This window comes from Hetaerina americana, unplaced genomic scaffold (assembly GCF_022747635.1).
Source record: "Hetaerina americana unplaced genomic scaffold, ioHetAmer1.1.p SCAF_53, whole genome shotgun sequence".
NCBI classification, from domain to species: Eukaryota; Metazoa; Arthropoda; class Insecta; order Odonata; family Calopterygidae; genus Hetaerina; species Hetaerina americana.
Window position 1 is genome coordinate 2272414 of NW_027287128.1, and position 576716 is coordinate 2849129.

Here is a 576716-nt window from a genome sequence, read left to right on the forward strand (position 1 = left end):
CCATACATTTTAAGGTTTTATTCCTTGAACTTGTAATCTATTGATCGTGTAACCTATAATTCTGCAGAGTGTCCTTTTTATCTTTTACATGGTGGACTACTACTCATGTTTTACAACATGTAAAATGAAGAAATGTGGATGGGTAATGTAGACGGAAGGTGAAAAATTTTATCGACCGGTTACAAGGGCTGCCGAAGAAATAACATGAACCGTAAACAAAAAAGGCATAAGAAATCAGAGATTAGAGGATATATCATTTGTAAGATGGTAGATAAATAAATACTAAATTTATTGATCAGTCACAATTTTCTGTGGAACATAATGAGTATTTGTAGAAAGAATCGATGGTATAAGAAAATATTGCAGTATTCCAAAACTGAAAAACATAATTTAGTCTAAATTCATTATATGGAAGATAAAGGGAAAAATATAGAAATTAAATTTTAGTAGTAATAGAAAGCCGAAATAATTCAACATTAGATAAAAATGTGCTTAAAATGAAATTATATTACTCAAGAGGGCTTTAAAACCAATTTTGATGGAACGAAAGAAGGCTATATTAACCGGAACAGGAAGAATATTAAAAATTAAAGCAGACGTAGTACTTAAAGCAATATAAGGACGTGACACTTGTAGAATCTTTAGTGTACAGCAAAGGAAAAAGCACTGTCCCAACGGAATACGTCTGGAGTGTAAAAGGATACCTTAGTAACTGGCTAAAGCACTCGACGAGGCGTCCTGGCATACGGGTTCGAATCTCAGTAAAAGCGAATGGTTTTTACACTTAAAAATTGTTGCGTTGGAAAGTTATTTTAGAAGACGAGAGAAATAAGAAAAAGTAGAAGTATTACGTATAAGTCCTTTGAGCTCTAGCAACCATATTATTTTGTTTATACATGTAAAATAAAATTGAGTCGGGCGACGATAGATTTCTCCCAGGAAATTTAGTTTGGATGTAAAAGGGACGGACACGCAATTGCAGGCCTTAAAGCATATGTTATATTCATTATTGAAATGTTATAAACAATATTTAGCCTTTCAGAGATAAAGCTTTTCATAGAAAGTCATGGGCAAATCTTATGAAATTATTGAGGAATTTAAAGGTAGACTGGAAGGATAGGAGCTTAATTTAAAACCCTAAATATGAATTGAACAGCCTGAGCGAAGGATGAAAGAGTGAGAAGTAGCATGGCCGCGGTAAGCAGAGAGGTGAGATAGGCTTATCTATTATTGCCACTGTTTTTTAGTCTCTACCAAGGAAACATTAACGGCGGCATGTTAAGGTCACGGAAGGGGAATCAAGACTGGCGAAAACCTACTAAAGTCATTTGTACTTGCAAAAATTTTTTTTCTGCTCGTTTGTTTAAACGATAACAGCACAAAAATTGGTCACAAAAAGCCATTTCCCCCCCTTGCTTTCATCATATTCAATTTCGTCCTCCTCTGGTAGTGCTATGGTTATGACGCTGTTTTACTAGTCATCAATCACGAGTAGTGTAGTAGTTAACACGAGTAATTTTTTTATTTCGTGCCCCTGGAAAACAATTCTTCCGGCAGGCCTACTTGTAGAACTTCTGGCCAGCCACCCAGGATACGCAGAAATAGTGTAAACGTTTAAATAAACAAATGTTTGCATCCAATCACTCGCAGGAACACAATTGAAATTCACCGCAGAAAGTAATGGCATGCAATGCTTCACATACCTGCGATGAACGAACCATAGATAATTTTATCGTCAAATAATTGAAACACTGGAAAAATACGAGCATCGAAAACATGGAATTTAGGAATAAACTTCATGCGTTTAAAAAAATTAAGTTAATATCATTGTATGTATACGCGGATGAATTTGGTAAAATTAAATTTGGAAACTCTTGACGGCAATTCCTTGGCCCCATAGACAATTAATACCGTGTTACAACGTTGTCTTTGTTTTATATATTCATTGGGTGAATATTTTAAGAAGGGTTACTCTTTTTAAATTCCATGAAATGGCACAGAAATATTTCTGAATTCAGTCATCTTGAACTCTTTAATGGTTCATTATTACAATACAGGTACATTTTTTACTAAGTTAGGCTCATGAGATAATATGCATAAAATTTTAGAAACGATTGAATATTGAATTATCAAACAATTGTTAGTGTGTTGACCCAGTGGAATCATGCAAAATTCTTCAATGATTTGTTAGTGTTATGATTCTGTGAAGCGTTAATTACAGATTCACGCACAGAATCATATTTAAGATGGTGGGGAGGGAAAGGAGACTTGGTTAAAACAAATAAAGAGCCATGCTCTCCCAGAAACCCAGGCATCGGATCAACCCGCATATGCAAATCGAAATCTGAATTCAATTCAAGGCACCGACTGCAACAATGCCGCGGTGAAACAATGGAGATGAATGCGAGTGATTTGTGGTGAGCACGGCGGTCGGAGGTTCACGGATTTTGATAGCGCGGTGTGTGGCGGCGGCGGAGGAGCCGGAAGGGGGGGGGAGAGGGATGAAAGGAGAAACTCGTTGGGAGGAGGGGAGGGGGGGTTTAAACGAGCAGGCTCCGCGAATCCAGTTATCATTCCCGCAGAGAGTATGAATATTCACCGAGTTCTCTGGCCCTGGTCAGTTAGAATACACGTAGGAAAGGTAGGTGGGCAATCTCTTTTCTCTCTTAGTATGTTGGTCTCCGCATCGACGATCTCTGCAGGACTCGAGTGGGGGCAGCTGGTATGAGTGCGCTCATCCTCCGTCTCAGTGTACATCTGCCGCCCTTCACATCCCTCCCTTCCGACGAAGCCTACTTCTACATAATCTCCTGTAATTTTCCTCGAGGGCGTAGATATCACTGGAGATATCTGGTTACTTCAACGGGTCTAGCTGCAGTGCGGTAACCGAAAGTGCAACCCGAGTCAAACCGATACAATAACGCATTACTATGAAAAAAATATTATTTAATGTGAAAAAATAAAAATTCAGACGTTAATTAGTTAATGAAAATGAATCATATGACTATTTTTGACTTGGAAATGACATAGGACTCCCTTAACCAAGGTCATATCAATAAATTAAGTGTGGGCATAAAGTTCCATTGTTCTTATTGAATTAATTAGTAAAAGTTCACGTGCACTGAATAATATTTTTTTTATTCAACGACAACCATAGACCGAAAGTTGATATATATAGGTGTAGGAGAAGATCACGCCGAACTAAGGGGTATTACATTCACATCGCCATAGTACCTTTTCCTGTGACACCATAGGGTTTCCAACTAAGTTAAAATAACTGGAATATCGTATCAATTAGACTTTTAGATTTAGAATTCATAAGGCATCCTCCGAGATTAGAACCAGGGGCCCGCCCTTCAGTAGCCAATCACACCACTTCACCTTATTTTATCGATTTTAGCAACGATATGATTTTTTTAATGTTTTCATGAAAATGTATAGTTATTATTTTCCTAACCTTGAACTGTGCTTTGGAAAAGGAATTACTTGTAGTAAATTAAGGTATTTTTATAAGTTGCTTCTGGTTTCATCTACCGGTGTAACGAGAAAACAAGAGAGGTTAGGACAAAGCTTTCAACATTAAGATTTTTCTTCCTATTTTACTTGTTTTTTAAATCCTTAAATCATTAAATTAAAAACACAGTTATCAACCCAAAGGTCGGTTTGATAATTTTGTTCACTTCACCCAATACTAAGCCCGACGCCGAGTGGAATTCACACATCAGGGTAGGGGTGCCAGTTCTCTTCCCTGCGACGCCTTTGTTTCCCGGGAAGTTCTGGTACCCGAAAAATCACTCGATTCGGGTGAAGTTGGGGATATTCAGAGAGGCGTCTCCGCGAAACGAATCCGAGCCTTTCGGTCAGTAGTCCAATGTTCTAACCCTGCACTACCACGTCCTCATTTTTAAATGCTTATTGCAAGAAATTTTATTATTGCAGGTGCCTCCTGCCATTGGATTAGGTGCCTCCAGTCATAACATTTTATATTTCTTTGCAATTTCATTCTCTACGTTGAGAAACACGTTGGCTTTTCCAGATAGGTCAGTTCACAAATTACAGTCTTTCTACGGTCGATAACGGATTTTCAATAAGTATTGAAGGTGCGATCCCCCTAAAATGGCATCAAACTTCAGTTTTGGCCGCTTTCGATTCTGTCATCAACTACGACTAGATCAGTTAGCTTTCACTTCATAATTCTGATCGTTTCCTTATCATTTGATGGAATTTGCTCAAATAAAACTCTGCTTTCATGTCTTCTTCATGTGACGCAGTAGATCGGTGAATGTTATCAATTGTTTTTCAAACCTAATTGCTAATATACTGCAATGAAATGTCAGCATTAGGTTATACTATCGGTAAGATTTTCTTAGGTAAATTTATGGGGTCGCACATTGTAGGTTTTTACTTGCGTCTTGGTGTCTCGATTATCCAATAGTATTGAATAGCTCCAGTCATTAAGTTTTTTTCTCATTATTAAAAAGATTTAAAACGTTTTTCTGCAAATTTATTATTTTGATCGAAATAATTATTTTATTCAAACAAGAAAAACAATGATGGCCACTTATAGTGATGGTTTAAACATTTAAGAAGCAATAGAGAAAAGAAAGAGAACGATTTTATGTCACTCCCGATTTCCAAATGTCTCTCCCCGGGATAGGCGAAAATAACTCTGAAACGTCCCCTCCTCTCAGCTCCCTTCTGTCCCTTAGTCAATGACTACAGCGATGGGAAGCGTTCCTCACGTTGGATTTCATTAGGCTGCATACAAGTTGAGAAGCTATAAAATATCAATATGTAATTATTTAGAAATATTGAGCAAATATTGTCTCCAGGTGGCTTCCCGTTTTCAATAGTTCTTTCTCACATGTTATGGTTACCGTAAAATCGCTTTTAAATAGAAAACTAGCTCTTAGGCAGAAGAATAAGCCTTCCTCTGTGAGTAATTACCTCAAAAATAACGAGACGTCAAAGGACGATGAGCTGCGAAAGCGAGGAAGCTAAGCTAACAGTGCAAAAACAAAAAGCAGGAAAACAAAATACTCCTCCTCCGTCAGAGCCATCAATACTTAATGAAAATTAGGTATCTCATTATAGTTTATAATTCACTTTTCAATCATCAGTTTTTAAGGCATGCATTTAAAATTCATTCTTTTGTTTTGATATAAGTCACTTGGGTCCTGCTGGATTCAAGGACTCAAAAATGTCCTCAATTTAAATTTCCATCTAAATATCCTGCAATAGGCTACCCTGTTCCCTCTGATATAGAGAAAAATTGCTAAATTTACTCTCTTAACGTACTGGTAATCAATACCCCTAATGGAAACATATATATATTATAGGACATATATATATGGTGTATTACTTTACAACAGCAAGATAGAAAGAGGTTTTTTGTTACACTTTCAGAGGTTACGGAGGCACATAAATTCTACCTTTCTGCCTCGGCAGAGACCTACTTGGTCAGGTTCCGGAAGCCAGGAGAACCTCTAAATTTGGTATTTTTATAGGAGTATCCATGGGGTATAAAATTTGGTCAAATCTCCATGGTACCTGGGAAAGGATGCGTGGGTCAGCCTTGGACCTAATTGAAAAGAACATATACTGAGATCTGGACGGCTGGACTAAATAAGACAGTGATAACGTATTATTTTGAGAAGATGCCGAGCGGCGACATCACAATACATTTAAAAAATAAAAAAAAGGACACATTAACGTGTATTTTTACATTTTGGAGGCCATACCGCCTTGGTAGAACGAAGAGGAATGATGTTCCCATGGCGAATGTGGGAAGGAGTCGTTTTAATTTGGCGGATTTTCTCGGTGGTGGTGGGAAGAGGGGGCTAGTGGTGGTACGCTTGGTTTAGCCCTGGTGGTTCAAAAGCCCTTTTCACCCAAATATGTGTCATCTCTTGGATTCTCACCTCTTTGTTATCTGCTTATTTGGGAAGGATTTACAATATTGTTATGGTAAAGCGGTTATTAAAATATTGATTGTGAGAAACGGAGTTTTCGTGAATGGAGTGATCGAGGAATGCGGAAAAATTTTTGGGAGAGCAATGGTGACTATTGATGCGGAGAGAGGCAAGTGATGAATCCAACTATGCAAAAAGAGAGGCAAAAATTACAAGAGAGACGGTATATACGATGTTTTCCAAAGCGCAAAAGCCGATGCGATTTATTTGGAAGAGGAACATATGGAGCGTAAATAGAGTCGGCATGTACACCTTGGGCGGTTGCTCGGTGAGGAATGTGGAAGAGGGGAGTGGAAGGGTGAAGCGGGAGTATTTTGAATCTCAATTTGTTGCGCAAATTTGCGGAAAGTTTGAAAAAACGGAGGGGTATATTGGTTGGAGGAGGGATGTGGATTCGTTATTACTTATTACGGATTATTTTTGATTACCGGGGTAAAATTAATTTATCAGATTTTGTGAGTGCCGGGGAAATACGTGGTGTTGAGGTTGGAACTATCATGGCGGTGATCCGAGTTAGTTTTGATCCGAGAAATGCATTTGGCAGTGGGGGAAGGATAGTTCTTTACTATAAAATAACTGGCTGGGGCCCCCACATACGTTGAGGAAGTGGTAGAGGATATGTATTTCTATAAGCAGGGGGTCGGTTATTATATATACAATGTTCATGGACTGAAGGGGAAAATGGTATTGAACGTTTCTACTTCTACACAAGTGGTCGCAAGTACATGTTGGGTTGGGTGTCAGATCCCGAAGTTTAGTGAGGGGTGAGTGAAAAATAGAATTATAGTTGTGGTTTGTTGGTTTCTGTGAACGGAAGTGTTATATTTGCTATTTAGAGGAATGTTTATGCCTAAAAATGTTACACGAGAGTCTGAGATGAAATAAGTGAAAGATATTGAGAAATTAAATTGCAATAGATGGTCATGCCATCTGCTGATTGTTTCCAAAGCCACTTAAGTTATGTTTTTGATTCAGTAATCAATTGCCTGTTCATAAAATGGAGATAAAAATGACCGCAAAAATCATTGCTCTCGCCAGTTGCGAGGTATGGGCGGGCTGTGATTCGATTTTTGTTCGCAAAATTATAATTAGCTCCCCAACTTCATGGAGAGTTGTGACTAGTACGTAAACTTATAGTAAAAAGTGAAGGAAAAGTTAGAAAATAGTGAGGATACTTCAAAAATGCCTGCAAAAAAGTCAATGATGAAGAGCAAAGTGGCACGCCCAGTATCCAAACCTATGAAATCATTGAATAAGTGGATCAAGAACTACGACCAATCACGTTAAGTGCTACATATTTTGCAAATTAGTTCTTCGTGTTAGACGCACCACGATTCAAGGGTCTGGCTACGGAAAAGCTCCAATATCATAAATTTGTTAAAGTTGGACACCGAAAATACTTACTGAACAACTCAAAGAACAAAGAATGTTGTGTGAACGAGCGTTATTTGACCGCTATCGAAAACACAAAGATGACTTACCCTCTCACCTAGTGACCATTTCCTCTTCTTGCACTTAAAACATTGACTTGGTTGGCAGAAGATTGGAGCCTACGAGAAACTCCACCGTCATCAACTGATTCAATTCCCCGGCGAGGAACTACTATGTTACGGGATTAAAGAAGCTGGTAGAGCGTTGCAAAAAGTGAAGTACTTGAAAGTGAACGGCGATCACGCAGAAAACACACATACTTGTGTATTTCCATACACACTCACACTTGGAGGAAAACGATCAGCAGCTACAAGACAATATGTGCATGTATATATTTATGGCACTTGATGGCATTTAAGTGAAAAGAATCTTCACTTATCGTTCATAAAACCATATCGACGGAACGGGACGGGACTTTCAGGTTTTTCCAGAAAAAAAGAAATGGAACAGGTGCACTGTGGCTAAGTTTATGCATACCAACTGGGGAAAAGTCAGAGCATCGCTCTCAATTTCAAAATTAAACTTCTGAATACATATTATGGTACCCGCACAAACGGTGAAAGTAAATAAATCGGATATGGATACTCCGTACAAACTGTCCATCATTGAGAAAAACTTCCCGCGGTCTTCTTGCTTCATGTAGCGTTCTCTTTTAACTTAGTTTCAAGTGCCAACGTAAGGGGAGGGAGTCGATTTTTAGCGCTACCTTGGTTAAAGCGTGAAGAGACCCAAAGAGTGGGGCAAAATAGAGTAGAGAGAAAAGCGGTGGTACCGAGGGGGTGAGAGGAGGGGGGACAAGGAGGGATCTGAGGGTTGGTGGGGTGAGACGAGTGAAGTGAGAGGAAGGGAAGGAGGGAGGAGGAGAGTTGGCGAAGGTTGCATGGGGGCAGTAGTAGGTTGCAGAGGAAGTTGAGGCAAAGCGCTCGATTGGGAGAGATGTTATTTCGCCATGCGCCTGATTTTTTTGCTCTCTCCGGCAGGGCTGCCACCGTCCGTCCTCTGCGGATACCACCGTCCGAAAACTTGGGCGCTTAAGTAGTTTCTGAATCATCGTTAAGACACGGTCCGTCCCGCCGTACAATACGTCACACCTGGGAAAATTTTATACTTTCCCTAAAAATCTTCGTAAAATTGAATCAATCACAAGATTAACCTATTGTGTATGCTTGAAAATAGATTTGAATAAGATCAATAAGATAATTTAATATAAAATTAAAAAAATAGTTACATATAATGAAAAGAAGAGTTACATCCATTCACGTCTTCTCAAGTATACCACAGTTATCAACCTGTAGGTTGGTTTGAGTGGTGAAATTATAGTCCATCTCGTATTAAAATTTACGGAGAGTTAAGTTAACAAATCAGAATGAATGTAGCTTCCTTTACTGCGCCAATTTTTCTGGAAGATCTTATAGCCGCTGAGTAATGTTGGGAGTTTTCAAAGTCACTGTCTGAGCCCGAAGCCCGAGTATTACCGAAATTTCTATCTACTAGCTACCACGCCCCTTATAGGTATATGCAGGAAGAAAAAATTAAATGTAACTCAAGGATTGTGAGCTTACAAACGTAAAAAATTTCCTTTTCACTAGTTCACAAAAATTTTTCTTAACCCACATGGCCTCTACCAACGTTCTTCGCTAAAATTGGGAAGTTAAAATTATTTTTATTTTAAATTTACAGAAAACTATACCATTATGAAAAAAACAGGGAAAGCAATGAAATATTTACGTAACAGTGAACAAAATCATTGAGAAATGCGCCCGCCACTAGTTTGGCTTCGATATTCGTGACGGAATAGTAGTAAAATTTCTGAGAATAAAGGATGCACAAAGTCCTGTGAATATGCACATTGAAGAATTAAGAACTCGGTTAACACAGTACCATGTGCAATTCTATTAGATGCTGAAATGCTGTGGGGGCAGATTTTTAATAGTTGAATTATGGAGAAAGAGAATCTTTTGTTGTCGGAACACTTTTATGAACTTATCGATTGGCTTTCCAGAAGCATAATGGTGAGTTATGTTGTCTTTTTCTTTCAGGATACGCCTGACCTTTTCCTGTCTGCCTTCCTCATTCCGTCTCACTTGTCTTTCAATTCTCTAACTCCGTGACATTGCACTTTTATGACCACATTGCCACGGGGAGACACTTGGGTAACCCAACGGCATTCACCGGCGGTTACGACCGCTTCAACCCGGAGGAATATTTCCCTCAGTCAGAGGAGAGACCTCCATTAAGGTCCCAAGGCCTTTGGCAACCCCGGACTCCCACAACGAACTAGCTCCGCGGTGCGCTTCGGGGCTCAAGTATAAATAAAATAATAACGTTGAGCTCATCGAGCAAGAAGGCGAATTGTAATGAGCTAGACGCTTTAGTCTACCACCCATCCCCCGGCCACTCCCTCGCTCCTTCGCCGTTCGAGCTCCAAGCCCGGTGAGGCGTCCGTGTAATCGGCGGTATTTGAACTCGCGACATCAAGGGAGTAGGGATTTTCTAGTCACACTAGAACGGACTCTAAGCTACTTAATGACCACGTAGGGGGGGGAAGAAAGGGGGTGGTAGGTGGGTGAAGACGGAGACGTGCCGTGAAGTATTCGAACCAGAACAGACGGATGGGAGACGGTTTCAAAAAAAGGGGTAAAAAGAGGGAGAGAGAAAGGGATGAAGGAATCTCCTGAGTGGAGCCGTAGGGTGTCAAAAGAGGAGAGGAAAAGTGAATAGGGGGTGTGGCGGGGATCGAGGCCGAGGTCGGCCATCGCCGTGATCGTGTCGAGATGTAGATTGCAGGTAGGCGACGGTGAAAGATGAGGTAAGGTGGAGTCGGAACGTAGGGAATGGAGGCGGGTTCTCTTGCGTTTATTTTCTGAACCGATCGCATATCATTCCCGGTCGTCGGCCGCGAGAACGATTCTCGCCCGCGAGCCGTTAAGCTCAACTCCGGTCGCCAATCGGCGACGCCGGCCAGAGCGGAGTGAATCGTTTATACATGGCTGCTGGTTGCTAAGGGGACGGGATCCGTGCTCAACAGGTCGGAAAGAACCTCCGGAGTGACTTGGGCCGGTTTTTAAGTGCTTGCACTCTCGAATTACGGTCCCATCGACGCATCCCACTTAGTCAATGCGGAAGAGGGTGAGTATCTCTTTTCTTCTCTTTAGTAATAATCTCGAATCAATTAAGATCAGGAACCTTGAGCATGCAGGTGACTATTCGTCAGTCCGTTCGCCTTTGGCACGTACGCGTGTTTGAGGTCCCTCGCGGTTTCGATAGCTTTCATTGACGTTCAACTTGCGCAGTAGTGGGCTGGGAACCAGAGAGGTCGGTGCCCTGGGTAATATGGAGTGAAGTCATTCAGTGTGGGCAGGAGCAACGTTGGAAGGAAGCTGTCATGTGAGATACGGTTCTCCAGGAGTAATCTCTCCCATGTCATCCTTGTGAGATTGGAAACATCCACAGAAGTGTGTACTAAAATCCAGACGATAATCGTGACGTCCCCGATAACGGTGCAACATCGTTGTGACTGGGTCTGTCGCAAAGCGCGATCGCGAGAATGTGACTTCATTTCTGCATCGACGCCGTGCCTTCCAATTCAACCAGGAGGCGTGTGGCAGGGGGCAGAAGTCACGGAGCGTCCATCCACTGAGACTTGATACCCCACTTCACGTTCGGCATAGTTTCCTCGTGAAGACGTCCAAGAGTGGGAGATGGGGTGGTTAATATGAGGAGGAAGTGACTGAGGACGGTACAAGTGAGACAGTAGAGGCTTTGGGTGGTGGGAAGTTCGAAATCCATTTACCCTAGGGTGTGCGATCCTGTGTCCGTCGGTAGAACCATACCTATCGAGGTTTTCATTCCCGTTCGTGAATGGATATTGTGATTCTAGCGATCGGCTCCCGCGACTGCCTTGCCGGTTTCATCTCTCTCCACCTGCTCTCTGCTCTCCGCGTCGCCGTGGGTTGGGGTGAATGGTGGGAGGGAAGGGATGAGAGTGTTCGCGCAGAGGAAAGGGGGAAGGAAGAAGACGAATAGTCACAGGAGAGACTTGCGCAGGGCGGTGCAGTTCACCGACTCAACGGAACCCGGCATATTGGTAAGAGGGATGGAAAAGGAAGGTATTTTCTGGTCGGCACCGTCTCTCACTCACTCATTCTCGTTCTCTCTCTCTTCTTGTTTTCCTAGATCTTCCCTCCCGACCGCGGTCGTCGAGTTGGCTGACGTCCGGTCAGCTCCCCGGACGGTGGGAATCACTCTTCGGCAATGGCACCGAGTGCAGGGGGTCGGTTCTAAAACATTGCGTTCGATCGTTAGCAGCTGTTTTGGCGGCCATGTTGGAAACGTTCAGGTAACAAATGTTAAGCGAGATTCTATAGCTTTAGTTGGAAAAATATTTGCATGACGTTCGAACAACGGATATGACAGATCACCCATCGGTTCTATCGCTTATGGCCCAAGCCTCTTGTTTTGGCTTGTGATTAAATGAAATATTGGTTCTGTGTATTAGCATCAACCTAAAATTACGTGAGGCGTAGTTATATGTGATAGTTACCTAAATTAGCCACATAAAGCATTGTAAAATCAGGACTTTGCAGAAGATATGTGAGTTTAATAGTGAATGTGCTCATGTGACACTACAGTGATAGCGATACTTTCATGTAACGTGCCGGTTACATATGATTTTGTGAGGTCATTTCTCCATCTAAATATATTTTGCATGTATTATGGAGCATTAGTACACTGATGGTAGTATTAAATCAAATAAACTTTGAAAAGGTTCAATTAAATATTCATCACTTAATTACTTCAGTCCTCACGCCATTAAATTCAGTTTAAATATACCTGTAGAATAAAATTACTCAGAATTTTTGTTTTTGTCATAAGCATCTATGGTAAATGGTATTCCGGTGTTTTTTTATGTCTAAACTAATTTAGAACTGTGTTTTGTTTGAATGAAGACCTCAAGAGGTGTTCATAAAAACTTATTTTTCAACGCGTAAATCTAAAATTGAAATACTTGAGTAATTATAAATAGCTCTCCACTCATGTACAGTAGGTAACCTTATTCTATGAAATCAGATTGGGTAGGTGGGGGAAAATGAGCTGCAGGCATGAGGGATCCAAGGGTATAGCTTCCCCCTCACCCACGCATTGTTTAGACCCAAACGCTTTTCCAACGTTATCAATATTTCCGATCCGTGCACGGGAAAACTGTTTTGGGAAGAGTTCCATTGTTGCGGGTGAGAGGAAGGCTTGCATATCCATGCCTCATCAGATTCTCTAAGCGGCGTGTTTACTCACGTGACTTCCAATCACAGTCTGATTGACCAAAGAGAATCACTCGTATGAGAGCATTATTTTTATCAAATCGCTTAACAGAACAAACCAAAGATAATAAATATATTCCGTTTTGACAATCAGTATTACTACCTTACTGCTTTTCGTAATATCTATGGAATAACTGCAGCTCTCTGCGTATGCTTCCGGTAAAAAGACTAGCATTCAGACTCTCTTCTTAGTCTTCGTATTCGGAAATATAGTGTATGAAGGTCTCCGCCTGGCTAACGGTAATCACATTACAGTTACCAGCATGATAAGGCAGTTTTAACAACACGTGGGATTTCCTTAGAAAAATTGGGGAACAGTGTTTTGCAGACAAATGAGGCTTACGCATAAATAAGCTTATAACTTTAATTTAAAAAATTAATATATTTAGCTTTTAAAATGTTTCCGGAAAACTCGGTGGTTCATTTTTCTTTATTTCGAATAAAATTACTTTATTTAACTTTACATTTATTATTTTCATCTGCAGTATGGAAAACAAATAGTTGCTCAAGATTACGATATTTCTAATAACAGATATTTTATCCACAGAATTTTGAATTTGATTTTTTTCACAGAAAAGGAATCTTAAGGATGCTATATTAAAATATTCAATTGTGCTATGCTTTATTTATGATCCATCCATCGTTGTCAGGTGAAAAATATTTAGTAATCCGCCTCGTCATTTTTCCTGGATAACTATTTTCCATAGACTTTTCAACAGGTAATTTGAGAAGATTTGCTCTATCCTGCTACGTTTGTGGACCGACGCTCCATATCAATAATCGTTGGTATCATTTTCAAGTGGGATCTTGAAGACCGTTCACTCTCATTGCTGTTTCAGCTGGCACCATTTAAGAGAAATTGTGGCCAATGCCCAGCACCTAATGTTTTGAAATAATGCCACCCAACTGTAATGACTAAGAGTACAGTTAACAGTTTCATTAATTTATTGGGTAAAAAAATTTAGCGCGAAATGAATGTGATGAAAGCTTTCATTGGTTTCGTAGGCGTACAAACATCCAAGGTCTACTCCACCGTCGTCAAGTCTCGTGATTTTTCCGGAAAACCACGAGTGAAAAAATTTCATTTCGATTTTATTCTCCATTTCTCAAGCTCTTCGAGATTTTGGTCGAGATATTGACGTCATAGAGTTTCCGAGATAGGTTTGCGAGGCGTTTTGAGGCGGTTCAATGCATGGATGGCGTCATAGATGGAGCAAGAACAGCATAAGCATACGTTTTCTCCATATGCGCTGGTAAAAATCGTCAAAATCAATCGTCATTTGAGTAAACTAAGGATTTCATTTAAAGCGGCGATGTTTTTATGGAAGTGTAAAATGTGCATTTGTGGGGGGAATATTCAAAGTTAGCCAAATTTCGCGTGAAAAAGAAGTCAAGAAACCTCGGCCATGGACCAACAGAGGTTTTCCAGAAGGGCAGAAGTGAACCCTACAGACGTTATCAACTACGCGTTATCGACGGTCATGGAATCTTTGTGACGACGTGAAAAATGTGCAAGTCCACAGGGAAAGATATTTTGAAAAGTAACACAAGATCCAACTTTCTGGTAAGTAGTTTGTCAGAAAATTAAAAGACTATATAATTTGAACGCACCTAGTATGCATGGGTAATAAATTCTTCTCCAAATCTCTTAAGGGTCTACCCATACATGAGTTATAAAATAAAAAAGAAAACATTTTATATACACCTTTATTGCACATTAAAATAAATGTATTTGTATAAAAATACATACAGTAGCAATAAGACAGGCTCAGATAGCATGGTAGACTGAAGATATCATTCAGCTAATAACCGAAGGTTACTGGTTCGAAACCAGGGGAAGGCTTTTGGTTATCCCCTATCCCAATTTGAATATGATGTACGATTTTGAGTTCAATGGAGCTTCTTCTAGAGCTGGCACAAAAAAGGAAATAGCTCCGCCTCTGAATGTGTGGATATCGCACTTGCTCGTAGGCTGAATTTTTGGAGCTCCACTCGCAACTTCAAGATAATAACCAAAGGGGTAGGGATGAAGAAAATTTTTTAAAAATTATAAGTGTCGAGAATAATAAATTTCTTCTACTAAAAATTTATCACGAATGATATCTACAAAAATATTTAGTTCTAGTTTGTTGTTGTTTACATGTTCTTATAAACTTAGGTAACGGATGTTACATACAAACGAGGATAAAATGTGGCAGCAGTATAAAACAAAGAGAATAAAAGTATTAACAAAAACAGACTAGGTTTTTCATGGCAGTCTACTTTGCGCACACACACATATTGTGTGTGTCTATTTATATATACTATCTATATATATATATATATATGTATATACTCATATATACAGAAACATATATAAGGAAAAGGGATAGGAACACGTATAAAGGACGAACACAATAGAGGTGGGGAAGGCGGAATCGAACGGATCACAAGAGTAAAAATATTTCCTCAACCGGGACTCGAACACCGGATCTTTCCACTTGCCGGGCGGATGCTCTTAACCACTTGAGCTATCGAGGATATGTAATTTACCCTGAGATCCGTGGGTCTTATATGTCGCCAAGCGCCCCGATTCTTTAGCCAAGAGATGGCGTCAGGGGGCTGTTTCACCCACCAAAGGAGAAATAGACAATACACAAGAGGAAAGGACAGTGGTTAGAACTCATACAACATCATACAGGAAAAGAACAGTGCGTTTCGTGGCACGCATAGCCAGAAGAAAGAGATGAGCCACATTGGCCAAATAAACATTCAAACACGAAATCCCGCCAAACGGCGAATAAATACTCATATATACAGAAACATATATAAGGAAAAGGGATAGGAACACGTATAAAGGACGAACACAATAGAGGTGGGGAAGGCGGAATCGAACGGATCACAAGAGTAAAAATATTTCCTCAACCGGGACTCGAACACCGGATCTCAGGGTAAATTACATATCCTCGATAGCTCAAGTGGTGAAGAGCATCCGCCCGGCAAGTGGAAAGATCCGGTGTTCGAGTCCCGGTTGAGGAAATATTTTTACTCTTGTGATCCGTTCGATTCCGCCTCTATTGTGTTCGTCCTTTATACGTGTTCCTATCCCTTTTCCTTATATATGTTTCTGTATATATGAGTATTTATTCGCCGTTTGGCGGGATTTCGTGTTTGAATGTGTATATATATATATATATATATATATATATATATATGCGTGTGTGTGTATTACATAAATATACATTTAGGTCACATATATTTACTGCAAATATCATGTCCATTCATCGCGTTAAGAATCCTCATCTTGACCAAATTCACACTGCCCTAAACTCTTCACCTTTTCCCGAAGACAAACTATTACTGTAATTCAAGGAAAAAATGACTAAAAGTTTGAATGTCACTAATTAGACTGACATAATCAGCGTGATACATTGCCACGCAGTCAATGACATTGGTCGGAATAATGAGCGAGCGGAATGCATATAATAATTACATGTCCTATGGGATTATTCCAACTACTTCTAGATCCCACGTGCAAGTTTTTTCATCCCATGTTTTTGGATAATATGAATACGAGGACTGGAGACACAGTAGGCATCATAGATTTAGAATACGTGAATGACGATTACCAGCGTACAAAAATAGGGTAATCTGCATAAGGCGAGTGCCCCCTCTCTTAACGATGAAAACTTTAGACGGTTCGAAATCCATCCACCCCGCAACATTTATTTCCAGTCAATAACCTGGAAAAAAAATATCCGGAGGATTTATCCACAATACTTTTACCATGGAAAGGATTCTTCGTTTCATTTCATTTTAGTCGACACCCCCGGCTCTCGTATTTTACTAGAGGAAACTATTAGAGCCACGTGGTGGAAAGTTGAACTGAGGCTATTTGCGTTTCAACGAGAGTGACGAGGCGCATTGTGCAGCAGACGGCGATGGTTCTCCAGACGCAGGATGAAGGGGAGTTTGGAAGGGGCGGGGAGGGAGGAAGAGAGAAGGTTAGGGGAGGGGAAGAAGTGCTGAGAGATTGTAAGAAATGAGTAGAGGCGGAGGTGGGACGGGACGCGGGGGTTGTTGTTTCCGAGGGGGTGGAGAGAGATGAAATAATCTTGGCCTCACCACTTCCCCTCCCTCAAGCCCACACGCCGCACTGCCGTGGTGGATAGGGGGATGGAGTGGGCGTCGAGGGGTTCTAATGAAGAGGAAGAGGAGCAGGTATTGCCTGTTTCGAAGGAAATTAATCAAAGCTTGGCGTATAGAGTCGTGCGGTAACAATTTTTTTATTAACTCACCCGAGCGATTAAATCACGATTTAACTTTAACTGTTCCATGATGGGTCAATGTGGTGAACTCCAATGTGTTGAACGATGTCTATCCGCTGACTTAGAAATCAAGGCGCTAAGCGCTGTTTAAAGGGTTTTCACTCGCCGTCCCCCGACGTCTTGGAGAGTCGTGCGATCCCATCGAGATAAAAGAAATTCAAGAGGGAGAGTATGGGAGACTAGGCACGCGATCCCTTCAGCGTACGATGCAGCGACGTGTGCCCGGGAGAGCGAGTGGAATGAAGAAGTAGATTTCATACATGTGTTGTGTCATGAGTACTTTTTTTCGTCTTAGTGCGCCCCCCCACGCATCAAATACCTGGCTTCCCTAATACTGAGCCAAAACTATCCATACCGCCTGCATGATTTTGTATTTTCTCCGCACGCATTTTATTTAAGTATGCTCTTGAAAAAAAGACTGACTTAGGGATTTAAAAAAAATAATCGTCTCGTATTTCTATGCTCATGTTTTGACTTTTTCCCATTTTGTTTTTTTTCCCATTTTGGTTTTTTTTCCCATTTTGGTTTTTTTTCCCATTTTGGTTTTTTCCCAATTATTTTGAGGGTAAATGATTTGTGTAAGGATGAATATGATTGGCATTCAGTGATCCATGTTTACTCGATTTATATTGAAATGAAAAAAATGTAGTTCTATTTTTTACACTTTTACTTGGAGTTGTAGGACACAATTGGTTTTGTCCGAAACGACAGATGTGTCAACATGCTGAGGGAAATTCCACCCCTTTACCGTGGCCCCAGAATAAAGTTTACAAAATCAAAAAGATAATGTTTATTTCAAGTGAAGTTATGATTACAATGTCTTATGCTCAATATTTTACTTCTTCTCGTAAAAACTTTGATCATTTCAGAAATAGTTGGGTTTCGCTATTCAACAGATTTCATTACTAATTTAGTTATTTTTGTGGATTTTACTAAATCATAGGAATTTCTCTAATTTATCAGTAAAAGAACCAGTGGTTGCAATATATCACCCACATCATATGGTAAAGTGATTGTTATTTAGCCAGCGCGTTTGTCCACAGCAGATATCTCTTCCAAGATTTTAAGTGAAAGGATCCATATTTTAAAGGAAATGCAAGCACGGGCGCTCCTTAGCGAACATCGTCATGCAAGAGAAAACCTTTCGGAGGGGATTACGATCGCAATTACCTACTCAGCGGGATACGATCACATCACACTACTTTTTCTAATTATATCAATGTACGGAGAATTCGGAAAAAACACAATTGTTTTATCCTTTTTATCGCCTAAGTAATATATTTCGTGTAAATATTAAATGTATGATTGAATCTTTCACCATGTTAGCTGTTAAAGTAAGTAGAAGGGCAAATATGAAGAAAGTCATGCATTGGTCGCATGTGACTTAAAATATCACATATAGTATGTTACTCGGACGACCTGAATATACATATACGACCATTATCAGTGTACTTCATTGTAATTTATCCATTGAGATTCTAAATCAGGTGCCATTATGTATTACTAGCAAATATTTTTAGACTTGATCAAAGCCTTTCACTATCGGGAGTTAAAATACTTAAATTTATTTATATGTAATTTTAATCGAAACAGAATCCTACGCATCAAACTTGTGTCTGTTTGGCACCTGCTATCGTCAATAGCTCAAAAATGCCCCATAATGGAAAAGTTATGTTACATAATGTAGGAACAGAAACAATATTTTAGGAATTCATGTCTGAAGGCATTTTTTATATTTACTATTTTATAAGCGACCCGCGAAATAAAAATTTCGCGAGTGCTAGTTGAAATTCAGCATCAGCTCCTCCACGTTGAATGCCAACAGGTGATTTCGATAGCAGATGAGATCTTCCGAGTATTATCAATTGCAACTCCAGGAGGCTATCGGTCTTCATACGAGCTGAAGACCGAAGTAAACTTTTAAATGTACGCGTCGTGTTTATTGCTGTTTTAAAAAAAAATACCGCATGTCGTCGCTTATCCTGTTTCCCCCTCTTCCTCTCCTGCCGGCTTTTACTTGATTACCCCCACTTCCTTTCCACCTCTCGGCGCGTGACGCAATAAATCGACAGGCACGCATGTCGTGGTTTGGGGAGGGAGAGGGATTGCGCAGTGGCGGAGGAGAACGTTGGATAAGGAGTCCGCGTGGTCGCTCTCTCAAACAGGATTTCAATCACAGATCTTTATATCGGGCGTGTATTGTTGCTATTTACTCAATGGTCTACGAGAATTGCGTCACTGCTGTTCACATTTGGCGATGCAAAACACAATCTAACACATTAATGGCCGAATATAGTATAGCACCTCTCCGCTTGTTAAAATCCTAACACGGACCAGTTTTCGATGTGCTACATCATCATCATGAAAATCTCATAAATCTGGTCGGTAATAAACTTTTAGACAGTGAAAAGTGCTATTATATGATCATTTATATGTTCTTATATCACCATATCCCTCCTAAAACTTTGCAAATCGTGAAACGTAACTTAATTTTCGGCCCTAACATCAACCATTGGAACTGTGTTGCAAATTGTATGAGAACAACTTCAGTCTTCATATGAGGAAAACAATCCTGTCACGGGTAGCGATGATGCAACGATAAGGTCAATGGTCAATTTCCAGACAGAACGCGTGCATAAGTTAATGCAAAAAACGCGAATTTAAAGTTGGCCTCTGGCATTAACATTGCATTCAACTGGGATAGGCTAAGTACACTGGATGTAGCCTTATGACCAGCGACCTATTGCCATATGCCTCAAGTACCGGTACACACCGGTGCCCTCCTCGAGTAAGAATTCTAAGCGGGTACCTATGACAAGAATCCTGGTGGATCTCGGTACCTTATTCTTGGTAACAGCTCTTGGTTATAACCTTCGCCTGATTTCGAATTTATTAGAGGAATTAAAATATAAGGTCCCCTTGATTTTATTGATACAGTTCTGAGTAGGTGGATACATATTTAAAGTTTAAACAGTTTATTCGTAAATCACTTTCTATGTCTAACTATTCCGATTTGACCTCTCATCTGCATTAACATATAACGATTCCCGAAGTACGAAGGTCGGAAAACTTTCTTTTTTTCCACTCGATTCCACTTGTGTATGCTTATAGTTTTAGGTGGCGAAAAACCATTCAATGGTTCTCTAATGTGTGTAATATGTGTGTGTGCGTCGATGTGTTCGTCGCAGAAACCACACAGTGACGATTCACCTGCATAACAATTGAGCCCGAATCTCGCGGTTCCCAATGCGAAAAAGGATCGAAGGGAAGGGGTAGAAGTAGACCGAGAAAATAAAGATCGCATCATAACCTAAGGAGGAGAGGGAGGATGTGAGCGAGGAGGAGTGTGATGTGGCCCAGATGGGAGGGAGTTCCCTAGCAGGAGTAGGTATACACGTAAGAGAAGTGGTTTCGCATGAGATTTTTCCCTAAGCGGGAGGTGGGAAGAGTGGCATTTTGGGACGAGGAAGCGACGACTCATTATTTTTTTACGACGGAGGCGCGAAAAAATAAAAGATGCGAGACAATTTTTTTGGGAGAAGATGGCCGTAGGGGGTAGGTGGGTGGGGGGGCCTGAGTGGGAAGACTGGTGGGTCGGCGGAAGTTTGAGACGGATCGGGAGGTCTCGACTTCGGACTAATCCGACTGAATTACGATCCACAATTTCAGTGTGCGACCGCGGGAAGGCAGTTGGATGTGTATAAGGTTTATATAAAATGTATTAGTAACACTTTTTTCCTGACGTGTGTGTGAAGTGCTGAATTCAGACCGTCGTTTAAGTGGGCGTACGATTGCAGATCGTATTGGCAATGATAAGATGAGAGCGGACACCATTATCGCTGAAAATTGGGCGATGCGAAAGTTCTGCACTAACCTCGTCCCGAAGGTCTTGACGGACGACCAAGAGTAGAGCCAAGTGTTTTCATACGAAGATCTTCCGCAATGGCATCGCGACGATTCCCCAAACTCCCTTACAGTCCCTAATTACAACACCATCGGATCGTAATTGTTGTCAAAGAAACTTTCACGCGTACCCTCAAGGGCCTGCCGGAATTCGCCTACCAGGTAGACTTAGAATCGTGGAAAATCTGCTAGCATAAGTGTATCGACGCTCATGAGATGTACTTTGAAGAATTTTGAGACATTGTAGCAATATTTGAAATAAACCTATTTTACTGAAACTTCTCCGATACGTTTTATACAAACCATGTATGTCCCTCTCCGGGTGGAGTCGGAAGGGCGTTGACGATGCTTCCGAGGCGACTGCTTCTTCGTGTGCGGGGAAGTCCACCCGCGGCAAGGCGGAAGAACCGGAGTCGAAAGTCGGGAGGGCAGAACAAACATTCATTTGCAACACGTGGACGAAAATCAACGAACCTGGTTGAAGCTACTTACATTCTTTCCCCTGGAATTTGGAGGGAATGGAGAGCAAGGGAAGGAGGTATTGGGGAGAAATGGACGATAAAACATTGTGATCATTTCTACGAGGACGCCACGAGGCCGACAACCATGCCACACTTTCACCTAACCTTAAGCGAAATGTTTCCCGGAAGCTTTCCATTTCCGGGCGCCTTAATTTTCAGCCAATATCGACCATCACAACTTTAGTTGTATAGACTTGGTTTAGGAAGTCTTAAAAGCGGCGGAGAAGCCGTGAGATTATTGTCGTAATTATGGAAGACTCATACAACGGAGTTAACAGGCGGCTGAATCCTCCGACTTATTTTACGGAGCATCACCGCAAGAAATCATCTATCGATTTTCCATCAATGGAAACTTACGAAGGAAGTCAGGTGACGTCCACGCACGTCACCACCAACTTCCGACGAGTGATGGAGGTGGGCCACAGGTCGAGGAAGGGGGTGAGGTGGGCAAGGGCTTGGGAGGGGAGGTGCAGTGCCGGTGTAGGGGGCGGCGGATGAGAGCGAGCGGACAAAAGTAGACGAGGATGGAGGTGGAAATAAGGAAAAGGGGGGAAGGAAGAAAGCAAGCGAGAGGGATAGCCTAGGAACTTGCGAGGGAAGCGTATTCAAAGATAGGCGAAAGGAGATGGTGTTGAGAGGAGGAGGAGAGAAAGGAGGAAGAAGGAGAAAGAAAGGTTGTATCGAGGAGGAGGCGGAGGGGAGTGTTTAACGTGGAGAAAATGAAGAGAGAGGGGAGAGAAAGCGAGGGGGGAAGGGGTTTTGGAGGGGGAGAGAGAGAGAGTGGAGGAAAGGGCGGAGGAGGAGGAAAGTTTACGGGGATGGGAGATCGGGGGAGGGAAGTGGGGAAGGAGGAGTTGGAGGCGAGTCGGAGGAGTGCATACAAGGACGGACACTCCGTGCTGCTCCTTCTCCTCCCTCAAACCCTTCCCGCCCCTCTACCTTTCTCTCTCTCTCTCTGGTGAGAGCGCGGGAGGGAGTGAGGAAAGAGGAGGGAAGAACGAGAGTGTACGTGGTGGTGTGTGAGTGAGTGTGTCTGGCCGTGCATGTGTGTGTGTTGGTGTGTGTTTGGGATTTTTCACGTCGGCCTTGCGAGGTCGGCTCTCGGCGAGGGAGGGAGAGTGTGAGAGGGAGGAGAGCGGGGGAGGGAGGGAGGGAAGGAACGTGGAGGGGGAACAGACGATTGAGGGAGGGAGTTGGGAGTGAGGGTTGTGTGTGTGTGTGGAAGAGAGGTGAGTTTGAATTTGAGGGGAGGGAGAGCGAGAGGGCGAGTGAGAGAGAGAGAGGTTGGAGAGATAGTGGGGAGAAAGAGAGAGAGGGAGACACCGCCGTCCGTCTCCCTCGCTCTTGAATGAGTGTCGGCAGAGAGCGTGTTCAGCGCGCGCCGACGAGGAGAGCGTGTTTTCAAAGGGAGACTCCTGTCGTCTTTGCCGCCGCGCGCACAACTCCTCCACACGAGACCGTGTTTTGTCGGGACTACCGGTGACACACACTCACTCGAGGCGAGGCAGCGAAAAGGGCGGCGGGGACCGCGGGCGTGTGTCTCCGCACGCGGGGAAACTGTCGCGGGAAACGGGAGGCAGGGTGGGAGAGAGATAAGAGGGTGATCAGGAAACGAGGCGCATTCCCCTCGCGACCCCGAATCGTGCGTGTGCCGTGATCGACGACGACGGGGAGAGGGCCCTGGTGAAAGACTTTTTCTTTCGTCTCTCCCCCATTCACAATCCTTCCCTTTATTATTGTTTTGGTAGCGTTTTCTCAGCTCTTTTCAACACCGTCCTCCCCGAGTCACTTCCCCTCTTCTCGGGGAGTAATCACGCGAATCCCGGGAGGCGCGTCTTAATATATTTAGTTCCAAAAAAACTTATTTTCCACGGGTTTCCACCTTGTTTTTCCGTCTTCGAATCTCATAACCTACTCGGCGCGGGTTTCTTCACGGGGAGGGCCGGGTGGCGATGACGGAGGAGGTCCGGGGCCGCGGGGGTTGTCCCATGGGGGGCGGCGCCGGAAGTACCGGCGAGAGCTGGAGACCGGAGAACGGCGGCGGTAGCTCGGCTTCGGAGATCCTCGCCGGCGGACGTCGTCGGAGGTTCGGGGGCGGAGCAGGCGGCGGCGCCGGGGGCCCGGGTGCCAGGGTGACGGACGGACTCCTGGGCAACGGACCGCGGGGACGTCACCCGCCGCTGCCGCCGCTCCACCTGCCCCTAGTCGCCTTCATCCTCATGCTGTGGGCCACGCCTTCACTCGGTGAGTCGTGTTCCGGGCGAGTGTTCGACCGACGGTCTTCTTGGCGCTACCCGGCCAGGCCGCGGGGGCCCGTGTGTGACCGGGCGGAGGGGGAGGGACTGGGCCGCCGGTGGATGAGCGCGAAAATCCTTTGAAGGGCCACGCGGCGCGTGTCTCGGGCGCCGCGCTTCCTCACGCGTCCCTTAACGAGTCGACGGTGAACCGTGAGCGCACAGGTGTTACCACTGTTCGATCGATGTTCGTAATCTAATTAGGGTGGATGTTTTGTCACCTCTGACGGGTATACGAAAGTCCCGCGGTGGCCGCGCGAGTGAAAATTGGGCTGACTGCACCACAAATATAAACTGGATAGGGTTTGAAAGTTCCTATCCCTCATTCCAGTCGAGGAAAAGATTCCGGGAATGCGATCGAAATGTCTAGGCGGTGCATGATACCTGGATATATTGACTATCGTGGGGAAGAGTAAAAAACACCATACTTTTAAATTAAAATGTATTGAATGTTTCATAAGAGTTTCGGTGAGTAGCATTCCGCAATTTAGCTATAACGTTGCCCCGTGAAATAGACGAAATTTGAATTTACACTACATTAGAGTTAGTTGAATTATTATTTTTATTGTCATTTTGGTGTTTTTAAGTGCTCTTTAATATTTCCATAGGATGTAAGTAACAAATAGTACACTCTTTTGGAGGACTCTTGTATGATTTTTAATTTATTTGCTTTTCTTGTTCCTTGATATGAAATTTTAATTATGTGCAGGGTACTAAAATAAATATTAAAAATGCCGTTCTTACAACTCTGCGTTCATGCAATCCTGTCTTAAATATTGAGATGAACAATTGGAAAAGGGAGAACAGAGTCTACTTAAATGTTTTTCGAAAAGCATAAATTGCTATTTTAAAACGCAGGCCACGAATCAACTCTAGAGGGAATATTATCCGGATCTCTTTCGCAAATTTAATTTGCCGTAAAAATCAGGGGAGACTTTCCATGGTTGAGTCACTGTGTATTAGAATTGCCTGAGTTTTTATTTATGCGTCACTTATCAGTTTTCCTTTAGTCGATATGAATCGTTTACGATACCCCATCCGATCGAACGCTTACGACAAACCACAATTTTTCTGGTTGACCTCGGCTACTGTCTTGAGTATTGTTAGAGTGGAATTAGTAACTTTAACGGTTGATTGAGGGCCAATTTCTTTTCGAAAATACCTCTTCGTGGCACTGTTAAGCGGTCGAAAGCAATCGCACACTCCACTTCCCGAGGTAAATTGTTAGGAAATGCAAGGAAAGGAGAATAAAAAAAATAAAGAGGAGAAGAGTTGCGGAGAGTGACGCGGGCGGAGACAGCCTCGTCGGCAGGCATCCTCATTTACGACACCTCCGGGTATTCGAGAGGGAATCGCATTCGGAATTTTTATGAACGCCTGAATACTTAGAATTTCGGAGGAAGGAACATTTATAAGGTGGGCGTGCGCGGTGGTGTCCTTTCTGGGAAAAGTTGGAAGAGCTTTTAGGATCCACTCACTTCTCGGAAACTCGTGAAATGATATTGACAACGTGGAAGGTTTTCGTCGCGTCTTTATTCTTTCTCTCCGTTTCATTTTTTCCACCGGAATCTTTATTCGTTGCGGACGAAGAGAGTGGGGTCGACCGTTCGGTCTGCCTGGTGGAGACCGGGAGAATGGGTTCCAAGGAAGTTTACGAGGGACAGCGCGACCTTGCCACTAGCCCTTTTCAGTCCTTTGACCCTCCCTCTCTCTTCCATTTCCGCAATCCGCCGGCTGCCGCCATCCCCACGAGCACAATCCTTCGCCCCCTCCGTTCCACGTCTCTATAGCTAGTGTAATGTGCGTCATCTTGATGAACTATCCTAACACATTTTCCAATGTCGGTTTTGCTCAGATAATAAAGAAACGAATATACTAATTTTATTTATTCAGCACAAAAGAGTAATCCAGATATCGTAGTTTTAATGAAGGTGACACCATAAAGTAGACAACGTCGGTTCTAAGATGCGTTTTGAAGTGGAAATAAGGGAACTGAGCGCAGTGGATTGCCTTTCGACTTGTTCCTAGGAGACCTGAGTTTAACTCTATTACATTATACTGAGATGCTGTCAGTAAAATTACTAAAAATATCTACATCTACATGTGTTTAACTGAGCAACGAAGAAGTTCGTGTTCAAAACTTTTGTTAAGAGTTTATGGATTGATAAGATCTTGGTCAAATACGACTAGCTGGAATTAACGCTTTACTGCAGGTCATGTAATTATTTTAATAATTATAATAATATGTAGTATTAATTCACACAACCTTTTTTAACAATTTCATATTTAGTATTATAACTGTGTATACATTTTATTAGACATTACTAATGTTTTCTTCCAACCAATGTAAATGGCAATTCTCTAATTCATTTTTATTTTCATAAAATCAATATGTAAAAAGTTTTTTTCGATCAATTTGAATTATTTTTACAAGTACGCCACCTAGTGACTAATTAAGTAAATAAAAAGATGGAAGATTTAAGAATTACAAACTATTTATTTTCCCTAGCAACTAAAAGAATAGTTAATTGGAAGAAGCGAAGAGAAAAATACGAAACGAGTATAGGCGAATTTATTTAAGTACCCTGCACGCCATCACTAGGGTATATGGTAAGGTGAAATATGCATTCAACAAGCCGAAGCCGCTCATCCGAAACTAGGTAACAAGGCACATTTTTAACGACAGTAGTTGAACCGCAAGCGGAAACATTAATATATTCTTCCTCTTTTCTGAAAAAAGAAATTTGTGGGCGGAATTTCTTAGACAACCAGCGGTATGAGATGACTTTATTTCATATCGTGATCGTTACTGTGACTGCTCAGAAGATATTTTGTTGATCCATGATAATTGTACCTATTGAGTAAAAGAAATATGTTTCCATCAATTTAATAGGGCATTGAGATATTGATCAATATATTTGAACTTATTGACTGGGCAGGTTTTTTTAGCACATAAGATTTCAGCGTTGCTCTTATGAATTTCCAAATATTTAACCATACAATTTCAAAAGCAACAATTTCCCGCGAAAATCATTAAATATTCTGGTTTTTAAAAACTGTTTAGAGGGTAAAGAGTGTTTATTTCCATTATTACATTTCCACATTTATATTATTTGATTTTTGAATCAAAGACAAAATAATATAGTATGGATTAATTAATAAAATTTTAGTAATAAGTAAAATTTGTTGTCTCAAGCGTAACTTTATGGAATTTGCATTACATATTGAAATTAAATAATTTACTTTGTAATTCCACACACTTTATTTAAAAAAAGTAATTAAAAGTTTTCCTAAAGAAAAATTAAATGTGCCTTTTATGGTTCATGCCTTAAGAACCTGACCTCCTACACTAAAGAATAAGTCCCCAAAAAGGAGTGGGGTGGAGTGTATGAGTTAAAATGCTCAGAATGTAACACAGAGTATATTGGGCAGGCAGGTCGGAAATTTAAAGAAAGAATTAAGGAACGCCAAACGTGTAAAAAATAAGAACATTACATCCATCTTTGCAAAGCACCTCATCGAGAGTGACCAAAAAGTGACTTTGTGACAAAAATTATTCATTTTGAAAATAAAGGTCAAAGGCTCGATGCTTTGGAGCAGTTAGAAATTTTGAAATGTTTGCGTTGGAAAGATAAACTTGCCAACGAAATTTTGTATCCCTCCCACTCCCCACTCCTAGACCTACCACTCTTCCAAGTTAAAAATGTAATTCTCTTTTCTTCCCAGCTACATTGTAAACTTTTTACCCCTCCAACCGCCCTCTCTGACCAACCTTTTCCCCCCTTTAAAATTTCCCCCCTCCACCCTTTCTCTTTCCACGTCACCTTCATTCGTTGTTAATTGCCTTTACATTCCTTCTTCATCTTTGTGAACACAAGAGGTATTCGATTGCGCGTCCTCCCTCTTATTTTTCCTTCCCACGTTGTCAAGAGGTTCACGTAGCTCTGTTCCAATTTGCATACTGGAAGTCTGTTGATTTCCGTTTTTAATAACTAACTCTAATTATATTGTATTTTTATCTTTTTCGTTTGCACTATTCCATTGTGTTAGGATTTGCAATATGTATTCGACGTGGAAGAGAACTGGTTTTGTTTTCAATCGAGAACAACATCCAGTTGCGATGCCCGGCAGAAGCTCTTCTCTTGCCTCCATGTTCACGCTCATCGGTCTCTTGAGAATTTTAAATGAAAACCTTTTGAGTACATTGTAACGATTATCTTGAACAATAGAAGTTTGTATTCCTTGTGTAGGCCTAATTGAGCTCTCTATCATGTCTCCGTGTATCTTTTATCGTACTTCGATCTCATGGGCACAGAATTGAATTTATATATCCTCAGCACTGACCCTTTTTTCCCTTCCTTCTTCTCACCATCATATATATATATATATATATATATATATATATATATATATATATATATATATATATATATATATCCCGCAAACCACCGCCAGGATGTGTGGCAGGGGGTGAAAACACATCAGAATAATTTTACCCGAACATGACCGTACCGCGGTCGAACCTATCCTCTATCGTTCGGGGAAAAAAATGACATATTAAATCTATCTGCTGTACACTTTATCTCTATAATTTTACTACCATGATTTCTCCTACCGAAGTACAATGGGGGTAATAATGCATTTTTAACATCACTGCTAACCTCCTTACAATTTATGCAAGAGCTTCTGTCTATAACTTTCGCTCCATAAGTTATTCCCAGCCTAGACGCTCTAATATTTTGGATTCAATACTAAGTTTATCATAACAACGATTTATAAATCAAGCTCCCCTACGCTGTACGCGATCCAATTCGGCAATTATTCCACCTTCGTGAGGATCCGATATACTCGCAGCATATTCGTAATGAGGGTTAATCATCGACAGATAGCATGTCTCTTCGAACTGTTACATCACATTTACCCAAAAATTCATGAATTCTCACTTTTTTTAAGTTTAATTCTAATTGCCAAGTGTCGCACCAGCATTCATTAAGGTCATCTTACAAAGCTGTTGCGTCCTCGGGATCACGGATATCACGGTAAACTACTGCATCGCCAGCAAATAAAATTATCTTACTAATGACTACGGAGTCAATGTCGTTAACGTAAAGTAGGAATTAAAGAGGTCCAATGACACTTCCCTGGGGAACACCTGAAGTAACTTCTACTACATTTGAGCCAACTCCATCTATCACAACTCTTTGAACCCGACCATTAAAAAAGTCTTTAATCCAACCCCGGATATTTTTATCCATGCCATGCTTCTAGCTTAGCGCGTTGTTTATAATGAGCTACTTTGTCGAAGGCTTTCTTGAAATCTAGAAAAATCAGTACACATGAACATTACTCTCTCCTGAAGTAAGAATATCATGAACAAAAAGCGCAAGTTGTATCTCGCAGAATCTACTTTTTCGGAAACCGTGCTGATTTTTCATTACTAACTTCTAATTATCGAGGTATCTCACGATCGAACTAGCAATTATATGTTCAACAACCTTGCACAAATTGAATGTGAGGGAAATAGGACCTATTGGTCTCTAATTACTTGATTCCTCCTTGTCTCCGTTTTTAAATATTGGTGTAACGTTAGCCGTTTTCCAAACTCTGGGAACCTTGTGACCTACCAGCGACTTCTTAAATATGATGTCTAGATACGGCGCTCTCCGAAGCTAGATCCTTAAACATAAGAGCGGGTATTTCATCGGGAATGCAGGATATATTAGGCTTAATATTTTTCAGCAAACGCTCTATTCCATTACATGATATTTCATTTTGTGCTTCGGTTGACCGGACCGATTTGGCAAGCTATCAGAGGTTTTCTGTGAGATATTAGTGAAGACGCTTTAAAAGAAGGAATTTAATGAGTTAGCCATTTCAAAACTTCTGGTTGTTCTTTCGTTTTTATCATTGTTCATTGAATTAACAATTGGCTTATTTTCCCTGAACGACTCTGACGTATGATGAAAATGCTTTTGGATTCTCTTTTAAATTTTCCGCTAACCTTTTCCTTTTAAATTCCCTTAACGCTTTCCGAAAATCATTCTTGGCATCCGCCCTGGGTATCTTATAATAACAAGTGATCTCATTCTTTTTGTTGCTAGAGAATTCGTTCCTAATTTTTTCATCTTGGCGCAACATTGATTTTGACGTCGTAATGGATTTCTAACATCCGCGTTGTACCATCAAGGTTCCGAGTTTTCTTTTATCAATTTACTGGGAATGAAAATGTTGACTGCTTAGCGCGTGATCTCAAGGAAATGATTCCATGTATCCTCAGTATTTTTAAAATTACTATCTTTCTAAAAACTATCAAATTGATTCTGTAGTACGTACTTTAGGCCATTGTAGTCCCCTTCTTTAAACAAGTGAATTCCCGTTTTAGGCTTATTATTTCGGACCCCATGAAGTAAAAACTTAGCATATACTGCCCTGTGGTCACTATTTCCCTTTACAGCTTCTATAATTAAAATTTTTTCGGAAATTTTCGTAGCTAACAAATCAAGAATATTATCGCCCCTAGCTGGTGAAGTGACAAGTAAACTCAATGAGTTCAACGTAAAAGAATTAAATAACGATTCACAGATATATTTGTCTTTACCACACGTTTTAAAACTATAGGTACTCCAGTCAATAGATGGGACATTGAAATATCCACCGATTAAAAAGTCGCGATCATTTTGTCGGGGTATAATACCTTTGGCTTGTTGATCTAATTCTAGTATTGAATTGTATCTCTGCCTACTGGTGGTCTTTAAAATGCGCATGCATACATTCTTTTGGATTGAGGGCTTTCAATTGAGTACCAAACGCTATTACATGGAATTACCTCAGCCCTGCTGATGCAAGAATTTTTAAATACAATCAAAACACCATCACCGATTCTGTCTGATTAAAATTATACCACTCCGTTCACCTCGCGTCTAATCCCAAGAATTTGACTGTGTAATAACTTCATGATTACATTTTTTAAACTTAGCATTCTTCTCTTCCGGAGAGTTTTAAAAAGAGGTGATCAACATATTTCGGAAAATAGCAACACCTTTAAAGTCGTCTAATAAATAATAATATAAATTGTTTAAGCCAGGCTGATTTTTCTGTTGAATGCTCACAATTATTGAAGAAAGTAATTGTGCCTTGAGTCAGGATGCCTGAAGTACAACTTTTATTAAGTATCTTGGATTCGCATAATGGGCTGGATCGATCCCATTATTGCACTGAGTGATTTATTTTATTAATTATGGTTAATTTTAGGGGACAAAAATTTCGAATAATTTTGTTTTTGTCGGTAACTTTTTATCTACACTGCCTCAGAATGAGGATAAAAGTATGTTTTTAGGCTCTCTAATAATATCGAGACATAAATTTCTTTCGTAACAAATTTGCCCAAGCTTTTTACAACCTGTCCATCTTTTTAGCTTCATCTAAATCCATACTGAAATATACGAGGTATGTACAAAAAAGAATCGGAAACAATTTTTTCCAGGCGTGTGCCTTACGTGCTGCATTCAGACCGTCAGTTAGGTGTGCGAAACGGGTGGCCGATTTGATGTGGAACAAGTAAAGTCGATTTAATATAATTCCATATGAAGAATTAATGCCTTTCTTTTATTCTTATTTGGAATATTATTGATGCTGGGACAACGTGAATATTTTTACGATTAAATTAGCTTTCTGTGGTGATTTTTCATACTCTGAAAGCATACTTCTGATGGACAAGCTATGGTTGCCACTAAACTGGAAGGAGTACGTGCAAATGTCAGGGAAGTTAATAATTCTGGAATTTTAGCAACCAATGTTCAGATTCCACTTCACTCTGACCTCATCCTCCTCAACGCCCCCTTCCTAGTCCCTCGAGATTCCCGTCTCGGAGCTCGCTTCGGCCTCCTCCTCACTTCCTCCTCGCCCTCCACCTGCGTCTCTCCTTCCACGCGCCCTACATCCCCCCTTCCCGCCTGAACTCTCTGAAGATCCTTCGGCCTGCCGGCCAGCTCCCACGGCGCGGTCCCCCTCGCCCATCTTCCGAGGCCTTCGCTCCCATCTCAACTTCCTCCTGTTATTCCGCACACCCCCCTCTCCGGAGCCGCGCGAACCCACACCATCATCCCGATCCAACGTCTCACCCGTTCCAGCGCCCTCCCCTGTTGACCCCCCCCCACCTTCAAGCTGTGACTCTTTCCATCACCTCCCTTTGCAGTGGTGTTATCGAGGAGAGGGGAAAAATTTCACCCCCAGGGTTTTGTGCATGCATGTTGTTGTAACGCGATGGAAATTTCCATCCTGCTTGTTGGATATGAGTGCGGGGTCGCGGGTTCCGGGGAGGGGGATGTTGGTGGAAAGGATAGGGGAGTGTGGGGGAAAAGATGGGAGGGAAAGGCTATTTTGGTGAGCGCAAATGATTTTACCCCCTTGGGCCGCGTTTTCAATCATGATCCCGTCCTCTCGCGCTTCCTTCTCCCCATACCATTTCCAAACTTCTCACGTCTCCTTATACGTATTCCGTGGTTTTTTCCCGAACCTCATTATTGCCTTTGGTTATCCCACTCACCCTCCCGACTCGCGGCTCCCGAACTCCCCTGCATATCCTCTTCCACCCCGCGGCTTCTTTCCCTCCCCTTCTGTCCTCCCTCTCGCCCCTCACACACACAACTTCCATTTCTCCATTGCGCCTTCTCTCGCACTCATTTCCTCCATAACCATCCCCCCCCTCCCCAGTTTCTTCCCTCTGTGTAACCCCGTGCAATATCTCCTCCATCTTTTTGTATAAACGGTGACCGGAAGGGAATGCACTGAGTGACGTCCGCCCGCGAGATAGATTGTGTGTGTCTAGACTCAGTTAGGGAAGTTCTTTTTCGCGCTTCAAACGGTTGCTTTTTCTTTTTTTCCATCTGCCTCGTTTTCATTTTTATGCTCTTCCTCATCGTTCTCCGTCCCCCCTCCACCCCGGCGCAACAAACCGCAGACACTGAAAAAGGAGGAAGGAGGAGCAAAAGGAATCGCATGATATCCGATAGAAAAACTTTCTCCCTGATCTCTTGCCTGAGCGCCCATTCTATAATAACTATCCCTCCTCCCTCTATGGCACTCTCCGCCCCCCCCCACACCTTCCATCCGTCCGCCCTTGTCTTTTTTTCTATGTACGTCTCTCCATGGCGTCCCGGTTCATTTTGCGATCGATTGGACCGTAGTTTTGTAATCTTCCCCGCCAAAGACCAAGTTTATTCTTCGACCACGTTAATTCTTTGCAGTTACTAATATTTCTTGTATTGACATTCGAGCGAAATGGCTAAGATTTGATTCAATATTAACTTTTGTGAAATAATATGCATTTATTGCGCTCATCGAAGAATGAAGCTCATTTTTCAAATTTGATGGAATATACGTCAATAGAAAAGTCTGATTATGGTCTCTTTTAAAAGTAATTTTGCGAGGAGGCGGCCAGTATGCTCTGCAAAACCGCTAGCATGTACACAAAAATACATTGCCATAATACAGACGCTTCTTAGGATAGGGTGTATCGATACATTCATTTATAATAAATATTTTGGGTGTATATTGTTTATGAGAAACGGATGAGATTTTAGGGCGTCAACAGGCTAACAATGGCGCGCAAATGGTTCAAATATGGCTATAGGAGTGTACCATGTGATATTTAATCGTCAAATTAACTTTTATTTTCATAATATTAATCTTCATATAACAAGTTTCCAGGAACCAGTTACCGTATATGTCTGCAATAAAAAATCCGTTATTGTAGAAACTACGCACATGTGTAATGAATTAGCATCATTGATGCAGACATCCATGATTTGACAATTACAAAAACAAAATCATTGACTTGCTGGAAAGTTTTCAGAAAATGAAGATTCTTGAATGAATCTCGTAACGGCTCGTAAAATACTACGGCATACTTTAAGCCCTATGAAAACATTTCTTCAGGCCTTCTTTCAAGGTCCCCAAGTTATGAAAAATCAGGTATAAATGAATAATGAAACTGTCCTTAAAACGATAGGGATAGAGAATTTCAAATGGTTGTGGTCTCAGGCGTAGACCGCCGAGTAATCGATGTAATAATAGTAAGCCTAATTATTTTGGTTGTTCATACCCGGAAGTTGTTACGTATTGAAACTCTATGCTAAATAATGTTCACCTAAAAATTAACTTAATAATAATTCTGATTTCATAATTAGGGAAACCTCGAATATTTTGCTGATGCCTTTGTGTATGTATTTGCTGCATTTCTTTATTTTCCGAAGGATTTTACTTTTAAAGTCAATATTTTACTATGGAACGGTGTTGTTTACTTGCAATTTGCCATTTCATAAATTTATGCGTCAAAAGATATTTGACTCTATATATATGAAGACTCATGATTTCAACAACGAATTTTAATAAATCATAAGTTGTGGCATACGAAGTGTATTGTGAATGTTCTTTAAAGTTAAAGGATTTTCGGAGCAACTTTAGCATTAAAGCATTACCGGGCAGGATAGAGACATCACTAAAAAAAAGGGCAGTGTCTGGGAATGAAAGGAAGAGCAGCTTAAAATTGGAGCCCTTGAAGGCAACCCAAGTGTGAAAGCAGATAACGGTGAGCTGGAGCGGGGGCGTGGGCGTTGGGTGGCGGAGTGGGGGGAGAGGAGAAGGAGGCGACAAGTATGAAATCCAAAATTCTTCCTCACAATTCTTCGCCCGTTAGCGGCACATCCCAAGGAGGAAAGAAATCACGTCTGCATCGCTCCCTTCTCGGCTTCCCATCACCACTGACTCCCGTACCGTCTCCGCGCCCACTCCCTTCATATCACACTTTACCCCCCGCGTCGGGTGCAGTGTCCCCGGCACACCCAACCATTAAGCCCACGCACCCAAGTTCACATAATCCGCGGACCCCGTGAAAGCGCACTCGTGATTTACCACTTTGGCGGCGTTCTCATTCGAATGCGCGGAGGGGGGAGGGAAGACGGAGGCGGGGGCAGGGTGCCGAGGTGGATCGCGGACGTAGAGGGAGTCAAGATACGTCCGCGGCTGAATGTGCTGGCAGTGGGAGGTAGAGGGATGAGAGATGGTGTATTGAATATCTCGGATGCTGCGCGGCTCCACTGAGCCCTCACAAGCTAAACTGCTCTGCGATATTTATTTTTTTTAGGGGACGTTGTCTAGCGTGTTTATCATAATCCTTTGGGACTCCCCGTCTCCTCTTCTCAGGGAGACGTTTTTACAATGAAGTGGAAAGTACCATGCCTATGAGGGACCTTTTGGTTTGATCTTCAAATTTAAAAGCTCATGGATGTAAATAATCAAACGAAGAAAAAATCGGAAGGAGATTGAGTTAACCCAATTAAAATTGGGATAATATCATCCTATAGCGCGGGTTACTCCAGTGAGGGAAGTTATTGTGTGGCATTTGAAATTTAAAACTTGTGAAAATGCATATAAACGAACGAGGTATAAATCAAAATAAGCCTTAATCATAAAAGAGCGAATCAAACTGAATTGATTTAATATCACAGAAAACTTCCAAGGGTGCTTTAAACAGTGATAAAGAAGATGGAATAAGTGCATAGCAACGAACGGAGAGTACTTTCAAGGGGATAAAATCGATGTGGACTAAATTTTTGCAAAATAAAATTTGTATGGCCTCAGTTCGTGTAATTATTGGACATAGGGGATAAAATTATTAGCGTGTGGTTGTTTCCCAATAATATTCTTGCCTTACTTGACGTATACCACAAACAATACTTTTTGCTGCACATTTTTCCACATAAAGGTATTATGAATACCGGTGTATCTTTTAAAGGAATCATTAAGAGGTTTTATTTCACCGACGAGAAATTTGTAAAATCAATGATTTTCCTCATTTTACAAATGTACTGAAGACATTCAAACCTTGGAACTCATAACTATGTCCATTACTCTTTGATAACGCCGTGTCTCTCTCCCTTAGGGTCTAATATTTTCTCTACGAGCATTATATTTGCTCACTGCTCCTCCACCTTCAATCGGAAAACGCCCACCAAACAAAAACATCATCCACTATCACCTCTTACCGTTGGTTACCATTCTTCATCCTCCTCCGCCCCGTTCCCCTTCCCTCCGCTTTGGCCTCCACTTACCCCTCTCTCTCCCGCCCCCAGGACTCCGAGGGTGCGGGGAGCGCCTCCACCCGTCCATCCCCATGGAGTGTTAGGCCGGCAGAGTGTGTTCGGCTCGTGCCTTACTCCGGCCCCTTCTCTCCCCGTGCACCCATACACACACAGATAGACACCCCACACGTCCTCCATCAACCCCTCCTTCCAACCCTCCTCGCCCTCCCCTCACAGACGCAGACTCCTCCACTTCCTTGCATGGTGGCGGCCCATGGGAAACCCGTTCCAAGAGCAAAAGCACTCTCCTCCTCCTTCGCCTTTTCCTGAGGGTCGGCGCGCGGCGGAGGCTGCCAGGCTTCCACCGCGAGATCGGGAGAGCGCACCGCGGGAGGGTGGGTGGGTGAAGGGGAGAGGACTGCCAGGCCAGGCCGCAGACGCCTGCCGCTTGCGTTCGAAGTGCATCCTTTTATTGCGTTCTTCTCTCAATTCCCTCTTATTTTATTCCAATCCGACACTGCATCATGAACCTCGTTCTGGACTCCTAGACCCCACCTCCGACCTCGTGGGCATATCTCCGCTGCTTAGTCTGCTCTCCATTTCCCATATATCTCTTCCCTCTAGGGGCGGTGGCCCCGAGGGATGTCTTCACCCGAGGGGGGGGGAGAGGCAAATAACCTCGGATGTCACTTCGGTCTGGAGTTTTGATTTGAGCGTGACCAGATCTTTTGACTTCATGGTTATAGCTATGCCGAGATTCCATAATGTATGTATGAATGAATGAATAAAAGTCTCAGTATATCAATATTAATTGCCTTCCTTTGGACTCTGCCTAGAGTTGGTATGTCAATAGGGGTTATAGTTATTTTCTTCCTGGAAATTTGGTGGTAAATTTTACTAATTTTGAGGAAATTTTTTACACGTAGACGTTTGCGAGTAAAATGATGATTACTGTAATGATTCTAAATTGATATTTGATTAATTATCTATTCTGTCAACATTGAAATAAATTGTTGTCGAAGCTGCTCAGATCCAATATCTATTCGAATTATTTGAGAACACTTTAACCTTGTTATTTACGTACTTTTACATGGAATATGGTTAATACATAGCAGCATATCTACACAATATAAAAATAATGGTAATAGTGACAAAATGTTTTTAATTGATTTTATCCAAAATGAAGAATGAAATTTTTACGCGACTTGCCCAAAAATTAAACGCTTTAAACCCATAATTCTTGAATTCTGATGTGTATAGCTACTTTTAAAAATTTTAGGCCATTTTAATTTTTTGAATCCTCTGTCTATCTCACGTAATTACCAGTATTATCATTAATGCGTCAAACGAATTTTTTTCTAAGAAGAGAATTTAGGTATTAGGAAAGGGTTTGTCCACCGCGACTATTAACTTAGGCTTTCAATTACGTGTTTTTACTTAAGTAACTTCAAGTGCCATGAATGACTTTTAGTCGTTGTATCCGCATGCATGCAAGGAAAATATTAAAAAAAAATTTAAAACGCTCTTAACAGATTGGAAAGTGCTTAGATAAAAAAATATATGAAGTGATAGCTTCATTATTAAGAGTTTGCACCGTAGTATTTCGTTGATCAAGGATAGCTAAAATTCTTTCTTCGTTAGCATTTGCTCGAAAATTGTAATAATGGACCTTACACAAGTTAAATTTCCCCCGAAACCCTTCTCCCTCTACCCTCCCTTAGGAAATGTAATTAAAAGGCTCTGATCAAATGACTCAGCCTTCCCCACACAAGCTTTGCAAAATTTTAGGACAGCTCCTTAGAGCTGTAATGTAGCGAAAATATAGCCGCCTTCCCCGCACCCGCATCCACTCTGCTTCTCTCTTCGGCGCCGGAAGATTTGGATGGACACACACTGCTCGATCCGCTGTAGGGGCAGCACGCGTGCGTAAACAAGGAACCAGGTACTCTCGAGAGCTTTCTCGCACCGCGGGGAGTGCGACACCGGGGAGCGAAGTCACCAGGAGTAGTTGGGTTCGATGATTCATCCCGTTTCCCGTTGCTTCAATCCCGAAGCCGAGCAAAGGACGACGACAGGCGAACCCTCGCGTTTCGCCCCGCTGCCCGACTCCCGAGGCATTCAATGGAGTAACATAGTGAGAAGTTGTCGCGATCATTTAACGTACGACCTCTGACTTTTTTTCCCCCCCGAGACATCGAGTGAGAAAGATTGCTCGCCTGTTGCGTGTACCCCCCGTTGTCATCACACTGCAGTAACTCTTTCCAGTCCCTTCCCAAGAGACATTTTAATCTTTGTCGCCAGGTGTACACGCTGTAAGCCCGTCATCGTAAACGAACAGAACTCACAGCGTGAAATCTACCGGCAATAGTTATTAGCCAACCATTGAAGCGTATCCCTGAAATATATAAGGCATTAATTTATTCAAATTATTCCCTAAAACTCGTTGCGGAGTATGCGACAAAATAAAATTTATTGAAAAAGCATCATAGGACCATCAAGCGAATTAACAATGCACCAGCAATGCTGTTTTTAATTTCAACATAAAAATTATTTGCGATTGTCTCTTAGATTAAATATTCCTTATAAAAACTTGAAAATAAGATTATAATTATGTTTTAAACTATTTTATATTTTTGGCTATTCATCTCATCGTCTATTTTCTATTGTCTGTGTAATTTACTATTCAATAAAGATAGTTTTTTTGGTTTATTAATCTCCCTCATTAGTTGCTTCGCATAAATAAACGATTTTGTGTATTACCAATCTAACCTGGATATAAATATAGATTTTATAGGCATTGAACTATATGTATCACGAATCTGAATGATAACGATTGAATTATAGAAATATATTTGTTAAGATTCTTTTATATCTTTTAATGATTAAGTCTTGTAGCATCAAGAGGTTCTCCATTTCTGGATTTCTTAAATTTGGAGAGACATTGTCAGTTTTTATATACTTTTAACAACTACTTTAAACACTCTTTTTGCGATTAAAAATTTCATAGTAAGATGAATATAGTTGTTATTTTTTTAATATTTACAAATACCGATTAGTTAAATAACTCAAGTGTTATGAAAAAAATGGAGAAGAGTGCCCGATGAATCCACTCATCAAATGAATCTCAAATTTTTTGGCTTATCAGTATTACTATTATTCAGATTTCAGTCGTACAGATGCTATCGCACGGTATTTAATTCGGAAGATTTTAATGCTTTTCATGTATTTTCCTAACTGAAATTATTAATATATATACTTACATTTTCAATACGAAAATTGACTGGATAATTTGCGTTAATTGCTTGGCACCAAACAAAACCTCTTCATTTTCTTCACCGATGGCATTTAAAATTGGAACTTATTGCATCGGTTTTCAAATAAAACAAAGGTTGCGCAATATATTGACTCTCACTTCTTATGTGTCGGCAGCTTTGTTTTGCAATTTATGGCGAAATGGTGACTTTACACATCATTTCCAGGTTCAAGCTGCAGTCTATTTGCTTTATCGACTCAAATTGACAAGAAAATAGAAATCAATAGTCATTTTAATTAAAATTTTCACAAATGAAACCGTTAGAGGCAATCTACATGTGCAAAATGAAAAAGGTCAAACTTCGTCACCAATGATTTGGAATGGGAAAGGGATAAAAAACTCTGTCTCTATCATCCCAGCAATCCTCTCCCCTCTTTTTAGTCATCTCATATTAGTTGACAAAATCATTTTTATTCAATAATATATACCCTGATTTTTGCACCATTCTAGATATCTCTGGCCCATTGCCAGGAAAATGAACTTCTTTTATGGCATTTAGTAAGGGTAATGGCCGACAGCTGAGGTCATTTGCCTCATCATCTGATGTATGAGTAATTTGAGATTGAAACGTATTTTGGAAGTTGGAGGTGGGAGGGGGGAAACGGGTAACGGAATTAGCCTACATTTTCCAAACATTGAGTAAGCCTTTTCCTATGGTTAATTCTCTCCTTATTTCCTCCTATAGCTGCCGATTTCCTGGAACTCAGAGTTTTTCCGTCTTAAGACTTTCGCTGCACGCTCAGTTATGATTATCAATTGCCAATTGGTAATTATTTCACGCTTATATAGAATAATCGTCAGTTTTAACAAAGTAAATACTCATTCTTTTAATTCGTTTTTAGTCTATTTCGTCCGTATGTGGAATGGTCATTTTATCAAAGTATCACTCGTCGCCTTCAAATGACCATTTAACAATCTTTCCACGAAGTTAGCTAAATCTCTAATATCATTAGCAACATCTTATTGCTATATTAGTTGAATGATAAACAACAAAGAGCCTTGTTTAGAATAATGGCTCTGGTTTTGACAGTTTTCACTCAAATTGTTATGTGAAACTCAGTATTAATTCTCAATATCTTTGCAAATTTGTATCTAATCTCTCATAAATATTTCAATGCGTGTTTGTTTGTTATATTTTAGGGCCTTAATTATGTTAACGAATAAATATGGCTACTTTTGTTCAGTGGTCTTTTAATTAAGTGGAAATAATTTCCAGAAGGCGATCAAAACTTCTCTGAAGTTTCACAATAATATTTATTTAAAGCATAGCTTGAAAAAGATTCAATGTATTTACTCTCCGAATCTGATTACATTTGTTTGAATACTCTTATTATACCTTTATAGGAATCATTTGGCCAAGTAACTCATGATCAACGTGTTGACCTGGTGAATTATACGAACGAATGGGCCAATTCTTGGTAATTTTCCATCGGTTAGCTTTAAATCTAATCATTCCGAAAGAGATTCATCATTTTACTAACCCTAGAGTGAATTTACTCTTCCTCCTTTCAGCAATCAGAGGAAAGTAAGGCCGTGCACAATGTTTATATACGCATGAATATCTTTATTTCTAACTCCCCGTGTGAAAAGGTTCCGTGTTCCACGGTACACCAAACTCTGAGAAACATCGGGCTGCTCCATAGTTTTCATACCGAAGGAAAGATAGACGAGTGGGGGATGGAGGTTGTTCTGATAGGGGTGGTTCTGGAGTAGTTTCTGGGATGGGGAGAGGAAACTGCGATGGGGAAGAGGGGGAGGGTGGGTGGTGGGAAGGGGAGGGAGGGAGGGGGTTGGCGGCGGACTGGGAGGGAAGGTGAAGGGGCGTCCCATGGCCTGCGATCCAACAGGTTCGTCCACGCGGATTCCTTCCCGCCCCCTCCCCATCCCCCCATACCCACCCCTTTTTCTCTCTCCCCCCCTCCCACTCTATCAACAATTTTCTTCCTGTCCTTATATTTTCATTTTTATCCACCGCCTCCTTCCTTTCTGTGGTCTTCTTCGCACCCGCCGTCCATTCTTCCCCAACCAAACTAATCCATTTAAACCCACAACTTTGAATAATGTTGTGCCCCCAATTTCCCAAAATAGTTATGCATTAGTGCTCTTAAACTAATATTCACTTATTTTTCAGTAATTAATTAATTCAGTAAAAAAATGATTTATTTACAGTATTTTAGTCGTTTTTTATACGTGTAGTTATATACGTTAAATGTATACGTATTTAAAATTATTATGGGTTTTATGGCCGGTCAAAAAAACCCTTTAGGATAACGGAGAAAAAATTTATTCTTCATGTAATTTTCTCTTATGGCTTTTTCGCATATACCAACATGAGGATATATATATATATATATATATATATATATATATATATATATATATATATATATCCTAAACAATAATTAGCTCCGAATGGATGAAGGTCTTAGCAATAGCTCATGACTCGCTAGAAGATTTTGTTATTTTACGATACGCACCATTATTATCTTTTGATCTGTAAGTAATAAATATCTAATCTTAACTTTCATTTTATCTATAGGTCAAGAAGGTTTGAACTTTTCTTCGTAAGTTTTATAGAGTGAATCAACAGCCAATAACGCAAATTTAAGGTTTTCCAAGTTACATTCAATGATTGAAGAGCCAGGCATTTATGCATGGTATTGAAATGCTACTTCAAATGAAATCGATAATTACTAATTATTTCTCACCGCACACGTTTTTTTGTACGTTTCGGAATAGACAAGGGAAAAAAATCTCATTTTCCGCTTTCTTCTAAGAATTTCGGGTTGTTACTACTTTCCTATAACTCTGCACCAAATCAATTGGTCTCAATTACACAATTCCTGTTTATTCATCATCATGATCTTTCTCTCTTTTTTTTAACTAAAAGAATTTTTGTTTATTTTTGTGCCTGATTTATTTCTCTTTTTAATTCTGATATAATCTAAGTATTAGTAAAAAAGTCAAAATAAGGAATATTAATTGCAGGGTAAGATGCCAATAGCAAATTTACATAAATGTAAATTACCAGTCTTCTCAAGTTAATGATATTCTCACAACAAGAATATATTTATTAGTGTGTTTTGTATTACAAAAAATAACTCTATTTTGCAGTTAAGAACGCCCAAAAGATAATACTCTGCTTACGTATCTTTGAAGTCTATATTATAGTTTACGCATGCATGAAAAAGAAAAATGTCATCGAGGTGATTTCATATCATCGTGAATTTTCAGCATAAGCTCCATTTTCTCAAGGAATTCCTCGGCCGAGTCATTGATTGAAGTCTGTGAAAAGGGGACTTAGAGTAAAAGCATATAACAATCTCTACGGCTTGTGTGAAAAATGGTACTAAATGTGAGGGACAGTGTATAAGAATTTAGACATATTTTTTACTATTTCTAGAATGAGAAATAATTTCACGAATTAAATCGGTTGAAAATAGTCAGATTCCGTTATTTTTATCCATTGTACATTACTGGTCCAAGTGCAATTTTGACCAAATTTTAATAATATCTTTTTATTTATGTCAAAACTAACATTACATCTGTGCTTTGCCTCGGGGTTGAACTATTTTCAGTATATTTCTCGACACTGTGCACTTATTTTTGAGTTCAATATTTAAAATTATACCACAGCCATCTTGAATCAGAATAATATCATTTGCCCTGATAGTTTCTCAGAGACAATACACCCCTGGGAGACTTGAATGATCCCGTCATACGTTAAGTGGCACATAACAATCAATGCAATAACCAAAATTTCCTGTCGGTTCTATCAAGTGGTTATGGTATACGAGAGGTGTCCAGAAAGTAACCATCGTATGCAAGTAGCGAGCGAAGTGATGGGGGGAGCCGAATGTATGCTGTGTTGACACACACACACCATGGTGTCGCTTGGCGTTTGTTTACAGTAGGGAGCCAAAATGAACGATACAATTGGAAATCCCGCCAAATCTGGAGTTTAGTGATTAAGTTTGCACTGGCAGTAAACTCCTGAGCTGCTTATGTCTATCGGGAAATTTATGCTCTGTACGGACCAAATGTGATAAATGACAAGAGTTTTGTGTCAGTGTTCTCGTTCGTTTGAGAGTTACCACAAATGTCCATGTTGATGACGGTATTGGCCGCTCGTCTTTGGTTAACAATGAACTTCACCAGAAATTTGACGAAAAGTTCGTGAAAACCGGTGTTTTAGGATATCTTAAATCTTTGAAAAGTTGTTCGCAGATTTCTACGATTCTGTCGCATGGAAACACGACTGAAAAGTTAGGCTGCTACATGTTTTTTGCTGGCCTCGAGGGGAAACTTCAAGACTACCGTCATCGGTTGGCTGCGATCTCAAGTGGAAGAATTTTATGATGAAGGAAATTGAAAGCTAGTTCAGAGATATGACGAATGTCTAAATCTGTCTGGCAACTATCTATAAAAACAGTAGGGATATGTAGTTTTTAGATGAAAATGATAAATTTTCTGGACCTATATCAGTGTATTTTTATAGCATAACCGAGGTTACTTTCTGGACAGCCCTCGTATTATCATCAACTATGATGAACGATATTTGGCTACTCCTTCAAGACTTTTGACTTTGGATGCTTCAATCGAAACTTTTCGTTAAAGGTAGTACACATTTAGAAAACGGAATCAAAGCACCATTCGAACATCCAAATTTGTCTAATATTTCCGCGGAAATATGATTATTTTCCTAAGCAGAATATAAAACATGTACACTAGCGAAACAAATCACGTCAACGAAAAATGAAACAAAATTCAGATTGATGTTTAAATTAAAATCATTTATTTGTAAACTCACCATGGTAAATGCTGTGCATGGCGGCATATGATTTATCCAAAATTGCCAAAGTCACAATCTAATAAGTTAATAATGATGAATCTAAATATACTATTTTTTTTATTTTTTAAAATTATGTAGAGACCTAGATTCATCACCAGAAAAACAAACATCGCTCTATAAAAACTGTGTTGATATGGAATTGAATTCGCAGAAATATTGATCTTACCATTATACAGGAATATTATAAATTTTCTTTGAAATATTAAGCTCTTTTTTCTATTGATATTTAAAACTTTCGAAGAGCGAAACCTGAAGAAGTAAAATTTAAAGAGATGGCACTTATCAAGTCGTTCATCTTGGTTCATACTTCAAGAGAAAAAAAGCTTCTTGATAATTCCTCAAAGTAAACCAGACCAATAACTTTGAATCAGTTGAAGCTCAATATTGTTCATTGCTATTTAAAGGATCGTACTTAGGATCCTATAGTAGTACTTAGTATGCACATGGGTATGTTCTCTCCCGATTGAAGTAAAGAACTGTACCAAATTCTTTTTCTATCGCTTGGCATGACACGTGATCCGCGTCGTATTCAGCGAAATTATTTCCCTACGATTTTTCTTCGTCAAATTTCGACCTGGGGCTCGCCGCTTCTCAGAGGCTCATCCTCGTAGTTTACCCACTCAGATTCTTCTCTTGAATATAAATATACATTTTCACGTCTACTTACTTTCACGTCTACGCTCACACTCTAAGAGTGCGTGGTTACATTTAAATTTTTTCTTCAGAGGCCTTGTACATTGACCTGCAGACCTGAGCAACGGGTCTCTGGTCACAAGTTCGAAAACACTACCGCACACATTTTGAATAAGGGAGAGAGTTTAATATGCGATGGAAGTACAGTCTAGTGGGTCACTTTCGGGGCACGTGTGTGAGCAGAAGTCGGTAGAGTGAAGAAGGATATGTTTCGGATACAGGTCGCCTGCATATATAAACTGAAAGCCATGCCATAGAAGTGTAAACGCTTACTTGCATTAGTTTATGTGTGCATGCCTGGCGAGAGCACTGAAGAAGGTGATCAGGATGCAGTGCAGCTTGCTGTTGGTATGGGGATGGGATTGATGAGAAGGGGAATAAACTCTTGTCGATGGTGTGAGTCGAAGCGTGATGGGAGGGAAGAAGGAAGGGAGGAACGGAGGAAAGGTTTGGGTGGGTGGGTGGTTGAGTTAGTGGTGCCCTAGGGGTTTGTGGGTGGGGGGGAGCGGTTGGATGTTTGAGGACGGAATGGAGGGGGGGAGCTCTTTCGGGCGGGTGGTTGTTTTCGACGACGAGACGGGGGTTAGCGCGCTCCGGGCGTCGAGGATAAGGGAGGGGGAAAGGGAGGGAGGGTGGGCCGAAGGGTCGAATGGGGTCGGTCTGGTTGGTGTTTCAAGAGACGGCGGCCTTTTTTTTTATAATTCCGGGCGACGGGGGAGTGAGGTAGGAGGATTGAGGAGGGGGGTGGGCGGTGGGAGGCCGAGAGGGGAGGGGAGGGAGAGATGGAAGGCCGAGAGAGTTACGAGGTGCGAGGCATTATAACCGTGGAGCGTTTTCGGAGGTCCGGCAAACACGCCCCAAGAATTGAATCTCGCATGGCGCGGGGAATGGGACGGGAGGGAGGAGTTATGGAAAATATCATAAACATTTCTTTTATTGGCATTACTCTATTGGGTTTTGGTCGGGTATCATTTTCACTTATGAGCAACTTTTGAGACTAAGGAGAGAATCCCTCCTTATGACCAATCTCGATCTATTTCATGTAAGTGGAACGGATATCATCGGGTAACCTTTCAGTTCTGGTTGCTCAATCTATTCGAGCACCATACATAAAATTTAGGGATGTGGAATCACCTTCGAGCAGGCATAAGGGCATTTTGTTGAAGTCGGGTCGCCTAACTCTCCGCATTTCCAGTCTACGACTTTCGATCAAAAATTCAATGAGCATAGGTATTCCTGGTACAAGGAAGAGCATCTGCTTTACCTAATACTAGATTGAAGCTAAGATTAGGGAGTTATAAATAACATTTCAATAACGAAAACCATTGGGTGATGACAGGTGTAATTGATTAAATGTGTTAGCGTGCCGAATCTTAGTAGGTAGTAAGGGTATCTCTTCCGCATAAGGTAAACATTCTCTGTTTTTTCACAGCTTGGAAATTGAGAAATGAATAGCCGCGAGTTAAGTTGAAATAACAGATTTTTTCCTAAAAATTCTGAAATAATTTGGAATGCATGCCTTGTTGGGGCATTGTATTAATTGCACTTTTTCCTTCTGAATTTTTAAGCTTTTTATCAAAATTATGAGATTACTCTTTGGTGATCGGGACACTTTTCTATTTAGTGGACGAAAATGCTTCGCACTATGTTCTTGCAGGCATAGTGATGATATTTTAGTTAATCAACTTCGATCATTACTGAAATCTGTTTCACGTATATTCTTATACAAATCTCTATATTCATTACATTTGTAATATTAATGTCCGATGGAATACTTATTGAATTTCAGTATTGAACATTCATACTTCAATATTTCGTTGTTCACTTGCTGGAGTGAATTAATTTTAATGGACATGAAATCCAGTTTTTATTCAATTTCAAGCTTTAATAACGTGATTCTATGGAGATTTGTATTTTAAATATGTTTGTCTCCGTGGCACTCATATTACAGATAGTAGGCTACATATAATGAAGGATAATTGACAGTGATCGTTTTTCCTCTGGGAAAGGGAGTGTGTCCCTCGCGCTCTTGGCTGTAAAAGTCAAGAGTCGCTCAAGCATATAATTTACTCCGTTTAGATTATCTTCACCTGTATTCTCTCCCCAAAGACATGTATGCTGGTTTTTTTATGTTGTGATTTTTAGCGGCTGATGATGAATTGCTACAATTAATCAAGTAACCACCACCGTTCAAGTGAGCTCGAGGGATGACAGGCAAAGAATGCATTTTTTTAGCAGAATAAATAATTTTCTAGAGAAGGAAACGGCCACGCATTCGAAGTTTATCAGGACGCGAAATTTTGTAAGCGGAGAATTTTTTTCCCCAAGCTGTTTCCCGCACGGACTGTTTTTGCATGTTAAATAACTGACGAATGATTATTCGTCATACTGAGCTTATAAAGGCGAAGAATCGTGTAAGTTATTCATAGATATACATATGTTATACCATTTGGATTCCTGCTTCATCATTCTGTAATCCATTTTTCATCAAAATTAGGCTATAAAGAATTTAAAAAAGGATCATAGGAAATATTTTGAATGGTGTACACCGTTGGCACATTGTTTTCGAATTTTATTTTAGGCTGATAAATTTACTCTATAAACCATGTTTCTAAATTCATTAGATATTAATTAATAAGTTATTTTCAAGCTGCCTCGAGACATCGTATTCTTTATAAAAACCATATATAACTTTATCATTTTTGGAACAAAATATAATACTCATCACCTATTTATTCCTTACTTATTTCTCTTTTACACTTTTTTCTTATTTAATACTTATTTCCACCTAATTTGAGCCTAAATTTCAGATACACATGTAAACCATTGGTTTAATACGTATATGGATTGTATGCCAATAAAACAGAAATAGGTTTTTATTTTGGGAAATTTATCTTTGAAAAGATTTTTTGATGAAATTTTTCAGAAACATGAAGGTAAAGAGAAGTCAGATTGCATAATTTTTTTAAGAATAAAATATTTTATTTGCAGTAATTAGTGACCATTGAACTCGGATGTATCTGATTTCTCGCCTCTGACTACTTTGGGTTGGCGTAAAATCACGAACAGTTCATTGGATTATCTATTATTTCCATTCTTTTGTTGCATAATTTCTTGAGAGTCACTAATGGGACTGTTGTTTTCGTCACTGAATGCCTCAGCATGGTTAGAAAATCAGAAATTCGCTCCGTTATATGGCTCCCATAATATGTGTTGTCAAATTACATTAAGCTATCTCCGTGAAAAAATTTGCACAAATCTCTGAACAATTCCACAATTATTGTAGCTGCATTTGTCTTAAGATAATAATTTCATACGGTAATAAATGTCAAATCTGATAATTTTGTCACCATTTGATGAGAATGAACTAAATTTTACATGGAAGGAACTATGATTGGGATTCATTATTGATTGCATTCCCAATTATCATGAGATCACATTTGATCAAAGCTAAGACGGTCACAAGGATGTCAAATACTCAGGAGAAATATATAAATTGTATGTATTGATTGGAATTCAGGTATCAACACTCAAACAATCAAAATTTATATTTGTACCATCGAAAATAGTTCATAATGTAGTACACCCTGGGAGATTCCAATGCCATTTAATGGTGTCTTATAGCGCACTAATGCCAAACCCGAAAACCTACATCTCTCTACTCCAGGATTCATCGTAATTGTGTATGGCATGGGTTGTTAGATCATGAGCCATGAACAAAAAATCAAAGAAGTCTGCAGATCATCTGGTTTTATCTTCAGTTTATGATAACCATCGCAGAAGCCAACCAGAAGGTTGGTTTTCGTTTTGAAAGTCAAAAGTAGGTTTAGCTCACTTCTTTCTTATGGCTCGCAAAGTTTAAGTATCATAAATCAAACTACTTTCATTTTAGAGCACACTAACCCAAAGGCATACCAGAAGGTTCAAAATGAATCCCTCCGCTATCACCGCCGTCTTCATAGCAATATTCTATCCGTTGAGCACCGAAGAGGATAATTTTTAAAACGGGAGGTCTGAGTTATGTTTTTACATATTTTATGAACCATTGTTTTTCCAGTACAGTAAAACTGAGGAATGGAATGAATTTACTTTGAAACCAAATTGACAGCAACCGTACGAACGCGAAACCTCCTGTACGTAACACAATGTACCCGTTCTTCGTGTTGCAGTTGTGAATTGAAACAGGGAAAATGAATTCTCGAATCGTATTTTTCGACATTTTTATTTCTCTCATTTCGCCAACTACCCTCTCTTGTAGTGGGCGGACTTGATTTTTGTATTTGATGGGGTGGATGAAGTTGTATGGTTTACGAGTAATAATAATTTTTCATTTCCAGCGTTCGGTATTCCAGTCTTCAGGATCTTCCAAGCCAAATGATTCAGCAATTTTTACTCATATTGGGTTCCAAAATCGTTTCATGAATAAAATAATCGCTCAATACCTTTAAGATATCTCACAGAGTGAGGACAGGGTGGATAATCGCGTTCCCACGAGCGTCCATTAGACGCCTGTGTGACGACGCTTTTGTGTTCTCTCGTGGCAGTTCGCGAACCTCCAGAAAATCGTCCACGTCGAATGAGCCATAAAAAAAAACTTTTCTCCGCCTCGTCCACTCCCAATCCCCACCAACCCCTTGGATATTTTTCGCCGAATGCACCACTTTTCCCTATGCCGTTGTTTGTGTCCCATTTTTTGAGGTCTTCCTCCTCCTCCTCTGCCGCAATCCCCTTCCTTCACGTCTCAAAGAAGACACGGGCGCGTGAGAGCGGGAGTTCGCCAAGCATTTTTCGCAGAAGGCGCGGAGAGGACGGCGAGGGGTGGGGAGAGACATTCGGGGGGCCCGTGGCTCGCTCTCCTCGACCGCGGGAGGGGGATGGGAGGGAGGGTGGTTTTGTGATGGGGGGGAGGGAGAGAAAGGGGAGGGTACGTGACGGCGGCGTCTCGTTTTTGAGGCGGTGGGTGGATGGGTTTCCCGCTCGCCTCGTTGCACTCCCGCAGACGATGTGGACGGTGAGGTGGAAAATAGTAGCGGGGAGGGGGAAGGGAGGGATGGGGTGAAGCACGGGTTGGTGGGCTTGCGGGGGGAAGGGCAGGCCTCTCTTCTCCTCGCGCCGCGGCCGCTGCAACCGCCGTCGTCGTGGGGGAGTAGGTTTGGGGATGTTGGGTGAGCGGCGGCAAGGAGAGGGGGAAGGAGTGGGTGGAGGAGAGAGGATGGTTGGTTGGTCGGTGGTCGGGCGGGGGGTGAGAGATGGGGGGGTCGTAGGGGGGGGAGGAGGAGGTTTGGTTGGGAGAGGAGGAGTGCATTTCAAGTCGATGCACCGTCGACGCAGCGGCGGTGGCATTCAACCCATCAGACCGTTTCGAAAGGATGGTGACCCGTGCCGAGGTCGAAGAAGGGCTTTTTCGAGGAGCAGGTCCTTCCCTCTTACAATCTCTCCTCTTCTCCCTCTCTCTCTCTCTATTTCCCTCTCCTCATCATCACCTCTATTCCTCGCCTTGTTCTCACCCACCTTTTCTAACACTTCCCTACCCCCCTACGCTGGATCCGTAATTCCTCCCTACCGCCACCACAAAATTCGTAGCTGCCATTCAATCGGGAAGAAAGTTTAATATTTTTGATCCTCCTCCATTGTTTACTGGTTCTGGGTCTCATCACGTGGAGATACGCAATTCCCTGCGGTAAAAGCAGTCCTATTTATCCGTCGCGCAGCGACTTTTTGCTCTACCGATTATCCCTTTCCCAGACGACACAGATGTTTGATATATGTCTATGAAGTCGTCCCGGGATGAACGTGATGGCTGAATTTACGAGGAGATCGCATGTCACCCGGCAACAGCATTTGAAGTGCTGGGATGTCAGCTAATGGTAGAGTGGAAATAAGCACCATAATTTTTCAATTAGGAATGCCTGAAAATGATGAGGGAGAGTGGAAAGGAATGTTTCCTGAAAATCTTACAATCTTATTTCCCACCGTTCTGGTGTCAAATTGTCCAAGAATCAATGGGAAATCTAACGAGTTCTAGAAATGACAATTAATTAAAATAGGAAAAGTAAAAATTTAAACAGTTTCCGGCTCGTTTTCGACAATTTCATTTTTAATGATCCGTAGGGTGTAATCGGAGTCGTTTTTTATCTTTCGTTCAAATTAAGACGTTAGTTCGTGATCTTTTCAGTGAATTTCCTTCACACCAAAAAACAGACAGGAAGAATTCAAGCTCTGAATAGTGTTTGCAATTACATATTTCGCATTTCACGGAGATCGCATTTAGCTACAGATAAAATTGGTCAATTATGTTCAGCTTTTCCCTGTCGTTGAGACACGAAGGAACGAAATTTATGAGACATTTTTTGACTCTCCTTCTGTCACTATGAATGACATTTGTTTCTCCACTTAGTTGAAATATCTGAATCCCAATTTGGTAGATACCTCAAATGTTAGAATTAGGCTCGATGATAAGCTCGCGATTTGACCATTGAGATGCTTAATTTCACTATTGCTCTGGATTGCATTGTGCAGCCAAAAGGAAGTCCACCCACTGCTCCTCTGACCGCTTTAACCTCGCGCATATGAGAAGACGTTATTTTGACTCTTTGCCCTTGAGATCGAGTCGAGGCGGCTGAGCTGCCGAAAACTGCAGGATTCGTCATAGGCACAAGGTCGCTCGCTTGCACCAGCTGTTTCGAGCGAGGTGGGTGTGGCCCATCTGTCCCGCAAAATGCAAATCTCGCCACGTATTTCATTTCTTGATTATCAAACCGAAGTTCCATGCTCATTTCAACCTCCTTTTGGATAATGGCACCGAGTAATCAAAGGATGTGTTAGACCTGCGAAGCGTAAATATGTAATCTGGCCTCTTGAATAAAAATATCTTCATACTTCGCAGGAACCTGAATTACATGCTGCATACATATGCGTAGATCTTGGGACATCGTTTTTTCTCCCGGGAAAAAAATTAAAATGTGTTTTAAATTTGAACGCTTCGGAAATATGTGCGTACCCAATTAAATTTGTGTGGCCACATGGGACATTGCATGATTAGCCTAATTAAGTGACCTTAAGCTGAGAGAGTCTAGCCAACCACCTGTTTGCCGTTCCATCCGAAGGGTGTGTTTATGTCTTGCTCGATGTGATTACACTATCAAATGAACGGGTAAAACGGAAGATGCCGAAGCTTCCATTTGTAAATGGCGTAATTAGCTAATTTGCTCCGGAATAAAAAAATTGAAATTATACTGATTTCGTTTTCCTTTCGAATTGCATGGTGAAATAATATGCTTCGGAACCGAAACTGGGAGGGTCGAACACTAAGTCCCATGTTATCGACAAGATTTCGTGGAAAGACCAGCATAATTTCTCGCAGTGTTGTATTCCCTGCTATTAGATGTACTCCTCTGCTTGCGTTGTCGTAAACATGCACATAATATAGAATTAGCCACCGACGTCTGGTAGTTATTCAAGAAAAATGAATCAGTTGATAATTACATAAAGACTCCTTTAGATTGGCTGAAATTTATTTCCCTGTTAATTTGTGCCGTAACAATCAGTGCAAAAAATTGTAGGCTCTCACATAAAATGAAAAACACAGCTTATGCTGTTCACGTTATTTGCTATCGAATGGTGCGCGTTTCTACGTCTTAGTGTGACCATTAGGCAAACTTATTCTTTGGCTTCAAATATTCTAATATCACCTTTAAGGTAAGAACAATAATGCGAACTTTGGACTAGTTGACCTGTTTCTGCCTAGGTCTTGAAATGGTAAAAACTTAATCCTTTATTCATTTTATGCAGGTACACTGTTCCATCAAGCCACGTTGAAGCGATTGAATGAATGAATTATTTCTATAGGCTCCATGATGGTATTTACCTAATATTGAAATTTCTGAGAATCCGGCATTAATGATGTGAAAATGCATCAATGAAAACAACTCCTTAAAAGGTCTGCATATGATTTTATTGCCACATATATATGTATATATAAATAAATAAATAAATAAATAATTATATATATATATATGGGTCGCGGTGGTCCAGGGGGTAGAGCGTTGGACTACTGACCGGAGTGTCCCGGCTTCGATTCCCGGGCAAGGCACTCTGGGCACCTGCAGCTCCACCCAAGCTATGTGATTTTTCGGGTACCAGGTCTTCCTGGGAAACCATAACCGGCGCAGGGAAATGAACTGGCCCCCCTACCCTAATGTTTGAATATTCACACGCCGTATAGGGCTTAGTACTGGGTGAACTCTACCATCACCTACCAAACCGACCTTCGGGTTGATTACTGTGTGGTTTTATATATAAATATATATCTGTTTTTTTAGTATAGATTGAATTATGTGCAATTTTTGAGCTGTTCCACCAGTCGTGAGTTTTAGTTTTCTTATAGATAGAATAAAACCTGTTCACTGCGCTAAGAAAATGGTGTTAGTAATTATTAATTATATGTTATTTATCGAGAGGTAGTCTTTGGATGGTCACAGGCTACACAGCAATATTAAAGATAATAAAACCAGGATAAAGAAAATAAATAAATAATATATATATATATATATATATATATATATATATATATATATATATATATATATATTTAGATCGGAAGATCGGAAGAAACCCCTTTTCTGAAATTTCTAGATCAATATAAATAACATGGATGAAATCGCTGTGGTTACACAAACGTTTTTTATTGGTCCGCAGTCCATGAATTGAAATATGAATGAATGAATTTATTTATAAATTGTATATTTTATGAACGGTTAAATTGATTAGATAGGATTTTCGGTGTTTAGTTTCAGGAAGACATTTTAAAATGATTTTTGAACGGTAAAATAAAACTCGCCACAACACTCACTCCACCCTTGTTGTCTAAGCTATTACGATCAAAAGTGTATGCGTCATTTCCCCTCGGACACACAGTTACATGAATACGTTAACAAGGGGTTTAAAGCTATGGATGATTTATTTAGATAATTTTCATTACATCCCCGCGAAAAGATAATTGGAAAGTGGAAGCCAAACCTGGATGGAGTTGTAAACATCGGAGCGACTTCCTCGGTAGGATCTACTGAAGGATGTTCGAAAAAGGTCTAAAACCTGTGGAGATATTTCCAATCCCTGTTCTGTCTGCGTCATGTCTCAGCTCTAATCACATGGTTTACAAGAAATTGTAGGCGAACAAAGCTGGCTAAATGGAAGAGTTGATCCTTCGATCACCAAGGCGCGGGAGTATGGTCCCTCAAAAACTTCCCCCGAGCCAATTTTGACCACATGAACCCCCCTTCGCTTTGTTCCGAGGAAATTCAGATTCTCCCACCGTTCAAAAGATGGAACACCCTCCGCGGCCCACCTATGTTCTGATAATATTAAACGAAATAAAATACAACTCGATTACAGAGCTTTCAATGGCCTGGGCAGCCATGACTCATTCAGGTCCATAAATTACAAATCGCGTGCTCGTAAAGGAAGTATTAAATTGTTAAGAATTTCTCCTGTTACTCCAGGCTCCTCCTGGCTAATATTTAAGTTACTAAAGCAAGTCACTTTTAGTTGACACGATTTTATTTTCGTTATAGCTCATGACTTTGTCTTGAATGAAGGTGTTTTCATTAATTAGTAAGATTTTCATTGATGTAAAAATATTCAGTACGTATCAAGGATGACTAAAAAGCACATTAAAATAATTTTTCCTACATTTTAAGAATAAAAATGACTTATAGAATAAAATTAACTGGTAACGCACACTCATATCGTCTTTCAAACGAAACCAAATGAGGATCGGTGAGCATATTAATCCCCATGACGAAGTCAGACATTTGGGGTGCGAAGACACAGTACCAATGAAGCGGTCTTTGAGCAAATCGTGCCTAGGTTCCTGCAGATTCAGATTAGCCAGGTAGCACACCTGGCGACCTCGGCGCCTCGAGATTTTCGGACGTGTATTAGAGCTTGTGGGACCGGGGCATCAGAGAGTGGGAGGGGTCGGGGAGGGTATGTTGGGTGTTGGAAGACCACGAAAAAACGCCATTCGTCCATTGGAGGTAACTGCTTAGCCTGCCTCCCCACCTACCCACCCAACAGCCCCGGCCGCACTCTCCGGTCGTCTCAGGCGCCGCGAGCCGCGGGGTGCAACGGATGCGAGGTGGAGAGGGGGGGCGAACGGAAAGCGGTGGATAAGGGGGGTACGGGGTGAGCCAGGGGGTGGCTGGAGGTTTCTGGACTCCTCCCCCCGCACCACTCTCACCGGTGGAGACTTGGATGGGGAGGTGGCATAAAACGGGGAGGGATCGTAGGGGTACTTTTTTGTGTCTGTGGTATGAGAGAGAAAGAGAGAGGGAGGCAGGAGTGGGGGACGAGCGGTGGGAGGCGGGGGGGGGAGAGTTGGTCTGTGCGGAAGGGGGAGGCACCGAGGGAGGGAGGTGGGCTGCAGTCTCGGTGCAAGCAAACAAGGCCGGGGAGGCTGCAGAGTGCAAACAAGTGCAATGCCCTGCGTTTCTTCTCTCTCTCTCTTTCTCTCCCTCCCTCTCCACCTCCTCACTCCCCCTTTTCGCGACCACCCCCTTCGACCCCCCCCCATTCCTCTGCCGCCCCTCTTTCCCTCCCCAGCCTCCCTCCGGCCGCCTTTCCTTATCCGCTGCCTCTTGCTGCTGTTGCACCTCTAGCAGCCCTCCGACCCAAAGCACCTCCGCACCACTCCTCACCCTTCCACACACACACCAGGCACCTCCGTCCGTCGGATGGGACGTTAAGCCGCGGACCCCTTGGCGCCTTTCGTAAAGAGTAGGCTAATGCCGACGCCGGGTTTCTCTCCACCCTTCATCCTTTCCTGTCCTTCCCCTATGGCGCAAATGACCTTAGCTGTCGGTCGCCTCCCCTCAAAACTACACCTACACCAGGCACCTTTCCCTCCATCCTGCACCTCCGTGGGACTCCACCCAAACCTTCCCGGGAGAAGGAGGCGGTGACGGAGGGGGCCGTATGGACCGATCCCTACTCCCTCCTTCCTTTCTTCTAGATGCCCATTTTCCCTCCCCCTTATTCCCAGACGACCTCCTCCTCCTCCCCGCCCACCCCTCCTCCCCCGGGTCGCCACCGCCACCCCTTCGTCCATCGCCGCGTTACCTCATCCAGCCGCCCCTTCTCCTTCAACCCTCGATATTTTCCAATCTTTCCTTTTTCCCTCCCATCCCCTCGCCCGTCCTCCCCAAACGTTCCGACCCCACGCGCATGCTGCACCTTGCATTTCATCCTCCTCGTCCGGCCTCCTCGCCAGCGTCCGTCCACCCGGCTTCCACCCTCCCTCTCTTTCTTCCCCCCCACAACTCGCTCTTTTCCACCCCCTTCAGTGATTTCGTTGCCTCGATCACTTCTGGTGCACGCCCATATTCCCTTCCAACCCATTTTCCCTCCCTCTCTCTGCATCCGCCCACCCCGGGCACAATGGTTTATTTTATTCTCTCCCTCGCAAACCTCTTCCCCACCCGCAACCAATCGCGATTGGTATCTTTAGCTACTTCTCCTCCTCCTTCCTCTCTTTCGAAAGAATTCAATCTCTCTCTCTCTCTCTCTCTCCTAGACAGCAATGCTTCCGTCTAATCTTCCCTTCAATGGACACGTTCCGTTCCCGAATCAGATTGGCCGTCCCAGAGTTCCGAAATAATGTTCCTGAGTCTTACTGATGGGGATATTCTCCGTTAATGCCTTCGGATGTTAAAATATTTCAACGCCGACGAACATGCATAAAAAGAAAAAGGGGAGGTTTTCAGCAAAATTTGGTAGCTTTAAATGACATACTACGGAATAATTAGGGTACGAGTTGTGTGAAATAATATAAGCTGAAACAGAACATGGAGGCACAAGTGTGGAGCACAAAACGCCGTGATCGGCAGTGTGGACCGCACGTTAAAGTTTCCTCGAGCTCAGCTGCCTAAATCCAAATCGGAGAGACAAATTTAACAGCATCTTCTGAGTTTATTGCTGAATTTATTTCCATATAGTGCGAAAATTATAGCGAAAGATCAGTCCATTAATCGGTACGATCGTATCGGTGACCCATTGGGCATTTTTCTACTCCAATTTGAAATTTATATATAATTGTATTCTTAAAAACTACGTTTAAATGCTCATTTGAAATTAACTACATGGAACTATTAAATCAACTCCTTATTACCTCTGGCAGTGTTCTTTTTCTGTCGCATAACTATTTCATTGCTGTGTTTGGTAGTAAAATTATCGGCGAATGGTTAGGTATTTTTCCTTCCAGTTTATTTTATTAGTTGAGGAAATATTTGCTTGATTATCTCTTATTTATATTGCAATCAAATTGTGCGAGCTAAACTTTTCCTTTCATTGCATACTAAACTAAACTCCAGAAGCACAGTTAACAGTATGCACTCGTTAATTAAACATTCAAGACAAATGCAATTTTTTTCTCACCTTTCATCTAAACAATTTTGATTTGAACTAATGAATTTGTAGAATCACTGTTTACATTATTTGCCTTTAAGCTGTATTTACTCCCACAACAGTGAGCCGTTTCTTAAAATTGCGTTGTCATTATTTACTCCTTGAAAGGTCGGTGATGAGAAATTGCACCTACTCCTTGGATATTTGTTTTATTATGAGAGAGTGTGCATCATAAGGAAGCTGATTTTTACAAGTAAACAGAATTTATTCATAATTTTAGCACGAACAAATATTATTTATGGTTTTCAAAAGTGGTATTTTTCATTAGTCCATTTGCAAGAAATCGTTGAACTTCCATTCAATGGCAGGCATTTATTCATGGAAATATTATACTTATGCATTCCTCCTATTTTAGCCAACAATGAAGATCGCGAATGACATTTTGTCAATCATTATCGGAGCTAACTTGGAATATCCACATATATATTAAACGAGAAAAAGGGGTGTAAAATCGGTGTCTTTTCTTATTTAAAACCCCTGTTTAAAATACCGAGGTTGTAAAAAAGGACACATTGATGTTTTTAATGGAATAAAGAGACATGAGGAAACATGAGAAAAATATAGTTAACACCGGTGTCAATTTAGTGAAAATCCATTATAATTCTTGGTTCAAATGATTTTGCTCCTTTTGATAATTAAAATGATGGAGAAACTTTCGATATTTTGGTATAGTTCGGAGTGTGTGAATCTTACCTACTTAAGGGTTTCGGTTTGTATCCCATAGGATCCATCGAAATTGAGTGAAATATCGATACCAAACCGAGGAAAAATATAGTTTACCCGAACAATGACTAGCTAATAGAACCTCGTCATGCAGGACTAGTAGACGAGACCTCTTATGTCTAAGAGAAGAGATTTTATTAGGCACTACAATTCAATGTATGCTTAGAAAAGATGGTCTTTCGGGTTCTAATGCCTGGTAATCATTTAAGTGTGACTGACTTGATTGATCTATTTTCAAAATCTTAGTCAGAGTAGACATTTAGTTCAAACGTGAAAAAAACAAACCTTTACCAAATGCAAAGACAAAATAAGTTTTCTATTCCAGGTTTTGCAAGAGACACATTAATTCTCAAAATACCGTCAAGTAGTGGTAGTGTCTTCGTTGGTATTCCCACAGATTTGCATTGACTGGTAAAATACCAAACTTGGTCATACCTTGAACGCCTGTATTTTTTCCGTTCTTGAATATTTTTACGTCCTCTCGAGTTGACGATGCACACAAATTGCGTCAGAAATTCAAAAATAAGAATTTTGCCATGTGAAGATAATAAAACAAAATTAATAACGACCCATCCGTCTTCATTTGCAAGTTTACTTAATCGTAAGATCTGCCTTTCATTTTCATGCTAGCGATTAAAATGATAGTGGATACGAGGACGAAGAATTGGTATCTTTCAAGTTTTTACTGATCACCGTTATCAACCATGTATGGTTGACTTTCTTACGTTTATTATTCGTGGGGCAAGAAGTAATCTATACCTCTTAAAATATATGCTCACCGTATTCAATTCTTCGGAGATACCTAACTTAATAGGTTACGGTGGCAAATTGAAATCTAGTTAGTATTTAATGCAGATGTTTTGGTTACAAAAAACTCTATTACATAGAGCTTAGATGATGCAAAAGGTGGACTGTTTTTGTGCGAGGTTAGTGCTGCGAGTGCTCTCGGATGAACGAAAGTATACTCGCACGCGGATCAGTCAAGAGCTTCTCGAGCATGTGAGTGAGGCACCAAATGTTTTAGGCAGTCCCCCACCAGACTTTTTCCTCTCCCCCCACCTCAAGTAACTGCTGAAAGGACGTCAACACGGCTCGGTGGAAGCGTTAAAACAGTGCGTGACGAGGGAGCTCAGCAGCATTCCGGCACAGCCTTCCAGAAGGCATACGGGGCGTCGAAAACTCGCTGGCAGCGGTGTGTGGACGCGTACAAGGGTGCTACTTCGAAGGCTTTTGAGTGGTTGTATAAATTCTGGCTATCTACATCTACATCATAACCCTGCAAGTCACCAAAAAGGTGTGTGGCAGGGGGTGCAGCACCAGGAGGAAAGGGTAAAGGATGAGCCGGTTAGGGTTTTATTACTATTTTATTTTAGGGTTAGGCTATGTATTACTTTAATCGACTTAGTCATACAACTTTTAGGATAGATATTGTAATAATTCAACTTGGAGGCCAAATACGTAATAAAATTTGCTAAGAGGACAGTTTATGAACGCCTTCGTTATTCACAAGTAAAATACGTTCAGTGTTATAATATAATTTAGCATACACTGCTGATACCAATGTAAATAACCATTATTTTGGTAATGTTATTTTCTTGGCGGTTAAAATTTCTTAGCCCCATTCGCACTGTTTAATTGTAAATACTAACTGTTAATTTGTAAATCTGTAATGTGACAGCGATATCTACTGGAAACTTAATTGACAGTTTATTTTTCTTCATTATATGGGGATTTTTAATTTTATGCGATTCAAAAATGTGAACTCGTGATCAAATGATTCTCGTATATAGGACAGATCACTCTCCCCTTGAAATATTTGTTGACTTTTTGTCATGCAACTGATGCAACTTGTTTTACAGATTCTAATGCGGGATTTTTGGAGGATCGTTTTCTGCAGGATTTGCAATCCCACTAGATTTTGAGAATTCAAAATTTCACTTTCAATTCTCTTTAAATATCAACCGACTCATGCGGTATCAAACTGCCTTAGTTAACATTTTTTCGATTTGTTCAACCAAAACACTTCCTGGTATATTCAATCATTATTCCAAATTGGTTAATTGAAAATTAAGAGAATAATTATAAATATAACATATCAATATGAAAATATATTTTTACAACATACTATATGTACATAGAACTGAACCAAAATTCATTTGTGATCTAAATGTCATACTTCGTTACTTAATTTCATGTTTGAAATTTTCTACTCTTTTGCAAAGATATTAATGTTCCGTTTCTTCTTAGAAACTGTCAATTTATCCAGTAGGAAAAAAATGATCAACTATACCATTAATATATATACTTTCCGAGGTTATTCAATTAATGCTCACTTTTATGGTGTTAACTAGAATGTCTCTCAAAACGGAAGTCCTTGGTTCAGGTCTGTACTTATTGAATTGAAAGGCATAGGTTCTGCCATGATAATGTAAATTACTTCAACAATTACCTTGGAGAAAATCTAGACAGTATAATTTCAACTCATTATGATTCAGGAATCCAATAGATTAGTCTTATTTCATAAAGTAACTTTTCTTGGAAAGCCTTTCAGGTAACGATCTATTTTTTTCATTCGATTAATTTTTTTATTGTTTAATTTTGAAATTTGTTTTGGTAGCAGACTTATTTTACGTAATTTTTACATGTCATCCAATGATAAATTTAAATAAAGACCCGTGGAATAAACCAAGGCACTCTTATATATGTACGCTTCGAATTCTATTGATTTGAAAATCTAAAATCCTCATCTGTAGATGGAACATGATCCTGTCGGATTTCCATCAATATTGTCCCTTTAGTTAGATCGAATGTAAGGCTTAAAATGGTAGGAGCAAAGAATATGTTACAATCAATCAAATATCATGAAAAATGTTTTAATATCTGAGAAAAAAGTTGATTTTGTTTCATGCCGGCTGTTTGCATAATCTATTTTATATTAGTTACTTTTCATGGCAAAGACAGAGTACGGGCGTGTTGAATGTGGTCTGAAGATTACTGAGGAAACATTTTCAAAATCTTTAAAAGTTTAATATGTAGAGTTTACATATAAGTGAAATTAACATCCATCTATTATTTTTAATCTAAATAAACCGTATTAGAAAAAAATGACAAGTTTCCACAAGTGCGGAAAGAATTCCATTGAGGATAAATGTGCAAGAGGAGCTTCAAAATAACCGCCAGCTGTTGGAACATTGAGATCGAAATCGTGCTCAGATGAAGTGGACCTAATTATTCAAACGTTTCATACACGCGATAAGTACATGATTTCAGTCCAGGACAATGTACGAGAAAGTGGTGAGATTAACGCAAGTACGTTTTCCTCGAGGGAAAATGACCAACAAACCGACAAGGAAGTCGCGTGCATGCGAAACGAAGGGAAAACTTGCGATCAGCTCCGATCATTCGCAACGAAAAAATAAATCAAAATAAATAAAATTTAAATTATTTCCTTCAACGTTGAGAGAGAGAGAAAGAGAGAGAGAGCGAGAGAGAGAGAAAAAACAGAGAAATTTTCATGGCGAACCGAGCTCTGTGTTGAAAATTCTGTTTCGGGATGGGGAGAGATAAATGGAATGAGATTTAACCACCGCCTCAAAAGGAGAGACGTGCTCGAATCCTTTCGAGGCGAACCACACCCTTTCCCCGTAATGTCAGTGTTTAGGGAGATGGTTCCTCACACGCCCTCCCTATCCCCCTCACCCTCCGCCCCTGAATCCCGAGCGGCGGGTTTTCGCTGGGGTATCACGTGCGAACTTGGCCGCGTGTTATGGACTCCATTCATTGGGGGCCGTTTAAAAAGCGATAAAGATGCGGTGGGACGTATTGAATTTATATATTACGCACCAAGATTTCTTTTCCCCGTTTCCTCGGCGTCACTCCTCCGTGCCCTTACCGTTATGCCCCTTCGGGGCATTCTCGTTTTTGGGAGTCGAATTACGCTCGAGCCCCTGGGTTTTCTGCGGTTTGATACAAACCCACCGTCGTGGCGGTGAACTCCCGATACAGCCGATGGCCTCGATCCCACAACCATTTCTTTCTGGTTTCGGCCCGACAACCGCGAACGGAACATTTTTTGTTCATCTTACCCTCCCTCTTCCCCCTCCCCGATTCCCCACCTACTTCTTCCTCCACGTGTATCCCGAGGTGAGCCCGAGGCCTCGGAAGGGAGAAAGGTCCACCGTTCGCTCGAGCGATATAATGAAGTTTTCGGCGGATCGAAGTGGAAAGCGGAGGGAAGACGGGGAGGATGTGAATTGGGCAAAAGGTGAATGAAGGCGGGAAATAACGGGGTGGGAAACGCTTCGGGTTCGCGCGACGGGGCGGGGCGGGAAGGGGGATCCGGAGGAGCAGAGGATCGCTTCTCCGCGTGTTTCTCGAGGGAGACGTGCCCTCTGTGACGGTTGTACTGAGCAGGATCATATTTATGGTTTGGTTGCAATTCCGATCACCCCTCTGCTCCTCCTCCATCTGACCTTTCCCACCCCCGACCCGTCATTTTCAGCGAAAATGACGGTCGGGGAGATGGCTGAAATGCATCTTTTCCCATTTTCGTTGTGGGTAGCGTAAACCATAATTTACGACGTTTTCAGGGTTCCCTCCCTCCCGCCCCAAATCATCGCCCCGCCCTTTCCTCTCCCCGCCGCTCCTCTTCCCTTGCCTCCTCCCGCCTCACTCACCAAATCACGGGTGAGTGACGATTGTATTTTCGTATGCGGAAACAGTCTCCCATCTCTCAATCATCTCCCACTTTCTGCCTTATATTTCCCTACCCCCCTCTCTATTTTCTCCATCCCTCACTCCTACTCTCCCCCCCGTTATCCCCCACTCCCTACCCTTGTCGCCACTTTCCTGTCTTCCGCAAACCGATTTCGCCCTTCTATTTTTTTCCGTTCCCATCCCCCGTCTCCAGGCCCCCTCTACTCCATGCGATTTCTGTGTCCCAGAATTTTTTCCGCGCAAATCCCTTTCGACGCCGCGCCATGCTGGTCTATTCTGAAACCAAAACGGGCGGTTCTGTTGAAATACTTGTTTATCAAAATCAAGACTTCTCGGGGGCTAAACATCATGTACATTTTGGGGCTTTCTCCGTTGGTTCTAAAGCAATAAAAAAAGAAAAGACAAACTAAATATAAAATGAAAAATGTTTTAGTTGTGCTTGAATTGAATAGTTCGCTAAAATATTAGAAAGCATTCAGTTTCCTTAAGTAACAGTGCTGTAATTAGGTAACGATGGAAAATGAATAGAATTACTGCTGAATCGAGGCACGTCCTTCGTAAAAGATCTCTACTTTAACTTAATCTATTTCGATTTTTCTTGATAACTTTTTTGCCTATTATTGCATCGAAGCTGGGAATGCCGAAGGGGAATTCTGATTCCTTAAATATTCATTTAGTGTCGAATTCAATTAATCAATAAAGAGTACAGGAAATATGCAGTCAAATTATTTCAAATATTTTTTATAATTTTATTCTACTCCATATCTTTAGACTTTTGTTTAAATATCTTTAAAATCTTCATATTGATCGTCGTTGAAATCGTTTGCATTTGTGTTGTTTTTATATTGGATTCACTGAAAATATTGAACCAAAGGTCTTTATTATAATCAACCTGAACGGGAAAGAAAAACTGCTTTCCTATTATTGAAATTCACAAATTAACTGGCGAGGCAAAATTTGCAAAACTTTGTTAGCTCTTTCCGGAATGCAGCAATGGTTAGTCTTTATGGAAAAATATGTATGAATAACCGAGGTCATACTGATGATAAGAATGATGCGGAAATTATCAATGAGACATTGATATCGTTATGCGCCAATTTATCGATATTTTATCTTATTGCTTTTCCGAGGACATTAGTTTACTATTAAATAATCTTCTATTTAGGACCTTTAACTCAATTATATGTTATATGCGTACAAAATCTTTGTCTGGCAAAATGAACCTGAGACACAGGACTCATCCGTGAACTGCGAGTTCGGTGAATGTATTTCACATTGGAATGAACCGGAGTAGCCGGAATTATTAACGTACGTACCAGTTGGTAAAGAATTCTTCAGGCTGTCATGAAGAGACAACGTAATAAATTTTCCAAAATATCTAACGAGTAGTTGCGTTGAAGCTATGCGCACTCATTGTCATTTAATAGTTTATTTTTCATAATTTAAGTATCTCTGTCGACCCTAAGCAATTGATTAAAATACAGTTTTATTGATGTTTAATGAGACCTATCAGATTCTAATATTAAAAATTTTTCCCACTGATGAATAAATCAGAGAAGGATAGGCTGGATTTTTTGCTGTTGTGTAGAAAAAAATTCATTGCGTCAAATTCCAAATCTTTTCAACGGTAAAATCATTCCAGCGATAAAATTCTCGCAGAATCATGTCTAGGAAAGACTTGATCGTCCCATTATCCCATAATCTTCTTCCATTTTGAATCGTTATTTATGATTAATAGGAGATGCTCTCAGGTCAGTCATATCAGCGAATCATTCAAATGGTTTGATGCTCATGATGGTAACATTTTTCGCATTCCAACGATGCGATCAACAGTGGAAGCGGAAATGCAGCTCCCTTGCGACTTCATAAGTCCGGCTTCAAGCCTTCACCTTAAGAGCGTTAGATCATGTTGGCCGACAGAAGTCGTTGGACTCCTTGACGTAGCTCACCTCTCCTGGAGCATATCAAAGAAGCTCCAGGCTGCGTCAGTGTTCTTACCATTGTTGGCCTCTCACACGTAATTGATGCGTATTCCACAGAAAGAGTCTGATTATATGTCCGAGAATCTTCGTTTCCTCAAAGAAATAAATCAATGATAAATTATAGTTTTCATGCTAAAATCCTTTATTTTAATTTATTCAAAAATAATTTATCAAAGTTATGAATACAATAAAATAGAAATTGATCTCCTGTTTCCGACATAATAGTTTATGGAAAATTTCCACACCGAATTAAAGCGTTCAATGTAAACTTTTGTAACAATTATTATGAAAAATTTTACTTAATATAATATCATAAACGTTTTTTTAACACAAATTAGAGGACAACACAAATAGTTAAAATGCCTTTAAATGTCTGAAATTTATTATCTGAACAGAATCTTTATAATTTTAGTTAATCCCTTCGTATCTTTTTCTTTTCTTTTATCTCTCGCCCAAAAAATGTAAGCGAACAATTAAAATACAACAATCAAATATGGTTCATATTTAGTATGATAATATTTATGGTAGCCACAAATACTTTGTTGAAGTACGCTTTTGCCTCGCATGTCGTTCAATGCAATATTAACGCGTAATGTCAATGATTGGAAGCATTACACCGATTTATTATTATTATTCCAATTTATGTATTTTTATTTTATGAATATTGGAGGCCATTAATTCTGTTTATTCCATCTGCACTATTACACGTAAAGGTATATTATTTGCTTTACTTGTATGTATATTTTATGGCTGGTTTACGTTTGATGTAATTCTTTCATGTCAAAGATATCGTATTGAATCATGCCAGTGAAAATGGAGTGTATTATTATAATATTTCCAATACTTTGGCGGAAGAGATGACTCTATCAAATAGTCAGCAATTCAACCACTTGCGTGCTTATACACTTCCATTGGTCTGCAGAACCATGTTTCTGTTTGATTCCTCCACCCTGTGACGCATTTTTTTCCGGCCGTGAGAAAATGTAACGGGAGACGAGCTTTCCGGCTTAGTTCCGCCACAGATGAAGTCGTCTGTTTGCCTTCATTTACCTCAAACCATCTCACGTTTCCATGCACTTCCCTCCAAATCCTCATCTCTTCACTGTCCCTCGGCCTGGGAAGACAACTCCCCAGTGCCCCTTCCACCCTGGAGTCCGCCGGTCACTGGATTGCCCCTCTTCTGCCCTCCCGAAAAGATGGCAGCCGCTCCGGTTCGAATCCCGTTACGGCCGTGGATATCGTGTCAAATGTGAGATAGAACTTGGCTAATTGATTCGTTCTCTCAAAGGGGAAATTTCGAACTCTACCAACCCAACTGCAGCTACAACCATTAAGTCTAATTAGGTATTCTTGCACTTCGTTTAACATGCCAAATTTTACCTTTCGTAATCTACGCATGCCAGTTTTCGGGAAAACTCTGGTTTAAATTTCACAGATTATTTTAATCGCCTGGTTGGTCACGTAACTGTTATTTTAGGGTTGCTAAGGCCTCAGAACTTTGAGTGAGAGCTTGAGTGGAACAAGTAAACTTGGAAAAATCGGCTTTGCGATTTTGCATCAAAAGACAATGCCGCTTGATTGATATCTCGACAGCTTTCAAGAGTATAGAACAACCTTTAAAATCTTAACATTTGATGGTGGATATAAATATAAAATGATTGAAGCATTTATAAATAAATCCAAAAATAGGTAAATACTTTACGAAATGGAAGAACAAGCAACCAAAATGCTGATCGATGTATGAAATGCCTTGAAGAGATGGAAGTAGTATTTCTTACGGAAATAGAATCATAAGAGATGGTCTGAGGGAAGCTGAGGTAAAAAAGCAGAATTTAACATGGGCAAATTAAAAAAGCTTTTGGTATGCCGAAGTAGCAGTTTTTGCATCTATACATATTTTTGTTGCGTAGCTATAAAAACTCAATTAATTTTCATTTTATCAAAAGCTTACAATTCCCAAATAATCCAAGAAATTTTAAATGACTATTTTCTGTACATAAATACAATGTTTCTTTTTAGCAGGCTTAGTTACGGAATTCCCTTGATCTTTACAGGGTTTTAGGGGTACCTACACTTGATCGCAAAGCTTTTCTTTTTCTGACGCCTTGATGGCTTTGCTTTATATTAATGAGCAATCACACTTAAATATCCATCCCATTTCCTTTGCTTGCAATTTTTATAACCAGAAATGGCTTACGGAATTACGTACGCGTGAATTAACTGAATCCGAGTACATATTGCTCTCTGTATTGTGACATTAATCACACTCACGTCACATTCTTGCTTGAACCGCACGTGTGCAGTAAGTAAGCCCGCCGTTGAAGTATTCCATCTCTTCGTCTCCCATGCAACCATGCCCATCTCCCCAGTCTTCCGCACGCAGCTTCCGCATCTAAGTCGTCGCACCTCTCGGTCTCCGTTCCCGGGGTCGCGCATCTCATTGGCTCTCGCTTCCAGTCGGCCCCCTCCCGGCTCCGTCCACGCCCCCACCCCGACCATTCCCCCTCCTTCTCCAGACCCCCCCCCCCCGGTGTCATTCCAGGGCTGTTCTTCTGCGACCAATTATTTGCTCGACGGCACACCCCCGCTAGGTGGTCATTATTTTCCAGCTTAATCGAAAAAGTGTTATTGTATTTCTTGGAAGGAAAAAATAATATGAGTCTTTCGACGCTTTTATGTGTTTCTCGTGTCGGAATTATTTTTTCTGTGAATCTTCAATTTGGAATTGCTTCGGAAGTTTTGTCCTGTAAAGAAAGTTTTCACTGTGCTGGTGATGACGGCAGGGCGAAGGACAGCTTCGGAATCCGATTCCTTCTGAAATTTGAGCGTCGCTCACTTTTTAGTCTCCTAAGCTTTTGAAATGTGGCAATAGCTATAAAATGCAGAATTAAAATCTTATACTCTCGCATAATGTATGTGTATCTAATATATTTTTCCATGTGAGTGCACTGATTTTGATGGTTTTCTGTCGGAGCATTCAAACTCGGTAATAACTTATACATGACAATATGTTACATTTCTACTGTGGATGAATTCTAGAATGATGTATGGTCACCTTAAGATTACTCATAAACTGGGAATTAACTGATTTTGCATCTCCAAGCCCAGAGACAGATGTTGAAGAAATATTATTTTAATATCAATTTATGTTCTGGATCGATAATTGGGCAAAATTTAATTTTCAATAGGTTCTAAAAATAATAACAATGCATACATATGTTATTCCAAAATAGATATTCCTTCCATGAAGAAAAGCAAGAAATAAATTTTGATATTTTGTGAGGCATGTGCTGAATTTTGCAGGCATTATTTGAAAAAGAGGCGTGTGCTAAAATTGTGTTTATTTAAAGGCTACCTTCATCATAATTCCTTCACTACGAAGTAGATTGGCATAAAATATAGAAAAATGGAAGCGCTGTCACTAACTCTTCCGTCAGTAATCTGTTCGAGTCTTCGTGTCTTATTGCATTCAAGAGATATCTTTAACTCTATACTTCGGTATCACCTACGATAATTCATATAAATGTGAAAAATGAAACCATGATCAAGGGATAAGTTCGCAGGTTCAAGAGAACTTCTTATATGCACTCAAAGAAGTACGCAATTATTATGTTTGATTATCTTTCTTGGCGTAAGCAAAAGTGTCATTTTGGAGTTTGTGACGTATCGCAGAAGGCTTGGAAATAAAAAGGGAGAGATTATCGGTGTATTAATGTATTGCCGTCTGAGTTTATCTCCTATTATTCATTGTTGATGCTAAAGTTGTTAAAATAATCGATAAAAACAGCCAGAATATATCTTTTGATTGCATTGTACCAAACCTGCTCTATAAAAACCATGCGTAAAAAATAAATTCTTAATTAAATACCTGAAATATTTCCATAATTAAATACTCATTATTTATTTTTTCTTTCTCTTTCATTTTATTGCTTCCACATAAAAATAATTGTATCATCTCGATACATTATTTCAAATTTCCTTTTATATGTTTTTACCTCCTGCCTTTACCATGTATACCAGAATCATGTTAGCTGGGTGTCACAATTCACGTAATGGCATCATCAAAATCGAAGCGTTTCATTTTTGAAACTAAACTCGCACGTGTTTTCCTTATACAAATATAATTCCCCTTAAATATTCAGGGAGCAGATTTGGTACATTCAGCAGTGTATACAAGTTTGTTGAACGTATTAAGGGTGTGATCAGAGTCGTGAAAAAATAGCGTTCCAAGTCACATTTTCTCGTTTTCATTGCACCTGTTGAAAAAAATGATTTCCAAATTTTTTATGGTTTAATAATTTCATTAGCAAGATGTAATGCTCGGTAAGGAGAGTAACATGTCGACTCGGTTCTTATTTAAACCGTAAATTTCCCTCGATAATGGTTCAAGCTGTCCTTTCACATTCAGTGTTAATCCTTAGGGTTGGTTACTTTTATAAGGGAGAAGAGTTCAGTATTTATTCGGTATTTGGACCATGGATTAGGTTTACGAAGGAAATTGACAACGGCAGCTTTGCCTAATACTCACGGAATATTTCTCCTCCTTCGTGCTTCTCTCCTCTCTTCGTGTGGTCCCATGCACCATCTTACTTGCGCCTTCAACTCCTAACCTATTAAAATGCTCCTCCTCCCACAAACTCGCCCGCGACACCATCCACCATCCTTCCATGATCACCATTCCTCAACTTCGCGTGAATGTCGCACGACCTCATATCCCCCTCTTTCCCCTCCCACCCTCCCCTCGGCCCCTCTCCCCCTCACTCAGCCTCCAGGGAGATGAATCCAGCTGCCATTAAAAGGAAAAGAGTTCTTCTTCTCGGAGCCTCGGCTCTTCCTCCTCCCCTCGCAAATAAATCGGGGGGGGCGGGGGTAAAAATTTTTCGATTTGTTGCTGGCCGTCCGTTCACCGCCTCGCCTTGGTGTGAGGTTTTTCAATACATAACAACAGGTGGTGGGGAGGGTCAAAGACCCAGTCGCGCTGGGCCAACTCCGAATAGAGAAAGATGTTCCCTCTTTAATTCGCGCGATGCAGGAAACGAAGGGGGTGGTTGGGGGGACGTCCACCAGTGGTCGTCAATTGTTATGCCTGGCATCGTGGGAAACCGATTCAGTCTCGTGTTTTGTGGAAGGAAAACGACAACTTTTGACGGAAAATTAGAATCATATTTTGACGTGAAAATGTACCCCCTCCCCCCGGCATCATTTTGTGTCCCATTACTTTCATTAAATTTATCTCTACGATACAGGTTTACATCTTCCTAACTTTACCTCATCTAAGTTCTAGACTCAAGCAAATATTCAAGCTACTATATTCAAAGAATGCCAAATAATATGATAGAGGACGAACACAGGAGAGGTGGGGAAGGTGGAATCAAGCAGATCACAAGTGCAACAATATTTCCTTGATCGGGCTTGAACACAGGATCTTTCGACTTGCCGGGCTGATGCTCTAAACACTTGAGCTATCGAGGAAACGCAATCATCACTGAAATCTGCAGATTGCTTGCGCTTTCGCGGCAAACCTTAGCTCCTCCTCCACCTATTCCAAGCGATTCCTGCATCATATGAGTAATATAGAGCAATAAGTTTGATTTCCCATGCAGCTGAAGTTGTTCTCAGGATCATAAACAAAAAAATAGAGAGCCGGGCAAATGATTACTTAGGGGATGATCAGTTTGGGTTTAGGAAGGGGAGAGGTACGCGTGATGCCATTGCAGTATTGATATCACTGATCGAGAGGAATATAGAATGCAATCAGGACGTATTTGCCTCTTTCGTAGATTTCAAAAAGGCGTGTAAGAGAGTGAATTGGGAAAACTAATGAGTATATTGCAGAAAAAAGGAATACATTGGAGGGACAGGAGGCTAATCCGCAACCTGTACATGTTTCAGACTGCTCCGGTGCGAGTAAGGAACGAAGAGTCTAAATGAGCCGTATTAGGAAGAGGTTTTAGGTAGGGTTATTCATTATCACCTTTGCTGTCCAACGTATATGTGGAGGAAATGATTAAAGAGGCATGGAAAGAACTGGAGGCAGGAAGGAAAGTCGGAGGGAAATTCGTGAAGTCAGTTAGGCTTGCTGATGACCAAGCTCTCTAGTATGTCAGTCAGCCAAAGGTTTACTAGCATTGTTGAGTGGATTGTAAATTCAGTGCGATAGATATGGGGTGCGAATCAATATTAATAAAACAAAGGTTATGCGCTATTTCAGGAAGAAATAGGCTAAGCGAAATGTTAAAATTGGAAGGCAAAAAATAGAGCAGGTAGAAAAGTTAACGTATCTCAGAAGTGTTTTAGACCAACACAGTCAAATTAGTAGGGAGGTAAAGAGGAGGATTACACTAGACAAAGAGACTTTCACAAGGAGGAGGAAGTTGATGACTGTGACATAAAAGCACATATATTGATGTTAACTCAAGGCTCGTCGATACTTTGGTATGGAGCGTAGCTATTAACGTCACCGTATCATGGTCACTGAAGCAGGAGGATAGACATAGATTGGAGGCTTTTGAAATATGGGTGTGAATATGGTGAGATAAAGGTTAAATTGGCCGAAAGGAAAACAAATGAGGAAGTGTTGGGCAAGAAGAGGGGATTGTTGGGAGAAATCATAAGGAATAAGGAAAAATGGATGAAAATCATATTGATCGGCAATGGGATTTTGATGAGTATAATAGAAGGTAGAATGTTAGACAAACGAGAAAAGAGCAGGAATAGGATAGGAATGAAAGGAGGAAGGAAATAAAAAGAGATGAAGAGGGACTTATTATAGAGTAGACGTTGGGATTTGTTTTGTTAGGACATATTTATTTGGTAGTTGACTCCATCAAAAACCTACCTCAACCGGTAGATTACTTATACAGGTATTTTTGTGTATATCTATATATATGTGTGTATATGTATATATATATATATATATATATATATATATATATATATATATATATATATATATATCATATATGTGTACATATATATACGCGTGTGCGTGGAAAATTTATATTTATTGTCTCTATAAGATATAATTTGAAAATGTGTGGACAGTAACAATACATTTCTTTCCATTAACTTATTGCAGTAACTATACATTAACTAACTTAAATATATATGTATATATATTCTTCATGATATTGTATAAAATGTATGATATTTTGTAGATGAGCTTGCTGTGTGCAGTTTTCCCAGCGTTTTATTTGTAAACGTGAAAATGTTGCCCCTGGCTATGAATGGTAAAATTTTAATTGTTACAATTACCTATTTTCAACTGAAAAGTATTGGTTTTGTCTAAAAATTCGTTTTATTTACCTTAATTCTAAAGGAAGTAAGAAGGAAGAGAAATTTAACTGAACCAAAGGTTTTTTTCGTGTTTCACTACTGTCTGATACGGGTTGATGTAGCATCTATTTCATTATTAGAACCTCTGGTTAGCCATTATCAAAGGAACACTCAAAGGATGTTTAGTCCTTTATCTTGGAAGATTAAATGCAATACTTGCTCCAAGAAAAAGTATTTACAGATTTAGCTATTAACATATACCATTCTGAATAAATTGTCATGCATAGGGCTATTTAGGTTGTATACTATTGTTTTCACATAAAACAAATATTTGTTGTAAATTTTATGAAGATATTATATATTTAATAGTTGAAGGAAGCCCTTGCTTATGTCCCGCAGTTTAGTTATATGGTGCTATACTAGCATGAAAGCATTGCAATGACTTGCAACTGTATTATAATGAGGTATGTAGTCATTTATGACCACTCATTTGTCGAAAAAACCTTTATTGTTGGATGACTATTGCTTTTTAAGAAAAGTTGCAAATTGAGAGTGCTGTGTTAAAAATGTACCCAAGGAAAACATTTCGCAATATCGACCTAAATTCTTTCATTGAATAGAATAATATTCATAGAATATTTTTATAGAATAATATTCATTCACGGTTTTCATCATCAAGAAAAATGAGGTTTCTTGAGTCGGCGAAGCGATTGTTTCCAATATACCAAACGGCAATTCCATCCCTAGGAAATCCTAAATCCCCACAGTTAAATGAAAATTTATATGCAACTTTTAAAAATATAATACTTTCAAATAAATAATCGGTGGATTTTATTATACAACACTACCGAGAATATTGATCAAAATAGTCCGTTTCTTATCTCATCGGGAAAAAAATGCAGGTTACATGCATTACAAGTGGGAGTATGAATATATTTCATAAAAAAATATTAACAGCGAACGCATAAGTTTCAGGGCAATGAATATTAAATGACTCGAGGTAGAATTAATTTTTGTTCATATTTAAATGGATTTTTGATGCTGAAACTTTCAGCACGCGTTTGACTATAAGTACTAACTTAAGTGAGGTGGAATTTTCCATCATAATGTTTCACCAATATTGTCAGCTGCCAGGGCACCGGTAAAATATTTCAATCCTTCTTATTTATTGTTCGTAACCGCGGGATTTGATGGAACTTGAAAGTGGAATAATGTCTGTACTAGGCGCTTAAAACAGGGTTCTCCGGCTGCAGCGTATCCGCGAAAAAAAATGTAAATTTTATTGACGACATCGGTAATTTCTTTCTGCCTATCAAAGACCTCCTGCGGTTGCACCTCCGTAAATTTATTTTAGCGCTTTAGTACGGGATAATTGTGGACAAGGAGGCTGCCAAGTAGTCGGCCATGAAGTTTATCGCATTTTTCCAATTTTATTTTGCGATATGACCTATTGGTACACGCTAACGATCTTTAAAACTGGGCATAACTTAATGTTTTTTAAATTGGTCAGGTTTTATAGAATATGGTTTGCGCAATATAAGCGCAGCTTTCCCGCCATGAAGTTCGATATAGTGGAACTAATGCCATTTCCCGTCGTTCGAGGAAGGATCCCGATAAAACTAAGAGTAAAAGGCAATTAAGAAACAGGAGCCAGTGAAATGGAAGATTCTAATCTCGTAAAATGGGTGCCCTCGTTATCCGTTGTTGAAAGGCATGGAATTCATCTTAATTGCCACTTAATGATTTCAGCATTGTGTTTGGTAAACATTTCGTAACTATTTTGATCGAGTCGGAGATATAAATAAAAAGTCATATATTTTGTAAACATAAAACATCGAATTATGTCGGGAAACAGATGATCCTTTCTATAGATGCTAAGTTTTAAATTCTGAGTTATATTGAGTTGCTTATTTTTTTTCGTTATAAATTGTTAAATTAGGCCGAAGGATGTTTTGATTGTTTTTGATGTTCAGGGCGGTAGTAAGAGTTTTGAAAATTTAAATTTCAGCTACATGAAAACATTAGCAAGAACGAGAAATTCCGAAGAGCTGCCGGACGCTGTTGTTAAAATAAATATTAGTTACTATATATATATATATATATATATATATATATATATATATATATATATATATTATATATATATAATGATAAATGGCCCGACTCCAGAAAAAGCACAAATCCAGCCAATATCACCATTGGAAGCAAAAAACCGGCCAATGGTCAGTGTTGTGTTTCCAATTTTATTTCACAATTAACCTTAACCAAGGAAAATGATTTCTGAAATAATACGACTATGCAAAACTTGCATATTTCATTACATTTAACCGGCCGAAGGAGAATAGATATTACGACGGCTTCTTATTTGACGATGATAAAATTTATATCTTGTCGCCCGATTATAACATTTCCTCCAAATGGGGATTAATTGCATGCATCCAGTTTTTCATTTGACAAAGTTGAAAACATGAACGAGATATGACATGAAAGTGAAAACTTTAAATTTTAACCCAGAAGAAGAGAGAAGTCAGATGAAGAACTGAATCTTCTATTAAGATAAAGTGGAAACTTGTTCTCATTGCTTATCGTCATTGTGAAGGTCGCTCATAAAATTTGATAAGTTTATATAGATTTAAAAGACGTAAAGAAATACGACGCGAACCGCATCGGTATTTTTTGTTGTTCAGACTGTGACAAGGATGGAAACCTACACCTTGGGTCTATTTCAGTGTAAGAGTAAATGTGATAGGCAAATCTTGGTATAACGAGTGGCCCGCTGTAACATCGGAGAGAGTATAGAACAGTAGACAGCTAGAGGAAGTGCACGTATGAGGAAAATAACGGCGTAATTTACTTAAGTACGAGTTTACCTTCAGTAAATACCTGTATGTAATATATTTTTACACTTTTGGTGGATCTCGTGCACACAGAAAATGAGTTGTTTGACGTTGTTTTTGTAATTTTATCTTATCTTATCCGCAATTTTTAGTTATCACCAAGACGCTTATATCCAATTAATTTGAGGTGGTTCATTTTTGGTGCAAAGAGAAAACATTTTTAAGGATACAGACATCAAATATTTGAAACGTAAACATTCAGCAAACTGACATTCAAAATAAATTCCCCTACAGAATGCAACGAGTGTTAGTATTTCCCATGTACAGCGCTGAGAGATGTTCAGTTGCTAATCCTTTCACACTATCAAACCCTAGTAACATTGCTTCGATAATTTAATACATAAAATAATGGAAAATTACCCTATACTTATATATATATATATATATATATATATATATATATATATATATATATATATATATATATATATATATAGTAAACACCCGGCAGATTTTTTCATAAGTTCTCTGAGTGCAAATTCTGGTTCTGCGAACGCTTTCCTTCTTTACTGTCTCAATTTTCTTCCGCGGACTACTCATATTTTTCGACCTCACCTCATCCCTTTTATTCGTTTCGTTATTCTGGGACATTCCAATTAACTAATGTGTGATACGAGGAAACTCATTGCTTTGATTACCGGATGCTCCTAACGTAGGGTGAAGACGGGATATTTTCCTGAGCCCTCGGGGAAAGGGGGTGGTAGAGGAAAGGAAGCTTAAAGTCAAAGAGGCATTGTGGGCGTGCCGAATGGGCCATCGCCATCACTACCACTTCGATTTGCTTTTCAAATCAAGGAAATGGGCGCTTTCCAATCGCCTTGGCTCGCCCATTTTTTCAACTCGCACATCAGCGCATTTTATGGAATCGTAAAATTCCTCTAGAAGCGGCTTGCGATTCTTCGGAGCACGATGCCTAACGGGGGACGAGATAAATGCACCTTATGTCGCCCCCAGGTGCCAGACAGAGGAGGGCAATGATCTCCGTGCCCCCACTAATTGTTGGTGCTTGGTGCTGGAACGCGTAATTACCCCCTGAATCAGGGCCGGATTGAAGGGTGGGCTGACAGGGCTTGGGCTGAGACCAAAAAGGCTACCCCAAAACTTCATCATGAAAAAAATCTAAATTCGCGAGTGCCCCCCTTAGTTGTGTCGTATCCAAATTTCCCTGATTTCATGCCGCACCGCCGATCTTTTATCATACATTTTATCCATTAGCTTAATTTTTAAGTATCATTTGGATTTTTAATTCACATTGAAGGTAAGATTGAAGGTATAAATGAAATGTATGGTAACATTATTTTCGCAGAGCAAATACTACTTGACATCGTTGGTATCCAGAACACCCCGAAAATTTGGTCATGTGATAACTACTTTCTTCTTACGAATAACTCGTGTTAAAATTGAAATTAAATTTATAAAACACTTCACTTTTCCACATTGAAAAAACTTAAATAAAAGTTATTTATGTGGAAAAGTGAAGTGTTTTAAATTTAATTTCAATATGAAGAATTTCCACCAGGTGACGCCAGAAACTGTTTTATTTAACTCTGTGTTCTTTTGAAATCCAATTGGAACAGCTTAATTGAAAAAAATATGAAAGTAATATTAATTATACTTGAAATCAAGTTAACGTGACAGGTAGATGAGTTAATTTCTTTGCATGCAGAACTACTATGAATTTTCTTCCTATTATTTAGCCTAATTAAAACTTGACCTATTGATTATAATAATTATGAACTATTATGATTAATTAGTAATTCTATGGAATTTTAATTCCCATTTCTGATTTTTATTTGTTTTTGAATTTGCATACGTGAAATATTTAGCAACATGTTATGAGGTTTAATGACGTGCGATTAGATTTACATTTGCGTATACTGAGTATGAGAGAGCATAATACGCTATTGCTGGCTGCTTCTATGCACCATTTAAAACTTAAACGGTGAGTCATGGGTTTATAAGGATCCCCGCTCATAAAGCGAGAACCATCACCTATTCTAAGCCAAGCAGTCCTGAATCCAGTATTGCCAGGGAAGTAAATAATAGGTTGCTAGAGAGTAATTGAAGAAAACTTTTGTTTAAAAAAATCTCACAAATTACAAAAGAGTCGTTACCTATGTAATGCGTCTAATGGTGTTTAGTATTTTAAAAGTTGTAAAATGCAAAGTAATCAACCAAATTTTTGGCTCAATATTAAAAAAAAATACTTAGCCAAACACTCTACACTCTGAGGTACCACTTACTTAAATAGGAATGTTATTAGAACTATAATTTGAAGAGATGAGAAGCCGTTATGCTTCCTTAGTGGTAAAATACGTACGTTTAAAAAAACGATCCCTCAATTACTGGTGATGATAATTGGCCCCGATGACAAATATAATGGTCTTAAATTTCCCCAACTCCAAGCCTACTCCCTTGGGCCATCAGCATCTGGCGTTATTATAAAGAGATGTGCTCTTTTGGTATTTAATGGCACGAGCAATGCGGCAACGTGGCAATTTTGTGTATAGGCTTCCGCACTCTCTCACTAATAACTACGCAGCACTTAAGTCGGCTGGAATCTCAACGCCATACCCATCTAAGTATCGTGAAAAATACATAGGTACGATTATATTACGCGTCGCACACCTCCGTACGCGGTTTAGCCCAATTGATCGAGATGAATACATGCATCTTCCCCTTATAGCTATAAAATAGCTTCCAACATAAGGAGATAATGCGGAATAATGCGCGAAAGAAATCTTTGGCTATTAAATAAGTGGAGTAAAGCGACGCTCAATTCCTCCATACTTTCCTAACCACTTATAATAAAAAAAATGTATGCCGTGAATACTGAAAATTAAGCCAGGGAACATAAAATGAAATCCCAAAATAATTTGTTCTGATCGGAGTGTCCACTGACGCCTTTTACTATACTTGGTTCTAGAAAAATATTAACTTTTGGGTTGATTTTTAAAATGAAGGCATTTCTTTATTGTATGCATAAATCCGAGCAATGAAACAAATATATCGAGACTGCAATATATTGCGCGCGGTTCCACTTTCATTTAATCATATCATGATTTTAAAATTAAAGCCTCAACCATAAAAATATATTTCCTGACCGGTCATGCGTATAATAGATATTAAACGTTATCTACGCCATTATTTCTTGGAGTATAGTAAGAAAAATCAAATAATTTCACGAGCTGACGTAATATTCACTATGAAAACCTACTACCAAAGTTTGGTCACGAGATGAGTCACATACTAAGATTGACTGGATTTCAAATACGGCAACGATGAACTGCAATCCAATCGAAAGAATCGATGCCGAAGAGTAGATATAAGGACGAAAGAAAATTTTTTCTTTGCAATAATTATATTCTCGAAATGACTATGTGGGAAGAAGCATATGCCTGTGTAACGTGACAATATTTATTATTATTAAGTAATCTACTGGTTTAGGTAGGTATTGGATGGCCACAACTATCAAAAAAATATTTTGACTCCTAACAAAACAAAATCCAGCAGCCTACTCTACATCAAGTTCTCCTTCATATCTGCGTACTTCCTTCTTCCTGTCATCCTGTTGCACATCGTTATCCTGTTCCTACTTTATGCTCGTTTGACTAACATTCTTCCCTCTATTACACTCTTCAAATTCACACTGCCGATCATTACCCCCTTCATTCATTTTTCCTGCCTCCCTAGGATTTCTCCCAACAAACCCCTCTCCTCGCCCACCACACCAAGTACTTCCTCATTTGTTTTCTTCTCGTTCCATTTCACCTTTTCCATTCTTCTCCACACCCACAGAATAGCTAACTGATTTTACGAGTTCCCCTCCAACTTTCCATCCTGCTTCCAGTTCTTTTCATACCTCTTAAATGATTTCCTCCACATATACAGGTAAGTTGAACAACACCGGTGATAATAGAAAACCCTATCTTACACCTCTTCCTAACACTGTTCATCCGAACTCTCCGTTTCCCACTCGCACCTGAGCAGTCTGAGACATGTAAAGGTGCGGTTTTGCCTCCTGTTTCTCCAATATATTCCTATTTTCTGCAACGTACTCATTCATTTTTCCCAATTCACTCTCTCAAACGCCTTTTCGAAATCAGCGAAACAGGCAAATAAGTCCTGATCGTATTTCATATTCCACTCGATTAGTGATCTCATAACTGCAATGGCATCACGCTTCCACCTTCCTAAACCCAAACTCATCATCCCTTACGTAATCATTTGCCCTACTCTCCATAATATTATTGATGATCCTAAGAGCAATTTTAGCTGCGGAAATCAAACTTCTTGTTCTGTAGTCCTTACGTGATATAGCCTTTATCTTTTTCGTAATAGGAACTAACACTGATCTCACAAAATCTTCCGGCCAGATTCCTTCCTCATAGATACTACGAATAAGTCCACATAGAGACTCTTCCTCCCATATTTTCCTAAACATTTCAGCAGTTCCGTAAGAATATTATCCACCCCAACGGCCTTATTTAATTTCATCTCCGTTAATGCTCTTTCTATCTCATCGCCGAATACTAGTATGCCTGGATCCAAGCCATCTTCCTCTACGTCATGTTCTCTTTCTTTGTTTAACCTTGTTGGCCTAAGTTCTTTACCATTCAGTTCTTCTATGTATTCCTTCCATCTCTCTTGGATCTTTCCAGTGTCAAATATTATCTTACCATCCTTATCTCTAACTGTTAGCATAAATCTTCCCTTCTTACTTCCCGATAGTTTTCCGTTATGGTTCCGTTGCTTTATTGGTTACTCGCCACAATTTATTATTAAATTCTTTTGCCTAACTCTGTGTTTACATTCTTCCATTTTCTTCTCTAATCTATCTTGGGTTAAATGGAATGAAGGACCGTTAGGTCTCAACTTCGCCCAAATTAAGACTTCTATCTATCTATCTTAGTTATCATCTCATCCGTGATACATGGTTTCCTTGTCTTTTTCCATTCTTTACAGCAAGCAGTTATGCACTCGTCACAATTATCGTTTTAGACGGAAGAGAACGGTTATTACGATTGAGGAAGAAGTGCTGTGTTAAAATCTCTGCAGGATGTTAATGATAATTTCTGTCGATTTGCTTCAAGCTTTCATTTTTAGAAACGTATTTTATAAAAATAATTTAAGAATATATATATATATATATATATATATATATATATATATATATATATATAATCCTAAATGCATTAGAACACGTGCAATGTAGCATATGATCACATTGTGTACTCTTGCATCTTTTTCTGTGCACCGAGATAATGACACCATCTATAACTCTTCTATTACAATGCTCCAAACGCTTTTTAAAATTTGACATTGGTTTTGATTTCGGAATTCTGCCAGTTAAAATTTCCAATTGAACTTCTTGCCACTAGTACGTTTTTGTATGCAGGTATCACAGTTTTTTTTATTTTTTTGACCTATAACGTGAAGCCGATGATGCACATTTGTCTCATTCTGAAAGTATGCATAATGAATCCCCAAAATTATCCAGCCTAATGTCAAAGTCTCCATGTACCTAGAGATACACGATCTATCTAGAAATACACTCGCTTTCACCGGGAGTACGACGTTCCTCAGCCATTTTACTAAGTGTGTCGAGAAACACAAGAGATTCAGAATCACTCGTTAATCGTCCCCAGCGACGGACGACCGTGTAACCCGTGTGGATTTCATCAGCCGGAGAGCCGAAGGTGGCGAGGGATGTTCGGCGACAAAGCAGTGTCGTCGGTGGGATGGTGTTTCCGGCTAATTTGTTCCAGGCGAAAACATTTTTAATGGGCGTTTCATGATTCCCGATTGCGGCTGTTTCCTCCCTCGTGATCCAACATGAGCTCACCGCTGGCGTGGCGGAAAAGAGACGAAAGAAATGGTGTCGTGGACGTGGAGAAGGAGGCAGGAGGAGGAGAAGGAGGAGGAGGCGGGTGGGGGGGGGGGGCGAGTAAGAGGGGCGGTACGCACATAAAAGCGAGACGGCACGCCGATCGCCGTCTGGGATCTCCTTCCCCGCGCATACATTTTACCTTGAAATCTCCCGCTGGGATGTTTGGTAATAAGATATTGGAGTGGGAAGGAGGAGGAAAGGGAGAGGGCGGGAAAAAAGGAGGGAGGGGGAGTTGTAAAACGCCAGTACGGCTAAAGCACACAACCCTAAATTTATCCGCGGGCTCCTCTTTTAACGAACGCTTTCGTATTCAAGTGCTCCCCGCCAAGGCGATGCTTCCTGAAACTCCCGCGGGTGCGCCTCTCCGATTTCAAGGTAAGTGATCGCCACAGGTGAAGGAAGATCTCTCGAGTTAAACAATTATTCAATTATTCGCCACCCTCACACGGGACCCATGTAAGGGGCCACCTTCCATGCATAAAGCATTTGGCCTGCCTCGCCTCCCAACCCTCTAGTCGTCGCCCTCCCGAGTGTTCGACACTGCCTCATGGGACGTGGACTGCTGTCGACGCATTGGAGCGACGGTGGTAAAACATCGAATCGCCCATGTATGCACTTTGATTCCAAGGTAGCCGTTCAACGCATGAAGACGCAGCTAGCTGTCTCAATAGCCAAAAAATGCAACCTTGCTTTTGCCTTAAAAAAGTGGCTCCCAACTCACTTTTTACTTAAATAACGAATTTTTTAATGATCGTACTTTTATAATTTTCCAATTGAAAGTCAAGCAGTTAAATTCATGTAATTAGATGGAAAATACAGATTAATATACTAGGTTTTAATTCATTCCGACGTAAATTGCAAAAAATACACGTTTAAAAACACAGATAAGAAGCTGACATAAACTTTCTCGTGATATTCAGTCATGTTAAGAGGAAAGGAGAAGATAATAATAATATTTTTCTGTGTTTCTTTCAATATTGATCAAACAAAACGTAGATTATCTGTTATATTACTCTCCAAAAAATGCCCATGGATATAGTATTAGTTTTTCTGAGAAGATTTATTGAATCAATACCGCACGATAGTTTAATCAATTATAACCCAGTTTCAGTAAGTTATGCATATTCTTTATTATAATTAAGCAAGATTTTGATCATTCTGAAGCAATTTTTTTCGAAGATTGAACTTCAAAAATGTTAATCATTTCGATAAAAATGTATTTTCCGACCTTCTCGCCACTAGTTCATGAGACTTCTTGTGCTCAGTGGTTTGCGGATTAAAAGAACTAATCTGTATGAATGAAGCATTAAATATTAAAAACAAACCATTTGTTACAATCCTAAAAATTTCAAATAATAGTATTTACTGTGAAAATATTATTTTATTTAACTTTCCGTAAACATTTAACAACTAGATATGTAAATTACAGAAAAAATAATATTTTAATTATCGTACATGTTACAGCGTCGCTCTCTTGATAAAAACTCAGTTAATAATTTACTAGCCATCATTCTGTTTATTCCTTCAAAGTAACGTATTCTGAAACATTTATTGGATGTTATTTAATTTCCAAAATAATAAATCTTAGTATTAATACTAAAAATAAGTTTTTTATTTTATAAAATAACGTTAATACCCGTGACTCAAGCTCTCCATGCCCCTCGATAACAGTCACCCTCACTGGTAGTAATGGGTCAAAAGTTATTAAAGCCAATAAGTTCCTATAATAAACCCTTACGAAACAATCTCCAAGAACAAGAATTTATTGTCACGTTTTATGCTTGTGCTAATTGAGCAATCATTTTTATAAATTTGCACGACGATAATCAAACAGATGAAGCCTGAAGTGGAGAGTTAATTGCATTGTAAGCCGTTGAAACCGAATTGAAAGCATACTCTGATTCTTACTTCCCGTTTCAATTCTTCTGCTCCTCGTAGATTTTAATAATTGAAAGGCATTGGTCACTAGGAATTTTCACAAGAAAAAACGCAGTTGCTGAAATCTTGGACTCCAGGTGCAGCCCATTTGATTGATATTAAGAAAATAGAATCTAAGTACACGAAAAAACTTAAAGTATTTGAATTTAAAAATTTAATGAGTTGTTTAACCATAAAAATTAATGCATGATGCACGAATAGGTGTATATATGTTTGTGCTCCAGAGTTTTTGTACATGAACTAACTTGTATGAATAAGAAAGAATATGAAACAAGTGTATGAATAAACTAATAATTCTCTCTGTATTACTGGTGCTTTCACATCCTCCGTCATATTGCTTGCGGGATATTGTGCATGTATATGTAGATGAAATTCGAGCGCTCTGTCGGTCATTGGCCTCGTAGAAGTTGCAAGGGCGAAGTTACTTCAAAAAAGAAATACACGAGATACGGCTAGCTGTGAGGTACGCAGATTTATTTACAATGTAAGGAAAAATCTACTTGACTTCGCTAGGGTATTTTTTACTGAGGCAATTTTCACTGAGTTTTGTATTTATCAATATCTCTCACGCCTTTATTGAATGAAATTTAAAAAAAACCGGACGCTTTTAAAGGAATTCGGGATCGAGTTCAACTTGTTATCCTCTTATAAGTGATTCTGACTCTTGTTCTCCGATTCAACTGGTTGAGATTAAATTGGGTGGCATAAGAAGTAATCACAATGTTCTGAATACATTTATTTATTCATGATCGGAATATGAAAATACTTGCAATCTTGTGTAATCACCGTAACGAAATTCCTTAGTTAATATACACCTTCTACTAATTTATGAAGCTGCCAATAATGTTGATAACTTAAACCAAGGAACACGTTTACACCTTCATTTTCGCATTTGTTAATTCTACATAAAATACGTCTTGTTTTAATATTGTGTATGTCTGCCCATCTGTGGGATATAATTTCCTGCGGTCAGAATGGAATGACACTTTGGATAAAACTTGCATGAACGGTTAAAATTTTCGGAGAGATTGCTATCCATCAATATTTTTTCAATTTTGAGACTATATGGTCCTAATGAGACTGTTATCGTAATTTAATTAGCACTATAAGTCTAAAAATCATCTATCCAGGGCTATGTTTCAGTACATTTCCTGCATGTCTGTCATAAATTGAAATAAAATAACTCCCCTGAAAGTCCTCCAAAATGACGAACAAACTAATGAATCTAACATTCAAATCAATAATATACAAAGTCCATTCAAGGTTATCAAATTATCTTTTCTTGGGTGTACTTCCATAAAAGTGTGAACCAACCTCTCTAAGTTCGCCGGCCCCGGTGGAGGCGGGGTAACGTCCTCGCATGCCAACCCAGAGGATGCGGGTTTGATTCCCGCCTGGGTGGATAATCCTCCTCCTAGGCCATAGATCCTATCTATGTACAATCTATGTCGTATCTATACGACCTATGTACGATATATCTATGTCGTATAGCGATTAGGTGTAAGAAGGGGTTATTAAGGCACCATCTCGTCCCGACAAAGTCGTTAAATAAATAAATCATCAATAAGAACGGCAGACTTGGTATCAATGACGCATGGCGGGAAACATGACTCTTTTCGATTTCTACTTAAATATCTTTCTTTCACATCATGGATTCAGCACAAAACCTAAATATGTCCCTATTACGCTTTTAACGGGGATAAGAAATAACAAAATTTTTATTGTGAACGGTTCCAAGGTTGATTTTACTTAATAAATCACCATAAAATGATGGCAAAGATCCAATAATCAATACTTATCCGAAACCATTCCCAAATATTTTTCCACTTGCTGATCCACCTCACAATTGGATAGCCAATGCGTTGCCGATAAAATTGTTTTATAATCAAATAAAAATATCGGCAGACAAAACATAAAAGACACCACCATCCGCCGACGGCGATTCGACCGATAACAGTGCGTAGTGAACCGCCTCCAGGGGGACAACTTGGCTTCTAATTCCTCAATCTCTGGAGGGACAGTCAAACTTTCCCCCCGGCACCACACGACTCGTGCTCTCCACGAAGACGTCACTCCCCGCCAGTGAATTCACCTCTCGAAGGTTATCGGCGGGATCCGTGTCGTCTCGTTCGATTCACTCGAGGATTGTGGAGCACACCGGGGTTCACGGAGGGGACCTCAACACAGCTTTCCCCCTCCAACGCTACCCCTCACCCCTCGTAAAACGGTCGGTCTGTCCCCCTGTTGCGTCGCACGTGAGCACCTCCCCCCTTTCGTCTGTCCTTTTCACTCTCCACCACCACTGCCCCACTCCACCCCCTCCGCCCATCCCTCTCTCTCCGAACCTCTCCCACCTCCGCAGAATGGAACGCGTGGCTCGTCGCGCGAGCTTATCACGGGGCGGATCGTGGAAATCGTGGGAGGCTTATAAACGACTTTGGCGCGCTTGATAATGTCGATGTAAAACGCACGGGTGGTGCTGTTGGATGGTTGGGGGAGGGGGGGGGGTTGGGCTGGTGGTGTCGGAGGGGAACTGTCTGGTATTCCTACCTAACAACCCGTCTTGCCCGCACCCCTCTCTGTCCTCCCCGTCTTCCTCCCCGTCGAGGAGTCTGCCTCCCATCCGAGAGCCGCTTATTGGTCGACCACCATCGCCCGGAATTCTAAACTCGATGCGGTAGTTCCGAGGGAGACATGTCGAGGTGTCAGATGGTCTGTAAGGATTCACATGGAAATGGATTAGTAACTCAATTAAAAAGCGGTACCGAATACGAATCTTTACTTTATCAACTATGGGAACAGGGGTTTCAGATTTGTGCCAACGAAGTAATCTTTAGAATGTTTTACATCTTAAATGTACTTTTCTATTTATTTATCTTCTCTATTTTTCATTTCTCTGGGCCTCACATTAAAGCTATTCTCCGTCACAACTGTCTTTAAGCTTCTTTATATTGAGTTGTTTTTGAAAAGGTTTAATTCTTCTATACACTAATTATTAGAGGAAAAAGAAGATTTTTCAATTTTCAATTTCAATTTTTTTGATAGAATTGGGCTCTTACGGCTAGTAGCATTAAATATATGAAAAACTCCAATAGCCGTGAACTGTTTACGGCTGTTGGAGTCTTTCATTTATTCAAGATTTTTAAAGTTTAAAAGAAAAATATTGAGATGAAAATCTGAACGAAATATTTTCACGAGCGTGGCGTATATTTCGCCTGACACTGAATTTAGATTTATAAAATTATGGATCAATTGTCAAAGTTCTTTGTTTTGTCTTTCTTTTCTAAATGTTGATAATTATTCCTTTAATTGATCATGACATCGCATTTTTGTCAAGCTGTACAAACTATGATTGCGTCTGCTTGTGTGTGATTACTGCCCACCCACGGATGACCCTTACTCCTAACAGTTTCTCTGAACCTTATCTTAATATCTAATACATATCATCAAATATCGCCTTTTATGATATTATTTGTAATAAGTAGTGAATCATATTCACACAAAAAATTTCCTTTTTCGTAGTAAAAACTTTTTTACTCTGTTTTTTTTCCCAATGATCAGCTAAAAGGGCCGCAGCAGCCGGCCTCTATAGTCACAATCCCTAAGAAATTGTGGAGGAATGTAGACATTTTTATTTTTCAACTATTTATTTGAAATTAGATAGGGTACCGTAGCTGGTTTCAATGGTTGGAAATCCACATCTTCGAGCAGAATGAGTTGTCTCGAGTTTGACATCAGCAACTTTGAGGCTGAAGCCAAAGATGGCTGCCTGCCTTTCGTGCGGAATTGTGACAGGAGGAAATGCTCGGAGGGGCTTTCCTCCTAGTCTCCCTTTACACGACTTGGTTTTTACCTAAGACTGCTTACCTGATCAATGAAAAATACGCGCCGCGTCGAACTTATTCATATCCGATGCATTTTTTCCGTCAGTCCCTCTGCTTTTAGCTCAGGCAATTTTGCATATTTTTCCATCGATGTCTCGGGAGAGAAATATGATATTGGTATTATGATTTCACACGTTCCGTTGTGATTTGTCGTGCCAGCGTCAATTATTTCCAGAAGTGCTTGCTGTAACGTGGAGGAACTATCCCGTAACGACGGGGAACATTGATTGAGAAACGTGGTTGAATATTTATTCCTGCGACATGGTGGTCCAGTGGGTAGAACGCTAGACATTTGACTGGATGGTCAGAGTTAAATTCGGTATGGTGCATGTCGGCACCCTAATTTTCACCAAAACTAACTTTTCAGGATCCTTATGTTACTTAAAAACCCCAGGTGGCACGTTGAAACTGGCTGCCCTTATCAACCTGCTAGTGTGTGAATTTCACCCGCCGTTGGGTTAAGCACTTTACACGTCATATTCAAACCAACCGCCAATTATTCACGGTCGTAGTTTTCACCACGACTAGTATCAGAGTACGAGTAATACACCACTTACAAGTCTAGAAATTGATTTTATTTGCCATATATCATGTAGAAATCTTAATACGGATAAATTTTCATTTATTTCAAGTGTATTCGGCGGATAACCTGTTTCCATGAACCCCTATTTGCGACGGGCACGAGAGGGTAGGCATAGCTGGATTCGCGCGGGTTAAAATCGTATCAAATGCGGCGCCACGGCCTCTCTCTCCCGCCGTTGCGTGGGGAAGACGGGGGCGTGGCGGGATGGGTTGGAAGGGGACGTGAAGCGGTCTGGCAGCGGTCACTACAACGCCTGTTGTCGGGGGAGCGGAAGAGGGAGGAAAGTGGGAGGAGGGTCGAGGAGCGAGACTTTCCGCCAAACGAGAAGGGGTCGGGAGGAGTCATGGCGGGTGCATGAAGACCAGGACCCAAAAGGGGGAGACCCTCTCTTTGTCTACCCCACCAAAACCTCTTCTTAATATGTCAGAGCAACTTTGGCCAGAGTTTTCCTCAACAGCGGCGCTGCCGAGCGCACCCTAAGTATTTTCACGGGAAATTACATGTTGTTCATAAGATCAATTGGTAGAGCATTCGACCGATAAGGGAGAGGACCATGTGTCATATTTTACCATAGAATTATAATTTTACTTTTCCTTTGATTTCGCCCATGTATGATTTACCTGTGCTTACTTTACCATACTCATTACACTTATTACCTGCATGTATATGCATATATATATACATATATATGTAGATGATTTCGTCGAAGCAAAACGGTATTGTTGAATAACAAACTTGGGCAGCAACAAGCAATATAAGAACACATAAAAAGATCACTCACACGTTGTTTCTTGATCATTTCGAAGGAATTCATCTCCGTCTTCATCGGAAGAGATAGAAGTAATGACTGCTGCAGTCACACTTAGCACTAGTGGTCACAGACAAAAACACAGAAACACACAAAAAAGAGACTTACTAACTTTCGAAATTTCGGTGGCATAGACAAAAACACAGAAACACACAAAAAAGAGACTTACTAACTTTCGAAATTTCGGTGGTCTCTTTTTTGTGTGTTTCTGTGTTTTTGTCTGTGTCCATAGTGCTAAGTGTTATACATTATTACTCACGTCTGTGAGACTTTCAAAATATATATGTGTTATATATGTATATATATATATATATATATATATATACATATATATACATATGTACATGTTTTATATGTTTCAAATGTGAATACGTGTTTGGATTATTTTCATTAATATAATTACAAACATGAATATATACAAAAATACGCACGCAAAATTATTTGTGGGATTAATATAAAATTATATTTACACGTTTATTCTTTCATAATCGATCCTACTAAACCACATAATAGGTTGTTATCAGGTACCTATTTCTTTTTTAATATCTACTTTATCATCATCACTGGGGCTACCGTAAGGCCCATCCGCTCCGAACTTTTGCAATGGTCCTGCCCTTGGGGTGCCCGCAATAGGGAAGCCGCGTCGGGCCATCTCCCTCTCCACCTCACCTTCCACCCCTTCCACCCTTCCTTATCACGCCCCCATCTTTCCCACTCACCGCATGTCCATTTCCGATCGTCAGAGGCTAGTCGGGGCAACGAAAACCACCACACGTTACCGGGAGTGGGGGGATGAGTGCGACCGGAGCACCTTCGAAGGATAAAATAGAATTAATAAAAACTCGAAAGAGAGTATTGATGACACCGACTCTTGGAAAATAATTCTTCGCTGGGAATCTCTCGATGCATTCAGACCACAAATCCGATTATGGCTGGTTGAGAAGTGCTATTCATTCCCTTCTCCCTTGTGTTAATGGAGTCGTTTGAATACATTGTGTGCTTCAGAAGCTTACCTCATGAGAGGGTAAAAAGAAGACTTTCGTAATAATTCAGAGTATATTGTTACTCAATCGTGGAAATGGATTTAAAAAAATCAAAAATTTCTAGTTTGTTCTTCTGAACCACTATTCGTCATTTGATGACTAGGGGTCACGTCATTGGTCAAAAACAGTGCATAGTTTCAAGTCTTGCGAGGAATTAGAAAATAAATTGGAAGCTTCTGAACCAACACTGACGTGAATCAATAATTCTTGGCTCCATTAAAGTAATCAGCTTATATTCTGCCAAGCACCAAAACAAAGAGGTTTGCTCCAATTAATTCATTTCTGTAAATTAATTGTTCAACATGCATAATTTAATGCACTTCGATTAATATTGCTAGACTCAAAGAAGATTTCAACAAACATTTTTCCGCTGCGTTATAACAATCATAATCCGCCGTTTTAATGAAATACCAAGCTTTGCATTGATGATAATTAATATCCAATTACCATAACAGAAGTCATTTTTTGCATTCATTGCTATTAAAGAATCATTATCAATAACAGTAAATCCCTGAGAGATAACCTTTCCAGCAAAGAAAATTAATTTTTCAGCTGTTATGACTGAAAAAATAACAGTCATAAAATATTTAGCCAATTCACGACAAATTCTGTGAGAATATACATACATATGTATATATATATATATATATACATACATATATATATATATATATATATATATATATATATATATATATGTATATTTATATATAAGCGTATATATATATGTATATTTATAAATAAGCATATATATATATATTTATTTATATTCATATACACACACAAGGTCTGTTCAAAAAGTATAGAGAATTTTGAATTTTCGCGGGTTACTTATATTTGATTTTCGATTATTTTTTGGCGTTATGCTGGTACTTATTTTTCCAACTGATACCCAGAAGTAAAAGTATTTTGATTGCTCAGTTAATTGTTGACAGCTATTTTTCATGAACGTGCTTTGGCTTGTCTTTGATGTTCTAAAAAATGGATCAAAGAATCTGTATCAAATTTTGTGTGTAAAACTAAAGGAAGTGCGCGGACGTATTCCAAATGTTGACTGTGGCATATGAAGAAGTTATCTTGGACCGAAGCAACGTTTATTGGTGGTACAAAATGTTCTCAGAGGGCCGAGAAGATGTGAAGGACGAAGAGCATGCCGGACGCCCGAGCATGTCAACAACAGACGAAAACATTGATGAAGTGAAGAAAATAGTATTAGCCAATCGTCGAGTCACCGTTAAAGAAGTTGCTGAGGACATAAACATATCGATTGGCTCGTGCCATTCGATTTTTACCTTTGATTTAGGCATGACACGGGTCGCCGCGCAATTCGTGCCAAAATTGCTCGATTCGACCAAAAACAGCAACGCATTAACATTGCTAATGAGGTGTTGGACTCTATCTGCATGGAGCCAAATATGCTCCAGAGGGTCATAACTGGTGACAAATCATAGGTTTATGGTTATGGCGTGGATACTAAAGCTCAATCATCTCAATGAAAGCTGCAGCAGGAGCCAAAACCGAAAAAAGCGCGCCAAGTTCGGTCCAATATGAAAGTTTTGCTTACAGTTTTCTTCAATTGCAGGGGTGCATCATGAGTTCATGCCGCAGGTTAGAACGGTAAATAAGGATTAATACCTGCACGTTATGCGCAAATGACGCGAAGCAATCCGCCACAAACGCCCGGGTTTATGGAAGAACAAAAATTGGCTTTTGCACCATGGCAACGCCCCTGCTCACATATCATTACTTGTGAGCGAATTTCTGGCGAAAACCAACACACTAATGATGCCGCAGAATCCGCATTCTCTAGATCTAGCCCCCAGTGACCTTTTCTTGTTTTCGAAACGGAAGATGCCCATGAAAGGACGTCGCTATGCTACAATGGACGAGATAAAGGATATTTTGAAGTTCTTAGAGGATTGGAAAATACGTTGGCACAAATGTATAATATCTAATGGGGATTACTTTGAAGGGGACAAAATAGATATTTATGAAGAAATAATTTTTGAAAAAACACAAGAGTTTCGATACATTTTGAACAGACCTCGTGTGTGTATTATATATATATATATATATATATATATATATATATATATATATATATATGTGTATATGTATGTATGTATATATATACATACATACATATATATATATATATATATATATATATATATATATATATGTATATGTATGTATGTATATATATACATACATACATATATATATATATATATATATATATATATATATATATATATATATATATATATATATATATATATATATATGCTTTCGTAGACGTAACACGGAAGTGCCGAATAGTACAATGCACAGTAACACACAATATAGAAACACAAAAAAAGAAGAACACTCACACGTTATTTCTTGATATTTCGACGGAAACAATCCGTCATCATCTGAAGATATAGAAGTAATGACTCATTGTCACTACTTCTATATCTTCAGATGAATATGGATTGTTTCCGTCGAAATATCAAGAAATAACGTGTGAGTGCTCTTCTTTTTTTGTGTTTCTATATTGTGTGTTACTGTGTATTATATATATATATATATATATATATATATATATATATATATATATATACTTTGTGAGATCAGCTTCAGTTCCTATTCTGAAAAAGGTAAAGGCTACAACATGTGAGGACTACAGGACTACAAGTTTGATATCCCACGCAGCTAAAGTTGTTCTCAGGATCATAAACAAAAGGATAGAGAGTAGGGCAAATGATTACTTAGGGGATGATCAGTTTGGGTTTAGGAAGGGGAGAGTAACGCGTGATGCCATTGCAGTAATGAGATTATTAATAGAGAGGAATATAGAAAACAACCAGGAGGTATTTGCCTGTTTCGTAGATTTCGAAAAAGCGTTTGATGGAGTGAATTGGGAAAAACTAATGAGTATATTGCAGAAAATAGGAATAGATTGGAGGGATAGGAGGCTAATCCGCAACCTGTACATGTCTCAGACTGCTCAGGTGCGGGTGGGGAACGGGGAGTCCGGATAGGCAGTGTTAGGAAGAGTTGTAAGGCAAGGTTGCCCATTATCACCGTAGCGGTTCAACCTATATGCAGAGGAAATGATTAAAGAGGCATGGGAAGAACTGGAAGTAGGAGTGAAAGTGGGCGGGAAATTGTAAAATCAGTTAGGGTTGCTGATGATCAAGCTTTAGTTTGTCAGTCAGCCAAGGGTTTGCAAGCATTGCTGAGTGAATTGGAAATTCAGTGCGAGAGGTATGGGATGAGAATCAATATTAATAAAACAAAGGTAATGCGATTTTCTAGAAAGGAAAAGGCTAAGCTAAACATTAAAATAGGAGGGCAAAAACTAGATCCGGTACAACAGTTAACGTATCTCGGAAGTGTTTTGGAGCAACACGGTTTAAGTAGTAGGGACGTTAGAAGAAGAATTACGCTAAGCAAAGAGGCTTTTACCGGGATAAGGGAGTTGATGACAGAGACATTGCGTAAGGATGTTAATAAAAGACTTCAAAACTTAGACATGAAGCGTAGTTACCATGCCATGTATGACGCGGAATCATGGCCACTGAAACAGGGTAATAGAAGTAGATTGAGGCTTTTAAAATATGGGTGTAGAGAAGAATTGAGAAGGTGAAATAGACCGAAAGGTAAACAAATGAGGAAGTACTAGGTGCGTATCGCAGGTGAGGAGAGGGGTTTGTCGGGAGAAGTCCTAATTAGGCAGGAATAACTCATGAAGGGTGTATTAATTGGCAGTGGGCAGTGGGAAGATTGTAATAGATAGGAGAATGTTAGGCAAATGAGAAAACGGCAGGGCAAGAATAGGGATGTTGGACGGGATGAAGGAATGAAGAAAGTACACAAATGATGAAGAGGGGCTAGATGTCGAGTATGTTGCTGGATTGTGTTTTTTAAAGAGTCACAAAATATTTATTTGGTAGTCGTGTCCATCCAAAGTCTACCTTAACCGGTAGATTACTATATATATATATATATATATATATATATATATATATATATATATATATATATATATATATATATATATATATATATATATATACATTCAAACACGAAATCCCGCCAAACGGTATATATATATATATATATATATATATATATATATATATATATATATATATTAGGAAAAGACTCGTAAAAACTTTGATATGGAGCGTAGAAGAATGGAGAAGGTGAAATGGACAGAGAAGAAAACAAATGAGGAAGTACTTGGTATGGAGTGCGAAGAGAGGGGTTTGTTGGGAGAAATCCTATCGAGGCAGGAGACGTGGATGAAGGGGGTATTGATCGGCAGAGGGATGTTGAAGACTGTGATAGAGAGGAGAATGTTAGACAAACGAGGAAAGGGAAGGAACAGGATAGGGGTGTTGGACGGGATGAAGGGAGGAAAAAAGTACTCAGAGATGAAAAGGGACCTGATGTAGAGTAGGATGTTGTGTTTTGCCAGGGGTCACAAATTATTTAATTAGTAATTATGTCAATCCAAAAACCTACCTTAACCGGTAGAATACCTAATAATAATACATGTGGGTCGCGGCAGTCCAGTGTGCAGAGCGTTGGACTGCTGACCGGAGGGTCCCTGGTTCGATTCCCAGGTAAGGCACTCTGGGCACCTGCAGCTCTACCCAAGCCATGTGATTTTTCGGCTACCAGGTCTTCCGGGGAAACCATAACCGGCACAGGGAAAGGATCTGGCCCACCTACCCTGATGTGTGAATTTCGGGTAAACACGCCGGTTTTGGAAAAATACGCCGTCGGATTTAGTACTGAATGAACTCTACCATCACCTACCAAACCGACCTTCCGGTTGATTACTGTTTATGGTTTATGTATTAAAAAAAATAAATATATATATGTATAAATGTTTATATATATATATATAGATATATATATATATGTATGTATGTATGTATATACTACCTTGATCAAAAAGTTCCCGGAATAACCACCGTGTGGCGCTCCCATCGTTCCGATTTGAGTTCTGTTTTTTTTTGTTAAATTGGTACATCTGTTGTTGATATTCCCTTTAAATCTTAGTGTCATAACTTGACATTTGCAAAAGTTACGTAGCCAAGAGTACATCTATCTCTGTGTGTGTTGGCGATTTTTTACAATTGCCGAAATGGATTTAAATTTGCAACAACGAACTTGTATTAAATTTTGCGTAAAAAACGGATTTAGTGGCGCACGGACGTTGGAAATGTTGGAAAAGTGTTTCGGCAACGATACTCTAAAAAAAACGGTCGTTTACCAGTGGCACGAGCGGTTCAGAAGTGGTCGTGAGTCAATCGAAGATGATGAACGCAGTGGCAGACCATCGACATCGAAAGTCGGTGAAAAAATTGATAAAGTAAAAGAAATGTTGGTCAATAACCGCAAATTAACCATCAGAGAAATAGCGGAGGACTTGAACATTGCCTATGGATCCGCCCAAGACATTGTGGTTAATGATTTGGGTTTCCGTCGTGTAGCATGCCAAAAGACCTCAATTTCATGCAAAAAAGAGACCGTGTTGACGTCGCAAAAGACATGATTTGCGAGGCTGAATCCGATCCCACATTCATCAAAAGGATCATTACTGGAGACGAGACGTGGGTTTATGAGTACGACACGCAATCCAGACATCAGGCAAGTGAATGGCGTTCACCAAATGAGCCGAGACCAAAAAAACCACGTCGTTTTCAGTCAAAAAAGAAGGCAATGCTGACGGTTTTCATGGATTACAACGGTGTAGTGCATCATGAATTTTTGCCAGAAGGCCAGACAGTAAACAAAGAGTATTATTTGGGCGTTATGAGACGTTTGCGTGAAGCAATTCGCCGAAAGAGACCAGAAATGTGGGCAGAAAACTCGTGGATTTTGCACCATGATAACGCACCGTCGCACAGTGCTATCATTATTCGTAATTTTTTGACGAAAAATGCAACAAATACCATCCAACAGCCACCGAATTCACCTGATTTGGCTCCCTGTGACTTCTTTCTGTTCAATCGAGTTAAAAAACCATTACGGGGAACGCGTTTTAGCAGCCGAGAGGAAGTAATGGAAAAATCGCAGGAAGCACTGATGGACATACCGAAAACCGAATATAAAAAATGTTTCGAGGATTGGATCAAGCGCTGGCATAAGTGTGTTGCAGTCGATGGGGATTACTTTGAAGGGGACAATATAGATTTAGATGAATAAACTTGTATTTTTAATTTTCTGAATAAATTCCGGGAACATTTTGATCAAGGTAGTATATATATATATATATATATATATATATATATATATATATATATATATATATATATATATATATATATGTGTGTGTGTTTGTGTGTGTGTGTGTGTACACCCATAATTAAAAAAACCATAAACCATTGACGTTGTAATCAACCCGGAAGTCGTTTTGGTAAGTCACGGTTATATATATATATACATACATATATATATATATATATATATATATATATATATATATATGTGTATGTATGGATATATACTCATTACTTATCTAGTCATTACTTCCGATTACTGCCGATGAAGACGGAGTGGATCTCCGTCGAAATTATCAAGAAATAATGTGTGAGTTATCCTTTTTTTGTGTATCTATATTGTTTGTTACTGTGCAATGTACTATTCGGCAATTCCGTGTTACGTCGACGAAGTCATCTGTATATATAGAATATATATATATATATATATATATATATATATATATATATATATATATATATATATATATATATGTATACATATATTTATTTAGGGAACAGTTCTTTCTTTCTCGTCCTTGAGAAAGATTGCTTGGCCACCGACAAATCGATTACCAGTGGGTATTTTTGTTTTTGTTCGTATGTTCTAACTTGATATATTATATGATTCACATTCTTGAGACTTTCACATGAGTTACATTTATATATATATATATATATATATATATATATATATATATATATATATATATATATATATATATATATATATATATATATATACATTTTCTTAAGGTATTGTATAAGGTTAAGGTGAGTTCCGGATGGATACAACTACCATATAAATATTTTTTGTTATACCTATATATTTATGATAATATCTATATAGATATATATATATACACACACAAACAATTAACATGTAATGTATATAGACATACACATACTCATTATTTAGTCCAAATTTTCCACGTGAGCTGAAAGTTTAAAACGAAATGCGTCGATTAGCAAGTAGAACAAGACATATTGAAGTTAAGGCGACGAGGTTGGTCTGGTGATTTCAACGAAGGAATTGTTTTATTGTTCTTCGGCGTCCCGATAGCTCGAGAGGCAACACGAAGATGCAGTTGTACAGATTTCCAATCGAGGAGGGGGAAGGGGGTTGGCGTGTGAGGGCATGGATTGCGGCGGGGTATGTGGGAGGGGGAGGGCGTGCCTCCCCCTGTCGTGACGAGATGTGGTGTGCGCCGCAAACCCTCATCCCTCTAGACGCCCCCATACAGTTGCATATATTCCATCTTCCATGCACTGAAGTGCAAGGGTGTGCTTAGGGTATTGATACTTAACCTTAACCGAAGCCGCCAACTCAGGCAGTGGGTAATTTTTCTTATCAAAAATATATGTTTTCAAATCTCTTAGAAATTATAACATGATCTTATCCGATAAATAGATGATAGTGGTATAGCTCCTTCCTGGTATTTTACTTGAGGGACGTAACTTAACTGCTATTGAGATGAGGTATGAAGAATAAAAAAATATTGATCATACAGGAAATATGAATGTACGAGAAAATTATATTTTAATAATACATTATATCAATGAGAGGAGTACTTGAAGGGAGATAAATTATTTGGTTAAATATATTTATATATAATGAATAATTATAAGTCTTATTTATTTATCCAATACATTATTTGTTTCTCTTAATTTTGAGAGAAAAAAATTATAATTTGGAATGTGTTTTGTCATTCACTCTTTTTCCAAAACTTATGAGTACCTGCTGCGTAAATCAGATTCTTCCAAAATTTATAAAGCAACTTTTTTGCGACAAAGAACGTTCATTACAAGAAAAATAATTTATAATATTTATGGACACCTATGTGCAAACATGGCACCAATGAAAGAGTCTTTGTTTTCACTAATTGAAAGTAGCCGAAAATGTATGTGAAATAAAAAAGCCTTAGTAGTATTTTTAGACAGCATCGTATAAAGAAAAATAATTCATTCATGGTTTCTCGCGTATTATCCAAGTCACAGAAAAGATTTAGCCTACACATGTGAGAAAAAGTATGAGTATCACAATAATTTTCTGATGAAGAACGAAACGTTGGAAAATAATGCGGTAGGAATAAATTTTGAAAATCTTACCGCATTTAATTCTATTAAACCACATCTATCTGACCGTCCACTTCGTATGTTAGTGTCCCCTAGTAAAGAGCGAAATAGTATGTATAATTCTCTCATCTCAAAGGTGAGGGAACATATTTATTTCTTCGCCTTTGATGCCAGTAGTTTTCCAGGAAGATTTGGTACCCGAATAATCACGCGGCTTGGGAGTAGCTGTGGGTGCCCGGTATCTGGGATAGAACTCTGGCCTTTCAGTCACATTACCAGCACTCAGCTCGCTGTACTACCACACCTGGCTTATATGGCGTAATATGATATGCCCAATAGTATTTTTATTTAATTATATATATATATATATATATATATATATATATATATATTCCCTGCAAATCACCGCTAGGGTTTGTGGCATGAGGTGAATACACACAACAATAATTTTACCCGAACATGATCCTACCGCGGTTTAATAATGCTATTATGATCCCCTATCATTCGTGGAAAAAATGACATCTCAAATCTGTTCTACGCTTGATCTCTCTCATTTTATTGGCATTATCTCTCCTACCGAAGTACAATGGGGGCAATAACACATTTTTAAAATCTCTGCTAAAGAGACCTCCTTCAAAGATTTGTCAAAAATTGTTATGACCAACGCAGTAGCGTAACTACTTTACTAGAAAATTTCGGCTGGGATTCCCTTAAACAGCGGCGTTTACGATATACGTAGATTAAGCATTTAAAGATGGCTCCTTTTCCGATTTCATCAAGAAAATAATACGGACCCCCCAACGTATTTCGGGTGGAGGGATCACGCATATAAGATTAGAGAGATAGACTGCAAGACTGACAGGTTTAAATGGTCATTTTTTCCAAGAACAATAAGACATCAGAATGCTTGTAATCTAACTCCCCACGGGTCGGCTCGATATAACAAGTATTAACCTACAAGGTAGCGACTGCGCATGGTTATACTAGTATAATTATATATTTTTTTGCAGGTTCCCCCTAACTTTCCCCATCCATTTGGAAAACCCTAACCTCCTCATCCCTTACCCTTTCCTCCTGGTGCTGCACCCCCTGCCATACAACTTTTTTGTAGCTCTCAGGGTATTGATGTAGATGTAGATGTATGCAAGAGCTTCAATCTGTATCTGAACCTTCGCTGCTTGAGTGATTCTCAGCCTAGATCCTCTAATATACTTTGGGCACAATACTAAGTTTACCATAGCGACCTTTTACAAATCTAGCTCCTCTACGCTGCACGCGATCCAATTCGGCAATTCATCCAACTTCGTGAGGATCCCATATACTTGAAGCATATTTTGAGTAAATTGTAATGAAGTTACAGTTATGCATCATTTATATTAACTTATGAACAACATTGCAATGCATTAGAGAGATGTGGTAGGCCACTGGGTAGAACGTCGGGCTACTGAGGCGAGGGCTCGGGCTCAATTCCTCTTAACGCCTCTGGGCACCCTCTGCTTTGCTCATGCTGAGTGGTTTTTCGGGTACCGGATCTTCCTGGGCAACCGAAGCCGACACAGGGAAAGGAACTGCGTCTTCTTCCCCCAACCCTGATATGTGATTTTCACACGTCATAGTATTTATTAATTTCATTTAACGCCTTTATTTGGGCGAGATATTAGGACTTTTAACGAGATGAACTCTATCTTTACATATCAAACCAAACCCTGAATTGATTTTAAAGTTTATTTTCTACATTAAGGCTGTAATAATGTGGTAATATATTATTTGAGGAGCGAAGGAAGTTGAATGGAAATTAGAATGTCTTATTGGTAGGAAAATATTCGAAATGATTACGAGTGATTGCTGCACTACAACAATTAATTTGGGAAATAGGACAAAGCAGGAGAGAACGCAAATTCGCTTGCGGGCTGATCGAGTGCATCCAAAGCGTTGAGCGGGGACACGCCCGCACCCAAAGTGCGCGCCTCGGCGTACCTTGGGGGGAGGAAAGGGGCAGAGGGGAGGGTGCACGGCATAGGAGGAGGGATGGAGGGTGGGGGCCCGGTAAAAATAAACATTCAAGTGATCTCTCCGGGGTGTCACAGGATTGGGCGTTCGGACATTTGGAGTCTCCGCGACGAGATTCTCCGGAGGCGGTGAGGGAGGGGGGATGAGGTGGGATACCGGAGAGGGGGAGGGAGGAATGGGGAGACAGACGAGAGGGGTGGGGGAGTGGAGAGGGAAGACTGGCTGCAAGGGGAGGCATTTGCAGACGGAAAGGGGGGGCGGGAGGAGAACGGCGGGGGTGGGCGTTTCGCTCCAGGTGTTGGAAGAGAAACTTTCTTCAAAAGGCTAGGAGAATGGTAGGAGTGGGAGGAAGAGGAAGAAGGGGAAAGGGGTGAGGAGGTTAGTTGTTGAGGGTGGGAGGGAGGTGGCGAATGTGGGTGGCAGAGCCGAGACGAGACGAGGGGGAGGTTGAGACGGAGGAGGGGGCGAGGTAGGGGAGGTTAGGGGAGGTCATTTGGTGAGGTGATGTGCTGGGGTGGGTATAACGAGGAGAGAAGGGAAGTGAGGGGTTGAAGCCGCCTTCGTGGTCGTCTGGGGGTTGAAAGGTGGATGATGATGTGGTGGAGGGGTGGCCGGAGACATGTAGGAACGCTCAAGTTGAAGGACGTTAAGAGGTCGGATAGAACGGTGCAGCCGATGGGATGTTTCCATGGGGGGGCGAGGGCTGGATGGCGGTTTTCGGACGTGCAGACAGGAGAATGCACTTGGTGGGACCACTTCAGGCGGCACATACGAGAAAACTATGTATTTTCCATAGGTTGTGACGAAATATTCAAAGAGTTGTACTAATTTCCGAGGGCAGTAGTCAATATGGCATGTATCTATATGCTGGGTAAATGTGGATATATGGATGGACTTGATGGATACTGGCATTAGGCACTCCAGGACAACGGTCCTCAGCAACACTCCAGATAAATCCGTTGGCTAAAAAAACATGGAAACTGTGCCTAGCCGCTTCAACCATGAACCCTCCAGTTTTCTTCCAAATGTTCCAATTATTTAATAGACAGTTGATTCATATCATAAACAGAAGCGTATTTAATAAATAATTAACTAAAAAATACTTAATTGGGGTATAGGTTGTACTGAGCAGGAGGTTAGATTAATGGCAGGAGGATTAAGATAGACGGAAATGAAGGATGTAAATTTGGAGGGTATTAAGAAAAGGGCGTACTGATAGGTGTTCATTCTTGGTTTTTCTTCTTTTTGGACTCTTTGTTGCACCTAGGTAAAAACACAATAGAGAGTTGTGGAAGTAGAAATAATGAAATATAATCTTTGAATAAAATGAACACTTGCATTATAAATTAAACTCATTACATCATTTCTACGGGAAATTCTACCAGTAATCTCACGCGGAAATGAAATGAATGCATAACTCAACTCTCGAGCGTGAATGGTTTGGTTAGGAATTAATCGTGACTACATTGTAAACGCTAGCAGAAAATAACGATTACGGATATTTTAATTTTATATAGAGAGGGGAATAATTTTTATTAAAGAGAAGCAAACCTATTCGGAGTGGAATGTTGAGTAATATGGAGTGCGGCAACATAGCTTCCTTTTTTAAAGGGGTTTGGTTTTACAAAAATGGAAGTTATGTTGCCTTGCCCTGTAGAAAATGAATGAAATCACTTGAACGAGATTGACACAGATATTAAAATCAACAATAAAGCAGAAAAAATAAAAAAAATTAAGTAAAAAGAAAGAGACTTGATGCGAAAATAGTAAAGGAAATGGATGGTTAATTTGTATTAGGATACTATTTCATTCCTCTTTTATTGACAGTAGGTGTATCACTGATTTGAAACACTACCTAATACATAGCAGTTGACTGTAAAAAGCCAGCTTAAAACCTACTCTGAACGATAATATCATTGGCATTTTTTCACCGTTTTCTTTTAATTGCATTTACCAAAATATTCTCTTATCTTAAGGTTGGAGAGAAGATAGTAAAGTGGTGGCTGGTTACTCGGCTAAATGGAGTCTTTCCGGCTTGTTCAGGTTCCTATTCTTGATATATCTTTCCCGTTACGGCAGCTGCTGTTGTATGGGTGTGTGAGCTCATTATAATACCCGAGTTAGTCACATTAAGCAAAGTCATGTGCTTCCTTTTTTCCGAAAGCATCAATGGAATCGCATTACCTAACATATTATGTGTCATGAAGGTCCATGAGCTATTTTTCTGAGGAGCTTGAATGTGCCGAAGTCACCACAGTGTACAAATGAGACGGAATGAATGGAGGAGCAAGTAGGCGCGGGACCACAGGTGTGTTGTGTATGGGCAGGAGAGTGAAGGATGCTCGGACGGAGACCGATTCAGGTGGGTGGGAAACGAAGGTCTTGGGTGGAAAGCGTGTCGGTGTGAAATAGAGAACCCAAGGTGAGAGGAGAAAGTGCTCCGGATGACGAGGACCCAGCTGACGATACAAAAGATGTTCTGCAAGGAGAAAGGATCGCTCTCCTTCCTCCTAGGGTTCCCACTGCCCCTTTATCTCCGATACCTTTGAGGCTACTCGGGGAGAAAATTCCACGTTCCAGTACCGCCCAATCTTTCCATTCTCCACCGATATCCCTCTGACGATATGATACCACCAGTTCAAATGACATATTTCCAATTTTCTTGTTGTCCTTTCGACTACTATCCAGGTGCGTAGATTTTATAGTCTTCGTCTGAACAAAGGTACCACAGGACTGACTTAATTGATAGAGATTTAATTCTCCGGAAAAAAATCCACAAAGCACGAAAAGAAAATATTGATCGAATACAATATTCTATATGATGCGAGAGAGCGTTGAAAAAGACGTCAATTGACGAACAATTGATTGCGGTAAAGGTGAAAGGATCACAGGAGATGAAGCAGTGTGTTGAGTTATATCAACGCTAATTTAGATTTACTCCCCACATCTCGCCTCCTAAGGCTTGCAAAATTGTTCAAGTGCCGAATGTCTCTGCACGGTTCATATTTACATTCCACTGCGCAGGTTATGTTTCGTGTACGACGCATGGGCAATGGGGAAATTTACATTCGTGAAAAGTGAAGCGCATCGAGACGTGGTGGTCGAAAGCAGCCAGACTCCCTCTAAACAAATACGTTATGCATGCATGCGTATTTTAGCACCTTTATGACTGCTGTCTCACAGTCCACGCCCCTCGCGGCCCGCCGAACGTCACGTCTCGCACCGAGAAAGTTGAGCCGAGTACCAGAGAGGGGATAGTGGGGGACGGCGACTGGATGCCCTTGCTCGACCGCCCGAGAATGCACGACCGTTTGAGGTTGACAAATGCGCAAGGTTTTTTTTTTGGTGGAAAGATTGAGGCAGGGTTTTCTGGGCAACCCGTCACTGACTGATGGATTGAGTGTATGTTTGTAGAGAGCCCCGCGCATTCAATGCAGGACTGAATCCTTCGTGGTTCACCGTATTTTGTTTTGCCATCAGGGATATAGTCCCCACGTGAACACTCATAAAGTGAGATATATTTTTATGCACATTCATGAGGTTGGTGGACATCAGGCCACCGTTTTGACGCACAAAACCAAAGACTGACACATATGAAGAAAGGAATATTCATATTCTCGAATGGAATATTTTCATGTGGTTCCTCCAATTATTGTTTTCAGTTTACCCTTCATCAGAATTATTCCATTTAGCTCCTCGTGCTCGATGAAATTTACAGGTTCTGCATGGAAAACTCCAATTTTGATACACAGCATTGAGAATTTTCTGCATGCTAAATGTCACAAAAGTCTTAAGTCCTTGACGATGAAACGTGATTTGAACCGCCAATTTGAGCTATGTTGAGTTACAAAACCCCTCCAGGTTGGAGGGGAGGAGGGTTGGCACAATTCGTATCTCGCGAGTTAGTCCATTCCTGCCTTTGTGTTTCCTCAAGTTGCATTTCATATCTACTCTCATATCTACTCTCATATCTACTCTCATATCTACTCTCATATCTACTCTCATATCAACCCTCATATCTACTCTCATATCTACTCTCATATCTACTCTCATATCTACTCTCATATCTACTCTCATATCTACTCTCATATCTACTCTCATATCTAGTCTCATATCTACTCTCATATCTACTCTCATATCTACTCTCATATCTACCTTCATATCTACTCTCATATCTACTCTCATATCTACTCTCCTATCTAGTCTCATATCTACTCTCATATCTACTCTCATATCTACTCTCATATCTACTCTCATATCTACTCTCATATCTACTCTTATATTATCCATTGCTGCTGTCAACGTTTCATGAGCTGATTCACAGGAAAGGATAAATTATTTTATTTTAAAATTTTGACGAAATACTGCTCATGCACATTGAATTTTTCCATCTACAGTCTCGACTGCGTCCAGAGTTTGTCCACCCAAGCTTGGAAGAGCACCCTCGGCGGTGATTTCATCGAAGAAATTCTTATTTGGATGAGGTGTGGATAACATGTTTTTAGCCCTCCGTTTGATGGTTTTTCAACTGCAGTGTAGAAAATTTAGTGTCCGTCATCACCTAAAATTTATCCATGTCAACAGGTGATAGGTGATCTCAAACTCTTATCATTTAGAATTATCGCCACTAACTCAGCGATTATTGTTTGTATCTCTTTTTCTTCCCAACGGATTTGTCAATTCCGTTGAAGAAAAAGTGTGTTCCTTTCTTTCTATGTATGACACACTAATTCCCAGTCGCTGAAACTCGTGATATTTGAACGATGAAGAAAAGAATATTTATCGCTCACGTGATCTACCTGATCAAACCCAATATATTACCGCTCGGTGTCTTCCATTAATCAGAATATATTTATTTATGCACCTCTCGATTCCATTTACGACGACATTAAAAGGAAAGCCGGTCGAGAAAATCGTTCGAATTGAAAGTCAATTCAAAGTTCGTAGTTGTGGAGAGAGAGGGGAAGAGAAATTCGTGCAGATGTGCCGGCACTTAATGCTAAGTAGGGTGTCTCCTAATGAAAGCGGGGCGAGAGAGGGGAGAAGGGGTTGGCAATTTGAAGGGAAGCGGGAAAGAATTGAAACGGGGCGGAGGGGAGCGGGAGGGGGGGAAGGGAAGAGGTGGGATGGAAAGCGGTGAAGGCGGGTGGGGGGATGGGTTAAGGTGAGAGCGGAGGGAGCAAAGAGGCGAGCGGGTGGATTGGTGGGTGATAGTCGCGGGGGGGCGGGGAGGGGAGGGTGGCAGGGCGGGGGGTTCTGGAGGGGGCAAATGGACGGTGCACTCGGAAAATTTTGGACTCCTCAACCTGCATGAGTTTGTTCTTGTGTGTCTGCGTGTTTTGGAGTGTGTGCTGGGAGAGAGAAAGAGAGAGAGGAAGGTTAGCCCGGATCAGACGTCCCCGTTTACGTCACCTCGCTGTAACCTTGACGACTGCAATCCTAGTGCAAGGGAAGGCAGAAGGGAAAGGATGGGGCGACGGGGAAGGAAGGAGAGGAGGTAGACGGTTGTTGTGTGGTGGGAGGGGTGGAGAGGGAGAAGGGGGAGAATGGGCATTCGGGGGAGTTCGGGAGGCGCGAGGCGGCGGAGGGGATGGAGCGGATGGCCGTCTCGCGTCGAGTGCCGCTGCCTCCCTCTCCGGGGGCCATTGGCGAGGAGGAGGGCGAGAGGAGTCAGTTTGAGGAACACAGTGGGGGAGGGGACGGGGAGAGGGGAAAGTGGGAGGGTGGTTTGTGCGAGGGGGGTAAAGGAATGGAGTAGGGGTGGAGGGGAAGGTGCGTAGGAGTCGGGAGACGAGTTAGGCCTTCCATTCGCGAGGAGGAGCGTGTCTGAAAGGGGAGGATGTGGGTGGGGGAGGGGTGAGAGAAAGAGTGAAGAGAGAGAAAGAGAGGGAGGAGGTTGGGAGGTGCGCGTTGGTGGGGTTGAGGGAGGGGGTTGTGGGAGGAGGAGGAGGAGGAAGGGGAGACTTTTTGACGGATAGGAAGGTGCAACGACACGCCGAGGTCAATGACGTCTCCAGACTGCTCGCGCGGAGGAGCGTATAGCAAATCGTTCGCATCCGAAAGAATTTCGCCACTTTCCCGGAGAGATTACTTATGTAATTTCAATTCGGGCGTCGGAGGCGGACGTAGTGAGGGGAGAGGGGTTGGAAAGACGGGAGTCGGAGGCGAGGGAGGAGGAGGGGGGCGTGTGTCACTTCACCTCCTCCCACCTCTCTCTCTCTCTCTTTCGAGCTTAATCGCGCTCACCTTTCCCTCCTTGTCGAGGCGGAAGCATCTATCTCTATGCTCGCTCGGGATCTCAATGCACGCGATCCCACCGCCGGTCGAGGAGAGGAGTAAAAGGAGAAGCCGAGACTGACTTTATTGACCTGGGACAATGCGTTTCGTGGAAGAGGCGGAAAACTCGATATTGTGATGGCTTCGTTGGAAGTGTCACATTTTTCGTAAAATTTTAGGCACAAAAAATGAAAATTAATCGTTCAAATTAGACAGATGAAACCCGCCATACAGGAAAGTTATTGAGTGAAGGAAGATGTGCATTTAGAAGAAAAATACTGGAGCTATTGGGAGCAACAAAAAATCATTACTTTTCATATACTTGCGATAGTCATAAAATGGAATACATGACTTTAAAATAATATGGAATAAAAATGACAAAGTGATGATTAATTATGCTTGGTAAAATTTTGCACTAAGTTATTGCTATATTTAACCGATTTAGGCTTGTTCGTATTTTTATCAAAAGTACGAACGAATGCAAAGTACGAATAATTATGCAAAAGCGTCGAAACTGGTGGCACACTTTTTTATATAAATGCATCTACGCGTTTATATCAGTAAGCATTTTACTCATCATGACTAAATTTCATCGTGGCAAATAGCCCACGACTTAAAATGACAAGATCAAATGATAGATATTAAGACGTCTAGAGCTTTTGTTCGCGATTTCTGTCGAATTTATTTGGTCCAACTAACTAATGCGGGGTGGGAAGCAGCCACATGCATGCTATACCACCCTCGTATTATACGAGAGAAAATACTCTCTTTAATGGTTTCTTTCATGTTGCTTAACCGTTGCATTCCCCTTCTCATTCTGTTTATTCGTTCGTTTTTTTTATGCATTTCATTTTCTAAGCTATTTAACTGCCTAATATTCTTCATTTTCAGATAAATTTTGACTGCAGTCGCTCATGGTTCTCCTGATCTACTTTTTACTTTCAATCATTTACTGTGTTAGCATCTGCTTGGGGTTTCGACTTTCGTCATATTTTTCGCAAGATCAAACCAGCGTAACATCATCAGTTGCTTTTCCGGCTACGCTCAAGTTTTGCCTCAATATTATAAGGCGGAAAAGAATGAATTTTTATTCACAGCCATTTTTGCTGCGATAGGCAAGAATTCATACAAAGATATAAAAGAAAATATTTCCGTGAAATTCGCACACATTTTGATCGTTTACCTGTAGATCTAACCTAAAATCTTTCGTAAGCATTCTTTAAATAGTTTAATGTGTTATTAATTCAAATTTTCCATACCGTTCACCAATGGTTGTTTAAAAAAAACCACCGCACAGCACTATTTAAAGTTACTATCTTGATTTCCGTATTGATTTCAGGAAGGAGTTATCTCAATCCCATCTAGTGAGAGGAGGCCTTTAAGATGTTCGGGGTGGTGGTGGTTGAGGGAGGGGGCAAAGAGGGAGGGGAAGGAAAGATCCACTACCGCTACCTCCGAGGGGTTCGATGTTTTTCTTCCGAGGGCGGTCAGCTCGGCCCCATCTCCGCTTGCATCTGCCCCGTTCCCGCCGCTTATGGTAATGAGAGAAACATGCTCGACAATAGTGACGCCTTCCTTCCCGCGGGAGCCCCGAAATGGCGCTGGGCGGTGGTGCGCTTCTCGGATGAGTGACCGATAAGTTCTCATCTTGAGGCGTTTTTGAGGCGGGTTAAGTTGGAGTCGCCCGTTAAACGGCGACTTTCCCGGGTGATTAATGCGCCCCAATCCTGTTTGTAGAGCGATTTGGAAAATCTTATCTGCGCCATTTAATCGTTAAAAAACAAACGGGTGGGATCTACATACTACTCACCTTTCCGATTCCCTTAAATTAATCGACCGTCCGCCGTTCGACTCATTGTAACTGTGGGCGTTCATACGTGGGGAGGAGGAGTGGGAGTGTCTCGTGTTGGTCGACGCTTCACTGCGAGTGCACGACTGCGGAGGAATGAGTGCATAAGCTGCGGAAAAAAAACTTATAAAAGCATTAGAATTAAAATTTCGCATTTGGAATCGTATGGAGAGTGTGCAAAAATTGCCAATCAGATAGTATTCTGAATGGTCATGGATTTCGTAAATGTGTACATATAGTCGCGAATAGAATGCTACGTTGGTTAAGATTAGAGATGAAATTTAGGATATATTTAGCAAATCATTTTAACTTACAGCGAATGTCTTTAAAATTTTGTGCTTTTAATTTTTAAATGGATTAATGACTGTCCACAAATGTTCCTGTTCCTTGTAAGTTTCGGTGATTGCATATGAAATTAATTTTTTTTCTCTTTGAAATGGATCAAGTTTAACTTTTTGATGTTTGATTGTCTATCAAGACAGTAGTATCTAGATTTCAGTAGGTATGAAGTCGGAGATAAATTTGATTACATTCGATAATAGAAAACAAGCGTGGAAGAACGTTATATATGTCCATAAATGTGATGTGAACTCATTTACTCTTTTCTATTATACGCATAAAGGTGTATCGTGACTTTTAAATTTTAATTCTTAAAAAGTGTAACTCTCAGTTCCATATCATTTTGTGCACTCTTTCCTGATACTTTACCTTAATGACCATTTTATGCCCTTAACATGTTCCTAGAAGTAGTTTCAGCATTAAGGATGAATATGTATCTGTTTGAATATTGATGAATTAATTGAGTATTTTTGCGTATATACCAGAGTAAATAATTTGTCGTCGCAGGCAGCGGTTTTCTTGACTGGCTTGATTAACTTTTAGTTCATCAATTTCTCTTAAAATTTTGACAAAGTACGGCGTATCTTACTAATTATAATAGAACCAGAAGATTGATTGAAACATAAGAAAATTATTCAAATTCTTTAGAATTCCAATTAAAATCCTTCTATCCATACTTTCTCCGTCACCAACAAATTAGTCCAATTATTTCGATTGCTGCCTTATATTTATTTATGATGACTTTATAGGTCTTTACTTCAGTTCCGTCCTTTTTTTTATAGTTAGGTCGGATTTGATCCTCTTCCTGAATAATATTGGCCTTAACGTTTGATAGTTCAAGTGGCCGAAGAACGGCCAACAGAGAAAGTCATGTCCATTGCATCTAATGTCAGAGATGTGTTCACTGTACCGATAAATATATGCCATATTTATAAGTTCATCCCCCTTTTTATACCCGTTGTATATCTTCACCACGTGACCCAGTTTCTAAAAGACGCATGGGGAATTTCTAGGATTTATGATGAATCAAAAATCTTCGTGTCTCTATTAGTTTTTCAAATGGTAGAATCTTGTCTCATGATCCATCTCCACAAATGCAATTGCCGAAATTTAGTTTGGTGAAATATCAATTCAAAATAAATTTGTTACTTTTACTACAGCCATCACGCTGGTTTGTGCACCCACAATGAACATTTTCCCCTCTTCTTAGAACGTTTGGTCTGCATTTAACGATTTACCTGCCTACAATTAATGACAAAGATTATTTTTTCAGAGCTCAAATCTGATTAGTTTCGTGGGGATCATGTCCCCCTGTATTTTATTTCCCAATTATAAATTGGCTTGGAATCGTATACTCATTGGCTAAATAGAGAATTTTCGATAGCTTAAAAAATATGCATAATTTTTTTTCATATAGTATGTAGCATTGAAACAGTACAAAGGATACTGAAAATTTCAAATTCCATTCCCATTTCTGAATGCCTAACTCATATTGAGAGAGCTACTCATGGGACAAATTTGAAATAAGCATTGTACAACTACTCGTACAACCTATTTGGGGTTTTAAATTGAAATTGAGATTTCAAAATCCCGAGAGTACTTAGCCAAAGTCAGTTTTTATCAAAATATGTGGATTGAAAACTCCGATTCTCCAGCCAATTTAACTTGTTCTGGAAGTTTTATATTACCATCATTACAGTAGTACTACCATTCCTGCCGTAAAAACTGCGGAATTGGTTTGGTTAAAAAATAAACTCAGGGGAATTTTATGAGAGGAATTCAAACAGGAATGGCGTGAAATGGAGTACCCAGAACTGTGCCAGTCATTTTCGTACGCATGTAGCTCATGTTTTTGTATCAAGAAAATTAAATCGATATTAAATTTAGAAAGCAGCATGTATTTTGACTGATAACATAAATCCCGCATTAAATATATTTTCTGAAATCAAAACAAAATCATTTTCTCGAATTGCAATTCTTTACTGAGACCCATCTATGGGGGCACTGCAACACATTCTTAATATATCGCTGTTTTTTTGGAAAATCATTTCTCAATGTGGTAGGATATTAATAGTGTCTGATTTAACGCTTCAAAGAGACGGACTTTATCATCACTCTAAACTTATTGGAATTTAATGAGTGTAAAAAAGACCGTTAATAAATGAAACTTAAAATTAAGAGTGAGATACGGTTTTAATCATCCGAATTGTCACTCTGATTTACTGGAGTCAACTTCCTGGAGTCCTTTAATCTACGTAAAAAGGTATTAACTCGTCTTTTATGTCTCGGAGTGGTTTCATCCTGGGATTATTTATTCTATGCGATTAACTGTTGTTGGATCCATAGCTCTCTTACGACCAGTTGTTGTTGAACTGGGTTCTCTTTTCCTCGGCACATGCTGGATTTAAATAGGATTAAAATGCATTTTAAATTACTGATTTTAACCAGTGAAGCTGCTAAAAAACTTGAAAGGATAATGCCTTTTTATTTGATGCTCAGTAAACACTCTGAAAACGCACTTGTTTTTGATTTAAATGCATCAAACATTTTCAAAATATTTGCCAAAACCGATATAATGTATTTTATTGTTCTCTCGAAAGAAATGAAAAATATGAAAATTGAAATCCTCATAACTGAATTTCCATTTTTAGGTTGTGCAAGCATGACGATTGTCGAGAAAAGGCCAATATGGTCTAAGAATGAGAACCATTTAATTAAGATATATTAAATGTATTATTCAGTGCCTTTGTGAGAAGCAAATCCAAATAAGGCCGTATGGTAAGCTATAATGAGACCCATGCACTACCTGATTGCTCGAAACGGAGTCCATATTTTGAGGGCCAAAAGCCTGCAGGTTTGTTATATAGTATGTAGTACCACGATGGTTGGCAAACCTGAAGCCAGTTAAACCTGAACTCGCAGTCATTGTGGAGGAAAGACGTATAATGATGATAGCCGAGAAATTCACTCTTCCTCGAACGTCCGCCAGACCGTCCGATTCGATCCAATCCGGTTCGGCTCCATCCGGTGGCGGGCCTCCAATCGCCCACCACGAACCGGCCAAAACCGGAAACGGAACGAACGGAAAAGTTGAAACAATACCGTGCAACGATTGACATAATCCATCCTGTCTGGGTTGCCTGCCTGCATGCCTGTCCTTCTTCCTTTCGCGATCCCACAGTAATCCTTTCCACCCAACCATCGCTCCCCCCCTTCTCCTCGAATGTCTAAAAATAAACTCGAGGGGCTTGCAATGCAAGGCATATGGTCTTCCTCCCTTCCCTCTCTTATTTGGCGAGTAAATAACCTGTGACCAAAAATCAAACAACCTTCGCCTGCATTTGCGCGTCTCCCAGCGAGTGTATGGTGGGGAGAGGAGGCGTGGTGGGGGAAGTGTCAACTGGGATCGGGAGGGGTGCGGCTGAAGGAGAGGGATAGGGGCGGGGAAGCGCCCCTCCGTCCTCCCTGAGGCGGGGGAGGGAGGGAAGGACCAGGTGTCGAGATGATTTCGGTGGTGCGCCGGGCGGCGGGGAAGAGTGGAAGGATGCATTGGGAGTGTAGGGAGGGAGGCGGGCGTAAACGGAGAGAGAGTACGTACACCGGCAACTCTGCTTGCATGCACACGCGAGATATCGTTGGTGGAGTCACCGGGAGAGAGAGCTCGCAGTCTCGCCATTGTCAAGAGGTGAAGAGTTGGCGTTGCCCAATTCCCCCGGCGCATCGTCTCAAGGCAACGAGTCTTGAGTTGCGATCCTCCGTTACGGTTATAAACTGCTGATCGTAAATTTCAGATTCATCAACCATCAATCCCGAAAAAAAATATTATGAACTGAATCTTAATCAGTTCCACTCGAATTTTCAAATGAATTATGACCCCAATCGATATCTCCAAGGATTTATAAATGCATTAAAAGTTCTGATCGCATTATATATCATGTTCTCGATTGCCTAAAGTGCAGCATTGGTACAGAGTTTTTGGCCATAGAAATATAACCTGTATATTCAGATGTATGCCTCCTAAGTAGTATCATTCACTTTTTTCAATTGATTGATGATTTTCCGCAGATGTTATTTTTTGCTTTATCCTAAATAAATCTGGTAGTTAAGCCATTTTTAATATTTTTATGGATTTGTGGAGCACACCAGATAAGAAAAATTGGAGAATATACTACATAATAAATTAAACTGCAGAATAAGTGTCACAAAAAGGCTAGACTGAAACCCTTCAAAGAACATAAAGGTGAATATTTCCATTCATTAGTTTACGGCTATGACCGATAATTTAACCTTTAGCAAATACCTAGAATGCCTTTCTTTTCAAACGGGTTAGATGTAAAGTTACACTAATTATAAAAAATATTAAAAATTATTTTATTTCCAAGGTTCGTAAATTTGAGTGAAAAACCTGTAGTTTAGTAATTTAAATGAAACGGTGTAAAATTTACGACCAATATTGAAACAAATACAAATTTTCTGCAGAATTTTTTGCTTAGATTAAAACAAGACTCTTTAAAACAAAATTATATTTTAAGAAATTTATCATTGAAATCATTATTACCCAATATATGCTAATTTTATCACTTCAATTATTATTTATAATTTTTGCTATACTTATTAAGAGCAGAACTCAACGATGCTATTCCTACATTTATTTAATTAACGACAACACAGGGTAAGGATTGTGTTGGCGATTTCCAAACACCCCTCTTTAATGTTTTCCACTCGTTAAGACCTAATTTAATTGTAGTATTGAATCAGGAAATGGCAAAATGGAATTTTATCAAGGTCTAAAAGCACTAAATAGTATGAGTATACCTTTTAATTATTTTTATTTTGAATTTAAATACTGAATTTCAGCACCGGGGACCAAAAATTACTCTACCAATGTTTATATTTATTAAAAAACTGAGCGTAGTGACTCTCTTAGTGAAAACTTTTATCTCTTTTAAATTGGTTATACTATATTACGTCACTTCTTGCTACTGAAACAGATAGATTCACCTATTTCATCAAAATGTTAAGGTCCGTTAGAGGATGATATGTACAATAATTACTCTTTTGAGAATAATGAACATTTTTGAGGGGATTAAATGTTCAATTTTTCTTTATCGTATTTTTGACGTTTTTTATATCGTTCAACCTATCCGAAGCTCATTTTGAAACAAATTTTAGCCAAACTTTCATAATGCCTCGGAACAATTTTCTTACCTTTATCCAAGCGAAATGTTAAGAGAACGCGAAAAGGAAATTTTTTTTAGTAATCATTATATGGCTTACGGGGTAATGCTTTTAGCATGGTGTGAATAGTGGGTCTGAGGTCTTTTATATATAAAACGTATTTTTCTGGATTTAAAAGCAGTTGCGACTGGTGATCAGATGAATTTTCACGAAAATGAGACCTAGCTTGATTTTTTCATGCCCTAAAACGTTATAGAACAAAATTTGATGAAAATCCATGCTGCTCTAATTTTAAAATATCATTATAAATAAGAATTATTGTTTTTTTGTCTCCCTCTATTTCTCTTCAGAAATAAATTTGGCAAAAGATAATGCCTGATCAAAGAATTTTGCCTACCCATAAACTTAATGATACGAACTTTCACAAAAATCCTTAGATTGGTTTTCGAGAGATTGCATAAAAATATTTTTAGTTTGTGTGGTGCATAAAAAAATAAGGACATACCCGCACACATATATTTGCATTTGTTTTTTGCGTATATGTGATTACGTATGTTAATAAGCATGTATATGTTTGTGTATTTTACTAATCTCACTCCGCTGCCACTCGTGTTAAGGAGGAATGAGTGAAGGCATTATAAGGTATAAATTAGGTCAATAAATGAAGAAAGAAGTGGCCAAATAAACTAACCCTGTTTAATTGCCCCATTAATTCCTTCTGGATGTTTTCCCCGGACAATAATGGAATCCATTATAGAGCATTTTGATAACCGTTTCTGACTTCTCCATCCCCATTACTGTGCTCGCTCGTAAGGGGGAAGAGTTGGCATTGCTTCTCAGCAGATGGGTTGACGATGTTCCCGCCGTGTTCTTCTGCTATCCCCTCTCACCACACCCACCCAAGTGCACGCTATTGATATACTCTCCCTCTTCATGATCAGCTCTACTGCCTCCGAGCAAATTAGTACGTGGTCGGGGGGCTGCTGTTGGCTCCGCCTTTTGCAGTTCGTGAGCGGGGCGTCGTATCACTTTCAAAAGAGTCCCAATTTGTTCTCGCAATTGTTTGCGTTAAACTCCTCGGGGATCGCGTGCGTTCAAAACCATAGAAGGTTTCTTGGACCTTATTAGATTAGTCCGACAAATACACTCTCCTGAGATATTAAACACCGTCCTACTGAGGCAATCCGTCGAAATTGGTGGTATTTTTCATTCCGGCTGGATGGCGATCATTTCATGAGATTTCAGCTGGGGTCACATCATCTTGTACTAGTAGTATTTAGGGGAGGCGACCGACAGCTGAGGTCATTTGCGACGTAGGGAATGGACAGGAAAGGATGAAGGGTGGAGAGAAACCCGGCGTCGGCATTAGCCTACTCTTTACGAAAGGCGCCAAGGGGTCCGCGGCTTAACGTCCCATCCGACGGACGGCGTACTCACTCAAAGTGCTCTCCTCAGAGCACCTCAAGTAGGGATCGAGATACCTCTGAAAAATATTCAACACCGCCGGGTTTTGAACCCGAGCCCTCTGGGCGGGAAGCCAGTGCGATAGCCACCGCACGAATCCCTATCCCCCACAACATGTTCCTTCTCTTTATTTTAAATAGATATTATTAAGAGTATTATCAGAACACATCACTGCCATGTTTTTTTAATATTTTCTCACCCATTGTTTGCTTTGTGGGTATTTTAAATATCGATCAGTGTGGACTACGACGTAAACAAGATAATGCAATCTGAGTCTTGCCCCCGTTTTCATTTTACTATTAACCTGTTAAATTGTACTTAATTGTATAAATTTTTAACCATTATCATTTTAAGACCCACTTCACAAGTTAAAAAGAAAAATCAAGATATTATAGCAAAAAGAACACGCATCACTGATGGAAGGGTTAGTTTTTTAATATTACGTTTCCATGAAAAGCATAATGAACAGTTTTGGTGAGCACAGTGCACTAGGGAAATGCAAAATGTAATAGGTTTATGCCTCCTGATGGCTCTGAAAGTTGAAACACTAGTGGTGTAATGAATCTTTAAATAGTGGGAAAACGCTATAATATCTATTTACACTATGAGTAAATGCCGATAATCGTGCTTCACTAAGGTATACCTAACCAAGGTGAACAGATTATGCTGTTTTTTAGCAGAAACAGCAGTAGCTAAATAATTAGGTATTTTTATAAAATGGGCGTAAACCACTTCCGATGCAATATGAACCAAATCAAGAAAGTATTAAGAGTAATAAATTATTCCGAAAATATTGCTTAATAATTTTTAGGAGAACGAAGAAACCTTATCTCTAAAAGATTTTGTTTATTTCCGTCTGCAGACATGTTTTAATAATAAATACTGACCCTAGGGTATATTTGACAATTTTTAACACTTTTACTGTAATCGTCCTAAAAATGTGATTTAATCTCCGAAACTAATTTATCTATCAGGTTAATATCAAGTTACATCTCTGCCTATTCTTACATGATAACCGATATATTTATGTAACAACAGGTCGACGCAGTGTGGCGTACCATCTCCGAATTAATTCATTTATTTTCTCTGTCACTGACCAGGTGACCAGTTTTCATGAAGAAATAAACAAATTAAGAAGTTTTATATTTTTTGTCTGAAATTACTTCGTGTGAAAGTAATAAAAGAATTCATTAATTGTATTGGTAATATTTTTCGATTCAGCATGAAAATATATTTACTCTCTACCTAGGTCTTAGTCGTGGTAATTGGTTCATTATTATACGTTAACATTAATCTTTACGTAAATAAAGTTCTGACCAATCCAAACCAAAATATTGATACCTAAATGAGAGTTAGAAATAATCTGCTAGGAGTCGAAGAAACGTAAAATCGATCCACTCCATTCCATGTTTCAAACGTTGACCATTAGCAAGCTTGATAGAATATATTGGCTGACCCAAATAGTTGCACACGTTCGTAGTCGTGATTTTACGGCGATTAGTTTATTTACGCTGCTGTGAATCAAGGTGCTAAGTATCAGCGGCGTAGTTTTTTTTACGATGATCTCTCGAGCTCGTCGGGGCCTGCTACTTTTCGGCTGCGTTGGTCGGCCACACCCCGTCGAAGAATTCGTCAGACTCTTCGGGGTGAAAGTAGTGCATTTCGCGCACTCGAAAATGTTTCAAAGGATCATTCTTCCCCCCCCCCCTCCAGCCCACACCTTCCACCATCCACTCTTCCCATTCCCTGACTACCCTCCGGCCCTTCTCCTGCATCCCCCCCACCACGATCTCTCCTTCTCCCGTAGTCTTTTGTTAGCAAAGCCTCGGTTAACTTAACTGAAAGCTCTCTCCCTCCGTTCCGCGGTGTTTCACCGCTCGCAGGGCAGAACGAAAACTCTTTTTCTTCGCGTGACACATTCCGTATAATTACGGGAAAATTTCTCGGCCGGACCAAATACCCGTGATTATGTCGGATTGCACTCTTGAAAGGGGAGGAAAATCATTCCTTTTCTTTTATCCCCCACTCCCGGGTTGCTCTCCCCCCCCTCCCATCTCCCACCTCCTTAACTCCTCCCTCTCGCTCGATCGCACAATAAAGCAAACGAAATTCTTGATAAATGGGTTCAGGCGGTTCGATCGTGCATTGGGAGTGGTGTGCGGGTATGGTTCTTTTATTTTTGCAATGCAGTTGAAACAGGGAGTTGAAAGGTGGGGAGGAAAAGGAATGCCTCGCGTAATTATCTGCATGGCGACCCGTGCCGACTTAGTCTGATCATGCGGTCACGGTAGTTTCAAGACCAGCCGGACTTACGTATAGATAGTTTCCGATAATCAGTGAATATTTCTCGGAAGGTTGGTTTTTCAGCCCTCAACACATGACGGTATTCTTCCATTATTATGTTTTATACTTTGTTCACCTGGTCTCATTGAGAGCAGGAGACAAAAGTAGTCATTTCCTAATGGCCGAGAAAGTCATCGAAACTTAAATTTCATTCATTCATGGTTGGGGATTTCATTCGACGCTGTCCAATGGATTTTACGTAGCTCCCTCCAAGCGTTTCAACAAAATCAACTAATTAAGAATTTTCCATGGCGACTCGATCAAATAGTTTGCAGTAATTTTGGCTAGTGACTGTAATCCATTGAACATTTTTGTTTAAAAATATTTATCAGCTAATATTGCAGGAATAAATTGAGTAAAAACTAAATATGTCCCCTCTAATTTCGGAGTATCGTATTAAATTTTAAGCCGAATGAGGAAGGACGCCCCAAAAGCGTTCGTCTACGCACCTCATTCCCACTCAAAATATTTTCGCTGCCACGTGGTCGGGGAATGCTTCTTCCTAACTCTGCTACGCTCGATGTCAATCATTTTTTGTCCTCGTGACCTTTTAAATTCACCTCTCTTATTACACTGTCTAACACTTACCCTCACACAGATCTCTTAATCACCCATCAAGAATAGGTGGCACAAGGGGCCGAATTCTGCGAAGGTCTATCTCTCTACTGTTATGAACAGCAGCAATTTTCGTAAATAATAGCCCCGACATAACTTACCTGAATACCAAATTATTTCATTAAACATTCAATACCTCTTTCATGAATTTTATCTACCGGGTCCAATCATGTTCCTTCTGATAAAACCTTCATCATTCTCTCATACTGCGAAATATGTTCGTTGAGTCCATCATTCTTCTTAATAGTTTTATTAGGCGGAATTTTTGCATTACTTGTTGACAAAAGCAACATTGAAAGACGATTAACTTGTATTAAATGCCCAAAATTCGTCAACCTTCCTTTAAAGTAGTGTCCAAAATTCAATGCAAAAATAACGGAGAGTTACCATTTTAAAGAATATTTATGGGAACTGTATAGTTGTTAGAAATATGATAGGCGATCTCTTGTCCTATGAAGAGGCTCAGTAACCCACAAGAACGGTATCACACATTGACAACTTATTTCGATTGATTTTGGGGAAGTTCTAGCTCGTGAGTTTACGTGCCCACTTCTTTTCGTGGTAAGAGTCACAACCCCAGCATCCAGCTTTCATGTATAACGAGAAATAAATATTAGCTATTGCACGAAAGACTCAGCAATGAAGGGAATTAGGAGATCTTTGTAAAGCTCCTTAGGCCAGAAGAATCATCTCTAGCTCTTTCATGGCATTAGCTTTTAAAGGATATATTTCTATCAAAGGTGAAATTTACAAAAATCATATATTTTACTCGATGAAGATTATCTAGATTGAAAACAAACGACACGCACTTTTCTACTTTTCTAGATGTATGCCCTGACTCGTTGGTTCTAATTCCAAGCTATTCCTAAGGCTGGGGGTAAGAGCGACCCCCACCCTAAGCGGACCTATGTCGGAACCCCGATCCTTAATTCTAGAACTACGCGTTTCCTCTTTATGCTTCATTCGGCCAAGTAGAAATAATTTTTGCTTACGATCACTTAAGCCGGATACCTAGATTCCTATGGAGTCCAAGCTGGTCGAGGGCGTGAAAAACGATGCTAAATAAACCAACAAGATTTCGGTCTTAACGCAAGATTACGTTTCTCCAAGCCGTCTCCTTTTTCCAGTAGACCGCGACGGAAAAACCGGATGTGTTATGAGAACCAAAAGCAGTAATTGATAAAAAGTTTCTCCTTTTGCAACGCCTTGATAATATTGCATGCGGTTAACATTGATCGAGAATGTCTAGTTTGCAGAACGTGATTTTCTCACAATATTAATACCGGTGATTCATCGAATCATCGGATTACTCATAAGAGGCCCTTAATTTGTCAGATTATGAGCGCTCCGCGGCCGCCAAGCCGAGAGCAGTAATTCTCAGAACGGAGGCGCAGGCTGAGAATCCAGAAGTGAAGAATGCACTCGGCTTTCCCGAGAGGATTTTCGAACCGTTTTTCCTCTTTCTTGGCTCCATTATAAAATGCTGGCCAGCTGACCGTTCAGTTTCAAAAGGTAATCCTCAAAACAGAAGAATACTCACCTTTTAAAGTATGCAACTTTTCTTCATTTTCTCTGAGTGGAAATTTAAGCGCTTAAATGCGTCTGAATAGATAGTATGTGATTATAGGTCATATATTAATACTTATTGAATCCATGAGGGGAAATATTGCAAATGAAAATAATGGGATACTGGTACCAAAACACCGTAATAGACCCTCCTTCCTTTCAGCAGAGATCACCTGCGCGGATTCCACAAAATTTTACGCATTCGATCCTTCGTAGTTTCCCAATTTTGTGTGTTGTAAAAGTCCTCCCTCAAAGAACTCTTTCATCCGATCTCTTTTTGATCTCTCCTCATGAACAAGCAATCTTGTATTTCACGGTATCTTACTGGTGGGAAATGACTTGGGAGTAGCAAACATAGTAACATATTCCTACATTGAAGTTACCAGACCATCAACTTCCACTTTATCTGTTAAATTCCTCACCCCCACTAACAAGCGAGCAGATAATGGAATACACTAGGGGAATAAGCTTTCCCTTCTTTGGATATCCCCGAGATATCTCACCCATTTACTCATGTCCCTTACCGAGAGAGCATGAGAGGCGGCGCTCCAAGCCCGCCCGGTCACCCGTCCGGTTGCATTCAGCGAGGCAACTCTCCTCACCTTGGAGAACGGAACCCAGGGCTTGAGACCGGACCTTTGAAATAACTGCCGTCAACTTAAGTTCGAAATTCAAGGATGTCACTCAAATTTTCTTTGAAAATATCGTAACGTTGTCGGTTATATTGCATAAACGATCTCATTTGTTCATTTGTAGTGCTATACCCGAAAATCTTATCCTTTAAAACTCGTACATACGAGGGTCATCCGGAAAGTAGTACCCGTTCGTGCCGCATGAAGTGCTGACGACGCGAGTAGCCGCTGGACGAGGTCAGATAGCTTCAGTGGCTTGTCTGCCTTCTCTGAGCCAAGTTGCGTGACGCTAGCATTGCCTGTGTTGTTTCTGTGATTGTTTACAATGTTTAAAAAAATTGAGAACGCCGCCAGTTGTGAAGTGAGGGCAGTGATTAAATTCCTCAATGCAAGAAACGTTCGCCCATGTGATATTCATCGCCAATTAAAGGAGGTGTATGGAGACAATGTAATGGACGAGTCGTCTGTTCGGCGGTGGTGTCGCAACTTCAACATGGGGAGGGGGAACACACACGACGATGAGCGTTCGGAGAGACCGTCTGTCATTACAGACCAACTGGTGAGCTCAGTTGACGAATTCGTGAGGAACGATCGGCGCGTCACAATTGATGACATCTGTGAGCATTTTCCCAATGTTTCTCGAACAATTGTTCATGAAATTGTTAAACACCATCTGCATTATGCAAAAATTTGTGCAAGATGGGTCCCTCGCGTATCTCAATGAGCTGGCGGCGAAGGACTATGCAGCAGGAATACAGAAACTTGTCACACGTTATGACAAATGCCTTAATTTGCTTGGAGATTATGTTGAGAAGTAGTTTAAAGTATCCTCTTTCAAATAAAATTTTTTATGTTTGTTAATATTTACTTTTGTGTCTTTATTTCACGAACGGGTACTACTTTCCGGATGACCCTCGTAGATACACATAAGACATACATACATATAAGATATAAGAATAAATTTTGGAAATGAAGGTCAAGTACCTATTTCAACCCTCTTTCCAAAGTGTTGCCATATTTTTATTGCCAATCAATAATAATCAATAAAGTTTCTTTTTTGTATTTATTCTCAAAATTAATTATTAATTAATTAATTGTGGTATTTTTGGAAACTACTAGATCAGTTCATAAAAACATAAGTTCTTACCTTAAATGAGGTTAAGCATTGTGTTGTTCATTATTTCTTTGTCAGCAGAAAATGGCTCAAACGATAAAACATAATGGAGATGAAAAATAATCAAATCCAATAAATCTGAGAGACTTTTATTACTTGTATGCATCATGTCCATTCCAATCAAGGTTCAATTCCCTCGCTATCATTATTAACATTACTCATAAAGTAACCGCTTTAAAATATTCACTAAACGAGTAATCGATTTAAAAATAATTGTGAATAAGAAATGCTTGTTTTCTCAGAAACTTAGTGTATATTTTTGGCTTATTTAGTATTTATCTTGAAAACAATTGCAATTTTGGGTTTTTACCGTCAAATAAAGCGAAGGATCGTTGCACAGTCAAAAGGCGATGCACTTTAAGCAGCCATTTCAAATGTTAAGTCTCGGGAATTTTCTTAATACGCGTCTTTACCACTACTGTGTTTTACTCTGAGGGTAAGAGGGGAAATTTTGAAAGACAAATATGGGCAATTTCCATTTTTATTGTGTGTGTCCGTAGGCTTACCAGGAAGCATGAATATGACGTCTACTTTGAAGACATTCGATTGAAATACTCGCCTCACGTGAAAGGAACGTTTATTCTTCAACTCTTGCTTTCAGAGTAGCATGATGTTATAGCCTGAGTGTCATCGGTTATTTGACAGGCTTCCTTCCTGGAAAATGCCTCGGGGAACGATTCGTGGGAAAACGGAGGTGATGGAAAGCGTGGGATTGCTATCATCGTCCTGTGCCATCGACCTCTTTTTGGAAAAATGTCTCAGAAACTTACGTTCGATGTCCGCAAACTTTAAACCGTCACGAAAAACTTCCCTTTGCTAAAATAAAGAAAACAACAATAATATGCTTTGCAAAAGGTAATATTTTCGTGCAGTTCAATTTTGCGTCATTAGGATAGAAATACAGCTGTGAGCTCGTATCGTGCTGCATACAGTGGGAATTTTTCATATTCGTGTGTTGAAAATGTCAAAATAAAATTTTCCACCAAATAATTGGCACACTATATTTCTCACTTTGGTATTTATTTAAAAAATAAATTAAACGAGTATCCCTTAGAAGCTTAATATGGAAGTACGTTATCATTTCAGTCCAAAATGTCTCACATTAATGTACATCATACATCGAAATGGTCGAGGTTAAGTTGCAATTTAGAAAATCGTAAATGAATATTTTGTTTTTTGGAAAATATGACTGTTTCCAAAAACACGTGAAGAGAGAAGGCAAATTTAGCAGACTTTTAGGTTAAATTCTGCTAATGCTGTCAAAGTTAACGGAAGACGTTTTATCAGGGCTTAGAAAAGTAAATTTAGATGAATACGAGGTGAAGGTTTTGAATCGGTTCTTTTAATGTAAGGGTTGCAAGAAAAGTCGAATTCAAATGTGAATGGGACAATATTGCCTTGCAATATCTGCGCCTTATAATATATGTATATTTAAGTACATTTTTTTCTAGATACCACGTTTATATATATTTTTCCGTTTGAAAATTAGGAATTTTAAATAAAATCCCTTTTAATTTGCTTTTTGTTCAATTCTTTGTGTTCTGAGGAAATTAAAATTTTGAAAATTAAATTTACTCATTCTTTAATAATTTAATCGCTAACACCATTTTTATTTAAAAACAGTGAGCATTTCATATTTTCAGTGACAATCTTCATATTTTTGTCAATGCAGTCGTAACTTCTACTACTCCTCTGATGATTCATAAAGCATTCATGAAACAATCTGCAGTAGCTACTAACCCAACTTACTACTTCCAATAGTAAACCAATAGTGGATAATAGAAGAAATAAGTAAAAATTGTTTATAGTAGGTGGTAGTAAATTTTTGGTGTTGTTAGCATTCGAATTCCGGTTTAGAAAACACTTAAATGGGTGCGGGCTGTTTTAACCTGGTTGTTATTAAAACCTAGCCCATTACTCCCCTCAATCCACCCGAACACACTCTAGTATCTCTTCGCGCGAATGCGTTGGGAACCAGTCACATTAAGGGCAAATATGCTAACCTCTTAAAAGAAAATTCAGTACGCGCTCCCATAAACCCGAGGGGGAATGTTACTTGAATCATGTACTTAAGTGTTACCTTAAAAGCACATAACTTCGCAGTGCATAGCAGATCCCTTCGACTCCATAATATTCCGTCTCCTCACGTTTAATATTATTTTTTTCAACCAAGCCAGCCTCTCCTCCGTTGCCGTTGTGTTGTGACAAGCTGATTTAAATCCGAGGTTAATTACGGCGTTTAAACGATATGTGCTGTCGGGGCACGTGGAAATCAACAGCATTTAATGGGGCAAGGAGCCTCTCACTCCCCCACCCAGCCCCGTCCCGTCCCCTTCGGAGGGTGGGGCAGCCGCACCACCCTCTCCACGTGTCTCGGAGCCAAGGTCAGAGAAGGCCGCGCGTGGTGGCGGAGGGGCGTCGAGCGTATTCGCATCGCTCCCAACCGCCTCCTCGCCCCGGCTCAGCCGCCGCGGTCGGATATATGCTAATTGCCGGGAAGGCGGGCGAGGGAAAGAAGGGAAAGGGAGATCGCCAAAAACGGAACGGCTTGAACTCGCCGCGCCATCCATCAAGAGTGCACGCCAAGGTAGAGATTATCGCGAGCGAACCGGCTCGGAGAGCGAGAGATTAGACTCTTCCGAGTCGGGGAAAGGCGAGCTGTAATTACGTGGGCATATGCATGCGCGTACCTACGTATCTACCTTCGGGGATGACGTTGCTGCGGGATCTGATTGCTGAGGTCGCAATGCGAATGCGAAAGTTCACGGGTCAGGTTCTTATTCATCGTTCACGTGGGTTTGTTTTTTTTTTCATGTTGCTCTCGGGACGGCCCGAGAAATCAGCACCTTTTCTCATGTCGTATCTTCGCGCATCACTCTTCGCGTTGTGCTCTCGGAACCTCCCCACTTCCTTTTCCGCAGGCTCGAAGACGTCTATCTCTCTCTCTCCCTCCCTCGCCTCGCCGCGAATCCCGCTCATGAGTTGGTGCGCTCTATTCAACTTGTTCAAAAAGGAGTGGGAGGCCACATGTCTTAAGCGTGGGCGGTCAATAATGTCGTATTGGGTTGTTCCGATTTTATAAGTCCGTTCGCGGCGATGATTTATTTATTCAATCGATTCCTGCGTATGCATTTCGTCAGGCACTTCTTTTCTCGACCGCCCCACTGTTCCACGAAACAGGGGGCAGAAAGAACACTAAAGAAAAGAGAGAGAACAGGATATCAGGGGACACAAGAGTGGACAGCACTTCGGGGCTACATCAATCTCCTCCCCCGAAAAGATTCGAATTGAGTCTGACAAATCGAAACATAAACGCAGCGTGACGGTCCTGCGGGGAAATGAATACAACATCTTAACTTATCCATACCAAATGGTCTCTTTGCATTCCTCCTCCCCTTCTCCATTAATAAGTTAATCGGCCAACCCACAACGCTACGAATTTGTTCAGCAATGAAAGCCATAAGAACGCATACTGTTCAATAGTCCACGCTTTCATTTCATGGAGAGTAAGTAAGGGTCGATTCAAGAGTAGCGAGCGATATAATTTCCTGATTCCTACGATATATATATGTAAACCTGGGAGTGATGGAAGAGCGATTAGATTCTATAATCATGATTCGGATTCCTCAATCATTCATGCATCGATGCATTGATGGTTCGAGGCTGAAGGCACGCCCCTACATTTTCAATGGAATTCCATCGTTCAGGGGAGTTTAACCATTCATTCAGTTGGTGACTCAAATGTCCATCCACTCGTCGGGCGCTGGTGGTCAAGGTGATTGCTTGCAGGTGCAAATCGAGAAGAATTCGGCCAACTCGGAATATCCCCGGCGTTCGAGGGCGAGCCCCGCCGGGTGTGGAATCCTGGGGGAGGGATTGTTGGAATACTTGGCGGGAGCGAGGGCGTTTGAAGGCTCTCTCTCAACCTACCCATTCCCCGCCTGGGGGAGGGGGGGACGGCGGTGCGGCCACGGTTACGAGGGTGGAGGGGGAGAGGCGAGGTTTAATTGGAAGCGCAAGAGCGTGGTGGGTGTAGGGGCGAGGGTGGTGTTCTCTTCGGAGGGAGGGTGACAGGAAGAGAGGGCGGGAGGGGGCATTTACCCTTCTGGGCGGAGGGGGTGCCGGAGAGGGAGACGGGAGGGCGGTGCGCAAAGTATTCTTGGAGTGCCGCGCACGGTGTAGCAGATGGGTCGGAAGGGAATAACGAAAATATCGGAGCGTTGACGTCAATTTATTTTCTCCCCCCCCCCACTCCTCTTCAGTCGCACGACGCACGTATTTACCCCCTTACTTTTCGTTGTTTCATTGTCTCATTAATTTTTTCTGCGTGCGTATTTTTACTTCTTTGGGACGAAGTATTTAAGAAGAGTGTATTGTGCTCACGGAAAAAAAGTCTAGTTAGAGATTTTAGTGAAAATTGGTAGGCGTTATATGTGGTCTCCTGATCACGTTTTGACCTATTTCAAGTTACGTTTGAGAATGTACCTCTATATCCTCCCTCTTACCATTAGAAATGCCTTTGTTGTAAAGATGATTTCATCTACACTCTAAGAACAATATCACAGATTCATCATCATCAGTATTTCAATCCTAGGATTGGTTTACTGTAGCCCTCCATTCTACTCTAATTAATGTCTATTCCCTCAGTCCCTGATACATTCTCTGTTTTACGTCCTTCTTAATTTGCCCTATGCACATGTCTCTTGGTCTTCCTCGTCGAAATTTCCCTTCTATTTTTCCTTATATTATATTCCTAACCAAATCATTGTGCCTCAATGTGTGTCCAATCCATCCATATCATCTTTGCCGTAGAGTAAGCCATATGGTCCTATGTTCCGCTCATCTACACACTCCCTCATCCGTTACTTTTTCTGTCCATTTAATCTTCAGCATTCTTCTCCAGCACCACGTTTCAAAGGCTTCTTTTCTTCTCTGGTCCACTTTTCCAACACTCGTCTCCAAGTCTCGGAACCATAGAGCGCCATGCTCCACACGAATGTCTTGACGTATTGCTTCCTTGTTTCGAGCTTTAGGTTCTTAAAACATAGTAATTGCCTCTTCTTCATGAATGCGTTCTTAGCTTGGGCTATTCTTCGCTTGATGTCGGTCGAACTTCTTCCACCCCATGATATGCTGCAGCCCAGGTAGATGAAGGATTCCACTTGCTCTAGTTTTACCCCTCGAATTGTGATATCTGCATTCATTTTCTCTCTTCCACACATAAGGATTTGAATTTTATTCTTGTTGATGTTCATATTATATTCCCCCAGTGCTAGGTCCATAGCACTTAGAGTTGCTTACAGATCCCCTCACGTTTCCGCCAATACTGCGATATCATCTGCAAACCGGAGCATATTGATTTCTTTTCCATTTACCTTGACTCCTTTGATACCCAATGCTTATGTTTCTTTTATTGCCTCTTCCAGGTATACGTTGAATATTGCTTACAAGAGTTTACATCCTTATCTTAATTCTTTGTTTATTTTGGCTTCTATTTTTGTTCCATTTTTCGTTTGCATTGCTGTAACCTGATTCTTGCAGAAGTTACGGATAATTCTTCTGTCGTTGTAATCCAATCCAAGCGCTTCTAGTATCCTAAACATTTTGTTCCATTCGACGACGTCGAAGGCTTTTTCCAAGTCCACGAATGCCACAGATAATGGTGTATTTACGTGTCTCATTTTTTCGGCCAGAACTCTTAAGCTGAGAATTGCCTCTCTTGCTCCTCGGTTTTTCCATGCTGTGAAATATATTTTAGTGGAATGTAATAAAACAGTTGGACCCATCAATGCCAACAAAAACTGCAGCTACAGAATACTCCGCAATCTACTTTGAGGAAGTGTGGTATTATGGCACCAGTTATGCATGTACAATCATTAATCCATTAAATGGTTCGAACTGGTCGGATCAGATTTCTCTGATCACTTTCTTTACATGCCATTTTACTGGTTTTTCAAGTTGAAAAGCGTTCTATACCATTGAATTGCTAAAACGAATCAGTTTAAATGATATTACCACTATTTAATGACGCACGTTATCATGTTAACAACGAGTGAGTGGTTGCAAATATCTTGCATGTGGAGTAGTGTTCTATTTGAGTTGTTAGCAATAGAAAAGTATTCCTACAAACATACTTATATATATATTCAAATATCATCATGTTCATTTATATATATATATATGTATATATATATATATATATATATATATATATATATATATATATATATATATATATATATATGTGTGTGTGTATACACGCACACTCTTAAAAACAATCTCATGTATATTTTTATGTGTTTAATATATACCTAGAGTTATCCCTACTCAACGGGACGTATGGACGGAAGAGTGTGTATCTTATAGTTATCAACCCGTAGGTTGGTTTGATAGGTGATGATAAAGCTCACCTAGAACTTAGCACAAAGGAATTCACACGTCACGGTATGGGAACTATGTAGTTTCTTTCCCTTTACCGCATATGGTTTCCCAAGATGATCGTCACCCAAAAAATCACAGTTTGGGTGAAACTACCGGTGCCCAGAGTTTTCACCCAGACTCAAAAGTGGGTACTCCGGTCAGCAGTTCTGCACGCAACCAACTACACGACCTAGTTTCCATAAACATAGATATGTATAGGGATAAGGCCAAGTGCTCTGTTATTAGTTAGGTTGTTAGTGGAGAGCTAATTTCCATTAACTGTACCATACTAAACCACAGGACGTATGGGAGCGTGTGATTGCTGGTCAGCGAGGGTGAGATAAAACATGTCATTTATATAAATAGAATAATGATATATCACTACTCGCGTTTAGCCAATTTTCAACATACAAGTTAATTAGACTCATAGGCTAAAAAGGAGTCCAAATATTGTTTCTAAGTCTCATCCAGTCCTCCAATCCATTTGTTACAAACTCCGTGGAGAGAGTACGCCCTTGATAGGGTGATTAAAAGTTAGCAACAACATCGGTTCGGAAATGAATTAACGCCAAGTGAGTTAGTTGACGCGATCTCAACTGTCCATACAGATTTAATGGACGTCTCGAAAAATGAAAGGGGAATAAAAATAAATGAGATTGCTCGCATTCATGCTAAGGTATTATTATCATCAATTTGTGGGAAATTGACTTTTCTAGATTTTTGTAACTCAGTTTTTCTCCAGACTTGTTTTCATTTATTCTGCCAAAGTCAAAAAAAGTTGGACATTAAATTTCCTATTTCTCTTACACGAAATGGTATTTTAAAAGATCAATTCTAATTTTTTCTTATATAACTGCCAGGAAAGACGGATTACAGCTATTTTATGATCTTACCAATTACTATAAAAAGAAAAACACAAAATACAAAAAAAAATCATCAAAGTAGTATGTTCGTTGATGATGAATCTGAAATGGAAAGCAATTCTAAAAATTTTTATGGTACATCTTTACATTAATTTCTTTTTCTAAATTTTAGTGGTTTACAATTGAAATCAGAAACAACAGTAGTTGAAAGACCTTAGTTGGCCTTCTACAGATAAGTTTTAACCACCACGTAGATGGTGGTTGAAATCTTGGGCAGGTTAATATTTGTAGCACCTCCAATGAAAGCGTTCAATGACCATTATGCTCTTGTACTCGAATGTGATTAAAATTGGGTGAAGTCGTTAATTTATGAACTTTGAATCCGAGAAGCACATTTTTTAATAATAAACATTCTCATTAAGAGCCATAGACCCGAGTATCTGTAGATTAAACTGGATATACTGAAAATAAGGTTTTGCCATTAGGTGACAGCAGTTTTTCTGTTTTAAAGCTTCAAAATTCGCATTAGATAATGCGTTTATATTTTTGATAATAAAATTATATAAAATTTCTCTTCACCCCATCGATCCATCCAAAACTGTGCAGCAATGGTTTAAATTCACTGTAAACTGTCTATCATTCCCCAACCTCAAAATGTGACTCTGTAAAAAGAAGTTTAGTAGAAAATATAATTCTTTGTGAATTTCGTATTGGACGCATTTGAGTAAATTCGGCAAACCCGAAGTCAGTTATCCATGACCCTCTTTATAGAAAATAATAAGTATTCATCGATATACATTAGGATTAAATATTAAATAAACGAAAGTTTTACATTTAGTTAGTCCAGAAACAATTTCTCTGTATTTACAAGTGAAATAAATATATTCCCATTAAAATCCGATATACTTCTAGTGGAATTATACCTTGAATTTCAGAAGTGATGGTGGATCGACTTGGACTGGAATTGAAGAAATGTATTACATAATTATAAAGGAAAATGTAAGCATAATATTTCTGAATGTTCCCACGTATCTGTATGAAGTCCCCGTAGTGGGAAGTTCGAAGCCAACTACCCATGGAGAAGAAATAATACTATATCATCTTCATAGTAATACTTTTCCCCACAGTTTGGGATGTAACTTTGACATTTTATAACCCTTCGTTCTTAAGGCTAGCAGAAATATTAGTTTATTCACAAATAAGGAAGGTTTTCTAAGAAAATACCTCGGTAGATTGCGGGTTACCCACAAACGATTTAAAGCACTTTATGGAGTGGTGTCAGGAGTTAGGTTTATAATTAAATATCAGAAAATATTTACAGTACTGGAATTTTGAAATGGAAGAAAAGAGGACCAAGACAAAAATTAAACAATAAATGGGATTGAATTAAACAACTCGGAACAGGTCAAATTCTAAGAGGTGACGTTTAGTATCAAGCCTTTCAAAGGTTGCAAAATTCATCAGAGTACCCGAGTCAGCCTTAAAGTGATGTGGATTTATTAGAAAAATTGTGGGAAAACCAAATGAAAGGGTGAGAGTGAGTTTTCACACCATTTCAGTTAGAAAGCATTTTAAAATCCCTAAAAACATTTCCAGTCCATGGTAGAAAATTTTAATTTATGGAATTTTTAATGGTTTAGTGCAAACCTGCTCAATTTCTTAAAAAGTTGTCAAGAGAAGAGCGTAAGAGCAACGGGCTTTTAGTGTGATTGGGTCGGGACCTCCTTCATTCACCAAAATCATAGATTTGACTTAAGACTCTCAGAAAGATGCAGGAAATATATGGCTTCTTATTACACCAAAGGAATTACTAGGGCCCAAAATCATTTGAGTAGATTCAACCAAAGGGGATATACGAGGGTCATCCGGAAAGTAGTACCCGTTCGTGAAATAAAGACACAAAAGTAAATATTAACAAACATAAAAAATTTTATTTGAAAGAGGATACTTTAAACTACTTCTCAACATAATCTCCAAGCAAATTAAGGCATTTGTCATAACGTGTGACAAGTTTCTGTATTCCTGCTGCATAGTCCTTCGCCGCCAGCTCATTGAGATACGCGAGGGACCCATCTTGCACAAATTTTTGCATAATGCAGATGGTGTTTAACAATTTCATGAACAATTGTTCGAGAAACATTGGGAAAATGCTCACAGATGTCATCAATTGTGACGCGCCGATCGTTCCTCACGAATTCGTCAACTGAGCTCACCAGTTGGTCTGTAATGACAGACGGTCTCTCCGAACGCTCATCGTCGTGTGTGTTCCCCCTCCCCATGTTGAAGTTGCGACACCACCGCCGAACAGACGACTCGTCCATTACATTGTCTCCATACACCTCCTTTAATTGGCGATGAATACCACATGGGCGAACGTTTCTTGCATTGAGGAATTTAATCACTGCCCTCACTTCACAACTGGCGGCGTTCTCAATTTTTTTAAACATTGTAAACAATCACAGAAACAACACAGGCAATGCTAGCGTCACGCAACTTGGCTCAGAGAAGGCAGACAAGCCACTGAAGCTATCTGACCTCGTCCAGCGGCTACTCGCGTCGTCAGCACTTCATGCGGCACGAACGGGTACTACTTTCCGGATGACCCTCGTACATTGTCACCGACAAATCCATGTACTCGTCCTTCCCTCACATGATAGGACATCATAGCTAAATAAACCCAATCAGCCAAATATATTAGCTTAAGGAGCAAAGTTAAATTATTTAGTCATGCATAACAATTATTTTATAATATATAGAATAAATTACTTTCGTATGCTTGTGAGTGATTATATTTACGAGCAGCTTTATGATATAATACTCATTTGAACTAATAGTTTTTCATGTGTGGCTAGTTCCATGACACCCTCTGCCACACTACCTTGCGGCGGTGATTTGTAGGTGTAAATGAAGGTAGTATAGTTCGTCTGCTGATTTTTATTAAACATTTTTATTTCTTTTTAGGTTTTAATGGATAGGTACGGTAATTGTGGAGAAATAAATATAATGGCCACAATCACATTTACGCTGCGTTGAAATTTTACCAAACCTTCCCACTTTTGAAAATTCTACAGCCATTAATGATAGAGAGTGTAATTGGACTTTAGATATGTCTTATTCCCTTGTATGCGTTCGTAAAATTTCAAGAGAATCGGCCACTTTTCCCGTAATCAGCCCAAAAGAATGTTTCCAATGTAACCAGTCTGTAGCTTCTACTTATAAATATCCTTGGAAAATACTATGTTTAATATTTTAACAGCTTTGAGATGCATATAGACTCGTAAATATTATAATTTTCACCACTCTCCAATGCTGAATATATGCACTACAATTTTTGATTCTTGTGCACCCTCCAGATTTTTACTTGCAAACACTTGGTGTATGGATGGATTTATGGAATAATTGTCCAAAGAAAAATATGTATCTGACTTCAACAATTAACTCACTGAATCCTCTTAAAATAATTTCGATGGGAAGTATTCATTGGTAGAAGAGATCGAATGAGCAGAAACGTCAGAAAACATCTTGAATAATACACGTGTTGCCTTTAAATAAAAGTTTACACTTATTACTTTATTTAGCTATCAAGAACTATTTCAATCCACGAGATCGGATTTATGATTATGATGGTTAAGTTATGGAATTATTCTTTCATCAGCCTTTCTTAGCTTCCTCATTAATTGTACTTCACGTTTTAAGACGAGTATTTTGAATATCTAATGCATCGAAATAAGTGAGAGTTAAGGAGGCTTTATATGAGAAAATCAAATGCTGCATTCAATTTTGAAATGGCGTCCACGTGTTAAAAGTTTTACTCAACAAGATTTAACATGTTAAGGCGGATATTATTCATGAATTAAGCCACGAATGACTTATTTTTTCCCTTTAATATCGTATGTGAAAACTTATTTACATTCCTCATCATGGAAAACTTCCATTACTCAACGTCAAATGCTGTAGAACTTATCTTGACAGCATCGGATTTGTTCATTAATTGCTTTTACGTGCTTCCTTTTATAGCTAGAACCAAGAAATTAATTCCTCCGATAAACCTTCACTGCCCGGCATGTCGTGCGGGGCCATACATTTCAATATGTATAATTATCCAGTCATTCAAAATTCTGCTCAAGTCAATGGAATTGTTTTTTGTTTTATATCTACATCTACATTCTATTTCAAGTAATAATATAAGAACCACATCAGCATTACAACTGTTCGTTTTGTTATTTTAGGTGATTTATTTTTTTAATTGGAATCGTAGATTACAACAATATATGTTGGATGACAATTGGTGTGGTACCCACTCATAAATACATACATCTTTGTTTTTATTGAAAATTGTTTGTTTTATTGTATTGAGAGTAGAGAGGATTCTTCAATTTGTCAGTGGAGACTAGATCTCTTATTTTAGCCGTGGTTTGTTCCTATCAATATAATAGTTAGGGATCTTTGTGGTGCCAAATATATCTTTAGAGGTCTTTGTTCTTCAGCTTCGCATACACTCCCATCTTATTCGCATACATCATTCCAAAATTATCCTAATGCCTTATTCATAACGTATTCCATGTTTCTTCAAAATGGGGATACATGATCTTATACCAGCTTGAGATGTGCTCTCGACAGTGGTGCTGCCCTCCAAGTGTTTTGAGGTTTCCGATAACACCATCTAATGGTAACCAAGAATTATTAAAATGAAGTTAATCTGCGGTGTTACTTGGTATAGTCTATAAACTGTAGCGAAATCAACAAAATTTGTTAAGTGAGGGGAAATTTTCCCAAAGTTCCTATCTCCTAGGCATAGAAGATGTATATTTAAGGCCAAATTAGTAATTTTGAAATGAAATCTACTAGATGTTTCTGTAAGGAGCGAAACCGGTTGTGGAAATTATTGGGGTGTATAGAGATTTTACAAAGGGTGCTTTCTTTGTTATAATTACCAACATATTCAGCATGCCGCTCCTCTGCAGGAAGTTAACCAAAGAAATCTTTTGCGAACTCGTTGTGGTCAAGCTAAGATTGCTTACTAAGTATTGCGTTTCTCGATGCAGGGTTGTAGTTTCTTCAAGTTTTTTTTTTGGCTTCAAAGTCCATTAACAAATATATTTGAAGACTATAACTTAAATTTAGGGTTGTGGGAAACGAAAGGGAAGAGTTCAATTAGGATCGTACCACTGCCATTTCCTTAGAGAACCTTTGGGAAGAAACCGGCCCTGGATTAGGCAGACGGAGAATATCTCCGGGATTCTTATGACTGGTGTTATGCTCATGGACATCATTTTATCATTTGATTTCATAACTAGCATATTTATACGAAATTATTAAAAATATTAGAGTAGTACAAATCCGATTCACTTCCTAAAAAGAAGAAAATTAAACCGTAGGATTATGACCACACCCTACCCCTTCCTATCAGCTCATTTTGTATCCATTAGATCTATGCTATTTCTTCGGTATCTCATGGGCGGGCCCAGATCCGTGATACATCAATCTATGGAGCCCTTAAACCTTACCGCAAACCAAGGAATGCTTGGTGCAGTGAATTTGGAAAGATACTCAGTGAACAAGATTTATTTTCCGCATTCAATAATGTGACCATGGGCCGTGAAGTAGAATCCTTACCCTAATAGCGCCATTAGAAAAACCAAGATATCGCGGGCACCGATTAAACTAAGGAAAGGGGTTTTTCTGGGATGGCAAAACTGCAAATGGTCAGTGCATCTATTGGGAACCTGACTGACCTAAAGAATTATATTAGGCGTCATCATGCTCCTCAGATGTTAAGTACTATCACCTCAGTAAAAATTAGTAGAATGTCATCCACTTCAGCCTTTTAAGAAACACTTCTCTACTTAACGCGACTCTTTTAATGTCCTTTTTTTCGCCCACCCATATAAAAACACTTATTTAATAAGTGGACAGTTTTGCTTGTTTTCGTTTATGCCATGTTTATCTGAACCTTCCAATTTCTTGAAAATCTCATCAAGTTCGTTTTCTTATGATGAATTATGATTCCATTCCGATCAACTGATTCTGCAATTTGCTAAGTAATGGTGGTAACCCTTAAACTGACTGGCCAACTAACGCTTGGTCATCCAAAAATCACACTGCTTAGATGAGTTTCCCACCCATTTTCAACCCTGCCTCCAGCCTTTCCTATTGTGGTATCAATTAGATTTCTGGAGCTAGGGGCGTTAGAAAAGATTCTGGGAAAAAAGATACAAAGAATGTACACCTCATGACAGCAAATCGAGCTGTCGTAGTTGAAGGGTTCTTCCGGTCCGAGAGGTGACAACTCCACTGCCCACATTCTGTCCTTTATCAGGGCCGAGCGCCGGCGTCACCACGGGAATATTACCCAGCTCGCCAAAGTACTTCCCACTTGTCAACCGATTCCACCAAACACGCTTAAAACCATAATTCCTCTCACTCTCACATCTCGAGAATACCACGTGCATCGGGTGAAGGGTGGGACGGAGGGCGGGGCGAGCGTGGGACGGCCGCAGCGAACGAGCAGCGAGCAACCCTGGCTCGCTACGAGGACTGGGAACGAAAAAACAAGAAGTATCTTCTTCGAGCTCAAACTTTGGCTGGAAACCGTCATTTACTGAATGCGTCATTTGCCGACGGACTATCGTTTGCGTCTCGCGAGGCGCGCATCAGCGGGAATCGCCCAGAATCTAATTCCATAAGCGTAGATTTCGATGCTTGTTCGCGCAGTGGATCGCATTGCTCACGCCATCAGGGCAACAGTACCCTCGGAATGTGAGTAGTCACAGTTATGATTGACCTCGGGGAAATTTTCATACTTTCTAGGAAATTTCGAAAGCCCATGTTTTTCTGGTGCGTTACCCAGTCGTGCGGATTTTTGACGGGAACACCGTGGGACGGCTGCGTGGCATTATGCAATGTTTGAGCGGAGGGACGGCGGGGAGCGGTATGGGTGGGGAGGAGATCGCTCGGACGTGCGTGATCCCTCGTCTTGTGAGCGAGCGGAACTCGTCGGAGGAGGAGGAGGCTGGTCCTTCCGAGAAGAGGTCGTCAAGCCAAGGGGGAGGAGGAGGGGCTTGTGGGTGAGGGGAGAGGTGTGTATGTGTGTGAGTGTGTGGGGGAACGGAAAGGAAGAAGTTACGTACCACTGGGCGCACGGAGGAGGCGGCGGACGTGGGATAGTGAGTGCAGGAGGGCGGCGGAGGGGAGAGGAGAATTTGGCAGCGCCATGTGCGAGTCTTAAACCTCGTAGCTTGGGAGTGGCGGGAGGGAGAGGGGGGGAGAAGAGTGAAAGTGAGTGAGTATGTTGGGCGTGCGGGTGGGAGGCTTGGAGCGGGAGGGGGGGGGCTGCGATGGTAGTTTTTCCAGGGAGAGAAAAGTTAGGGGGTGGGACGGGACGAGTGGGGAAGGAAGGACGAGGGGGGGGGGTGGCAGTCGATTTTTACGTCTCCCCCAACAGCTGTCCTCCGAACCAGAACGTTCTCCCACCCTCCTCTCCCCACCCCCACCCGTACCCTTCCCCATTCCCCTCTCGAGAATCCCACCTCTCCCGCTCCTTCTTCCCGTCCACATTCATCTCCTTCGCCATTTCTCTTCCGTGGCTTTTATTTCTTCCTTCAATCCTCTCTCTCCTCATCTGCTCGCCTCTCTCTCTCTCTCCCTTCCTCCCCCTCCCTCCGCGTCTCCTCCACCTCTCCTCTCCTTCCCGCTCCCTCCCCTTTTTATGCACGCGCCTATTAACTCAAAACCTTTCTAATTTTGCTCGTTTTGAGTATTTTTTTGTTTTCCCCTTGCATACAGTTACTGGCCCGTGGGCTCATGCGGGATGAGCGTGAATCGAAACAAGTCTTCCAGTCTCCCCCGAGGGAGACCATACACGGTTTGCGTCACGTCCGTACGCAATGTGGGACCCGAGCCCAGAGGCTTAACGGATTCATATAGGACCACGCTAATCCTCAGGTGATATGTGGCATCAGCATTACAGAGAGGAATCTTGCATATTATTTATGGTACTTATTTCTTTTTCGAGATACATCAGATCACATTCCATAGCATTGGAAATCTTCAATTTACCGTTATCTTTGACTATTTTCAGAGTGGCTAACATCAATGTTTGAATGACGACTTTAATTAAATCATGAAAAGTAGATAAACCATAAAAGTAGGTTTATATTTTATTCAAGATGACCATCACCCCTCATGTAGGATTTGAAAATGCTTCTTATGAATTAAATTCATTGCAAGTTTTTTCAAGGGAGATTTTACGACGCTCACCTGTTAATCTTTCATTTATATATGGTGTCCAATAATTAATCAACTATCTAAATAGAATTAATTTTCACACTTCAATATTTCCTTCGCTTCCATGATCACCCCTACAGATCATACACGTAAATGTCCCTCTCCCCACACCCCTTCCGTTAACACCAACTTATTAGCGATACGTAATGGATTAAGTTTAGTTATGATAAGTATAATACTTTTTTGGACAATGATTTTAATTTTTCATGCTATATTGCTAAAAAAATATTCAACATACGAAAGTTGAAAATTGAAATATGTTAAACGATGTCAACTTATTCAGGACAAGATACATCTCGTTCACATTAATTTGTCACATAGATGTTTCATAAATATGTGTGACTTTTATGAAGATTAATAAATTTTCCATGTGTTACTGTTTTCCGTAAAAATACCTTTAGACTATACACATTACAAATTGCCCGAGAAAGGGAAATCTGTTGTTGTCAAGTTAACCACCAATATATTTAAGACAAGTGCCACAGTTGATTATTACCATTTAATCTTCGTTCATTTCATGCCATTTTCAGTTTACCCAATATTAGTAAGAAATATTGACTGTAAAAATAGATAAAGGAGGCACGTACTTTTTCTACTTTTACAAGGTAGAATCATTCCGAGGAGAGCCTGCTCTGCATTTTGTCATTTCCACTTTCCACAGCTGGCTGCTGTGAAAACCGATGATTTTAAACATAATTAGGTAACTATCAAGCCTACAAGCAGTCACCCGAAAGTGAAACGTTGAACATTTCGTTTACGTGTTCTAATGCTTACCCTGCCAATCTGGTTGAGTAACTGGACATTTTCTCCCCTCGCGTCCTTGGGTCGACTGCTTTAATAGAACCTCCGGATTGAACCCGTGGATTGTCGCTGTCGAAAACAAGTTTACCGGAGACTCCCCATATTCTATTATTAAATCAGTGCTTGCACTTGCCAAAGAAGATCTTGCTCTGGATTATCATCCTTACAAATTCGATGCTGAAAAGTGAGGGCGTGGGGATTGATGATGCAGACCTTTGGATATAAATAAACCACAACTTAGGATTGTAAATCGTTTATTTTTTTAATGATTTAATTTCAAAATTTGAGGGTTCTGCGCTTTTAAACACTGTATGGCTAATGTTTTGTACTGGCATATTACTTTATCTGCTGTTTAATGTCAAATTAAATGTGGATAGCACAACTGCATATGAGTATGTTCATTTCTGTTATAATTTCGATTGTGGGAATACTATGATAATCTTTGGGCCGGCCTCAGTGGCGACGAGGTTTGGCCTTGCCTTGTGACTCAGAGGTCGTGGGTTCGATTCCCTTAATGGTGGATTTTTACCCATCTTGATCTAAGATGTTTGGGATCGTTGTACCCTGGCCGTTTTCCGATTGGCAATAAATGAGAAAATAAAAACAGACCTGAGAAAATTCTGTGTTTATTTAGAATATACAGTAAGCATTTGAGTTCCAATGAAGGAAGTGTTAATAAAGGAGTAAAAACGATCCCCTAGTATATCACAAAGGAGTTCTACTAACAATGTGAATAATTTAAATGTTGTGAAAATAAGCGTGACAGGGTGTTGAGATATGGGAGCTACTATTTTCACGAATATAGAAAGCAAGACCACAGCCCGCAGAGGAAACATGAATTTATTTTTCGATTCTTTTCCATTTGTCATAATCGCTGTCACATTGTCCTGGAAACAGGAAAATAAAAATATGTGGAGGGGGTGAAGAGTATAAGAATATAACTCCGTAATATAATGCAATTAGTAGTCGCAAAGTGCCCCCTAGTAATTACTTGTCTTTCGAATGATATTATCCGTTATTGTTTCGAATATGATGAGGTTTTTCTCTGTTTACCCAGTCAAATGTCGGCTTCAAAATATTGAAGTTAGATCAATAAATGAATGAAACAGTTTCCGTCTCCTTAAACATTAAAAACAATGGCAAAAAATTTCCATGAAGGCATATATGTGGTAGTGATGCGGTTATCGTTTTATTACGTATAGCCTTATTTTGAGGTTTAAGACATTCACCAGTTCATGACAATTTTACTCTTGGTGCACCAAAAACAGTGCAAAGTTTTAACTTTCTATGTATTTTTCCACCTTTACGGGAAAAAATGCCATCTTTACAGATCACCAAACTTTGAACTTTGCTGGTAACAACCATCCAAGCTAATTTTCCTGTCCGCGGACACTCTCTTCACTATTTTATGGTTTCATACGCTGTCTTGTACCATTTGTTTCATCAATTCATACTTGAACTTCCTTTGCAACTCTTCCCTCCCATGAGACATCACCACGTCACCCAGCAATACGAACGTATTATACCCCAGAGTTTAATGAATAGGTACTCCTCTTACCGTCCGTATTTTCTCTACTGTTATCTCTTCACTCATTTTCAAGGATCTCGTCATAAGTCATTTGTTGTATCCATTTTATTTTTTTTATCATTCATCTTCATTGAATTGCAATTGGTTTTAAAGTTTCCTCTCCTATTACTGATAACGTCTCGTGTACATTGAATAGAAAACAAATTGAATTCGTTTTATGCGTTGATTATTGATATTCGAGGCAGTGGCATCTGTTAATTTCTATAACCACTTCGTTAATTCCTCGGAGTATATTCATCTGCTTATTATCCATGACGATCCATGTTCCCATCATTCTGTAAAATTCCGTGCCGATCAACTATAATTCAGTTTATGCTCTCACAAAGGTTTATCGCAGCAATAAGTAAACTCTGGTTACAAGTCAAAGTGGATATGGTATATTGATTTCTATCGTATTCATATAGTTGATGAAGAGATGTGTTTTCATCATGGAATCGTTTGTTGCTAAATTTTAGCCTGTAACTCTCAAAGTGTATAAAACTAATTCTTAATACTTCAACGTTCATTCATAAGATATATATTTGATATTCCTAGACCTTAGTGTTGCGAGTTATTTTCAAATCAGCTAATAAGTAGCAAAAGATTGCTAGTTTTTTATACTTCTTAATCGTCTGTAATCTTTCATATTGGGTGGCGCTGATTAAAACATTGATTAATTTTTTCGCTTTGAACTGCTCCGCTGAATGGAAATAAAGATTTTTTTGAAAGCCACCAGCTCTAGAAAGATTGTGTTGAAATTGCATTCATTTCAAATTCTCCATAGACAATTACGTTATTCATGGTGAAATTTATAGGTCTACCATTATTAGGAAGTCAATTTTGCCCTCGTGCGATCGTCAAAAGAACTCCCGTTACAGCAGTCATAAAAAATAGTCTCAATAATATGCCAAATTCACGAATTTAACCAGCTTTAAATTACCTCCAACTAAGGGATAACCAAAGATGAAAATATTCGTGTTTCGTTTGGCAATCAAAGACCCATATTACGTTTTACAGTTTTATCTTGATAAACAGATGCATACATTGATGGCACTGAGTTCACATTGACAAGGGTCAAAATTTCTCTTTAGCCTCGATTATAAGACATTAAGAGGTAATATTAAGTTACATTCCTAATGCACGATTGATTACTCAGTATCTCGCTCAAATTACTGGACTTGGCTTATATGTTTAATGAACTCAGCAGCATGAGTATCATTGGCTGAGGCGAATAAGTAAAAAGCTTAACTAAATTTAAATTATCTTCGGCGTATGAATATGTGACGGTGAAACGGTTACGTCTCGTATAATATATAAAAGGACAGATACATGTGTTTTTACCGTGACAAACAGATATACACATTTAAAATTGGTGGTGGGGAATTTTCTTTAACAAGTGTAACAATTTAATTCGAATCTATTGCCTCGACTGTAAAGTATAAAGAGTTTGTGTTAAAATTAATTTTTCATGAGCAATTACTCAGTATCTCGTTCATATTTCTGGCCCTTGTTTCTATAAACTTAATCAAAACATTTCTTCTCGCGTTTATAACTAGATAAAAATCTCCAACCCTTACTGTTAGCTTTCAACTAGAGAAGAATACGCAATATCAAATATTTCCTTTACACTTAGCCTTTTTCTAGTTTTTACTAACGAATCTAATATAGCACTAAATGACAATGTATTCCCTATTTTCGACACGCGCGTCTTTAAAAAAAAGTTACACTTATGGTGTTAGGTATCCTCTTACTTGCCACGTCTACCATGGGGATATACCCATTTGTATTGTTTTTCTATATTCCTCATCTTTAATGCACGTACTTTATACCATCCCGTCAGGCTGAATGCGTATTCAAAATTTTTCTCCTTGAGAGAATGTTCCCTCGTATTAGTGAAATTAAAAGATGTAATCTGAATTAAATTAAACTCCGAATTATTAATTAATGTAATTATTAAAAGTTATAGTCTAGTTTAAACGGTAGAATATTGCTTTTTAATTAACGGTTATATATATTTCAATTCAAACCCGGGGAATGTCTAACTTAGGAAGTAGTCCAAAGAGTTTGGATATTTTAATGAAGGAGTAGGTCTAAAATCAGTATAAATATAATTGATTTCATTCAAATATGATAAAGTCTGTTAAAGTATTTTAAATACTATATGTAAATCTTTTGGTTCTATGGTTTTCAAGTAGCTGAACTTAGCCTTGAATGATCTAATTGTTTTTAATTAAAAATGAAGAAATATATATTTCTATAATAATATTTTCATTTTTAGATGAAAGGGAAATTTATAATTTTCTATAACAATATTATGTTAAATGATGGAATCAGTACAACCATTTACCTTTGTTGCAATGCCTACATAAGCTATTTTTGCATATATTGAATTTATGATTCGAACCAAAATATTTAAATTCTGCTTCTGCTTCTCAGATGAATTGATATTTTTTTTTAATTCAATGTGTAAGTATAAAAAAGATTTTATCGAATAAAAAACTTATTTGATTTACACGTCTTATGCATGGTTTTCGAAACAATTCGTCACATTCATCTATGGGTCAAACAAAAGGTTTACCTCCCCCGAGCAATGTGCCGTGTTAGTCGGATTTTTCTTTCTTCTACACGAGCTATGAGCCAAGTTTATGTGTGGCAGGGACGAAAGGGTAGAGAGGCATTAAGTGCTGTTGAAGCCTTACTGGCAGCACACGTGTTTAATTCAATATTTTTACGAAGGAACCTGATCTCCTTCGCGTGTGACGGTGGGTAAGCACGTTGGGCAGGCGTCCTTTAGTAGCTAATTTGCTTGTGAACTTGTTTCCAGGAGTAAGTTGGCACAACTCGAACCCCGCGACTCCTCACACTTGACTGAATGCAGCGAGAGTAACTCGAGGAACCTCGTGTGGATCTGGAAGAGAGGCGGGGATGTCTACAGCACGAATTTTACTTTTATTTTTTCTTCCTTCCATGACTTCCTGCACTCGCCAACCGCCCGTAATTTAGTCCCAGCGGTGAGAATGTAAGGATAGTTTCTCCGACAGCGACTTCATTTTCATCGCAAAGGGTGACAAATCCCGTCCTTCTTTCGAGTTTAACAACATTCGCTTTAAATAAGGGAAGTATTTGAAATGTCTATGCAGACAGTTCTCGGCGATTCACGACACGACAACAAGACAAAGCGCTCATGTGGCCCCACTAAAGGAAACGATTATTATTTTATTCATGGCTAAAAATCATTGCGTGAATATTTAGTGGTTATGATACCTTCCGTTTTAAGACGGAGGCCATTACGAGGATATATAATCAATAATTCGCAGCTGTTCAAACGGGGTTATCGAAGTGCGCGGAATCTAATAAAACATAATGTAACTATTTTAAGTTAATATATTCTTTCAATGGTATCTGCTAGATTGTTTTCGGTCGCATGGTCATTAAAAACTTGTTTTTTTTTGTTTTGAAGAGGATAAATTATTTCTTTCTTTCGTCCAAAACACAGATGGTTCCAATCAATCCTGTTTATATTCATGAAAAAACATTTTAAACTCCATGTCGACTTTTGTGCCATCATTTTACCTTCTTCTAAGGAGGTTTTGAGGCACTTTTTTCGTAGTGATTTTCTTGATTTTTGGTTTTTATACTGCTTAGTTTTATTTTTTTGACTTGCGATCTCTTCTTCAACTGTTGCTTCCGCTTTGACTTTCTCGCGCCCTGTGAAATTTTCAGTTAAGTTAGAATTATTGTGGCTTTCTTTGAAGAAACAAGTATAAGCTATTTCTGGATAGAGGATTTGGGTCATGAACGGTGATCATTTACATCCTGTTTTCCCTCGGCATAGAAAGATTTAGTTTCAGCACCCCAAAAAGCGTCCTACTCCTGACCTAGTACGATAAAAAATGAATGATGCTGTAATGCAAAGCTTTCAGAGACATTTCTTAGACGTTAAGTTGTATGGATTCGAGTGGTAATTGGATATATATATATATATATACTACCTTGATCAAAAAGTTCCCGGAATAACCACCGTGTGGCGCTCCCATCGTTCCGATTTGAGTTCTGTTTTTTTGTTAAATTGGTACATCTGTTGTTGATATTCCCTTTAAATCTTAGTGTCATAACTTGACATTTGCAAAAGTTACGTAGCCAAGAGTACATCTATCTCTGTGTGTGTTGGCGATTTTTTACAATTTCAGAAATGGATTTAAATTTGCAACAACGAACTTGTATTAAATTTTGCGTAAAAAACGGATTTAGTGGCGCACGGACGTTGGAAATGTTGGAAAAGTGTTTCGGCAACGATACTCTAAAAAAAACGGTCGTTTACCAGTGGCACGAGCGGTTCAGAAGTGGTCGTGAGTCAATCGAAGATGATGAACGCAGTGGCAGACCATCGACATCGAAAGTCGGTGAAAAAATTGATAAAGTAAAAGAAATGTTGGTCAATAACCGCAAATTAACCATCAGAGAAATAGCGGAGGACTTGAACATTGCCTATGGATCCGCCCAAGACATTGTGGTTAATGATTTGGGTTTCCGTCGTGTAGCAGCAAAGTTGGTGCCAAAAGACCTCAATTTCATGCAAAAAAGAGACCGTGTTGACGTCGCAAAAGACATGATTTGCGAGGCTGAATCCGATCCCACATTCATCAAAAGGATCATTACTGGAGACGAGACGTGGGTTTATGAGTACGACACGCAATCCAGACATCAGGCAAGTGAATGGCGTTCACCAAATGAGCCGAGACCAAAAAAACCACGTCGTTTTCAGTCAAAAAAGAAGGTAATGCTGACGGTTTTCATGGATTACAACGGTGTAGTGCATCATGAATTTTTGCCAGAAGGCCAGACAGTAAACAAAGAGTATTATTTGGGCGTTATGAGACGTTTGCGTGAAGCAATTCGCCGAAAGAGACCAGAAATGTGGGCAGAAAACTCGTGGATTTTGCACCATGATAACGCACCGTCGCACAGTGCTATCATTATTCGTAATTTTTTGACGAAAAATGCAACAAATACCATCCAACAGCCACCGAATTCACCTGATTTGGCTCCCTGTGACTTCTTTCTGTTCAATCGAGTTAAAAAACCATTACGGGGAACGCGTTTTAGCAGCCGAGAGGAAGTAATGGAAAAATCGCAGGAAGCACTGATGGACATACCGAAAACCGAATATAAAAAATGTTTCGAGGATTGGATCAAGCGCTGGCATAAGTGTGTTGCAGTCGATGGGGATTACTTTGAACGGGACAATATAGATTTAGATGAATAAACTTGTATTTTTAATCAAGGTAGTATATATATATATATATATATATATATATATATATATATATATATATATATATTTATTTATTTATTTATTTATGTACACACATGGATATCTAAATTAATGGAAATAATGAAGCTAATATAGTCCATTCAGGTTACTCTTCAAGTTTAATTTTTGTCTTCATTATTTTATTTTATTTCACTGCTACCATGTGATTTAATGCAACACAATGAGATACGTATTTATCAGCTACTAATGTCCTGATCAAATTTTCATACTGGCAACCGAAACAACGCCAATACCTAAAAGCCTTTAAATATTTAACATGATAAACAACTAATTATGGTGATTACTAATATCAAAATAAAACACTTTATGGTAAGGAACGATTGCAGAAAATAAGTATCGGTTCTATGAAGTATGGTGTAGAAAGCATTAATTAATGCATATAACATATATTTTTGTTATTTATATATAGATACTTATGGACTTATATATAGATACCAAAGAAGCATTTTAAACGTGAGCATTAATCTTAATGGCTTATAAGTATATTGTGCCTTCCTTGTTCACTCCTGCTTTAGCTGATTCATAAGATCGACAGAGAAAGGAGTTCTTCAGGTCAAAATCTGAGTCTGATCCATAGAAGGCCTAAGAGAAGCCCGAGAGTTCAAAAATTAAATGTGTCCTTTTGCGTGTTTTCTAATTCAATTTTTGTGTCCTCTTGTGCCGTCCAAGTGTAATGTATTTCTCCCGTGAGTGCTTCTACATCATTGATACAAACACACACATACATATATATATATATAGGTGTATTGATATTTATATATTGATATTTTCAGTCTCTCTTAAAGAAGGCCTCTGAGAGGGCCGAAAGCTCGAACAATTTACCGTGTGAGTGTCCTTTTAAATGTTGCTATTCTATTCTATTTGTGTAATATTGTGTCAGCCCATTATATATATATATATATATATATATATATATATATATATATATATATATATATATATATAGTACAATACACACTAACACACAATATAGAAACACAAAAAAAGGAAGAACATTCACACGTATTTTCTTGATATTTCGACGGGAACAATCCGTCTTCATCTGAAGATATAGAAGTAATGAAGAAGAAGTAATGTTTGTATATATATATATATATATATTAATATATAAATATATATATATGTATACAAACACACACACACACAAAAGGCATATTCATCACTGTTTTACTCCTGCAGCGCCATCTACTAATTCATTGAGATGCTACAGGGTTCGTCCGGAAAATAAGTGTACTGACTCCTGGGCTGGGCGCGCCGCTCCAGGCGCGCCCAGCACCGCTCTGACGGGCTGCGATTGGAGGGGGGTATGTTGGCAAGCGACGCTGAAAAAGGCAGTCGGCTCTTAGCTTTGGTGTAGTAAGGAGCTCTGTTAACGCGAACCTCCACGCTCGACCCACGTCACGGAACGCGATGCCGAAGTTTTTGGAGCAGCGTTATTCCATCGAATTTGCGGTAAAGCTTGGGAAATCGTCTACCGAAACTTTCGGTATGATTAACCAGGCTTACGGGGAGTCAGCCATGTCCAGAAACATGATCTTTCGGTGGCACAAGATGTTCGTGGAGGGCAGAGAAGAGGTCGACGACGAGTCTTCGAGAGGTTCCCGATGATGCCTTCGCGGGAGCGTTCTAGGAATGGGACCGCCGCTGGAACAAGTGTATCGACTCACAAGGGTCCTATTTTGAGGAATATTAGCTTAAGATATGTAAAAGTGTAATACATTTTTTTTCCTGAGCTCAGTACACTTATTTTCCGGACGAACCCTGTATAGCAGCATTTATTTTGTTTCCGAAGTCGTTAGCTTGCCGCTGCATGCAAACAACAATGTCCGCGACAATCGTCCATCCTGCACGCTGCGAAGTACGTTCAGTCATACGGTTCTTGTATGCAAAAGGATTTTCGGCAACTGAAATTCATCGGGAGTTACGCCTACTTAATGGACCACCAGTTATGGGGGAAGGAAATGCTAGAAAATGGTGCCATGATTTTAAAAATGGACGAAGAAATGTCCATGACGAAGAGCGAAGTGGCAGGCCCAGCATTCTGACCGATGAAATTGTTTCGTAAGTGGAACAAAAACTGCGATGTGATCGTCAATTGACGATTAATGGCCTGGCTGAACAATGTCCTCAACTTGGACGCACTACTGTCTACAATATTGTCGTGGAAAACCTCGGATACCACAAATTGTGTGCAAGGTGGGTACCGAAACACTGCTGCCAGAACCAATAAGAAAATTCAAGATTTTGGTTGGGAACTCTTTGACCACCCACCGTACAGTCCTGAACTTGCACCTAGCGACTACTTCTTCTTCTTGCACTTGAAACAGTGGGTTGGTGGACAACGTTTCGACACCAAAGAGGAACTCAAGAACGGCATTGTCAGTTGGTTTAACTCTCAAGCGGCGAGCTTCTATGTAGAGGGGTTAAAGAAGCTGGTGCAGTGGTACGAAAAATGCTTAAAGTGAACGGCGATTATGTAGAAAAGTGAAATAGGTTTGTAGCTAACTAAAAGTGCCAATAAAATGTGTTTCATGTGAGTTTATTTTTTCCTGTGACCAAACGGCCCTTACTCTATGAGCATGCCTCGTATATATGTTTGTGTGTGTTAACGATTTGGCTTCAGATAAGGAATGATTGACGATGGAAGGATTGATTAACTACACGGAATCGATGAAACCAGGACTTGGTACAGCCCTAAGTTACCAAACAAAATTTATAATCTGTTACTTTGATAATCCAACGTTAAAAAAAGCAGAGGAACAACCTAATCCTGAAAATCAGTTAAATGTTTGATTTTGAAGACTAAACGACATAAATCTTCAAAAATAACCGACATTTTATTCGCGCACATTTTTTGGTGGATGATACGATATGTATATTGAGACGTACTTCGCTTTATTAATTCCAGAATCTGCGATATCATCTTATTGCACAATATATGCTCTGAGAAAATAATCCTACGATCAGCACAGTATTTTTACCAGTGGCACAGAAAAAAATTGGATTTTACTTCATTTAAGGGTTTTGACGAATTTTCAACGAATATACCGATGTATTAAATTAAGTACCTTAAAACACCATGCTAATTTATCTTTAGTTTATAACTGATTATGAATTCTAGCAATGATTATTAGTTATGACGTGCTTTATAATTGTAAAATATTTTTTACATTTCTCTCTCTCAGTTTGGCCCCCTCCTCTTTCACCCATAAGTCCTTTCAATTAGGGTGGAGATGGGTCTTTTGAATCCATGAAAAGCGAAAAGAATTGACATAATCCACCTCCTTCCTTCCCTCACGCCGTCCACGTTTATCGCTGGGGGTTATTGATATAAGGTGAGGAATAGGCTCCCAACTCCGTCGGCGATATGAGGTATGAATAACCATCATTAGATAATTTTGGTAATTCAAAAACCCGTGGAGTGGACCAATGGCCTCCATTATTTCCCTCGTTAGATGGAAAAACAGCCCATCATTCTCGCCAAGTTGCGAGCTCAGGGCTCGGAGAGGGGTGGGCAAGGTGGGGGTTAAAAGAGTTTTAATTTACTGGGGATGTTCTTAGCAATTCATTCATAGCAACAAAGTCTCACACACCCTGTAAATACAAATCCGCATTCATTCAGAGTGGGCTTTGGAGTCCCTCCTCGACACTGGCTCAGATCCAAGGCAATTGCACGGCGGAACACCGGCTCGCCGTCGACCCAACCTATGGAGCATTTTGGCACCGGCGTCGTCCCCGCCCCACTTTTAAACCGATGATTAATGGAAAATCTTCTTTCCTTGAAAGCGTTTCGTAACGTTTCCTAGAATCAGCGGTGCTCTATTTCCATACCTACTCCCCCACCAACCCACCCCCCTCCGCCTCCCGAACACCGTCTGAATGAAAATCATTTAATCTTGCTCTTTGAGGGGTCTATTTTCTTCTTTCGCATTTTGGTTGGCTTGCTTTGATGTTTAACTTCAGATTTATGTTCGATGGCTGGGAAATGTTTTTAAGGATCCCGTAAAATCGATTTATCTGTATCTTTTATTTTTTCTCCATCAAAATTCTTTCCTGACTCAATGTAAACACAACTGTACAACACCTGATTCATAGTATGAGCATACGAATGGCTTTTAAGCACGTACATTTTATGTTTAACTTAATATTTTTTATTCACTTGATTAATTTCTAGTTATCTAAGAAGTTTTATGACCACCTGCTGTTCAAAGGCGACTTTTCATGTCCAGTCGGGCTTACTTCATTGTCTAAGTTGGCCTTAGAGTGTCGGTGTTCATGCAACCCAACATTTATTGAGCTGTTATGCGGCTCAACGTTTCTCTCGCGTTATGACGTGCAGCTTTCTCTTTTCGACCTTTGGCTCAAGCGACCTTTGTTTAACGATCGAAAAGAGAAATTGTATTAAAGATGGCAAAACAAACAAGAGAAATTATTTCTCATTTGAGTATATTAGGGGCACTCGAGGGAGACGAGCCATATTAATGGTCCAAGCACGTCAGCAATCGACAGCCACCTTCGTATCATCAAATCGCCACAAAAGCCTGCGATCTAAGTGTTCAATATTTCCCAGCAGTAACTTAATAATGGGAAGTCTTCGTTGGACTTTCTTTAGCAAACACGCCTATAAAGAAGTATCATGATTCATAGGGAGTATTTATGTAACTGTGAAATCTTCTATCGATCGTCTGGTGCGGTCAGCACGAACAGTTCACCGCATCCATTACGTCGATGCACCCATTTCTAGTAAGTTTACGTATTCTAAAAACAATTAAATTGTCAAGGTGTAAATAAAGGAAAATCTCAAATTGATAGTTCATTTAAAACATCAAATAGATCAATATTTTCAAAATTAGGACACTCTTTAAATACCACAGGGTTTTATTTTTCATTGGTTCCATTAAAATAATTTCAAATTTTTCGATGGAAACCCTCATTCTGATTAAATTTCGTTCATTCCTTTGAGAGTCAACGGATCTAAGTTACCATTCCATTTAAAATAAATAAACATGGCTCAATAAAAACCAAAGCGTATACGAATTTATTTCTGCATATATTATCTCAGATTTTACCGCGTTTGCTTTCGATGACTTGAGTATGAATGCAAGTAACAGGCGAATTACCATTAATTCTGCGATGGTGAATACAATAAATGAAGTAGGACTGGAATAATTAGATGGGTAAAGTTTATTATGAATGAAAAAACGTTTTTCATTTAAAAATATTTTCATTTAATTCCAACATGAATTTCCTTTATATGTAAGTTTACCTAACGAAAACTAATATTGGCATGTGAACGCCAGATGAATATGCCATTTTGTAAAATTTATTTTTTAAAATGTCCCAGATTTTTAAGAAGCGCAAAATTTTGTTTATAAAAGTTAAGAGTATGCTTCCCTTATGACTATGTGAATTAAATGGCCATTATTAGCATTTCAGCAAAGATAATGGCAGAAAATAGTGACAAATATTAAATTCTAGTTGCTAAAATTTTGTCAATGTCTTAATTTTCATTGTGCCATTTTTGAGTTTTTGTGACGCATGATAGTAAATCTTTTAAATAATAAATCATTGAGAATACAAATATATGTCATACACAATAAGTACAAGAAGTAATCAAATGTTGTATTTCATAGAAACCGGAAGCTTATTTGTTCTCTAATAAAATAAATACAACATCCATGTGAATGTAGCAAGATAAATTATAGTCATTCTTATTTTTGAACGCTGTAGCAACACTTTTCTTGAAATGGTTCAATTTTATATGATAAATCGGTTATAAATATGTATTGAAATATTTATATCTATAGAAAAAAGACAATAAATAATAAATAAAGAAATTTTCTTTCGTTTTTAAGAATGCTAGCTTACAATTTTAGACAACTGTAGTTTCCCCACTCTGCAAAACAATTTGTGAGATGAAAAGTAAAATTGCAGTGAAATATCAATTTCCTTGGCCTCAAGGTACCATAGAAAAGTTTTTGGACCTGCTTCATTCAAACTTGTTTGCCAGTAACTCCATCGATTCTACTTATTTCTGACCTACTACTTAATCGAGAAAGTTGGAAGTTCTCATTATAATATCCCTGTGGGAGAAAAAACTTTGAAGCTATGATTCTATGACCACCGAGGACTATTAGTCTCTTAGGGTTCCTTGTGCCCACATGAAAAACGCTAATGGTCTGCGGCAGAAGGTTCCTGTGAGCCGTTGTTATACGATGTTCAGCTTTTAGGCGATCGCAACCACGAACACCTATTTCTCAAAGCTTTAACACCACCTCATTACTACAAGTTTCCCTTAATTAGCATGAATTCATATGGGCGTATAATTACGAACGAGGAAACGGATGGTTACGTACATAATGTACCTGAACAGCACGACGCTTCTCGCACCAGCGAAACAAAAAACAATCCCTTTGCGCTATATGGTGCCATCAACATCTTGTATTTATAAAGAGTGCTTGACTATTTTAAGCTCAAATAAGTTTTTCCATTTACTTCCAGTTTCGACGAAAATATTGAAATATCGTCTCCTAATTTGATCACACTTCGTAAATACCAATTGTAAGGTACAACATTATATATTCAACGTGATGCTCACAGTGGAAAATATTCTAAGTTCTTAAGAAAAAGCACACGATTTTCACGATATTATTATTATATTAAATAGATTTTATTCCTTTCAACTTCAATTGCACTTCTAATCCGTAAATAACCTTTTAAAAACCCGTGCGGGATAAACAGCAGACCTCAAAACGATGGCGTTGCATAACTCTGGAGTATGTTATGTGATCCAGTATCCCGTGCGATTGTGAAAAAGAGTGAAGGGTGATTGTAAAAAGACCCAATTCTGATGAAAGCTTGCATTAATTAATTTTTTATAAAAATGTCATGTAGAAAATTCCTCTCCGTTATAAATTTTCTTGGGTTCTTCTCTGAGCACATTGAAATTATTTTTTTAATTAGCGTGGCTAATGCTCACATACTTATTAATGAGATGGTCTGATTATCAATATTTTAATACTATACATAACTGCAAGACAAATAGGAGCTGCGAAATAAGTATATTATCATTTTCATTTTTATAAAAATTGGAGTCAACGGATCCTTTAAACAGCTCCCTTATTCCCCGTAAATCTAATTGAGAAAAGTCGTAAAGCAAACTCTGACGGCATAGGCTGGTTCTATTAAAGTCCGAGACCATTGGCAACTGTGTATGTCCCGAGAAAAAAAAGAGAAAGAATGAAGGGGAAGTGATAATGCACTCTAATTTTAAGTGAGCTTCTGGTCTCCAGCCGTTAAAGTAGAGAGACCCGCTCCAATATTAAATTTTTTAAAAATCTTTCTGGATTTTGAGATTCCGTATCCAAAAGAACGCTTACGAAAGAAATTGCTGACAAAAAAGATTTCAATTGTGAAAGAGTATTTTTTTAATGATATAGAACTGGATCAGGAGCCAGGAACGTTATTTTACATGGTCTGCAAAAGAAATGGTTTACTGAATCTCCAAGGCCATCACTTAATTGTAAATTCCATATTTACGAGTATTAGAGAGACCAGTAGATTCGATTATCCACAACTCCCGTGTGAGATGTATCCTAAGTAGAAGCAGCAATGTGTACACTTAGCTCGAGTCGATATCTATAAAAATTCTGTCTTTCTAAGTCATGCAAATGTATATTAAAGTAATGAAAAACTCCATTTTGGAATATAAAATTTTTTTCATATTTATATCCTCACCTGAAATATTTTAATCTATGCTAAAACTATATTTGTTTCATCTATTCTAGAACGTTTGAGTTCATGCGCTTCGAAAAGTACGTAAACGACCGTTCTAACCTTCAGGCATTTTCCACATAAATCATTTTATGAAGAGTATCCTTTCGAAGTTATTTTACTATATTCAGAAATAACGCTTTTATGAGAAACATCAGACTGAAACGTACTTAAAGGCTCTATCGTGCTGGCTTCATGTAATCAGTCTGCGTCGTCTCATACTTATTAAATCTTGATACTCGGCGCCTGCATTAAAATAGAATGAAGTAGTCCTTTCATCTGTTGGCGTTTGTAATCATAGCCATTTAATAGCCCCAATGGTTTAATGCGTTGAGTCTTTTTCCATGCCTTGAGGTCATTCACACCATGCGCAAGACCTTGCCTACAAAACGGGTAAAATTAAGATAAGATGCATGAGATGATATAGGAGTAAAAGTTGGCGCAAAAGTGGGGCGTGGATTAATTTAACAGTTGATGGAGCAATTTCATAAATCATGAGTGCTCTTGTACGACTTTTAATTTCTATTTGGTAGTTGCAGATTTGAATAAGTCTGGAAAAATTGCGTTTTTTGCTTGAGTTAAGAATCCTCTCCCAGAAATTGCTCTCTGACTACATTGCTACGTTATATTAGCGTCTTTCTTGACTAATTAAACACTTGTGTGACATTATAGCTTGGCGTAAACACCAAAATTGCTTAATCACCATGCTCTTCACTGATCTTGGTGGCTTTGTGTGGACGTTTTTTCGGAATTCGCGTAGTTATCTGAGCAGTAAAGACATGATTATATGTCTAGAAAATATATACAGGGTCGCACCCAAAATTGGTATATCTTTACCTTAATATTCATCCGCTCTAAAAAGGACAAATTGAGTGGATTATCATAATATCAACTCTCTCCAGAGTCAATGAAACAATTTCAGAGTGTAAAAATCATTCGCCTTTATTAGCGGATGACTCCGTAACAGTTACTGTTGCGGCATCTCCCGTAATTTCTTTGGAATCTCTCCAGAGTATTATTTATGAAAAGAATAAATTCTGGGTTATATCCCGAAAGTCATTTCGACCATTTTAAATGATAATCGATTTCAGTACTTAGTATGGTTCCCCTTAACTGGTAACTCATCAAAATAAAAAGTATATTTTTTAAAGTATATATTTAAATATAGTTCTAGGATATATATATATGTTCGTGTATCTCCAATTTCATGATGCATAAAGTTTTATCTACACGTATTCAAGATTGCTGCAGTGATATATATTTAAAGTTTCCAGCCGTATGTTCTATAAGGGTGAGTTATTAAAATAACGCCGACTCTTTTTAGATGATTTTTTTTTAACTATTCGATAATAAAAGATAGCGAGACTCGACGCCATTCTGAGAACTATGGCCAGAGGAAAGAGTGAATTCTGACGGCTAAGAATGTAACCTCACGGGAAATATAATAAAAAAAGTGAAAAGCGTTAATGAAGACCGTCAAAAAAGTATGTCCGCCATCCTGTGGTAAGGGAGATGGCGGGGCTAGAGCTTATTTATTCTTCAGCCTCAAGCCACTACGTAACCGTATCTCGTCATGCATGACGCCCCGCTCACCTAATTTATTTTTACGCTTTATGTGCGTGCGCGTGTTACTCCCGCGGAGATGGTAATCGATTCCTCATAGACTTTGAGCACTTTCTCCCTACTCTTCCACCTTCCCACTTCCTCGGCCGTCCTTTTGGCCCATCCCTCTGTCTCTTGTCTCCCCGAATTCTCCTCTCCTTCCCCTTTGCTCGTCTCCACGCACAAGTAGACGACACTTCCTCCTCATTTCCATAACCCACCCCTTCTCGACTTAACTTTCCACGAACCAGAGACTTTCTCTGTCATAAAACTTTAACGTCGCATGCTTATACGCACACACACTCATATATATATATATATATATATATATATATATATATATATATATATATATATATATATATATATATGTGTATATGTATATGTATAGGGTCGCACCCAAAAGTGGTAGGATTGATTTTCTCTGGCGCGAACGGAGCGGTGGAGGGGGGTCTGCCTGGCAGGGTAAGGTGGAGGGGGCTCTTAGCAACAGATCAACACCAACCTCGGTCGCCTGCGGGCTGTTTTTGAGTGAGGACACCGTTTTTAGTGAAGCAAGGTTTATGTCCACGTCGAAAAACGAAATGAATCTGAATTTAGAGCACGTTACTCCGTGAAGTTTTGTGCGAAACTCGGGAAGACGGCCACTGAGACCCTCGATATGATCAAGCAGGCTCTTGGGGACACTGCCTTAAGCCGTTTCACAGTATTGGAGTGGCAAAAGTTGTTTAAAGAGAGTAGGGAGCTCGTTGAAGACGAACATCGCTCCGGACGGCCGTCGACGGCAAGAACCGACACGAATGTGGACAGAGTGAGGACACTGCTGGACACAGACCGACGGTTAACCAGTGAAGAAATTGCAGACCAGTTGGGTCTGTCTGCATCCAACGTCCAACGCATTATTTCACAGGATTTGGCCATGCGCAAGGTGTGCGCCAAGATGGTGCCGAAAATTCTGCCATGGCGCACTCGTCATCAGACAGCTCCTGGCCAAATACGGCGTTGCCACGTTGCCGCACCCGCCCTATTCTCCCGATCTGGCACCACCGGACTTCTTCTTCTTCCCCCTAATGAAAAGACAGCTCATGGGACGACGTTTTGACTCGATAAAGGCCGTTCAAGAGGCTTCGACGAGTGTCATCAACGGCATCTCCAAATAAAATTTCCAGCGGGCGTACGGGGAATGGGAGCAACGTTATACTAAGTGTGTAGCAGCTCAAGGAGCATACTTTGAAGATTATTAAGTCGATGTAAGTACATCGTCAATAAAATTCTTGTAAAAAAATCAGTCCTACCACTTTTGGGTCCCACCCTGTGTATATATATATATATATATATATATATATATATATATATATATATATATATATATATATATATATATACTTGTATGCATAAATTCATATATATATATATATATATAATATATATAATATATAATATATGTGTTTATATATTTTTAATCATAAACGCAATAATCAACCTGAAGGTCGGGTAGGTGTGTGTATATATGTATATATATATATATATATATAAGTGCGTGTGTGTATATGCATATGCCTATATATACATATATGCGCACGCGCGCATGCATATACACGTCGTTACTTGAAATCTCTTATGCGTAGAAAATGAGTCTCGAAAAAAAACCACGGGTATATAAAATCTCCAACATTGGTCCTAGTGATCCTCCCTCTAATTCCTAGGATATATGTTTCGAGAATTTTACTGATTAAGGGTGTAAAATTCAACAGCGTTTATGAAAAAAATCGCTGAAATGTGTAAAAAATAAATGCTGGCGCATGCTTTGCATGCAATAGCATCTGCGTATTTATGAAATAAATGATAATACATTTTAATATATTAATATATTTATGAAATTATAAACTAATTAAATGAGATAAACTTTAATAGGATGCTATTATTTCGACGTTATATTTTTCAAAAATTATTATCCCAGAGGTTCAGACTGGCATTTAAATGCGGACAATACCTTAGCTTGGTGTCGGAATTGGAGCGTTTGTTTTTTTTCCTCATATCGACGAGGGAAAGTTTAATTATCACTCAATCCTTGGATATCCCGGGACGTTTCTTGTTTCTTTTTAATTTTTCTTTTTGTTCAACGACACTGAATTTATGATAGCGCCCGCAAAATATCCATAAAGCCGATCTCCTTTGCGTTTACCTCCCCGCGGCCATGCCCCTCCTCGCTCCCCCCCCACCTTTCACCCCCCCTACACTCCTCCTCCCTCTCCTGCCCGAGTGCCCACTTCTGTCGAGCGAGTTGATTGTTTCCAGCCGTCCCCGCTCCCCACCCACCAACCCGGCAACACCCCATCCTCCACCACATTCAATCTTGGCTCGCCACGGCGTCCAGGCGCAGTCAGTTTCGGCCCGCCTTGCAGCTGCAGCGCGGAGCAGCTCCCGAGAGTCGTCTTTCATCGTCACCCCCACTCAAGTTCGCGGACACGCCCGAAGGGGTGGAGAGGGGCGTTGGGGCTCCCTGAAAGCACCACAATTTCACCGGATGTTGCCCATCCTCCTGACTCCCTCCTTCCCCATCGCCCACCCCCGCACCATCCCTTCCCCCAACCTTTACCCCGCGCCCCGTCCCGACTCCCCCCAGCCCTCGCGGCGTGATTCATTCGTGGTCTTCAGGTGCCGCTTAGGTATCAAAAACCGCCATCAGATGACGGACGATTAGAGCCGAAGACGGGATTCTGGGTTGATCGGTGAGCGTGGTGTCATTTACCATGTTCGTCTTAGGGCATTTCAATGGTCTTGTACCGAAAAATTTCGGGTACATTTTCACCAGTAAGAAGTTAATACAATTCTGTAGAATGCGGAAAACTTAGATAGAACATGAAAGTTAAATTTTGGCTCTGAAAAAAAACATGAATATTTGTTCAAATACCTAGAAATTGAGAATACCTAGGATTAAAATGCTATAATTTCTAAAGAATTGCGATGAAAAAAGCTTGAAGAAACTTTTTGCCTCGATTTTTACGTATTCACTAACTTGTTAGCATATATTCATACAGTTTAGTAAACGCATCCATAAGTTCCACCACGCAGCAGTGAGAGTTGATTTAGCTTATTGACCAAATTGTCAAATGTTTGCCAAATTTAAGTTGCCATCGTGGTATGCTAATCTTGCTGAAATTTTAGTTTTTGAAAAACCGGTTTATCCCTCTAAATGGAAAAGTCAGGAACATTTGTATATCCAGAACTTTGTCAAACTTGAAATTGTATTAAATAAATACACTGTAATCGGGAATGTTAGAGTGAAATATAATAAATCTAAAGCTATATTTTGACTTGATTTTTGTTTTACTCCATTTCTACTATTTTCCCCGATATAAGAATATCGAGCAATGCAATGGATATTATGGAACTATATCTGGTACCGAATAAGATGTATCTCAATACTCATTTATTCATCGTTACAACTGGAATTTCGATATTTTAGTTGGAAAAAATGTTGTCTATATGCACATAATTCATCGTTTCTTCCTACCTTTCCTTCCTATCTATCAAGATATCGCTTCGTATTAATATGGGATTCATTCTCGTTCTCTGAGTCATTTTCTCGTCATAATAGTATTTAATTTATCAAATCTATATTGGTAATGGAATATGTCTTCATCATAACTTCATCGGGGCATCAAACTTGGCGCTGCTTGTACATTGCCGGCATGCCGCACTTCAAATTCGTTGCATTGAAATATTCCTTAGCGGTAGTAGTATGACTAAGGAAAGACAGACTGATACAAACGGAAGAATTAAGCTATTTTTGCATCTAAATTTCTACGGATAAAGGACGATAGGGGAAACAGAAAAGAAGATCAAAAGCGACGGAAGTGTGAAACTACATAAGAATGCTGAAAATAAAATGAAAAGACAAGAATTACAAATGAAGAAATACTAAAAAGAATGGCAAAAGACCTATGGAGGATACTCACTAGAAGAAGGGGGTTGAACTAATTGGACATATCCCGGGACAAGATAACTTACTGAAGACCCTAATGGAAGGAATCATACAGGAAAAGAATCTCAAAGGAAGGGCAAGGATCAACCACGAAAGGAAAATGTTTTAGGTTCAAAGACCCACTATGAAGGAATAAAGACATAGGTCAAGGAACAGGAGAACTGTTAGAAACCATTCCTCGGGTTGATGACCTCCAATGATGACTTTTATTTATAAATTAATTAGAATTTTATGCTTTTCAAGCTTTCATTTACCAAAAATTGAATATATTTCGCCCACGCGGGGCTCGGCATTCGAGTCCACGACCTTCGGGGTCAACCGGCGGGTGCATTATCCCCATCTGGCTAACTCGCTCCGCCGTAGGAATTTGCTCTTACTTAAGTCCCCCTTCTCCTCCGTGTCCCACCAACCTCCTTCACCTTGTCTGCTCCTCGCTCCCCAACGCACGCCCCCACTCCCGGCGGCATTTTGTATAGTAATCCCTCCCCTCCCCTCGCCGCCCGCCCCATTCTCTTCCCCACTCTCAACACTTTTACTCTTTTAACCCACTCCCTCCGCCTCCTCCCACACTCGTCTCTCCTCCATGCGTACATGTCCTTCCTCAATCCCCGGGGAGGGCTATTCCAGGACGCGGGACCGATTTAGGAGACTCGCCGTGCATTGGCTGCGTTGCAGGGGCGGAGTGAGGTGTGGGGAGGGAAGGGGAGGTGGGCGTGGGGCCGGGCGTTCTGGACTGGGTGAGGGGAGGAAGGAATGCGCCGAGGAGAGGAGAGAGGGAGTGGGTGGAAGGGAAGGAATGAGGAGAGGAGTGATCGAAATGAGAAGATCGGGACCGGAATTAGAATTTGAAAAGTTTTTGCCGATCTGGGTCAATTAGCCTCTCCCGCCAAGTCATGGCGATTGATGGATATGTGAGCAAAAAGCATTTGTAGCTTATTAATGCTTTAATTCCGCCCTTTTGTCTGCGGCGGAGTAGTTTTGGCGTAAAATTTTTGATTCTTCCCCTTTCTGTCCTCTCTCTTTTTTTTAGTGAAGCTTTGAACAACGTACAATGCAGACCTACTCAGTTAAATTTCATGAAGCCTCATGTGATCTTATTTTTTCCAAGTAAAATATGCGATCTACCGCAATTTCTTGGACTACAGTTATATATTACTAACTCATAACTCATTGAATGAAGAACGCATGTATTTTTCCAATGTTCACTGTTGAGAACAGTGGAACCATACGTGTGTTATTTTTTTGATAAGCATGAATTTCCACAAAATTGATTCAGAAACCATCGAAATCGTTACTCACTTAAATTTTTAAAACGCCTTAGTTTTTGATTACGTCTCGTAAGTATTATATCACGCTCAATTTATTTTCATCGTGATAGTGTTTACTGGCTCACATCTGTTATTTAATTGCCAAATTATTTTATATTCCATTTTCCCTATGTATTGTTACCAAAGGTTGCCATTTTATTTCTAACCTTTTTCCGTATTGAATTCGGAAAATTAAATGTTCAGGTAAGATTTATCGAACTCCGAATTCATTTTCTAAAGATTTAAAATCGGGCCAAATGGAGTTAATTGTCGTAACGCCATCATTACAGCAGTCATTTCTAATGGTATTCTTTTCCATATATGCTCTGAAAACTTAAAAAAAAATATTTTTTGAAAAATCAAAGCAGTTGTAACTTTCATGATGCTACTTTAATTCTAAAATATGATGGTAGTAATAAAATGGACCCAATTCAGAGCTTTTCGAATACTCAAGTACTTGAGGAAGCCACCAGATCTATTTTAAGGGCAAAAGCCATGTTTTTTATCCATTTGGCTTTTCTTCGTACCAATGGTACTTTAGTTAAATTGGTTTAATTTCGTCATATTGGAAGAAATAATTTTAAAAAATTATCAAAATTTTAGACTTTCATTAAACATGCATCACACAACAAATACAAATAATAGCCATGGGATAACAGTCATATAAACTGCTATTTTCCATCTTAATTGAGTTAAATGAAGTGTTTAATATGTCATACAAAGGCATTTCTGTTCTTCTATTATCAGCTTACGTGAAGTAAAAGTCTGCTTTGGTTTTATCATATTGTTAACATTTATAAGACCAATGGTATGGTATGTCCTTTATTCCCATGTATATGGTGTAACATATTGTTAGGTTATTAAGGTAAAATAAATAATAGTAATCATTTAATTAAATTAGGATTTATTTGGAAAATTAGTGGGCGTATTTAACATTTTCAATCTATTTAGTCATATTAATACAGCTTCAATAAACTTTTTAACCAGAATATTACTGAAAAAATATGAATGAAGATCTCAGTAATACCCATTCATTTCAGACTGAAATAGTATTGATGTAGTATAATTGGCTGCTATGCCTGATAATCCTTCCAAGGTAAGGCGCCAAAATAACTTTAAAGTTTTCAGACATTAAAGGGACTACACCGCAACTAGTTCATGTAAAGTTATAAGTAATACTATTTTAACAATCATGGTAAATGTAACACTAAAAATAATCCTCGAAAATGCATTTTTGTGAAATACCACGATTACTTAAATCAATTTTTTTCTCCCACTGTAAATATAATTTTTTGTATTAAACCATGTCCTGCTTTCGTAGAAGGTTCATGTATAGAAAGTCTCTTGAAATATTCCAATAGTAAAAATAAATGTCTGGGGTATTTAGCAAAACTTAAATGAATTCCAGCGTCCCAAATTACTTGGGTTCAAACAATGGCAATTGAATACATGACAAAACCTCCGTCCCACATTGTCATCACCTAGGAGATTTTTGCGTACGAGTCATGGAAAAGAACTGAATATGCTGCTGAGTTTTCGAATCGGAAAACTCTTTCTTTCTGCATAAAAGACTCAAACTTTTTGACACACGGACATTACCAAACGTGAAATTCGGCCAGGTGGGTGTGTGGTGGTGTGACTGCATGGCTGAATGAACGTAAGGAGCATGCGTGGTAGTTTAACCATCTATGTGGGAGGATGGCTCTTGGGATGCGGTGGGTGAGACTCCTGAGGAATGAATGTGGGGGGGTGGAGGAATGAAGTGACCGAAGGGTGGGATGGGATGTTTCGGGGGAGGTGGAAAGCCGTGGGAGGAGGAATGAAGGAAAGGGGAGCGGACGGGGAGGGAGCCAAGAGGTTACGATGTATCCAACAGAGGAGGCAAGTACGGGAACTAATCTACTCCCTCTCTCCTTTCTGCCCTCCCTCACACTCTCCTCCCGCTTTCCCTCCCTTTGGCTTCTTTCAAATTCCTCGCCAGGAAGACTGGAGGATGGGCCGCAAGACCCATAGGTTCCAGCCGAATGTGAGGTTGGCGGAGGATGGAGGGGATGGTTCGCCGTCAACGGGGGCGGGCGTGAGGGCAACGATGGGATGTGGTGAGAAAAGTCTTTTGCAAGGTCCTCTTGGTCGAAAAAGTATGAAATATGTGGGACTTCAAAGTGGGCGGCGCGGGGTAAATAAAGTTGAGGTAAAATCTTGTTTCACATTGCCCGAAAACCGAAAGCGAAAACGCAGCGGAATGGATGATACGCTCCTTAATTCTTCCGGACGGGGACTGCCTCATCACCGGTCGGGCGGAGAGGGGGAACTCAGCCGGTGCATTTTAAATCGAGACACGCGAGGTATGCGAGCTTTTCGTCCTTTTCCCCCTGTCCTCTTCTTTCACGTGTGCATTTTTTTGGCTAAATTAATTTAATCATTTATTGCAATTTTTCTCCGGGAGAGGCGGTTTCTCAACGATGTTTGTACGACTACGGACGTTACCATGACAGGTTAATTAAGACATGGAAGGAGGTGGAATATTAATCACCATGAGGCAAACGACCCGCGTGGTATTTTGAAGGCGTTTCTAACTTCGTGAATGGAAGAGATCCTTAGGTCTCAGTCGGCTGCTCTAGGTTACGTGGGAAGTGGAACGATGTAAATTTATGATTTTAAAAACTGATGTTCTCTCTCAAGAAGGATTAGTAATATAGTTTTTTGATGTAAGCATCATGCACATCGGATGGTTTTTGGTGAACAGATGTGAAGTCCTGGTGCCCAAAGGAAAGTGATCCCAGAAATGGAGGTCAGTATCTTTCTAGTTGAACGTACCCAATAGGTTCAGATCTGTAACGGATCCCCACTGAGAGCACTTACAGTGAAGTGCGAATTGCAAAATCCCTTGGTTATATGCTTATACTTTCCCTAAAGCACCACGTCACACCGTCGAATATATAACATAGGGTAGACAATGTATAGTGCCGCGATGGTTGTCTGATTAATTACTGCAAAGTTAACCTGAGGATGAAAACATTTTCATATCACTTAAACAAATTCTTGAATGGTTAATTCACTACATAACTAGAGAATTCAACGTTGGATATTAGTTTAAAATAACTCGGCTTCCAATGATTTAGGGTGGAGTTTCCTATTCTCAATCGTTCAATAAAAATTTAGATTTTGATTTATAAAATTATATTTTTACAAATTCATTATTTATTTGAGTATAAATTATTTTATTTGATGCAAAAATATGATTTTTAAATATTTTCACAACCACTAAAAGATATAAGCGCCCCATTGTTCTAAAATACGTAATTTCGGATGCCGTGTTCACAACTGGAAAAGGGTTTTGAATAACTGGAGGGAAACTACCACAAATACACACATTTACAATATTAATATTGATTCTATCCTCCTGCTTTTAGCTATTATATTGAATTCCCCATTTTTTACTCACAACTTATTGCGTATCCAAAACATCTTCGCTCACTTTTCCCTGTTTCGCGATAGTTATGGAAACTCGTTCTTCCGGAGGGAAATCATTAAAATCAACTTCGACCTGGTTGCGACACACAATATACGGGTGTAAAAGTGAAGTTGCGAATTCAAGTAAGTGTCTGATCGGAGTGAGGGTGAGGAGAACACCAGACTGGTCCGAAGAGGTTCAAGCACGCGACGACAGATTGTTTAAAGATTAATGGCTATGCCTCAACATGTCCTACAGGCCCCGCGTATTTAGACAATTAGCACTACGACCTGTTCGACGTGTTGCATCAAATCAGGCGGGAAAGAGGTACATGTGATATCGGCCAAAGGAAATGAACTCGTGCTTTTTAGATCACGGGCAGCTGAGAGTGATTGTGCGGTGTGAGCTTTATTTTAGAGTTCAATCAATACAGCCCAGGAAAAATTAGACTCTGAGAGTAACCAGCCATAATTAGCATATGAAATAAGTTTTCAAATGAGGCTTCCTTTACGGTAGTATCCTTCTCCTGCTTTTGATTTTACACCCTTTGCCCTTTTCACCTGCTGTTGCTGTTTCACCAATGTAGTACCCTATTTGGCAGAATGTTCAGTTGCTGAACTTGAGGTCCCGAGTTCAGACCTTAGTTATGCCTTTCAGCAACCTATATCAAATCCAAAAGAAGGAGAATCCATAGGAAAGAAATGTGTGAATTTCACGCACCTTAAGATTCGTACGAGGTGTATTATATCTCCGTACATCAAAACTATTCTTTGAGTTGATTACAATAATGTTTTCTCGGTGACTGCATCGTTTCATGAAGAGGGTGGAATAGATAAATTTGAAAAAGACTCTTCTTTTGTATTAGATAAGCATAAGCACTATTCTAAGGGTCCCAAAGAGTCAACAAAGCACTATGGTTAGCAATTTTTAAAATTGTTTAAGAGAAAAGTTGAGGCTGGATTGAAAAATGTAAATCAATAATCAATTTTTTGTAAAACTTGGGAAATGGAAATGTTGTATTTACGTTTTACTAAAGTGCTGGAAAACTTGATCACATTATTGAAATCCAAGCAGTTTCGTCACGTCCTAGATTTGTTTAAATATGTACAATGTTTTTTTTAAAAGTATTGTTAACAATTGCTGTCCTGACGTGAGCGTGAAGTGCTGAACTTACACCATTGTTTAAATGTACCCATAATCACCAATCGTATTGGCATCGATAAGATGACAGTGGACACCATTATCTCTGAAACTTTGGCGAAAAGAAAGGTTTGCGATAAACTCGTCTCAAAGGTATTGACGGACGACCAGGAGCAGAGCCGAGTGTCTGCATACAAAGACCTTCTGCAACGTCATTGCGACGATTCTCCAACCTCCTCACAGTCCCGACTTGACACTAGCGCTATTACTACTACTATTTCTTATTCCCAAAATTTAAATCCCCCCTCAAAGGACACCACCATCGGATCCTAAGCACTGCTAAAGAAGCTTTTACGTACCCTTAAGGGCCATCTGAAATCCACCTACCAGGGAGCTTTGAGTTGGGGAAAAGCCGCTGGCAAAAGTGTGTCGACGCTCATGGAACGTACTTAGAAGAATTTTGAGGCATAGTGGCAGTATCTAAGATGATTTTTTTCCAATACTTATTATACAAACATGTATACGATACATTCAGTTAGTATAAGGTTTTCTTGATAACCTAAATTAGCAGTTTACCAGTACATTTCACAAATGCTTTAACTATCCGTCGTGCCATCTTTTTAATAGTTCTACCGCATAATTTGAATATGTTTGTCCTGTAATTTAATATTGTTGCATGCAATTACTTTCTTTCGTGTGATTAAAGTTTTTCGAGTGCATGAACAAACTAATATTTGTATGGAGGTGACATAATTTGATTTTGTATGTGGTTTTATTCTAGTTAACGGTTGGTGACCTAACACCCCCCGCCACACGCCCTTGCGGCGGCTTTCGGGATATTGTGTAGATGTAGATGAACTATTCATATTAGGATAAAGAATTCCTCCTTTGAAGAAAATATAAGCCATGCCTTAAACAACTATGCTCTGTCATGCGTATTCTCGTCTGTTCCTTAGAGTTACATTTTTCTGTATTTTCCCAATAAAATGCATGTGATATTTTTTTAAATATGTTTGTAGTGCTACAGAGTATATGATGATAAAAATTCGCGATATAGTACATTTAGTCGGCAGTTGTAACAAAAACAAATGGTTTTTCAGGATTTAAAGAAATTTATAATGTGAAATGTATTCAACTTGGGAAAATTAATGGCTCTATTAATTTTTGACACTACAGAATTATGAAACTTAGCATGGAGTCCGTGATGATTTATATTTCTGTTTTTATAGAGAACTTCCTATTACTCACTGAAGCATGAACTTTCTTCTTTGAACTATTTTTAGGCAAAAGCATTTCGAAACTCGCGCGAAACTTAGTTATAACTAAATCAAATATACCTAATCTTAAATTATAATAAAAGATTTTGATAATTCCTCTATAAAGGACCTGGCTAAGCATCTGAGCTTCATCTACAGTGGATTCACGTACTTGGACATAGGTGAAAACAACGTCAGCACTCATTTCCTACCACGCATAAAGAAACTGATCCAATTGTTTAGGATGCTTCAACAGCAAGGTCAAAAACCATTAATTAAATTGGGGCCATGTGATACGTGAGCAAATTTGTTCCAATACTCCCATTCTTCATTCAATCACCGTTTTTCCATGACCGACCGAATATAGGAAGACTTGAACAGAAGGAGAAAGGATCGGACTCGGAAGAAACCCGACTTTCTCCTGATTTCCCCAACTCCTTTCTTATCAGATACGGCAGAAGTACCACACGACCAAACACTCCAAGTCCACTTAAGTATCCATTTGAACTGGTCCGTATTGGAAACTAAAATATTCGTTATAATACTCTTGGGTTAAAATGGGATATTTCTTCCTGTTTATTTTGTATTTAATTGGAATTCTTTTGCTTTCATCGGTTTAATTTTGCAAAGCCCTTCTAAGATAAATGATTAAATTGATATATTGAAATTAAAAAAATGTAATAAATTAATTTAGAATGCTCATAATAACCCGTATTATTGCTAATGATATATAGGGTTTAAGTGTTACCCTTTCCATTTTGCTTTTTACATTAAAATTAGCCGTTTACTGTAATTATAAAGTAATATTTTAATGAATCAATATTCCAGAACAAATAAAATTATTAACCTATTCTACACATTTACAAAAAGTAATTTTTTTCTTTTTTCATGTCACAGAACTATTGTTAAGACTTAGAGGGATTGATTACGCAAATTTCAACGAAATTTTGTTTTCTTTTGGCATACTTTGCTTTGTCTTCACCGTAATTTTTCATCGCTCCTTTACTTTAGGGTGGACATGCTGTCCGTCTCATGAGTGTTCAATTTTAATTTCTCGCTCGTGAAATTGGGTGAGCGTAGCTTGACGCTATTCTCGATTCATCTACATTCATCTCTTTCTTGCAAGCCTGAGGAAATTTTTAAATCCTCATCCGCTTTTAGCCGAAGTGTTGCTAAGTTAACGCCACAACCATTGGCAATGGTGTGCATGCATTCGATATATACTAGCAGGCACTCTCTTTTAATTATGCAATTTTATGGAAGATGCAATAAACTGAAATGGAATTTGATACTCAGTTCCTGAAGACTTTAAAAATTGAATTTCATGTAAACTCTGGTATTTTTTAATTATCCTGCCGCGGAAGCCGTTAGCAATGGTAATGCGTTACTGTTTTTGGTCAAAGTTGAGCAATTATGGTACGAATTTCGTGGCGACCCGTGTCATACTCTAATCATTGGTAAAAATCGAATGGCAGTCGATATGTTTAGGTCCTCAGCAACTCCTTTAACAGTGATTTGGCGATTGGCCAATACCATTTTCTTCACTTCATCAATGTTTTCGTTTGTCGCTGACGTGCTCGGGCGTCCGGCATGCTCTTCGTCGTTCACATCTTCTCGGCCCTCTGAGAACATTTTGTTTCACCGATAAACGTTGCTTCGGTTCAAGGTAGCTTCTCCATATGCCACAGTCAACATTCGGAATGCGTTTGAGCACTTAATTTTGTTTTTCTCAGAAATTTTGATACAGATTCTTTGACACGGCAACATTTTGAACAGGCAAAAATCGAAGACAAGCCAAAACACGTCCAAGCAAAACAGCTGTCAACAATTAACAGAGCATTCTAAATGCCCGAACTTTTCGGCATAAGTGAGAGACATAAGTACCAACATCACGCATCAAAAAATCAAAAACCAAATATATTTAAGCCGCGAAAATTCAAAATTCGCGATACTTTTTCAGCAGGCCTCCTACGTACGAGTAGTTGTGGAGAAAGATGGCAAAGGTGAAATTGACGCAAAAAATATTCAAACAAAGAACAGGACATGGTGAGGGAAGAGAGGAAGAAGTACAGAGGAGGCAGGAAAGATGGTTACGGAGTATTTTCGTTATCAGTGGAATGTCGAATACTGTGATTGATGGAAGAACGTTAAAAAGGCAAGGAAGGGGTAGAATGTGATCGGTACGTTGCAAGAAGTATGCAAATCTGAAGCGGGTTTAGTGCAATATGTAAGGTTGTGTTTTGTTAGGCGAAGCTGGGAAATGTATCATTGTACCATTTTAATTTATTGGTGGTGTCCTTCCAAAACCTACATTCATTGGTAGAATATCTTTAATAAAATTGTATATATATATATATATATATATATATATATATATATATATATATATATATATATATATATATATATATGATTCTGAAGACGACAGCCGTGCTGTCGAAACGTCAAATAACAAATTGTGAGTGTCCTTTCTTTGTGTCTCTCTATTCTAAAAATCTACATCTGTGTTTTATATATTTGTGCGTCGCCAAAGAGCGTTCCATTTCGAAGATTTTATATATATATATATATTTATTTATTTATTTATTTATATAATTATATTTAAAATACTCATGGTCTCTTTAAAAAAGCATAATCCCCTGAAGTTGATTATTTTAGTATACTCAAACAACATCGGTAATGTAATAGTTAACCTCATTACGTAGAGTATAAACATTTATTCGAGTATTTTAGATCGGTGCATCATCCTTTGAAGATCTTTAGTTTTATTTTGCGTCTTGGTGGCTTTCAAAAATGTCTTGTAAATTGAGTTAAGGAAGTTTAAGTTTAATTATTTTAAACATATTACTTAATTTGGTTTTACGTAGGTTCTTGCATTTTAATAATTGATTAATAGATTTCTATGAGTTTCACTAGTAATAATGAAAAGCGTCATCAGATATAAATTTTAGTGTTTTTGCGATCAGCGAATTATTTATGGAGTAATACAGTAAATGATTTTTTTTAAAGATTTTGTGCAAAACTGAAAAATGAGGTTATGCATGATCGTACATGATCCATTTATATTATATTCCCTTAAATCGACCGGAAATTCTGGTATACATTATGTTTCCATGATTTGATGCTCAAATCTCATTATCTTTTTATTGGCATGGTGATGGGTTTGGTTGGTTTAATTAATGACGAAAATAAAAAATTTATCACTGGCGTTTGTTTGGACGACGGCCAAGGATCAATGATTCGCACTTGTGTGGGGAATATTTTGCCTCTCCGAGCATCTTGGGTTGGGAACTTTTTCTTAAAGGAGAGGAGACATGAGCATCCTATTTATATTTGATTTTACTCATGCACTTGTGACAGCTCAATGAAGCTCGACATTCTCGTCGTGCATTCGATCCCGGATAAGGCCAATGAAACTAGCCGCTGCCCATAAATAGAAGGCTGGTTTTGCAAAGACGAAGAAATAGTTTTACAAATAAGTCGTTGGATTGTAATCGAGCCTTTTTAGACATGCAAGGCATGATAAAATTCCGTAGATGGTGTAAATAAACTCTTGGCATGTTCATTAACGTGCAGCTTTTTTTTCAGTAGCATCTCTCACTGCATCATTTTTCTCATTACCGTGTAGTGCGCGTGGAAGCAACAATTCCATGCTTCGGCTGAATCGATTTGCCTCAAGTCATTTGGATCACGTGCAATGCGGTACAATGTGGTACAATGTGGTTGGAATTATTTAATTGGTTTCAGAGCTTATAACTCGTATTGTTTGTATTTTTCCGGTTGCGTAAATATTGAGCGCATTCTTTGCACGATTAGCTCATGATATGTTTCCTAGCGATCGTGTAACGATGCAAGTCGTAACAATTGCTATTTGTGCTCAGCAGGATAAAAAACAATGACTTTTACTCGTATTTTTTACACTAAAATGTTATTTCTGCTGCAGGAAAAGTGTTCATATTTATAAAATAGGAATGTGTAAATACTCATCAAGCACCACTTCATTTAATCCTGGATTCACATCTGAAATTTAGGATTCTGCCTGACTAATTTGAATCAGTATATCATAACAATGAAAACTATATATTTCCCCAATATTGATATTGCGAAATCAGATTTGCATAGATTTGTTTTTTTATATTTGTCAAATGATTTTCCATATTGTATTGCATATTTAAAAACGGCATTGCTTAACTGTTCTATTAAATATGCCTGATTAATTACTCACCTTCCTATTCCCCCGATTCTCGAGATTGTAGGAGGCTAATTAAATTTGTTTTTCTATGATTGTATTATTTGAAATTGCCTGCAAACTCAACTTTTGCGTTATTTGTGTATTACAGCAACTAATCATATTCTCAACAAATAACTAGTGGGTTCTAGGTTTTTAATGACTATCATTAACATTTCATGAACTTGAGGTTACCCTTCTATTCCGTTGAATCTCTATACCTTTCGTTGCAATGAGCAATCCTTCTTAACGACATCATTGTGCTCGATAATTTTTATTAAGCATCAAGATTAATTAGATTGTAAAATAATCGACAAATTTTGGCGTACTTGTACTATTAATTAATTTTTTCATCATTTATGAGGTGTTTATTTTATCTAATATTGACAATTGTTGCATTCCATTGTAGTTGTTTCCTTTCCCGGCAATCATATTCATAGTCTTTCAAATTTTAATCACCATACCTCGCTGTAAGTATATTCCCTGATGGCATCTTTTATTAATTGGAGGAAATTACCTCTTGTCCCAATAAATCACCATGCTGTGTTCCAAATGCCGGTAGGTCCTGGACAAACTGTGAAATCTATTAGACCTTGACGTGAACGTCCAAACCGATTGCGAAACACATTAACTTCGTTTGCCCCATAAATTTCATTTTCCTTCCTGCCATACAAAATGATTGCCTTTTCCTCTCTTTTCTTTTGCAAGCCATTGTTCTCTGCTCTATCAAAGCGATTGGCATGCAACCTCTCAGTTTCTCATCAACCCATTTTTTCTGACTTCTGCGAATTCCACGTAGCAACTTCCTCTCATTTACTCCCTACTTTAAAACTTTGCCATGAGTGTCCTTTCCATTTATCTCTCTTTCTTTGTTACAGCAAAGACTTCTGCGGTGTTTTGCAGATGTCTTCAATGTTTTTCAGTTGCTTCCGCCACATACAGGTATATCCCGTGAAATAGTGAGTGAACCGGTCGATCAACAAAGAGGCCATTCTATGAATATAGTCAACGTGGAAGGAATACCTTGCAGTCATCAGTTTATTTATTCTTGTCCAAATTTACTTCTTAAAAGCCTATATTTTTACGCTTATTCTTTTGTCTCGTAGACCATGTTTCAAATCCATTTAGTGCTACACCCCGTGGCAAATTCTACTTTCTCTTTTACAGCTTTGAGCTGGGGATGAAGCCATCAATTCCCTCCCATTTTGAAATCCTTATTTCATTGACGCAATCTTTCTCCTGATATTATTATTCTGGGCGTGTTTTTTTCCAAAATGCAACTAAGCAAAAGAAATTTTGGTTCTAGGCGCAATAACTTTTTTAGTCCTTCAGCTTGACAAACCAAACGCAAAGTACACATATGAAAGCTTCCTGTTCTGTAAACACTTTTATTGGATTAAGGAATCCATTAAAAACTATTTATTTATGCTTAAAAGAATACTTAATCTCATTAATCATTTCCTTATTTCATTCATAAAACGGAGATGCCTTTTGAATTTATTAGCACATGGAAGATTTCATGATTCCGCGTTCCCCTCACATACCAGCGAGTGTTTAAAGGAATCATAATGCAACGTGTCTTAAAATTCCCATAAGCCGTCATTTTGACTGATGGATGAATAGAACAGGAGTATAGATTTATGAAATCCTCAATACTAGTTGAACTTTGAATGTTACCTTGGCAACTACTTATTAGTGTCCACAGTCAAATTTTATTGAACCAGCGCGCTTTTCCTGCATATCGGGTGATGAAATTGGAGTCTGCATTAAATGAAGTAGTTTATTTTTCAAATAAGACTCATGCGCTACCATGTTTCCTCCGAGAAAGTTTAGCGCGTTATGAGTTTTTCTCCTCCCAGGAGTTTTCTAAAACCTAATCCGATTACGATAATTGGAAAACTAGGCTCAGCACTCAGGTTTATACTGAACTAAGATTTGTGCAAAGTGACCTAGGACTTAAACTTGGTATCACACGAACTTTTCAATCTAGATGAAATTTTTTTCTCAACACCAAACGTGCTACCGTGGGGCTTCCTCACATAATACTCTCCTTTCTTCCCCAGGTGGGATGTGCTGGACGTCAAAGACGAAGAGTGGGCATTGCAAGGAGCTCATTTCTCACCGGATGGGCCGGGAAGACTGCTGCTCGGCCGGAGGGGCGACCACTGCCTGGAGTGCTCAAGAACTGGATCCGGGGCCACTGTTCTTCTGGAGGGCCCTCGGTGGTGGGGTACCCTGTCAGGCCTGCAAAGGTAAGGCCTTTGGAGAGTAATAGGCGCCAAACTTCCTACGTGATAGCACGAAATGGGCAATAGATAAGAAAATGCCGGAGTTGGACATGAATAACCGCTCGTGACTGGCTGTGCCGATATTTATTCTATTCTGAATAAAATATCAATCACACATAAGTATAATTACACTGAGCCCTCCCATTGGCTACAACCGTGACGTAGTGGGAGGGCTTGTGCGTTCCGATGACCCCTAGAGCTATGCTGGCGGAAGAAATAATAATTGCTCCTGGTAGGGTCACCCCTGCCAGATAGGTCGAAGGTTAGGAGCCAGACGAAAGGTAGTGCATACAGCGTCTGTTCCTCAGTGAGGTGGCTGCAAAGGCGTCGGACGCCAGAGGGGCAGCCAAGGCGTGATGGTTTCACAATAAAAATACTATTGAAAAAGACAAGGACAAGAAGATTAGGAAATATTAAGCGAGAGATGAAAAAGGGAAGTATAGATATTTTAGATCTATGCGAGGTGGAATGGAAGGATAGCGGGGATTACTTGAGTGATAATTATAGAATAATATACAGCGGCGGGGACGAGAGCCAACGAGAGGTTGCCATAGTATTAAATAAAGAGGTAGGAAGAAGCGTAGTCAACATAGAGCAGGTAACGGATAGATTATTACTTTTAGAGATATGAGCAGAACCGACGAACTTGGTTATTATTCAGGTATACATGCCACCGAGCAACCATAAGGAAGAAGAGGTCGATAGGATATACGATCAGTTAGAGGACATAATCGCGTGTGTTCCCGCAGGGAAACAATTGATAGTGATGGGGGATTGGAATGCGACGGTAGGCGAAGGAAGAGATGGTGACGAGGTCGGGGAGTACGGATTAGGCACGAGGAATGACCGTGGGGAGAAAGCAGTTGAGTTCTGCAGGAGACAGGGCTTAGTTATCACCAATACTTGGTTTAGACACCACAAAAGACGCAGGTATACATGGAAAATGCCAGAAGACTCAGAAAGGTATCAGCTAGATTATATCCTGGTTAGACACAGGTTTAGGAACAGTATGATAAATTCGCACAGCTTCCAGGGGGCGGATGCGGACTCTGACCACAATTTAGCTGTTATGAAGTGTAGCGTAAAATGATAAGGCAGGAACGGCGGTTTAGGAAATGGAATGCAGAAGTATAAAATGGATTGACGAGGAAGGAGTTTATGCAGGCTGAAGAGAAAATTTTGGATGATGTTAAAGAGCTAAGTACTTTCGAGGAAAATAGAATTACATCAAGAAAGGGTTATCGAAAGCCACAAAAGAAAAAAATAGGAACCGATAAGGGGAAAGGACAAAGAAACCATGGATCACGGATGAAATGATTACAAAGATAGATGAGAGAAGAAAATGGAAGAATGTAAACACAGATATAGGCAAAAGGAGGTACAAATATTACATAATAAATTGAGATGGGCAACAAATAAAGGAAAAGAAGCATCGTGGAAGACGCAGTGCGAGGAAATGGAAAGTTCGCCGAAAAAGGGTGAAATTGGTGTGCTAAACAGATAGGTTGAATCACTATCGGGCTCTAAGAAGGGTAGATCTGTGCCAACAGTTAGAAGAACTGAATGGTAAAGAACTTAGGCCAACAAGGTTAGATATGGAAAAGGAACATGACATAGAGGAAGATAGCTTAGGTCCAGGCATACTCGACGATGAGATAGAAAGGGCATTAAGGGAGATGAAATTGAATAAGGCCGTGGGGGTGGATAACATTCCTGCGGAACTACTAAAAGGTTCAGGAAAATGTGGGAGGAAGAGGCTATATGTGAACTGATTCGTAGCATCTATGAGGAAGGAATCTGGCCGGAAGACTTTGTGAGATTAGTGTTACTTCCTATTCCGAAAAAGATAAAGGCTATATCATGTAAGGACTACAGAACAATAAGTTTGATTTCCCACGCAGCTAAAATTGTTCTCAGGATTATCAACAAAAGGATGGAGAGTAGGGCAAATGATTACGTAGCAGATGATGAGTTTGGGTTTAGGAAGATGAAAGCGTGATGCCATTGCACTAATGAGATCACTAATCGAGAGAAATATATAATACAATCAGGACGTATTTGCCTGTTTCGTAGATTTTGAAAAGGCGTTAGATAGAGGGAATTGGGAAAAACTAATCAGTATATTGCAGAAAATAGGATTAGATTGGACGGAAAGGAGGCTAATCCGCAACCTGTACATGTCTCAGACTCCTCAGGTGCGAGTGGAGAACGGGGAGTCCGAATGGGCAGTTATAAGAAGAGATGTGAGGCAAGGTTGCTAATTACCTCCGGTGCTGTTTAACGTTTATGTATGTGGAGGAAATGATTAAAGAAGGATAGGAAGAACTGGTGGGAGGAATAATAGTCGGAGGGGAATTTTTAAAACCAGTTAGGTTTGCTGATGACCAAGCACTAAATTGTTAGCCAGCCAAGGGTTTGCAAACATTGCTGATTGAATTGGAAATTCAGTGCAATGGATATGAGATGAGAATTAATGTTAATAAAGCAAAGGTAATGCAATTTTCCATAAAGAAAAAGGCTAAGCTAAACATTAAAATAGGCGGACAAAACCTAGAGCAGATAGAACAGTTCACGTATCTCGGTATTGTTTTGGCCCAACGTGGTCAAATAGTACAGACGTAAGGAGAAGAATTGCGCTAGGCAAAGAGGCTTTCACAAGGAGGAAGGAGTTGATGACAGGGACGTTGAGTAAGGATATTAAGAAGAGAATCGTTAAAACTTTGATATGGAGCGTAGTTATCTATAGCGCGGAAACGTGGTCACAGAAGTAGGATGATAGAAGTATATTGGATGCTTTTGAAATGTGGGTGTGGAGAAGAATGGAGAAGGTGAAATGGACCGAAAGGAAAACAAATGAGGAAGTACTAGGTATGGTTATCGAGGAGAAGGATTTTTTGGGAGAAATCCTATGGAGACAGGAAAAATGGATGAAGGGTGTTTTGATTGGCAGTGGGATGTTGAAGACCATAATAGAGGGGAGAATGTTAAGCAAACGAGGAAAGGGCAGGAACAGGATAGGTATGCTGGACGGGATGAAGGAAGGAAGGAAGCACACAGTGATGAAGAGAAACTTGATGTAGAGTAGGTTCCTGGATTGTGTTTTTTTGGGAGTCTCGAAATATTTGTGTGATGGTTGTGCCGATTCAAGACTTACCTTAACCGGTAGATTACTCATTAATAATCGTTACACTGAGTTCTATGAATGTAATTGAATTACAATATGTTTACTTAAATCCATTACTTTATAGTAGAAATTCGGACTTATGTTTCTTAAAAATACCATACTTTTGTTGCGACGCCACTTCGGCAGTGTCATTTTCCCACTTTTGGTAGTTTCCCAGCAGTTTTGTGACAGCACAGCGGTATTTCAATTTTTTAGTTGAAAATTGCATTCTTTCCCTTCTTTGTGCAGAAAATTTTTTCTTGGGATTGTATGTCGAGTCCTCAAATATTTATTGTTCACTTTAGCTTCCATACAAAATGATGTGAGGGGGAGAGAAGTCACTAGCACCTGATTCCACGACACTAAATCCTTTATTGCGACATTACTCGAAAGTAAGGAAGAAAACAATGTCTTGTAATGAAATTCATCGGCATCTAAGTCTCCATTATTTGGATTTCATGAGGAAATCATCATAAAATTTGATTGAATTTGATTTATCTGGGCTAAGTTTACTGAACGAGATTTTGCCAGAAATATTTTTAATTTTTTTCCAATTTATCCCAGGAAGCATCTATGAGGAAGATGTCAATACAATCATTATGAGTTTTTGGTAAAGTGACAGCTGGCCATATAGAGCGCAATCTGTGGGCTACCTATAGTGAAGTCTATCAATCCTACATACTTCTTACATAATTTCTTGCGCCAATAAACACTTTTATTCTCCGAAATCATGTGTTATATAGTTTATAAATTTTCAGTTTTCATCTTGGTCTTTCCGAAAGGTTTACTTAACAGCGTTTCAAAACTCTAACATTTCCTCGCATCACCTAAAGATAGCGTCTCCTTCAGGATGTTGCATTTCACGTCAAACCTTACTAATGATCAATGGGTAATTTATAATCTTTGCTGTAAATAAATATTCATCTTAAAATACAACACAACTCCTTCATTTCATCCGACTCCTTACTCCTTGTTGTTCCTATCAAGCGAAAGTTTACTTTGAAATTATCGAGGGAAAATTACGATTTCCTTTTGTGCAGCAGTAGGTGGGTAAATGAACTAAGCTGTCGCTCTTCTCCCCTGAAATTACTACTAGCAGAAGATGGGTAAGTGCCACAAATTTGCTGCCATTACTCTCCCTCCTTCCTTCCCCGCAGAGACATGCACGGGCGTGAAGTGCGGCGAGGGCAAGCGATGCATCATCAGGAAGGGGCGGCCCAAGTGCGCCTGCGCCCTGGACTGCCGCCACCGCAAGGGATCCAACAAGGGCCAAAGGGGGCCCGTGTGCGGGTCCGACGGCCGCTCCTACAGCTCCGTCTGCCGCCTCCGCAAGAGATCGTGCCGGAAGAAGAGCTCTGACCTGACCATCGCCTACTACGGTCACTGCCAGAGTGAGTTCGCCTCCTTCCCCTAAGTCGGCAGCCCCTCCCCTTCTAACGTTGCGTTTATAGACACGGACAAATTTTCCGTTTATCATTTCTTCGCTCTTCCCTCGAGCAAACATAAAATGCACATAATCTGACTTAACTTCAGTGCACGTGGAAGATTATCAATTTTTAATATTTTTGCATTGCTTTCCTTCACGGATAGGAAGACACAAACCTTAAAGGATACTAGAACTTTAATTTAATTTACCTCTACCGAGGGTTTCCATATTTAGTGTCACGGTAGGAAAAAAAAATTAAAACGTTTGCGTTTCCACATATTTGAACGACCGGTTTCACTACGCTCTAACATCATCATTTGATCATGCTCCAGCGTCGCGAAACCGGTTTTTCGATTAAATCTGATCTGGAATCGAACTTTTTTTTTCAACTTTCTCGCATCCCCGTGGGATTCTTTAAAGTATCTGTCATTAATTATCGTATCGCCATCATGTCACTTCATTCTCACCTGCATATTGTATAATGAGCGGAATCACGGGTGGTAGATATAAATATTATTTTTTTTGTTTTAAATCAAATAGTTTTCATATTATTTAATCCTGTGCAATATTTTGGGCGTATTCAAAGCGATCCGAAGACAATAGTGTGGCAATTTAGCGATTCCTGCTCGCCTGTAGATCAGCCTTTCGTCGGCAAAAATCAACCACACGACCGGAATGCGACATTTAAAAAGTTCTTTCCAGCCAACGCACTCAGAGAGTAGGGATTTATGTAAATCCATACTTCTGTAGGAGATATAAACTTTAGAGGAGAGGACACTGGAGTACCTAATGGTATAATCCATTAGGTGCTCCTCACTTTTACTGCCAGTAGAGTATTTGCGTAGTAGGCATTTACGTGGAGAACGAATAAAGTCTTGTACACACGACCAATTTGGTATATATCTCATCCGTGGTCATACAACATGATCGTAATTTGCATTTGCGTTAGAGATACACTCATATATAACAGGTCTCCGCGGGATGAAGAGCGTAATCGACCTATACCACTTACTCCTCTGCTCCCTCAATTGTACTGGTGGCAATAGTTCCATCAGGCTTAAGTGAAAAATGAGATAGTCATTTCTTGCAATATGCGTGGAGTTGAAACAAATCAGGGTTGAAGTAAGTATGCAGCCTCTTGAGAGACGTGGGTTGTTTATCGCGGATTTAAAAGTGAACCTGAACGGCCGTTTTAATCTAAATTGGGAGCGGAAACCGAGATTTTAGTAATGATTTCACAGCATTTATTCGAGAAATTATCATTTTATTCAATTTTATATTTATGAATCTCACTGGCAGATTCGCATTTCAGTACTTCCAAAATCTCTGAGCTACGCCCTTAAGTCAAAATGTTTCAAGATACTGGAGGGACACTTTAACTTAACGATATGCGGGAGTGAAAGTGGTGTTGAGTGATATTTTTACAAATGTTTTTAGGAAGAGGGAAGGAGTATAACAATGCTGGATTGATGTCTAATCGCTTAGAAATTATGAGTACCTTATTAAATTTTGTTCATTTAACTGATCTTTTCTGTTCTTTTGGGTGATTCTGGCGCGTTTTTCGTACTAGCGGACGGAACGTGTTTCCAAAACTTAATGTATAATACGGTCTTCTATTACGTAGTGTCAGCACTATTTTTTTTAAGCTTTTTGCATTTAATAAACTCGTTTCATTTAATAAAATGCAAATTTATATTTTAACATAAATGCATAATTGTCGAAATATTAAATATCTTACCAATTAAAGCCTATCAAACAAGATTGGATGGGACGATACGATATGGGAATGACGATTTTAGAAATATCGTAGGATGCAACCAATATAAGAGAATAAACATAGCAACGTCACATCAAAATCCTTCTGTTTAGTGCTAGAATGAATAAACTTCACTTTTAACACCAATTCACTTCGGTAGACGTTGAGAGGTAGATTATTTTTTCCCGTAATTCCCAAACATCGTTCCGCTTCCTAAATAATTTACTTAATGAAGCTCTGCTGCACTAAAACAACATTTAGTATCTTCCTGTATTCTTCGGAAGTTCCCAAAACCTGTATAATTTCATTTTTTTTCTTCTTGCTCGCATTATTTTCTTACGATGGATCCTAACTAATAGAGGTCTTTCGCGTTCAATAAACTAATTTCCGTGTAAACCCACCGAAAGATATGGGAAAATTCGCCTAATATCAATGTTTTACTGTAATGATAATACAAACAGTTGATGCCAGTTTTAATAATATATTATGGTTGAAAATAAGATAATTTTTACGTCTATCTCGTAGAAACGAGGATAATTAACGGCCAGGTCATGTTTGCACATTAAGGCTACAAAGGATATGGTCTTAACATTAAGATCCTTTACTTTTTTATTAAAATTTCAAAACTGTCATTTTCTTTATAGAAGAAAATTACATCACTATAACTGCAAATGAACTAGCTATCGTTTGTTTTCTGTTTATTATTTAAAGAAGTTTTTAATCATTTCTATCGTACTATGGTCAACGTTATGGACCATTATGATGATTTTTGAAAAAAAACTTGTTAGTTCCACTGAATCTCATTTAAAATAATCGGTAATGCAAAAGACCACCTTTTCAAAAAATATATTCAATTAAATCCACCCCAAGAACTTTCATTAATTTGTAAATATTCGAATTAGGGCTAGCGTATGAAACGCACTCTCCGCGTGCTCTCGATCATTCCCTTGGGACACTCTTCAATTCCCTGAAACTGCCACACGCCAAGTCTCCAAGTGTCTCGAATAATACTATATTTACGCTCCTTTCTTTGTTGCTTTCTCCTCTCTTGTTCTTACTTTGTATCGTGGAGCTCGATTGAATTCACAAAAAGTCCGGTTAAGCAAAGAGATGTTTTTCCATCTCCCCACCCCCCCTCTCTCTCTCTCTCTCGCTCTGATCCCCTCTTCCCCGCTCGTTCTTTGAGATGCGGTCAATCAGAAAGAAAACTCACGATCGCTTTCTGAGGGAAGAGAATGGAACAAAAAGAGAGAGGAGACATGGGCAGGGATAAAAATTCATCCCGACCGCTTCCGTTAGCCTCGCTCTTAATTATCTTCTCCTCCTCTCTCTTTCTCTCTCTCTCTCTCTCTCTCCATCCCCCTACCACTCTTTCCCCTCCATCTCCTCATTCTCCTGCTCCCCCCTTCTGTTACTTCGCCCCCTCCTCCCTTCTCGTTTCCCCATTCCTCTCTGTCCCTCTGTACCACTTCCTTCCACCTGCGATATTCCTCCCTCCTTCTCCCCTCCCCCTCTCTCCGTCCTTTTCCCCGCGGCCTTCATCCTCTCATCACCATTCGCCACACCCACCCACTCGACACCCACTCCGACCATACTCCACCCTCCTACCCTCCATCTGTTCCCTTTCTTCCTTCGTCATCCTCCTCTCTCCCTTACTGCCCTAAAAACCACCCACCTCTCTCGCCAACCCTTTCTCAACCCCTTACTCCCGTTCGCCCATCCGCAACCACGGCACCACTCGTGCATTTTCTCAACCACTGCATCCTTTCCCCCCCCCTCCGCCCCCCCTCTCACCTGCCACCACATCATAACCTTCTTTGCTTATTTAATTCGTTCTTTGTCACGGACCATTCAAACATCCCTCCACCTAATGCCGCTTAAAAAACCACCATCTTGCCTTATCCTTCGACCGTTTTCCCCGGCGACGCCGCCGCATCATCCCCCCGATCGCTCTCATACACCATCTCCCTCACTCCCACACCCCCCACCCTTGCATCACTTTAAACACCCTATCCGCTTACCTAACCCTCTCCGTCCTGACTGCTCTCCCTGACCACCCCCGCCTCTTTCTCACCCTCCAACCCGTCTCTTCCTCCGACCCGCATATAAAAACTTCCCCTCTACCCCTCCGCACCGCCCCCTATCTAACCAACTCCACTCCTGCCCAAACACGTCCGTTTCCCCGCTCCCAGGGTCGTGCGACAGGATCCGGTGTCCGGATGGGAAGCAGTGTCTGCTCGACCAGCGACTCACGCCCCACTGCGTCAAGTGCAGGCGCAACTGTCCATTACTGATCCCCGCCCCGTTCGCCTCCTCCTCCCACACCTCCTCCACGTCCCTCCTCGTGTCTTCCGACTCTTCTCCATCCGCCGCCTCCTCCGCCGCTTTGGCAGTATCGGCCACCGCGAGGCACAGGATGGTCTGCGGCGTGGACGGGGTCACCTACCTGAGCGCCTGCCACCTGCGGGAAGCCGCCTGCCGCCGCGGCAAAGCCATCCCCATCGCATACAAAGGACGCTGCAAAAGTAAGCCGCTAAAATGAACACAATGGGGGGGAAGTGTGGGGAAGGGGAGGGGGGGTGATGTCTTGGATGGAGCGGGGCGGACGTTGTGTGTGTGTGTGTGTGTGTGTTAGCGTGTGGTTTTGTCTGTCTGACTGTCTGCAACCCCTCACCTCCTAAGCTCCCTCCCTTAGCCCTCAATCTTCCATCCTTCTCAACCACCCACTGCTACTCCCACCACCCATTCCAAAAGAAAACTCATCCCGCCTCATCCTCCCACTACTATCCCTCCCTCTCTCTTTCCATCTCTCTTTTTTTCTGGTTTTACCACCCTCTCCTCAAACTGGAGCTGTGTCCGTTCTCTTCCTTCCCGAATAGTACGTCTTTCCCTCTTCCCTCATCCTCGTCACCTCTGCTGTCTGTGTGATACCCGAAAAGACTACTCTGAGCGACCCTCCCGTTGACACGGTGTCGAGATCGGTACTGGATTACTCGATGCTAGAAATAACGTAGAATTACTAAAGCGGGGCTTGGTATTGCGATCGGTTCCAATCGCACCCGAATCCCACAACGCGGGAAGGAAATAATCATCAAAAAATTTGTCAGTGCGGTACTTAACTGCCACTCTTCATTTTTCCCGCCCCCTCTTATTAAAGATCCTACAAATCTTCACTGATATAATTTGGCTAATTTAATGCCTAATAAATCCCTATATTTTAGGTTTTTACTGTTTTTTTAAAAGCATTATTCATTATCAAGTTTTCTTACGTGCTTTGATCTTTGAGAAAGAAGAGAAAAAGGGGGCAGACTGAAAAGCGTGCCTACTAACCAGAGGCACTGGATTTTCATTCAGGGTTGTAGAATTTCATGATCGACTCCATCTCCTCCTCCTGCATATTTTGCATCCCTACATTTATCCCCCTCCCCCTTCCCATCTACCTCTCTCTACCTGCCACCTCCTCCCTCGGTCTCCCGATATCCTTATTTAACCTTCTTCCTCTCCGCCTCGGCCTTATCAATCTCTCCCTCCTATGGCGTTCACGTCCTTCCTTGTACCTCTCCATCTCTCTCATCCTCCATTGTAAGTTACCTCTCCATCTCTTTTTCCTTGATCGTGGAAAATATGTATGATAGAAATGTGCAAAGGAAGCTTTTATGTTGACAGTTTTCTCGAGGTTGTTCTGATGGAAGAAAAGCATGGTGTCGGTAATACAACGACTGGCATCACAAATCTTAGATTTCACGATCTGTAGTAGTGATTCGTACATAGTTTAAAAGAAAAATGGCGAACGCGTCTAAATTAATTTGCCTTATCTCGGTGCGCAACACAATTTTGAGTTTGATTATGTAGTTAGATGTTTGTAGCGCGTAAGATAAAATAAATCAGGTACTTGTTTGTCTTTCCATTTATAAGTTCAATTATCAATGTGAAACTAAGGAAATTTTCAGCGAATTAATAACGACGTTCATTGATGCACGTATCAGCTACGGGTTCATTGATTCAAAGCATTTTATTATGAAAAGAAACTCTGACGTCAATTTAATGTATTTTAAAACATTTTTCGATCATAAAGAATAAGAAAGGCCTTCTCGCAAACAGAAAATGAAATTATTTAAACATAATTGTAAGGCTCAACTCAAATTCTCTCAATTCTTTGATTCGAGTTCTTGATTTTGGGAGCTAATTTTAACATTGAATAGTAGTAATGGAGTAGTAGGCGTGGAACGCCTCTAGTGCGCGCTCAATGTAAATTTTTTTATGTATAAAAATAAATCTACCAATCGTACCCTACAAGGCGCCGCGAGGGTGTGTGATGAAGGGTTTTACTGTACCATTCTTACAAGAGCAAATAAGATTTCATGCATGCATAGAAATGTATATTTACTCTAATATACGTATATAAACAAATACATACACGCATACATACCATAGAATACTTGGTGTGTTTGATTAAATCATTAAATTTTAGTTATTACATCAAAATATTTGGTACAGGGATTTGGTTATATAAGTTTGGTTATAATTACGTATCATACCAAGGAAGTACGATCAATTGAATCTTCCGGTGAGCATGCCTCTCTTATTTTATCCCAATGGTCAAATGTACCGATATAATTTAGGGTATTCTAATTCCTCGGTGTCGCAAGCAAACTCAGGGTTTTGTTCCTTTCTAAGGGTTTAAGCCCTGGCTGTTCTTGTCCTAAAATAAGAGTATCCCAGCCTTATTCTTCAAATAAGCTTGTCACGCTTACTCACTACTTATAGCTTTTTATTTACAAACCCAACGATTTAATTCTGAAACACTTCCAGTTTCTTGATAAGCGTTTTCTTCCATGAATTTCAAATGCTTTCTGCGTACACCAATCGTTCTCTATCTCAAGCGGCTTAAAACCTCTCTCTCTTACCTTTTCAAAACATGTTCCTGCGAACCTTCCAATAAAATATTAATTTCTTTATGAAGGATCTCAGGTTTTCCCGGCGTATGGTATTCAAGAAGTTCTCTCGGGTTTCCCACCGGGTCAGGTTGCAGTACACCGACGATTCGATGGCTGACTCTGCCACCGTCTTCAGGGTGAAGTGATTGGTGGAGGTATACCGGGAAGGGTAGAGTTGGTGTTGAAGATGAAAGATCCATTGAGCCATGAGGTGGTCGACTTGTAGTGTCAATTTTTTTATTCCTTGAATGTGTCAAGGTTAGAATGCGTAAGTTTTGAATATCTCATACGGATAAATATAGGTCAAACTGAATGCTGTCCATCGTCATTTGATGGAACTAGTCCTAATTGCAGTCAAGTGAACGACTTTTTATTTCCTGTTAATTTATTAAATCTGACTTCCTGAAATGCTGACTAATTTCATCCCACAAAGTTTCAATTTGTGCAATTAAAAATGTTGTCAGTTTGATACCAAATTATAGGTGGTTCATCAAGAGTGAGCACCGGTAGTTTCCCTAGGGAAACGTTTATACATCTGCCATTTTGAACAAGCAGACGTCCATCGCTTAAAAATGTTTTTACTCTTGACAAATTGGTCCAAGGAGAAGATCAGGATTTACCAATAAATATGGCAATAATGGTTAAATTTTTGATAAAAAAGTTCTAGAATTAAATGTTCTTTCATCGACGACTGGAATTTGACTAAAATTTAGGGTAGGGTAATGTTTTAAATCAAAATTAAATATTGAACATCCCGTTTATTTCATATTCTGGAGAGAAAAATGATTTGAGGTTTTGTTTTCCCGCGCTTAAAACAATTATAAATTAATGGAAAAAAGCGGGTTGAGTCACGCGTGGATGAATGCTTGAAGGAAAGAGAATATTTTTCCAGGGCAGGGCCACATTGGGGAAGACTTGCGAGTGCTTTATAGCCTAGTTCCCGCCTTTTATTCCATGAGACGTTTTTACTCGCGCGTCAAATGATAGAAAATTACATTAACGGAGGATGATTGCAACCGGTATAAAATGCAATTATTATGTCATTCTTATTTTTCGAATCAAACGCGTGGGACCTGATTTTAAGGGTACTTTTTTTCGAAGCTCAGAAATTCCTGGGTGGATTCCAGGATTCCAGAGTGGATTCCAGGAGATCCAAAACTCTTCTTACCCCCTCTTAGATCCACTCATGATGCCCACCTGACTCCTCCCCAAGGCTGACGGTAACAGACGGTTGGAGACGCTCGTTATAACAACAGAGCAAGTTTTTACTGGTTTTTCCGATACTCTCACGCGTGGTTTTGGAAACCCGCTCACAACTTCGGATGATATCCAAACCACCAGCTAAGTGGAGCAAATGTATATGTAGACCATAACCTGAAGAGCTGTTCTACACAACGCTTCTAATTGCATTTCTGTATACCAGTTTTAATTTCAACTTTTCATATAGGTTTGTTGATTGTGAAAATTTCACATGAACACAATAGTAACACATCAGAAAAATTAAATCAATATTGGCTTAATAAATAATCTTCCTAATCAGATAGCAGTTTTCATGGACACGCAAAATGATCATAGTCAATAATACAGGTCATGTAGCACCACAGTCAATTAAACGGGGTGCAAATTACCACCTCATGTGTTGCCGTTTATAATTACCTTAATGTACTTTTCATTCCTAAAAGAATCTTTTAGGAAACGAAATCATGAAATTGAAAATTAGGAAATCTTTTGAAAAAACCTTTTTTTGGAGTGCATTATTATATGGATGCGAAAATGTGTGACATTATTATATGGATGTGAAAATGTGACATTGGGAAAAAAGGAAAAGGTTCGGTTGAAAACGATGGAAATTTGAATTTGGAGAAGAGTAACAAGAACAAGATGGAACAACAAGAAAAGCAACTATTGCGAGAAACTAATAAGGAAAGGAATTCAATAAAGGAGATGGAGAAAAGGGAAATTAAATTTGTTGGGCAAGTTCTCAGATATAACTACTTCCTGAAAAATATAATGGAGGGGAAAATAATAGGAAAAAAAGGAGTTGGGCGAAAATAGAAATTTATAGATGATTTAAAAAGTACTATGAGATTAACAATCTAGAATGAAATGAAAAGAACGGCAATGGAGAGAGAGCAATGGCTGCAACGAAAAGGCTCTGCCTTTAGAAGATGATGAAGACTTTTCATTTAGTTAACTGTCAGAAAGCAGACAACAGCCGGTTCGGTAGTCTTGGCTAGACTCAAAAACTCAGTCGAAGAAACAAAATCCAGCTTGAACCAACCAAAAATCTATCATTTAATAATTATGTATTATTAAATAGTTCCGCGAAAAATAAAATAAATTCTCAAGTTTTTACACAATTACCTCGTGCTCTCGTTTACTAAAATCCTTTAAAAACATTACCTTTAATAACTCTTACATAACAGTAGTATAATGAACCTGAATGGTATCTGTTGATTCAGCGATTAAGTCTGAACAGTTACTAACTTATTACACAATTTTATTCGGAAAATGTTATGTTGATCTAGTCATTAACATTTTTAGTTCAGGTTTGATCCCCAAAAGTTTAGCATCAGATAAAATCTTCATGCTAAACTAATAGGAATTGAGGAAAATTAAATTATTACTCTAGAACTCACTTTCACGAAATATTAATCAACCGATTTTGATTGCATGTGTTATATAATAACATTATATTTCAATAGCTAACATTTTTTTCTCGAGAAATTCCCTTACGGTAATTATTTTGCATATTTTAGAGTGATAAGAAAATGTGCGATGTAATCAAGTAATGAAATCATTTTTGAAGACGGTAGTAAATATTTATTGTCATTGTGTAGATCCAATTGTTTAAAAGTAATAGCTGAAAACTTTCCTTCTTATCATTGTGCTAAAGAGTGAGAACTATTTCACTGAAGTAAAAATACAAATGTATCTTTCCAATAATTTTTTATTTCGGTACAACTAGTTTCGACGCATTAGCGTCGGCTCGGCGTCATCTCTGTGACGCCGATGCGTCGAAACTAGTTTCTAGTACAGTCTAAACTAGTCGAAACTAGTAGAACCGATATAAAAAATTATTGGAAAGATACATTGGGATTTTTACTTCAGTGATAATGGATTTCCACAAAATTAAGACTGAAAACATCGAATAAATGATGATTATTTCTTGAAACTCAATATTTCACGCATTATACTAAAAAATTCCAGGATTTTTCCAACTATTCCGATTTTACCACATTATTTTAGACTGGCTTCGTCATGCCAATCTGAAAAAATTGTTTGCCCTCATTGTTTTTGTCAGAACATCGTTACTGTTTGGGTCAAGTTTACTGATAATACTCAGGGTGAGAATTAGAGATAGAAAGTAATGAGATGGAGGAGATAAAAAAAGGCGTACATTCTTAAATACGGCTTATAAGGTTCCACATCAAAGGTCCCTCGTAGCGGAGAGTCCATTGAGCTTTAGCGGTCCCCAAATAAAATATGAAAGAAGAGAACGAAATACAGTACCTTTGAAAAGACAAGTTTCACCTCAGAATCAAACGGGCATACTCGTTTCAAAGGGGACATTAGCTTTAGCCAACACCACTATTCAATTTCAACCTAGCTTGCGAATCAACTTCCAATTTTCAAGCGTTTTCCAACCGTCTGTCCAGTTCTTGGTCATTTACCAAGCGGATGCTTTGATAAGACTCCCTTTCCCTACCCCTGAACCTCGCCCGGCCCTCTCCCTGGCCTCCCCACACCCAACCTCCCATTTCGTTCGCGAGGCTCTTGCTTTGAATTCCTTTCCGCCTCGCTTCCCACGCCTCCGCCTTGCGCACTCTTCAGCCTGCCCAAGGATCTTAAGCGCAAGATTAGAAAGTGCTTCCTATACTAGGTGTGACCCCGACAGTGAAGAACCGTGATTGGCTCCCGCAGTTTTCAAAATGCTGTAGGCTCTAAAACGGGTCAGAATAGGGCAGAATAACATTGTGTACGGTCTCGTGCTTGGTAAAATTCAAGGGAATAAGCGTATTCTAACGTCATGAAGGCCTAATGTTGTGCATTTGATATAGAAACTAAAGCTATTGAGTGTGTTTTTGCGTACGCTTCCCGGCAGGCAGTCGAATGTAGGAAGACGTAAATATAACTTCATTGAATATGAGTACCTATCAGGAAGCCCGGGATTAATTCTTGCCCTGGTAAGTCATGTTTGTTTACGTCAATGTTTATCAGTTAAAGATAAATGAAACTTTGAAGATGCATCTCATTAAGTCGGACAGTGATAATCTCTGCTTCAAAGTCAGACATTCTCCTTCATGAAAATTGATAGATATACATTTGATAATTTCATAGTATGAGGATTAATGGCTATATTGTAGAGGGAAACTAAGTAAACAATGCAGAGGGTAAATTTAAACTCACAATCCGTATAGGTTAACTTTCCATTTCTTCCTAAAAATAGTCATAACACACATAGACTGCCATCATATATATTTATTTGTAAACAATATTCTAATTATATTTCATTTCACTATATTTGTACATCGCCATATATATATATTTCTACTACTACATACCCGTTCCTCGCTTACCTACATTCTCCCCTCTATCGCAGTCTTCGACATCTCTTTGAAAATCGAAATGTTATGCATCCTTCTGTCCTTTTTCTTTTGGGTTTCTTCCAACTATTCTCTCTCCTCCCCCGCCAAACGTAGCATTTCCTCGTTTGCTTTCTATTGTGTCCACTTTACTTTTGCCATTCTCCTCCACACCCACATTTCAAAATCCTCCAATCTACACCTATAACCCTACTTCAATTACCATTTTCCCGCACCGAACGACGCAATGTTCCAAGTTAAAGTTCTGGCGAGCCTTTTCTAAGCATCTCCCCTCCTCCTCCTTGTGGAAACTTCTTTGCTCAACGCAATTCTTCTCCCAATTTTCCTCCCTAACTTTGACCATTCGGATCCAAAACACTTCTGAAATAGGTAAGTTTTCTTTCTACTCTAGTTTTTTTCATCCTATGTGAACGTTTAACCTAGCCTTTTTCTTTCTTTAAAACCACATAACCTTGGTTTTATTTACATTTATTCTAATTCCATATCTATCGCACTGACTTTTCAATGCACTCAACAGAGTTTGTAAGCCCTTGGCTGACTGACAAACTAAAGCTTGATCATCCGGAAACCTAACCAATTCTATGAGTTTCCAGCTTATTAGGTGGGGAATCCCTACGTATTATGAGAGGCAAAAATTAGTAGCTGACGGAAATATTTGTAGAAGAAACTTATATAGGAAAACCTTCCTGTCACTCACAACTTATACACAATAAATATACTCACTTTGCTGGGGCCGCTCGCTCAATAATATTTTGTATTCCTCAATTTTCTTTCCCCAGCATCTTAGTTTACTTTTTCAATTTTGTGAAATCCTGGAGTAATTTAGAATTTGTTCTTAAAGTATTAAATTTGAAATTGTAATTTTTTAAACTTCGGGAATCACATATTTTCAGGCCCTACAATTTTTTACATTTAAATCGTAACCCAGTAAAATATCACAAAATTGTTTTTATACATAATTCAATCCAAAGATATAGGAAAAAATTTCTTTAAGTAGTATGTGTACATTGTACATATATTAATCTGTTATTAATATTGTAGTACGCTTTTTCATACATTTCTTATGCCATTTCATATATGCAAGGGTAATTTAAGTTGCATAGAAATTAAGTCATAAATAATTTCTCCCTTCACGTGAATCAATACATTGAGGATTTAGCTTCTCATTTTGAAAGGAAGTATATTTCTGACAGGCGTACGGTGATTATGCATGATTTCTTTCGTCTATTATTGATATTCAATGTAGAATAACCATAGTAATTGACATGCATTTAAGTATTCTTCAGAAAGCTAATAGTTAACTAGCTAATAGAAAATAGCTAGTCAATAGCTAATGGAAAACGTAAACGAACATGCTCCAATACATATACATATACATTCTCCAATTTTTGTTATTTCGAAACGTCAAATAACAGTGGTGAATTAAAAAAATTTAGATTTACATTTTTTGACATTCTCCTGAAGATTCGTACACGTCTAATGGAGCCTTACTCATTCTACCTGGATATCTCCTGTCAACTATGGCAACATTTTGTGCGTCGGGAACTAATCCGTCTCAATAATTAACGCTGCATTTAGATTTAACTTTTTTGAATAATTTTTAAAGATTTTTGATTGATTGGATTGATTATTTTTTAATGTATTGTTTCACACTCGTGATCACTAGGAACCTACAAGTTTTAATAAATCAGGGGTGAGGTACGGTACATCGCTGTAGGTAAGGATATGTTTGCGCGCGGAAATGTTGACCGTACTTCATAATCTAGCTCCCAACCCAAAGGCTCACTTTCCCTCTCCCCGCAGCTTCCACCCCGCCGTCCGTATCCCCATCACCCGGTCTGCCTTAACCCACCCAACCACCCGCCCCGCCCACCGCGCGCGATCCCTAACCTACCATCCGGCGCGGTTTTGCCGTCTCCCCTCTATTCCTCCCTCCCTCCCTTTTCCCGCCCGTTTGAGATGATGTATCCCATTTCCTTCGACCGCATCGGAGCCGACCCCATTCACCTCCCCCGTCCGTCAGAATTCCTCGCTCCTTTGGTGGAGCGGGGAAAGGGGGGGAAAAAAGGGGAAAGGGGTGGAAGAAGAAAGACAAAAATAACAAAAAGAGAATCAACAAACAATGCTCACTTGACGAGGCCAGTCGCGTGAACCTTCGTGTGTGCTTTTTCTTTGTCTCCTCCACTTTTCCCCCCAACCTCTCTCTTTCCCCCGCACCCCGTTCAGCCCCTCCTCCCAGCCGCTCGTAGAGCACGACGTCGAGGTCTGCTCTGCAGGGGAATACCGCCTCCGTCGCGGGCAATGTCAGGAGGACGCTATGTTTACGTGTGTGGTGCGCGTGGTGCTTGAGCGTGCGTGGCCGTGCGTTCTATCCTTCGATCGCGTTCCGCGTGATTGCATGGTGGGGTCCTAGGGAACCCCGACTCCCAACTGTGCATTCTGGTATATAAAGGAAACGTGTGTGGGGGAGGGGTCGTCGACGAGGGTATGGGAAGCCTTTAAAGGTTTCGTCGCGGTGACAATAGCTCAGCGAAAGTGAATTTAGGCATTCCTCGATTTGAGTCATTAAATAATCGGAGACCCGCGCTGAGTGAAACCGCATAAAAGATTTAATGATGTTAATTGGCAAATATAGGGACAGAGCGTGCTCCACCTTACTGGAGTTAAGTGCTAAGCGTGGCCATTGTGCACGAATATCATCCGCAATCGATCGTCTTGCAAAATGTCCGGCCATAGATTTGTTCCACTGTTGACAGCCACTCATTTAGTTATAGTCACTCTTTGGTGGTCAAATTGTTTTTGCTCCTTCGGGTCATGGCATAAAATCATATTGTGAGGTGTATGACAACATCGCGCACAGTAAGAGATGATGTCAGTGTATGCTTGCACACACATACATAACTAAACAGAAACCATTACCATGGAGAGGTATCAGCCTGTAAAAGGGGTGGAAGTATGCATATATTTTGTTGGAGTTTCGTCTTTGAGTAATGGACGCGAATCGTGAGAGAAAGAGAAATAAATGAATTCTCGAATCTTTGTTCAATAGAATAAATTTTTCATTATTTTCCGGTGTATGTCGCCCCTGATATTGATCATTGTACTCTTTTGTACGTGTAGATGTCTTTTAAACAGTCCATCTTCTAGTTTCGTGGGATTCCCATGTCAGGTTGTTGAGTTATAGTGATTAGACGTCCGTAATTTAATGACATTTTTCACGATCTGGGCATTTGACCTCAGTACGAACTAAAGAGATTTATTTTATTTTATCCTCATTTTTCATCATTGTATTTTTCCAACTAGAGTTTTTTCAGATGTGACTCTGTGAAAGCGGTTCGGACTTTTCCTATCATTTTGTCAATTTAGGTGCGATTTCGAGTCATGGTTTTTACCCATCCAACAACGATAATTTGCAAAACCACTGGAGTATGTCTACTAATCAGCTGAGGCCGTATCTGTGCACGTATTGACCAGATGTATCCAGAAATTGCGGCCATTTGGAAATTTTACCCTTAGAAATAGAATAGTTTACGAAAATTCATCGCAGCTTTTCAAATAACGTTAAACGGAAAAATCGTTGTTCCTTGCCGGTAATTAGCGTATCAAAAAGCTCTAATCGCACCTTTCAGTGCATTTCTATCGCCGATAAATTATGTTTAGCTCTCCAGTGCCCTCGAATCCCTACGGAATCGATTCCTTGAATAGAGATTTGTCCGGATTAAGGAGCTCGAGTTACCCATTATCCCAGTTTGTGCCGCGCAGACGTGATGCCGACTCGTGGGAAAAGAATCAAAGGTATTCCGTTCACGCGTGCGCTTGTGGTGGCGAGTGTTTACCTTCGTGCCGAGCGCCTGCGTGCGTGTTTAAACTTCGATCATGTTCCGCGTGATTGAACCTTCGGAATCTCCGGCGCAACTTTCTAATTGTTAAGGAAATGTTGCGTGGTTGGGCCGCTCTCTCCCTCCCTTTGCTTAAATTCGGGGTGGCTCTCTCATAGCTCCTGGCTCGCCTGCGAGCTAGCACTCATAATCGACAGCCGAGCTCACCGGTCCACGTTTGGTGGACCGCTAAGTAACAGTTTATTTTGACAAGTACACGAATATTAACATACTTGGTGGATTCCTCCTCCTTTTGCTGGGGTATATATGCTGGTATCATTGGCATTACTGCGGTGTAACACGTTGATAAGTTAAATTCTAGCCGAATAATGGAAATCAAGGCAATATTTTTAAAAATATGTTATTTTTATCTTCATTTAATTCTCAAACATACACAACTCGTTAGTTTTACTGTGAAATTTTACGTCAATCTCAGCCAAATAGACTAGCAATTGGTCTCATTTCAAGACTCCCCCGATTTGTTTCAATTATCCCATGCTGTCTGTTCAATAGAAATTTCAAGGCAAACAGTTCCTCATCACCGGATAAGAAACGGACGACGGCATTAAGAAATTTATTCTCCAGTAGTTACTCATTATATGAACATGATTTCCTTATTTTTAATACATTGAAGTTTTACATATTTCATTTATGATGCTTAAAGAAAAATGTATTATTTCTTTCGTGATGGCCTCAGTTATTGTTTCGGAAGGAATAAATCTGTTTACCTATTCTTGACTGTTATCACGCCATGAAATGGTTTATTTAAAAATCTTGACACTAATTGAATTGTTATCATCTTGCTTGTTAAGCAACAAAATTCATACGGCTAGTCTTTAACATGAACTTTTGTGATATGAATGCCTCACCAAATTTTTCCAGTATCTGATGGTGACTGACTGTTGCAACCGATCATATCAGACTGAGATCAAAACTGAGAATGGAGAAATGCCTATATAGCGTGTAATTAATAAAAACAATGTTACATCACGTGCTATTTAGTATTATACTTTTTTAAATGAATTTTTGATTTGATTTTCAAGATAATTTGGTTAACTCTTAACTCATAAAACTAATAATCTTACTCACAGAATTATATGAAGTCTACTTTTAACTTAGCTCATTATCAAAGGAAAGAGTTTATCATACATTGAATAAATGTTTTAAATTGGTTTCTTTTTTCTGAGACCAAACGTTATTTTTTATATGTACTCAATAACTTAAGAACAATAGAGAAAATATTTATATTCTAAAAATTCATAATATGTATCGGTATTTGCGTTTTTATGGAGAATTAATACTAATGGAGTATTATTTGAGAAACACTGCTTACGGATTACGGTTGCGTCATCCTGAAATATTTTCCCTCAGTTCTCGTAATACCAGTGGTTACAAGCACTTCACAATAAACCTACATAATTAATGAGAAATAAATTTATTTTCAAATTTTAGTTCCCACTAAATTTATTTTTGGAAACATTAAGTATAAATTAATTGCGTCTGCTCCTAACGGAATGCGATACAGAGCGTTCCTTCGACTTTTAATTGCGTCCGCAGCACCCTGAAGTGAACATTTTATGACCTGCTTGCGAAACGTTGCCAGAAGGAAGCAATGGTGTCTTTCTTGTTAAAGTAAAATTCCCTACCAGGGGCTGGTCCAGAAAAAGAGCAAATAAAACCCTTCGAACCCCATTTAGCCTCTCACGAGAGATTTTTACTCACCGAAACTAATGCTTACTCATTGCGGAACAAAATTTTTCGATGTTCTTTTCTAGTCTGACAGGAAGAACTGAGGAAGTTCATTCTGAATGACTGAGCGGTTCTGCTTCTAAATGATTTTGAGCCTTCGAAAGTCCTCGCCTGCAACTGCTATTTCCCTCATTAGTCTGTATCTACGCTTGCGTAGGAAATGAGTGAATTACTGACCTAATTAATTTTCCCCTTGCTAATACCTCTCCCCCTCTACCCGCACGAATACCGGCATGAAAATATGCATTCTCAGTGTAAATCTTAAATTAATGGATCAGAGTTGTGGACTGTCAAAAAAGCAGACCACAGTGTCCTGTAATTCTGAAATACTTATGTTTCTACAGATTGCTTTTGGATACCACGTGGTCAGGTATTATTCACTAGACTTCCCATACATTTTGCCACAAGATTCTTTCCGCTTTTTGAGCTCCCACAAGAGACAGCGGTATTAGATGTATGAGACTCAATGAATTCGTAAGGAGTGTAAACAATTGGAAATATGATTAGAAATAATACCACAAGAAGGTCAAAAATAATATACTCTAATGATTGCAGTACAGCGTAAAGAAATTGGCACAATAAGGAATAAAAATAATTATCATGAAAAAAATTAAAATTGATAACTCAATTTTGCTTTCTGGCATCCAATATAATAAATCCCACTTATTAATTCCCGGAGGGAAGTCATATCTCATGGCAATCCTAAGGGCCAACAAAATTTTTTAATTAAATAGCTGGATTCCATTGTCCGTAATAGGGCTTGACTCGAATCATAAAGTTAAAAATAAAAATGTATTCAATAAACTAAGCATTTACTGATCTCTCAAGTTTTCTTCTAGAAAAGGTAACAGTTCAAAATGAATACCCGGGACAGCAGGGAAAAGAATTGAACTATCTGGAAGGTTAGCCAGCCAGCATGCTAACCAGTGGGCTAACCAGACATACGGAAAAACCTACATCCACATATGCACTATCTCTCACTATAAAGTTGTAATGTATATACAAATGATGAATAATTAATTCTAAAAATGCATTCTAAGTGTTTATTCATCTGTAATATACGTCAAATCGCAATATTTCGATAGAAGCGGTAATGGTGACGGTCACAATTTTGCTTGGAAGAAATATTCGAGGCCTTTTCAAAAACGCCAGAAAACTATTGGGTTTGAGCTAATGTTCGATTGAGGGTAATATTCTCTTTAAATATAGTGTGTATCCCCTTGTAGAATGATTTTCCTGTAAAAATTTTATTCTTAGAAATGAAGAAGTTGCTTAGATGAGTGGCTTCAGCTTGTATAAAAATGTGGCAAAACTACATGAATTGTCTCAGCGTTTTTAATGGATGAATGATAAAAATAATGTATGGAAAGAAAAAATATGCTGGATTATAAATATTTCTTTAATTTTCATCCCGGAATTTGTTGCTGCACTCGGAGTACCTATCTAAGTACAAGCTCGTAAATAAATAATCTCGTAAATTAGGCTTTCGTAGATTAGATTGTAGAAACGTTAGACTTAATTCCGAATTTATGGTATTTTCTCTAGTATACGAGTCTTTTAGGAATGCCGTGTATCACAAATTCTAATATGATGCTTTAAAGATTCCTTACTGACTCCCTGAGTCAGGAGATGATTATATATAAATGTGACGAATAGTATTTAGAAAGACGCCCTTTCCTCGGGATAGCTACAAATTGGTGACAAAGCGAAAATAACCTTTTAAAAACTGGCAAAATTTAGGTATCTGTGGACACTATCACCACTACGTTTTCCCCTTAAATGCCTTCCTTTGTTCTCTCATTCTTCCTTTTCCCATCCCTTCTCCACTGGTTAAGATTGTTTGACCCCTTTTCTCATGCTTTTGCGGAAGGCATTAGGTGTATTTCTTTCTGCAAGTGGATGTGAATGGCAATGAAGGAGCGACGGAAAATGTGAACTGCGGAAGAAAGACGAGGGAATGATTACTTGGAGCAGGAAGAGCATTGATGCGGAAATATACAAATGCTTCAGGAAATATCGAAGAGCAGAGCGGAATGCAAAGCTGTATAACACCTCGGACTGTTATAATTAATGAAGACAATACTGCACACTCAAAACATATTTTTCTGGGACCTTATTCGTAGCCTAGCAGCCATTTCACCGCTCATTTCAATCGCTGTAGCTCATGGTTGAACACGAAGGAATCTTTAGGATTTATTTTCATAATCATCCTTGTGGTACATTCCACACAATTTTTCTTCCACTGCGTTTTTTTCTTAAAAGAAAGGAGCCGGTGCCCAACGACATCCCGGCCCGCGATTCGTGAATTGCAGGCCAAGACATTCGATGCATCGAAGAGAAGGGATGCGTTTCTCTAATGAATACTGCGCGCGAGGACAAAAAAAAGAACGAGTTTTCCCGTGATTCTACTCTCCTCGCTCCACCGCCGCGATGCGCGCCTCGCTCGCATCCCAAAGACCGCCAAGAATTTCCCGCACAATGGACGCAGGCGGGAATATAGAAATAGTTATGCCCGTCCGTTCGTGTTCCTAGGCCGGCAAAGCTATTCGCTAACAATTTTCCACGTTGAGGGGCCGGATGCCATCACGGAGCGGGTGGCGGTAAGGAAGTGGGGGGAGGGAGAGAGGGAGAAGGGGGGTTTGGGCTGCCGGTGGAGGAAGGGAGAGGGAGTGGATGGATATCTCTCTGCCCAGCCTCTCTCTTTTTCTGGTCTCTCCCAACTCCCCGCGCAACCTCTCCGCGGATCTCTCGCCGATCGCACACTCCGCTCACGTCCGTCCCATTCACGCAGCCAATGCTCGTTTCATAGTCTCTCTCCCCCGTGATCTCCCTCTTTCTCTCTCTCTCTCTCTCTCCTCTCCCCCCTCTCCCCATGTCTCCACCTTCCCACCCCTGTCCCTCCACCAACAGAGCAACGCTCACAACTCCCACAAGTCCCTTTCCTTTCCGAGGACATTTTAAAGGGCTATCTCCATCCTCTCCCCATCCCTCTATCCCTTGCTTTTTCCCTGCGCATATGCAACTTCAAATTACTCTTGGTAACCCAAGGATAGAATGAAAGAGGATGGAGGGAAATGGACACGGTGGCTGGGAATAAAAAAAGGGTTTAATAGGAAACAGAGGAATAGCCGCACACGTGTGTTTGCGTGTGTGTTTGTGGCTTCCAGAAAACTCTCCATTTGTGAGTGAGTGAGGGAGGCAAGGCGGTGGGTGGGTGGCGTCGTGAACGGGGAGGAAACGGAAGGAAAAGGGGTTGAGCTCCGCCGCCGACGTAGTCTCAAAGCTAATGAGATGCAAATTCTCCCGATAAGTGATTCCCGTTCAGTGCGGCCGGGAATTTATAAGAATGCTCCCGAGTCAAAACGTGGCGTCCGTAGGAACGCTTTTTTTCCGTCCGGGAGCCGTTTTTCCTTTAAGTGCGTGCGCGCGGCGGAAAATTTACGTTTATGATTTTAAGTGTCTCATTTGATAGTGAGAGCAGTTGGAGGAATGAATTCTTAAGCTCGCTGTTTAGGGGCAACGTGCAATTTCAAAGCCATGATTATTGCTGAGATTTATGACCTTCTCCAGGGTTGGGTGATGCGAGTTGGTGGTAAAGTTCTTTCGCGTTTCTCCGGTCTCTCGTTTTTTCACCCGTCGCGGATTTGATAATACTACCTTGCATCGACGTTCTCTTGGCGTACTGTATTTATAAGCACGTCAGACTTCCAACTTGTGGGGTAGAATGATTATAAAACGAGTTCAGAATTTTAGAAATCCTATATTTTCATACATCCGTGCCCATAGGCATCTTGTTCGAGTAAAAAAAAATACGAGATTTCTGTATAATTTGATTTTATATATTGCCTATTAGGTTTTTACGTATAATATTTAAAATTTTTATTTTTTTATGGAATGGTGGTTAGTCAAAAATCTCTGACGTTTTCTACAACTATTTTGTACATAGCCTATTTCTGAACTCTTTTGATATCCCAGTGCAGATGTCTGATTGAAGAGTTCAATAAAAAAACAACGTACCAATTAGGGGCTTTTGCAAAAAATTTTGCATTATAATGTGTTACATTCCTTAACTTTTCAAATCAGTACGAAGTAAGAAATCGACGTAAGTAGCAATATTATACCATTGAGTATTTGTAATTCATTGAATATAAAAACTGATAAGCTATGAATGAAAGCTTTCAAAAGCAAGGATACTTAGCCATCGGCTTCAAGTGTTATGCGGAACATAGAGGGAGATCGAATCCGGTGGCATATTACATAACGTGGAACGAATTTTCAGTGCCACCATTGGGGCATGTGTTCAAAGAATTACTTAACGTTCCTTTCCCACCGTCCAAAAATGTAAACTCTCCTCTGTAGTCAAAACTTGCCAATCGCCTCCTCGAGCTCCCTTGTAGAAGTGCGGTAAGATCCCTGCAGGTTCTGTTGGTGAGACCCGGGGAATTTTCTTCCGGAGTGCAGGAAGTGCAGTCAAGCTTCCTTATTAAAACTCTTTTCGTTAGAATTATAATGAAACAGATAAAATAATTAATATGGGGTACTTAAAAGTAGATACTTGGCCTGGAATATTGTTTTATTCTATTAAATTTTAGGTCACCCTGGTAAAGAGTCTTCATGTACTTACAGTTTAAATTAACCATTGGTGGGTATTTCAGTAAAATAATTCCCGCGAAAGTTATTGATATCTCAAATTTTAAATTATTATGAAAGTTCACAGTGTATAAAAAAAACTATTGTTGTCCAGCAATGACAAAAGTAGTAGTAAAATGGTAGGTATTTCGAAGTATGACAAATAAGTCATGATACTCAAACTTTAAAGCACCAATATTATATATTATAAAACTGGGCGCACGTATGGTTTCCTACGTTAGATTTTCCCTTATTTCAAGTTTCAAGGTTAGCAAAACGCGCAGGAACCCATTTATATTTTAATTATGGAGTTTACCTTTAGCAACAGAAACTACTCGATGAGTTAGAAAAACATAGAACTCAGTCCTAATTCTTAAAGTATCGAAAAAATGTAGTTACAAATCAGGTACCTCTGCCATCAACTATGTTGGAACCACGTTTGACCTCCCAAGAATGTTACCAGTGTAGTTCCATGTGAATGATTTAGACATTTATTGAAATGTATATAATTACAAGAACCACTTCTTTCCTGCAGCACCCCCGTTAATATTATTTCCACGTGCATATATGCACATGAGTTTAGAAAGGAGAAATTGATCGTGCCGGGGAATACTCCATAGAACTCTTTAACGGTAACATTGATTTTCTACTGATTTCATTGCATGATGTGTCCAAATACACCCTCAATCTGTCAAGAAGTACAATGAAATTAGTAATTAAAATATCTAAATACAACACCATGAAATTTAAGCTGTAATAAGATCGTCATTTTTCACGTAGAGAAATATTTAGGTGGAAAGTTTCAATTTTATCGAGTGAACGTGCTATTGGCTCCATCATGATGAAATTTGTTGAACATCGGGATGAATGATGGCAGATGAATGTCTACGGCGATCGGTGATAGTTGAACCATTATCCATTGACTTCCTCAATGATACTTTGACGTAATTAACTCCCTCCCTGGACCCGTAGATACATTACGCTTGATCCGAGGTGCCTGAAGTTATCCAATCCTTTGCCAGCATCGGGTTTCAGTGAAAAATTGAACGTTCCGGATGAGGGAATCATAAGAAAAATACAACCTTTTTACTGGAGAGAACGTAGTGTAATCCACTTTCTCAAATCCTATTAAGATGCATCTTAGCATTCACCTTATACCGGCATAAAGCGGCATTTCTGCCAGCCAGGTCCATTAACAAAAGTTGCCAGACTGTGACTCACTACGCAATTTTAAGTTTCTCTAATTCAATACTCATTCAGAGAATATGGAAATCCACAAATTTACAAAAAAACAACTATTTTTCCGCTTTACTTTCTGGAATGTTTTCACTTGGCAACAGCATTGTTGACTCTTAGTTACTTGCAAAGAATATTCTATTCGACTGGTCGATGGAAAAAGAATGAATGTAGCATTTGCATAAATATTGTCTCCTGTTTTCGTGTCAGCGATATATTTTTTTTACTCCCTCGGACATGCATGGCGGTTTGTGTGTCAACTCTGTATAAGTCACGTTATGCTAATCTTCAGGTTACCTAGGGCTCCCGCTTACTCGAGTCAAGTGCACTCATGCCTGAGGTGGAAACTGCGACCTTTTTGTTAGTAGGCCGACGCATTACCCACCCGCTCAAGCAAGACTATAGTATTCTAAGGGAACTTTCAAAAACTTTATTTGTTCTTTGGAATGACTAAAACATACTCCTCATTGTAACCGTTTCAAAAACAGATAAAGACAAGTGTGCACGTGAAAAGTGTGTGCTTTACCTTTGCTTTAAATTCGACTCAAGGCATACTTTTGCTCTTTTCACACACTGGGAAATACACCAAGTGAATCGCTTCCTTTTTCATGAAGTCCTTCCGCCACTATGATTTTTCGCTCGAGGACGTATTTCGAACTTTTGAAGTTTGGCCGACACGACCATTCTCCTCGTGTCGCGAAGGGAAAATCAATTTCCAAACCACCACCTCTAGGCATATGCCCGCAAAAGTTTCATCAAACTTAAAAGAGTGTCTATTCAGGTATAGTTTAAGATTTGTAAGCGGACGAATTTTTGCAAGTGTTGTCCATACGCCGGACGACGTGTTTGAGGAAACGCGGCCCTCTGGGGCGCTAGGAGAAACCTCTTATCGCCAACACGGGGTCCACACTACCGAGGGAAGCTGCGTGAGAGAGGGGGAGACGGCAGGGGGTGGAGAGGCGAGGTCCACTGCCTCCACAATGCGCCCTGCGTAGGGTTTTAATCGTGTTCAAGTGTACGTGTGTGTGTGGCGAAGCGAAGCCGAACTCAAAGAAGAAAGAAGAAGACGGAGGGGGGGGGAAGCGCGAGGGAAGAGGGCCGCGGGAGAGTAAGGGAGGGGCCGAGGGAGAAGAAGAAAAAGGATGGTGGAACGCCGGGGGAAGAGGAGGAATTAGGCGCGGGAGATGCAGGGTGGAATGCGGGTGGAGGGTGGGAGGGAAGACGATGGGGAAGGAAGTTTTCTTACGGGGCCGGGGCCTCACCGCCGCGTAGCTGGAGCTGATGTAAGATAAGGAGATTACCTCTCTCGGTGGGCGAGTGGGAGGGTGGTGGGTGTGGGGGGAGGGGGAGATAATGCGTGGCTAACCACCTTCCCCCGCCCCGTCCATCACCCTTCTCGCCACCGCACCACCCCCCTCGGAGTATCGCGGCCACTCCCTCCACGCCCTCCACGCACCCTTCCACCCCTCCTCTTCCCCGCGCCAACCCGCCCCGCGATTACGCCGCTCCCCCCTCTCCCCCGCCGTCCACCTCACCAGCGCGATCCGCAATATCTGCCCCCGGGATCTGGCGCCGGGGATGCGGGGAATCCGTGCTCGATCGAGTGACGATCTCGGATCACTCACCGCTCCGCAGCCACGGCCCTTCACCCCCTCCGCTTCCCCATCCCTCCTTCTCCCCCTCCCTCCAACTGCCGCACAGCCTGCACCTCCTGCCCCCCCACGCGATCCACGATATATGCCTTTCTTCCCCCTCCCACCCTGAATCTGGCGCTTGTGATGCTAGGAATCGACTGACGATCTCCGACCACCACCTGTAGTCTGCCATAGCCCATTTCCTAATGTCAAAGCTCGACAAACAAAATTAATTGAGGGGATGGCTATGTGCATATCCGTGGGTGCTAAACATAAACAGTGAACATTCCAAGTAGCACCGCGAGAGAAGGATAAAGTTAATACATCTACATCTGCACCGCACTGCAAGGCACCGCAAGGGCGTGTGGCGGGGGGGGTGTTAGGATAGCAGCCTTCTATGCATGCATAAAGATAAATATGTTTTTCAGGTACACATAGGGTCTGTCTCAAAAATAAGGAATAGTAAAATTAGGAAAACGGTTTTTAGGGAGCAAAGTACAAGTTACTATAATTCTTCAAAATAGCACCCTTGTGCATCGACACACCGACGCCACCGTCTCTGCCAGTTGCGGTACGCTTCTTGGAAGGCTTCGACGGGAAACTCGCTCAGTCACCTCGTCAAGGCATCTTTGAGATTATCCAGCGTTCCAAAATGGCTGCCTTTCAGGATCCTTTTTATTTTTGGGAACAAAAAGAAGTCCGGCGGTGCCACATCGGGGATATAGGGTGGCTCGAGCGAGATAAAGAAGATCACGCGAGATTGTCTCCCGAGGAGCCTTTGATCTTCCGACAACACCTTGGGGACCATCTTGGCACATACCTTTTTCCTGGCTAAATCTTGTGTATGAATTCAACACTGCAATTTTCGGAATATTGGACTCTTTTGCTAAAATTTATACACTCAGGTATCGATCGAAATCAAGTATACCTCTCACGTTTTGCATATTTGACGGACCTCGTTGTCAACATCCTCTCTCGGTCTCGGAACATCTTGAGCTAGCGGAAAACCATTTCTTGAGATATTGCTTGATCTCGAAGAATCTTTTATAATGGCCATTGTCTCCAACCCCGATTTTCCGAGCTTAACAGAAAACTTTTATAATGTATCGTTGTTCCATGGTACGTAGGATCGTGAATTTGCGACGCGATCCTTGACCAGAGTCCTAGTCTAGCAGCATTTTGCACTTATAAGCACCGGAAGACAAATGACACGAAACGCGTTGATTTTCCAAGACCGTCCAGCACCTTTCCTGCCACAAATCTCCCCAATCCAGCTTTCCTCGTTGGTGGGAAAAAATCTATGTACGTATTGGGGCAGGCCATGTAAATACGCTTTTACCTATATATATATATATATATATATATATATATATATATATATATATATATATATATATATATATATAGGTAATCGATGCATGACCTATTAATTGAATATATACATATATATATATATTCAATTAATAGGTCATGTATCGATTACCTTCCAATTTATAAGCAGAAATTATTGTTTTGCCCTAAATTCACAAATTCCTAATATTATGTATTGTATGTTCCCCTTTCTTGTATATGTGTATCTATTCCTAACTACATTATGCAATATGCCATGCAATATTCAATGCCATGTTCGATTTAATTTTAAAATTTATTTTTTGAATTGTTACAATTGCATCTGATTTCTCATTTTTTAATGAAAAATTCATATATCGCACGAGGAAATGTAAAGTCGGCACTTGTGAAAGTTAAAACTGAAATACTGTATAGTATCCGCCGTGACTTTTTGGAAACGATTCATAATGAATAAGAGTTACTTAATTTTTCCACACAATCTTTTATTTTTACGACCGGGTGTCGACGAGGATCGTCATCATCAGGTTGATCAGACCTGATGATGACGATCCTCGTCGAAACCCGGTCGTAAAAATAAAAGATTGTGTGGAAAAATTAAGTAACTCTTATTCATTAAAACTGAAACTTAAAAATGCAATCGTCTAATTTTTTTGTTTTCATCGAGTTGGGAGTTTACAAGGACTAGCGATAACCTAGTAGTTTTTCAGTAAACTTATTTTAGTTATGGAATAAATATATTCTATAACACGGTGACATTCTGAAACACCGAACCTGGTGAAGCCGTATTATGATAGAAATTTATATGAAATGTATTAAGCATTTTCTTAATGTTGATGTTGAAATCATTTTTTGGTTCATTATTATTGCTTTATGTTTTTATTGTGCAGACATTTGAAAACCCTGTTCAATGGAACAGACTACTTTATCGCGAACCAGATTTCTCTGCTCTAGCGTCACCAACGATATTAAAGCGTTTACTGGTTTATTGGCTTTTATCGGTTCTGTGGACTGGCAAACTGTTTCATCTTTCAGATAAATGTTGTGATGTTGGTATTGTCACTGTAAAAATCTGGCGTCTGCCAAATTTCTTCACATTTCTCAAGGCGAAGCAAAGCGGTAGGGATTTGAGTTTCCGATCGAGAGGGGGAAGTACAAAACACGGACCGAGCATGTCTCGAAGTAAATTCTAGTCAATTGGCCATGACGTGCATCGGCAATATTTATCGCTTCTCTCGCTGCCTGTCCGACCTTCTGATTCTGCACATTGAAAGGTTTTATTATTACAAATATCAGCCCGATATCGTCGCAGAGTTGTATCGCTGGATGAAAGCACAGCCTCCCCTACTCAGCTCAACCGAGTGAAGGTTCATGTATTCAGCCAGGCAGCTGCTGAATACATAACCACACCCTCCCGTGCTACCCCTTTTCCGCTCCAACTTCCCCCTCCCAAAATCCGATCCCCCATCCCCGCTCGCTTGTTCTGCGTTCTCGAATAAATGCAATCGAATCAAACTTTGAAAGTGCGAATCATTCTTCAAATCATTCAAAGAGTGAATCATTAAAAAAACTTGAGATCCCAAATCGAAACAAATATCTTGGACCATCCGCAGGTAAACAGATTACTTATTACTCACAGAGCCTCAAATAGCGGGTTGAAATTATAGCTATTGAAACCCTTATATCCATATTACCGTTTAAACGTGGGTAAGTGGTTGAAATGGTTTCACTTAGAAAAATCTATCAGCAAATTAACACGATTTCTGTGCATCATTTAGCCGGACCGACCGGTGGACTAATAGACCAAGTTAGTCGGTTAACCAATAAAACGTACCTTAAGATGAGCTGATCATAACATTTTTTGCTCAAAATTAGGTGTTTCGATTTACGCAGTGGTAACATTTGCTCTTAGATATAATCACAAATTAAATTTGTTGCATTTTATTCAGGCATCTTAAAGACTAAACAAATTACGGACACACCCGATTATTGGAAAATCATTAGACTTATTACGAAATCAAATTAATAAAATCTTATCTAATATACTTATAAAATCTAATAAATTTAAATATATCACACGGTAACAACATAGGTTTTCCCTTGGTAACATTATGAAACCAAAACCTACAAAAGGCAAAGCAATGAGGCTAATGGAAACGCTTATGCTTCTTATTTATAATGTTTTTTATGAATTTTTCCAAAACTATTTCGCTATAAACCTCCACGAAAAAATGTCCCTATAGCAATAATGCATGGATCGCGAGGCAAGAAAAGTTTCTGCGGTTCTTAGTAAGTACGCTAGTTTGTGAACCATGAAATAAGTAAATTGATCACAGCTCCTCGTACTGTCCACCTCTCTACGTATTGTACCCGCGTAAATAGCCGCCTGAATCACTCTTGCACTTAGGTGGGCAGAATGGTTTGAATGCCAGGCTGACCCTTCGTCTACAAGTGAAATGAATGATCTTTAGATTAAGTTTAAAATATACCTTTGGTGTAAGGCTAAGATTAATTGGTGCAAACCATAAATAGAATACGTAAACATTAGCAAAAGGCAATTATGAAGAATTTACTCAAATTTAATATTGCTATAGAAAACATAAATAACTTTAAAACAATTGTATTCAAACAAATTATTTTTTATGTCACCTTTGGCTTAAGATCCCATAATTCTTGTCATCATCAAATCTATTGAAATCGTTTTTCCATCATCTGCACATCATCCTCAATGGTTCCATAAATGTAAAGGCCCCTTTATAAGAAAAATTATGTTGACAATTGATTTCAAAGGAACTGAGCATCTTGGGGTAAGAGGATGGACATAAAATGGGAAATTGGGTATGGAGGAGTACCTAAATAAAATATTGCGTGCAAGAAGACAAACAAAATGTTAGATACGTCGGAAAGAGAAAGGTTTTTGTGGGATTTCGAAGGCATCAGTATGTGAAGAGGAGATATTGAGAGATAGTACTCGCACAGTCGTGCAAGGAGGAACGATATTCCGTAACCACAGTGGAATGAGAACGAGAAGGCATTGACGGGGAATAGAAACTATATGGAAATGGACATGGTGATGTCACTGTATGGGGCGTATATTGTAGCGGAGCATTTCAGAAGTCCAGAGAAATGTGTGATAGTTTTCAAGGACCGTCCAAATCCTACTTTCATGGTAGCCTACCTACGGTGTTTAACATGATTAAGGTGTTAAAAATTTTAAAAAATAAGTGAGGCTAATGAAGTAATCTTAACTGTTTAACGAACAAGGTGACAACGGCGAAGCACAAAGGAAACTTGAGTTTTTCACGCTACATTTTCATTTCTGATTCATGCTCAGTAAATTCCCTCGCTAATTTCCTCCTCATGCTGTCTTTATTTCTGCAGGTTTTTTTTTAATTTTCTCCAGTTGATGCTGGAATACGTCATTGACGTAAATCTTCAATAAAAATAAAAATTTTAGTCTAAATTTCAAAAATATTTCGGCGTCGGCTACTTTTGACGAACACGTCCATAACTCGTGCCTGTCTTGCAGTCAAAATGTCGAAAGGGTACCCACGATTGTCTGGTGTCTTTCGGTAATTCCTTCTTTTTGGACAAGCACCATTTCTTGCTTTCATCGGTTCCGCAATAAGATCGCCCCCAACGTTCCCTCGTCCTCGGGCGGACGAGTGAGTCTCAACGTCGCTCGTGAAAACGCAAAGCGGTGGTGACAGCTTGAGCGCCACGTGCGAGAGGGAGGGAGGGGAAGGAAAAGTAGTTTCCCCTCCGCCCTTGGAGCGGGCGACGGGGAGGAGGAGAGGGGAGGAAGAGGGTCTTGTGTCTGCCGGCCGCCGGAATTCCCTCTCCCCGCCTGACGATCAACTCCTCCCCGCCCACCGCGAATAATTAGGTGACTCCATTTTTCCTGGAAACAGAGTGGTGGGATCACGACATCGGCTTCGCCCTAATCTCCCTTCTCGGCAAATAAGTGGGTGTGTTGAAATTATATGGAAATTGCCGATGATAAACTCATGCATATATAATTTCCCGTTGCATTAGATATGCGTCTGCATTCTCAACCTATTCCTCAAGCCACTGCATTGTGCTGATGTTTGGCAGGGGGCGTTCAGACGCGGTTTGATTTTGAAGGGACGGGCGAGAAGGAAGATGTAATTAGTGGGACTAGCCCTTGGATTTAATCTTAACTACTTTCAGTCAAGCAATTGCTTGACGTGGCTAATTACTGTCCTATGGTGCTTGTTATCCCTCGGTATGATGTCTAGAACCTGTATTCTTGTTCCATCTCCGGGACCCGTAAGTATAATTCGCGGGCGCTGAAATGTACTCGTGTGGATCGGTTCAGAATCTGTTTAGAGAATAGTTAACCATGCATCAAGTTCATGTATACTTTCTGATCAGTTCTTTCCCTGTGACCCCCATGAAGTTGATAAACAGTTCATGGTCACTGAAGCATCGCATAAGCACAGTAGCATTGAATCCTGCCAACACTAGAGGTCCTTACTTCTATTAAAAATCTGAGAGTATCACATGCAATGCTCTGTACCCCGAGAAGAACGTCGGTCCACAAAATACTCCATAGGCAGCCGAACTTGAAAGTCACTTCGCATCATTCAATCATTACAAAAATCTGAGATCAAGGGTAACCGTACTTTGCAAGAAATTGCATAACCCCCACATAATAAAGTCAGATGAGTAGTTATAAAAATTTCTCGGCGCTTGACTCGTGTGAGAGATTTCAATAATATTTAGGGAGGACTTTTTTAGAGATAGGCATCTGTGGAATTTGGAGAACCAATTGAATAACTCTTCTTCTTGTACTTCTGAAGGCCTAGTGTTGTCTCTACTACCACATGTTCCCTTCGGCGAGTCTCGTCACAACAGTATACGATGAATATTCCATCTCGCCAATCATGTTCTTGATGTAGGTCATTATTTATCGTTCCCTTGACCTTTTCCACGATATCTTGCCTTCAGAGCTACTCTAGAGAATATTGCCGTGTCCAAAAGTATGTCCAAGAAACTTTGTTTTTCTGGTGTCTGCTATATTCAATGGTTTCCCTTTTTCTTCAGTTATTTTTTTATTCCTACTGACTGCTTCTCTCGTTAACATAGCTAGTTCGTCTCTGCTATCTCCAGAAATACATTTATGTGGCGTTCCATTTATTTTTTCCTCATTTCTATTATTTTTAGATATTACATTCATACGTCAGAATAAGTATATTTAAAGAAAAATTCCCTTGGCTCAATATTAATATCTTTTCTAATAGGTTCCTATTTAGAAGTCAGCTACGTAATCACTAATCTTTCATATACTTTTCTTGATTTCAGAAAATTTTATATCAAATATGTCACTTGAATAGCATCATTTTCTGACTCGTTCTAATGGGGTAAATACGAATTTTAATAATTTCTTTAAGTTGGACACGAAAGTAAAATAGAGCATTGAAATCTGTAGATCTGTCTGTCTCGGCTCCAAAATTTTGATCGCCACCTACGGTACCACATTAGACGAATACTTAAGGTTAGTCAGCGCACGACGCGAGCACTCGGCATTTTTGTTGACAGCGCGATAACACCCCATTTGCTCCCGCCCCCTTCCCCAACCCCCGCCCGCATTGCTTCCCCCTCGGCCACTCCACTTACTTTCGCTCTCTCTCTAGCTGTCCTTCGCACCCGACACTCTTCTCCCGCCGAAATCCTTCCCCGGATACTCCACATACTCCCCCCGCATCTCTTCCTCCTCTCGATCCCTACACTTCCACCCCTCTCTCGCCGCTTTCAGTAATACTCTTGGTTCTCCACGCCTCTTCGACTCCCGTGAATTTTTCTTTTAAATCTTAGACTACATTATGAAACGTCATATTTTTCTTGCCTTCATCTTTAATCACACCTGTATAATCTCGCACAATAGTGCGCTCCAATACTACCTTGATCAAAAAGTTCCCGGAATAACCACCGTGTGGCGCTCCCATCGTTCCGATTTGAGTTCTGTTTTTCTTGTTAAATTGGTACATCTGTTGTTGATATTCCCTTTAAATCTTAGTGTCATAACTTGACATTTGCAAAAGTTACGTAGCCAAGAGTACATCTATCTCTGTGTGTGTTGGCGATTTTTTACAATCTCAGAAATGGATTTAAATTTGCAACAACGAACTTGTATTAAATTTTGCGTAAAAAACGGATTTAGTGGCGCACGGACGTTGGAAATGTTGGAAAAGTGTTTCGGCAACGATTCTCTAAAAAAAACGGTCGTTTACCAGTGGCACGAGCGGTTCAGAAGTGGTCGTGAGTCAATCGAAGATGATGAACGCAGTGGCAGACCATCGACATCGAAAGTCGGTGAAAAAATTGATAAAGTAAAAGAAATGTTGGTCAATAACCGCAAATTAACCATCAGAGAAATAGCGGAGGACTTGAACATTGCCTATGGATCCGCCCAAGACATTGTGGTTAATGATTTGGGTTTCCGTCGTGTAGCATGCCAAAAGACCTCAATTTCATGCAAAAAAGAGACCGTGTTGACGTCGCAAAAGACATGATTTGCGAGGCTGAATCCGATCCCACATTCATCAAAAGGATCATTACTGGAGACGAGACGTGGGTTTATGAGTACGACACGCAATCCAGACATCAGGCAAGTGAATGGCGTTCACCAAATGAGCCGAGACCAAAAAAACCACGTCGTTTTCAGTCAAAAAAGAAGGCAATGCTGACGGTTTTCATGGATTACAACGGTGTAGTGCATCATGAATTTTTGCCAGAAGGCCAGACAGTAAACAAAGAGTATTATTTGGGCGTTATGAGACGTTTGCGTGAAGCAATTCGCCGAAAGAGACCAGAAATGTGGGCAGAAAACTCGTGGATTTTGCACCATGATAACGCACCGTCGCACAGTGCTATCATTATTCGTAATTTTTTGACGAAAAATGCAACAAATACCATCCAACAGCCACCGAATTCACCTGATTTGGCTCCCTGTGACTTCTTTCTGTTCAATCGAGTTAAAAAACCATTACGGGGAACGCGTTTTAGCAGCCGAGAGGAAGTAATGGAAAAATCGCAGGAAGCACTGATGGACATACCGAAAACCGAATATAAAAAATGTTTCGAGGATTGGATCAAGCGCTGGCATAAGTGTGTTGCAGTCGATGGGGATTACTTTGAACGGGACAATATAGATTTAGATGAATAAACTTGTATTTTTAATTTTCTGAATAAATTCCGGGAAATTTTTGATCAAGGTAGTATTCCATCTCTTCTGCCCGAGTTTCCGCTTTGAGAGCACTCGGTGACAATGGATTTTGGAGGTAACCCGTACACGTGAAATTTTTATTCCAGTCGTTGGGAGGGCTACTTATGGCGTCTTCAAAGCCATATGACCCGAACGTTGAAGGAAAGCGAAAAATGTATACATTCACCCCGCGCCTCTGCTCAGCGTTAGATAAGAGGCGCTGAAATACATCTTACGAAATTGAATCACTTCATCGCTCCTCTACGGACTTCAGAGATTTCACGGAGAAGAGGGGGGGGATTTAAAATAACATGTGGGGCAGTCATTCTGTGGTAGCTTCGAATGCCCCGTCTCGTTCCCGTCTCGTATTAGGTTTGATTCGGTTGCGTTACTATATTTCTCTCCCTGGAAATAAACTAGCTGAAATTTTCATTGTTTTGACTACCTTCTCGTTTCTATTACCATCTCCGTTTCGACTCCAAAATTACTACGATTACCACCTCTTCCGTTTTCGACTCTCCTCTCTCTGCCCCCGCCCTCTCTTTCTCATTCTACCCCTCCTCTTCTTCTCAACACCTACTCCCGCCTTCGTCCTCTCGTACCCCCTCCATCCTCAAGCCTTTCCGCACATACCTCTCTCAATCACCCTCCCTCCCTCTCCTACCTCAACATACTTTTCGTTCCTCCACACTCCCTCTCCGCCTACCTCCCCTCCTGCCCGCTCCACCACCACCGCCTCCTCCTCTCCCCTCCTCCCCCTTCCACACCCCCCAAATGATGGCGGCGGCTATACCGGCGGACGAGATTCCTTATTTCCCCCCCCCCTCGATCGTGCCCCCGGGGGCCTTGATGGGAGTGGGTCATAGTGCCGGCCTCCCACGTCGATGAGCATGAGATCGAAGGGGACCGGAATGTGCCGCTCTTGGCGGCGTTAACCCCATCCCTGGTGGGTTTTGCGGCAGCCACCCTTCAATTACACTTGCCAAAGAGTTATCAGGGTTGAAATATTTCTTTGATTTGGTTTGTATGTAAATGCGTATGACACGAGAACACATCATATCATTAAATATGGATCGCTTAAGGCAATCATGATGCCCAAAATGTAATATGTTGTTATCGACAGCCAACGGCATCTAAAAGCAAATCCTATTGGTGGTGACTCCGAAACAGGTTCCCTTTGGGTTACCTATATTTCACTTACAAATTGAGCACTGTAAATATGTTCTGTAATCAGTAAGTGAACTACACGAAAGTATTTTTATCGTTATTACGATAAAACGGAATTGTGTACAGACCTACACTGTTAAACTTTGGATTGTGGTCCTCTAGTGCTGACTCCCAAGGGATGGTGCCGGTGCGGTGTTATAAACTCCTTCCAGCGAGTTGTAAACATTCCATTTTGAAAACAACTATGTGGTGAATGTTTCGAGTAGTTAAGCACTGCGCTAATGTTTTTCATGTGGGTAAAATTTGCTAATTGATGCAGTATTTCTGTTTTTGATGTGTCTGGGTAGCTGTAGTCTCATCTAACAGCGTACGTTACGCAATAAATAAAATCTATTAATGAAAGCGAAACATCTAGTCTTAAGCGGGGCTCGATCTCATCTCGACTACCGCATCACAACCGGTCAATGCGTTAATCAGATGACTTGACTGGATCAGCATCCAGGATCTTGTTGCAAATTTTGATTGATTATGCCAGTGTGCATAATTTTAGTGGAATAGAATGAATTTTTTGTCCTTGACAGGCCCGATTAAAAATATAACTCGAAAGAGGAAAGCAAGTGAATTCATAATTTTGCAAAAAAAAGTATTAATTTAGTATTGAGCCAATAAATTCCCTCCGGCAGAATATTATTATTTTCATACGCGTATAAAATACATGTGTTTCTGCACTTGGTATCCGCTATTGCATGGCATATCCGTAAATCTCATTGACATGTCTCTCGGCACGCTGCTACAGTTAGCCACGCCCAGAAAAGCCATGCATCTAAGTCCAAGCGGAAACGGCAATTTACAGAGTAGAGGTTCGTTCAAAAACGAAGATACGGAATCTGCATTGCATATTTTAAAGCAATCACTCCTCAGGAGACCTTATACTTGAGTGAAAGGAAAAAAATCAAGCAACCTCTAACGCTGAAGTTGCCCTCGATAAGGTGGTTATGAAAATGAACTTGAAGAATGGAATACATTTTAGCGGTAGGCACACTATGCTAAGAAAAACTCAGTATCCCCACTACATATTATTGAAGAGAGTAAATATTTTATCGCTTTTTCATTTATTTTTTATTATCCATAAAAATATGACGCGGTGATGACATTGCGTTCTCCATCATCCCTATATTTAAAAAAGTACCTATATATTTTAATAATAAATTATTAATTTATATCAATCTGTTTAAATAAATACAAGTATGTACATTTAATCGATTGCACAATACACCAGCAACGCCACTCTTCAAATGCTTTCGATGTAGTACCTAACAATGCCATGATAAAATAAATAACTATTATGGACTATAAATATCATCTCTTCGGAACGGTTATTTACCCTAATCTCTCTCTACGAAATGCTCTCTTTTTGGTATAATGTCCATAAAAATGAAATAATATCCGCTCTTGCATTCTCTAATATGTTTATCGAATACATATGGATATCTTATTTCACTTTCACACATGATTATCTACCCCGAAATGGTAAACGGACTCTTCATTTTACTCAAGGATGCTTTGCCTATATTAAAATCGCCATTCATCAGTTTACCTAGTAGACAACTAATATGATATGTGAATAATTTAAAGGAATGCCATTCGGCTTTTTCAACTGTCCGATAATTTGTTGCTAATACTTTACAATGTTATCTCGTCTGAAAATGGTTTAGCGCAGTACTTCGCAGAATCAATTTCCATCAATTGTTATTTCTAATACTAGCTAATGTTTGGCGTATTTTATCCGACGGGTCGTGAAGATTTGAGAATTAGAGTTCCATGTATAAGAAAATCTATTTTTAACTAAAGCTATGGAGAATTTCACTTTCCCCGTATCAATTATCTAAACGTATCACCCAAATGTAATCGTTTTAAATGCGTGCCTTACCGCATAAAGTTGAACGCATCAAATTAATTTACAAACCACTAGTTTATGGTTAAATGATAGCACCGAAGCTACATTTCATCCTTGAAGTGAATTTTATGTGCGTTATGCATTCTTATTCTCATTGATTTTTTTTAGGAAACTCCATAAAATAATGACTTAATATAATGTGACATCCCGTCACTACATTTTATGAAAAACCTGACCAATTCAGTAAAAATATTATTTATCATATTTCGTACTGAAAGTTATTAAAGTTTTTGAGCGTTTACATCATTCAAAGCTAAACCGCATATATTCGCTCACACGGGCGGACATCATTGAGTATATTGTCTGCGTGTCTCTAAAATTGTATTTCCATTAAAACACGGAAGTCAATTTGTTACAATCAAGTTTCTTGTTACTCTCAGAAATAAAAGTTTCACCTGAACGGAAAAACAAAAAAAGAGATTTAATTAAGAAGAGATTTAATCACACCCATATAGGGAGGAGGTATTCCAGAATTATCATTTTTGCTCTGCGGTTTCTCTAGTGTGACAAGGAAAAGAGAGCGTCTCTGAGATGGTAAAAACTCAAGTGGTGTAATTTATGGACAGCCCACTAGCAATACCAATCATAAATAATCATTTGGTAGCGATACAATTTGTTGCGTGCACTTATCTGATGGAAACTAAATTGCTAAAGCATACATAGATATTAGTTCTCGGTGATTGTGAAACATCGAGACTAGCGGTGTCTGGAGAGAGGAAATTGGAAGCGCCGGAAATGCTATACAGAAAGATGAGGATGAAGGATGGGGAGCATTAATTTATTTGACCATATTGAAGCACATCGAGCTGTAACGTAAAAAAAATGAATTGCAAACGAATGGAAGGATGGGATAAGTGGGGAATTTATTGGGAGACGTAAACGGAGGGTAGGTATCGCGAAAGGGGTGAGGATATGATTAGCGAGCGTGTGTAGCAGATTAGAGCAAGCCTCATCGCCAACCCGCGATTATATTGATCAACCGTGGATTAAACAACAAAGACACGGTTTTCCTCGACAGATTTTCTCGTGTTTTAACTCACCCGAGTAGGAGGTTTCTTCTTCGAGATCGAAATTTTGTTCCGTCTGAGTGAATGAAAGCCGGATGCGACACGAAGCCGACGGGCGATGATGTAACGGGCGTCGATTAAAAGGAGTTCTCCTCCCGAAGGGCCGATATACGCTTACGATATACGTTTCACGCACAACCCCTCTTCCCCTTTTTCCTTCGCCCTTCGCGGGAGGTGTGCTAGACGAAGTGGAAGGGGTAGCTTTAAAGGAATTAATCAATTCTACGAATTCGACACGAGTCATTTAACGCGAAACGATTCGCCGAACAAAAAAAACGTATCGGATCCAATCGCGTAATGGGACTGAAATCGCATGAAAATTGAGAGTCGCGGGGCCGTGCAATCGACGGTCGGTGGGAGGGAAGAGGGGAAGAGAGAGAGAGTTTGGTGGCCGGGGTGAATGGGGGGGGGGGGGTATGATTCAAAGAGGCATTTCCTTCCGACTGCGAGAGAGAGTGAGATTAAGTGTTGAGGACGGTGGGTGCGATCTCTCATAAGAAACGGAATTAAACGTGTTCGGAACCGAAGCGCTTCGGAACATGGCCCGGTGGAATACAAAATCGAATCGAACCGTAATCAGAACTAATCTAATGGCAACCGGTGAGAGAAGTAATCGACTTAAAAAAATGTGGGTATCGCTTTAAAATAATCGATTTGAGAGTGGGCCGAATCCGTAATCGCCCATGTCCATCTCCCTCGCAACCAATCCACCCCCTTCATTCCACCCGCCGACCTCCCCCTCTCTCTGCAATAGTCCCCACCCACCACCGGGCGCACTCGTCCGCTAAAACTCCCATCCTCCGCTCCCCTCCCATCACCCTCCCCGCAACCTGCAGTCCTCCGCTAAGCCAGACAGACGCACACCGAACGGCGTATTGCTTTCTCCCCCCTCTTCTACCGCCCCAACTCATGGTCACCTTTTCAATCACCGTCTGCAACCTTCGTTATCTCCGGCGTTGGCATATTGCGGTTATATAAGATTCGATTTACGGCCGAGTCTCAAGGCGTTCGTCGCCCCGCGCAGACACAGGAGAGTCTCTGTGTGATTGTTGTCGGTTTTGCAAAAAAGGAGAAAGCGTAAGAAATCCTTCCTCCCTTCCCTCTTCCCACTCCTCCCTCCCGCGCGTCTCGAAGTGTTTCCCGGTGGCGACTCATTCATGAGTTTTTTCTTCGACTAGAAAAAATGAAGCTGTCTCGATGGTTTCGTAAAAAAAACTCATGACGCCTATCTGGGAGCTGTTGAGGGAATGAGAAATCGTCGTCGGTCGTATTTCACGTTCTGGTATCTTGAATACGCCCATATTACTCATATGGTAAGTGACGATGACGTTATCCTTGGAGTTAAATGGAAAAAAACAAGCTGAGGTGCTCTGGTATCGGTGCGCCATTCAGGCTCACATTTGATTTGATCGTCACTTCATCTACTCTTCAACATATTTTTGTATCAATTCTCGCTCAACGCTCAACCGCACGACCATTTTTTGGTTAACCTCAAGATGTCTAACTTATTTTTTTGGAAAAGGTTGTTCCTCGGAAATGGAGGCTCAGTGCGTTCACATAAACCGGTGGGAAACTAAATCTGTGAGACTGGGTATTTCATTTTAACCGTAGTAAACATGTGTAAAAGACATCTACTCTGCATTTATTAGGCACTGGGCACCTCATTGTCGTATATGGTATAGATAAAACACAAGAACGTGTATATACTTTTGTTTACGATACATATACATATATACAATTACATGCATACACACACATACTATGTGTATGTATATATATGTATATAGTATATGTGTGTGGGTATACATATATATTATATATATACATATATACATATATATATATATATATATATATATATATATATATATATATATACATATACATATATATATATATATATATATATATATATATATATATATATATATATATATATATATATATACATATACATATATATATATATATATATATATACATATACACATCTTCGAAAAAGAACGCTCTTCACTGACGACATTAATAAAAACGTTGATTAAAGCTTTTAAACGCCGAGAAAGGACATTCACATATTTAGTAGTTTTGACGTTTCAACGGCACCGCCGTCATCATTCATGTATTCACACACACATGTATAATAAACATATCTGTGGGTGTGTGTGTATATATATATGTGTGTGTGTGTGTTTATATGCACACACGCACAGCTGCAATCGCCGATCGGAAGTTGAAATAAATGGTTAATTGGCATAAAATTAAAAGGACAAAAAATTTGTTTTTTCATTCAATAGTTAAAAATAATAATTGATATAATCATATCAATTATAAATAAATAGTGCAATACCTTTTGGCGCCAAGTGTTAGGCGAAACGGCACAAAATATTCCAAAAAATACTTCGTGTTTTCCTCTTTTACCAAAAGTACTTGGTTTTGCTTTATTTCCATATGTAAACAATGGTGCAGTAGTTAGTAGAACATCCAGTTTGCTGAGTGAAGTTACAATGATGGATTTGATGGTGACAAACCATTTAAAATAAATGTAAATTCGGTAGTAATTGTGTGTACTTTTCGTAAGCATGGAAGTGACTTCGGAAAATGAAGTAATGGATGTGTAGGAACGTGCACCATCACTGAAACGAATTACGTTTGTAAAGCTACAGATAAAAAACTATTTGTTATGTTCACAAAAATAACCTTGAAAACCGAATCCTCTAAATGTGTCACCTCAGGTTATTTTCCGCCAACACATTCGCACTTATTCGCACGCTGCACACAACTTCCTCCTCTGAAATCCTCATGCCATCTCTGGCCTCTCATCTCATGTCTCTGCTTGGATTTATTCCGTTATGCATGCGCACTTCCTCGAGGGTTTTCTCACGTGGTCATAATCTCATTGATGCCAAAAGGTGCAATCCGAGTTTGTTGTCGTGAGCCCGAACACCTTGACGTTGGTCGTTGAACTCCCGTGGGCGTCGCTGCAGACGAGACAAAACATTACAGAGAACACGCCTACCTTTAGCATGAGACATAACATCTACCTCTCTATACTTACGTGACAAAGAAAGATTGTAAGTGACGATATCCCACTCAGCTACCGAGAAAACTCTCTTTATCGTGTAGGTTTACATGCACGGAAGAAGAGACGCATGTGTGCGGGATTTCCTAATGCAGATCGTGGAGAGATAATTCTAATTGCATCTACCTGAACGGATATTCTTAGTCTTCACGCTATAAAGCTTGTGGGCGTAATTGAGCTCTGCAAAAGCCAGCACATTATGTACCCGTTGACGTTTCTCAACGAAAATAAAACTAATTTTTTGGAATTTAAATTATGTAACTCCTAAAGTAAAAGAAAATATTCAGTCCAGCGCTCACTTCATTGAATTTTTTTTACAATTTATTGGCCCGTTTAATACGAGTATCAAATTAATTGTTTACCAATAATATGTCTATGCATTTACGGTTTTTTTTCTTATCATTAGGACCCCCATTACATCTACACAATGCCCCGCAAGCCACCGCAAGTGCGTGTTGCTGGGGGTGTTAGGTCACCAATTAAGTCTTTCAGCAATCCAAGTAAACAATTTCGTTTAAAAATTAATGGACGTGGATAAAAACGCTCTGGGATGAAACCTGGAAATCAGCCGCTAGATTTTGGCCCTTGGCTGTACTTTGGGTGGCAGCGCACATAAAATAAACAGTATTTCAGAACAAATTTATAGTCTCCGTGAGTTCAGTACATATCACTTCACATACAAACTTAGATCAATGACTAGTTGATTCACTCCAAGGTGTTGGAAATATTAATTTAAATATACGCATACCACTACTGCTCTAGGCTACCTAAAATTCTCATTTTTGAGTCACGCTGGAAAATGCCGAAGTATTTTTCAAACGACCGTAAGAGGTATTTGACAAAGTAAGCGGTTCTCTGTGCATATTTATCACATCATTTTTAGAGTTTTTGATTATCGTAGTCCTCATAGTAACAGTAACATCTCACTCATTTTCCATCTATGCCTATCTTATTACTTTCTACATATACTAGTATTCGTCAAAATCCAATTAAGGATATCTGAAACTCGATTTAAACTATAAAAATATATTCTGTGATATTTAAACAATAACATAACCATACTTTACGGGTAGCCATGAGCCGAGCTACGTTAATCATACAATGATAATAGAATACCTTAATTTTTATCACGTCATTGTTTTGAAATCATTTTCATAAACTTTACCATTCCGTTCTTTCTCGCAACAGACAACTACAGTATGTCGGCATCAAACTTTAATTAATACATTTTTCTAGTACTTGTTATCTAGTTTTTTAAGATAAAAATGGCTCTTGTCTAATAATTTAAATTAATATTTCCCTTTTAACGATGAGAATAGATAAAACTTCATTGGACCAAAACTTTCCCGTACGTAAGACCCTGCTAACAGGCAAAAATGACTGTTATACTTGAAACTTTACTGCAGCACAAACAAAGTCTTCTATGCGAATATATTAGGATGACTTCTTCTCCTAATTCTTATAGTAGCGCACGTATCTCGATATGAGGTTGAAAGTGCACTAAGTATTTGATCACGGCCTTGTACTTCAATTAGTCACATGCAAAACGCTACGAGTATGCACTTGATTCAGACCATCTTTTATCCAATAAACATTGAGCTATTACATTTTTACTCTAATAGTGAGTGCGATTCGATGTAACATCACGCTCTAACAAATGGCTCCTCCTCCCCATCCCCTAATGGTTGCTTCGTAGAATTTGGACTACCACTTGGCTTCAGATAGCTACCTCCACCCTTTGCTAATCTATACGTGGGCCGAATAGGGGACTGATAGAGAGACCCCTCTCCTTCCGGTGCTATGTCTATCGATATTTCGTTTGAATTTCATCAACGTGACAGCAATGCTTACTTCGTGGCTTCGGCGGGTAATTGATGCCCATCGAGCATTCGGACGACGCACTCAACACGATTCCCAGCGAAAGTCTTTTAATCCTTGCTCCAAAACTCCCCATGTGTACTTGCAGAGGCTGCCACCTGTCGCACCGTTCACTGCCGCGAGGGTCAGTCGTGCCTGACGGAGCCCCTGAGCGGCCGCCCGCGATGTGTGACGTGCAGCCAGCGGTGTCCGCGGAACAATCGCAAGACGACGGCGGCGCCGGCGCATGCCAACTCCAGTGCTCCCCCCCACGAGAGAGGCAACAACTCCACCATGCCGAAGAAGTCCGGCGGCCAAAACCGAGGGTGGAGCAGTTGGGGTCCCCTGTGCGGATCCAATGATCAAACATACGATTCGTGGTGCCAAATGCTTAAGGATGCCTGCGCCACGGGGTTCGTCATTAGCACCAAACACTTTGGATCGTGTGATGCAGAGGGTGGGTTTTATGAAAGAGCAATTCCATCAGCCCTCGTGAGCACTCCTTTACCGACTCTTCTATTCATTAACACTGTTGCCATGATGGTACAGTCATGTAATTCATTCCATTGAGCTCTGACAACTGGTGACATATTTTTGTTGCTGGCGAGTATCTTATAAACTAATTATAAATACAAATGAATAATATCAGTGTAAGTAAGTTGTGCACCAATCGCCAAAGTTAGTTTTAATGACTAATCTAATCCCACAGTTTATTTACCTGCCTGTTGGTAAAGCACAGTATACCTCTCTGAACTGCTTTTTGTATACCAGTAGTTCCCAAATGTTTTTCAGTCAATACATTATGAATGTTTTTATAATTAACACCTGGAGCATATACAGGGTGTGGCAACATAATTTTCTAATTTCAATGGCCAATGCTATTTAAATCAGTGTTGTTCTGCCGTACCCTGTATTTTGTATCCCAAGGGGGAAATATCTCACATTCAGGAATCCCCTCTTCTATATTCTATTTTAAGTATCCTGTGATATTTTCAGGTATCAGGTATCTGAAGCTTTAGTCCTTGTTTAAGCATTAGATATGGTTTACCATTTTATTCATTTAATTTTTATGTTATTTTTATTTGCTTAAAATCAAAAATCTCTATATTAGGTAACTCATCTCAATCTAATGGCATTAATTAATCACTTCCCAACCTCCAAGCATTTTGTGTGATCCAGTTTACTTTAGGTGGGTATCTAAATTAAGAAGTGAGTAGTGTGGGCATCCACCATTATCTATTTACCAAATTTAGGGCACTGAAGAATCAGTTATGAAATCAAATGTCTGCCAATTGTTCCTTATATGGCAGTGATTAACTATATTTTCAAAATTAATGTGTGAAAATGGGAATTATTTACGAATCCATTGATGGCAGAGGGAATGAGGTACCCTGCATTTACAGCAGGTCATTTCATATACTGTGTCTCTGATTTTTCTTAGTAAAAAGTCATAAAAAGTATCATTTTCCAGCTAAACGTGCTGGTTGTACATGCAGTGATCCAGGATTATTATTTCAATATTATAATGCTTGATCACCAGGAAATTAGTACTCACCGAAGTAATTATGATGCTATTGAATTTCTACATTCTACTAAAAATTTGGGGTTTGGTGCTCCATAGAAAGTGAATATACAGGTATTATTTGCTAACTACAAGTAGCTTATAGGTGTCATTCTAAGGAATGCTTTGAGGCGTCATTTGTATCTTGATCCTTTCATTTAACAGACTTGAGTTCCCCTATGTAGAATTCAATATTATGGAGCTTATAATTAGGCTCTCTGTTAACCAAAAGTTGGAAGTATTATGGTGAAATAATTTAAACTGTTAAAGATAGCTCACTAAATTACTTTCTTCGCACATTTACCAAGGAAATCAACAGGTAAATTGTGGTACTATTATATAATATGCAAAAATTATTATTGCATTGCAATCAATCAATTTAGGTATCCTAAACTTCCCTATTACTTGGATATAGAACTTTTCCCTGCCCTAATCTAGCTTCTTGTCTACCCTCTCTTCCCCAATTCCTGACAAATAACTGGAGCAGTGAACCAACTTTGGTTTGGTGCCATCATTATCATGAGGGTACAGTGATTAAAAAGAGTAGTGGTTCATTCCCCAGGAGGATGGATGCCTAATTGTTGAGCAGCAACTTCCGTAAATTTTCCAATTGTAAATCAACTACATCTAGGGCATCTAGGACTAGGACAACATCAGGTGTAACTAGGGAACCATCTATAAAAGTAGCAACATTGCGCTCTTTTATAATAGAATGGGAATTTTAAAATCCAATAATTAATTTTAAAGTATGTGATATGCCTCAACAGCATCTGTGCTACCTTCAGCTGCAAACTGAAAAAAGTAGCTTGAAGATGATTTCATGGTTTTATAATGTGTATTTTTCCAAGTGATGAGCCCAATCTTTGTGCAAATAATCTACCTAGATGACCAATTTTGTTCCAATAAGCATGGCTAAATGAATTTCCAAAATTATTCCTCAATAAAACCTGTCTATTAGAGAAAATTTTACAGCTATTCATCAAAAAGAAATTAGTCATTATGTATTTCACAATTGAATCTGTCTGAGCCTATTGAAGCATGAGGCTTGATACAATAACCCAATGTATATTTACAAATAGTTTAACCTTAATAAACTATTTAATAGTGTTCTGGTTCTCATGCACATGAACTTGCTGTTATATTAATTATTGACACATTGTGTGACAGTGAAGTAGTCTTGGGGGAGTGGCAGAGGCTGTTATGTCATTGGTCATCTAAAAGTAGTTATCCAGTGGGTAGAGTACTTAGCTACAGATTAGAGGGTCTTGGTTCAATACCAGATGATGCATCTGAGTACCCTGAGATTTACTGAAGTTGTGTGATTATTTGTGTACCAGAACTTAGAGGAAAATCAAAGGCAACATAAGGAAAAAACTACCCTTCCTCACCTGATGTACAAATTTTGCCTACTATTGAACTTAGCTTTAGGTGAGCTCTACTTCAACTATCAAATCAACATAAGAGATGATTACTGTAGCTCATGCTGAATAAATGGAGAATCTGTAAAAATGGATCTATAAATGATTGTGTAAATGTTTCTCTTTGTGTTGTAGTAGTGCATTGCATAGAGAATTCCCATTACTGGCACTGATACATATGCCTGTCACAATGATGTGTATCTGGCAAGCCTTTTAATAATTTTTAGGCCCAAGGAAGCATCTTTTAGTTTTCAATTTAACTAGGAATGATATCAGATATTGACTTTCAATGATTTCCATTATTTCCTCATGGCCTCGATACCATTCCCATCACAAAGCCCTATTCTCATTAACTTATATTTATCTTAACAGGTATTCAATTATGATCTGCACATTCTTGCTGCAATGCAAGGCGTGGTTGCAGGTTCTGTGATGCCCATGAGTGAAGAGCCTTGGAAATATATATATATAGTTGGTGAGGCATTAAATTCATGTAAGAGAAAGATGTTTCTGGTGAACTGGTAAGTACATAGTACTAGAACTTATTATAGCAGACTTGCTAATGAGATTTAGTAATGAGAGTTAAAATAATCAATCGAGAATTATATTCCACTTTCTTTCCTTAATTTACAGCTTTGTTGGAAGCCATCTTGAGGCATGGTTCCTGAGACTTCTGCCACAAATGCAGTGATGTGACTCTTGCACCTGGACAACACCAGGAGTACATTTACTCGTAAATCACAATCATGTAAAGCACACAGAACATGACATTGCTTCTGTGAAGTGACAATGTTTACATTATACAGAATGAATGAATCTTAAGAAACCAGCTTCATCATGTTGGTTGGCTATCAGTTGGAAGAGAGTAAGGCATAAATAGCTGTCAGAAAAGATGGAAAACTGATTAATATCCAAAGCAGTGACTCTTAGTAGATGATTGCTGAAACATCTTTATACATGCATTTAGGACTCAACATTTTATGCCCTGTCGAGGACAACATTTGGTTGAAAGTAGAATCCCTAGGCACTCCCTTCTTAGTGATATTTTGTTCCTCCCAGGAGTGACAATGCATCGAACCCCAGTCCAATAGAGCAGCAATAACATCATGTTGTTCTCTGAGGCATTTACAATAAGGAACCAAATAATGCATCATCACTTTCACTTACTCTTCCATAAATGAAGACTGAAAATAATTGCTAGTGATTCCATTTAAGAGACTATTTAAAGCAATTTGTGTATTTTTTGTGTTGTTTAATGACCTGAGTAACTTATTCAGTGCTGTGTTGCCAGCAGAAAATTATTCAGATAATTATTATCACCCTTTGCCATTAAAGATAAGGGTTATGTAAATAGTTTGAAACCATTATTGGTGTCGTTTTTGTTACTTAATTGCATTATTTAATGTACTTATTTATAATGTTGTTTTATCTAACCAGATAGTAAAGACTCATGAGTGTTACTATCACGTTTTATATAAAGGAATGCAAAAGTTGTTTTCATGCAAGCACTTTATTGTTTTGCATTCATTTGACTGAGGTGGAAACAAGTTAATTTCCCATGAAGAAGAGAAGGCTTGTCCAAAATGTATGCAGATAATAAATATACCAAATGAAAGTGCAATAAAGAAAATATTATACAAATGACAACTGATTGTATTTGTAAGAGTAATCCAGGAAGCAAATAGGAGTGCTGACAAAAACTAGCAGATAATATTCTTTTGTAATGCACATTGACTCATACTCTAAATTAATTGCTAATGTTGCATGCTGAGCACTTTGAATTTGGAGAATAATTCAATACCTGCACTTCATGGAACATGATAAGTACAGGTACCTGTATCTTGGGCTTGATCTTGCTTAATGCTATTTTTCATGTTCGATGAATGCTTGGTAAGAAAAATTCCCATTTCAGAAAATAGGCCAAACAGCCAAATTTATTAATCAATAAAAAGAACATCTGAGGAAATTTTAAAATTGAGCACTGTCAATTTTGTCATGAATTGGAAATTATAAATTTTACAATATGTTTGTACTCATATCCGACAAATCAATATATGGTAAGCTATGTACAAAGGTGCATGGCTTATTATTATAGCTGTAGTAAGTCTGATTGTTTTGCTTTCAAAATAGGTGGGAGTTCAAATCAGTTTTGTCATAAAACACCAGTATTATCAAAGAGCTAGACAATTGTACATATTTTATTGTTTTTTTTCAGAAAGATTCTTAGAACTCAGTCATTAGGTACATTGGATATTTCTTGTGTTGCTTGATTTCTATGGCTATTGTTTTACATTATGTGACTTCAAAACAAAGACATAAACATTAAATGAAACTGCAAGAAAAAAATAAAAATTTTAAATAAGGATATTACTGTACATGATTGATAATATGTCCCTTCTTAATTTGAGTAGGTGATCACTGAATTAAGACAACTAAAAACGCATGCAGAAAATTTAGTTTTTAATCGAAAGATTTTCAATGTACTAGGTAGTCCCAGCAGAGTGATAATTTATTCCTCCCAGGAATAATAGTACATCAACTCCCAGTCCAATAGATCATAAATGGCATCATGTTGTTCTCTGAGGTAAGATATGTAAGTTTGTATGAAATTATTACAGAGTGTAGTAATTTTATCCCACAATCTGAAATATATCTCAATAGAGGGATAGTGCCTAAGCCATTGAATATACCTAGTTGCCTAGCCGTGGAATACCACGAACATTTTGAAACTAAAGTATCTTTTTATTCATTGCCAATTTTACATTAAAACATGCCTGCTAAGAGAAACTTTCATATTTTATGATTTTAGTTTATTAAATGTTTACTCCAATGGTCTCTTCCATCACTATTTAATGTTTGAGTTAGGTCACCAACAATTTCAAAAGATAATTGCATATTGGGAATATCCAATTATCCCATATATTTATTATTATGTGACCCCAAACAAGGATTCAAAAAGATTTTTGTGGATAAATAGATAAAGGTAGGGATTAGAAAACTAAGCCTATTATCAAGAATATTCATATTATTGTAATAGTTTTACGTAGTATCAAAATTTTATCTAAGAGTCAATTGACCATATGCTGATGAAGCATAGATTTAGGAATGAAGTAAAAGATTGTGAATCTGTTCTGGGCAGTATCAACAGGCAATACAATTTACTTCTAATGGAATTCTATCTCAAATGCAAGAAGCAAAAGAGAAGGATGACCAAATAGTAGTCAGACAGATTGAAGGAAACATCTTAAGATATATATCCAATGGAAATAGGAAAATAAAATGGTAAAAAGCAATAACATGGGATAGGATGAAGAAAATCTGGGAAAAAGAAACCATTGATCACAAGATGATGCACTTTACCGAATAAACGAGAGAAGAAAGTACACAAATATAAGGATTGGCAGGTATGTTAAAAAAGGTTGAAAAGTGAGATTAGCTAAAATTGGAAATAATGTGGAAAAATGGCTGAAGATGCTGTGCAAATAAGTGCTGCATAATGTCATCCAGGGAATAGATAAAGCAACTTGCAGAACCTTGACACTATTTCAATGAATGCAGAATCAATATCAATTCCATTCAGGGTTACAATCATGAAATTTATACTGAATATAATAAACTAATACACGGAAAGTATTGAAGAATCTTTATTGTGAAATAGAAATATACGCTAGAATAATGGAGAAAGGCCTTGCTCTTAATTGAATGGTGACTGGACTGGGCAAAAAAGGCACTAAGAAACATTGGTATACCCTTGAAGCAAGTAAAAATTAAGAAAGAAGAACTTAAAGTATTTACAAGGCTTGTAAGAAAAGTATCAGTAACAATTTTTTCCTGATGTGTGCGTGAAGTGTTGAAATCAGACCGTCGGTTAAGTGTACGCATGATCGCAGATCGTATTGGCATTGATACTGATAGTGCACACCATTATCAGTAAAAATTTGGTGGTGCCAAAGATCTATGCTAAATTCGTCCTGGAGGTCTTTATGGACAACCAAGAGCAGAGGTGAGTGTCTGCTTGTGAAAACCTGCTGCAATGGCATCATGATTATTCCCCAACCCCCTTACAGTCACAACTTGGCACCAGCAGACTTTTTCCTATTCTCAAAAGTGTAATCCTCCCTCGAAACAACCATGGGCCCTAAGTACCATCAAAGAAGGTTGCACACCTACCCTTGAGGACCTTCTGGAATCTGCCTAACAGGGAGCCTTCAAGGTGTGGAAAAGCCACTGGTAAAAATGTGTCTAGGTTCAAGGGATGTACTTTTAAGAATTTTGAGGCATTTTAGCAATATCTGAAATAAATCTATTTTTTAAACTTTTTATACAAATCATGCATACAAGCTAATGTATGTAATGTGTGTGTGTATAAGAGGAGAAATCTAATGAACTTGAAGCCAATACACTTTAAGAAGAATGTCATCATCCTAATATCTATGACAGGGAAAGGTCAAAATATTTGAAAACTTGAAAAAAAATAGTCTGACAATCCATGGATTAAATAATGGGAAGAATAATTTCCAAAGAATGGAGGGTGGATGAGTTTTTGATTGGGGAAAAATTTGGATTTAGGAGTAGCAAGAGAAGCTATTCTTGCTCTTAAGCTCATCTTAGAGAAGATGATACGAAAAGACAACTGACCTTCATTACTCTTCTTGATCTGAAGAAAGCTTTTGATAACACAGAGTGGAATATAATGTCATTTATCCTAAAAGATAGTGAAATGAGCTACAATGCCAGGAGATTGATACACAGATATATGGAGACCAGGAGACAGTAATCAGATGCAGTGAAAGCAGATAAGAAGCAAAAATAAAGAAAGAAGTTAGGCAAAGCTACTCCTAATAGCAGCCCTTGATATGTACCCTGTACAGTGACTAGGCAATCAATGAGATCGAAGAAGATATGAAAGGTAGCATATGGATACATAGAGAAAAAATAAATTCACCATCATGCTTCCTATCAGAAGAAACAACTTCTAATAGCTGACTAGCATTGGTCAAAGGAAGTTATTGATTAAAATCTACATTTCAAATATAATAGGAGTACAACAAAAATTTCAGAATACAAAAATCGTTCATTTTGACTAGGATTCGAACCTAGATCCCTCCATATCTGGCTGAATGATTTAACCAGACAAGCTACCGAGGGATCCTCTTGTACTGAAAATTTAAGGGGCTTTATTGATAAATACATTTAGCAGATGCCGATGTTAAAAGTTACTGTTGTGGCATCTCCTGCAGTTTCTTGGAATCATAGGAGTTAATACTCTTGAAAATGTGAGGTGTGGAATACAGGAGTAGGAGAGAAACAAAGATTGGAGGTGATGGAAATGTGATACTACCAAAGAATAATAAAAATTTAATTGAAAGACAGAGTAACATGGAACTTCAAAGAGTGGGTGATAAGAGAAGCCCATGGAGATAACAAATAGAAGGGAAGAACTATTTGGATACAGCCTGAAGTTTGATAGATTACTAAAGACCATCATTGAAGGAAGCATTGAAGGAATTGAAATAATTACTGAGGAAGGTCAAAGATATAATACAAGGAGGCCTTGACCGATCAGTGGATCATATCCATAATGATGATTATAATCTATGATTTAGCAGCATAATATGATGCATGCACTTGAAATTAGGTTTCTTAACGGAACTGACAGTATTAGAGAAATGTTGATAAGTACCACCCTAACAAGACCAGACAATTGACCCTCTTCCTCAATACATTACTCTGTGACAGTATATGCTAGGTATTATAGTGCAGGTCACCCCTGCAGTATATATTTAGTATCATTTTTTTCAGTAGTTTGGAATCCTAAAAGCAGTAGAATATTGGACTTGAAAATCAGAACTGGGATACGGTATGCCTAATACAAATTAAGGTGATGAATTGTCTTACCACTCTAAGCATGCCTCTAATAATTGAACCCTTTTTTAAATCACATTTATAAAAATACCAAATACAATAATTAATTTAGTGATTCACTTTGGGATATACATTCATATTAAATTTTGTGGTTTATTTTTCCATAGACATCCACAAGAACTTATCATTAATATAAATTGACAAAATCTTCAGGAAAAATTCATGTTAACCATTCTAAAATTAAATTAAAAATCAAGAAATATTTTGTTTTTTCACCTTGTTTTTTTCATCATTCACCATTGCAATGCTTGTTGCCAATCATAATGGAAGTAATTTTTAAATAAATTTTACTCATATCTTCAAATATATTAATTTTTCAAAGACATCAACTTCCTTGAGCTAACCATTATTCTTTAAATTAAGATGACTTACCTCCCTGAAAAGCAATAGCATCCTAAATGGTAGGTATATGTCCTCTAGCAAAAAGCACAGAACTACTTAAGTAGTCTGACTTCTTGAATAATAGTGTTTTGCAATAAAATTAAAAATCTGAACGCTAATCATATTGATGAAAAATGCTATTTTTTATACCCTTTCAGAAAATTATTTTCATAAACTTTTTAGTTCGACTCTCTACATTAAAAAGTAATGAGACAATCTGGCCACAATGTTGCCGATATTCAATAGTCCCCATTAAGGTCTTGCCTAACATAAGGGCTTCACACCTCCTTATCTGGGTTTAGGAGAGGATGATAACAAATTTCAAAGAAATACAACTTAGGGCGACAATGAAGGCGGTGTCACCCTTTCATAATTGAGACAAGTTTCAGTTATGAAGGTTTTCACATGTAAATCTATTAACAAGATAACAAAATATTTTAAAAGAGTATTATATTATTACCATCGACTCTGGCTTCTCAGTCCACAGAGAGATTTTGCTTGATGTCAGAGCCAACAAATATTAAAACTGTAATACATATTATGTTTATAAGAGAATTTTTGTTGAGGATCAACTGCAGCCCCTAAGTTTTGATTTTACATATTAATCTTGGGATGAGGCTTACACTAAAAATACTTTTGATGACATATTGGATGCATTTCTTGACAAATTAAACTTTACTTTTGACAAATATTTTCCAGTAAAGAATGCGAAGTCACAAATATATGTATCAAAAACGTCCCTGGCTAACAATTGAAATAATCAACCGTGGCAAGAAAAAAGGAATTCATATCAGCTTACCAAAACTACTGAGAATTAAACTCTTAAACAAGAATATTAAAAAAACAGTAAATACCTTAAGGAAATTATAGTGAAAGCTAAACGATCTTATAATGATAATTTGATCACAAATCCAAAAAAATAAAGCAAAGACTTCTGGGCAAATTAGACACATGGAAACAAATTATACATAAAAGATGAGTTTAAAATGCCCTCGTCAAGTAAAATTCACAATAAACTACAGCAATTAAGTGTATTGCCGAAAAAGCAGCACAGTGTTGTCGAAGTGAAATAACCGACTCCCCTTTCGTGCCGTGACAACCATGATATTGAAAACTGGCGCTTTTCCAATCATATTTTTCACATGCAACAGTATAATATTATCAGGTTGTTTTTCCAGTTAAATTTTCTTTATTTTGCTCCATCATCCAATAAAATAAGATAAAAGAGTAATACTTGTTATTTTCAAATACATATATATGTGCTTTTCAAGGTTAATGACTTTGTCATAAGAAAAATCTTTTATTCGGTATGTTGGCATTGCACAAGTTGGCCGGCTATTCCGTCGATGCTGTTTTCATTTGAAGCTCGAAATCCTCGAAATGCTGTGGAAAGGCAGTTTTGATAATAGCACTCATAATATAGTGGTATTTCCTAAAACTATTATTTCAGCTGTCTTCATGACGCCATTTCATTTTATTCGCTGGTTTGTTAAGGAATGGTAATAAATACAGGTTCGCATGATTGGCGTATGTTGGTACACTTTCATCTCTATAGAAACGAAAACCGGCAAAGTAAACGAATTTATTCTCGTTTCTTGAGTGTAGCCTATCTGATCACAAATAAAACAGTGTGAAGGCGAGCGTACAGGTAGAAGCTGTCAAGTTTTTAGTAAATTTTTCCTGGGTGAATATTGAAGTGAATACTGTGTTGAAGGGCAGTAAAAATGGTGTTGCTTCACGTTAAGAAGGGCGAGGAAAGCCAATTTCTCTACGAGACCACTATAGAAGTTGATATTTGTCAGCTGGTCAACGACATTACCGTACTATACAACGGAAAACAAAAAGTCTCCCGAATTTGCAATGGTAAGATTTAATTAATTTTCATTCACCATGTGTTTATTGCTACAAATTTCGAGGCGACCAGTATATACAAATTGTTGTCCCTCATCTCAAAACAAAAAAACGCCCATAATGTTTACCATTCGTCGTAAATCCTCAAATTTCCGTCAGGTGTGTCGGTCGTCTCGGAAAATTGCTATTAGGTTACTACCTAAAAATAATAGTCTAATGGATTTGTTTTTTAACCAAATTGACTTAATAGAATATCACATCAGTTTTTCCAATTTTAGAAGAATTAGAGTTTTATATATGGTTTGAAATTATTTGTACATATTTTTCTTGGGAGCAGAGTACACTTCAATTATAAGTACACATTAATTGTCGACTTTTCGTTGTGAGCTAAGCAGGAACAGGTATTCTTTATTACTCGTGATCAAAAATTGTATGACAGTGAGAAGCTTCCCTTAGAGCGCATTTACAATATAATGGTGGAATTGGTTATGTGGATCAAGTAACATCACAACAAAGAGCAAAAAATGCCAGCATTTTTAGTGTAGTTAATGAATAGTCAATTGTAAGCATTCTTCGTCTTTTTTTCCATGTTCATATTTGTCATCATTATTTCTAGTATGTTGTTAGCTTTGTATTTGGAAAACCTCATTGAAGATATTCTATAACATTTATCACCATATATAAATAGCAGTTGGGTATTTTGTCAACATGTTTTTCTCCATGAAAGTCATGAATGACAATATTAACTAAATATTTTGACTTGAAAACAATCTCCCTAGCGGTAACTCCTTTTCCTTTTATGTTGGTGTCAAGTTCCTCATGGCATTGTCAGTGATTTTATTAATTTGTATCAACTAGAAATATTGAGTAACACTGGAAATGTCTCCTATGTATCCAAAATACTGAAAACAAAGAAGTTTAAAATCTGCTTTGCTCAATACTTCCATGGCATTCATTGAAAAGAAAAAAAATTGTAGTGTCTGCCCTCTGACATTAATAAAATGAGTGTTGCATGTAATGCCGTTAACTTTCCCTATTTTGTACTGTACTGCATTTTATATGCTAATTACTGAATTTACCCAATCTGCTACATGGCCCTGCTTTCATAGTTAAAAATTCGCAATCTTTGTTGCTAATAAAGCCGCTCAAAGTCATATCATTCAGCATTTCACTTGATATTTTATGGATATACACATTTCATTAAATAAATAAATATATTTATATCTTTTTAAGGGAATTTTTAGGAGTTCCTATAGGCTGTCACTTATGACTTAAATATTAGTTTTTGGTTTTATTGAAATGCAAAAATGTTTTACTAAATCATATTAGGGCTGGATTTGTCCAGCACTTAAGCTGTCTGCTAATTACTGGTTCCAGGTTGGATGCAGAGTTCAGTTTGTCACCTTACAGGGATCCTTTTAAAACCATTTTTGTCAATTTCCTCAAATATGGTAGTGAATATTTTCATATGATCACCTTAAGATGGAAAAATAATAGATGAGGCTGTTTAAAGTTGTTGAAAATCACCTTGAAGTCAGGTTCAGAAGCTATTCCCAGGTGATATGATTAGTTAGGTACCAGAACAAGAGAAAAACAGTCCTCATTCACATATTCAAAAAAACTTTTGATTCAGTCTCATTTTCTTACATGCAGATTCCTATATTTCTGCCACCTATATTCCTTATTCTATAGAAACTGAATTCACTATCAAGTATTTTCTTTTAGGTTTGTTGGCAATTATTCCTACTGATTGATCATACAAACCACTTCTTTCTCTTTCTGACTACTTGTTGGTGTAGACCAAAATTCACATTAGATAGGTTGTTCTACTTTTATCTCAGCTTATAAAATTTTGTCACCTCTATTTTTCTTTCTAATTTTTGTCATCTCTAATTTCACCAACTCTTCCTCCTGTTTCCTATGCATTACTAAGGTACTCCATATTATCTCTCTTTCCTACCCACTCTTAGTTACTCTATAATTATCACTCCAGTATTCCCTTCAGTACATCTCACCACAAACTAACCTAATATAATTTCCTTTGAACATTTCTCTATTGATGCTTCAAACTTCTATTTCTTTATCATAATCCTCACATTCCATGCCCCCATTTTAGTTGTTACATTCCTTATCCTTGTCTTCTTTTCACTAATGTAAGCTTAGTTGTTTAAGAATTTCATTTAATGATGACTGCAGAGGTGTTGCCTCCCCCACTGCCAGTTATGACACCCATTCCAATTGCTCATGCACCATAGTTGCCAAAATACATTATTTGTTTATTTCCATCCATAATGCCATTGGAGAGTTGAGGTGGTTTCCTGATGCCATTTTCAGTAGTGTTTCTGATGTGAAATAATTGCTTCTATTGGCCACCCCTCTGGCTTGTGGAGGCCTAACTCCGGAATAGATACTGAATAGACTATCTTGCATCTACTAGGTCTCACTCTACAACCTATCCAGCCTGGGTGATCGTGCCAGGAGAAACACATTACATCACCCAGTAGATTTCTTAGAATCATTAGATTACTCAATATCTTTCATCACATCAAGTTGTAGTCTATGAGAGGTTTATCAAGCATGTTGAAGCTTAAGAAAATGTTTGTAAAAATCCAATCTGAAATGTTTTTTGCTCAAAGTATTCTACTCATTAAACAGTAGGATATGAATAGCTGTCCCTAATGACTATTTTCTCGTGTCATAAAAACTTCCTTTTTCTCTGAATTGCCTTATTTCTTCATTTCTTCGTAACTTATTCCTTTATACTGCCTAGAAAGTGTGTTCTCTTTAATTTTCTTCTATATTTACCCAACATTCTTTCTAGTGTGGCTTTCAAAATTCCATTACCTCTCAATACGTGGGTAATCCCGGAACTATCCGACCCAACAAAGAAAACACAAAGATTATGGAAAAAATTTATTTATTTTTCAACATATTTTCTTTTCAGCTCTATGCTTTTTTCCCATTGATATCCATTAAGTTCGATACCCTTTTTATTTTAAGAGCTGTCTTGCTCCTCAAAATAGCCATTAACTGCCGACATCACTTCTTCACGGTTGGAAAATCTTTTACCTCCAAGCCATTTTTTTAAGTTTGCGAACAGAAATAATAGAATAGAAGAATAGAAGAAAATAATCCAAGGGGGCTAAATCTGTCAAATAGGGTGCATGAGGTAGCAATTTAAACTTTAATTCATGAATTTTGGCTATTGTAGTAATGGATTTGTGAGCTGGTGCATTGTCTTGATGAAACAAAAATTTCTTCATAACCAAATGCGACTGCTTTTGCTTGATTTCTTCGCTCAAACTTTGCAATAAGTTTGCATAATACTCGCCGTTGATAGTTTTTCAAGATAGTCAATGAAAATTATCTCACATGCATTCCAAAAAACTGACACCATGACCTTGCCTGCAGATGAAATGGTCGTTGCCTTCTTTTGAGTGGGTCCTCCCTTTTGAATCCATTGTTTTGATTGTTCTTTTGTTTCAGGTTTGAATTAATGGAGCCATGTTTCATCCTTGGTTATGAAACGGCACTAAAATTCTGCTTTGTTGCTGTGAAACTTTGCTAAACACTCAATTGAAACATCTTCACGACACTGGTTTTGCTCTAGTGTGAGCAAATGCAGCACCCATCTTGCACACAGCTTTCTCATGTCCAAATTTTCAGTTAAAATGCGATGTACCACACTTTTTGAAATGCCTACTATGTCTGCTAGCTCGCGCAATTTCAGTTGACGATCATCCATTATCACTTAGTGGATTTTCTTCACCGTTTCTGGAGTCCCCACCTCATTTGGTCGACCAATGCAATGCTTGTCTTGACAGCTTGTACGGCCTCTTTTAAACTCTGCTACCCTATATTTTAGTGTTGTAAACGAAGGATCAGAGTCACTCAGAATAGAATCCAGTTCAGTGTATATATTGGTTGGGCTGAGGCCTTTCAAATAAAAGTATTGTATCACATAACGATGATCAATGTTCTCCATTTTCACAAACTAACTGACAGCGTTCACTATTGCTGCTGAACAAATATTAAACTACGTGGCTTCTTCAAACTTGAAACATATGCTGTATAGATTGCATGCTTTCTAATACAGTGATATTTTTCATAGAACTACCGCCATCTCTAGGTCAGGTCGGGTACTCCTGGGTCTTCCCATGTATTTCCCTCATTTACTTTATGTGGCTTGTTCAGATTTCTCAGTTCAGATTTGTCTTCCTCAGTGTCCAACTTAGTTTCTGCATTCTCTGTCAAACCCACATCTCTAAAGCCTTTGATCTAAAAAATTTGTTGTCTCTGGTGTAACTTTATGAAATTTGCATAACATATTGAAATTAAATTGAATTATTGACTTTTTAATTCCACACACTTTAAAAACACGAAGTTTCAATGTTGTACGTCATCATCAGGTGGTCCTCATAGAAGTGAACTTGGTATATATATTCCTTCTGATTGGGGTAGGTGGGGTTGGTCATAGAGGGAGGGTGGAGGGTTAAAAAGGATAAAATATAGGTGGGAGGAAAAGAGAATTGCATCTTTCAGTGCCAATTGTTGACTTGGAAGAGTGGTTGATCTAGGAATGGGAAGTGGGAGGGATACAATATTTATGAAATTCATCCGTTGCCAGGATGAACTTGTTAATGACATTTTGTATCCCTCGCACTCCCTGCTCCTAGATCTATGATTCTACCAAGTCAACTGCAAAAGAGCAGCCCCAACTAATCTAAAATCCTCTAATTGTATCTCTCACTTCTTTGACGAAATAGTCAAACACCAGCTCCTAGATTTCCGCAGTATGCCCTCAAATGCTGTTCTGTGTTCTTAATCTATTTCTAGCCCCCAAAACTGCAGACTTAAAGCTGATTTAAAACTCCACAACACCCTAAACTCGACTATTGATTGGCCTGAACTGCTCCCTCTTCAACTTCAGGATACCATCTCGATCCACCTGCACCCTCATCCTACTCCATCTGCCTATTCCTAGGATTTCTCTAAGTGCTCACCTTTATTTTGCCTCTCCTCCCTTCTAAATTCACTCCCTCACACTGTCGATCCTTTTTATTTATCATGTAACAATTTCACCACCCAAGCTTTATTGCACCTGTCAACAAATTAAATATTTCCCCTGTCCATGTTCGATTCCTGTTGTTTATTGTTATGCTGCAATGGTATTTTGCCCTCTTTCATGCTTTTGTTGTATTTTTCACTGTAAGTTGGTGCTACGCCTATATGTGAATAATGTTTTAAAATAAATAAATATTTGACTTAATTATCTCATCACCCATGTACATTGCCGATGCAAATCCTTCCCAAGTTACCCTTAACATATCCTAAGCATATACTTATATTGAAAAGTATTGGTAATAATGGCATCCCTGTCTTGTTTCCTTGCCAATCACCGTCCATCTTGATTCACCCTCTGCTACCCTTATCTCTGTGCCAACTGATTCATGTACAAGTTCTGAATAAGTCACCTAACCCTCAAGTCTACTCCCATATTCGACAATTTCTCCATTAACTTTGCCCACATAACAATGTCTAATACCCTCTCAAAATCCATGAAAAACATAAAGACATATTCGATGCTCTTTTTTACTTATGTGTTCATGCCTGCATTACATCATGCAATCCTTTACCCTTTCCAAACTCAAACTGACCTTGACCTAGATAGTCATTTGCACTATTTTGGAACCTCCTGCATTCTTTGAACAAGCTTTTCTGCGTGTGAAATTAAACTTATCATTCCATAGTCCTTGCATGCAGCTTTATATTTTGGGACGGAGGCAAAAATTGATCTAAGGGAATTCTTAAGTTAAATCATCCTTCATAAATGCTGGATTTTAATGCATACATGTGTGTTAGACAGTCTCAAATCCTTGTCAAATAGAGAAAAAAAATAATAATCTGTTGCACTCATAAGGTGAAGAAGAAATTCAGTTAAAATTGAGTTATCAGTGAATCCATACAGCCTGTGAAAGTTCACTCTCAAATACAGTCTATTCTGAGGAGCATCTTGGTTTAAGATTTTTGGTGACATAATACAAATGAGGAAGTACTTGGTATGGTGGGCGAGGACAGGGGTTTGTTGGGAGAAATCCTATGGAGGCAGGAAAAGTGAATGAAGGGGGTATTGACCGGCAGTGGGATGTTGAAGACTGATAAAGGGGAGAATGTTGGGCGAATGAGGAAAGGGAAGGAACAGGATAGGGATGTTGGATGGGATGAAGGGAGGAAGAAGGTACTCAGAGATGAAGAGGGACCTGATGTAGTATAGGATGTTGTGTTTTGCTAGGAGTCACAAAATATTTATTTCGGAGCTGTGCCCATCCAAAAACCTACCTTAACCGGTAGATTAACTAAAAATAAATTAGTGCAATTGACTCATAGATTTTGAACTTGATCAATTTTTCATAGTAAAAGTCTATGAGGACCCTTTTAACTGTAAGACTTGAGAAATTTTGATCTGGAAACATTTTGGTGCAATTTTAATATTGTTGGAATCTGTAAAGCAGAAGAGTAGTACCCTAAGAGACAATAATCACTGAAAACTGTGTAATTTTCTTTCTGCCTGTGAGGTTGAATACTGGGCTAATGCTGAACTTACCCCTATGTGTAATGCAACACTTGAGTGCGTGAATAACAGGTAATCAGCCAATATGTTAATATCCCGCAATCCACCAAAAAGGGTGTGGAGAATGGAATTCCTAGATCCAATATCAAAATGGGGAGAGAAACTTATGTATTGATATTTTGATGGTCAAAGGTGACCATCAACAGGGCAACATTTTTTGAGGGCTTGACCAAAGGGGTAGATCAATGCAATAGTACTGCTTTAAAGTGAGTGAGAGAGCAATGGGAGAAGTAAGGCAAGAGGTGATGGAGTGAGAGGGAGAGAAGGGAAACATCTATCCCTGTAATCTCCAACACTTGCCCTTTTACTTTATCTACAATCTTTTACAGTCGTGAAGCCCTTGACATATATTTCTGTGTGTTAATCATTATTTTTGATGAGCAACATAATGACAGAGGGGTTCATTCTAATGATGGCTCTATGTTATATCAATTCTGATAATGCATTGTTTCATTATAGTTGAATCTAATCGATGCAAAGCCTAAAAATAAAGCACTCTCCATCATGTGCAACCTTAAAATTGTGAGGGCCTATGTGTTCTGTCAACAACTATAGCTCTGTTGTGGGATCAATGATAGTTTAATCCTGATAATGGCATTCATGCCCAGTGGGTCAAAAAAATGGGAACCAAATGAAAGGTAGTTGAGTTCTGCAATGAAGTTATCATAAAGGTTTTGTATACCATTGGGGCAGATATTGAAGTGGTGGTGTCATGTTACAAGTATTATTGAAGAAGGCTACACGAAACCTCATCTCAATTATCTCAATCATGACTATGTGGATATTGCTAAATGGATATATATACCTCTTTGGTCATCAGATAAAACTTTGCACAATTGAAATGAAAGTAGCAGAGAAGAAAAGGACTCCATTGAAGCAACAATTACATTTATTTATTTAGCCTTAGTCTGAAAACAACATTTTGGCCTTTACATCAGACTATTAACAGTGAAAACAATGGAGACGATTTCAAACACCTAAGCACTGGGTGGAGAAAAACCCACTCTGGTGGGAATCGAACCCACCACCCTTGGATTGGCAGACGAGGACATTACTCCGCTGCCACCAAGACCAGCAATAGTAATAATATTATGTTGCTGAGGGGGCAACATAATAACATAGTAATAGAAATTGGTCATAAAATTTAGATCAGCATTAATTCCATCACAAAAAAGGGAAAAGCAAACAGTATGTGAGGGCTACAGGACCATGAGTTTGGTTTTGTCTGCAGAAGAGGTTGTATCATAGTAATACTAGATAGATACTAGATTTTTCTAGCCTTTTAGAAAGCCTCGACAAAGTGCCTCATTGTAAACTACTCACAAAGCTAGAAGCATATGGCATGGGTAAAAATATCCTGGGTTGGATTTAAGACTTTTTGAATGGTCAAGTTCCAAGAGTGGTGATAGATGGAGTTAGTTCAAATGCAGTAGAAGTTACTTCAGGTGTTCCCCAGGGAAGTGTCATCGGACCTCTTTTATTCCTAATTTATGTTAACAAAATTGACTCCGTAGGTATTAGTAAGATACAATTATTTACTGATGATGCAGTGGTTCACTGTGATATCTGTAATCCTGAGGACCCAACTGCTTTATCAGATGACCATAATGCTATACACTTGACAATTAGAATTAAACTTTAAAAAGTGATTAGTGATACATTTTTGGAAAAACAACAAATCCCTCTCAAATGCCTACTGCATTGGGAAAATTGAAATGGAATATTTAGACTCGATTAAATACTTAGGCATTACCCTTAGATATGACCTCTCGTGAGTGAAACATATAGGGAATATGTGGACAAGCCGACGAAAAATTAGGATTTATTAGAAGACTAGTAGGCAAATGTGATGGAAAGGTCAAAGAGAAATGTTACCTTTTGCTGGTTAGGCCTCATTTGGAATATGCTGCTAGTATATGGGATCCTCACGAAGTTGGATTGATTTCCAAATTATCTGAAAAAAATTGGTTTGGAGAATGAAAGATGAAAATTTTGATTTCAAGCCATGGTGGTATTGAAACAAAAGTTTTATCTTTTTGAGAAAAATAAGAGAATTTCATACTAGTGAGAAAACAGTAGCTGCACACTTCCTTGGAAAAACATTAAGCACTTCTGAATTATTTGCAAAACATGGTTTAACACTCGGGAGGACACAATTCTCTTTCAGGTAATTTTATTGTGCAGCCTAAACTAGATGTAAAGACGTCTATCAACTGAAAGAATTATGGAATGAGTGAGAGGATAAGTTTTTTTAATGATATTGAAAATTAAATTCTTGGCCATTTATCTAATGATATTGTAAATGAAATATGCTTGCAATACTCTCATGCATGCTATGTGGTATAGCACAAGAGACAACTGGCAAGGAACAGCTTAGAGTGGGTTGACAAAGGACTGTTCATATCCTCAAAATATCTATGTAGGCCTCCACAGAGTGGAAAAAACAACTTGTTTGGACATTTTATCTCCAACTTCTGATTCTGTGATAAGACCAGTGTTCCAATCCAAAAATGAAGGTCAACATTTATTGATACCTTTGAAGGAGAAAGGCCCATTCTAGTGGAAAATATAGAGAAAATAAAGTACTAAATCCCAACAAGATGGGTTTATTGTGCTAGGTTATTAAATTAAATGATAACTCTCTAGACATTTTGATTATTTTGAAAGAGTTGAAGGACCAGGAGAGTGCTGTTTTACAATTGATATGTGACCTAGGAAGACTGAAGAAATTGGATGCCATGGAGCAGTTAATACATTCACCTATGATTTGATGTATTGATACTACTGCACATTTGTGAGTGTAGAAATCCAGTCCAAAACCCATGTACTTAATCTCATGGTGCCAGCTCAGACCCATCTTGTCCAAGAAGCTTGCAATTTACCTAACCCTAAAAATGCTATATGATAAAATGCCCTTCTGCTGCTAGATGTAAAAACTTACCTCCAGTGCAGGCACATTAGTAGGCATCCATCAAAATTCCATGGTACATCAACTGACTGATTGATGCATGATGTGGTGAATTTTGAGAAAGCATAATTGATGATGCTTGAAGTGAGAAAAAACCCTGACTATCCTTGTACATTCCAAGACATTCACATCCCAAACCTCTCTTGGAACTTCCATAGATGGTAAGTATACTAAGGTAATGAGATCCTCATGAAATTGAAAGGCTTAGTTAAACATAGAAATTGGAGAGTATAAACTGGAGTAGCTAAGTGTGCTTCACCTTTATATGGTGTTTTTAAAACAAAGATGGTAAAATAAATACTATCATTAAAAGAAGAACTGTGCTAGGCGAAGAAGTTTTATCGAAGAATTGATATTTGCAAAAGATTTGATGACAGAGACCAGAAATAGTGATGCAAAGAAAAGATTCGTGACAGCTTTAATGTTGGGGTTGGTTTTGTACTGCTCAGAAACTTGGTTGTTGAGGCAAGTGATTTAGTGTGGGTGTGGGATTGAATCTCTTAAGATTTGAATACAGAAAAGAATATAAACTGTTAAATTGATGGAAAGAAAACAAACTACTATGCATAGTAGGAGAAGGTTATTGGGAGAAATTCAAAGAGAGCAGGATAAGTGGATGCAGGACATTATGATGGAGTGGATAATGTTGGGTCAGTCAGGAAGAGGCAGGAAAAGTTTAGGCATGTAGGATGGAATGGATGAGGTAGGAAGTATGTGGAATTGATAAATGGTGTACTGCTGGTAGGATTTTAAGGTATTCAGTTTTGCTTTTACGCTATGGACGTATCAAATTCCTGCTTAACTGGCAGAGTATTGCTAATAATATGAGCGCTTCTCACTGAGGCACCAATATAAATGTTGGTGCCCTTCCTGGTGGCATGATTGCTTGAAATTTGGTAGGCAGTTAGGTGTTGTCATAGTTAAATTTTTAAAAAAACATGGAAAACCTCAGGAAATTGTTCTGATTTGTAAATTAAAAAAATATTTGCATTCTTATTAAAAAAATACAAAATCAATAATTAACTTGAGGCTAATGTTTTATTTTAGGATTTGGAGACAATAAAGCAGTCAGGGTTCATGTCCATCCGAGAGGTTGCAGTTCTCTTTCTTTCCACCTTTTATTTTATAAAATTTTAAAGTGATTAAAGCTTCTACAGGTAAAGCCAATGGACATTACATTTTTATTTTTTAATGATTTCCTCGTGCAATACATTGTCATAAATGGATACTGAATTGCTCATCCTGTGTTATTCACTTGTACTACAATGGATGAAATCTTTAAATTTCTTAACTTACAACTATTGGGCATTCTGTGCTTTTCTAGCACATTTTAACTTCCGTAAGATAATGGCGCATTCATTAAGCTATTCATTGAACTGCTCCATATTTATATACCTCTATATTATCTAGACAAAGTTTACACTTTCAGTATGTAAGGAGGTATCTCAACTGCTCTCTAAATAAGCATATCTTGCTACATATGTAGGAATATTATTACTCTTATTTGTGATGATTTATCTGAGTAAATAGCTTAAATTGAGAATTAAAGTAGAGCACAAGATCTTTAGCAATTCTAATGAGATGTGTAAGCCATTAGAACTTTCCCCCAAATCATCTCAATTATCTAAATTTCTGAAGGTGCTTAAAGTAAATTAGATGCTACCATATTAATATGGGCACTTCTAATCCACAGTTGGGAGATTCAATAATTAAATTCTCTTCACATTTATTGATGTTTTCATGGTGTATTATTATATAGGTGCAAGTTCTTTATCTTACATCCGTGTTAATGACTGCATGCTGAAGTGGCATTTCTAAAGGAATTTTTCATTTTATTGTTTATTCTTTGCCGAAAGAAACATAAATTCTTATTTTTAATATGGACATAGGGTCTTCAGGGTCATCCAGTTACCAACCTGAGTCATCAGTTGAATTATTCTAAAATTAAATCATTAGATGTAATTGATGCCTTTGACCTGCTATTGTTTTCAATTTTTTTCAACTACTGAAACGTTATGTTTCTGAAAGTGTGCTCAGCTTGTAATCTAATGTTGTATAAGCTTTCTGGCTAGAAGGTTTCATCAGATAAGTGTTAGTTTCATCATAAGAAATGGAGAGGCAGCAGGTATGTGAGGACTATAGATCAATAAGTTTAATTTTAAACTAAGGAAAGATTAATGGAAACCTTGATATAAAGTGTGGTGGCTTTCTACTAAGTCGAAACTTGGTAATTGAAGCAAGATGAAAGGCATAGATTGGAGGCTTTTGAAATGTGGTTGTGGAGAAGGAAAGAATTAAGTAAATTGAATGGAAAGGAAAAGAAATGGAGGCCCTAGGCATGGTGGGGGAGGAGAGAGGGTTGCTCGGATAAATCCAAAGGAGTCAGTGAAGATGCATGAAGAGAGTTTGATGGGTTATTGAATTTGGAAGAGTGTAACAGAGTGGAGAACATAGACAAGTGAAGAAGATGGAGTAAGAGGATCGGAATATTGGATAGAAAGTATGCAGAATTCAAAACATCCTATTGTTGTGTTGGGTGTCAGGTTGTGCCTTGTTATGCAAGACTACAAAATATAAGGTTATTAAGTTTGTTTCTATTCAAAACCTACCTGAAGGGTAGACTATTAATGCAGATGTTTTCTATGCTAATAAATTTGGAAAGGCTAGGATTGTGTAGATATTGTAATGCTGGGATGGCCATTTCCTGTATAATTTTTATTTAGCTTCAGAAATATCCATCTGCTAATTATCTAAAAAGTTGCTCAACTTCCCTTGGCAGTAATATTTTTATCAAGAGTGCCTAACGAAAATAAAACTGCATGTAAATTTTTGTGGGCTGGAATTTATATTCTCAAATTTTGCTTATAGAAATGGAAAACCTTGCCAATTCTGGCACCTGTCTACCACCTAACATGCAAGGATTAACAGATGAGCAAGTGTCTGAACTAAAACTGGTAGATGAGTGGGGTGAAAAATGTATACCTAGTGGAGGGTTTACCCAAGTGGTTGATCCAGTAGGAAGAAGAAATGGCAAGAAACCAAATGAGAAAATGCAGGATGTTTTAAACAAGACTATTGAAGAAGCAAAAGCAATGTTATCAAAGGTAAGGCTATTGAGACATCCTTCTATGTTCTGTTAAACTTACAGTTTTAGTTTGGCCATACGGTGGAATTTGATTGCATAAAATAATTAGGATACTGTTGAAGTAGTACTGTCCACTTATTTATTCTTGAAAATATAATGTGCTTTTCAATGCCTATGCATCATCATAAGCAAAACTTGAAATGAACCATTGACTACCTTAAATGTTTTAGGTAGTCGATGTGAGCATGTACCCATTTTGGAAGAACATAAGATTGGGATGTGGGTTGGTGGAGTTTTGTGATTGTGATCTGGGAGTATGACTAGAGATGCCAGTATATCTCTCCAAGCAGCTGGGTTGAGTTGTCTTAGAAAGCAAGTGTGTGAGGGAAAAACTTGATGGTTAACTCCTTGGTCAATTTCCTGCTGCATGACTCCAATGTGTCCTGGAAATATCTCTGAGCCTTATTGTGGAGGATCTGTGCATTAAAAATCAATTGGTGCAACTGATCCATTCAGAGTTTCACCATGTTTGATTTGGGGTTATTTTGAAGAGGCACTTCCTGTGCATATTTATTTACTTTACATTATCCCATTTAAATATTTTCTGCGAGTCAAGTCTGAACTTTCTGCTTGATTCTCAGAAAGTTCAAGCTTTCCATTTAACAGACACATTGATAAATGTCTTTTCTATGAAGTCAAGCAATGAACAAAAATTTCAGGAAAATGTATGCCGTCGATGGTCTAGCAAATTCCTGTGCTGATTAGGTTGCCTATGAAAGCATTTGGCATTGAATATTTTGTTGTTTACTTAGAAATTTCGATTGACTACAAATTGAAACTATATTTAAAACATAAAAGAAGATGTTTGTCATTTTTTAAAAGATCACCGAGTGTAATGTAGACACAGAGTATGAGAAGTGAAATGAAACACCTGCTTTTATTTATTTCAGAAACAAGTGGAGCGTGGAGTTTGTCTGACTTTACAAATGGTTCAAGAGGCACTAGATCTTCTTCGTGGAGCAACAATGATTGTTTACCCCATGGGATTACCACCCCATGATCCAATAAGGTTGGAGTTTGAAAATGCAGAGGATTTGGCAGGGACACATTATTCACTTGAGGTAAATTATTAACCAGGAATGGCCCAAGTTGTAATTGATTCATTAATATTAGCTATTGAGATGAGGTAGAATGAAGAGTTTTTATGGACTAATTTTAAACATTTATTTGAGAGGAATTTAGCCAGAAGACTTTGTCAGGTCAGTGTTAATGCCTATTCCAAAAAAGTTAAAGGCTACATCATGTGAGGACTACAGAACAAAGAGTTTGATTTTGCATGCAGCTAAAATGGTTCTCAGGAGCATCGACGTGAAGATAGAGAGCAGGGCAAATGATTACTTAGGAGATAATCAATTTGTGTTCAGGAAGGGGAGAGGCATGCACAATGCTATTGCAGTAACGAGATCACTAATAGAGAAAAACAGAGAATACAATCAGGATGCATCTCTGTTTCATAGAATTCAATAAGGCATTTGATAGAATTAATGGGGTAGAATCAATAAATTTATTGCAGATAATAAGAGTAGATTGGAGGGATAGGAGACTTATCCACAACTTGACAGTTATTCTCATGAGAAACGTTTTCCTTAGCCTCAGTGAAATTGGAGTATTTCACTGAGGCTCCTGTTGTTTAGCTTCATGGTCATCCCCTTTCACCCAAACTTTCATCACAAATAATCAAATTATAAATAATTTATTCTGAGGCAGGCTTCACACCAGTTCTTTGAGAATAGAAGTTGTTTTACTGAGGGTGGATAGCTAGTGCTTTCCTCTGGCTCTCTTCTTTTTCTGGTTTAAGGCTGGTGGCAACACTATGAGGGACTCATTCTGCTCATCCATCAATGCTAGCAGGGCCGGTAAAGATTATAGTAATTTCAGCTGAATTAATGAAGTTAATATTGTTAAATTAACCAGAGATTAATTTCCAGTCTAACAAAGTCATGAAAAATGATGGAGTGATAGTTGCAATACCATCAGAAAAAATCAGGCAAACTGTTTCCAGAAGAAAATGAGTGGTAGTATAGCCCCATTGCTAAAATTCTGTCTGATTTTATGTGTGATTCTTCTTCTGATCATTACAGCAATCTTTACACAAATTTGACTGCCATTCTTCCCACATTCAATTTGTCACCCAAAATTCTCTGGAATATGCATAGTAATCAAGGAAGACCAGAAATCTCATACACATCATGAAACATTTTCGTGTGTTTTCAACATTTTTGTATGCACTTTCAAGTTGTTCTCTGAGTTTCTGCCATGAAAATGATGCTTAGAACAAACATAGTATTCATTTGTAGTCAGTTTGAATAGGATTGCACTATTTTGTCACAATATGGTCTGAATTGATTTATTGTCTTTCCAGTTTCCAAGTATAATTTAATGCTCACTTGCTGCTGTTCATATTCTGCCATTTCTTTGTAAAGAAAATTTCTGAATTACCCTAAATGATACAGAGAGCATGCAGCGTAATAAAAATGTTTGGCATACTGGTCTACAAAAGCTACAGTCTATGCAGTACTACATGTTACTGCAGCATTGAATATAGTGTATCTTTTGGCTTGATGTAGAAAAAACTTGAATAGCACCTGGTCTAATATATTTGTTGCAGGTAAACAATTTTGATATCGCAAACATTTAGATAACTAGGTGTTGGAAATTAATAAAATATGACATATTAGTTTTCAACATGTGTCAACATAGCATCAGCATGTGGCAGCATATAATGTAGGCCTGGGGAAATAAGAAATGTAACATATTTAATTAATGTTTTAATTTCAATCAGGGGGACAGGAACTGTTTTGAGACGGGATTGGGACAAACACTGGTGAATCTGAAAATATATTACATTCAACTATTTTTTAAAAGAATGTGTCAAACGTGATTTTACATGTTTCTTCCTTGAAAATAACAACTGAAAAATGAAGTGCAGAATCCTCCAACCCTTCTGCTAAATCAATACGCATGTATATACATAGAAATGATTTTTATAAGCAACGTGTGCAAAATTATAATAGCAGTGATCCAGTCTCAATCAGTTTACTGAAGAAAATGGAACAATGAATACTTGATAATGTCATAATGCTTTATTGTATCAGTTAAACTTTAAGCTTAATTAATGTGGAGATTTATCTATCTGCTATTAATTAATATTGCAATTGTTCTGCATTGGTGTGAGCTTTTTCTCTAGTAATACTGTTTTTCCCCTTCTTATAGCTTTATATCTAGTGGTCTCATGGTTATGGTATCACATTTTGCTAGTATAAGGCATTCTCATCATTTTACATAGCTGTAAAGATGTCACTCTGTAGGAACCATTGGGTGTACCTTCACCGAAAGATAATAATATTGAGTCTTAACTAATGGTAGAGTACATTGAACTGTCACCACTGTATGAGCCATGGTCTCTTGCTTTTCAAGATGAACTTCTAATTTTTAATTCATATAACTGTAAAAATCATTTACCAATTATGTGGCGATCTATGTAGAGAAACCTCAAAGGAGACCAGCCATAGAAAATATGAAAATGGGCTTCAAAACAAGGGAGGGTTTTTTCTGACGTTAATTATTTATTTGTTCCATTTAGGTGTTTCATCTCAGAGCCCTAAATATAAAAAAGGGCAAGTGGTCAGAATTCCTGTATGGAGTATGTCAATTTGTTGGATGAGGGTGCTAAGTTCAAAAATTATTCATTCATTTATTGAGCAATCACTACTGTGTGACTCTTCTTAGCCAGACTTTTGATCAATCATGGATATTTTTCATGCTTTTGTCATTTAAACTACTTTCTCTCTGATTTATTTAGGGCTGACAGTTATCAGAGAAATGCATGATGAAATGAGTTAGTTCATGTTTTAATAGTCTTTATGTATGTACATATATATTGTTCAAGCTTTCCTGTTTAGTTTTTATGTGGGACAAATTATGCATTTGACCTTCGTCTTAGTACCTTAGCATTAAATTCAATGCTACAGTAATATTAATTGCTTCGAATTTCAAGCTCATAACCTGCATTACTCGTAAGAAAACTAGTTGAGAGAAGGAAAGGGAAGCCACGTTTCTATACAACTGTTTAACTTCATCTAAGAAAAAATAATGTCAACAAGGGCATTGTTGGCTGTGGGGCTAGGCTTTATTTACTGTGAATATGTGAATAGGTTGTAAAAAACAAGATAAGTGGTCATTGTGATTGCCCACATGATAACACAATTATTGGCCAAAGGAGTATTACCTGAAAATGCTGTATTATTGGCATTAATCCTTAAATTTGTTGGATAGTTTTGGTGACAGTATAATTAGTCAGAATTGTTTTAATCAATCAATAAAATGTGGAATTACATTTTCCTCAATATATTTCTCAAATTGCACTATTCTGTTAAGCTAAAACTCATCCAATTGCATCAACAAGCACATATGCTATTGAACTTACAGTCTTGCTGCATTTTCATATTTTTCAAACTTCCTTTTCTTCTGTCCCTTTTAAAATTTATCTCTAAATTATATTTCTGGACCACTTCTTAACTTCAAGATGGCTAATACCCCTAATTCTAGCTGAAGGTCTGTTTTGTCCTTTAAGAGAGTAATTTCTTTTTGTTTCAAGGGTGACTTTTCTTATCGCATTAAATTTTGTTACATGCAATGATAGTCATTAGATTACTACATATTTCAGTGTAGGCCCACCTGATCTTTTAATTTTTTTTTAGATTAAGAATCATGTTTGGCGATGAACTATTAAGGCTTGACTTTAAGTTCAGTCCTTTTTTGAGAAGGGATGTTTGTGAGCAAATGTTATAGTTCCTTGGAAATATGATGAAGAGGGTAACATTTTATGATGATGTACGAGGGCGATTCGAAAATTAAGGTCTCCTATTTTTTTTTCATGAAAAATCAAATTTATTCTCAAGTTTATGTACACCATAGGAAAGGCTGACCATTTAGCTATTTTTCTATATAGTCGCCTTGACGATCAATCACTTTTTGTATCCTTGTAAGCAGCTTTTCAATACCGGCGTCATACCTTTCTCCCACTGCATCACAAAGCCAACTGACGACTGCTTGTTGCACTTCCTAATCTGACTTGAATTTCTGTCCTCCATGGTTTTTTTTGATAGCGGGAAACATGTGGTATTCGTTGGGAGCAACATCCAGGCTGTAAGGGAGGTGGTCCATGATATCCCAGTCGAATTCATTGAGTAGGGTTGTCCTTTGATGTGACAGATGTGGACGTGCATTGTCATGATACAAATACACTCCTTTGGTGAGACACCTTGTTGTAACCAAGGACCTCCGACACAATATTCTGCACAGAGAAGTAGCCACTCTCTTCATTAAGCCTTCCTTTATCTCATGAAGGGTAATTCTCTGGTTATTGCGCACCATCTTGTCAATTGGAGCCACCGTTGATTCCAGCAAACTCGGCTGCCCCGACCACTGCTCATTGTGGATGTGTTCCCGGCCATCAAAAAACTCTCTGTACCACTTCTGCACGTTTTTGATGTCCATACACTTCTCACCGTACACTTCCATTAAATGGGGATGAATTTATATCGGAGAAGCTGTCATCAGTTGGCTTCGGGATGTGGCAGGAGAAAGGTACGACACTGGTATTAAAAAGCTGCTGACAAGGATGCAAAAAGTGACTGATCGTCAAGCTGAATGTGTAGAAAAATAGCTTAATGCTCAACCTTTCCAACAATGTACGCAAAGTTAAGAATAAATTTGATTTTTCATGAAAAAAAAAATAGGAGACCTTACTTATTGAATTGCCCTTGTTATACTCTTTGATGATTACCCAGTCTGCATTGATCTATAGAATGAAAATATGTTATTATTAGTATCAAAAATTACCGGCCTTGTGATTCACGACAATTTTCAGTGAGCAGAAATAGTATAATCAATCTAATTTTTCAGGTCATTGAAATAAGCATGGCTCAACTTTGGTTTTCTGGCAAAGAAATGCTTCCTGATAAAAAACTCAAGGATTATGTCGGAAAAAATGAAAAAACAAAAGCTGTGGTGAAACTGCAGAAGAAGGGACATGGAGCGCCTTCCCGAGAGCCAGTAATGACTGAAGATGAAAGGAAGGAATGGATGAGTAGAGCATATCGCAGACAAGAAGAACTAAAGGTAATGTTGATCTTTTATTCTATTTTTTCCTTGTGCTGATTTAATGAACAGTTATGACCATGAGCAATTAGGAATGAATTGGGTAAATTCCCTGATGAGCCAATTTTTTAAAGACTGATTTTTTAAATAATTGCTCACTTTTATGTCAAAGGTAACTTTGAATAGTGTGTAGTGACTTATGACAACAAAGATACCAAACGAAAGGTCACATGGAGATAAAGTGATGAGAAATGATGGATTTCTTGCTACAACTTACTACCTTAGTACCACAAGAAACACCTTTGAAGGCATAAATTTGTATTTTTTGCCCTCCCAAGGGTAGTTGTGTAGTTTTTCAAGTAATTTTTGCAGCATTATTGATAGGTGATAGAAAAATTTGTGGGAATTTGAGTGGTTCCTCGCATATTCTACAATAGTTGCACTGGTATTTTGGAGACTAGCATTAAATAGGCAATCAATTTTATCAGTTAATATGAACATATTGTATTTTTACCTCAATAAGGAGAAATGTAACATGTAAATCATTTTCATTTCCCATAAGCACCACTAATGTAGGTAGTATCAATCCCAAGGAGAAATAATGACATCTCTTTCTGCATGCTAATTGCCTTCGTAATTCCATCATTTTCTCTTTCGATAATGATACGAGGGATTAGAATTATGTAATTAGAACTTACTAAGCTAATTAGAAAAGTTCTTGGAGTGGATTAGAAATAAACAACTTACCTGAATGAAGCTTACAATTTCTTGGGAACTCAGTGAAGCTTTTTTATTTTTCACTGTAATCCCCCTGGACACGAATACACTTGGTCCAGCGATGTTCTTGATCCCATCTTGAAAATTAGATTTTATCGGGCCTGCAAAGTGCCTTACTACTTCGGCTGTTAGTTATTTGGTTGAACAGAATCTCCATCCACCGAGAACAATTTGAGCCTGGGGAAGAGATGGAAATTTGATGTAGCCGAATTAGGTGAATAAGGCAGATGTGGCAATAATTCGTATCTTAGTTCACATACTTTTGCCATGGTAACACCAGTTGTGTGTGGGCATGCATTGTCTAGGTTGAAAGATAATTTTTCTCCTTGCCAGGCAGCTTTTTCCATATATCTTTTGTCATAGTTGGTCCAGGAGGGTAGTATTGTCCAGTTGTTTTATCAGTGGGAAGATAATCTATCAACAGAATCTCTTTCGCATCCCAGAAAACTGAAGCCATCAATATTCCGGCTGACCGCATTACCTTTGCTTTCTTTGGTGGTGGTGAATCAACATATTTCCACTGCTTTGACTGCTCTTATGTCTCTGGGGTATATTAGTGGACCCAAGTTTCATCTGTGCTCACCAACTGGCCCAGAAAATCTTGTTAGTTGCTCTTAAAATGGGTCAAACATTGTTTAGAATTTCCATTCCGATGTGTGATCCTGAATCAAGAGTCAGAGCACCCATCTAGCAGATAATTTTCTCATATCCGATTTCACCATTAACATGTGATATGCCCATTCAGATAACATCTCTACAGCTTCAGCAATTTCTTCCACTCTCTCTTTGTAATCCTCCACGACCATTAAATGCACTTTTGCAATAATATCTGCGGTAGTGGTACATTTTGGCTCACTGCTATGCAGATCATCATCTAAGCTGTCCTGACCAAACTTAAACTTGTTTGTCCACTTGGCAACAGTTGAACACGGAGTAGCAGAGTCTCCCAGGGTGTTCTGTAAGTCGGCATGAATTTCCTTTGCTTTCAAACCTTTCTTTACGAAGTATTTAATCACTACATGAATCTCAGTTTTTTCCACTATCACAAATCACTATATGGGAACAACAACAAAGAGGTGTCCACACCACAGATATCTTCCCAGAGCACTAATTGCATGTTTACTCATAAAGGGTTACCTATTACTATGCGGGAAAGCGCTAGCACTGACATCTGGTGGTGATTCCAAGAACCTTTCTAACCACCCTCATGCCTAATTACCTTGGCAAAAATCTATTCTATTCTTCAAAATTTTCATATAAATGTTGAATAGGTGTGTATTGCGTGAGCAAGAGTGTTTCTGAAGTTGAAAATCCCACAGCTCTTGGGCTCATTGTTTGCCTGACCCCATTCTTACTCAAAATTATTGGTGCTAGTATATTAGCAATATGCAATTAATTTAATTAAAATTAATTAAAAATTAATTTGTCCATGCTGGAATGAAATATTTGCTGTTTTTATTTTAGTATGGTCCGTAAACATGATATATTTAGCTAAGAAATATGAGAAAAAATGATTTCTGTGAGTTAAATGTGAAAGGTTAATGAATATACTCATACTGTGGCACTCCTAGAATCAAAACAGGAGGTTTAATTTTTGGGGAAAAACAGAAAAATAATTTGGATAATGTTAAGAAATGGTAGAAGATATTGATGGAATGACGTTTTAAATTTTAAAGAGTGCAATTTCTTGTTCTTCCTCATTTCCTAGTCCTCAGTCTCAATTTCTTTTACCAGCATTTTCTTTTACCCTTACTAGTGGTAAGCCCCTGGTCTGACAAGAGCAAATGCCCAGAAAAATTTCATTGTCTGGAAATAAGTAAACTATGTTAACCTGCAATGGGTCAGCTCAAAGTTGGGTTTGATAGGCTAGGATGGAGCTCACCTCATACTAATTCCACAGCATGTGAAATTCACACCTCAGTGTAAGGAACTCTGCTCCTTTCTCTGTTTTGCTTTGGTTTCCCTTCAAAATCATGCAATTTGTGGGATCAGAGGGCGCCCAGAGGTGAAGAATCAAACCTGGGTCTGGTCAGGAGTCTAGTTCTCTACCTATTATACTGCCACATGCTATGAAAGTTGAGGAGGGAGGATTCATTTTACTGGACTGCTACTTATGATTGCCCTAATTCAGATCTGAATTTCCAGGTGCTTTTCTTCATTTTTATTTCATTTTGGGAACTGATATTTGAGGAGAGTGAGATAAAGACCCTCACATTCTTTTACTATCTCTCATGGTAACTTCCCTTCCTATAACCATTAGCCAAAAACTGACCATTGTATGTATACTTGGGGAATTGCTTAGTTGGATTTATCAAATTTAAATTCATAGGTTGATATTGAGTACCTGAAAAAATGATTTCTTTACTTCTTGATGTGAATGACCAAAATGGATAATTGTAAATTGTAAATGAAAAATGACTTCTTAATTGAATTATAAGCCAAAAAAATTGATATCAGAGCCTTAAAATTTGTTTAGGAAATCATGAAATCTGATGCACTACCATGTAATATTTTCTTCCAATGAAAATGCATCAGCTAAAACTCCCTTTATCAATCAAATTTATTATCACACCATTGCAGTCTCTTCCCTTTTGAACCTGAATTTGGCGTGAGAATTTTTCATTTAAACATACATTGCTTAAATAATGCATGTCTAAAATTTTAAGCTTTTTTCATCAGTAATAGTTACTATGTTCTGTACTTTTATGAACTTTGACTTGGACTTGATAAAATGGCCATTTATGAATCCTAAGGATTGAGCTAATATCTTCCTTTTATCATAAGTCAACCAGGAATGGTTTTGTTTGTTTTCATGCGTCTTGCCATCTTACCACTAATGTTATTGATGTTAGTAGATTTCATTTAGAGTTACATTTTCAATGCAGTGATTATCAAACAACTTAAAATCATGATAAAATGCAGATCTTTCAGCGGTGATCTAAAAGTTTACCTTAAGCAGCTTGAACAGTTTCTCAGCTGTTTTTTAAAAAGGGAGCGGACAGTTATTATTTGTGTTGATCACAATGTTGAAAATCTGTCATCCAACTGGTGACGTATTATGTCTTCAGATCCTCGTTATATCTTTTAAGGCTAACTATACCAACGCTGCTCTGACTTGACAGAAGTCTTGTCTTGATGATTTAATAACTTTATCCCCAAAAGCATTTACTGTATTGACATTATTGGTCTCTGTCATTCTGATCACTTTGGCTTGGTACTCTTAATACTAACACAGGAGTGTAAGAATATGGTGGTATCATATCCTGCACCGGTATATAAGACCTATCTTTTTGTCTTGTGATGTTGTGGACAATTTAGAATTGTTGCTTTTAACTGTAAATTGATATAATTTGCATACTGATGAAGATGCTGATGCAAAGTTTTCTGCATTTTATCACACCTTTATACCGACTCTCTACCATAGTTTCCCCGATGTGATTAGAGAATCTCCATGTAAATAAAAAATAAAAGAAAAACAAATGGTTTACTGACGAATAAAGGATCATTAAAGATGTGATATATAATAAATGTGAAACTCCAATAGCCGTAAACAGTTTACCTTTCTAAACAAAGTAAAATTGAAATTAATTGGCTAGCGCCACAAGTCAAGAAGGGGTAAAAGGTAAAAAAGGATAATGAGGTAGGTAAAAGGGGTAAAAGGTAAAAAAGGAGAGGATAAGAAAGGTGAATTATCCTCTCCTTTTTTACCTTTTACCCCTTTTACCTACCTCATTATCCTTTTTTACCTTTTACCCCTTCTTGACTTGTGGCGCTAGCCAATTAATTTCAATTTTACTTTGTTTAGAAAGGTAAACTGTTTACGGCTATTGGAGTTTCACATTTATTATATATTACTAGCCGTAAGAGCTCATTTCTATCAAAGATGTGATACTCGGTACTATTAAACTTTCATACTTCAGAGGCAGAAAACATACATGTAGAACCAAAGCCAAACCACAGTTATGAGCCCAAAGGTCAGTTTGATAGTTGAGAGTAGAGCTTACCTAGTACTAATGGCATGTGAAATTCACACTTCATGATGGGGGGGGCAAGTATTAAGTATTATGAGGCAGGAAGTTCCTTTCCCTTCACTGCCAACGGTTTCCTAGGAAGATCTGGCCACCAAAAAATTGATGTGTTTTGATGTAAAAACTTATCGAGTATAAATATATAAAGATATTATACACATAGGTACTTTCAGTATATGTAATCATAAAAAGATTTTCTGCCTAAAATCTCCTGATTGTCAGTTCAAATTTAAAGAGTTTAACTTTGCTCATGGGTTATTTTTGGAGGATATAAATTTGATCTATTATATTTTGTCTAGTGTTGGAAGTATTTATTGTCTGTCAGAAAGCATTCATTTAATTAATTGATGGCTTCCAATGGTTAAGAAATCTTAAGCTACTCTTTAGCATGATAGCTAAAAAGCAAAAATGGAGAATTTACTATCCAAACAAAATATCATAAAATAAGAAATCCAGGCATTCTAGAATCGATAGGTATTTTGATTTCTGCATAAACTACAACTTGGGGTTGCGGAGGAGTTTCATGTATGTCAAGTGCTTTAGGTGTAATAATTCGGCCATGTAAATGGTGTAGAGAAATGTAAATATTTTCTTCTGAGATATTCAAATAATAGAAAACAGCTGAAAAGTCATCATTCTTTTAAATTTCATGTTGCATCGTAACTTTAATCTCCTTATTAGCTATTAACCTCAGATAATGAATACAATAGTAATGTTTTAAAATTTTTTACAGGCCTTTGTAGGGGAGAATACAAAACTCAAATTGACTTCCCTCCTAAATCTTGGGACAACATAGAGATAAAATGGTCTTAAAGAACTTAATAGTAACTTACGTAAAAACAAGTATCAAATAAATGCAGGTGTAGAGTTTTATATGAATAAATTTATTATTTTGATAAATATGAAAGTTATTTTCATCAGTTGTGTGGATCCAAAAGATAGAAATAATCCTCAAAGATTGTGTACTCTTATCCATTTCTTCCATTAAAATCCTCCAATATTTTGTAAGTCTCATATTTAGTTAATTCTTCATCATTTCCTCTTGAAATTTTCTTCTCATGTCTGAATGGTGACTACTGTTGCAAAGTGTAATTGTTTATATGCTTCATATATTTTTTCCTATGGCATATCATTAATATTTTAACCATCCAAAAGTGCCTTAATAACCACATTGTTAGAAAATCTGTCTTTTAAGATAAGCAACACCGTGTTTGATAGTGACATTATCACAGTAAACATTGCCTATTAGCAAATGTAATCAAGTTGCATTGAATCTTGGAAACAATAGGTAGGAGATAAGCATCTATCATTATTAATGGCAATCTTCTTACTAAGGTAGGTTTTTGATGGACACAAGCTACCAAGTGTCCCATACTGCAACCATTTCCCTTATCTCTCCGAGCAAAACACAACCTGCCATCCAACCCTACATTAAGCACCTCTTCAATTCTGCATGTTACCTACCTCCCTGCATTCCATCTGACATCCCCATCCTACTCCTGCCCCTTCCTTACTTGCTTTAAATTCTCCCCTCTATGACATTCTTCAACATACCATTGCCAAGCAAAACACTCTGCATTAATCTTGTAGTAGTAGTAGTATTTAGGGGAGGCAACTGATAGCTGAGGTCATTTGCACCATTAGGGATGCCTTGGAAAGGATGAAGGGTGGAGAGAAACCCGGCATCGGAATTAGCCTACTCTTAACAAAAGGTGCCAAGGGGTCCGCGGCTTTAAGTCATATCCGACAGACGACGTACTCACTCAAAGTGCCCTCCACAAAGCACCTCTAGTAGGGATTGAGATACGACTGAAAAATATTCAACACCGCTGGGTTTTGAACCCAGACCCTCTGGGTGGGAAGCCAGTACGATAGCCACCACATTATCTTGATCCCCTGCGTCAATCTTTCCTGCCTCATAATGTTTTCTCCCAACAATCCTCTCTCCTCGCCCACCATGCATTCCTCATTGGTTTTACTTTCAGTACCCTTCACCTTTTCCATCCTTTTTCACTCCCACAATTCAAAAGCCTCCAATTTATGCCTATTATCTTACTTCAATGGCCATATTTCCATGCTGTACAAAACTATGATACATTTAAAGATTTGGATGATTCTTTTCTTAAGATCCTTACTCAAAGTCTCTCTCATCAACTCCCTCCTCTTGTAAAAGCTTCTTTGTCTGGTGTAATTCTTCTCCTTATAACTTTACTACTTTGACAATTTTGTTCCAAAACATTTCCAAGACAGGTAAACTGTTCCACCTGCTCTAGTATATGCCCTCCTCTTTTAACATTTAGCTTAGCTTTCAAGTTCCTAAAAACTGCATAATCTTTGTTTTTAACATTTATTAACCCCCCTTTATCGACACCCCTGTCTTTCTCTCCCCAACACTGCCCATTCGGACTCCCCTTCTACTACTCATATCTGAGCTGTCTGAGACATTTACAGGTTGTGGATAAGTCATCTATCCCTCCACTCTACTCTTATTTTCTGCTATAATCTCATTAATTCTACCTAATTAACTCTATGAAATGCTTTTCCAAAATATATGAAACAGAGGTACATCCTGATTGTATTCTATGTTCCTCTCCATTATTGATCTTGTTACTGCAATGGCATCGTGCATGCCTCTCCCCTTCCTGAACACAAATTGATTATCTCCTAAGTAATCATTTGCCCTGTTCTCTATCTTCATGTTGATGATCTTGAGAACCATTTTAGCTGAATGCAAAGTCAAACTTATTGTTCTGTAGTCCTCTCATGATGTAGCCTTTAATTTTTTTGGAATAGGCATTAACAGTGATCAGACAAAGCCTTCCAGGCAAATTCTTTCCTCATAAATGCTACCAATTAGCCCATAAAAACTTTTCCTCCCACATTTTCCTAAACCTTTAAGTAATTTCACAGAAATGTTGTTCTCCCTGTGTTACCTTTTTGAATCAGATGCTACTCTTCATAATTACTAAATTGTCATCCAAGTCCATATCTGCTACCCGGAAACTGTACAAATTGATCATGCTGTTCTTAAATCTGTGGCTAACCATAGTTTAATCTAACTGATACCTTTCTGAGTCACCTGGCATTTTTCTTGTATACTTATGCCTTTTTTGGTGTCTAAATCAAGTGTTGGTGATGACTAACCCTTGTATCCTGCAGAACTATCGCTTTCTCTCTGCAGTCATTTCTCTTTCGTAAACCATAATTCTCCACATTGTCACCATCTTTTCCTTTTCCTACCCTTGCATTGCAATTTCCTGTTACTATCAAATGCTTCCCTCCAGGAACATTGGCAATTGTGTCCTCTAACTGATTGCATACTATATTGGCCTCTTCCTCTCTATGATTGCTTGATGTCAAGTATACCTGAACAAACTAAGGTCATTGGTTCTTCTTTTACTTCATTTAAGCATATTCTATCAATCACTTGCTGTGTGCTTCTTCCTACCCTCCTACTTTTTTTTTCAATAGTATTTCTACCCCTTGCTGGCCCTCATCCCGTCCACTTTATATGACTTGAAAAATATCACTCCAGTGATCCCCGCTATCCTTCCATCTTACCTCACGCTGACCTAAAAGTCTATATTTCCTCCCTCCATCTCTCACTTTACATTTTCTTATTTTCTTGCCCTGAACATTGTTCTATCATTACATGTCCCTATTCTAACCCACTCTGATGTCTTTGGTGCTGCTACTGTTGCTTTTCCTTTGCAAGGATTTTGTAAGATGACAACCGTGGATACCTTACCTCCCACTTGCCAGGCACGACACACAGCTGATTGGATTGTCCTGTAGTTGCCTGGACTCATTTTCATTATGTGTCCATGATAAAAATTTAAGTATGAGTAATTGAGGTGGTTTCCCATTGCCTTGCTCAATAGTGTTTTTAATGTGACACCATCACTCAATGGTCGCCCCACTGTGGTCAGATGCCTTTGCAGACACCTCACTTAGGAACAGATGCTGTGTGGACTACCTTTCATCTGGTTCCTTCCCTTTGGCCAATCTGGTATGGGTGACCCCACCAGGAACAGATATCAATGCTCCTGGCAGCTCATCTCTAGGGGTCATTGGAAGGCACAAACCCTTCCACCACATCAAGGGATTTATCCATGGGGATGAAGCAATCCCCTACTATTCTTAAAAAATATTAGACTCATCTTAAAGTAATTATTCAGTGAGTTATTCTAAGCTGATACATAATCAACTGAAAGTTTCAAGAATGAAAACCATGATTAGAGCAGAAAATTGGGTTAGAATTGTTTTTAATTTTTTTCAAAAATAATGCCAACACTCTTACCATTCAATACTAATAAGACTGTTTTATATTGAAATCAAATATAGTGCTGTTGCACCAAAATCAATGCATTGTAATTTTACCGCTAGCCCTTCCTGTGCATAAGAATCCATTTCTAGTATCTGAGAATGAATTTGTCATATTTTTGCTAGTGCAAGTGCTGTATATATTGTTACTAAATCAACATGCCCGTTAAGTATTACTTGTAAATAAGGTAAGTCCTTGGGACCATGAATCAATTAATTGTGAAAGCCTGTAGTTCTCATAAACCCATGTTAAATTTCTAAAGCATCAGACCTGTCAATCTCTCTTTTTTATGAACCCTCCTTCACAAATTATATTTATATTTACAATCATTCACCCTTCATCCACATAAGAATTCATCTTTTTAAAGCCTACATACATCTGCTACTTTTTTGTCCTTTTCTCTTTTTGTTCCTCTTTAACTTAAGTCCATGTTTAACCATTAAAATATTTTAGTTATCTAATAGCCTGTGACGCAGGACACAAGGTTGGTTTTTGATTAGAGTGTTTTGCAACTGTAGGGTTCCTGTTTCAGATGACATACATAGATTAGAAACTCCTCTGAGATCCAAACAGTACATTTTGAAGATGCTATTTTTTTATGGCCACCAGTATCCTCCCCCTAGCCTGAATGTAAAAATGTCTTGTTTTTGAGGCCTTAGTGAATGGCAAATGCTAATTTCACAAGTAATAATCCATCTTTGGCTCAGTTACAGTGATAATTTAGCAAATGGTACATTACTGCCAATGATGAAAGACAGCTGACCAAATTTTTCTGCAGGGCTATAACTCATGTATGGAAAATACATTTTTATTTTTTAGTTCATTTCATAGTATAATAATTCATTTTTAATTTCCTTCCTCAACTAGTTCTACTCTGATGATGTTTTTTCATAAATAGGAGGACAGTTTCATTGTTTAGTGGACTTTTGATGTTGTGAACTTACCTAGCTTGATGGCTTGAATCATATGAATTATGTATGCATAATGATGTAATTAATAATTTTCTGTGGAGGGCATTTAATTATAACCCTTTTCATCTGTTGATTTGCCTCAAAGCCAAAAATCACTGATAGAATATGTTTATGACATTTATTAATACCAATAGGTAAAAGGTTAACATTGTATAACATCCAATTTAAAAATACAGGGAGTATGAATATATGAGAAAGGCACATTTAATACAAGAACATTGCGAGATATTTAACTACCATAAATTCATGGTGTACTAAGGAGAATTCATCAAAGTCATAATACAGAGGGTGAGGACATTCATTGTGCATTTTGTACAAAGTTATCTCACATTTAATAACAGTCTTGCAATTCACAAGCATAAAATTTGGTGTACAACTTGTAATAATTCTGTACATACTATTCCAGAAAATATTTATATATTTGATCTTGTGCTTTTAATCATTGCTTTACACCATCATAGAATTGGTGAAGTACAACACCACAGTATTTTCATAAAAAAGCACACTTATGTATATGTGTATTTATGAAATAAACTTGTAAATCAAATATAATCCTGGAAGCTTGTTTTAGCTTTTCATGTTTCAAAGTCACGGGATCTCCTGATAGAGTGCCAGGCATCATATATGACCCATTTATTTGAGTGCATTTTTCATTCATTCTGTATAGGAATGTATCTTGTTTAATTAAATGCTCAGATATATCTTATTTATCTGGCAGCTCTGTTATCACTGTTCTCATGTAGTCATCCTGTAAACATAATTTTCTCATGAAGGTGGATATAAATAAAAGTCAGTTGATGGCATGCAGAGATAGTTTGTCCCATAAAACAATTCCCATATTTTGTAACATTTTATTTAATGAATTAAATTTTCTTCTTTTGAAATTTTCTCCATGCACCACAATATTTGTGATTCGCCAAATATGTATGTATTTATTTGGAGATAATGGTTATAAATTACATACCATCAAGCCCTTATATGTTTTGGAATAGCTTCTTTTCAAAGCAAAAACTAGAGAGAGAATTGTCATAAATAGAAGTAGTATAACTGATTTTAAGTTGACAGTTTTACTTGCATGATGACTCAGTTGTTACAAAAGAATGAGAGAGAGAGTCTACTTAAGTCTTCCTGCCACAGGCAGTTGAGACTGAAAATGTCCATTCTCAAAGAGCCATATCCTCCATGAAAGCTTCATGTGATTCAGAAAATCTTAACCAGATGTTAGATCCTGAGTATTGATTGAGTATAAATAGGGCTCTTGTGAAAGTGCTAGTAGGTACAATAGTATTATCTATTGCTTTTAACCTTTTTCTTACAACTTTCCCATTAAAAAGCTTGTGTTAGTTGGATTATCTGTTTTTCTTTGTGTACCTGTGTATCTTTAGAAGGGTGAGTGATTCAATTATAATTTCTAGTTGTGTGACTAATGTTAAAAAAAGGTGACACTTTGTGTGAAAATCCATACTGTGGTCCCTTGATATCCATGCATATGAACAAAATATTGGTTTTTAAGAACCACTTTGGATATTTAACATTTGATTATGGTTACTAAACACTTTCTAGGCCCTAATTAGTATATATTTTGTATGTCAGCAGTCTCCATGTTCATTTGAAAAAATTATGAACTGGGTGTTAATATAAACAATATGTTGTCAGTGAAACATCATTGGAAATATGTTTTGTGCTCAATAGAAAGGGAGTTAAAAATATATTACTCTGATGCTATATTTTGGCTTTTATAGAAAATTTATATTGGCCAACTCAATCAAATTCTAAAATATTCTGCCAACCATTTCTATTCTAACCGAAGTAAATAGCCAAAATATATACTAGAAAATGTTTTTTGGGCACTGTTGGGTCTTAAGATTTTATGCTATACCATTGAGAAAGAAATGGGCCTAACATTACCAGAAAAACTTTCTGAAGCTCATGGGAAATGCATATTGAACTGAATGTATAAATCAGCTTTATAGCCTAAATCAGTCTCCAGTGTCACTGTGACTAGGAAACCCATACTTTTATTCACATTTCTTGGCAGTTTTGGGCTTTAAAAAGTTAGTGACTCAATATAATGAGACTAATCATTTCCTCATATTTTATATGTATTTCTCTAAGTCTTAATTGCCCTGTTGCAAAATTTAGGGCCTGCAAGCCTAGCTAAATTCATATATTTCATATTTTTCTCATCAGAATAAAAAAATCATCCAATCTCAACTGGAATTAATTCTCATTTACTTGATATGCAATAAAAATAGGCCAAGGGAGTTTATAAATGCAATTTGAGTCCCATTAATGAATTACTTTAAATTTTGTTAGTTGGTCAGAAACTCCCAAACATGGTGGCTATGCATGTTCATGAATTTAAATTGATAATATAAATATGTAACTACTTGTGAAGGTTCTGAGTGGCATCATTTTGAATGTGTCCGACTATTTTGGAATACATTATTCAATTATCTAAAGAAAGGATTCATATTTTCTTAAACATTATGCTATTGACTTTTCAAATGATTTTTTAACATTGTTTCACTCTACAAAACATAACTTCTAAATTATACAAAATTTTGGTTTATTTTCAATCCTGGCACAGTGAGAAAAACTTTTTAGCCAGTGAAATAACTTTCTTTCAATAAGTTTTTATTCTGTCAGTCATATGCTGAATAAAGTGCATTTTTCAGGCACTAGAGTATCATTATCAACCTTGCTTAAAATGACAGCTGGAGTTGCATTTTCATATTTGAATATTTCACATTCTGATGTGTAACACTATTTCTTTTCCTCAGTTAGGTAGGCATTTTATCATATAATTCATTTACTTTCATAGAAAATTTTCTTGTCCCATGAGGAAACAAAGGGAAATGCTCTTCTACTATTTTATTAGCTAAAGTTCAATGGATTGGTCGCAGTGATACTGGGATTATTAATGTGGCTCTGAGAACTCCGAGCTCAGATTGCTAAAATAAACATAAAATGTGATTCAAGGCAAATGATTTTTACACTCTGAAATTGTTGCAATGAAATGGGATTATGTAGATAACTGTAGGCGTACCTAATTTCATTTACTAAACGATTTTAGTTTTTATCTCGCCTTTCCTGTATTGTTACAATGGTAATCATTTTTAATTATCATTGATCAAAGAATGGTGGCAGTTTATTCAAGCACATACTACTTGAGGAGTTAAAAACGGAATCATGAAATGAAATGACTGCTTCATGAATATAAAATTTTTTTGCGGGTGGGATGCCTTTTATCATGGGGTTTCTAGGATATGTTTCATTGGGTTAATGCAATGAAAACATTCTTCCAAATGAAAACGCATTCAATTCTTATATATTGCGTGGTGACTGTTCTGTGTTGACACCCACAGGTTCCAATTTTCCAACAAAGTCGGCTTTCTTTTAAATAATGCACACACAAGCACGCCCATTCCGAGCCTCACCACGTGGTCGCGTCTTGGTCGGTCTGCCTGGGCTCGGGATGGCTGCGTGTTTCACCACTGCCGCCGCCACCACTGACGGCGGCGGCGTGAGGAGGATCAATGGTATCTTCTCACTGCTGCCGTCGGCCTCCGGCCGTGGTTCGAGCTTCCGCGCCTCCCTCCTCTTCCGGCTCGTGGGCCGGCGAAGCGGCGCTCCCCGTGCCGCACAGCGTGCATCGCATCTTGGTGTCGTCCCCGACGCGAACCCCCCGTGTGCAAGCGAGCAGGGCGACCGCGGAGACTATGAACAGGGCGGAGGGGACGGCGGCCGCGATCACCAGTTCCTTCTTGGTCTGCGCGAGGTCGAAGCGGGCGTAAGCATAGTGAGTGTCGGTGGCCTGTGGCGTCGATGGGGTTGTGGTGGGCGCGGGCGTCACCCTCCCTTGGGTCACGGGCGACGACGCTGCGGTCGGCTGTACTGTCGTGGCCTCTTCTGAAAGGGAGGATTGGTTTTAGTTCGAGGGAATTTGTGACGAGTGGCATTGATGCCATTGCCTCACTGATTGCTCTACAGGTTGTAAATCTTTATCAGGAAGGGAAATAAACAAGGAGAGACAGCAGGAAGGGAAGAGAATCCAGTAATATAATTGATTAGTGGAACAAATACATTTTTTGTTGACTGTCTTCGGAGAGCTTAGCCGATACCAGAGGGAAATAATGGCTCTTTAAAGGCTCCATATAATTTTACAGACTCGCGCCAATCTGGAGTGTGATTGTTAGACGCACCACGTGGTAATTATTTGGTATGTGTACAAACATGTCTTTTGACCCCATATCTGCAAGAATATAATTTTTATTTCTTCTGTTGTGTCATGTGAGCCTAGTGGGTGCGAAGGTCTCTTGTGTATTTAAAGGGTTCAAAGTCGAGTGAGGTCTCAGAGCACCTTGGCATTACTCTTATCAAAATCCCAAGCAGGCTCATTTCTATGAGGTGAACTCTTCCCTAGTAGCCGCATATGACACTGGGAAAGGAACTACCCCCTCTACTCAGAAAGTGTGAACTCCACATGCCATCGGGCTTAACTCTAAGTGAGATGCACTCTCACCTATTCGAACCAATCTTCAGGTCGATTACTATGAGGGTGGAATATATTTATTCCAGTTAAGTGAAAAATAGAACAACACAATTATATTTGTGTGTGGTAATATAATCGCACGATCGGAATCATAGAAAGTTTTGAATTTACAATGGTTATCACGCAATTTAATACTCACAAAAGCTGCTCTTCGAGTTCTATGCTTGCCTATGGTTGCTTTGAAAAGGTCGACGTGCTTTCCCTAGAAGAATTCTGAAAATTCTGAAAATGTTGTCCTTTCTGATGAATGTGTTTACTATTTTTGAATTGATTGCGTATATTACGCGCATTTGTTTTCAATTACGAGTAGAATCTCCTTGTAATGAATGGTACGGTTTACTTGTACTTCGAATCAGCAGTGAGTCCATTTTGTGAAAACCACCACTCACAAGGCAAGTGAAGGCGTAAGGCTATGAGCCATGAGTTGAGGCATTGTACTTAGGGCGTTATGCCTCAACTCGCTCCCCGGAGTAAAGAGGAACGTGAGCATCAACAGAAACATCAACTCCATTCCCTTACACCCCGAGTTCCTCGATCGGGGGAGCTTTCCCCGCCACGCCTCCACTTAATCTGTCACTAACCGGTAGAGGTCTTGATCTTTACCCCAACCGGTCATCATCATCCGTTATCACTCCGAAGATTGGTTTTCTGCGACTCTCCGCTCTGTTTTCTTCTCGGCTAGCCCCTTGATTGCCTCGTAACTTCTTGCTTGATCTTCTATTACCTGCTTGGCGTATATCAGTCGTGGCCTTCCTTCACGTTTCTCTCCGTCCATTACGATAACGACTGCAATTTCTGAGTGGACTGTGAATTATTCCGCCGTATAATCCGTGCGCACATGAGGAAATTCTTTCTAATGTGCGGCAGTTTAGCTTTGTCTCAAGTAGCTATTGATTGTGCCAAATTAAGAGAGCACTCAGCTTTTCTATCAAAATAATATTCCTTTGATTGATATAAAAAAAATGATTTATAGCACGTTGCGTATAATAAGGTATCCATGGTCTAAGATTTTTCTATTGACATCAGCAAATATGAATACAGGTAGCCATTTACGTCACTCGAAGATTTAAAAGTAACACCTCGACAACAACAAACTGGTAACTTGATACCGTTTTATGTCGCAAATAATACATATTCCTGTTCTACTTTAGAAAAAAAATTACTATAAAATATGATGAACTGTTTCATGAGCCAAACTGGAACTATTTCTTTGTGAGAATCAGTGTGAGAATAAAGAAGTCTGCTGATATAAAAGACGGCAGTTAGACCACAAAACTGCTTTATAGGCTGCCACAAGGTTTTCTCCTGAAGGTTTGCCCGCATTCCCCGAAGCTCATTATACAAACTGTTCACGATTAATTTTTAAGTTTTCTTTACCCGATTAAATCTGCATTAATCAAGTTGCAGATGCCTTATTTTTCATTCTTAATTATTCCATTTCGGATGAGGTGTGGCCAGTAGTCATGTGCCAACTTCGTCTGCAATGCGTAAAACCTCGAGGCTCCGTGTCGAGAAGAGAGCACGTTCTGTTGTTCATTCATACTTCCCATTTTCTCTCTAAAAATCGAAGAGAGATAACGGGAGTTGCCTGAGTACTTGATAGGTTTCCTGTGCGTGGGTTTTTTGTTAGCGGTTGCTTCGGAGTCTTCAGCGTAGTCGGCTTGGAAAACGTACATGCATTTCAAGAATTTTCTCACTGAAATTCCGGATTCGGAGTTATGGGAATAACCCGTTCAGATAGATGAGATCGTTTAGCACAATGATAGCCCATTACCAGGTTAATAGATCTGTAGGTTTTTATGCTTTCAAAATGTCACAATGAACAAAATATCTTTGCTAGAAGTTATGTTAAAATACTACTACCGCATAAAGATTTTTAAAGGTTACACTTAAAATTACGAAGTTGTAATGATGCGGGGTAGTAGTGGTGCGAGGAAGTGGCGATTAGTCTATTTCCACGAGGGTTTGATATGACGGTGAGCCTCGCTTGGAGTCAAAGCGTTTTGTGTTTATCTTAAGAAAACGTCGAATGTTGACAAATTCCTAAAGATGGGTCGGAAATGTTCATCGTTCCTATTTTAACGTCCATTGCAGGCCGCATTTTCTGCTCTACTTCAATTCTCTTTGAATTTTTTCAACTGAAGTTGTGGACTTTACTTCTCAGATTAATGCCGTAGTGATGTATAAATGGAGAAGACATATTCACTTGGTGGCATATTTCCTTTGTCTAGGGACCGATTCTTAAAGTTACAAGTACATTTACAAATTCTGTAAACACAGTCTTAATTTTAATATAAAAATTTCAAATTCATATTGTGTAATTATTGAAACTAGAAAGTGTTGACTCATTGAAGTAGATATTCAAAAATGCCACCCTGTACTTGATGGTCAGTGTGTCAACACTGACCATCATGTTGAATCATTATTTACCATCGGATGACTTCGTATGTGTCCTTTGCAAGGACTTGCAACGTTGAGAAATGGGCCCCAGATGAACTTATCAGCTGCTCAGGCAGCTTTCGATGGCGACGAAAGTCTTGTGAATGATACGCCTCTAAACCAGGGTGAAAGGTGACCCTGAACGATCGGAGGCCACGCCCTCCAAAGAGCTTTTTATGGCTGCAAAATAATAGAATAACTAAAAGCTCTCCTTCCTTCGATCAACAAGAACCCCAAAAATGCTTACTTGATCATAAAAAACTAGGACACCTTCTTGCGCATATCATTATGAGCTTTCAATAGGGTCAGGGGTTCATTCATGGTCGGATAATTATTTTAATTTTAGTTGTAGCTTACCATTTGTCACAAAATTGATTAGTGCAAGACTGTTTTTGAGACTAGCAATGGAGATAGGTAATTGTATCGCTAAGTAACATAATACATATGCACATGTATATGTGGGTCGCGGTAGTCCAGGGGTAGAGCAGTCCGGGTCCGATTCCCGGGCAAGTCTCTCCGAGGAAACTTGGCTCCACCCAAGCTATGTAATATTTCGGGTACCAGATATTCCTGGGAAACCAAAACCGGCACAGGGAAAGGAACTGGCCATCCTACCCTGATGTGCGAATTTCACATGCCGTCGGGCTTATTGCTAAGTGAACTCCACCATCACCTACCAAACCGACCTTAGGGTTGATTACTGTGTTTATAGTTATATTATATATATATATATATATATATATATATATATATATATATATATATAAGGGCAGGAACAGGATAGGGATGTTTGACGGGATGAAGGGAGGAAGGAAGTACACAGATGAAGAGGGACTTTTTGTAGATTAGGTTGCCAGAGGGTGTTTACTTAGGAATCGAAAAATATTTATTCTGTAGTTGTGTCCATTCAAACCTTACCCGTTTTTACCTTCTACCTTAACCGGTCAATTACTTAAAATAAATATTATAATAAACTGTTGCAGTGCAGTTTGGGATAGCATTTCATGTGTGTCATTATATATATTACCCCAGGCAATTAATTAGTAGACTTAAGTGGGTGGACACATGGAGAAAAGAAAGGTGTGGAGAGTTCCGAAGGCAGCTGACATGTTGGATTGAGCAGCCGTGCAACCTTGAGCGATTTGTCATAAGCAAGTTGAAAAAAAAACCGGCTATTAACTCCATGACTTGTTGTAGTATGTAATCGTAAACATAGCGCAGGCGAATTCACATTACTCAAAGAAGAATGAAAATTTAACGAGTTAGGAACCGAGTGAATGTTACTCACCATGTGAACACGTTTGAAAGTCATGTGCTCTTTGAGAAGTTAATGGTTTTAGGAGTTGGAGTTGATCGTATTACCGCCAGAATTTTTTGTGTTCATTCTTGACATAAAGAGAGTAAATACTCTTTTGGGTATATTTTCCATCGACTAAAACAGGTCTCTTCTTTAGAGTGCATCGCGTGATCAAAACCGTTCGGTGTGTTCCGAGAAACGATATGACGGAGTAAATAGGAAGTTCATTGAAATTACCCTATGCAGGGCGTATGCCATATATTTTTGCATCTTCATTTCTCGGACCTTGTGGCAATATTGCCTAAGTAAAGCTCATAATCTTGAAGAAGAGTGGTCAAATGTATAATGTGCTCATCTGAATATTGCGGGGAAGTTATCGACACGATAGATTTCAGCGACATGGGTCTTATTTCACCTTTTTGAATCGGTGGGCTTTTTTTAATCGTGATATTTTAATCCTTATTAGGTGCCTAGGCGTAGAGAATTTTGAGTGTTGGCACGTATTTATCCTCTCTTTCGTCATCCTACGTCGATTGCTCAATGAAAAGAAGACGACGTCGGCGATCGAGCACTTGTCACAACGGCAGCAGAAAACCGCCTACTCACCCAATATTAGGGCTCGGTATTTACGCTGAATATTAACCGAATTTTCTACGAATCTAAGTTCTTAGATCAAGTAGTAATGACTCTACAGATGTTACTCCGCAAGTCAAAACTGCAGAAATACACGTGTGGTGGCAGTGCGTTAGAAATTGATATTTTCTACGAATTCTGTCACATGTCTCTTATTTGTGCTCGCTTGAAATCTTATTACACTCCTGTGAACGCAGAAACGCCTATAGGTTCAGTCCACACCATTAGTATATTAGGAATATAGTAGTGATTTTGATATTCGAAACTAAATAAAGAGTTTAAAAAAATGAGACAATTATCCTCGGTTCGGTCCTCCCTTTACAAAACTTCCCATTTCTCCTTTTCCAGAATTTTTTCTGCACATTGAATTTATAGTCACAAGATAATTATTGAATATAATTAAATGATTCTTTAAAATTGATTATTAACAGGTATTTAATGCCCAATATTTCTCCTATTTATTTTTATATGCGATATATTATTTTCAAAATATTCCTACGATATTTTTATCTGTATGGGCTGCTGTATATTTTAATGAGGAAATAAAATTGCTTAAAATATAGTAGTAATTTTTTAAGTCTAATCCCTGGCATAAAATAGACGAACTACATGTGAAATGGATATGGATAGTTATAAGAGATCAATATAAATATAATAATCTGAAGGTTAGTCTGGTCGTGAAGTAATGCCCAAAACGTGAATGGTTACGTATAATAATGTATTGAAATTCAACAGTGACTGAGGATAGCTTTAATGGTTATAATTAGAATTTATTAATCATTTCAACAGCGATTACTTCTTTGAGTACAGATTTCGCTCATATAGTGTAGCAAAATTTTTAATTTGCATCCTAAAATATCTAGTGATAAAAAAATAAAATTTTTTATTGTGCAATTTATCTCCAATTTCACATGTTTAGGCCTGGTGACTTAATTATATAGCTATTCTACATGTTCTTTTGACCTTACTTAAATGGATATGGATTCCATAAATTATTCTTCTTTTATCCTTAACCACTGGTTTCGAATTTAATCCAAATACATCGTCGTCAATTTGTCTTTACGCTCTAAAATTTCTTTTAGACGAGTTGGGACTGTTTAATGGTTTTATAGTATTGCCATTTTTGTATGATGACAGGATATATTTTTATACCAGCAATGATTTCTTTAGCTTGAAAGCGTATTGCATTGCAATAATTACAGATGAAAATGAAACGTCTAGTTTTGTGAGTATTGAGTGGCTATATTGTCTGTGTGGGATATCTGAATAGTGCTGATCCGACGTTAGATCTTCTCTGTTCCCTAATCACTTGGTATGATACCGTCATCTCCTCTTTCTTCTCTTTCTTACACTCTTCCCTCCTCTTCCTCCTCGCGGCAATTCCTGTTCCCTCTCTCTCCCCTTCTTCTTTACTCGTCTTCACAGGAAAATCGATATGATATGAGGCATCCCTTTGTCTTTATTTACTCGGGTATTCTCGTAATAGGGTGATTTCTTCAATTTCTATTCTTCTCTGGCATCTGTTGTTGGGCTAACTACTTTATTTATCTCTCATTTATTCCGAGGAATTTTTCTAATCTATTAGAGAAATGATTTTACAAAATATCTCTTTATAAAAAGGAGTAGTAACTAAAAGATTATTTACCTCAATTTAAGTGACATTGCCGTACGGTGACGGAAATATATGGCGTTAGAAATGTATTAACTTATTTGAAAAATATTCCAAAAATTACTAGTTTTTCAAGGTGTGCGATGGAGAAAAAGATTACGAAAAAGTTTTAAAAGTAATTTCTCGGTCCAAAGAATTTTTAGTGTCAAATAATTTAAATATAGACAACTTCTTGATGGAATTTTTATCAAAATAGATTTTGCCTCAAGGCGTACAGTTTCCTTTCTTTTTTACTGGGTCTCCTCCCCTTAAACAGAAGAGGTTAAACCATTCCTTGCCCTATTTCTGACCAAATGACTTTGAATGTACCTAAATAGATGAATGCATGCTTTATATTCCGTTTTAGCGAGGTTATTAATGCCTTTAAGGATATTTTATAAACTCTGTGTTATAAAACTATTTGATTATTTAATAATATGCCTTACTCCTCAGCCGTCCAGGTGGAATACAGATAGATACTTTTGTGTATTACTGGTGACAATATATATTCATGTAGAAAGGGTGTACTTTATTCTTGTTTCATGTCAAAATAAAAAAATGTAAAATATGTTCCTAACAATTTTCCTAAAAATCCTTGAAATGTGTTCCTAATAATTTTCACATTTTGATAGTGGCAATCTCTCTCTCTCTCTGCTCTGCGTGTTCTCAACCATCATCAATATAAAATCAAGGTACTAACACCATAATTGTTAAGAAAAACCAAACTCTTTCAAAAAGTTGCCTATCTCGTTTAGAAGTTTGTTAATCGAGCATAAAAAAAGAGAAAGGAATTAATATTTAAAAACCTTTATCTTTTATGTAGTGAAATTTTCGTACCGTTAAATTGAACAGAAGATCTTTAAAAATTAAATCATCTACAACGAGTTCATTGTTGTATTCATGGAATTTATAATATATAGACGGTCCAAGTAAACTATTTAAAATAAAAATTTTCGTATTTTACTATTTTGAGGCAAGTTTGATTAAAGAATTACCTATTTACCACATTAAAATTTTCTAACTCGACTCGAATTTGATGAAACAGTCGTTGCAGGCAGTTGGGAATTGTATATAACTTATTTTAGGTGTATTTTAGTGCTCTTTATTTTATTTATGCAGTAATGATTTGTCACTTACTTTTTAAGCCTCTATAGGAAAAACCTGGTATATTTTTAAAAGATGCGATATACATTGTATACTTGTGTAAGCATTGGGAGATTTTTACTCTTGCCTGGGAACTACAGCACAATATCTCTCAAAGCAAGGATTATGCCATTCAGGGATGTACTATCAAAAAAGCCTTTCTTAGCATTTCCCTACGCCGCAAAAAAAATCTGTACATCTAATTGAACGCTCCTTGTAGCTACGGTGGAGGCTCTGCGTTGATAATTAATTTGCATGATTGTTAGTGGGTGATTTTGCTTTCATATACTATATGTATAGAGATTAAATAAACCCCTGTTGTACTCTTACGTAGGTAGTTTTTCGAAATATAGTCCAAATTTGATGTATAGCTATCTAATTTTGTTTTGACTTTAATTATTCCTTTTTATTTATTACCTAAAATATATGGTCTTGTTTGGTCTGGTTTATCCCAAATGGTGTGAAAATATTTCGCAACAAATTCAACTTTCAGAGCACTTACTTTGAATGTGAAAAGCAAATCTATTGGGGTCAGGTTAACTATGGCAAAAAAGACGTTAGCCAACATTTGCAAAGAAATGTCTTGGGTCAAATTCTGAAACGATAATTTTTGGAAATGATGACAAAAGGAAAACAATTGTGTAGTAATGTTTTATTTACTCCTTAAGTAAAATACTGAGGAATTGAATTTTGGCCGGAGCTCTTATCTAAAAATATCGGGAAGGACTCGAATTTTAGTTATTCTTTTAACGTCTTCTCACTAACGATTAACCTGCTGAAAACTTCCGTTAAAACGAGGATTTTTGACATTGTTTTCGTCTTTTTTTACATTAACTCCATGGAAACCTCATTGCCGTGCCCGGCGATTTTGCTCGATTTGGAATGGATATAACGTGTTTTGAAAGTCGTAATATGATTAATATTGGTCAATTTCAATGCTTTTCGAATTTAAGGTCAATTGAAACCAGATTATGATAATTTATTTTGAATGTTTAAGGGAAAAGGCCATTGTATGGAAATGAATATCGTAAGAAATCCATCACAGATGAAATGATATTGTAATAGTAGCCACGATCCATAGTCTACTCACGAATGCAGAAAGAAGATATTATTGAGTATATTTTAGTATTAAATTTTGGTTTATTTTTTAAATTGAGTATATTTTACATGGGCTTATTTACTTACCAGTTACTTGTCCATTAAAACGTAAGAAATTGAAGTTTTAAGCCATGGGAAGGTGTATTTAAAGTTACATTCTAACCTCTTCATTGCCCTCTCCAACTTACACTCTTCGGATTTATTTAGGCGGAGCGGAATTGACACGGCCAGCCTCACACCTTTGTAATGGATTGATTAATAATATGTATGGGTGTAATATTAGTATATGTATGCCCATCTTTCTATCAATATATTCGCTCTCAACTTACATTTTGATAATTGACACTGCATTGTACGCGTTAATGAAAGCGTAGTTTTTTCCTTGTTTGGTGAAGCTTGCATTACAAGGAGGTTATTTTCCAGAATGAATGCCACGCTTCGTGACTACTTTTATATTTCTCTTAATATGAAAGCTCAATTTTTTGCGAATCAACTATTTTCTTCTATTTAATTTTCCGTAAAGTATGTTTATCCAAATTTAGGGTCATTGATACAAAATCGTGAAGTGGAACGTTTTCAATTTACGTTTTCAGCGCCGATTTTATTTTCAAAAGCCAATCGTCAAGAATTTCTGAGATTTTTCGTCAGATGTTAAACATTAAGGGAAGCTGGTCCATCTCTCTCCATTATAACGAATTGAAGGAAAAGTTGATGATACGCGAATTGGGAACTGGCTCATTCTGTTTGGTCATCAGAAAAAAAGGCTTGATATGTTCCATTCGTTTCACGTGATAAATAAATGATCGATGATTCCATGTCGTCAGGGTGGTGTAGCATTGTGCTTTTTTGGCTTGGCAAAATCCCTACCTAGCATTTAGTCTAGTGAAAATGATGTTTTGTCATGCATCTTGATTCCTGTATTAAAGGGTAGCTAGTTCGTCTGTGTATTTTGTCTGATTGGCCACTTTTCACGAGATTGGAGTGATCAAAGAATGGCCCATTAAATATTGACGCGCGTATTTTCCCTCATTTAGTGCCTTCGGTCAATCCGGATTAAAAGGGCCCACTTCTTGCTCACTTAAGGAAAACTCTCTCCATTAGGGTTCATCAGTTCGTCAGAGAAACTCCGTTAAACATAATCTGAAATATCTGAATATCTTACTGGGACTGATTTATGAGGTTTTCTTCTCTTCCCGTCTCCCGTTGCTATTATGAAAGCCAGCACTTAACATTTGTCTCTCGTTTTGTTCCAACAAATGTAGCACAGTGGTTTGACTGCGGATCTATGCTTCACAAGCGGTTCTTTCCCGTCTTCAGGGTGGTATTGATTTGGATGTGAAGAGGGGAAGGGGGTCGGATGTTAGCTGAGAGAAATGGACGTGGGGAGGGGAGACACTTACCGGTCGTGGTGACGTTGCTTGACGGGCGCCGGTGCCATCCGATCCTCTCTTCCGGCGGGATGGTCCTGTAATAGCACGGATATCGGGAGCGGGCCGTCTGGTTTCGTCCATCTCGGCCGTGGGTGTCCAGGAACTGGAGGCACTCTCCTCGGAGTGTGTTCACGCACCCCTCGAGGTTGATGAAGAGTTTGGTGTACGGGTTAATGACGAGACGTTTCTCAGTAGGCACCCGGGAGCCCTCGGGGTCCACGGGAGAGTCTTGGCTGGCTGTGGGACACAAATGGGAGTGATGAGCGATATTGCTGGTACTCGTCCCTGCTCCAAGATCAGCTCATCTTGGGTTTTCTGCTTACGTGAAATTTTTCTCAAGGCAAATAAAAATAATTGGGTTTTACGTAAAACATTGTTGATAGAAGCCAAATACAGACTAGAAACATTTACTCTCTGCTTATTTTTAGGAGTCATTTAAGAGAATTTAGGATATAGGAATTTAGTCCTGAAAATTTTAATTCTTCAGACCGAGAAATATCTTCGAAAGGCAGCTCTCTATGTTAAGTCATAATGAGAAGAAGAGCAATAGCACAAGAAATATTTCGAAGAAGTTGTTGTTCCAGTTGTGTAGGCTCTTAAAAAATACCTTAGTTGACGTTCCAAAGCGGTGAAGAAGGAAGGTTTGCTGGAGACTTTTGTGATATCGGTATGGGGGGATATGGAAAAAATGAATTCGATTGAGAGGGAGACGATGGAAAAAATGTTAGATGGATGGAGAGAGCGTGTGTAGTGCGAGGAGAATCTAAGGAGACGGAAAAAGTGGACGGAGAAGATACTGAGGAATTCTGACGATATTTAAGAAGGGAGAGCATTGAGTAATGGAGGAAAAGGAAGAAAAACATAGCTGACTTTGTTAGTGGTATGATAGACAGTAATGACGATATAAAGCTGAAGACTGTTATATGCTTGATTCTACAAAAGCTCTTTAAAATTTACATGATATGTTATAGTTTGCAGTTAAGATATTATCACGTATGATGACCCTCTGCTCAATTAACTCCCGTAATAATAACTATTATCATACAACTTTAAAGAAAAATATAACTTACTAGTGTAATGATAACATGATAATAATCTGAATAGGGCATACATTACATGAAATATTGAAATTTTGATGAAAATTGTTGATAGTTGTAGTAGAGACCGTGTCAATATTTCCAATGGTTATGACTGCTGAGATAGCTTAGGGTTTCATCTTAACGTAACTGGGAAAAAAAAGGCTGAGGATCATCTAAATGCGGTCAAAAGTTGACAATTTTTATGTCGTTCATTTGAATGGTATTTTGATTCATTGGTAGTTATGTGCCGGTCGCTTCATGGGAAAAATTCTGCCCGTCGAAAAGGTCGAAAAGCTATTACCTTCTTTACTTCTTTTGTTAGACAGAGGTTAATATAAATCCCGGGGTAATTAACCTTCTCTCTCTCTCTGTCCTAAAAATCCTGCCTCTCGTCAATTACTTACCCAATTCAGTCAGCGAAAATCTCATAAACTGCCCTTATAAACGCCTCCATAATTGATTCATTCAAGCAATGTTTCCTTTATTTTTGTACTTTTCAGAGAAAATTGCTTGAATGGAATAGGCCGTTTCCTAAGTAAATGATTACCTAGCTTCTAGTACGGACATTTTTTTAGATGATTCAATCTTACAACCGTCATGCGAAACGCAATTGACGACACGGATCCTATTTTACTAAAGGCGTCTAGGTTTCTGGGGAATTCCGTGGGAAGAGAATTGGGGTGCTTCATATCTCACTGTTTGCTCTCTGACCTTCCTTCCCCAACTTTAGAAAGTAGTCGAAAAAAATCCTATCAGAATGATTAACTGCCCTATCATTGTAGCGTCGAGTCACGCGTCGACTGCCCCGTTATATCTCAAGTGTCTCCCTGACTTTGATATGCGATTTTGGGCGGAGCCCTATGTGAGTTGTGCCTATATATTTCACTAGCCTTGTGTGAATTCCAACAGCGGCGAATGAAAGTGGCTCGTCTTTAAATGGGTAAATGTTGAGCGTAAAATCTCATATACTTTATTTCTGGAGCCTGTTTCTTAATTCTAAGTGTCAGTTTACAACTCGGTAGTGGTTTTCTCGTGCAGATGTTTGCCAGAACTTATCAAATTTAAACAGGAGTTTCAGAAATAACTTTGCAGTTTCCACATATGCAAAGTTATTTCTGAAACTCCTGTTCGCAATGGATTTCCACAAAGTCTCGGCCTCAACCATCAGTCTTATCAAATTTAGTTTTCACAATATATCTGAATCATAACGTTGAATATTAAATTTACGATAAGTTTTAGAACGCTTTTAAATTTTTTTTTAGCTTTTGGAAAACCCTAGGTTATCAAACCAGCGGGTAATCATTTAACCTTTTTCCGTTGATGTTATTTTCCTCATATTTCAATACTCTGTTCTCAGTTATTTAAAATCCACTGGTTTTGCGCCTTTTTTATTTTGACCAAGTCTTAAAATCTAGGTTCCGCTATTGTCTGCAATTATATACAGTCTGGTAGTACCAATTAGTTACCCGCAAATACTATGATACCCTCGCAAGAAAAATGTTTTATTTTTTACCAAAATTATCGCTTTTCATTAAAGTATCTACCTTTTTGTATTACTGAGAATGTAGGACTGGAATGTTTTACGGTAGCGTAGATATTTGTTATTCATTTCAAAATAATCGCCAGTGAAGGCGAAGGGAGTTAAATTTACTTGGTAACTATGACGTCAGATTTCCTCGGGTTTTTCGATGGGGTTATCTGTCCTGTTCGGTAGGTATCATTTTCATTTATTTCGTGGGAGTATTTTTTTGGAACGAGACACGCTCTCTTTGTAATTGCTCCTGAAGTTCAATAGGCTCAACGGTAGATATCGTGAGGGTAAAAAACTTGGAATGGAATTCAGAAATGTTCAACCGTTAGATGCCTGCTGGTCATGGAGCAGGAATTTATATGCCAAGGGCTAGATCGTAGATAGCGTGGACGATGAATGTGATGAAAGGCTAGTATTCAGCGTAAAATAAAAATGAAAGAAAAGTGGCGGAAATACTAATTTATCATACATTATTTTGTCAAGGTAACTTTAAGTCATTCAAGAGGTGTTTTTTTTTGTATTCTACCGGGTGAAGTGCATTGAGTGAAAAAGTGGCAGTAGCTTATAAATGTATGCATGCTAGTCGTTCAAAAAATATGCTAATAGAATGCCATCTTGGAAAGATTGATCGCCGAAAATTTATGCGATGAAAGATAAAATATTTGAAAGTTTATCTTCAACCCCAGTGATAAATGCCGTAGTTGCAAGTTATTTTTCAAATTTTTAAGTGTTGTTTATATTTTATGTGCATCAACATTTGACTTGGAAATACTTTGTCCATATCAAATCCGGCGAATATTTGATTGCATATTAGTGGATGCTTGAAAATCTCAAAGAGTGAATGATATGTTAGCGATTGATATCTGATGAAGAACACCAACTTTTCCTTCTCCAATGAATCCACGCGCCCTCTCTGCACAGGAGAACAGATTTGAACTCAATTAGCCAGATAATAGTACTACTCCATTTGTCTATATTAGCGCTCGACTTGTTTGACCCACCGGGACTATTGACAGTTTGCAGTTGATGAAGGTCCAATTTTCCGAGGCATATTACGTAATTAATTATTGATTCCCTGCCTTTATCGCGCTTTTAACGTCCCGTTATTACCGTGTCAAAGCAACCCGCGTTTATGGGATATCAATATCCAGCGTTGAAAAGGGGTTCCAAAAATAGTTCTCTCTTAAAGGTTTACCCAGGAGTAGAAAAGATGTGTACTCGTGACTACTAGAGCGACCGGAATGAAACGTTTCATTGTTTGATTGCGCTCATCTGAATATCTGACCGTGAAACGTTTTTCCGCACATAAATAAATCTTAATTATTTGGTTGCGCACAATAGAATTATTACTCAAGAATCTCGCCGAATTATTTCAAATCGAGGTAAAAGAATTATGTATGTTTTATGCAAATATTACATTTCCATTTACGCAGGCGTACAAGCTTGTACTTATCTTTTTTATAGCTGGCATTTAAATAATTGCGCCCTATTTGTATGGATATTTGAGGTCAGTAGTTGAGGACGTAAAAGTGGGTTATGTTAACATCTTGTATTCCTCGGATAACTTCCACATAAATTTACTCTTTTCATGAAGAAAAGAGATAAACCGACGGGCAAAAAACTACGCGAGTTTAAACCGCAGCATTTCATAGGGATTAGGCATGTACTTGCTTCGCAGGGTTTTGAATATTTACTGCGAGGCTTGAAATCGATCTTCAGACCAGTTGCAAGTTGTTTTTCTACCCCTCGCCTGCTTTGTAGTTCGGCTTAGTTTCAGTGAGATAATAAGTTTTCACCTCCCCTCGCCACCCCTTTTCTCCGACTGCTCGCCGGGAGTTGAATACTCCCCTTCCTCTCCCCTCATGACCTCCTTCCGAGCATTCACGTTCCGTGCTTCGGACGAGCCCATTTCCCTCTCGAACTCGCGGTCAAAAGGACTTATTTCTCATGACCCGATAATGCATAATTTAAGTAATTGTCATCCAGCTCGCTGGAGTTTCCACCACACGAATATTCCTTTGCAGTCCCTCGCTGCCCAACCCCACCCTCCTACTACGAAGGACCACTGTAACCCAATCCGTTTTGCCCCGGCCACCCCCTGACTCCCGCACAACCTTTAACCTTTCCCCGACCAACTGGCGTCTAATCGTCTCGTTGATCCCTTAAATTCATCGACCTAACCTGACGGGGTTATCTTCCACTGTAAATTCATGGGACTTCCACGCAACTTCTTCCCTCTCCGACTCCGCTCAAACGTCTTCCACTCACCTTTTCCGCGGCGCAAGTCTCCAAGCCATTTGCTCTTCCTCCCTCATCCTCCCTTCTGGCACCCATTCGCTCTTAACGTCGATAGGCCGCTCTCCCTCCGCGCTCTGTCTTCCAATCTGAGAGCATTCGTCGCAACATCTCATCCCTTTCCGCCCGCTTTGACTTTTCCCTTTTTGTCTCTGTGCCCCGTCTCAGGAAATGCGCTTGAATTCGTGGTCGTTGCTTCGATTATTGGGTCATTAAATGCGAAGCCGGTAGCACGCAGTTACAAACTGGTTCCGATTCCATCAGAAATTATATTACAGAAACCAAGGGACTTAACCCCTCGATATAATAGGCCATCCACGTAATAAATGTTTGTGAACGATGATAATTTCAATCCATTTTATTTTTTGTATTCTCCGTAATATTTCGAAAACTGAATAGTGGAATTAATTTAAATACTATTTAGTATAGATGAAAAACCACTTAGGAAAATGTTCACTGTTCTGATTTCAGAAGAGGTTTTCAGAAAATTTGAAAACAAGGCAATAAGCAAGTACTTCTTCGTTTAGAAAATGTATATATTTTACTTGGTGAATTTGATTGTTACTTTGAGCATTTTCATCGCATTATTTTGTTAACTATAGACTATAGAATTATGTAGACATGTATGTGCTATGTGACGATATAGGTATGCAGTATGTACTCATATGTACAGATATGTCAAATGTAGTAGAAGGCAGGAATGGAGTTTTCTTGTAAAGTCGAGGTTAATACATGTATACCTCACTTTACTATGACTCCAATTTCTAATCTATGTATATTAATATGCCGTCTCATTAAAATAATAGAAATAAATGAGAAAAATGCGAAAGATATAAACTTTGAAATACAAGCAGCGTTCAGTAATTTAATGTTCATTAATGTGCAATATTCTCCATTGCTAATAATGGAACTGAATACATTAATAATACTATTGAAACTAAATTTCGACGATAAAATACTTATGGAAAGAAGTTATCATTCTAATAATGAGGAAAGACCAAACCTTTAGGCGATCTAATGTTTTTCTGAAAGATAATTGACAAAGATGCTGTCAACTTATAGTACCCGATAGGGGATTTAATTTAAGAATAATGAAACGATTACAGTAGTAGTTCCTCCATTTGATCGAGTATTTGTGTATTTCAGACAGGTCGACTTCCTTGGACGACTCTCGTTTGCTCTCCATTTCACACAGGCCAAATTTGTTAATTGTTGATACCAAACTTTGAGAAATAGATTATGCAATCAAATGCTTTTGGGGATGGTCTTGTAGAAAAGTTGTGTGTGCCAGGATTTTACTGTGTGTTTATAATCCTATCTAAGATATTGGGAGTATTATCCATATTTTCCGCCGTTTGTGATTGTGGAAATGAAATAATTACAGCAGTCACTGCCCTTCCATTGTAATATTAGAGGGAGAGGCAAAACCGATAAATTTCCTTTTGATTATGCAACCAACCATTCTGTAGTATCCTTGAAGTCATGTTTCTCCTGGGTACTCAGTGGGACGTGTATATGGACACCGCCTCCCTCGGCAAGTGTGGATCTGAGTGGCCTATGATGATGATGAAGTTAACTGCGGCTAGAATTAATGTCTTATTGCTAGTCGTACTATAGAGTTTATATAGAACGGATACGTTTGTAAATATCCGCATGAAGTTGCCTGACAACCAAGGGTATATCCCAAAACCAAGTTCCTCAATTCTGGGAACGGTGCTCTCACTCGATTTCTTTGGTCTTTACTCACTGACCGCAGTTGAGAAAGCTGTATGTGAGCTCTAAACTATCATGTTGCAGGCCGTAATGGAAGAAGTATTCTTAAGAATAATAAGTGAAAGAAGCCAGGAGTTAAAATTGTTCCACGTGTAATACTAAATGAAGGATAAATGACGAAAAAGTTCCATTTTAACAGACAACCCCCGAAAGCGCTTAAAATCCTGCCCGCGAGAGACTGCGGAGAGCACATTATGTGGTATATCAAAGCTACGAGCTCTTATGATATTTAAAGGATAGAGTATTTTTGTACCAAAAAGATGAAATGAACGGAAATGTAATTAACTCTAATTCTTGATAACCGAAGCAACATATTAGTATTTTCGTGATGAAAAGCGCACTGGTATCTCAAACAGACTCGATTCGAGCATCGGTGAATTATAATATATTTATTGGCGCGCAGCACGAAAAGGATCTTTATCACTGACAAAAAAATAGACCAACACAACTTATGTGCCTTTCTTTCGACAATTTTCCTATTTCCGTTGGCCAAAGTTATCACCGCAGCTTATCTGTTATTCTATTTTTATTTATTCTAATTGTGGACAGAATTTATTTGAATCGGCAAATATGTATGATTTAAATTAAATATTGTTAAAGACATGAACACTCATCTGCTGGTTGAAAGTCATTATTGCATGGAATGATTGGATTGTTATGTATAACGCCAGAAATTTCAGTCCCTTCAAAAGTATCACATTAGAATTGCAATCTTGAATTTTCCTTCGTTCGTATGACAGATATCACCGACATGGCGTTGACGTTGAGGCAGTTGTAAGAGCGTAAGAGAATACAGTTCAATTATTTAGATATGGCTGTTTATAGTTTTATTTCGCGTCTTGCAAATTTAATAGGTTATTTAAAACTTGGGCTTATTCATGGAAATAATATACTATTTTTTATTGATAAGCGGTAATAGTAGCTTTTAAGTTGAATTGACGTAGCTTTGCTATTGATAGTGTGTATATTTAGTATTTATCTTGATCGTATGCTCATGTTTGGGAAATATAAAATTTTCATCAAGGTTATAAAATTAATTATGTCGATTATCCTGTAACATCTACTGTGATTACTGTGAAAAGTCATTGAATTTTAATGGTGGATATTTTGGACTAGGACGTGATGAATCCGGGAAATGTCATGCTTGCCGGTTAATCTTTAGGTTATCATCCAGAATTGCGAGACTCGTGTTTCTCGGACTCAATCATTCGTAAAGCTCCATTCCTTCACGCCTGGCATTCTAGTGCCAGATCACTTAAGCTGTTTGAGCATGCTAACATTGAGTATTTTGGTTGCAATATTATTGTTTTGAAGAAGCTATTGAATAAGTGATGCCATAGTTTGCATTCAGCTTTGTAGTCTCAACTGATATGCATACCAGTATCTGTTATGAAGTCGCTTTACCTGAAGATGTTTATCGAATGAGTTTGCATCACTTATTTTAATGAATTTTTGTTAGCTAATTTTGAGGTTGGTTTTCAAAGTTCTGACGTGGCGCACCCCGTGAATTTCCTATTTATGAACCTTAAAGAGGTTAATTTATGAGTCAATTAGATTAAATCCTTGAAAAATTACCCTTTTGGAGTTAGCTGTATTTGCAGTTACTCCTTTTTGACTATTTGCACACATTCTTATTAAACGCATGGAAGCTCCACGAGGTCTGTTCAAAAAGTATCGCGAGTTTTGTGTTTTTTTTTGAAACATTATTTATTATTCATGAGTATCAATTTTTTTCCCTTCAAAGTAATCCTTATAAGATATTGTACACTTCTGTCAACGTTTTTTCCAATCCTCGAAGCACTTCAAAAATCATTTTTTGTGATATTGTTCAGCTCCTCCTTCGATGCAGTCTTTATCTCGTCAATCGTAGCGTAGCGTCGTCCTTTCATGGGCCTCATCAGTTTCGAGAACAAGAAAAGGTCACTGGGGGCCAGATCTGGGGAATGCGGAGGTCACGCCATCATTAGTGTGTTGTTTTTGGCCAAAAATTCGCGCAAGAGTAGCGATGTCACGAAGTAGGGGCGTTGTCCTGGTGCAAAAGCTAATTTTTGTTCTTCCACAAATCTGGACGTTTGTGGCGGATTGCTTCGCGCAAATTGCGCATAACTGGCAGGTAATATTCCTAATTTCCGTTCTACCCCAAGACAAGAACTCATGGTGCACCCCTGCAATCGAAGAAAACTGTGAGCAAAACTTTCACATTCGACCGAACTTGGCGCGCTTTTTTCGGTCTTGGCTCGTACTGCAGTTTCCATTGGGATGATTGAGCTTTCCTCGTCATAGCCATAAACCATCACTGTGTATGTATTCGCCACCAGTTATGATCCTCTGGATCAAATTTGGGTCGTCGCGGACAGAGTCCAACACCTCATTAACAATGTTAATGCGTTGCTGTTTTCGGTCGAAATTCAGTAATTTTTGTACGAATTTCGTGGCGACCCGTGTCATGCCCAAATCATTGGTAAAAATCGAATGGCACGAGCCAATCGATATATTTAGGTCCTCAGCAACCTCTCCAACGGTGATTCGACGATTGGCCAATACTATTCTCTTCACTTCATCAATGTTTTCGTCTGTCGTTGACGTGCTCGGGCGTCAGTGCCGGATGTCTTCGTCCTTCACATCTTCTCGGCCCTCTGAGAACATTTTGTACCATCGGTTAACGTTGCTTCTGTAGCTTCTTCATATGCCACAGTCAACATCGGAATTCGGCCGCGCACTTACGAGTAATTTTGTTTTTCACACAAAATTTGATACAGATTCTTTGATCAATTTTTTGGAATAGGCAAAAATCGAAGACAAGCCAAAACACGTCCAAGCAAAACAGCTGTCAACACATAACTGAACATTTAAAATGGCCGAACCTTTCGGTATAAGGGAGAAACTTAAGTACCAACACAACGCTGCAAAAAAATTGAAAATCAAATATACGTAACCGACGAAAATTCAAACTTCGCGATACTTTTTGAACACACCTCCTATTAAAATAAAATGAATGTTTTAGGTGAACGTTCTATTCACTGTCATTAGTACCACTAGCATTAAATATGCATATTTATGGCGCTCTTGAGTTCACAAAACGACTGTTGCTTGAATAGATTCCTCTTATGAGACTTATTTATGTACATAGGGTACTCATTCAGCTCTGTACTTACGTGACCTACCATTATAATTTTTAATCGGTAAATACAGCTTCTTCCGAACTCCGTGAACTTTTTATAAATGAAGTAGATGCTAAAAAAATATTTTTTATTAAAATTGAATCAGGCTCTCCCGCAAAGAAAATATGAAACAAATACAATTATGACGCTAGTTGAGTGAATAAAGTATTGAAAGAGCTTGATTTATTCTAATAATAAAAAAATTGAATTTGATTAACTAAGAAAAATTTCTTTGAGATGGTATTAATGTATTAGAATCTTCTATATATCAAAATCAATTTTAATTTCGAATTCCCTTTATTCGTCACATGACTACGTTGACTATGCACAATTAATTATGATAGATCATTTTTGCTAAATTTGTCTTTAATGAGTAGCTAAAAAACGTAGATTTCAAATATTCTACCGAGAATATACAAAATTGTCACTTCAATATTGCACAGCTATCTGAAGTCTGTTGCTTTACCCTGGTTCTGTTCGATTAAAAACAGAAACTAAAACATTTGGTGTCATGTGTTCAAAATATATATTCAAGGGTATTTATGACAGTCGTCATAAATACGAGTCTAGTCCCAGTTATTGTCGAGAATGACGGTTTGTTGAAAATTTCAGTTACGAAATATGCTGTTCTCTCCTTGTTTCTCTAGAAAATGGTGGGAAAATGCTTGCCTCTGGGAAGAGCTTCGGGCAGATGTTCGCGTGTGTCACTAAAGGCTTGGGTCGGAGGTACAAATTTAAGTTAAATTACTTTCTAAGTTTAGATGTTTTCTGGGAGCCAGTAGTACCATCCTTGTAAAAAAAGGTAAATGTCGATCCTCGTTTTATTCAGAAAGCATATTTCATTATGTTATGATGCCAACATTTCTAGCTTTATTCCCTACGCCTGGAACTGTGTTGCTATGCAAAATATCAAAACTTGCCTCTGGCATGGAATTTAATGATAATCCCTGAAAATGCATAAACATTGCATTTACTAAAATATTTTCTCGAATTATTGCATAGTACGCAATTGAAAATTATTCGCGCATTGGGAAATCATCTTAGGTGATATTACGCGTAAAGCTCTATTCTCATCCTCAACGTTAATGCCAAAGGTTAAAAATAGACCCATCATCTATTTTGGTACTGAATAAATTTGGTGTAGGTAATATATGTTTGCATAAGGCTCTTTGCTAAAGGCATCAATTTCCCTGGTAATGACTTTATTGCATTGTTCAAGGTAGCCCATTCACATTTTTCCTAGTGTTAAATTTGGGCGATACTACTATTTTTAAACTTGAAGCCATTAAAGACATATTTTAGTGATGTATGTTTGCAAAATACTTCTGATCAAACATGACTTGATAAAGAGGGTGTGTAACCTCTCCCAATGTTTTTCATTGTGCAGGATAATTCTCGGTACCTGACGTGTACTCAAAATTGTCACCGTCCTTACTTTCGCTACGAATTTAAGACTTATCTAACAGTGACATCGTAATTACCATCCCGTATTATTTTTATTGATGTGACATTCAACGGTCGAAAACCGACTATATGTGTACAAAAATCTCTGGAATACTGTGGTATATCTTTATATTTTTTCTCAGTCCCGCGAAGGGAATTGTGAATTGATGGATTTAGTTTGTCACTCTAAAGACACCACTGATGCAATGGCGGCGATGGTAACAATAGCATTAAGTTTTACTATCAGAGACCGTTTTACATCACTTAGAGCCTAATAAAAATATATTCATCCGTTCATTAATATGAGAAATATGTAGTTAACACTTATTAATAGAGAAGGCGTATTTAAAAATGCTAAATAGTGTAAATTATATTGAATTATCTAGGGCTGTCTTTTAGAAACAAAATTGCTAGTCTATGCTGATCAGGGTCGTCTTCTAGGACCTATGCTAGATCTCTCTTGATGACTGGCCTACTAAAAATACCCCGGTACCTATCACACTACGTCAGGAGACATCAAACATGGATCTGTGTGATTGGAGAGGGGTGTGGTCGGCAGCGGCAGCCTGTGTCGTGTCCAACTTACCCTCGTAGGCCGCCCATAGAGTGGTGAAGTTGACAGAGGGCTTGGGAAGCATGTCCTGGGTGAGGAGGGTGCCATTGACGCAGTCGGTGCCCGTGATAGTGGAGAAGGGCCCCGAGTAGCCGGCGGTGGACGTGGAAGCCTCGGTGGAGCCCCCCGCCGCCTCCGTCCGAGCCACGTTCTGGCAGTTTGCCATCAGGATCCCATCCTGCGGCTCCCACACCTTGGCCTCGTCCTGCTCCTCGCCCTCGTCCGTAGATGTGGCGTAGGCCCGCTTGCACCACGCCGTGTGCACAGTGTCACCATGCATGAGAAGCACGTTGACCCCCTGCGTGGTCACCCTCGGGCAATAGCGGTCACAGGAGAACATCCTCTTGATTTTTGTGCATCTGGATTTGTAGCAGTCGAAGAACCTGCGAAGGAAATTTGGGTGTAAATTTTGTTTTGAGTAATTTGCATTGGGCCCTTTAGTTAACTTTCGTGTTAGTAATAGTAGTTATTAGTAGAGGCGATCGACAGATGAGATTGTTTTCGCTTTCGTGTTTGCCATCCATCGAGTCTACTAACGGACAAGTTTTCGGTGTTGATTTCCGAAGTTGGAGTTTTTTTCGATCCTTCTCTGCCCTGTGTGAAAGTTTAATGAAGCTGTTTTAAATAAGGGAAATTGGGATTTGCGTCCAACAAATAATGACACGTTTGGCCAATTCAAGAAATAGTCAACATCGTATCATGCTTTTAACAACCAATGTTTATTTAATTCATTTTATTTTCTTTACTATAATTATTCTACCTACTCCTTACCTACGCTTGGTGTCATAGTATCTCCCTATATCTATTTCTGGAGACCCAAAGAAAAATTTTGAATACCTAGATAATGAATGCAGTTGTACTCTTCGGATGTTTGATTGCCAATTGGGGGTTAAAATCTTATTTGGAGTAGAATTTGACCAATTATTAACAAATAGTAAAGCAATTATCTGTTTTCGGTAATACAAGTTCATTTTGTACTGTACATTTTTGCTGCAGTTTTATGATAAAAAGAGATAGTTAAATGTTTCGAAGCTACCGGTGATGTAAAATAACTCTTGCCCTTCACGTGCATTTATTGGGGTTCTATTTTTTGTTTCCTCGACTTATGCACACTATATTCATCCATGTAAAGGGCATCTGTGAATAGTTTGAATTTGCTGTTTATACGAGTGTGATAAATTTAGCGCTAGTAACTTTGGCATTATATAAGTTGGTGTATAGGTGCGTCAATCAAAGATTCTTTGAATTTAATTATCAGCCCCAATAGAACCGGATTCTTTATTATTTTGAAGTGTTTATATTTTCTCCTGCCAGTAGAGGTGATCAATCGCATCCATGCGTCAGGAATGATTTTAAATTTTCTGATTTTTGCTATCCGTGAGGGAGCAACTTTAGTTACTCTATTTATTGTAGCTCCGCGGTAAACATCACAGTTGGCGATTCTATGAGTTGCAGAATAGAAAATATATCGCGTTCTTTGACGGTACCACTTAAAGTCGGAGACGCATATTTAAATGATTTTCGGACCCTCATAATTTGTAAAATATTTTAATGAATGTATATACGAGGGTCATCCGGAAAGTAGTACCCGTTCGTGCCGCATGAAGTGCTGACGACGCGAGTAGCCGCTGGACGAGGTCAGATAGCTTCAGTGGCTTGTCTGCCTTCTCTGAGCCAAGTTGCGTGACGCTAGCATTGCCTGTGTTGTTTCTGTGATTGTTTATAATGTTTAAAAAAATTGAGAACGCCGCCAGTTGTGAAGTGAGGGCAGTGATTAAATTCCTCAATGCAAGAAACGTTCGCCCATGTGATATTCATCGCCAATTAAAGGAGGTGTATGGAGACAATGTAATGGACGAGTCGTCTGTTCGGCGGTGGTGTCGCAACTTCAACATGGGGAGGGGGAACACACACGACGATGAGCGTTCGGGGAGACCGTCTGTCATTACAGACCAACTGGTGAGCTCAGTTGACGAATTCGTGAGGAACGATCGGCGCGTCACAATTGATGACATCTGTGAGCATTTTCCCAATGTTTCTCGAACAATTGTTCATGAAATTGTTAAACACCATCTGCATTATGCAAAAATTTGTGCAAGATGGGTCCCTCGCGTATCTCAATGAGCTGGCGGCGAAGGACTATGCAACAGGAATACAGAAACTTGTCACACGTTATGACAAATGCCTTAATTTGCTTGGAGATTATGTTGAGAAGTAGTTTAAAGTATCCTCTTTCAAATAAAATTTTTTATGTTAGTTAATATTTACTTTTGTGTCTTTATTTCACGAACGGGTACTACTTTCCGGATGACCCTCGTAGATTCATTTGACTAATAAAACTCTATATAATTTTTTAACTACCATATGATTTCTCCCATTAGTTCCCAAATTATATTTTACAAATTTTATTGTAATACTACTAAAGCAACGATTAGGTGCAGCAAAAAAAGTTGAAAGTGGAAGCCTTAACTTGGTGAAAGATGCTAGGCATGGAAAAGAATTACATTTGTGTAAAACTTTACTGGTTTTCTTGAGCAGCACGGCACGTATTTTAACCTTTGCTGGTCAACTTCGCAGTACCATCATTCGAGGAAGAATTTCGTCACATCTTCCAATTAAAAGACCAAAATTTTTCCAAAATCAAGACATTTTCCTTAGCTCGTTGAAGCACGCGTCTTGCTGTTCAATAAACGCTGTGAAAGTTTTGAAAGTTGTAATATCTTTCTACCCTTAAGTATAGTGAATGGTTGAATGCAACATCAAGTGAACACTTTCTCTTAAAGAAATATATAAAGACCGCAGAACGCTGTGTCATCTTTGTATCAATTCCTTCGATCTCCTGGAACACGATTCTGCTCGTCACGGGATCAATTTCCTTTCTCTGCCGTTTTTGAAAACCTTTGGATCGCCCGGAAATGTGCGCCGAAATGAAAACATTTTCGGGGTATCCAAACGCTCGATGACTTTCCAAATCGAATATCTGCTGCCATGCATTGTGTAGGTGAGTGAGGTAGGAGTCTCAGGTGCCAAAGAGAATACCTTTTCTTTAGCTTATGTCGATGTGGATGTCCAAACGCGTGACGGTTAGAACATATTAAAATATCCGAAAGTGAAAGGCCATGAAAATTTGTTTTCATACTGTTTTACTCAATCAAGGTCTTATTTAAAATAGCATTAAGCGAAATATGCTTGCATTTTTTTTATTTTGAATTTTATTTAGATTCTCTCATGTGTTGTTTAGAATGCGTTGGATGGATCCTCAAGTATTTATCCGCCAATAAGAATTCTCCTCGCCTTAGCAGCCTTAGCGGCTGGGAAGGCGACCGACCAGTTTTCTCGAAAATTAAATTTCATAGTATAGTAGTTTAATTTTATAGTTCACTGACATGAATTCAATTAGTATCATGCAATATTTTGAACAGGGTGTTAATGATAGAGATACGGATCATATGTGTTCATGATGGAGTATGGATATCATGTTGTAATATCAGATTCAATTGCTTCATATTTAAGTCTCGTAGCATGGATTTGTTTGAATAGTTATTTAATTTTTTATGCTGAATAGTTATATATACTCTTATTCAAGACCCATGTTTTGGCAACCAATTACTGTCTCCATTCTTCCTTCTGATGGTCTTGGGCAAATATGAATGTTTTTATTGCGTTTTCCGTTTAATTTTATATCCGTGGTGGCGTAGTACTGTTCGTAACCTCTTTCCTCCCCCACTCTGTCACATTTTTCAGGGATCTTTCTCACCCTTATGCTCGCGACGTGATGCTTGATGTAGCCTCTCTCTCTGGGAGATCCTCTCTCTCACATTTCTCTCCCTCTTTTCAACTTTCACGAAAGTGACTGTGATCCGGATTATGAATCTGAGCTCATTTCCTCGCCTTAGAGCCGCACCCCGCATGGCGACTCCGTCTCTCGGGCATTCCCCGCGAGAGAGGAGGAGGGAATGGCTTTGTCTATCCACCCGACCTCCTTCGCGTCCCCTTCACCCTGCCCGGGGGAGGATTCGAATGATGGAGCGAGTGAGGAGCAGGCTTTGGTTTCTCCACTGCCCCCGCCACCCACCCTCTTCCCTTTCTCTTTCCCCCCTTTCCTCCGTCTTATCGCTCTCTCTTTCTTTCTCTCTCCGTCTCTCTCTCGCTGTCGGTCTCTTTCTCTCGCCTCATCGATCGGTCGAGGTGCACATCCGTACATCCTTGTTTTCGTTCTCGTTCCCTACCTTTCCCTTTCACGCACTTATGTTTTTCGCTTTCCTCCATCCAATTTATATACATATATATGTATATATATATATATATATATATGTTTGTATGTGTATGTGTGTGTATATATATATATATATGTATGTATATATATGTATATATATGTATGCATATATATGTATGCATATATATATATATAAATATATATATATATATATATAAATATATATATATAAATATAATATATATATAATATAATAATATATATATATAATATAATAATATATATATATATATATATATATATATATATATATATATATATATATATGCATATATATAGTATATGTGTGTGTGCGTGTTTCCATGTTGATAATTTTAATTAGATAATCTTTGCATCAAATGTTTCTTGATTATCGATAAAATCAAGGTTTTATTTCGGTATTAGCTTTTATACGCTAATAATTTAAAATGAAAATAAATAGTCCACATAAATAGCGGATTGGCAAATATGGACGTGACGGAGTTCATAAAAAAAAATCGTTTATATTTGTATTTGAATGAATGCAGCATCGAATCAGGATATCATACTTTGGAAGTCTTCAGACACATCGATACGGCTATATATCGTCAATTTCGATTGAATTGACCTTCCATAGATGAAGGTCGAGAGGTGAAGGCGGATGGCATCGGTCGGTGACCTGCGGTCCGCGGGGTAGGCTTATGCCCCCAGGAAGAGTTCAATCCTGGCCGCGTTAGTTTTGATGGTGACCCGTGTGGTCGTGTGACTTCTGAAATATTAGGCCTATTTTCGATCCCTACGCTTATCTCCGTAATCCGATTCCGCGGGCGTGCCTCTACCGTAAAGAGACGGCCGAAGCGCCTCCTCTCTTCTTCCCCGAAAACTGCACACTTTGATCAAGTTTTCTATCCTTGAAGGAACGCATAAATTATTCGGATTTTTTCTTTCTGTTGCAATTTCAGTGTACAGGCATCGGGTGACACGGTTCATAATTTACTTACTATTAGATATTGCGAGAAAACGGATCAAATTTCAGTGCTTAGTCTCTCTGGTTGTGTTATATTAATAAAAAAATCAATCTTTTTCGTAGCTTAATGCCCAAGGAGTTGGAAAAAACTCCTTGGATTGATTTGGTTTAATATTTTTTGACTGTGTGCCCAGAGGTACTCGAGATCCCTCGCTTGTTCGGCATTCTTCTCCTCCATTCTTTTATCTCATAGCCTTAGGTCGCCTTTATGGAAGAGCTACTTAGATTTATGATAGTAATATATTGTTTTACGGTACAACTGTTTGCAAGATTATACAAGTGCCTGGAATAACTGTTAAATTAAAGGAATAGTTAGTCACCTGAAATAACAGGCAAATTATTCGTAAATTGATGAACACTCATAAAAGATACGGGTGTGAAAATTACTTGCTTCTTTTTTTTTGTTTTTCAGAAGAGGGAAGCTATAGGGAATCATGGAATCGTGGATTATATTTTATGGGATTCATGATCTATAGTGTCTTATTATGTCTTATAATTTATTTTGAATGCTTGATCATTTTTTTACGGGAGTGTCATTATTCTGTAAATGTAAAATAAAATGGAGTGAAAGGACAGAAAGTTGGGTTTACACTATTTCCTATCATTACATCCATTCACAAAATTGAGGAAATTAGTTGGGAAAAAATAAGTCAGAGAAGGCTTTTTGGCCCTATTTTTATCTATTAATTGTCTTTTGTTTATCGCTGCGTATTGTTGAAACCTAGAGGGTATTTATGTAATTACGGTATCTTCTCCATGTCATTATTTTCTGAATCATTGATTAATATATGTATTATTATTCAAAGATAGTTATTGTAAAAATATTTTCCTTGGGAAATTCACATTAGAATATTTTTCCATCACACAATGTGTGATTACTACGAAACATGTATAAGCGTATCAAAATCGTGTGCGTACTTATCATTTATATTTTATTTTATGAATGTTTCATGCATTGAATCCAGAATTCTCTACTCGGAGCACTCAAGTACGGGCTTAAGCAGTGAAATAAGTATGACTCGAATTCTATTGATTCTCAATTCCTACAGTTGAGCAGTATTTATTGAAACGATGCATATAAATGTTCCTGGTCACCACAATCAATTTAGTTGTACATGTTTATGAATAGGAATTATATTCATGCAAGAGTTAAACTGTCACAATTTATTTATAACGAGCATCTAGCGGTTATGGAATATAGAGGTTTTCGAGTTAGCTCTATTGTTTTGCAGTTGTTTGTGCCAGTACTCTTCATAGCATGAGTGAGTTAGTACTTTTAGATTGATAGCACGAAAAATATGATGCTTCTCCGTTTGTCTTTTTGAGGATCAATTTATAAACCATCCTCTGCATACATAAAGACAAGCTGCGGTAAAATGGAGTTCATGAGCCACGGCGTCCTGGATAAAAATTATTAAATATTTTATTTGCTTTTTGCGCGGCTTATTTAATGGACTTGGTTTTCCTTTCAGTTGAAAATTATTGCTGTATAAATCATGATTGTTCTGCTCTTTGGTAATATGTGTCGGGTAATGGTTTGAGCACACAATATTCAATCCTTATTCACGACTCTCGGCGGAATATGCGTCCGATTGTTCGGCTGTATCAGCTACCCTCGGCTCAGTGATCATCCCTCTACATTATTCCATAAATCACCTTCGGATGACCGGATAGCAAGCGAGGGCTATCCATAAGGGGGAAGTAAAGAAATTGTCCCCACCCTCTACAAACCCATTGCTTTGTTTGAATAATGTTCCACTGTCCTTGAGTTATGTGGGGAGCCGCAAGAGAAACACTGATCCGCATTCACGGGAAATTTTACTTTCCCATCGGACGCTTTTTACCGCAGTCGGAAAGTCAATGACGCAAGTCCTCCTGGCAATCCATGACTGGCGCTTTACCCAAGCTCATTTTGCTTATTCATCATGTTCAATAATGTTTATCACAGCTCATCTATCATGCTGTAAGATTAGAAAAAAATCGATTCTCGGTAGTTTGATGGAACTTGGTGGATTTAACGAAAAGTCGTTTGGAATTCATTTTACATTGCTGTCATCCTTTCACCTTTGCCGATTTCTGTATTGTTTGAAGGAGTTCTTCTAACCCGGCTTATTGTTTCTTTAAATGTTATCAAATGATAGTTATTAAATAAATCTAAGCTAATATCATAAGTATATTGAATTATATAGGAAATAATTTTTTTTATAATCATGGTTAAGTTTAGAACTTGATTATATTTATTGTATCTTAACGTGTTGATGTTTGTAGTGTTTTACTTTCGACAATAGTAATCGTATAATTCAACTTGTAGTGAAAAATTCGGTTTTTGCCCAAGTGATAACTCAATTACTTTTGATGCACAGGAATGTTGTTTTGAATTAAGTAGGTGCTTGGTGTTGTTTATACCGATGGAATGTTACCCAGTAATTGTCAAATCCAATTGAGGCGAGAATGAAATTCCTATCCGTCCCAAATATAGTATTACTTTCTTAAAGTAGACCATAAACGTAGTGGCAAATTCGATGGAAAAGATCATATCTTTCCGAAGTTTTGATACGAAGGTAAGGGTTAAATTTACTCCCAACTAAGAAGCCATAAGTCGTGTGGAAGTCGCAAATTTAGGGTAGGGTTTCCTTACCCCTTCCATCCGTTTCCCAGGACGTTCCAGTCAATAGGAAATTGGATTTTAGTGATGGGGTGTCGAAAGGGGTGGAGTGTCCGATCTATAGCTGGGCGCTCTACCCACTGGGGCATCCACGTCACCTCAAAAGAGGGCGATGTTTACTTATTTCATAGATTTGACACAGTTTTGCGACCACTTGATGCACAGCGCAGAATCGGCGAATGCTGCGAGGGCTCGTCCGGAAGATCTATTGTCAGGCTGGATCCGCGTCTTACCTCTTTACTGGGATAGGGATGGGCAAAACAAAGAGGTTTGGAAAAACTCTATTTCTAAGGTTGTTCAGGATTTACACCGTGAGGTTTTAGGTGCGTAAATGCTGAATTCACGCTGAATATTAATGGCCTCTGGTTGAATGATAATTTATAAAATACGATCATATTGATGGCGTATTGTGAAACTTCGCTCAGTGGATCAGGAAGCTTTAAGTGTTTGGGGAGAAAGCAAAAGTCATTACTGATGTAAATAAATCCCAACTTATATATTATTAACATATGTAAAAACTTGAGTCGTACCTTTTGTCTGATTCAGCCATTTAAATACACAATGGTCGCAGCCAGTGATCCACAAATTGATTTGACGTAAAACTAATAAGCCTATCAGCAATCGAAACACGCATCTCCCGAGGTAAGGTGGAAAGGTGGAAAAAATATGTTTTTTCACTAAAGGGGAAATATTTAAATGTCATGTTACATATTAGTTTTTAAAAACATCAAGGTACTCCTTTATGCATAAAATAATGTTTCATACACGATATACCAGCGTCGCCAATGTTTACCCACATTGAGCGTGCTTTTTTGAAGGGTTAGTTGTAGGAAAACAAACGTGGACCGGGGAATATTAAAATATTAAATGTGTTTTGAAAAATTTAGTGATACTTTTGTGAAATATACAGAATATATATGAGGAGGAGGTTATGCTGGGCTTATTCGACTCGAGGGTGAAATCACTTTAAAGGCCGTTTCACTTTGAATTTGTATAATATCTAACCGGAAGAGCTTAAGAAATTGCAACTGTATTTCGAGTTGAGTGTGTGAATGGGAACGTTGATATACCATACGCCTTAGCGAATTAACGTACGCGAAAGATAGCCCGCGTTTATTTTTTTAGTCTTAGTGTTCCCGTTTTCCGATCACGGTTGTCGTCGCGATCTTAAATCATCTGATCATTTACATTCCTTCTGTAAAAATGTAAACAGTTTACGAGATGTAACAACAAATGAGGGTAAACACTCCCCGAGAAAGAGCAACAAGTGGGAGAAGCATTTAATTTAGAAATCAGTGTGGAACACTGGGATTTGCCAACCGTTTGTTAATCCTCAGCCGCTTGATCAACATTCATAATTTATTATCGATTAGTTATTATTATCAATAGACCATAATAGTCACACATAATCAGAGATTATGGGCGTAATGACTATTAATATAGCCAACACTTTTATTTCAAGGCTGTTTAGAGCTTGCTTGTCATACTTCATCTCAGTGCTGTTTAGTTTCTTCGGTGAACCGCAAAAAATATTCTATTCATTGAAGGATCATCAATCATGGACTGATTATTCTCGGTTAAAGAGCCTAATAGTGCGACACTATTTTTTACATTTCTACCGTAGATTAAAAGCAAGACATTAAGCAATATACGAAGTGTTTCTATTGGTGGATGTGAGGGCTGAGAACTTATGTACTGACTGTACTTGGAAGATGGTCACTATGAATTATGTGAGAAATTCAGTGTTTGAACCAGCCTGAAGGGTTCGATTTCGTGAGAGCGACTTGTACCCTTGTGAGAAAGAGAGTATCGTGGTGGGAGGCCAGAAACCCTGGGGTTAGGCCTGAAACCCTAGGGTGGGAGGCCAGAAGCCCCGTCCATCCCCCCAGTCTCTCACCCGTTAAGCTTCATGTTGTCCTTGTCGCTGTCAATCGTGGGGCCGTCGCCTGTCGCGTTGGGGCACAGGTAGATCTCCGACATGTTGGCACAGTGTCCGAGGGAGCAGTTGAATACGCCCGAGATGGCGCCACACGCCTCGTCCACGTTGCAGTTGACGCGGCGGAGGGATGCCGAGTCGGCTGGCGGGCAGGACACACTTCCCCCGCTCCGGCATCCCTCCAGCCGAAGCGCCGACCCGTTCCTCCTCACCATCACGTAGATCTGCGGAGGGAAAAGTCGGTGGACGGGGGTGGATAAGCTTCTGTACGTAGGTGGGCTGGCAGATTGATTGGGGGTTGGATTTGAAAACGAATTAGCGGAGAAGAGTGCACGGGATGGATTAAACGGGGGGGGGGGGAGGAAGCCTATTAGGGAAGCGGGTGAACCAATTTTAGTTTCGCTGATGGAAGTTTCGATCGATTCATAACGTGGTTACTGCTCACGTTAGGGTTTTCGAACGTTAGGGATTCCCTTTCCCAACACCCACGGGGTATGTTTTCGTCCGGACATACGGGAAGTTCTGGACGGATCTCCGCTTTTTTTCCGGACATGGGGGCCTATGAATTAAAATTGAAGACTGTACGAGTAAATTTAAAGCGCTATAAAATGCGAGTGAAATACGTATATTCAGCGTCACGACGGATTTTTGCTCTTGTCGCGTCAATGTTGGGGATGTCTATGGGAATTATGGCAAAATGGAACGGTGGATTTATTTGCAGGAGGGTTTATTCTGTTGAGTGACTTTAAGTGAAATATCTATTGAGTTCGTCGAGAATCTTTTTCCCTAATACCCCGCCCTCCTTGGTTATTCTTTTTGTAACTTCGGATTCGAGTTTATCGGCGCCTATGTCTGGAGATACTTTCAAACAATAGGAATACCTCTGCATTTAAATTCAAAATCCGCTCACCTAAATATATATGTCATTTAATTATGCACAGTACACCCAGGAGATGGATTGACTGACCAATGCAATTCTTACCTAACCAATGCAAAACCTCATGAGCTCTGATAGCTCTTCGAACATGCTTCGTTTTTCGGTTTATCTACGCCTACTGCTTTTTGTTCTTTACATACGATGTATCCTTGTGTTATTTTCTTGAGAAATCTTTCTAGAGAAAATTTGTCTATTAATTATAATAATGGATTACGGACGAGGTGATTAGAAATATGGATGAGAAAAAGGACATGGAAGAATGTAAAAACAAATATCGGTAGCTGGAAGCGAAAAGAGTTGAATAATGAACTGAGGCGAGAAAAAAACAGAGAAAGAAGCGTGGTAGAAGATGCAGTGCGAGGTTATGGAAAGTCTATAAAGAAAGGGTGAAATTGGTGCGCTATACAGGAAAGTTAAAGTGATGCCAGGAAGTAAGAAGAAAAAATCTGTGATTAAAAGCAAAGCTAAGACAAGAAGAATATTAATTGAACCAGAAAGTATTCAACAGAAATGGAAGGAATAAATAGGAAAACTGCACGGTAAAGATGCTAGGCCAGCCGGCTTAGACATTAAAATGAGGATATGACGAGTGTGAGGATAGGTTAGGTTCAGGCGTACTTGCTGGTGGGATATAAAGGACATTAAGGGGACAATATTACTGCAGAACTACTCAAAGGTTTCAGAAAAGGTGAGAAGAGGAGTTTTATGGGCGTTTATAAGGGAATATGGCAGTAAAATTTCCTCAGATCAGTATTAGTTCACACGTCATGAAAGGGAAAGGCAGCCATGTAAGGACTATATGGCAATAAGTTTAATTTCGCCCCCTGCGGAGGTGGTTCTCAGGATCATCGATAAGAGGATGAAGAATCGCGTAAATGGTTACTTAGGATATAATCAGATATAAAAGTCGCTTGGCGGGATATGCACCTTACCTGCATCCTGTACTTGTCTCAGACTGCTCTGGTGTAGTGGAAAATGAAGTGTCTCGATGGGAAGCGTGAAGAAGAAGAATGAGATGGTGGTGTCCACTATCACCAATGATTTTCAACTTATGTATAGAGGAATTGGTGGAACTGCATGCGAAGAAGTGGAGATAGAAATGAAAATTGGAGAATTCATAAAATCAGGTTTGCGAATGATAAGCTTTAGTTTGCCAGTCAGTCATGGGATTTCAAGTGTAGCTGTGTGTATTGAAATGGAATGAGAATCACTGTATGCAAGACACAGGTTATATGTTTTTAGAGACAGAGGAAAGCTAATTTAAATTTTCAAGTAGGAGCTCATAAACTAGGATTTGAGACTAAAATGGCCAAAGTGGTAGGGACAAAAGAAGAAGAATTACGTTTGGCAAGGAAACTTTGAAAATTAGTCGAGAATTGATGTCAGGGACGTTGAGTTAGGGTGTCAAGAAAAAGTTCGTCAAAACTTAATATGGGACCTGGTTTCGCACGGCGCCGATACATGGTCATTAGAGCAGTGTAATAGGTGTAGATTGGAGGCTTTTTAGATGTGGGTACGGAGAAGGATGGAAAAGGTGAAGTGGATAGAAAGGAAAACAAACAAGGAAATGCAAGGCATGGTGAGAGAGGAGAGGGAATTGTTGAAAAAAATCTAAAGAAAATATGAAAGATGAATGCAGGGCATTTTGATTGGCAATGAAATGTTGCAGACTGTGATAGAGGGTAGAATGATAGGGAAGCGAAGAAGGGGTAAAATTAGGATAGAGATGTGGGGCGGAATGAAGGCAGGAAGGAAGTGAAGAGGGGCTTATTGTAGAGTTTGATGTCAAATTGTGTTTTACGAGAGGAGGCAAGGGAGTGTCGTTTTACCGTTTTGCAGCTTGTGTTCATCCAAAAGCTAGCTGAATCGGTAGATTACCAATGTTAATAATAATCATATAACATTCACAAAATTAACAAAAACTGCCTGGATTGAGCATTCTGATTTGGAAATTTTAAAATCGAAAAATTATGGGCTTTTCTAATTTTAATATCTTGACCTAAGTAAACTTTTAAGTATTTCAATTTTTATAATTGGCCGAATGGCAATTGGCGAATACAAAATAGTCATCAATTAACGAAGTACAATTTTAGTCTAGTTCTTGGAGAGTAGGTATCTTTATCTTTGGGGTATATTATTCCGATGCTCAATCTTTTCGCATAAAAGATGATTAAGTACGCTTGGTATCAATTCTAAATACATTAAAAAATGAAAAAAAATTCCGCGCTCTAACAAATGGAGATGTTTACTTTCTCAAAATATTTTACACATTTGCCAAAATTACGCATTAATATTCTTTATTTTTCTGGACTAAATAGCTTTTTTACGGTTCTAAATAATAGCAAAATTTATAGAATTTTGTCACAATTTCTCTGTCAAAAATTATATTCAATGATAGTTACATGTAGACGTCCATTAAAATTTTGTGCCATATAAAAAGTATGGTGAAACATAATGGGTTTCGACGGTGAGTTGCAGAAGGATACGAAATTATCATCAATTTTAAAACAGTTTTTATATGCCGGCTTTATTGCTTTCGACGTCCTCACTTCCTCATGCCATTTTGAATACATTGAGGGAGTTATATGAATATTAAAACCTCGCACGTTGCATGTAAATTTAAAATTCCTCGAATCGCATTTCGCGCAATATCAGAACGAAAAGCCGTCACTATCATTGTTCGGGGGAGGAATGTTTTGTTTCCCCTGGAGACTGTCGATAATTAAAGGAAGTCTGCGATAAACCTACATCTCAGGAAAAATGTTATGTTACTATCGTTTTTTATTATCCACTTACAATACTTAATTTGTTAGTTATGCGGTGAATAATTTAATATTATTATCCTAGTCATGTTCAATTATTCGTGAATTTTATTCAAGGTCATTAGAAATTCAATCAAAATCCATCTACCATTATTATTTTCATTGAAGCATTATGCATCCATCTCCAAAATAGTAATTTTAAAGGATTCGGAAGGGTACAGCATTTTGGTATAAAACTTTCCGTATCGGATTTCACCGCTTGCAGTTTTGAAATAGATACGATTTTAGTACCATTTACCATGATTTTGCCGTTTGGACTACTTAATACCGTATTCATAGTTAAATCCCCGGAAGCCTGTTTTCGGACAAAGTCCCCTGGACTGGCTACATTATAGGCGGCTCTAAGCGTGAAATACAGCAGTGGAAGATCGTGTTGTTATCTCGTTCCGAGGCTTGATGAATCCTCGTCCTGAAGCTTGTGATGAATCCATTGGTTTGGTTTTCCTGTGGATAACTTTTCGAAATGATCTCTCGGGCGTTAGCGCATTTTAAATCTACTTTTTGCCTAGATTCTATCATTTCGCCTCTCAATTTGAAAGCTAGATGATCATTAATCGGGATCGGGATTAAAAGTGGATTGACGGGCGTAACAGTAACTCATGATACGATGAGCCCGATACTTACTTCTCTAAGCAAGGGCTGCGCTTCCAAGCCGTTTCAAAGGATACGTTTGAAATGGATTAGTCAAGTAGTAACGTAAAAATCGGAATTGATATCATACTGATTTTTTGGCCTTTGCAGATTACATAAGACATTAATCCCTCGCTTTCGTTTTTTTACTATCGTTTCGTTCAGGAAGTAATGGCATTGAGTATTGAGGCCTTACTCTTTACGAAGTGTAATGGTTCTTGCTACGTTAACTCTTTACGCGATATTATATGGGGGATTGAAATCCGCCAGAAGTATTCAGTTAGTATTCAGACAATTATTTGATTGTCCTTGACATTTTTTCTACTGAACTGGACCCCTTGTTGATCAACACAATGGCGCCATTGGATAGCGTTAGCATTAATTGTTGATAGTTGTCATTTCATGTACAGGAGATTGGTATAAAAACAAACCTCTCCCGCGAAGTATTTCATTTCATTTACGACCACTTTGGTTGCAACTTAAAATCTTACAGAAGTTCCACTAAGTGACAGCATATATATTTTACTTAACTTGAGTTGAGTATGTTTTATCACAATTAACTTGTGGGCTTTAGAGGGCATCTTAAGTATGGAAATTATGAGAATGTTCTCTGGATTAGCAATAAGAATTTAGTAAAAAATCTAAGTATAAATTTAGCCAAGAGCCAGATCCTTTGCGGAGAGATTATTCATTGACAGAAGGACTGAACAGTACGATATGATGTTCTAAAAGATGAGTCGAATCTGGATCCCCCGATGGTTTTTTTTTTGGGAACAAGACCTGCATTAGTAACGTATTAAAAATTGCTCTAATTTAATTTTCTGGCTGTAAACATTGAAGAACGCACGGATGAATGTTTACGTACTTGTATACTTCGAATTTTCAAAAGTTTCACTGCACCAATAATGCATCAATCTAATTTTTAATTTCGGAATGAATATTTTGCTGGCCTATATTTTTTCTTAGCGATTCCGTTAAGCATAGAGCAGCTCCTTCCTTTTTAAAAGCGAGGAATAAACACTCGGGCTTAATCCCTCTTGGGTGATCCAATTTGCCACGGTGACAACATTTTTTCAACACATCGGAATTCCTGAAGGGTTGAGGAGTTCGGCAGATGGAGCGGCCAAGTCGGCCGGATCGTGGTGTTCCGAAGGAAGCCAGTTAGTTAGGTTCCCCGGCAGTTGAATGTCACCGTGAAAGGACAGCAGAAGCCCGCCCACCTCGACGAGAAGGGGAATCGAGGGAACCTGTCGGGGAATATCGCGCAATCGAGTGGAGCCACTCCTCATCTCAGTCGGGAGTCATTTCCTTCGCTTGGGAATCGCGGAACGGACCTTTTGCTTTTTTTGCGCTCCGAGATCATTTTTCCCCTCGGGCTGGACGTATTTTTTTTCTCGACGCAAATCCGATTTACAATTTTTTTCTTTCGTTCGTTCCGAGAGACTCTGTGAAGTCAAACCCATCTATCTCTCTCTCTCTCTTTCTCCTGCTCGTGGAGTGTTCCGGATTAGCCGTCGGAGAAACGCAAGTGCCTCTGTGCGAGCGTTTGAGGTGAAACCTTTGAGTGGTTGATGAAGAGCTGTTGGGAATTCGACCAGTTTTATTAGAATTGAAGGCGTTTCGCGAAGGCTGCGCGGGGTGGCGGGGACCCCGAAGTAGTTCTTAGGGGGTGGGGAGGGAGGGAGTTTGGATGCGGGAGTCCGAGGAGGCGGACGGTGGCGGGGCGCGTGGACGGGACGTGGCCGATGGAAATGAATGGGCTCATCGGTTTTCGTGAGCTTAAGCGAGAGAAGAGGCGTGGTTGCAAGCGGCTTCCTCCTCCTCCTCGCCCGCTGCCCCGACTCTCTCCCCCGAGAGGGGTCTTCGAGAAGATTGCCGGCATTGGTTGGGTAGTCAGGGGTGTTGGCAAGCGGATGGGGTGGTGGGCAGGTCGGGGAAGGGGTGTGGAGAGATTAAGAGGACTTGTTGCAACGCTCCACCTCCCGGGAGGTTAATACGACATGGTTTAAATTAAGCCTCTCCCCTAGGGGATGGTGGGGAGGAGAGTGGGAAGGCTCTTGATCGGAGCGTCGGCTACGGTTCGACAAATGAATAGCGTCGTGGCGGGCCTGTGTTTCCGAGTGTTGGCCGACGTGCTTGGCTTTCGATGGCCTATCGATGGCACGGCGATGGTCGCTCGGGGGGTGGGGGATCGGACCGCGCTGTGTGCGTTGAATCAATGTGGCGCACAACGGAGGTACTTTGATTAAATCAGAGTGCATGCTCGATTCTTCTAACCTTTTAAGTGCTGGAGGGATGACCCGCTTGGCACCTTTTTTCGTTCCTACGGCCAACCGTTTCATCCTTCAGGATGTGAGCCATTCCTTTCTTCTATTACAAATTTTTTAGCGACCCCGAAGCATATATTAAACTCGATGTGATCCGTGATATATCATAATCATCTCATTGGCTTAAAGGTATAGTAATTTTGTTCGTTGTGTCCACTTAATTTTTATTTATCGTCCTATTGGGCCGTTTAGATAATATGTGCCCGAGTTGGAGACTAACTGAGAAATTAAATTCCATTGTATAGAAATACAGTCAAATGTACGAGTAATAGGATCTTAACCCAATGTTCATGCTCATGTGTCGTGGTATAAATCCTATTTGTAAACATTTCAGGGGGTAGATTTAACTTCATGGTTACCTTGAGTTTTTTATTAAAACTGCAGTCATCGACGCGAAGGTTGTTTTGATAGATATGAGTAAAGATTGACTGATACTGGTATTGACGAGTGACATTTCTAAATTCATCGGTACTCAGTTTTTTCCCTGTATCATCTGAGATCCTCCATATGGTTCTGGTACGAGGAAAATTACGTGTTAATAGGTACGTGAATTTTGACTTGTTACTCTCCGTGCGGGAGCAGAACACATTCGGCTTCCTCGAGAAGTCTCTCAGTTAAAGCTTTCGCCTCGCTTTCTGACTGAAAAAAAATTGTTGGGGTTTTTTATCACCGTCAAAGAAAGGTTTGCCTTGCACAAGAGATTGCATGTTTCAATGACATTTCAGCGTGTGAGGAATGACCTAATTTGCACGATTATCATCACCTCGGAAGAATTTAGTGGTGACTAAAGCTATTGCGGGTGATATCTTCAACTCATGTGATCATTTTGTGCGCAATGTAGGACATGAGAATGAAAACTAATTATGGAGAGGAGCGAGGGTGGATAGAATCGATAACGTGGGCGTCATCTGAGGAAAGAGTCATCAAAAGATCTCCACATTTCCCACTGATAAAAACTCGCTTTTGAAGAGTTCACCGCCCTTCCACTAAATTTCGTTCCAGATTCACTAATCGTTCAAGTGTGAATCGGGGCTCTTTGAATAAGTTCTTCATATTCGAGAATCTAGCCTCGAGATTTGTAGAGGCAGGTCACTGCATGCATGAAAGCACGCTAGAAAATTACTTCTGCCATTAGCGATCGACTTCTACCATTAGGTTGGGAAAGATCATTTCCTTCAATATCTCTGAAGGTACAATCTATGTCGTATTAGTATCAGTTTCATTCGCTGCTTACAGATTTATTTATATCATTTAAGAAGTTGAATGACGGAAGAAAAGTGGAACACATCTGAATTCTCCATAACGACTTGAGACTTCTTTTCTTTCGAAATTACCCATTATTTTCAAATGTTGCAATAATTTTCTCTTAGTACCTTGACTCACCAAAAGGTACCCCATAATTGAGTGCGCCAATATAGCTCACAATTTCATAAATGAAATAGAATGTCGATACTTCTAAACAGCAAAATACATTATATTATGATATTGCACTCCGCCGAATCCTTTTCCTCCCAGAAACGAGAATCCACTTTCATCCTTTCTTTGCACGCTAATGCAAAAGCTGACCGTCGTGACGTTTAACTCTTTAGGCAACACATAAACGCGTCGTAATATTACCTGAAATTTCCTTTCAGCTATTAGAGCATGATTGAGCAGACCGAGTAATCATTAAATCCTTGGACAAACTCGAAATTGGAAGATTCAAAGAAGTGGCCTTTCAATAGTGTGCGTACATTTTTGCGAGTAAACTCATTTAACTCAATGGGTAGGATCTGCTCACGCAAAAGCGAAGTGTCAAAATAAATTTACTTTATATAAGGGAAATGATAGAACCAAAATTGATCCATTGAAAATAGTAGGGCATTGGTAATTTAGACAGTTTAGATGGAATCGTACCTCGAACTCGGCTCAGAGTTAATGGCGTAAATGTTCTAGGAGGAGTTTTAGCCCTCGAATTTCGAGTTATTAGGAGAGCGTTCTGCCAATTGTTCATGCGAAGTCAGCAAAAAATGTACCGTGCTTGCTCACCTATGCAGCACATGAAAGCGGTCACGTCAAAAAACCGTAAAGAACACTCCACAAAAATCAGTCACTCAATTATACACATAAGATAGAAATAAGGCTAATTACACTGAAAACTGGAGTGTACAAAACAGCATTAGGTACATCCATATTCAAAAGCAAATATAGTAAAGCTAAAAAAAGGTTATAAAAATATAAATTAGAAGATATTCCCTCCGAGAGTGTTGTGCGTTGAGTAATACGAGCATAAGCGACATAAGTGCAGTTGAAATTTCACCCGTTTGCAGCAGGAGGGAATGCTAGTTTTTGTGGACGGAGAAGCAAGATAATATATTGTGCGTGTTTGCTGTTCTCCGATCCACATCCGCCAAAACATGCGTATTGCGTTGCGTTAGTGATGATATGGACAGTAGCTTATCCTCGTGAACTAATCATCACAATACCCATGTGGGTGGAGTGATGAAGGAGGCGCCAAAGTACCAGAATACTTAACTTTTTTGGCGCCAAAAATTTATCCGCGTATTCAGTAATTGGATCACTCGCAGTTTCTTCTTATTTCCGGGACTAGCAGCTGTTCATGATATTTGAGATGTTCGTTATATTAACGTGTTTGTGTTAACCTTATGTCCCATTTTAAATACGCAAAATTTTTAATCATAAATTACTAATATTTAGCCGTTTCCACGAATACTTAGTGTTTGATCACCGTTGATTTAGTCTACTCATTATTTTTAGTATTGCAATTTCTCAAAGAGCGCCAAATCTTGAAATGCAGATGGTATGTTTTTCTCCAATTATTGCGGTGACGTTTAATGTAACTTGTTAACAACAATTTAGAATGATAAATATGAAGTTAGCATCCATGATGGTTAAAAAATACAGCAATTTCTCAATACATCATAATTGGAATCACTTTGTTTCATTTAATCCGGAATCGATCTCGCTGTGTCGTGCGTGCAACCATGGGGCCCGTATTTGTGGCCCCTCCGGGGCTTCCGCTGCACTCCCACGAGGGCGGCGCGCTGTCGGGTCATCCGTGTCTCGTTTCTGAGGAGTGCGTGACGTCTCGAGTCTATTGTGTGTACACACGGATGGGGGAGGAAGGGGGGGGGGTGGAATGGGTTCAGGAAGGTGGTCGGTCGTAGTTATACTCGCATGGAGAGGAGAAGGCTTTTATGGTCGCTTGTCGCGAGGATGAGGGAGGGAAGAAATGGGTGGGGTTCCAAACTATTTTTGTTTCACGGTTTTCTGCTGACTGGATCGATGTGTAAGGCGGCTTTATGGGTTGCATGGAAGGAAAGGAAAGGAGTCGGGTGGAGCGTGGGAGGGAGCGAGGAGGAGACGAATGCGTGTGTGTGTGTGTGTTATTAGGGGAGGAGAAGGCGGGACGGAATGGAGAGGTTGGAGGGCGGAGGAATCGAGGGGGAGAATAGGTGGGTGGTTGTGGAGTAGAGGAGAGTTAGAATGAAAAAAGAGGGCGGGTCGCTTGGACTAAAAGCAAAGGGAAGTCACGCACTTGGTATTTCAGCGCTTTTTAAAATGAGATAATTTACGCGTTTTATTTCGGCGAGGAGAACCACCGCGCGATCGACGTTAATGCCGATATGTGCCAGGTCTATATGAGAATGTACGTATGTTCGAGTAGGAACTACTGACCTCGTCGGTCGTCTCGTTACCGAAGAGGGTGCGAGGGAGAAAGAGATGGAAATGAGCTTGGATTTAAGCGTTCATTTTCCGAAGTGAAATTTCATCTCCTCATATGCCTAATGCATTCCGTTCGATATTAAGTCATCAATTTCTCTCTCTCTCTCTGTCCATTTCGCGTGCTACCTTCTTAAAAATTGAGTGTAGAGACTGCTTATATTTTGACGTAATTCGATTTAGTACCCATCACACTCGTCTCGAGATTGTCAAAGAGTGGAAAGTAAGTCGAAAATTATTGTAAATTTTGTTCGCCACGCAAGAGAATTTTCCTAGCTAAGGCACTTATGCAAAATATGTGTTTTGCAGCAGTGGTATTTTGCTTTGTTGGTTTCCGCCTAGATATTTTACACTTAGTCATTTATTGACGTAGGATGAAAAGGAAATCCCTTTGGCGAAGTAGGTGGAACATTTGTATATGTTGTTAAATCGTCGCTGATTTTTCATTTTTTAAATATATTTTTTCAATTTGGCAATCTCATATTCGCTTTAGACTTAATATTATGAATCACTTATATATAAACACCGCGCTGATTTTGTGTGTTTGCATTTCGAGAGCCATTTGGCTTCAGTGATAAGGGAGAGTAATTGTTGACCGTTTGGCTGCTCGATTGATAAATTTATTTTGACGTAAAAATCGAAAGATTTTCCATGAAAATAATACAGTAAAAAGAACGCAATGTATTTTTGTTCACTGTCCTTAGAACAGTGGAAAAATACATTGTATTCTTCATTTAATAAATCTGAGTTTATCTGTAAATACTATATAAATTTATTATTATAAACTTTCTTCCTTGGTTTCTCAAAGATATATTAGCCAATGTTGTCAATTAGTACATTTCCTCCGTATTAAACTTACTTTTACAAATATTTTAGCTTTACGATTTTCAATTTTAATATCTGAAGATAATGAGCATGCCGAGCCCAGCAGCTTATAATTTAACGATAGTCATTGTTATCAGATATGTATTATATAATATATGTTATTATTATTTAATCAACCGGTTAAGGTAGGTTTTGGATGGACACAACTGTAAAATAAATATTTTGTGACTCCTAGCAAAACACAATCCTACCTACTCTACATCAAGTCCCTCTTCGTCTATGTACTTCCTTCCTCACTTCATCATGTCCAACATCCCTACCATGTCCCTGCCCTTTTCTCGTTTACCTAATTTTCTCCCCTTTATTACAGTCTTCAACATCCCACTGCCAATCAATACGCCCTTCATCCATTTTTCCAAGCCTCCATAGGATTTCTCCCAGCAAACCCCTCTCTTTGTCCACCATTCAAAGTACTTCCTCATTTGCTCTCTTCTCGGTCCATTTCACCTTCTCCATTCTTCTCCACATCCGCATTTCAGAAGCCTCCAATCTAAGTCTATCCTCCTGCTTCAGTGACCACGTTTCCGCGCCGCACATAGCTACGCTCCATATCAAAGTTTTTACGAGTCTTTTCTTAACATCCTTACTCAACGTCCCAGTCATCAACTCAATCCTCCTCGTGAAAGCCTCTTTGCCTGGCGCAATTCTTCTCCTTACGTCCCTACTACTTTGAACGTGTTGGTCCAAAAGACTTCCGAGATACGTAATTTGTTCTACCTGCTCCAGTTTTTTTCCTTCTATTTTAATGTTTAGCTTAGCCTTTTTCTTTCTAGAAAATCGCATAGCCTTTGTTTTATTGATATTGATTCTCATCCCGTACCTGTCGCACTGAATTTCCAATTCACTCAGCAATGCTTGCAGCCCCTTGGCTGACTGACAAACTAAAGCTTGGTCATCAGCAAACCTAACTGATTTTACGAATTCCCCGCCCACTTTCATTCCTACCTCCAGTTCTTCCCATGCCTCTTTGATCATTTCCTCTGCATACAGGTTGAACAGCAACGGTGATAATGGGCAACCCTGCCCATTATTACCTCTTCCTAACACTGCCCATCCGGACTCCCCGTTCCCCACCCGCACCTGAGCAGTCTGAGACATGTACAAGTTGCGGATTAGCCTCCTGTCCCTCCAATCTATTCCTATTTTCTGCAATATACTCATTAGTTTTTCCCAATTCACTCTATCAAACGCCTTGTCAAAATGCACGAAACAGGCAAATACGTCCTGATTATATTCTTTATTCCTCTTGATTAGTGATCTCATTACTGCAATGGCATCACGCGTACCTTGCCGTGCTCTCTCCTTCTTATACCCAAACTCATCATCCTCTTATTAATCATTTGCCTTGTTCTCCATCCTTTTGTTGATAATCCTGAGAACCACTTTAGCTGCATGAGAAATCAAACTTATTCTTCTGTAGTCCTCACATAATGTAGTATTTATCGTTTTCGAAATAAGAGCTACAGGTTCCGTCGCCTCCGGTCATGGGTTGAGACAGGATGGATTTTTATGACGTGTGATTGTTTGTGGTATCGTTGCGTCAGCATGGAACACACCGTTGAGCAATGCTACGCTGTGAAGTTTTGCGTTAAACTCGAGAAATCCGTATCAAAGGCCCTTAAACTCATTAAACAGGCTAATGGGGATGATACTTTAAGCCGCACAACAGTTTTTGAGTGGCATAAAATGTTTAAGGAAGGCCGGGAGGTCGTCCAAGACGAGCGCCGCGTCGGACGCCCGACGACCGCTCGAACCGATGCTCAGGTCGCCAAAGTGAATAAAGTTTAGGACTCTGACAGGTGTTTAACCATCGCCCTTATCAGTGAGGAGACCGGCCTTTCAGTCGGAACCGTCCACACATTGTAACAGGAATCTTGTGATGAGGAAAGTGTGCGCGAAGCTGGTGCCGAAAGTCTTGAGCGAGGAACAAAAACTGTCGCGGGTGGAAATTTCGCAAGAAATTTTGGACTGCGTCCAGGAAGATGAAAATTTTCTCGACAACGTTATTAACTCAAAGGATAGCTCAAAAGGAGCTCAAAGTATATCGGTTCGATTCCATCGAGGCGGTTCAAGCGGCAACGACAAAGGCTCTCAACAGTATTCCGGAAACCGACTTCCCGCGGGCTTTTGACGATTGGCAGACGCGCCGAACTAAGTGTACCGATGCAGGAGGAATGTCTTTTGAAGATGATTAAGTAATTGTAATGATATCTGCAATAACCGTTAATTTTTGGAGCCATTCCCGATACTTATTGTACGGATCCTGTAGTTGCTTATGAAGACAAGTAAATCAAGCAGTTCATCACAATAATGCTATCATTATTTATTGTTTATAATGTTAGTTATATAGGCGATTGGGTACTTTTAAAATATTTCTTTTTATTTTATTGATACTAATAAAATATCTACCTTGAAATGTAATTAAATTTTTTGTCTAATCTTTTATCATGTAATATTTTGCGATGATGATTTCATTAGCTACACAAATAAGGGTTTCATATATCGCCCTCTTGGTAGCCCACTCCTGAGCATATTTGTATTACCGTTTTATGTTACATAATGAGGGTTTTTTTATGAATCTTGTTCATGCTCATGGCTTATCTAGATTTCAATTGCCATTGCATTGCTCGCACTCCGGAAGCAATTATTGTTACTTTGTGCTTGTAGAGTTTATTTTTCTATATGTTAATTGGATGGTTGGGCGTCAAATAAATTATTAGGACATCTCGCATTGCATAGTTTTGTTGCTGTTGATCGAAATATTTCCAAACTGGATCTTTTATTAATGGTAGTTCGCATTAAAATTCAAGGGAACATTTTATGAAAATATTTTTAGTTTTTTGAAATAAAAAAATCCAGGACAGATCAAGCCCTCACTTGTTTTCCTCCAAAGTGCCTGCGATAAAACTTTACAAATGACATCTTAGCATGTAATTTTCTTATTTAGTCTCAATTTGCATATGATTGAACTCCTGTAGTTTAAAGCGGAAGCGATGAAGTGTGCTTCGTGACATAATTCGTCATCGTGACAAGCAGTTCCTCCAAGCCAATATTTTTAGAATGAATTTCCATTTCCGTCTTAATGTTCCTGTTGTGATTCAAAGGGTCACTTATCGCTGTGGAAGTTTTCTGCGTAATATTTGCAACGTGACAGAAATTCATGTGCCTGCGTCTTCGTCTATCGTTCGGTTTACGCCGCGATGCACGTATTCGCAATGTGATTCGTCCCGGTAAATTAGTCACATGCCCCCAGAAAAATGAAAAACACGTGCGTATATTTGTTTACATGTGCGATGTGATTCGTGCCGTGACAGGCTGGTGGGCTGGTCCAAGGACGAGACACTTAAGAAACGGTGTGTAGAAAATGAATATGAAAGTGTTTGTTTTTCAGGGATCCCTTGTTTGCCATTAAATGCGTGTCCCGTCTCAATCACAATCATCTATGTGTCGACGGGCGGGTGCGTGCGCAAGATCGTCTACCTACTACTTCATAATGCGCGGTAACTCGAAACACTCAGATAAACGCGCGCGCGCGCGTGTCCATGCACGCGAGAAATGTGGACCTGTAAGCCTCAACGCTCATGCGATTGAGGCTTACGGAGTACGTCCCTTTGGATGAAAACAACATTGCACTTAAGTGAAATACTCCGAAAACAAATCTATTGCAAATTTTTGGCTGTGAATTTTTTTTCTAAATATATTTTATCTAACGATTAAAACTTAAGTGGTGGCGTGTGGGTGGCATTGATCACCATCATTGCAGTGATCGACTCGGAGGTTAACTTTGGAAGGTTTTGAGGATAGAGCCGTCCCTGAACTAAGTGTCGAAGCGCGTGAAGTTCACACATTTATGGTTGGAAGTGGGTGGTTTTTTTTGGTTCTCTTTATCTTCATTCGGTTGCCATTGAAATTCTCGTAGCTTGAAAATTTCAGTTTATTTTTTTAGACACGTTTATCAAAGGACGTCGCTGGGGATTCGATCCCCCATTTGGCAGCCAAACGATCTACCTACTGGGATAGCACTCGCCTGAAAACTCTTTTTAGTCAATTGAAACATCTTATAAATACGGAATATGATCGTAGGAGGCATAATGTTGGGGTGGAATTAAGTTGTCTCCTTTCCCAGGCATCATTTAAATGCGTTAATTGGAATGAATTATTCAGCGTTTCTTTGAATCAGTCTCTTCCGTGAAAGTTTTACGTACATGATATTTCTTTTGCTGCAGCTATATCCTTACTGCACGCTGTTAGATCGAATATCACTATTTTTATTTCGTTCTGGTTAATGAGGAAAACCTTTGCCCATGCATGAAATTCATTTCAATGCAACATTTTCAGAGTGTAAAAATCATTCGCCTTGACTAGGATCCCGGTCAAGGCGAATATTTTTTTACACTCAGACATTGTTACATTGAAATGAATATTAGCGGATGACTCAGTTAAAAGTTACTGTTGCGGCATCTCCCGCAGTTTCTTGGAATTTTTCATGAAATTAATGTTTGCTTCATCGTAGTAGAGGTTGTAACTAAATTAATACGGGTTCTAGCAACTTTTATAATGATCTCTGTCAACTTGCTGCAGCGCAGCTGTGTCCACCGCAGGTGCTATATAATGATCTCTCAACGAGTTTCCCCTTTGTGTACCCTTTGTCATTTATTTACCGGAATGCAACACTGAACAAAGTTCCGATTAACACAGATGTTTACTATAAAAGGAGACATCCACGTATTCTCCATGATGTATGCACATATGCGTGTTAACGTACATATTCTCCATGATTTCATTAGCCTATCCGCAATGATTCACAGCTCTGTTTGCGAAATCTGCGCGCACATCTTATGCACCGCTGCTACAAAACGAAGATACTTTGTTCTTTAAATAATCTCCATTGTTCCATCGTTTGTGTTTATCAAACTCTGCCGCCATTGACTAAGAGTATTTTAAATAACCTTTCTGCCGTATTCTCGCATAGTAATGTATGCTCTTGGAGCTGGTTGCATCCGTGATTTATATTCAAATTTAAAGGAACTGCGGGAGATGGAGCGACAGCAACGACAGTAAGTGACAATAATGCGCGTTACAATGCAACGATTACAGAGAGTAAAAACCATACTCCTTGAACGGAATCCCGATCAAAGCGAATGATTGAAACACCTTGAAATTGTTACTTCGCGATTCGTTATTTGTTTAATCTTTCAGATTAAGCAATGCAATTAAATAGCCACTGATTTACTGTAATATTAAATGGAAGCTCTTTGCGAAAAGGAACGTTTGATATATTTCGACTCGTAGTCATAGCCATTTGACAGAATTAATAGTGTTTGTGTATCTTTCGTAAAAGATGATCTGCGAAATGAAATATAGAATTTCAGTGCAAGTACGTAGAAAATGTTTGGTTGATAGCATCTTCAGGAATCAAATCACGCTAAACTTCGTTTATTTATGGTTTTATGCCTATTGGCCTGTAGAAAATTAGCGAATAAGATTTTGGCATGATTTAACAAAAATTATTCTTCAAATTAAATTCATATTAAACGACTCGTACGATGGAATAAAATACTCAATACCAAGACCAAGTAAAATCTGCATTCATAGTTATCATGGGCAAATAGGAAACGCGTGGCAGCACCCATGTAATTATCCCTTCATTATCTTACACTTTGCAAAATTTGATGAAATGTGAGATAAAATTGATTTCGGTCTTAGTGTAAGGTTAATCAAAGTTTTGTTTAAGTTTCTTGTTCACCAGTTAAATTTTTTCCACCGTAGATAATTAGCTCTACGGCTCTTGACATTCTGCCATAACGGCTCTTGATATTCTGCCATCTGCCGTACCATGTTATGTGTTATCATTCTTCTCATTGTCATTTCAATGGATCCGTACAGTTTAACGGGTATCACAGAAGGAGGAATGGTGTAATAATTGGGTATCAGCAATATCAAATGCTATATTTTTGGAAAGTGTCCATTTGATTGTATGTTCAAAATGACTGCTTTAATGGTGTAGCAATATGGCCCGCGACTTATGAATACAGCATCGTAGTCAAAGAAAATAGGGTCTTCCCTATGGTGCCTAATGACTGCATTCTTCGGGGGTTGATATCAATAGAAAGACTCTTTGTTGGTCACTTCCCTGCGTTTCTATGAGCTCGGAAAATAATCAAAGTCTTGCGGAATAATTTTCCTGTTGCTGTGGGTGGATGGAAGGGTGACCAGGGCGTTGACGAGATGACCTCTTAGTAGAGCTCGACGTATTTGTATTATGGCACGCCCATAAAGTGACTGGCCATTTTGTGCGGGCGCTGCGTTCATTTTTGTTTCCGAGTGGCTGGAGACAGTGTCCGACTTGGCCACACGATGTGATAATTTCTGCCGGTGAATCCAGGCGGAAGAGAGGATGTCCGCTGCATAAACATTTCCGGAGACTTAATTGAACATGGCTGTGTGGAAGGATTACAGAGGGGATTTGCGCGTTTGTTCCTTGTTTTTAATAAAGGGGAGAGAGAGAGAATTTTTTCGCAAGCCTCCGAAAGAGCCCATTGGCAAAGTCGCCATAACTAAGTCAACCTTACTCGGGTAAATGCAGAAAACCTTAAAATACACGATATGCGACGAGTTTCGCGTGCGTTTCCTATACCTTTGTAAAGGTCTAGGTGCTTAGTTAATGGGAAGCATCCATCTGCCAGAGTGTAGTAGCGAATGGAATTAATTACTGGCCACAAGTCTCTCCTTTTTTTTTCGCACACTCGAGTGTGTGTCTTCGTTCACCCGCGGTGCTCTATATACTTGGCGAGAGAAAGAGAGAGAGATCCGCATGAGAGTGGAGGATGTCGTGCTGCCCTTATTTTCTTGCATATTCAAATGAGATTCGCGGGTCGGGTCAGGTTCTTGAAAACGCGAACCCGGATCCAAGGGAAAAATCTCGCTTCATCATGTTTTAATTAATGCCCCTTGAGTGTCTACACGCTGAGGTGTGGACTTTCGCGGCCTTAAGAAACGCTCTTTGCTGGGTTCGGGCCTCGCACGCCCCGACCTCGTCCTCCGTCGAAGAAATTTGGGCTGGCGTTGCTCCCCATCAAATCCTCCTTCTCCATCCCGGCCCAACTCATAACGTTCCCGCACAAATTAATTTCCTCGGTCGGATGAATCCCGTTGTTTGCGAAGAAGGCTTAATGGGGAGTAGGGGGGGAGAAGGGAGGGGCTGGCCACGGTAGGGGGCGAGAATTGCGGTTGGAGAGGATTGGGTAATGGGGAGGGGGTGCGATAAGGGAGTCCGCGTAATGGGGTAAGGGGCTGCTGGGAAAAAAAGGGACGGGCGGAGAAGAAGGGTAGTAGGAAGAAGAAACCTTCGAAGATGTCGTGAATGGGAGGGTGATTTGCATAATCGTTCGTCGAAACCGAGGCCGACAAAGGCGCGTCTTCGGAGTCATCGATGGCATGTGCCAAGGTGATTGAGCAACACTCGGCGTGAAATGTGTGCAATGAACAACTTCCGATTTTGGAGGTTTAGCGTACATCCCCTGGTTCAGGAGTTAACGTACAGAAGAAAGGTTGCACTTGTACCTAATACCAAATGATGATAACACTACTTGAGCTCCATCTTATTACAGCTTTCTAGTCTCACTACGTAATCTTGACGAATTGATAATAATCCAGGGTGCAGTGCTCAACTCGATTCGAATGTTTGCAACTTTGCATTTAGGAACAAGCTACAGTTCATTCACACTCAGGTATGCATTACTAACCTCTGTCTAACTTTAGGTTATAGGACGCTTTAAAGATTCTCTTTTGAGGAAAAAGGCGTCCAATGTGTCGCGAAATGCTGTAAATTAATCTTTGATAACGTCAGGGCTCTAAACCCCTTCTCGGCAATCAAGTTCCTTCGACAAATAAGAGGAGGTAATTTGATTTTGGTTGTCCGGTTGGCCTGCAGAATTTCACAACCTGAACTGACCGCAACACCACGACAAAACCTTAAAGTTTTGCATTGAAGACGGAGTTCGACCTTTGACCATCTTATCTTTGGCGAACCCATTTCCCAGTAGATGAACATAGTTAGCTACTGAATTCATTGAAGTCTTCCTTTACAAGTTTATTTTGGTTCGCTCCCAATTCTCACGAAGATTTTTGAAAATGAATTTGATTCCCATTATAATAGTTGCGCACCGTGGTGGCATTGTAGCAATAAAATTTACGTTCCCGGTTCCTAAAATTAGATGCTGATTTATGAATTTTATTTTCTTGATAAAATTTGGTGCCTCCTCCTCGAAAAAGGAGCAAGAATTTGAGTCTTTTAAGTATGAAAGCAAAAAAGTACTAAAGTTACCCATCACTGCCTCTTTCCGTCGTTAATTTTTTGGCGCTGTTCAATGCCTGAACCTGAAATTGGTCTCCGTGCGAGACGCATGGTATCCCAAGCTTATAAACTTTTGAATGGAGATGAAGATTGGTTCTGGGCCCGTGCAGTTCCTCAAGCCGTTGTCCCTCCTAGTCTATTCCGCCCGCGAGGAAATTCTCAATTTAGTGCCATCTCACGAAGTGAGAAGAGGAGAAGATGCGAACCGAAAAATTGGTTCTTGAAGGAGAAGAAAGGCAAGGTGTTTTTGGAGGTGTTGCGCGTGTGGGTAATGGAAGCAGTCCAGGGCAACCCCGGGGATGTTTTGGAGGCAGAGTAGGGAATTATCGACCCTTTCTTGGAGAAAACTGGAGTAGGCGCCAAAGAGCGAATGAAAATCGTGGAAGGAGTGAATGGAGGGTGACTGGAAGATGTTGGGAAAACTGTGCTCTCATCTTCAATGCGCTGACTGTTCTCCGAGGAAGGAATTCCAATTAAGTATTTTCCTCTTATGGTGAAAAATGTATTTCACGAGACCGGAATTACTAACTGACTTAAAGAGTCTGGAGTTCATAACAGGAAGCAAGGGAATTAATTGATGATGGAATTGGAATTCATCCAACAGTGGAAATGAATGATGAAATTATTCTAAAAATGTGCTCTTATTCTATCAAAAGTTTTATCATTGGTGGAATTCAGCCCCACCCTTATTTATCTGAATGATGTTGACTAGTTTTTATTCCGAATCATATAGTTTCATGTTGTCTGGAGGTAACAAATACTATTGTTTACATATTTCATAGATTTTTGTTTTAATTTACTGATATTATGAAACAGTTTCCCACGAGTTATTGAAGTAATATAATTATTAATATATTGTTAATGTTTTTAGTGCTTCAATTACTTCTTTGTCGAGGGTTGATCAGGTCCTTTGAGCTCTTCCACGAATGACGCCGCACCCTCAAAAACGAATCCACTGGCACATTAAATATCTCAGGGAAGATAGGCTAGTCGTGCGTAATTTTCTCGAATTACGGTGATGGTTTCGCCGAATCTGTCAACCGACCCATATTTTGTGAAACTATGCCCGTGTGACAGTTCTTTCCGTACGGTGACGAGGATTAATTTGTTTACACTGACAGTTTGAGCTGTAGTGGCTCCAAAAAGACCTCGTCTTCCCACCGCGCTCTCGTATGGTCGGATTTAGTTATTTTTCTCTCGTCGGACAAACAACAATGGCCTGTCACTGGATCACCATTTTGTAAACATGAAATTTATTCTTTATAGGAAGGATCGAAGTAATGTTAAGATGATCTTGGATTCGGGCAATCGAGATAGGCACCTATTACCCATACCGAGGATTACTAGATTACCAAGGATCTACCAAATTATGGGAATTCCCTGAACACAATGCGCCAAAGAATAGGTTCGTGATATATAATGGTATTTGCCTTTGAATAACTTTAATCAAATTACTTTTACTCCCATTAATATTTTTCGTGATGGGAAATAATGAAAATCTTAATTTTACTCCATTTGAGCGAATTGCATGGATGTGGGATTCATTAAGGGCCTTTTTATAATTACGACTGCCATTGACGGCGCTTTGCCAATATTTCCAAGGTATTTTACACCTTGCTCTATCAAATAACGCCAGCTCTCCCGTCCAAATCTTCTAGCATTCTGAGAATCCCAAATTAGCATCTCCATGAGAATGATCTAGAACATTCAACCGCTCCCATAAATTTTACCCCGCGTCTGAGGCTCTTCCGGTCACTTGAATTTACTGCTCACAGAGGATCAGGATCAGATGGGGGCTGACCAAACCAAAACCAATGGGAACATTGCCGATAGCGCAAAATAGCCAAATGGGAAAAATATTCCGGCCTCTCATAATTTGGACCATGGATACGAGTCGGGGGATGGACAGAGGTTTTTCCGGCCGCCGAGGGAGAGTGCGTGGGAGGGAAAAATGAAGCGACGCTCAATTGGATTGCACAAGTGGGTCGTTGTTTGCCGATGGAGATATCGAATGGGGAAGGGGAGAGAATGGTTTGTACACACGCGCGGAGTGGAGAGAGACGTGCGCGTGATACACAAGGGGTTTCCCTAGTACACGCCTGCACACGTTCTATCGACGCTTCCCTCCATCGCCCTTTCGGCCGGGGGCCACCACCACCGGGTGACCCCCGACAATTGGCCGGTGGAGGGGCGTTGGAATACCTCACGGGTGTGTACGCCCTCGCCCTTTTCTCACCTGCGGGCATAGTCCGGACGTCTTGGTGAGACACCACTCCCCGCACGAGGCCCACGTGCACGAAGATGCCGGCATGTTCCTGTAGACGGTCTTGCACGTGAAGGGGATGGGGTCGAGGCCGGAGTTGAAGGCCCGGTGGGAGGGCAGGTAGACGGCCACGGTGAGGTACACGAGGGAGACGATGCTGAGGACGACGGTGAGCTGGCAGATGCAGATCCCACCGAGAATCCGGCGGTCCTGCTCCGGCACCAGCCGGGTCTTGTTCTTCCGGCCCATCACCGATGCTCCTGAAACAAACCGCCCCCGACCTCCTCCGCCGCCCCCGCCTCAAGCCCACCCGGCCCCTCCAGTCCCGCGCGGCGCCCTCGCCGTCCTCGAAAGGTCACCCGCGTCTCCACGCCTCACGCATACGCAACGGGGTGTGTGTGGTGGCTGTTTGCGTCCGTGTGTGGGGCGTGTGGGCGGTGTCGTACGGTTAGGTCCTTCCTTCCCGGGGTCGCGTCCGCCGATGGCTATGGCGTCGAGCGGAGTGCCGGCCGCCCCCGACGCCACCTCAAACGAGGCCTTCCCTTCCGTCCCCCGCTGGCCCCCTTCCCGCCCCGCCGTCAACCCCCCCCTCGATTCCTCCCTTGCCCACGAAACACCACCCGCACCCTACGCACTCTCCCTACCACCCTCGGACCTCACACCACGCTGGTCTCTCCCAGCCCTCGTTCCCCCTCCAATCACCTCACGCGCCTCCCTCCTCCTTCCTCCCGTCATCCCCCCAACGCGCGCCTCCTTCTCAGTTTTCTTTCCCGTATCTCGCCCTCGTGCGAAGCGCCGGGACCATTTTTTCTTCCCCTTTCCATCCTACCATGCGAACACCCCGGTCCCCCCGGCCATCCCCCTGGCCCTCGTGTGAACCCTCGCCCCCGATGCCCCTTTCCCATGCGATTCCCACCACCCCCTGCTCTCCTCTCCTGCCGCCCCCATTGTTCCCTAGTGGCCCGCCGTCCCGATCCGCGGGCATGCGCGGAGGGACGGCGATGGAGAGGTCGGCAGGGAGTTCACGTTCTCGTCGAAGATGCCGCCACCAATCGGTCCGGAGATTTCATGCCCACGATTAGCGAATGTTTTTTTTCTTTCCACAAGGGTTTCCTTCTTCCTTCGCATTCCCACCGTCTCGCTCCCATTCTTTTCGACGCTCCCGTGGTTATTCTCTCTCGCGATTTCTATCGTGTGCCCTACTTGCTTGGGTAGGGTGCGTGTGTTCAATTCGTGCGGTTGCTGTCGCCGCCTCGGAGTTATTGATCGTCATACGCATGCATATTCATGGCCTTATTCTCGACTTTTTGACCTTTTGAGGCTTTTTTCATGGGTGTATGATTTTTATTCAATCCCTGGTTGCTTGAAATATGAAATAAGCAGCTTAACTCTTTGTCTGTTGTTCCTGTTTTTATCCTTCCGGAGCATTCCTTGAATCAGCGTATTGTCAGTTCTTGTACGATTTTAAATAATTTTGAAATTTTGTTGTGAAGTAATTGCCTCCGATCGATTTTCGACATTTATAAAGGCTGACAACTCGGCTAGAATTTCGGTGAGTTGAATTTTTAGGACACCGTGCGCTTGTTGCTACGTGAGTGTTGCTAACGCGGCCGTATAACCAACCCCGCCATTCTCCATTGACAACTCTGTGTAGGCCGTAGTTCAAGAATAAGCCGCTAGATGGTCTCCAGTGGAGCACCCAAGGCATCGTTCCTCCGAAGGCATTAAACGCATCTACCCCCGCGTCTTCTCTAACTTGGGTTGTGAGATGAAGCCATTCTCATTCCTCAGCCATTCTTTTTAGACTTTTTTCCAATAAGCTAGGACTAGTTCCGGCGTTAGACTTGTATTTTACTTCATTCTGTCAGGTTTGATATCGTTGATATTTCTGAAATGGCTTGATTTCCGGTGACCTTTTGGTCTTAATTTCTAAATTTGGCCTTAACTCTTATGCTATACCGCGAAAGCTAGATAAGTCAAATTTTAAGCGTCATTTAACTGTATGGATAATCGAAAACTGGGCTTATCTTTTTATTTTATCTCATTATTCATTTATCTCATTATTTTATCTCATAGAAGAGTGGTACGAGTGGGAAAGGACTGAAATAATTCCTTGAATTAAGGTACTACGAATATTGATTTAAAATTATCATGGATTATACGAGGCCAAGATTAATCTGATTGATTTTTTGCGTACTTTGTGTTATAGATTTGCGTTAATGTCATCAGTGATTTCAAGAATGCAGAGTCCATGATGTATGGATCGTAGAAGTTGGCCGTAAAATTTTGGAATATTTTGCTGCTGCCTCGGGGAAGGTCACCAAGGAAATTCTTTGAAAGCTATTATGTAGTATCACTGTTATTATTTTACTACGATTTATGAGTTGAGAGTTCATTTAATTTTAATCGCATCTCTGTTTTAGTACCTTTAGCATCTTCCGATTCCCTAATAGATTTCTACGAAATAATTACAATATTTATTTTCTATATAACAGTTACAGACTTTACATGAAAGACGTTTTATTAATCATGTCACCTCAACGCAATGCATGGATTAATTAATTAAAATAACCTAAAGCGGACCTCATAGTACAACATAAAGTAGAAAGTCATGTGTCAAGACACTCGTGCATGCCTGATCGTGACCACTGTTTCATAATCTCTCCTGAATTTTGACATCTAGGGCTCCAGTCGAGAGACAAAAATCGAATATGTTTACATACGTGAGTGAACAGCAATTGATGCGTGATTATGTTCATGCGTATTTGACGCAATTGATTTATAAAAATGTCAGCAATTATGATACGTCGACTTCATTCTGCATGTACTGTTCGAATACTTTAATTCCTGATTCTGGTCGAGATACGCGAAAGGTATGCAATTTTTATTTGCTACACTATTGAAATCGAAATTCCTAGTCGGTTTGGGATGTGCTTCATGTGTGATACTAACATTTGGTGACCTTTTCCCTAAATATTATTAATGGGAAATTAAATGTTTTCAATGAAATCCATTCTCACTTTAATTTACGAAAAACTGGGCTGGATCTGTAACGCATACGTGCTATTCTCTATCCAAATCAGAGTATTTAACACGTCATGGGATAGTTAAATGGGAAGAGGAAATCCTGAGTTCCTAGGCAGAGGAGGTATCGAGCGATTAAGGGAAGGGTTAGTAAGAGAGATAGAGGGATAAGGTTTCTAAAATGTTCTGTGGATTAATTTGCGAGGTGTCCATAATATTGAAGGAAATGAAAAGTCAATTGCAACTTTTATAAATGTTGACACGAAACGGTCAAACCACTCTGTAACGTAATAGTGACACTTTTCCAACTTCGATACTTTGACAACTCAAGTTGGTGATGAAATATAACTGATTTTATAAAAATAACTATTTGAATGTAGCCGCTATTCTTTAAAATTCTATTTCCTCCATTCCAAGGGCTGCCACTTAATGCTGGGTGTCGTAATACTGTTTGCTCTCACACTGAGTATTCAGGTCACAATAATTTTCGGAATCATAGTTTTGTGGCTGAAATACATATGTAGAAATGTTGTTTTGGTAATAATTATAGTGCGTGACTGTTAAAAGGCATAAAATTAAACATTTTCCAAGTTATTCATAGAAAAATAAATCAATATTTAAAACACTGTGCTCCTTAAACTTGGAATTACACATTTATTTGAGCAAACGAATGACGTTCAATACTGCAGTCAGTTAAGGGTTATGGCCTCTGCATCTTTTAAATTTTCTGGTACCAAATACAGGACACATTGGTTTACTATATTCTTGAAAGATGTAGGACTTACGGGATAGTACGCCGTAGGGTTTTTCCCCACTGATTATGATGGCCAATATTATAAGACAATGCAATGTGCTCTAGGGTATTGTGCACTATTAGTCTTTTTGTATTTTAACTCGCCCTAGACTTGTACGTCAATGACTGAAAACGCCCGGAAATGGAACTTTTTAAATATTTGGGGTGTTCATAAGGAAAATTTTAGCCCGAATAATTTCAGTTTGATTTTTATAACTCATTGGGATATGTATGTAGTTGTAGTCCTACTGCCTGTCTAGGTCTGAGACTTAGAGTCCTATAAGTCCACGCTCGTGGGATCGCTAAGTGGGGTGGCTAGCTTTAAAACGGTGGCTTATGAGATCATGGAAGGATGAAGTTCTAGTGCGCGATACCAGATGGCAGGAATTTGTAGGTTGAGATATCGTAGTCTTCCAAATTAAATGCACTTATTTCTGCATGGTTATCGTTTTAACGTGCTGTGTTTACCCATTCTTTCGCTTAATTTCTTGTATACTGTATATCTTTAGTATGCGTCAATATTTATCTTTTTCGTTGTGGGTCGTGCATAAACGGTTACTAATGCATTTAACCCGTAACCAAAAAATCCTGTTTAAATTAGGGCACTAGTCACCGTCTACCCCAATGTTTCCACATGTCAATGCCAGGAATGTAATGTTTCTTTAGCATAAATCGACGATATAAATTTTTTACAATTATTTTAATGTTTTCATGATCAGTTGCCTAGAATTACGGGTACTTTTTGGTTACTATCTGATATATATATATATATATATATATATATATATATATATATATATATATATATATATATATACACACACACACACACATTCATATTTTCTGTGAGCCGAGATTCATAAAAATATTCAGAATGATCTAATGTGAGTTTAAATCTATTTAATTTCATTTTAATCATCTTACAATGTTTTAAATATTTAATTTACACTTTTTACTGAAATTTTTCAATTGAATAGAAATTATCTTAATACAATCATCTTGTGTATGCGTAATTACGCATATTCACCATCCCCAATTGGAGTTTGAAATTATTCGTTATGCTTTTGAAATATTACAGTAAGGCACATGCGTATTCTCTCGGTTAATTCTAAAAAATGTGCTTATTAAAAACATCTGAAAAATATTTAACGATAATATTAACCTAAATTTATAAATTCTCAGTAATAAATACTCGTTCTGCAAAGTTACACACAAAGTATTTCATCCATCATAATAATTATAGAATATTAAAATAACTAATAGCTATCAAAAGCATTAAACTATCTACTTTCTCTACTGCAATCAGGCATTAATATTTTTCTAGCATTATAGTGATTGAAATGTATGATAAATGAAGTGCATTTCTAGTACGTTAAATTTCCTCGGATTCTGGTGGACGAACTCCTCGGAGTTCATTGCGTGTAATTCCCGTTCATACGCCTTGTAGAATTAATCATGAAAAGTGACTACTTATATTTAGGTTTCTCGATTACCTTTACAACAAAACGAGCTTGAATAATTTTTAATACCCCATTAATTAAATATTTTAAGGAATTTGGAATTATATTTAATTATGGCCGTATCCCATTGTTCTCTATTTGTTTGACGATACATGTAGAAAAGGTATTAATTTAAACGCGATATAGCCCCAGAGAAGCTTCTACTTTGCTAAGCACCTTGCGGGTATGCGTGAGGTGAGGCGAATGAATTAGGAGAATGAACAGATACCACGTTACATTTCGTGATTCGGGCCGTGAGAAATCAGGCACCGCCCAGTTTTGAAATTATGTCCCACCACCATGCTATTATACCGAATGGGGATAAAAGGGGTGAATAAAACACAAAGAGTTTCAACACTGACGTAATTTATTTCTTAACTGAAAAGTTATAACATAACAAATTTCTTTGTACAACATTTAACTTTGATAATTCATGAAAACAGAAACCAATATGGCTTATTTATTTGAGAAAGAACGTTAACAAAAGATAACATTAATAATAACGATTTTTTAATGAAATTTTTTATGGCACTTATTTTGTTCTTTGTGTCGGCTTTTTACTTGAAGAAAAGGTTTTTGATAAGTCTAAATAGGTCATGCACTTTTTTGTTCTCATTCGATGGTTGTACGCAAAATGTTTTCACAGCTTCTATTTATAAACTAAAAGAAAACAATCACCAATTGTAGTCTATAAGTACTATCTAAGAATCTACAACGGTTATTGTTTTATGTATAAGAGAAACGGCTATACCTACGATAGAGAACATGCTGAATAAAAGTGAACGACTTGTAACTACTCGATTGATTTTATTTTTCGAGCATATCAAATGAGCAGTAATGGCCAACTCGGATATTCCACAATGAGTCAGCATAATTGAGTGCATTTTAAAAGGGTTAATGGCGAAGCATTCCTTTATAAAAGGATTGTTCGTCAAAATAGCAATATCATCATGCCCAGTACAATACACACTGAGAATTTACTAAGAAATATTATATTGAAAAATATGTCTTGGGAATTATTTTGAAAAGGAAATTGAGTATTTTTTTTCGAAGCTTTGGTGTGTCTTTATTTTTTGTTCTGAAGTGTGCTGAAACTATGGCGAGAATATGGCACTATAAGATCGATTTTCTTTTCAAATAAGGTTTTGGCGGCTCCGATCGTCATCATCGACAGTCCATTCTTCTTCTTGGGAAAGGCACCCGACCACGGTGGTCGTCTTGCAGTCTCTCTGTTAGTCAGTATTCTTCGTCGTCTTCGTCCTCCTCATCAATATCTCTGTGTTAGAGTAAACACACACATACACAGAATGGCATTACAGTTCAGCCGCTATCTCTTTTTTTTTTTGGTAGCAGAGTTGGATTTAGAGGGGACCGCCCTTGGCTTTTTTTTTAGACAGACATACAGAGAGCATAATTCAATGGACGCGAGGGATGCTTATTTCAGACTTGCACTTATTCCGACTCGCGTTTTTTTCCGTAAGCGGACGAAGCCCCTGTAAATTCCAGAACAAAAAGGGGATTGTTATGCCAAGACTCGTGCTTGTGAGCAGGGTAAGCAGATTTGAAAGGGAAACACCTTGTCATTATTGAGTAGTTGTTTATGATGTGGGTGTTGTGTTTTCGTCTCTCCGTCTTTCGCTCTGTGTTGTGATGGCTAAACGGAAATCCCTCCAATCTGCCCCTCTACCCATCTTAAGTGCCCGAAGTCCAAACCCTTGGTTTTTCCTCTCTCACAAACCCTTAAAAAAAAAACACCCGTCTTGTGTGACTTCTCATTAAGACGCTCGGAGTGTATTCAGTCGTCTCCTTGGATGCAGGCACTCGTCACCCTCGACCTGATTTCGACCTTTTTGAAAAAATATAATACTCTGATATCCCTTCTCCGCTCTAAGCTTTTCGTATCACACTTGTATCACTCTTATCTGATGTCAATCATCCCCACGATAACAGAATTCTAACATCCACCCCTTGTTTACGTTTTGCGGGCCACCTTTTGTGTTCTCTGCTGATTTCATGGCAAATTTGCATATTTTGTAAAAGTCTTCTTCTCTATAAAAATGCTATACTTCATTAATTAATTGTGCGTTAATCGAAGAATATAGCGTGAAGAAAACTTTTTATCTCAAAATCTCCCTCTCTACCCCTTTTATTAGTTGGTACATCTTGGGTACTCTATTTGAATTAAAACTTTTGGTTACAATATGTAAATAGCAATTTATTGCGATAATGAGTTATGAATAAAATTACGCTTGTAGCAAATGTTGATCCGCTGCTTTTATTGTCATTCTATATTATTCGTTTTATTAATGAGTCGAGCGACTAAATTTATGACTCTATTACAAGTATGTATATTGGAAACAATTTTTGTCTCCATTCTCCGTATCATTTCAAAAGAATTAATTTTGACTACTTTTCGTAGATTCTATCTTTGCATATTATGATATGTATATATTAAAAGGATTTTTGCGATATCTAATGTAACAGATAGCTTTGTGTTTTTTTCCCTTTCAGTTCCGCTTTCCTATATGCCATGCCTGCGGTTCAGATGCACATTCATACTCTGCCTAAGAGAATTAATGACACCAATGCTTGGCTTACCATGCACTTTGCCAACACAGACATAAAGCGAACCAACTAAGTTTACTCAGGGAATTCTCTTTAATTGGTCATCACAGTTAAGTAAGGTGGATGGAAAAGGCTTTATTTCTTTGACCGCTATCTCCATTTTCTTTGCAAAAAAAAATTTAAGAAATTCCTCGTTGGCTGTTGAATTGGAATAAATAATCAGCCCAAGAGAGGTTTTGCAATACAACATTGCGATAGGTCTAAATGCTTCAAGCAAGCTCTCTATCTGAAGCTCTATTTCCTGCCATCCAATCCCTTCCCCTAAATGACTTTTTCTCTCACTTCCCCTCCCCACCCTCTCATTCCTCGAGTCCCACCGCACACAAACATCCACCCCCTTCCCCCCGCCGTCTACCATCCAACCATTCCCAGCCACCCTTCTCAGAGACAAATTAGGCCAACCCGCGGGTCGTGCATCGCCCTCTGGGCTGAGACAGCTAAAGGAATCGCAACCATGCGGTATTAAGTAGTAGCACATCAAAAAGCGAACGACTCTCATACTTACTCTTCCTTCGTGGGCAACCTGTCGGTGCTGGAGCTTCCTCTCAGGCTCTTCGCGCTCCCTCTTCGCAAGCTGCCCCCCGAAACCGAGCCCATGACCGGGGAGCACGCGACGGAGCCCACGGCCGAGCCCACCCCGTCTCCCCGACCCCTCCCGCAGCACCCGGGGCAGTACCAGTACGAAAGTATGGCAATGGAGCCGACGAACAGGACGTTGGGCACGATGAGTGAGAGCACCAGGTGTTTGATATTCTCCTCCGCGCTGTACTTTGCCACCACCCGCTCCGGGTACGTGCGGCTGTAGTAGCAAGGGAAGATCCTGGGCTTGTCGGGATCAGGGTCCATGGGCATCATGAACTTCTTGGCGAAGACGGAGCAGTTGACTCGCGGGGGGTAACCGCACCCCTCAGTGTTGACGTAGAACTTGGTGTCGACCACGTCCCAGGCGGAGTCCTCGACCCCGTCCAAGTTCTCCTCCTCGTCGTCCTCCTCCCTCTCCTCACCCGCCGCCGGTGACGGCGAGAGCACGGTCGCCGACTCCTCCGAAGTGGCCGCCGCGGCCGCCACCTCCTCCACTTTGGGCTGTGGGGGAGCCTCCACCAGGGCGGTCACAGACTTGCCCCCCAGTGGGTGCGGCTGCCTTTTTCGGCTCTTAGGAGGAGTCGGGTGGTGGTCCGTGGGCGGTACGGGGGCCCTCTCGGTGGCCGGGGGCAGCTCGGGGCCCCCTCCGCCGCTGTCAGCGTCGCCGCCGCCGGGGGGGGTTGTGGGCGAGGAGGTGGACGGGAAGAGGAGAGTCTGGGGCGAGGGAGCGTCCCTCCGCCTCCGTCGCCGCTTCCGGCTGCTTGCCTCTTCCAGCCGCCGGAGATACACGTCGTACGGGACGCGGGAGTAGTTGACCAGGATCTGGTGGCACTTAAGGGCGGCCGTGGTGCAGCCCTCCCGGCAGGACGACCACGAGCAGTTCCGCATCCCCTCGGCGTAGGTGACCCTAGAGGTGATGCACGTGATGGCCTCGGGTTCGAAGTCTGAGAGAATGGTTGAGATGGCGGGGTCGACGACAAAGGGGATGAGGAAGAGGAAGGCGAAGGCGGACAGGATGGCGGTGGTGCCGAGGCAAAGGGAGGCGTAGAATTTGGCCTTCTCGGCCAGGGGCACGAGAGGCTCGGCCAGCGCCTCCGGCAACACCGGCCTCCTCCCGCTCGTCGACGACCCCCCGCCCACGCTCCCACCCTCGGGGCTGCTCGCCCCGTCGTCGCGGGCTAGGTCCGCTTCCGAACCCATGATGGCCTGGCGCTCCATGTCCATCCACTCCTCCGGCTCCGAACCTAACGGGAAGCCCCGGAAGGCCGCCACCGGTCCCCCCCGCGAAGACAGCTCGCCGTCCTCTCGCCTCTCGGCCGCCTATATCGAGAGACACCTCCCCCCGGCCCTCCGCGACTGTGCCACGCCCTATATCGAGCGAGCCGCCCCACTGAATCCTCGCGCCACTACTCGGCCATGTCGGCGTCTGCTCGTTGCGCGGACTGAATAAATGGGGGAAGGGAAGTGGATGGAGGAAAATAAAGAGAACTGCCCGGAAATGTTATCGAAACAGTTGGGTGTTCCTCTGTCTGCTATTTGGACGACGATGAAAATAAACCGTAGCCTTTCCTCATTTTGAAGATGGTCTTAAGTTTTTGTGCCGCTTGTAAACCGACGAAACTTTCTGCTTACTCCATTGGAAGGAGTAAACAATAATAATATATTTATGAATATATATATGTATATTACACTTTTAATATTGCGTACGCTCTGGTTATTCACCTAATTTATTAGAGATGCTTTCGGCTTAGTGTCATGCAAGCTAAAAGGTAATCACGACCGCTGCACGTGGCGCTGAGCCTATTTATATTACCCATGCACAAAGTGTCTAAAGCTAAACGAAGGGTTTGGACGGGAAGAAAACGTGCCTCGGCAGTGATCTTCTCCCTAAAGTGTTTTAAGCCGTGATATGAAGGAGTTAGTCACAGTCCATGTTTGGTTGAAACAGTTTTTAATCATTCGGTGCAATTAAAAATGTTCTTTGAGAAAAAAAATCACGCTTTCCCCTCCTGTTTTTTATGACGAAACTCGCCTTCTCGTGTGTTTTCGCGCTGCCCGCATGTTCTTTCGTGTTCTCTCAACCGGCCGCCTCTTTTCTTTTTTGCTTTTGATTCGGTGAATGGTCTCCGCCTCCTCCGCAGCCTCTGGGTAGCAGTGGGGGCGGGGGTAGAATCCGGCCGAGTGCTCCGGAACTTGCCCCGCCTCCTCCACACAATTCTCACTCGCGGATGCGCCGCTGATGCTGCTGCCGCCGCTGATGCTCACTTGCTGCTGGGTTATTTATTTTTGTTTACGGGTACGGGGAGGAGAGGGTTGGGATCATATAAATATATTATTACGCTTTTTCTCCTTCTTCTCTCTTACTCTCTTTTTTTTGGCGGTCTAATAATTCTGTCGAGTCGGTTTAAAAGACACTACTACTGCTATATATGTTCCTGGAGGAGTTTGTCGCGGTTAAAGGGGGTGAGGTAGTCTCGTGCTGTAAAGAATTGGAGATGAAAAATTGAAAAAAAAAGATGCCTCGTCAATCGTGCTACTCTCCCCCCCCCTAAAAATTAATGAATTTCCTTCCTCTCGCACTTCTCCTGACTGAACGTAGGAATAAAGAAAATTCGCGTGAGAATCTACCAAGTGTGGTCAAAGAACTAGCGGTGATGATTGGGAGAGATCCAAAAAAGATAATTTATTGTTTCATATATATCTTCATATATATGTTTATATAAATATATATTTATATATATATATATATATAATACTCGAACGGGTGTTTCTTTAGTGTGGTGTAAGTGTTTGTGTGCTCTTATTTTTTAATGGCGAAGCTCCGCGGGTGATTTTGTTTCGTTGGCTCTTGCTGCTGCTCAGCTGTGGAGGTGGTGCTCACTAGTTGTCTTCCCGTGTGACACGCTCCTGCCCTCTTTTTCTTCTTCTCGGCCTCTTCTCTGTGGGGGCGGTTGAGGAGATGGTGTTAACAATGCCGTCCGGCTGTCAAGCCGTATCCGGCTCACGCCTTCTTCTTCTTCCTATCCGTCCGCCGCGTGTCTCCGGACGCACACCGTCGGCTTCCGCTCGCGAGTGCGTCCTCGGCTGGCTCGCCGCTCTCTCTCAGCGCCTCGAGAAGGAGTGGAGGAAGGCGCCGGGACTGGGCAGATGGAAGCGGCGGAGACCACCGCTGCTTCCGCTAAGGCTGCCGCTGCTACAGCTGGGCCCCGACTGCAGGAGGGGAACGCCTGCGTCGCAGCGGACGGGGAGGGATGGAGAGAAAGAGAGAGATAGAATAAGATAAGGCGTCGTGGGCGTGGGGCGGGGGCGAAAGCGACAGTGGGAAGAGAGAGAGGGGAAAGGAAGCGCGTCCGGGAGAGGATAATGGAGAAGAAAAAATCATTTTACAATCGCTTAATGCTAGATTTTCTTATCTATTTCGTTTCCTTCATTCTGTTTGCTTGGGTGCGTCATCAACTCCATTGATGGGAAAATAGTAGTCTCCATGAAAATATTCCAATAGGACCCTCGATGTGCTTTTAATGGTTGGTGGTATTCGACGATGGGTCGATGAAATTTTTAGTGGCTTTAAAAATAGTCGCCCACCCAAGTGTTTGGCTTCAGTCCTTTTAGAGGGAGGGAACAAAAACCAACTAAGATGATTTTATGTTTTACTCTTCGTTATGTGGGTTCGTGGAAATGTGGATGGAAGCAAGTATTACCGGCGATAGAGTTCGGAACCGGATCAGAAATAGCAGTGGAATATTTTTGCCTCGGGATCAACCTGGTTTGTACGTGCATAGATCCAATGACCATTTCCCAATTTTCAGTAGGAATCTGTATGTATCGGATGTTGACCATTTCCTGCGGATATATTATGAATTCATTCGTCTAAATTTTATCCCTTTTAATTTTTTCCCTTTGATACGTAATCTGTACAATATCGTTTACTAATTACATTGTTATATCTGGAGTTATCAAATTTGGACAGAAAGGTGATAATGAGACCGTTTTATAAATTAAAATGGAAAATAGTTTTTTTTTAATCTAGTTGTCTAATAATCACAGATCTGAAATAAGTTCCTTTGGAAGTTTAAACTTTATCATCCGAATAAATTTAATGGAGTTGTTATATCACTTGAAATTATATGTTAAGCTCTAATTAAATTATATTATTTTACTTTTGAATTCAATAATTAATTACCATCACTCGTGGTAGAAGTCCATGGAGGTGTGTTCTTGGAAATTTAGATAATTATTTTTCAAACATCTAAATTTGGAACTTAAATGTTAAAACATGCTCTTGATTATGATAGCTCTTTATGCAATCATAAGTTCATTGACCAACTAATTATTTCTTGAAAAGTAGGGATCATTTTCTCGTTTTTAAATAAGTTGTTATCCAGAGTGACGCAATTGACGACACATTATATTGTTTTACATCCCAAAGGTCAGCTTAAAAAGTTAAATTGAAACCATATTTTTAGAAATTTTTGTAGTCTAACAGTTATTGGTTAGTTAGCGTATTTTACCAATCGCGTCATTAACCCCTCACGAATAAGGAAAACGTGTGAAAGGTTAAAATTCTGTCTTCAAATTGCTCTGTACGTGTATATGATTCCCCGTCGTTATAAAACTCAGAAAAATCTAATGTTGTAATGACATTGAAAATTTAAAATGGGTATTTTCGAGTTATAGTGCGAAACCAGGGTGTAATGTTCACCAAGAATCGTAGTGGTTCAGGATAAGTGATTTTTGCGTGTGAGTCGGCATTTTTCATATGGATTTATTGCAGCCGTTTTTATAACACAGTATGCTTGGTTTTGGTTTGAGTAGAAGAAATATTTTTGCCCAAGTTGAAATTAAATCAGATATATTTGTTTTATAGATTTTGTTCAATTTACCCTTACTTCATAACCGTTCCTTACTTAAAATTAATCATATTTTGATTTCAGTTTAGCTCTAAAAAAATATTAGTGCTCTTTGGTGCAAATTATATTTATCCATAATTTCGCTTATTAAATGATTAGAAAAGTGTTAACAAATACTTTGAGGGGTGGTTGGTGGATTTTTGGTTAATTATTTATTTGGTGGTTAGTTTTGATCAATTATAAGCACTTTTTCTCAACGGTACTATGTCCAAAGCTGTGGAGTTGAATGAAAAACTCTTTGTACCCGGCGTAACTTATTGGACTTTGCATAACATATTGAAATGGAATTAAATTATTCACTTGGTAATTCTACTCACAAAATGTAAAAACACGACCCAGGTTTCCACGTTGAATTTCATCATCAGCTGATCTGATGATGAAGTTCAACGTCGAAACCTGGGTCGTGTTTTTAAATTTAGTGTGTGTAATTACAAAGTCAGTAATTTCATTTCAATATGAATGAAAAACGATTGTTGGTAACGGAGAATATGTTTCTTGGCGTTTATAAACATCATGATTAAAGATTTATAACTTTTTATGTCTATTAAGTTAACACATATCTGAAATATAATGTCTTACTTTAAACGACTAAAATATTTCGAGATAGAACCTAAAATTCTAAGAAGTCTATTTTATTGAAATTTTGCCATCGTATCCTTTTTTTAGGAAGTGAAATTAAAATGTCTCCTTTTTAATTGAGCCACCTTTGTAGCTGTAACTTGAACATTGCATGAAAATTAGACCTTCCTGTCTAATATAGATTTCCATTCCACCTGGTTTGGACTATCACATTTTAGTGGACGTCTTAAAAAAACAGCATTACGACAATTGCGTGTTACTTTTCGTGGCATAAGTTCTAAAGGAAATTTTTGGATTAACTCTTAACAGTTGCAAAACTTACATGTTTGGATTAATTAATATACACAAAAAAATGGCTCACCTTTACCTTAGGAACAAACAATCCTCGAGTAAATATGAACGATACGAAATTGGCAAAATTACATGCTGTGAAAAACTGCCAAAGTGTGGAAAAAATTCCTAACAATTCTACATCATCTAAATACCATTAAACGTGAAAATACTATGTTGTCTCAATTAAACAGCTTTCGTAAATCTTCATTTCACGTCTAAAAAGTCTGAACTTAAAATTAATAACAAAAATCATAAATACAGACCCATGTTTGTTAGTTTGAATGTCTCCTTGGTCGTGACAGTTCAAACCAGGCCTAGTAGATATCTATGAGCATTAGACAGAAAGGTATTTTTCTCATCGCTATTTGAATTCCATGGACGGTATTCGTTTGATTGAAAAGAAAATGTAAGTTGACACCAATTTTTGGGGAAAACACGTTTTCGTTTCTCTGGAATTAAAAATCAATATATTAGAGCTATTATTTTGAAGATGTGTATTTACTCAATTAACATAAGTAATTTAATCTTTTAATCTTGATTTTTATTAAAGCAATAAAACATTTTCTTGGTAACAGTAGCTTTTGATTCAATTTTTGCGTTGTTGCAACACACCAAGACTTTTTGATACATTACGGATAGGGAAAAAATTTTCAAACCCTCAAAGTATTTACCCTCTATCTTTGCAAACACCTTTCGTTGTAAAGCAAACATAAGAACTGTATGATTGAAAGTAGGGACTTTTTTTGTGTTAATGCTCCAAACAGTCCTTTTTCATTGTTTCCGCTTTCCTCACACTGTAAAGTTAGGATTAAAGCTTCAAACGATTCACTTGTTAATTGGAGACTCACTGCTAATATTTTAAATTCTGACTGCTGTTTTGGTGTTTGTTCAACCTCCATTCGTTTTGTTGATAACATTGATTTCGTCTTATAAAAGGAAAAAATAGTTAAAATTTGGGCCAATTTAAGGCGTGTGGTTGGTTTTGGGCTAACTTCTTTAATGTTTCCTATGCTCCGATTCTCAATGCTGCAAGGCGGATCGAAATTATGATAAAAATTCGTGATATTAAAGTGGAAAATGTCATTTACCTTTTCTGCCATCACATTTGCACGAGACAAGTGTTGTGTGACAGACTGTTTGTCATTGGGGAGCTGCACAAATAACAAAACTTGGAAAGTTGATATTAGTTTTGTGAATTTGCTTCTATAAAAATCTACGCTGCGTTTTACACGATGTACATTATTTAATCAGGCCGAAGGCTTTTATCTCTACACTCTAAACGTTCTTTACAACGTATATCGTACAGGACCGTGTCAATCAATTCCACTCTCAATGCCATTGTGAGATCATAAGTTTCTGTAATTTGAGTGAAGCTATTTCAAATTTTAATGCTAGCCAACCCTGCTTCATAGCTTGATCAAGGATAACTAAGTATAAATTACGGATTAGTATTGCCCCTTACTTTTTTTAACGTTATGAAACTGTCGTAAATGATGTGCATTTTATTTCTTCAACACTCTTCTTATGGGTGAATTTTAGAGTTACAAAATCTTCTGCTGTTGTCAGATATTCGAATTTTCATTTTTTTCTAATCTCGGCCTTTGGAACGACGTGTCGAAGAATGTTAAAAGATGAGCGATATGATATTCAAACCGAAATTTATTAAATGTTAGTGATACTGAAATTATTATAAAACACTACAACAGTTTATGTTAAAACTGTTATGTAACCTGAAATTCCATATTAAAGAGGAAAAGTCGTGTGAAAGTAAGTTCAAGATATACTAGGTGCAATAACTGATACGTTTGATATAAGGTTTTTCGTCTACCTGCAAAATAAATAATCCTGAGTCTCAACGATTACTAAATAATGAGAATATTTTAATGCAACTGATTTCTTTCGAATTAAACAGAAATGCATGTGTAATTTTGCATTGTTAATGTTTTTGTAATCCCTTGAGAAAGTTAGTTCTTAGGAATTGATCGGTTTGCACATTAGGGTCTTTTTGGCGTGGTGCAATTTATGCCAATTTCGTAAGAAAGAAATGAATACAAGCGTGTCAAAAAAAATATTTGGATTTGAATGGATACGATTTATTTTGTTGAACTATTGGAATAAAGTGAAACAAATAGCTAATGTGGTGGCTCAAGTAACTCCTATTTTTTATTATATTTGTGCACGAGGAGTGCACTTTCGGGTAATGATAACAGTTTGTGGTATGTCATCATAAATTATACTCTATAATGTGTTATCAAAGCAAGTAAAAAAGGAACCGAGTCAAAATCTAAAATTCTTCATGCTTTATCTGATTCCCATTACGTATAACGTTTCAAACTCCAGGAACAAATGGTAATTCAAGCCAGAGGAAAATGATAAAATCAGGTTTTAGTTAAATATTTAAATATTATGAAAGATCTGATTCGAACATTCCCAAACATTACATCTAATGGACGAATGTCATGAAGCTATACCTTTCGAAAAAACTCGCTTCAATGCACAGTAATTTCCAAGTCTTAGTCCCCAAAATCAGAAACATAGAAAGAACCTTCTTTTGTTTATATAGTCTGCCAAATATAGTTTACCTGAGTACATAGATGGAAAAAAACGGTTGGAAAGGTGATTTCATATCATGTTCATGAATAACTTGGTATCCGTCTCAATAAAAACTTGAGTGTGCCCAAAAACAAAAGTTCTTATTGTGAACAATTGCTAAATCATTCATTAATATGAAATCACTTTTTGCTTTAGCGGCCATGACAATTATTTTTATACTATTTCATGTAATGTAATTTGCTATTCATTCCTTTTTTTAAGAAAATGCTTCTCGCATGCCACTTTTGACGGCTAAATGTTGATAATTTCCCTGTGTGTGAACCAATATTTGATTGTTGGTGATAGATTCGAAAAGTTGTCTGTTTTGTTGAGTTGTACGTAATATACATTATACTCATTTGCTCTTCATGAGTAAAAATCGTGTTTTATAACATATACCCTCACCATTCTTCCTGTTTTCTAGGTCTTAGAATAAATATTTTCAGATGGAGGTAATCTTATTACCATACTCCTCACTGCAATTACTTTGAAAGCGAAGGCAAAAGTTAGTCTTTTGACATATAAATATCAAACTGCATCAGAAAATTTGAGTTTGGAGAGGTTTTAAATTATTTTAGAAGTATTAAGCTTCTTTTTTGTGTTTCCAATCTTGGTGTTTTTGCTGGCGGAGAATTTCAAATTTCTCTCTCGTGAGTGGTCAATGGATTAAACATTTTTTCCACCGTTTGCGGGGAAGTATGTTATCTGGTCAATTTAATCCTTATCTTCTCATGGCATCATCTGAGAGAGCTCATTAGATAAAAGAATTAAAACGCATCATGAAATATCGTGGTATTTTATAAAACAGGAAAGAAATTTAAGGATATCTCCCGAACGGCAAAGAAAATGTACTAAGCCCGTTAATTTAAAAAAAAATGTATTCGACCCCTTTTAGTCGTGGAGAAGTATGATAGAAGTAGGGCAGACGAAGCGGTCCATCAAATGTCGTTTAAAAATACGAAAGAACAAGAGGGAACTGCTAATGGAGAGAATGAGCCATTTAAAACACAACATATCCAGCTCAAGCCACGAAGTTGCCTTTGGGAACAAAACTCTGGTGGCTAGAGAAGAAAAATACTTGACACGGCTTATGTGAGAAGCTAATATAAAATTGAAAAATTTCGAAATTATTTCATTTTTGACGATAGTTACATAATTATTAAAATCTAAGAATAAATATATCCACCTGGAAACACTCATTCTCTATTCTTAGGCCTTGAATAAACAAAAAAAAAACTGTTTCTAGCTCAACTTTGGAGTAATCAACAATGGCGATAGGCCGATGTCCATTCAGGAACGGCCTATTGAAAAAACAAATTAAGAGGATAGTATCCCCATAACACAATACTATTCATTATTTAAATTGCATTTTTATGGGAAAAAATTAATTAAGCTGTTGTTTTCCCGTAGCATAACTGAGCATACCAAATGTTATAGTATTAAATACTGAAATAAAAATATACCTATTGATCCTTTTTCGTCGATGAAAACCAGCGTTGGGCTAGATTTCGGGTATCATTCCTAAAATCGGACTTAATAATTCCTGTCTTCACTATTTAAAGAATGTATTTTAAGAGTAAGAGGATGCCTATTGGGCATAGATTTGGATCATATTTAGATCCAGACGAAGAGCATAATTAGGGTAGCCCAATACAATTATTGCTGATAATCTCCAACGCTAAAAATGAAAGCATTTGTCCTAAAATGCGAAAATATAAATACCTATTTAAACAATATATTCTATTGTTTCAGGCTTCACTTCGTGGAAGTAATTGATATCCATTATTGAAATAGAAAGAAAGACTCGTACTTTTCCACAGATTTTATTATACGGCACGACGCGTTTCACCGACTTACCTGATGATGCCGCAAGTCGGTGAAACGCGTCGTGCCGTATAATAAAATCTGTGGAAAAGTACGAGTCTTTCTTTCTATTTCAATAATGGATACCTATTTAAACTTTTGAGTGATTTATTCCATTTACGCGAAAGTGACCGATTTTCGTAGCACATGTCATCCCTCATCACCTGGAAAAACTGGGGAAACTACAATTTATTACCAGACATTTTGTTAAGCTGCTTCCTGAAAATTGTATTCAATGATTAAAATATGCAAAAGCATTTTCAATGGGAATATAGTGTCAGAAAGTTTAAGTGAAATTAAATATTCAATGAAGGTTAAGTATGCAGCATGTATGAATATATGCTCGTAAATCCTTGAATGCTAATCATTTTTTGTCAATGCTATAAGTGGTAAATTTCACTATGGATACTTATTTTAATTCATATTTAATATATGGATTGACTCACAAAATCAACGCCTATCCCTATATTTCCTTAATTCTATTGTTTTTCGTACAACTGATTTTATAACATTCATTCCACTGACCATGAAAATATATCAAGTGCATAGCTGTTCGCATTAAATCTAAACATAAAAATGTAATGATTTATTGTAATATAAGCATTGCATTAATTATAATCAATAATATATCTCAAAACCTATTTGGAAACATAATACGGTGCCATTTTCGACATTTCAAAAATGAAAAATATGAGTAGCATTCAAAAATGTCCGCTTCATGCAAGAATAGTTATTTGAACAGTAACTTTGACTTTTAACATCCTAAAATCTTGGCGTTACTCATGCACAGATTAATATTAAGCAAACGCTGAAATATTGCACCATTGAAACAAGTAGTTTTGATGAAAATCTCGTATTTTAAAGATAAAACCTTTAAAATAATGTTTATGCTGGAGGTTAAAGTCAACTAGTCAACCTTTATGGTGAAGCTAATATTACCGTATGTAAGGTAAATCAATAAATACTGTTACTTCAGAATTCAATGGTAATGTGTTATTTTCTATAGGTTAAGTTTTAAGGGGATATTAGGGCAATTGTGATGGGTGCTTATAATTTTCGCAGTCAGTGTCATCCTTGTCTCTCCTTGCCTTGAAAAAGAAATAAAAGATTTTCAATTATGTGGTCACTAGATTGATTAGAGAGAGACTTTTAATACACATTGTTCGTAAGTCCATGCAGGAATGAAGATATTTAAAATTGTAAGCGAGGAAATCAGCTTGTACATAACATGCATCGAATTTATTTTGCACAGCGTGGAAGTTCATGGATACTGGCTGCAGTTCAATTGAATTTTTACACCATTTAGGTAAAGCTTTTATATATAAGGAAATGTTACCCGTATCAACAAATATCATTTTCACAAACCTGCCATTTTAAAATCTGGTTCAAATCATTTTATCTATTATGATGTTGCCACAAGATATCCATGGTTGATATTTTTGGAGAACCTACTACCTCTATAATAGTAAGTTACGGCTGTGAGTATCTCGAAAAGGTTTGAATGCGACATATTTTACTTTCAAAGTACGTAATTTGAGATTGAAGTAGTGGGTACATATCAACAATTGCAGACGGCATCAAAAGTCTTTTTTATCATTATTTTGATTAATACTTATTTAATTGATCTAAAGCGACGATTAAATATAGGTAGGAGCGTTTTATCAAAGAACTGAGATGTTGAAAACGGTAAATTTTTATTTTATAATTACCAATTCTGTTTCTTTCTTCTAAAAATCAATCATAATGCGATACTTTTATACAATGTTATTCACGTGAACTCCATTATATTAAGTTATTGGGTATAAGGTATAACTCTTTTGTTAAGTATAATTCTTTTCTTATTTAAATACATAAGGATATGCCTCATTAAACTAACCATGCCATAATGTTGGAAAAGTTATTAAAACAATGGCCGTTTCTTAGGCGGGATTTTATAACAATCGTATTGAAAAAACCATACGTCAAAGATTAAGGTACATTAAAGGCTAATGTGTCTGAAAGGAAACAAATCTGTTGTATTGTTGATGATTTTAAAAACCGATTTGTGACACAATATTCTTTGCTTTTGGAATGGTTTTGGTGCTTTCTATGAATCTATTTTTTTTAAACTTTTCTCTCTGAGCGTCAGAGATTATAATTGTAATAAATTACCCATTGTTTTCTTTAGCTATCTGTAATTTTCCCGGAGAGAATTTCTAAAATAATAACTTCCACGTTCACTCAGCTACCACCCTTCATCGATCCAAAGTTCTTTCTTTTGACGAGAGGAAGGATGAAGTGTGAACGTTCTTTTTATGGGGCCGGGACTGGATTAGGAATCTAAATATAATAATCTTTCATGTTTCCCGATTTCTTACTAGGTAAAAATCCTTAATTTGTTCCTCAAGGCATTAAGAAATTGTCTTCCCTCAGTGAAATCCCATACCATTATGAATTTACATGCGTGAAGTGAAATAGAGGGTAAAAAGTCTTAGAGACACCTTGTCACAAAATAGATGTTGCCTGTGGTGGAAAGTTACTGTCGGATGTAGTGTATCTAAGGGAATTTATAATATCTTGTTGTAGATATTCGCATAGGAATGGAGTTGTAGATATTCGCATATTTTTCGCTGTGGTTAAAGTGACTAATTTTCCGAGATGTAATGGTTTAATCTAGGGTTGATCGAGTGGTTTTAGAAAACGATCTGAATGTTTTCCTGTCGTTTTTATGTCATAGTGAATGTCGAAGGATTGTTTTTAATTTATACACAGTTACATTTTTTGTGGAGTGTGACGGTACTAAATTACCACTATGTGTAGCTCGTACTCCTGTAAAAGGGCGCTTAAATGAGCAATGCAACGGTGATGACTTTACGTCCGAGTGTAATAGATATTTGAATTTTTCATTATTTCCCGCAGTTTCTTCTAGCGTGCTATAAAATCGATGCCTTGGCTCAAGTTACAGATATTTTACAACACTTCATTTAACCCTCGTATTTTTTAATGTAAAGCATACCTAAGGTTAGCCATCTTTCTAATGATTTGTGCCCTCATCTCTTCAGGTATAAATCTGACAGAGATTGTATCTCCGAATCTGACCAAGTGAAAGTTTGAATGTTTTATTTCCATTTGGCATAGATTGGTCGATATTTTGCTCGTCTCTATTGATCGATGTTGATTTTGGGAAACTATATGTTATATTAATCCTATATTTGATTCAAAATGATGCCTCCTTCTAGAAAAATGTATTTAATTTCCCGGAAAGTCTGGTATTTCTCACAAACATTGCCTTTCACTCGCGTAATGCACTGAAAATGTTTAATCGCCACGTTTCGATCGGGAATTCTACATTGCACTCTCACGCAACCAATATAAATGCTTAGGGAGCCTCTGTTTTGCATGGCCCATGTCGGCTTGCACTCAAGATCCCATCGTCATTACGTGTCTCTGAATAATGCTCATTAGTCCCAACCATCTTCTATTTTTTCATCGACCGTGGCACAGGAGACCTAAGAAAATTTCTTTCTCCGACGGAGGAACGAGAAGGAAACTCCGCGCAATCATTCTCACCCTATTCCTCCACCCTTTCCTAAGGATTGGCCTCAAGCATGTTCATTTGGGGCCGATTCCATGCGGTCGCTTTGTCTCGCCGACGGGAATAACAGCGGCGGGGAATGGTGGAGAGAGTGTGGGTTGGGTATGGCGGGCAAGAAGGGAAGGGACGGGGAGTGGCGGGTGATAGAGCGGGAGAGAGGGAAAGGCAGGGCGGGAGGAGGAAACACTGCAGTGGCGTTATGCGTGGAATCGATTCGGTGTCCCCCTACTAACCCTTCTCCATCCTCTTCCCTCCCTCCCCCTCGCATCCTCCTCCAACCCCCTCCAAAGTCATCCCTCCCCAATGACCTCCCCACCCGTTACCATCTCACTAGCGCCAGGCGCCCTGCTGTTAACCCTTCCCTTCTTCTCCCCATTCTCCCTCCCTCCGGACCCCTCTCTTTAAACCCTACCGACCCCATTGCCTCCCTCCCTACCCGGATTCCCATTCATCCCTGCCGAAAAGGATTCTCCACGGCGCTCTCTATCCCTCTTATGCCCCCTTCTCGCTTCCGTTGATTGACATTTACGGCTCCCGCCGACCTTCTTGCCGCCTCATCTACACCGAGCATGATGGCGAGTTTCTTATCTTTCACAGACGATCCCAACGCTTATGACTGGGCCCCCGACGTGTTTTGCGTATCAGATGGTTGACGAATCAATGTCCAAATTTAGCCGTCGACGATAATTAAGCCCTAATCGAGCCACGGAGTTCGATTATGTATTGATTATCGACCGAAATAGTTATTTCGTGACCCAACAGTGGACGTTTTCTAGTTCGTTGCAGTGGGCATTTCGGGAAGATATATATATACACACACACATTGGCAGAAAGCCGTAAAATATGAATTTTTTCCCGTGGACACCGACTCAATACGTTTGTCTGGTCCAATTTGAATTTTCAAAACTGGTTTATTTTGGCATTTGTTCCAATTTATGATCGGTTTTTTGGGTTAGTTCTTTGTAGGGATTTTTCCTGTGTGGATGATTTTTACCAGTGCTATTTTTCAGTTTCACCTTTTGCTTTCTCCTTTTTCGGAGAGTCGACCCCACTTGCCCCACACTCCTCACCGCACCCTTTCCCCGGCGTGTGCGAACTTTCGTGCCCCTCCCTCACCCAATGCGAGAGAGGTGTGCCCGACCGCACTGCAGCCCGGCGCCCCCTACCCCACCTCTTACTTACGTGACTGATCTCAGAAAGGCCTCCCCGATCCCCCTCCCCCTCCATCACCGTTCGCCCTCTCCTCGTCCTCTTCCTCCTCTTCCTCGTCCACCTTGCCCTTCCGCCCCGCCTCCCCCATGTCCACGACCACGTCGCCGGGAGAGCATTTGCTCTCCATGCCTGCGGTGTTCACCTCCTCGGGCGGCGGCCCCTCGGCCGGGTCCTTCGACCCCTTGCAGAGGTTGGAGCAGCCCGTGAAGCGCATACGGGCGTCGTCGCCCACATTCACCGTCCGCTGGCACAGGAGCAGCGTGAAACAGCTGACTGCGAAAAGGAAGGATGGCAGCAAGGCCGCCACCATGAATTCCCGGTAGGTGGCGGCCAAATCGAAGCGCGCCACCGCCGTGGTCGTGGACACGCCGTCCTCCGAGGGCTCGTCCGACTGGGTTGGGGAGAAAAAACATGGGAATCGCGCCCTCGCGTTGTGGTCCGTCCCGTCTCTGCCGTATTCCTTGAGGAATTCCCGGCACTCGTCCCGCAGCGTGTTCACGCAGCCCTCCAAATTGATCTGTAGCTTAGATTCGTTGGCTATGACCAATTTTGCCTCCGGGGGAGCTACTGGCTCCCTGTCTATAAGTGGGTCTCCTTCGTCCAGTGGCCTGTCGTAGAAAGCACTCAGGTGCGTCAAGTGGGTGAAGTTAGTGAGGTCAGCGAGACGTGACCTTTCAAGCAGGGAACCGTTGATACAGTCCGTTGCCTCTACCCCTCTCGTGGTGTTGATAACGCTGTGGCAGGAGGCCAACAGAATGTCGTCAGGGTTGGCCGATGACGTCCACACCACGCGGCCGTGGGGTATCACAGGTGGATCGTCGTGTTCTTCCTCATCCTCCTCTTCCTCTTTCTCTTCCTCCTCTTCTTCGTCAGGGCCTTTTGATTCGGGGTTCGCCAGAACGGCGGAGGTGCACCTGGATAGGTAAACCTTGTCGCCGCTGAGTAATATGACGTTTTTATTCCGCGTCGGTATGTCCACGCAGCGCCGGTCGCAGTTGTAGGGTGGTCTTATCTTGGTGCAAGTGCCCCTCAGGCACTGCTGGAGACCGTCGAGAGCGATGCAGGTGATCTTGCCACGCCGCCCACTACACTTTGACGGTGGCTCTTCGTCCGGGAAGAGCTGCGGCGCCATAACCACCCCCCCTCCCTCCACTCCACCGTCCGGCACGGGCGAGGGCAGGGCCACGGGCTGAGGTCTCCGGAGGAACACGCACTCGAAGGCGTCCGTGATGTTTATGCACATCCCCTGGGTGCAGTTAAACGTGCCGGTCAGATTCCGACATTCGTCCTTGATGCACCTCATTTTGCGTGCCGACTCGGAGTCGATGCCGAAACAAGTCTTTGTGGCCGCGCTGCTACAGTTCTGAAACAAGAGGTGGGAACCATTCCGCCGGAGGGTGACAAAGATTTGCACGCACGTGGCACCGCCACCACCACCGCTCTTGGACAGGCACCATTCTCCGCAGGATCCCCAGGTGCACTGCTCTGCCTGACGTGTCTGCGTGCTGATGGTGGTGCACATGACCGGCGTCTCGTCGACGCCGGACTTGAAGGCCCGCATAGAAGGCATGTAGACGGCCACTGAGAGATAGACGAGGGCAACGCTGCTGAGTACGGCCGTCATTTGGCATACACATATGGTCCCGCATATTCTGTTGTCCTGTGGAGGGATCAAGAGATCCTCCGGCGGAACGTGTTTCGGCATCTTGAGGCCTTCCGCTCCTCCGCTTACTTCTCCTCTGGAGCGTCAGCACGCCACTGGGGGTATCGATTACGTTACACGTATATATATCTCGGCGGGATGTGTTTCTCCGTTGACCTTGATTCCCTGTGTCACATGAATAAATTGGGTGTCCTTCGATGGCGCAACTCCTCTCGGCAGCCCGGTGGCTCCACTAGCACACCATCCGAGGCGTGGAAATGCTATCGAACGGCCTCGGACCTTCCTGGCCGCAATCTATTCGCGGCAGGCGCGATCGAAATCGTCCCTCTCCACCCCGTCGCCTCCTCTCAGGACCTGTGACAGTCCTCCCTCCGGTCTGTGTCGTACATCCGTATCATTTCGAATCCCTTGACGTTCCTCTCTCCCTGACACCCTTCCGTGTCTCTCGGTCTCCTGCGGAGGGTTGCGCTTTTGAGACGCTTCCCTGGCCAGAGAGTCCGTCGATCCTCTCCTCGTTCTTTCCTCGGAGCTGAAAATTCCCTCTCCACTGACTGTTGGGAGCGACCCCCTTCCGACGTCACAAGACACAAAAACGCAAAGGAACACGCGCTTTTCTCCGCTCTCAGCCTACGAGGGCTGGCCTAGAGAGAGCAGGCTCCTCCATTCCCCCCGCGCGGGGTAGTCCGAGTCCTGCGTCACCCCTCCCCCTCACTGCTCCTTGTGCGGGGGTCCACTCCGCCTCTTGCTCGCTCCAGGGGATCGGTCCTCCCTATATCTCCTACTTCAGGAGTGCCTATTCGCTCGACCGGCACGCACACCGCCGGCACACTGACCCACAGCACACACACGCGCCACCCCGCGGTCCGTGTTGTGTGTGCTCCGACTTCGTCAATCGGCGGGCGAGCCGTTGCACCCGTGCCCTTCCCCACAGCGGTCGGTTGTGTGTGATACACTCCGAGACTGCTGCTGTGGTCCGTGGATGCGGCACCAGGTGGTGGGATCGGCGCCGACTCGACACCCCCGTCCCCGGCCACCCACTCCCCCCCTCTCTATATCTCTCGCATTCGACCTCCCCCCCCACATCACCTTGAGGTCTCCCGCCTCGTCATTCCCCCTTCCCCCTCTCGCTCGGCCCGGCCTTCCTCCTCCCATCCTCCCTCCCCGGCCCGATGAGGCACCCGTGCCCCGGGCCCACTCCAGCGCCGGTGCCTCACCCCCTCCTCCTTTTCCCACTCTCTCTCTCTCCTCCGTCTTCCTCTGACCCCTTCGGCGCCACTGGATCAATAAGTGGAAGCCCGCTCGCTGCCGTCACTGCAGCGGCGGCACAGCTCAGAACCTGCCATACTGTTTTTCTTACACGCTCGAGGAGGAGGTGGGAGACCGGAGGAGTGGAGGTGTCAGAGAGGTTGGGGGTGCCAAGTGTTTTCGAGGGAGTGGAGAGGGTTGGAAAGAATGGAAAAGGTTCGCAAGAGCGAAAAAAAACAACGATGCCCTGGGTATGATTGCGCGGAGGGGGGTGAGGGGCGGAAGGGAGTTTTCTCGATCGCGCGCGGGATCTCGACGACGCCTGGTACGTAATCCGGGTTTCGTGCGGTTGGTTGAAGGGGGGGAGGTGGAGGTGAATGGTTGGGTTTCATTTTTGTTTCCATTATTTTATTCCCGTTTCTTTCGTCTGCTACCCGTTTTAATAAATCCTCTACCAAGCGGTCTGTCCACGGATGGCAGCTTTTCGAATTTGCGTCGCTTTCTGAAGGGATTACGCAGTTTCCCGGGTAGGGGGAGGGGGTTTGATCGCTGTTGGTTCACCGCCCCCCGCAGACCACCCGCCGATTGAGAACCCCGCATGCCGGCGGTCGTCTTAGCGCGCCTCCATTGAAGCGCGGCCAGATCCTGGGGGCTCGAGAAAATTCTGGAAGTGGAACAGGGGTACATGGGCGCCACGGGTGGACCGCTTGGCGAATTACGTCCTACCCGGGTAACAGCTGAACGTCGTCGAGTGAGCGATGACGGCATTGCCGCCTGAAAAGCGCCATCGGATCGCGGGGAACCGCCGGGGGGTGGATGGAGGGGAAGAGAGGAACACGCCAAAGCGATGCAAGCTTACCGTATATACGTGCGGGGACGGTAGAAGGAGAGAGGGTGCGGGGGGGGAGCAATGGCGGGCCGAAAAATGAAGCGGATCAACTCTGCTCCGGGAGGTGAGGCGGGGGATCCTCCGGAGCGCGTTTGTTTACAGGGTAAAGGCGAACGCGGGTCTTCGAACAATGGAACGTTCCACGGGCGCGCTCCGCGTGCGGAGGCTGCTTTTATGCATGCAGTGCGGAATTGGATTGGAGTAAAAATTAAAAAAGAGAGAAATCCACCGCTAGCGTGGTGTGAAAGAGAAAGAAAAGGCTCAAGATAGACAGACCTCGGGTCGGATCTCTCGTCAGCTGTTTATCTCTTCCGCTCTCTTACCCTCTTTCTCTCTCCCACGTCTTTTTCTTAGGAAGTAAAGGGTCCAGCACACCACAAGCCTGCCACGGCCACACACATGCGCCAATTCTTCGATTTTTAAGAACACTCAAATCCAGGGTACAACTCTCTCTCTTTTTTTCTCTCTCTCTCTCTCTCCCTCGCTCCGTGTCTCGTGGTGGGCGGACGGCGGGGCGAACTCGTCTCGCGGCACGCGGGGACGCGACCGAGACACGGGGAGTGTGACCTTAAAAAACCTTTTGGGAGACCACTTTCCGAAGGGGACGTCGGAGACAGCGAGAGGCCTCCACCCCCTTACCTCCCTCCCGCATGGGAGTCTTTTCAATCATCTCCGTACTCGTCGATCAAGCTTACCTTTTGATTGGGTTAAATATCTCTCTCCCTCCGCTCGTCTGTCTCTCTCCCTCTCTGTTTGTCCCTCAGTGCTTCACACACGCGTATTAAAAACCTCCTCGTGCAGGGGAGACTCGTGCTCTTTGGGTACTCGTGCGTGTGCGGTGAGTGAGTTGGCATGGGGCAAGGGGTGCCACCCTCCTGGAGAGCGGGGCGGATTGCGCCGCACGGCCGACCTCCAGTCCTTCCTCCGTTTTCGGCTCCGGGCCGCACGCGTCGCCCCGACCTGCCCTCGAACGGGCCGCCATCTGTCGGCTACCGGCTCAACTCCTCTGGCCCTCCTCTCCTCTCCTTCTTGCTCTCGCTACTCCTCTGATTATCGCGCGAACCGCCACTGCCACCACTTTGCCATTCTCCTCCTCCTCCACCTCCTCACTCCTTCGCAGTTTTTGCCCGCCTCTCTCTCTCTCTCCCTCCCCGTCCTCCTCGGCGGGCCGTGCGGCCCACCCCGTACCCATTCTTTATCTATTTCTTTGCAATGTTTTATTTTCCTTTTTTCGTCTCTTTCTCATCCCATCTTCGCTAAAATTCACCCTTCCCCTCCCTCCTTCTTCCCACTCGCCCTACTGCCCCACCCTCATCTCTCCCTCTGTTTCCCTCCTCCCATTTTAAATTTCTGCGCTTCTGTTTGAAGGGAAGGACGAATGGGGACAATCGATAAAAATCTACCTTCTCTGCCGGTACCGATGTCGGACGGTTGTCTAAGGGGAAGTGGATGTCTTCGCGCGCGCGCGTGTGTGTGAGTGCTTCCTAGATTAACTTCTTAGCATCCCGAAAAACTTCATACGCGTCTCTCCCTCTCCGTCCCGACTTTCTTTTCCTCTCCCTCCCCCTCTCCATTCTAGCGTCCCCGAGCGGTGTCGTCTCTCTCATGGTTTATATTTAGTGGTGTACCCCGCTCGGTGCTCGCTCCGTCCCGTCCTTCGATTTTCCGCGCAGAGATCCCGCCCGCTCGGCTTTCTTCTCCCCTCTCCCGTTTATTTTCTCCGTTGGCGGTCAACATTTGTTTCCGTCCAAGCCCGTATCTGCAATGAATCATGGTTTTTACGTCCGCCATCGAGAGGTGTCGGGCGATTTTCATTCCAGTTCGCGTTTTCCGATTAAAAAGCGGGCAAGGAGCGCAGGATTTTAGTAGCGCGTTTATTTATTTTTTCATCTAGATGAGATATTCCTATGCAGTGGTGCCGCGGCAATCTCTGCGGTTCTTACACCGCCTCATCGCTGTGCTGGCTCTAAACGCGATCTCTGGAGAGTAGAAGTTTAAGGTGGCTGGACTTCACGTTTACCGGAATTGGTTTTACGATTTAAATTGCGGACGCGGATTGCAGCAAAATCGGGAGATTGATCTCCAGCATTCTTAACCCGCCCGCTAGGTTCCTATTTATTAGTTTCTGCAGAGCGTTCGTCTAGATCTCGAAACTTAATCAAGCATCGGAGAGCATTGTAATAGCTTACCTATGACGAAATATTTAGAAAGAATTTGCTAATTTGATACGTAAAGTTTATACGTGTATAATATCGGTATTCATAAATATGAGCGATATACAGATACACATATAGGGTCTATAATCATATACCTGTATGCTTCCATCACTTTTGACGGAGTATATTAGCTTCAATAAAAATAAAAACTAATGATGAATCTAAGAAATGAGTATAATATTGTGCCCTCTCTCTCCCTATATATACATATAAATAAATAAATATATATATATATTTCACACACACACACACACACATATATATGTATATATTTATATATATTTTTTATATGTTCTTGTGTTAATTTCTTTTATCTCAATCTATTATTGTTTTTTACGCCGTTTTTTAGGCGTGGGTTTTTACGCCTGTACCACCCAAATTTTACTATCCAGGACAAAGGAATGAGTAGATATGTGAATATATTTTCACTTTCCCGGCCACCTCCATTGTATAGGATTGCGACAGATGGGGATGAACCTGGTGAAGGTATTTGTCCCGCCCTCGCTAGTCCGCGGTCCTCAATGGCATCTGAATGCTATGGGTGGAGTAAAACCTTGGCCCCATCTGGCGGCGTTTCTTTAGTTTTTCTGGCCACAGAGCTTGAATCATTACCGTCTCCTGGCGGGTCCAACCCCTCCCTTTTAAAGCGCCTTCCGTGCAGCCTCGTTACATCACCACTCCCCCTCTCCCTTGTAAGCGCCTCTCGCTGAAGCGTCTCTCTCCTTCCTTCTACCGCTTCTCTTCCCCCCTTCTCTACTATCCTCTCGCCCTCATTCCCTCCGCCTTTTCCCCTCCCTACATGGCGCCTCATTATTTGTTTCAAAGGGTGAGTCATGGTTTCTGATGCGGCATCTCGCTGTTCTCCTCAGTGCGGTACAGATAGATATTTACATTGACCTTGATTGAGGTGACATTATTTTCCGAAGTAGTTGTCTAATTGCATAGGTAATTTTTGGAAATCTCTAGGGCGGTGCTTTGCGGTAGGTAGCTTAGTTCGATGAAAAGAACTCCAAAAATACCATACCACTCTTTTAAGTCCCTATACTAGACATGCATATCACAAAAATATAATGATTTATACATATAAATCATATATTTACAATCATATATATTTATATGTTTATGCCTTATGCGTAATTTTTACCAATTCAGTTACGTGAATGAAGTATGGCCAATTTGAGGAACCGATCACCCTGAAGACCGTCTTGCGTTAATGAACTATTTAAGGCACCTTAGAGTGACACTTATTTTTCTGTAATTTAATGTCTTTATGTCTCAAGCTTGTAAGGGTAATGGAGATCATAAATGCCAGTTCACCATAGTTTGCCTTGGTCGTAGAATTATTAGGTATGAACATTAGTTTTCTGGCTTATGGTAGGTTTTAATGGACCCTGGTACTACACACTGCCTAGCTAATATGATAGAAAAATACTCTTGCCTCAACGAGTGAGTTTCCGATCCATACAAACCTACGATCTTTATGAAAGTACTCAGAAATCATTTCTGTACTGTTTTAATTTAGGTACTTGTCACCAATTCCCATCCCCATAAACGCTTTCACATCCTGCACAATTTTTCGTTTTATTTCCCAACTGCTCTGCCCATACATTTCCAAATGTCTTCATAATTACCTGATCTCCTCTCTCTGCTCTAACGTATGTTTCCCAACTTCCATGTTTATCGTAGACTTCTTGAGAGTAATGTTATTGTTTGTTTTCCAACAATAGTGTGCTGCTATCGTTGGAAAACAATGATACTACTTTCTGCAAAGAGTTGATCATAACCTTTTGGCAGACTGGCTAACTAGTCTTTGATTATCCGCAAATCTGACGGATTTGAAGATTTACCCCATTGATTTGTCTTGCGTAAATTTTTCTTTGCAGATGTGCATTGAAAAGGACGGGCGATAATGGACATCTCTATCTTACTTCCCTGCCAATCCCAACTCAGCATTCGCTGTTCTCACTTGCACAATCAGATACATATTAAGGTTTCGGATAATTCGTCTGTCTCTCAGTCTACGTTTATCTTCTATGAAATGCTCATTAGTTTTGCCCAGTTTACTCTGTCGAATGCGTTTTCAAAATCTACGAAGCATGCATGCAAATCCTGGTTAATCTACGTCTCCTTTTGTATCTAATATAAACTTCCCTGGTCATCACGAATATCCCTTCCATTTTTAATCGAGTAGTAGTAGTAGTATTTAGTGGAGGCGACCGACTGCTGAGGTCATTTGCGCCATAGGGGATGGACTGGAAAGGATGAAGGGTGGAGAGAAACCCGGCGTCGGCATTAGCCTACTCTTTACGAAAGGCGCCAAGTGGTCCGCAGCTTAACGTCCCATCCGACGGACGGCGTACTCACTCAAAGTGCCCTCCACACAGCACCTCAAGTAGGGATCGAGATACGTCTGAAAAATATTCAACACCGCCGGGATTCGAACCCGAGCCCTCTGGGTGGGTAGCCAGTACGTTAGTCACCGCACCAATCCTGATCCCCTTTCCAATCGACAATGGAGCTTCGCCAAAATACTCATTTGTTCTTTCCCCCATTCTTTCCTTATGATCGTAAGTAATACTTTTGTGATGTGGAAAATCAAATCTATAGTCCTGACATACTTCTGCTTTTCTTTTACTTGGAATGGTATCAATTTTGATCTAACATAGTCTCCAGGCCAAATCCTCCTTCATAAATGCTTGAATGATCCAATAAAAACTTTTCATTCATCATTTTCCTTAATTCCTTGGTTACGAGGATTATGCAGGACGACTCGTATTCTGCAGTCCATATTTTAGATTTTGAAATCGGATTAAATTATATATTCAGAATATTTTGTGTTTTGAGATATTTTCCTTCAGTTGTGGCATTATCATCCATATAAAATATTATCTATTCCAGAATCCAAAAGTACAGTGAAAGTTAATTTAATTTGAGTGCGAATTTTGATTTTGCAACCTCTCCGTATGAAAATTATCCTTTGTGTTGATCTTGTTTTAATTTCTGGTGGGAATAGAAAAAGCTTAAAATATTTTTGACCGATTCTTAACTTAAAGTTGGTCAGCAATCCAAAAATTTAGCGACAATTTAGTTAATTATATATTTTCCATCCAACTTCATGGCAAAAGAAATCTAGCTAGAAGACCTATTTCTAGTTGGTTTGCGTGTGTCGAGCTCTTTGTCTGCAAAATGCTGCCTAATGCCCGGAAAGTTTTTTTACAAGGGCGGCTTTGCATATTCATAGAAAAACGGTGCGGGGTCGGTATTGTATTGCTTCGACTGAAGCCATAAGTGTGGTTAAGAATCTTACGTCACCTTCAGCCTCATTGCGCTGGCATTGCTTATCACCCACCTTTGTCTTGCCATTACTTCACCCGCCATCGAAGTTCCTCCTCAAATCTTCACACATATGTTTATATTTTTACTGACTGTTGAAATATTTTATTGCCGCTCTATTACATTTTTATCATCGCATCAGGTCATTTTTCATCGTAATGATCCGTGTGATGAGGACGGTGAGAATGAGGTACCTTGGCGGTGTTACAGCATTTTAGTGACCGTTTGCCAATTAGAAGAAATTATGTCTTCGAACACTTGGATAGACTTAATCGGATTCATATAATTGTGACCCCCTGTGGCCGTCTTAGGCTAGATGTCTTGTATAGATATACGAGTTCAAGAAAACAATTAATTCGTACGACTAAACTTTGTTGGTTTCTTTATGATTTAGCCTCGTACGTCTAAGATTGAAAGATCTTTAATTTGTTGCAGGTCTATTGAGTGTAATCATTTACGGAATAGAACGGTTACTTCCATTCTCTTAGCCGTATGTTTTATTTTGGAAAAATATAAATGTAAAATCCACCACAGTTATTAACCCGATGGTCGGTTTGATTGGTGAAGTTAGAGCTAACCCAAACTAAACTCAACGGCGTGCGATATTCACGTAGGTGCCATTTCCTTAAGCCACCTGCGGTTTCCCAGGAAGATCTGATGCCTGAAAATTTACACAGCTTTGGTGAAGTTGAGGATACTCAGAGGAGAGCCCGGGAATTGACTACTGGGACTACCACGCTCCATAAAAATAAAAATTCAGACAAAATTTGATGGTTTAGTGTTAAAGAAATATCGGATTTGAATAATTTTTCCACAATAGAAGGTGTATTTCAAGGTTTACAAAATGATGATGGAGCTTAGAAATCTGTTTTAAAAGTTTTATTGTGACAGTATGAATTTATTTTGATGCATTAAGTGTGGGAAAAGGTATGTTGCAACTTGAGTGGTAAATAATTTCTCTTTACATTGTACTGTAAAACTGTGATCGGCTCGGGTATGAGAGATTTCTGTGGCTGTGGCATTACCAAGAAATTATGAAAAAATTCATAATCCGTGCAAACAGCTACATTCATGCAATCATTTCCTAGTGTGAAAGCTAAATTTATTTATTTTGCTGTGTTTATTGAAATATGTTTGGGGATGCGTAATGGTATTTCCATTTAATTCGTATAATTGAAGGAAAGATGGCATGTTTACTCAATATTGATGTGGTTGAATATTATTTGAATAAAAAATTCTCAAATCACTCGTACCCGTAAACTTGTTCGTCAATTTCCATAATCCGTCTGAAATACATGAGGATTATCATGAGGATGAAATGAAAACGAGGACCACCCTGAAGTCATGCACGTTCAGGTGATCTTTCGATCTTCAACGACCTGCTATATCATCTTAATATATGCGCATGTATTCCATTTATGTGAGAATGCTTTTCCGTCAGATTTCGTGTAATAAAATTGTGAATATTTATTTCTTCAGTTTGGTCGTATGAATGAAAAATTGCCGCTGATCTCATTTAAGCTTACTGCAGTCTCCGAGCATGCGAACGTGTATAGAAGTACATTGAGGAAATTAATCCCAAGAATCTAAATTCAATGTGAAATGGCTCTTGAATCGTCCGGTCTACACTAATCGCACTAGTACTCAATAGTCGCCATTCCCTCCTCTCCACCTATCGTCTCGTTTCCCTTCATGTCCAAAACGGACTTCCTCTTGCCTACACTCAAAGAATGTCATTCCTCTTTGTTCGACGAAGACTGTCGAAACGTAAAATATATACACATGTAAGTGATCCTTTTCTTTGTTCAAATGTTTAAATAGTGCCTAATGTATTTGTTATAATTTCTATAAATAAATAACATTTTGTGTATATTTGTATTTACACACGCATATAACATTGTTTTCGGACTACTGACCGGAGGGCCCGAGTTCGGTTCTCGGGAAAACGTCTATGGGCACCCTCAGTTCCACCCAAGCTTTGTGATTTTTCGGGTATCAGATCTTCCTGGCAAACTATAGCCGGCACAAGTAAAGAAACTGGCCCCCCTACCCTGAAGTGTGAACTCTACCATTACCTACCCAACCGACCTTCGGGTTGATTACTGTGTTTATGATTTATATGTATATGTTTGTGTGTGTATATATATATATATGTGTGTGTATATATATATATATATATATATATATATATATATATATATATATATATGTATATATATATATATATATATATATATATATATATATGTATATATATATATATATGTGTATATATATGTGTGTGTATATATATATATATATATATATATATATATATATATATATATATATATATATACTTTATAAAAAAACAGATGTAGATTTTTAAAACATGGAAACACAAAGAGAGGGCACTCACATATATAGTTCTGACGTTTCGTTGGTACGACTGTCGTCATCAGAATGACGTTCTCGGGGAGGAGCGGAGAGGACAGAAGGAATAGGTGAGGGAAGAAGGGGTAAGGAACCAATTGGAAATAGACCAAGGGCTGGGAGGGGATATTTACGCAGCTATTGGATGCATTCAGTGGGCTTGGTTAAGCCCGGGAGGTTTAAATGAACCGAGCAGATCACAAGTGTAAAAATATTTCCTTTCCTGGGATCGGGATCTTTCAACTTGCCGGGCCGATGCTCTAACCATTTGGCGTTTTTATGCATGTATATATGGATAAATTTAATATATATATATATATATATATATATATATATATATACACACACACACACATACACATACGAGATGTATATACACACACATTAGCAGGTAATACAGGAGTGAAACACAAGAAAATAAATATAGCTCACAAAAGTATGTAACATACTTAAATAAATGACACAGTTACAGGTGTAACATGTCGGAAAATCTTAATGATAAAAGAAGACACCCTGCTTTTCCATGTAGAGTATTTTTATTACGACCTTGGTTTCGTTACAGCGTTACATCTTCTGGTAAATCCTAAATGTGTGTGTGTGTGCAACCGTTATATATATGTAAGTATGTATATGCATATATATACACTTGCATACATATATATTAACACACGTATACAATGGATGAGAAGAGTTCATATTTTGTTTATTTTTGTGGAGATTACTAATGGAATATATCAGAGAAATCAAATATGTTTAGGCCAGATGGGTCTTTACGTTTGGATGATGTGTGCACCTATTACGAGCGTTACACTCCACTTGACGAGTTGTGAGTGGTCCTTGAGCATTTCCTTCCGTACATGAATTAATTAACTCCCTCGCCCCTTCCATTCTGCTCAGTCCGAGGAGCCCACTTTACCCCTGGTTTCCGTCGAGTTGCCCTAATCGATCCCAGTTCAACATTGAACTGTTGTATAAATTCCTCCATTCTCAAGGGAGCAATGTGCCTCCCGATATCATATGTGAACGATCGACTCCGTACTGCAATGATTTATTAGGTTCCTTCGAGCGTGATTGGAAAGTGTGGTGATTTCCCTTGGTGATGTAAATATGATGGATTCTCTTTCGGTGGGTGATTTTAGTGGCTAAAATTATAATGCATGGGTATGAAATCATTGCCTTTGTTTCTTAGCGGAATGTCGGGATTTGTGACTATATCCTTCTTTTGAAAGGAGTCAACTTCTTTAATTGTGGCCTAGTAAGTTCCTGTTGATTTCTTGGGCCACATTTCTAGAAAATGAAGGGCTAAATCATTGGTTTAAAAAAAAGTCAATTTTTAGTTTCAAATCCTTTATGGATTCTGATGGATGGGACTCTGTTGATTTTTGTACCTAATGAGTATAATAGTCGTTAAATGGTTTTCATTTTAAATTTGTTCCATGTGAAGCCCTCGTTGGAATCACAATTATTTTTGGCTTTTACTCTAAGAGCGTTGTTAGATGTGAGAGAGATTAATGCGAAAATATGTGAACATTTCTTTCAAACCTATGTAAAATCTGACAGCATATTAATTGTTATTTGTGCTGGTGCGTACTAATTATTGCAGTTTATTAATAAAAACACTGACTTACCCAACGATTGTCCTTTACTTTCTAAATAATCGTTACCATACCACGCTATGAGAGCGTCTGTCATTTATTGTTTCATTGTCTTCGACGCTGGATCAGTTTCAAAAAATGCAAATGCGTTTGAGACGATCAGAGTGGGTAGCATTTATATTTGTTTGGTATTATTATATGCGGCAGCTCTAGTTTTCAATATTGAATTGATGGACATTCAAACTTGATGGTTATTTACTCGCATCCGGTATTCAACCGTTAACGCATGCGCACACATGTGTATTCCGCGGGAAATGGAAATTTGTTCGGTACGGGCAATTTGGCGAGCGCTTCGGTCGGCTTGCGTCTCGAGTTTGTGGTTCGTCCGTTAGATGTCACAGTGGCTGAGAGTATCCAGGGCCAGTAATCTTGCCGCGTTTGAGTACTCTCGACTTGCGATCGAAGGGATGGACATTCAGACAGCTGAAAACTTAGTGATTTGACCCTTTGAACCATGGTTTTTTATTGTAAAACAATAATTAGGCCTTTTAACATCGGAAAACGTGATAAGGTACACGTGTAACTTAGGGCACTACGTGTAATATGGTCTAAGGGCAATCACTTTGTACAACTGCTCGGATAAATAAACACCTTTTGAATTGAATTGATAATATGCTTTGATTTCGCGAGCGAAGTTCCACATCTTCGGTTTTGGTCAAGCGGTGAAATGCATGGTTATGCTGCTATGCAGTAATTTGCAGCTCTGTGCGATCCGCTTGAAACGTGCCATAATTTAAAAATAATTGCGTGACTCAATAAAGAAAATACTCCTTTTAGAGTGATTTGGAGAGGAAAAACCGAAAATAAAAAGAATGCTCCCAATGCGCGCGGTCGAATTCGGCGTCAAAGAAATCGTTGTTCGCAATAGTGTTACCCTGGCCTGATAGCCTGAAGTGAGTGAATTAATAAATTATTGCAAATTTCTATTTCAAATGCTATGCAAAAATTAATTAGAGTGTATAAGAGCGTTAAATTAATGGCGAAACATTTTGGATCTTGTAATAACTTGTTAACGATGAACTACTTACATGGAATTCACTCTGGTCATTTCAAAATTCACGGTCGCTTTGAAATACAGGTCATAGTCAACGCCATATAAATCTCTGTTATCGACAGACCATCCCCGTTAGCTTTAAAACGACAAATTAGTATCCTGAAATTTTAAATTTGTTTAAAGTCGAGAAGGGGGGGGGGTATTATCCTATTGTTATCCTCCAGTCAGATTCCTAGACCAATAAACACATTAATTTTTTTACGCGGTGAGCAGCATATTGAGGTCATATTTTACGACATGGAAAAGTAGCACACTTTATGCTTGTGAACGTATTGCTGCGCATGCTCTAAATTCCAATATAATGTAATACCTAGTTCCTCATTATATTGTCTTACCGTAAGTGACACTTGCATCCATGGTACTTCCTGTAGCATAGTACGTCTCAGATTCAGATTTAATTTCCAAGTTTGGATTGATGTGCCCTAACAAGATATTGATTTTGTCATAAAAACCGAAATGCAACGATTTGGAGCGTCTGGTACGCTCGTAGAGAAGTGCTCGGTTTAGGTTGCGTGGTTCTAGTTAATGGAAATCGAATATGGTATACTGGGTACCAATTGTCCTCCCGCAAATTATTATCTGTAAGCTCGCGCACTTACCGTAATGATAACCAAATAATTGTGCTAATAAATTCAAATAATCGACTTCAGATTTCTCTGGGGTAGGGTAGTTAATGATTGATGATCGAAATTCAATGAAATGCCCTCTAAACTGATGTAACATGCATGTAAATTTTCGAAAAATGCACTAACATTATGGCTATTGCAAAGTACTAATTGCTGAATATTTTCATGCAGGTATAGTTTTCAAATAATATAATACATGCTTTTACAGCTTTGACCTTATAATTGATGTATATTGCTGGTAATATGCTAATTAGAGAAGTGCCAAATTTTTAATTCACTAGGTGTCTCGATGAAAACGTTTGCTGGAAAAATAGAGTTGATTGGGAAAATTGGAAAATGTAGAGATCAATCAATACTCTCAGAACTATTCAAACTTGTTGGTAGAATTTCACATTCAATGCTCGTCGATCGTGAGCCGTACATTGTATGAAGTTCGCATTTAGAACTTTGTAAATAACTCCCTTGTAAGCAGCCTCCTAAGCCCAGACCTGATATCTCGCTATATTGCTATTAATTTGCATAATATAGCGTTTGGCTCTAAAAATATATCAATGTATTAATGGAAATTTGACAACAATAATCCCCGTTCAACTACATGCTTATCGACCAAAATGTGCCGCAATAAATACTCAGACTTTTCTACATAACCAAGGTTTCTCAGGCGTTCGGATTTCGACCTTCCCTCCCCTTTCACTTCACTTCCCCTCCCGCCTTCACCACATCCTTCTTCCTCACCCTACGGATGTGCTCTATTTTTGCTGACGATGCTGATTCATTTTTTTATCTCACCATCCTCTTCCAAAACCTCCACCTGTTCCACCCTTCCCACTCGAAAGTGTAAACACCATACCTGCGCATGTACTATATGTAGTCGGAAGAGATTTGGTGGAGAAAATGAACGCCGCCACGCTCCGCTAGTTCCCCTTCTCACGTATGTTTTATGTAGCTTGATGGTATTTAAATTTACATGCATCCAAAAATTTTTGTCGATTCCTTGTAAAATCGAAAGTTCACACTATGTGCTTCAATAGAGGAGATATTTTTCATTTGAAGAATTGTCGACGCGGAGATATTAGTTACGGTCGTGTGTTTGTGTAGGAATTGGCGCTAGCTATGTGAATAAAAGTTTAAGTGATATATTTTGTTTGGACATCCAGTGGTGAGGCGTAAAAGCATATGGAACCAATTTAATGGACGCGAATTAATTAAATAGCAATTTACACTACCAATTTCAGCCCAAGTAAGTGTAGTAAATAAAGGCTAAATTTCGATTAGACATTTTTCTTTTTGCCATTCGTTTGACACTTAACGCTGCATTTGTCCAAAGTTATAGCTATCCAAATGCTCCTTTTTAACTAGCTCTTATCTGCAGAAAAGTGATTTGCTAAATAATTTAATTGGCGTGGCTCTAGTCTGAGTGAATATATTCATATATATTTAGCAATTCGTAATGTTCCCGAAGAGTGGTAAAAAGAGTGAATAATTATTCATCTTTCTCATAATATGCTAAAATCCATTGTCTGCGCAGTTCATTTTGTTACGCATAAAATTTGCAAAGTTTAATTCGTATATGATCTAATAATGATCAAACCATTATATGGAAGAGATGCAACGGTTGCTTCAAGTAATGTTCTTTTTCATTAGTGAAAATTGTAATCCACTCCTCAGAAGACACCATTTACCAAAATTTCTAAAATTAAGGCTGAATTGGCTTCATAACCATCAAGCTGTTATCTTGCTAGGTATCAAATACAAAGGCCGCTGTTGCATTAAGATAGCACTTTAGAATTACTAGTGATATGATATCAATTACGGCATTTGAATGCAAAATTTTCACCTGCGTTATCTTTTGCATTGAAATTTTTCTCAGTAAAATTCGAATGTTAGCCGACTGCTGACATTAGCGTTGTAAAAATCGAAAATTTGGCCCGGAGAAAGTGAAAGAATCGAGGAATATAGATATGTTTTCTTAGACTAAAGCAACAATGCGAAAGAGGTGACACCTAATATTCACTTTGTATTTGGTATGGTAAATATCATTACGTCGTCATGGCAGGCGGTAGTAATGGAATTGCTATTTTGGAATTGGAGTTATTTGGTTTTATCCCGAAGAATGTAGCTGCGACATATGTATTTCAACTTGACAGGAATAGGTTTTAATGTAGCTCACTTTCAGAGGGTTGAATTGTCTTGATTGTTTTTACATTTTAAGACACAGTTAAATCAGGTATAGCAATATAGACTGACATATTAAGACGGGAGAGTGAAATGTGTACGTGATAAAGACATCATTGGAAAAAAATGAGAACCAGAGCTATTGACTAAAAAATGAAGTCTCTATCAGCTGTAGGTAAATGTTTTCAGGAGTATTCGAAACTGAAAAATGAGAGGTTATGTTGTAAATAGTTGTATTGAACACTATAAGTAAATACTCTGCATTTGAAAGATTTGAATAATGTAGTCTTTCAGTCACAGTTTTTTCTATGATGTATAGATAAATGAGAATCAAAATTGTTGAATGTTGCATAGACCATGTAAACTATTTAGCATTCTACAATTTTGATTCGATAATATGAAGTTAGGTTTATTCAGCGTCAGTTCAAATTTAGCGCTTGATCAAATGTATGTATTTATGTGTATACATATATGTGTGTGAATTTTATTGTTTATAGGCCTTATTAGTGTACGCATATTTGACGGTGAATTTTATGTTCAATTGTAGCCGTCGTCATTACTTATTTTTTCATAAAGTGCGCAGAATATTTTTATTTACTCATTAAGGTATTAGAAAATGTTTTAAGAGTATTTGCATGAGTCACTTTGACTGCGCATGAATTCGTTGCATAAAATTATTGACCTTTATTCCCCAATTTAGGATTCAGTAATAGTGTTTTTACATGATTTAATGGATAATTAATACAAATGACTGACTAATGATAGAATATATTAGTTATGATGATCTCTTCGGTATTTTACGTGTACAATGCATTACTCTTTGTCTTCTCATTTTCTCATCCCACTCCCCTTGAAGTTGAGGTTTGCGCTTTGACATTATTTCTTGATGAAGGAAGCCTTTCTATTTTTTCGTTACTTAAGAGAGCACTGCTTTCAAATGGGCAAATTCTCGTTTTTAAATAGTGGAAACTACTAATGAAAAATAATATTCAGACTGGCGTACTATCAGAACCCCAGCTTTCTATTATACTGCTTGCCAACTTAAAAATAATGACATCATTAGTGTATTTTGATTCATGTATGAGTCCGTTAAATGCAGTTGAAATTTTTTTTTCTGTGCCCAGCGGCACACGTTTTTACTCTTTCTGCTTTATTTTAATGTTTCACTGTTTATATGGCAGCTCCTTCTGCTTTAATTATTACACATTTCTCATCGAAAAATATTTCTGCGTTTTGTTTAAGATAAAGTTATGGAGTTACAGTTTTTATTTTTATGGAGTAACAACGTTAATTGGGTCTTGATTTTAATTATAATATTAGGCATAAATCGTCTGATTAAAGTTAGAGATTGTTCGTCTGTTGAACATCTTGAAAGCCATAAATAAAACCATTAGGATCACAGGGTTGTTACTCATTAGCTCAATTCTATTTTACTTCTTCTTTCAAGTCTTCTGAGTACAGTTTGTCATCGTAAAATTTCGTTTCAGAGCAATGTTTTTGTATGGCGAATCTTAATTAAATAAGCTCTAAAGTTTCCTTTCGGAAGGGTAGGATTTGTGTCACTTTTCCAAAGCTGACTTTATTTAATTAAACCTAGATTCAACTTTTGATTTACAGCTTGCTTTTTGTAATGTCATGGAATGGAGGAGCTGGATTAGGAAAATGTCTGCCTTCGTCAGGAACGACATGGAATTCCGCCTACACTCGGAGTGGGAAAGTTGACCTCATCAGGTTCCTCTCGCTTGGAAAATTTCGCTCGGTGTTTAGATGAAGCGACTTTCTAATAATCAGTTGGTCGAGCCAGTTGACGAGGAGGAAGACGCCCTTGACTCATTCATGTGTATAAGCCTTTCTGCGATAACCTATGTCCGCAAATCCTTTCTCTCTCGTTGTAAGTTCTCTTGGGTATCGATTCGTGGAGATTACGCATCCCGTTCACCTTTACTAAGAACACGCTGTCCTTCACTACGCTGTCATATACTGGAGCGTATTACGTATGCATTGGCGCCCTTACAACTTTACCCGCTCTCCTACCTTCCCGTCATAATTTCCTTCCGGTGTTTTATTCCTTTTCCGTCCTTTTTCACTTATAAGTTGGCCCTTCTTTTCTTTTTCTTCCTCCCTCGGGCCACCCGCGCTCTTCTCGACTCCCGCGCGCGTTCCTATACTCCACCCCTTTAATGGCACTTCAGAGCGCGCCCTCGCTCATGCCTTTGCTGCTGCCTTCTTTTCGCGCTCTCCCTTCCTCTCCAGTCTCCGACCCTTACCTCCCCCTATCACTCTCAGCCAACTCCGCTCTTCTCCTCGACTTAGATCCGCCTTTCTGGTCGTAATCTTTTTTGAAGCACCGATCTAATCTCTATTCCGACTCTGATTACCATCGAGAAATAACCAACGACATTTATTTTACTTACTTTCGTCTCGGACGGAATTTTCATTTTATTTTTTTCTTTTGCGTACTCTTGCGATTCTGCTAATTTTCTCCTGTAAAAACCGGAAAAAAGATCCATTTGGGATGAAAGCTTTCTAAGATAAAATAATGGATGCCTATTCCAATTAGTGGAGCAAGTTCCTTCCGCGTCATGCCATTGTAGGTTTACTTTTTGTTTATACATTTTCCAAGTAAAATTAGTTATTCCATAGTTGTTTTTAGGAAAAAATTAATTTCAGTCGAAAGATATTTTATTTAAACATTAATGTTTAGCTTGAATTTTACTCTCAAATCGTTAATTTATTTGAAAACATGACTGGCCAGTTGAGATGGAGCTATTGTACTCATTTTAGCTTGGCTAAACAGGTCATTTGGCTTTTTGAACGATCACAGTCTAATTTCTCATTGCTACTCTGCCGCGAATGAACTAAAGCAAAAAATTATTTTCTAATGATAGTGTAGAATTTATCATGCAATTATGGAAAAAGGAACATTTTTTCTTGAAATATGAGGCGAATCAAATAGTCCGAAAATCTATGATTAATTAGGTGTACTTTTTTTGTATTTACTTATATAAACATATTATTTGCGTTTGACCTAAATTAAAATTGAAGTATAAAAGATTTCTACCTGATTTTTCTCTTGCTTTTTGCGTAATTTCTCCCTTTGTCACTCATGTTAATCGATAAGAAATGAAATACGGTGTGATCTAGTAATGTTTATGCCCCATGGAGATGCCCTCATTACTGTTGTCTTAGTTTATGCCATCAATTGTTAAATTTGAGGAATTTCGGCGTGATTCTTTGTAATTTCACGTTTCAAAGAGCGCAAACCGGGTACCAGAACTTGCAGAAATAAATTTATAAGAATTTAAGAACCTATCAAAAGAATTAATTAATTTTCTTGAGGTCGTCATTGACTTCGCATACGAGATGTCTCGTAATGTGATATATAATTTGTTAAACGTAAAAGGCACTTCATATATAGTATATGTATTATTTGAATAGTTAACCTTAATATTTAGTTTAATTATGTTTTATTGGTTTTGTATTGGAGAGAGAAACCATTTAGAATCTTGCTGTATAAATATCAAAAGTAATTTTTTCATTTGTAAAATTTTATGAAAACTTAAATAATATTTTAATTTGTATTTATTAATCTCCCTTTACCCTAATTTTTCAGCTAATGGTAAATGAAGTATAAGGTTGCTTGGGTTTCTTTTAAAATGTAACTGTGAATTTCTCAGATGATATGACTTTCTCATTTCCTAAGTATTCAAAGTGATTTTGGCTAATACAACCATCGGCACTAAATTGATGTGCGCTCCAAATGGGTGCACATTAACGCCAAGTTTGGTGATATCTCGTCTACGGGCGATATTTGGGGCCAAGACCTAAGAGATACTCGAGACTTCCAAGAAAAATAGATTTTTAACAACTGTAATAAAACTTAAGCGTGAATTGATAGCGAATGCTTTTACTCGACTCTTTGAACTTGTACTTGCCACGATCTCTCCTTTTTCTTCCCTCGAGCTCCGTCCTTTGTGATGTTCACTTCTGCCGAGTCGGTGAAGGGCATGACCAATTTCTCTCAATTTCGGCCCCAAGATTTCCATTATTCTTATTCACATTACAGTCTGTTTCTCTTCTCGTTTGCTAAATCGGTCGCAGTTGAGTTTTATCTTGTGGAATAGCAGGGTATTTCCTTTCATACGCATCATGAGGGAGTTACACCGAGTTACGCCAGCCACCATTGCATGCGCCTCGTTTTCGTCATTGATGTTCATTCCCTCAGCGGTGATTGCCAGATTCCTCACCCATCGCACCGCTCCTCCATTGAACTACTCCCATGGAAATCCAAACGTTCCCGATTGGTATTCTATACTATAGTTCATAGTTGTGGACCTGCCTAATTCCTTAGATTAGATGACATACGGGACGAAGAGAATACAAGTATATGCCAAGGGAAGACTGTGTTTTTATTTTTACCATGATAGCACAATGACAGAGAATTATGTTCATATTTTTATTTATTTCGTAATAATTTTATTACTGTCGAGAGTTTAAGTTCCATCGTATTTGAGTGTAATGATGATGCGTATTGAAGAATAGTCTCAATCCGCAAATCCACCTAATCATATCAAAATTATGAATAATAACAAATACACACGTACGTACGAAAGTGAGAATGTCGCATACAGAATGTGTGAGTCTACTTCGGTTTCAGTCCTGCATTGCCTCAAGCATTATTTTGAGTGCCATCGTTTGTCTTTTAACTATGCCTTCTACTCTTACTTTTCTACCCGGATTCATGCTGACAAGGTACTCGTATTATAACGTCATGCTAACTTTGAACTCTATAAAGTATTGTTTGAATTCTGTTATATTCATTAGGCAGCTTCGAGAAAGGAGCCTTAATCTTTGAGTTTCTTTATTTTGTCATGTTAAGTGGGTATTTGCTAATTCTTACGCTGATTGATTCCGTAAAAGTGGTTATGCCCCGTAGAATTAGTTTCATGACACTAATGAGTTTGGAGTAACATTGTAGTACTTTCTGGAAAGAAAAAATGTATTGTGATATACATAACGTTTTCCTTGTCATTTAAGATTGCCAATGGTTTTTGCACCTATATTTTCAAACTGTAGTGAATTTTGATGACAATATTTTTTCCCTAACATTTTATTTGGTGTACTACGAAAAGTTAGTGATCGAGTCCAAGTACTGGTCTAAGTACAGAAGCAGTCCGAGTACAAGAAGAGCATGACCAACTCCGTGCACATGGTACCTATTATTGTCACTTTGATATTGTAAAGAAATTGTCGTATTTCAAATTAATTCTTATGATTTTACATTTTTAGTTTCTTTTGAGGTTTTAGTAATAGTTTCCCTACGTTACTATGGTTTTTACAAAAAATACTTCTAGCTGGCTCAGTGACGCCATAAAACCGAGAATGCAATAGACTTTCATTTCTTTCTCCTTTTTTGTTCAAGCCAGGGTCCACTTGACCCGCCACTGCGAACTTTTTTGCGGTAATAATTGCTTGTTTATGTATTTTTATTTGAATTATGAGCCTTACAAAGGTATGGCATTATCCCTTTGTGCGTAGACGATCTAATAAATAGATTCAAACATGACTTTATTGCTGCAGTTACACACGGAAGCCACAATTCGGTAATGCCTTCTATAATTATGGAATTAAACGGCCTTTAGTGACTTGAACTAACAACACTGATTAAAATTGAGTTTATTCGAATCGTATTCTAGGCGATGTACACTCGCAGGCTTAACCTTAAATTAATCTTTACACGATTGGATAGGAAAAGAAAGATAACAATTGATATTCCACTGAATATTTGACCTTTCTCAACCAAGGCTTTAACTTATTGAAATAAACACCACCTGAAGAAGAAACAATGTGCTGAAACTTAGTATGTAAGATTGAAATAATTTAGTGGAAATACAAGTGTTTCCTTTCCCTATTCAATTTCGTACTCACTAATTGAATACTCATTTACTTTGTTTATTTTCTTATGTTATATCCTTCTTACATTATGATATCAATATATTTATTTATAACAATATTCTTATAAGGGAATGCATTCTCAATAATATTATTATTCATGCTCGAATCTTATTTTTGTGAATTCCATGACTCAAGGCAGATGGCTTCATATTTTGATGTTCACATATGTCATCAATTCTTAGCTTTTTCGCATATTAATGGAGTTGAGTGGCTCTTTTCGACACCATTAGAGTCCTAAGATCCAAATTTATAATCCAAGGTTAAAAATTTCACTCGCGCTCGTTTTGGCTCTGCCAGAATATGACAAATATTCATTAGCCATAGTCATACCCATTAACCGTTAGCAGGAATTATTCCGATGATTATTTTTCTCTATTTTCAGTTTCTTCATTCTTTTCGTTGACACGTGCTACATTTACATAACTCCCTATCTGCCTGGGGTATTCTTTACCTTATTCGCTCCTATTCTTTCCCCTATTAATATCATCTGCGTCACTCCCTACTTGCCCTTCGCATTCGTCAAGCGTGTCTAATGAGAAATTAATTTCTTACTCACAGTTTTTTCAACATTATTCCGTTTTCTTCTCTTGGGCTGGATTTAATTTGCAATTTTACTTTGGCAATTATTTACTAAAGGGAACACCAATTTTGATTACTTCAGGGTCAAGGTTGTAGTTTGACAAATATAAAACTACCCAAGCAGGCTTTATGACCCATGGTATGGATATTCTTCATGGAGCTTATCATCGAGGAGTGACTTATCAATTTTAGTACATTAAGTTTCGTATGAAGAAAGGCGTAATCTACGGAGCGGTTTTTCAAAACTATTTTATTTTCATTGCTTTTGATCTAGCTTAGCTTGCCTAATATCAGTAAATAATATGTTTTCTTAGAAAAAGCTCAATTCTTTAATAGTCACGCATTTTTTGCTTTCTTTTCCATTTGTTTTATAAGAATTCAATGATCAGTGTCGAAGGGATAACATTTTGTTGATGTCTTACTCCTATGACGGATTTTATCCCGTAGACGGTTCTGATTGACAATTTTAAATGAAATTACATTTGATAATAATGTCATGTTCATTCTCAATGATAACTGCTATTGAATTCAAATTCTCTCCCAACGAAATATTCACTCGTATTTCCGGCAAGTTTGCCAAACATATTTTTGCTTCCCCATGCATGTCCTCGCAGGAGGTCCTTTTCAGATCGTATATATTTGCTGCACCGTAGATAAAATTATCTAATTTTTTGCACTCGTGAAATATTCAGACGCGTTGACTAGCAGGTTTTGGATGTAAATATTATGTATAGCTGGTTGTATTCCAGGCCAAAACTTAAGGTTGGATCTTATCTTTAGAATTTTGAAGTGAGACCGTCGGAAGGAATTTTGTGAAATGTTATACAAATTCTCATATTATCCGAGTAGCAGCTTTCAGTTGTTAGATTTATCATCTCAGTTTTATGTTAGATTTATCAGCAGTTTTGGTTCATCTGCGTTTCTATAAATTGTAAACATTTTTGGTGTACGATAGTGTACTAAAGTCAACCTCAAATGAAAGTTTTCTTTCTAAATAGATATAAATAAAATTTTTTTGTAAATATCTGCAAAGATATCTCCAAGATTTAAAAAATGCTTTCTCGACCCATGTATTTAAATAATTTTCTTCTCAAAGCTATGTGGATGGATCTTTCCATCACTACCGGATAATTTGGGTTTCCCTTTATAGCATAAGTGGAAGTGTAGTAATACTTAAACTTACAGGGATTGTATTTCAATAGATATAACCGAAGCCGTTAGTTAAAAATAATCCAAATTGTAAATCAGTGATGTCAATGCCTCAGATTTGGTGTATAATTATATTTTTAAAAGGTATTTTATCGATCTCATTCGAGTATTATGAGTTCACCTTAGGTTCTAAGCCCCAAAAAATGGATATCGAGAAGAACTGTACAAATATTCGTTTGCTTTCAAATTCACGTAACATCATTCTCTTATCTTTCTCTTATTGCGATATGGACATATCGCTTATGCAAACATTATCAAGGGTTACGGAGCCATTCTGATGGTCACTCATCTCGAAGTTCTATGGAAGATTAGGTGACCATTTTTGTTTGCTATTGGGATCGAAGTTTTTTATCTTCTGGTGCATTCGGCAAAATATCTTCGGTCTAGTGGTCTAGTCATGATGCCATTCCACCAATGGAAAGAGCCAGCATTCATATGTAATTTGTAGTATGTCCAAGTCATTCCCCTTTTCTCAACGAGCTCTCCATATTTTCTCCTGACTTCTTGGCCATTGCTCTCATATAGGTGCCTTTACTCTATTTAAGACGTCTTTCAGATATTTCTCGTTTGGATAATTGGTCACGTCTTAATTTCTGTTTAGTGCGCAGTGGAAAATTTCTCTTATTTGCAGCTGTCAGTACTCTGTTTTCATTCCTGCGGAAGTAATGTCTGATTTTTGACATTACCTGCATGATGCAGTGAGGCCTAAAAAAATAACGTATTGAATACTAGATTAAATGAATCTGACTAAGCCATTGTATATATTTCCATTTTTTCTGCTTCGTCTGTTTTTAGGCGTTCCAGTCGTAAATTTTAAAACAACTTTTGTTCTCAGTTCCGTTTCCTACATCGCAAAACATGCGGGAGGCATTCTGAGCTAGATGAGCGACAATCTGCATTCCGTATTTTGCTCTACATAGTTTTTCCCATCAAGTGCGTATATGTATATATCTTCTAATTTTAATTTTCTTACACGGGTTCAAAGTGCATAAAAATAAATATTTCTAGTTTGCAAGAGTACTAGTTGAAAAATTATGGGCATTTGATTCCGCCTTCGTTATTTTCGGCTGTCAATAAAGACGACATGTCAAATTTAACCGCTTCGTTACTTTTCATTTTGAAATAATTTAATACTGCGAGTAAAACACTGAAAAATATATCATTAGCGTAATTATTCTAGAAAGCTAGTTGGCTTAATAGCTTCGTTGATGTGAAACAATGAGTATGTAATTGAGCATGTTGTCATGAATGTGCAACCACTCTGAGCCGTAATAGTATTTATTTTGAATTCAATGGTTTGAGGCTCTATTTTGTGAAAACTCACGATCACTGAATAAAAAAACGTATTATTTTTTCACGAAATAAGCTTTATTATATTACTATTATCATCAAGTATCTACGCCTTGCGTCCAAACCGGTAGTAGTATAATAAAGTTTTTTGCGTGAAAAAATACTAAGTTCATTTATTCAGTGAGTTCTTATTTTTTATGGGTTGTTTCTGCGCTCTAAGACTCCCTTACCGATTTATTCGGATACTTGGAGTTAGGATCGGTCCCGCTTCTGGAAGGCAGTCATGTGTCAGGGTTCGTCGTCTGTTAGGGTTCAGTGCAGCCCTTGTCACGAGCCGTCGGAAGAGCGGAAACGTACCGCATTGCTCCCAAGTTCAGCGGGATTACATAATTGAAAGGGGTCGAACGTGAATCAATTACGGCGACTGAGTACTCAGGCGACATACCCATTATGCGGCAAATAACATCATTGGTAGTACAGGCGTGAGTCAAGTCGCTTACATTTGCACATTCTTAAGTAAACTAAATATTGATCTTTTCTACAGCCATTTGAAAATTAATTTCACATTAGATTACATATGCTATAATGAGATTTATTCTGTTTCCGGAAAAAAATATGTCTAGAGAAGAATATTTGGTAATAGGCTTCATGTTATACTAATTCATCCTACTGTGGGTATGTTAGTTATGTGCTTCATCCGGACTGAACGTTTTCCATCGATCAATCCGAGCTTGAATACTTTATTTTTGATAAACTGTTAAATATATGTTGAAACGTCGTATTGTGATGTAAATGGATTATATGAAGCAATATATTTCAGTTGGTGTTTGACCTTGCGAGAGGTGGTTGGGATGTAAATACTGGTAGAGTAAATATTTTAAACTGAAAAGCTGCTAGCGTCGTCTTTAAATGGTCTTTCTTTTCATGGATAATTTCAGTAATTGTTCAAATCGTGAAGCCATTTCGTGTTGAAGGAATTTCTGAAAAGATAATTCGTCTCTCTTAAGTTGCGCCTATGTATTTCAGAATCTCAAGTCACACTATTAAATTTCTCGTTTTATGCATACTACTATATAATATTTTTAGATGTGTACGGTATACGAGTGCTTAGCGTCTCTAAATTAGTTTTAGAAGATGCCTCAACTCATGCCCGTTGGTGTGCTCCCCGTGAACGTGACATTAGAGATTGTGTGACATAAGGGCCCATGGCAGCCTGTCCGCTTATTTCTGCCTTGTTTCAATTATAATCAATATCATTCCCGTCTGCACTGCGCTCATGTCTTTCGTCTCCTTAAATGTTGCTTTCTTTTCATAAGACGGCCTCTAGTCATTACATCCGCAACGCGGCGTTCCACTTTCTCTCCTTTCGTTGCGATTACGAAATGCCTTCTTACACACTACTTAGGTCCAAAGAAACATTGCTCAAGCTACATCTGCGTACCATACAAACATTGCCTTTCTTAAAGAAAAAAAACCTTGGAAAATATCGTCATTCATGTGATTTGTTACATTACGTGATGCGTGTGATGCTTGTAGCAATATTTATTTATTTTCCATTTTTTCAATGGAATCGACCGAAAGTTCATCTTGTTACTGAGCTTTTTTTTGAGCCCTTATTGCCTTATGATTTATAATGAGCATTACAAGTATGCTTAAAGTTTTCAGTTAATGTTAGCCTTTTAAATGAGTATGCAAATGTATTTTTAATTATAAAGCCCCTTTCACTACCCTATTTCTGATTAAATTAAATGTCCTTTGATCACTCACTTCACAAAGACCGTGGTGTTTAATGCGTTTTTTGGTCCCTGTTTTTTTCTCTAGTTTGGTCCTGGTGCTACTTCATGTATTCGAATTTACGAATTGTGCGTATAAGAGAAAGAAAATATATTCTGTAAGCTATTTATGAATATCCGGTCGGTGAATCGTAGGCATTTGCATACTTTGAAATATTCTCATGGCATTGCTTGTGGGTAAACATATGACTTCAACACTGAAATATATCTACCGCAATGCTGTTTAAATTTTTAGTAACGACCGGCTAAATGTGTATTTTTCCTTGAGTCAAGATTTATATTTCGACGCCCGCGATTCTTTAGGGTTTTTAATGAAGGAATTTTAAATTAAAGTAATTTTCAGATTTTTGAATGAATTTCTTGAAAGGAAAATATTCCCATCCCTTTAAGTTTTAAGAAATCTTGGAAAGTCATGCCAGATGACTTTCCAAAGCCACTTGCTTCGGAGTTGACGAAGAAGTGGGAGCCGTGAGAAGGCGAGGTTCGCCGGGAGGGGAGGGCGAGTGGGTAGGTCGGATTCCGTTCTCGTTAACCACCTTTTGTTCAAAATGACGCAAAGTACCTCATTTTCACATGATCCTCGTCATTGCCTCGGGTCTCCCAGCGCTTGATTTCTCTCACCCGTACGTTCCGGTCTTCGCTACGAAAGATCCACTATCTTGTCCTTCGAGTGAATTTATTAGAACGGTCGACTGACTTTCATCTCCAAGCCGCTGGGAAAATAGAAAAAAAAGGGATTGCAAGCACCACGTGTTAATGTAGAAAGGAGTAATTGCTAGCCTCCGGCTTGCGATTCTCTATCTCTTCGTTCCCGCGAGAAATTCTGAGTTTTATTCCTGCTATTATCATTCCTTTTCTAGTCCGCAATTTAGCCCACTCCTTACCGTCCCACTTTACACGTCACTCTGGTACCGACCTTCCATGGTGTCGTAATCGTTAAAATTTCCATGAAAGAAATGTCTTCCTCTGAGGTGCTTTGCCGAAATATAAATGCCTGTGAGATAACATTGCATTATTATCATTTCAATCCTATTCATTGAATAAAAAAGTGATAGGAATGGGGAGGATCTTTACACCGCAGGAAGGTGAATTAATCACAATATTTTCGGATGTCAAATGATATTTAGCCAACATACAACCGTAATCTATTATTGTGAATACTGAAGAGAGCAAATATTTATCAATATTTTTTTCACTCTGCATATGTGTACCGATAATAATTAATGATGGAAATTTCATTTATAATTTTCTCCCCTGAAAATATTAATCAGTTACGCTTTCAGCGTGGTGTTATTCACAAATTATTTCGCTTAACATATTCAATGAATACGGTCAACAATTAAGGTTATATACGTGCCACTAATCCAACACAAACAACAAATCCGAGCGACCTTACCGAAAGTTATTGCAAAATTTCGTCGGGGATCCGTGCCAAGAACACTATCGAGTAAATAAGTCAATATGGTCAGAGTCGTGTAAATTAGGGCTTTCCTCGACTCGTTGGAAATTAATCGTCCAGCAAAGATAAAAGTGACCTCATACACCATGACGGCACACCTTACGCTGCTCTCCAAATGATGTGAATAATATTTTCAATATTATGTCTATTGATCCTCTTAAATATCTGATCTCTAGTGTCATTAGTTCTAAAGTCTTAACAAAGTGATGCCATTTTTTAGTCCTGATTTTTCTATATTTAGCCACTTAAATGTTTTTTCTCTGCTATAGCTTAGAGTTGAAAACTTTATTGTCGACGTTATACCTCTGATTTTGATACCTCTTATGTCCTGATTTTGATTTTTTTACCGCACGTACCCACTTTTCTGTATCTCCTGTTGATGGGCGCGACACTTGAGCTCATAATGTGTCGGATCTCTGACGAAAAGGAGGCTGTTGCGGGTGGAATCGGTAGAGTATTGACCTATTTCTTTCAGACCTCTCATGCCAGTTGCAAGTTCTAGTCTCTTCGTTGATTTCACCGCAGAACAAACCCTGACGTGACCTGGTAATTTACAACTGTCTTCGCTATCGGAATCCCGGCCCATGCTAACTTTCGATCCGTCCCGCTCTCTCCCAAGACGAATCTCAGAAGGGGCAACTGCTGACAAAAGATACCGTGTCGAATGACTCGGGCGGAAGGAGGATTGGGGGGGGGGAGGTCGGCGGAGGGAAGGGAAGGATAAGGTGACGTCTTCACCCCTTGCCCAACTTATCTATCTCCGACGAGCCAGAAAAAAAATCGCGTTGCCAAAATAAAAACACCAACACGATGTAAATCCTCGGGATGGCCGTTCGACCCGCCCTTATTTCACATCCGGAGGCCGGGCGAGCTGAGATCGATATGTGCGTGGGGTAGGAGCTGGCAGGAGTGCGAGGGAGAGGACGGAAGAGAGAGACGGGGAGAGAGCGAGAGAGAGGGCGAGGGGGCGAAGCGAGTGGGCGGGTCGTTCTGGAGAGGGGGGAAGGAGGTTGGGGGAGGGGGTACTTGTCCGTACGTGTGTGTGTGTGTGGAGGAGGTGGGCACTTTTCGGGAGCTTCCACTGCCGCTCGCTCGCGTCTCGGCTCTGTGGCGCCGAGGTCGCTGTTCCCTGGCCTCGTCCCCCCTTTCGCCCCCTCCCGCACCTCCCCGCACCTCTGTGCGGAGGTGGTGCTGCAGAGAAGCAGTTTAACCCACTGGGAGGTCTGCCGAGGGGGAAGGGAAGATGGGGGTGGAAGGGATTGGTTGGTGGTGGTGTGATCCACTTCCAGGGCGTTCGTTCTTTGGTGCGGGGGAACGCGGGGGTGGGGTTTTTTCGTAGAGCGGCCTGGAAGGGAACCGGGGGATAACGGTGGATCGTGCGGTTGTGTGTGTAAGGTGGTCGAATGAAGGAGGGCTAGCCCCGCGCTCCTCGAAGGCATAGACTACCTGCCCCGCTTTGCCCCATCCCACTCTCCCGCGCCCCCTACCTTCGTCCCGACCCAACCACCCCCACTTTAGTGCAACCCTTCTCGCTCCTCTGCCCCCCCGAACCACCCCCCTCTCTCGTGCTCGCCCTCTCTCTCGCTATGCCTCAATCTCCGGCCCTTACCCTCGGTGCTCCCTAAAAAGCCCATCCCCCCCACCCGGAATCCCACCCTTCGCCCCACACCTTCCCAACCGTCCTCTCCCGCGCCCTCCTGCCCCGACTGCGCCTCCGAACCCCCTCCGCTGCCCCCCTCCACCCCGCCCCCTCTCTTTCCTCGGCCGTCACACGCGCTCTCCTCCCGCATTCTCGTCGATGGCGTCGGCGGCGGTGGCGCAGAGCGTCGTGCGGTGACGCGACGCTGCGTCTGGCGCACCCTCTCTTTCTCTCGCTCTCTCTCACGTCGCCTCCCTCCCGCCTCGCCCCTCCCCCTACCATCCCTTTCCCCCATCCCTCACCTCACTTGAACTCGCAAACGCACACACGAACACACACACACACACACACACACACCCGCTGCACGGGTCCACCCCTCGCCCCTCGGGTCTTGCCCGCCCCTCTTCATTTCCTCTCGCCTCCCCAATCCCCCGATCCCCCCCGCAGTCCTTTCCCCCCCCTCTCCCTCCATCCCGCCCACACACCTCGTCCGTCCGTCACTCTTTCTCGACGGTATCTCGCGAAGAAGGCATCCCCTTTCAGGGTCCCCCTCTCAGCAGGAAGGTCCCAAGGACCTCCACCCCCCCTTCCGCATAGAGGCAGCCCTCCCCCGCCTCGAGAGAGAGAGAGCGGGGAAAAGGTGTTTACCTCCGTCGGATGGACTCTTGCCGCTGCACGGGGAGGCGTTGGATGTGATATCGGGGGCGCGGAGCCTGGGGGGGCGGCGGCTGGCGGCAGCGGCGTGGGAGGTGGTGGTGGTGGTGGCAGCAGTGGAGGAGGAGGCGGAGTAGGAGGAGGCGAAGGCAGTCCTCATCGGCACCGCTGGATGTTGGGAAGGAACAAGAGGAAGCGGAGGAAGAAAGGGCGCGAGTGTTCGCGGGGCGTGCTCTCCTCGGACCCGTGTCGCTCGTGAATGGGTGTTGCTGGTCGCGGGGAGGCAGGGGTCCCCCACTGGGCGGGGAAGGAAAGGGGCGAAGGAGGAGGAGGGGGAAGAAGGAAATCGGAGGAGGTGGAGGAGGTCGCAGAGGAGCAGCCAACGTCGGAGGAGGGAAGGAGGGCCCGCAGTGGGAGGCGTGGGAGGAGGGAAAGAGGCCCTTTTTGACGTGCCGCGTGGTTTGGACCTTCCGATCCTAGTTCCCTCGAACCCACTGACGGCGGTCTGACGGCCATCTCCCGCACCCACGTCATCCGAGTGAGGGCGGTGGGTGTGGCGCCCGGCACCCGGCCCTCCTCTCTGTATCTCTCTAGTCTTGCTTGGGGAGCCGTGGAGCCCTCGTGTCCCATTTATCTCCCTTCGTTCAACCCGTTTCGTCCCACTCCCCATTCCCTTGCCTCTACCCTCCCTTGCCCGCTTCATTTCCATTTGTGTCTTTATGAAATGCTGGTTTATTCAATCGTGGCCTTTCGAGTTTCTCTCCGCGATGCACGCGCTTTGACGCAGCCTCGTGCAGCCCCCTCCCTCTGCCAGGAGAAGGGGGGAGGAATCTCATTGATTCGTCGTGTGTGAAGTTGTTGATATCAAAAATGTTATCCCCTGTGAGCCTTAGCTTGAACGCGTGTTCGAAGCGGACAGTGTGCGGACGCGACGCATAGACATTTAGTCGGGTTGTAGTGGATTTTGTAGCCTGAAGTGTAGCGGGAAGTATGTTGTTGACAAACCCACCTTGTTGTATTATAGGGGTTGACCTAGCTCGCACGTTCTCTCTCATGTTCATAGCCTTCATCAACGTCTGCATTGCTCAGTCGACGATTTCTTAGAAGTAGTCCGGAGTCGACCACGATCGATTTCCCACAGCGGTTAAAACCCTTGAAGGCGGCCGTCGGGAATTGTATCGCCGAGGCCCTCTCTCATCAATCCGACCCGAAAAGAGGACTCTTCTATTTTGACGGACCCGATCGATCCCCCACCATCCACCTCGCCCCCACTTTGACCCTCCTCCAACCTAATACTCCCTCGCCAGCCGGTCGCCTCATTCTCGCCGCGACTTCCCCTCTCTTCGCCCCCTCCTCCACACACCCGACTCGCCCCGCCACGCCAGCTGCTCTTCCGCGGGAATTCCAACACACATACACACACACGAACCTCGGAAGACCGCTAAAAATAACCACCCCCACCCACCCACCTCCGAACTGCAACGGCCTAGTCTGGGGAGATAAGAGTGAAGAGGTGGGGATAGGCCGAGCCTAGGGAACGGATTAGGGCATCTTGAGGGGGAGGATTAAATAAAGGAGACAAATAAAATAACGAAATTCCATCGAATTCGCGAATCGTAAACCGTTCAAGATGATGCCCGAAGAGGAAGAGCTTAAGCAGACGCTGAGGGAGAAGGTGTTGTTCCACGTGACGGCGTTCTTCGTCCTCGTTGGCATCTTCAGTCTGTTCGCATTTCTCTTCCTCGTGCCATTCGTAATCGACCCCGCCCTCTCCACAATCTCGGCGGCTTTCGACCCGACGCCTGCCGACTGCCTCACCGTGTCCGTCAACTTTAAGCGCGGCAACAGTAACTGCACGTGGGCCTCGTGTCGCGAGGGCTGCACCCGGGAGGTTTACGAGTGCTTGCAGGTCCGCGTCGACTACCGCCGCCTGCGCCTCCCCGGCGAGAAGATAGTCTATCTAGCCCCCGGCCTTGGGGAGGTCGGCATCGGCGACGAAGACGAGGGAGAGGAGGACGAGGCGTACGACCGGAAGAGGAGGCGGCGGCAGGTGTCCGTGGATAGCTGGGATCGCGCGGACCTGGAGGAGATGCTGCGGAGGTCACCGAGGGCTATCCCTCAAGAGCTGCCCTCGGGCAACTACGTACGCATTCCGCATCCCTTGTTCTTTGTCAACGAGACTGATGTGCCGGAGGTGGCGGACAACGACACTATCGAATACGTCTATTACTCCGAGGCTCGGATCTACCCCAACGTGAAGGGGTGCGGCTACCCACCCGTACTTAACTGCAGCATATGGCATGGGAAGTTCTCCCACGTGGGCGCCCGTTACCCGTGCCACTATTCTCGCATCGACCCGGCCCTTGTCATCACCCAGCTGGATATGCACCACGTGTACATGGACTTGGTGTACGCGGTGCTCATTCCGGTGCCGTCCTTCATCATCTCCGTCGTCTACTTAGCATTCGCCTACTTCAAGATCTACAACGAGGAAGAGGTGCCGGGTGACGAGCAGGGTGCGGGCGGGGAGAGAACGGAGAAGGAAGGGGAGGATGGCGGCGAGGAGGGAGAGGGGGAGGGCGGAGAGGGCGGTGGGGACGATGACGCGGTGCTGCCCGCCAAGACGCCCACGGGGTCTGAAGGCGGTGGTGGTGGTGACGGTGGAGGTGTTGGAGGTGTCGGTGGTGGTGAAGTTGGTGCAGGGGACGGTGGTGTGGGCGGGGGGACGGAGGAAGTCAAGGGGGTGACGGAGGGCGGGGTGCCCAACGGCGTGGGGGGCGGAGTGGCCAACGGGGTGGGTGGCGGCGTGGGCAACGGTGTGGGTAACGGGGTGGTGGGAGGAGGGTCCCTGGCCGTTGGCAAGGCGGGAAGCCCAACAAGTGGAGAGGCTGCAAAGGGGTGAGTGGATGGCTGCTGCGAGGACGTTGCTTGAGGCTCGTGCGCTCACGTGGAGGCCTCGTTATGTCAAGGCCCCTCGCCTCCTCCCCAGTTCAACCCCCACCGCCCTCCCCCTATGTATTGAATCACACTCGCCTTTCCCTTTGCATTCCTCTTGGCGTGTCCTGGGACTCGACATCCACCCCTGCTCTGGACTTGCCATCATATTTCCTTGTCAGTCGTTTAAGTTACCTGGAAAGGCTTTCTTTTTCCGTTTATTTAATTTTCGGTCTACCATAACTTCCGCTTGGAGGCGTTATCATATCGGCATAATCTTGCGGATTTACCGGAACTGTCAGGGCCATTTTATTGTCAATTTTTGTCGCTCCCTGCGTGCACCACTGCGTTTTCGACCCATTTTTATTCATTTAGCGCAAGTGGTCTAATTTCACTGGTAAATTCACTAAATGGGAGTAATTCAATCCGTGGCCTTCCCGTTCTCGGTTGGCCGTTTTATTCCTGGTAACGTTCTTATCTTCTTTCAGCGGGTTTTGGCCCTCGATTGAAAGCAACGGGATATTTTTACCCAAGGAAACCGTATTTTATGGATTGCAATACGCGCGAAGGAGCTACAAGCTATCCTAATGAGAGACTTTCTTCACGAAATTTTGTGAACTCTTTTTATCGTGACGTTTCATTTTCTGTGAGAGCTATATAAACGCTATATGGTCGTGAAATCAAAATTATATTGTAGCAATCGTTGTAGCAACCGTGGCTCGAACATCACTACTCTCCCTGGTTTGGAATCTCAATTTTGTCCACGATGCTCATCATGAAATTTTCATTCTGCACCAGCCTGGCATGTCATAGCCGTTGCGCAAGTCCCGCGGTGCGGCAAAACGAATGACCTGTTTTAGTTTCGAATCTCAATTCGTTATCTTATATTGTTTTATATCCATGTAGCAGTACTTATCATGAGGTATTTTACGCCAAACAATATTCATCATGCATATCCATTTTATTCTGTCTAAGCCAACTGTAATTTTCTGTAAAATTGAAACACGGGCTTAATCTGGACCTAAAAGAAACATTTTAATGCAAAACCGTTGATAAAAGATGGACATTTTTACTTCCGATTTAAAACGATTGGAATCATGTTTCGGTATTTAATTTATTCATGGTTTAAATTCCGAAAGATTTAGCAGCTTGGAGATCAGCGTTTAAGGATACCACCCTTAAATGCTTTTGCTAATCCTCAAGTAAGAGGACTATGATTTTGTTCGTAGTTAGATCGAGAATTGAATGCATGTATCGATTCCAACAATGTTGAACGTGCCCAAATATTCTTCAAAAATGTATCGAGTTTTCTCTTAGTAGCAAATTATTTGATTTTTCCAAATTTAAAGCAAAAAATTATAGATGTCATTGTCACATAGACAGGCATCGAAATCATTTACCTTGATGCAAAATTCATTTTTAGTAGGCGAAAAGGTTATCTCATACTTTTTCCTATTTCCTAGAATTTCCCTCAAATTGCAAGGTAATCGCCACATATTAGAGGAACTTGGAACGATGACTTACCTATGCCTAATTTGAACTTTATGTAAACGTTGATACGAGTATGCTTACTTTTTATATGACATAGTTGAAATTGGCCATGTAGCTGTACGTATTTCAGTAAATAGGCAACTATGCCCCACAAAGCCAGAAGTGGGAAATTGGTCATGAATGTGTGCAGATCATTCGTTTTCTCAAATGTCTTGACTCGAGTATTAAACATTACACTTTTCAGCGTGTGATGAATTTCACTTCTCATTCGCTCTATAAACGATTGCATTGAAAAATAGGTCTCACAGCTTTGTTACTATTTTATTAATGCATATTATTTTAATTATAATATATGCATTTGTTGTTTTAATGAAATTAACTATGCCAATAGTTTTGTAGTTACTTAATTATTTATTAGGTCTATATACTTATTACTTAATACCTAAACTTAAGTACTTAGTGATGCCTCATCATCTAAAATGATATTATATTTATCGCTACCTTGTGATAATTATTTTGAAATTAACTAGATATGTTATACACATTCCTTTCCTGATATTATTTTTCAGCTATAATTACTGAATTATTAAATAGTGTTACAAAATTTGATTGAGCTTATTTTGTCTTTCGGAGGCCATAACCGAGAACATTTATGGATCGCATATTTATGCACTAAAATGAATAGTATCTGTCACACTATCCCATCCTTCCCTCCGGACACAGTCGTCAATTAGAACGTTGGTTTTGTTTGATAAGTGAGGGTAAAGCTCAGGCTAAACTGAGTGTAGTGTGTGTGAAATTCACCCATTTATCACCATGGAGGCCAGTTACCCTGACCCACCATTCTTTTTCCCAAGAAATACTAGTTACAGGGTAATCACAACATTTTAAGTAAAAAAATATGTATAAATATCAATTAAAATTATTTAAATATTATTAGATCATAAAGCATGTGGGCAAAGCTTTATATAATCTGGCTCAACAACTTTAAAGATTGCGTTAGATTATCGTTGCATTTGTTACTTCATTTTAAAGGTTGGTGGCTGAACAACGCTTGTTTCAAACCTTTTTTTTGGATCTAAATTAATGTAGCATTGCATATTATTGTATATATTTACATTTCAATTTAAATCGGGATTTTACTTAAATTGCCTGCGCAGAAGTAAATTCCAATGGCAGTTTTGTGCTGATGCTGCGTTTGTTCGAATTCCTAAACATTTAAGAGTTACAAATAGAGAAGAAACATTCAGTGATTGTTCAGAAGGAGATAGGAGTGTAAAATCAGTGAATTTTGTGGTTTCAAGTGGTGGAGCTGAGGAAATGTGGGGAGTAGAAGTACGATGAAATGTTAGAATTTTAGCAAAGGGACCAATAGAAAATGAAACTAAATAAATGGATTAAAAAGGAATAGATTTTTGAATATTTAGCAGAAAAGGCAATGAAAAGCTCAATCAAAGATTTTGAAAGGGTAAACTTAGAATAATATTTGGGTTTCACAGAGAAAAAGTGGGAGTTTACTTATAAATACTATATAAATATGATTTATGATTGCCTATTTATGTTATTATACTATATTTTAGCATCGAATTTTGGTTTATTGCGCTGTATACTTAAAGTAATTATTAGTATGGAAAATAATCGCAGTCAGTATTTCAATGTAAAATATCAGGCGTCAGTAATGTCATAGGTGAAGATATAATATAATAATGGAAGAATAACTATGAAGGATTTCATGGCGGAATTGGAGGAGAGAGGAAATCAACTAGAAGAACTGATTAATACAAGTAAACATTTGTGAAAAGAATTCATTGCTGAGAGAAATGAATAATTGTTTTCTCAAAATGTTTAGAATATTGATATTTATTATAAATCTTTATAGAATGGAACTAATGACCCTAACGTTGTATTGTTTTAGGAGAAAGAATAGTGTCTTTAGATTTGGGTTTTAAAAGGCTGACGAAGTTGAATGGAATAAAGATTCTAATAAAAATAGATCCGTTGGAGGAAGAGAGAAAATGAATGACTGGCCTATTTTGGAGCTAGGGTAAAGCCAATGCCTAGCCAAAGCCAATTTAAGACTTGTGGTTATCTTAATCGGTAATATTTGCAATCAAAATAATGTTTAGCATACGTTTATGTTAGATAATTGAGGAGTAATGCAAACCATACTCATGAGAAAATGATTAAAATATATCTTACTACATATTAATGTCTTACTTTTAAGGAGGAACATTGGAAGGTGTAGTTTTGTCCAAAATAATCATTGCTTTCGACAAGTATTACGTTACTCATAGACATGTCTTAGTCATTTCACCTGGTTATAATTTGGTCCATATTTTCAGACAACTTTAATTCAGAAAGATTTTCATTTTCCTCGCTGGGAAGAGTTTGCGGTGAGATTCCGTGATTGATAGTATTACTTGTGCTTCACAAAAACAATCTTACTTGATCATTCTCGGGAAGAATTCGACTGAGGGTAAAGTTATTTGGAAAATCTGTATCAAATTAACATTTCGTATGTTTAGAAAATACGAGATCTGAATATTGTAGTAAATCGATTTCTCCAAGGTTAAATCACTATCGGGAAGTTAGAAGGGAAAATCTGCGCTAATGGTAAGAGATAAGTCGGGTAATATAATAGTTGGAACAGAAAATATCCAAGAGAGATTGAAGGAATGAATATATTGAAGAACTTAGGCCAAAAAGGTTAGACGTAGAAAGAGAACGTGAGTAGATGGAGACAGCTTAGGTCCAGGCATACTCGACGATGGGATAGAAAAAAGGTATTTAATCAGATGAAAGCAAATAAGGCAGTGGGAGTAGAGTACATTCCTGTGGAACTACTAAAAGGTGTAGAAAAATGTGGAAGGAAGAGTCTATATGGACTGATTCGTAGTATACTATATATGAGGAAGGAATCTGGCTGGAAGACTGTGAGATCAGTGTTAGTTCCTATTCCAAAAAAGGTAAAGGCTACATAATGTGAGGAATACAGAAAAATTAGTTTGATATCCCACGCAGCTAAAGTTGTTCTCAGAATCATAAACAAAAGAATAGAGAGTAGGGTATATGTTTACTTATGGAATGATCAGTTTAGGTTTAGGAAGGGGAGAGGCACGCGTTATGCCCCTGCAGTAATGAGACCATTTATAGAGAGGAATATAGAATACAAACAGGAGGTATTTGCCTGTTTCGTAGATTTCGAAAAAGGCATTTTATTTATTGAGTTGGTAACAACAAATGAGTATCTTGCAGAACATAAGAATAGATTGAAGGGACAGGAGGCTAATCCATAACCTTTACATGCCTCAGACTCCTCAGGTGCAGGTGGGAAACGGGGAGTCCGGATGGGCAGTGTTAGGAAGAGGTGTAAGGCAGGGTTGCCCATTGTCACAGTTGCTGTTCAACGTATATGTAAGGGAAATGATTAAATAGGCATGGGGATAAATTAAGGTAGGAATCAAAGTTAGCGGGGAATTAAGTCAGAAATTAGCTAGGTTTGCTAATGACCGAGCTTTAAGTTTGTCAGTCATCCAAGACGTTGGAAGCATTGCTGAGTGAATTGGAAACTCACTGCGATAGATATGGGATGAGAATCAATAATAATAACACAAAAGATATGCGACTTTCCAGAAAAAAGGCTAATTTAAGTATTAAAATAGGAGGACAAAAACTAGAACAGGTGGAACAGTTAACGTATCTCGGAAGTGTTTTGGAACAACTCGGTCAAAGTAGTAGGGACGTAAGGAGAAGAATTGCGCCAGGCAAAGGGACTCTCACAAGGAGGAGGGAGTTGATAACAGGAATGTTGAGGAAGGATGTTATGAAAATACTCGTAAAAACTTTGATATGGAGCGTAGCTATGTACGGCGCGGAAACGTGGTCACTGAAGCCGAGTGATAGAGGTTGATTGGAGGCTTTTGAAATGTGGGTGCGGAGAAGAATGGAGAAGGTGAAATGGGCGGAAAGGAAAACAAAGGAGGAAGTACTTCGTATGGTGGGCGAAGAGAGGGGTTTGTTGGGAGAAATCCTAAAGAGGCAGGATAAATGGATGAAGGGCGCATTGATAGGTAGGGATGTTGAAGGCTGTAAAAGAGGAGTGAATGTTAGGCAAACGAGGGAAGGGCAGGAACAGGATAGGACTGTTGGACGGGGTGCTGGGAGGAAGGATGTACACAGAGATGAGGAGGGCCTTGATATAGAGTAGATTGCTGGATTGTGTTTTGTTAGCGGTCACAAAATATTTATTTGGTGGCTGTACTAATCCAAAACCTAGCTTAGCTGGTAGATCACTTAATAATTATAATCGCTTTTCAATGCCTTCATCATGTTTTTGAGGTAATGTGCTAGAACATTTTTCATTGTTTCACCTGAGATGCTCTTTGCATTTTTATGCAGCGGTCAACCTTTTCTTCCACTTGTTTTCAATTTATCATTGCTTTAAAGTATATAGTAATTCATAGAATTATGAGTACATAGCACTTCAAACTTTTATAGCAAACTATTAACGAGTCATAGGCATATCATTCGTATTGCAAACTTTTTATTTCTTTACGAGGGAAGCTTCTTTCTTTCCACGATATCTGTGGAAATATATATATATATATAAATATATATATATATATATATATATAAATATATATATATATATAAATATATATATATATATATATATATATATATATATATATATATATATATATATATATATATATATATATATATATATATATAAAGCGTTCGGCCTCGGAGAAGACCGAAAGCTTACACAATGTACCGTGTGAGTGTCCTTTTAAATGTTACTATTTTATATGTGTTCGATTGTGCCGTCCCAATATTATACTGCTCATGTGTTTCCATATAATCGATTATTATATATATATATATATAAAATATAGAAGCACTTTCGAGGGAAATATGACATTTGGACGGCACAATAGAACACAAAAAAATAGATAACACGTGTAAGGACCCATTTCATAAAGTTTAAGCTTTTGGCCTTCGTTGAGGCCGTCTTTTGGTCAGGCTAGATATACTATATACATATACATTTACACGAACACACACACACACACATGTACACACACACATATATATATGTATATATATATATATATATATATATATATATAAATAGAAATATATATATTTTAATCTGCATGACTTAAGCACATTCATTGGTCCGTTTAGTCCCCATGCATGGGCGTTTTAATGTAGATTGCCCACTGGGTGCAGGGATATTTCATATTTTTATAGCTACTCTTCACTGTCGCATTTAATTAGCTTTTACGGAAATTAGACTCGTCCCTTCCGAGTGCTAACTTCTCCTTTCCCGTAGTAAAAACTCCATCGTTTTTAATTAAATTATTTTTAATTATAATGATGTCTTACTCTTTAAAAAATCAATAATGTGTTTCTTTTTTGGCTCTCTATTTTCTGTTTCTTATGTTCTTGAATTTTTGCTTCTGTTGAATTGCAGTATAATTTTTGTATGTAACTTCTCAGAATGCATAGCTATTTGAATCCTCGTTTTAAATGTTATTTTCTTACTGTTATGCTCTTATTTATAGTATGTTGGTAATCTGTTGACTTCTTGATGATTATGTGCTTTATTACCCTTATCAAAGTTTGGATGTATCATAATATTTTTTTGAAACTCTCTAGTCAATGGTAGAAGGTCGTTTGTAATGTAATTCGTTACATAATATTTAGAAATACTTGGTTTCTGATAGGTTATATTATTCATTAATTTGTATTAATCTTCATTACAAATAATTGTTGGCATAATAATACGAAGTATCCGAAAATTCAAATATAAAACATAATTTGGAAAATTTACTTGGATTATCTTGGTCTTAACTTCATTGTTGAGAAAAGAGAGGACAATTAATGAGTAGTGACGTTAAATATTTTTGGTTAGAAATACGCACAATGGAGGAGGAGATTAGGCTTATGCAATTGGATTTTACCTGAGGAAGCATTTCAGTAGACAAAGCTTTGAAACAGTGCTAGTATTTACCAAATGGAATCCTTGGTTTTCCCGGATTCGAATTTGTTTTTTTTGACAATCGGTAGGTAAAAATTTTTTCTTTGTGAATTTACATTATTTACTGCCGAGCAACTGGCGTTGTATGAAAGTTATAAATTGAATGCATGTTAATGAGCTATTAAAGCCCGCTATAGTACATAGAAAATCTTCATCAAGGTGCTTGTCGTGGGCCCAAGTATGTTATGATTTATTATGCTTTGCCTTTGAGCTACCTTCATCAATAAAAGGCTCGCTGTTTCTAATCGTTTTCATATTTGAAGTGTTTTCATTTAGCCTTTTTTATTGTCTATGGGATTTGTGAAAGGACAGCGACCGTATTTCCCCAGTTGGCTTTTTTTCGCCAGCGTTACCGCAAAGGACGTCATAGCGTGCGTTAATCCTGCCTGAGAAATCAATATTGGAGCGTATTGAAAAAAACAAGAGTTCGCCCATTAGACTGTTTCCTCGAAATCTCGCTAAATTCATCGCGGCGTCACCTTGTGAAGGAAGGCGGTTTCTTTGAGTAGCTCTGCACTTGCGACTTGGGTAATCGCCAATCACCTCCAACCGCGCTCTCGAGTCGAGAGTCGCGGGGAATATTCGATCTTCAAGCCGCTTCATTCATTCCCAAGTGATTTCGTCCCGCTGCTGAAGGGGTCTCGAGCGAGTGGTTGGCAAAAAATAACAAGGCACGGGGAGTAAACAGGCTGCTCTTTGTCTCTCGCCCACCATGTTTATTTTCCGCTAAGATGTGCTCTTAGCGATAGGTCCGGTTCAGCGGGGCTTCGCCGTTGTTCGTGGGCATTGATTTTATTAAAGCGGAGGGTTTGAGAGGGCGAGGGTGGATGCGGCGTTGGATCCTTTAAGGATACAGGACTCTCCGTTTACTCACCCACTTGTGCTCTCCCAGCTAGTTTCCAAAATCCCATCGACAAAAGTCTCCCTACGTTGGGTGGTCGGCCTTTCATCTTTGGAACCTCGAATACTTCAAATGCACGCGGAAACCACACCGTCTCCGAAAACATGCCGTCACCCTACCCGGTCTTTTATACAGCGCCATCCGCATAGAATCACCGCCGGAAGGAAAGGCGTCGGTCTGCATGCCAGTTTTATTGACCCCTCACATCCTCTTATTTCTTAGGTGTCTGATTTGTTGCGTCAAAGGCCACATCGCGATGACCCTTTCTAGCGGTCGTATTTTTATTGGTCCTCACATTTGTAATCCTAACAAAATGCTTTAAGTGAAAAATTAAAAGAAATCCCGAACTATCGACTGTCGTGTTTGAATCTTACGCAAAATTTTAATTCACTCCCGAAATTTAATATCACTCCAGAAATACCTTTGAATAATGGAAACTGCAAATAGCGTTTAAAATGTGACCGTAATGTCGCATCAGTCATCGTGAAGATGACTGATGGTCCAGCCGCATGATGAGAGTAAAGTTTATGGATATGTGTTGAAGTTACCCCTTGATGAAAAAGCGTTCATGATACCTGAAAGTGTTTTTACGTGGATTGGGTATTTGGGAAACTTCAAATTTCAAGCACCTACATTAAAAATTACGAGCTCAATGTGACGAAAATAGCCACCTATGGTTTCTTAGCGAAAGGAAATGAACGTTGAATATTAGCAAATACAAGGGGTGTAGGATGTACGTATTCAAGAGTCTGAGCAGAGGCAGTTTAATCGGCTTTTTACGTAGGTTAATATTTGACTATTTTTTATTTAATTTCAAACGGTGTTAGCTGTACCCCTTGAGTTAAAGCGCGGGACTGTCTATGTAAAGCTATAATTTCACTGCCTAATTGTTTCTTTTACGAGATTTCCTTTCTCCTCGCTATAATTGCAGTGCATTACTTTCTCGGCCTACACGCGAGAGCGGTCATTTTGAAATGCGTTATTTATCTGTTTCACCTTTGAGTGACGCAAGCAATCGATACAATCCTGCGCTCTGACTCGCTTCTGTCCTCACTCACGGAACCGACGAATAGTTGCATTCTTTTTTTCATTCCCAAATCGCGTCCCAGCGCGTAGCTTCTATCTAAATGTGGGCACTGCACGGCACGTTTAGGACAGCCCGCATTTTGGTAACATTCACCAGGAACTCTGCCAAAAAAAACTATCGATTTGGTGGTTTCCGCCGGAGCAGCTGATCCATCACGCCTCCCCCATCCTCTCTCTCCGACGCCCTCTCACCCCAACCCTTCCCATTGCCCCTCCCCCGTAGTTGCCCTTCTATCCCTTTTCCTCTTCCCCATACCACTCCACTTCCTTTTGGTTGGGCTACGGCGCCTTTGAGAGCATTAATGTTTGATTACCTCTCTTGATTGAAATAAGCGATTCCCGTGGAGCAAAACAGAAGCATCGAGTGAATCTGCCGAGGGGTTGTAACCAATGAGCTGGTTTTCCTTGTGCGGAACGCTTGATGATCACCATCTTTTTCCGTCAGTGTCATTTTTAGAGGGTACGGTCAAACGTCGTTGGAAAATATTCAATTTGTGACGAGTTAATTTTTCTCTAAGGGTTCTACGTGTGTTACTACGGGTGTATCGTCGGTGTGCCTGGGGCGAGGAAAGGTTCAAAAATCTTATGTCACGTCACAAAGAGTTTTCATTTCCCTCGACCCAAATTTTTCACCTGTCTCTTGGGGCCCATTTCCCAAAGCGACAAGCCAATTAGCAAGCCCTCGTGCGTTACATTCTAATGGAAATAAATGTTTCGTTACTTGTCACGTCAATTGTCCATGGATGGTTGGTTTGGTTTATATCACACTTAGAATTGTTTTCATAGAACTAGTAAATTCACAGACCGCTTTGACTTACCTTGTTAGAGTAGTACTAAAAACATACGATAGCTAAATTTGATAAATGCGTGCACTATGGTGTGTTTTACGAACATTTATGATATATCGTCTAGCAAAATGCTTAAATTGTAAAAATAAATGACGTGTCCTCTTCGTAAAAAGATATTTTGTAGTCCTGGGTGCAATACTTCGTTGAGTGTACTCGAGTGATTAAGTGTTTCCGCGAGGTATTGTTTCTTTTATCTTGCGCCGAACATATCTCTCGCCGTTTTTATTTGCACGTTACCTTTCGTGTTAGCCTCAGACTAACCTTGGAAGTTCCTTTTATGCAGCCGACCATATTTTTTATTTGTAAATTGCGGTAGGAACTTACAAATGTATGTTAGGGAGCGCCATAGGTAGCTAACCCTGAATTCATATTGAGTAAAACACGAATATTATCGTTTTGAAATGATAATTTAAATTTAAAATGTTCAATATTCGTGCATTTGTAGTGGAATCAACAAATTTAGACAGAAGTGTGTTGTTTTCTGTTCTCGTATCTATCTTGTTCTTCTTAAGTAATGAAATTTTCTGGAAAAGTTGGGTAAAAGCATTGAACTTCAAAGAATCCGGTAACTTTAATTTTTAAATAATTTAAAAGCTTTAAATTTTCAAATGTTTAAATGATATTCTCTTCGTACTAATAATACATTTTGTTAAAAAAGAATTGAATTTCGAAAATTTTTATGGAACGAAGCAGCTCAATTTAAATATTACATGTTAAAAAGTTTTAGTTATGATTGTAAAAGTAGTCACCAGAGGATTCTATAACATGGCATAAGAATTCTCAATGCATTCACTAGTCTGCATTTAGGACGGGAAAGGGACCTAATCCAAAAGTAATAAAAAAGATAATGGAGACTATTAAAGATGTCCATGACATTTTTTGCGTATTGATTCTCGAGGATACCCTCGCCGGTGTAGAATTACGTAACTAAGTAAATAAATGCTATAGGAAAATATAGGAGTAGACTGGAAGAAAATGCGTTTTACTTGTAGCATCTCGGTGACTCAATTTCCGGTAATGGGCAGAGAACGTAGATGGATCAGTTATAAGGCGAGAAATAAATAGAATTTACTATTTACCTTGATGATTTTTTTCTTGTGGTTCAAGTAATTGTCACGAGAGACGTGGTAAAATTTTGATAAAGAAAATAAAATAGTTGAGGTGCTGTTTAAAGCAATTGTAGATTGCCAAAGATAATAGAATAATATGAATATTCTCAGAAAATTGAGTTTAATATTAGAATAGGAGATTATAATTAGCATTGTTACTATCGGGAGGAAGCTTTCATTATTGCTAGTAGTAGTATCCTACCGGATTAGGGTAGGGTTTTGATAAACCCTGATATTACTGTACTGGTAAGCCCTGTGTAACATGCCAGAAAAAATCCTTAAACCAAAATTAACATATCTCGAGTCTAACATGCGTCTAATCCTAGCATCCATCTTGTACGCATCTATCCGTAAACAAATTGAACGGTTGACATTAAGGATCTTTGATTCACACATACCTTTAGTAGAACCAGTCACTCGACTCCATTCAAACTTACATAAACTTACATTTTACCTCAAATCGCTATTACAGCATCATTATTACTCGCATCAACTTTCATTGCATCATATATGCCATGTAATTTATATGACTTAAATTTATTATTTTATCCTCTATTGTAAAAATTCTGAAATATGTCAACTGTCTCGAGACCCTGGAATTTAATTTCACTCAGTATAAATACTGTCATTTTTCATTACCTTATTTGTCAAAAAAGGTTATTATTATCTAAATGGTGGTTCGAATTTTGTATTCTGCCATTTATATAATTTTTTTGGAGCTTCCCTTACTTTTTTAGCACTCATAGGTTATTTCCTTTTTTATTCACCCGACCAATTTCTGCCTTGATACTTGACTGTTAATTGATTCATATAGTTCATACATCATGGCATTCAACCAATATCCTTTTCAATCTCCCATAAGATTCACTTACATACCCGTAATTTACCATTTGACTTCCAGCTAATATTTTTTCCCACACATTTTTCTTGCGAAATGTCGTTATTCTTAAAAATTTTGCCCTTTAATTTTCCTTACCACCCACTTTCTTCTCAGATCTACACCTGCAACTCAGATATATTCATCCGCTGCGGATTAAGTACCTTTCATTCCCCCCGTGCCCTTCTCCAACGCTCTCAGTCTCTCACCATATGCATACAACAAAAGCAATCGTGCCTTTGTAATCTTTGCTATAAATCAATAGCTTCATCCTTGAATCATGCATTCTACGTAAATATTCTTTTTGAATTAAGGCACTCATTAAGTTCTCACAGTTACTATGCCACTTTTCGAGGCTTATTTTCATTACCTACCAATATAAAAGTTCAAATGCAAACTGTTATTCTTTCGCTAGCGTCATAGATACTCCTTCAAGACCTCTAATTCTACTCCGCAGCTATCCCTTTCACGGTATCAATCTCGCCATCCGCTTGTGTATAACTCGCTGAGTTACATTTCTTGGAATAACAACTCTAAAGTGAGCAAACTCAGAGCCTCACCAAGGGAAACTACTTCGTATTTATAACTTCTATTTCCATTTTTGCATCCTAGCTGTTATATTCATAATCAAGATTACACCCTGACCACTGTGGGCCTGAACACTTGAACTAAATGTTATCTCGTTGCCATTCAGCATCATCACACTCTTTGTGCTTCGTTCGACGAACATAAAGGACATTCCTATGTTTCGCACTCGTATCACCCACCAACTCTTTTTCCTTTTCATGCCCACATTTCAATATTCCAGGTACAGTTCATGTCCGTTTCTTTACGGGCCCATCTTAAATTACCTACTTCATTAATTCATGATTTTTATCGTCTACGGCTATCTCTAACTGTTCAATTGATGAAATTTAGGATTTGCAAGGTTACTTGCCACTTTGCCAATTTCCCCAGCAACATGTGGCATTCTCTACTGAAGGTTTCGGTACTTAGCTGATCAATTTAGGATATTTTCTTTAGCAGGTCGCAAGCTAAACCTAAGCCTAGTAATACCCTAGGCTCGTTTCCAGTGTTATAAGCAAACTAGTATCCCTGTTCTGGATCATGATAGCTCGCATACCAATGGCCGCGGCCCACTTAATGGGTAAGCGTAGTGTGCCCACGCACTAGGACGTGGGAAAGATAGAATGTTGGGTAGAATTTGAAGAAGGAAGGAGATAGAGGCAACGAGGTGTTGAAGGGGGAATGTCGAGTATGTGAGTATGAGTGTGGTGCTAGGAACGGACTGGAGAGAATAAGGAAATATGAATACGTAAAGAAGAATATGATAGATTTAATGGTTTTCTGTAATATTTCATGATAATATGCAGTCATTTCTAAATAATTCTTCCTGTAATGGGTGAAATAATATTGTAAATGATATCATGCTTACCAAAATTTTGGTTCCGAAAAGAATATTGATTTCGAGTAAGAAAAACTAAAATAGGCTTTTAATCTAAAAGTGTAGGAACCGTGATATTTTCGCAGTCTTGTATTTCACTTCCACTTCGTGGATACTAAAAAGTCTCCTTATATCCTTAGACTTTCTTCTATCCTTAAACGTTCTTTAATCCTTAAAGGGTCTTTATTCTCGTTTAGCTACCTTCCCTAACATTTTATTCTGAATTTTCTCATGCGATATATTAGTATATTATTAGCATGAGGAAAATAATCTACATATTATCGTTTGCTTAACTTATTTATCTTACGGCATTCACCCACACAAAAAATCACAGCATGCCAATGGATTAATTTTGAGACATTTTTAATCCTCTAAACGACGGCATGTGGTTTAGTTGTTTGTTTATTATGAACTTAACGTAAGCGCTTGTCTAGTTTCTTCGTATTTGCTTTCTTTGTCCTCGAAAAGATAAATGTTCATTATATATAATTTCCTATTTTGGATAAAGCCGTTCTTTTATTATGACTTACTATATGTGGTTCTTTTACAACGAGTTTGGAGGTTTAGCCTCGTTATTTGTTTTAATTAAAGCATGAAAAATTAGTAATTCATATAGGTTCGGTTAATGGCACGCCAGTTACAAAGCAAAGCTACGGAAAAGATATTCTTTTTGTTCAGTTCTTAAATTTTAAAGGAACCTTATGAGGGATGGACACTTATTGAATTTATATTAATTTTTTTCTTCTTATATCACGGTTTTCCAAAAACTAGACGCCCTATGTGGAAATAAAATTTTTGTTGCCCAGAAATATCGATTACCGTTTCATGGCAATGAAGAATTTCCCCACCCATTCCCTTTTGCAGGCCTTGCTCTCATCGGTTCTCCCTATGATCGTTGGTTCAAACCCCACTCGGGCAATGTGTTTGCACCACTTAATTTTCTTTTATTGATTTTGCGAACGTCTGGCGATGTATGAAGTGATTGATTTTCATTTATAGCAAATTCGTGTAAAACTTACTTAATATTTTCGGTATTTGCTTTCGTTTATTTTATTCAGGACAATATGTCACCTCTAATGTCTCATGGTTTTAAATTACCTCTGGAATCGCAGTCAACCTTACTTAACTTTTTGCACTTTTCTATCCTTTAAATAAAATTCCCTATTATTTTATCTATTCCACATTGATTTGAAGTGCGATGTATTTTTCCTTGTTTTTCTGTCTTCAATTGTTATCATCACTTATTTTACCGTCAGAATAAATCACGTCGCACATGAGTCTTACTTGCGCTGACGTACGTAAAGATTTTATCGCTCTACCGTGAGCGCATGCGTCGGGTTTAAGCATTCGTACAAAAAGGGTTGCATTTATCGACCCTCAGGAGCATGGCAATTAATCCCAGGACTTTCTTATGACAGACTCTTGAGAGCACGACCTCTTGCTTCTCCTTTGACTAAGATGAGGGGGGGGACATGATAAATTCTAAATGAAAATATCTCGCTTCCCAGTGGCATACACTCTTCTTAAACGGACCTTCTTTTCTGATGCCAGTAGCAGTTGTTGGTTGCGCAATGCTTGCACGATTCTTTCCATGAGATAGACTTCTTTACTGAGAACGTAGGCAATAATTTTCCGAAGTTTTTTTTTATTACCATATTCGTGAAATTAGCTTTTTCCATATTCTGTTCCATAGTCCTTATGACAGTAGTTTTTCCTCGCCACAGGGCTGTGCGTTACTGTTTCGATACTGTAAGCGGAAGTAGTATTCATACTGATCTACAAGAGTCGATTACGAGACGGGGACTCGGGATTAGAAACTTCTGAGTAGACAAGTGGAGGCTATACCTTTACGCTGGAGGTAATTCGATATCAGAGAATCCAAACGCTGACTATGATTTCTCCGGTTTAAGTTTCGTCATTCAAGTTTGTTTGAGTCGCACAAAATACTTTGTTGCATTAATATAATCTTAACAAGAATTCCCTTTTAATGAAATTTAAAAAAGTGTGGACGGATTTGGATGAAGCTTTAGGTTTTATTCGGGTGATGATTGGACGTCTTATATGGTGATTGCATGAATAGCATAATATGCTGAGACAGTATTTATCTGATTTTTCCCCAGTTTAGAGTAGCCAATGTAATGAGCGTATGTTTTTTGGCTGAAAATATACACGTAACATGGTTGAAAGGATTACCTCGGCGGAAAATTATCAGTTATAAAATTCGGCGTACACGTAACATTTGAGGCCTCTAGCTAACTTTGGAGTACTTATATTTTCATACCATGATGTCTTCTTTGAAATTTGAGTGAAAAATAGTGAACAAAACAATTTCTAATGTAATGGTAAGAGGATGAGTGAACAGTGACACAGCGATGTCCAGAAATTTCGCGATTCATTCCTTGCTCTAATTCATTCCAAACGCAGGGGGACAATGAGTTGTGTAGCATACACGGGATTTAAAAATGTATGTTGATAAATGAAACATTTGGATTACCTTAAATCTTTCCGTTAGCAAAATCAAACAGCGACTCTTAGGTCCAGTTATAATGTCGCGATAAATGCAATTGAGATTACCGACAAATCCGATTTTCTGAGAAATTAAGACTGCTCATGATTGAATGTAAACGTTTTAATCGAAATAACATCGCCGTTTAGTTAGTGAGCAATTTAACGGTCGGTTTAGAGTTCAAGTAACGATCATAAAACTGAGTTTTGGCTTTAACCGGAAGTTAAAGTTAACTTTTAGTGTAACGAGACGTTATAAATCCTGGCCATAGAAGAAGAGTTGTAAAAGGAATAGAACTGAATTTGGCAAGTGGGAAAAGGATTTACAAAAGTCATTTGGATCCCTCGAATTCCAGCCAAGTGCTTTTAGCGAACTAAGATATCGAGACACCACCCTCCATTAAGGATTTATAAGGAATTTCGTAAAGCCCAGATATCTCTACAAGCCCTTATAAATTTTAGGGGAAAGATGACGCTTATCCTACCTCTTAATTTACGTTGCCGTGAATTGACAGATTCACGTTTGAATGATTTTTAGTGCTATGATGCTCTAAATTAGTTTCATAATAAACAAATTGGAACTATTGAAATCTTGCTGTAGTTTTCAACTTTATGTTTACCATTCATTATATATTTCCTTGCCGGAATTCCCCTTTTTTCAACGAGTCAGTCGATCCTAAGCCTTAGGAGGATTTTCCACATCCACCAAGATCTGCTCCGAAATCTCTAATTGTTCATTATGAGATCCATTTTTTATTATATATAAAGCGGGTGTTATGAACCCTAAAATATTAGCTTATTGTGGGACTCGCAGTTGGGCTGAGTTCTTGGCCGCCATTGTTCAAAACTGCTGACATTATTCGTTGTGGCCACTGGATGCATCTAAATTAGTACATTTTATTGGATTGAGTCAGTGCTTCGAACCTTGCAATTTTAATACGAGAGTTAAATATGTGTGCTCGCTTATCATTGTAACACTATAGCTTATTCTATACCACTCATGTAGTTTTGAAAAGGGTTGATAAGCGAGGTGTCGTCGGAAGCTTTTTATTCTTCTTCACAAGTGGAAGTCTTTTGATAGCTTTTAATTAGTAGTCCTCCGTCGCACTCGGTCCTAAGCACCTTCTCTTTTTATTTTATCGAGTAATTATACCATCATTTTCAGCCGCATCCTCCATACATTTATATTTTACCATTAAATTAACCTTGAATGTTATGTTGATGCCTACTTCAGCTCCGTTCCTAGTTTCTACCAATTGTGAGACATTTTTCTTTTAGCCATTGGAATTTTTAGAATAGTAGGTGGCCTTATTTTATAGTTTGTTTGATCCAGAAATTTGATACTAATGTTCGTAGTCCCAAATGTTTCAAATGTGGTTCTTGTTCATGAAGTTTTACAGATTAAAAATAACCTTTTCATTGGTGGAGAATTCATACCAGTGATTTTTCATAATATCATCAGGAAAGGAGAAAACCATTTTGTGATCCATGTATCACCTCAAATAAAATATATTTGAGGTCAATATTTTTATTGTTAATATTCGAGATGATTAAGATAGCAAATTCGATAATACATCAACTCATACTTTTATTGGTTAGAATCTGATGAATACGAAGCTGTATTTTCTGAATTGATCACAATGCTGGGGATTCTATCGATTTTTACAGCGTAATTAGCGTAAGCCTCGAGTTTTCATTAGTGATTTAAATAACTACATGCTAAATTAATAATCTTGAATTATAAAGCAGCATGAATCCGGTGAAAATCATATTAATAAATAGTATCCATGAAATGAATGAGTAGGTAGACGATCATTATATAAGAGAGAGCTTTCCCCGGCAAGCATCACCGACTTAGGTTGAATTGCTGGCTGCAGTTTCATTGGCTATTAGCTTCGTGGATCGTGGTAAACATCCAGCCTAGCTACTTTATTTCCGATGCGGGCCAATTTAGAGGCGGTGGGGATTGTTATTTTTGCCGCAAGATATCGCGTGTGCTACCTCATGGTCGTTACGTTCATGCATATTAGATTCGGAGAACTCGCAAATGACGCACTTTTCCATAGCTTACTTGTCTCAAGTTTTGTTGTGATTTCGAAATGTCTAGCTTGCCCTTCGATGGATAATCTGACCATAACTGCTTACTTGGGGTCTACTAATCTAGGGCATAGATATATCTCGTCGGCATAGTGCTCACCCGTTGAATAGATGGACGGTAATTCACTATTTTTAGACAGTCTTGTAAAGTTTATCTTTAAGTGTCCCACTGGTTCTTAAATGGTTCTCATTTGGTTGTTCTATGAGAAAGAATATGCATTTAACTGTAGATTTCATTTGGGGAATGTTCTCATTAATGGAAAATGTTTAAAGAATGTAAAAGAAATCATTGTTAGAAAAGAGGAGACAATGAATCGATAGTAGATGAGTCAATAGATACACAGAATAGAGTCCTGGATTCATAAATACAGAGTTATCGTTTTATCAATCGTAAACGTGAAATATAAGTATGGGGATCTCATTTTATTAGATAATTTAAAGATATGGATTTGAATTTGGATTTAAATGTTATGGAGACCCAAGGATATTGGAAAAGGGAGGAATCTGGAGGAGGGGATTTAGAGAGCAAAAGGAATACAATGATAACATATTTTGAGGAGGACAAATGATTTTGCTATCTAATGGAATTGAAATGTGCCATTTTCATGTTGGATAGGTTAGTAAAAAAAATCCTAAAGGCCGTCACTTTGGTTGGGAATTGCCGTAAACCTTTATTAGTTCAAGGGAATTTCCATCTCTGGAATATGCGTACGATATGTATTCATGATTGTAATTACCTACCAATTTTTATGGTTAATCGATAAAAAAGATTGATTGCTATGACATTATGTATAAACCATTGCAATGAATTCTTTATAAAGTGAGCGTTTTCATCATGCATGCAGAATTTAAGGAACACTGAAATTGAATACAATTCATAGGATGTACTTGGAACGGAATTCCAGCTGGAACTGCTGGCAAAAAAGAATTTCCGAAGTAAAACTCACCTTGCTTCTCCATTGGGCGCAATTCACCTTGATTCACGACTTAATTTATAACGTATATAATTGGATCCTTTTTTGAGGCAAAAAAATGCCATATGTCGGTCTAATATACAAGACTCTCCAAAATGATTGGGGTAGGAATATTAGTTTTTTTTTCCGAAGAATTGTAATATAAAACCGCATATTTTTCTTTGATTATTTGACTAAAAATGGCTTTTTAAAAACTAGAAAAACAAGTGCCTTCTTGGTACACTTACAGAAATCTTAGCTATCATCTGATAACAGCGTACAGACATTTTTTTGTAATTTTTACACGTGAATTGGCTTAACAACCGCAAAATATACGTAAACTATTTTTCTATTGCTGTATTCTCTTATCAGTGCAAAATAAGCGCAGAATCCTTTTTTTCCTTGAATACTACATTGGTGTTCTTACTAAGAATACCAAAAACCTTCTTAATTTGTTTCACGTATATTTGATTAAATATCTGGGAAGAGGGATGAATTTTACAATGTAGATATACAATTATGGTATCCATAGCATATTTTAATTAGTTTAATTACGTTTTCTGTCGAATATATTTTACCATTACAATGGGACAGTTCTACATCTACATAATACCCCGCAAGCCGCCGCAAGGGCGTGTGGCGGGGGTGTTAGGTCACCAACCGTAAAAAGGAACAATAACACATGCAAAACAACAACGTGGAAAATTACACCCACAGCAGCGCAAACACTCATGCAAAAATCCCTTCATCCAATACTCATGCAAACACATATACCATAAATCAAGAAACAACTGCACCCCAGGATGCAGCACGAAAGCCATCCTACAACACGCAAGCCAGGACAAAACAAGCAAGAATGTGAAACACTACTACCACATGAACATGCACCACAAAACACTCTACCCCCCGAGGAGACTCTAAAAGGCAGGGAATGCGACCCAACGATTGCAGGTAGCAGGAATTTGCCCCAGTTTATCTAAGTGATAAGCAATATTAGTAAAGAACGGTATTTTTTGAGAAATTCACAAAATATTTAACTAAAATAAGGTTGTTCCTTAAATATTTTGCGTTTCCAATTAGCCAGTGAAATTTATGTAAAAATGTTTTATTTTAAGGAGTTTATCTTTTTTGTTACAATATAAATTTTAGAGATTCGAAAAGAGACCTCTTACATATTTTGAGTAACTTTTATTGATACTCTAATGGCGTTAAATTTGATGGCTTAAATATATTTTTAGTAGTATTTTGGTCACTTATATAATGTTCTTCACTAATCAATTGGAATCAATTTGAAATTATTTTATTCCAATTTAGAAATTTAATCGGTATAGGGGGCAGGAGCTGCTCTTTTACCGGAAACACTTCAATGTGGGATTTTTCGTGTGAAAGCACGACTATACTCGTCGCATTTCACGCATATTTTACAATTTCAATCTCTTAAGTCTCTTCTGTCGTAAAAAATTGAATAAGGTGGAAAACTTAACCTTTCCTGTGCCCCACTTGTGGGACCAGGCGAGAGGGAGTCGAAGGGGAGAGGACTGCATCCTTCTCCCATGCGACACTGAAGTATTTTCTTCCATTTATTGAAATATCGATACAGGATGACCTTTGCAATTAGTATTGATGTGCCATAAGGTTAGAAAACTTAATGAACCACATTTCCCACATATGTCCTCTAGGAAGTTTACATGAGAAAATGTCATGAAGAAATAATTTTGTTTCCCAATTGGAATGATTACTATTGATGGAAATGATATGATGTGCTTTTTCTTTTCTTATATTTTAAAGCATAATATTGTTTACCGCAGTATTTTTGCAATCGCAATATTTAAAAATTAAATCGCATTTCTTGGAGTTGCCTTTTCACCTGCCAATCGAAATACATTAATTTTATAGTTCTGTAGACGATAATATTAAGAAATTGTAATGGTCATTAATTGTCTATTAGGAATGGAATGGAATATTTGAACAAAATATTTCCTGTTCTCTCCATTGGATGTTTAAAGAAGATGACTTTGGTTGGTAATTAATATTCCTTCAGGATTAGGTCCTTGGAGAATGTTGCTTCACTGCAGAATGGTTGCTTCAGGTCACTGGAGAATAGAATCACAGTTCAGGTTAATGCTGATTTGTAACTAGATCATTCCCTGTAATTAAAATTTCAACATTTTAAAAATAATTAGAATATTTTTAGTGCCCATTTGGTAAATTTGTATTATTCCACCGTGATATTTAAAATTGTAATTTTTGATGCATATAGGTAACCGTTATTGTGTTTTATTACCTGAATTACTTGATGACACTCTCCTGAAAATTATATTTCTCTCAGAGAACGCCTGGAACATAATGAAATAATGCTTAATTAAAGTACCTGATGACTCATCTATTTTTGTGTCTGAGATGAGTCTATTATGTGATGGATAGTGTCCTGCTCCCTCGTATTACGTAAAGAAATCATTATTTCAATTAGATCGATAGCAAAGTTTTGCAGGGAAGTGTAGTAAAATTAGGAAAGGAGAGAAATTAATTCTTAATGATTCTCCGTACAAATTCATACTCTCGTACTCATTCAAACTCATACTCTCAAGTATCTATTACCATTGCCCCCACTTAAATACATGATTTAAACGATTGTGAAATTTAAAAGGGTATAAGAATTTAGACAGATGATGTTCATGAAGTAATGTAGCGCTAAATTAATTTCTAAATATAAAATTTCAAATATCAGTTGCAAAAAATAAAATAACCTTCCGACCACCATAATTGACCGAGGATTTTTTTTAGCTAGTCATTTATGTGAGAACTTTTATTAATTGCCGATTTCAAGGTGGTACTCGTAAAATCTGAAGTTCTCATTGGTCTACTTTTTCGGTATTTTATTTAAACTTCGTTATTTACGCATAATGCGCTAGGCTGGACCATAACTCCTTAAATTGAAAAAATGAAAAAAAGTTGTTAAGCAAAAAATACGTTTATTGACCTTAATACCAATTACACTAATAGTCTTTGTTATCGACACGGCTATCTTCAATTCCTGCTATTTCACTCGTCCCTAATGTGGTGCAGATTAATCAATTTCCAACTTGGTTTGTTCCATGGTCTCTATGCCATTCTCACATCCAAAGCTCGGGGAATTCGTTTTTTTCCCGTCGCGGCCTCCACGTTTTTCTGATGTGCGAAAAAAATACTTATCTATAGTTTTGTATGGGTTTTTCCAAAGGGTAATCGGTGAATTGAACCCGGGACGCTAATGCAAAGCTCTCCGCCCTGGAGCATCACACCTCAACAAATGTTGCTATTGCTAGTATTTTGTCATCCTTAATTGTATTTTCCGTCTTCTTTGCATTTTATTTCCCTTCGATAGGTTTTTTCTCTTTATTTAACTACCTGCTAACTCTTCCTGTCATTTTGCCATCGACAAGCGTCCTCGCGTATCACTCTACTACTTTGTGCAATTTCCTCATTTTCCAGTTATTTTATGCCAACTCGTGCAAAAAATATATCAATTTTAATTAATAATATTTTTAGCTGAAGATCTCTACGCATTCATGGCATGATACTAAGTGCGTAGAAATATAATCTCCAATTACATTAAGGTTATTTAACCAATCGAGAGCAAACGTGAAATTCATTTCAGTAGCTCTTCATTTTATCCGTAATGCCTTATTTTTGCTTACAAGAATTGCGAATCGATATTTGAGGTCTCGATTATAATTTTTGTTAAATATGCTTGATTTGATCTGCAGATTGATGAAGTGGACTCAATCTCCTGTTTGAGAGATACAAGTGGCACTTGTTTACTTCCCAAGAAATTTTCACTACACAAAATATAGTATATACTTATTTTGCGTGAGATAGGTAGGCACAATTTACGAAGGTTTACTAACACCAAATGACCATTATCCTTTTGATGCATGAAAAATCCGTTCAATATGTGTAGGTTATTGTTATTTTATACAAAAGTATACTTGAGTCGATGCCTGATAAAATTTTATGACTCCTTTTACAGAAAACGTTTACCCATTTATGTATTATGTTACGTCAGACCGATTTATGTCAAGTACGAGAGTTAAAAAACTGCAAATAACTTAGCATTGATTGAGTTTAGTAAAACGATTTCCACAATTACTGAATTTTGGTTTTCCTTATAAACAGATAATTTGTATTCACATGTCGGCAAATGTTGAATGTAATGCTTGCCTAATCTCAGATTAATGAAATTACGAATGCAATTGTAAATATTGCTAGTTTCATATTTTGGTTAGAGAGAATGTTAAAATATTCTCCATTATTAGTCGACTTGAACTCAGAAATTTAAATATATGTCTCATTTATATCGAAAATGTTTATATGCCATTGCTGAATCAGTAAATTACGAATAAGCTCATCGGATTAAAAAAAATGATCATTGAAAGTAAATATAAAATTTCTTATCCTACTTTCTCGATAATTATTTATGATTCATTCAAAAGAATATTTAGGAATTTCTTATTTGTGTATAATATCCTTTCAGAAGTACATATACTTTTAGGTAATAACTTTTTAATGCGATTACAATACTGTATTTATTGAGAATATAAAGTTCTCACAAATAGTTTTGGAAAGCTTTAATAAATGCAAAGACATCCTCTATTGAATTTCAAGCTGACTTATCGACTGTGAATAATTGACCTGAGGCCAATATTACTCGCGGATGGTTAATTATCGATGAGAAGTGCTTGAAATTAATTTGATTCCTGTTCCCTTGACCTCTAGAGAACGAAACAACTCTTCCTATACCGTTGTATTTTCTTTCTACCAATAAAAAATTATGTAATAATTTTCAATCACAGTTATTAATTATGATATCCGTACAAAACGGCAAAAAACTATTTAAATAATTTATAATTATAATCTAAATATTTTTATTTAAATAAGAAATAATTTCTACATATCTCATAATTACCCATTTTTAATACAGGTATGCATTTTAAGAATATTTTAGGGCTACTTATACTGTATATGATAGCATTACATTATTAATAACGGCTGCCTACGAGATACAAATATCACGTAATGTTGCGCTTGTATACTGTTATTGTTAATTGAATAAGTTGATTAATATTAGTTGCGAAGCAAAAATATATGGTTGAGGAAACTATTCTCTAATTGGTAGAAATTATTTTTACTATTATTACTATTAAAAATACACATGTGCTGATAGACAGTGTCAGGTGGCACGCAAGTCCCAAATAATCGCAAAAGATAATAGATAAAATCTGACTTCAAAACACAAATCTCTTCAATAAAACAAGCGAATCCCCATCCCATTTACAACCATTAATCAGCAAGAAAAAAACGATAAATTAAAAAAATTAAGCTATTACTTATAATACAATACACCACACATCAATCAAATTATTACATATATACCTTACATCTATTCTTAAAAGTATACACTCTGTTTGGAAAGGGCTCGAATATTTTTGCAGAGTGTTCCAATCAACAATTGTTCTATTTAGAAAAGATTTTTTTTTATTTGTTCTCTGTGTCCGGCATTTTACCTTAAATTTGTGATCATTTCTGCCTATAAAATTTGGGTTCCCCGCCTCTTTCCTAAGATCTGCCCAAGCTTTCTCCCCCTTCAGAATTCGGAACATTCCACAAAGTCTGCTTACTTTCCTTCTAGTTTTTAGAGGTTCCCAGCCCAGCGTTTCTAGCATGTCAGACACACTCTCCATCCTCCTGTGCTTCCCCAGTACATATCGGGCAGCTTTTCTTTGCACCTTTTCCAGTTTTTTAATATGACCTTCTTCATGAGGGTCCCATACAAGAGAAGCGTACTCTAAAATTGGTCTTACCAGGCTCTGATACGTCTTCTCCTTGGTTGCTCAAACGCTCCCTTTGAGTCCATTATTGAAATAGAAAGAAAGACTCGTACTTTTCCACAGATTTTATTATACGGCACGACGCGTTTCACCGACTTGCGGCATCATCAGGTACAAATTTGCAAAACAGACAGAGCAAGCATATATACCCTCAGGACAGAGTGGGGGCGGGGAGGGTTGGAAGGATTTGAGGGGGGTGGGGGCTCGCAGGTGCGTTGATGGATTGTTTTGACCATTTCCAGGCTAATTTCTCAGAGAGGAGTGGGGAGGGGTATGGGAATAATTGCTCATTACAAAGTGTCGTGTTGGGGTTCACCAAGTGCCTTCTAATCTCTAATTGCTCGAGAGCGTCCATTTTTAATCCTTTTGGGAGTGTGTGTAATATCTCTGGGACAAAGTCACTGCTGTGGTTGAATTCTAGTAAATGCTTGGCGAAGAGAGAGTTGTTATTCTGATTTTTGTGACACCTAGCGTGTTCATTGACTCGTAACTTGATATTCCTGCCGGTCTGACCGACATAAACGCTGTTGCAATCCTCGCATTTCAGTTTATAAATGCCTGATTTGAGAAGGCTATCCTGGGTGTCTTTTCCATTGGCTAGAAGTTTGGAGAGGGTTATGGGTGGGTAGAAGGCTGCTTTGAGTGAGGTGGGTAGGCAGTTGGAAATCCTATATGAATAAAATCTGTGGAAAAGTACGAGTCTTTCTTTCTATTTCAATAATGGATATCAATTACTTCCACGAAGTGAAGCCTGAAACAATAGAATATGCTCCCTTTGAGGTTTCTCATCACCCAATGAAGAGTTTTGAAAGCTTTCTTAAAGATGTACTCCACATTTAGCCCCCACCCTAAGTCCTTAGTTAAATATACACCTAAGTATTTGTAAGTACCACTTCTAGGAATTACATTTTCTGAGAATTTATATTCCCTATTGTTCATTTTAGTTCATATTTTAGTTCATCATTATTAATAGGATCGCTTAAACTTTAATGACATCATAGCCATCACTTTTTCTCAATATGAGATATTAAATTAATTAGCTAGCAATGATATGACGATAATTTTTGAAATAGTGTTGTTAAAATATGGTTGTGCTATCTTTATTAGTGTTAGTTACAAACCCTTCTGTGTGTTGTCGTAAACTATAAATAAAACCCTTGGCTATGTTGCCCAAATTCACAGTCACTCTCTAATTGAAACTGCTTTCTGCCTTAATTTACTATGTGAGTAAATAAGGACCTCAATATGACCTCCGTTTTGGTTTTCAATAAGTCGTTTTCGATGAAAAATAAGGTTTCGCTAAATAACGTAAACACTGGTAATATTGATATTACATGCTAGTTCGAAGAATATCTAAATACAAGTTCAAAATTACGGCTTGATGATTAACTAATCGACTGAGTGACATTGAACGATTCCTAATTCCCTCCATCATCGCCGAATGTAACACGCCCGGCAGATATAACATCAAGCTCTTCCTTTTGTACTTAGCCGTTCAAATTAACTCCCACGCCATTGGCCCTTCAATCCCTTATTCAAATTTTCTTTTCTCCTGGCTGAAGAATTTTCTCAGTTTGGCGCTGTTCCAAATTCCTCGGTGACTCATTCTCAATATTAACTTCCCAGTCGTGCAGGAAAGCTCTTATCACTCTATCCCTAAATGAACTAACATCCGCCATGCACAAACGTTTCAGGTCATGCCCCAATTATGATCCATGGAAACGGTGCCACTCCCTATTTTAATCAGGCGGTCTCTGAAAAGCTTGAAGCAGAAGCTTAAGTCCGCTTTAAAAGACAATCGTATTCGTTTCGAGAAAATTGCACCTAATGCAGCCGTCATTTTTGTACCACAAACAAGGTAATGAAACGCAGAAGTGATATTATTCAGTTGGAGTTGTTAAAAAAGTAATCCAGAAGTAACTGGAGGTTGTTCATTTATATTGTTATTGATACTTTAATTGGTATTTGCTATATTATTGTTGTTTCAAATATAAATGGTAGTCCACCAATAATATTAGGAGACACAGAATAACCACCCACTTTATTTCTATTCTTTATGTAGCACGAAACATCATGAACCCCTACTCTACAAAAACCTTTTCTTAGTTCTGCATACTTACTGTCAATCAATTTTCCATAAAATCCGCTGTTCTTATCTCCTTTGAATATAATTATATATACTCATTTGTGAAATAACTATTTGTAATAATAATATAAATACTGTAAATATAATAATTTAACTATTCCAAAAATGCAGGATAAGTTTTTCTGTCGTATCATAATTTATTCGCATTTTAGCCAAGCGTGAACATTTACCATTCTTTTAAAGGTTGTTCTTTAAAACAGCGCCTAAATGGAAACGTTTCCCTCTATTCTAGACACGTAATTATGACTGTGGGCTCCTTGCGCCAGTCTAGCGTTTAGGTGGTTTGGGATTTAAGTTCAAAAGGTCAAATAGATGAAAATGCTATTGTTAGAAATTTAAATTAGTTAAAAATAAAATGAATACTGAATTACTTAAAGTTATTGTATTGTGTCTATAAAGTTCCATTCAAACGATAATGCTTGAATTTCTGAATCATACGATATTATACGATACTGTTGATGGTTTATAGTGTAACTTGGCTCACTGTTACTAGCTTATTTAGAGTTCAGGACGAAATCGGTATTCATTCTTTGAAAAACCATTTAAAGATTTATATTTTTTTAATATATGTATTTGAGTCCGAATTTAGTTCTAAGAGTAAAACATGCACTTTCAGCAATATTTGGTTCCAAAAAAATCACTCGGTTTGCACCCAGTGAATGATTAACAATTTGATTTAACTTTAAGCTAAGACGTCCTTTGACGAATTCCAAACGCATTGAAATCAGGGTACCCCTTTACCGATCACGATGGGGAATACAGAGAATGGAAATTTGAGCAGAAATTCACGAAAGGTCACATGGGAAGACTTCATGCATTTTTCAAAGCAAGTATTAAATTAACCCGTTAAATAATAATGAATCTTCTGATAATATTATCAGCATCATTGAAATGAGTCTATGGTGTACATAATTTATGAAGAATTGCGGGAAAATAACTTGATGAAGCAGTGTCTCAAAAATTTGAATGGATAAAGACTGTCTGTAGAAATATTTAATGGAATTCCCAAATATCGAGGGTCATTTGGCTTGAAGGTTGAACCACATGGAGTTGAATAATACCTTTGAATGTGGTAGAGGATTGAAAAGGAAAGGCTAAACTGTAATGTAATGAACTACGATTTCTGGAGAATAGGGAAGATGCAGTTCGAAATTTGTTCTTCTATACCGTGTCATTCATTGTTTTGGGATTGAGAACATCGAACACGTGCATGTTTTTAACCAACAGGTTTAACCTTCTATCTTACTGTGGACAATTTTAGTTTTCCAATTTTTAAAATAACTAGGGGAAGGTCAAGATCATCTGAGAAAATTTGTACTTGGTGTTAGTTTAGGTAATCGAGCCAGTAATGTTAAGCTTTACAAGTTAGTTCCGAGAGAAAGATAATTTAGATGGGATTCATTTTATTATTTGACAATGCATTGACGTAAGAAGAGATTGGTATAGCTAATTGCTTATTTTCTAAGAATGTATTTTTCATTTCATCACAATAGAATAATATGGCTTCAGGTTCACAATCTTTCCAAAACAAATTAATTTATCGTGATATCTTTATTGCGGTAGCAAACGGTTGTTTGGTTTTTAAATTAAATGTTATAAAATCATAATAGTGATGCTAGATCAAAGTTCTCTACTCTTAAATTTTATGCCTCAAATATCCACTTCTACATGTTCTCATTCAGTGGTTTTCTTTTCTATAGCGTGTTAATAGTTCTTTAACCCAGTTTTGCCTCAATTATGTTCTCAGTTATACAATATAATGCCATAATAATTTTCTAGGAAGGAGCCAGGACGACTTAGAAGATTAGTCATAAAAAATAGCTACGGCTTATGTCGTCGTGTTCACTTAAAAGTGAATAAGTTTGTTGTTGTTTAAATGCTTATTTTGCTAGGTTGGACTAGAATGGTGTTAAATTCAATTTATGTTTCCATTTTTCTGGATAATAAAGGTTGGCCATTAACCCAAATCGGTTATCACAAACACCTTCCAGCAAACTGAGTAATGCATTTAATTGGCAGATACAGGCCTTTATTTGTCACCCCTATTCATTTATAAAAACTTCAAAGTATTCATTTACTGAACAGGTCTTAACTTAAGAACTTCACAAAGTTATTTTTCCATAAGGAAATATTTACTTACCATCAGATTGTATTGCAGTTAATTTTATGGGCCCCCTGCACTTACAGGTTTTCTGCTCCGCTTTGGGTTTTGGGAATATTTGTGTCTCCAATATTAGAATTAAATAGACCTTGACTTATTTTTGAAAATATACCAGTCTTTTCTCTACTTCTTTTCTTCATCATAATGTGACTCAGGAACTCGTAGGCTTTCGATTTTTACGTCGAAAAAGTAATGACTAGTTATAGAAGGACTATTTTTGTTTATATAATAAATTATCAGCAATGCCACTGATAGAACAAATGACCATTTGTTATTTCTGAATTTTGATCTTCAAAGCAAACATTTTCATTATTATGGATAATATGTTCACGGCATATTTTAAAACAAAGTGAACTCCGTTGCCATTAAAACTATTAATTTTGTTACTCAACGTCAAAGTTGTTTGGCAAACAAAATTTCCATATAATACAGAACATACACATTTGTTGTTAGATACAGACTTAGAAACAGCTTTCCTGCGGAAATATTCCAATAGTTGCAATATAACCAGTTCTACCAACTCACTGTAAATGAAGTCATGACATTAAATTAAATAAAACAATGAGAAATCCTGGAAAATAGAGCAAATAAAGAATATCATTGGCAATTGACTGCAATGTCTTCATCTGTCATCATCTAAGAGTTGTGTATGAAAAATGGAAAGTTTAAAGCTCTCGTCAGTTGACATGGGAGAGTTTTACCGAAAAGAGAAATGATTCTTAACGTGCGTGAAAGAGTTAAGTAGGTTTTTGATGTTGTGTTTTTCTTTTTAGGAACAAGGTGGTTTGGTTAACATATTAGAATCCATTGCGCGTGATATTGATAGGTTCAAACACATTTTAATCTTCCGCACCAGTGAACAATCAAAATCAAAGGAAAATAGAAAATATTCCTTTCCTATTAAAATTTCTCATTTTTCTCATTCTGACCCCACTAACGGCCTAAATGAGCCTTCGGACTGGGATGTGCGAGTCTTTGGATGCTGAACACAGTCATTGAATACCTAAGTTATCAATTAGTCATGAATAACGATCAGAGATTATTGACCATGACTCTCATATATAGTATATGATTTTTTGAAAGAGGTAAAATAAGGCCCTGTATAAAATATGAAATCCTATTTTAAAATTCAATACTTCTTGAACCGTAGGTACATTTTAAGAATTTATTTAGTATCCAAATAAGGAGGAACTGAATCTCATCAAGTCCGATTTTTTTCTTATCTTATGATAATATAAATAGGTACTAGCTATTTTTGGTTTAATGAAAATAAACTTCACTTTATCCAAATCCTATAAATCATTTTGATACTGAATATGTGACCATAAATCCATTCCCCAAGGGGTAAAGGGAGAGAACATATGCAAGGATAAAGTTAAATTTATTTCTGAGGGTAATTTGATTTTACAAGGATTGAATAAGCATTGGAAAGAGAATGAATCGTAAGTTCGCTTTCTTGACTTATTTGATTCCACTCCTATGGGTATTCTGTTTATTTCTCACTTGTGAACATTCATTTAATTTTTTAGCATTAGTAAGGCTTTCATGGTGTGTACTTTTCATTATAAAGCCATAGGAGAGAACTAATAAGATGGAAACGTTGATCCGTTTTTTCATAGTTTAACTTGCTTTGTTCTAGCACAAAGATTGGAAACTGAATTGTTTTCAACTCCTTATGGTTATCCAATATTCGGAAACCCTATAATTGTACGATACCTTTCACTCATCCGATCCTTCTTGTTTATCGCGCCACTGGTGACTGGGTGTTTCTAAGCTCTACGTGAGCGTACTTGCAACAACTGTATTTATGATAGAGAAGGGAGATGTTGAGACAGGTACACCAAGCTTCCATGCGTGGGAAGATGTCATTAAGTTTCTCTTGATTCAACATCGCTGTGTTAATATATTAGTTATTATGATTTTATAACATCTTATTTTCTGTGTATTATGAAATCGGGAACCGTTGATAATCATTTAGGAAGGTTAAAGGTCAAAATACAACTATATTTTTTACTATGTGTGGCAGGTATGCTCTGGATTTAATTTAAAGATCATACTCGACTAAACTCGAGCCGCCCATCTTCATCTAACCAAATTTTCTCCGATACGATTCATGCTTAAGGCATAGAGAAAGAACCTGGTCCGTCGGAGACGATGGAAGGACAACACGCTGTTGGACTTGTCTGTCATGTGAACCTCATCAATAAAACGGTCATTTTGCTTGAGGACAAGAATTTATTAATAATTGTGGAGTAAAAATACAATACTAATTAAATAGTTTGCTCAATAAATTTTAATGTCAGGGTGGGACAGACTGAACTCCTTGATTTGACGAGTGAATTGTAAAAAAAACAACCATTTGAATTAAAAAAGTTTTTATTTCATTAAACTACATCCAATGTCATATTTTTGATTAGGTTTTGAAAATTATTTCAACCATTTGACGACTTTGGTGAGCGATGCACGTTGAGTTGATCAAAAAGGTTTTTGAAAACTCTTCTCAGCATATCTTGCGTTATTCCGTAATTTCCTATAATGTCTGTAATTGCTCCCTTAAGAGCTTCCAAGGTCATTTGTAAACATCCGCTTTGAGATATTTCGAAAGAAATAAATCACATGGGCTCTAATCCTGGGAGCGAATGGGGCCATGGAACATCCCCTCGTAAGGAGATAAGGCGGCTGGAAAATTGTTCTTTCAGGATTTAGCGTGAACGAAGGTCGGTATGAGCCATGGCACCATCCTGATGAAACCAAAAGGCTTCTTTGTCATATTTCTCACCATGCTCTGCCATTTTGGGGAGTAAAAAGTTATCCAGTATCTCACAATAGCGCACAGAATTTACAGTAACAGTTGACCCTCGAGAATCAAAAAAGTAAGGCCCAATAATGATTATGGAGGACACAGCGCACCAAACTGTCACTTTAGGGCTATGAAGAGGTCTTGAGTGAAGTTCGCGAGGGTTGTTAGTCGCCCAGTAATGAACAATTTGCATATTTACTGAGCCGGAGAGGTGAAACCGCACTTTATCGCTAGATCCCAGAATAATGTCGGGTTACACAGAGGTTAAGATTGCGTTGCAATACGTTTCACCCATTCTTTTGAACTTAATTCTTGGACAACCATCATCTTGTAGGGGTGTAACTGAAGGTCATTCAGAGTGTAAAATTATCCTTCCCGTTCTGGGCGATATCCCATGAGCAGCAGCATATTTCCGAGCAGAGCGCGATGGAGGCTGCTCAATGGACGCTCTCATTGCCAAGATATTTTCAGGGGTCCGTACGCTTTGAGGTCGCCCAGCTGGTTTTCCAGGAAGTACAAATCCTATCGCTCGTACCCTAGTAATCCATTTCCTGAAGGTTTTAGTATCAGGAACCCTGTCATTGCAAGTCTAACCAAACCGCCCAAAAAATCCCTTTGTGTTACCACCTCACTATATCAGTGTATTCGTTTTAGCAAATGGGATGTTTAAGGAAACCCAAGCGTCAGCCACTTTTATGGCCTACTGAGAAAGCCAGTGTCATCCTCAACACAAATACTGCGTCGTATTTAGCTCCTAATCCAAAGACTGGTGAGCGAAGCCGAAGAGAATATATTCTTACTTCATCCGGGTTTATTTTCATAAAACTCTGTAACTTACTTTTTAAACTTTTTTGTGTTAAAAAATTGTATTTCGTGGCAATTTTCGCCTAATTATCTTTCTATTTTTTTCTTCGTGCACGTTGATAGTACAAACTTACTTTGTAAGTTTGTTCGCGGCCGATAAAATTTCTGTGTTAGATTTCGCATCATATATTTCCAAGTATTTTATCCATTTCACTTTGTACGTTTCCATTAACCCCCAAGTTCTTACCTATACACGTATTTACGTACCTTTCTGGTTACCATAATTCGTCTTCTTTCACGATCATATTTCTCGAAAGCGAAACCTTTACGTTGATTTTACCTTTTTCCACAAAATATACAGTGAAATGAAAAGAAAATATTTTTTACGTGAGCAGTCCTGTTTGCAGCTGTAATTTGTTTGTTTACAGCTGAAATATATTCTTCACTAATGTCGCTTTTGCTCGGAATATCCTAATTAATGTGTTTTAAATTTTGTTTATCTTATGATTTTGTGCATCTCCAGCCATTAGAGAAGTCTACTTTTCAGGGTAGAAGAAGGGCATTACCTTTCTTACCATTATGTTTCTCTTCAATCCTTTCAATGCCAAAAGGAAATAACTCACTTATGAAGGCTTTTATATTATTTTATTTGTTTTATTTTTCTTTGTACTCTCTCAATCCGCATCTACGAGAATCTTGCCGAACGGGACCATGCATCTAATTTCTTTTTCACATGTATTAATTGACCGTTCTCCGTCTTCGCATCCTTCTTTGCCATTACCTGACAAATACTAACCTGACACAATTCTGATTATATTTCGTCGGAGTCATTTTTCTGCTAATTTATTTCTTTATATTTTGTTGTTTTGGTTGCTTAAATACGAGGGCGGTCCCAGAAGTACCCGACCCAACAAAGAAAACACAAATATTTTGGAAAAAATGTATTTCCGTGTCAACATAATCTTCTTTCAGCTCTATACGCTTTTCCCAGCGATTTTCAATAAGTTCGATACCTTTTTTATAATTAGAACTGTCTTGCTCCTCAAAATAGACATTAACTGCCGACATCACTTCTTCACGGTTGGAAAAATCTTTGACCACCGAGCCATTTTTTCAAGTTTGCGAACAGAAAATAATCTGAGGGGGCTAAAGCTGGCGAATACGGTGCATGACGTAGCAATTCAAACTTAAATTCATGAATTTTGGCCATTGCAACAAAGGATTTGTGAGCTAATGCATTGTTTTAATGAAATAACATTTTCTCCTTTGGAGGTGTTGCTCGATATCTTCGCTCAAACGTTGCAATAAGTCCGTATAATACTCGCCGTTGATAGTTTTTCCTTTTTCAAGATAATCAATGAAAATAATCCCACGCGTATCCCAAAAAACCGACGCCATGACCTAGCCTGCAGATGAAACGGTTTTCGCCTCTGGAGGAGCCGGCTCTCCCTTTTGAATCCATTGTTTTGATTTTTCTTTTGTCTCGTATGTGAAGTAATGGACCAATATTTCATCCGTGGTTATCAAACGGCGCAAAAATTGTGCTTGGTGCTGTGGAACTTTGCTCAGCACTCAATTGAAACATCTTCACGACACTGGTTTTGTTCGAGTGAGAGCAAACGCGGCACCCATTTTGCACACAGCTTTCTCATGGCAAAAGTTTTAGTTAATTTGCGATGTATCGCAGTTTTGAAATGCCTGCTGTCTTCTAGCTCGCGCTTTTTCAGTCGAAGATCATCTAGTATCACTTTGAGGATTTTCTTCATCGTTTCTGAAGTCGTTACCTCATTTGGTCGGCCAATGCGATGCTCGTCTTGACAGCTCGTAGGGCCTCGTTTAAACTCTGCTATCAGATATTTTACTGATGTAAGCGAAGGAGCAGACACACCCAGAGTAGAATACGGTTCAGCTTTTATATTGGTTGGGCTGAGGCTTTTCAAATAAAAGTATTGGATCACATAATGACCAATTTTCTGCATTTTCACAAATTCACGGAAAACGTGCACTATTGATGGCTGCTAAACAATTACTAAATAACGTAGGGTCTTTAAACTTGAAACATATGGCGAATGAATGAATCTGATCAGACCTGATGATGATGAAATACATCTAAACCCGATCGTAAAATAAAAAATTTTATCAAGTGGAAAAGTGCTTCGATCAGTTATTATGTTCGACTTCCACCACATCACGCCAGAAGCTACTCATTTTGTTTGAAACATATGCTTTATAGATTTCGTACTTTCTAATACAGTGATATATTTTAAACAACTACCGCCATCTCTAGGTCAGACCGGGTAATTATTGGAGCACCCTCATATTCCTTGATTTATTACAGAAACTTATTTAAAGAAATCCTACTTGCCGTTTTGTTCTTCCTTTATTTCTATTTCAGAAAGAATATTATTTTTGGCACACATTTCTAACTTATTTATCTCTCAGGGTAATTTATTTATGAAACTGACCTTTCTTTTATAATTTCCCTCTTAAGAAGTTCATAATGCTACTTTTTAACGTCATTTTTTAAATTATTTTTCTGCATTTGTATCCTATATCGGAAATAGGAGCTAGGCGTTTTACTGCTGGCTATGGCTCAAACTTATGTAATACCAATGGACAAGAAAATCTATTACACAGTGGACAAAGGGAAGAATTGCCCCCTATCCTACTTGTTAAGTGTATTTCACGCGCCGTAGGGTTTGTGTTCTCTCATTCCCCAAGAAGGCGACCTTGTGGGGGAAGCCAGGTTTTGGAATATAATTGTTTTTCTATTCAGCGAATCTTTCGTTCGCACCTTTCCATCCTTTTCTTTCACTCTATCTTATTTTTTATCCAGACAAACATTTCATGCCTGTTTATATTATTATATTATGCATTGCCTTATTTTGAAATTCCCATTATCATATACACATCATCGGTATATTTTATTACAAAGCTGGTTTTTGTTTAGTTCACTGTCTCTAGGCCGTTGCCTGACTTGTTATGCGTCCATTTGGATATCTTTACCATCAAATTCTGTTCGAAAGTCCATTCTACTCTTTCTATGGTAAAAAATATATTAATGGGAGTCATAAACTCATCATCTTCAAGCGGGGCTCTTGTCCCTCATTCGGCAATACGTCTTATCAAAAAATACTGAAATATATATGGTTTCATTCTTTTTAATTTCATAAAGCCATCGCAGGCAAAGAAAATATTTTTTCTCTCTTTTCAAGATGAGAACTGCGGAGTTGTTCATATTCGTTCATACCAGGAGTTCATTTCTTGCTTACAGTATAGATTTGTCGAGTAGACTAGAGGCACAAATGCCGTATAGTCTTTATTCAACTCGAAATTAATTTTAGAACTACTTTGTCGTTCATATTCTTTCATACCAGGAGTTCGTTTCTTACTTATAGTATATATTTGTCGTGTAAACTTGATCTTCAGATACCGTGTAGTGTTTATTCAACTGGAAAAATATTTTTAAGTACTGCTGTGCGTTTTCAGTGTTGTTTTATATTTTTTCACCAACGATGCCATTCCCACCTTTCTTTTGTCGTCTCTTAAATTCTCAATTTAATGTAACTGCAAAATGATGTCAAGATTTTTCTGTTTCCGGTCATCTTAATCAATAAGTTTCAATGTAATTCACCGATTTTTCAATTTATTTCGGTCATTAGAAGTTTAATTGCTGAGTTATGTTGCATTCCTATTATTGGATTGTTATTCTTTCTATGACATTAAATATTGAGAAATTTTTAATTTATGTTGAACCTAGTTATATAAACAAAACGATGAGTCCGGAAAACGTTACTGTCGCAGCATATTCCACAGTTTCTTGGAATTTCTCCAAGAGAAAACATTATTTATTGTAAATTTAAGAGTAATACGTTACTTAGGTATGAAGATATCATCTTGCCTGTTTATCAATCCTAATTTTGGTTGAATGGTTTTGGCTATTTATCTTTTGGGTAAATTCTTCATCTGGATATTCGAAATTCAATATAAGTATGAAATCCTTAATTTGCTTTGCACGTCCTGAAACCTTGGGTTGAAATTAGCGCATATTTCTTGAAGTCATGATTGTGAAAAGGTAATTTTGCGTACATACGCCTGGGCTAACCTTTTGAATCGTATTTTTTTTCTAAAAGCTCTCGGTTATTTTAGAAACTAAAGAAATGCCATTTGTGATTTTCGCCACTTTCGAGTTTCATTCGTTAGATTGCAAGACATCCCAATAACTTAAATCACCTGTAATGAATCGTGCTCATGTTTACATATGGCAGTAGGGCCTGGGAAATGTTCATTTTTAAAATTTAATGGCATTACGTACTATTTGCATGCAATTTATCCTTACAGAATTCTTACTCTAGTAATTGAGGCTCTTACCCTCAATTAATTTTCGTTGGCCATTACATTACCTTTATTATACATATAATGATTATTTTCATTGAACATTAAGCTGAATTTCTAAGCTCAAGCAATAATAATTACATCTATTAGAGTGCAGTTAATATTGTTAATTATGATAAACTTGCTCATTCTCTGCCCTGTGAACTATTACCATGCATTTATGTTCTTTCCCAGTAATTCTGAACTCATAATTTGTTTATAGAACGATATTGTGTCCTTACCATGGGGTTATTGTAATATATTAATATTTGAAACGGACCTTTTCTTATATTCAGCCAAGTTTTCTCACTCAAACACGTTATCGCTATTTTACTTGTTCGTAATTTTCTTGGAAAATACAAATAATAATATTTCCCGAATTTATTTATTAATGCATAAATAGGAAATCATAATTTTCTCTTGATTTCATGTATTTATTGCACTCTTTTTTCGACCTGTCTTCTTGTAGAATGCATCGGACATTTTAGTTCAAATCGTATTTCAAGTAGATCGCAGTTTTCAACCTTTGTTGAAAATAATATAAGTAAGGACAGGAAACCGGGTGAAGTAGAAGAAATATGGGAACACTTAAAGAATGGAATATCGAAAATTACAAACGAAACGATGGGTTCCGTTAGGAAAATAGCTCGGAAGCCATAGATTGCTAATGAGATGATTATTAAGATAGACTAGAGAATGCACATTTAAGAATTAATACGCATAATTAGAAAAAAGGAAGTACATAGAGTTGAATTGAAAACTGAGGTTGGGAACTAATAGGGCGAAAGAAGCCCGTTGAAGATATGGAATGGTGCGTCGATGAGGAAAGTTTGAGCTCACGTATACTTGATTAGAAAGAGTATTAAGTAAATTAATATCAAATAAGACCAAGGGGATGGATAATATCCTCACTAAACGACAAAAGGGCTTCTCAAAATGTGGAAGTAAGAGCTTTAATGGACTATTTTTTAAACTTTATGAGGATTGAATTTTGTCGGAAGATTTCGCCAGACCAATGTTAGTTCCCATCTAAACAAAGGGAAAAGCAGATGTATTTGATGACTAGAGAACAATAAGGCTGGTTTTACACACAGCTAAAGTGTTACATTGGGTAATCAATAAAAATATGGAGGGGAGGGTAATGATTACTTTGGGAATAATCGATTTGCATTCTAGAAGAGGACAGGTAAGCGTGATATTATAGCAGTGATGAGGTCACCAATGGAAAGGAAAATGTAGTGCAATCAGGATGCGTTTATTAATGTAGCTTTGGGGAAGACCTTTGACAGAGTAATTTGGGTAGAATTGATGAATCTATTACAGACGGTAAGCGTAGATTGAAGGAAGAGTTTTCCGCCTCTGACTACTCAGGTGCGGATGGAGAGTCGGGATGAGCAGTTTTAGGAAGAGGGATGAGGCGGGTGGGTCTCCATTATCACTGTAACGTGAATGTAATTGTAAAAACGGCATGGGAAGAACGAGAAATTAATAAAACCGGGTTTGCGGATGATCAACATATAGTTACGGGTCTGCCAAACAGCTGCAACCATTGCTAAGTACATTATAAAATCAGTGTGTTGGGTATGGGGTAAGAATTAAAGTAAGCAAAATAAAGGTTATGAGGGTTTTGAGGCTTAGTTAAACGTTTAAATAGGATAGAAAACACTAGAGCAAGTAAAACAGCTATCTTGACAATCTTTTGTACCTATATTCGGGAACAAAAGAAGAAGAAATGCATTATGCAAAGAGGATTTTACTAAGAGGCGGAAGTTAATGGTATGGGCGTTGAGTATGGATATTAAGAAGAGATCGATGGAAACTTTGAAATGGTGCTTGTACTGTACGAAAAAAAGGATCATCGAAGCTAGATGATAAGCGTATATTGGATGATCTTGAGATTTGGGTGTGGAGAAGGATGGACAAGGTAAAATGAACGGAAAGGAGTAGACCTAGCTGGTGGGGGAGAGATGATCTTTGGCTGAAATCCGAAGGAGATAGGAAAGGTAAATGCAGAGCATTTTCATAGGTTATGAGATGTCAAAGCCTTGAAAGAGGGGAGAACATGAGGCAAGAGAGGTAGGGAGATTCAAAGAATAGGCATATAGGACGGAAATGAAGGAGGTAGAATGTATGCGGCGTTGAAAAAGGGTTTATTTAGGTGTGGGTTGTCAATTTGCGACTGATTTGGTGAGGCTAAGAAATGTAGGGTTGTCACTTTTCTGCCCATCCAAACTTATATGGTGGACTACCAAAAAATAATTTGAGTTTTGTCAATGTCCCATTTTCAGTTTATATATCCCCATTTATCTTCTCTCCGGCATATTCTCGCCGCTCGTGAATAATATTTAATATGGTCAATCTAAGAAAATAGTTCTATTTATCGCAACCCACTCCAATGTGTTCGTATTTATGTGATTTATTTAGTACATTTTTACCACAGAATTTCCATTACATTGCCCTCCCCACCGCACAGTGAAAACATCGATTTTAGCTCGGTTATCACCTACAATCTGTCCCTCTCATAGTACTGCAGCCACTCTACCTTCAATGTGTAAAAAGCGATTTAGAGTGGGAGCTGTGTCGTCCAAGCATTTAAGATAACTTATTTATACTGTAGTACTTTTAAATTTGGAAATTTTTGGACACCTCGCGGAAAAATATTCTGCTGGAGTTAATCCCCAAGACTTCAATCCTGGATGAGGAGACATATTATCGCATTAATTTCAATATTGCACAGTGTTTCTCGAGCATAAAAGTTACTTCAATGCCACCATCGGATAATATGATAAAATGATGCCGCTCATTTCAAAATTAGTCAGTTTTGTCTTTGTGGTCATAAGCGATGCCTCTTTTTCCTAATCCATTGAAACTGTTAACTTTATTATTTTGCAAGGGTAAAGTACACTGACAGCGCAGAGGTCCATGCCCAAAATCCCCCCCAAATACAATTCATAACTTAATTTCTTCCAGCTTAAAGACAGCTGAGACAACAATGTGGACCCTGCATCAACTTTGTTAATATCTGTAGCCAACTAATCGCAAACATTCAAAGGTGGACACCGTATCTAGTGTCATGGGACAATTGAAGACTCTTGTCCAACTTCAGCAATAAAAGGTGTTCAGAAGCCGAAGGATAGCTAATTAGTTTAATATTGTTTTTGTAATATACTAAAAAACGGTTACTTTTCGAAGCCTACATCAATTTAATGTTGATTCGTTATTTGAGTGTTGATGAATGTCACTTGGTCTGAATTGGGCGAAGACCCAATTACTCTTTATGTATCTGAAAAAATTTAGGTTTAATTAGAAGTACAACTAATGGTAATAATCAGCTCCCTAGCATAGAAGAGTTATTAATTAAGAGTTCGTAAATACAATAATAATTTCATTTTCACTTAAAACCTAGAATGTCATGTTTACCTAAAAAATCTGTGCAAATACTCACCGACATCCGTTCTTCTTCCCTTACAGAAACTTGACGAAGACAATGACGACCAGTATCACTCCTCCTCATGGGCCGATAGCAGAAGTTTGAAACGTTCTTTCCACGGTCTCGGTAATATCTCTTGGAGACCCAAGTAAGGTGCCGCCTGTGAGGACCGCAGGAGCCGGGCGATCTCGGGGGAAGAGGCTGCAAGAGGAGGAGCCGGACGACCGAAACCCCGTCCCATGTCCACCTTACTCCTCCCCTCTCCCCCGAGCCACGCCAACGAGAGAGACCATCTTGCACGCCCGGGTGATACTAAGCAGTCTGTTCGTTCCTTTTGCCAACTCCGCGCTCGCCAGCCAGCACTTTCTCGCGCCCGCCCACGTTTAAGACCCTGACTCCTCATCGGGGGGCCATTTTTCCGCCCCCGACAAACTCACACGCATACACCCACTCCTGCATTCATAGCCAAACGTTTGCTCCTGCCCGAGGAGCAAAGTGTCGCAGTGCTGCAAATTTGAAGCAAAAGAAATGTGTTATTGTTATCGAAGAAGTTTTACGTTGTGACTGGACGCATACACACTCAAGATGACTCGCACTCATTGGTATTTGCTGATTTCGTGTGGCAAAGGAATAAAATGAATGGCTTCTTGTTTCCCTCCAAAGGACGTGAAAAGAGGAAGTTGCGACCCTAGCGGACAATATGTGTTCTCGGATCGAGGTCCTAACTTTTCGCATTTATTAGCATGTATAATAATAATGGGGCACCGGATCAGAAGACGAGTCTTTTCTTTTGCTTAGCGGGGAAAGACGTGTGCAAATTCACCTTAATGAGCGTTAAACGCGCATACACTTTGCTTCGTTGAAACATTTTTTTTTACCTTACAAAAAAAATGGAGAAACATGCTCACAGCTTTCGATTTGTCTGGAAGAGTACTCACGCGTATCTTATCGGCGTAACCCAATGAAAAACAGCCGTTATATTCGTCGTCCATAAAATAAAAATGATAGAGTAAATATGTTAATAAAAAGAGAGATAAAGCAAGAGTGTAGGGATACTCTTGCAGTCTGACAAATGTGTGGTTGCATAATCAGTCTGCCCAGTCCCAACGTTGAGGACAAGGAAGTGAGATGAGTCATGGTTCGTGCATGGTTCTTGCGGTTTATAGACACTGCCGTAAAATTGGTTGACACGGCGATTTCGTATTCGGGAATTATCCAGGAGAAAGAAATAAGTCATGGTGGTGGCGGTGGTGATTGGATTATGGATCCATGGGTGTTTGGAAGAAAAGAAGATGGTAAAATGCAACAATATAAAATAAATAAAACGCAGAACAGCAGCGAGGAGCCGTGCGCCCTTGCTTTTTCTGGAGCAGAGGGAAAGTCTCAGTTGAGCTGCGGAGAGAGATGGAAGTGTTCATGCAGCCGCTTGGAGACCGTGAGAGGGGAGACGGGGGCCATTTGAAAAGACCCTGATCACAATGCTGCATATTTCGTTCCCGGGTGGAGACACGGAGGTCTCCTTATCGATGCCTTTCGTGACGCGGCTAGCGGGATTGTCTTAATATTTTTTTCCGGACTCGGGGAACACGCACGGATCCGCTGACCTTTCAGAACCATAGAAAGAATGCCTATGGTGAAGTAAGCTCGTAAAAACCTCGGTGTTTCCTCTGGTTTTCTCTGCCTGACACATCATAAATTGCGGCGTTTTAGAAAAAAGGAATTAGTCGGCGGCCGACTAGGCTCGGCTTCTTGGAAGCAATGAAAAATTTATGTTGAGCAAAAGGTTGCCTTGTTGTTTTTCTTTCCAGTATTCATTCTTAATTTTTGCTCGGATTGCTTTCACCTAAGGCGGGCTTCGAAGGAAGGGGTAGGGAACGTCGTACATTTTGAAGGGAAATTATCAAAAGGAAACTAACTGATAATATTCTTATTCGGTATTCGCATTAATAGTTGGTACGTTTGGTCAATGTTTTGAAAAATTGTTAGCCTTGAACATTGAAATAAATTTCTGTACCGTGAGGAATAGAATATATTTTTTTTAAATTTTCGCTTTTAGTCCAACCTTTATATCGTCCACTTGGAACACATGAGTGGCAATAGTGGCCCGTCGCGCGGGTCTGAAATAATAAAAACGCGCGTTTATTGCCATTTATTGTTCTGTCCCCCCCCCCTCCACCACTCCATCGTTTTTTCGTGTCGGAGAAAAAGTGCGCGTGAGAATGCTGAACGCGATGACGGATTTGTTGTTTGAACGAGAGGAGATTAAGTGAAAAACCGAAACGGAATTGGTCATTCCTGACGTGTTCCCGCGAGCGAAATTACGTCGTAAAAGTTAGTTATCCCCTCGTGAACGATAGTTAGAGAGGAAAAATTAATATTCAGCGCGAGTCCTCGAAGGCTTTGTGTTAGCAATTGCACTTGAGAGGAGAGGAGATGTCCGTCACTTTTTTTCCATTAACCACCCCAACCCGCGTCACTGCTGTGTAAGTTCAAGACGTAGCATTTGTACATGCACTTGCACCTTGTGATCAACGTACATCCTTTCCTTCTACTTGGTTTTTTTTAGCGTTTTGAGCTGACGGATGGTGGCACTAAGGCGCTAGTCTTCCGCCGCGCGGACCTTGGATCGATCGCCGCCAATGCGATGTCTGAGGTCTGCTTGCCCACCTCACGACGTAGACGGGCGAAAGGGTCATTCCAGGCACGGTATTCATTCAAGGGGCGGCTTGGAAGCGTCTATTTTCCGTCGTAGCTGTAGGGGGAAGGGACAATGTTGTACTCAAAATTTTTCTTTTACGGTGTTTCTGCGTCTCCATTTAATTATCGTCTCCCACTTTCCTTCCCAATAGCGAAGAGTGATACAACTAATAGCCGTGGAGTTCTCAAACGTTTTTAGTGGGGGGTGGGAAGAATTTTATATTTTTACCCATCTACGTAGAGGTTTGGTGTGTTAATTACGAAAGAATATAGTCTAGGGAAACAATTATAGGGGAATTCGAAAAAAAAAAGATATAAGACCATTTCTATCCTGACGCCCATAACTTGTTGCTTAGCACTCAGCGATCCATGGGCCATGTTTACATTTATAGTCGTTCCACCTTTATTTTTGGCATGTCAGCAAGGGACTCGAACTCATATTTTCTTTGATCCATTTAATGCCATTAACCTAACATAAAATTCTGAGGGATAGCGAAAACGTGCATCAATGTCCGGTTGGGCCTGCCTTACTCAAAATCATTCATAACAAGAAGAGATTTATGGGGCACTTCAATACAGAATCACTGCCCCTTTGATTTAATGCTACCAGGCGTTGGTAATTCTTCAGTAATAATCAGCATACTTCCGTGTTTAAATTTCCTCTTATCGCATTTTTGCTTTAATCTGGGCGAATTATACTTATTGATCCAATATTATTTTACTTAAAAGTCCACTTTATGAAAGCGAAAAACCTCATCTTTTGGTCCACAACTGTTCATTTCTTTTGGCACCCTCCTCCCTAGTCTATTACAACTCTAGCGAGCGCATGAGCTTCAATATTTACCCTCGACGCACACCCTCAGGAAATAATCCAGCCGCGCAAAATAACTCAAGCGTCGAAACATTCCGTCTCGATTTACTCTGGTAGGTTTAACCTTATTGTTATGAAGAAAAAACATGTTTATGCGTAATTTGCCTTTGTAGCCAGTTTTCGAGTAACGATTTATGCAGCACGGTTATACATAATAAAAAAAATAAATGTTTGTGGAGAAGCTTTAGCCTAAGGTATACCTAAGCGTTGAAGCTTTAAAAATAAGAGAACTATTTTTTAAATCGACATTCAAATTTTCTGAAATTGCTCGCAACTCGAGAGTGGAGTCGCGTCTAATCGTCCTTTTCCATCCAAAATCGCATTCCACCTATCTCTCACACGTTTACACACACAATCTCTCTCTCTCTCTATATCTCTCTCTCGCCCTCTCTCTGTCTCTTCTTTTGTGTGTGTATATATATCTCGGCATTATGTGCATTTGCTCTGCGTCGACACCCAGAAATGGTCGCACCTCGCGCTGCAGGAAACAAAAGCACGCAGTCATTTGTGGCGTGTGGTGTCATGTGTGGCCTCGAAAGGGGTTAGCGGCTACGTTTCACTGCGACCGACACGATAATGGTGTCGCCCCACTCATCTCAGCTCAATCAAGCAGCAACAGCCTTCGTTTTTTGCCGTCAACGTCCACGTGAAGACGCAATCAGTCCCTTTCCACGTGTAGGTGGAGAAATATCGCGGGTCCACTCGTGACCTTAAGGAAACAAATATCGGCTTATTTAACGTAGTGAATAAGAAAATAAAAGTATCCCGCAAAAAAAGTTAAGAACTCGTGATGGTTTCGAATCATAACAGTTTTTTCCTATTTTTCCTGAAGCTTTGGTGTATAAAGAAGAACATAAAATGTTATACATTATTAATCACACGTTCAATGTGCTCCGTGCGTCCGGGTCGAACAGCTCGACCCAAGCGCTTTTATTCATGCTTGCTATATAAATGAATACCATATACTATATTCTCCCACATCTCCTGTATTCTGCATTCATATGGAAGAAAAAAAACAGATTCGTCTCACTTGCGTTCAAAGATTATTCATCATTAAAAAGAATCTTACGTATTTATAAGGCATAAAGGGGAGTTTTGAGGAAAGCATAGTGCACATCCAAGTATAGAGCGGTACCAGTTTTATTTTTTTTTGTCCGCGCAGAAGGGAATGAAATCTCAAGTCGATCGGTGGATTTTATCGCTCTCCATGGAGTCTGGTGCCCGGCACGCACTCCATCGTCCGTCCTTGAAGAGAGCAACTTCTCATCTCAAAAATATAACCACCGGGCGCCACAGCTGGGGTGCAAGTTGTTCACCGAACCCCATGACTCAGCACTGCACTTGTGCAAACATTTCCAATCCGTTAAGATTTATTCTTTTTTTTTTAAACTCCCATTACATGAGAATTCCATATGGAGGGCATTCGCAGGAGACCGGTCGACCGCCACACGACCGGCGACCATACTAGTTTCACGTACATTCCCCATTCACATTTGCTGTTGTTCTCCACACTTCAGAAGTTTTATTCTGCTATCGTTTTCGATCGTTTTCTTGACACCACTTAAGAATATCTCTTTTCATTTATCGGCATCTCAGGACACTAGGGTGCGTGACTTTGTACATATTTTCTGTCTGCTGTGAGTAAGGGACCGATTGCCAAAAAAAATGTAATGAAATGTCAATCCGTATAACATGTGAGTAGTCCTTCCAGTCTGTCTACAAGAATTTCGACAAAAGTTCAAATATTTGAGAACATAAAGTACGCGTGGTCCTCTTATTCCTATTATTTGTTTTCCTAAGCCAAAAATAAAATGTGAAATAAAAAATTTATACTGTTTTTGGCACATGATAAAGTGTTATGTACAATGTTTTATGCTGCATACATTTGCTTTTTTTCATCTGCCAGCGGTTAACAATAAAGTTTTTCAAAGCTTTAACTGCTTTGATTTAATCCGTTGTCTGCATGGTGACCTCATCAAATCCTATGGATTTTTTTCTCGAGTACTATTCGTTACATTTTTTTTTAAAGGGACTACATGTACTTTCCTTGTTGTCATTTCCTTCGTGAGTTAAACCCTAGCTGAAGATCAATCACACGCTAAAATATGTAAAAAAGCTAATTAATTGCCGTTTGTTATGGAGTTAAGTGAACATTGATATTTTAAATTACCCAGGTTACTTGTTGCCATGCAAATCATCATCTGTTTTTAATTTACGTAATGACGACACTAGTATAAAACATATGCTTCCGAAGATATATATGTACATACGTTTGCGTGTGTAATTTGAGGGTCAAAAAGTTCCTACGGTACTGAAACATTCGGGGAGTATTCCAAGGGAAGAGCACATCTCGACCAAGCATAGAAATTTTACTCGTCACTTTGTTGTGTTCATTTGTGGTGTTTTTCATGGATAATGCATGCAAAAAATGAATATCGTAACCTTAATTACGGTGTTTTTGTGTGCTTTGTGGTCATTTCAGGTAGCGCTCGTCATCGTAACCAGCATGTCTAGTACAAGAAATAAATTATGTATTTTTGATATATTTTTTATATATTTCTGCCGGTTCTTGTAAAGAGTGAGAGTCTACTTCTGGCCAACGTTTCGACGTCTGAACCGGGTATCGTCTCTACTCTTACCCTGAAGACGATGTCCAAATCTAGTATCGAAGCATTGGCCAGGATGGAGACTCTCATCCGGTGGAAATCCAGAAGAAATTTCTAAACGTGATGCGCCGGGAAAGTTCCAGTTCTAACTGCTTGTCCTTTTTTGTTTTCTTTACCGAGACTTTGGATAAAGAGAGAGTTGAAATGATGACATCAGCGTATTTTCACTGACAGTCGATGGTTTGCGATCATGCATGAGGGAGGAGAGAGAAAGTACCGCACTAACAATACGATAGCTGAGGGTTCGTCGTCCCTGGCTGTTCAGCGATCTGCTTCCACTTCACCTATGAGCCTCATGAATGACTTACCTTACCTGTAGAGCTCATATTTCAAAGCTTATGTCAATAAATTGTTTTCTATAATTATCAGCTGTCCGCATTTCGTGTGAAATGATTTGTAAATGTAAAATTTACGATTAAGAGCACATGTAAAATGACTTAAACTGCTTTGAAAAATGGGGTCTCATCATTATGACAAAAAAGGTGACAGGTAGGTTTTGGATAATTCTTATTAACTTTTAAGTATCGGTTGCATTTCCTCCTCTTAGTCCTACTTTATTTTCTTCATCAGCTCATTATGGTTTCCACGTTGCTTCATGGTACGTATTTAGAAAGCCTATCCTCTTCCTTCCTCTAGCTTGCGAATCTAACATTAAGTGCTTTCCAATCATGTGAATGTGTTAATGTGCGCAGCGTAGGTAAACGCACAGTAAGTTCTTGTCACTTTTTTTCAGCACAGATATTAGCACGTATCAAAACATTACAGGTGTTTTTCGTGTGCGCTAATCACTTTTTTCACAACATTGTATTTGAACGTAAATGTCGATAACTTCTGCCGTTTTATTAGTGATCTAAGAGTGTTTTGTTTGAAAAACAATGAGTCGTAAGATTTATAATTTCATATTAAAATTTAATTAAGATTATTTAAGAATGTTGCAGCATGGGATCATTTCAATAACTTTCGTTGTCCAGACGAAAGTATTCACAAAATGTATTGACTACTGACATTTTAGTTCATATGAAAACCACAATTAGTGGTTCTTGACTTAAAAAGATTTTTTTATAAAAATTATGCCACGATATAAATCATATTAACTAGGTTAATGAGAGGCATAGAAAAGGTGACTTAACGAACGGACGTTGTAAGCATATTAATTTGGCGAGAAAAATTGATAGAAGTCCTAAATGAAAATAAAAATGAAATGTAAATAGGGAGGTTTTTTTATAGAGGCGAAATAATCCAATGTTAGCGACATGCGCTGTTTCGATTAATTCGTAATCCATTTTTACTAAATTTTTTGTACGCCCATTGCATGAGAATGTGTTGAATAGTGAAATTTGTCAGTAAAATCAAATAAAAAGAGTTCCCCGCTAATGTCCACGATGTCGCGTAAAGGGTTTTGGAAGAAATATCAATCTAAAGTGGAAATTTGTGCTAATTTCTTGCAGATATACAGAAAAACAGGAAAATGACACTTCAGCCTAAAGTCTTGACTTTTAATTCCACCCTAATTATAAGCTTTTCCGTGGAAAATAACCCTTTTATTGATTTAATAGCATTCTTTTTGAATGGGAAAACAAGATAAATTGTGGTTACTTTTATTATTAAAACAATCAACAAACAACAGTTTTTCAAAATAAATTTAGTACCATATGCATGCATTTTTGTTTCTTACATGAATAAATTATTCTACCGGCTGAAAAATATTTTTGAATCCTCTTATTATAACACTATCGTACAATTTATTTTTCTTCATAGAGTTAGGAAGTCAGAATTTCATAAACACTCCATTACGTCACCACAATCTCGCATATTGACAGATCTTCTGAAGAGATCGTATTCTAATTATCACTAAGATCATGCGCACGTTTTTCCATCTGTTGCAATATGCGCTAGTCTGTGCATGTTAATTGGAAAGCACTCGCCATTATCCTCCTTTTACAACTCTAAATATTCCGTTACCTTTATTCACTCCTCCAATCCTTTTTTCTACCATCTTCAAATTTTGCTTATCGCCCTCTTCGCGCATCATGCTTAAAATATCATTAGTCTTCCTAGATGTAAAATTCATTTTCTCCATTCCTCTGTTCACTGAAGCCTCAAAAGCTTTAATATATGCCTTAATAATTTCCTCAAAATCCAGGTTCCGGACCCATATCAGAGCTAAGTCTTAAATAATATTTTCTTGTTTTCTTTCGACGTACTACCTTGATCAAAAATTTCCCGGAATTTATTCAGAAAATTAAAAATACAAGTTTATTCATCTAAATCTATATTGTCCCCTTCAAAGTAATCCCCATCGACTGCAACACACTTATGCCAGCGCTTGATCCAATCCTCGAAACATTTTTTATATTCGGTTTTCGGTATGTCCATCAGTGCTTCCTGCGATTTTTCCATTACTTCCTCTCGGCTGCTAAAACGCGTTCCCCGTAATGGTTTTTTAACTCGATTGAACAGAAAGAAGTCACAGGGAGCCAAATCAGGTGAATTCGGTGGCTGTTGGATGGTATTTGTTGCATTTTTCGTCAAAAAATTACGAATAATGATAGCACTGTGCGACGGTGCGTTATCATGGTGCAAAATCCACGAGTTTTCTGCCCACATTTCTGGTCTCTTTCGGCGAATTGCTTCACGCAAACGTCTCATAACGCCCAAATAATACTCTTTGTTTACTGTCTGGCCTTCTGGCAAAAATTCATGATGCACTACACCGTTGTAATCCATGAAAACCGTCAGCATTGCCTTCTTTTTTGACTGAAAACGACGTGGTTTTTTTGGTCTCGGCTCATTTGGTGAACGCCATTCACTTGCCTGATGTCTGGATTGCGTGTCGTACTCATAAACCCACGTCTCGTCTCCAGTAATGATCCTTTTGATGAATGTGGGATCGGATTCAGCCTCGCAAATCATGTCTTTTGCGACGTCAACACGGTCTCTTTTTTGCATGAAATTGAGGTCTTTTGGCACCAACTTTGCTGCTACACGACGGAAACCCAAATCATTAACCACAATGTCTTGGGCGGATCCATAGGCAATGTTCAAGTCCTCCGCTATTTCTCTGATGGTTAATTTGCGGTTATTGACCAACATTTCTTTTACTTTATCAATTTTTTCACCGACTTTCGATGTCGATGGTCTGCCACTGCGTTCATCATCTTCGATTGACTCACGACCACTTCTGAACCGCTCGTGCCACTGGTAAACGACCGTTTTTTTAGAGAATCGTTGCCGAAACACTTTTCCAACATTTCCAACGTCCGTGCGCCACTAAATCCGTTTTTTACGCAAAATTTAATACAAGTTCGTTGTTGCAAATTTAAATCCATTTCTGAAATTGTAAAAAATCGCCAACACACACAGAGATAGATGTACTCTTGGCTACGTAACTTTTGCAAATGTCAAGTTATGACACTAAGATTTAAAGGGAATATCAACAACAGACGTACCAATTTAACAAAAAAAACAGAACTCAAATCGGAACGATGGGAGCGCCACACGGTGGTTATTCCGGGAACTTTTTGATCAAGGTAGTATGTATGGTCAATTCACTTCTCATTGAAAATGCGTATTTTGGTCAGCGTAAACTTTCTCTAATATCCATACTCTACTTGTTTTTTTCTCTTACAATACGGCCCATTAAGGTGAACTGTTTCACCTGTACAAGTATATTCCCTCCTTCATTCATTTGCCACGTAGCATTCAATCCTACTCCTTAGTTATCATCATTATAATCATAAGAAAAAAAATTAAGCACATTAATTTTTGTTTTCATTTAATTAGTGTTAGTTTTATTCTTCTTTCTTTGATACAATAAAGCAACTTTTGTGAATACTTGGCTGAAAAATTAAACTTGACCATCAGCAGAAGTGATACAGAATTGATATTTCCGGATGACCTACCTACTGAATTCGATAAAATCGCGTCAGAAGTTAGTAGCGATCAAAAAAATGCTTTATAAAAGAGTTTAAAATTTTGATAGCGGCTTAATACGTAAGTTTAATTTTACTTAATACGTAAGTTTACACATTTTGAACTATATGTAGTTCTAAAACTTATTTTTCTCGTTAAAGATACAATACTGTATTATTACTTCCTTTGTTACACGATGTAATTTATTATTATATTCACTAATCTGAGAAAGATTTTCACAGCACATTTCATGATGCCAAAATGAAGCCTGCTGTGACGGATCATTACAAATTAATATTACATACGAACAAGTTGAGCTAAAATAATCACTTAATGATCGAAATGTAGATCCAGAAATAACAGCATCTCTCAAATCTCTTCAAAAATAACAGCAAATCTTTGGGTAGGGGCATGTAATGTTAGGGCAATGATGGGGACTAGAAAACATAAAGAGAAAAGAAGCGTATATAGGTAAGCTTTGCGTAATAGGAGATAGGCATTGGAGATTACTAAAGAGCGATAGTTTCTAAGTGATTCCATTGCGGAAAGGAGGAAAATCAACACGAAGGGGTCATCATACTCACTAATTGGAAAATTACAAAGAATGGTAATAAATATATGGCAAGTGTGTGTTTTAATTATATTGAAATAGATAAAAGTAGACTTCATCAGACTAGCTGCATTAAAGGTTTTTTTGCCGACTAGTAGTCAACGGGAGGAAAAAAAGATTATAAGACCAATTTGAAGAAATAATTGGCACTGTGCCAAGAAAGTAGCACATAGTAATAGGGGTTTGAAACTCAATGATAGAAAAAATTATCATTTATGTAGATATATTAGGAAAATATTGAAAGACATATGTGTAAACCAGTTAAATTATATCATAAGATTTTATCATACGTCGTAAGACAGATTTTAGAACACTTTCATGGAACAGCTTTTTGGGATCAAAATTTGATTTCCATAATATTCAATTCAAAATTGACATTGTTAAGTCTGAATATAAAAAAGCCAAAATCGAATCTTAATGGTTTAATAGAAGTAGAAATGATTAAGCATCAGTGAAAATGTGATAAATGACTAAACTAAGATATAGGAATGACAAAATTTGTGGTAATATGGGTGGATCTCAAGAATAGGATAGAAAGAGTAGCTAAAGGAACAATAGGATTGATAAGGACCAATTTTAGGATGCAATATGTTATGGAGAGTTGACTAATAGAAGTGGTTAAAGAAGAAAATGGAAATAAGTTCACCAAAAAATAGTGGATACATGGATTTACAATGCATAGTGATAAAATTAACTGATATACAAATTGGTCGGAGGATAAATGGTGGGAAGATAGGGCGTGGAAGAATTTCATAAGTAGGGAAAAGTAGTACCGATGCATAAGAAGATAGGGGTTTTAGAAAGTTCGAAGCTAAAATGAACACAAGAGGTAAAATAGGAAGTTATAAATAGAGCCAGAGGAGATTAGGGGAGGTAGAAAAAATAGAAGAAGAGCTTTGTGCTCAAGACAATAGGCCTGCCGTTTTAGATAAATAAAGAGAGTGTGACTACCTACGAGGTTAGCTTGGGTCCAGGAATTCTAGATAATGACAGCAAAAAAGCGCTAAGAGAAAAGAAATCAACCAAGACAGTAAGTCGCATATGTAAGTCATGCATGTAATCCATATCCTCGAAGAGTTACTGAATGTTTTAGAAAAATATTTAAGACGGGAATACTTTTAATTTATATGTACTGATTAGGAAGGAGGCATTTGGCAAGTACTCCCACGAAAAATAATCGTCAGTACAAGTATGTTAGCATTATAAGTCGATCAATTTAATTTAACAATCAAAAAAAGAATCATTTTCAGCATAAGAATACAAAATACGGCAACAACGGTGGTGTGTTTGTGCGCACGAGTTTATACACATATATATGTGTATACGCATATACATCCTATTATTAATAATACATAAATCTGGTGATTAATGTCTTTGTTTGGGACATATCACGCCTAGATAGTATCGAGTAGGGGTTCTCATTTTCATCATTAACAGGTTAAAACACGAAAGTAACCTTTTAAGCCCGACATATGATACAAATTTTTGGAAGTTTACGAGATCGAAATAAACCAAATTTGTATTGAAGTTTCTTTTTTTTACAAAACAGATGACAGTATATGTTTCATTCAGATTTAAGGAAAAGAAACGGCTATTATTTTTTTAGATGTTTGTTTCTTTAAAGAAATCATGTTAATGGTACGCGGTTTTTAAACCTGTAGGCTAGGTCCGAATGATTTGCGGCCGCAGGTAGGTAGGTCGCAACTCAGAAACAATGAACATTGGGACAGATATCCTGGAGTATAGGCAACATTTTAGCCTTACCTGTTATGCTTGTGGCGTATTAAGAAGGATAATAGCGAATATTCAATTACATACCTCACTAGCATTCTAGCCATTTCCGGCAAACTATTGTCAACCTTTATTCCTACTCATAGTCTCTGTAAGCAATCATATGATCTATTAAAATGAGAGAAAGCATCAAAGGATAGATATTTGAAAAAGGGAAAATATTTGTAAGACTCCATAAAAATTGGGGAAATATAAATAGGGGAATATATGATTATATGTTTGAGTTCGGAGTAATTGGTTAATATTACTCTAGATCCATTCACAGATTTACTTAATTATTATAAAAATGAAATATATGTATGAATGCATGTATATGCATATATAATATTAGCCGTATCAACGTAAATATTTTACAAAAAGGTAATGACCTGACCAAAAGGTTCAGTCACCTGAGAATGTTTTTTCAGTTGATTTAAGGATGATGAAAATATTATAAAATTGTGAAATGAAGATATAATAATAATTTTTATATTATTTGGAAATATTTACAAATTTATAACTCGAAAGAGTCAAATAAACACAAATTTTTCGGTCAAGTTTTAATTTTAGAACTTTTCGAATATCTAAGTAACATCTGCTACAAGTACACATATGACACGTTGGAATATAAGTAAATATACAAAAATAAAATGAAACACAAGAAGTTTCAAATATTTAACTAAAATAACCTATATATCTTTACGAATATCTATAAATTGGTTACGTTGAAATCAATACATGAAAATGAACTCTATTTTCACCTCAAGAAAGTATTTTGAGTTACTAGGTCTTTAAAAAAACTTTTTGGGACATGACAGAATTTCAGAAATCATTTCATATTTCCTAATGATAATTTTGGTAAAATTTAATGTAAAATGTTTACAATTACATTCCTTTTCCGGTGTTTATTTCTCAATAGAATATGGCTCCTTATTTTTTTTCAAAATTTTTAAAATACAGGGTTCGTCCGGAAAATAAGTGTACTGAGCTCAGGAAAAAAAAATTATTACACTTTTACATATCTTAAGCTAATATTCCTCAAAATAGGACCCTTGTGAGTCGATACACTTGTTCCAGCGGCGTTCCCATTCCTGGAACGCTCCCGCGAAGGCATCATCGGGAACCTCTCGAAGACTCGTCGTCGACCTCTTCTCTGCCCTCCACGAACATCTTGTGCCACCGAAAGATCACGTTTCTGGACATGGCTGACTCCCCGTAAGCCTGGTTAATCATAGCGACAGTTTCGGTAGACGATTTCCCAAGCTTTACCGCAAATTTGATGGAATAACGCTGCTCCAAAAACTTCGGCATCGCGTTCCGTGACGTGGGTCGAGCGTGGAAGTTCGCGTTAACAGAGCTCCTCACTACACCACAGCTCAGAGCCGACTGCCTTTTTCAGCGTCGCTTGCCAACATACCCCCCTCCAATCGCAGCCCATCAGAGCGGTGCTTGGCGCACCTGGAGCGGCGGGAAAAAATCAGTACACTTATTTTCCGGACGAACCCTGTATGAGAAAAAAGTAACCACGAAGTTTTCGTCGACATGGTAGACAACCCGTAGAACCCAATACTTAAACCACCCTAGTCTTTCCCAATTCAGGATGGCATTAAAGGAAAGATAAATGGCACTGTCTGGAGCCGCCTACGTGATGCTAATTTCAGCAGTGCAAAGCTACAAATTTGGCCTAACTCCCGACGAAAAGGTTGGACCTAATCCTAGAATTGTTATCTTTAAACGAAACACCCATGTTAAGGTATACGTAATTCACGTTCTGAGCTTAACAGTGGTTTTTTCTTTGAGTAAGATCATGATTACTCACTGCCAAACAAGCTTTAGAATAAAAAAATTAAAGATGTAGATATTGTTCTATTACTATATAAAAAACTGAGGCTATTAAGAGCGACTGGGGGTCGAATGTAATTAGCACCTGGGTGGAGTTGAGGGATTGTGATTTTTTTAAATTTAATTTTAAATAACTATAACCGTTATTGTAAAACTTATATTGAAGTGAAAGTGATCTGTGAAAATAGTTTAGCCCATCTTTTTCGAGATTCTTCATCGGAATTATCATTGAAAGTGCCCCCTGTGTCAAAGGTGGAACATGTTAGGCATAAGTTTGTATGGCAATAAAAAAACAGAGACAGAACAGGTATTAAAGAGTATGATTTTTTTTATATTACATGAAAACAATAAATAAATTATTAGACCATATAGGTCATGTTTGCGACTTTTTACTTTACCTTTAAACTTTTAAGTTAAATAACCACTCAAAAAATAATATTATGAGTGTAGCAAAGACGTCAGTCAGTTTCAATCTGTTGTCATCTAATTGTTACTATATATATTATACCTACGCACTAGAGTAAATAAAACACTACACAGTAGTATTCATGATGATCAATAACAGTATTAGGCTTACGCCGACGCTAATATAGATTGTCTGTTCTTCTTTTCGTTTGAAATGGTACATTCCCATGGATGCAATCATTTATTTTCCGAAACATGCGTGATTAGTGCGATTAAAAAGTGTTTAACTGAGGATCAACGCAAATTATGTACATATTTTATTGCATTTCTTGAAAACTTTGTCGTTTCATTAGCCATATATTTTTGGTCATACCATAGTTCATTAGATGACTCATAAAACTATATGAGAGCATTAAATCTTCTTTAACATACTTTAAGTTTGAAAATATATCTTATATAACGATCCATTATGAGTTAATCAAGATTGACCGTTGCGAATTATTTCACATAATTTAGTGTAGTATTAAATATAATTATAGTTAGGCAGTAAACTGCGCATGCAAAGAGCAATGTATAAAATCAGTTCTCTTCGTGAGAGATGATATAAAGACAGTTGTATAGTAATGATACTTAATTACAAGAATAAAAAGTACGGTAAAATACAATTCATAAACGGAGTAAATAAATGGTTGAACTGATTTTTAGGACAAAGTTTTCATTTCCCAAAATTAGGTAGCATTTATAACATTGGTAATTCCGTGAAATAAATTCTTGATGACATGTTGCATAGTATATTTCCCTGAAGATATACAGAATGAAAGTTTAATATTGTATTTACCTCTATTTATGTAAGGAAAGAAAATATAATACTTTCAACAAAATATCCATTTCACAACAAGAAATGATCAATAAAGCATTTGAAAGTTTCTGGTTGGCACAAGTAATATTTTCCATGTAATCTTCACAGAGTGTTGGAAAATAATTTAATAACATTTAGTTTGAATAAATATGGTGGTTTCATAATTATATATAAAGTTATTATATTTCAATTTAACAAATAAATTAACTTCAAATCGAAATTATATCTACCTTCATTTGTTATTTCGTAACTTCCAGATCATGCGCAAGCCTTTAGAAATTCACAGTTTTATCACTTAAAAATTTGGCGCTGGCGTTCAGGACCTGACGGCGCCCCAGTTTGCGGGAAATGTCGAAACCTCTCCGAGATATGGGATAATATTTACGCAAAATTTAAATCCCTGAAGCTGTTTCCTTGGTGTAAGCCTGTCGTATATAATAAAAAAGGTTTTAGGAAAAGGGAAGGATCCTTAAGTTTCAGAGAATGTTATATGAAATAAAAATAATCTAAGTCGAATAAATCCTTTGATTCCTAGATGATCTAATGAAAAATCCACTCCAAAGAGGGAGTTTTCTTGAGTATTTTCTCGAGTATCTTATATTCGTTTTTTACAAAAGTGATGAAATCTATTTGACATTAATGTATAAACATTTATAGTGGAAAGCGATGCGGTAGCGGTAAAGCCAATTATTTTCAGGGTTTATACAAATCTGGTTCCTTCATCAATTTTTAATCTGTCGGTGGATTAAATCCAACACTCTGAAACAATTTACTTTTAATGTGCTTATACCTATATATTTGTGATACTAACATCTATATCATGATATTATATTACAGTTTATTGTATGTTTAATACATATATATGTATGTATGTATGTATGTATGTATATATATATATATATATATATATATATATATATATATATATATATATATATATATATAAATGTATGATATAAAATTTACACGTTTATAATAAAAAGAATTAAAAAAACATAAACACAATAATACTCGAAGGTCGGATTGGTTGGTGATGGTAGAGTTCATCTAGAACTAAGCTCAATGGTTTGTGAAATTCACACATCAGAGTAGGGGGGTCAGTTACTTTCCCTGTGCTGGTTATGGTTTCCCAGGAAGATCTGATACCCAACAAATCACATAGCATGGAAAGAGCTGCAGCTTTAGGGAGAGGTTTCACGCTCCCCTGAACTACGGCAAACCACACATACTCTCTCACACACACACACACATATATATATATATGTATATATATTTATTTATATTTGTGTATATATATATATATATATATATATATATATATATATATATATATTATTAGGTAATCAACCGGTTAAGGTAGATTTTTGGATGGACAAAGCTACTAAATAAAAATTTTGTGACTCCTAACTAAACACAAAATTTAGCATCCTACTCCTACCATCCCACTGCCGGTCAATACCCCCTTCATCCACTTTTCCTGCCTCCATAGGATTTCTCCCAACAAACCCCTGCTTCGCCCACCATACCTAGTACTTTCTCATTTGTTTTCTTCTCTGTCCATTTCACCTTCTCCATTCTTCTCCACACCCACATTTCAAATGCCTCCAGTCTATGTCCATCCTCCTGCTTCAATGACCACGTTTCCGCGCCGTACATAGCTTCGCTCCATATCAAAGTTTTTACGAATCTTTACTTAATATCCTTACTCAACGTCTCTGTCATCAACTCCCTCCTCCTTGTAAAAGCCTCTTTGCCTAGCGCAATTCTTCTCTCTACGTCCCTATTACGCATTACCTTTGTTTTATTAATATTGATTCTCATTCCATACCTGTCGCACTGAATTTCCAACCCACTCAGCAATGCATGCAACCCCTTGGCCGACTGACTAACTAAAGCTTGGTCATCAGCAAACCTAACTGTCCACTTTCATTCCTACTTCCAGTTCTTCCCATGCCTCTTTAATTATTTCTTCTACATACAGGTTGAACAGCAACGGTGATAACGGGACACCCTGCCTTACACCTATTCCTAACACTTTCCATCTAGACTACCCGTTCCTTACTTGCACCTGAGCAGTCTGAGACATGTACAGGTTGTGGATTAGCCTTCTTTCCCTCCAATCTATTCCAATTTTCTGAAATATACTCATTAGGTTTTCCAAATTCACTCACACACCCGCATGTATAGTTGTGCGCTAATGTGTGTTTATTCATTTGTGTTTGATGTAGAAAATATCATTTACACAGCAGGTTTATTGTTTTGATTGTATTTTGTATTCATTAAATATATATTATAAAGCATATGGGGGCGCGTTAGTTCAGGGGTACAGCGTTCGACTACTTGCCGGAATGCCTGGTTTTAATTTTCGGGAAATTCTCTCTGCGATCCCTCTAATCCACAAAAGCAGTGTGATTTTTCGGATACCAGATCAACCTGGAAAATCATTACCAGCACAGGGAAAGGATCTTCCCCGCTCCCCTAATTTTCGTATATCATGCGTAACCAGGGTTAGTATTTTGTTACCTCTACCATGAACTATCAAAATGACCTTCGGGAGGATTACTGGGTTATTGGTTGTAGTTTTTTTAGTAATAGTTCCTAAAAGTCCATAACTCTATGTAATCATCTGTACTTCGAACAAATGTTTTTTTCCTTTGTAATATAAAGATAATAATTTAAGCATTCTTTATATAACTTGATTCTTATTTTTATGTTTAAGGCCCGTATATTTAAAAAATTATCCTAGAAAATTTCTCTTTTAAGAAATGGTTAATACATATTATAATTTCTTCATCCCTTCTCCTTCGTTGCTAATAATTTATTTTTGAGTTGAAATACAGTGCTACGAAATTTAACATGAATATTCAAAACTATGTATTTAAACTGAATGTATTATTGTAATACGTAATCTAAAAAACTAACAGTGGTTTTAATATTTATACAATATAATGCCCTAAAACATTCCTATCAAAATTATTTCAACCACTATTTACGGGAAAGTGTTAAATTTCTTAGTGTACCGTATCGAAAATGACGTTTTTCACATCGACTAAAACGGCAAACAGACTAATTTCTCTCTCTGAAGACACAATCTAATCACTATAGCACTTTCGGGGACGTAAGAATCCATCCTTGTGCACTATTTCAAAAGTCAGTAATGGATTGGCACTTCATTTGTGGAATAGTACATTTTACTCAGGACTTCGTTGTACTATTCTTACTCGTTATACCAAACTTTGGCTTTAGTTCTTTTACTTTTATTCCTCAATACCCTGTAAAATTCCTAAATATTTCTCTGTTAATGTATTAGTCCTAAAATGCCCATGCAATCGGCTTCTTTTCTAGTTTATTTCTGCCTTTATGCCCCGTTTTGGACAGTTGTTTCATCTTTCTAGTTTATCCAGACTTATGATTACATTAGCGAATATTTATTTATATTGTAATCTTAAAATAGAAATCAAAAATGCCCGCTTATTGTAAGTTACTCTTGCCCTTATTAAAACTGATAAACTCACGTGAATTGACTCCAACCACGTATTAAACGATATTATTATGCATAACGTTGGAGCTGAAGAAACGCCATATTATCAAGTAAAATCTGATTTTAGGACACTAAATTAAACATTAATCTTAATTGGCTATGTCTAACTCTAAATTCTATGTGGCTAAAAAAATGGATTGATTCTCGATGTAGTTAAAAAATTGTATTTATTTGCAACTACTCGTAGCTTAAGCTTAATACTGAGTGTTCTTCAATCGATGGAAATAAAGAAAATTAATTGAAATAAATTCTAGACAGTACAAAATTCAGAGGCTTCCTATTAGACATAATGGAAAAACCAAAAAGGACTTTGACCTATGCAAGGCCAATTCGCAAGCAACCACACTGATGGGTCGCGACGACTAAAAACAGTCGTTTTTAAAACTACTTTTTACCCTTAAAATAAACTCTCAAAATTCATTTTATAAAATCAGTAATTATAACTTTTTTCTTGCAATGAATACTTTGACAATATAAGAATTTGGATCATTAGCCATCAAAAGGTATGAAAGCGTGAAATTCTTTTAAACAATTGATAACTTGTTCACTTTTTCTACCTGCGGCAAAGTATTAACTGCATATTTTTTATATATTATGCCTAACTTATTTCATTCCATTTCTATAGGACAGTCATTATTTGATTAAAATTTTTTGAGCCTTATTATTGGGCGTGAGTTTGCCAAGCACTCCAAGCGAAGTCCAATTTTAGGGCGGAGGCAGGAGTTGGAGAGAGAGAGAGAGAAAGAACTTTGAGCCGGATAGAGTGATGGTCAAGGGTTGGGGCGTAGGGAGGAAGAAGAGGAGAATGGAGGGAAGGGGGTGAGTGGGAGAGGAGGAAAGAGGGACGTGGGCGGAAAGAGTGTGAAGTGATAAGAGAGGAGTTGAACTGTCAGGAGGGAGCCGGAATTTGAGGGAGAGCGACCAATGGAGGAAGGGTGGAGAGCGGAGTCTGAGGGAAGAGGGCCCGGTATGGGGGGAGAAATGTCTCGGGTGGCAGGATGGAGGATATCGGAGATTATGAATCCGGTGGGATCGGCATCGGAATTCCACAGACGTGTATTGTTAAGTTGCCGAGGCCGTGGGACCGTCGAGGGAGGAAGGGAAGTATGAGCGGGGAAGGGAGAAAGTCACAGAAGTTGAGGGTGAGTGGCTGTGATTTTCCAACTCCTAGCTTTTGAATTTCCTTAGGGAAAGAATCCCCAGCTGAGGATTTTCCTTTCTCAGTATTATTTTCATCGGAAAACGCAAGCGAAGCACATGGCATTCCCTCCTCTCCAAAGAAAAAAATGTGGTGTGCACTCTCCGCTTTGTTGTAAGGATTACGAACTGATATTTTCTGCTTAGCACCTATACCGTCTATAGAGTGTGTAAAGTTATATGATAAGTAATAAGATGAAGCAGTGGCGATAACTGGTTTCACTGCATAAGTATTGAAGCATGATCATGTGTAGTTAAACTGGAGTTTGGGCTTTCGGGCTACCGGTTCCAGGATAATCTTTTCCAAATACAGCCGGTAGGTAAAGTAAAACTATATGAAGCATATTCCTTTCCAAATAAGAATTTTTTAAAGTTATTACCTCATCCATGAAAATTAATTTCATTTATCCATTCTCTGTTAATAAACTCGCCTGTGAAAGGTGCATTCAAGTTGTAAAGTCACCAGATTTTTTATCGGGACTTAAGAATAAATAAAAAATAATTTCGAGCTTAAAGCATGCATGCTTCCGTGCTTCAATAACTAAAGAGAAATTACTGCAACGTATGGTATAAGTATAGCTGCCGCTAGAGTGAACAGAATGTTCACTACATAAAAAGGCGTTGTTTAGTGTACAAGAACAGCGTGTGGCCATCCGTTTTCTCCACTTACGTGTTCTGCACCAATTGAAATTCAATTGAGTCGGTCACGCATTTATGTTGTTAATGATGTAACAAATATGGCAGTGGACACGGTAGTTCAAATGAGATCAAACTTCGGGTGACAAGCAACCCGGGAATTCTCGGTCGCAGACACACCGGTTTTTCCATAGAAGAAGAGGGAATCTCAGAGAATTGTCATGAGTGGCCATAAATTATGCCGTCGACGTTATAAATTAATACATCTTTTGGTGGGTAATGTTTGAAAGTTATAGAAGTTATAATTTTCTTGAGTATTAAGCTTCTCAGAACGAATTGGAGTTTCAATAAAAAAATCTAAAATTACCTTAAATAGAAAATTTTACCATTTGTTACTTAGTGTTTTCCTGTTAGGTTTATGGATTTATATTTTCACTTGCTTTTGCAATAATGTTAGATGGAATTTCACTACAATAACCAAACTTTATACTAGCCTTAAATTGTATTTTTACTCACATTAATTTCGTTAGATTGATTCTTCGTAAGAGGAAAAAAGAAACCTGTATACCCCCAAAAAATCTCTTAATCCTGCCGATAATAATAACGTCAGATTATAGCGCTTTTAGGCAACAGAGAGACATGAAATGACCAGTAATGGTACTTATTATTATTATCCATCCTATCTTAAAAAGTTATGGTTGTAAAATTTCATATCGGCCGAAGAAAAATGATGCATGCCAATTATATTTTTTTAGAGGATATGCTTCGGCAAAATAAAATTTCTTTTTTATTCTCAAACTTCATTATTTACAATAATTGGGAATGTAATAAGAGGATTAAAAGTGAAGAAATAAAAATTTACCCGTTTTAAATATGACTCATCTAAGGACTCAGGAAGTTTCGATTCGTATACCACTCGTCCCCAGTGTCTCACCCTTTAGTCCCCTTCACCTCGTCTCGTTCCGTTGACCGCGGACAAAAGCTGGCGGCGATGATCACAGACGGAGCCTCTTCCGAGAGAGGCGAATAATGGCAACCGATCGTAACCCTCCCTCCACCTCTCCTTCCCCAAACTAGGGAGAGGAACAGAGCGGAGCGGGTGGTGTTAATCGGTGGACGAAAGAATATAAGGAACAAGAAATACCGTAATGGGCTAGGAGCGGCGTCGGATGCGGCGACCCGTTCGCCTCTTAATGAAATTGCCACCGCCGTCCCCGCGTTCACCCCCCTCGGGCCGGACGGGGCATGGTGGGAGCGGGGGCGGAACAAAGGAGGCGAGGTTTGGGCGAGGGGCGGATTCGTCAGCGGCACTTTGGCCGCACTTTATAACCCATCCAACCGCCTCGCCTCCCTCCCCAACACCCTTCCCCTTAGTGACTTAAAAGCGAGGAGGTGGGTGCGAGTTCGTTTCCTCAGGGAACGGAGTGATGGAACTGGCTGGTGGTGGGGAGGTTGGGTGGGTGTTTGAGGTGGAAGGTTTATCTGCCGCCGCGGGGGAGGAAGACGAGCATGTGGCGGGAGACGGATGGACGGAGGAGGCGGGACCGGGGTCAATCCCTCCCCCACTTTTCCATCCCCCCACGTCTCATCCTTCCCTTCACAGTGCAAGGCCTCACATCTTCAGCAGCAGAAAGACGAAGCGGAGGCGAGGAGGGCTCATTTGAATTGGATTGGCGAAAAGCTTAAGTCCCACGACGACAGATGATCGACCCAAAAGGGGTTAGCACGTCGGTATGCATTCAGGGGTCGGGGAGAGTGAGGACGGGTCGATTGACGCGAATTAGGTTAAAGGCAAATGTTTCCCCTTTTTTCTTCCTCCTCCGTTTGAAAGGATACGAAGAGATAAACCCTGAAGGTGTGCTCGGCCTTGCATTTCGTCTCTCTACTTCCATGCGGAAGTAAACTGTTTACTCTCATGTCTTTTATTTACACCAATACTTTTAATCAATAAAATCAATACATTTAATTTGGTGTAAAACTTCAATGAGGTTTAATATATCCTGTTATGTATATTTTGCTTATAGATTATCCGTCATAGAAGTGTACCCGATAAATTATTCTAATGTCCTGAAGGGAAACATAAAAAGCAACGAGATGCATGAAATTAAAAAAATCAGTTAAAATGTCGTTTGGTATTCTGGGCTGTATCAAATACATATCAACTCCGGCCTAGATTTTCTTTTTATTAAAATCTGGAAATAGGGTCTAAAACGTCTCTCAAAATATTAAAGTTTTCTTTACCTCTTTATATTCAAAAGAGTTAAATTGATTTTAAAGCTTCATCATTTGATTTCAACTTCATTTAATGGTCCGTCTTTTTTGCCCATGGGAGAATACCTCATCGAGGAGAAGAAGGGACACTTGTGAATTATTGCAAACGCAATAAAGGCCCTTGGGCATTTGTGCGCTTAGTATAAAAATCTTCCTTTGTAATACTCCATAATGTACGAATATATTTTAGAGTGATTAAATGGTGGTATCTAAAGACATATTTACCAACTTATCTTTTCACGTGATGTCCATTTGATACATGCTTCTAAAATAAATTACTTACCAAAATGAAGCATGACATATGGTGACGTATGTTATTACGTATTTAGCGTAACAAATCATTAAAATTGCTTTTGGCAGGAGTATTCATTTTACCGTTAATTTGCTTCTGGAATTTGGACTTAATATGTAAAATTTAATAATTTGATATTGAATATATTAATTGGTGAAATTGTCAAAAACTAAGAACATTAACTGCACATTCTTTGTACGCATTACTTACTCTAAGACATTTTCTGAAAAACAAATATAATTTATTAATTTTATTAACTAAGAATAATCTAACAAAGCAATGTCTTGAAAATAATAACTATGTTTGAATATAATTTCTTATCAATAATTCCAGGTAGAAACCAGTGCCTAGAAACAATTGTTTTCCAATTGAACCATGCGGAGAAAATAAGAATCTAAAGATGAAACTGCGGGGTGGTAGCAGTGTAGAGCGTTTGGCTGCTGACCAAGAAATGCCTGATTTAAATCTAGGTGATGTCTCTGAACACCACCGATGAAATTCGAAGTAAATGTATACGTGTATGATTTTGTGGACACCAGGATAGAGATGGAAACAAAAAGAGGATTGTATACTCACCTTGAATGATTGGATACTACTTATCAGTTATTCTCTTATCTATTGAACATAACTTTGGGTATGAAACTGTTTTTTGCTATAACGGTGAAATTGTCCATACATGTGTTCCAAATGTCGCCATACACTTTATTTACCATTAATCCAAACGAGTTCAGATGGATTAACCTATAGTTTTACCAATTGGTGCAATATATTAGCCATTAGCAAATGTATACAGAAATTATATTGTGTCTAAAAATTACTCAGCATTTTGTTAGAATCATATTTTGCATTTCTTAAGATTTAAACATTTATAAATGATTGGTGCGCTGAGTAACATTGTCCTTCGGTAGTGTTTGAATAGGAGTTAAAAATAGCTTTTATAATTGACTACTTATGTTTTACGTGATTAGATACTTAAGAAAGAGCGGCGATTGTATGCAATTTGATGTTTACAGATGTTTATTGCGATAGTCTGCGGAGCCGGTTAAGCAGAAAGTACAACGACGCTGGAACAGTTAAAGTAAGAGCTTTAATTAATTTTCTTCTTTTGGCTTCTCAGCCATCAACCCCCTCTTTAAAGATCGGCGATGAATATAGCGGTTACTCCTCTCATTGACTGGCGCACCGTCCCAATTGACTTCACCCAGCAAGAAGGTCCTCCCCAGAGGAAGTCGCGTAGTCGTTAGTAGAGGAAGGTAGCCACTCTATGGTTTCTAGGGTTCGAGAAGGAGCTGCCGAAACATGAGGTGACGCCGGTCGAGTGAAGGCGGGGGAAATGGTGCGGTGGACCCGGGAAGTGAGGAAGAAACGCAGGACAGCGCAGACACTTGTAGCGGGGGAGCAGCACTCAAAGAGTGTAGGGCAAGCTAAGTGGGCATCGTGAAGTATAAGGGTGCGGAGGTCAATGGAGAGCATAAGTGAACGGAAGTTCATAACGACTGCTCAAAATGAGAATATTTCACAGTGCAGAATATATTCTCACATATTAATTATTACTTCTCGACACCTTAAACTTATTTTAGTGTTATTTAATATGTTTCCAACTGCCAGAAACTAGTAATATAATAATTAAAGCTATGAAATTGATTTGAGACCAGTCCTAGGTTATTTGTTCATTAGAAATGTTTTCTGCCCCTAATTTCTCCTAATAAAATGCCATCAAAGGAATTAGCATACTTCAAAAAATCTGAACATGAAATTTTGAGTGGAGGATCAGAAGTTGACGTTATCCTACATCAAATTAAACGATGAAACGTTAAATCACAGACTTACTTAGAACTATAGCGGTCAAATCCAAAATAGGCCTAGAGATGAATTGTTCTTTGATTGATTGATTGATAAGAGTTTTGAAATCTTAATTTTGAAAGCAAAGTTAATGAGATAGGTATTGAAGAATCAAAATTAAGTGCCAATATACATAAAGATTATCGTTTCCTGATAGTTTTCCTACGGGTATGACAACATTTATGGGCCTAAATAATGAGAATTTATTTCCTTGCTTGTTGACACTTCCCTGAAGAAAAATATGTGTTATATACATTAGATGAATCCTACAGATAAAATTTATTCCAAAGATGAAACATATATAGACAAGAGAGAAACAAATTTATATGTGCAATAATCCGCGTTTGGCCATGTTCATTGAACTAAATGTGGTGTCAAATTAAAATCGGATTCTTAAAAATACAATCTCTAATGAAATTTAATGCTATTATTTCCATTACTAATATAGTTTACTAATTGCTGAAGTTTCAGTGCCTCAACAATGGGATTTCTGCCCACTCCAACCGAAGAAACTGAGAGACGATAGGGAAGTGGAAATAGAATACGAAAACTCGGTTCAAAGCCTGTCCCGCACGGACCTGAGAAAGAAAGAGCGATCCTGACGGAGTGGAATGAGGTGGAAGAGTAGGTTGTGGTGCACTTGCGCCGGACGCCCCACTCCCTTCTCACCATTTAGTGCACGACCCCACTCCGGGGTGGGCACAGCGGAGGGTTTGCGGAGTGAAGGGGGAGACGTCACAGAAATCAAGCATACGTGCGGATCCGGGAAAAGTCTCCGGGAGGTAAGGAGTCGTCAGGGCGACGGGGGTAGGGTGGTTAGGCGGAGGCACCGGGGGATGGGTGAGAGAAAGGGAAAAGAGGGCGGGGCCGAGACCTGGCATGTTCTGCAATACTCAACCCCCTCTCCTGTTGTGAGGGCGAGAAAATAAATTAATCTGTTTTCAAGGTGACTGTGAATGGTGGGGGAGGAATTTTGTGAGAGGTTACATAGGGGAGAGCATCACGGTGGGAGGAGGGATATGGTGGAACGGAGGGGAAGGCGGAGATGGTGACACGGGGAAAAGGGACGAGGAGGTCAGAGGAGTCAGTCACTGATTTCTCCCTAGTCGGGATGCCGCTGTGCTGGACAGAGGGAGGGTAAGATGGTGAGGGGAAGGGGGGAAGTGGTCTCCTACAGATTCGACTAAGAGGATCTCTTCCGAGGGAGCAAGCGGGGGAGGGATGCAAAGGTGGGCGAGGACCCCGGGAGGGTGGAACCGAGAGCGGCGACTCTGGGAATCGGGGGGTAGGGTATGAAAGGAGGGAGTTTACAGTGCGTTTGGTTGAGTTGGAGGGAGGGGTGGCTCAGTGTTGTAGGGTGGGAATCGTGTCCGGAAAAGGGGGTGAAGACGGGAATGGGGCACAGCGCGCTGGAGTGTGAATGGCGGCGGCGGCGGTGGGAGGGAAGGGGGTGAGAGTGAGGTGGGAGTCGGGGACGGAGGGGGAGGAAGCGGGCGGACTGGGAGTTGGGATTCCTGGGAGGGAGCGGATCGGCGGCGGAGAGAATGAATGAACGGGAGGAACCCCTTCCTCATCTCCCTCGGGGGGTGGAGGGAGGGAGAGGAGGACGATGCCATGGGGAAAAAGAGGCGGCAGGGTAGGGGACGGGAGGTTGTCATCGCCGTCGAGGAGGAAAGGGAAAAATAATATATATACATGTGTGTATATATATATATATATATATATATATATATATATATATATATATATATATATAGATATGTGTGTGTGTGTTTCTGAGTGTACACGCACATACATATATTATAAGTATATATTTACTCGGGTGAAGGAGACTATCCCAATGCGAGCATATTATGTGTACCTTTTTTTTGTATTTCCTCATATCTCGATCTTCCTGTCTCTTCCAAGTTAGTAAATATGTACTTAGCAGATGAAAATTGGCACGTTACTCAGAAAACTCGCACGGTGGCAAGGGTAACAGGGGTAAAAAAGGGAAGGTTCAAGGTGAATAAGAGAATAAAAAGTACCAAGAGAAAGACGCGTGAAGAAGCGTGGAGATGCCATGCCAATCAAGGAATGCAAAAGAGGCCCTTGTAGGACTACATTTTACATTTATACATGTGTTACTTACAAGATGACGCGCGCATGTTCTTCATTTTACGTAGCTTGGAAAATAGAGGCATTCTGGAAACTTGCTATTAAGTGGATTAAAAATGGGTTAGGAGATTTTTAATGCTGAGGAGGGCATAGAAAAGAAGTTAAAACACACAAAAGAAGTTATTAAGTCTTGCAGTGGTACTTGTATCGGGTTAAACGCCCTCCAACCCTCGACTTCGTCCTCCGTGACACTCCTTATGTGTATGACCACCGTATGCCAACCAAAAAACGACTATAAAGATGGATCCTGGATATTCCACTCATGCATGTAGGCTTGCGTGCCCAATTACCCACCAGAGAATAATTCTCGGGGCCAGAAAGTGGAAGAAATGCGCAGGATAAGATTCGCAGATTAAGATAAAATGGGAGTAGAGAGCAGCGATAAACCGATCCCGGGATCGCTTATGATCCCAAAGGTGCGTATGTGCGTGTCCATTCGGCAGGCGGGGCGAAGTAGACTATCCACTCGGGCGGGAACCCGTGGAGGAAAATGCGAAAGGCAAAGGGACAACACGTGCGGGGGGGGGAGGAGAAGGGGAGAGGGGGATCGAGGCGAAGGCATGGCGGGGGAGTAGGTTTAGGACGGAGAGATAGAGAGGGAGGGAAGGAGGAGAAGCGAGAGAAGGAGAGGGAGTGGTTCGGCGGAGAAGTACTTCTTCTTTCAAGATGTATCGATCTAGCTTCGATCCCAGCCCTCCCCTCCCGCCCTCCGGCCCCTCCACTTCCCCGTCACCGCCCACCCTCAGGGAATCCCTGCACCCTCCCGCATCCCCAATATTCCTTCTCTCCCGTCCCCCTCGAGAGCACCCCCTCGGCTTCCCCCTCTCCCCGCCCCTCCCCTCAGTTCTTCCCTCTTCCCTCGCCCCGCTCCATCCCCCCCCGCCCTCGCTCCTCCTCTTCTCCCTCCTCCGTTCCCTCGCCCATTCATCCGCGCCCTTCCCCCAAATCCCCTTCGTCCCAATTCGCACTCTCTCCCTCTCTATTTTGCGCTCTTCTTCATTTGCTTCTTCGTCTTCTTTCATCCTTCTTTCGTTAAGTCACTCAACCATTTATATTTTAGATGACGCGTTAGTTTTTATTATTAAGGGAAAGGTGTGAGTTGAAGTGAGTCCAACAGTACCGTAAAAATAAATATACTTGTATATTTTTCAATCCAGTCTTCGCTCACGGGCGTATGACGTGGATCTCGGGCTTGGTTTAGAACAGCGATAGGAGTTTAAAAGAACAGTATTCCGAGGATCCTTGGTAAAGGGGGGATGCATATAACTTAAATGTTAAGAGGTATGTTGTGGCAGGAAGGAAAAGATAGTACATAATTAAAGCACTAGGTACGCTATACGTTCATACGCATGGGGACATAAAAGCTAAGTATAACAAAGCATTAAAATCCTCGCTACATCACTTTTTATTTGTATTTTTCTGAGGATTACTGAGATCGCATGAGGACAAGTGGATTGATGAAATGTATGTATGCAATTGACTATGTAGGTTGTTTGTTTATAAAAGATCAAGATTGTGACTAATCATTGATGGTGGTCTTTACATCGTTAAAGCTACGTAATTTAGCACGAGGGGTAAGAGATCACTGGTAGGATGCATAATAAAGATATAAAATCACCAAGAGTCGAAACCGATTTAAGTGGGCTATGGCGTTATTAAATACAATTATATTCATAGGAAATAAGGCATGGTTAATTTTTTCTAATCACATTTTATTTATTTCCTATTATTTTAATATCAATGTAAACTTCACTTCCAATGAAATCATAGTTCTTCGATTTGTAACGCGTCAACAACCACATCACTGGTTTTTATTGTGAAAATATTGATTTTTGCCCACGGTTTTATATCTGCTTAATTGAGCGTGACGGAAATTTTTAAAGTTAGCAGAATTATGCCCTTACTTATTGATAATAGCAATGCTAATCCATATTGATGAATTACGTTTAGGATCTGTCAAGTTCGAATGTCTGGAAGCCTTTAATTGAGACAGACACGATAAAGTGTTCAGCGCGCTCTCAAATATTTTAGTGCAATTCTCTTCCCCGTGCCTCTCCACGTGGGTCAAGGACTCAATCGGATCTTCCTTGCGCGATGTCTTGTTACTTTCTTTGCCCACTCCCACCCCCCTTTCCCTTCCGTCCATTCTTTGGTCGCGTCGCCCCTCCGCTGCGTCGAAAGACCGTTTTCCAATTATTTCCCCAGCCTTCCACATTCCGACGCTCATCCCGGTTGCGTCCCGAGAGCCCCTTCGGATCGCTCCTCCCGCCCTCTTGTTTACCATCCGCCGCCCACCGCTTTGGCCAACTTCCCCTCCCACCTCCGCTCAAGTCCCCGGACGGCCGGGTGAGTCTGGTGGTCAAGGCGCCCGCCCGCCCAGCGAGCCAATGATACGAGGACTCAAGGTCCGTCTCGAATGCACGTGGCGGGTTGCGGTGACTCCAAGCCTGAAAGATTATCTCACAGATCCATTCATTTTGAATTTACTTGTAAATTCTCTATTCGCCTCTATAATTTCCCAAGTGCCCGATGGCTAAATGTCTTTTCCCCAATTCTAATCTGATCACATAGCGTTCCTTAGGGCTGATTTGTGAATGCATCTAGCCCTGCTGGAACCTAATTTTAATCTGAATGGCAAGAAATTTATCTTTTGAGATAACTCGTAGGAAAATACGACTGTGGAATATTTTATTGAAAAACAAGTTATGAGGTGGCGTTTCTTATGTCTCTCGTGAATTCATTTTTTTAAAGGAAAACGACCGCAGTTTTTTCTCGGATAACACTTGCGTCAATTTAACATGGAGTTATAATATTTTAATCTCCTTTCTAGCATGGATATTAATTCAATGTGATCGTATCCGATGAAGTACTCTTAAAGTTCAAATCGCTGCTGTTACCTGTGAATGACGAAAATTACTTTGGAAACGAGCTCACACTTAAGAACGAAGAATCCAATTATTTTTACGAAATTTAGTTACGCGAAAAAAATTTGAGGTGGTAACTCTGAGATTTTTTAGCAAAGAAAGGGAAGGAGACGCAGAAAGCTGCAAAACGTTGAGCATAGGCGCACTGAATTATTACCTTTCCACGAAATATTCCGTGCGAATTCTCCTCGCTCGCAACTGTTCCCCGTCCGATATCCACTTTCACGACTCTGCTGCCATAAATACTGAGCGACGGTTTGAACGCCAAAAGAAGGTCCCAATTTCGCCCGAATTGAGTTTCCCCCCCCCCCCGACCAACAGACGCATCTCACCTTGCCCGCGGACCCTTTTCGTCTCACTCCCCTCCTCCCCCGCACGCGTGTCCCTTCCCCCCAGCGACCACGCTCCTCACCCATACCCTTCAACTTCCCGTTCTATCTCGCCATCTCCACAGTTTTAACCCTCAGTCCTTTAACCCAATTCCCTATCTTCGCCCATTATTCACCCTTCCCTCCCGAACAACCCTCACCTACCAACGCCGGCGCCCTTCCCATCGAGAACGCCCCTTCCTTCCCCCCCACTCACACTTCTACCATCCTTGATTCCTCCGCTTCCCCGCACCATTCTCCACACTCACCATCGTATCTCAGCCTCGCACCGCCACCCTCTGACCCCCCTGCCCCCTCCCCTCTCCGGCCCCGGGGGCCACTCTTCGCCCTCGCCTTCCTTCCCTCGCTTCCTGCCTTAAACCCCGATTTCCTACCTCAACTTCGCAGGGGATCACCACCCTTCCCTTCTCTCCTACCCTCTCTCCCACCAACGCAATTCCCTTTACCCCCTGCTCTCGCCACGCCCTCCCCACACTCCCTTTTTAAGGCATCGCCGCCCGCTCCCCCGTTGTCATCTGTGCCCCCCTCCCTCCTCTTCTGCTACTCCCGCTCTGGGGACCCTCTCCTCTCTTCCCTCCGTCGGACCTCACCCTGCGCCCTCAAAAATCTCTTACCCATGAAAGTCTCACTGCCCAAGAACATCTGCACCCGCGCTTCAAATCGTCCCAACAGAGCCCCTTGGTCCCGACCACCATCGCCACTTCACCCCCTTACGTTCCGAAATTCGTGAGTTCACCCCCTACCTGCTCCAATGCCTTCCTCTTTCTCCCTCTTTCTCCTTCCACCCCCGATAAATATCCACCCTTTCTCTCTCCTCTCCCCCACTCTCTCCCCTTCTCCTCTTATCTCTTATCTCCCGCTCCTTATCCTTTATCCTCGCCACCACCGCGCCGTACTCTCTTTCTCCCTCTAACTATAACGCTCTTGGCGTCGCCAGTCCCTCCCTCTCCTCTCTCCCTCCCCTCTCGCTCCCTGTGCAGTTCCCTGAGCCAGAGGCAGGGGCGGGGCGTGTGGGAGGGTTGAGGGGATGGAGGGAGTTCGTGTGTTTGGGTGGATGAGGACGGGGTGAAGGTTTTTGAAGGGAGGATCGTGTCGGGGGTGGGTGGGGATCTTCGCAACACACACGCACACAGACGGACCCGCACGCTCACTGGAACCCGCTCGCTCACCTATCACTTCCCGTTCGCTCTCATCCTTTTTCCCGTAAGCTTTTGAAATGCCAACCGCCGTGCTCCCTTTCAAGTACAATTTCATCGCCTTTGCAGCAATTCCTCGATCTCTTTCCCCCTTTTGCCCTCCCTCTCTCGTCCCCTTCACCCTAACGTCGTCGTATCTCCCGAGTAAAATCCTCCTAGGTTTACCACCTCCTCCCCCACACATCTCCTTCCCTACTCTTATTCTGGCTCCTTTGGACTGTTTCAACAATTTCATCACCCATTCAGGTCAGGGGTGGCGCATTTTCGATTGCGAAGCATCCACACGCAACTCTTGATTTTTTCTGTGGCAATACCCTGCGTGTGCAATGGGAAGAAAATCGGATATTTCATTCCTTGGAAGAGGGTGAGGCCTATTTTGGAACCAGTGGCTCAACCCCATTTGGTGCAATTAATTCCCAATTTACTTGTGAAAAACATTATTTTAATACTATATATAGGGGAAATTGGAGGTATATATTTCAGTCAGTTGTTGCCATGGATGCCAATTCAGAAGTTGAAGCAAAATGGTAGGGTATCTGAGAACATCCTAGTCGCAAGTAGGAGTAAATATAAGATAATTTTATCTGAAAGAGTTACATGAGAGGGATGATCAGTATTACTCTTAGCATATGTACCATGTGGAAGTCGATTTCATCCAAGGACACGTTCCCATGATTTTAATAACTTAGTTGAACCCCCACACATGCATATGGGTACGTGCAAAAATATTTTTAAGCAGGATTCCAAGTGACTCCTAGCACTGCGCCATTTATCCTAAATTAAACTATTACAAGGCCTGTTATACATATATAATAACCAATTAATTTAAGTTATAATGAATTTTAGGACGAAGTGAATTCTAAGGACCGTTTCCTCCATTGAATTAGCTGGATTCATTCATTGACATTTGCATTATCATTGTATTGTTAATTTTCCGTTGATCAACGGGAATATTGATAAAGATTATCACTGAGCAAAATTAGCGATCCGTAGGGATATGAAAAAAAGGTTGGTTGTATTTAAACCACGAAAATATGTTACTCATCAACGTGCGTTGACATTTTAAGGTCTGCATCCAGAAACAGGAACGTTTCTTCGAAAATCATATTTCATGTTCAACATTTAGCAAAACGCTCGTGCCTGAGTTCTTTTCTATTGATAATAATCAAATTTGTCAGGTGAATCTGAAATTATAAAGGAAATTAACAGTATTTTAGCGTTATATGGTTGTTTTTGTCGACTCAGGTATTACAAACTACTTTACCCCTACGCCCTAGTTAAAACGACGTAAATATCGTTAATTTCCGTACAATATATTACAATTACTCGTTCTTGAGCTATATATACATTCTACCTGTCTTTATTTCGCCTAGAATGCATTTCCTCCATCTACAAAGCTTTCCCAATATTTCTTCCCACTACTGCCTTCTTCAGAATACCGCAACCTTACGGTATCTCTTGCATCTCAATTCCCTGCCTTCTCCAAATTTCCCACAATAGCCCTCTCTCTTCCTCTAAAACTTTTGGAACTTTCTTGTTTGTTTTCTTCTCTGTTTTCCTTTTTCCATTCTCCTCCACACATTTTCTTATAAGTCTCTATTCTACGCTTTACGTCTTGCCTCACGAACAAGTTTCCAATCCATATAAAACTACACTTAAAATTAATATTTTCATTAGTATTTTCCTTACATGTCAGCTTAAATTGACCGTGATTAATACTTTGTTCTTTGCAATAACTTCCTCATCTAAAACAATCCTTTTCATTTCCTTTCAACTGTGCTCATTTCCTTTTAAAACAATTCCAAAATCAGCAACCTTCAGTAAGAAATATTTCGGCGAATAATTTCTGATTAACCACAACAGATAGCAGAATTTTAGGATTAAAATATTAAAACGCTATTTTAAATCATTGTAGATTTTAAGGATCGAATTCCAGAGTAACCACAAACGTAGAACTTCCTTCTTCGTGTTTAACCCTTTTTTCCCCTTGGATGCTACCTCCCGCTTTCCTGTCGGTATTCTATCCTTTCTCTATCACGGATCGTGATTTATATTTCTCAGTCCCATTAACCTAAGGTCTGTCCTTCCGTCATTATACTATATTCGCGTTCCACTCGTGACCTCATTTTGCCGACTCCCCTGCCCACCCCCAAGGGTTCCCACCCATCGCCTCTCGATGTACTTCCTCCGTTCAGGGCCTCAGACCTTTCTCGACCTCGCTATCTCTCTAAACACTCGATCCCGTGCACTACATGCACAAGGACTCCACCGGCTGTGGAGAATGCCGTGCGGGGTGAGGGAATAATGCACCTAAGAGACCCGACGTGAGACAATGCACAAAGCTTCATGCATATCCGAATGGCCTTGGTGACAATGCGGCTTCGACGTAATGGGTCTCCGGGATTCATGAGGGATTTGTGATTTTTTTTATTCTATTGGACTGCAGACTAACCGAGAGCGCTGAATACACGGTGAAGGCACAGATAGATGCAAACGCTCAATTATTTTGGAGTAAATGAGCATTATTGTATCCTCTTTTTCTTCAAATGGCTTCGGAAATAATTAAGAATCGAAAATACATTAAGGTTATATTCTTATTTAAAATATTGGGAGTAAATTAATGGTATCATCGAATTGAAATTGAAATTTTCATTGAGCATCGATGCTCGGTTTGTGGAAATAATGATTTTTCCATTCTTTCCTTTTCGTTTCTTCCAAATAAAATATGTTTTTCCTCTCCAAGTTTAATATTTCAAAGAATTTGTAACTCAATTTTAAGAAAAGCCTGTATACATTTTGAAAATGTCATCCATCATGTTGAATTCGCATTGGCCATCGTTGTCTAAACCTAAGGGACACGGATCAATAAATTGTTGTGGTGTTGATGTTTTAATTATAAAACTTGTAAAATTTAACCCATCCCTGAGGGAAAACTAGAAATTTGCAATGATAGTGATAAAGAGTCAAAAAATATCTCATCAGCGACTATTGTTAAGGTTCATAATATCACCAGGATTTCTTCCTTCCTACAAAAGCTTTTAAAAATCAGCAAAGAGTACAAATATTCTTCCAATTTTCTAATACATCTCTAATCTTAAGCACGCAGCTAGGTCATACCTGGCTCAACAAAATGGATGGACCAGCAAAATGATTGATGAAGTCACTAAAGTTGCATAGTATATTGCTAACTAATAATTTTTAATGAAGACTTTTATCTATCGTTTCTACTAGTATTTTCAGTTACTAAATTTTGGTATCCATTAGTAGATATATTGGACGCATTGTAAAAGCTATTTATATAGCGAATCAAAACGGGTAATACGTTTTGAAAATGTTTGTAGGCACTGGAAATCGTTTGTTGGCCGTAGGAGCAGTCTCGTGGAAACAGCTCAAGACTCGCAAGCTGAGACAGATAGGGAGAGAGAGACAAAAGAGGCCCAATGCTATTTGGCTGCTACTATCTCCTTTGTGTCGGTGTGGCGTCGAGGTACTCGTGGAAGAGAGCACCGTCCGTCTCCAGGATTCAAATGACTGATGGTGATATGCTTTAATAGCTCAGCCCTCGAAGCTCCTTGAAGTCAAAAGGTCCTCTTTCTTTTCCCCTTTACTTGCCGTACTCTTTCTACCTATTTCACCCACATCTCTCTTTGTGCCTGCGCACGTTCGGATTAATTCCTTGAGACGCTTAGTTCTCAGGCAGTTATTCTCAATCTAATTTTGAATTGAGTGCATATAATGAACAATGTTTATGTTGTTTCCAGGCATTATATTATTACCGTCTGCGACTAAAAAATTATGTAAATTCATTGCAAGAATTAAATAGACACTGCCAATAAAATTATCTATAATTTATCATGACTGATGATGAATGATTATAATTTCACATGCCTAACAAGGGACGGAAAATTTTAATAGATAACCATGGTGAAAATTTGCAACCACAAGAAAGAACAATTTTTAGTGTTTAGTTTTTAATTTTCCCAATCATTTATTCGAAAAGTTTGAAAAGATGCTTCTCTGGCTTCTAATGGCCATCTTCACAATTCCAAGGATTATTTTGAAGAACCTATTCAGTTAGATGGCAACATTTCATTTTTTTTGTTTCCTTGTACCCATTTTTTTCTCATACCTAATTCTGGACTTCCTGTATAATCCATAAATTTTACTCCTGAGCAATCTATCGTTTCTACAGAATCTGTCATTTTCCTTCTTACTTTGGTAACTAGCTTTGCGCCCACCGTCACTCACTCTTTGTAATGCATGCATCAACATTAATCACACTGTCGATTGTTTTTATTCGTGTTTAAGTTAAGTTTTTATGCATCGCCTCTCTTTGTCAAGGCAGGTACCATTTGACGTTAGTGGTTTCATTTTTCATCAGACTAATACTGCTTCTATTTCACCAGACTGATACCGCTTACTAGCTTTTTCTTTGTTCTTCTGCCACTGTCCATCTTGCACAATAGAAAAAAATCCTTTCACGTGATTCTTTCTTACAGCTCTTTCCCTATCCTTTTGAAAATCTCATTTCCTATTTTTTCTACAGTCAATCAATTTAGTTTTTCTTTTGTATCATTTATGCTACTGTAGTTTTTCTCCTGAATTTGTAGTTTTTTACATCATTTACTATACATCATAATGAATAAAATCATCAGACTTTCACATTATAGTTAGACCTTAATCACATTGAGTTTTGCCTCTATCACCCATCATAAAGTACACGAATAAAAGGCTTTCCGTTTGGTAGTCGTTAATATGCCAGTGTATAGGCTATAGAAATACCAAAGATTCAGTTCGGTGAGCCAAAATGATTTTTAAAATAGTTGTTAATCATTTAGTGGTAAAAAATGTTAATTTTATCCATAATTCAATATAAAATTATTTGACATACAGCCTAAAGCAATATAACATTTTTTATGATGCAGAAATTAAGGCTACATTACCCGCAGAATGAAGCATGATTTTGAAATGGATTTTCGAGTATCTAAACTTTTGAGGGCGGAAAAAATGTCATTTGGTGTGCTAATTAACCAGCAAAATTTTCATAAAATTGAACAAAATTCCCTGTCCTGCCTCGGTATTCCACCAACTAGGATATTATAATTAACTACCAACCTAACTGAGTATGGGGCACACAGCAGTAATTTTTCTTTTGGGACTACCCCTCTAAACGTGGTAATTTTGCAGTGATAGAGATGGACTTAACCTCTCATTTGAAGGGCTTATCATGAAACGAATTGTTTCCATTCTCGAAAGGTTAATCCATCATTACCATGATCATAATATCACATTCAATATTCTCCTGTACTACCCATTTTTGTACGTTTCCCTTCTACACTGCAAAAACATATTCCTTCTCTGTAAATAAATAACGTTCAGAAGTATACAGAGGGTAAAATCCATTCCCATTTCGTGGAAACGGGGAATTAAAAAAAAATTTACAGGCCCATTCAATAGATTTGATGTACCTCTTAAATGGTGATTTGTGTTATGTTAAAGTCATCCAATTCATTCAGATGAAAACTGGAATATTTCACGTTTATTAAAGTTAAAATCGTTATGATCGAATATTGACCGCCCTATCGACCATATTGACTATCGACTGCCTCCCTGAGAGCGTTCGAGAAAGTTTTCTGACTATCCAGGAAATCCAGCCATGGCCAATGATATGAAGTGGTTCAAGGGTTAGGTCATTCATTAGTGCCATTTTGAATGTAAAATACATATAATGCACAGAGAGAAATATTCAAGCATTGCATTCTAAAATCAATTGTTTTTTTTAATATCTTAAGCTGTCTTTGTGAGTGTGTTTGTCTACTTGGGAAATGCTACGCAAAATTCCTAAAATACCTATAACTCTTTAGCCGATTTTGACGTTAAAATGATTTGGTATTGAAATAAATTGACTGAAGTGAAGTTTTATGAATTTAAATTGAATATTTTTATTATATTAATGATTTGTAGGTTTTCAGTGCGAAAATTTGATACTAGTTGAAGTATTTCTTGCTGTACAGAGTAGGTAACCACGCTTAATGTGTCATTGTCGAATACAATTTCTATATATTTGGATGATACATTAATATGCTAAGGTCAAAAGTGAAAAATATTAGGAAACAATTAATCATTGTGCTACCCCAACAAATATTTTTCGATATGTAGTTTGTTCCAGGTGCAGGCGTGGTCTATTTTTCGAGTAATGATCTCGTGAGTTTCACTCTTTTGGCAAAATATGGTGAGCGAAACGGTGGAACTGATTTTCACTGATGCGGATGTAAAACAGGAAACATTAGCTAGTATTTTGATTAAATTCTTAAAGAGTTCGAACACGGCGAAAATTAACTCCAGAAGCACGAATAACGATAAACAGTATCATAAATCATCTGTGCAAGAATTTCTTGAATATTAAATTTTTGAATCATATACATCAAATTTATTTCTGAGATTTAAGAGTAAAAAAATTATCATTATTGAATCAGTTACCTCAAAATTTACGAAATCATTTCTTCTTATCCACTTTCAAGCCCTTTGGCATACTTAGATATAGAGTCAACAGAGAAAATGACTGACTTTAATGTTTGGAAATATTTTATGAGTAAAAAGGATGCGAAATGAGTGAACAATGTGAAAATCAAATGTGTACTTCATTGAGGCGATACTAAATTTACCTAGCTACCCTTTAATTTGTTGTTTGCTATCATTAAGTGCAATCAGCCTGCAATTGGCTGTTCAAAAAGTTTAAGTCATTCCCCCTTGCGACTTCCGATTAGCTGCCTTCGGTTATCCCACCACCACATCCAGCATCCCATAGTAAAGACACTTGTGTCATTCACTCGCTTCACTGCTTCGTATCACATATTTTTTGTATGCATACGTGAATGTAATATATAGACACACGTGGGCCAAGAAACCTCCGGGGAGATAGGAGAGGGAGCCCTTTCTATTTCATTTTGGAAGCCGCTTATCCGAAGGCGTAATTTTCTCTCCCTATCTAGCTTTCTGCCTCTCTTTCTCGGCGCCTTTTTTTTAATCCCAGATTCTTCCCAGCGGAGAGATTAAGGGGAGAGGTGTTGGGCGGAGGGCAGTGAGAGGACATGCGTTGGTGGAAGGGAATGGGGTGAGGGTTAAAAATGAGAAAAGAAATGGGGAGGAGGTTTTTTGATATAGCGACCGAAGGAGGAGGTTTGGGAGGTGTAGAGAAAGTCGGAGGAGAAGGGCTTGTCGGTGACGTGAAGAATGAGAGCGCGGGCGACGGGCGGGAAAAAAACAAAAGAAGAATTAGTTCCCGAAAGTTATTCTCCGGATTCGTGTCTGGGAAATTCGCGCGCATTCGCCTGTTTTTGTTACATTATTCCCTTCTGTCTCCTCCGTCCCTTCCTCCCCGTCCCTCTACCCTTAAACAAGGTCTGCAAATCCTCCAATGAATTGTGGCTTTGATAAGTGGATATTTCATAGTGTGGCCAAACTGGAAATAACCGCTTTGTTATTACAGTGTTCCGTTTAAAAATATAACGAAAATAGTGCGCAGTGATGCGTTTAAGATTGTAGGGAGAATTTGAGAGTCAACTTTCCGACCGTGTTTTTATTTTACAATGGCAATGGCATTTTTTTGGGGAAGGGTTAACGCGGGAATATGTTTCGGGAGCGAGGGAATAACAAATTGGCCAATCGAAAATACAGCTTCGAAAGCACTCCCTTTATCGTTTTCGGAAAAAAATAAATAAACACAAGGAATATTGATGCTTTTATTTCGCGTAAGGCCGAGTGTTTTCGAAGAGTGAAATCTTTAACTTTTCCCATGTAAGCTCCTCCATCGTGTGGCATTCTCAAGCGCCCCGTTAAGCATTCAGCTCTCCATGGTTTAGTTTCACTGGAAATTAATGACGAAAAATATGCGACCTCACCTCTTCCTGTAGTCCTTCAAAAGTCCAAGAGCAAATACGCCCACTGTGAGAGTAAGGGGGTGAGGGGGCGTGCAGCTCTTCGGGGATACAGTATTTATGAGTTGAACGTTGTCGAAAGAGACCTTGCCTTTCGTGTGCGCTGCGCAGTTCAATTGATACAGTACGCGCACTTTACCAGATAAACGTCGGAAAGGTCGACAGATAACATCGGGGAGAGGGAAGGGGAGAAGGAATGGTTGCTCTCTACGTCGTTTCTTTCCCTTCCTTCGCTCGAAACGAAGTACATGCTGCTGGAGACCCGAGCTAAAAATAGCGCACATCGATACAAAATCTGGGAACAAAACAAAATTGGTCACTCAATGTGACCTAGATTCAATGGTATCACCGAAGGAGTTACTAAGGAGGAAGGAGAAAAATGAGACGAACGGGTGAAGTTGGAGCTGCTCAAATTTTTCCGCCTTCCTTGCGGCAAATGAGATGGAGGAAAATTTCCCTCCGACCGCTCCGGCAGTGCCACTACGGGAACCAAAACGCTTATATAGTTACTCCCTTGGTCACTTAAAAAAAAAGCGATCCTCAGCCCAAAGAATGAGGGCAGCGATTTATTGAGGTTACGTGAATGCACTTCTTCCCTCGGAGAGTGATGTCAGATCACGTGGCGATGGCCCCTTTTACTACGCGTCATTGAATCACAGAAAATGATCGCCCGACGACAATGTCGAACCCGCGACGTTTAAATAAGCCGTGCAAATACCGTGTCATTACGCCAATACGAACATTAACGGTGATCTACGCACTGTGTCCAAATAATATACTGATATAGTAAAGCAACATGGGGGAAAATCAAAAGCCAAACTTTCAGGACTACACCATATCGGGAAAAAATATTTAAATCCCCAATGCTCAAATCTCACTCATATTTAAAGTTTTATCATCTGAAATTAAAATTTATGTACCTTCTTATATTCATTCTACGAACATGATAACATCAATGATACGGTTATGGTTTTTTCCATGTTATATCAACTATTCATGATATTTCGTGCTTCGTGAACTGAGCTGTCGTTCCAACACATTATTGTTATCTGATTTCAAACTGGGAAATAATATATCTTCATGGACTTCTACTGGAATGGTACGGAGGCAAAGCAAGAACTTATGTCAATTAAGACGACGAGAAACACATCCGTATGCCTTTTTTTCTGGATATAAGATTCAATTAGGACAATGCAATGCATCCCGCAGCGCTCTACACGCGGAGATAGTCGTCCCCGCTGTGTTTTGTGTATGCGCACCGGTGTTTGTGAGTGTGGTCTCACTCCTTTCGTGATCGCCCTCACTAAAGGGCGTGGCCCAAATGAAAATGTATATAATCTACTTCAATCTACTCGACCGCCGAGCATAAAAATCTGCCGTCAAAAGCCCTCTCATTCCTTTTTCCCCACTCTCCCCCCCCCCTCCACCAAATCTCTCGCCGCACTGTATTTTTCTCGGAAACAATTCCTGCCGCTGCGGTACCGATGCGGATGATGGATTGGCCATTCCTATTCATTCTCCGTGGATGTGAAATTCTATCACTATACCCCCGAGCCGCAATCGGTTTTTTTGTTCCTCCTCTACGATTCGTGTCCCAGCCCTCTCCTCACCCTTCTCCCCGTCACAGCCAATTACACCCCCCGCCTCTTTCACCGACCACTCTTCCCCCCCTCTCACCTCTCCGACGGTGGGCATGAGGAGGCATTTAATTCGATGGCAGCGAATGTCATCGCGTGAAATCGCATCAAATGACCCGCTCCGCGCGAATTTACCGAATCTGTCGCATTGTTGACCCTGCTTCTGTGCACTCACCCTCGGATCCCTACTGCCGCGTAACTTATTTCCCTCACATCGACTTCCATTGAGGAGGGAATAGGAGATGGGATAGGGGAGGGGGAATAAGGGAGGTGAGCTTTCTCATTACAACCTATGTGCCCACCCGTTTCATTGGAATTTGAACTCAATTTTCACCGACCGATTTCCCCGAGTTACTTGTATTTTGCTACATGATCTGGTGGGAGAGAAATTATTTTCTATTTTCCTTCCGTCTTTGTTACTGATGAATAATCGTGCCAGAAAGAGCAGTAATCAATAAATCGTACCAGAGGGACACGCGTCTCATGTTCACATATACATGAATTTGAAACGAATGATTTTAGAATTTATCTCCGCACGTTTTTTATCTGAAAGGAAGATATAGACAAATTTTCCGAGTTTAAATGAAAATTTTGATTGAAGGGGAAGATTAAAGTACCGAAGTGCTTGCCTTTATCATAACTGCTAATAGAATGATTTATTTATTGTATATTTAAGCATAACTGAACTGAGAAATATATGAGTTGGAAAATGTACGAGTGAAATTCAAAGAGAAATTCAAAAGAGACCTGCTATTGGCTATAATTAAGTGAAATAATTAGGACGACTTAATATAATAGTTCTCAAAATATTCGCGATCAAGTAACAAATCTTTATTTTTTAATATGGGAGCTGCTCAATGCAACCCATTTGTTAAGCCAATTTCATGGAAAAATAAACTGCCTAATTGGAATTATTTTATAGATTTCAAAGCTATTGGATAAAAATGTGTAGCACTGGAAATATCAAAAGTTTTGGATAAATTAGATTAAATCTCAACGTTGTTGATTTATTTCAATATAACCTCGTGGACTGTGGCGCCTCGCGCACGACTACGAATGCCTGTGACATTGTATGTACGGTATTTCGTCACAACATCTTGTTCCTTTACAAGCCCCAAAATTTCAGAGTTTAAGAGGACGCCTCGGTAGCATAAGTGGCTTAAGCACTCCACCGGATATTGAGGGATCTGGGTTCGAATCCCAGTCAAGGCGAATGATTTTTACACTCTGAAATTGTTGCATTAAAATAAATCTGAATTTAGAGCAACGTTATTCCGTGAAGTTTTGTGCGAAACTCGGGAAGACGGAAACTGAGACCCTCGATATGATCAAGCAGGCTTATGGGGACACTGCCTTAAGCCGTTCCACAGTATTTGAGTGGCACAAGTTGAGTAGGGAGCTCGTTGAAGACGACCATCGCTCCGGACGGCCGTCGACGGCAAGAACCGACACGAATGTGGACAGAGTGAGGACACTGCTGAACACAGACCGACGCTTAACCAGTGAAGAAATTGCAGACCAGTTGGGTCTGTCTGCATCCAACGTCCAACGCATAATTTCACAGGATTTGGCCATGCGCAAGGTGTGCGCCAAGATGGTGCCGAAAATTCTGCCATGACGCGCTCGTCTTCAGACAGCTCCTGGCCAAATACGGCGTTGCCACGTTGCCGCATCCGCCTTATTCTCCCGATCTGGCACCACCGGACTTTTTCTTCTTCACCCTGATGAAAAGACAGCCCAAGGGACGACGTTTTGACTCGATAAAGGCCGTTCAAGAGGCTTCGACGAGGGTCATCAACGGCATCCCCAAAGAAAATTTCCAGGGGGCGTACGGGGAATGGGAGCAACATTATACTAAGTGTGTAGCAGCTCAAGTAGCATACTTTGAAGATTATCAAGTCGATGTAAGTATATCTTCAATAAAATTTTTGTAAAAAAATCAGCCCTACCACTTTTGGGTGCGACCCTGTTTATGTTGAAAGTTATGAATACCTTTCATTGAGCTAAGTCTCTCACCATGTTACCAAATATCAACTGAATCGATTTAATGCCGGTTGATAGTGCTATATAGTATAGAGTAACTTTGAATCTGTATTACTGAATATGCTATGCTAAAATAAGTAGATTTTAGGGCGAAAGACCAGTATTAAAATTAATCAAACTTTTTTCACTAAACTTTTTCAGCGCATTTGATCATGGAGCAGAAAATGTTGATATTTTTATTTGTATTTAACAAAATTATTTGCATTTAAACGATTCAATTTATTTGAAATCAAATATGTTCAACTCTCTCGCCTATTCTTGAAGACATCATCATGAATGACATCGTGAAGCAAGTTTTTATTTAAGGTAATTAACTTGTTGATACCGTGTTGCTTATTTTTCATCATGCATATTACGTAAAAAAAACTCTTGACAGGAAGTAAATGGTAAAATGAGCAATTTTTATTCCTTCCAAATTCTCTCTATCCCTGAATTTTGTTGACAGTTGAACTAAATTTCGCCAACTAAAATATATTAGAGTTGATGATTTCCATTTTGGAATAAATCTACGTACACCTTCTCAATTAATCGTAAGAATACTACATCTGATGTTATTGCCCTTAATGAAACCAATCACCTAATTCCTCAAACAGTTGCGATATTTATATTTTTGCTGCAATGCCTCATCAATATTTTACGATCAAATTTTCAAAGAATGCAACATCATTGCCTCCCGAACCAGATATAGGGAATCACTGGCTTTTTAAAATTATTATTTCGTTTTCGTTGGAAACTTGGAAGTCCTCAACTTATTTCACCATTCATTTACTCCCTACAATATCTCTAAAAAGTGGTTTAAATTACCTTTTGCGAAGGAACTCGTTTTTAAACAGAATAAAATGATAAGTAAAGATCGTTCAAATATATGCTTTAACAATCCTGTTGACACTGGTAAATCAATATTTAACTCGAGGAATGTACAACGATTTGCGACTGAAGAAGTGCTGTATATCTGCTGAAATTTCATATTCCTAAGCGCAGTTCATATCACAAGACTAGCAGAAAGTTTTTAACCTGAGCGTCGGATTATATTAAATGTTTTGAAAATCGTGAAAACATTCCGTCTTTGCAAATCACATACACTAATGCTGTTTCTCTATTTTAATCCAACCTATTTCACATTTATGTCGTATGGTACTAAAGTGGATTTTTTAAAGTATTAAGTTGCCTGTAATACAAAGAATTCTAAAGTATTGCCATATGATATTGTACTCTTATACCCATCCTCCCTTTTAAATGTCTCTGTGCATCTGTCACTGTGCCTCTTCTCTTACTACTCTCGCTTATGTGAGATATCATACCCTACTCCTTAGCTCTCTCCTTTATCTTACGATAAAACCTCTTCTCCTACCCTTACTCCAATACTTCAACCAATCTAAATAAGGCGCCGCAAAAATATGTAACAATGTGGCATGTTGATGATGATGTGTTAGCATCGCACCTGATCATATAAATTGAAATTATAAGTATAGATTTGGAATCTTAAGAAGTGTTTTATTATTCATTCATATGTAATTCCATTGACCACTTTTTCGAATAAAATTACCAACATCTATAATCGATGTCTATAGAATATTAAAATAATTTTTTGTAAATCTGTTAGTATGGTTAGGCTTTTCATTGGAACGTCCGCCTATTTCATCAAACAATATGTTCGTAAAGCTATTATCATTTCATCTATGAATAGGATATAAAAATCTCTCTTAAATATAAAATGTATTCTTTTTGGGGAGTATGAATATTGATGATTTGCTTTTAGACCGATAAGCAAAATGATTATGGAGTCATGAAGAAGATATTTTGCATATTATACCCAGCACTCTGGTAAAAACCTTTATTCTACAACACATATTACTGTAAAATTCGCAAAACGTATATTGGATCTAATAAAAGAGGTGTTTCAAAATATTTATTCAATTTTAAATCACGGAATTGTCAGAATTCATTTTTTGCATTGACTTACTCGTTTAAATTAAGCGTCCATATGTTTATAATGTAGCACGTTGAACGGTTCAAATTTATATTTGGAGTTATTTCATTCCAATTCGTTCTTCTGAAATTCTTACCTACTAACAGAAAAGTGAAGAAATAATCGTGCACTGAAAGGGTGGAAGAATTATTGTATCCATTGTTATTGCTGATGTGAAATATTTATTTTTAATTATCAATTATAATAGGCTACTTATTAATGATCATTAACGATGAAAATTGTATAACATGGAAATTCATTTATACAATTTTATGTTTTCGATGTTTTTTCAAATAAATTCTTAACTTTATCATTTTAAATGATGAAAATCTACCATCATGTTTGAAATTACTCATCAACTCATAACTGCAACCCTTCGTGTACTACTTTATTTAGAGTATAAAGCCAAGTAGACTAAAATATATACAATAAAGTATTTTTTCCATTCCCTCAATATACGCAGAGTGTTTCTTATTGAATAAATTCCCCTATGAGTAAAACATGGAAAAAAAATTTAAAATAATTCATATGACATTCATTTTATCTTTCTGTCTACAGCACCAGTTTTAGAAAATTTTTTGCGAATCATTTTTTCGTGAAATCAACTCTAATAATATCAGGACTGATATGGATCTAATTTATGATAGGGAACCAAGTTATTAAGTGGCAACAAAATTTATGGTGTTATTTAAATTTCATTGGGATTATTTTACAGCTTCTACCCCATTACAACAATCTGCTATTCTTTTGAATCATAAGTTAAATTTTGTTGGGCGGCAAAACTGATATTAAGCATGACTTTTCCCTTCACGTCTCATGGTAATTTGGGCTATTGCTTCCATAAATTACCGTTGATTCCACCCAAAATCAAGACCAATTCGTATTTAGCGGTTAACCAAGTCCTATTTTCTGGTCAACCAAGGGCAGAGTAAGAGAAAACATTATAGTCATGAGGCATTATCAGAGTGAATCACGAGTGGGGCATGTATATTCACGCACTTCTTCGCGTCTCCATCCTTATCTTTCATTTCTCTCCCCCTCGCGCCTTCGATCGCTCACCGACCGGGCGGGCAGCACATTTGTGGATCTCCCACGCCCCGATGCGATAGAATGCGATCGTCTAGCCTCCACAACGCCGCATCCGATGGAACGTCCCATTCCGGCGAAACGGAAGGTGGATGAAGAGGAAATGTCGTGGGGTCTGACTGACTGCATCGACAGGAGGGGCCCTCGCGATGGGAAAAAATACGACCTTCCCTGACCGACCCTCCCAAAGACCAACCCCCAACGGAACTCACCTCCCGCACCGCACCCCTCCGGACTTGCACCAAACAATCCCTCGCTCCGCCCAGAGCGCTCCCTCGATCCATAAACACGAGCGCCCACGTGTTAAGCGGGGGCGAAGAAGTGAGCGGATCGGACGAAAACGAGGAGGACGAGGGAGAAGGAAGCCGATGGGCCTTCCTCAGCGCTCCTCCTCTCGTGTCCGCGTCCACCGCAAGAGACCACCCCCGTCGGCGTTCCCTCAACTAGACTCCCCGCGCGCCACCTGTCCGTGCCTGGGGCAAACACGCTCTCTCATTCCCGCCTCGACCGCATCCCGAAAGAGTGGCGCCCCAAGAGCGACGGGGAGGAGAGAGAAAGAGAGGGAAGAAGGCGGGACAGGGGGGCTGAGGGTTGGGGGGGGGTTGCGAGGACGGGAGAGCAGGAGGAAAGGGGTGACGGGATTGGCGAGGAGGAGACTCATATACACAGACACACACAGACTCACACGCAACCTCACCTACTCCCTCACACACACACACACACACACACACACACACACACACACACACACACACACACACACACACACACACACACACACACACACACACACACACACACACAGACGTACACCCCGCGCGCGCTCCGTCGCCGCGGACCCCCACTCTCCCACCCCCGCCACCTCCGCCCAGTCGAAAAACTTCCCCGAGAGAGGAACCCCGTCTCTCTTCCCGCTCACACCACCACCGGCGCTCCGATACGCCGAATCTCCCGCGCGTCGTGGAGAGCAGGGGGAGAGCGAAAGACCCTCCCCCCCACCCCCGCATACACATTGAGCCCTACGCCCCTCTTCTGTCCACTCCCACACTACCACTACCCAAAAACCCCTCGGAAAGATTCGACGAAGACTCTTTGGGCGTACTTCGGCGATAGGGCTCCGGGTGCGGCTCAGACGCGTCGGAAGCGGCGGCGGGTGCGGTGAATTGCGCGGCGACGCCCACCCGCGAGGAGCGTGTCCTGCTGGCGAGCGGCGCTGAGAGGGTGAGCGGTGCGAGGGAAGCGGGAGGGCGGTCCTCCGGCCGCGGAGAAGGACGGGGAGGAGGAAGAGGAGGAGGGAGGCCGCGCGGGGCCCGCCGTCCACCCGATATGTGGGCAGAATCGAGCCGAGGGATCCCGGACGGAAGGCGGAGGGAGTCGCCGTCGAGGAGGGGCTTCCGCGGAGGCAGCGGCGACAGCCGGTGAGCGTCAAGACCTCCTCGGGAGGAGGGAGCGGAAGATGAGGAGCAGCAGCTCGGAGCTGCTTCTGGATAGAGGGGCCTCGAAGAGACATCACCGAACCAGCCGAGGGGGCGGAGGGCGTAGGAGGCATGAGGAGGAGGACGTCGCCGGCGAGGAGGACGAGGAGGAGGCGGGGGAGGAGGAGGATGATGAAGGCGAGGGAGCGAGATACCGTGGGGGGGGAGCAGCCGAAAGGGTCAGCAGGAGTCCGAGCAGGAGTCGTAAGGTGCGCCCCTCGGAGGGCCGTGGGGCGGCCGCGAGGAGAGACGCCGAGTCCGAAGAGCGCCGGGAGGCCCTCCTGGGAGGACCTGCTGGTAGAGAGACTGGTGGCGGGTCTGAGGGAAGGCGATGGGAAGCCTGGGGAGACGGAGACGGCGTCCGGCGCGGCGTGGTCGACGAGGCCTTCGGCGGACGGACGGACTGGAGCGATGAGGACTCGTGGGGTGTCCATGGCCTTGGGGGTCAACCCGGGATGCCCCCCGGGTTCAACGGGAGGGGGGCCCCGAGGGGTCGCGTCGAGTGCAAGCGGAAGAAGAAACGGCGCTCGTGGGGCCAAAGGTTACGTTTCTACCTCACGGCCTTCCTCGCCCTCGCGCTCACTTCTTCCGCGTCCGCGCTCCTGTTCCTAGTGCCCCTCTACGTGGACCCGGCCGTCTCCACACTTCGGGCGGACTTCCGGCCCGAGCCGGCCGTGTGCGTCACCAGCCGGCGCGTCGACCGGGCCGGCTTGGCCAATTGTTCCCTGACGACTGGTCCCTCCTCATCGAATACGGCCGCTCTGCCCGCGGCGTCCTCGTGTAGGGAAGGGTGCACGTCCGACCTGTACCACTGCACCCAGATCTTCGTCCTTTACTCCCCAGCTTCCGTGTACCGCGTCGAGAACGACACGGAAAGCTCAACAGACGGTGCTACTAGTCCCCTTCCCACCACACCCGACGAGCCCACCGTCCCTCCGGCGATCCCCTCGACCAAGGGCACGACCCCCGCCACCTCTTCGGCATCCACCTCCGCCACCATATCCACCACGACTGCCTCCACCACAAGCCCCACCGCGAGGTCGACGACCACCGAGGCGGCGTCGACGTCGACGGCCCGGGAAAAGGCCACTGCGACGACGGAGTCCGCAGATTCAGTGCCAGTGGGGGTTAACACCACGGCCGTTGCCACTAGCACCATAAGCGGCGGTGTGGTGCTCACCTCACCGTCGACGGACTCGTCGACTGACCATCCGCTGGCGTCGTCGCCGCCGCCCCCCGTTCCGGAAGCGGCGTCCTCACCGGAATCCTCATCACTTGCGGCGGAGTCGACGTCTCCGCTGGCGGACACGGCGAGCTCACCAACGAAGCGCGAGAGAAGGAGAGTGGAAAGGTCTCTGCGGCACCACCATGTGCACGATGAAGAGGAGGAGGAGGACGAAGAGGAAGAGGACGAGGAGGACGACGACGACGAAGAGGAGGACGATGAAGAGGACGAGGAAGGCGACGATGATTTGGAAGAAGCGGTGCTACTTGTGAATATTAAGGGCTGCGGTTACCCTCCCGAAGTGTCTTGTACCGATTTCCTCAAACAATACGGCCTAGCTGGATCGACCTTCCCGTGCTACTACTCGAGGTGAGTAGTGACCACTGGCTTTTGAAAGATTTTTGTTATCTTTTGGAGCCACCGAGTGTGTTAAATTGGTAGCCTGGAATCTTTTTCTGATTCTTTATGTTTTACGCGTACATACTCTAATACATCTGTATTTTGGATAGTCCCCTATTTCAAAAGTTTATATTTTCGTATTACTCTTTATTCGTGATCAGGTGATGAGTGAATCATGGTGAAATTACCGATGGTGATGTGATTGGTGCAATTCAATCTACCGCGGAATTCTAATTACAATACGAGATTATGAACATTATGGAAGTTTTATTACTAATTATTAAAATAATAACTGATTTGTTTCACTCTCGTGTGATTCACCAGCCCAGCATATCTTTGGATATGTAACCTGGGAAGTTTTACGCCCGGTGTAGGCGTTGAACACGCTGAGTTAAACTCAGTACTATATTTCTATCCAATTGCACTCTGCCCATATGGTTTCCCCGGGGCTATTAGACTTTTTCGAAAGCAATCTCAGCCGGTTTCGTCGGTGCCATTTGGAGACGGCCTTGTCTTTCCTTCGCGAAAGGCGTGTGCTACAAGTGGCGCGTGCTTTGGAGACTCGTGCGCCCGTCGCACGAAATCTCCAGACTCGCCCGCTTTTTAGGGGTTGGCGATTGCCCTATACCAAGCGTATCCGTCACGATTGATCCATTTTCTCTTGAGCACTTTACGTGGGCAGTGATGATTGGTTGTTGAGTCTCCCTCGGATTCCATTCTCAATAACCTTATCTCATCGGTTTCACGAAACTGTTATGGGAGCCTTTCTAATACCCCTGTTATAATTTTATATTCGCATAATTTCACTAAGAATATCTTTTTTTCTAATAAAACGGCGATAAGCGACGGCTGTGAGAGCACTTGACTTGAATATGTTTTTTTAAGCTCTTAAAACGGACTCCTATAGGGATCAATTCTTCAATCTCTCAACTCACACAGCTGTGGACTGAGTTCTAGGAGAATTCAGATTTTTGGGATAATCTCTCGGGTCCCCCTTCGTCGCCAAAGTTTTACGATCCAATAAAATCCTTCGATGGTGTTTATTTTCCAGGCCACTGCTGGCTCGTACTCGCAATATTATCCCCGAAAAAATTCTTATCCCTATCGAGAGAGTATATTGGGATATGCTAGTTATTCAACTTCATATTGGAGGAAAATAAAAGAAACACTCCCGTGCTCAGTAGCTAGGGTTACGGAAGTGGAAGCGAATCTATTGCGGTCGTGTCAATGAGTTTTATGTCGTGAAGCGTGATTCATCCTGACTCCTCGGAGAAATAATGTAGGCGCCTTAAGGGTTCGTGGTGCAATCGTCTTTCTCTCCGCCAAATACCCCGCAGGCAGTCGGATTTCTCTCTCCTTTCCCTGATGAAATGAAGAGAGAGATACCAGAGTTTTGTGAACGGCGAGGACGGATTCTCAAAAAATCTACTTTAAAGCGTGCATTCAAATCTACAATCGTTTTGGAATGTATTATTCATATCGGTGGGCAGAATATTGCCATTCTCAAATCTTTCCCATTGACATTTCCGCACTCACTCTTTCCCAACTGAAATAGTGTACTTTGTAACACTCCATTACTTTTTTATTTCTACAAAAATAAGATTCAAATCCCCTAATTTAATTTCGGTGACGGAAAATGGTGCGTTATTGTCATCCATCACCTTGTGGTAGCCATTATCTTCTCTCTTCTCACCAAACTTAAGGGAAGAAAAATATTCATTCCTTTGTTCTACGCGGAGGAGCAAATTTTGCGTGAAATCCGTGTTAAATCCATCGTAAAATTGATATTCAAAAGCTATGAGGAATCAAAAGCAGTCCGAGTGCAACCTTCCAAGGTTTCCGCCATCAATCATCAATTCGCCCAAAAGTGAAGTCTCCCGGTATGTTTACGGGGCGGCATGAGTGTTTCTAAACGGTTAGAAAAAAAGAGGAAAAACCCGACGACGACAACGGCCGGAATCCAAATTGCTGCATTATCGTCCAATGCCTCCCGAGGTCGTATGAAAGCAGGCGTCCCATCAACCACCCGAACACCACCTCCTCCTCCTCTCCCCTCGGTCCTACCGTTCGTACTTCGTCCTACCCCACTCCACTTGTACCCGTCATCACACGCACGCACACATCCCCAAAACCCTCTCCCTTCAGAAAGAGAAAAAAAATAAAATCAAAACCATTTTTTTCCACCAAACCCATCCATTTTTTTCCCTCTCCCGAGTGGGAGGAGATGGATATCATCCTCGAAAATCGCATTACCCCGCGACGGGGGTTGAAGAGTGTGGGTGGAGGGACGGTGCGGGAGGACGGCAGGAAGGAAGGCAGGAAGAAGGGTTTCAACGGGGAGAGAGAGAGAGAGAGAGAGATCTCCTTCTGAATGAGCGAGGGGGAACATAATAAACCCCCTACCCTCGAGTGAGACGACTCGGAGGAGGAGAGGTAGCGTGGGGCGAGGAACAAAGGTCGGGGAAGGCACGGTTTAGGCGGCTCGAGTTGAGAGATGAGGAGTTGAGGGACCGTAGAGAAGGGAGGAGAAGACAAGGGGTTGAATATTTACCAAATGCGGAATTATTAGGGGTCGATCGGGATCCTTTGGAAGATGGAGAAGCGGAGGGGAAGGAAAATGGCTCGGATCTGATATCCACGTTTTACGCACGATCGCGGCGGGTGTCGCGTCAAACGATGGGGGGATCCCAACGATGGAGGGAGATGGGGGGGGGGTTGGCGTGAACGCGTGTGTCGGATTCTCGTGGCGAAGAGAGGATTCAGGCCCGGAAAGCGGGTGGGAGAGGGAGACGCGTGTGAGATTGTGGCGGAGTGCCGTGCCGAGGGCCAGAAGGGACACCGCGCTGTCTAAGGAAGTAAAGTAGTGCAGGGAGGCGGGTGAAAATATAAAAAGGGGCGGGTGACTGAATGAGGGGATGGCTTGTTGACGGAATATAAGTCGATCCCGAGGGATCGCCCAGTTCACAGCACGCCTCCTCCCCCGTTCTGGCTATCGACCGTCCTACTCCTCCTCTCCTCCCGCCGCCTCCTCCACCCCCTCCACCACCAACGCCCTCCACCACCACCGCCGCCGCCTCTTCCTCGCCCACCCCGCCCGTCTCCTGACCCGGCCCTATACACCAGCCCCCTGATAGCACCCATTCCCACACTCGCCAGCACCCCCTACAGAACACCACGCACTCACAGTCGTAGGCACCAAAGGATACCGCACCCGTCACCGCGCTCTGTGCCGACCCTACCACTCTAGGAAGCACTCCACCTAATCGTTACACCCCCCTCCCCTTCGAGGGGAGGGAAAAAGCAGAGAGGGCGGCCAATTTGTGAATGGACGAACGAGCGAAATCATCGGCGGTGGCGATGATTTGAGCGTGTACATCGCCATCTATTCACCGTTCGCTCTCCAGCCCCCTTCGACGTTCCCCCTGAAAACCACCCCTGTTCCCCGGCAACCCCTCCCCACCACACCCTACCGCACCCCTTTCCGGTTATTCCAGGGTTAGGGTGTCCCTCCCCGCGCCGACGCCGTTGCGGGAAGTGGCCCATTACTTAAAGGGGGCGTCCCTCTGCGGACATGTGGAAAAAGGGGTGGCATTTTTCGTGGTGGTGGATGGGGTTGGATGAGGTCGTGAGTTGGGTGGGCGGTGTCAGAGAGGCGGGGTTGGTTTCAGCGTTTGGAGGGTGAAGTGTTTCCTTTCGTTTGGGAAAGAGGGAGTGGTTTGCGGGACATAGAGAGAGAGAAAGATACAGAACTTGGGGGTCGTTGGGTAAGCAGGAAAAGAAGGAAGCTCATTTCTTTGAGCGCCTAGTTGACGATCGTTAATTAATTCTCCCAGCCGAAAACATATGCTGGACCATACTGACTCTCTTTCGGCCTCTAATCTCTCCACTCCCTCTCTCCAATGCTCCTCCCTTCACTTCCTTAAACCAGAGCGGATTTCCCCCCTTTCCTTCCTCCCTCAGCCTTTCTCGGGAGAGAGTGAGGGACAGTGAGGGGAAGATGATGAATTTCTAGGCGAGGTTAAGGGGATTCTTTTGCCCGCCGCCTCCACCTCTCTTTCCGCCATCCTCCAAATATGAACCCGCCTTCGAACCGCACTGTCTTGCTCTCCTTGTAGTTTAGGGGCGTCAAAAACGAACGAATTCTTCATGCCTCCTCATTCAATTCTCGTCTTATCAACCCTATTCGTCCCGTCGTAGTTTCATTCCCAAGTTGCTAGCGAGAACAGAGCAGAGGGGTTTGGAAGAATGTCACGGGGGAGGGAGGACACGTGGACTCAGCACGTGGTGTGTTGGCGGGGATTTACCTCGCGTGCGCGTGAGTGGGGAAATATCTCTTTTTTTCCGTCTCCCACCAAGCATTCCGCCACGCAGTCGACGCATGTGCAGGCACGCGTGGGCACGCACGCGAGGGGATAAAGGGAGCGGGCGGTTGATTTGAGTTCGCAAGCGCCTGGGGGAGCAAGCTCGCACAACTGCTCCCACGTGGGAATTTCGTTATCTCGTTTGGTTTTATCAAATGGGGAATCAAAGGCGATGATTAAATTTAAAAAATAAACAAGCCAATTGTGACGCCTACCGTTGCTGTTGGAGACGGATTGCGAAATCACCGTGCAGGATTTTCTTTAACCTATGGCCTTCGGCTTTTATCTATGCGCAAACTTGCTTACTTGAATAACTCACAGATCGGTATTTATTGACTTTCATTGGGAATATATTTTCATTTGTTTACAATTTCACAGAGGCAAATAGTATAGCAATAGCCGGAGCCGGGACAGTTGAAAAGTAGATGCACAATAAATGAATCATAGGAATTCCTTCATTATGAGGGTAAAAAGAAACTTTACACTTCCACAATGAAGATTTAATATTTCACGACCATGGTTTCAATGCTGCCCATCATTATCATTGTGATGATGATGCGCAGCAAAGAAACCATGGTCGTGAAATATTAAATCTTTATTGTGGAAGTGCAAAGTTTCTTTTTACCCTCAGAATCATATGAAGTTTTGAATAAACTTGGGTGGCGCTATTCACATTATAGTTACAACCTCCCTACTCTACAGAATTTTTTTACATATTTATGTTCACACGAACGCACGTATATAGTATTATTTTTTAGGATACATATAAAATTATTATAAAAACATTGGCACAAATAAAAGGAGCTCATACATTTATTTTTACGTTTCGGTGATCATGACATCCACCTTCGTCGGAGAAAAAAGAACGTCTTCTTCGTACGATGAAGGCGACATGACAGTCAAAACATAAAAATATATACGTGATTGTTATATTTATTTGTCTGCCTTAACTACGATTTTAATATATTCTATGTGCTTTGTGGTATTCTATGCTCTTTTTCAAGTGTATGTATTGTGCATATATATATATATATATAAAATATCTTCGAAATGGAACGCTCTTCGGCGACACACAAATATATAAAAAACACAGATGTAGATTTTTAGAATATAGAGACACAAAGAAAGGACACTCACAATTTGTTATTTTACGTTTCGACAGCACGGCTGTCGTCTTCAGAATCTGTATAAGATATATATATATATATATATATATATAATGAATGAATCACTAACTTGAAAAATAAATACCTCTCGTTCTGTGTTTAGATTGTGACTAAAATGAGTTTACATGTACATATAGATATTTCTGCAGATATAGCTGGATAAAGAAACGAAATGTCGAACTTAATTTTCTCGAGAGATGGAGGAGACTCCATAGCTTCGGAGAGGGAGCGGGGAGTGGGGAAGGGGGTGCGAGCGAGGGTCTTGGGAAGGGATAGAAACAATCATTCTGAAAGCATTTTCGTGAAGGGGATTTCTTTATATCTGGGAGAGAATTAGGGATGAATTTTCGAAACCGCTTTTGCGGCATTCAGACCGGATGTAGATCTTAATTTCGGATCTCGTGCTCTCGGCCACCGATTCGCTCGGCCTCGAAAACACCTTCCCTCCCCCCCTCATCACCCCTGCCACCCGTCACCCTCCGCAAACGTTCGCACAAACACACTCGCACACGAATACACGGGAACTCGAATAATACTCGCACGACATTGAGAGATAACGAAGAGACAACCAACGGATACGCAGGTGTTTCCAAATGGCACCAGGAGACCTCTGTAGCGTGCTTGGTAGTTCAATTTAGGTCAAATAAGGTCTACGGTTCATGGTTGCATCTCAAGTCATTTTCTAGTTATTAGCGTTCATAAATCCAGATTTAAGTGAAACCACCTTTTATTTGGTTTGCACAAAACAAGGATATTCCGTTGTTCTGGAGAAAGGTGAAATATGATTACAAGCGGTTCGCATCTACCCTTAATTGTAGGATACGGAGTGATGGTTCATGATTCAGCAACGTATGCTTACCATCGTTTTGGTAAATACAAACTGAAAGGTTACATTTTAGTGCAGTGGACATTAGTATAACGTCTCATTCATGATTATTGTATCCTTTTCCATTTACCATCGAATAGTGTTAATATTCAAACATATAAACCACATGATTAAAATCATATTTTGGGAAAAACCAGTGGAAAACTCTCTTGGGGCAACTGCTATTACGGCGTCATCACGCCAGAATGCAAAATAATACGATTTGCATTTTATCGGTTACTTCACCGTTATCTGAGAAGATGGAATTAAAACATTTTAGCGCCCTTCGCTGACATAAGAGGTATCATCACATGACATTTTTATTGTTAACACTATATTGGGTGAGAGTTGCATCCATATACAGGAAAGGATTTAGCTTCCAAATATGCTAAAGATGATTGTCATGAAGTGCCATAGTATGTAATTATTAATCCTATGGCTTAGAAGCGAGAGGAAGGGATTAATTGAAGGGCTCAGTCAAGTGCAATTCAATATTACCGACGACTCCGATTCGAGACCCCACGTGCAGGAGTGAGGACTTCGGCCGCAAGGCTTGTCGGCGCCCGCTCGAGGCGTTGAGTGCGAGAATCCTTCGTTAGCGGGCCCCTCGGATTCTGGCCTACGCACGTAAGAATGAGTCAATTGGAGTCCCAAAAAACCCTCTTCTCGTTGTCCTCTATAGAGTAGGGAAAATGTGTGTACAATCATAGTGGTAGATTGCATGACTAAGAGAACGGAAATATCCTAAGATTCGGGCGAAACTGAGTTTAACTTAAGCATATTTGCTGGATAAATAGGTATTCAATACTTATTTAATCACATGAAGCTGATTTGTCCACAGTGAAAACTGAATCGTTAATAAATAATTTTCATTAAGAAATATTAAATATCTATTGTTCAGCCAGGACTAAGATAATCCTTTTGCTCACGGCAGGGCGTTAGGATTGAAGCAATAACTGAATAATATCGGATGCCTATAGAAATTCATTGCGCTAAAAGAAAACTCCCAACATATATAAATTTACGCATGAGTTTTGAAGAGATTGGAAAATCGGGAAATAAGTCTTTCTACTAAATTGGAAGCTTGGGATTTCACGTAATTACAAAGGCTTATAATTGGGCTGAAATAACTTTTTATTATTAATTCAGTGTTCTATCAGTAACAAATATTTTCGACTGTTTTAATGCTTTCATTCCTGTCTAATTAAATTACTAATTTCAGTAATAATCGATATTCATAGAGGAATATGTGCTTATATCCCATTTCTCTTCGACTTTTCTTTTCTAAAATTCGAAGGGGCACACGCTAAGAGAGGAGGCCGCAGGATATTGCAATGACAAGTATGTTATTGCTAAAATACAGAGTAATATAAGGATAAAAATGTATCTGGAACAAGCAGCATGAAATTTCACGTTATTTTCATATTATATCTCTTCAGAACCTTTACAATTGAATTATGCTTCCATCACTTGACGAAAAAATATTCCTAAACAAAGGTGTCCTGCACTTGTGCTTACAGTTATAATGTTCTCTAAAAGGTTAAATAAAATTTTTTTGGTAATTATTATGGCAACAAGCCAATAAAACTTAAAAAGCTGGCTGAAAAATCAACTTTGAAAATGAAGTATACATATTTTCATGTGGCAACTGCCGAAAAATATTCAGGCCATCAGATTGTTTCTTAATTTTAAAAGGGTGCGGGTGTAGAGAGAAAACATTATAAATCCGGTGCTGACAACTTGCAAATTTTTGTGCAAAGTTTACAAAAAACACGTCATACCCTGGGTAGCTAAATGAAAATATATTCATAGAGGGAAAATAAATTCAGGAAGGGAATAAAATAATAACAACAAAGCCACACGAATCCAATGTAATGTCCGTTTATTCCGTACTTATCAATTCGAAAAATGATAAATGTAGTGAATGTACGTATATAACTCTACATATCTATAGTAACGCACTCTTTTGTTGAAAATATGGAGAACGAAATGAATGGAGAGGAGAGAGGCCGATTGGTTATAAATAATATGCTAAGGCATACACATTTCATTATTCATACGTGCTGGGGAAGAATATTCTACTACGTATGTCAAAGTATTGAGTGGTTACATGTTATAAATATTCACATTTAATTACAGAAAACAATGCCATAAAAATAAAAAAATTTCAAAAAATATTTTTTTTAACAGAACAACGTTAAATTCTGTCGTATATTGGTGTTATCTATTTATATAATCAGCTGTTTCTTGTTTCTGTGGATTGACAAAGCAAGTTGATTATGAATGTGGTAAGCAGGAAATTTGTGTTTTTTTTCGGGAATAACCTGAATACATTGATTCAACTTACTGTTACATGATGCATTTGGATGCATTGAAAATAGGTTTTGTTATAAATGCTATTCTAGTAGATACCAAAACGAATGTTTTGTTCTCAAAACCAAATGCACAAAATGTTAATGTTACCGGCTATACCTTGAATTTTCATTTTTGTTTTGAGTGCTCAGGTTCTTTCTTGTATATTAGAAAGAAACTCACCAGCTTTTTTGTTCATATGCCTTTCATAAACTGTTACTATTGGTGGAATTTTGGCTCAAATTATAAGTGAAGAATTTAAGATAAAACTCTTCCTTATATTTTTCTTATTATTATTCAAGTTTTGAGACGAACGTTTTTTATCCAAAACATTATTTTAAAGTCAACAATGGACGAGGATTAGTATTCTTATAACCCTTAAGATAAAATGATGTAAGCGTCAAACATGAGTAATTTTCTGTATTTTACTTAATTTTTGCATTTATAAGTATTTGTAACCTATAAATGCCAATGTTGATATTTCTGCTATAAAATATATCTCGATTCAACCCAGATCCAATATCATGCCCAACTTCCATTCGATCATAAAGGAGATTTAAAACCTGGAGTGAAAAACTGTGGCACAGCAGATTTGGCTTGTTACCTCCACAAAGTGTTCGCGAATGTCATTTGACGAGATAGTATCCAGAATTATGTCTTTCTTCTATGTTCTGAATGTTTCATGATAATTCATGAATGCAATATAAACCCTCACCAGCGAAACCTGCCATATATTCTTCAACCAATCAATTATATCTGTCATAAAATGAATACGGTGTATCTTATGGTCCTTTTTAGAATTTGTTTCGATGAAAGTACTTTTCTTTGAGTATGAGTGAATTTAAATACATAACGTACCAAATAAATTTAATTTTGAACCTTAAAATCGTTACTCTTTACAGGTTGTCATGTTTTGATACCAAACGTAAAGTTATTTTTCTATAATGGATCATTGTTGTACAATAAATGAATGAAACATGTATCTAATATCTTTAATATTTACCGGGCTACTTGCTGCATGTACGCCAACGCTAGTGTTTAAATATATAAATGCAATACTACATGCCCTTTATTTTGTTTAACATTCCGAATTCTTCTCTTCTGCTATGTAAGAATCAGAAGAATTGCGGTGTTTTTTTACGAGTTTTTAATTCTTTGTCCCCTACGTCATATTTTTAAATACATCAGGAACAATTTATAAGACATCTCCTTCACGAGAGAACCATTAATATAAAAAGGGAAAACCACCGAGAGGATTTGCTCCTCCATCGCTCTTTTAAGGAAGTTGCTTCAACGGAATCAAGGACGAATTGTTAACATCCACAGGATCAAAAGCATATTCGAACAGCTAATAAAACGAGGACGCCATCCCATCCCATGATGCAGTAATTCCTCCATTAGCAATGCCTTTTAAGTGTTGATCCCCTCCTCTGACGCGAACAAATTGCGAGATTTAAGTCATAATTTAGGGGAGGACTCCTGGAGGCTGGTAGCACCATTCTTTGGAGTCGAGTGCGGATTGGCTGAAAACATGAATGGAATGATAAATTTCCCGCAGCGAGGAGCTCTTTAACGACGAGTGGAATTGCGGAAATATATCTTAATTCCGGTAGTTTTTGCCGCTTCAAAACAACTGGGGAAAAATCGTGGAAAAAGGATCCATCGAAAAAGCCCAAATTGTAGTCTGTGCTGCCTCGTAATTTTTCAGACCAATTCTTTACAAATGGGAAAGCGGTTGAGGCAAATTTTTATGTGTATTTCCTCTTTCAAATTACTGTTATATCACGATTTTTCAAAATGTTAATTACATTGTGAACAGCTACGCCATTTAAAACAATTGAAGCCCGTCCTTTTGATTTAATCATCAATTACACCTCTTTAGTTTCATTTGTCAAAACTCTGGATAAGTGATATTTTTCATTCAATTGCAAAATGAATTATAATTTTTTGAATGCAAAGTTAAAAATGTTGGCGATTAGCGAGCTAAAAGCGAAAAACTACTGTGTATTTTCAGTAGAGGAATTAGTTTCTTCAGCAGATTTATTTTCCTAGAAAAGAAAATTTTCCTAGATCAATCGTCTTCTGAAAAAAATATGTTAGAATTAGTGGTTCATTTTTTGCTAATTATCTAGTGCCATCAATTATGGCTATCGAGGAATTAGTAAATTAAAATATTTAAAATGTAAATTTTCTACGAATACTGCGATATATGGTATTCTTTTCTCATATTTTTTTCTTTCATTAAATTCGAGTGTTAAAGCATACAATTTGGAATCGAATAGCTAAAATGTTTCTGATTACCTTCTGATTGTTATTATAAAATATTCATTGCACTATACTCTTGATCCTAGTTGAATATGGTACACTAGTTAAAATGGTAATTGTATATAAATTGAAATTTAAGCCTGCAGGAGAAAAACATTTGACGGGAGAGTTGATAGTAAATTCTTTCATATACTTCCCATTAGCTCATATTTATCTATTGACTTTATAAAATTATTACCTCACTTACAGTCAACAGTCAATTTCAATGATGTAAATTGAAAACTGATTAGGGAAAGCAAATATTATAGTCAAAGTGGAAACATGAATTTTTAATGTTAAATTATGTTTCAAACCAATTTCTTCCAGTTAATTTGTACACTCTGTTAATACTCCAAGTCTTATATGATATGTTGTAGGTACATACACTCTGCTGCAAAAATAGTTGAAGAGATTCATTGCATGAAAAAAGAATAAATCATCTTGCTCTGTGAGAATCGGAACTCGTTTCGTAAATGCTTAAGTCATTGCTTTTTAACAATTCATTTTAATTTTGCTGTTTATATATTCCGGAGATTGCTAAAACCACGCTTTTCACATGTCTAATTTAACTGCTGTTGTAAAAATAATAAATTTTAATATGAAAAATGTAAAACATAATGCTTTTGGGCTAATATAGTCACTTTTAAAAATTTTCTTCGTAATAAATATAGCTATTTTCAAATGAAATAATGAAGACGAACGAAAATAATGAATATACGAACACATATATGTATGTACAAATATGCACTAATTTAAAGTTTTCATTTTTTTATCCACTTGGAAAATACCTACGCTCACTATTGATAATTACTTCTATAAAAATATGATGCAAATTTGCCTGCTAATTTATCCAATGAGTGGTTAGTCAATCGATTAAAATGAAGTAACATCGTATCAGAAAAGGAAAAACATTATCCCAGATAATACTTCGTTCCTCTAGCTTATCTCTAGTTTCGACTATATGAAATCACATCTATTCCATATAAAATGTGCAATAGTGATAAATAAGAAGAACTGGCTTATTTTTGAAAATTTTACTGTATCATTACATTTTCTCATTATTTAGGTACTGGTGTTATTTAAAAGTTCGAAAATGTGCTCCTTGTACTACAAAATCCTTCTTCCGGAACCTTAAAACTCACAACGTTTTCTTATTTATTCTCGGTTATGTTAAAAATTATTTATCACATGAGAAAACATCAAAGTGCATAAATAAAACTTAAAATTTTGATAACAAGTTCTTTCAAAACTTTTTCTTAGCATATTCCATTTATCGGGTATGTCCTATGACTGAAATCCACTAAATATGTAGCTGATTCAAAACACACATTTATTTCGACTTTAGTTTCGGAATTGTTAATATGTAAATTTTTCTATCTGAAAAAATATCTTTTATGTAATTTTTTTATTTTAATAATAATCAATAGAACATTTGCGCACTTTGGCCTGAAATTACATCTTTAAAATATTAACCACAGCTTATGTATTTCCTGACATGGAAACAAATGAATACGACGATTTTCAGGCCTTCTTTCAAAAGAAAAGAACTTCCCTGGCTAGTTCTTCTGGCTTCTGTTGGAATTGTATGGTAGACAGCCATTGAAAGAATAGACTTGCACAAAAATCACGAAAAAACCTACCATGATGTGAACTCATTTCCTCAATGCTTCTTCCACTCTCCTTTCCTAAGCTTACTTACTTTGTTTCAATCATGTTAATTACCAGAATCATTTTAATCCCTCTGCTAAGGCGACTGAGTTTCCTAATGGTTTCTAGCTTTCTAATATTGCAAGCCAATCACTTTAAACGGAGTGCAATTTTTGATCTGTGGTCTCCAAAGGATTAATTATTCCAGCGCTGCATTACTAATATGATGCCATTAATCCTATCCAATAATATATATATTGTTTTCTCGATAGCGCAATGATATAATTACCATGCCTAGACTCATATGAATCGACAGCATATCTTTTACTCATAGATTCCCTGTATATAAAATTATAAAGCTATCATTAGAATAAAAAATCGCAAAACATCATAAAGTAAGCATTACCCAGGAGCCTACTTTTTTCAATAACTGCTCTTGAGATTGAAAAATGACACGGATCTGATTCTGCTTTTCAAAGATGCCACCGTTGCAATAGTTGGGCATATTTCTTAGAAAATAATGCCCGACTTCTTCTCATGCCCTCTTCTTTTTATAATGTCTCAAATGTTAGAAGAAACATGATACAACTACTGCCGCAACTGAACAATAGTAATGAGGTGGATAGTGAAAGAATAGACGAAGGCTAATTGCTAATTGATTAAAAAATCTCACCCCCAGGTGAAGCCATGCTTCCGCGTATTTATTCTCTATTATTGTAATACGTATTACAATAATAGAGAATTATTGGATATTAAAGAATGCCTCAACGAAGAAAATATATGAAATCCAGCGAGAAAATATCAAAATTGCAAGTGTCTCGCTAGAAAAACCAATGAAAGATAATTTCTGGCATATGAAAATAACGGGTGTAATTGAGATTTTTAATAATTTTGAAAACGTATTAAATAAAAGATATAATTTCAGATTTTGGGAATGATAAAAAATCAGAAGGTTATAATATTTCCATTATACAATAGCAATAGGCTTTTAAGTGGTATATAAATATAGTTCCTGTCCTCCAACACACCATGCGTTTGTAAGAAGTCGTTAATGTTTAATTTGCTTGTGTTTACTGAAATATTTAGACAATAAAAAACTATTTTCTACTGTTTGACCTCTTAAAGTATATACTGATTCAAACAGAAAACAATATCTCGAGTTGTGCTTGGAAAATTTAAATTTTTTCGACTTTAGGTTTGGGCTTCACTTCGTATTTGATGATTATTACTGCGCATTCTTAAAATTGAATACCGTGATCCTCCAAAACTGCTTTTAGAAGAGCTAACTAAAATTTTCATTAATACTATCAATAATGATGACTTTCACCTGGCCCTGCACTTATTTTCTCAGCGAATCTTATTCAAGCATCCTACTGATATCCATTACCAATAGTCAATGGTGTATGCAAATGGTTTGAAGGAAACGGGTTCGAGTCCGAAGTTGGCGGCGGAAACTACTTTAGCTTTACTCCTCCAAGTTTCGGAATATCATCCTGCTCCCTTATCTGCTTTCGCGACGTTCCGGTTTGCTGCCTCCCTTTGTCTCTCTCCGTCCTAAATGACGCGTTGATACGCTCTAAAAGCAGGGTTTCCCAACCTTTCAACGGGGCGGGGAGGAAATATAATGAGCAAAGTCGATAAATCAGTGGGACAGAGTCTGGGGGACAACATTTTGCTGAGGTGAGACGAAATTGGAATTTTCAAACGACAGATAAAGTTGATCAATTAATGGCGACAAAACTCTTCCATTTTCAGTCCCTTCAAACCAGCACTGAAAGGACTTTTAGCAGGAATACTGTTCGGGGAAGGGAATAAAAACTAAGTTAATGATATGAAGGGAAATTAAATCTAAAATGGAGGACATAGTACTATATATACGTACACTTTGCCGGAGGGAGCAAAGGATATATTCTTTTCTGTAAGTGAGATTAATACTATTCTAAATATGCTTTTAAGCTTATTGCAGGGATTAACACTCTTAGCTATGCGTTGAACGGGAGGAATAAAGAAAAAATCATGTAGAAATCAACATATTGTCTTTTTAAGGGTTTATTATTTCCCATCACCGTATACTTCATACTGCGTTGTTTCAAAATAAAACCAGTTTGAGGATAAAACTTTCATTAGTCATCCTAAGCATTTGTGATGTCATGCTTTCGTGTCATTAATTGATTTTTAAAATGAAAATTTGTATATCCGATCGTCTCCAACTGTAGCAGTATTAAGTTAAAAAAATAATTTTTCTTCTCAAAAATACACATGACCATTATTAAAGGTAACTGCATAAGAGATATTGAGTTTTTACAAAGATTATTTGTCGAAATTCATTTTATGATAGACAGTTAGCGTAGAACTTTTATTAATTAGATAATAGTGGGATATCCCGATACGTGGGTAAATAGCACGTAAATTTCTAAAAGTGAAGACTTATCCTTCTAACTATACTAATACTTGTATACCTAACCCTTATTTTCAGATTTTCTATATGTAAAATTATTTATTTATTTAAAATCGCTATCTTGAAATAGTTTAACTTGATCATCGATTTCTTTTGTAAGATATTGCCATGATATGTCCTCTAATGCAAAGCACAACAGCATACGTACATGAAAATAGCATCTAGGGTGATTGGAAATACTGACATTATCTATCCATAGTTCTAGAAAAGCTAGATGGGAAACATTCTTTTTTCATATTAACAATCTTAGTAATATATCTGTTACTTTAATATTTATGTCACAACATTTTGTTAATGTAAAAACTATGTTGATTTCTACAAGTCATAGATAACTGAAAAGGCTCGGGAAAGGCGTCTAGTTTTAATTCATAGTCTCTGGTTGCCTAAGAGCTCGCTCATTTCAATTAAAAGTTTTATACTTAACATAGCTAAATAAATCTCCTGTCCATAATATATTTTATAACTTTGGCAATTATTTTTAAATTATATATTCACTGTATTAAGGAAGAGAATGAAATTTGCTAAGTCTCTGAAAGAAACGTAAATATCAAGGTTATAGTAAAAAAAACTACCATAGCCACCTTTGTCTGACCTTAACAGCATAAGTCTCATAACAATTAACCCCCTAGTTATAAATTAAAACCAACTAAAAAACACAAAATACTCTTAAAATATCCTGAAAAATTTCTATCCCTATATTTTTAAGTCATGGCATTTTAATTTAGGCCCTCTCTGGGTCTATTCCTGCTTTGGTAAACTCCAAGAGCTATCATGATTTTTTTGTCCTAATACATGCCCTGCGATGGATGAATTTTCTTTACAATTTTGAGCTCTTTTTGTTCATAGCTTTGAGGTTTTCTCACCTTCAGAGATCTCGAACGCTTATTTCGGAATCCAAAGGCAAACAGCTAAAGCGGGGGAACGCTCGGCAGGTAGAATTAACCGTAGTTCAAACGATGTCTGCTCTCTTTACTCGTGGAAAAAGAGAGAGATTACGAAAGCAGTGTCGCCTTCCACCTCTGGCATGGAAACACAGTAGGTAGGTGAACTATCGTCACTCCATTTTGGTTATTTAAAGAACCATTATAATTTCACGGTGCCAATAAAGAGTGCGCCTCCAATTTTGTGAGTGAATTTTTTTAAAGAGAGAGCATCATTTTTTCGACTTTACCAAGTAAAACATTAGTACAAGGGAAAGATAGTAGGTGGTCTACGAGAGAAGGATCGAGGGATCAGATTGTCTGCTACTGACAATCTGAATTAAACCGGTACCCTGTCTACGCCGAGGCTACCGGGTTAATCCCCGATTGTACTGAGATGTGTTTTTCAGAGATATTAAAAAATTTTGGAATCCTGAGGAGATTAATTTCAATGTAGTACTCCATTCTTTAGATTAAAATCGATTTGGGAGTTTATATTCCTTGGTTACATTAATTTAATATCGCATCCCCCAAATGGCATTAGCAAATATAGAGTAGGTTGGAGCTGACATTTGTTTTTTCACTGCATTCCTTTGATTCTTCATTCTCCTGGGGGTTTAAGTGACCTCAACCGTCGGTTGCTACCTCCGATCACTCCTGAGACCATAAGTTTTTATGACATTCTATGAGGATTCGTGGAAACTAAAAAAAATATGATTTAAAGATGAAAATTAAAAAAAAATATATTTCGGCTATCCGCAAGCATCATCTGTATTTCCTTTACTGTGTATTGAAAAAAATGGTTCAATCGGAATCAATTTTTTTCAACGCTCCGGACTGGCATGTTGGAAGTTTCATTGTACATGACACTGGAGATCAGCACCTGAGTCATTGTCGAGATTCGCCGCTGTAAACATATTTCCTCTTTATTTTTGGAGGTCGTTTCATATCGGATTCGAGATAATCAGATTTTCTCCGACGCACGCTAATTCTTTTCGTGTTCCCCGAAACTATATTTCGGAGTTCGGTAATACCCCACCCTCTCTTATCACGGGAACGTATATCACGGGACCGGGATCGGTCGGTTGGCTGGTTGGTTGGTCGGATGGATGGATGGATGTCTTCCATTGAGTCAATACTCCCCCCACCTTCCCTATTGAGTGCCCCCCCTCCCTTCCTGTTAACCCGAATTTCGCGGAATCAATAGTGAACTTCCCCGCCTCCTTCTCCGAACCCGATCAAGCCTTCCGTCAAAAGCCCGCGAAACAAGAGGCAGACGGACAGACGCACGGCCAATCAGACACACATACGTACGAGGTAATGGAGTCGTTCAGTTTGAAAGAGGAAGTCTCTATTTTATGCAGGAAATCGGGTTGATGGACGCAAAAAAATTTGATTTTTGGCTAAAAAGTTTTTTCTTTTGCAACATTAGATTCATTTATAAAACGAAAAATTAAAATGACAAAAATTTACCTGGTACACGGGAAATAACTCTTGAACACCATCTGGAATACCAAGGCATGGTGGAGTAAGGCAAAAGTTCATATTTTGGATAATTCTCACCACGGCAAGATCGACTCTGAGATGTGATGAAATACAGTGACGGCTTGATAATAATAGGCTCCGGTCCGCCCTTGTCTATAAAAGGAGCTTAAGGCGCCTGAGTTTATGCCGACAACACCTCTGAAACTAGAAGACAGATTACTTAAGAACGGAAAACTGAGCGACTTAATATTTTATTTTTTGGAACCATATCGAAAATGGCAATAAAAGAACAATGCGGCGAATGGCCCATTCCCCCAGATCTGCTTCCAGGTAACTAATCGAGATAAACCTCTTCCCGCTTGCTTCCCTCCAAGATCACACCATCATCATGCTGGATAGAGAATACGGGGGGGGGGGGGGTTCACCCTTTCTACACCATTTCACAATACCCTACTCCCCCTCCTCCGAATCTTTTCACCCGTTCCTCACCTTACTCAACCATCCCGACACCAAAACTTGACACCGAGGGGAGCGGTAGATAGCTCTAAGAAGTCCTCCAATTACATTTTGTCCCTCGTCTCCGACAGAACTACCCCTCCACCCGGTCCCGTAACCTCCTTTCCCCCTATCTTTCTCTCTCTCTCTCTTGCACACACACACACACGAGAGGAGGGAGGTGGGGTGGAGGCATCCCCCCCGTTAACAGTCGTCTCGTCTCACGTGCACCAGCCATGAGAGAATATTCCTCGCCTCACCCCCCCCTTCCCCTCTTCCTTCCCACGGCCACCCTCCCCCTTAACTACGACCTCAGAACATCTGTTTGCGAGCTTAACGCCGATCTTCGTTTGTTCCTTCCCGCCTCTAACCCCCATATCTCCCCAACCCTCCTTCCGAAAACCCATCCGAGCCCTTCCCCCTTATCCTCTCCCGAAACGTCTCCTTAAGGAGCCTGAGAGGAGGTGTACGGGAGTGCCTCTCTGCTCCTTCCTTCCCAGATGCTCTATCTTGCCTTCCCTAGCTCCCCGCACCACCGCCGCCGCCGCACCCTCCTAGTCCTTTCCGTGCAATCGGATTGATGGAATAAGGGTATAGTCACGCTCGAGCGATTTTTGAACGCGCAAACGATATCATGCATGTCGAATGAGTCGATGCCGCCCTCTGCGGACCCGGCGACGGTCCTTCGTCTTTGTTGTCGTTTTCCACGGCTGTTGTCATTTTCTTCGCACGATAGTCTTTATTATCTTTTTTTTTGGTCTCTCGTGCAGAGATCCCCCTTTTTGATTCGGAGGCGCCGCCGCCAACGCCCCAATTCCCCTCTCCCACCCCTTCCATAAATTGCTATCTTGGTAGTTAAAAAGAATGTTGCGAAAAAGAAATCGGCCTCGCACGGTGCGAAATAGACCTAGTTCCGCGTGGTCCCGGATTATTTTTTCAAGTCAATCTCAGAGATTCAAAATTTCCATGCGTCGGATTTATGATCTGATTGCTCCGCCGCGTAATTGACCATTAAACTGTACTTTTCTCTTTGTCAGTGAGGCAATACAAATCCTCGTTTGTAATGATATCACTGGATTAATTGCGTCTAGGCTGTATCGATTTCTAATGTTATTCAGCGTAGGCTTGCTTGTTTTTGATGTTTTTAATAATATGATAAATTTAATTCATTTCACTATTTATTGAGGAAACATACTTTAATGTTATTCTTTTTCATTGCCAGGATTCCATTATCCATCTCTCTTATGCTATATCAAATAGTTCGACCACGATTTTAATTGAAGTAGCAATGCGAATTAATTTTTGGATGATTATTTGTAATATCTTACGTTTCAAGCAATCAAAGTTTGATATGTATTGCCAGAGCCTGTAAGGCGAGGTAGATCAAGTTCATTGTCGATATTGCGCTAAATACGGTGCTTATCATTTAAAAGAAAGAAGTAGAGGGCTTCACAATAGAAATTACAAGCATGAAGCCACTCTGCTCTCATGTTTTTTCCATCTAATCAACCTTATTATGTTTGATTGATGGAAGAAACATGAAATCATGTTATATCCTGTGCATTGAAGATACAAGGCACCACCGGAATAGCGCGTGGAACGTAATAATTTATATTCGTATTCCCATAGAAAATTCTGGTACTGAAGTTTTTAACTTGACACACTTTCTTGTATGAAGGTGTGTGAATTTCATTACAAACTAATATTTTATTAAACAACAAATCCTTAAAGTAAACGTGCGGAGTTATCTATAATGGTAGGGTCCAATCCTACAGGTTTATTTTCAAATTTAAACTTTTCTTCATACGATAAAGAGAAGTTTAAATCACTCCCCAGCTCCTGAGAATGGAAAGGAATATTCTCCGTAGAAAAAAACATGCAACACTAGGGTTCAAATCCCGACTCCTGGCTTTGGGAGCGTGTTTGTCTTTCTTTCAATACATGCATTTCCCATCCAGGTCCTATTTTCCTTCGATTGTATTCGTACTGGAAAGAAATCTCGAATTACGATTAAAATCATTGAAAGATAGAGGTTGTGAGTGCCAATGGTTAAGCTCTCAACACTTTCAAATACATATTTAACAATGCCTAAGATGTGAGCAAAATGGGTTTTTCGAAAAGACAGAAAATCTTCTTAAGTTTGCTGCGATCATGTCAGCCAATAGAGGAATAATAAATAAAATAATCTTGTTTTCAATAGGTTTCAAACCTTAATATTACACATCTTATACGGTAAATGTACCTTTACCATTTCTTAACTAATGAGCATCAGTCTGTTTTAAAATTTGATTGTTAAATGCCTAAGAGCATTTTTAATGAAGTTAATAACGTTATTGAATTTGACAACCAAACAAGAATTCACAACATGCCCTTGAGGTATAAAAATTCCTCTAGGCGAACGCAGTCAGCAGGCATGCGTTTTCAGGATGTTAATTTTGGTCGAATTTCAAATTTCAGGGTTATCATAAACGATGATACATGAAGCAAGGCACGGAATCGGAATGCAATGTACGTAGTAGCTATTGGACTGAGAAAAGATTTCAGCGAATTTTTGGCCCAGAAGAGGGGTTTAACACAAGGTCACGCACCCGCCGTGCAGGAAATTCAAGGCAACCTGACTTGGCTTCACGTGTCAACCGATTTACCCCAAATTTTACGTTTTCTTTTTTTAATTATCTCTCCTTGATCGTATCAACATCGCCAAAATTCGTGGTTGTGGGGCTTTTACGCCTGTCACGTAATGTTTGGCGAGTTCACGCGATAGGTGCGTGCTTTCTGTCGACGCGGAGAGAAAACTGTGTGGAACCCCGCCGTGCATCCAGGGTAGGTTTAAAGAGAAAGACCGTGGGGTGTCAGCAGGAGACGGTGCACGTCAGGCCCAGGCTTCTTTTCCTGCTTTTTCTTCACCCAACCTTGGATCCTATTTCATATTCTAAATATAAGTAGGTTTTTGAACTAACCTTGCTCCATACTTCACGAAGCGCAAGCTGAATTTGACTAAAGGAAGTTGTATAGCATTTTTGGAGCCTTATGGTAATACATTAAACAAGAATCTTTAAACCGTATAATTTAGGTCTCGTTGCGAAAGTGAAAATCAATAAAATTCAATGAGAAAAGGAAAGTTATTAACAGAAAAGATGTCCATGATGCTAAGAAGCAATTCTTATGGATGATTTTGTCGGCTGATCAGTAACATATGATTAATTATGAACCAATATGTTTTTATTTATTTTCAAATAAATGATAAAGAATCAAATATAAATTCTCTTTAAGTGTCAAAATTAAAGTCAGCAAAAGTTTCCTGCAACGGGGCCTTAAAATTTTTTTTAGTTTATGAGGATTCAAACATTGGCATTCGTCCAGCCAATTTCTCTGGGTCAACACCGGCTCTAACTTTCGAAGCAACGCCTGGCAAAATGCGCAACAGAAAGATACTTTGGGTGTGAGTGGGCGCGTGCTTACCAACACGCCATATTCTTCATAGCCGCAGTCAAAAGAAGAATAAAATATGTTTTGGTTCAATTAAGCCACCGTATACGCGTCCTATAAAATGGCTTTCACTGTGAGAGGATTGGCCTTATTCGACTCGCCCTACATTTTAGTAGTGACTCTGTGTGTGCCAATATTCCTAGTGTGTAGTCACGCGCGCATATTTCTTCTCAAGTGTTGTCAAATCTCGAAAAACTGGGAAATCCCTTAAATATTTCGCGGCAAAAGCATTTTGAATTACAAAAAATAGTGCTATTTTCAGAATTCTGAATATTATTGTTGGTTGAAAGTTCCGTTGAAAAAATATATTCACGTTGTTGATGGCTTACCAAGGCTAAATTGCTTTCGTTGCGCAATTTTACAGGGAAGGCAAACAGGGTGTCGTTGTAATGAATGACCGAGTTTCACTTTAATTAGATTGCAAACTCAACGCGACGAGCAATGAATCCACTCGTAACCAATATCAGAGTTGGTAATCGGCGGTACTCGCAGGCGAGTTAGTGCACATCAGCTACACTGTGACTTTCGCCCCGTTGAAAAGGTGGGGGAGAATATCATGGAAATGTTAAACGTGCCCATTATGTTTATTAGAAGCGCTTAATCATCTGTCCGAGTTCATTTTCCTTGGTTGCATGCCGGATTCTTCTCTCAAGGGTGATGAGGAGGGAGGGCATCGCATTGGTTTAGACGCCTGGTGGCATATTTGTCATTTCCCACCAGTGCGTGAGGATTATCCACCGCATCATGGGGGTAGAACCCCGAGCCGGTGCGCGTTAAGTTGCCCTATCCCGATATTCTCCACTGCAGCACGTAGTATTCACGGCAGCAGGAGAGTGAAGATAAACAGAATGGTGCTCTAAGGGGAAATCCTCTTGCTCGTCCCCGTGGGCTTCATGATCGACGCATCCAAATCACTCCTTTCGGGATCACCAGCAAGGTGACTGCCATGCACCCTCTCAGTTCTTGGAAATAGTCTTCAATGAGACTTCTTGACCTGAAGATACGGTTGTTGCTTCAAAATGCCCACAACGGGAAATTCCCAGAAAAAGCTTATGCATTTCTGGAAAAACGAAATGATCTAAACCTCAAATTACATGCGTAAGATGAAATTGAGGGACAGAGTCAAACCTATACCTAGAATTCCGAGTGTAATCTATTTTTTTCATCACAATCTGCATCCACATCATACCCCGCAATCCGCCGCAAGGGCGTGTGGTGGGGGTATATTCGCAAAGAGAGAAAAACTAAATTAATTAGCGCATCTTTTTCAAAAGGGATTCATTTTATTAATTTTCATAGTCATTCTACCAATTCCCTTGTGTTTACGCCTCTGGGTCGGCATGCGAGGTATTTATGGGTGGTAATTGTATTTGACCCAGATATTACCGCCAGTGTCTATCCTGTGAAGCACGTCAGTTTTGAAGAATTTTATTATTTTGATATAAAAGATTCATTCCCTTTCTTGATATGGATTCGTAATGAACCCTACCAGAATCAAATTCATCAACAAAGTTACTTTTGCGTATAATTTTATAAATGCAATAGTCATCAGTTGTGAAAGCATTAGATCAGTCGAACTGTGGCTAATTCTCTATGCGTGGACGTGATCGCTGCTAACTAGGTATTTTCAATAGTTTGTTTATTGAATAACAGAACCACAAATATTGTTATTTTTTTATATATTCGTAATACTTTGACGGGACATACTTTGCAGCAAGCCTACTGTATTGTTTTGAACTATGAAAAGCTCATTGGTTCACTTAAAGGCAAATCAATAAACTAGCGTAGTAAATAATAAGTAATCCATTCCAACCCGAGTTAAAGTATATTTTTCTAGATCTTGATAATTCCGACATGTTCAGGCGTTCTATTCTGTCTCTAATTAGTATCTTTAAATTTTTCCTTTTGATTTAACAAACGAATTTTTATAATTTCTTGGTGAAAATTGAAGTATTATGAAATGGTATTACGTTTTTTATTAGATATTCGGTTGAATTAATAATAATTTCCTCTCGCTGGGTGAATATTTTGTCGAGGTATTCTAATTTTCTAACTTTCTTAACAGAAGTATTGAGCAAGTATTCACATTTTTGGTATCAGGGATGAGGATTTTGGTTTTTTTTCCTGTTTTGAACCATTTCTAATATTCATAAGTTATAATATCTAATTGTTACAAAGTGCAAACTTGACGTAGGATTTCCCGCATGAAAATTGTAATCTGTACCCACCTTCCAACTATTGGGCCCCACATAAACATACTATTATTATGATATATTTTAATTGTACATTTTCCTTTCGTTATTCTGACAATTATTGCATTCGCAGCTTAACTTAAAGCCCCAGATATTGAGGTCATCATGGCGACGTACCCATACACAAAACCTTTCATTCTTTTTCCAGCATTCTCCATTGTTGAAGAGCAAACAGAGAACTTTTAAAAATATTTGATCACTTGACTTTCCAATTCTTAGAGCGCACTGGACCCTGAAGTTGACGGGATTTATCTTTATACTCACGGAATCATTTTTATACACTTCACTTAATTATTAGAGCGACTTCTCAGAAAACTTTCTTTCGAGGAACTTGGGAGACTCTTACGTATGTCCGTAAATAATAACAGCGTCCGCTATCGGATAACTTATTACAGTACCCACACGCGAGGTGAAAAGAGACCCGATAAATTTCGCTCGCGGGAGGAGGTAGAGAGAGTGAATGAGAAAGAGTGAGGCAGGGGAGATAATGCTAAAGAGATTGCAGAGGTCCCATTCTGCAAAGAGGGTTATGTATTTTCGGCCACTTTGGCGTCCGCTTAGTCATCACCTATGAGGGAAGAGGAGGAGGTGGCCAAGATGGGGGATGAAGGAGGAGGGGGGAGGGCTCGGGGGAGTAGAGGTGAGAGAAAGGGCATTGGACCGCACATCCCGTACTATATCCACCTGCCTCCTTTTACTCTCGACGATTTTTTCCTTCCCCCCTCACCATACCACCTCTCCGTTTCACCCACTGCCCCTCCTCCTTCCTTTTCGCACCGTTTAGCTAAAAACTCCGGGATGGCGGGAGGAGGGGATGAGGCTTTATGCCCTCTCACTTCCCCCCTCTCACCCCCGCGCCGGCTCTTTATCCCATCTCTTCCTCTCCCTCGCCCCTGCTATTCGTTTCCATATCCTTCAACCCCCGGCGAGCCTCCCCTCCCGCCTCTCTTTAAACCTCTCCCCTCCCCTAGCCCCTTCAGCGCTCTCATCCCCGCATCGTCTCCTCCCCCTCCCCCGCTCCGCGTCCTTCCACCCAAGGACGCCAACCTCCCATTCATCACTCCATCACACCCCACCCACCCTCTTCCCGCTCCACTCCCGTTTCAACCCCCGAGACTCTCCGATGCCTCCGACCCCTCCGTCCCTACCCTGCTCCAATTCTCACTACCACCCCCCGCGCCCCTCATGGGCCGCGCGCACCCTTAAAAACGAGCCCCATCCTCCGTCGACGCCTCCCCTGCCCGCTTCCTTCTCGCCTCCCAGCCGACAACGCCACCATTTCCCCTCTCCCTCCTCCTCTCTCTTCAGACTCCGAACTCTCTTAAACCCTTCAACTCAAACCACTCCTCCCACGCACCGGACTCCCTTCCCCTCCCCCCCCAGACCTCGTCCTCCCGGCCCCCTCCCGCCCTGCACCCATCATCCTTTCTCTATCTCTCTCTTTCTCCCCCATTTCATTTCCCTTTGTCGTTCTTCAACCGCCTACTCGTCCTCCCCATTCGGCCGTTCGAAGTTCGCTCCCCTCTCCCTCAGTCCCTCCCTTTTAGCTTCCTCTCCTTCTTTGCCCCTCGGCTGCAGAACCTACCCATTCCCCTCTTTTACTCCCGACGAGTCTTTCTTTCCTTCTTCTGGCCTGCCCAGCACAGTTATTCTGCCACCACCTCCTTCAGACCTCTCCCTCTTCCCGGTCTTCTCCTTCCCAACCCTTTCCCCCTCGCTCTCTCCTCCTCCCTCGTGTTCCTCAACCTCCCCTCACGTCCTTCAGCCCCACCCCGGCGACGACCTCCGCACCATCCCCCACCTCTCCGGCCGAGCTGATCCCATTATATCCGGACCTCTCTCCCCCGTCCGTCTGGGGGATTAGAGGAAAGAGAGTGAAGAGGGTTCTGTAGAGGATGCGGGAGGAGGGGAGCGAAGGAGCGCATCAGACGGTCCCAATTCCGCTCCCTCCGATCCGTTCTTAACGTTTGTCTCGACGGACACATGCTGACTTCGCTTCCTCTCGCGGCGCTAGCCGTCTGCCTCGGGGGGGTAAGGTGGGTGGATTGTTTGAGGGCACGCCCGAGACGCGGGGGAGCATGGAGGGTGGGCGCTTGTCCCCGAGGGGGAGAAGCCGCTCGACCGCAGTGCACTCGACGGCGATCCAGCTAGGTCTTTAGCTTGGCGGTGGAATTATTGCCCCAATTATCGGAGTGTCGTCCCGAGGTTTAAATGAGCTGAGACACGAGACGGGGTTGAGGGAGGGAAAAAATTAGTTCGACCTTGACCGGAATTCGTAGCGCGAGACTAACGAATGTCGGTCGGTCGGGTACGTTGGGCTGATCGGTCGTCAAAGAGTCGGTCCCGGATAGCAAGCCAAGGGTGGCGGTTCAAAGGTGTAAGGTGTTAATTTTTGGGCCGTCTAAGGCAATTCTGGCTAAGCTGTTCTGTACGAGCTAAGGTCTCCGGGGCTCAATCCAAACATTTTCTCCAGATTGAGAAATTAACTGACTTCGACTTGGTGAAAAACGGTCAGGGGAAACTTGACTCCTACCGTGGTCCTATTCCTTGCTGTTTATTTTGCTCGAATTGAGGAAATAAATTAAATACCCAACCTTTGACTCTCAAAGGGATTATTTTCCTAGTACACTTTGAAAGTTTACATTTACCTAGTTTATACGATGGAAGACCACGATTACTTCAAAAATAAAATTGGTAAATATCATTCGAAAGTTTTGTGTTGAGAAATTCCTTTTTATTTTTCGGGAATCCTCGAGTTTCTCCAAAATATTTGCTTCTCCAGGCTCCTCAATCTCTATTATTTAATCAAAGTTCTCAAGAAGCTGACTCAGGAATCAGGAAAGTTTGCCAATAGCAGAATGTTTATGAAGAACAAGATTATTACGAATGATCTTGCGATTTGCAGGGAACATTAGAGAAATGGTTCGAGTCATGAGAGATAAGTCGAACTTACAAAATATCACTTAGTGGGCCATCCGTTTTTTCAACACAACAGTCAAATTTTCCCAAAGTTACTTTCGTGATTTTCTCAATATCCCCCGAAAAATATTGATCTTGTTATTTCTTAGCGTTTTTGACCGCTTAGCTCTCCTCTCTCTATGCACATTCTGTCCACTAATTCAATCCATCATCTCTCCCTATGAGGGGATTTCATAGTTGAAAGTAATCTGGTGCTTCTTGAGCATGGCTTCATCGAATTCTCTTCCTTTGGTACTCGTAAAACAAATATACGAGCTAAAGCTTTTAAGGATGCAGGGACAAGAAGAGAATTGGAAATAACTTTTCGAGGACCTCTCACCTGGGGAACATTCAATAGAATTTGGAAAATGCAGAAAATCATGAATTAATTTGTAATTACTGACTGCAAACACTGCCACATTGTACACGTGTACACATATATACAGTATTTATAAATATTTTATGTATATATACCTGTATTCGTCTAAAAAATGTTTTTTCATAGAAAAAATTAATTCAAAGTATATTGATTGACAATGGGATATTGAAAACTGTGATATAGGGGAGAATATAAGTAAAGCGAGGAAGGGGTAGAAATAGGATAGGGATGTTGGACGGAATGAAGGAAGGAAGGAGGTGTACGGAAATGAAGAGGGACTTTTTTTGGAGAAGGTTGTAGGGTTATGTTTTGTTTGGTGAGAAAAATTTTATTTGGAAGTTTTTTACATCCAAAACCTACCTTAACCATTACATAACCTTTAATAATAATTCATCTAAAGTTAAATAATGATGTGAGGAATGACATTTAGATATGCACTTTTTGTCACCATTAATTAGCCAGCAATAAGAATTTAATATAGGACTAATTTCCACTATATAGGAATACTTTTTATCAGTTACAAATAGATCTAAAACTATATACTCCCCTGATAATTTAAGTCAGTGGTACTCCTGCATTTATTCAGAGACATTGGGAAAGAGTGGGCATAAGGGGCAAATACCGTAGCGTCCATGTTACCATTGAAGAAACGATAAAACAGTTACCACGGCTACGCCACCACTCATCAGCTGAGAGATCACTCTGACAAACCCCTTCCCCCAAATGACGCTCCATCTAGCACAGGAATGATTTGCTCTCTCGCCTCCTCCCAAATTCTCGCCTTTGTTCGTTCTCTTGCTTCTGCTTTGAGGTATCTATTGAGAAAGCTCCCCAATCCACCACCGAGAGAATGTAATGTGCCATCCACCATGACGTATCATCTCTCTTCCTCTCGACTTCCGTGATTTTGACAGAGCGGTAGATCCAAATTTATTAAGTCGGCGGCTCTTTTCCTAAATAGCGGAGAGTCAGAGGGGGAGAGATACTACCAACTTAACCCTCACCTATATGCTATTTCCTCACCTATCAGAGGGGTCAAGTCAGAAGGAGACTGCTGCTAATGGAAAAGAAAAAGACCTTTGCACAAAGATTACAAGAGTGCACTACATTTCACTTGATTCAAATCGATTGAAAATGTCTCTCAATCGTTGCCTCTACCCCGCCCGCTTGTCCATCACTTGACACCCCTCCCTCCTAGAAGATATTTCCCCGCTCTACTTCTGTTCAGCTATATCCACTTGGGAAGAAAAAAATTAGAAGGGATCAGGGGGTTTAAATTTCATTTAGATAGTCTTTTTTCCTTATTAATCCTTCTCTTAATGAGATATTTGACCGGAAATAGACTGAGCTTCTAGGATTGACGAAATCTCTACTGGATCTTTTACTCTCGTGCTACACTTTTCTAAGGTGAAAAAATAATATTTATAGGGTCCCGAGGCCGACAAGCGTGGGAACGAATAGCGTTCGTTATGCGAGCATTGGCACTAAAAGCCATAGGGGTGGCTTGTAGGGTACTAAAAAACATAAATATAAAAAAGTCCCTGATTGAGTATCGCTGACAACAGGCACTCAGGCTGCGTTGCCCTGAGGAAAAAGATCCTTGCGGAAGGATTGTACGGTTTGATCACTACAAGTTTCAATTCTTCGTATATTTGCTATGGCGTTCGCACAACTTATGTGAGTTTCATGGATGTAAATAATAATGTCTATAAAGTTAGCACTAGCGGACTAACACAAAAACACACAAAAAAGAAAAGAAACTCACTATTTTTCGTATTGTCGGTGGTCCAAGCCACCTTTCTTAAGGAAGAGAAGGAAGGAACTCTCTCGAGGGTTAATATTTATATTTGCAGCCTAATAATGAAGAGACTTTATTGTTTTTTGACGTAAACACTTCTACCACTCCGATTGAGGTACCTCCAAAACATGGTTTTTGAATGTATCAACGGCTTCTTCAGGCGTCAAAAACTTTGGCCACGCAATTTTTTCTTGATAAACGGGAATAAAAAGAAGTCATTTGATTGTGCTAAATTAGGGCTGTACGGAGGATGACCCATCAAATTCGACGTTTTGGCCAGTCAAATAGGTAGTTGTTTCAGCCGATCTGTGAGGGCTTACATTGTCATGATGAAGAATGACCCTTTGTAGCCACTTCTTTTTCCGTCTTTCACCAAGCACTTCGGGCAAACAATTGCTGGTGTACCATTCAGAATTCACGGTTCTACATTGCTCTAACGGTACACACTTCAGTTGTCACATGTCCAATTATTCCGATACAGTAGATTGCTGTTGTGTTTCCAGCTCATACGCATCAATCCAAGATTCTTCAACTATGAAGATGTTATAAACAGCTTTCGATACACCGCAATTGTATTTGTTGAGCATTTCTTTGCGCCAATTGACACGAGAATCTTTATGAGCTTTTTTCAAAGCATGTGGGAATTTTTTTCACAGCTAATTGTTCATGCAATATCTTATTGATGCTCATCATACTAATCCCCAAGGATGCCTTAATCTCACGATAGGTCACATGACGATCTTCCTTTACTAGTTATTCCACACCATTAATTTTTTCTGGCACAGCAAATGATTTTGGACGACCTTCACGACTTACGTCGCTGAGCAAACGGCGGCCATGATGGAATTCGTTATACCATCGTTACACAGTGGCAAAGGATGGGGCTTCATCGCCAAAAGTGAATTAAGTTGATCAATGCACTCCTGTCTTGACAATCCACGTCGTATGTCGTAAAAAAATCATCTCACGAAAGTGTTCAGGAATTAACTCCATTTTTTCGGTAAGGCAAAATTTTCGAGTCAATGTAAACAATACAAGTTTTGAGCAAACGACCAAATGATCTGAAGAAAGTTAGCGTTAAAAGGGTCAAACTTTCATATTAAAGCGTCATATGGCGCCTAAAGCACTTAGTGTTGCCAAGGCTCAAGATATAATAAGTAATTTCTCGTATAAACAGAGTGTATACTTTTAAGAATAGATGTAAGGCATATATGTAATAATTTGATTGATGTGTGGTGTATGGTATTATATGTAATAGCTTAATTTTTTTTTAATTTATCTTTTTTTTTTCTTGCTGATAAATGGTTGTAAATGGGATGGGGATTCACTTGTTTTGTTAAAGAGATTTGTGTTTTGAAGTCTAGTTTTATGTATTATCTTTTGCAATTATTTGGGACTTGTGTGCCACCTGACAATGTCTATCAGCACATGTGTATTTTTAATAATAATAATAATAATATATGCAAACACACACACGTACGACTTTTCTGAAAAGAGCCATGAAGTTAAATCATATGTGCAAGTATTAAAAGATCTTTTTTACTGGGTTTGGATTTGTCCACAGGTACGCTCAAGGCTAGGAACTTTTGCATTAAATAATAGAAATTTCGAAAAGCTTCCTACCTAGTGCACTTAATTCCCTCAAATCACGTTTATTTTCCAAAGATACCTGATTTTTATGAAACTTTCGAATGTTGAAAAATTTTTTCGGGAGATTAGTCTAATATTAGCAACATAGCTAACGAAGCATGAAATTGTGGACCTCTATGGATCTCATTAATCGTTGGAAAGTATCAAAGATGCGTTTGTCTCCTGCTTTCCTTCGCTGTGGGCAATACATGTACTAGGTCTATCAAAATGTAACGCATATGATTTCAGCTTTCTCTAGATTTCCTTAATATCCTATTTCCCTATCGATATTAGTAGTTAAGCACAAAAATAAAAATAGAAAGTTGAAGAATAATGCAACAATTTCAGAGAGTAAAAACTATTCGCCTCGAATTATTTTTACACTCTGATATTGTTGCATTGAAAAGCATATCAGTGGATGACTCCTTTAAAAGTTAATGCTGCAGCATCTCCCGCAGTTTCTTGGAATTTGTCAAAGTTGAAGAAGGTAAATGTCACTTCGAGTGGCCCGTCATGTTTTGTCGGCACAGTTGTGGGAATTGGGTAGCAATTTCACATCTTCATTCACAATCGATTTAGAAGCAGATAATTGTGGAAGAATATCCAAGAAGCTATGGATTTTTGTCTCCATTTTAAGAATAAAGCCAATGGGAGAGTAAAAAATTTGTAGGTTTAAATTTAATTTTGAGGTTGGAGCTTACAGTACTTTTACTTTAAAGAGTTTTATTGTTATTTAATATTAAATAGACGGAATGTTTGTTCATTAGCACTCAGTAGTTGCACTATTACTCTCATGATTTCAGCAGTATCTATGTCTATTTTTCGATAAATTATTCTATGAGAGATAGAAGTTAGTTGAAGAAACACTTTTAATCATTGCCAATTTATTAACTCTATGCTTTTCGGCACACCTTACTCATAATCCTGCCATGCGGGTTACAGTTTAAAAAATTGCCTCAAACCGCCCGAGACTGCCTGGCTTCGTTAGCTCCGTAATCGCCTTAACCCTCTTCCATCTCTCCTTCAATTCTCATTCTCTCCTTACATCATCCCATTATTCCCCTCTTTCTCTTTGTTTGTAGATCTGAATTTGGCCTTGAAATTTAACAACTTGTTTGCTCAAAATCTTGTGAGAAGGAAACGTTATCTGCAGCTACGTCTCCCATCCTTAGTAAAATTTAAGGAAAGTTGATAAAAAAAATTACGAAATACTCACAGCTGAGTTTCGGAAAGTTCTCCAATTTCAGCGTAACAATATTCTATTATATTATTTGCATGATTTTCACAGAAATGTCCAACTCAGTTTTTACAAGGAAAGGGAGTTTTTAGTGAAACATATCTTTTCATCGTGATGTCAAGGCTAGGGTAGTGGAGGAGATTTAGAGGCACGTCCGATTAATGAGATCAATTTTCTCAACTCTTTGCTGTAGTTTAAGGGTTGGAAGTGAATTACGATTACGTGTGGGCATGGGGCAATATAAAAAGCCGTATCCATTCTTAAATGAAATTGAATTTAGTAGAAGGGGTACCCATATGGAGACATCGCACTCTGTCAGACAGCAAACTGTACCGAAAGTTTTATTTCTCCTCTATTCTTCAAATGGGGCTTTGCAGTTCACTAAAATAAATTCTTGAAATATGATAATTGAATCTTTGGGGGGGGGTGGGGCGGGGTGGAACCACGTAATTCGTTGTTAGACTTATTTTCCATGCATAACTCTTGTTTATGATAAATCGCTTTCGGAGCTTCAGGCATCTTGCCATTTCATTCTCTTCGATTATTCTAAATGTCGGGCGTTGTGAAACAAACTACAATTTCGCATGGACAACAAGGAGTTAAATATGTATATTAATTTTGGTCGGATATATGATTCAATTAACTAGCGGACAATATAGATAAAATGCGTAAATAGGCTCCAGGCTCACTGGCAGGAGCGTCCCATAGTTGATCATAGATAGTACTCTACAGCCATAGGGAGGACCACCATCGCTGAGGTTGAATGCCTTTCGGTAGCCCCGTTAGATTAAAGACCCGAGCGGCGTCAGTCACCTGAGTGAGGGGCGTCGATTCGGAGCGAGACAAGCAGTCGAGCCGCACTCCACCAAATCACCACTTACCGCGTCCGTTAGAGGAAATGAGCGGTCTTCGGGGATATCCAAGGGAGAGATATCGACGAATCAGCGGCCACTCGACCGTGCGGGATCAATTAAACACATAAGCATTGGTAGATCAATACAAATCAATTGTTAAGTAAAATCCAATTGAATAATATTCTTCGGGTTCCTCAAGTAAATTTCATCATTTTACTTAGGCAAACAGTGCTCTTCCAATGACCGTAACCAAGAAATGTGCAATCAATTTAGGTTGTTTAGGTGCTGTGAGTACGCATTTCTACGCTTGAGTGAAAAATCTAGTGGCCTATAGGTTTATCGACAAATCACTTCTTGCCTTGAGGAACTCAAAGAGAAGAAGAAATAAGGTGGGGTTTGAACCCGCTTACTTACGGTTTGCAGGCGGCATGAAAATCAGAACGATAATCCGTTTCTTTATTGGTTAAATACGTAAAATTTGCCTCTAAATATCTATCTACTCCCCATTTCATCGATGATTTCGGATATTCATCATGAAATAGATGGACGTGACACGAGAAATTTTGACTGGGTTCCTTCAATTGGTGCCGCTTCACCCCTCACCCTAGTCTTTCCTCATCCACAATATCAATGGTGCAGACTGATAAATACTTCCCTTGTTCTTGAATGCTGAAACAGAAGAAATGGGAATGTGAATTTGTAATTTTAATTTGCTTTTGTATTCTTTTTCCCTCTCTTCCATTCCAACTTATTCTCATAAATACTAAGGATTATTATTCTTACTCGAAACTGATAAAGTATTGCTCTGTTTTACAACGAACATTCTACTGCCAGTGCTCGCTGAGGATTTCGTGGCGAGAGGGGGTTGGGGATTGGTAAGTTTCGCACCTTTGCACTGGCTGCGGTCGAGAGGCACGTGACACCAATACAGCCTACTAGTAGACATCTTACGCTAGTCGCTTTCAATTGTTTTCCTCCATCATACTTCCATAAGTTCACCATCATTCCTTCTCCCTCACTCACTCGCCTTCGCTTCTCCTCTCGCCTTTGTCAACCGTCAAGCACTAAGGCTCGGAGAGGAGTTCCTGAGATCATTCCCGTGCCCACCACTGACAATGAGATAAGGCAATATGCCGCCCATGGTGCCTTGTCATCTCTTTTCGTTTGGCACTCGAGACATTGAGAACCGTTGGTCGACATGTCTAAACTCAGCATGAGTGTTCCCTAAAGGTGGAAGATCGAAGAGACATCTCAATCACTCCTCCCTTCTATTCGGTCACATGGTGGAGAGGTCAACTGAGACAATGGAGACGAGTTTACAGGGCTTCCGGAGTGAGTGAGTTGCACAGCCCTCTTACCAAGAAAACTTCTTTTCTTGTACCTTTGATTTATTATATTGAAATTTTTTGTGTCTTTTTCTCTTGAAATTGATTTAAATGTAATTGTAAATCAATCGGAATTTAAATGGAGTACCAGCGTACGAAACTCAAAAATGATGGAAAATTCTGTGGGAATCACAACTAATAGTATACAGTTGATCAGAACTAAATATCTCTCATTTCTCCACTAGCGGAAAGTTGTTGGGAGCACACATTTGCGATGAGAATGTTAATCCTCGAGTGAGAGGGTAACACGAAACATGAAAATGTGGTCAAGGAGACCCGCGGAATACGAGTGGTATTTCTTGAGATTTATGGCGAAAACCTTGGCCACCTGAAAATATCCCTCTCCAATGCAAGCCGATCACGGGTATCGCCGCCAACCCTCGGTCTTCAGAATGACGGACTGAACGCGCATGGCCGACGTCAAGTGCGCTACTTGGACCTATCTCATACTCCTCAGACGCCCCTCCTCCGTCCTCGCTTATTCCTTTTCGCCGCTTCCCTCAAGCAACCACCATCTCCCCCTTCTTCCTTCGCATCGCCCGGCGAACCTCCCTCTCCCCACTCCAAAGATCCTCCCTTCCCACCCCCTTCCCAGGAGTCGCCTCCTGCGTCCCCCCTGCTCATAATCTCTCCATTCTTCCTTCATTCCGTTCCATTTAATCCGCCCCCTCGCGCCCTCCAGCCCCTCACCCTCTGGCGGAGTCTCTCTCACCCGCAGACTCACGTACGCCCTTCCGTCTCTCTCTCCCTCCCTCTCTGCCTCCTCTTTCATCCACCGCCCATGCCTTTTTCTCCCCACCTCCACTCTTCTCGCTTCCTCTCCACGTCCTTCCACACCATCCCTTTCTTTGAGGCAACTCGCACACTCTCGCTCGCCACGTCTGTCCCCTTCCGCCCCAATCTTTCGCTTCTCCCTCCCATTGCCTCCTCTTCCTCCATTTCCTCTGATCTTCATTCCTTATTCTCCTCTCGTTCACACGTTTATTTTGACCATATCTAATAAGTATTTTGCTCACTTTTCGGAAACACTGAATATCTTCCTACTCTTGGGAAAGGTGTACCCCGAAAGATCTTTTCGTCGCTGTAAGTGGATATGCAAGCCATTCTGCGGGTCAATGTATCCAATTATAATATTTACCTGATTTGATCATCATTGCTTAATGTCTAATCTAATTTAATACAATTGTAATCAAATTAACTGCGCTTAATAATAGTTATTAAGTTTGTTTTATGAGAATAATTGTCATTAAATTTCTTCAATTAGTTATCAAAACGGATGTTGGTTTAAAATATGCGAAGGTTAACGATGTAGCAAACCTGGTGCAAAGTCAACTTCCGTGAAATTCACGAATTCGTCAAATCGAACCCATTTCCTTTCACTGGATATCCAGAAAGATCAGGTTTTGTAAAAATACACCATGATTGAGAATTGCTGGAAGTTTTTGAGTTTAACGCTGTAGCATCAAGTAGCCGAACAATTACCGGGATATAACACCCCTCACTAACTTAAAAAGCGAAATTATTCATCAATTAGTTTTATATATGGGAGTATTTCAGGGTATCCTGAGTCTGACGTTCATTGCTTTCAGCCACCTAGGCAGGCCTCTCCACTCCACCTAGACCATTCCAAAGAGATCCATCGAACCGGTTTGCCCACAGGGAAATCACGCGTCAGCTCGGGCCAAGGCCATGAGTTCGTAATTCACTCTGAGAATGGAAGTTGTATTGCGATGTAATGGCTTTCTCTTCGGTCGTGTTAATGGTGTTAAAAGTCCTCAGCCGTCGGAGGACCTAAAACCAAATTGCCACTTCTATCAGCGAAGAAAGTGCTCCGGAATTTTAATGCGCTCTGTTCCTTCTCCGAGTCTGAGACTTGCTCGACCTCGCCCTCCTGATTTTCAGGACTGAGAAAAAAGCATCTGTGGAGCAAATGAGTCTTGGAATGGTGGGGGATAGGATTACCGTGATGGGAAAATGCATACATAAACAAATATTCTAATTAGTTTGGATTGACATGAACATGCTCCATCCGACTTGACCAAAATTTGATCTAGGAATTTCTGTTTCCGGTCGAATAAGCTAATAGTTGTACTACCAAGCTAACTTTCTTCAAGCCATCGGGGAATAAATTATGTCGTAATCGCAAATATCCACTGATCGATACAATTACATGGTGCTATATCTTTAGCCCCATTATTGTCATCATTAGTAATTCTTTCATATGGTCGTTTGCCTGAAAAAACCTGTTTTTCCTTCCCTTACGCCCTGATAGGTTCTACGCTGAGCGCCCCTCCTTAGTCGGTATTTGAAGACTTCTCTTGAGGGCTACCAGATCTTTCTGAGAGACCTCAGGCGGCACAGGGAAAAATAACTGGCCTACCTGCCCAGATTCATGAATATTACACCATATAAGGCTTAGCTAGAGGAAATCTACACCCTCACCAACCAAAACTTGGAGTTGATAACGGTTAAGGCGAATTACAGTGATGAACCATCAGTTCAAACTGTGGTTTGATATTTATAATAAATGTAGATGTACGAATATTTATGGGCACATAACATCCCATTGCGATGTTTTATGTCCATCAGTATTTTTAAATGTGCCCGGCGCCATGCAAAGGAAAGAAGAATAGAAACGCAAAAGTTTGTTCCCGTCGCCCCAATTTTCCCCTATATCTTCTCTTCGTCTCATCTTTCTCCCTCTCTGCTCATTTCTCTTCTTTTCTATTTTCTCTCTTCCTCTCCCAACCTCTTACTCGCAATCTCCTCATCTCTCCATTTCCACTTCGTCGCCAAATCGATTCGCTTATATCACAGCTCCCCACTTCCTCCTCTGCCGCCTCTGCCGCCTCCTCCTCCTCCTCCCCCTGCCCCCGGGGGTGCCGTCACCACCCTCCTTTCATTTCTCTCTATTCCATTCTCTCTCTCTCACCCCTCCTCCCTTCTCTTTCCACTCCACCTCCCTCATCCTCACTCATTCCTCTCCTTCCCTCCCTCCCATCTCTCTCCACCTTTTCAAATCGTCTTCCGCACGACAGGAAGGCTCTGAATGCCTTCGCCGTGGATTGAGGATGTCCGCGGCGACCAGCCCCCCTTGACGCCATTCTCTCTTTCCATCTTTCCCCCATCTCTGGTTAAATTCAATTCCTTAGCAATAGAATATTTTTTTTTTACCTGCTGCTCCAAGTAGTGAAACCCTCCTAAGATTTGGAGCACTGCTACCCAAGGGCGGTCGACATTTTATGCAAAGTCCTGTGTATAAATACAACGTTGGTCAAATTACACATAAACTTGTAAAAAAATGAAAAGTTTAGTCATCTACAAAATGAAAGATACAAAATAGCGTAAAGTTATCACTTTTCTTGGAATTTGCGCCGTGTACTACCAATAAACTATATCTAATTTTAACTTTATAATTTTTTCAATGAAGTACATACCTGTATTAATCGCCAAAATCCATGTCTTGGTGCAACTATCGCATCAAGAGCAGAATTTTTGAAGGAGTTGACACGTTTTTGGATAAAATTTAGAATGTTTGATATTTAAAGAATTTAACTGAAAAATTTCATATTTCTCATATCGGTGGAGATAGCTTCATTTACTTTTTTTTGGTTGCGTCCTCCATTTCAGAAATACGAGTGAAATACGTAATTAGTGATGCATCGACGCGAACGAGACAAATGAAATTAAAATCATCTTCACAAATTGAAAATGGCATGAGAATTATTTTTTTATTCCCCGAAATTCATTCAATTCTTTTCCTTCACCGTTAAATTATTTTATTTAGAAATTTGAATTTTTTCAGAGTTTTTTTTGCCTGCTTTTAATCGAAGTCATCAGTTTATTTGATAGCATTTTGAATCTCTTTTCGTCAGATATGTTTTCAAATTTGCAATCCTTCGTTCCCCTGATTATAGTTTTCACCTTTTTATGGACAATTTATATTTAAATCACTTGGTTTGCTTTGTCTGGTGCACTTTATATTTATTCTTGCGAACTTGACTCATTTTCTGACCCGAGTCCATTTACTTTGCTTGTTAGGAATTTTAATTAAGTTATGATTATAGAATACTCTATATAATAGAAAGTATAATCTCAACAAATGAATAGTATTACGCTGTTGATGAGAAGATAAGTGACATGCGTATAATGATGTTCTAATCAATAACTAGAGCGTTAAAATCCAAGAAAATGTAAAAATCAACATATGCAACGCGGAACATAAGATGTGAAGCTGAATGCATCTGAGTCTCACCTTTCCAGTTTTTCAGCTTATTTTAGCTTTTAGATGGAAATGGTGTTAAGGGAAGTTAACAGCTTTGTTGGCGGCTGGGACTTGTTACTGAGTGTAAGGGGTTGCATTTCACTCTGGGGAATTCGTAGGTTGTTTGCTGGGGCACTTGTGGAAATAACCATATTTCTCTGCGGGTGCGATGGCATCGGACGACCAGGACCTGTTGTTGCCAAGTTTTTTTGGCGAAAGATTGAGTCGGGCGAGAAGCGATGCTTTTGTTGTCATGCTGAGCATGAAAATTCAACATGTGGCGCAACTATTCCTTCCAGGGACGCGAACGCCTGAAGATTTAAAAAAATATCAAATCTGTTCCCCCCTTTCGACTTGACCTCCTGTTCTCCCTTTTACGCAACTTGAATTTATGTTAAGAGTCCATAGTTCCGTCGGTTATTCATAGCACTCATTAAGTTTTTCAACCTCCTCCGACACTTCAACTCTACGGACAAACTTAATTCATGCTTAACTAACAAAATTCCCCTTTTAGAGTAAATGTCGAATCGGCGACGACAGAAAGACGTTTTCCCTTTACTCAGGAGTGTAATAAAGGTCCTTGTGGATTTCCGGCGCTTTCAAGTTTGTTGGTGAGAAGTAGTGAGAACCATGGGTCTTAATTGATCATATAAGAAGAACCCCTAGAGAATGCCTCGCCCTTCGAGTTTTTGCTCCTTCAACGATAAAGATAGATCGTGAAGTAATATTATAAATGTGTCATCAAAATTTATAAGCAACCAGTTATTGGTATGAAGCCTGCGGATTATTACTACAATTATCTCTTACTCCCTAGAGGACAATGGGTACTTATTATGTTGTAACGATATTTGTTATTTAATGGAGAGAAGAATATACAATTATTGTGCATGTTATTTTAAGTTTTCTCTTTTGTATGTACACCACAGATCGTATAAATAATAACAGCCTATTATCAAAGTGACAGGTAATACTTAGGTGCGTCAGTTTAAATCTTGGAATCTATTCATAATGTAAGCGTAAAATAATCTTCAACTTTCTATTGATCTTACTTTACTGGACGTAAAGTATGTATATTCACTACGACGTCTCACGTTTTGCTTATTTACGAAGGAAATATCAAAGTTCTTCAATATTTATGACATGTTTTAATTCATCTTAATAGCTAACATATTTATTATTTGCACTAATTGATCATGAGGGTGCCTCAAGCTTGATCTTTATAGGTTAATTAAGTTAATTACATCATGCATGAAAATCATATAGCGCTAAGAAGCCAATCATTATTAAATGGCTAAGAAGCCAATTATTATTATGTTTCAAACTTTGAGACGAAAATAATATTGAAATTATGTGAATTTTTTAATTTAATTATATCAGGGAGTAGAAGGATTTAATTGAAAATGATGTATTGGCTCTATTTTTATTATCTTTTTTTAATAACCGTAACTCCCTTCCTCTTCAGACTTCAGACAGGGAGCGTGGAAACTCAATGAAAGTCACCAATGCTTATCAAATAAAGAATCATTTATGAAATCTCTTCGGAATTTTTTATATCAAAGGTTTTCTCGTTCTTGGGTTATATTAGGAAGCTTGAATTCACCGCACAAACTTATTTAGGCGTGACGTTACCCTGATTTAATCCTACCTACCCCTTATTTTCTGCCGCAGCGGAATGGTTGGGGTGATGTGTGCCAACCAACCCTGAAAACGGTGTAATAACCGTGCCCGTCCCTCGAAACTTAGCCGAGGAACTGACTCCCCCCATCTAACTCGTGTCTCTAATAACGTGCCCATACCTGAGCGCCGACTTCCGTTTAACTAGGCGTGCGCGAATGGATGCAATTTGATCTCACGCGACTTAGCACGGTAACTGTTACTTCTCCACCATCCCTCCTCTCTCAACTCAGAAATCACGCGGTCGTCTCCGGCGTCTACGAGCCCTTTGAGCGCGGAGCAGAGAGAGAGAGAGAGAGGGAGAGGGGGATGGAGGTAGAGGTGGAGGGAATAGCAGGGAGCAGACGGCCGCATTCAACTAGTCGCGTATTTTTCACTCGCCGCGGGATAATTGCGCACGGGAGACCCCACACACAAGATTGCCCCTAGAGAGGGAATACTCTCCCCACACACCCCGCCACCACCTCCACCTTCCCCGGCCGTGACGGATAATACGATGGGGAGGGCGCGTGGGACGGGAGGAGTCTGACGGGGGTGAGAGGACGTTGATTTCATGGGGTTGTGGTCTCGTCTCTAAATTCCCGGTGAAAGTGTTCCAACTCTTCGTCGACGTCGCCTCTTTCTCTCGCGGAGTGGAGTGCAGAGGGGATGAGAGACCTGGGAGGGCGGGGGGGGGGAGCAAAGACGACGGGTTTTAAAGCCGGAACCCATCTTTCCTCGAGGGGACGCGACGTTAAGCACCGAGGCGGCGACGGCGATGACGCCTCGGCACATTTTCTCGTAATGGTAGGCTGAATTCCGTCGAGAAGTTTCCCCTTATCTAAATTGAAAATAAAAACAGCTCCTCCTCCTCTTCATCCTCTCCTCACTGATGAAATAAAATGAACAACAAATTTGGGAATCGAATAAGGTGCGGTCCTTTGGATTCGCGCGCGTTGGTCGTGGAGTGATGTCGCGGGGGAGAAAGGGGAGGAGGACGCGTCGAAAAGGTCTGAACTCACCTCGCTGCAGACGCTGCCACTCGAGAAATGAGGGCAATGAGTTATTTTTTTTATTTGAGGGCGGTAAAGTGTAAGAGCCTGGTTTCTCCACCACTAGTTTTGTGGGCGCCATCCCGTTTCAAATCAGCTTATTGGCTGTGAAAATGATGAAGATGGTTCTCGGATACCTTACTCGATGGTTGCATTGCATCGATATTTTTCAATTCTACTCTTTATGTTATTCATCTGTTAAATAAATTCGTGTATTTTTCTTTAACTTTTATTTTGCTGGCAGAAAAACCATTTTTCGATGTTTGCCTTACTCTTTGTCGACAGTTCTTTGGTCACTGTCAAACCAGCTTTGGAAATTCCCTCAAAATATTACTAGATATGTGTTGGTAATATTTTCCTATAAAAAATTTAAAAAATCCATTGAAATCAATGACAACTATTTATGACTAAGCAATCCAAATGTTTATCATGAGATTAAGCATTCAAAATTCCCAAAATGGGCAATTCATAGGTAATTTCATCTTCAGTGGTTAGAGCTCACTGCAAAAAGAATTAATAATAATTTTTGAAATAAGGTATTATTCAAAAGGCTTTTCAAATTCAATATGGCAAAATTGCGAGAGACATTTGACTGCAGAGCCAAAAAAGACAAATTATCACTGAAATTGAAGCATTATCTTCATCAATTAAAAAAATGAATACATAGGATATTGACATATGAATGCTCCATTAAGAGGTAGCTACGAGCACTACCATGACACTCTAAATTTGTTTACTCCTAAAAATGAAATGGTGTCTGGGCTGAAATATTTTTAGTATACCGTATTTGTCGTTTGTTTTCCCGTTTCAATAAACACCAAACTTCAATGAACCTATACATTGCAGTACTTGATTTATTTATACTCATGTTGAAAAACTGAGTGTCTGAAACAGTTATTATGATATTTATTGCCTCAGTTTTAAATCCCAAATATTTCCGTTGAATTTGTAGTCATTTGTGTGTAATAATATGCCGCAAAGGCTTAAAAAGGCATTTGTTCTCCTTTGCATATACTCACCTAAGCTGTTTCCAGTATCGTCCTCCCTCCTTGTTTCCTTCTTTATATTCTTCTTACCGCTATAATTTGTCCTAGATTTACAAATAATGAAATATTTTAAGAAAAACTTAGTTTTGTATGAAACCGACTGTCTAAAATATTTTACCGTTACTTGCGAAATTATCTGAAAGAATATCATATTTTAGGCGTGTTTTTCTCTCAGTCTTTGGAACAGACAACAGAACTTCACTTTTCATAATTTTTTTGCATGATGAGTACCTACATATTGAGTACATAATTAAAGGCGTACCCTACAGTATTAAGTGTCACTTCCTTTTTAGCAGAATCGTATTGTTAGTGGTAGCCATATCATGTCAATCTTTTAGAGATATCGAAAAACTGTCAGTCAAAGGTAATGCTGTCAAAGTAAATTAATGATATGAATTTATCTTACAGATGAGCGAATTTCAATGGCATTATTATTTTTTCTTTTAGGACGAGATCTAATTGACTTCATTTTACTTCAAATGGGACAGCGGTTTAAGGAATCGCGCAAATCAAAACAATGGAATTGACAGTTTGGTATCACGTTGATTATTAATTAAATTAGTATGGAGTACTGCGGGAAAAATGACAACTTAGGCTAGATAGTACTTCGAGGTTGATACTATGGATTTATGCCTCTGAGACGCATGTTGATTTATGCCTAGGACACATCTCACGCTTCGCATAGTGAATCCTATGTTTGCTGGGAGCTATCAGGTATGCTCACGGTAAATGAGGAATATTAAAAATCTCTTTTTAATCTGTAAGGGTGACTGGATTCTTCTTATTGCAAAGGCAGAAGGGATAACATTGGCTATATGGACTTCATTACATGGAATGTGTGGTAGATTAATGTGATGAAGTACTTACGGGGAAGGGTTACTATTTCATCAAAAGTAGTCCTCGATTAGCATTTCGAAGAGCACTCAGGATTCGAGCCAGATAGAGTGCTAATGAAACCGGACAGGGTATTACAGTACCTTTTCTTGCTTCTGGTCGCAGGTTCATGTCTCACCTTATAAATATTTAAAATGCAAACTCGGAAGTTTCGATTTCTGAAAAACTTGAATTAGCAACCAGATTTGATCTACAGTGATTCCAAAATCAAACGGATCTAACTAGATTTCTGAGAAACATTAAATTAAATTAGATGAATCTCTTGAGTAATAACGTGGTACTAAATTTGTAAATAGTAACGGGATAAATGAAAATGCTCTAGGCTCATTAGAGAAAGCAAGATGTGATTGAACTCATCATATTTGGAATTGAGAGATTTCGTCTGAAACATTTAATGAGATACAGGAATATCAATGTCACTTTTGAAACCATTATGACTATGAAATACCAGATAATAGATGATACATTAGTCCACATGGTTAAAATAAGACAAAATTTTCCCGTTCTAAGATATTTCAAATAGGTATTTGATTTTTCCTCGTAATGCGAGGTGTGTACGGAAAGTTTCAAACCATGCAATATTTTGAGAAAAATAGTCTGCCCAGAACAATGAGCCATCAGTCCCCTTCGAAGTGCTCCCCTTATGACCTCACCCACTTATCCCAACGTCTCTTTCCCTTTTCAAGACATCGGGAAAGTTCTTTTTCGGAAAGGTCATCAGCTACCTCATCGCATTCTCCTTTATCTCGTCGACCGATGGTTGGGAGGATTGGGCTTTTATTTCAGAGTCATAGCCGTGGACTCATGACTCATCTCCATTTGTGGCCTTTTGTAGAAAACCTGGGTCATCGTTTGCGGTTTGGAGCAAGTCCCCTGCAACTGCAGCACAAAATTCTTGACGTTGACGAAATAAAGAGAATGCGACGAGGCAGCTTATGACCATTCCGCAAAAGGACTTTGCCAATTGTCTTGAAAAGTGAAAGAGACACGGTTATAAGTCTAAAAGGTCACAAGGGGAGTACTTCGAAGGGCCCTTAGGCCTCATTTTTCTAGGAGGGCTATTTTTCTCAAAATATTGCACGGCTGGATCCTTTCCAGATATATCTCGTGTGATATTACTATTTAAAAAAGCTCAAACAATACCTAAGTGCATTAGTTGAACCTTATTTGTACATATGATACAAATACCTAGCCATATTTATACAATGACAAATAAATTCTTGTAAATGGACAATAAATAACACTTAAGCGTGATGCCATGCTACTTTTACGACACCCTATGCGGCTGATAGCAAAGTTTCATATAGATTTATTTTATAAGGATTATGAATTATAATATGCGATTGATAAGCACCTTCATTGGTTGTACAGGCTTTCACTTTATAGTCACTTTCACTTTGACATTTGAGGGAGATGGAAATCAGCATGAACAACGAGGAAATGGGAAACCTTGCGACTTTGTATTATTTTTCAGAATTGGTACATATAGTATATTAATTTAATAAGAGTGAAAAAAAGGAATAAACATGCTTATTTTCTATTTCATCGTAATTTAGTAGGATGGCCATATAAATATTTCTTATTCCTTCACATATGCCCTTTGCTTATAAAGAAATCCAGTACTCTACATATTATGAGTTTTTGCTGCTAAAATGACTTCTTACATAATATTAGTATCATCAAACTGAATATTTGCATTCATTGATGAGATTAAAGTCCTCACATAATGGAACTTTGGGACCCTAAAGGCCTTAGTTATACCTGAACAATTAGCGCGACTGATGGTTACGCTGTTCCGTACAACTGATGGAATTCCGCATCATAGTCTATTCCATCTAAGGAAATGATCCAACTCATATCGCATTTGGAAAACTATAGGTGGACTTCAGAGCCACCTAGAAGCTTACAACTTAGTAGATGTGCTTCTTAAAATTATAGGCAGAATTGGGTTGTCAAGAGGCATTGCCCGAACCCAAACTCGGAACTCTTAGGCTGGGTTTTGCATGCTCTCCCCCTTAGGGCACCAAATCGCGCAAATGATATTAAAAGTAATCCAAGGAGACTACCATTTGACATAGAATTTTTTTTGCGGAGGTATTAAACTTGCCCTCGATCTACTTGATGTCATACTCTCATTCAGAGCCAAATTTTCCGATAAGCATCCGAGAGGTGAATGTTTAAGGCGAACCCCTTATTTTTCTAACTCCGAGCAGAATGATAATGAGAGTGTCTCTCCCGCCCACTTTGTCTGCCCTCCTGTCCATTTCCTTCCCTTCCCGCCTCGGGCGATCTTCCGTCGGCCTCCCTCGAACCGCCATCCATCGCCCTGCATCCAGCTCTCTCACTCATCCCGTCTCCTCCCTCCCCGTCCCGCCTCGACCTCCTCAAGTACCCAAGGTTGGTCTCATCCATTCCCCACCGCTCACACCCCAGTTCCCCACCTCGCCGCCCCTAGCCACCCCTAGCCGCCCCTAGCCGCCCTCCTTTCACCTCCCTCTGCACCAACCCCATAGAAAAAAAGAAACCTTTGCTGCGTCCTTGCCAAACTTCAATCCCTTCTTTCCCTCCGGAAACGTTTTCCTCCCTGGGCCCTATTATCTTCTCACAAAGTTCCCTCCCTTAGCAGCCTTATATTGCCATCAGTTCCTCCCCCTTCATTCTCACTCCCTTTTCTTCTATCGCCTCACTCCTTCCGCTCCCAGATGTACTTTTTTCACTCCTTGCCTCTCGAGTTTCTCTCTTACTAACCTCAATAGCTCTCCCTTTCTATTCTTCAGTCCTGTTTTAATTGTTTTCCTCGGTTTCGCTACCCACTTACACGGCTGTGTAGTGTTTTTGTAACTATTATAATGGACTAGAAAGAATCAAAATACATTTTCTTTTCCACAGGAGATAATTTTTACTCTCATCTAGTGTCTCTACGCTGTAGTACAGATGATGCTACAGTGTGGGGAAACTAGTTGGCAGTAAAAATTATGTCATGTGGAAAGGAAAAGTTATTTCGATTACTTTTTGCGCATTACAGTGTAAATTCATAAGATATCGGCCTCAAATATCTCCCAAATTGAAACCATTATTTCTTTTTTATTTTGTTTCATTGAATGTGATGGCTAATCAATCCTCCGTATTAATTCTCCAATTCTCTAATTCGAGTATCGCCGAGCATGTGGATAAAAAACGTGTTGAAAAAAATAGCTAATCGGTAAATCAGCTCGTAAGATATTAGATCATCGAATGAGCAAGAGGAAAAGCACCAAGACTGAGCAAATAAATGAAATAAATGCTTGTGAAACCGCTCGAATAATCCTTGTATGAATCAAACTGAATACATTGAACGCTGATGTGGGTTTTCTTCATGTGAATTATTATATAACTTTCTATCATATAAAATGAATATTTAGAAATGAGAAACACGATAATAGATTTCATTTTGCGCCTTATTGCTACACGTGGCTGTAACACGATTGCCCTTTGTGGCACATTCCTCGAATATATCTTGCTTCAGTGATTCGTGGTAGCTCCAGGAATTCCCCGTTTATAGGATTTTTTTGCGAGGAATTTGAAGAAAGGAGATTAAAAAATCACTTTTCATCGAGCAGATAGTGATGACAAAAGAAAGTGTATTATGAGGATCACGATCGATTGGAATAGTGTTTTTAAAGTTCCAATAAATTTGATCCCTCGTGTTATTCCAATAGAGCATTGAGTCAATCAATTTGTACGCGTCAGTACAATTCATAGTTGATAAATCATTTCAAGAACACAAGCATGCCGTTTGCTTTATCATTAGAAGATATAGAATCGGGTTATATATTAGTCCTGATTGAATAGGGTTGTTTCGATTTTCGATGCAAAGAAAAGTGGTTTGTCTACAACTAAAAATGAATGGAAAAGTTTTAGTACCACTATACGAACGTACTTTAAGGATATAAGTTGCAAATACACTTACTCTGGCGGGAAGGTTTTGCGACTTTCGAGTTCGCTACTTGGATGTGTATTGAAACAATACTCAATAATTGACCCCGAGTAATTTCGGTCAATAATGTCTACTCTCTCATTGCAATGTTTGCCAAAAATATTTTATTGGTAGCGTCATTCAAACGTTCCTCAAGATTTTTTCTTTTTCTTCGTCATCAGTCATAATAAAGGGAAAAGAGAAGACGACGGTTGAAAAAATGATAACAAAATGACTGTGGGATATATTGATAAACTATTAACAGCTTGAATTACTCCTTTATAGGATACGTCGACGATCAGGAGGAGTAAGGATGGGTGTAAGTTAGAATGAAGCACGTGACAAGTCCCAACAAAAGTTCAATTTAGCGCAAGAATAAGCAATGCCCACTCTTGGAAAACGTATGGGGATTTTGACATGCCCACTTTTCTTCCTCAAAGAGTTTAATTGCTTTGAAAAAGTTGAACGAATAGAATTCTTTTCTGGAACGACATCGAGAAATCTTACCCCCGGTTTTCATCGAAACCACAATCTCCTCGTGCGTTAGAGATTGGTCCATGAAGATGACTATCAATGCGGGCATTATGACAGAGATATCTCTTCCTTTATAATCAATGAACCGCTCTCTCTTTAACTTCAATATCCTTTCAATTTTCACCCCACACGCATACTGTTTCAAAATGTACGTAAAAAACAAGTACCTGGAGTAGCAGGCCCCATTCAACCTGCTCTTGGAAATCTCTGGGTTTATTTTTCAATGTTTTATATCCAATTTTAACCATTCACATCGATGGTACATATCAGTTAATCCTCGATCCTGGACGTTTCTATATTCGAAGTGCGTCCCCCCATACCATCTTACGAAATACATTCTCCGTGAGCCGATTGCAAACTTAAAAGAAGTAAACAGAGTAATAATGCTCTCCATCTCCCTGCTCCTTCCTATCTACCCCAAACACGCACGCACAACGGGACGCCTATCCTTCTTCGCCATCTCATTCCTTGGGCCTTCCTTTCCCGACCTTCTTCCCTCGCGCCTCCTCCTCTTTACACTCCATCGTTTGCAACCCTCCTCGAATCGCGCTCCTTCCGCTACCTTCCCGCTCCCTTGGCCTGATTCTTTCCCATTCTCCCCACCGCCCGCGGCACACCCACACCCCTTCCCCCCCACAACCCTTTCCCGTTCCCACTCCACGTTCCCGTTTCCACGCCCATCCCCTTTCCACCGGTTCGATCCCCTACCCCCTATCGCCGACCCTACTTTTGCCCCCACACCCTTTCCCCCCACCTCACCCTTCCCTCTCCATTCGCACCATTTCTTTCCCTCCGAGAACCTTTTTCTTCCTCCTATCGCGCGCTCCTCCCTCCCGTCCCTCCCTTCTTCCCTCCCCCTGTCGTACGCGACGGAGGAGGGAATGGGAGGTGGGTGAGTGGATTGGAGCTTAGGGTGGATTGAAGTTGGGGTGGGTTGGAGGGAGATATGGGTTAAACGCAGGGCAAACCAGGGCGGGTGGCCACGCGTACCCGCCCGCATGGGTACGCGGTGTGTGTGTGTGTGTGTCCGCTGCGTGCGACGGGGTTGTTTCTCCTTAATGAACTCGCGGGGGACGAGTGGGGCGGGGTGAGGGCACGTGCGGAGATTTTAAAAAGGGGCGGGAGTGTGGTGGGAGGAAATGCGAGGAGGGAAAGACGGGGGTCGGGTCATTGTTGGGATTTGGGTCTGGATCCACCCGAGTAATTATGCCGCGCGTGTTTCACGACGCGCAATTGTGACTTCGGCCCCGTAGGGGAAGGAAAAAGGTTGGGGTGAAATATAGCGCCGACGGAACGCTATCCCTCGCGGGGTTGGACGTGGAGCCTGTGTGGTGTTTCCATCGAATGCAGCATTCCTTTATTTCTGTGCGGTTTTTTCCCCTGCAGTATCTCGTTGCTGGGCTAAAAGTGAGCTGTCGATAGGTACGTACTATGCCTCGGCGCTGAACATGAAAAGTGTGGTTCGTTGGTGTACCATGTCTTTGGCAGATAATAGTGAGCGTCACAATTCCTTTCGTCCCCCTCCTTTTTTGTTACTTTCCCGTACAATTTCCCAAGAATTTCATCACTTATGATTCAGTTTGGATTTTCGGCAAAAAGAAGGCTGTCGGGTGTATTCATGCAACCACCAGATTTTCTCTAATCGCTGGCGTCCTTCATTAATAGAAAAAAAAATTTCGCGACCATGGTAGAAACATTTTTCATATTATATTCCATATTATTTATTCCTTTGAATTTTAGATCTGGTGCATAAATACACCATCAGACATATCCTGTTGAGGGGTAATATCTGAAAACTTATATTACACAGTTATCATGAGCAATAGCAGTGCATACGAGCTCGTGCATCTCAGACTTATGACTTTGAAACAGTGATACACGGTTATAGATTAGTAGGCAGTAACTTGTGAGCTTGTACTTGTGCAACATATTTTTCACAGTCAATTTGTTTGGATGTTTGGTAAAGAAGTAAGACATCAATTTAATTTGACTGCTGGTTCGGCAAGTTCGGAATATGTACCATATTTAACTAGTTCCCGTAATGAAGATCGTAGAGACTCTAAACATTGTAATTATCAAATGTCTCATCTTGTATTTTGCATCTACTCGTTTTCTGATTTCTTTATTACAGATATTTTTCTTTCGTTACAGTTATGTATAGAATAAATCAAACGGATGGTACATTGATATATTTTTTATGTTTGTTGCTATCGTATTTCGTAACCAAGTGACATTAATCACTTCTTCAGTGTGTCCTTTTTCCACACTAATCTTTTCACACCGAACGGTCTGAACGATTAGCTCGCATCAAATATTTATGTAAAAAATTAGTATGTAAATTTTAATTATAACCAAAAATATTTCCAAAGCTCCACGAATAATAAGTGAAATCACACTTTCGATTAATAGTTGAGACAAGGAAGGAGGCAATGAGATAAATTATGATCCACAATTACCAAATTCAAAATCTAGATTTAAACAATTCATCAACGCTCAGTCAGATATATTAAGAGATCGATACTAAATCATGACAAAAATAATTGCCGTGCTTATGAAAAACCATTCTCCACTCCTAATCTTTAAAGAAATGCGTCTACAGGTAGATTTACATCGTACCGTGCAAGTGTGTGTGGCGTGGGGAGATGAGTGAAATAATTACGTTAATTTCAACGTGTGAGGCGAAAACGTGAAATCTTCTCTTATTTCCCTGTGAGGTCGTTTCTTACCGCCTGATTTGGACGCTTTCCAAAACATCAAGATCGAACAAGACCTCCGAACCACCTTAGTAACCATCGCATCGCGCTGACGAGGGGTTGGTAAACCGCCCACCCGTCGCGCCTGCGTTCCAGATGGCTCCTGAGCAAAAGAGATCCTGAAACACTTTTCCGTTTGCCCTCTCCTCCTAGGAGCAATTGGAGCCCCTACTGTTTGAATAAAAACGTTCAGCGTGCGTCGAGCATAAAAACCTTCCGTTTGGAGTGGGGAAGGGTGGCACTCGCCGGAATAAAATTCCCCCTCCCGGCAACCACCTTGAAAGGTTGTCCATGGCGACAATTTCCCTCCCCTCTCCTCGAAGAAGATGAGGAGGGAGGAGGAGAATGGAAGAGGAGGAATAAGGGGAGTTCCCATTTCTCAGAATTCCGCTTGATTCGATTGTGTTTGTATGCGTATACGAGGCGACATTTCTTTTGAGAGCTTTAAATCTCAAAACCTGCGGGGAGGGATGGAGTTGTGTGTGGGTAAGCGTCCCGAGACGAAGGGGGTGATGCCATTCCCACTCGGAGAGTTACCATCTTCCCAGGGGGGAGAGTTAGAGGGGAAGGCTCGTGGGCTTGAATAAGAAGGTAAAATAACATGACAGGTGTGGGGAGGGGAGTTTAAAGGTGAATGATCCTTACCTTTTCCGTTTATGTTGTCGTTTGAGGAGCCGAGGAAATAAACCGATCACATTTTCCTTAACCTCTCTCACTCCTAACCCTCCGCGAACTCATCGGGATGGATGGAATTTTTTCCCTACTCGAGAGAGATATATGGTTTTATTATAGCTTAGGAGTGATGTGGTTTCCGTGAATATAATTTCTTTGAAGCCTTAAGTTTGGATAATTTTTTTGCCAATCGCTAATGTGCCGTTAATATCAATACTCAAGCAAATCCTTCTTAAAAATTCACTCGAGAAATTTTTATTTTCATTTTTTAAGGCCTTGACACTATAGAATTCATCCAGCTCATTTGCAAACAATTGTGAGAATTTTATTTGATTTTTACCTATTTCGTTTTACTTGCTTACCTGAACTTTGTCAAAACTATTTTTAATGTTTTATAATCATGTTGTTTTAAACTTTGGAAAAAAGTCCATAGTTCCTTTAAATTTCCAATAAATGGGCTAATATAATGTGTCTTAATTCACGTAAATATAATTTATTGATGACACATTTCATTTATTTGTTAATTGAGTGACCCATGAATAGGGAACGTAACATCAAAGTGAAATAAAGCAGTCCTGCTTGTGTGTACTCGTATGTATAACATACGAGTGTGTATAACATATGTATAAAACTGAACGGCTATGAAACAGCCTCTTGTTGTAGTAGTAAAATTTATGTTGATTATTGTATAAAATATAGATTTTGTATGTAATATTTAAATTTCCTTCATCAATATTGGATGCATAAATATTTGTGCGTTTCTTTAAAGCACTCGTCACTTTCCATAACTTTTTGTAATTGCATTTCCACTTGCACAGATAATGCCCATTGAGCAAATGAGGTTTATACTGTATTGTATGAAATCTGAATCATCTTTATCAGACTCTATAATAAAAATGACCTCAAAGACGGCCTAAAGACTACATTGAAACTTAAGCCAGAACATTCTTATACGGGAGTATTATGGATCAGTACCAACGTTATTCTCTGCTCCATTAAAAAAGTGTATTTACTTTCGAGTTCGCGTTTGAGTTGGGAGTTACTTTAACGGAATAAATGCTTGGCTTGCCTCTCCCGTTTCACACCGTCAGCTCCCCCGAGTTAGATCTCGAATATATTACACAAAAATCTCGCGTATTTACCGAGGGAAAAACCTCCCAAGACGCGAAATTCTGACGAGGCAAGGTGTGTAGCGAACCGTGGCAAAATGAAAGGGGGTCGGGGCAAGGGAGATTGAAATTAAGATGAGGGGAGCGACAGCCAAGTGCATTAAAGCGGCTATAATTTAGTCCGCCGCTTTGTAAAGCCTCCATTATTCTTTCAAAATGTATTTCCACAACTTGAGCGCAAATGTTCTATAAAAACAAGGTTGTATATCTACTCATTTTGAGCAAGCAGAAATCACTCTGCTATTTCCCACGTGCAAGTTGAACTATCTAAGGACAGGTTTGAATACGAAGACGCCTTATTTAGTTTCATTTTAGATATTCCAAGTGAATTTATTTATCCGCTAGCGTATGAAAGCTTTTTCTGAAAACAGCCCAATAAGGATTTCCCAAGCCAATTCAATGGGTGAATTAGAACTTGGGCGGGGTTTTCCATTGGTATTATAATCCGTGTTTTGATTTGGATTACAATTCAAACCCTTTAAACTGTCCGCCGGGTATGCTGGGTGATGTTTATTGCCTTTAATCTACAACAACACCGGCCATGACTCCTCAATTTCCAAATTCCTAAAATCACTTGATTATTCAAACCTCGTCAACGTGACAAATGACATCGGTATTCCCTCACTTCAGAAAATAAGCTCCAGTGGTATTAGCATGTAATCGTAACGCGATATCACAAATGACACAGAAATGTGGTATGGTGTGGGCAGACAGAAAAATAAGATGATGAAAACTTAAGGTTAAGACAGTGGACATCAGCATGGTTCTGGCAGAAGAGAAAACTAAAAAGCAAAAATCAGTATTGAACATAAGAAGCACAGCCATTTAATGCCATTGCCATAAGAAGCCATGCCATTTAATAGGGAAAAACGAGGGTTCACTAGGTTTTTGACTCAATTTTCTGGGAAATCTTTACCAAGTTACAGAAGATTAATTTGGAGTAGTATATCACTGCAGCATGAGGTAGGTGGCTAATTCGGGAAGAACAGAGGTGAAAAATCGTATAACGTTCCCGGTGAAGGGAGAGCAGTTTCAACGAAGAAAGTTTCACTAAAATTGCTGTATACTCTGTCAAGCAGTTATTAAAAGGAAGGAGCGAAAAGCGGCCATGATAATCTAGATAGAATAATAATGAGTATTAATTAAATGTCAATTTATTTTGGGGATGTAAAATGAAAATTTGAGGCTTCCGCGTTACTACGACGATTAAACGGAGTTATGGAAGAGGATTTGCTTATGAATGTTCCCAGTCGCAAGCTAAAAGTTTCTTACTAATGAAAAACCTAATTTAACATCGCTTAAGTTCAGTTTTGGAGGGCCTGTTTCATTAAAAACTTTGACAAAATGGAATTTGTCAAAACAATGCTTTTAGATCTGTACTGAAAATCATAATGGAGCAGATTAAGATATTAACGCCCAATTGCATTTCTTGATAACATTAGCGAATGAGCTGAAATCTGGTTTACCATGAATTTCTCATAGCTCTATTTATATTTACTGATCTCAATTCAAATAAGAACTAGAATATGTGAATATCTGATTAAAGGAATTAGTTTTCTATGAGCAGTCTGTTAAAGCAGTTGCTAAAAGGTCCCTTTTTCATTCATTCGAATAAAAATTGTTTTTATCTCTCGTTCCAAACCATTGGAATTACGAATTTACCCAGCTTACAAATTATTTGTATTATTGCCAATATCCGTATACAGTGACGGTTTTTTTATGGTGCACGAGTAGGTGTAGGTCAAATGACTTTTACGCTACATTGTGTCCATTCAAGCAATTTAATCTCATTTCTACAACTTTCTTTCCCTGAAAACTATTTCTGAGAGTGCCATAGGGACCAGAGTTTAGCCTTCCGGTGGTAAAAGTGGAGATCAAAGATTCGAAACCTGTGAATATGGCGGGGCATCCAAATTAACTTTTAAGCTAAGAATGTTTTCCTTCATTCTCAAACCATTTCTTGAACTCCCAGTTATCTTAAAAACCAAAGGGTTGGTGATCTTGTTAGAGGACTTTTATCAAATTATACTTCGAGGTGTTTGTTATTCCAATTTGTATCGCCATTCGAGTCAACGATGGTCCTTCAAAGCCATATGGTTATCGCCAGAAATTTTCCTTTTCGCTGCGGTTTGGGGCTTACTTAAGCAAGAAAGCGTTAAATAAAATTATTTTTAAAGATTGACTCAAGGAAAGAATAAAGTCAGCAATTCCATATATATTGAAATTTTTTGCAACGTCAAGAGCGCTGATGATTTTAAAATTCTCCTTATATGTATGATAAAACTATGATAACTATTAATAAATAATTATCTATTCATCTGTGACGACAATGATATTCCAAGAGAGAAGCGTTTGAGGATGTTTTTTGGGTAGTTAATGATTGACATACGTTTGTTGAGAAGACAAATTTAACTACGGTTAATGCGTGAATAAATAACCTCAGAGCTTATTTGGGTAAATTGGGCCAATTTTAATGAATCTCCTTGATTATTTCTCATTACTTACGAGGGTCATCCGGAAAGTAGTACCCGTTCGTGCCGCATGAAGTGCTGACGACGCGAGTAGCCGCTGGACGAGGTCAGATAGCTTCAGTGGCTTGTCTGCCTTCTCTGAGCCAAGTTGCGTGACGCTAGCATTGCCTGTGTTGTTTCTGTGATTGTTTACAATGTTTAAAAAAATTGAGAACGCCGCCAGTTGTGAAGTGAGGGCAGTGATTAAATTCCTCAATGCAAGAAACGTTCGCCCATGTGATATTCATCGCCAATTAAAGGAGGTGTATGGAGACAATGTAATGGACGAGTCGTCTGTTCGGCGGTGGTGTCGCAACTTCAACATGGGGAGGGGGAACACAAACGACGATGAGCGTTCGGAGAGACCGTCTGTCATTACAGACCAACTGGTGAGCTCAGTTGACGAATTCGTGAGGAACGATCGGCGCGTCACAATTGATGACATCTGTGAGCATTTTCCCAATGTTTCTCGAACAATTGTTCATGAAATTGTTAAACACCATCTGCATTATGCAAAAATTTGTGCAAGATGGGTCCCTCGCGTATCTCAATGAGCTGGCGGCGAAGGACTATGCAGCAGGAATACAGAAACTTGTCACACGTTATGACAAATGCCTTAATTTGCTTGGAGATTATGTTGAGAAGTAGTTTAAAGTATCCTCTTTCAAATAAAATTTTTTATGTTTGTTAATATTTACTTTTGTGTCTTTATTCCACGAACGGGTACTACTTTCCGGATGACCCTCGTATGTACCTAACACAGACCACCATAAATGGTAACATGATTCATTCATATTCCTCGTCACTTCGTTCATCAATCTACAATATCTTTTACATTCTATGTCGTCATACAGCATTCCTTTATTTTATTCAATGAAATTTAAAATTAAAATATATTGTATTAATGTTAATAAATATATTTCATTAAGAAAATATGCCATTGCCAATTAATTCACATATCTTGGTGCGTATTTCACTTTTTACTTCAACGCTGGCATTTTTTTTTCTTTTTAACGAAGCGTTGACATTTTTATTAATTTGTTAGATTTCTCTATCTCATGAACTATCATTTCAGCATCCCAGAAGTGATAACATTTACCTCATCTTAAATACGAATTTTAAGTATTTCGAGTATAATTAAATATTTTTTAGCATAACAACTCATAAAGCATAAGAGACGTAATATCAAAATCTGAATACACGGAATGGCTTTTACCGCTTCTACTAAGGGCGAAAGACATTTTCATTCCAAGTTTATATTGTCTATTTTCACTATTCTTTACGGTTTTTTTTATTTTTTGGACTCATTTCATCTTGTTCTGAATTATTCTTTCACGTGTTATCAAACCGTTTTTTTTTCGTCCTAATATCTTGCACACATTGTGTTCTTCGGGAATGGTTTGATAGCGGAGGGAGCCAGAAACCCTTTTCGAGGTAACCAGTCAGAAGATGGGAAGATAACGATGAAAAACATCATTGTCTCTTATTTATTCTCTACGACACGATGGGAGAGATTTTTGTGGCCGTAATTTTTGCTTGCATCTTGATTTATATTGATATATATTGCGACCTTCCGTAATGAGAAATGCTCCCTTCCTTGCCACTTCCATCTCGAGCACTGATCACTCGCATAAATTTTCCGAGAAGAAAGGGAAGAATTCAAGGGTTGGGCGAAGAATAGGAACCCCTGTCTTCCCTTCTGTCATCATCATCACTCCCTCCTCCCCTTCTCCAAAACTACCGCTTTCTTACCTAGAGACCGGAATCTCTAGACTTCATCGGTTCCAAAAACATCTCTCTTATACTCCTACTATCTATTTCAATTTCACTTTTTTAGAATTTTGCTGGGAAATAGTTACGAGCAAAATAAATCATCCCGCTTTGGGTTCTTTACGTGAAAATTCACACGTGAGGATATTATTCTCATGTTGGTGTGGGTCCCAGAATATGGGAAATCATCCCTGTTGACAATTAATTCTGAAGTTTACGCGATATTGAAAACTGGACTGATCTCTGAGAAATTTAAATTCTTTAGCAGGTTAATTTATTTTAAATAGGAGAAGGATCTGCTATAAGAAAATTTTCTCTTACTTTTTAGATGGACTGTGAACAGAATCGGGAGCAGATCTCGAAAACCAAAAGTATCCCTTTGAATGGTGAAATTATTTCTAAAATCACTCCATGATGTCAAATTTCCCATTTTTGCGACAATCAGTGCCGTCGTTGGTCAAATAAATCGTTGCAATGTAATTGCAGGGTGCAGGAACACAAATATTTTGTGATGGGCTATACCAGAGAGTAAATAATAAAAATATCATTTATTTAATATTTTAGATGGGAATCCATATAAAAATAATAAATGACAATATTTTAGATGTATTTATGAGTATAAATTATATCTGAAGGTCGATTACGTAGTATTATGATGTCAATAAAAGATATTCTTCACCTCCCATTCTCCAGTAATTCCCACGCTCTTGAGAAGAGTGCAACGATTCTAACTCTGGCCGCTTAGAAAATATTCGATATTATTAGATAATTTTAGAACATAATGAGGGAAATCTATTTGGTCATGCCACAAGAGGGGAAAATATTTAGTATAGAAATAATTGAAAGAAACCTCCCACTAAATCGAACTGCGGAGAAATGGTTGCAGATCGGAATGGTCAGTAACAGGGCAATTGACCTATCTTGGTTCTTTAATGCTAATGCTTCGTAACTTATGACAAATAAAGAAGAGAGACATAGAAATAACTATAGATAGGAAGAAAAGTAGTGGGAAGCGAATCACTGGGGTAATTTTGTGAATAGTAACGTCTATGCTAGTAAATCATGCAATGGATTCCAGTTCTTGGTACACGCATCAGGGAAATCATGGGTAAAATGTGATAAAAACGTATAATACATGATAAAACAAAAGTATTAAGATTCTCAGCAAGTATGATGGTTTTTGTGAGAACGGAAGAAGACAATATACGTGTATATTTGGGAAGAGTAGTGGAGAAATAATTGAACGAAAAGATAGTGACAAATAAAATAATAAATGAAATAATAATATAATAATCTGGAGATTCCAGTCTTAAAAAGAAATAAAAATATTGAAAGAGTTGATCGGCAGTAACTCTGAATAAACGAATAAATAAATTATTAGTAAAAACTAATTCTTATGACCTTGTATGGTTCCAAAACATGGTATTTGAAGAGAGAAGACAAGCCATGATTAGAGGATTTTGAGATGTGTGTGTGGAGGATTAAATAAAAGAGGGTATAAAAGAAACTTTACACATCCACAATAAAGAACTTTTTGGAAGTGTAAAGTTTCTTTTTTACCCTCATAATGAAGGAATTTCACAAAGTTAAACCTGAAACTGTTTTATTTATAACATAAAACAATTAAAGGAAAACGTGAAAAAATCATATTCATGATAATTAAAGCTATAAAACTGTTAAAAAAAATGTTGAATGGCGTGGTAAAAGTAGACATATATTTAAGGGAAGTGAAATGTGGAACTGATAGCAGTGAAATGTGATAAGTAGAGCAGAGTAAAGAAAAGAAGGTACCTTTAAGTAGAAATGAAGGGCATTAGAAATTATGAAGAGTTGAAGACGAAAAATCAGATGGAAATGGAGTTAAGTTTTGAAGTGTTTTATAATTCTACAACCATGCTTAAAGAATTTCACAGTGCCTCCTAACCTAACTTCATCATAAAAACGACGACAATGCTGCTGATTCTTAGGACATGTAAGAAGTTGGAGAGGAAAAAGATGGAGCTGCAAATATTTCTCGGGTCAAACCATTAATATTTTCATAAGAGAATGCGCTGAAGTCGAATTGCAGATGATTCATTCCTTGGAGGTGGTGCAAGCACAGTCGCGAACCCACTTTCTTCCCCAATAAGTATAAAATATTTCCCCACAATTCCTTCTCCCGCAGCACATCACCTTCCACGTCGTCCTCCTCCCCAATCCCCATCCAGTTGGTACTCCCTTTCCTCCCCCTCCTCTTCCCTCCCCCTCATCAACCTCCCTCGACGGCACCAACCAGCAGAATCTGCTTCCACTCTCGGATCTCTCGCGTCCTGCTGTCATAACCTCATTTCCCACCCTTTTTTCGCTACTCCGTTTCGATTACGATTCTTTCCCGCAGCGGACTTCAAGTTGATTCCTCCCACCCTCCCCGATCAAACCTCCACCTCTCTCCAGCCCCCACCACCCTCGAAAATCTCCTGGTACAACGGTGACCCAAAAAATTCCGGATTCATTTGATATTTGATATCCTCCTCCCGTCATGCCCCGCGGGTCCGTCTTCGTTCCTCCACCTACTCCTAATTCCGAAGGCTTCCCGCCGCTTGACTTTATATTCCACCATCCTCCTCAGTCCTTCACTCCCCACCCACCCGCCCGCCTCCATCACTCCCTTTCGATCACGTCGTCGTCCATGTGGCCAAGCGACGGGCTCGTCCGGTCACACGGACGGCGTGAGCGTGTTTGGTGAGAAATGAGGGCACGTGGCATATTCGCCGTCGCGGGGGAGGAGGAAGGGGGGTGTGAGGGCGAGGAAGAGGTTTGATTCCCCTCGGCGACGAGGGTTTCATTATTCTCTTTCCCTTCTCCTTGGCACGTGAAAGCTCAAACTTCCCACCCTCCTCCCAAACAGGAGCACAAATCACGGGAGGGCGGACGGCACACGAACTTCGCGCCCTCTCCGTTTCGGTTGGGCGTGCGGGATGCTGCAACGTGCATGACGGCTGGACACTGAGCCGGGCGATATCCCGTTTCCCGCGGTTCCCCCGAGGGCCGCGTCCGTGCCTCACCCCACCCATACCAACCACGACGACGTTTGAAAAATGAGTGTTCCCGAACGAGGACGCCTTTAATTTCGGTTCCTTTGTCTTCTTTTTTGGGGTGGTGTGCGGGCGCGGGATTTGTCGTGGAATTGGGAACACCACGACACGCGTTTCTCTATGCCGACCGACCACTGGCAATATTTTTTTCTGCCAAGTCGGCCATCCTGTGCTGGAAAATGTTCTTGATTCCTTAGGCCCATCCAAAACGAGAATTCTCCTATCTAGAGTCACGCATGACGTGAAGGAAGCATCTATTTGGGGAGAATAAATGTTCCATTGTGCAGTGGTATGTTTTAAAATTCACTCTTCAAGAACACGTGCAATTTTTAATTATCGTATTAATTCTATCACCATAATAAGCAATGCAATCAGCTTAACAGTGTAAACGGAAAAAAAGTGAAAATGATAGATTGCTTTCCAGGAAAGGTCTCACTTTCATCAAATAAATTATTTGCTAAAGATGAAGAGTTTTGGAAAAATAAAAGTAACAAAGCCCCTCGTCAATGTAAAATGAACGTATGATGATTATAATGAAGCCACATTGATTTGCTTAAAATTGCCGCATGAACTTTTACGAGCAAGATATTACTGGACAAAATCCTATTGTTTAGTGTACGTATATTTGTTGGCAGAAATCTTTCCCTGAATTAAAATCGCTGCAAGTAAAATGATATTTTCAGGATAATTCACTTCCTGTTTGTGTTTTCCTTACATCCGTGAAAGCGATTGCGCATTATGTACTTTTTCAGGATTTCTCCTTCTGTGTTTGAAGTAAATATGATTAATGACTTTATCACAAAGTCATATGTCCAGTAATATTGGATTAATAACCGATAGACCTTGGTGTCTTCAAGTTTCGAAGACTTCTTCCAGCCGCGAAAGAACGTCGTTAACTCTTACCTCATTTGTTTATGAAAAAATCAAATTAAAGTTTTCAGCACCCTTTAGTCTCATTTCAAAACTATGTGAACATCTAATTTCAAATCTTAACCCCGAAGGTACTCCTGGTGTCAAGAGTACGCACTACAATTCATGTTTTTAATTTCTATAATTATCCCTTTTATTTGACGTACACATAAATTTCCAAATATGAGAGATCTGTTCCAGTACATCTAGCTTAGAATGGATAATTGTAGCATTAGAATAACTATGAAATCCGGGCCGAAGTTCAACATTGAATGAATATATGAATAGCATATAAGACAATTTCAGTCAGATGTTATATTCTGCCGTAGCGGTTTGACTGAGTTCCTTAGAAATAGGGTTACTTCTGTCCAATATTTTCTACAAAATGGAATACTTTTCATATAAAGAAATTGTGAAATATTTCACACGTATTTATCAACTTACTCTCACCACCACGCTATTTTTTTCAATTTACAGTGCTGGCGTGCCCTTTTGATACAAGCATGGTGAGCTTTAAAGAAAATAATTATTTAACTAAAATCTTTGATATATACGAGTATATATATATATATATATATATATATATATATATATATATATATATATATATATATATATATATATATATATATATTAATTCACGGCTGACTTTCATCTTAGTACCAAGCGTCGGAGTGATTGCCAGTAAATTCTGAGTTGGTACGTGTCTTTTAGACTCACGAGGATCACTGCATTGCACTCCCGAGTAAGTGAGTTGGTGTTAAGATAAACATAGGTCTTTGCAATTGAATTTGTGTCGTGCCTGAGTTATTTTTCCTCAATCCCCTCCCACATTTTGTCTCTCTTTCTAAGATTACGTTTTTCGGCGAAAATTTGCCATTTAAAATAATGTTTAATTGAGTTTTTATTAATTTTTTAAGGATGAATTGGAATCCACATTGACAACCTAATGTGAATATTTTACCTGTTGAGAAATAACAAAACCAATAAGAAATAAATGCCATCCTCACTTTCAGCATATATTCGCTGATTAGGTGATTACCGAATCACCTTCGGTGATTACCGCCTATGAAATGAAATTGTGCTAATTATTTCTGCATATCATACAAATAAAGGTAAGGCTGTCCAAAGGTAAAAGGGTAATCAGGTCACTGCTTTGATCCAACCACATCTTACTACCTATTTACTCGAAAGAGTTGGAAATCCGTCCTTCAAATCTAACCTACTGCTAGCCTCAGGTGCTATGGCCATATCATATTGATACACATGGCTGAATTTGATTTCAAACCATAGAGAAGTCTGGAGTTAATAAAAGAATGCTTCTTTTTTTAATCGTTTAATTTTAACGTATTGATTAATCCATAGAAGCTTTTATGAAAAACGAAACTGAACTAAACAGCCGCCACATTCAATGCTAGCATGAACACGTCACTCAGGAGTTTGAAGGGCCTTGAATAGCGTCCGTTTCGTTCAAATGAGGGTATTTTCCACCAATTTACAGATTAGAGAACTGTCAAATACAGTAAATCATAATCATATTGTGTGAATTATTTTGAATTTTTTTACTGATATACAAATTCCCATTTCATTTCTAACTGGCTTACTTCCACGTCATTACCTCTCCATGAGACTTTTACCCATATACAGGTATACCCTATATACAGGTACCCTGTATGTTATTCTTAAATCCTAGACCATGATGAATCATTTTAGATTGTCGATCCGTTTTATGTGCAAGTGATATGCATATTTTTGTTGAATTTCAATGAGGTATAATCACCTCTCTATTCAAACGTCTTAAATCTTTTGTATTCTAAGAATGTCTTCTTTACAATTATTACATATTGATTTGAGTTATAATCAATAATAATATAGCAATAACATTTCTACATTGATATTTTTTAATACAATACCTTTCAGTTGTCTTTTTTAATATTCCGTCAATTCTCTGCTGAAATGTCTTCAATATTTGCATCTGAATGATTCTGTCAAAATATGTTTATAATTTATTTAAATATCTGTGATAGAAATTCTAATGGGGTCATTCGCAGAATATACATTAAAATGAAATAGTTTAAAAGTGTAAAAATTGAAAAAATCACCTTGACCCCAATAATGTTGCAAATGGGGAAAATTGAAATGTATGACTAGATTAATTACCAACAAAAATCGCTTCAGGTTGAATTTAACATTCTGACACTATCCACGCTTTCATCTATATCTGCATGATACCCTGCGACCAATCATGGAAAATAAAACCATAAATACAGTAATCAACCCGAAGGTCGGTTGAATTTTCCCAGTTGGTTTCTTTCGAGGAAACGATTTAAAAAAAAATTACAGAATATAGAACTGTCAAATACAGTAAATTATAATTATATTGTGTGAAGTATTTAGAATATTTTACTGATAAACACATTCCCATATAATTTCTAAACGGAGACTATATGACAAATTTCTTAATCAAATAATTTTGTATTTAGTAAGATCATTTTTATGTTTACTTATGGCATTTTCTCTTTCTTGAACAGTTTGCATTTTAATACGGATTTACCATAGGTCCGTTTGATAACTCTTTCTCCACCCCCAAATCGATTGCCTTAGGTAATGCCCGTAACAGCACTTTAATCTCTGTTTTAGTCTGAATGGGAAGAAGAATCATATTGGAGTTTGTCATTAAAATTTACTTTTTTCTTTTACATCCATCCTTCACCACAATCAATTCTCCTGGCGGATGTGACACTAATGAAGATTTTCCCACATTCCACAATAGAATAACGCTATCAATAATAATCCACGTTTAAGGATACTCGAATCACGCATAAAGAAAGCTGTTGGCACGAATTCAATCTCTATAGATGAGGTAAAGTAAAAAGAAATCAACTAAGGAAAATATCTTAAAAAGAACTAATTTGGAACACGAGGATGGACGAGATTCCAAGAGAGGGTGGATAGTACACGAGTTCTTTTTCCACCAAAACCCGTCCTCCAAATATTCAAGATTTCCCAATTTCTTGCCCCTCCCTCCCTCAACCCACACCCCTCAGTCTCTTCCAGGCCTCCTTGTGGCCTCGAAAACATCGTTTTTTTTGCTCCTTGTCGTCCCTATGAAGTCGTTCCCTAGACTCCTCTTCTCTTCCTTATATTCATTCCTCCCACTCTCTCCCCCTTTTTCTCTCTCTCTCTCTTTCCGGCGCTCATCTTCCCATCTTTTGACAGGCGCGCGGAATTCCATTACTTTTCCCATGATTAACAAAATCCTCCTGCTGGCACCACCTTTCGCCGCCACTGCCGCTTCCACATTAGGAACCCTCCCTCTACCTCTACCGCACCCACTCACGCTCCCTACATCCTCTCCCCCACATCTCCCCTTTCGCTCCCGTTTCCGTCCCGCCTTAATTCGAACCCTTGTGCTCCTCCCCACACCCACTAGAATCTACCCCGAATTCTACTTAGAATTTGAAGGGAGCCGCCGTCCACAATATCCTGCCCCCCCCTCCTCCCGGACGCCATACGCCCTCTCACCTACGGCCGTGCGAAGAAACGCGACGTGGAAAGGACGTATCTCGTCTCGGGGCTTCTTTCCGCGAGCTTATCGAGATGAGAGTGCCTAATCGGCGGTTATACTCTGTGAGCCGCCGTGAGCTTTGAGTGACGTCAAGGATTTCAGAGGCGGCTTTTCCCCGATGAGGAATGATTTGAGGAGGACCTTGGTGGCGGACGGAAGGGAGAGAATTCCACGAAGCGTGACGACACTGAGCAAAAATCCCACGTGTCGCCACTCGTAACTATTCAGCGCTGTGACGGTAAACCGTGATTTAAGAGTTCCGATCACGTCGCCTGGTTATGGACGTTGCGTGTTGGCCCGTAGTTACTCTCCAGGCATTTCCCGCACTCTCATTGATTTGGACACAGTGGAGCCATCTTTCTTTTGGGAATAGCAACATACACGTGGATTTAGGGACGGTGATCAAGTTAGATTAATTCGTCCGTCGTATATTTTTGATTTTGTCAAATTTTTGATATTCATAATGAAAGGCGAAGTCAAGGCATGATACATATTAGATTTCCCAGATTTTCTCTCATATCAAAGCACGACTGCGCAGCTACTATTTTATCGGCATTAATTTTGTATCTTTATGATGATGACTTATTTGTTTATTGGTTCACTGCTTTGGTGACGAGAAATGTTCGCGGCTGTGGACAATTCAGATGAAGCCAAGATAGTGTATGTGCACTCGAAAAGCCATTACAGTAGTAATTCAATTTCCTTTGCGCTGCTGTAGTCATCACGAGGCCTAACTTAAAATGATATGATGACATCATCAGTATTAAAAATAAATGGATTTATGTGGCGACATATATAGTGAATTTTCACGGTGGTAGTTGGGAAATTCTTAATTTTAGGAAGAAAATTGGGGCTGCAGAATGCGTTTGGTGATAGCGTCTGAACAACATGGTATTACCCTGTTAAATTATAGCATTTATATTTTAATACGTTGAATTACGTAATAAAATGTTTTCTATTTATGGGGTTACACAAAAAACTAGGAAATATCTTAACAGTATTCTTTAGATTTAAATCTTTCCCATGCTCGTCAGCGCCGCTGCGAATGCATGGTAAGCAGCAAACAGGGAATTGCTTTCAGTAAACACATTCGGAAAAGAAACGGATTTGCTCAGTGATTCCATTTATTTTTCTAGGTTACCTGTTTACTTCGTTTCGAACGAAGCCATTCGGTGTATTAAGTTCCATTTTCAGATCTGTAATCCAGTAAACCCAGAAAATATACTCCATTTTACCACGTATTTTCTCTATATTATGCGCCCACCATCTACCGATAGTATGGGTATACCCACAGTGTAGAATCTAAGAAATTGGAAGAAGCTGCTTTGGACTAAATAAGAGCGGTTTTAGGATTTTTATAGTTAGGTTCTTATGATCAAACCCAGCTAGGTAATTTATTGTAAACTTTATTTTAGCATATAATCTACAGTGGACAATTTTAATGAAAAACGACAGTATGCAATGCTAACATATCATTAACTTCCTCCCGTTTTTGGATGATGGTGTGTATTTTATATCGCAAACACTCCATTCCTGTTGTATTTTTTATTCCCTCCACAAATCAAATTAAGGTATTTGAGTAAGATTTTACGACTAATGCGTAGCTGCAATGTGTCAAACGAAATTCTAAAAAGGGTTTCATTTATGGACAAAAGTAAAATATTTTCCAACTCGATCCACTTAAGCCCCTGGATGCTCCCGCACTTTCGTGTCCCACCCCTCTCTTTGTCTCTCACCTCATAATCCCATTCTCTCACCCTTTCAGACTCGTCCTCTTTCCCTCGCTCTCTTCCTCTCCCGCTTTACCCTTCCACACACCGTCGCGGCGTTCCCTATCTCCCCCACACTCCATTTACACTCCACGTGGTATATATGTATGTGGGCTCACCCATTCGACCTTTTCCGACCGTCCCTCTTCTCTTACAACATTCCCCCCACGCCTCCTCACAAGTACTCATGCGGCCATCCCGCGTCCTCCTCGGCGTCCCAGGTCACACACTCCTCTTCTCATACAGTCGCCGTGCTTCTACACTCTCCGCAGCGCACAAAGAGTTCTGGCGCTCCGTGCCCCTCGACGGGGGATTCAGGACAATATGATGTTCGTCTGCCCGTGAAGGCGAAGAAGGCGTAGAAGGAGGACGTATCTTGCTCTCCGTATCTCCCCGCGAACAGTGAAAAATTAGCACACATGTAAGTTCTCGGGGAAATTTTTGAAGGAGCCTGCGATTAATGCTACATCACTTTGAGGTTTTCACGTCCGTTTAAATCTCAATTTACCTGAAAAACAATGCCACGTCGGACGTGAGTGTCTTAGCAGATTTGGTATCAACGCCGCACTCCAGCGCCTGAGAGCACATGCTGGGGATGGCATCTTTCCCTTCTGCTCCAGAGCATTGTTTTATGCGGTGCTAAGTATTCGATAGAAATAAACAAGTTTTTAATGTGAAGAATGGAAGTAAGAATTTGAGGTAACCGAAATTTTGAAATGTGTATACACATCACCCTCGCTGCGTTTTATGCATGTTTCTTCTGATACTATTGATTGAGATGTTAAGAAAGCCCTAAGGAAACTTTTTGAAGATAACATTTTTAAATTTTCTCTTACTTACACTGTAATAAAAATTATATTATAACTGATTCCCTGGACCGAAAAAAAGGACGACATATTCTCATAGGCATTTGTTAAACGTTCAAAATTGTTTCGTTAATTTTAATAAGGCCTCTGATGAATCATTAGAAAAGTTTCTTTTTGGGTAAGTCGTAGTTCAGAGAATATACTCTAAGTAAACTCTGTTTTAGGCTCTAATACCATTCTTCTTCCAACTGTCATATTTTGGCCAGCTTTTCTCAACTCTTTCGCATTTCAACCGTCATTCATAAATTATATTCAGTTCCTGCTACCATATATGGGTGGTATTCTGTGTCATTACAATATTTTCACCTACGCCTGCCACTCACGGTGACGGAAAATTCTTTCCTTGTAAGAATTTCTTCTTACATCAACTGCGAGAAGTGTGAATTACAAGTTATTATTGACTGGAAAAATCAGAGGGAGAATTCACCCAAATAATAATGAATACCGTTTGCGGATCTGAGGCAATAAATGGACCAAAGCTTTATGTAGTGTTTAACACAGGTTTCATGGAAAACACAAGAATGAGGTTCCCAGTGAGCACACATCTAACGGGTTTTTGTCATCTATATTTGCATGTAGAACTGCAAGTGACAATTAGAATATATGGGTCACGACGCTTTTACTATCAAAATTATATTTGTCCTATTAAAATGTTTAACTAACGCTAATGCTTCTCGCTATGCAAATAAATTTTGCAAACAATTGATATAGAATAGGCTATCTAAGAATACTACACGCATCATCACCAACAATTACAAAATATATTAAGCATTATGCGATCTAGAATGAAGTAGTTTTCATACAATTTTACCTGTTGATAAAAAAAATATGCATATAGGTTATATAAATAAGGCTATTTGCTATTTTGCGATGATTCTTTTCCATTACGAAATTATTATTATTAAATTAGACATCATATAAAAACCTAATTGGTAAATTTGATTGACATTGTGGGTACGAAGCTTAAAGAGTTAATATCTATTTAAACGGAAGGACTGAGATGAACGATATTTAAGCCGTCATATTACACTCCTGTCTCGAATTTATGGCCGCAAAAATGGCTACACTTCAATTCTAAATGTCACGTTCAAGAGGTGTGACGAAATAGGCAGGAAAAAATGATGGGCATATATTTTTAGAATTTATGATGAAATGCATTGAGCAGATTGGTTTAGTACCTGTCTTTCAGCTTACGGATTTCATTGTGCTGACATTCATAGTCACCAATAATATTTTGGGACCAGAAATTTCGGCTGTATTTCGAATTTTCCGTGTGTATTTTGGGTAGCACAGTCCACGCAAAGGCCACATCTAACGTTAAGCAATTTCTGGAGCCTCGGCGACCGAGGCCGTTGATCGACTTAATCGGAACTTAATGTGCATCAGAAACTCATAATACATATTCACCATGTAATGAATATGTTTTTCAAGATATTGTTAGTGTTAATTGGTGCCTATATTAAAACAAAATTGAAAGCTAATTAAGGTATATTAAAGTTAAATTAAAGTGAAAATTAAATTAAATTTCTATTTTTAATAAAGTGTAACCTCTGGGCATTTTGGTTGAATTATCTTTTTCAATTAAAATGGAGACATGTTGACAACAATACGGCGTACTATATTTCAATAAAGGGCTTAAACTATTTTTCGCCGATTAATACGAGATCAAAAATTCTGCAGTAGATCATTGAATAATTTATTTTTTTCATATTTCTCTCTTGAAGGAGAAATAATTCGCTTCGTAGGCGTTTTTCTCCTGATTGCTCAAGTTCGTAATAATGCTCCTATTTGTGGAAAGGAGATTGCTGGGAAAAATTCTAAAGAGACAGAACAAACGGTAGTAAAAGAATATTGATTGGCATTAGGATGATAACTGTGAGGGGAGAGTGTAAGGCAAATGTGGAAGGGGCAGGGATAAAAAAATAGGGACGGGATGAAGGGAGGTAGGAATTTTACGGAGAAGAAGAGGAGCCTGTTGTAGAGTAGAACGTTGAGTTGTGTTTTGCAAGGAGAAACATGATAAATATTTGGTACTTGCGCCCGCCCAAAACCAACTTAAGCGATAGAAAACCTATGATACGTAAAAAAGTATTTGTGCTAAATAAGTGAACCTTATTGTTACATGTAAATTTTAAGGCATTCGTTTAGAGAGAAATGCTTAATTAATTTCATACTTGCGAACATTTACGTGCAGCACGATTAGTTTCGAAAGCTTGTCAGTATGTGCCTAGACTAGTATTTCCGAGTAAATTCGGTTAGCCTTGTAAATTTGTGAATTTTGACTGTGATATGTCTTTTATTATTGATATCACTATCGAAATATGAGTCCTTGAACACCAAACGTCGAATGCCAAACGTTACTGAACGCCATTTAGAGCAGCTGAACTAGAGGGGGATGACGCTAGAAGATTCATATTATTTAGGAAATTCGATGCTAAAATTCTATTTCCTCCAATTCCTCAAGTTTTCTGCGCTCGGAAAAACGAACGGAGTGAGCGTCAAACATTTATTACTTAACGAATCGGCATCGAGCCAAAGAAATCTTGAAACTAAGGGCCTACCAATGATCAGATCCAAAACTTCATTGAAGATTGAAAAAAATACCTGGTATATTCCCATGAATTCTGATGACTCTTATGCCTCCCCCTTCTTATCTTGACTTTACATTCATTTAATGTAACTCGCTTATGTACTCCGGAACATTATTATCGACAGGTTTATAAAACAATTAGGGTGCATATTTAGACTGCATGCTCCAAACAAAGGAGCTCTGCAATAGTCCTTCGTGGATTGGATCGTCAAGCCCCTTGGTGTCCCATGATACCTCTCTCTCACTCTCATGAAGAGGGGAAAAAGGTTTTTATACCTGCACCCCACCGGTACAGTTTGCACGGGACTCTTCATCGCCAGATTCCGTGGCGGGCTGTCGGATACCCATCCGCGTGGGGCGAGACGTGTCCCAATTCCGCGAATAACAGACGGGGGAGCGGCGGCAAACAAAAAAATAAAACGATGAATTAATAAAAAAAGGCCGCTCGGTGGCGTTTTATGTATTGCTAATGGCGTCCAGTTGCATTGCAGTTGAGGGGAAGAGGGATGACGGTGGGTGTCATGTAAATTCCAAAGGCATCCGTCCCGCCCTCATTTTCGTTCTACGTATTTATTTATGCTTCAGGGTTTTTGAGGAAATAAAAACTCAATAAATAGAGCGAAGAGCAAAATAAATACGATTAATAAAGCTGGACCGTATAAATAGGAAATTAATATTTGGACATTAGTTAAAATACATGCGCCGGCGCAAGTAAGCCGGAATCTGGTATTCAAACTCGAATTAAAATTACAGTAACTGCATTTAAATACTAGTAATATTTTTTTCAACACTTGAACATTAAATCGATGATCATAAAAAGGTGCTTTACAGATTCTCGAGACAGAAATTACGCATTGTCATTGCTTTGAGGAAATAAATAACGTGTCGCGGAAGGATTTTGATGAAATTTTTACAAAAGAAATTGAATTCAACAAACTCCTAGAAACAGGAGGGGATGTCCAGACAATAAATTTTAAGGGAGTCATTTGCTAAATGTGCAAAAATGCAGCTATTTTTAGAGAGTAAAAATCACTTTACATTCTAAAAATAGTTGCATTTAATAAAACAAGTTCGTATGTACTAATGGAAATGATATTTGAGCTAATCATGGTTTGTATAAAAAGTATCGGGAAAAAAGGCGGAAAATAAGCTTTATTTTAGATATTGCTGTAGGACCTCAAATTTCTTCAAAGTACATCCTTGAGCATCAACACACTTTCTTCAGTGGCTCATTCATAACTCAAAGGCTCCCTTGCAGACGGATTCCGCAAAGTCCTTGAGGGTACGCGTGCAAGCTTCTTTGACGGCACTTAGGGCCCCTTAGTGGTGGTGTCCTTTGAAGCAGGATGCCACTTTTGGGAATAGGAAATAGTCTGCTGGTGCCAAGTTGAGACTGTAAGAGGGTTGGGAAATCGTCGCGATGCCGTTACAGGTCTTCACAAGCGGTCACTCGACTCTGCTTTTGGTCGTTCGTCAAGATCTTTCATGTCGCCAAATTTTCAGCGATAATGGTGTACATTGTCATATTATCAATGCTAATACGATATGCAGTCATTCACTTAACAGACGCGAATGCCTGAATTCAGCCGTTCATGCACGCGTCAGGAAAAGATTGTTACCGATACTTTTTATACAGATCTTGTATATCTCGAATGCGTCAAGTAATCAGCATTTAATTGCAATGATGAAGCGTCAATACTTTGAAGAAATGAGGCAATGAAGATGTAAAAAATTATAAGTTGTGTAAAGGGCGTCATTAATGATCATCATTGATGGGAACAGTGGACGGAAAATGCACCGTCAGTGCCCGACCATGAACCGAGAACGAACGGCTGAGTTCAATTTGGTCAACTTCATTCAAATTCTCTATCGCACATTCTGGCGAGCTTAGCATGATGATGATATTGTACCGAATTAAATCAAATTATCCAAATCTGGCTACTGTAAAGAGAACGTATCTGGTGGAATCAGATGCAAGAAGATATTAGCATTACCCTTGTATACGTCTATATGGTTACCCAAAGAGCCACTACCAAGGTGTGGGCTGAGGATTACTCCAATTAAGGTATATGCACGTACCATTGAAATTGCTAAAATTTTAATTAATAGTTGTAGTTTTTTTAGCCCAAAAATGAGACAATTTTTACGATAAGCTTTGCAATTACAGCTGTAATACGTTTTAAGCAATATGCGCAGTTCATATGAGCTGTTTCTAAAGGTTACCATAAACTTAGGCTATAAAATAATCACCATAAGTTATGTTAGTTAAAATAAAAGATTTTCCTAAGTGTCATCATTGAAATTATTTTAAACTCCCTTATATTTCATGGAAAAAAGATATTTCAAACCTGTCGTTTCAACAATTTACAGGTGTGTCTCTAATATTCTTTTCATGGTTATTTCTACCGTAGTACGGCGGGGATTTTAATAATATATTTTTGACTTCATCGTTTCTGCCTCGGCGGCCTTCCTAGTCTGCTGTGCTTGGGTATTTGTGACTGTACAATGTTTCCCCAATTCTTTTCTCGGCATACTTTAGATAAGAAATGTGTATAAGTGTGTATCTCTGATTTGCATTGACATGAGAGAGGCAATATATAATAAGATAGAATATATAAATGCATAATTGAAACTTTGGCCTGTGAGTGAATCTCAACCTTATTTTTTAATAATATAATTGTAATATTAAGATAATGATAATATTGTTGTAAAAAATCTTACTTCTCTTTGCTGCATGCGATCATATTCGGCAAAGTAATAGACTTCGCAAGAATCTCATAATTTAAAAGAGGTCTAGTTGCTTAAAAATAAAATAATTCCTTAACTTTCTTCCTAAAATTCCTCAGTACTTTTTTATAAAATTCAAATTTTCTGCTATATTTTACGCATTTTCCAAGTTTATTGTTAGAACGGTCATGACTGAGGATGACAGCTAAGTATTTAATGAAGTAGGTACTCAGTATTTCCTAATTTTTGATGCAGTATTCGTTCGATAGAGAAATAAATTTCCAAAACCTTCATCACTACATATTTTCTTACGTTTAATCCTAGTTTCCATGAGCCAAACCAGCCTTATTCTTCATTTTGACCGTTTTATAATTCCACCTAATCCACAAGACTGCAAATATCTCTTTAAATACATGAGTCGCCAGCACATAAGGGGAATTAACTAGTAGCCATCGTGTTACTGTCGCTTATATAAAGAAGGAGAAAAATACCACCGATAGTAATTCCCCGTAAAGCACACAATGTAATTTCTACACTGATAGATCTAACACCATCTATAGCAATCCTTAATTTAATAATAAAGTAAAAAGTATCTAGTGTAAGGTATCATCTTTTTAAATCCATCCCATAGGTTTCTAGCTTTGTGAGGTACTTGCTACGAGACATTTTGTCAATAACTTTCAGTGGTATAGAATAGCTGTTTCCACTGGAATTAAAATTTCTCCAGGCCCCAAAATATTCTAAATAAAAATGCCGTTTGGGTCTTGGAGCATCTACTTTTGCGGAAACTCTAATGATTCGTCATCAATAATCAATAAACCCAGGAAAATGATCAATTAAAAGTTTTCAAACTCCCCTAATTAAAAGAAATCAGCGTATTCCACATGACACTGTGAATTAGCCCAAGAATATGATTGCATTGTTACTGATGGTGGGAGATAAAATTCGGCGGAAGATCGCCGCCGATGAACGCCTCAAATTTAGAGGAATAAAGTCGTTTATGGGCTCTCCCATCTTCCGCCGACCCCTCCACACTCTTCAAATATACCTTTATATCAACCTCCATGCTTTGTTCCCTCTCCTTATAAATATTCCCTCATGTCATTCCCTTCACCTTCAACCCTAACCCCTTTCTCCTCCTACTACCCACCGTATATTTGCTCTCCCCCAGTGGCGGAGGAGCCGGGGCGCGTGGGGTGTGGCTAGGCTCAGGCATTCCAGGCTTCTCGTGTCATCAAGGGCTTTCACATCGCGCTCTTCCATTTTCCTTTTACCTTCGCCTAGTATATTGCAGTAGTATGGGGTATATTTTATCGTGTCATAAATGAAACCTCGTTAAAAACATCTATGCACTAACGTTTAATCGATTTTTCTCCGGAAGACATGTTGAACAGACGTGATGTAAAGGTTTAGTATAATAATTGTTTCTAGAGAGCATATTCATTACGTTTTTAAAGAGCTTTCTTGGCCAAGCTTTAATATTCGTAGCTAATGCTTTCTTGGGGATCGAGATGGTGCGGGGGCTAACGTACTGGCTTCCCACCATGAGGGCGCGGGTTCAAATCCCGGCGGTGTTGAATATTTTTCAGAGGTATCTCGATCCCTACTTGAGGTGTTTTGTGGAGGGCACTTTGAGTGAGTACGCCGTCCGTCGGATGGGACGTTAAACTGCGGACCCCTTGGCGCCTTTCGTAAAGAGTAGGCTAATGCCGACGCCGGGTTTCTCTCCACCCTTCATCCTTTCCTATCCATCCCCTATGGCGCAAATGACCTTAGCTGTCGGTCGCCTCCCCTCACAACTACTACTACTAATGCTTTCTTATCGCTTAATCTAAAAATTGTGGAGGAATCTTACTTTAGCTTACGTGAATACATCAAAGCTACTGTTCTGCAATCACAGTAGCCATAAGTTATTAAATGGCATGTAAGAAAAAATGGAAGAGTAATTAAAATAAGGTAATTAAGTAAGCAATTAAGTAAAATAAAGTAATTAAGTAAGCATGGATATAAAGTAATTCATGAAAAGAAAACTTTGTAATTACTTGGAATTTTCTCATAAATACGCAAGTTGTCTTCATTAGTTTTTAAACATGATCAAAGTACCCGAATTATACAACTTAAAGAGCATGAAGTGAGAATCGTTCACGCTCGAGAACAGGTAGTAGGGAATTGATCCCCTGGGACGTTGTTGTTTTTACGGCAAGAGAGGCCGAATTCGTTTTCCTGGAGTGAATAAACCTTTCAATGCTGTTCTTACGTCTTTTGGTAGGTCGAAGGACGATCTAGAAACATTTTACCATCCGCCAAATGTACCGTTACATTGGGGAGCTCACCTATTTCAAGGGGAAAACGCCGATATAATCCTCTTTAAAAGCTTTACTTAAGCGCTTACCTTTGAACTCTCAACTCCTACTTGTACGTCTACGGCATATACTGTAGGCCGCCACGAAACCGAATGGCAGGAGATATCAAAACCCTAGCTAATGTGTTTCATAATTAATAATGTAGTTAATCGTAAAATCTTAATAAATAGGATGTCATATGACAAAAATGCTTTTGTGACGACTTTTTTAAAGCCCTGTCGCACTAATTTTTGATCCGAACAAATTTTCACGTGCATAATAATTCATAGTCTCAATCATTAGTTTACCCACTCCGTTGGATTAAAAATAGATGCTGCCCATTTCAAATATGGCATCAACGAAGGGAACTACCACAACTTCTTTGTCACTTCAATGAAATTTCCACCATCCATCTTTCAATATATCCAGTGTATTTGACGATGGAGCAGCATGTCCTCTAATTATATGCACTCCATGAGCACATGGAGGTTAGAATGGCTGCCAGGCATTTGATATGTCGTGAATCACTCAGCCTAATTGAGTGTAACGTCGAAATTGTCAAGTTTCTCATTTATTTATTCTAAACATTAGTCAAAGTTTATTGATAATATTTAATTCCTTTCACAGGGGATACTAGTTCGATGTACACCTGGGATCAAAACCATTTTATTACCACATAATTGTTAATAGTCACTGATCGCATTTTCAACATTACTTTAACAATTACAGCTGACATTCAATAAAACCGTAGTGTTCCAATACCGTATTTCTACCTTGCGTGCCTCTAGAAGTAGCAATGAGCACAGAATAAGGACACATTCCTCGTCTTGAATTATTTTTTCCCATCAGAACTTGTAAGGTATTATTCGGGATTCATAACCAAGTTTTAATACTTAAAATTATCACATATATGATCAACAAAATTTAATTCGTAGCAACTCCTTAATGCCATATTCACCCTCGCTGGCGAATTCGTGAAACTTACCATTCGACCATGCTAAAGAGAATTACAGTGTAAATACGTGAAGGACCATGGGTTAGTAAGAATGAAGAATTTGGTTGATTTAAAATGCAATTCCGATGGAAATCAAATTTAAACTGACATGACAACTATCTGGTATGTCTAACATGAAATTTTTCAAATTTATTATAGTGTGAGGGGTACATAAGGTCCCATTTGAGAAGTACATTAGAATTTTCAGTAATCTGGAACACAATAGTAATAATGTAAAAGCTATTATCAGCAAATCTCTTCAATTCACAATTTTTACGTGCCAGATCAATTTTTTCGTAAATTTAATGTAGTTAAAGTGTATGAATGAAAGTAGATCTAAAAATATTCGCTTTTTGAAGTATTCCATACCCAAGTTCCATTAGTATTGGCGAAAGAGTGGTTGTACAGTTTTGTTGAAGAAATTTATTTTATTGCTCCAAAAATTTAATTTTAAATGAGTCACAAAGGTCGACTTCCAAATTGGCTACTCTAGTCACTAATTCATTTTGGTACCACCACATGAGAAATGCAGTTGTTTTACCTGCAGACATCGTAGACATTCAATAAAACCAGAGATTTTAATACGCAAAATGCAATTATTTCTTTAGTGCTTATCATTTCTGTTTCACTGCGAATGATAAAATGTTTATTTCCGAGTCTTGGCAATCTGACCTATTTCACAAGTGATGAAGGAACTTCGACCTGTAATCATTTATATGCACGTAGATGGTTTCTCCTTTTACATCAAATTACAATATCTGCCGGCATTAAATTATTAGCCAAGTTCTGGAATCTATTAATGTTTGTTTTAATTTTAAAAGTCATTTAACGGCACATAACATACGGCATTGGACGAATGACTATCATGACTTCAAATGACAATGACATGTTCTTAGTCTTTCTTAAATGTTGGATTTATTTTAGCTACATAAAATGCTTGATTGAAAATGAACTCGTGAAGGTTCTCACGCGGATATGTAATTGAAGGCCATTGTCGCACTGAGTTCGTTCATTGGAGTACAAAAATAGTCGCCGTCTCGTGATCTAAATCGGTTCGTGAGCGTCATTAATGGACGCCTTCGGTCAGGTAAGTCACGCCCTATTTGACCATAAAGTGGGGTGTTGGACCCATTCGTGAGACCCTTCCAATCGGAGTGGACCCCTAGGGAGTTCCAAACCCCCCCCACCCCCGTGCCAAAATTTCGTCACCGACAATGTCGCCTGCCCCCACTCATCCTTTCCTTCCCTCATTACGGGGAAGAGTAGAGAGAGGGAGATAGAAGAGGGGGTGAACCAAACGATCCCAATTTCGCACGCGCGAAGGATTTTCGCCCTCGCACGCCCTCAACCTCTCCCCCCTCAATCCCTCTCGCGACTCAACCCCGCCTCACCTCCTCCTCCCCCCGACCACCCACGCACCACCGTTCGCTGAGCCTCCTCGTCGCCCAACCTTTTCCTACCGCTCCTCCTCCCGAGGGCTCCCCGACCTTCACCCCATCCTACCCACCCCCATCTTGCACTTCATATGCGTATCAGACCCGACCCCGCCTCTGCCCCCCACGACTTCCCCACGCGCCTTACTCCCTCCCTTTCTTCAGCCCTCTCTCTCCGCACTCCTTCCCCCCCGCCTGCGCCCCGCCACAAAGGGATAACTCCGCTCGTGCGGCCCGCCTTTAAGAACCCTCACGAGAGATCCCCCGCCCACCCTTTCCCGACATCCTGGGCACATTGCCACTCTACACACCTCTTCCTTACCCCCCCCCACCCTCTGCCTGAGGATTCTCCCGTAGAGGAAGCAAGAAAGCGGGTCAAAGGAGAAGGAGGGAAGGGAGGAGTGAACGCGGGGTGGAGGGAAGGGTGAGGAGGTCGGCACGAGGAGGGCCGCCATGGGCCGGATGGAAGTGAGGTCGGTGGCTCCACTGGTGGTGTGGGTGCGATGGTGCCGTTGGAGTCGAGCCCCGCCCCATTTCACATCCCGACTCCCTCTCCCACCTCCCATCGTCCTCACTCTCCCCCACCCTCACCCAACGGTCCTCCGCACTCACGACCACCTTCTCCTCTCCCCCGGCCTCCTACCCCTTCCCCTCCTCGACCTATCTCTCTCTCTCGCAGGATGGAATTCCATAAGGCTAACCGCAATACAAAAGCCCCCATTTCGCATACCTCCGCTTCCACCTTCCTTCCCCCTCTCCATTTTCCCCGCCTCGCCTGTCTCTTCCTCCCGCCCAGCCCTCAACTCCCTGCCATTCATTCAACCCCGCAACTCCCTCCCCTAACCTTCCCTATCACCCCCTCCACAATCCCCCCCTTCGTCTCCCCCTACCACGTCATCCTTTTTCCCTTCGAGACGGGCGCGGGGAGTAAAGGGTGGGAAAGGGGTTCTGGGTGTGTGTGTGGGCATGTGATGGGATGGGGGTATTTGGGAGGGATAGGGTTGCGGGAGAGAGGGTGAGGCTTGACTGTGTGGGTGGGGGGAGAAGGAAATGCCGATGTTGGTGTGGTGCCCACCCCTCTCCCATTCCTCGTCCCCCTTCGCCTCCCTCTGTTCCTCCTCCCTCGTACCCCCTACCCCTCCTCTGCAGTTACTTTTGGATTCTTCGGCGGATCCTCGCGCACGAAATTTTCGGGGGGTCCCGCCCCCTTCTCCGCCGCGGCGTTCTGGTTCGGTTGGACCGCCTCTACCTATCCACCTATGGCCGCCACGGCCCGTCGCTGCCGCCGCTCGGGAGAGAGGGTGCGAGGGAAAAGAGAGCTAGAGAGCAACCCTCCACTCCGGGACTTGTCAATTATTTCGTGTGAGGGGAGATGTTGTGGGGTGAAGGGAGGCGGATACTTTGAGTGGTTCTCGACTAATGAATAGATGAGAAAATAAGGATAAATGTACGGTTGTGTTGTCAATTTTTTAATTTCCATGAAAAAAGGGATACCCATCTTTTTGATTTTTGTTTGGTGCTTCCGTAATAGTACTCCAAGCTACATTAAAAGTAAACGTTAATTCTTTAATACCTACAATCCTTAAAAATTTTGAAATTTGGTGAAACTATTCGATCGAGTCATTTTAGTTCAAGACAAAATTAGATTTGGTGACGCCTTTACATCGATTTTGTAATAAAAATCGTCTGGCTTATGATAAATAATACTTTAAAACCTATCAGGTCTTAGATAAAATATCTCGAACATTAATTACGGAGAAAATAGAATTTGGCTTTATTCTCTCCTTTGCTGTATACAAAGCATCAAGGGCTCTTAGACACACTATTGCACCTAGAAGGTAATTTAATGAGGTCTTTGATGATTGAGTTAAACAATAACACTCTTTCAATCTCCTTTAGAGTGAAATTTCTTCTCACTTACATTGTTTTCTAGAAATATTACAATGAAATTTCAATAATGAGACCATGAGAAGCAAAAGGGAAAAGTTCATTTTTCACTATTTCACGTGAAATTGTTCATGAGGCGTACTCAAGACAAAGGAGATATCTCTTAATAAATTGTTAAGTAGCATTTCGTCAGGTGAGGGTGGGTGAGAGGCTTTTATGAACGTTAACATACAAGAGGCGTTGAAATATCCACATTTCCTAGAACATACCCTCTACTTGGAAGGTTTATGTCTTATGTGTATAGTTCTGCAATAGAAGCAGTTTTTGTTTTCTGACTCTTTAGTTCAAATACCTTCAAACTGATGCATAAATGGTGATGTGACGGATGAATGGAAACTTACTCTAAGTTTACTGATAATGATATAGCAGTAAAACTGTATAATAGACATTTACTTCATCTTTTCAATCACAAAACTCTCCATAGGTTCCTGCATATTCAATAAAATATAAAATGCAAGCTGCAAACCTAGTCTCGTATAACAAGCTGTCACCCACCCTAGTGATGACTGATGATACTATGACGTTGTACATAGAAGTTATCATAGAGCGTATGTCTATTGAAGTAACACACTGAAGACTATGAAGATGTAACTGTTTATTTTGCTACAAAATTAAAATACTCTAACGTTCGTGTATGTTTCCTAATCACGGTTACTAGCAAGGATTTTGTAGTTTGAATTTATTTATTTGATGTGATTGCATTGACAACCATTCAAGCTTTTCAACTTCTCATTTAGTTCACTATATTTGATATTCAATGTTTTGCTGTTCATCCCATTCGGTTTGCACATCCCGTTTAGATTTTGTGCACTGTTTTAGGATTGATGCTCCTACTTAGCGAGCGGGCAGACGGACATGAGTGCTTTACGAACACGTCGGCCCTACCGAGATTTTTTCCTCCATCAGAGCAATGTCGACTCCCTCCGTCCCCTTCCCCAATCAACGTCCACCCCTCTCCCGGGTATGGGTCTCGGGGACCCCGGGGCACGCTTTCGCGGGGGGAAGTTGGAGGCGAAGGTGCTGTTGTTCATGCTTATGAAGTGGCCCGGCGCGCCTGCCGACTCCGCCTCCCTAAGCGGGCACCGCACAAGCGCCGTCAAATTAAATCTTCATGCGTTGAGGATGCGGGCAAAAGGAAAGGGGGGGTTACGCCTAATGCATTTAAAATAATGAGACGTGCCGATGTTTATTATTACCAGCTATGTTCTCCTCGCTGAAGGGTTGAATACTCGCTTTCGGCTCACGTTCTCGAGATTGAAACTTCGCAGAGTAGCTTCTTATTATTTCTTTTTTACTTTTTCGTCATTCATTTTTTTTGACGAACACACTTAACTTAATTGCACTCTTTTCCATCAAGGTGTCTTCCCCTTCCCTGTCTCCGTCTATCTCTCTTTTACTATCTCCCTCTCCTTCGAATCTCCCATTCAGATTCAGTTTCCATTAAGGTTGCAAGAACATAGGGCTGTATGTGTGTGTATATAAATAAATAAATATATATATATACATGTATATATATACACATGTATATATATATATATATATATATATATATATATATATATATAAGGAAAAGGGGAAGCAACGCACTTAAAAACTAACAGGAGAGAATGGCTAGGGTATCGGTCCGGCAAGTCCCGGTCAAGGAAGCTATTTTACGCTTGTGATCCGCTCGATCTCACATTCCCAACCGTACCATTGTTCTTCTTTTGTGTGTGTTCCTATCCAATTTCCTTACATCTATATCTGAATATATATATATATACACACACACAAACATATATATATATATATATATATATATATATATATATAACACTTTTTGAAAGACTCACGGACGTGAATAATAATGTATAACACTTAGCACTAGTGGACACAGACAAAAACCAACTGTGCCCTGCCTATTTTATTGGGCAAACCACCACACCCCTCAATATCAGAATCAACAACCACCGAGCCTCATGCAAAAACTCTTCCTTCATTGACATGCTCCCTATCCCCAAACACGCCTCCGAACACAACACTCCCTTTGATAAATGCTATAGTGTATCAATCATAGCATCCCTCCCACCCTCTGATCCTCCTCTGAAACTCAAAACACTAGAGCAATCCTTCATCTGGCTTTTGGAGTCCTGGAACTGGCCAGGAATCAATATTAGGCACTAATTACCCTGTTCTAATTATATTTTCATCCCCCTTCCACCCCCATCACCTACATTTTCCCCACCCTTCTAACGCTGCCCCTCCAAACCCGTCCCTTCGGAATTCCCTCCCCACCTTCCCCTTCCATCCATCGCTCCAGCCCTCGTATTCCCTTCAGTTCTGTCCCTCTCCTCCTTGATAAAGGTGGCAACGACCACCGAAAATTCGAAAAATAGTGAGTCTCTTTTTTTGTGTGTTTCTGTGTTTTTGTCTGTGTCCACTAGTGCTAAGTGTTATACATTATATATATATATATATATATATATATATATATATATATATATATATATATATATATATAAGATTACTTCTATTTCTTCCGATGAAGGCGGAGCTGAATTCCGTCGAAATGATCAAGAAATAACGCGGGAGTCATCTTTTTATGTGTTCTTCTATTGTTTGTTACTGTCCGAGTTTGTTATTCAACACTTCCGTGTTACTTCGACGAAATCATATATATGTATATGTGTATATATATATATATATATATATATATATATATATATATATATATATATATATATATATCCCTCCCCGGACTACAACCTTGACGTGGTGGAAGGGCTTGTGCGTTCCGATGACCCCTAGAGCTGTACTGGCGGGAGTAATAAAAATTGCTCCTGGTAGGGTCACCCGTGCCAGATAGGTCGAAGGTTAGGAGCCAGACGAAAGGTAGTCCACGCAGCGTCTGTTCCTCAGTGAGGCGGCTGCAATGGCGTCTGACCCCAGTGGGGCGGCCAGTAAGTGATGGTGTCACGTTAAAAACACTATTGAGGAAGGCAACGGGAAACCACCTCAATTATCATTCCCAAGAACAATGTGATGGACAATAGAGATATTTTGAGTCCTGGCAACCACGGGGCTCGGCCCAATCGGCCGTGTGTCGTGCCCGGCAGCGGGGGAGGCAAGGCTTCCGCGGTCGTCATCCCACGAAACCCTTGCAAGGGAAAACCAGCAGCAGCAGGACAGAAGACGCAGGAGAAGAAGACCAAATTAGTTAGAATAGGAACGTGGAATGTTAGGACAATGATGAGGACGGGGAAATTGGAGAATGTTAAGCGAGAGATGGAAAGGGGAAATATAGATATTTTAGGTCTATTCGAGGTGAGATGGAAAGATAGCGGGGATTACTGGAGTGATAAGTATAGAATAATATACAGCGGTGGGGACGAGAGCAAACGAGGGGTCGCCATAGTATTAAATGAAGAGGTAGGAAGAAGCGTAGTCAACATAGAGCAGGTAACGGATAGAATACTACTAGTGGAGATAAAAGCAGAACCGACGAACTTAGTTATTATCCAGGTATACATGCCACCGAGCAACCATAAGGAAGAAGAGGTCGATAGGATATACGATCAGTTAGAGGACATGATTGCATGTGTTCCTGCAGGGAAACATTTGATAGTGATGGGGGATTGGAATGCGACAGTAGGCGAAGGAAGAGATGGTGATGAGGTGGGGGACTACGGTTTAGGCACGAGGAATGACCGCGGGGAGAAAGCAGTTGAGTTCTGCAGGAGACAGGGGTTAGTTATCACCAACACTTGGTTCAGACACCACAAAAGACGCAGGTATACATGGAAAATGCCAGGTGACTCGGGAAGATATCAGCTAGATTATATCCTGGTTAGACACAGGTTTAGGAACAGTGTGATAAATTCCCACAGCTTCCCGGGAGCGGATGCGGACTCAGACCACAATTTAGTTGTTATGAAATGTAGCGTACGTTTTAAAAAGATAAGGCAGGGGCGGCGAGTTAGAAAATGGAATGTAGAAGCATTAAATGGGTTGAAAAGAAAGGAATACAAACAGGCGGTAGAGAAAATCATGGAGGACGGTAAAGAGCTAATTACTATTGAAGAAAAATGGGAATGTATCAAAAAAGGGTTGTCTAAAGCGGCAAAAGACACTATTGGAACCGTTAACGCTAAAAGGACTCGTAAACCATGGATCACGGATGAGATGATTACAAAAATGGATGAGCGGCGAAAATGGAAGAATATAAATACAGAATTAGGCAAAATGAAGTACAAAGAATTGAACAATAAATTGAGGCGGGCAACAAATAAAGCAAAGGAAGCATGGTGGAAGACGCAGTGCGAGAATATGGAAAGTCTGCAGAGGAAGGGGGAAATCGGTGCGCTTTACAGCATAGTTAAATCTTTATCGGGAAGTAAGAAAGGGAGATCAACGATAGCAGTTAGAGATAAGGCCGGTAAGGTAATAGTTGACGCAGGAAAGATCCAAGAGAGATGGAAGGAATATGTAGAAGACCTGTATAGTAAAGAGCTTAGACCAACAAAGTTAGACATTGAAAAGGAACATGACGTAGAGGAAGATAGCTTAGGTCCAGGCATACTAGACAATGAGATGGAAAGGGCATTAAGGGAGATGAAACTAAATAAGGCCGTGGGGGTAGATAACATTCCCGTGGAACTTTTAAAATGCTTAGGAAAATGTGGGAGGAAGAGGCTAAATGGGCTGATCCGTAGCATTTATTAGGACGGAATCTGGCCGGAAGACTTTGTGAGTCAGTTTTAGTTCCTATTCCGAAAAAGGTAAAGGCCACGTCATGTGAGGACTATAGGGCAATTAGTTTGATATCCCACGCAGCTAAAGTTGTTCTCAGGATCATAAACAAAAGGATAGAGAGTAGGGCAAATGATTACTTAGGGGATGATCAGTTTGGGTTTAGGAAGGGGAGAGGTACGCGTGATGCCATTGCAGTAATGAGATTATTAATCGAGAGGAATATAGAACACAACCAGGAGGTATTTGCCTGTTTCGTAGATTTCGAAAAAGCGTTTGATAGAGTAAATTGGGAAAAACTAATGAGTATATTGCAGAAAATAGGAATAGATTGGAGGGAAAGGAGGCTAATCCGCAATCTGTACATGTCTCAGACTGCCCAGGTGAGGGTGGGAAACGGGGATTCAGGATGGGCAGTGTTAGGAAGGGGTGTAAGGCAGGGTTGCCCATTATCACCGTTGCTGTTCAACCTGTACGCAGAAGAAATGATCAAAGAGGCATGGGAAGAACTCGAGGTAGGAATGAAAGTGGGCGGGGAAGTCGTAAAATCAGTTAGGTTTGCTGATGACCAAGCTTTAGTTTGTCAGTCAGCCAAGGGGCTGCAAGCATTGCTTAGTGAATTGGAAATTCAGTGCGACAGGTATGGGATGAGAATCAATATTAATAAAACAAAGGTTATGCGATTTTCTAGAAAGAAAAAGGCCAAGCTTAACATTAAAATAGGAGGGCAAAAGCTAGAGCAGGTAGAACAGTTTACGTATCTCGGTAGTGTTTTGGACCAACACGGTCAAAGTAGTAGGGACGTAAGGAGAAGAATTGCGCTAGGCAAAGAGGCTTTCACAAGGAGGAGGGAGTTGATGACAGGGACTTTGAGTAAGGATGTTAAGAAAAGACTCGTAAAAACTTTGATATGGAGCGTAGCTATGTACGGTGCGGAAACGTGGTCATTGAAGCAGGAGGATAGACGTAGATTGGAGGCTTTTGAAATGTGGGTGTGGAGAAGAATGGAGAAGGTGAAATGGACAGAGAAGAAAACAAATGAGGAAGTACTTGGTATGGTGGGCGAAGAGAGGGGTTTGTTGGGAGCAATCCTATGGAGACAGGAAAAGTGGATGAAGGGGGTGTTGACCGGCAGTGGGATGTTGAAGTCTGTGATAGAGGGTAGAATGTTGGGCAAAAGAGGAAAGGGAAGGAACAGGATAGGGTTGTTGGACGGGATGAAGGGAGGAAGGAAGTACTCAGAGATGAAGAGGGACCTGATATAGAGTAGGATGATTGATTTTGTGTTTTGTTAGGAGTAATAAAATATTTGTTTGGTAGTTGTGTCAGTCCAAAAACCTACCTTAACCGGTAGATTACTTAAAAAAAAATATATAAATATATATAATTAAATTTATGTTCACCATTTGACGGGTTTTCATATTTGAATGTGTGTGCGTGTATATATGTATTCTCTTTATATCCTATACGAGGGTGTGCGCCTGATTTATCAGTACGTTTTTGTGTCTGTAGGTATGTACAAATTAACACATATGTAATCGTAAATATATATGTATTTACTTAGGAAATTCTTTTAAAATATGCTCGTCTTTACACCGTTCGAGTACAATCAATTTCTCTCTCTGGCCTCTCGTGTTAATACGGTGTTTTAATCATCAGCTGGCTAGTTTGTATTCACATAAACCAGACATTGATTAAGAGAATAGTGCTCAGAATGCACCAAAAGTAGAAAGATTCCATCGTACTATATTTATGATGGCACAAAAAATAAAGTTCTCTTTCTTTTCCGAATGAGCGAAAATCCATCACCGGGACTTCATCACGCACACGAGACGAAAGAGTTAGCACACTCGAATAATATTCGCTGAGTATCATACAATTTCAAAAGAATAATAAGTGGTGAGCTTTAAGATTTAAGTGCATTTTATGTCTTGATAGTTTAGTATATTGCTAAGAGAATTGCAACATAACATAATAATATAAGAAGATCTAACGTTTCCGCATTTCTCGTCTAGTATTTATTAATTTAAATATCTCATATCTATATTAATGTGTAATTTTAAGACTGTGGATAAGTATTGCTATTTATAATGAAATAAATAATGTAAAATTTTAACTATTAGATTAAATTAGGTATGATAAAATCAGTAGATTAATCACTTTAAAATATAGTACTTTAAACTATGATTGCGGCATCATTATTAAAATATAAGTAAAATCGATTTTAAATCTTCCAACTGTAATTCATCTACTCAGGTTTACATTGATCAAAAATATATGAAATCCGCGGTCATAGTAAACAGGTGCCTAAAGACCATATGGTCTCAAGTTCACATTTGCCTTCCAATGGACACATTCTGGTAACTGTATCATTAAAATGAACTCATTTAGTCTATTAGTCTATCTTTCCATTTATTCGAATGACCAATGACCACACAAAATAAAACCAGAACTGAATGAAAACTTCGTTGCAATTTTCCACAACTGTGGAAAATTGCAACGAAGTTTTCATTATGTCTCGATTCCACAATATCACGCCTGACTCTTCACTTTTCGTACCAGAACTGAAGTTACTTCACAATTAACCGCAGCAAGACTTTTGTGAATTTAACCTACTTTTGAAATAATGCTGATTTAATGACCGTCTAATTAATAGAATCCCTTATATTTCCGGTCGTGGCAAGTTTTTGTATCTTTTCAGCATTGGCCTTTGAAAGGGCATTTTACTTGACGCCTCATGATATCTCCCTCTGCCATGATACCGTCGGGCACCACAGCTTCTGCCATACGAGTAATTTGGCCCCACTTTACTTCGACAGTAAAATAGTTCTCATCTACTTCCACTTCAGTCGGTTATCATCACTTACGAAGAGTATTTCTACTCTCTATTCTTTTCCCATCCGTTATTCCAACGGTTCACTTCCAGCCTCCGGGCACATCCGGGCGAAAATGCATTTGCAGCCGAATAATTAGACGAATAATGGCCGAGATTTGACGCCAAGATACTATGGTCGAGAGGTAGAGGGAGGAGATGGAAAGAGAGGAAGTTTATATCTTTTGAGAAATGTTGTGCTCAAATAGAAAAGAGGAAATGATTTCCGAAGGAGGCGATGAGGGGGGAAAAGGTCTGGAGTACGGAAGATTCTCAATGGCCTCCGTTGTTATGAAAATGCTAATTACCCTCGTTGACTCCTTTCACCCAAAAGGGTCGCCGTTTCAAAGCGATATACACACGGGCCGGGAGTTATTCAAAGGCTTCGAAGGAGAAAAGAGCGGGAGGGTCGGCTCGGAAAGAAAGGCAGGGCCGGGGTTAGGAGAGGGGTCGGGTGGGAAAGGCGGCAGGCAGGAGAAAGAAAAACAAATGCGCAACGGGCGGGCATCAACCACCCTAATTATGAATAATACTGATTTTTTAACATTTACCAGTCGTTCCCGTCTTTCTTATTTTAGTCACCCTCTCTTTATGCTAAGTACCCCTCCACCTTCAAATATTATCTTTCTTGAATGGATTTCCTTCCACCGTAGTTTATTCTCTGTTCCCATTGTTCCGTGACGACAGAATCCGGAGGCAAAAAAACGTGAGATCTCATCAGTCTCATCATTCCTTTATCGCCCTCTCCGCTAGTCGGCCTAGATTGGAAAGAAAATTGTCGTGAGATTTTGGTCAGATTGATGCCGCGGCAGGAAATAAATCTTGCAACTCCACTCCCGCTCTGCCGAGCGTAATTATTTCCCGAGGGTCCTTTTCATTTTTTCGCCAATTTTTTATTTCTTTTCCGCATTACCTTAATTCTATAATTCCTCCCGATCTGATTATTCTGCATGATTTGTATGCACACGGTTTACATGGCGCGGAGACACGGTTTGCACGGATTGAGGGGATGAGGAAGGAGCGAGTGGGCAAAAAAAAATGAGGGAAGATTTATTTACGAAAAAAAAAGGAAATTGTGAACGGCTTTCCCTGCGACGCTATTTTTCCTCTCCCTTTGAATCCGTCATACTTCTCCCACCCCCGACCGCATTGTTTCATTCGCGTCCTGAGTTATGATGCAGAATCTCTCTCGATACGCCTCCACAACAAATTTAACCATGCGTGTATTCCTATCGAAAAAAAATGTTGGTCATGCTTAGAAAGTGAAGCTATACCAGCATTTCTCTCTGAAATCACGTGGCAAATTCTTTCAGATTCCATTTTTTTAATACTTGAATTAACGTCGTATTTTTTGGGGCGAATTAACTTTTCGCCCCCCCCCCCCCCGCTGTATGCCATTGCGCAAGGACCAGAATTGAGAATACTGAGGACAATACACACAAAAGCGTGGCGAGTTATGTATTTGGCAATCTCTCCACATGATTACTGTCCGGTCGCGGGAACGAGTATAAAGGGATATTAAAAAGAGGTTCAAAAGGTAAAATGCGCTGTCAAAACGTAACGATTTCCCTTAAAATGACTCACGTTATAATAAAAATAATGGATTCGTGGATGTTATTGGTACTCGTATCGCGCCATCAAACTAATCAAATAGGGGTAACATCCTTTCAACTAGGCACGAGGCGGGATTCGAGCACGTAGCCTTTGAATTCTCACGCCAATCATTATATAACTCAACTACCAACCCAGACACCAATCACGAGCTCCAAGCAGCTTAGATTTGTTCTTTTAACCAGACATGCCAACGGTCACACTCTAATACTAGCTAAACTAGCCGGCCTTGGTGGCAGCGTCCTCAATTGCCTACTCAAGAGGACGCGGGTTCCATTCCCGCCTAGGTGGATTTTCCTTCACCTAGGGCTTGGACGTTTGTAATTTTCTTTAATGTAATACGCTGGAATTAGATGGAAGAAGGGACTCTTAAGTCTCAATATTTCCCCAATGAAGTCATTAAATAAATAAATAATACTACCAGCGTTATTTTTTCGCATACTTGTAGTCCACACTGCTCTCACATTAACAGAACCCTACTAATGTATAAATTCTTATTTTTTCGTGAAACCAAATATTTGTATAAAGGTTACTTAATTTTCAATTATATGCCATTGCTTTGAATCAGTTTATCCGGCATAACAATAAAGAATTAAACGCTTGGAATAAAAATGTACGTTATTTTTCGGTATTTATGACTGAGTAAATGTTTTATCATCTTTCTGAGGATTTTTCAAATGATTTTTTTTTAAATCTTTCAGGTGAATTTCAAAGATATCAGAAACGACTAATTTAAAATATAAATCATATCCCAGAAGATGTGTGGAAGCAATATTGAGCTGTGAAAGTGATAATATGAGAAATAACGTTGGGTGGTATTCAAACAAACATGGTTGCTCTAAATATATGTACTGATTTGTTTTGTTATTCGATTCTGATTTGAAGTTTCAAAAGGTACGATTTTTTAAACATTTGTAGTTATTGATAAAAAATGGCCCTTAATTTGTTTCATTAATGCATAGCTAGGGCATACGGCATATAGCAAGAGGATTAAATCCCTTCTACTAAACGCGCGAAGTAATAAAATGAAAACAGATTAAAAATCCATTAAAGGAACAACTTGACAAGGTATACAGCTGCTGCCATTAGCAACTCTAACAATAGCGATTTGTTCCGCGAAATAGTGTTCGAAATTTTTGAATTTGTAAACAGTTTCTCATTGCTGTGATTCTTTTGCATGAGAAAAAATTGTAGAAAATACTAACCCGGTCATTAGACTAAATCGCGTACTCTACAGAGTAATATTTCAAAAATCAAGTAGATAATATTGATTTCCCTGGTAGAAATATGCATGTAAGATGTTTTATTTCCTCTTCATCATTTTCTAACTTTCCAAGATTTTTTCTGTTGTTCTATGGGAGCTTCCATTTTCACGTTTGTCCTTGGGGTTCCATGAGTCACCCCTAGCTTTTCATCAGGTTTCCCCAGGTCGAATCATCAAAGATTCACGCAACACCCATCTTCGAGGCGGGACTCGAACATTAAGGTTAGCAGGCGAGTACGTCACCCACCTGACCTATCCGAAACTTTGTTAATTGGGAGTCATCTTCAAAAACTTGTGACCATTGGTAATGATTTAATAATGTTTCATTTAACTGATACGATTTCTTATGCTCCCATAAACCCCTCTGATAGGGAGTTGCCTAAGCTTTAAAGATCATTCGTTTTTTTCTTTCCGTGACCTATTCTTTCTTGACGAGATTAAATTTGTAAAGGCTCATGGGGGAACTTTTGCACCGATGCTCATATCATTAAACTGAAGTAGTTTTATCTAAATAATTGATTTTTTCATGAAATCTTGCTAATGCTAATATATTTCATGTTGTTCGCGAAGTTTCCTTCCCAAGATTCTATTTCTTTATATGTCAATGGCCAGAACTTGAATATTCCTTCCTGAAGGTAATGATATACATAGACGGTAATCCGAGAAGTACCGACCCAACAAAGATAACACAAATATTTTGGAAAAAAATTTAATTCTTTTTCAAAATAATCTCCTTTCAACTCAATGCACTTTTCCCAGCAATGTTCAATAGACTCGATACCCTTTTTTATAATTAGAACTGCCTTGCTCCTCAAAATAGCCATTAACTGCCGACATCACTTCTTCACGCTCGGAAAATCTTTTACCTCCGAGCCATTTTTTTCAAGTTTGCAAACAAAAATAATCCAAGGTGGCTAAACCTGGTGAATACGGTGCATGAGGTAGCAATTCAAACTTTAATAATCCATAAAATATGGCCTTTGCAATTACGGATTTGTGAACTGGTGCATTGTCCTGATGAAACCACACTTTCTTCTTCGCAGATTTTGCTCGATTTCTTCGCTCAAACGTTGCAATAAGTTCGCATTATACTTAATCACCGTTGATAGCTTTTCCTTTTTCAAGATAGTCCATGAAAATTATCCCACGCGCATCCCAAAAACCGACGCCATGACGTTGCCCGTAGATGAAACGGTTCGCCTTCTGGAGGAGCCGGTTCTCCCTTTGGAATCCATTGTTTTGATTGTTCTTTTGTCTCGGGTAATGGTGCCATGTTTCATCCATGGATATGAAACGGCGCAAAAATTCTGCTTTGTTGCTGTGAAACTTTCCTAAATACTCAATTGAAACATCTTCACGACACTGGTTTCGCTCGAATGTGAGCAAACGCGGCACCCATCTTACACACGGCTTTCTAAAGTCCAAATTTTCAGTTTATATGCGATGTACCGCACTTTTTCAAATGCCTACTATGTCTGCTAGCTCGTACACTTTCAGTTAATGATCATCCAGCATTGCTTTGCGGATTTTCTTCACCGTTTCTAGAGTCGTCACCTCATTTGGTTGACCAATGCGATGCTCGCCTTGACAGCTCGTCTGGCCTCGTTTAACCTCTGCTAACCAATATTTTACTGTTGTAAACGAAGGAGCAGACTCACCCAGAGTAGAATCCAGTTCAGCTTTCATAATGTTTGGGCGGAGGCCTTTCGAATAAAAGTATTGAATCACATAACGATGACCGATTTTCTCCATTTTCACAAATTCACTGAAAACGTTCACTATTGATGGCTACCAAACAAATACTAAACGACGTAGGGTCTTCAAACTTGAATCATATGCTTAATATATAGCGTACTTTCTAATACTGTGATATTTTTTGAACAACTACCGTCATCTCTAGGTCAGTCCGTACTCTTCTGAGCCCTTCCATATATTCGTCAGTTGGTTTTCCTGCACACTAGGTTTCTTGGGATTAAATTAAATACTTAACGACTCTCATGAAATGAATAATACTGCTTTGCTCTGAATATAAGTAATGTAAAAGTATAAAAATGGAATGAGGTTTAACGTCGATGAGGAGATATGTTGAGTATATCTTACGTTTAGATAACTTAAAAGTAACGCTTTAAAATGTGTAGGAACCGGAATTCGATGAAGCTGAAGAAGGACATTATGGTCGAAAACAATCAATAAATACTGACGGGGAGGAAGGTAAATAAAATAATTATTACAGAAACTAGGCATAAATAATATGAGATTGATTTTTGTAACCAACTTGCAAGTGATAGAATTCATAAAAGTGTCGGAGAAATTTTCGACGGGTTGTACATTTAAATGCTGCATATAAAATTTTATGAACAATGTTTAGTAAGCAATTAGTTTTCATTTGAGGAGTATTCTTATAAAAATAAAGCCTTGCAATAATCAAAGCATATCGCATAAAAAGGGGAAATCAAAAGGGGCTGCATCAAAATGGGGTAATTAATTATGTTTTCGCTAATGCTTTAAAAGATGTTTTTATTAATCCTGGATAAAATTCTGCTATTTTCAAAGAAGAAATGTTTTACAGGTTGGAGAAATTTTACTCTCAAAGGCAAACAATAAGAAGAGAGATGAATATACGAGACTTAGAAGCGGGTGCCGCCGCGTTGAATATAGATCCAACCACTTGAAGGCCACAACATTCCCATTATTCAGCCGAGTGCTCAGGTTGTCTAAATAAGGTATAAACGATGTGTAAATAATGGCCCACACACACAGAATTTCACCTGGTTTTCGATCTGGGAGCAGATAATGTTTTTAATCGATCGGTCATCTGAAATGCATTCTCTCCATCTACCTGGTATACACATTCCGAGTGCCTCATTTTTTAATCTACACGTTTTGTGCAAAGGCTATAGTGTTTTTTTTTTATTTATCCATCTACTCCTCGAGTGGTTCGTACCCTTACATGCTTCCCACATCGCCAGTCTTTGTGGTGAGCGTGGGCGGAGGGCGAATGGCGTGCTGAAGCCCCCAGGCTGCGGTGCACGCCCCCCTCGTCCAAGCTCGGCCTTGGGACCGTCGAGGGCCCACCCCCTCAGTAGATATGCAAGAGAGAGTGAAGAGGAGCTCCCGAGGAGAAGGCCTTCGCGGAAAAGGCTCGCAATCACGGCGAGTGAGGCGGTCTCTGCCGACGCTTTGCCATATGTTCTTTTATTACGTGGGCGTAATACCCACGCCTTGCCGTTCGCTCTGTAATTACTCACGCCCTAGCGATACGTTGGTGGAGAGAGATTTTCAAAAGCAGGGCTTCCAGCCGTTCAGTCCCTGCCTCTGAGGTTTGCAAGTCGCTTTCGGGAGTGGAGTCATTAGGGAAAAAAAGATGAACGTACATTATCATTTTATCGCTCAGCTATGATTTTTTTTATTTCGTCACGTTGGGTGCTCGTGTAATTTTTCAAATAGTCACGTATTCATTACCGTGATAAACAAATCTTTATTAACCAGATTAATTTTTGCCAAAATATTTGCTTAACATATTATTCAAGTTAGATGTTTATCTATTTAAAAGAACTTAAATTATTTATGTAGATTACTGGTTGTGCTATACCCCTAAATTTATGGCATAGGGAAAGAGATAATGAAAATAAAATTAACCACGAGGAAATATGCGAGCTTTTTTCGATAAGACGTCAGGTCGCATTATCATTTGTGCTATTCTACAAATAGCGTTGGCCTTCCTTAGTAAACTTGGTATTTATGCATTTATCATGTAAATGTCGTTTTGTACATTTTATAACTTAAGATATAAAATATGAGGAGATTTTGGAACTGGCACAAAATAACGAAATGCATATAAGTGGCTTCCAATCCTTTCCCGGTTGATCCGCTGATATAGAATGTCTGGAAATATGCCTAAAAATTAAAATAAATGCTATTAAAATGAATGTATTATTGTAATTATGTCCATATAACACACTAAATCATTTGGTATTAGGTACGACAGTTAAAAGCACTACTACATTAGAAATAATATACCGTTTATACTTCTTTTGGAGATCACCTCAGCTGACTAATAATATTTGACTTAATTATATTTGGAATTTTTTCTTAGGTTACAAATTTTTTAGGCTGATATTCCGATTAATAAGGGGTTCAGTAAAAATATCTCAGGGAATTCAAAGACGAACTAATCTTACTATCAACGAAGCAATACAATTGTATTCCATGCAAACCTATGTATGTAAACAATAACCATCCAACTTTTCGTGTACTGATATACACGGGTAAACTATTCCAATATATTCAAAGTATCTTCTAAACGGCAGTCCTAGATATATTTGTAAGTTATATAGTTCTTCTCGTGTCCAGGTCACCTACTTTTAATTTCGAATTGTGGTAGTTTCTTTTTTGCCTAGTTATGATAGGCTAGGTAGCACCTGGTGTCTGGCCAGGAACTGGCGGACTCGTAGCGCGTTGTGGCAAACACCTTCGCCACGAGCTTGGCGCACACGTTTCTCATCGCTAAATCTTCAGTGACAATGCGAAACACAACATTAAACGACAAGTTCAGTTCCTTGGCAACCATCTTGATACTCAGTCCAAGGTCAGAGTCAAACAATTGTCAAACACGAGCCACGTTGTCGGTTTTGCTGGTTGACGGCCGCCCAGAGCGTTGTTCGTCGTGAACCTCTTTCTGGGCCTCCTTAAAGGCCTATAACCACGTACAAACTTGTGAGTAGGGCAGAACAGAGTCCCCGTAAGTCTCATGAACCATTTTGTTAGTCTCCTTAAGAGATTTTTTTCAGTAAAGCACAAAACTTAATCTTGTAGCGTTGCTCGATTCCATTTTTTCGTGACGCAGTCGGCGAGCTGAGATTTACAATAACTTACGTTCTGCCGCTTTTAAAGTTTGGATAGCATTGAGACCGCAGATCTTCGAGTAAATTATATTTCCTCGATAGCTCAAGTGGTAAGAGCATCGGCCTGGCAAGCCGTAAGATCCGGTTCAAGTCCCGGTCAAGGAAATATTTTTGCGCCTGTGATTTGCTCGATTCCGCCTTCCCCACCTCTCCTGTGTTCGTCCTTTATACGAGTGTGTGTTCCTATCCTTTTTCCTTATATTCATTTCCATGTGAATAAATATTTGTTCGACATATGGAGGGATTTCGTGTGTGTGTGTATATATATAATATATTTATGTGTGTGTGTGTATATATATAATATATTTATGTGTGTGTATGTATATACAGGTCGTACATCCTGTGTATATACTATTATGTACGGGTCGCGGTAGTCCAGGGGGTAGAGCGTAGGACTACTCACCGGAGGGTCCCGGGTTCGATTCTCGGGCAAGTCTCTGCTGCCTGCAGCTCCACCCAAGCTATATGATTTTTCGAGTACCATGTCTTCCTGGGAAATCACTACTGGCACAGGGAAAGGAACTGGCCCCCCTACCCTGATGTATAAATATCGCACGCCGTCGGGCTTAGTACTGGGTGAACTCTACCATCACCTACCAAACCGACCTTCGGTTTGATTACTGTGTGTATGGTTTTATTATTTATGTTTAATAACTATGTTTATGTAAATATATCATTAATGTTTATATTATTATATTATAATATGCAATATATATATATATATATTAATTACTATCAATATTTTTAATATTCATAACGATTAGATTCGTTTATATGATGATGTTTGGCTAAATGCTTAAATATTATAAATGTTTTATTTATTTATTACAGTAATAATTGTCTAACGATGATTCGGTACGTTTCAATTACTTTTGGTATGTTTCAATTTTATCATAACCGTTGTCCCCTGTTGCCTGAAAATTGTTTTACAAATCTCAAGTCACCTCTAATTGAACCATTAGTGGTTCGGTACGTTTCAATTACTTTTGGTATGTTTCAATTTTATCATAACCATTGTCCCCCGTTGCCTGAAAATTGTTTTACAAATCTCAAGTCAACTCTAATTGAACCATTAGTGGTAACATGACGCAGTTTCTCTTAAACACGGAATTTTCGACCGTCAAAATCAAGACGAAAATTATATCCAATGACAGGCAGAATAAACGATGAAATATAAGTAAATCAGATTTAATTACCATTGGAAGGTATAAATAAGGTATTCACTTGAAATGTAGGCATGCAAATTACAGCCAATATATCTCTGTATTTATCTATTGAAGATTATCCAATATATCGTATTGCGCTAAACGCATTATACACGTTGAATGACTCTTTTAAACACTACTAGCCTTGAAGAATGTATAGTTGGTCAGTAGGACTTTTTACTATGGCGTGTCAGCGGGATATTTCCTTCATGATACTTTTCAATTAACATTTTAGACACGCAATAGGTTCTTCATTCCAGTTTCCCAAAAAAGCAATTTGAATATTTAGCATGACAAATCAGTTCTTGCGGAGAGTTTTGTGTATTTGCACGAATTGCAAAGAAAGCTCACCATCGATTTCAACTATTTCTTTAAAATTAGCCACGTTATCTCATTTGAAACTCTTAGAAAATTAGTATTAAGTCCATTCAGGGATTCAAACCTAACTGGTATACGATAATTATTTCGATTGATATTCTGCCATGTTTTGCTATAACAATAACGATAATTTGGATTTATTGAAGTTATGAATATAAAATATTTGTCCATTTTTCTGCTTGATTTGCCGGTAAAAATCCCGTAAAGAATGTTACAACTTCTCTTTTTAAAACGTCGAAGTAATCTTTTCTTCTTTTCCACCCAAAACGACCGCATTGGGAAATGGAAAAATGTTGATTCTTGTGCCATGTCCCACCACAATTAAACACAGAGTCTATCTATGCAAAGTATAACCCTTAAGGTCTCACAGGTTAGACTTCATTTCTTTGGATTTTTTAAATTCTAATGGACAAATCATGGCCACCGCGGCGAGGATATGGGGGTTAAGAGAACCCAGTGCTTCATTTAAACACAAGATTATTCAGAAGGCAAGCTTAGTTTTGGGATGGAATTACCACACATAATTCTCCCCAAGATCGCTATTTTTTTCACGTGAAATATACGTCCTACTTAGAGAATGTAGACTGGATTCCATGTGATAATATCGTGCTTTCAATGGTCCTGGATAAGCTACGCCATTAATGGCACTCCTTTCCCCCGTCCTTGAAGCAATTTACGGCTCCGCAACGTTTATCCGAGAATTAAACAAAAGCGCGTGAGATAGTTTGGCGCGAAGTGGTATATTCATTTCCAATTAAAAAGATTCATAACAAAGTCAATTGTAATTTATGATAGCTTCATACATCATATACGTATATATCAATTTTAAGTAAGTGTATCAATCGAACGCTCCGCTGTTTCGTTTGAATAGGTGAGTACGTTTGTAGAAATCCCATGGAAATTGAAAATGATTGAAATGTGAATAAGCATAAGATAAATAAATGAAAAATAAGGAAGAATAAAGAAAAAAATTGAGCAGGACTGATAGAGAATTAATGTGAAGGTGATATGTTATGACGTTCTCATGTTCTCATGTGAATGTTGAAAATGTTCTCATTTCTGAATAAATGAAATTAGAATCAGTGGGAGTATTGCCAATACTTCAAGAATAGTTTGAATATAAGGTTGACACCAAGTAGGTATACAGGGTTCGTCCGGAAAATAAGTGTACTGATTTTTTCCCGCCACTCCAGGCGCGCCCAGCACCGCTCTGACGAGCTGCGATTGGAGGGGGGTATGTTGCCAAGCGACGCTGAAAAAGGCAGTCGGCTCTGAGCTGTGGTGTAGTGAGGAGCTCTGTTAACGCGAACCTCCACGCTCGACCCACGTCACGGAACGCGATGCCGAAGTTTTTGGAGCAGCGTTATTCCATAAAATTTGCGGTAAAGCTTGGGAAATCGTCTACCGAAACTGTCGGTATGATTAACCAGGCTTACGGGGAGTCAGCCATGTCCAGAAACATGATCTTTCGGTGGCACAAGATGTTCGTGGAGGGCAGAGAAGAGGTCGACGACGAACCACGGCCTGGACGCCCATCAACGACACTCACCGACGAAAATGTGCGAAAAGTTCGCGATGTACTGAACTCTGATCGTCGTCTTAGTGTTCGGATGATAGCAGAGCAGTGTAATCTTCGAAAACGAGTCGCCCGCGTCCGGCCAGCGATCAAAAACATCTGGCGGCTGCATCACGACAATGCGCTGTCTCACACCGCGCTTGTCGTGTCGGACTTCTTGGCCAAGTACGGCGTGGCAACGTTGCCGCACCCGCCCTACGGCCCGGACTTGGCACCACCGGACTTCTCTCTGTTCCCGAAGATAGAAGTTCCTGTAGAATCGGACTCAATATTGTTTAGAAGTTTCATTCCAAATTTTGACCTTCTAGGTGTAACAACAATAGCATCCAGGAACAGTGTACATATAACATAATTTTCCAGTTATTAAGCATTTATTTAGATGTGGTATTTCGAGGTCGGCTACACATGCTTTATTCAAATGAATAGAGGAACAGCTGTCATTGAATGGCACAGAGTTAAAAAAATCATCATTGAATCCAAACGATTCAATTTGAAGCGCCTATGTTTGCTAATTGTAGTTAAATTGAGAGTTTTTTCTGGTTTGCTTTTCCTACTGCAAAATATTGGAACCGCAGAATCAATAATATCGATTTTGCTGAAAAAATACCCATTTTTTAAAGAATTTTATCTGATTCCGTGCGGAGTATTATTTTGCATTTCTCACCTGCTGTTATGCTTAAGTAGGTAATTTCCAAGAACTCAATATTGAGTGTAGATTGAAAGCATTTAAGGTTCGTGATATTATTAGCTCTTGGAATCCGGTCATGCAAAAAAAAATATTTGTTAAAAGCTATATTTCTTACCTCTGCACGGAATATTGTTGACGGATTTTGCTTTTCTCTAGCTCCCCGACCTTTCAGAAAACTTGAATTTTTGATCCACCGATTAAAATTTGCACCACTCATTCTGTTCAACGGTCCCTCCTTCGGAAGGCTAAACCCCTATTCTTCTTCCCAGAAGAAACTTGTCGCGCCGACCACGATAGCTTTAAGTCTCACGCTTGAGCCGGCGTTTTTCCATCTCAGGGGTGCAACCGAGAAAACCAAGAAGTTTTAATCACGGTCGGCAGGAAATAGAGAAATAAAACTTTGATACCGAGATATCAAAGGGTTATTGGTTCCCGAAGACGTCGGGATTCAGACCGCTTCTCCTGACGCGACTCTCGGGATATCCCCTTTCGCCCTCCCTCCTCCTCTCCCAACAATAAATTGGTTCTGTCGCAGTTTCGGAGATGGAAATACGCGCCAGCATTTTACCCCAACTGCACAGTTTTATTTATTTTTCTCCCTCCTCTTCTCCTGTTTAAGGAACGTGAAACTCATTTCGCAACACCAGACCGCGATTTCCGCGGCGCAAATAAAGCTGCCATGAAATCGAAGTGTGGGGAGAAGTAGGTAGGTACCTGCAAAGAGTCGGGCACGACACTTCGCTGATTCCGGGACAATTTCAATTCGACGAAGGCAGTGTCCCCCCTTCTTTACCCCCTCCCCTTTATGGGGTTCCCCCTCCGACTATCTCCCCCTGCAAAGGTTTAGGGGGTAGGACACAAGGAAAGGGCTCCGGGAGGGATGAAAACTCGAGCGTGGTTATTTGCAATCGAGCGTGTCGCGCGCTAGGGTATCATGCGCTCGTGTGCCTTGAATGCGCCCGGCTAAGTTTGCCACGCAAAATCCCCTCCACCTCTCTCCCCTTCACTCTCCCCCTCACCGCTGGAAGGTGAGGAAGTCCGATGTGCCCACGTCGCCCCCAAGCACCAGGTGCGGTGGTTCTGTCCGTGCACAGGCGTGCGTCTTTTTGCATGCGCTGGTGTAAATTAGGTCTATTTGAACGCAGAGAGAGAGAGAGGAAGAGGTCGTCGTGATGGGAACAAACGTGTACAATAAAGGGAGCTGAATGCTACCACCGCTGAGAGCAAACATCCGTTTTGGATGGCTCACGCCTAGTGGTAAGAGAGGAGCGAGCCTGGAAGCAATAACCCTCAATAGTCATGAGCGTTTTGGGATGTTTCAATGCTGCTTGACTCCGTCGTATTCATGCCAGTTTTGGTGTTGAAACATGAACGTGATACTGTCGCAGTAGTCTTACGGCTTGGAACGAACGGATGAAAAATTATATGTGAGCTATTTGTATTGCATCAATAAATGTAACCAACAGAGTGACCCATTTGATAAAGAGCTTATCGTATACACATATTGGAAATGAATTAATTATCTTGGCATTTTCATAATATTTCGCTGCTGCAAATTTTTTTTATTCCGCTGGATGATATTATGAGAAATTAGCGTCCAAATTCAATTACAGTTAAACGTGATAGAAACAGGATACGTTTGTGAACATATGAATATGAATTACGAATTTTATTTAAACTACAAATTTATCAGTCGACTAATAAATTATTAGACTGATTGATTTCTAGTTTTAATACATTTGCCACAAGTTCTCAACATTACCGTGTTTGTGGGCAATAAAACCTATGGAAACTACAAAGCTATCGGTTTAAATACTTGAAGGTAAATAATACCATTACCTATTGCTTTTTTGTAGGGCATGTCGACCCCGAAGGCATATTCCCCGTAACTTCATCACTACATCTGTACAATACGATGGGAATTGGCACAAGGGTGTGTGACAGAGTGTGTTTGAACGTCTTTCATTAAATGCTGGGGAAGAAGTTTTTATTCATTTGCCAATTAATCCCTCTCTTTGTCATAGATTGGGGAAGACGGAAAACGAAACCCTGAGTCCATTTGCTCAACTAATCATGTCCATGAAATTGTCAACCCGAAAGCCGATTTACGACCATATTGGAGTAATTTATCCGATGTCAAAAGTCAAATGGCATTGGTTTAGTCTAGGGTAATTGTTAAGACTTGCCAGTTCAAGATTAATTTCAAATTATTTTACTACTTGTGACTTCTCGTTATAGCTTATAACAAGCCAGGTAGTTTTCGGAATTAACTTGAGTTTTTAAGACCTTGACTTTTAAATTTAGTCTAAATTTCTGTTTCTCACTCTCTTATCAAAACAAATTAGCGTAAATAATGATTTAATATAAATACATAAATAAATAAATATATATATATATTTATATAAATACATAAATGAATAAATACATATATATATATATATATACACACACACACACACATATATACACGAGTTCTATCCAATAAATACCCAAACTGGTGCAATCTGGCGACCATGACGCGGACTCACTAGCGGTGCTAGTTGCCTGAGACCCAATGAACCATTTGTGCTTGGCAGATCGTCGAGCCGTGCGTATGGTGCCAGTTATGTTAGTTTCTGTCGTCCTTGTTTTTACTGTTTGTCAAAAATGGAAATTGACGAAATCACGGAGCAACAAATCAACATTAAGTAATTGGCGAAGTGCGGTAAAAGTTATCAAGAAATTACTGAAATGTTGACAGCTATTTACAGTGATAATGCTCTGAAGAAAACATCCGTTTTCAATTGGATTGAGCGTTTAAAAGATGGCCGACGCCACGGATGGTGCAAGGCCTGGACGACCTTCAACAACCTGTGTTGACGACCGCATTGATCGCGTGAGGTCCCTTGTCCTTACCAATCGTCGAAAAACTGCCCAAAAGATAGCTGATGAACTGAATTTGGGAAAATCAAGTGTACACTACTTTAACGGAACATTTGGGTTTTAAAAAAATGTGTGCAAAATCATGCCCCAGCTGCTTTCGTCAGATCAAAAGCTGAAAAGAGTTGAATGTGTTACTGACTGGAAAAGTCCACTTGAAAACGATGCTGTATTTCTCAATAGGGTAATCAATGGTGACGAATCGTGGTTTTACGAGTATGCCATCGAGCTAAAACCGCAAAGTAAGGATGGGAAAGCAAAAGATGCATATTGAACCAAAAGTTCAAGAAAAAGTCTGGAAATCAAAGTAATGCTCCAGGTTTTCTTTGATGTCGAAGATGTTTTTCATCATGGATTTCTTCCTTAAAGACAAACAGTGTCCTCGAGCGTTTGAGAGATTGCGTGCGACCAAATTTGACTCAAGGCGATGGATAGATCCTTCACAATGACAATGCACCTGTACTGTCAGCATTGATTGTTCACCGATTTCTGGCAAAAAAATTAATCGCCATCCTTGATCATCCTTATTCGCTAGATCCCTAATCGCCCCCTGCAACTTTTTCCTATTTCCAAAATACAAAAATGTGATGAAGGTACATCACTGGGTAGATACTGACACAGTAAAGCAAGAAACGACGATAAAACTATAAAGTCTAGCTGCCGAGGACTTCCAAGGGTGCTTTAAACAGTGGAAAAGAAGATGGAATAAGTGCATAGCAACGAATGGAGAGTATATTGAAGGGGACAAAATCGATGTAAACTAAATTTTGCAAAATGAAGTTTGTATGGCCTCAGTTCGCGTATTTATGGTACAGACCTCGTATACACTTGGACAGCTAAATAGAACACAAAAACATGAATAGAAAACACATAAAAGGACATTCACATTTTAGAAAGTTTGAGAGCTTTTGTTATTTTATTAGGCGATCTTCAGGTCAGACTTATATGCATAATCCTTAACGCAAAATATGAGCCTTCTTAAAGTAGGACCAGTGTGGTCAACTGTTTAGTGCATAAAGGTAATTTACATCTCTACATAAGCAGAGAAGGTGCAAACATTACTTTGTGCGCTAAGAGCTAAAAATGACGTACGTATAAGTAACTGTATTTCAATTGGTATTAGATGCCACCTGATATGTCGTTACACCTCTTTAGCCTATGATCTACACTATTCCAACTATACCCTACACATATTTTCATGAAGGTTCTGGTATCTTTCCTCTATTGATGATGTGCAAAGTATAAATTGGACGTTCAACCTCGAAGCTTATGGGTGCCATTCATTTAGAAAATGCTGAATATTTCTTAGCAACGTTTTCTTCACCAGCTTCTTTCTTTCTCTAATATTTTGTCCACGGTGCTGATGGTCCCATTTATGCTAAATGATCATGAAAACTGCAGGCTTCTGCAGGTCAGCTTCAAATTTTTCTTCAAACCTGCTGCTGGCCCCAGGCGCCCTCGACCGTATCCTTTTCCCGACTGTCCTCTCGCCCGCGCTCGCGCGTTAATATACCCGGCCAACCAAGATGGCCGACGGGCACATTAAAACGCGGGCACGGCCCGAGAGGGCTCGTCGGCGGGATTGTCGGTCGAAGGTACCCAGGACCAGGTCACTGTTTGTGACTGTATTTCTTTAATGCAAGAAAAGTACATTTTGAACAGTTCGGGCCGAGTCCGAAACATGACTCCGTTGCCCTTTTTCAAGGTATACAGTGCGGACTGATTGTCCAGGAATACATTAACAATCACATTGGTTAAATTAATGTCATTTAATAATAAGATAGTTTCTTTTAAACCGTATAGTGCGGCGAACAGTTCTAGTTCGTTAATATGCCATCCCGTAGGCACTGGGAAGGATCGGGGATATTCCAGGTCGGGATCACTACACCCCCTTGCGTGGGAGTCGCGTCTGTATAGACCTCGATGTTTTCCTTGGGTTGAGGCAGGAACACTTCTTTTGCGAAAATGTCGGACGCGGCTAGTTCTTTCCAGGCAGAATCTTCCCGCTGGTATATTTGTGAGATGAGGCAGGATGGAATTCGCAGAATCCAAGCCACCCAGGCAAGGTAGCCGGCCGCCTTCGGGATGTCCGCTTGCCTTAGCCGGGCTAGGATGGGAATTAGTGAGTGGATCCTTTTCTGCGCCTTGTCGGTGAGCTGGAGGCTTTGTCGTGACGTGTTAATTCGGACCCCTAAGTACTGGAGTTCCCGAGTGAGGATTAGCTTAGACTTATGTATGTTCACCGTAATTCCTAAGGTTTCCTGGAGAAATTGGGACACTTGGTAGCCACATATTCGCTCTTGGCTGTGAAGCAGCCAGTCATCGAGGTACGCGACCGATTTCACTGGGAATTTTTTTCTGGTTAGGGACAGCACATCTTCCGCCCACCTTTGTAAGATGGCCGGGCTCAGCGGGTGGCCCATTGGCAGGCGCGTGAATGCGTATGTTTCTCCTTTATACTTGATGCCTTGGAATTTCCAATGCCGGCAATTGACCTGAATTTGATAAAAGGCCGCTGTGAGGTCTAACTTTAGGAGGAAGGAATCCTTAGGGATAGTGGCTAATGCTTTTGCTGGTCCTAGAAGGGAAAATTTAGGTTTTCGGACGAAAGGTGTCCACGGGCTGAGGTCTTGTATAAATCTATGGCCTCCGTCCGGTTTCGGGATCGTAAAACATTTAAAATTGCATTTGGTAGGCCATGAAACAATTATTCCTGCGTCGAGGAAGGCTGCAATGAACTTGTCCATAACTGGAGTGGGGCGGGTGCGTAAACTAACAAAGGGAGCACTCGTGGGTTTGGGTAGGCTGGCTCCTGTGCGAGAGATGACCTCGTTTACCCGTTGTGGGTATGGATATGGTTTAATTGGGGCCACTGTTGGTACCTTAGTTATTTCCTCCGGGGCCGCTTGATCTTCGGGTTCCGGGAGGTCGAATGGCTCTTGCGGGTCCTCCTGGCCGATTGGCAGGGCGGGCTCCTGGTCTGGGATGACTCTCCAACGCCAGGCATCGGACTCCTGGTCGTTGTCCTCTTCGTTGTCGACACCCGAGTCCGTGTCGTCACCCGGGTCGGCAGGCCAGTCGGAACTGCTTGAGAATGAAGTTTCCCATACCGCTGGGTCCTCGGGTTCGCCGGAGGCGGCCCAGCGTAGCAGTTGCTCCTCACCGGGTGAGATGGGGGGCTCAGGCAGGCTGATGACGGGTGTTGCCTCTTGTTCCCCGGCCTCGGCCCCGTAGACGAGGTGGGGGGTTTCGAAAGGGACGATATTGCGGCTGGGCTGGCGGCGGGGTCGGCTGGGTTTGGGATAGGGTGAAGCCCGGTGGTATGCGCAGTAAATTGACTGGCGCCTCGGCCGTCATTCGGAGTGCGTCGCCCCATCCGATCGTTGCGACCGTCAGTAGTGTCCGTCCCCGGTTGTACAAGGCCTTTCGCTGCGGGGCCTCTAAGGTCTCCCAAGTTGCCGCCATAGCAAGGATAAGATTTATTTCGTGAATATCTCTCGCCTTTAGTCGGGGACTAGATTTGTTGTCTGCCAATGATGTAAATAATTGGAGTACCTCGTCGTCTGGAGGCGGGTCCATTCCTGTTGTGGCGGACGCTGGGAAGAGGGCGGCGAATGTGGGTAGTGGGCTGACCCCGGGTAGGCCCCTTTGGTGAAGTTCTTGCGATGGTAGGATTGGTTCAAATAGTACTGAGAGAAAATAGAAATGCTGGGGGACATTTACAGTGTTTTTACCTCTTTTTCGTATTCATAAATGTCTTTTTAGTACCCTATTAATACTTTAAATTTAACTAGTAGTACACTTAAAAGTACTCCAGAATTTCAGTGATTGGTTTTGTGCTGTGAGACCGCTGTGTGATCTTGCTTCCTACCCTGATGTCCCGAGTAGAAATCTAGGCAGTGACAGATTTTTCCAGGGTATCCCGATCCTTAATTTAGATGCCGTGGATAGTAATTCCTTAATGGAGTAGGCTGTCCCTCGGATGAGACCTTAAACTCATGGACCCTTTGGCTCCTTTCATTAAGATTAATCTAATGTCGACGCCGAGTTTTTATTCACACTTCTCCTTATCTCTGAAATGCCTATTCATGGATACCACCTATCTATCCTATCAGGGATACTATCTATCACAAATAGTTCTAAGACCTCAGTTCCTGATCGTCTTTCATAATAACAACTACCACCAGTCCATACATGTTAACCTTACTGCAGTCCCTGGAACCAATGGGCAAAAGCTACCAGATTTCCACATTATTTATCAAAGAAATAATTTTTTGGGATGTAAATGAGCTGAAAAATCATGCGTACTGCTTCTAGCAGTACGTATGATTTTCACAAAGAGCTAGTAGTATCCTAAAATCAAATATAGATCCATAGACGGATTTATTTTTCAATATGATGATGATGATAAAAAGTTACCCAAAGATTTCACTCACAGAAGGCAGCCATATTCTTCATAATCGTCTGTCTCTCCTTTATTACCGCGATATATCACCTTTATTTCTTCAATGGTGAATGATCATGTTACTGTAAAAACCATGCTGCTGCAGTAAAATATTCAGTAAATGTTGTCCATCCCTTGTGCCCTAAGTACTACAGCAGGAATTCAGCTGCTACCTCAGAGCAACTCGACTAACTAACTCATTAAACTTACTAAAATTAACTAAAGGCTGATGTCAAAAACGAAATAAATTCACTACTTTTTTCATCCGCCAGGAAAATTTTAAATATTATTATGCATAACATTTAAAATAATAGGATTTCATTAGAAAATGACCCAGGAAGGCAGTTTTTGTGCGACTTAATACCGTAAAATGAATTTACTGAGCATCTCATACTTCGTCGCCATGTGTTCGTTGTCGGTTATACCAAACACGGTAAACGTATGATACATAATGACATCAGCAATATATCAAGAAAAAAAACCTCATGAGAAGACGTTTATCTCATAGATATAAGATTGTCTGCCGCTCTCAAAATTAATAACTTCAATAAATATTGAAATTAAATTTAAAATACTTCGCCTTTCCACATAAAACACTTTTATCACGACCTAGGCTTCGTTATGGTATAACATCATCAGGTGACCTGATGATGTTATACCATAACGAAGCCTAGGTCGTAATAAAATTGTTTTATGTGGAAAGGTGAAGTATTTTAAATTTAATTTCAATATGAAGAATTTCCACCAAGTGACGCCAGAAACTGTTTCATTCAATAAATATTCTTATTGTATACTGAGGATAAAATAAAAAAAGAGCTCTCGTTTGGTCGTGATTGAGTTTGTACTTATTCAATATAGATAAACAATAAGACGGTTGCGATTATAATTTACTTCAAAAATATAACCATAGTGACGAAGAAAATTCGTGTATTCAATGGTTACCATTATATTATATTCAAGTTTTTGGTAAACTTTCTACGCATCAAAAGTTACAAAAAACATTACAAATTTAGGAAAATATTAGCCTTAAGTGTAGTGAGAGATATTTCATAATAAATTTTAACCATAACCGGAGTTTAGAATTATATAATTAAGGTTTCCGATGGGTTAGAGAGAAATACTAGGAGTGCTTACAATGCCATCACGTCCACAAGCCAATAGCTATCCACAATGCAATTTCATGCTTAGGTTGACTCGATTATTTTCTAAATTACATAGCCCTTGGTAACATTGTCGATTGTGGCTTCGATGATACTATGTCGACAAATGGCAACGGTTTTTGCTGAGAGGCATTGAAAGATTAACTTTTATAATTTCTTTTGGGTATTTAAAAATTAATAATCATTCAAAAACGTCAACAAAACAGCAAGCATATTATTTTTTCGATAATTATTCTCTATTCTTAACACATTCAAAATATGGATAACTAATGATATTTTGGATAGTGAAGTATACATTGACGAAAAAAAAATGTTACCAATTTTGGAAGCCATACTCCAATTTGAGTTTGAATCCTATTCATAATCTCCCCTGCGTTAAGTCAGACGCTAACTCTGAAAAACGACCAGAATAAAATAAAATATCAAACTAGTTTAACCACTTTAACGATTTCCATCATTAGAATACATTATATAACGTTTATACTGCATCGCATGGTTTTCAAACGAGCGGAAAACTATATTATGTTTCTGTTGTGAAATTCTATGGGTTCGCGAGATTCACAAACTTTCTGTCGGTCGGTGCCAGACTGGTCTCACCTAAATTGGAAGTGGGGTTTTGGAAATGGAGAGCTCATATTTCTCTTTGCCTACCAAGTTTTGTCTGGGTTCCTTTTAAGATTCCCCATAACTGTGTCCCGGGATTTTTTGTCGAACAAGTCCACACATTTAATTGCGCGCACGTACGAAGCTGCATGTGAACTGTTTCTGTTTCATCTCCATCGTGATGAATGTACCGGCAATGGCATCAAGCTTTTCGTTAACATTAAAATAAAGCTTTCAATGTATACGTAGAAGGAATGGTAAAAGATGCATAGGACGAACTGAAGATAGAGATGAAAGTTGGAGGAATCGATAAAATTAGTTAGGTTTGTGAATAATTTTATTCAATGGTGGAAATTAAAGCACAGATGGCACTAATATAATGCCTTAAGTAAATATTAACTCCAAACGGGGTTTAGCCTATATTTAGATAGCCATTCATAGCTAATTTTAGCATGAATAATGAAAAAGATAGCGATTAAAATGTTAAAAGTTACCATCGACCCAAAACAAAAAAAACTATATCCCCTGATTGTTTTGATTTACTATATTTTTACGAATCCTATTTTTAAGGTGTATATTACCACCCTCTATTAATTCATTTTTTATATCGTGAAATTAAGGGTTTCGATATTTTCTATGCTAGAGAATGAACTATGTTATTCGGTAATATATAATTCGCATGAAAGAAGGCACTCTCATTAAGAACCCTTAGGGATAAGTGAACGCAATATGCAAATTCTATAATTTATTATAGTTAATTAAAAATACCAACCACTCCTAATTTTAAAATTCTAATATTCTCTAACAATTTTGGGAATATTTTTTACATTTAAACACAAACGATGGCAATCATACGAGTGTGTGTGTTTTTGAAAATCTTGATTCTAAACTTTCGATTGCAACTGGCACCTGTAGTCAAGTACGAGCGCATTAGAGTCCAATTTATTATAAACTTTAATTCTGAAGGAACTGTGTCTTTGAATTAGATATATTATTGTTTAATTAGTGACAATGGTTTTGATATCATGTCAAATACTGTCATTTATTTATGTTACAACATTAATGACTCTTCTACATTGAAAAATATCTAAAACGAATAAAAAAAATTAATCCCTCGGGAAAAAAACAACTCTGATTTATATCCATGTATTTTTTTCGGTATATCCATCTGAGCAATAAACGTTTTTTTTAAGTATCAGGTTTTTTTCTTTCTTCTGAGAACGTCGAGGGAGCTAATTGAATAGGAGAAGGTATAGGAAAACATTATTCTATATTATCCAGTCCTGGTTTGATTATAAAACAATTGAGATAGCAAAACGACTGTCTACTTTTGATTAGGATGATGCTTATCGCCTCAGCGTTGCGTTGAAAATACTTCTGACCATCATTTTGTCTAAGAACGGATCGCTTTATAATTTTAAAAAGAATTTTACGGATGGCTGATAGTGGTCAGTTGTCTTCTCAGAGTCAGCCGCTAACCGTCTTTCAAAAGCAAACCTATTTAAAATGTTCACTATACGTTGAAGAATATTCCGAAAAAAAACTCACCGAAAAAATATTAATCAATGTAAAAAATATTGCACCAAACGCTAAATTGCATCAAAACCATTTCAGTTGCTACAAGTAGGGCGCCCTCTACTTATTTTCATCCTTCTACTTTTCCCTCACAATGTTCTTTGTCCCCCCTCCTCCCCCGAACGACTCTTTTTTGCACTATAAGAGTTTTGGTAAGTGTGTGTGCCGCTCGGAGCCTCTCCCATCCTAGACTCCCAATCCTCTTCCCTATTTTTTTCTGGTACCCTAGGGAGACGGGGGTTGAAGGGATAAGGAAGCACTCTTCGCCCCTCACCTTTTTCACGGAGCCCCTCGCCCCAAATATCTCTCCACCAAATGCCAATGCAAAGCCCTAAAAATATTTTATTTCTCGTAGGAGACCAAAAAAGAAGAACGAGAGAGGGTTTTTTTGATGCGGGGAAGAGTGCACCGGAGAGAGAGGAAGGTTCTCTCGGGGAAGCGCGAAGAGAAGGGTTTTGGGAATGGGGAAGACCCCGGGCTGAGAGATAATCGCCGAGTTGGTCGGAGTTCCGGGGTGTTGTTGACTGGGTAAATGGAAGACCTTATCCCCTTAGCGGGAAGACTACGATTCGTTGTGGGTGCAACCGCGTGGAGGAAGTGTAGGCGCAAAGACGTTTTTTTTCTAAATTTTTAGAATTCTTTTGCCTTTTTTTTCTCAGTTATATTTATGCATTTTATGGTGTGTATTCAGCGTAGAATTAAATATTTTTGTAATACATTGATCCATCCATAACATTGCTAATACGCATCCATGAAAAGTACATCAAAAAGTACATCTGAAGCACATCAAAAGTAATGACATCTATTTGAAAATATAAACCAACAAACAAATAGAAATTTTAAAAAAATTCCTTGGAGATGTAGCAAGCATGGTAAAATGTGGAAAATTGATTTAAGTCCTTAAAATCAATCTTCTTTGTTTGAGGTAAACTTAGGGCTCACCTCCTGCTAAGACCTGCACGACGTTTGAAGTTAAAAAATTCCTTTCCCAGTGCCACATGAAGTTTTCCACTACGAACTGGTTCCCGAAAATTTACAAACATTTAGAAAGAAGTCACTCAAAATCGAACCAGGACCCTCAGATATGTGGACGCGCTCTCCCCGACCACTGGATTACCTTGTGACCACATTGAGGCAAAACTGTTGGTTATACTTTCATCGCTCCAGCCCCAATTAGGTGAATAGCTGGTAAATGTATCGTCATGCACGAATGAATAGGCATATTTCAATTCATTCAATCACAGTTGTTCATTCCCCGTCGGAGAGCGTCCTAAACTTCCCAACCCTCACGAGAGTTAGTCGACCTTACTAATGAGCTAATTTCAAAACGGGCGAATGGTCGGCAACTAGGGTTTAAAATTTCAACTTAATCCATACCGCATTATACACTTACCACTCTCTTCTCCCCCGACTGTAAAACTTTTTCGCGCATTACTTTTTTTTGTACGTCCTCATTCCGTCGAAGCCTTTATCTTTATCCTTTTTTTACGAGTTTCCAAGCCAAACAAGAAAACCAGTGCGAAGGGGAGGAAAAAATGAGGAATTTGCAATAATCGAAGGAGGGAGAAAGGTAGGAGCTCACCAAATAGTGAGAGGGGAACTTTCCTTGGCCTCCCACGAAACTTCATCCGTGAGCAGAAGGTAATGGTGAGAAGTGGGGGACAGAAAAAAAAGTGCGCCCTTAATGTATACAAAAACGACGAACAATTGCGAAACGAAAGTATCGAAGGGGAGGGGTTTGAGTAAATGGAAAAAAAAATTAATTTGAATTTTTTTGTGGAAGGAATGACTGGGCAATATGGTGGTGTCGTGGGGAAGGGTGAGGGAGGAAGGGAGAGGTGAAGTTGGCGGGAGAAGAAGACGGGGACGGATGAAGGGAAAGGGAAAGATGATGAAGTGGGTCGGAGAGCAGAAATGGTGGATGGGGTCAGCGTGGTCATGAAGGAAATGGCGGAGGGAGGGAAGGAGGGAAATAAAGAGGAATGAATTTGGCCCAAATGAACTATTTCTTGCATGTGATGGCTCAGTTCGCTTTCTTTTTAATCCGATGGTTTCCCTCCAGCTCCCCCTCTAACCCCCGCCCCACCTCCTCACTCTCTCTTTCCGACCAACGCACATCCTCTGCCTCCCACTTCCGCTTTCCCGCCCGCATCCCTCCCTCCCACCGCAAACGACCCCCTCCCATCCCCCCAGAGACTCCAATGACACCACAAAAACGAGCCGGCTTTTCCGCCGCCCGAAACACTTCCCCCCTATTCTCTCTCGCTCTCTCTCCACAAATTCCCCTTTCCAGTCCTCTCTTCCCTCATACTCCTCCTTCCCTCTTCTCCCTTTCCCTCTCCGAAGGGCTCTCCCTCTAGCTTCCTGCCTCCCTCGTCCTTTTACCCCCACCCCCTCGCCAATTCTCTTGACCTCTTTCCCTCCCAACCCGCCCGCCTCAAACGCCGAAGCGTCGAGCGAGACACACCTTACGGCTCCCATCCATTCCTTGCTTCCATTCTCTGTTACCAAATTTATTACAGTTATTGTGATTTTTTGATCGCCTCCAAATCAACAGCGTGAGAGTTTGCTGGTTCTTTTATTTATTCATCTCGGGGGAAAACGGTTAAATTTTCAAACACACAAGGAGTGTCACTCTGGAAAATACAGAATTGAATCGCTACCAGTAGAAACATCACTTGTGACGAAAAATAACTCTCGTAAATAGACCTATTGTCATACAATTTCACGCATTATTAACTACATACGAATAAAACCTCATTTCCGCAATTAATGCTGATTAAATATCCTCCGTGGCGTAACTTTCACTTTTATCGAGTTCAACTATATATTGTTTCGGTGAAGTTTTTGTCTTATCGGTAAATATCTGATGTCCGTGGAAGGGATTTAACGGGTACCGTGTTACTTTCTTGCAAAATTATCATGAAAAGATTATGGTTTAAGACAGTCGCGATAATAATTGTTTCGAGGGAATCGTTCGCCTTATACCATCAGAAAATAAATAATTACTTTATATTTCCTCTAAAATTTAAAAAATTGACAAATGGATTTGAAATTATTTTTGAAGAAATACCAGAAAGAGTAATCTAAGTTCTCTTTGAAGGAATGTTTGAACGCGTATTTAACAAAAATAATATGCACAACTTTTCTATTATTTGAAGGAATAAATATGTACGTATTATTACGTGGGATTTTCATGAATAAAAAGTATTCTCACGAAGTGAGAGGCGACCTGGAAAGAAAAATAGGTCAAAACTCAGGATTTATTGCTCTCTTTCCTTAGAAATGACCAAGGGGACTTTCTAATAGGAAACCGTAAACATTATTATATTCTTATTTCAGAATTCGGTGGAACTTATAATTTTTAAGGGTGCGTTGTGTTGACACAGGTAGG

At 39.4% G+C, this 576716-nt stretch overlaps 6 protein-coding genes across 10 annotated transcripts in view; 4 read left to right on the top strand and 2 right to left on the bottom strand.

Annotated features, from left to right (window-relative positions):
• Window positions 1-23043: 23043 nt before the first annotated feature.
• On the top strand, window positions 23044-223010 carry Fs (Follistatin). Of its 2 annotated transcripts, XM_071593229.1 has the most exons (7): window positions 23044-23696; window positions 170751-170939; window positions 175296-175529; window positions 179513-179845; window positions 217802-218149; window positions 221044-221192; window positions 221305-223010. In XM_071593229.1, exons 1-6 carry the CDS (start codon window positions 23405-23407, stop codon window positions 221055-221057), a joined length of 1410 nt encoding a protein of 469 aa, XP_071449330.1. In that variant the 5' UTR covers window positions 23044-23404; the 3' UTR covers window positions 221058-221192; window positions 221305-223010. The 2 variants fall into 2 exon arrangements, with proteins under 2 accessions (XP_071449330.1, XP_071449331.1); XM_071593230.1 differs by lacking the exon at window positions 179513-179845.
• Window positions 223011-228534: 5524 nt separating this feature from the next.
• LOC139694734 (cilia- and flagella-associated protein 298) lies at window positions 228535-419972 on the top strand. Of its 2 annotated transcripts, none has more exons than XM_071593236.1 (5): window positions 228535-228840; window positions 241296-241531; window positions 242463-242633; window positions 247480-247695; window positions 415064-419972. In XM_071593236.1, exons 1-5 carry the CDS (start codon window positions 228702-228704, stop codon window positions 415172-415174), a joined length of 873 nt encoding a protein of 290 aa, XP_071449337.1. In that variant the 5' UTR covers window positions 228535-228701; the 3' UTR covers window positions 415175-419972. The 2 variants fall into 2 exon arrangements, with proteins under 2 accessions (XP_071449337.1, XP_071449338.1); XM_071593237.1 differs by lacking the exon at window positions 415064-419972 and adding an exon at window positions 253213-253323.
• Teh4 (tipE homolog 4) lies at window positions 257927-315982 on the bottom strand. The gene is made up of 5 exons (XM_071593226.1): window positions 315691-315982; window positions 293736-293998; window positions 283886-284295; window positions 271988-272254; window positions 257927-261686 (listed from the first exon to the last, which is right to left on the bottom strand). Exons 1-5 carry the CDS (start codon window positions 315964-315966, stop codon window positions 261325-261327), a joined length of 1578 nt encoding a protein of 525 aa, XP_071449327.1. The 5' UTR covers window positions 315967-315982; the 3' UTR covers window positions 257927-261324.
• LOC139694732 (protein tipE-like) lies at window positions 321402-344077 on the bottom strand. Of its 3 annotated transcripts, none has more exons than XM_071593233.1 (3): window positions 343796-344077; window positions 324164-327467; window positions 321402-322309 (listed from the first exon to the last, which is right to left on the bottom strand). In XM_071593233.1, exons 2-3 carry the CDS (start codon window positions 325462-325464, stop codon window positions 322270-322272), a joined length of 1341 nt encoding a protein of 446 aa, XP_071449334.1. In that variant the 5' UTR covers window positions 325465-327467; window positions 343796-344077; the 3' UTR covers window positions 321402-322269. The 3 variants fall into 3 exon arrangements, with proteins under 3 accessions (XP_071449334.1, XP_071449333.1, XP_071449332.1); XM_071593232.1 differs by lacking the exon at window positions 321402-322309 and adding an exon at window positions 322352-322526; XM_071593231.1 differs by lacking the exons at window positions 321402-322309; window positions 343796-344077 and adding an exon at window positions 339274-341899 and having other exon boundaries at window positions 325369-327467.
• tipE (temperature-induced paralytic E) lies at window positions 371581-374051 on the top strand. Its single transcript, XM_071593234.1, has one exon. It carries the CDS (start codon window positions 372780-372782, stop codon window positions 374049-374051), a length of 1272 nt encoding a protein of 423 aa, XP_071449335.1. The 5' UTR covers window positions 371581-372779.
• Window positions 419973-463227: 43255 nt separating the features above from the next.
• The window catches only part of LOC139694718 (uncharacterized), a 371117-nt gene continuing 257628 nt past the window's right edge, over window positions 463228-576716 (top strand). The window contains exon 1 of the mRNA XM_071593218.1: window positions 463228-464840. Within this exon, the coding sequence (XP_071449319.1) occupies window positions 463228-464840 (1613 nt within the window). The remainder of the gene's footprint in view (window positions 464841-576716) is intronic.

What these genes read in the sequence shown, in the direction of transcription:
- Fs (XM_071593229.1), top strand. Translation starts at nt 23,405, where the DNA reads ATGACGGAGGAGGTCCGGGGCCGCGGGGGTTGTCCCATGGGGGGCGGC. An exon ending in GTGGGCCACGCCTTCACTCG is followed by an intron (nt 23,697 to 170,750) that starts GTGAGTCGTGTT and finishes TTTCTTCCCCAG; the next exon opens with GTGGGATGTGCTGGACGTCA. An exon ending in ACCCTGTCAGGCCTGCAAAG is followed by an intron (nt 170,940 to 175,295) that starts GTAAGGCCTTTG and finishes CCTTCCCCGCAG; the next exon opens with AGACATGCACGGGCGTGAAG.
- LOC139694734 (XM_071593236.1), top strand. Translation starts at nt 228,702, where the DNA reads ATGGTGTTGCTTCACGTTAAGAAGGGCGAGGAAAGCCAATTTCTCTAC. An exon ending in AGTCTCCCGAATTTGCAATG is followed by an intron (nt 228,841 to 241,295) that starts GTAAGATTTAAT and finishes TTTTGCTTATAG; the next exon opens with AAATGGAAAACCTTGCCAAT. An exon ending in CAAAAGCAATGTTATCAAAG is followed by an intron (nt 241,532 to 242,462) that starts GTAAGGCTATTG and finishes TATTTATTTCAG; the next exon opens with AAACAAGTGGAGCGTGGAGT.
- Teh4 (XM_071593226.1), bottom strand. Translation starts at nt 315,966, where the DNA reads ATGGGCCGGAAGAACAAGACCCGGCTGGTGCCGGAGCAGGACCGCCGG. An exon ending in CGTCCGGACTATGCCCGCAG is followed by an intron (nt 293,999 to 315,690) that starts GTGAGAAAAGGG and finishes TTCCCTCCGCAG; the next exon opens with ATCTACGTGATGGTGAGGAG. An exon ending in AAGCAACGTCACCACGACCG is followed by an intron (nt 261,687 to 271,987) that starts GTAAGTGTCTCC and finishes CCTCCCTTTCAG; the next exon opens with AAGAGGCCACGACAGTACAG.
- LOC139694732 (XM_071593231.1), bottom strand. Translation starts at nt 341,008, where the DNA reads ATGCCGAAACACGTTCCGCCGGAGGATCTCTTGATCCCTCCACAGGAC.
- tipE (XM_071593234.1), top strand. Translation starts at nt 372,780, where the DNA reads ATGATGCCCGAAGAGGAAGAGCTTAAGCAGACGCTGAGGGAGAAGGTG.